Here is a 576,716-nt window from a genome sequence, read left to right as displayed (position 1 = left end):
TTCTATTCTTAGCTAGCCTTCTGAGGAAATCCTTTTTTTATTCTTTAAGTATAGTGTTAATGTAATATATATCATAAAATAATAAATCAAGCCTTCTGAAACATGGAGTCAAATCCTCATCCCTTCCCTTAACCAAAAACCGCTGTGAACACCCATCATACAGTGCCACATGGAAGGGGTGGGATACAGTGCCACTGGAGTGGGGATACAGTGCCACATGGAAGGGATGGCAGCATTCACGTGTCCCTGCTGGGGACACAACTGGAAGGCACCATAAAAGGGAAATTCTGCAAGATTGCAGCATAACTTTTAATTGTGACTCAGAGATTCTGGCACGAGGCCTGCCTTGCCTGCCTTCTTCCTCCTCCACCCCACCCCACATAATGAGAAAAATATTATTAGTCTATTAGCTAATAGCTCTCATTATTACTCACCAGCTTTTTCTCATTGCATCCCACTGTTTTCATGGGAATAGTACACAGATTCTTCTCACTCTGCAGCAGCACTTTCCAGGGCAGAAATATGAACACTGTTTAGAAATACTCTCAGAAAATTGCAGTCATTAAAATCAGAGATTCATTGATCATGAAGCCCATTTCTCTGTTTAGTCCCAAAAGCACATTTTCTAGAGTTTCATACAGCATAATGTTAAAAATACCAGTGGTGAATCATCCCCCAGGTTATCTCAGGAGGCAATTCTTCAGTAGAACACACTTCTGTGGTTTTGGTTTGTTTTTTGGCAGACTAAATTTTAATTTCTTTATTTTATTTGTCCCTGTATCTTCCCATAAAAGCATTAAATACTTCTCTTTGCACGCAGCTAACAATCTTTTCACTTTCCTCACCCATCAAGTCTTGCACACTCACTGTAGGACTCATGTTGCTCTCTCATTTCACATTTTTCCTTGGCTGAGCTCTTACTGTGGGGCCATTTGTGGTGCAGCATCAGAACCACAGAAAGCTCTGAGCAGGTGACAGGGGTGTCACAGAGGACACATCCTCTTCTACATGACCCACATAGCACCACCTCAGGCACTGAACCTGAGCAAATCTGGGAGATGTATCTCAACACAATTTCTTGCTTTCCTTAATCATCACAGACCTAATTTAGTGCCATTAATCCATCTCCTAAATCCTCATTCTCTCCTGTAAATTAATTTGTTGTTCTTCACTAAATTCTCTCTAATTGATCAATATCTTTCTAGTTAGCATAGTGCTGAATGCTGCCCAGTATTTCATGAGAAAAGAACTGTTATTGTTTATTGGACCTGTGCCTGGCTATTTTTATCAGCTACTATTCTCTAAAAAATACTCAGGGATCTTGGCTTCAGCCCACTGAATTATGCCCATATCCAAATTTTTAACAAACAGGTGTCTTGTATTCCAGACAGGATGAGCAAATAACAGGCGAAGCCTCATGGTGAATGCTAAAAGCTGCTTATATTGCTATAGTTATTTTGAGTGTGATGACTGGAAAACCTCTGCCAGCTCAGAGAGGGCATTCTCACTTTACTGCCAGGAGAAAAAAGCACCAAGTGCCTTCTGATTACTCAGTGCTTTTTGCTCCTTTAACTTTTTAAATTTTCTCCTACCACCTTCTTCACACACACTTTATGGTACTTTGATTATTTAGGATTTCACAGAAGAAATTAAAAAATACTGTAACACAAAAATACTAGTTAAATAATACTGGGTTTTTCCCCTTGTTCAGTTATATGTGCTTTTATAAAAGGTCATATAGCTGTATCACAGGTTTGCTCCTTTTTCTGCATTAATAATTACACAATTAACAGAAATACATGAATATCCAGATCTGAGTGGATAGGGAGGATATTGGCCATCTGTCAATAATTACTGCCTCTAAACTGGAGTGCATATTTTACAAACTACTGAAGCTCTTTTCCAGATATTCTTGCTGCTTGCTATAAATATTTCCTATCTTGCACCACTCCAGCCAGGGGGGTGTGTGCACATGCATACACACATATATTTATCCATCCTGTATTCACATAAATACATTCATCTATGTGTGTGTCTGCATGTGGGGTGCATGCATGTACATTTTAATTCACAGTGCATGCTCCCCAGGTGTGTGTTACTTCTGCAATTTTTTCTGGGTAAATGATTAGGAGTTTTAATTTTCAGCAGTTTTCTTACTGCTTCAGGTGCTATGATTGTGATCTCACTCGAGAAGATAATTTTTCAATCACTAAGATTAAAAAAAGCAGATTTCCAACCCTTGTGGTGGAAACCTTGAAGAGATGAAGCAGCCCTGAAGACGTGAAGTAAATGAGCATCAAAGACAAAAAAAAAAACCCCACCCATGAGAAGAATGTAGCATTTTTTAAAAATCAGAGTTCTTACTGACTTTTATTAATGTCAGTAAAACTTTTTATGTCAGTAAAAAAATTTTTATTAATGCTTGTTTTTCCCTGCATTCTGATCAGTGTTCATGATATTCTTTTGAAGCAAAAAGCTAGTCTCACATGGGGAACTTCCTTTGTTTCCAAAACATGCAAAAATAAAAGTTGTCATCAAATACGATTTAATCCTCCTTGCCCTTTCTCCAATAGGGAGGGGTCTCATGTCTTCTGTGAATGCTATACATGTAAAACAGTTTACATTTACCTTGGTGAAATTTATATCTATGTGACATGCCAAAAAAGATAATTATTTTTCTTGCTTGGATTAATTAATACCTGAATTTCCAGTAATTTTGTGTTTCTGTTATTTGATGAATAACACATGTAAAAGTATATCTGGAAAAGTACTCACCAAGTTTTTAAGCAGTATAAATTATTTTCCTGTGATCCAGGAATTTCATCAGCTGATGACCTTTAGGTATATAAATTCATCATCTAAATCCTACTTTCCAAACAGAGCTGTCAAAATGGCACCTAAAGATCAGTCAAGTAAATTTTAAAAATTATCTAATCAATCTTTACAGATTTTTTTTTCTCAGTCTTGACATAGTCCTGTCCTTCCACAAGCCTCCCCACCTCCAATATTTTCCTATTTAGTTTGACTATCATCCATTTATACCTTTGCATACAGTAAACCATAGAGAAAATGTAGAGAAGGAAGGGAACAGCAGTGAAAATTCCAAGTAGCGCCACAGGGAATTTGATCTTGCTGCTTCAGAGGTTTGGGGAACGTGACAGTGAGATAAATCTTTGCACAGGTTCAAGGTAAATATTGCACAGTAGGACCAAGGTGTGCTGATCCCAAGGTTCTGGCCTTCCCATCCATCCCTGGGCCAAATTCCATGTGCAGATGCAGCTCCATGGCTCTCCAGAGACAGGACACAGCTGATGTGTCACCTCGCCACCAAGTGGGACAGCTTCCTCTTACTCATGCAGAAAAGTCACCAACACCTCGTTGTGTCAATGGCTCCTTCACGTGGAATGTGATGCTGTGACAGAGTGTTCCATTCTGTGCTGGTTTAGCAAGGTGCTCAATAGCCCCCAAGGACATCTGAAGGACTCTGTGTGCTGGAAGCAGTAACCTGAGTAATAATGATAACAGCGTATAAAGTCTATAGGATTTTTATTGCTTTGTGCTTTGAAATATTGAAATCTGTGACAGAGCATCAATGCTGAAGCCCTGTGGCTGTGGGCATTGAGAATTGTGGGTGATTAGTGGAGAATAGGAGAGTGCTTTTTGCACTTTATGAGAGGTTTTCAAAAAATATCGCAAATAATCTAATTCTAGAATTCATAACCTTTGCAAGGTGAAAAAAGAGTCTGACACAACATATTTCCACATGCTGAACTGGGAGCTGGACCAGAACAGATTAATTAGAAAATAAAATAGAGAACACCTGCACTTAGTTATTTATATAATTTTGAGTTCAGCTAAAATCCAGGGCCCAATTTTTGATACTCTTATATTTTCCAAGTCTTAGAATCACAGAATCATTTAAATTGCAAAAAGGCTGTTAAGGTCTTCAGGTCCAATTGTTAACCCAGCACTGCCAAGTTCACCTCTAAACCAGGTCCCCAAGTGTCACATCTATACATCTCTTAAATACCTCCAAGGTGGGTGACTCAACCACTTCCCAGGGCAGCCTGTTCATGGTCAAACATGAACATGAACATGAACATGAACATGAACATGAACATGTTTGAAAGTCCTGTCCACAAAAATATGTTTCTCAATATCCAATCAAAATCTCGCCTGCAAAGTTTTGTCAAAAATATTTAAAATGGAGACAACAGGGAATGGACTGACTGGGCAGACATCTCCAGTATCACAAAGAAGAAGGATTTTTTAATATGCATATTAAACACTCAAAGCCTCAGAGAAATGCTGACATCAATAACATCATGACATGTTTTGACAGTCTTTGTAAAAATCAATGCAAAATGCTTGATGTAGTCTTGCTTTTTTATAAAATTTGTACCATGCTATTTGAGATAACATTAGATTGGGAATAGACTGGTAGGTTGGCTGGTAGATCTGGGCACAAGAAAACATGATTATGAATACATTAACATTTGTGAAACCAATATATTGGATTACCAGGCACAACAGCTTGACATACTAGACCTCAGCAAAAATTAAAACATTAGCAGAAATTAAAACTTACTGTCTTTGGGGAAATAAACAATTTACCTGGTCTACAGATGACACTAAACAAAATAAAATCATGTTAATTTCTTTTCTTAGGTCAATAGCTGAATTTTCACTGTACACTTAGGCCTCCAGAATCAACTTTTTTTGCCTAAAATTCCTTATCAAAAAACTTCCCTTAAAATCAGGAAACATCATACACACAGATATAAATTTTCCTTTCCATTCTCAGAACCATCATGTATAAAAGAAACATTCTTTTCATTCTTTCTACTCCAGTTCTGATATTTCTTTTTGGAAAACAAATAATAAAAGCTAAACATTTCATATTTGTGGCCTTAATTTCCATACGTAGGAAGGCATAGATATGTATGTTTAAGTCTAATCTGTCTTGTAAAGAAAACTTTTAAATACAAGGAGTTCCTAATCTACCTGATAATTAAAATTATGACTTCATCCTGTTAAGTGTTCATCTTGGGATGGTGTCAAATCTCAGTGTGTTTTGCAAGCCCTCTGCAATGATGATATTTCTCCTTCAATAGCCAAAAGGAGTGACACATTACCCATCTCTGCTTCTGGACAAGGATTTCTGGCAGAACTCCTGAGTGAGCTGCTCTGCCTGGTATTGTATTTTTGGGGTGCCCTGTGGCAGGAAGGAATGATGAATCTGACTCCATGTTCTCAGAAGGCTAATTTATTATTTTATGATACTATATTATATTAAAGAATGTTAAACTAAACTATACTAAAGAATACAGAAAGGATACTTACAGAAGGTCAATGAGATAATAATGAAAATTCTTGACTCTTTCCAGAGCCCCAACACAGCTTGGCCGTATTTGGCCAGAGAGTCAAAACAACTCACAGCAGAAACCAATGGAACAGCCCCCTGTTGGATAAACAATCTCCAAACACATTCCATGTGAGCAAAACTCAGGAGAAGAGAATGATATCAAATTGTTTTCCTTTTTCCCTGAGGCTTCTCGGCTTCCCAGGAGAAAAATCCCGAGCGAAGGGATTTCTCAGAAAATGTGAAAGTGTCAGTCCGGCTGGCCAGGCCAGGCCAGCGGCACCGCGCAGCTCCAGCCGGGCAGGGACGCTTCCAGAGCTCCCATGGAAATCCATGACCATGCTCTCAAGTCAGATTTGTCTTCCAGGGACATTGAGTGGATGCCACCAACACAGTGTGGCTATGGGTGAAGCTGAACAAGTTATAGCATTTGAGAGAGAGAGCTAGAAGGTTTACCCTGAAATACTCAATTTCTCTCTCTCTCCTTCTATTCCCCTCCCATGAATGGAAGATACCATATGATTGAGATCCTCAAAAGCAAAGGTGCAGCTCCCATTCCTTCTCCTGAGGCCACACTCTTACTTTGATGTTGGAGGCAAAGTTTTGGATGCAGATTTTGAGCCACGCTGCCTTAAGCAAGGGGCAGTCAGGGCAGTACAGCAGCACCTCTGTTAAAACCCTGACTAGGACTTCTAGATGTTAGAAAATAAAATGCACTTCTTTCTTTGCCTGTCATGGATACATCAATTTTTCTGAATGTGGTAGCATCTATTATTTAGTGTTTTCCCAAGAAATGGGGTGAGAAAAAGGACAGTACTTTTGTGTTTTGAAGAGGAAAAAGTTCTTTCCTGAAGAGTTAGTCATTTTAACATCCTACCTTCCTTGTTAGAAAATGAAGTGAGATGCTGTAATATGTGAGCAAAAGCAAAAGTAAAAATTAATAAATATATCATTACACACTCAGATGCATACACACAGATATGAAGATGCCAAGCTAGAGAACAGTTAGAAAATTGACATTTTTATGTCTTATAAGTGCTTATTTTGGTAATTCAAATATGATATAAAGGACAATATAAATGTCAACTGCTTCCCTTATATTCTGTCACCTCTTCCTATCAATCACACATATAAACAAAAAAGTATAAATAAATAATTTTAGGTTAAATAATTTTAGGTTAAATATTTTTTTATTAATTAATAAATGTATGTAGAGAGTAGGTGAGTAGAGATAGTTCTGAGTTGTCTGGTGAAGGTCCTAATTTGTCTCTAAAGCTCTCCAAAGTTAAGAACTTGGTTTTTGGTAATTTAAATCTGATGCATTTGCAGTTATAACAGTTCTTTGGCCTTGACCAATACACTATGAATAGGCATAAATAATTAAAACTAAGTAGCAAATAAATTAGGGGTGGATTTGTGATACATTACCCTGAATTTTAAAATTGTAGTTGCTCATTTATAAGCTTAGTAGTAGATCAACCAACTATTACAATAAATTAGAGACTTTCAGTTAATTAATGGGCACCAGATGTCTCCCATATTGTTTTCTCTATACAATAGAAAAACACTCACAATCATGGAAAAATCAATGCAAACAAATGAATAAGAGCTAAAGAGTTCAGCCAGTGCATTCTCCTTGATTCATGCCCAAATCTACAGTATGTTCTTTAAAAATCAAACACAAATTACTGTGATTTATACTGTTCCTTGAACAAAACAGCAACAGTTGCACATAATTACATTCTGTCGACTCTGCATATCTCTGAAAGGAGGCATCCATTGAAATACTTACTTTTAGAGCTATTAGCTTTTCTGGTCTCTGAGAAAAAGTTCAACCAGAATTATTGTCTGTGTTTCTTTGGTCTCTGTGTCAGTAGCTAAGTATAAACCACATTTTGGTGCTTTCTCAGAAATTTCTGGCTTTTAAAGTGAACAATGAAGGGGAATAGGCTGTTGCCTTATTCTGTTTTCTGTTCTGTGCACAAACTGGTGAAAGGATGAAGGGAGTAGATCTGTAGAATGAAAATGCTGGCATGGAGGATCAAAGGCAAGTGAGAGCCATACATGCCTCCTTTAGACTGGCTCCAGTTTGATCCTGTGGGCTCAGTTCCCATTTGCAGTTAGCACTCATTTGGTGCTTTCCCAGAGTAGCTTTTCTCACATTATTTTATCCAACTAAATGTCATGCAAGCACTCTGAAACCTCTCAATAGTACAAATCACATGAAAGTAAGCATGGGCAGTCAGGACATTAACTTCAGAAGAGTGAGGAACTGAACTCGAGTAGTTGCACATCTCGAATAGTTGCACATCTCCCTGCAGAGACCCTATAAACCCATGCTTATGATTGTGAATGATTGTGTTCTGGGCATGTTCCCAGCTACATAACATCATATGGCCTATGTTTAAACAGTCTGAGGATGTGAAAGAGCTACAGAGCCTCCATCCAAAGCAGCCCATGATGGTTTGGCATTTCTGTTCCTACTGAGGCTTGTTGCTCAGTGCTTCTTGTGTGGGTGCATGGTCAGTTCAAAAAGTGGTTGCTAACAGAGGAAGAGGGATAAACTTACCAAAGATGAAAATCACATTCTACCTTGGGGCTGTTCTGACCCAACCAGTGCTAAGAACACAAGGGAAAGTTCACAGTTTTGCCAGTGCTGTCCAATGTTTTGTTCTCATTATCAGCATTTCACGTTATCAGTCACAGCAGCTTGGCCAGGTGAGCTGACCTCTCCATTCAGAATGCCAAAGTGATTTCTGACTGTAGTCAAAAGGGAAAAGAGCTTCAGTTTGAATGCATAATGTATTCTCATTCAAATCCCTGGGATGAATGTCACCAGAGCCTTAAGTTCTGAGGGAATTTTCTCCCATGGTTCTCTTCACCAACACTGTTGCTGCTTTAGGATCCAGGAATTCCCTCAGGCCACAACCTCGTACATCTTTGTGTGCTTTCTACATCAGCACTTATTTATCAGTAAGAATCTTCATCTACACATGATGGACATTCAGTTTCAGAAAAAAAAAAAAAAAAAAAAAAAAACCAAACAAACACCAAAAAAAATAAAACCCAAAGGGTTCTTGAACCTTTAAAGCAAAATGACAGAATTTTCAGAAAAAATATTTAAGTGCAAGAGTAAAATTGTTCAGTATGCTTATTTTAAATGTTAGCAGCAGCAATTTTTCTTTTAGCTTGCACAGTGAACCCAAAGTTAACCTTTCCTTGGAGGTTGCTCTAAGTCTGGTCAGCTCTTTTGCACTTAATGGATTCATTCCTGTCATCTGAATTTTGCTCCAGAAGCAGGTAACAGCTTAAGCAGGTACTGTGTAACTTGTCTACTTGCTGAGGAGGAAAAAAAAAAAGAACTAATTCTGTGTTAAACCATATCCAATTAGAAAACTATTCAAATTCAAATAAAGGGGAAAACTGGGGGGGGGGAAATTATGTCTCTCTGTTGTAAACATTATCTACTGAATTTAAAGTGAATCAAAGATGCTTACCTACAAAGACAAGTTGATATTAAACTATAACCAATGTTATGTTGCTGAATTTAAACCAAATTGCAGTTGAGAGTTGACTTTTTTAATGTTTAAAAGTGGATGTTTACATATTTTGAGGCAATTACAAAGAATTTTAACATAAACTTATTGAAGAATGTATACAACTAACTTCATGAAAAAAACCCCCATATTTATTCCTTACTTTTCTTCAAGTAAGGAATATGGATTCCTTCAGTGTGTCTGCCTAATGGATGAATTTCTGATAACATGCTGAAGTTTTAATGAAGCTGAAAGTTCCTGGCAAAATAATACTTACTGCTTGGCAGTCTTGCAAGAGGGTAAAAGCTAAAGCTTAATGCCCAAATTGATCTTGCCATGCACTACTGGAGCAGGAGCACCCAGAGAATCAGTCATCCTTTCCTCTTCAAATGACTTGCAGAATTCAAAGGCTTGAATATAAAAAGAAAAAAAGGGAAAAATAAGAAAACATAAACTAATATTATCGAGTGACATTTGTGTAGGATGTAAGAGAATCTAAAAGTAACATTGAACACAGAAATTAAATTACAGTTTCAGTTAAAAATACAGCATACTATGCTTGAAATAACCCTCTCCTGGAGATAGCAGAGTGTATCACAATTATTACAGCATCTTAATAAAACTACAAAATTGCCAGTGAAAAGTTGCAAAGAGGACAGGTTAAGTTCATGCCATTCCTTGTTCATGTTATATCCTCAGCATGGGGGGGGGGGATTGAGTGGAGAAAATCATGGCTTGTACTTTTCATCTTTCTCAGTTTACACAAGAGAGTGGATTGTTTTCTGTCTCACAGTTTACAGTTGGTTTGTTTTCAAACTAAGAAGCAATAAATCTTTCCATCATACTTCACCAAAAGCTACAGATGGAAAAAAAAAAGATTCAATACTGAAATGTCCACAAGTTTAGAATTCCAGCATTCCAAGCATCATGTATCACATGAAAATCATGCATGTCTGTATGCAGTCATTATACAAACAGGGCCAGGTACTGGAGTTGGACTTATGCATAGACTCTTTACTCATAGAAGAGGTGGGGTCTTATTTTCTTCTGGTGACTTTTGTTGCAATCTGATGTCCTCAGTATTAATGTATAGAAAATCATGGCAGCTGAAGGCTGTACATTGCACTGATTTTATTTTCATGTTTTGGCTGTAAGGCACTTGACTGTGTAGGGTGGTAGATTGGGGTGATTAAAGAGCAAAATACCTGCTTGAGACACCTGCTTCACCCTGATTTAGACTGAAAGAGGCTTTTTGTCATCCATTTCCATTTCATGAAATGAACCATGCTGAGCTTCAGCATCTGTAGCATTACCCAAATATGGAATCATAGAATAACAGAGTGGTTTGGGTTTGAAGGGTCCTTTAAAGATTATCTACCCAACATGGGCAGGGACATCTCTCACTAGGTCAGATTTTTCAGAGCCCCTTCCAATCTGGCCTTGAACACTTCCATCTACAACTTCTCTGGGCAACCCATTCCAGCCTCCCAACGCCCTCACCTTAAAAATTTCTTCCTTCAGTCCAATCTATATATAGCATCTTTCAGTTCAAAAACATAATCCCTTGTCCTGTCACTACAGACTTGGGTAAAATTATGTCTCCATCTTTATTATAACCCTCTTTAGGTATTGAAAGGCTGTTATAAGGTATCTCTCAAGCCTTCTCTCCCCAAGCTGAATAACCCCAGCTCCTTCAGCTTCTCTTCATAGGAGAGATGTTCCATCCCTCTGACCATTCTTTTTTGCCTTCCTCTGGACCCTTTCTAACATTCCCATGTCTTGTTCTGGATGCGGACACCAGAGCTGGAGCCATACTCTGGGTGGGCACCTCACAGGAGCAGAGTAGGGGTAGAAATCACCTCCTTTAACCTATAGATCACATGTCTGAGCCACAGTGATTGAGACCTGTGAACAACCAATCATGAAACCCAGAAAATGTGAACATACATTTGTATGTTCTATGTTTCTATGGAGGGGCAGAGAAAATGGCAGGGGAAATAGAAAACTGGGAGACTGAGCTACATTTATCCCATTCCAGCTAATGATTCCACACATATCAGTTTTAAGCATTGCTGTAAATTACGTCACTCCTATTCCTCAACTTCAGATAGTTGCAGGAAGTTTTCAATTGAGGTTTCATTTAGCTTTAAAATATTTTTTTCAGTTTATATATATATAAATATATACACAAATATATAAATATTTTTGGATTTTTTACAGACTGTCTCCAAGGTAGCACATCTGCTTGCTATGCTAGCTGGGTCCCTTATGCTTCATATTTTCATAGGGAAAAAAAGAAAAATATGACCATTCATCTATTAATTAAGTTTATCTCATTAAGGGATAAACTAACATCAGCCATTTTCCATTTATCAGCATATTGGATATCTTAATAATCATTTGTTACTCTCTGGCCCAGCAGTGATCTGTACCAGCATGGCAGAGGGAAAGACTGAGCTTGACTTTCCACACCCATGAAAATCAGATTGCAACTTCTCTGACACATATAACATTTCTTCTTCAAATGATAAAAAATCCAGTCACAAACAATATTTCTCCATTATTCTACCAAATATTTGGAGGAAGATATGAAAAAAGACTCGTGCATATAGATAGATCACAGTTTTCATGTTAGCATGGTATTTTGTCTCATTTAATTAAAGTCATGCTTGTATTCAATCTGCCACAGCAGAATTCTGTGCCTGCCCTCTGCCCTCAGGCTGCAAACAGACCAAGAAAACAGTAACTCATCTCTTATCTGCAGGTGGCCTGTTCAAAATCTTTTCTCTTTACCAAAACCAAAAATCAGACATATAAACAGATGCAACAGCTATTCCATGCAGTGGGAAAGAGCAGAATGGGCAGAGTTGCATCTCCTGGGTCTGGTGTCTGATTGGCACAAGCTCTGCTCATAAAAATGTCATGTGAGCAGCCCCTCTGAGTATGCAGCTTGAAAGAAAGGGGTTGGACCCCTGCAGCAGCTGTAAATAAAACTGAGAGGAAAAATAGATCTTTAAAAGTTACTCCTTTGTCATTGTCACGCTCTTGGAGCCCTGCACCAGCTTCTAGTTTTTTATTTTGTAATTTTAAGTCATGGTAGGACACTGAAAAAGTATGATTCATTATTTCTATCTGAGTAAGTAGCTCTGAATGTAGCCGAAGCGATGGTCAATACAATCTATTGCCCAAGTGAAAAGCATAATATTTTAATGTAAAAAATAAAATATCCAGGTTTAATTGAGCCTGCTGTGAAAATGTAGACTCAACAACACCTTGCAAAACCCAAATAACTAGAGCCCTAGAAAGGCAAGATCAATCTCACAGGATCATATGTATTGAATACAGCTTTGAGTTTTTCAGAATAGATTAAACTTTCCCCTTACAATGTGTCCTTCCCTATTAGAGCAGGTTTGCTCAGAGCTCCATCTGAAGGAACTCCCTCATTACTGGGTCTCTCTGAGCTGATCTTCTGCTATTTGGAACAGTCCTATCAGCGGGTGGACACTACTTATTAGCTGTCAATCTGAATATTTTCAAGAATAAGTGTGAAAGGTCTATTTCAGAGCCCTCTAATTAGGTTCAATTGAATGAAACAGAAAGTTCCATTGAATGAAATAGGCAGGGCTGCTTCTGCAGAGCTGGAGGCATCACTGGCCTTACAACAGCCTGCAGCTACTTCTGCCTTCCTCAGAACCTGCAGAGTAAAATTACACCAGTAAAACCTTAGAAGGGAGGCTTATTTCATAACACCTGACAAGGGGACACAGGATCAGCCATCATGCTTTCCACTGCACAAAAAAATTTCGACAGCTGCTAAAGGCTGAAGCAAAGCATTGTTGGTTTCATAGCAGCTCGCTGTCACTCTGGATCTAAAGGCTTGAGGCAAATCATCTCCATGTCAAAAAATAAGAGTGCCATTAATATAGAGATTTAGTTGTCAGTAATTTCAGTTTGTGCTTTCTGGCTAAACAAAACCCTATCCATCTCTTCCTTTGAACTTCCTTTGAATCATGTATAGTGTGCTCCCACAAAACCCCACAGGCAAGTCTCCCCACCAGCTCTGTGTTTTGAAGCACCAGTGATGTTAATTGCCACATGGCATCACATTTATTTTATGGCTTCTAGACACACCATGCATGCAGTGACAGCGTGTCAGGATTTCAGATCCCACACGAGATGACAAGTGCGGGAATGCTATCAATAGAGTTGTGTTACTGTGGGCTACCCCTGGCAGCTGGCTCAGTGGTTCCTGAAGCCCACTCCACAAGGCTGTGATCAGATGGTGAGCTGGCACTGCAGTTCTGTCCCAGGTTCACTTAAATGTACAGCTCTTAGTGACAGCAGAAGCTGTGATTTCATGTTTGGCAGGGAAAGAGCATTAATATTGATCTGGTATCCACGCAACTCGAGTACACAGGACTGGTATGAAAGTGAAGGATCTGTTTTTCAGAGATGGCACTAAAATAAAGACAGTGATAAGGATGCAAATAAAATACTTGCAAAGTAGAGCTGAGTGTGGCTTTGCTAGAAGAAAAATGTTGCTCTGCTTTTCATACATTTAAATGAGCATTAGTTCTGAATCTCATCCTGCAGTCTTTAGATTCTACATGGATCTAAAGAGATGGTATGTAGCATAAAACATTTTCCATTTTTAAACTCATGCTTCTCTGCATTGCCCTTTCTAAACTGTGGGGTTTTTTTCCCCTTTGTAGTTGAAGTATTGCCTGTATGGCTGGAGAGGGCACAGTTTAGCACCTCTCTCCCTACTGGAACAGCACAGCACTCAGCTGTCCCCTACCAGCAGCATCACCCAGGGAGCTGTGATGTGAGCTAAGCCCAGGAGGGCAAGCAAATGAAGATGACAAGGGAAACAGGGGAAGCACACAGAGAAAAAACAACATTAGAATCTTCTCTGTACTTTTCTTCATATGTTTTTTCATATTCCTTTTTTGACATTAAAAGCATACAAAATCTAGGAGTCAATGGGGTGTTTTTCAGAACAGCTTGAAGAGTGCATCAAACCAGGCAGAACTACAGCGATGGAAAATTAAACACTGGCTCTACTGAGTCAATGGTAATTTCAGCATGTCCTAAACTACTCCACATCTTATCAAATTAGGCTACTTGTTAGGATTTCAGTTGGATTCAATTGACTTCTTTCATTTGTTGAGATTAGAAATACTGCTGGAGGAAAAATAATTCCTGGGGAACAAGTGGAATGAGCTCCAACACCCCGTGCATTACATGACAGTCTGGGAGCTATGGCAGGTATGGATTACAGCTCTGCCCCAGAAAAGGTTCCCATCTCTTTTTGTGCTGGGTTAGCCAATGTGAGCTGCAAATTACAACCACTCCTTCTCCCTGTTCTCCACTTTGCCTCCTGGACCTTCATGCATGGGTTCATCTCCACTGGCTAAAGGAAAAGGGCAAGGAAATGATTAAAGCCCTTCTCCCTGTCCAGTCACAGGCTCTGTTCCCAAGCAGCCTGCATAGAAACAGCATCTCTGTCAGGCATCAGTGACAAGGAACAGCCCAAGCCCTTTCACCTTGAATTTCAGACTTTTCAGCTCCTGCTTTTTAATTTCAGTTCTACTTTCCTTGTAGCTGTGATATGAAAAGACTATAAAAACCTGAACTCAAGGATTTTGAGTTAATACTTATTAATAAAGAGAGAATAACTAATATTATTAAATTTGAATTTTCCTTTCATTTTTTCCTTGTGAAAAAAAAAATTTGTAAATGATTAAATAATTGTCACTATTTCCAGGTTTTGATTTACTATCAGTAAATGGCTATTTACAGTTTACTACAACAGTAGCTGCTTGAGGCGACAGAATTGTGTCCATACTTGCTGTTGCTATTCGATTATTTATTTTAGACTAATATGAAGTGTGAGAGGTGTTAATGCATTCTTCCCACTAAATACTTCCAGACTTTTCTTTAGTCCTAATACAGTAGTCTTGCCTTTGTTCAATTTTTTTTCTTGAGCTTGTTGAAAATTGCCATAAATCTAAAACCCATGGGGAAGTCAGGCAAGCTGTCTCAGTGACCTTCAACATTTTTAGAGTTGTCTTTCTTACTGAAATATGGGAGAAGACTGCGATACTGGAAATGTTATTTTAAGGCTAACAACTTGAAATTATGAATAGGCATGACAGAATATGAAGCAAACTCTTCTGATTTGTTCCAGAGAAATATACTTTTCTTGAATACTGTATTCACAGTGGTATTTTTGAGACCTCTACACATAAAAAAGGGAGACATGCTTTGACTCTGAAACCATTATGATTTCCTGTATTTATTTCACAAAATGACCTTGTGCAGCATGTAGAAAACTGAAAAATACTCTATTTGCTGTTTTTCACATGGCCGATATTTCCTAGTACTGGAAGAAGTATAATAACAGAGCTATCAGAAATAGATATTTTGATTGCTATTTTTTAAAAATTTTTTGAGGGATTTTCTTTTAACAAACAGTAACTAGAAAATTTAAATAAGTCAATGCTTCTGGCTTTCATTGTTTTTTTCCCCTTCCTCAACTATCTGTCAATAACCTGAAAAAAGGCAGTATCCCAAAAATGGAGATTAAAAAAATCAGTGGATGAAATTTAGAGCTTGGTTCTAAAAACAAAAAAAATTGTCTGCATCTCCTCATCTTGCAATGCAATAAAATATTTTGATATTCAAGATGGTGCTTCCTACTAAGGAAAAAATAATGCATAAGTACAGATAAAAAAGGGGAAAACACTTCTAGCAATGACTTAACAGCACTGGAACGTCTGATGGTGATATCCCAAGTTCCCTCCAGATCACTGACTGGGGAAACAATTGCTCTGAATTCAAATCAATTAATAAATGAGAAAAAAGCTGATTGCGGCCATGGAGTTACTGGGCAGCCTATGGAGGTTACCAGGAGTTTGTCTGACTGTATCACCTGATGCAGTAAAAACTTAGAAATCAAAACTCTTGGCCCATCAATAAAATTTACCAGCATGTCTACTATAATATTAGTGTTAGGGCAGGATACTTGTCTTTCATGTTTTCAAGCAATCTCTCTTTCCTCTGCCTGCTCACTAAATAAGTGATTTGTTCTCCACAATGATGCAGGCAATGGGATTTTGGGCTAAGAAGTAGAGAAAATAGACTTATGAAAGGAGTAGTTGGCTCATAAAGGAGTATTTACGGCTCATATATAAAAAAAAATCGTCTCTAAAACATTTCTTTAAGATACTTTCTTAGAATCTATTGATGGACATACAGCTTATCAACTGGAATAGCATGTTGCCTGATCTGGTACTAATCTTGCCTAATTACTAATTTGTCCTGGAAGTCTGAATATGTGCATGTTTAAAGCTATAACATAAAGAAATGCTGACTGACAAACAGAAAAATGCAGACACTGAAGAATGTTGCAAGTTTGTCATCCTGGTCTAAAAGGAGCTAGAGTGGGCTGAAAATTTAGCTATGTTCCTTTTCTTTTCTTTTCTTTTCTTTTCTTTTCTTTTCTTTTCTTTTCTTTTCTTTTCTTTTCTTTTCTTTTCTTTTCTTTTCTTTTCTTTTCTTTTCTTTTCTTTTCGCACCTTTCCTTTCCACGCCTTTCCTTTTCTTTTTCATTTTTTAAATTGCATTAATGCAATTTGAGCGTAGTGAAAAAAAAAAAAAAGAACTAATAATTTCCTCATAGTTGAGCGGGTTCACATCTAGATGTATTCCTCCAAACAACTGAATGTGAGTGTGGGTAGGGTGCAGAGGTGATGGATGGTGGGGTTTAGCATTTGTGTACAGGGATGCTCAACTGGGCCATTAATGGGGCATTGCCTGCTGTGCTCTGGTTCTTTTATGATCCGTGAGCAGCAGTAGTGAAGAATTCTGCTCTAGGATATAATGAAATGAGAATCAACTGAATAACCTGGAAAGCATTCCAAGTTTGCCAATCAGGTCTGTGGGATAAAATATGTATTTTATAAGGTAGGAAGAAGAGAGAGAGATAGGGTCTGCAAAAAGTGGACTCAAATTGCAAAAGGAAAATTAACTCCTTATGTCATCCACATTAAATCCAAAATGTTGTGATGGCATTTCTTTACTACAGCATCTATTACTAGTATTATTTATTTGGATATGTCCAAAATGAGCTTGGTTTTTGATGGATAGGTACTAAAAGGAGTCTCTGCTCAAAAGACTTCAGAAGGGAATAAAGTACAGAGTGAATATTGCTTTAGAGTGCTTGTCTTTGCAACCTTAATGACTTTTAACATAATAGTTTGTGTATAACATAAAGCAAAGCTTGAAAATATGTTTCAGTGACTTCATTGAATGTCCTCAAAATATTATCCTCATTTTGTGGTTAATATCCATAGAGAAACTATACAGCCTTATGTTAAAAATGCTAAGTTGCAACAAGCTGAGGTGTGGAATGAAATGGTGAAGCATTCACCAAATCCTAAATAACATTAAAATTCAACCCCTCAAAATTCAGCCCCTCAACCCCCTACCTGATTCAAAAAAGTCACCCAACCCTAATTTTATGTCTGTATGGACCTGTGAACCCTGTGAGTGGAACCCTGAATTTTGTGCTGAATCACTGCAGGATCAATACTCAGATATAGCATCTCTAAACTCACATGTTTTGAAAGGAAGGGACAAAAAGGAACACTCATCTGGAGGTTAAGCAGGGAACATGAGAATTGAAAAAACAAAGTGCTAATTGTCTCTGATTTCTGTGCAGACTCCCTGATACCTTTACAGATGTCATAGCAAGGAATTATTTTACAAATTATTGTTCCAGTTTGAACACCCTCACCTTAAAAAAGCTCTTCCTCGTGGCCAGTCCAAATCTACTCTCTTTTTGTTTAAACACATTGTCCCTGGTCCTGTCACTGCCTGTTTACAGGCTTTGGCAAAATCTCTCTCTCCATCTTTCTTGTAATTCTTCTTTAAAATATAGCATATCTGCAACAAGGTCATCTCTTCTCCAGGCTGAATAACCCCAACTCAGTTTTAATTTGTGAGAGAGGTGCTCCAGGTCTCTGCCCATTTTTGTGGCACTCCTCTGGACCTGCTCTAACCAGGTCCATGATTTATGCTGGGAACCCCCAACTCTGTCAAGGTCCCTCTTGATGGCAACCTTTCCTCAAATGCGATAATCATACCACTCCTTGTTTCTGGGACATTTTCTCAATTACTTTTTCAGGAGGGAAAATATAAGGAAATCCTTACTGTAAAATGGCCATCTGAGAGGCATAATCTATTGCTGAGCTTCTGGGGTATTTGCATTTTCTTTAGTGATTTCATGTACATTTTGTATTTACATTAAAAAGCTTATTGTACATTAACTCTGTTAGCATCAAAGACTACAGCCCATGAAATTCTGAGAAACGGTACTTATAGTATGGCAATTTATTTCTAAGTATTTTTTCATTGCCTATAGGAAAGAAATGCAATGTGAGAATAATTGCCTGCCAGCATGCTTTGTAGTTTATCTAGCAAAGTAAATAATAGCGTGGGAGGTGAGTAGAATTAAAATTTCAAGGATTGACTATCTGAAAAGGTGGACCACAGCACTAGTGCAATCAGCTTTTCAGTAAGCCTTCACTTGGTTTTCCATTTTTTACAAACCACTTAGGCAGGGTCCTCCCTTGGGCTCCTTCTGTGCAACCAAAGGTACTCACAAAAAGCTGATCAGGATGTGCAGCCTAGTGAGGTGTTTCTGAGAGTCCACCAAATGAATGCTAGAGTGAGAGCATGGCTCAACAGAGCTTAGTATTTTCTGTTACAAGGAAAAATATACAGATGTTCCACATATAGCAGCTGCAGATTGCTCAAGTTGACTGAAAGTGGATATCATGTCCTATATTAACAACCTATCAAAGGCTTAAGATAACTGAAAACAAACTGGAGACTGCAGAAAATAAATTATATTGCAATCCAGAACAGTGTTCCATAAAAATAATAAATTGAATTATTTTTAGTCCTGACTTTATGTCAGTCATTTTTCTTCATATTTTCTGGGTTTTTCCTATATACTCTAGATCAAACTAGGAAAAGGTTTATGTAATTTTAAAATTAAATTTGGAGTATATTAAAAAATGCATGTAATACTCTTAGACCTGAGCTGCAAATTACTTCAAAATTTAAAATCATAGCATTTTCTTAAGAATTTTATATATAATACCAGGTTTATGATGCCATTTATAGGTAAAATGTTACATTATGCTAAATCTAATGGCTTAATCATGAAACTTGTTGCAGAAACAAATGAACATGATTCAGCTTTAGGAATAGTGTTTTATTAGTAACTCAACATCATTTCTCTTGTTGAAGTTCAGCTGCCTGTTCCCCAGGCATGTACACCATGCACTAACAAATGCACCATGCTTGTTGTTGGCCTCGGGTATCAGGGCTCCCTTGTCACAGACATCTTTTTGTGAAAATCCTTTTCTTGGGATGTTTTCTTCCTGAGAAGCTGAGAGGCTTCAGGAACAAAATGTAAACACTGGTTATCTGCTGCTGTGGAATGCAACAGGTGCATCTGTGATTGGCCTCGTGGTTGCTTGTAATTAATGGCCAATCACAGTCAGCTGGCTCGGACAGAGAGTCTGAGGCAGCTGCTTTTGTTATCATTCTTGTTTTTTCTATTCTTAGTTTAGCTAGCCTTCTGAGATGAAACTTTTCCTTCTATTCTTTTCAGTACAGTTTTAATGTAATATATATCATAAAATAATAAATAAAGCCTTCTGACCATGGAGTCAACATTCTCATCTCTTCCCTCACCTGAAATCCCCTGTGAACACCATCACAGTCCCTTCTATGACAAGACAGGCTCAAAGAGGACACAATGGTCATTATATCTTGGTAAAATTGTGTGCTTTTTCACAGCATGGGTTTGGCTTTTGCAGTTATCACTGATCCATTTTCCTGCATAATCAAACCAGTTCTTTACTTGTTTTCTGTCCAATGGCCAGACTTGCAGCCACAGAGTTTGTGTACATGTATGTAAGAAGGTTACAAGACAGAATGTAACTCCTTTCAGTTCATTCCCCAAAACAAGACTGCTTTGTTGGAAGCTCTCCATCAGGAATAGAAATTTCTCCATCTTTCTCCCCTTTCTCCCCTCCACTCAACACTGCTACAGTAGAACACCAGGCTGCTATGCAGAAATTTTGCTCAAGAGTTAAGATTCAGTTTTGGACCAAATGAATGAAGGAGGCTCTTCCTCTTTGCTGCATCCACTCTGACAGGGAAACCAGGATTTGTCATTCCCTCAGCTTTGCCCCAGGGCTTCACCCTCTCTTGCCTATGTTAAGGCTTCAGTAATTTCCTGAGCCTGGGGAGCAGGAAGAGGAGAGATGAGACCATCACCCACCACTGAGTTAAACAACGGAATTAGGAGACACATTTAACCATCTTAATGCAGTTTTAAAAGGCCTGCTTTTGTTTTATATTAATCTAAGTCTTGAAGGCTCTTTCAGTCAGGCAGATATCACTGAGCTTCATAACTTGGTTCTCACTGATGGATTGTATCACACAGATGCCAAAAAGGGACATAACTTCAATTAACTTCCTATCTGTTCGCAATAACAGGAAAGTAGATAAAACCAAATTATTCTTTTTATTTTCCACTTATCATCTCCATTATTACTGCAGAGACAGCTTCTAAGTGTCAGTACTGTGAGTCACACTGAAAAAACTAAATGCACCCATTTAAATTTTCTCAATTAAGTTTATTAAGCAGAAAAAATAGTTTCAAGATTGTGTTAAGAGGTAAAAGTAGCAGCACTTTCCAAAAGAGACACTTTCCAAAAATTCTCTAAGTGAAACCATAATAGTACAAAAATAATTTCCTAGTTAAAATGAATTTTTATTAGACACAGAAATCACAAAACAATCACCTGTCAATGGCAGAAGACAATTATAATCAGTAGCAGCATGACAACTCAGTTTAGCAAGTATGTGAAGTTCTTGGTGTGAAATAATTAGAATCTCTGCTTCTCCCTTAAACACTTCCCTACATTCATTTCTACCCATTTCCTCTTGATGGATTGAGACACACCATGTCTGACACAAGAGTAATGTAATGTATTCTGTTCAACACTGCTGATTTTATGCACATGTGCACAGTGACAAACAATTAGTGTAATGATGCAGTGATTGCAAAGCTTATCACAACATTGTATCAGATCTCATGCACCAGAAATTACCCTGACCACCTTGTCATGCTTTCCATTCTACATTACTGTGAAACACAAATTTGTACATCCAACCTGAAAAGCTGCAAAGGGATTGATCTCCACCTTGTCATGCTTTCCTCAGCCTGTGCAGAGGAAACACTGCCTTCCAGCAAATCTGGAAAATAAATTAAAAGTGATTAGGATGAAGGGATGGAAATACAGAGGCAAGGTTAAGAGTTGGTGCTTTGCTCAGTGTTGATTGAAGCAAGAGGTTTCCGATGTAACCCCACTGCAGGAAGGCTGATGGTGTGGAGTTGTTCACTCCACATCACCAGGCACTGCTGCCTGCCCAGAAAGCCCCTCCTCGACCAGGGCCAGGCTCCATCCATGCCCAGGGAGCCAGCCTGCTGCTGACATGGGCACCTTCAGGCAGGAGCACTCACCAGCTGCACCTCACCCATTGGCATGGGCTGTTCATGGTACTACAACATCTCTGAAAGTGCCAATTGCACCCCAAAATCCTCCAGCAAAGGTAAGAGAGGAACAGTGTGTGCTCATTTCTGTCTGAGGAGTCATGTGCAGAGAAATGTGAAGCTAGAGCTGTGAGGAATGCAAGCTGATTTCTCCCCTCTCCTTTTCTCTCGGGACTGTGAGGTGACAAAGCCAAAAGAGGTGGGGAGAAATCTTTTCAGGCAAACAGAGCAGGGGCACACAGGATGGCAGCAGAGGAGTGTGCCCACAAGGCTGCAGGCTTCCTGCAGGGAGGAGGTACAGCTGGAGCAAAAGGAATATCCTAGACATAGAATGGTTGGAAGGGACCTTAAAGATCATCTTCTGGGTTGGAAGGGACCTTAAAGATTATCCAGCTCCAACCCCCCTGCCATGGACAGGGACACCTGGTGCTGGATGAGGTCTCTCTGAGCTCCAGGCATCTGCTTGATGTGCCCACAATGGGAAAAGACACGTGCAAGTAAGGTCACAGCAGCTCTCCACATATTCCAGACATGGACTTTTCCTTTTTTCTTCTATAAATTCCCCCATTTAGCACTTCTCCCATTCCCTCCTGAGCCATTTTTTACCTTTTGCTGAGCTTTGTTTCTCATGCAGAGCCCAGCAGTGAAATATGAGTCCCTGTTTTAAGAGGCACAAGTCTCAGGGCGATGCAGCTGGGAGCATCAGTGCTGCCCTGGGCAGGAGGTCACCTGCCCTGAGATGGTTGCAGCTGTCTGTAGCCAGCTCAGAGGCTGAGACAAACCCCTGCCTAATTGGGGGAGCCTGTTGGAGGAGCATATGGTGCTCCTACACAAGCATATTTAGGAAAAAAACTGTAATCTGAAGGGAAGAGGCTGGAGGGAGATATGTGGAGCCAAGAGGGACAGGGAGACCCTTAAGGAACCACATCCGTGGGCAATAGTGCTGATTTTAACTGGGATTGAGGTAATTTTTTCATAGTAGATTGTATGGGGCTGTGTCTTGGATTTGTGCTGAAAAACGGTGGTGTTATCACAGGGATGAGCTGAGCAGGACTTACACAGAGCCAGGCCTTGCTCAAGCAGGCTGGGGGTACACGAGAAACTGGCAGCCAGGAGAGCTGACCCCAGCTGCTCACAGGGATATCCCAGAGCACATGGAACCATGCTCAGCATACAGAGCTGGGGGAAGGAGGAGGAAAGGGGGTATTTTTCTGATTTATGGCATTTTTCTTCACAAATCACCATTACTTTTGATGGAACCCTGCTGTCCTGGAAGTGGCTGAACACCTGCTTGCCCATGGGAAGTGGTTCATTGTGGCATTCACATTCTCTGAAAAATCCCTTTGCCCAGGATTTTTCTCCTGGGAAGATGAGAAGCCTCAGAGAAAAGGAAAACAATTCTTATCTCATTTGCTTCTCCTGTGTTGTGCTCCTTTAGAATGTGTTTGGAGATTGTTTCCCTAAAAGTGATTGTTTCATTGGATCCTGTTCTGAGTGTTTTCACTCTTTGGCCAATCCGGGCCAAGCTGTGTCAGGACTCTGGAAAGAGTCACGAGTTTTCATTGCTATCTTTTTAACATTAAGTATCCTTTCTGAATACTTTAGTAGAGTTTAGTATAGTATTCTTTAATATAATATAGTATTATAAAGTAATAAATTAGCCTTCTGAGAACATGGAGTCAGATTCTTCATTCCTGCTTTCGTTGGGGCATTCCCTGCAAATATAATAGCGCAAGAATTCCTTGTTTGCTTTGCTTGTGAGCAGAGTTTTTGCTTTATCTGTCAAACTGTCTTTATCTCAAGCCATGTGTTTTTTCACTTTTACCCTTCATATTCTGTCTTACCCTCCAACACAGAGAGAGTGAGTGAGCAGCCATGTGGGGTGAGCTGCCAGCTGGGGTTAAACCAGGGCAGGGGCACTGAGGAGTCGTGTGGGAGGGAGATAAGTGAGAAGGAAAGATTGGAAAAAGCATCGCACGCACAGCAACCTCAGCCTATTCACTGTCTGTTTTCTCCATGTGGTTTTGAGGATTGGTGTGGAGTGAATTGATGTGTAATTGTGAACTTCTTTCCTCACTATCCAAATTAGTGATCAGAAGTTTTATTTGGACTGGCTACAAACTGGGCTTCCTGGACTTGAAATTTTTTGTCCATGATAGTGCATAAGTAAATTTTTTTTGGACTATGAAGCGTATTATTGTGTTCCCTGGGTACAATTAATGGTGCACTTCATCTTTCTTCCTCTTGTTCTCCTCCCTCTCTTATGATTCTTTCCAAATGTCCTCTGGAAATGAATAATAAACCACCTCAGTTGCTTCTGGATCCAAAGTATTTTTTGCATTGGAAGGACTGTGGGCAGTGACTCCTGGCCTGTAATTATATGAAAATATCACATGTTGCTTTTGTAGAGGGATATTATTGAAAAATATCGGTTGCAGTTTCCTTTCCTTACTGAGTAAGCAAGCAGAAGAGAGAAAAACATAATCTTTGCCTTCAAATATAAAGGTTCTGTGCCATCCCTGCCCTGTTCCAAGCTCACACTGCCTTGTGGAGCAGAATTGACACAGGTAGGATCAGAGAATGCACCAGCTGGATGCACAACCAACTCACCAACTGCAGGTCCCTATCTGTGTGTCAGAGATCTCAGTTCCTGCACCACCTGCCTGCAGAAGGCAGCTCTGCTCTGCTGGAGGAAGGCTGGCTCCACAGCTGATGGGTCAGTCCATGCAGCAGACAGAAAGGTCTAGGTCAGGAAATCTGTTCTTGGTGTTTTCTTGCTAAAAACATTTCTCAGTGTATACAGCTCTCCTGTATCTCTGCATGGAAAAGGAGAGAACACTGGTCACAAGGAGGTTATGATTTTAGATTCTCAACCATCATTCACAGTTCAGGTATTATTTTTTAAGAACTATTGTATCAGACTCAGTCTATCATTCAGGTAGAAAGTTCTTTTCTCCCTGTCTAATTGGTAGGCCAATTGACAGTGATGGGCAAACAGTTAAAATAAGTTCTTCAACATTCTGCCAAAGCAGAGATGGGACAACAGATGCTTTCAGACAGGCAGGGGAGGACAAAGTAAGAACAAGACAAGCTTGGGCAGTATGACACGACAGCTGTCTTTGTAAAATGTTTTACATACTTGGAAATGTAAATTTTAAAAGAATATATTGCACACAGATCTTTGAAGATATTTGTTATAAATATCTCCTGAGTTTGAGAAATTGAATAGGGGAAAAACCCAACCAGCATTGATATTCAGGTATTAGCTGACATGAAGTGTCAGCTTGGAGGAGCAAAGGAGAGACAACAGATAAATGACTGCCAAAGCAAAAGGGTCCAGGCTGAGCTGTGCCTATTCCAGGCACAGTAACAGAAGAACATCAAAAGCACAATGGGAATTAGGTGATGTGCCTTTGAATGGGACATCAAATGGGAGATTGACATGGTATTAACATTTATTGTTATCTGGGAATGGTACAACAGAACACCAGCGTGTTCTGCAGGAGGACAAGAACAGAACAATAGCTCTTGTTTCACCTCACTCCATTTTTAGGTTACTTTTCTCTCAGCATTGTGATATAGACAGATGGTGCTGTTTGAGGAGTAATTGTGTGGTCGAGTACTTTGCAGCACATTCTTATATTAAAGCACTAGCTGAATTTTCTTTCTGAAAGCTCACTCAAAACTTCATTATTGCTGAAGTGACCACAGGAGTCACAGGTCTGAAAAGAACTGTGCTCTGCTCCTCACTGACATTATCTTCCATCTAGCTCCTACCTTCTCAGTAAGTTCAAGAAAAAAAGCAACTAATAATTTAAAGGGCATATTATGTGGTAATGCCTAAATTGCTCCTAGTGCTATTTATAAATAATTCAAAATAAAATGAAAGCCGCAGCAAACACAGCTGTCATTTATTTGCTGTCACCTACCTGCTGGTGAATCTGGCACTGAGCTGTAGCAGTTGCTTCTCATCTTCAAACTAAAACTAAAAAAACCTATTATTTTTGTTTATTATTGTCACTACTAAACCTTCACTTGGATACCTGAAATTTTCAAAGCCTGGTTCTTGACATGTTTTTGTTAAGTATCACACCAGAATTTTCTTCACTGCCAGTCAGGACACTCCTCTGCAAAGTGACTCAAACCTTCCTGGCACTGCACATCTTTCAGAGGCAGCCTGGAGTAAGCTACCATGCAGTGGAGTGTGCACAGTTACTTTAGTAGCAAATATTAGGGATGAAAATTCTTTAAATTCAACATGAATAGAATATTCTTGTCTTTATGTGTCCTTGTATTTGCCATCCTCTGAAAGACAAGCTTATGAAGATAATGCATTTGACCTTATTCTGTGCCTGTCCCAACACAAATTTCTTGCCACCACTAATTAAACACAATAATCACACCAGTACCCCACCCATTTGTTCTTGAAATACTCCTGATAATATGATTTTTTTTCCTCATTTTTCTGATCTTTATGGATTTGTAGGTAAATATCCAGGTGGCTTTATTCCCTGTCTTGCTAAACTCATTTTCTAATTATGCACCCTGACTATCTGTTTGATCTCCTTGTAAACCCACCTTAGGATGTATGATGACTTCCTTGGCTCTGGATTTAGTGACTATAAAGGGAGCATTCTTTGGTCCTATGGGACTTCCTAACCACATGAAAAAAAATCTGCTTATCAACATAAAATAAAATGTTATGAAAAAGCATCTTGTCAAAAAGCAGAAATAAGTAGGGGATAAAGGAGCTACCAATGCAACTTTGACACCTGTTGTAAGGGCATAGGAAGTTTTAATGGCCAGCTCTGCCGTGTTGGTTGTCAAGGATGTCACTTGTCTGCACATCAAATCCTCACTCCACTACTAAAGCCTAAACCACATCTAATCTACAAGCCTTTCCTGCTGGCCTCTCTAGTTCTTCCTCCTGCAACTTCCTTCTCCTCAAACACAAGGATTAGATCAATTATTTACATTGGCTGCTCGATTTTAATTGGCTGCATACACAGAATTTCAAAGGAAAGGTGAAATGAAAATGTGCTTTGCCCAGGTTCAGCTGTTAGAGAAGGAAAATGGGAGCAGGAAGGCTCTGCCATGCTGTGGGGAGAGCTGCTCTGGAAACAGTCATGGAATGGGTATAAAGATGAACAAGCGTTAGTGTTAAAAATAAAATATTCCAAGGAACAGCTCTTTAAAGAGCTGTGGAAGGTATTTGTTTTTCCCTTGGTTTTGTCCAAGAAATTAAGAGACTAGGGGGAGGTGAGCTGCAATAAATCACACAGAGTGGTTTCCTATCTGAATGGGAGTGAGCTGTGCCAGCTGGTGGCAAGAGTTCACTTTTTACTCTGCTTATGGAACATATCTTGCTAATAGACCAAGCAGAACAAACAGACTCCTCATACAAATAAGAAGTGTTTGGAAGGGCTGGGAAGGAGGAGTGCCAGGCAAAAGGGGAGAAGTGAACTGAAGCCTTACATGCTTTTGAAGGCTTCTCTATTTATAACCACATCCAATTTAACTGAAATACTTGGCAAAAATGCACGTAATTTTTAAGGAAAAGCTGCATCTTTGTAAGAAGTGTTTTCCCTGAGAAATTCTAGGAATATTTCTCTTAAAACACAAATGCATTACTATGCTAGCAGACCATGCCAGCATTATGAAATCAAAGCTCACTTTGAACAGTAAAATATAGGTTACAGAATGCACAGTAGGGTTTCCTGGTTTAAATCTATAGCTCCAAAATATGGAGTAAGTTGCAATTATTTGACATACCTCTGGAAGATATCTTCTCCCCTGAGAATCAGAGAAGGGGGAGTGTTTGCTTGATGTGTCAGGGTCCTGACTCCAGAATTTTTAGTTTTCTCTCTCCTATGAGCAATAACTGTCTCAACAATCACTGATTTTCCCCAGCCTCTCACATTATTATATTCAAATCCAGTAAAAGTCCCTTCCAACTGTGCATGATTAAAAGAATAAAAAGCAGGGAGTTGGAAGTGAGAGAATTAAATGTGTTAAATCATTTATATTGCTAAAAGAGTAGCCAAGAAAAATTATAATTTTTCTTTTATACTGACATTAGATACCTTTCCAGATTTCAGGATACCTTTTTTAATATGAAGTGATAATATTTTACTACAACCATTCCTATTTATTGAGTGCATCAGAAATATTATGAATTACTGAGTTTTGAACCATTGCCACACAACTTACTGCTTGGCATTGGAAATGCATGTTTTATTTCAAAGGAAATTTCAAAGAGAATATTCCCTTCTACAGGAACTGGAAAGGAGAGGACTTTGGAGGGTTCCCTAGAGATCAGAGGTGGGGGAGAACCCTGTAAAATAGGATTTTCCTACTGGTCATTGATGGGACTAGGACTGCTGCACCATGTTTATCAGGCTGGATGCTGGGGGAACAGGAAGGTGAAGGGGGATCAAATAATGGAGCTACAGGGCTTTCAAGCAGGGCAGCACAAAACATTCATATAATTCTTCCAGAAGCAGTCAAATGGATGTTTTACCACAACTCTGTGTGCAGCGCCATGATACTGAGACCCAGTAAGAGGGATAGAGCAAAAAGAAGGCAGTTTCAGTTCCCATGAAGTGCCAGGTGGTAACTCCATGAGAGAAGCTGATGGTCTTAACATTCTGTTTTAAAAACAGAACTCAGTGTTGCTGTGTCTGGGATTTTTTGGGGAAATGTCCCTCATTTTGCAGACTTTGAACAAATCACAGAGCTTTCCTGTAGTGAAAAAACCCCATGCTGTTTGTGCTCTTGCTCATCCCTGTGGTTGTCAAGTGAAGATTCATGCTGAGCTGGTACCCAAAGGTTGTTAGTGCCCTCATTATGTAAACAAGATATCAAAATGCTCATGGCACACACATCACAGAGCAGCACCATTAATGCAGCACCACAAGCCCTTTGCACTGTGTGATTCACTCTGGGAATTCTGATCATCTGAACTGTCAGGTGTGAACCACTCCCACATTGTTAGGAGTGGAAGATTGCATAATTGAAGAGTAATTATTCCCTAGTATGCAATAAGACATCCGCTCAAATATTTAAAAGTTTTTCTTTGCTTTTGAAACTGAAGTGCTGTTTCAAATCAAGGAATTTGTATCCATAAATAATTTTGGATTTTGTAAAATCTATGCATGGAAATAATATACTATTTTAGCTATGAAATTTTTTTACATATTTTCTTCCTAAAAAAAATATTTTTTAACCTACATTTCGGTAATTGTCATTCATAAAAATATCAGCAATGTTTCTTCTACGGTTCTGAAAATGATCTGCAGTGTTCAGCTCCAGCTTCTACTTTTCTAGCTCCCTTCTGATGGAAATGAACATCCTGATGCTTCATTTTCATGACAAAGACCATAGCAGAAAATAATACAGACCGAGTCTTCCCCTGACATTGACTGAGTTAAGTAAGGAGATTAGGATGAAAATAAGAGATTCCTCACTCACATTTTAGCACTGTTATCAACAGGAATCCACAGATACCAGTTACAGAGGGGATATTGATATGCAACATGTTCAGCATTGCAAGCATTGCATGAATTACATTTTAAGGATGTTTTTCACATCCTGCATTACTGATATGTATTTCAGGCAGCAGCATCAAGAGTTCTTCAGCAAAGAACAATGAAATATGATTACATTTGTCATAACTGCAATATACCTTACCACCAAATGACAAATTAACAGAAAAGGCTCCTCATGGTTTTTCCTTCTATTGAATTATGAGAAACTGCCATTTTTACAACAAAAATTACTGTTGCAATCCTGTGTGCAAACCACTTGTAACAGGTTCAAGTTCAGCAAATTCATTTTCAAGGTTGTGCTGCTGCTTTTACAAGGACAGTGACTTCTATGAGGGCAGAGAGAAAGAATAGGAGCTTTTCTGCTTTGCATTAATTATTTTTCTCAACAGTTTTAGGAAAGAATCAAATGTTTTAGTACCAAGTTGAGCTTATTTGTTGATTACTCTGTTTTTCTCCTTACCATTCCCATTGGTTTATGTTCAGTTAATAAAGAGTGTGGACTTTTCTTCATTCTACAAAGAATGATTTTGAGTCTATGATTGCGTTTATTTTTCAATCACTAAACTCTTATGTACACGTAGTAACTGAAGTGCATTTCCAAATAGGAAAATAGCTAGATACTGATGAAGGATATAGTATATTAATGTCCATTAGAGATCATTTAAGGAGTCTCTGAGAGGTAACAGAATTCTTTCTGTTTCGATTCTTTCTGGATATTCTTTCTCTTTCTCTCTACCTTTTCTCGTAATTTTGCCATGTCCCACATTTGGAATCTGTAGACAGGAAAAAGATCGTCCAAGGAGGACACTAATCAGTGGCAGACATTTTGAATTTATATGTAAAGAAACCAAGTTTCTCTTTGAGCAGGGGAGACTGAGCAAGTGAAGCAGAAGTGTTGTTGCCAGCACGGATATCAGCAGCTGTCAGGCAGGAAAGAAAAACCTTGTAGCTGAGGCAACAGAGTAAATGGATGATTGCCCAGAAACAACAGAAGGATCTGGCAGAGGAGCAAGTGCTGCAAACATCTGCCTGGTATCTGTGATACATCAGGGCTCTGCAGTGTTTCCATCAGCTCCTTTTATCTCCTGAGCACTGATCTCATGCTCTGTCGCTCTGCGCCCGCAAGGATCCTTCGTCCCTCCCATGCTTTTGTGCTTTGTGTGCTGCAGCCCAATTCTCTTCACTTTGCTTTGCTCAGAAGGCACCACAAAGGCTTGTTCCTGTGTCCTAATGACTGGAAAATAGTTGGGGAAAAGGAGCCCTTCTCTGTGAGGCAAGAGGCAGATTAATGTCCCAGGAGGAGCTGCGTGCTCTTGTGCACTTGCTGCAGCCCATTTGTGCTGCTCGTGCTCATCCCTTCCAAGACTCCAGACTCTCAAGTGAGTGTGAAAGTCACACAGCATTTGACCTCCAGATGAGCCAGTGACACTGAGAAAAACTGCATCAGTGGAGCAGTAACTTATAAAAGAAGGCAAAATTCACCTTCATCATAATGCCTGCCTTTCAGTAGAAATCAACATGCAATTCTCAGCCTTCCATGAGTTATAGTCTGTCATTACACTAGGAAATTCCTAAATCAATGCTCCAAATGTCTTTTTCATGTAGTTTACATAAGCTGAACACAAGTCTTTTGATATTTCTAAACATGAACACACAAGGTCAATCCACCTTCTTCAGCTGGCATTAGGACAAAGCCACTTCCACAAGTGCTGCAATAAACTGGCAGGTATTAGCAGTGCTCCAATTTGCTGTCTTGCTTTATTTTTTTGTCTCCCAAAAGAAGTGTCAAGCAGGGGTTCCTGTTGATTGAACAAATAAGTCTTCAGAGTCTAGGTGCAATGAGAAATTCTTTCAGAGGGATTTTCCATTCATACAAATTATTAGAAATTTCTAAGCTTCATAGAAGTAAGTATTCAGTGTGTTCTATTAAATCCGGATTTACTCTTAGCCTCATATTACAATTTCTTGTTCAGTGATTCATGCATCCTCACATACTGAACTCAGTTAACAGAGTTAGGAGACTGCTAAACTTTAAAATTCAAGATTAGCACTACAGAAAGCAATAAAATATTATCTACCTAACTCAGGTGAAGGCTTTCTTTTTTGATGTGTACAGCACTGTCCTTTCTGCTAAGTAGCCAAGTTCCTTATAATCATCCAGATCAGTACTTTTTTAGTGCACATAATGGCATTCCTCTTCAGCACTGGTTTTATGTACAAAATAAGATTTGTGGAAGGAAAACTGCTGCAAATCTGTGCCTTGTCCTCACAGAGAACAATTATATGACCAGAACATGTTTTCAGATTCAAGATCTGGGAATCACTTCTAGGAGCCATAAAGCAAAAGTAACATCAGCATTGCACCTATAATTCACATCAGAAGACCAACATGTAACATCTGCTGCCCAAAATGGATCCATAATTCTTTAGCATCTTGTGTAGAATATAAGCAGTCAGGCTGAGTGAGCCAAGATCAAAAGGGTGGAGTACACTGCAGACTAATAGCAGAACAATATTCTCTATGAAAGTCTTTCAAAGTAAAATAGCAGCCACTTGTACTGGAAGTCTTGAGAATACATGGAGGAAGGGATGAATGTTTTTTTAATGCAGTTAGTCCTAGAAGCTGCAGAATTTCTAGGGGGAGGAAATATTTAATATTACCTTCCATTAAGGAAAAATCCAGTAAATATTTTGAGGTAAAAGAAGTGGAAGAAAATCATGTTTTTTCTAGAGAATAGCTATGCTGCTAATGAAGTTAACATCTACTAGAATGTGGATACCAGAATGCTGAATATGGGGGTTTGAACAAGAAGGCATGTTCCTGTACCACCAATTAGCAACACATACATCCCCCACCAATGTGTGTGAAATTAATCTTATTCCGGTGAAGCCTGTATTAATGTGCTCTTGGATGGAATCAGGCTTGTACTAAAATACTTATGTTCTTTTTCTTTGGACAAATTCCTGGTCACTCATGTCAGACCCAGGCATCAAACTGGATCTGTTTGTCTCATCTTCCTCTAGCAGCCTGTGAGTTCCCTCCCATTGGCTGGTCTGTATTTTTTGTAGATCTGGCAGAAACCAAGCTGGCAAAGCTCAGAAAAGGTCAGTGTTTGCAGTGGCCTTTCTGGTCAGGACCCAGAGACAAGATTCAGCTGTCACATAAAGTGTCTGTTCAATGAAATTGAAACTTTTATTTTACTTCCAGAAAATTGATCCAACTGGTTGGGATTTTTTGGTTGTTTGAGTTTGCTTGTTCTGTTTTGTTTTTTATCTCAGACTGATTTGCACAAGTGGGGAAGACTATGAGTTGAATAACCTTGGTGTTAAGTACTCTTCAATACCAGAGATTTTTCATAATCACTCTAGCAGATAAAAAAAACAACTTCACATAAACCCTTGTGGAATCCTGGAACATGCAAAGACATTTTGCTGGGTATTTTTGCTTCCTTCCACTCATAGTCTTGAACTTCTAAAAGTATGTGGAAGAATATAATGAAGAGACTTAATTCCCTAGTCAGGCACTTATGTGTTTGAGCACTTAATGATGTCACTGAGGAAGCCTCATTTGCTCAAGCTCCTTATCCTCATTTCAATTCTCAGGCTGAATGAGGTATAATTTTTAAATATAAACATGCATTTTTTATCTTTCTCAGTCTTCTGCTCATTTGAGACCATTGAGATTATCAAATTCTGAAGAATCCACCAGAGTAGCAAAAAAAAAAAGATTCTGACTGACAGTTTGTCCTTTCTACTGTGTTTTTAAATATTGAATAAGTAAAGTTTGTGCAACCTGATTGTTGTGGCAAAATAAATTATAATAATTTGTAGAAACACTTTTTTTCGGTGTCAGCTTCATGGTGTCCTGTGCCTGTAAGTCAGACAGAAGACAAAGAGCAGGGTTACCTGTGCAGGGCAGGTGGCAGCTCTGGCAATCAGGCAGAGAAGCCCTGTGGTATTCACATTCTCTGATCAGAGAGAGACATAATTCTCTCTGCCAGGATTTTTCCTGGGGAAGGCAGTGAGAAAGCTCAGAGAAAGAAGAAGGAAAACAATTCTTATCTCTACTTGCTGCTCCTGTTGTTCAGCACATGTGGAATGTGTTATGGAGATTGTTTACCAAAAGGGATTTGTTAATTGGACTCTGCTGATGGTTGTTGGGACCAATTGACCAATTGGGTCAAAGCTGTGTCATGACTGTCTGAGACAGTCATGGGTTTTTCTTTAGTATTTCTTTAATATAGTATCTCTTTTATACAGTATTAGTGTAATACAACAGAGTTTAATAAAGCCTTTTGAAATCATGGAGTCAGAGCACATTATTCCCTGGCTGGGGGCCACCCTGCATCAATAAAGCCAAGCTGGTTGGAAGAAGCAGATTCACAGTAGATTCTACTCCTGGAGCTTCCTTTCTGCCATTTCCATGCCTTGTACCAGATCAGGTTAAAGGACAAGGAGAAGAAGGAAATAAATTATCACATTCACCACTGCTTCCCCACATCTTCCACTAGATCAGGGTACTCAAAAGCCTAGACCATATTTGTCACTGTGATATTTTCTGAAAAATCCCTTTGCCAGGATTTATTCTCCTGGGAAGATGACAAGCCTCAGCTTCTCCATGTTTTGCTGCTCTGGAGATTGTTTATCCAAATATGTGAGTTGTTTTTAATTAATGACCAATCACGGTCCAGCTGTGTCAGACTCTCTGAGTCAGTCATGGGTTTTTATTATTCAGTCATGTGTTGTTAAGCCTTCTGATGTATCCTTTCTCTTTCTTTAGTATAGCTTTAGTACAGTGTAATATAATACAATATAATAAATATAATATAATAAATATAATAAATATAATAAATATAATATAATATAATATAATATAATATAATATAATATAATATAATATAATATAATATAATATAATATAATATAATATATTATAATAATCAGCCTTCTGAGAACATGGAGTCAAATTCTCATCTCTCACCTCATCCTGGGGACCCTCACAAACACCACACAGGTTGCTTCTCCATACAGATGGACAATTTTTTCCCACTCAAATTTAATATTCCTCCTTATATCCTTTCCCCCTGACAAGCAGCAGGATCTTCCTATAAATCAGTGGAATGCTGGCTTCATTAGTGATCCACAGCTCCACGGGGTGGCCACTGAGAGGTCACAGTGACTGTTTTCTATTCCAGAGCAGAGGGAAAAGAGGTCAAATAATGGGTGCTAGTGGATTGATAGAGAAGACATAAAATAAAAAAGCATGGTTGTGGCAATCCTGTCTCCATCACACTCCGTGTTTTCAGCAATCTGTTCAGTGGGCAGCCTGGACTTCTCATTGGACTAAGATGGCATATTTACTTCAAAAATCAGTGAAAATGTGTGCTTATACATATACCCTGCCAAATACAGCCACCATTTCAAAGAAATATACATTTATACTCATCAGTGCACTCAATAGCCACAAGTTATACAAAAAGCTTGCAGATTTCTAATTGTTTTTAGGCAACCTGTATGCTTGTGTTGAGTAGGTGGGTGGAATCAAGGTAGAAAATCATTCACCAAATTGCAATGTACAGTTTCCAGCTATAGAAACCCTCCTGTGTAAAGCAATATGAGGGGAGGGGAAAGATATAGTCTGGTATCATAAATCTGAATAGGGTCAGCAGTGGAAAGCAAATCACTTTCCTGAAAAATGAACAGAAATCTGCCCTTTTTTAATTTCTTTTCTTCTTATTACAATAATCTGATTATAGTAGTAGATATCTGACACAATTCTTTACAGGACAGTAAAACAACTAACTATAGGTGCAGGAACTGAGTCTTCTGTGCTTGGCCTTCACTAAAAGTTTGTGATGGATTTCTGTTTTGCAAAACCACTCAGTTGCATTCCAACTGCCATTCCAGAAGCACTCAAATTAGGGACAGGACATAAGGGAAAGTTCTGCCCCTCATGTCCAGAGAAAGAGGGCTCTGCTGTCTGACAAATCAAGTGGCTGACATGCCAGGGGGGATTTGGGTTTCTGCTGCTCTGGGAGACTGGGATGCAGAAAGGGAGAAGTCTGGGCCACGGCTGAGCTCCTGCTGCCACCACCAATGACAGCTTCAAGATTGTGAAGATCAAAACCAAGGCACATGCACCATTGAACCACAGTGCTTCTTTAGGATAAAGGAAAATCTTCTCATTATCATTAAAATAAGCAGACCTCAGAATGTTCATGCAAGTCCAATTCATATCATAGCCACTTGAGCATAAACACTTTGAAATCACTGCATATTGGTATTATATTCACATGAGCTGCAATATTAGTTGTGATTTTTTTCTCTTTGTTCAACAGAATGAAGAGCAAATTAGCTGAAATCTTTCTGGGGAGAATCCTGTGAATATGTACTGTATTTCTTCCTTGCTACATTCTAAGAAAATATCTCAATTTCATCTGCTAGCATATTTTAAAGTTTTATTTCTCGTATGACCCAAAACAAAAAAATTAAACACATCTAGTTCATGAGATGTATTATGAAGCCATTGTATTCTCTCTCAGACAGGAAAAAGTCTATGGGGACATTCACATTTTCCATTTTCTTAAGGCTTCCCCATGACACTGTAAACTGTTTGAGGAAGGTGATTTTCCCCACCCGCTCTGCCCTTGTGAGACCCCACCTGGAGTGCTGCACCCAGCCCTGGGGCCTCCAATACAGAAAAAGGTTGTGGATCTTTTGGAATGAGTCCATAGGAGGCCACAAGGATGATGAGAGGACCAGAGCAGCTCCCCTGTAAGGACAGGCTGAGAGAGATGGGTTGGTTCAGCCTGGAGAAGAGAAGGCTCTGGAGAGACCTTAGAGCAGCATTCCAGTAATGAAAGGGGCCACACAGGAAAGCTGAGTGGGACTTCTGACAAGGGCATGTCGTGGGTAGATAAGAGGGATTTGCTTTAAACTGAAAAAAAGTTATGTTTAGAGCAGATGTGGGGAAGAAATTCTTTACTGAGAGGATGTTGAACTGCTGGCTCAGGCTGCCCAGAGAAGCTGTGGATGCCCCTGGAAATGTCCAAAGCCAGGCTGGATGGAGCTCTGAGCAACCTGATCTAGTGGGAGGTGTCCCTAACATGTACAAGACAGGGGCTGTTGGAACCAGATGATCTTTAAGGTTCTTTCCAAACCAAACTGTTTCATAATTTTATGAGTTATGAGTTAATTAGGCAGAAAGTGTCCATGAGTTTGTTGTGCTTTTGAAGCTTCTCATAATGATGTTTCTCACTGCTTTCTGTGTCTTAAAGTTCAATAAGTAACAGTTATATACAACAGTTTGAGAGGACTTGGTAGGTTTCTGTGTTTTATTCAGTCACTAGAGTTTTGGGTTTTTCCTTTTTCTTGGACCCCCTGAGAGTGCCTGACATGTTTGAGTTCTGTTCCCTGTAGTGGTTCTGTGACTGCCTCCTGTCTAGACAGAAATATCATTATATTCTGGCCATAAAGGCCAGGAAAGAACAGTAGAAAGCAGAAGACAAAGAGTTCTGGGATTTGTGGAGGTCTCTCAGCAAATGTTCATACTGATATATTTATTGTGTTTATCCAGATAAAAAAAATCCTCCCAAGAGTCTGTTAGAAAGCATATAGTGCTTACATAAATTTCTGCTTTCACTGGGTTCTATGATACTGTCTTTGCATTTTAAATGTTTCTTCCTTGAAGAAGTGGTCAGCACCAAACTCAGGATTTATGTAATTTCAAAGGATTAAAATGCGAAAAACTAAAGAAAAATTAACAGTGGCATATGCAAAACATTTGTATGTACAAAATAATAAAATTATCAAAGTTGGATGCAAAAAATGTCACTATACTACTTCCCCTACTACAACAGTTTGTACACTGAAAGTAGAGTCCCAGTGTGACTACATGGTGCAGATGCTCTTCATTGATATCTTCAAATAAATGTATTTTTTATACTTTCTTTTCATTCAATTCTGGACCACATTAACAAAACCAACATTTTGAAAAAAAAAATCTATATCATAAGTAGAAAATGTTAATTAGGAAATTTATTGAATCTCAAAGATATTCTGTTTGCGTTTGTTCTATTTTTAATTTTATTATATTGTATATCTTGATTCAAAATTATTTTCTTTTGGAAACTACGCATGAGAAAACAAAAAAAGGATGACGTGGATGAAAATTTTTCAGCTATTACTGTGGCAATTTAGTAGTCTGTGATGTTCACAAAATATATGAAAATGGACTTCAAAAGAATAGTAATTACTGACCTAGATATGTATTGGCAGTCACACTTATCTGTGTTTATATGTGTATTCTTTTGTTTTGTAGTTCCTATACGAAAAAAAATGCATATAAACACTAGTTCTATAAATTACTTTGAAGTAGAAATGTATCCAGGAAAACAGTGAAAAATTTAGAGGAAATAAATACTTTGAAAATGCAAGAAGTCCACAGATTACAAGATTTTTTTCTTTTTTTACTATTCATCTTTTCCCTTCTAAGAAAGTCAATCAAATGTTTGAAGAGTTCACATTCCTACATTTACAATTTTCTTTACTGGTTATGCGGACTTCTGACACTTTTAAAATGCTGACAAACAATTGATGCAGCACTGAAAGATTGGTGTTAAAAGGTCACTGGGTGAATAGATGTCTGTGTGCTCTAGCACGTAATCACGCTGAAATTATTTGTTTGCATCCCAATAAAACAATGCTGTTTCATACAGAAAGAGAAAACAACTATCTGCTCTCTGTGTCTACCTGTTGAAGAACTCAAAGTCTTTGAGGGAGGCATTTGAAAAGGAAAATAAACAGGTGTAGGAATTTTAGGCTTGGCTCTGAGTAGAAGAATGTGTCACAATTGGCTCTCCCCATAAAATTCCAACGTGCTGGTTCAATCCATCCTTTTGCAAAGATCATCTTTCCTGCCCCTTTGGGTTTACTGTTAACATTGCAAATCTTGGATTTCTCCTGAAATAATTTTCCTTATTCCCCCCTCACAATTCCTGCTTTTGGTAGCTTGTTTCAAGTGCTGTGACTTCATCCTGCACCACCTGAAATTGCACAGCAGGCTGTTAAGACAGTTCATCTCTGTGGGAATATTTATAGAGCTGTCTGTGCTTTGAAATCCTGCCATGAACAAAACAGGCACTAATCTTTTGGGGATCTACATGATTGAGTCAAATGCCAGCACTGACACTGGCTGTGATTAACCAGGCTGCTGTGTCTTTATGAACTCATTATGCAGAGGTGCAGGCTGCTCTGATGGAGAGAAGTGGCATTATTGCTAACACTGAGCCTCAGAACAATTTTTTTTGTCCTCTAAGGTCAGGTTTGCTCTGACACTGATGTCAAAGGGAGGGCTGACACTACCACAGATCCTCAAACTACATGAACATATCTCCACTAATTTAATCCCCCACAGTGTTGATGCCTGTTGAAGATGCCTGACATTATGTGATACATCACAAAAAGAACCATCCTCAACCAGATTCTTTCTGAAACAGGAAAAATGGCAGTCATGGCAAGACTATTCAGGAAAATGAATTGAATTAATATTTTGTACCTAATAATGTGAACATCTACATTGATGCTTGATGCAGATGGAAAAAGGCTTCCTAAAAAGCAAAAGAGTGAAGAATTTCAAGGATTAGTCTAGATTTTTATTAGGATTAAATGGTTTCTGATACTATTACATACAATTTCTTTTCATTGCATTTCTCAAGAACAAAATGTCATGTATTAGAGGACAGCATTTGAGGAGAAAACCTAGGAAAAGCGAGAAATATTTTATATTCAGGTCACAGGAGCAGGGTCTGGTGTACCTTATTTTTCTGACTTGCACAGCCTGTAAGCTCCTGGACATCATTTCAATACTCTTCTTCTCCATAAAATGTGTCCCTTTTTTACAGGTTTTTCTGTGCTTCCTTATTTCTCCTCTCTGCTTTGCCTGGCTGATTATTTCCAATAGCCACCCCTACAAACAGTTTCTCAAACAGGTTTGAGAAACTCAGAGACTTCTTGTGCAGGCTCTCAACACACAAGTAGTTGGTGATTTTTATTCAATAATACCTGGGAGAATCAATAGCAGAGAAATCACTGGCCCATATATGGTGGTGCTATGAATCCTACGTACTCTGTAGGTTGCTGGGTCTGGCCTAGCACATTTAAATGTAACTCTTTTGTTTATTAAAACTCTCCTGCTACAAAAAACCCATGGTAATAGTGGTATTTAGCATGACTTTTCATATGGTGTTTACATATAATAAATATATATATAGCTTAACTTATACAAAGTGCAGAGAATGTGTAAGCACTCTGATCAAAGGGTCTCATTTTATGAAAGTTTTGGCAGATGTTGAGACTACTCTTGAAATATGACATAGTGAGCGTGAAATGGAATTTCAGGTCATTCTGTTAGTTCTGATGCAAAACGATGAAAATTTTTTGGGAGTGGCATTTATTGTTAAATTTTAATTATAGTCTCACTGTAATATATCTTTTAGCTACTCTTGAATTACTGCTCTTATACAGTTTCAAAACTGCTTATATTAGCACAGAGATTTCCAATTTAAAAAGTGAAGAAGTACAGAAAATGAATTAGTTCCTGAGTCTTTTAAATTTCAGGCAACTTATGTAACCAGGAATGAAAAGTTTTGTAAAATGTTTTTGTTCTGTCATTTTCCCTTATGAGAGAAAAAAAAAGTATATATCTTCCTCCCTGCTTATCTTCAGCTATTTGGTAACCATAATTACATCCGAGCATTGACTACTTAGTAGAAAAAAATAATTCTTTGGGACATCTGGTTTACATGCCTATTTTTTTTATATCTTTGAATATATCCACAAGAATTCCCAAGAACTTACTTAAAATTAACAGAAATGAAGCAATTTCCTGGTTCACAATTTTTGGCCTCAACATGTTAAGCTCAGGCCAAGAATTATTTCTGAGAACTCCTTTTGTCCCAGGGAGACAAGCGCTGAATTCAGTGATCTTCCTGGGATGTCTGCAACAACAGGGCCTAAACACTGACCCAGACAGAGAATGGATACCTCTCCTTGCCACCATGGTTTAAATCCTTTCAAATGTCTCTCTGAATCACAAATGGCTGAGGTTAGGCCTTGAGGGGTCATCCAGGCCGACCCACGTGTTCAGGAAGGCCTGCCCAGACATCATCAGTCACCAAGACATCACAAAATCAAGTTCAGCTGATCTCTTACATAAAGGCTCTCTCTGTTCCATATGAGAAGCCAATTCAGTTTTCGAGTCAATACTGACATGAAATATTGTTGACATTTTTAGATGAGTATATAAGGTCTTAAAGGGATTTAAGTTTAAAAACTCCAACAAATCTGAGTCCTTAGCCCTAGCAGTCTCATTTGGAATAGGTTCCTAAGGATGAATAAAAGTGTCTAAGCTAGAAACTGTTGACACTGGATCTACAGGCATCAAGGTTTTCATTTCTACATGCTCATAACTCCCATAAAAATTAAGCTCACACATGCTCTTGAAAACTGGGCCCCCCATTTTGCATTTCTTTCTTAACATGTCCTTCATTGTAAACCAACATAAACTGGGGTTTGATATTCTCCAGTTTAAAGGCAGCAAGCCTTCAAACTGATCTCTGATGTCTAATTCTTCTTCATTAGCCTAACCACAAAAGTTTCACTCTTGGTAAAGGGGTTTTTGATGCAGATGTCCAACTGTTCTGAAGTATGTCCCAGGGAACTTTGTGTGAGGAATGTAATTCTGAATTTTGCATTTAGACAAATGAAGAAAGTCAGCTGTTAATTTTGTTGCCTGCTGCTTTAACTGGCATGAACAGGAAACCAAGTCAGGCTGCTCTCTTCCATCTTCATGTGCTCTGAGATGACAGCACCAGTTTTAATGCCATTCAGCTTCTCCTTCACTTCAACTCCCTATTCCACAAGTGTCTTCTGTCTACAGAATGTCACCTGCTTTACTTCTTCTTGCTGTGCTGCTCCAAACACATCTGTCTCTTTCACACTCCAGACTCAGCTCCTTTTTGACATACCTGTCAGCCAAGAAAAGTAATCACAACCCGTGGGGATGTGGTGTATGAGAAAACATGCTATCAATTAAGATAAGGATCTGTGTCAGGAAGGAAATTTGATAAGAAGTCTTGTCTAAACAGCTGAGGGTGAGAATGACAGAAGATGTCTGAAATGTTTGAGTGCTGTATTGGGTTACACTAAAATAGGAAAATCAAGTCTAGGAAAAATAAAAGGAAGGAGCTGTGCCTTGGGGGCTGTTTGGGGCTGTTCACAAAACAGGTGACTGTGAGAGTCATCCCTGCTATTGTGACAGCATTGCACTGGGACATTTGGGGGTTTAAACTTGTCTTTACATTATACAATATTTAATCTCTAAGAAGGAAAATGGAGGAGAGGCAGGGGTTAATATTTGTTTGCTCTATCAAACTCCCTTAACCAGCCAATATATCATCCTAAACTCAATCCAAATTTACATCAACAATAGATAACAGCAATGGACAATTTCTGTGCTGTTTTTTAATCTATTTTTTTTAAATGGCAACATTTGAGTCAGTCAGATTCTTAAATTACAGTACTATAATTAAATTCCTATTGATTAACCAGAATTATTGCTGCACAGTAGCTACTATTTTTTCATCCTTATAGTAATTTTCTCAAGAATGAGTGTGTCTGGGTTTATTTTTTAGTTCCTGATTGCTAGTATACCAACATGATGATTAGTGCAACATTCAAATTAGTTTATTTCTTTGAGATAATTTAACAATCTTGCCTTTGTTCAGGTCTCCAAGTCCATCGTTAAGCACCAAACCAATAGTAACATTTTCTTCAGAAAATATTCAAACTATGTTACTAACATTTGTAGGAGCTCAGAAAAACTTTGGATAGACAGCCTGTACTCTAAATTAAAATCTAAGTTAGGAACAAAACATTAAGCACAAAAAACTCAAATGAATTCTAGATATATGAGCTAGGAAATTTAAAATATTCCTGTTAAAGAAAAAGTCATACCTTTTTTTAACAGAGAGAGAAAAAATTACGAGTTAAATTTTCAAACAGCCTTATATTGAGTAAACCATGAACATGACAAAGAATAGAGTTTATTAATTAATTCAGTCTTCAGTATTTTGGTTTAGAACATGCTGATTTATATCACCAACTGTACTGACTGATGGAAGATTCACAAGGTTCTTTCTCTGCAATCTAGAGAACATCTAATATTTTTATTTTTATTTAATAAATTATTTATTTATTTTATTTCTCCATAGTATTTTTATTTTTATTTAATAAATTATTTATTTATTTTATTTCTCCATAGTAGTACTTGCAGTATTTTCATCCCTGCCAGACAAAGCACCCTCTTCTATTTTTCCTCATAACAGCAACAACTATACTTCTCCATTAGATACCTGTAAATATTTAGAGTCTTCCTTTCTTGACTTTTCCTTTTCTCAGGGAGTTAACTTGATGGCATCCTGAAAAGCTCTTAGGATTGGAAAGTAATAGAAGTGTTTCCATAGGATTCCTTAACATGGGATTCCTTTGATTTTTGCTGTGTCTAACAGGGCATAGCAAAGTCTCTGTGTACAATACCATAGCACTTTGGATGAAGCAAGATTAAAAATTTTCATTAAAAATATATATTTAAAAAATATATATATTTTTTTTTTAAAACCCCCACATACTCAAGAGTGTGCAGTGGCAAGCACATCTATCACTGTTCTGAGCCGTCATGATCCTCAGTAATTGACAGAGTTTTTGCAACTTTTTACATCAAGAAATTTCTTGATCAGTACTTAAAAAATTAAAATAATGCCAAATTTACAAGATTCAGCCAAAAAATCAATAGAGATGTGTTATATACCGCTTGGTTAACACTAGCTGTCATTTGAAGCCTTTGTTTCCATCTCCCCTAAGTGTTGGTACTTCTCTGTGTCCTCAGAGAAATTCCAGCTATGAACAATTTTTTCTCTTTGCTACTCTGCCACTCAAGTTAAAAGCTGAAATGTGGTTTCTAAAAATAACTGGTAAGTGGTAATAAAGCTGTGTTTAATATAGCTGCCATTCCACCACAAGTTTGTGAGCTTAGTGTTATTTTTACATGAAAGCCTGGCTGAGTCAGAAAGACACCAGTAATGAGGAGAAGATTCTTTTTTTTGCCACAAGATCAGTGAGAAAGCTTTCAATTGAACACATAATGATGGTCCTCATTAAATTCCTTCTATTACTGCATCACATTTTGGAAAATGGGTTTTAAATAAATCTGTAGTATTATTTTAACTGTTGGAATCCTTCCAGAAATAAGGAGTTGTGGGAGAATAAGGAACTAAAGTGAATAAAGATTACTGGATTATTGTAAATAGAGCGCAGGCATTTTCAAATGGATTTGAGTCAAAAATCTATGGCTTCATATAACCAAGATTCTTCACTAGCTGTATTAGCAACTATTATTCCAAGATTAGCAGTAATTTTTTTATTAAGGTATGATGAGTCACATGTCTGGTTTTGAAAATCTTTGCCTGAAACCCTGAAATCCTTTGTTTGTGCAGCACAATCATAATTAAGTGCAACTTCCTCAAAAATCTGTCAATAGAGTATTTCCTTTTGCATCCACTTGACATCACTGCCATCTTTTCCGTACTTTTGACAAAACAAGTCAATAATTACTTGATTTCCTAGTGCAACTCTTTAATAATTATTAGAGTACCATTAGGGATCACAGTGGGTTTTTACTTTCAGTGCCTTCCTTAGCACAAAAAGTACCTGAGCCCTGCTGACACAAATAGGCGTCCCTGACTAAGTGTGAGTGTCCTTCTCTAAGTGTGAGAAACAGGGATATACAGACTGCTTCATCTAACTGAAACACAAACACCTTTGTAATCATTAGGGGAAATAGAAATTGCAGGAAGAAATTATATAGCAATGAAAAATAATGGAAGCATCGAAGAGAACTAATAATGTTCACCTATGAAAAATACCTTTAAAATTAAACACAGCTCAATCCTTTCTTTTTCACTTTCACTGTGACCTTCTGATAATTTCTAAATCTGGATTGAAGTTTACTGCTTGCTAAAATTATGATATTTTTTATACTTTACTCCTATATAGTAAATAGTCTTTTCTGTACTTATTGGTTATTGTCAGCATCTTTTTTCTCTAGAAATACATTCCATAGCTTATAAAACAATTAAAATAAACCAGCTATTAAAGGTTTTCTTTGAAGAATATAATTCTTCATCTTTGTGGTCATTAGCAATTAATCAATTTTTAATTGGGCATAATTAATATTTTTTAGCATTTTTAAAATGTAAGACCTGTAAAATATAATAAGCATTGTATCATAAAAACAACTTTTTTCTTATATTAATGATAAAGTAATGAAGGTGCATATTTGTTAATGTATCATGCGGGGTCATGTTCAGTCATTTTTCTTAGAAAGTCTTAACTTTTTGCTCTGACAGTATTAAAATTGCCTTTTAAGACAGAAAACATGCTTATAAAATATATTCAAAACTGAATTTTTTCACCCTGATTGGACAAGGGTGTGCGTTAATATGACATTACTTGCATCACACAGAATGTCTCAGTCACAGCTTTAAACATAAGAAGAATGACTGCAAGGTGATTTCCCTAAAGTCATTTAACAAGCCTCTGGCAGTACTTAGAATAGATCCCAAGTCTACTGAAATGCATCCCATGCTGCCCTGACTGCCTAGAAATGTTCCTTGTGTGCAGAGAAATTAAACTTAAGGGGTATTTATACATTAAAAACAAATTGCAGTATCCTTGCATGATGAAAGTGATTTATCTTTGTCAGTGAAGAAAAGGAGTTTTCTTTGTCTACACAAGAAAATTCTTAAGTGGAAGATAGGCAAAGTATTTTAAAATTATGAGAACTATCCTAAAAGACTACAGACTGCTTAGATGTGCACCACATGTGCACCTCACCATAACATCCTCTGCTCATGCATTTAAAAGGAATGAGTCTGCTAATGTAATTCCCTCTTGCCTTTACCTTAAAAGCCCTCTTATAATTAAGCAGCCACTGGCTCTGTGCTGCTCTTGAGCTTTTAAGTCAAGTCAGAGATCTCATTGGTGTATTAAAACCTCAGCTTTGCCATTTGGTTTGCTATTTCTTGCATCTTTTTTCCCTTCACTGATTCTTGACACAAAAAGTCCTTTCTTGCCTCTGTCACCAATTTTTAGTACATAAGGATTTTTTTTACTATCACTATCATGATCATTGCTTCAGATCACATATAAATTCATAGTTTTGTACAAGGACAGTGCTGTCACTACATCCCTTTCTCTGGTCCTAAAAGACTAAATAAAACAAAAGTAAGACAACAATTAAAATAAACACCACTGAACTCCTACTGCAGGCTGGAGACAGTGTATGTAATGGTAATATGATGTAGGTATCTGGCTATGTTGTGTTTGTATGTAGGATTCCCCAGTACTGTGGGAATATCTGCCCTTCATTTTGAGGACTTTAAGGTGTCTCTTTCTCAGGTTTTGTGTTGCTGGAATGGCTCCCAAGGCATTAAAGAGTCTTTTTTTGTAGTTCCACGACTGAAGAAGAAGTCAAGATTCGTTGGTTCTGCTTTTCAAGGTTGTTTATTTTCTCTTATTTAATACATTCTTTCTCTGACCTGCTGAGATCTGTCCAGAAGGTTGGGTTGAGGCACGCAGACTGCCTTCAGTGTGGCGTTATCTTTTTATACTAAAATCTACGTGTACTTTATTTACAATAATTTTCCAATACCTATCACCTATGTTAGACAGTTTTGTCTCTGAACCAATCCAAAAGTGTCACCATCCCAGCAGAAGATGGAGGACAAAAGAAGAAGAAGAAAGACAGGACACACGCAGATTCCTCCATCTTGCCTCTTGAACCCTCATTCTAAAACGCCAAAATTCTGCATTTTCACCCTGTGATAAATTCACTAGCATTCTACTCAAACCCTTGTGGCTTGTAACTCCTCACACAAAGTTGGTAATTGTTTCCATGGGTTAAAGTCGAAGGCACAGGTGTCTTTGACTCCATGCCAAGGTCTCTGAGCCCCCTGCCAGGGTCTGGAGTCCTCCAGGGCAGCCAGAGGAATGTCCTGGCTTCCGACATCTCTTGAGCAAAGCTGCTGGGATGTGCTCTTCAGAACATGAGGCAGAATTTCCCACACTCAAGTTTACTTTCAAAATAGCTCTTTGTAAGTGATAGGCACATAGCAAACCATTTGATCTCCTTCAAGGGTAAGAAAGACAGCTAAAACCAAGTGTTATGTTAATAATGCCTGTAAGACCTAACAGAGATGAAAGCCTTACAGTACTAAGTGCTGAGCAGAGCTCTGATCTGTTACTGAAATGTGTGACAAGAAGTTTTCATATCACCATTCTCTAGAGGAAGAAATAAAACATCAAGTCTAAAAGCAGGGCCCAACCTCAAAATTCCTGCCTATAGGACCCAATGTTTAGCTACAAAAATTTCTCCTAATCGCATTATTTTAATGGTTGGAGTATTATTTCCTTGATAACTATTTTTCTGTAAAAATATTTTTTTACATATCACAAATAGGATCTGTTTGTGAAAGCTCTGCCCTCTCAAAGTGAATTAAGTCACATGGAACCCTCTGGATTTCCCAGCTCAATCCATCCCAGAGCACAAGTGCAATCTGAATCCCTTTCACACAAGCACTCTTATTACCTGCAATTCTCAGCTCACCCAGAATAAGTCCTTATAACCCCATGTAATCCCCAAATTTCACCTATGCAATAAACTGATCTGTCAAGTAGCAAGAATTAATTACCTTAACTATTGATTTGGTTCAGGTGCTGATAAAAAGTGTTAATTTTTCATGAGTCTCAGCACAGGTGATAAAACAGCACAGAGTTTTCAAAGTATTGATCATCTCAAAAACTCCAGGTGCTTTAGTCCTGTGATTACAAAGAACAAACAAAACCTCTTGCAGGGGAAAGGAATCTTCATTTTCTTCTAGTTTTTCTGAAAACTCATAACAGCCCAAAAGTCCATCAAGTACAGTAAAGCAGACATCAACAGAAGGATGAAAAATATCCACAATTAAAAAATATATTTCCCTGAGGAACTTCAATAATTTTTGAAAATACTTCTGGACATTTACGTAGCTGAAGTTTCTTTTTGCTAAATGTAGATATTTTATTCCAGCAGCTTTGAACTGTAAAATTGTTAAGTGATATCCTGTATGGAAAAAAATCAATCATAATACAATTCTGTACTTTGTACTGTATTTTGTGTTCCAGCTCACAGTGAGGTATAAAAAAATCTTCTCTGTAAGTAATTTTCAGAAACAAATGCACTTTTACTTGTACAACTGAATTTCTACAGTAAATATTATCTCTGGATCTCCAGTTTCTACCTAGCTCTTATCCCATTTATTAGTCTTACTAAAAAAAAAAAAAAGCCCACTGCTCTCTCTCAAATATTTTTTCATTGTCTTAGATAATATTTTAACAAACAGATGAACATCATGATTTATTTGGTAACTTAACTGGCAGATTTGGATCTATTGCTGAAAGGTGAAATTCGTCAACTAAATCAAAGAAGACTAATTAGAATTTGTAAAGAAGTTTTATTGAATGCTTTGAAGGTCTCAGCTTGCCAACAATTAACACTCCTCACTGTTCCAGAGCAACTACTTTGTGCATTCCAGTTTCCTACCAACAGCTCCTTCCTATGGACCCAAGGGACACAACCTTTGAATGTCTATTCAAAGATGGAATTCCTATTCAAAATCATACTGCTGCAGCCCACATTTAGATCTTTGTTTCAGAACTGAGCACAGAATTCAGAAGAGGACCTGAAGGAAATTATTTTTAATGTGAATTCATCCCTTCCAAAGGAACAATAATGTTTTGAAACTCTTCATTGTCACTGAGAGCTATACTGAGCAGACAACAACAGCAACAACAACAAAATAGGGCCATTAACATCCAACAATAGAGAATTAAAAAAAATATTTAATCATTCACTTAAAAATTAGAGGCAAAAAGATTAAGATCACAATGAGAATCAGGAGTAGGAGCTGGGAATAGAACTTAATTGTTTTCACTGACTGTGACTTTACAGATAGTCCTCCCTTCCTCCTAAAATGTCAACATATTAATTATGGAATAGATACAGTTTGGGAGTATTTATGCAGATTACTGCACATAAATTCTATTTCATGAGACCAGTGTTCATAACTGCATTTCCTCAAAATGAAAAGATATTTTGAAAATTAATTTACTCCTCAAGTAAAATCTCTGAAGATGTGCTACTGAGAAGTTGCTCCAGAAATTCGGTTCATTCCTACAGCAATGAGGGGAACAACAATAGAACAAAGCAAACCAAGAAATTCTGCAACTCATGAAAAGGAAAATAAAACAAAACAAAAAAATAAGGGCACATCTACAGGAACACAGTTTTAAAAGAAAAACTAATCTGAAAAGCTAACAAAAAGGCAGAGTTTCTTTAATGAATGTACTGAAAGCAGCAAATGGTACCTACATTGCTTAACAAACTCTTGCTGTTCCTGTTGAGAAAGATTCTTTCAGCACAGAACCATGGCCTGGAAAAGCTTTGTACTGTGTTTACAGCTTCCCAACTTGGTCACTCATTTTGTTGTCTGTCACACTAATCTGCAGAACTGTACCAAGGACTCTCCACTTCCCCCTCACGAGAGACATTTCAGTGCCAGCGAGCTCTTTGGCTCCAGCAGTGTTTCCATTCCACAGAAGCTGCCAGTGTTGCTAATTGAACTGCCACTGCTCCTGCTGCTCAGATTATTTCATCCTGACCCTAAAAGCGGTGGAACAGGTTCTCTTTGTGCAACTGAACTTTGAAGAATTGTTCTGCAAGTCAACAGAAAGAAGCCAATGAAGAATTGAAAGAAATTTACTAATAATGGATAAAACTTGTTGAAATAAAACACCAAAAAGCATTCAGTGTTTTAACTGAAGAGTGCAGACTCTATTCCCTTTAGTGTGTTTGTGTTTGGCCTGTTTTATACAGACAAAGAATGGAAGAAAACCTGCAGTTTTTCCCAGAGTATTTGAAATAGTTTGTTCCTAAGTGAATAATGAGTGCTGCAGCTTCCCCCTAAATAACAACACAACTTGTTCTGCCAACCCAGCCTCGCTCCCTTTCTCTGTGCTGTCAAACACTGCATTCAGGCATCCCATGAAAAAGATGAGGCCTCCCTTTTAGAATTGTTCTCTTCTCAGTTCCAGCTTCAGGCCAAGCCGTTCTCAGACAGAATGGCATTTTAGATATATTGCCTCTCCACCACCTTCCTGAGCAGTAATTTCACACAATTATCCAACCAGGAGCTGGGGATCTGAGCTAGGATTGAATCCTCAGTGAAGAGGGGACAGACACTGACAGTAGCATGGGACATAAAATCAACCAAAGTTCAAGGCTGGAGTTCATAACGCATTTTTAGCAGCTGTTGGATGGGGTATCAAGCCTTTCCCATTGCAACTAGAACAGACATCCCAAAATATATTAAACACATAAACATGTTTAGCTCCACTAATGGAATTGTCCTGACTACCATCATGTGGAATCACCTTAAAATATCAGAGGAAAGAGCTTTTCTGACAGTGTGCTTGCTGTAATTTGTTGATTTTTATTTGAATAAGAGATCTAGGAAGATTGCTCCTGGCTGAAATATTTTCCTGGAATATCAGACATGACATGATGGTATATTTAATTATCTCCTATTTCCCCTAAGTATTTATAGAACTGTACAAGGCAAGCTGGTGCATATCTATCAATATACACATCTATCTATCTATACATTTATCTTTTTATCTATTCACATACACCTATTTTATCATAAAGTAACTCAATAAATCACTTACCTAAGGGCATCCTATGAGACTACCTAAGAGACTGAGTTGTGAATCAAGGACAAATGCTGAACTCAACTGAACTGAATAATAACTGGCAGAAATGCTGAGCAGAGTGCTGAAACAGCAGCTGAAACTGAATACTCATGAGGCCAGGGTGGTGCATGGGAAAGAGGGCACTGTCTGGGGAGCTGTCACCATGCAGAGTTTCTGAAAGAGAATCTCTGCCTTCTGCTCTTGCTGGGGAAAAGTTTAGACAGAGCCTCTCAGGGAAAACATGTCATGAACTTAGGTCCAGTTTAGAGGAGTGAATCATTTGCTGCTTGCTGAGTAAAAGGTCCCCTTATGAGAGCAGGGCTAACCTGACAGTGTTTCTTTTCCCCAGGGAATAGAGGTAGGGCAAAAATCTTATCAAACTTGGCCTTTCTTAGACCAATAACAGCAAAGGGCACGATTGCAAAAACATTGTTTTCTGGGTTTCTTGCCAGCTTTTATTTAATTTTTTGCCCTATCTATCTACATAGTTCCTTTGCCTTCTCTTCACAAAGCATAACTAACAAAGACCAGGTAATTTAAGGTATTTAAAATATGAGTTTTCTGGACCTAGTTAGCTTAGGAGTGCTTGGCACTTTACCTTCTGTGACAACCATGACTTTCTGACAGGAGAAATAATAAAAATAAAATGGTGCTCACTGAAGCAAAACCTCCCAACAATGGATGTTTATGGGAAGGTGACCAGAACTTGTGTGCTCATCCAGTGTGACCTCTTGAATATTGTAGAATATTAAAAAACCAAACGTAATCCAGAATGTGACATTCACCCAATTGCTCCATGTTTTCCACTGTTGTTTCACTAGCAAGTGGTAGTGTAAAAGAATGATTCATTCTTAATCCTGTGAATTAAGTCTGCAGGGAAAATGCAGCATTGATGAAAAGTTGTAAAGAAATTTAAGTGCTTGAAGAATGAAACAATGGGTGTAAAATGATCACCTTAAATAAAACAAGAGAGGACAAAAATATTCTCAAATAATTTGATAGCAATAAAATCAACATATTAATACAGCATTACTGGTTCTTTCATCCATCCCATTACTGAAAAAACATGAAAAGTATCAGCTTAGGGTCTATAGTACAATGGTAATCTTTATTCTGACAAAAAGAAAGTCTTTGAGAGTCCTTTATTTCTTCAGATTTACTAGGAACAGTTTTCACTTGTGGTTCCTACAAGCATCTTCTCTACCTGGAGGATTCCTTATGCTTGGACATTAAGTGCAAGTGTTAACTAGATACCAGTGGAAAGTCATTCAAAGCTTGAAAAGGAAAATTTCCAGAGTAACATTTGGAAATAATTTCTTCTCTTTGAGAGGATTATTTAGGACAGCATGAAAACAGGCATTTAATAAATATGGTCAGCAGGATGACATGATACAATGCTGGTCTTTGGCTAAGAAAACTAGGAAAAGGCAGAACATAAAAAATGTCCTTTGTAACGTGAGCATTTTGGACCAATGTGATAAATGGGTTTGTGGAGCTCCTCATGTTTCCTAAAGGCATCACACTCCACAAGGACAGCATGTCTGTCAAACAGAGCTGCTATGAATCAGACCTCAGCAAACAGAAAAAAAAGACATTAATCTGCACTTGCAGTTTTTCTATCTTTTTTGTAATTTCTTTTTTGTCTGTGATAAATTAAGATGATACAAGAAAAAATAAAATAAAAACAAATGTATTTTACTGTTAGAAGAGATTGTTAAACCCATTTTAAATTATTTAATCTGCTAAATAAATTACCAAGGTTTATCCATTGTTGAAGATCAAACCCTAGAGTTTCCAAGAGAACTTTGTACCAATTTGAGACAAAACCAGTTTAGCCTACTTTTTCATACTCCTTAAAGTGTTGCCTTTAAAAGATTTGCCTGAAAAATTGTGTCCAACTGTTGCAGAATCCCTGTTGTCACATAAATTAAATGCAACTACTTCAAAACTTCTTTTGCAATTCTTCACTGCCTGGACATAGACTGTATTTCTGTGGAACTTAAAGATATATTTCCTCTGCTTTTCTGAGTATCATAATCTTTTATGCTTTCTGTTTCCAAAACCTTAAGCTTACAGCTCTCCATATTTGTTCCACTTACTGTGGCAGAACTGCTTCTGCTAAGGAGTGATCAAGGTATTTCTCAATGTGTTTCTCTCAACAAGGTGTTTGACCAGAGATAACAGCAGGTTGATAACAATACTGAAAAAGGAGATAAGAATTAATTTTAAAAAAAATTGGCTGATTGATGTACAAAATGAAAAGAATGACAGCTGAGCAGATAAGTTCATACTTCAAAGCACAAAATTTTATTATTTTTGTAATATTTATAATTTCTTTCATGTTATAGTATAAGCTCAAATCCTACAAGTACTTCAAATATCCACAATCCCATTAAATACCATCTCAGAAAGGAAAAGCTTACTAAACTGCCACACAAATATTGGGAATCATCTATCTTTGCAGCTTTTTAAATTTACTTTCCTACTGCAATATCTATTAGTTTCACCATATTTTTGTGTACTATCAGAAAAAGAAACAAGTAAATTATCAAACGCAGTACTTTTCAAGAAAAAAGCCTTGAGAGACAGATAAATATTCTGCTACAGCACGAGAATTTTCTGCCTGTTAAACTCCATTCAGCAGAAGCAATAGCTTTGCACTTCAAGGTCACCTCCCTCCTCTCTTCAGGAGTCTCAAGTTTCTTCCAGTTAGTAGCTTGGCAACCCTGTCCATCTTCCTTTCCTTACTTACTGGCAATAAAGGCAGTGTTGGATAGTTTAAAAAAACCCAGAAAACCAAACCAAACAAAAGCACACATCCCTCCAAAACGCACCGAAAATATTATTTAAAAGACAACTGTTGTTCATTTCCATAAGTCATGGATGTTTTTGAATGCCAGAGGATGAAATGCCTTTCTTTTATTCTTCATCTTCTAAGTAAAATATTCAAAATTACTGGAAGCAAGGGGAAAATCCCAAGTGTGATGTGTGGAGCAAGCCCCACCAGCTGGCTTTGTTGGCCACTATCTTGTGCTTAATGTTGAAATGGATCTCAAAACAAATCATGTTGCTAGATTTGCACACAATCTGTAACAGGGAGGCTTTCTGGTTTTTTGGGAGGTATTCACCCCTTTGCATTAGAATCTGGAGAGGGACTAATTGACAGGTAATATTAGGAGTAGAAAGCCTGAGAGAGAGGGCTCAGCCAACATGGCCAATTAATGTGAGACAAACTGGCAATAGACCAGGAGATGGCACTCACTTTGGGAGGTTTAATTTAAATTAATGAACAGTGTCCTATAAGAGGGGTCAATAAAATAAACCTGCTGTACTGTTTCTTCACTTGAGGCTCCTACAAAGTTAGCTGACCTACAGATCTCCATTGCTGAGAAGAGAGAATTGCAGCTTCCTTTATTTTCACTGTTTGTCTATTTCTGTTTTTTCTGTGTCTGGTCTATTGCCTTAGTTGCTGATACATTTTAGGGTTATTTTTCTTTTCTTTTTTTTTTTTTTTTTTTTTTTCTGTTTGCTTCTTAAAAACTACTCAATTTTTATCCTTTCTGCTCTGAACTTTACAATCCTTGCTCCAAGTTTTCTGCTTCCTGGCCGGGGAATCGCGCATGTTTCTTTTCTGCCTTGCAAACAGCCATGGGAATACACAAATTAGGACTGGGAATGTCCTGTCTGAATGCCCAGCACTCCAGCAACTGCCTGCACGAAGGGGTGCTGTGGAATCAGGATTACGGTGGGTGACTTTCAGGGAGCAGAGGATTCAGCTCTGCCAGCAGCTGCTGGAGCACATCACAGGGTGGTAGCTGGAATGTGTCCAGGGTCAGGCAGATTTATCCACTCCCACGGCATTTCTCCACTGCTCTGCACATTGCTCTCATCTTTCAACCCTCCCTGGGAATGCTGAACCAGCCTGGGGAGGAAAGATATTAAATATATATTTAGGGTTGCTGGAAGTGAAAATTACAATTGGGAAGTTCATTTCTCTGCAAGTGCATTTTGTTCAACCTTTGCTAAAAAAAACCCCAAACACAAACAGTGAAAACCCTCCTGTATCTTTATGCAAAGTAATGAATGCATTTTATGTGCTTTCTATACTTGTGCACTATGGATTTACACATACACATGCTCATATACATATATGTATGTATGGATCACTTAGTCACTGAAACACAGGCACTTGGGTAATAGAGCACAACAGCTCTTTCACAGAACTGAGACACTTTGAGATGATATTTTAGAATAGAAAACTGAGGCAGAAGGGAAACTGCTGAGAGAGTTACAGGCAGAACACCTCCATTTTGTTGTGTAACCTGAAATCAGTGAAGGGTGTGAAGAGCAGCATCTCTGCTCCTAGGAATGGTGGCCTTTAAAAAGAGATAAACTGAATAAAATATGAAACCAAACTGATTAAAAAAAAAAACCAAAAAAACAAAAAAACTCAAAATCCTGCAGTTCTTTCCTTTATTCTATTTCTTTAGTTTCAATTTCTAATTCAAAATAAAGCGAGCCAGAACTTGAGCAAAATAACAAGAGTGAAAAAGGGTAATCTGTGAGATTGGAAGGCAGAGGGAGAAGGCAGGAAGGTTTTCACACATATACATGGACAGGGAAAATAAAAATGATTAACATTCTAAACCCATAGCCTATTTCACAATCAGCTATCTAGAGTGACTGAAAGGTGAAATGCAAATTAACACTACTTGTATCTCCTACCTCATGGTTACTGATGTTTTGGAAAGACAGGACAATAACTCTGCCTGTCCCAGGGTAGGAATCCTGTGCTGGCACCCACAGATGCTCCCTGAATCTTTGGTCTTAATCACCAACACACACTGATGCAAGTACCAACATCTGCAATGCATTAAATGCACTTCTGTTCCTCACATAGTTTTCTGTATATTAAGCTGTTTCTTATGTATCCCTCTTATTCCTGTACCAATTTCCATGTTTACTTTTAAAGTCTTTCCTGTAAGATTTTATTCCACCTTTCATTTATATTTTAAATTAAATTGGCAATAAATTCAACTGATTTCCTTAACTGTCATTAAATAAATGACTTTTCAGATGTGTTTTCGTTAAGGGAGAGGGGATAAAACAATTCAAAACATGCAGTCACTCTGCAAAGGCCATATAGAACATAGGATGGTGCCAGCACCAAGGTACAAGTGAGATTGAGGATGATAGGTTTGAAAAATAGTGGAGTGGAAATAATGTAAGACAGCTGTGGTGATGTTGAAAAAGTTCATTTGATAGCACTCGGGAAAGGAAAAAATGCAGGGTGGTAGAATAGGCAATGGTGAATGAGATTCTGCCCTAAGACATTGGGAGTACTGTTTTTGTGTATGGGATCAAATAATCTAAATGTTGTTGGATTTTTGTTTGTGTTTTTCTTTTTAAGAAAGATAATAAATTGATAAACTAACAAAATTTCACATATATTTTTCTGCCTTTAGTAATATAAACAAAAACAATTTCAACAAAAAATCCATGATATCAATGGTTTGGGCAAAAAATGATACAGAAGTCACATCCATTGTTGCTTCAAATTAGAAAGTGTAGTGTAATATGGTATACCAGAAAAGAAAATTAAAATTATAGTAAATAGAGAAATAAAGAGACATTTCTTATTATCACTGACTTTGCAGCACATATAAAAATAGAGCAAAATGCCATTACATCTCAAGAAGTTTTATCAGGGACATATTAACTGTCATAAGAGTCTTATTATCCTGCATGAAGATACTGAAATGGATAGGCTTGAAAATTGTAGTTTCTAGTTTTCTAAGGAAATTAAGGTTTTGGGCAGAATTCCATCTAGAAAGAACAATAGCACAGAATGCAGAGGAGGATGGAATGACTCTCAATGCTAGATAAATTAAACTACAGATCAAGGGTTGAGGAAACATTCCTGAATGGGCTTGGTTGCAGGATCTTCCTACCCAGACAACTCAACAATCACTTCTATTTCTATATTTATGGGTTTTTTTAAATCCTTCAAACCATTTCTTTGAACGACAGGTAATAATAATATTGTTGCTATCAACATAAAAAGTAATTTATTTATATGTTACATGCTCATGTTAGAATGAAGGTTATTGAGAAAGCATGCTTGGTATCAAATGTGTGGAATTACATGTTAAGGTAATATAGTCTATTTTTAAATTATTGAAATAAAATTTAATAATTTTCTTTTTCTCCAAAGATTAGTATTTCATAGACTTTTTATAGTAGAAGGAATGAGTATATAGGAAGAAAAATATTTCTCACATCACAGGGAGTCAATCTCCGTGACTTGTAGCTCCACTGGAATTCCCCCTCAATCTTCTTGCTTCTCCAGATGATTATAGATCAATGGATTTGTGAATAATTTCCATGCATAAAACTTTATTCATTATTGGATTTTGGCCACCAGCGATGCATCACCTAATTCCAACTTTGCCACACAAAGAATAGTGTACAAGCCCTCCATGCTGTATATTTAGAACAAAAAAAAGTAAACTTCAAAGTCTATAAATACAGTTTTGATTTTCAGGCATTATCCCCAGTTCTGCTATTATTTATATTGACTATAATTTCTCTCATTTCACACAAATCAAAGATACATATATTTAAATAAAACATTTCTCTATTTTGACTGGAAAAATGGAATAAGGCTGGTGGCTTTTATCAACTTGTTTCTAAAAATTCAGCAAAACATCAATCAAAGGCTGGCAAACTGAAAAATCTCCCTTAACTTTTTGCAAGTTCCTTCATTATTTCTTGTTCTTGAGCTGAGCATTGAAATAGAGCACATCTTCCCCAGGCTTCATTTCATGTCTCTGCTCTATTAAGCCCCAGCCTAAGTCTCTGGCTTCCTTATATTACTGTGATTTGTTTATAATTTCCACAACAGGTAGGCTGAATTCAGCAATTTGGTGCAAATGTGTGGATCAATAGATCAAAGCAGTACGTGCTGAGCACTCTCTCCCACTACTGGGGCACTGGCAGTTTATTTCCAATTGGATTTCTTCCTCCAAGGGAAACAGTTTGTGATGGAAAACTGAAGGAAAGAAGCAGTGGCCCACACCAGGGGCCTAAATCATTCCAAAACCCCATCCATGGTTTGAGTCCAAAGTTCCTCTCTCAGCGTTGGGGCACTTTTTGAAAAGAGCTGCTGTTGATTTTCCTCCAAAATGAACTGAGTTCTGGCATAAAAATCATAAAAATCTTGGTGGAAACCAAGGCTGCTATGACAAAAAGGGTTTAATTTCTCAGCAGCACCACTGCTCTGAACCAGCTCAGTAATGGAAACAGCTGAATTCTACAGAAAGAGCCTTGGAATGAATTTCTGCCAAGGCCATGAAGTAGACCTAAACTTCCACTGAAGTTTGGATCTACTTTATGGCGTCTTTCCTTGTCAATATCCCAATCTATTTTTCCCTTTCATGTGATTCTGTGATTCTCTGGTAGGGCAGCATTCACCCTCAGTGGCTCTTTAGACAGCACAAAATTGGGCAGGGTGCTTGACAGAGCATGTGAGTGTCCTGCCATAGAAGGAACCTCTCACAGACAGGAAAAATGGGTCAGCACAGATCTCACAAAGTTGAGCATAGGGAATTGCCAAGTCTTGCATCCTTTTCTTCTTTGTAGTTACGATTAAAAATCAAGTGCTCCATACATAATTTAAAAGTAAACAACAACAAAAAAAATAGATTTAAGTTTGAATTTGCACAGCTTTAAGAACTGCATTAGAAAAAAAGAAAGTAATGGTTTTATTTCTTTAATCTCATGTATTTTAAGCAAAATAAAAGATAGTATGTTAGAAACATATGTTATAATATACTGTGATCAAAATATAGCTGGGTACTGCAATTTGCCCAGGACAGAAGCAGTCCAACAAGTTCAGGGTCAGCAGAAAGGAAAATGGTGAGGGGAAGAAAACATCCTAAACCACTGTAGCAATTTTCTGTGGTAATTGGTAAATTTTAATCAATAATTTTAAAATGTTTTCCTTATATGTAAAACATTTAGGTATATTTTGATCGATGTCACCCTACTGATTTTTAACAAAATATGAACACAGTGATATTTCTCCTGTTATTTCCAGATGCAGATCACATACAAAAAAGTCAAATATGCCATGTATCATATGTGATTACAGCAAGTTTAACAGATCCCCTTATATGATAAAAGGTACTAATGAAACACTATCTTTGAAAGGGAGTGTAAAATCATCCATTACTGAAGGAATGGAGAAAGGAAAAAAGCAAGGATGGCTTTTAATGAACTGGAATAAACTGTTCTGACATAGCTTTCAGCTGCAGGTGGCTCTCAGAGTGGGCAAGTTTATCAGTGATAATATCAGGCACAACTGGATCAAACGAAAGGCAGGAGGAATAACTGGTATGTCAGCGATCAGAATTGATAAAGGCATCCCAAAAGCTGGAGAAAGACATGAAAAGGGGGAGTACTTTAGAATAATTTTAAAGGAACATGAAGTCTAAGTCAGAAACAATCATTTCACTGCACAGCATGACCTTCTTCATGGCTCAGATTGTCAGGATCTTGCACTTCTTATGACATGTATGCATAAAGTAATGGTAGAAAATTTAGAGATTCTTTCCATCAAAGCAGTTAAACATGTTTGATGAGCAAGACTGATTTCAAAACACACTTCCATGAAGCAATGGCAATGCACAGATGTACACGCTTTTAAAGGTAACCTGACCCCAGGCTGCCTTTCATGCTGTTTTGCTGTACTCTTTCTGAAAGCAGCAACTGAAATAAAATTTTTCACTAAACCTACCAGTTAGTGTGATAAAATGTCCCCAGGTTTTGTACTCTTGTCCATCAAAACCAGCACACAGGCAGAGTGGGCTCTCATGTGGAACATGAGCATGGAAACATGAGTGAAACAGAGTGCAGAAGAGCCAGTATGTGCCAAGACTTGCCTGATATGAAGGTATGAGGTGGCCAGGGACAGCAGAAGAGCATCACAGAGCACTCTTAGGCTGTGTTTTATGGACACACTGGAATGACTTGTTTGTACTCTCTGGAATTTCTCACACTTTCACAATCAGAATATGTCCTATCCAGTTCTAAAAAGTCCGTGAAAATTCATATTTGAAATAGAATATGATGACAAAATACCCATGCAACAGCCAGCTGTCTTGGATGTCTCACTGATGCTCCAAACTACCTGTGTGCTTATGTCACCTTGTTGTGTTCATGAAGATGTGGCCTCCCAGTTTCTCATGGGCTCACACCAGTCCTTTCCACACAGTAGTTCACCAAACAATATCAGATCTGATTGGTGAGGCTCTCACCACTGGTCTATTACCTGGTGGGGTTTCTCTAATGCTCTTTGATGCTCTGAATTAACACGTTTCCTCTGCAGCATCCTTAAGAGTCAGAACCTAATAGACTGTAACTCGTCACCACCGCACTAAAAGCCTACCTAGTTTCAGCACTTGCATGTGCAATTAGGACTATCAGTCTCTTTAATTGCCCTCCACTAAATAACCCCTTCTCACTTGAGCTGGTATTTTTCTCCTGGGACTTTCTGCCTGCTGGTATTGACAGCGTGCAGCCATCTCATCAGGCTGACGTACCAGGGCTGCAGGAATATCACTGGTGCCTGCCATTTCATGCTTCATTACAGCTGTGCATCTGAAATCATAACACTAATTAGCAAACAAGTCTCTTCTACACCTGCCTGCATGATGCAGAATAAGAGCACTGGCAGGCTGAACACAGCCAAATTAAATCACTTTACCATACACTTGAATGGTCAGTACAGTGGCCTTATTCTGCCTGTAGCAACTGTACCATTTTGCTCTTGTAAACTCATCATTTTAGATGATGTTAGGACAAGATTTATCCTGCTCCTGTTTTCCCTTAATAACATCTTTTCAACATATTTTACATGTGAATTGGGTAGTACTTATTGTAACATGATCATTTCAACGCCTCACTCCTATAGTCATGTATTCACCAGTATCTATGTATTTTCACTAATTTTTACTCAAAAGCAGTTCAAATAAATTCACAAGTATCTCATGTGGGTCTATTCATACACCAGAAAAGGAAAACATTTATAATATTTTTACTTTGTATATTCACTGGAGATGCATAAGGGACTTTCCCCATGTTTGTATATATTAAAAGTGATATCCCTGTTAATTCCATTTACCCAGCCATTAATGAAAAAATCTAAAATGTATCCTACAATCTCATATAATTTAACCTCAGCATGGCTATGGAAAATTGCACAAGTCATCACTGCCATTTTTCATGTTAGCATTGGGGTACAGAGTCTCTATGACTTGCCTTAGGTATCAAAGTCAGGCTCTGAGGCAGAGCTGGGAATAGACCTTAGATTTACAGTCTCACAGCCCAGTGCTCTGACTGAATAAATCTCTGCTTCTGCTTTATCCAGAGCAGGGAAGACTGCAGTACCCTAGCCTGCAAAAAGAACTTTCAGGAAAATATGTTTCTATTAATTATTATCTGTTAGGGCTTTTTTTACAACATCTGTGGTTAGAAGTAATTTCTGTTATGAGCTCTTTCACAAAAGACTACTTCTAGAAACCCCTTGGTCCTACAGTGCTTATGATGAGGGTACTAAAAAGGAAACAGGTGAATCTAAAATGTCAAATCATTCCAAAATCCAAAGTCTAATTTTCTTTACTTCAGAAGAACTATCTTCATCTTAGAAAACAGCAAATACATGGAAAGTTATCATGTAGTGCTGGGAAAAAGAAATCATTCCAAGTGAAATTGTTGTTGGATTTCCCTTAATATTAAAAAAAAACCAAAAAAAGTAAGAAGTCCTCATCACTAACCAAAACAAACAAACAAAACAAAACTAAACTCTGAAGAAATACAACTTTCTGCAGAACTTGAAGACTGAGAAATTTCTCCATCCTCCTCAATATTTTGCTTTTGGGAAACTTCACTGATAGGTGTGTTATGTTAAAGCCAATGGACTTCCAAAGGCAGGTGCTTTTCTACTTTACCCAAAGAGAGCAAACAGTGTGGAGGCTGCTACCTCCTCATGCTGTGCAAGCTAAAGAAACAGGCCAGCTATAAAAAATGGAGGCGACTTTATGCCTGCAAAACAGAAATTAAATCCTTTCCAGTAGCCTTTGAAAGGACACATTTCTTTCTCTGTAACTCCACTGAGTTTTCTTGCCGTACAGAGAAGAAGAAGCCGCAGTTTTGCCCTCTTCTATCCCTTGGAGCTGCTCCTCTCATCTGTGGCAGGACTCATCCACATCAATATTTCTGCCCTGCCTCAGTGCACAAAACAGCAAAAGGAAGCAAAGTCTTTTGTATGAACTCATTAGGACCCCACAGAACCCAGACAAACACAGGAACTCTGTCACAGCACTGAGGTTGTGGCAATGGACATTGTCAGTGGCAATTGTCAGGATATTGCCCTGCTGAAGCTTCTGGCTGCTGTGAGGGGAGGACATGTGGTTTCATCATTTCATCACACGAAGAATGCTGACATTGTTTAAACTAAGCAAAAAAACCCACATTTTGGAAAAAGCAGGCTTCTCATTTGTGAAGTCATTTTCCAGGAAGAGAAATCCATGCACTTCACTAAGGGATATATCAAGAAAGCAATGGGTATGGTGGCATTTGTTGTGTTTTTGTACTTTCAAAGGGAAATATATCCATATTTCCACACCATGGATGCACTTAAGTTTGGACCCAGATCAGCCAGAAAAAAATAAAGTGAGAAAATAAGGAGCCAAGAGTGAATACTTATGAAGGAAGTCAAATCATAAATCAAATTATTTAAGACAGACTGTACAATCTCTCTCTTAAGTGGCTTTTCTCCTTGAAAGACTTTTGAGGGCACAATCTTCTTCTATTTCAGAAATACCAAAGAAAAGTTGTCCAAAACCCAATCTTGTCATTTCACAAGAGCCATTTTACCTCAGCAAGGGAGGATGGGGACTTGCCTGTTAATTTTTGAGCTAATGCTCAAAGTTTGCAATTTGAGTTCTTTTAGTGGAAGCCACAAGGGAGTTGTTGTTCTCCTGGAGGTCTCTGCCAGCCTGGCCCTAGCTCAGGTGGTTTTTCCTCTCAGTGAAATCACTGCAAGTCCCTGGGATGTGGTGAAGTGCATTCCTGCTACCACACCAGTGCATCAAACCACACAAGGACATCTCACAGCCCTGACCCTGCATGTGTGTCCCCAGTCCCCCTGCTCTGACAATCTGAACAGCCAGGACAGCACAGCCACGCGTCCAGGACCCTGCCACATGACCACAGCATGGCTTCAGGGGCCAATATTGGGAAATTAGGGAAGTTACTCTTTTTTGGCAGTTTTTATAAACACTTATCTTCTCTTGTCAGCCCAGCACAACAGCTGGATCCAGCCAAACAATATTTAGGCTGAGCAGTGCCACAGTCCCAGAGCACCAAAGTGACATTGGGCACTGTCAGCCATCTCCAAAACTTCTCTGCTCTCCAGGAATCCGTGGGTGTGTTGGCAGAATATGACAGCAATAACAACTTCACCATAACGTGTTCAGTAAGAGGGCACCTCCACTAATGTGGTACAGGGAGCAATTCATTATCCTCAGTGTGCTGCTCGAGGGGCCAGAGACCAGGGCTGGAGGCTCCCTCTGCTCCAGCTGTGAGCTGAGAGGAGCAGCGGCGTTTTACACTTGCAATTCTGCCCGGGGAAAAGGGATCCACAGGAGGCTGGTGAGTCAATCCCCGTAAATATGTCTTTGAGAAGAGCTGCATTTGGGGGTTTTATGCTGCAAAAAGCTTGATTTTCCTATGCCATACAGAGTCTAATCATTCAAAAGTCTTGCTCTACTCACCTGTAACACAGGAATACCAGCTAATGCAGTGGTGCCTGATAAATGATGACAGTGATTAGATTGCTTACACATTTGTTCTCCTGAGGAGGCTCCAGTGCTGCAATCCACTCTTTCCTTGAGAGAGAATCTGCTCTTTGTAGAAAGCCGCCTTGCCTGTCTTAATCAAATCTATTGATTATTTGCAGCAATATAATAAATGAAATTTAAAGTAACTTGACTCTAAGAGAAACAAGTCAAGGGAAAAAAGCAAAGTAAAAGATTTCTCTTGCAATTTTTTTTTTTATTTCCTGCAGATGTAAGGAAGTTTGATATAAACTTTAGATTTTTGATCAAAACATCATTTCTAAATTACTCTATACTATTTTTGGCTTCTATAATTTTTAAATTGTCTCACTATCATTGAAACTGAAATAAGACATACAATATTTTTGTGTTCCTTGTAGTTTCTGGGATGTCTTTAATGAGCCAAATATATTGCAAAAATTTTAGGGAAGCAAGACAGCCCCTTCGATCCACAGATCATTTAGCAGAGTTATTCAGCATATTCTGTACTTTGAAAATATAAGGTCACTTCTGGATAAAGGAATGGTGCAGAAATGATTTAGCTGATTCTGAGACATGACCACAAATGTCATCAGTTAGATTGTGAAATGGCTCCTAAGGGATTTTAAATCTGTGAATGTAGAAGAAATTTATATACCAGAAATCTGTAAATGACTCAATATTCATTCATTTCTAATGGTTCTATGTAAAGGATACAGCACAAAACTACTGTAAGAGTGAAAACTTGTTTTATTTGAAAGGAAGCCTATGTATTAAAAAAATCTATGCTTACATAATGTGAGAAATTTTATATTTGCAGAAAAAGTATAAGTTGCTTTTGTAACCTGTGAAAAGTAATTAAATTGTTTCCTAAAGCAGAATTCATTAATGTAATTTGTGTAGTTTACACACACAGACAACATTGAGACTTTGGAAGCAGAAAAATTTCAGACTTGTTTCTTTAATAGTTTTTCTTTTTGTTTCCATTTGCCTGAGCTCACAGTTATTAAAGCCTTTGAAGAAGTTTTCCTATGAAAAACTGATTTAAATTTCTTTAAAACTATCAGTAGGTTCATTCCAGTAAATTTCAGGTTTGCATATTTGTTGATCTATAAGATGAAGGTCCCAACAGAAGCAATGAGTTGATTCATCCTGTGATATGCAAGGCTGCTGACACAGGCAAACCCTCTGGATGCTGGAGAAATGCAAACCATGCTCCATTCTACACAAGCTCCTGCTCATCCCAACAGGGTGAGTTAAGGATATTGTTTATTCAATAATTCACTGCTGTAATTGCACTGAGCATGTTATGCAGCATGGATTTTGACTCAGGGGGGTTTTTGCGTGCTCATGCTACCAGCGCAGCACATCAAGATCTGCACAAAAACTGAGTGGGAAATGTCAGGTGCTGCCTATCAGCTATTTGGAAATACCTAGCCACTGCTTCTCCTCCAATTGCTTGCTCCCATAGAGCTTTATTCACTGAAGCAGAAGCAAAGACCTATTAGGGCACTCATAAATAAAATCAGCACTCCAGTGACTGGACAAGCTGCTGGAATTTTTTTTTTCTCCACAGCATATATGAAAATTTTTGTCAAGGGAAAATATTTCAGAACATGAATGCATTTTTCCTTAGGTCAGTAGCACTGGGCTCTCCCCATCCTCCCAGCCCTGCATTTAATAGCTGCAGTGGATCTGGGACAGGTCCCCAGTGCCCAAGTGCTGTATCCTGGTGGAGAGCTGCTTCAGCTGCTTGCCTGCACATTTGTCTCTGGATTGTGCCTGTCAGCTTGTCACTCTTTAATTACATCCTTTATGACTATTCTATCTTCATCTTCAGTCAAAAAGATCCTATTTTGCTTTTACAAAACTTGCACAGATGTAATTGGAACTTATAACACTCAGAATGGAATAGTAAAAGTGCATCTCCTAGGAAAATCTCCCTACTGTTTTCAGTAAACAGCCATCTCTCCTTGTTGCCTCCACAACTGACTGTCAAGCAATATTTTTGAATGAGTTCCATATTTTTAGTCTCACATCTATGGATCTTTTATATTTTTGGTTTTCTTCTCTTCTTATCCCCCCTCTCCCACAAAAGTAATAATATTCTCTGAAAGGGATGGAAAGTGAGTCCAGATTCTTGATTTTTTTTTTATCTAGTCAAGTTCTTCACATGGCACATGGCAATACTTTGAAAAAGTGCTGTAACAAAATGTTTTATTGAACTACTTTTGTATAAGCTATGCAGAGTGGCAAGTTTTATGAATGACAATGAAATACTAAATTAAATCCATTTGTTGCTTCTTAACAGATACCACAAACTTCTTAGGTGCAAACCAGTCTTGGCTTTTCCCCACAGAATATTTCAGTTTGCATACTTGTTTTCATTCTTTTGTTTTGGTCATCTATTTTCTCCTTCAATAATTTTTGCATTATTCCATAAAAACACTCATCTGGGTGCCCAAAATGTCTTACTTTTCTAACTCATCAACTCACACTTCATAAATAATGGTTTTCAGCTCCACTGGTCATGCTGAATTGCTGTAAGCCTACAATGTTCATGGCTGTGGCATCAAAATATATTTGCTCATTTGTTATATATTTCATGAAATAAATTAGACTCCTGCATAATGCAATGTATCTGGTTTATGCATCATTGTGTTCTTTATACAGATTGAACTTGTCTGAATATGGAGAGTTTTGGTAAGTTAACAGCCTCAGCATCTGAAAGCCTGCAAACTCATTTTTATACACTGAAGTAATATGAAATGGCAACGAGCAGAAAAAGAACAATGGGGCACAGTTCTAAGAGAAAGAAATGAAGTTCTGAGAGCTTCTTGAATCCTTAAATGCAGACTTCGAAGTTTGATTTCTATTTTTTCCCTTCTTTTGTGCTTTCTGAAAATGGGAATATAGAGTTTCTTGAATCTGTGGAAACTTGAATTGCTGCAGATCTGCTTTAATATTTGTGAAGGGACAGCTCTACCCAGCACATGGCAGTCTCAAAGGTTCATTTAACAACACTATAGCAACCAGTAAATAATTAAACACAGTGCTCTGTCTCAAACACCAAAGCTAAAGAGACAGGGATAATGAGAGGGTCCTTGAGCAAAGGACACAGGTGACATTAAATCATTGTTATCTTATTTTCCAAGTGGATATTCCTTGCTTTCTTTCATTTCAGCTCTTCTCTTTTCACTAAGGCACAGAGACACACACGTGGGAGGTACATCCTCATGTCAATGAAGTAAGAAAGGCTGAATTCTGCATGCAGAGAGATATTGAGCATTGACACCAGCTGGGGGAAGTTTGAGGGCAGAGATGGCAAGGCTGGCTCAGCTGACAGGTGGAAAATGCTTTAGCTGAACTGCCTAAATTAATTCTGTGCAAAATTAACCCTGTAGATGATCCCCTGCAAATATGATCCTTTCCTGCTGTGAGAAGACAAGAGCTGCACACACACCTGGAGTAACTCCTTGTGTCTGAATTGGCTCCTGCCAAGCTGGTGTCACCAGCCACAATGATTTACCTTATCTAGAGAATGAATGGCAGTGAATCAGAAGGAAAATGCATTTTGGTAGGAGCTTTGGCCCCATTCGTTGTGAAAATGGAGTGCAATCACATAATAGTTGGTTTACTCCAAGAGGGAAGCTGGCAGCTCATCAATGCAGAGGTTTCTCCTCAAGGCCATCCACTGAAGTGCCATTGGGAGCACCAAGAGAGTTTGCACCTGTCCTGAAGGAAAGGGTCCTTCTCTCCACCTACCTGGCAGGATGGGGTATGGATAGCACCAACACCTAGAATGATGGTTTAGAAGGAAATTTTAAAAGAACTGAGCAATTATTGAATACTTAAATAGCTTTCCCCGGGGTTTTTACCCTACATAAATGGGCTATTGCAATATTATCAGGAAAGGTAGAGGTGAGGGAATTGAGTTCCCAAACACACAGGGTGTCAGGAAATGAAGATTAGTGCTGCTGACAGCAAGAGAGGTGAGTCACAAAATGCAGCTGAGAAGATTTTTATGAAGAAGATATGAGGCTTTGTAAGGTACGTGACTTTTACATCTAACAGGCTGAATTAGGCAAGAGAAAGAAGTTCAAAAAGCCATCCAATTCTTATTTCTCTCACAACTATCTGCTAAAAAATTATTATTTTCTCTAGAAAATTTGGCCTGCAGGACCAAATTTTTCCTCCAGCAAATCAAAAATAAAATAAAAATGAGAGAAAGGATAAACCTTTCTAAAATTACTATATAAGGGCAGGCTATTAAGGTTTAGTGCAGGCTCACACAATTTTTTTCCATAGATTATTTGTTTTCCTTCAGCAGATAGAATTTGTCAAACATTTGCAGTGGGGTGAGGTGCTTGACTATGTCGAGATTCTAGAAGGAGTGTGAGACAGAATTCTACTTTTTTCCCCCAGGGGAATTGGAGAGGGATGATGGACTCTGCCTTCAGGGGCACATGCTGCTTGCCATAAACAACAGAGCATCCTGCCTGTGTGCTGTGGGTTTGAGATGATGAAGGAGGTGCACTGCTGCTGCTGAAGGAACAAAGCAGCTCTCCTTGTTTATGGGTGACAACCAGCAACTTATCCACGATGTTAGAATCTTGCTCCTCTGGAAAAACACGTTATAGTGTCTGCTGACTTCTGATTTCCTGTAATTTACTTCACCAAAAGGTGACAGATTGATTGCTCAGCATTGGCTATTAACGTTTACAATGCCAGAAGCTGTCATGGAAGTTGAGTAATTCAGAAATTTTGAATACTTCAGGGTTCTTTTGGTCTTTGAGAGAAGAAAAAGCATGTATAACTTGTCGCAAAAGGTAATGACACGTTAACAGCGTGACATCTTGCCACTGAGTGCAGGGGGTAATGGATGGGACTGGCATTCCTAACAACACAGTCATTCTGAGAGCACTGATGTCTCTGAAAAGAAGTCCATCTAGTCACACATAAATGGAAGCCACTTTCAGAATTACCTGTCCATCCTGGTAATTTATAAGTCAGGCTTTCTACTGATGGCAAGAATTGCATTTTCTCCTCTGTTTACAAATGCTACCGTAACCTGAGCCTTGGGGTTCAAATAAACCTGATTTAGTAGGCTGGAACTTCAAAAGCAAGACATTAGACATCTGTTTCTGCAACTCAGAAGGTCTTTATTATGCTCAAATGTTGTTGATTCTTTTGTTTTTTCAGCCTTTACAAGAATCCTGAGTGGAAGGGATGCAGGGGAGCATTACTGAAATGCAGAGATTCACACAAGAAGCTTCCAAACTACCAAAAGCAAGATATTAACAGCCAAACTGGAGAGGAGAGTATTTCCCCTCAGATTTCATGCCTTGGTCTCACCTTGGTTTTAAATTCCTTTTTTCATTACATAGAGGGATTATTTTTTCTGTTTGTTTTCCTTTTGGGTAATTCACAAGCAGTATGTCTTTACTCTGCAGATAGAATAGACCAATGTGCTGCACACAACAAAATAAGCAACATATCAGGGAAAATGTAGACTAAACATGGATGGAAAACCTGAGGGAAAACTTTTCTACTGTGAAGTATTCCCACCAGATATCATTAAACTGTACAATACAAATCTCTTTTACGAGCCCTGCAATGTGGAATATGCTTAAAAAAGAAGAGCTAACATTTTCTTAGATTAAGGTCTTATCTAAATCTTAAAGCCTGTGCTCAGGGTATGGAGCTGTCTACTCATTCAGGTGCCTGCAAAGGAAGTCTTGATCACAGTGGGGAATAGTGAAACAAAATGAGAGGAGGAATGAAACATTTAAGATGAACTTCACTAAAAAATGGAATTAATTCTTCATTACATTATTAATTCACTACTGAGCATAATTAATTTATTGGCCATTAATGCTGCTATTTGCATTACCATTGGGTTCTCTGGATAAAAGCACAATGTGACTTTCCTAACACATTTCAAATGCTGTAATCACAGTGAATTGCTCTTCAACAGTGCTATCCAGATTTAAGGCATGGATTGTTTGGTCTCTTCAAACTGCTTTTGAGACGGGTAACAGCTTAAGAGACTGCATGAATTATTTTGAAGAGGTCTGATATAAGACAATAGCAAAAAAAAAAATCACATTCTAAACATGTCTCTGTTTATAGGATACCTGAGGCTGTTTCTAAGTCATTTGCCCTTCCTCCATTGTTCCACTACTTAGAAGACCCCACATTAAAATACCTCTTAAGCTCTATGTTCGCTATTCAAGATGTGGACAGATATGTGGGAGACCTCTGCACACAGACAAAGTCCTCACTTAGAAAAGAAAAACACAAATTGTAAATAATGCAGAGAAGTTTGAGAACCTGCACTTGTTTGACAACACCTTTTCTCAACATTTATGTTTCTATTTTCATTACCAATATAATTATGGCATTTCACATGCTCCCCCACTGTTACAAGGATTTCCATATATGCAGGAGGTGGTGGATGGAGACAAATTTCAGCCACAATTTTCAGTTTGGGTCTCAAATATTTGCTTGCACTTTTTCTTTCCCCAGATAGTGATAAAGCACTCTCAAGTCTGAAATATAATCACAGTTGTTTTCTTGATACTAGATTATGCTGTTACACCTCTACAGTCTTATCTGAACGAGCTCACTGAATTGCATAAATAATATTGGCAATGACATGTAATAGAAAAAATCAAGTCCAGTGTCTCTAATCAATGCTAGTTTGGCAAGTCCAATGAGTCAAACAAACAATCAGTGAAAAAGGATGATCTATGTCACTGCAATCAGGGACAAACTGCATCTGAATCAGAAAGCTTAATTTTTGCATTGTTTCTTATGAAGGGACAATCTTCATAGGTAATCTGCAAAGGACTTTGCTGCAGAAATCCAGACATAGCAGAATTCCATCATCAGAAAGTTTTACAACAAAATTTCCTTGAATTGCATTTTAAAAAACCCAAAGATTGACTTTTCCAAGAAACTGCTAAGTTCTTTTGAAGGAGGAAGTCTAGCAAATTATTTTTAGTTCTGCTAACCATTTCAAAAGAAAGGAAAGGTATTTTTTTCCACAGTCTAGACATTCAAAAATGAGCACTCATATTTTAAAAACCTTAAGGTGGGGTGGACAAAGTTTCATAGGAGAAGGGGACCAGGCCACAATAAGATGAAAAACATGGGGGAGAAATAAGTTTAGCTTATAAACAGGTGCATTTTTCTTTAAAAATTTGTTACTGGTGAAAGCTCTTTTAGAATTGCAGCACACATTCTTTTACTATGTAGCATTAGATGGCAAAAGGCAGAGTTAGAAGCCAGATCATAGCTGTCAGGTGAGCTTAGTCTGCCTCTCAGAGTCTGGCTCAACTCTGTTTCCTTATGATATAAAGGCGTTTGAGAAATGTGACCGTAAACATTTGACATAATATCTGAAATGACAGACTAAAATTGCTTGTGCTTGTTTTCCACCTTCTGTTTGAATGCACAAATCTTCAAGAAATAAGAGTAGACTTCTTCCCCCAAGGATTCCCTTCAAGTGTTGCCTTTGTGCTATGACAGAATGCAAGAAAAAATGAAAGATTCCTCCCAGGACCAAGACCATTAATGAGGCAGAGAAGAACTCATCTCTGAGTCACTTTTTGAAACATCACACAGAATCAGGGCTCAAGTTTCTCCACAAAACTGGTGCTCATTCCCTGACACTTGTGAAATGAGGTGCTGGCTCAACCCAGCGAGCTGCTTTGATGAGCATCAGCTAACTTTTGTCACAGAGTCTGATCCCACTGCTCACCTGCCTGCTTTTAGGGGCGCCTTCATCCCCCTCCCAGACTAGAGGCCTGATGCACGCTGTGAGCACAAGTGACACGCTTTGTCTGTGGTCTTTTGAAGGAAAATATTCATCCAAACCTGAGGCAAATGAAAGTTATTCTTGAAAGAATTGTGAGGGAAGTGCACAGCTACAACTCCATGATCATAAAGACATCTGATATTAACACTGCCATTGTAGAGGGCTTTGTCCTTTTGACCCGTCCTTTCCTAGACAATAAATCCATTCCTGGATTAGACTAATAGTAGCTCACATTGGTGGAAGATGTCTGTTCTGCTGTTGAACACCAGTTTGGAGATTCTAGACTTTAGCTAGAATACTTTCTCTAGTACCAAATCAGGTTTTGGTCTAGAAGAATGATATTTTCATATACAAAGCAGCCAACCCAGTATCCCATTTTCAGCTGCTCGCAAAGTACCAGCTGATACACAAGCCTTTTTATGTAGATCATACCAGCAGTCCTAGGAAGGGCCACAAAAACACATTTTGCCCATGAATGGACAAAGAGGAGGAAAACAGGCTTTGCAGATATCCCCCACATGAACAAAGTGGAAATTCAAAGGGTAAAAGAGCATAAGTGGTAAAGGGAGCAGGAAAAATCACATAGGGAATAAGAATTAATAAGAAAACAAAGTAGCAGTGATATAATGAGAGAGAAAGACAAAACGAGGAGCCAGAGGGAGCCGAAATAATGAGAACTTAGTAAGTCAGAGCTAAGAAGACGGACAAGAGAAGAAAAGCAGCAACCAGATGTAAGACAGGATCCCACCAGAAGCACAGTAATGTGTAAGCACTGGATGGCTTTAAACCACAGTTACAAACTGAGTTCCAGATCTTTCTCTTCCCATGCTCAGCAAGCAGGCATGGAGCCCAAAGGCTGACTGTGCATGCCTCCAGTGGTGATTATGATGAGTCCACAAAATCCACTTAGATTGTATTGCAAATTACCAACTTTGTGTCATTAAACTAATAGCCACAGCTGGAGAAGGCAACAGAATTTACAGATATTTAAGGATTTCTTATATGAAGTGAAATAATGGATAAATGTAGGAAATAATTTTAAAGTAGAGGCTCAAAAACAATCTTATGGCTGCTAAGTCGAACATTCAGATGATACCTCATATATCTAGCTTGTAAATTATTAAATGGTATTTATTTATTTGGTCACATAATGTTTTTCTCTTCCACTTTATCCATATCTCCTCCAGAAGCCAAGTGTGCTCTTTTCAACATAATGATAGAAAGGACAAACAAAAAAAAAGCTCTCCTGGGTCAGAGGAGCAGTGAGTCATGCCAAGCCTTGGGCACACTGAGAGCTGGTGAGAAAAGCAGCAGAAGGAAAGCTGTGAGCCTGGTCACCCTCCAGCCCCCTTCCCTTCATCCTCCCCCATTGCTGGGGCAATGGGGACAGCTGGGGACACATCCTTGCCTTTCCTATTTAATATTCAGGTATGGACTTGCTGTCCACAGAGTGGAATAGACATCTGGAAGTCATCTGTCTCTATCTAAGGGCAGGATTAGCTATCCTTGACAGATAGATATCCAATGTATTCAAAAAATCCCTGGTGAAGGGCTCTCCTGAGCCTTTTCTAATATGATCTACTTGATCTGCTTACCTTCAGAAATATTTTCTTCATAGTTAACCTAACCCTCTGTTGTATTTTAAGTCAATATTTCTTAACCTTCACAGCATCAACAAAGCAGTAAACTTTTCTGCCTTTCCCAGCACTCCTATGGAAGTAATTTGCAGCAAGCTAAATAAACTGTCTTTACGTGACAGCCGAAGTGAGCATCACCAAAAACAACAAAAAAAAATACTGTTTTTTAAACTGTCTGCACCATTGGCACTGTGCCTATATTCATGTGAAAGTACCATGGAATGTTCTCTGGCACTGGGACCCGCAGGGATGGGATGGCTTGGGTGTGCTGAACAAACCCTCTACAGCATCATGGCCAGCAGCAAAAGCAGTGCTGCCTGCTGCTGTGATACCTGATCAGCACAGGGAGTCATATTCCTTGCCCTGGTGGTCTAACCTATGCAAACCAAAACAGAATAAGGAGGCCAGCAGTGACTAAAGTACTGCATGTTTTAATTTTTGGTTTACTTTATTGATTACAAAATGCTACTTGTTTGCATACTGGGCCTCTAAGTACCTCATGGAGAAAGTAGCATTGTTACATATGCCCAAATATAAGCTTTGATTTGTGTGCTTTCTTCTCTCCCAGTTCATTACTCACAACACAGCTTTTATGTCTGCTCCCAGTCTCCCTTTATTTTTGAACTCATTTTCCATCACTCTGCAGTCCCAGCTTCATATAATTTTTATTTCTCATTTTTCAGAATTTCTAAGAATTAATCTTTTATCTGAACCTTTCCACTGAATCCATGCAGCATGCCTGTACAACTTTTGACCCTTTGATATCTTCTGAAATGCAGCAGCATGTATGGTCTGAATGCTGTTATCACCAGTATTTTCTGGCTGAATACAGGTCCAGTTTGTCCCAGCAGCCTCATTTTGTGTTCCCTGTTCCGGTGGCACAGGAGCCTGAAGATAGATCTCTTCTGTTTCTTTTGGAGGAGAATTTCCCCCTGCATGTTCACAGCAAAGCCTCTTTGCCTCTATATTGTTGGTAGTCCTCTACCCCTTTCCATCCACTTGCTCTACCAAAAGCAATTTCCTTTCCCAAACATCAGATTATATTTATGCATTAAAATCTGTGAAAAATAATAGAAATACCCCATTTCAAAAGCAGAGACGCCAAATAGACAAAATTAAGCTGTTTTGCTTGATGGAAACTTCTTTCTGTACTATCTTGTCCTTCAAATACAATTTCAGCCCTGGTTTAGCTTTTCCTACTGACCAAAGAGTTTGTCTATCGACTGATAATGTGGAAGCTTGAAACTTTTCATATCCATCCTAGACAGTACCTTATAAGCATTCCTTTGGCTTAGGGGAAGAAAACATCAATAGAAATACAATTTATCTTGTGCTCATCATCCAGAGGGGTTCTCAAGCACTCTGGAGCAGATCAGCAGCTCACACATGGGCAGAGCATACAGCCCAGGCCCTGGGCAGTGCCCTGTCCAGGTGGGTGTCTGCAGGAAGAGGGATTGCTCAGGCACAGGCACTCGTGCAGCTCTGCACAGCTGCACACGTGCCTCTTCTCCAGTTTAATCTAAACCATTCTGGCAGAACGTTTTAATCAGGGCCAAAGTCAAGGAAATGAGTTGTTGCCTCCCCCTTACCTGGACTGTTGTGTTTGTAAGCAAAGATCTCTGAAAGGTTTTATTTGCTGGACTCTCCTAATCTGTGCCTCCCTCTTCCCCCTCTCTGCTCAAACCCACTGAGCTGGAGCCCAGCTGACACTTATCACTCCATTCCTTATCAGGCTCGAGGTAGCATGGGCATTTCTTCTCATCACTTACACAGATTTAAGAAGCAAACTAGATCACATTCCACATTCATGTTTCCTTCCTAATGCAAGTTATTTCATTAACACTCTCGTGTCCACTTCAGAAGATTTCACAGGCTGAAATACTCTCACACATCAAAGTAAAATTCTCCAGGCTGCTCATAAATAACTCCACAAGCATAGACAACCGTATTATGCAACTATGAAAATACTTTTTCTGTACAAAATCTTCAGAAGATTAACATCCTTTCATATTTATTTCATCTTTTGTATCTCACAGAAGATGATCTAGGAGAATGGACAAGTTATGATGCAGAAAATGCAGGAAAAGTTTCTCTTGGCTGATCAGGTTACCAAAGCACTGTCAGATATGAGGAGGAATCATTGATTCTGAGGAATCAATTTTGCTGGAAAAGGTTATGTATGTATTGAGGAATAAAATAAAAGGAAGAGATGGGGAAATCACAACACAGGCAAAAATAGCTTTCGATAAGCTGCCCTTGGTTGCCATGGTTCCTTACTTGCCTTGTCAATAGAAATTATGAATAATAATACCTATATGAAAGTCAGACATAATCACACTTCTATTGCTGCCCTCACAAACATACAGAAATGGTTACTCCTACACTATATTGATTCTTTCTCCACACTGGAACCACTTCAAACAGGTCTTGAAGTTCCCAAACACTTTGGCACCTCAGAGTACAAAGCTATGGGATCCTTCTCCCCCACACTCAGTGATGTTCTTCTGTCAGAGCCCAGGACATTCCTCTGGCTGCCCTGGAAGACTCAAGACCCTGGTGGGGGACTTGGAGATTTGGCATGGAATCAAAGACACCTGTGCCTTCGATTTTAACCCATGGAAACTGTTACCAACTTTGTATGAAGATGTACAAGCCACAAGAGCTCAAATAGAATGATAGTGAATTTATCAAAGGGTGAAAATGTAGAATTTTCACGCTTTAGAATGGGGGTTCAAGAGGCAAGATGGAGGAATCTGGGTATGTCCAGTCTTTTTCCTTCTTCTTCTTCTCCTCCATCTTCTGCTGGGATGGTGACACTTTTGGATTGGTTTAGGGTAGAGACAAACTGCCTAACATGGGTGATAGGTATTGGAAAATTATTGTAAATAAAGTACATGTAGTTTTTAGTATAAAAAGATAACACCACCCCAAGGCAGTCAGTGTGCCGTGAACCAACGTGCCAGACAGACTTCTGCAGGTCAGAGAAAGAATGTTATAGATAACAAAATAAACAACCTAGAGAATGAGAGCCAAGGAATCCCATCTTCTTCTTCTTCGGTCTCAGGGCTGGGAGAAACAGACTTTTTAACACCTCAGGGTCATCTTGACACCAGAGACCTTGTCGTTGTTCCTCTGTCCCCTTTAGAGGCCACACAGTGTCTGCCCCCCAGCACAGCTCCCCACTCAGGGCTGTGTCCCCAGTGCTCCCACAGGGGCTCTCCAGACGTTCCCTGCAGGGATGCAGCATAGGCATAGAAAGAAAAAGGAAAAAAAAAAGTTGAAAATTGTCCTCCTCAGGACAAAATTTTCAGTGACAGAAGCAAGAGACACAGAAAATGCTCCTTTTCTGGGGCAAGCACCCGAGGCCATCACACCTTGTCAGACACAGATCTCTCCCTGCATTGCAGGGAATCCACACCCCGCATTCTCAAGCACAGCTTCTCAGCTGCTAGATTTCAGGTGCTTCACAAATTACAGACACACCAAAAGCATTTTCTTGGTTGTGGGAAATTGTGCTTACCACTAATCCAGGGCTCAACTCCTTTCCTTCACGCACCCCTACACATCCACCCCCTTCAATGTCCCTCACCTTTCTACTCCCGGGTTTAGCAGGTGTGACCTCAGAGGCAGGTGCCATGCTCAGCAATACCTTGCCTTTGGCATAAACTCACATTTTCCTCTGAGTTCTGAGCTACAAAAGGATCCAGAAGTCACTGCATTGCAAACAAGAGGTGCTAAGTTGAACCTTTGAGAAGGCAGGAACATACATGCCAAAGGTACTGCTTTTGGAATGTCAAATCAGCCTTTTTTTTTTTTAATGGAAAATTATTAATAAGTCAGCACTCATAGGCTATATTTGCCTTCTGAAAGTACTTAATTTGGAATTGTATTTTAATTTTCAAATAATAAAATATTTAGGTAAATATTCCCCCAGAATACCAAAGAATTCCAGACTGTTCTGCAAAGATCTCAAAAAGCTTTGTAAGGCAAGATACTAGGGGAATACATAGAGACTTGACTACCAAACTCAAACTAGAAAGTATTTTCTCTGGTAATTTTAGATGAGTTTGGGATTTTCCAGAGTAACTTGTGATATTTGGTTGCCTCTTTTTGCATTTTTTTTTTTTCCAAATATTTAATGACTTAATCCTCTAAAAGCAGTGTGCTTTACAGTAACTGTAGCTGAGGCATTTGTAAATTAACATGTGCCCCTTTCCAGTTATGTTATGTTCTGAAACAGAAGAGTCTTCCCATCTTACAGCATACAGAACGAGGAATTATTTTAGTTTAGCATAGGAAGGCAAGGACTGAGACAAAACCCAAACATTATGGATGCAGCAATTGAAGCCTTTGATCCTGAACATATTATAGACATTGTCAGTTGCACATTTATGAGAGGAGATGGGAGCAGGAGAGATTAGAGGAGCAAAATATTGGGATAGAAAAAACATGATGTGTTCTGCTTATTCTTTAACAACATAACCACCCTCATTCTGATTTATAAACTCCCTTGATTTGCAAGAATCATGGAAAGTGGCAGCCAGTCACCAAAAAGAAGTTGTTTTTCAGAAAACACATTTTCAGGCAGCTTAGGAACAGTTACGTCTATAAGAACTTGGTTCTATACTCACTATCAGCTTTTTTGATACTCATTACACTCTCCATAATATTCAGTTTCATTGTGATTACTCTAATTGCAATACTAATAATTAATAGTTGACTTTATATCTTGCTTGCAAAGTACCCAGGGGAATGTAACACAATAAGCACAAATACAACATATGCTTTCAAATTCATAATCAGAGGGAAATTATACATAATTTAGTATTTGAAGGATATTATTAGAAGGATGAGATTAGCCACTTGTTTCCAGATCAGAGCTCTTACTTCCAGAGCAAAAGTGCTAGATATGCACTCAACTAGATGTGAATTTTTTAAGGGACACTGAAGATGATTGTTCCTCACAGCTGATAAGGAAGCAAGGACATCATGAACACTCTGAGGTAAAAAGAGCTGCTCCTCTGTTTTTCCAGATGAAGATTTTGACTTCACCTCTCTCTTTTCTAATTGTCAGAAAATGCTGAAAAATACTTTAATTTACAATGAGTCTGTTCTAAAAGCTTGGCTTCTAAGGTTTTCTTTATAACCTGCTTTTTCAGCACATGGTTTTTTCTATTTCATGTGTTTTTCCAATTCCAGAAAGTTTTCTTACCTCATATCTGAAAAAAAAATCATGTCAGGACCAATTGAAAAAGAAAGAACAACAAAAGTGGACACCAGATAACCTGCCAATGTCTATATTTCTGCCCTTTGACTTTATCTATTCCAATATAGCATTTTACTTTTTGTGTATGACAAGGAGGTTTTTTTACACTGGGAAACAGTATTTTTCATTGTCATCTTAAATTGTTACTACATAGGTATGGTTTTTTAAGATTTTTATGACCTTATTCTATCTAATATTTTCTGCTCCACTTATAGTAAAAGAGCCTGCTGTAGAACAATTGGCTGCATTGTACAGATCACACATTGAATTGCATTCCACTTTATCAGAATTTTTTCAAGCTGTAGCCATCTATCCTATGGGCTTCTTGTTGGTATTTTGTTTCTGACCTTGCACTAGCAGAAGTCTTACAAATAAAAATCTGTCCAATCTGTTGTTATGGCCAGGTTATTCAACCACTCCACACCTCTGGTGCCATTGTGTGTGCTCTTTTTGCATTGCAGTTGCCTGTCAGCTGGTATGCTGTGCAGCCATTGAGAGTTCTTCTTGGCAATCAATCTTTGGAAAAAAAAAAAACAGACCCTGATATTTCTGCTATAACTGAAATTAGAGGAAGCCTCAGCAACCACAAGTAGTGACAGAACTGCACAATACCCCAGCAATGCTTATTGGGAAATGGGAGCTTGATGGTTATGTTATTTCTTCCTCCTGCAGCAGATTTTTCAGGTTATGCACCATGAGGAATAAGAACTTTATAGGGAAGGAGGATAGCAGAAGATCACCCTCAGGAAGTTTGCAGAACACTAATACACATTACTCCAGTAATTTTTAGTAATAAATAACATTTCTGTGATATTCTAGGAAACTTGCACAGTTTGCTAGAAACAACCCTTTCTATTATACCAGGTGTTGTTGACCTTACTGTGTCACCAAGGACAGTAATTTTTCCCCATTCTGCTTGCATGCAACAAATTCAGAACCTAAATACTTTTTTTTCTACTAAACCTCATCTTGAAAAGAAAAGCTGGGACAAAAGTGCCCTGAAACTTATTTTCTTTATTTATATAAATTTCAAATTATCTATGCAGGCATCAGACCAAGACAGCAAAGCAGCAGCTCACAGATAGCAGAACAAAACAAAGGAAAAATCACAGGTTTCTTCTGAAGGGATTTTCACGTGTCCTTCATCTAATAATTCAGTTTTTTATAATACACTTAAATACTAAATAGTTAAACTGCACAAAATTTAAATCGGAGACAGACTTCAGAAAAAAAAGTGAATAACTCTTCAGTTATGGAGTCAAGATTATGACCTTCACATAGCAAAGGGAATATATTCATTTCTGTTTGGTAAATAATGTTTTTCTGCTTGTAGAAACTACAAAGTCATTACCACCAAAATCTTGTGCATTCTCTTCCTCACTACTTTCAGGGCATAGTGCACAGAATGCAAGCCACCATCTTCTGAAAAATGTACAAAATACAGGCAGTAACAAGCAAGAAGAAATTTAAACACAGGTGATTACTTTTTGGATGCTCAGAAAAAATCCTGAATTCACATTTATGTACAGCCTTGGGCATATGGCTTCAATACAATCAGCTGAAATGAGTTTTGAGCAGCAGAGTCACTTCTTGCAAGGCTTCTCCAGTTTGCAGCACGCAGGTTAAACAGGAGCAGCACAACTTTTCAGCAAAGTGCTGCTGAATCAACCCCAACAGGAAAGGCAGCTGTCTGCTGCACCTCTGCAACGAGAGGCATTTGCATGAGCAATAAATCCCAAATGATAGAATAATAAAATGCGCTTATTGCAGAAGGCTGGCTTTCTGTCACACCACCAAACATGGGGCTTTAGATTCTCTAGGGTTCACTCTGAGTAAGGAATTAGAAGAAATATGCAGCAGAAATGGTGTGGGAATCTTATTAGGTACCACTCTAGTGTCTTATGTCCTGATAGAAGAGGATTAATATCCTTTTTCAAAATGCTATCATCATACCCTTGATACCTATATACCTTTACTGATTGCTTCAGGAGAGCCTGTGGCCTTAATTTCCTGTGGTAATGGTTCCCTACTCTGGTTGCATACTGTATGGAGATGAGTTTGCTTTATCATGCTGAAATTTCCTGCTTCTCATCTAACAGTCTTTCACCTTTTCTTTGCATAGCAAAAGCAGAAGAAGCAAAGCCCCTGCTTTCCTTTCACCATGTCATTTGTCATTTTATATGTATTTTTTCAGGCTTGTTATTGGGTTTTTTTCCAAGTAATCAATCCTAATCTAAAACTCCTCTCTGGCTGTTTTCATTGACTCATTTTTCATTTTCTTTGACACGCACAAATGTACTCCGATTCTGCTATATTATTTTCCAGGTGGAAAAGCAGCAGCGAATGCATGAACAAAGACTGCACCGCTGATTTATCTAACATTTCTCATCTTATCTAATGTGCTCCTTTTTCTTGTACTTAAAGGTTTTTTCTTCTCTGCACACTGGAAGATGTACATAGTACCAATGCTCATACAAAGCCCAAGTTCTCCAGCTGAGCCCTGACACTCAATAGGAAGAGGGAGCCCTTTGTGCAGAAGCTGGGAAGGTGAAAACAAGGCAAAGAGCAATAATTGATTTATTAGCATTGCCAGTTTTGGTTCCAGTGCACTGTCCATTAGATTTCAATGATGCTTACATATGTTCCATACATCTGCACAATTGCTAACACAGCTGCACATTTCTGAGATGCAGTTTGTGGAACTGCACAACCCTTAGGGCATTCCTAATGACACCAGAGATTAAACAGGTATTACACCAGACAGTAACAGTGTATTTATATTGTGCTGTACAGTCAAAGCTGTGCCATATTTAATGTCCTATTGCACAGCATCATTAGATATTGATTTTATAAATACAGTAACTTGCAAGCTTTATTAGCAGGCAGATTGATGAAAATGATTTTTTAGAGCTGAGTTTGGGCTGTTTGTATTCAAGATCATAACAAAAGAGGCATATAAATGATGTCTTGATGAATTCTCTGGGATGTGAAGACATCACAATGAAAATAAATTGTCTCTGAATCTGGGCCATTTGATCATTTTATATTCATCATGTTTTCTAGGGGAAAAAGTCAATGTGAAACAACAGGAATGCAGGCAATGTGGACCAGACTTGCAACTACTTAAGGGATTAACTTCCAGTGATTTAGGCCCTGAATGTGTTTGAGAATCTGGGCTTAACTCCTCTTTTAATTGGTATTTCAACAAAATGCATCCAAGAGGGTGAGAGCACAAAATAGCAGGGAGAACTGGAAGCATATGCAAAGCCAGAGGGAAGGATTGCATAAAGCCTGCAGTGCTTGTCATCCAAGCTAGAGCAAACAACTTCCATATCACTTACTTCAGAAAACTTCACACTTCAATTTTGATTCATATTAGCTTATATTTCAATGCAAAGAGAATATGAGGAAATTATCAAACTTATGAAACGGTATTATCTATATCAGAAGCTTCCTTTCATTTAATCTGCATATTTCTAAGTTATTGTAAAGGAGATTTATAAGTTCTTTTAAGAAATTCTGATCTGTTGATTATACAGAATACATTTTATTATTCTATTTTCTGAATCTCTACATAAGTGGATAAGACATGCCAAAGGCCCAGAGACCTCTCTTCTCAGAGAACAGCACTGCAAGACACTCCTTTGTATTAGGAACTAGGTCAAGAAGCAAACTGAGATGCCATATTCATTCATTATCTGTAATTACTTTCAGGGACTTGTGGAGCATTGTAATGCGTTTAGTACAAGGCCTGGTTTGGGATTTTTTGAACAGAAGAGCATGACAATGGCAAATGCTATGAACATATCCATTAGAAACTAATATTCTGTTACTTCCTCACTGTGTTCTATTTAATTTGTTTTGTCAGTGAAGTTGTTCACTTCAGGTATCTACTGCTTCATTTCAAGTTATTTTTTTTCCTTTATTTTTTTACAAAGAGCATAGATATTTGGTAAAGACTTGCAAAAGAAACATTTTAAATAAAACTAAAGCCTTATCAAGGCTATGCTTATATAAGGAAATCATCAGCCTCATAGGAATGGATTAGCAAATACAAGATGTTGGCTTTGAGAACACTACATCATCACTATACAAAGTCTTCCAAATTTTACTGCAGACTAGGTTTAGTTTGGCCATCCTGACTGAATGCCCTCTATCCATGCACCAGTCAAGCAGTCCAAAGAAGCTGTGGTTGGAACCTTTATACCTAAAAGAGAACTAGAAGTGTGGTGGGATGCATACCTGAGGCAGGATTTGTTTAGTTTCCTCTGAAGAGGCTCATTCCCAGACACCAGGAGGGCAAGGCAGGAATGGGGGAGAGTCAAGGAAATTGAAACTGAAATTCCACTTCAAAGGAAAATGTAGATTCAGTGTTCTTCTGCCTAGCATGACATCTGCCTGAATATGTTCCAGGATTAAGAATTGAGTAATCCCTCTGTTTGCAACTCTGCACTAGTGCTGGCGACAAGGCTGATTGATGCACCCTTCAGGTCCTGCAGGTTCATGCCATAATATGTTCCTACATTCAGTAGGATCATGGAAGGTGTTTATTCACTCTGTCAGAGGAGGTTTTCATTGACAGCATTGGATTTTTGATCTAGGCATGACAAAGTCATGGCTATAGTATTGCAGCAATATCTGAAATACATTTTAAAAAGCATTTATGCAAAAGATCAGGTTAACAAAGAAAAGAGAATTATCAAGAAGTATGTTAATTTGGAATAGTTTTCAAGGTTTTTAGCCTGAAAGTAGAGGTAATAATCCCGGGAAGCAGCAGAACAAAGACACAATACTGCTCACAACTATTTTCCATTTATATGAGCAATAGGCCGAGCTGCTTCTATAGCTTCCACTATAAAACAAAATGTTGTCATATTTTAAAATAATGGCCCAAGATTATATAGCTGCATAAGCACAGAGTAGCTCTCTGCAGTGTTTCAAGCTATTTCTGTAATATTTTCATAAGCGATTAGGAGTTGTCTCCTACCCTACTTCAGTCAATAAGAAATTTGCATTCAACAAGGATTAGGAAGAGAGGCCCCACATCAAAGCTCTTAAGAATTTCTGTCTCATTGAGGTCAATGTAAAGCAAGCTTGCACTCAAGTGCTTTGCTGGGAAAAGGAAAATCACTTTTTGTTTTAATGTTTTGCCTGTTCGTCTAAGTAAACAAAAAAGGCAGTGGAAGCTGATTTTTAATTTCTGCTATCACAGTTCTGAAACTGAATGGCTCAGCTGGAAGACATGGAAATTACCCTGTGGCAGGAAGCTATAGAGACACAACAACAACTGAAAATGCAGCACAGTATTTATCTTCCTTATAAGTTAATGTTCTACTTCTGGCAGTGAGTAATGTCAACTGACTCTACGTTTCTGTGTTGTCTGATATATACATCCAGGGTATTTAAATATACTGGCAGCATAAAGATTTTCATGCATCAATACTTTTTAAATGCAAAGTTGCCTTTAGTCAGACCCTGATAAATGATGACACATGTCAGTCTACCAAACCTAACATGGAAAACTGGTAGAATGTCATTATGAATGAGAAAAATTTCTATTAGAGAATCAACAGAAACTGTTCCATTCATACTGGCACATGAAGATAAACAAAAACTTCTGCAACACAGCAAAGATACCAATCTCTGATTCCTGTAAGAGAAAGGTCATCATCATTATAAATCTCCATCCTTTACTGGATGAGGTAGAAAACATAGTGATAAAAGGTGAGGATGAGGTACTTAATGTCTTTCCCTCACTATTCAACAGTAAAACCAGTTGTTCTCTGGGTGCCCAGCCACTCTGACCTGCAAGACAGGGATGGGGAGTGGAATGAAGCCTCCATAACCCAGAGGAAGGGGTCAGCAACCTGCTGTTACCTTTTAGCAACTACTTAGACACACACAAGTCTGTGGGGGCAGGCGGGATCCACCAAAGGGTACTGAGGGATGTGGCAGAAGAGCTCACTGAGCCACTTCCCATCATTTACCAGCAGTCCTGGCTGGTCAGGGAGGCCCCAGGTGACAGGAATTCAACAGGATGCCCATCAACAAAGGTCAAAAGGAAGATCCAGGGAATGAAGCCCTGTCTGTCTGACCTTGGTGCCTGTGAAGGCTGTGGAGCAGATAATCTTGACTGTCATCTCAAACTGTAGCGGGATAAAATGTAAGAAAATATAGTGCAGAAGGTAATCTCACCCCTGAGGAGCTGCAGCTGTACTAACTACCAAAGATTAGGAACAGGCCTGCCCTCAATAGGCCACAGCTGTGACTAGCAAGGATGAGTGCTATAAAAGAGTTGGAGTTTCCTGCTTGTGCTGTGAAGGGAGTTGGAGTTTGTTGGTTGTGCTGTAAAGAAGAAGGAGTCAGTTCTGTGAGGAGCTGCCTGTGAGAAATCACTGAGGAGGTATGGGACCTTTTGAAATAAGATGACAGCATCAAACAAGCATGGGAAACCAGGGGATCAGGCCCAGCCAGTGTGGATTTGGGAAGGGCAGGTCCTGCTTAGCCAACCTGAACTGGTTGCTGGACAAGGAAAAGGTTGTGGATGTCGTATATAAGAGATCTTAGTAAAGCCTCTGACACCATTTCCCACAGCGTTCTCCTGGAGAATCCAACTGTTCATGGCTTGGACAGGTGTGCTTTGCTGGGTGAAGAGCTGTCTGCATGTCCAGGCCCAGAGAGGGTGGGGAATGGAGACACATCCAGCTGGGGGTGGACACCAAGGGTGTTCCCCGGGCTCAGCATTGGGGTCAATCCTGCTCTGTGAGGAGTGACTGAGGGAGCTGGGGGTGTTTATTCTGGAGAGGAGACTCAGGGGAGACCTCACTGCTCTCCACAACTCCCTGAAATTAGGGTGTAGCAGGGTGGGGATTGGCCTGCTTTCTCAATCAGCACTGACAAGGGAAAATGGGCTCAAATTGCACTAAGAGAAGTTTAGATCAGGTATTAAAAAAAATTTCTTTCAAGAAAAGAGTTGTCAAGCATTGGCACAGGCTGCCCAGGGAAGTGGTTGAGTCACCATCCCCAAAGTATTTCAAAGATGTGTACTTGTGGTACTTAGGGACATGGGTTGGTGGTGAGCTAGGCATTATTAAGAAAACTGTTGGACCTGATGATGTAAAATGTCTTTCTACCCTAAATTATTCTACAATTATAAAGAATAAAGCTGAAATTTCTGTATTACAATGTACAAATATTTTATGTGATAACGGAATGACCTAAAATGTGATAACTTAGAGTACCTGCCTTGGGCTGTACATTGATCTTTACATTTATCATAAATCCATTCCATATCTTTCCCTAATAAGGGTGTTTCCTCACTGCTCACCTTGGACTCAGAATAAGAATGCTTACATTTCTTCTGCTTATGAAGGGACCACAAGAGAAGCTGTCCCCAATTTATGATTTTTTCCTGAAAAAATATAATGTGGAATATCATTGGAATGATATTGGCAGATCATTTCAGCTTGAGTCAGTTTACACTCACAATTTTGTGCATTTCATCTTTAGAAAGTGAAAGTCTTATCAGGAGAGTAAATCAAGATCCAATCTTTCAGCAGAAGATAACACACTCCTGAGAAGACACAGACACTTCTTAAGCTTTGATAGAAATGGAAAAAGTGAGATTGAACAGAATTAATTACTGTACTTCAAAGCAATCTGCTATTTCTGGACTCATTGACTGACTTTGATTTTACTGATTGCAAACCTTCAAATGCTTAGCACTACTTAAACTTTTGCCTGCTGTGTTAATGCCTTTGCGCAGCCTGAGGAACTGACCAAGGCTCCTTGTAGAACACAGCAGTGGCAAGTCAATTCCATTAAGAAATGAAATAGGGAAAAAAAATCAAGAAAGGAAAATTTAAACATAAAGGGACTAAAAGACATGAGTGGAGTTGTTCTTCTGCGTTGCAATTAAATAGTTTTTAAAATGCAAATATAGTGATTTTTAACTAAAAGTAGTTTCTGCTTGCTATGAAAAAGCTGTTTGGAATTTCTCTAAAAATATATGTTCCATGTGAATTTCCTGATCAGTACACATACACATACATCATACACATCAGCATGTACTGATCAGGAAACTGATGTATGATCAGCTACTGATCATGATATCACCACATCCTGATCATATGAATGTTGAAATAGTTATCTCTGACAAAGGAACTATTGTACAATTAATTTATCTTTCCCCTGAAAGATTTTTCAGAGATAAAAATATTTAAACAGAATTTACATACCTGCTGCCCAAATTATCTGAGGGGACAGAAAAACAGTACTGTTAAGGAAATCTGGCCTAGGCGTGGGACATCAGATTTCTAGCTAAAATTTCCCCAAAATAAATGGTGATGGATAGCTTGGTGACTTCTGACAAACAAGTAGAGTGGACTACAGAATTGCACAAATGTGAATAACTTGATGTGATAATTGGATTGCACAGAGACAAAGCAAAGACTAGCAGCAAAATACAGCATTTCCTTTCTCCATTCTCTACAGCAGAGCCCTTCATTCATTTTGTCCACTACAGCATAATGAACTATTTTCAATCACATTTCCTACCCATTCCAGTAAAAATATATATATATATTCTACCAATCTGCTGCAAAATCAGAGCATTGTCTCATTACAGAACTGAAAAATCTCATTCTTCTCTCCATTAACCAACCCATTTCCTAGGGTGATGATGAAAGCAGTTCCTCATATGAATTTGTCATCATATTTCTGTCCCCAAATACCAAACAATTTTACTCATGAAGGCAGCATAGCAAGAAAACTTGAAAATCTCACTTAAAAAAAACACAAGAAAAATTGCTGGTTTTTGTTGTAAACTCCTGATTTCTCAAGCAAAGCCAAGGAATGAGGGAATGTAGTGGACAAAAGATGAGGGAACTGATATTCTCTCAAGAAAAGGGAGAGAACCCAAAACTGACTCTTGCTGGCCAAATCCACTCCATCTCAACAACCTCCTGCCAAAGTTTTCCATTTCTCTGTGGCCTTTGTTTCTCATGTGTTTAAAATCATCCAGGTGGTGTCAAAGCAGGTTTTGGCAGGATCTTGGCCACCCACTGTGGGTGCAGGTCTGGACAGCCTTCCCGATGCCTTCCTTCTTTTCCTTCATCTTTTCCAGCTGTGAGCTCCCATCCTACCTCCTCCAAAGCAAAAGATGGTTTTGCATTCCCTGCTTTTGGCCAAAACACCCATTATTAGGGCTACTTTTGGTCTGGCACTCTTATCAAGGGTGCTACTGGCTCAAAAAAGCAAACACCAAAATCCCATTGTTTACTCAGAGTAAAAGCCTACAGCAGCCATTCTGAGTGCAACTGCAAATCCATGCAGTGAAATGGCACCTACCTTTATGTCAAGAGAACCTCTCATGTTTACAGAATAAGGACAAAAGTGCACTCAGGTGTAGTAGCAGCCACAAAAATATGTGGGGCTGATCTCTAAGTAATTTGGAACCATCAATACTTCCTTGTAATTGTCAACATAGTTCAAGTGAACAAGTCAACTGACAGCAGGTGCTGAATTGCTCAAGAAGATGAATATTTTATTTAATTTCCAAGCAAATCAACCCATCCACCAGCAATTTTTCAGAAAGATAATTCTATATTCACCACAAAGGCAAACAGCTGGATTCTGCCTCCATGTATTTAAGTCAAATCAGATTACAAAGGAAACTGATGGTGCCACAATGTACAAAATCTCCACACCAGAGCTTTAAACCATAAATGCAACATACATCCCTAGATCTGCTGGACTGGAAGCAACTCCTGTCTTTTGTCAAAGCCATGCTACCTGTAAACGCTCAAGAGACAGATGCTAGCTTAATATTTTTGTGTTCAAATCACTGCTTAGGCCAAGTCCAAAGCACAAAAAAGGCTACTAGGTATGAATCAGACCCTGTGCAATCCTCTCTCCCTCCAGACAATTACACAGGCCAGGAAACTATTGCGTACATAACTTAAAATTATTTCCACCTCCTCTTCCCTCCCTCCATAATCTCATATCTTCTCACCTTTCTTACCTCCTGTTATTTTCTCAGGAGTCAATAAATTGCTTCACAGCAATTTTACTGTATCTTCTACTATTCCCTTGTTTCTTTAGCAAGACATAAATAACTCTGCTTATTCTGAAAGTGCCCTACAGAGGCTGATCACACAGGCTCAGGTTAGAGTTTCACTCCTGTCTTAAAATCTGGAGGTCTATAGCCACATTATGTCTGTTCTGGAGAAAAGTGCTGTGGTGCTTCTTTCTCCCATGATTTAGGGAAGTAATATAAGGCAGGATTGTTCAGTAATGAAAGTCAGTGGAAAGCTAAAACATTCATCTTAATACCATCAAAAAATAGCAAATAAAAAAGGGTGATACTCACAAGTGACATTACAGATTCCAAAGTCATTGCCCCAAATTTGCATCTGTATAGAAGAGATTCATTTCTCAGCCTTGTGATTTTTTAATGGTGCTCATTGTATTGCTCATACAATGATTGTAGTTTGTAGATATTTAAGTAGGACAAATATTTTAATTTCTCTGACTATGTGAACCAGAGATGAGAGCTGTATACAGAGGTATATTTGTTAATAAATAAGATTTGGCTGAAAAATTTTTACTAAATTTTGAACAGCTTTTAAAAACGAGTATTCCATTCACCCATATATAACTGGCACATCAATCTAGTGGTTCTGAAACAGCTTAAATAACTTTAAAATATAGCAGCAGATGTAGGTTTCAATATAACATAAAGCTCTGCACAGAAAGTGTTGGGGAACTTTGAATATACTTTATTTTGAGCTAGTTTCCCCACTCCTGTGCAGCTATATATTTTACTACAGTTTTTGAACTAAAAGCAGTGGAGATTTATTAGTTCTGTTTTTATAACATTGCCCATTAGCACTCTGTGGAGGCCAGAAAAGGCAACTTTATAAAGGCTCCTTCCAGCAGACTGAAACGACCTCATGATGAGCAGAGAAAAATGCATGTAAGAGAAACATAAATTAAAGGCCTATTTTTTAGCTCCCCATCTTCTTTAGAAGACTTACAAAATGGCAATATCTAGCCCACATCTAGTGGTGGCTTTATGCTGTTGTGGGTTTTTTTTTTCCTGTGCTACAAAATAAAGTTATTTACTTGTGAGAAATACTGGTCTATGTCAGCCCCAGCCTAAGAGAAAAACAACTTACTCTGTCCTTGGCAACACGACAGGACCTGCCACTATATCATCCTGAGCTGCTCCTGAATGTCTCCACCATATTATGTACAAATGTGCTTTCCTTCAGTGCTGGGCCTTTCTTGGCTCTTCTTTTGCTGTCCCTGAAACACACACACTATCCCCATAGACAGCACCAAAATTGCTTTCATACAAAATGGGATTGTTACTTTCACTGCTGATGAAGTTCTGGACCATGTTCTCTCTCAGTAATAACTGCAAATGCTTTATTGTCTCCTGGTTTCCTACAAAAATTATTTATAGTGGCAGGAAGGATAAGGGTGCGCAGTTACCCAAATCCAGCTTTAAGCAACTTTTTTAATTGCTGAGATTTTGAGCACGCATAGCTCACACATTCATCCCTGAATGGTGCTTGTGTTTCTGGGAATGGCAGAGCTGGCAGTGGGAAGGTCCCAGCAATGTCTCAGTAGTGCTGCATTTGCAGACACATTTAGAGCACAATCAGATTTGAGAAATTTCCTGCTTTCTCTGTCTGATATATCCTGGAACATTAACCTGGACAGCCACACTGGGAAATCTTCCAGCACCAAGTGGGATGGACTCTGTAAAGATGAGGAAAACTCTGGGAAAGGAAAGATTGGAAGGAAAATTCGTGGACTTGAGAGGGCTTACTGTCTTACTGAAATGTGTATATCTCTAGTCACACCAAAGTGTGGGGAGAGGTCTACACCTGGCCTCCTTACATTCCCATCTTTTCCCACCTAACACTTTACCTTTTATCAAATGACAATATGGAGAGACGTGGCAAACTTCTCTTCTGCTGGCAGAGGAGAAGAGACACAGCAAAACCTGAGCATCCCACTGTGATGTACAAATGCAGTTGTATTTCTGTTTCTGGCACCCACCTGCTCAGCTCTCACAGGCAGGGGAGCTCAGCCCTGCGTGCCTCCTTCTGATGTTTGCCTTTCTGTGCCACTCACTCTAAGAGCTGAGATAACTGTGCATATAGCCATGATATTTTCTGAAAAATCCTTTCCTTAGGATTTTTTCTCCTGAGAAGTAGAGAGGCCTCAGGAACAAAATGTAAACAATGGTTATCTGCTGCTGTGGAATGCAACAGGTGCATCTGTGATTGGTCTCATGTGGTTGTTTCTAATTAATGACCAATGACAGCCAGTTAGCTCAGACTCTCTGTCCAAGACACAAAACTTTGTTATCATTCCTTCTTATTCCATTCTTAGCCAGCCTTCGGATGAAATCCTTTCTTCTATTCTTTTCGTATAGTTTTAATATAATATATATGATAAAATAATAAATCAGCCTTCTGAAACATGGAGTCAGATCCTCGTCTCTTCCCTCATCCTTGGACCCCTGTGGACACTGTCACATATATACATATGTATATTTGTGTGTGTGTATGCAAATATGTGTTCAAATGTACACACACACATGTAGAACTTCTCACAGTGGCCACCAACCCCTGCTGAGACTGCTGGTCACCACTTCAGTGCAAATTTCACCATTTGGAGAGGGGAAGGGTGTCCCAGTTTTTAAATTTTTCAATGTTGACTTTTAGGAAGCTGTGTTATCTTTTGAGGTAAGCCTATGGCTGCATGGAGGGGTGCTTCTAACTCTTTTTTTAACTGGTGGGAGCCCACTACAGACATGGTGAGGGTTATTGCATGGACACTGCATGCTGCACTCATGTTTCAGTGGGCAATTCTGGCTCTATTTGTGCTCATGTCAAGCATAGTGTGAACCCAGGCACCACTCATGCTCAGTGCAGGAGAAAAATAATACTCTGAAAGTGTTTTCAGATAGTTTTTAGAACTCTGCTGGATCTAGACCAACTCTATCCCAAGGTGTGTGTGGAAAAAAGAGGAATAAACAATAGAGTGAAGCACTTGGAACAGCCAGCAAGCTTGGGGGAGGTTTTCCTATGTGTCTGCATTCCTCCAGCATTCTTCTCTTCAGTTATTAAACAAGTATTAAAGGAAATCTCTTTGGAGCAAGGACACTGTTAAAATGAGCATTTGTTTAGGTCTTTGGGTCCTCAGTGCTGAAAGGGAATTTGAAGTGTTATGATGTATTTGAATAAATGCTGTTGCAAGAGCTGAAGTTGCTCTTTTAACAGTGTCTGTTTCATTCTTTGCAGCATCCTTTCAGGATGAAACTGTTTCATAGAGGGCTTTTTTTTTCATATATATATATGTGTGTGTGTGTGTGTGTTTGTACATGGGGTTTGTGCATGAGTAACATTTTTTTTAATACATTCCTTCTTAGAAACCATTTTTTCTGAAAAATTCTCCAGCAACTATATATACACCAATAGAAATTTTTCAGGGAGATAAACCCCATGCAGAAAGAACTTGACCTTTCCAGTGAGAAATTGTCACAGCTGAAACAGGGAGAAGGCTTAAAATCAGGTTTTGAATGATTAACAAAGAGAAGGGATAGATGAATTTTTAACAATACTCATTAAATAAAGGCAGCTTTAGTGAGGCTGACAACCAACCAGCTTCACTGCCCAGTAAGGGTGTGAGCAGCTCACTGTGAGAGCAGAGATTGGCTCTTTCAGTGGTGCCTCCTTCTCTTCTAATGGAGTGAGTGACCCCTGTGCATTGAACAGGATGCACAAAGCAAGACAAAAGAGTGTCTGTCATTACAGTTTCTCCTCTCTTTTGAGGTAACAATGCAGCAGCCATCTCATTTAGTTCTCTTTAATCAATATAAAACACAAGACATTATTTTTTTGCCTATTCTTTCTTTTGTAAATACATTTAAAATTAATATGATGGATTGGGGAAAAAATCTTTAATTCCCAAATGGAATTAAATATGAATATTGAATATGACTGGAAAAAGAGGCAGGATTTAAGCCCTCAGGTGAAATGGTTGGATAAGAACTATATTTAATCTCTGCTTATTATGATGAACTTCACCCTTGGTTTGCTTCCAAAGCTGGCTGGTAGGAACCTCACAAGTCATCAGTAATTATTATGTTGAATTTGCAAAAGATGGATGAATGCCAGACCCTTAAAGAAGGAAAATACAGTGCTCATACTTCAGAAAGGAAGGGGAAAGAGAGAGCTGTAAAGGTGTCAGCTTAGTTTCAATTTCAGAAAAATCATATGTTAAGAAATCAGCAAGCCAACTATTTTTAGGCACCCAGAATTAGAGGGGGGGGGGAATAGCAAAAGGAAACATGGATTAGTCTGAGCAGTCTTTCTTTTGCCAATCCTAATTGCCTCATGTGACATGGAAACACATTGGTGGAAGGGAAGCAAAGATGTCAGATCTTGGCTTCTAGCAGAGTTTGGAGTGGCATGTTCATCATCCAGCTGGGAGCCACCAGAGGCTGAGAGCAAAGATAGCTGGAGGAGTGTAATCAAACCACAGTTATTCATGAGCCATTGCCAAAAGGAAAAACTCTCCAGCAGACTCTTTGGAGTCTGGAAATACTTAATATTTTCTTTACTGTTGTAGATGTCTCAACAGGGTATTCAAATTAAATTCGCAGACAATACCAAAAATAGGGATTAATGGGACTAAATGGGGACCAGCCACTCTCCTGGATGCAAGATTTAGAGATTAAAATGTTCTTGAGACTCTTATATGAAAAAATATGATTCAGGGTCTTACATTTTGAGAAAATAGACACATAAATACACATAAGTGAATTGCAAAATGGTAGGATTTGGTGATTTTTGACTCAAATTCTGTCTGATATGCAATCTCAGGTTGCTGCAATAGCTGACTGGGATGCAGAGGAAAATGTCAAGCTGGCATGTCTAGTGAGATGAGTCTCCTGGTACTGTGACTGCCACAGCTCAGGTATTTCAGGTTTTCAGCTCCACATTTCTGAGCACTTATCCAAGATTACAGCAGAGATTAACCAGAGAGTTAAAGAAGGTTTGCTCTGAGGAAAGAGGAAAAATGACATGAAGGAGAGAAGCCTTTAGAGTGTAAAAGGCAACTTCAGGGGAGTGGGGAATCACCTCCATAGTCAGACAGGGAAGGTAAAGCAATGAGCTTAAAGGGCAAGAGGATGTGTTCCCAAGAGAAAGAGGATATGGTCCCAAACAACACCCAGGAAGGTCTCTAAGGGTGAAAGTTGGCACCAATTGCTTGAGAAAGTTCTGGAAACTCCTTTAAAGCATTGGTGGGACAGCATCCTGCCAGGAGCAACAGAGGCATTGCTGATTTTCCGTGGGCAGCAGGAGGGTCTGTGGCTTTGGGCAGGCCCAGAGGGACTGATAACAACCTCTGATCCCACCTGGCCCTTCCTGGGGGTAAAACTGCTCTGTGCCCCCTGCCTGGAGCCCCTGCTCTGCGCAGGGATGGGCAAACCTCTGGTGGGGAGTGTCAGAAGGGTAACAGAGCAGGAGATGCCAACACTGACACTTGCCATTGCTTTTATTCAGGATGAGCCTCTCCAGACAGGATTTTAGTTGTTAAAACTCTGCATTGGCTCTTTGTGTGTCTCTCCTTTTCCTGACTCATATTTATTCAACTGCTTAAATCAAGTTCTTTGGGTTCTTCCGTTCCTAAGATAAATAACACTTATTGCTTTCTGACTTCAATAGCCAAGCTAATAAAAATCCACTTGGTAGACTTAATTCTTTTTAAGCTTTTATGAAGGGGAGCAGGAGAGTAGACAGTTTTATGCTGATGCACAGTCATTGGTGGTATATGCACATAACCTGTACCACCTCCTGCCAGACAATGCTTTATTGTTGTTATTGTCATTTATTGTTTACACTAACAGGAAGTGCTGCCACTGTTTGATTAAAATCAAATTTAGTAATTCTGCATTGATCTGGAAGAAAACTGTTCAGAAGAAAAACATGGCATTTACAGCAACAGTAAAGAACTTAAAAGCTATGCTAACAACCTTGCCTAGACTATGCCACTTTCAATGCTGTTATTTAGTTACATTATTTTATTGTAACACACATGCAGAAATTATTCTGAAGCTTAGAAGAAAGCTCTAAAGTATCATTAAAAATACTGCTCTGAGGTATCATTACATATATCTACTTGTATCCAGAGGAATAAAAAATGGAGATGGTTACCAGAAGCTTAAAATCTAGCAGCTATATAATTTCTTAGATAAACAACAGTCAGCAGCATATGGCTCAAAGTGATAATTCTCAGAAACCAGCACCTCCCTGCATCACTAACACCAATCTAAGCTCAAAAGTAGCATTTCTGGTTTGAGAATCCCTGTCCTGGGGTGATGTTATGATGCTTGTATCCCCATTCATCTGTTCTGTGCCTTTAAGTCTGGCTCTGAAGAGTGGAAGTTTTGTTTGGGTTTCTCTTATCAGGGACACAGAGACGGGCAGTACATAGGGTTGTTTTGGCTTCTTGCTTTTCAGCTTGCTGCTTTGCTTGCTTGCTTTTCTGCTCTTGCTTCTGCTCTCGCTTTTGCTTCTGCTTATTAGCTAGCTCTAGCTAAACAGTCCAAATTCCTTCCTGGACTGTTCCTCCCCTCCTGTTTCTGTCACCATCTCGAACCTGCTCCGGGCTGGCACCCGGGAACGCCGAAGGTTCGGCTGCAGCAGCTGCCCCAGCGCCGGAGGGACTGAGAACAGAGCAACCACCCCCGAAAGAGACTTTCTGATTTTGTCATCTTTCTCAGAGCGGTGTCATCGGGCATTGTTCATTTTGTGTGCTGGGGGGTGCTGTGCCTGAAATAAACAGGTTCTTTCCACCTCTCTCCAAGGAATTTTTTCCCGAACCGGTTGGGGGGAGGGACCGTGTGGGTTTTGCTCTCTGGAGGGGCCCTCCTTTGCCTCCTTTGCAGATTCTTTAACAAATTTGCCCTAAACCAGGACAATCCCCCATTCAGCCTCCTCTCTATTGGTCTTTCTACACCATGGCACAAGCACAGAGGCCACCCACCCTTTGCTTGCATTCCTCAGATTAGTTTTCTTGGAAGCCCTAAAGCTACAGTAAACCTTGCCCAAACCAAGAAGTGTTTGTTGGGTCTGGGACAGCCTTGTTTGTCCTGCTGCCACGACAGACCAAGGTCTTGGACCTCCTTATCTGAAATGTGGGTGACTTCCCATTAACCTGAGAGGATGCTTCATCCATTTGAATATGGGATTTAGGAATGTGAGCAAGAATAGAGGGAAAGAGGAAAAAAGGCAACCCTATAGCCATAATCCCCAATACCCCTCCCATTTGTAGCTCCACAGCCTCAAATGCCAGAGGGTTTCAGAGTCACAGCAGAGGACTGGAGAACATTTAATAATATGTTACATTTTCTAGCATTATCATGCACCTTCAACAAATAAGTCCTTTAGCCTGTAGCCACTGTACCTCTGTCCTTTTAGATCTTGTCAGACTGCAAGGTCTTTGGGGTAGAAATTTTATCTCCTTGGTAAAATATCATGCACACTTTAACATATGATTTAAAAATAACGATATAGCCAAAGGACTTCAGTGTCTTCTTTGCTGCACACACTTAGACCTGCTAAGTTTTAACTGGCATTGTTCAAAGCAGAATTTAATCCACATTTCACATTCATTTCTGGGAAAGTTTAAGGGCTATTGCAGAAAAGCATGGCTAGTTAACTCTGAATCCAGTTGTCACATAGGAAAAAGGGACACTACAGACCTGCTGGCTGGTGAAGACAAGTAACACTGCAAGGGAGACCAACAAACTCATAATAAAGGGGAGGGCAATGGGTGTAAGGTTAGGTCTCTAGCAGCCTCTGGTGGCTGTTCAAATAGAGATTTATTATTCTTTTATGTTCATGGCTATGCAAAGTTTTTTTTCCAATTTTGATTTCATGCACTAATATGAACAACTCTTGTGTTGTGAAAGCATTGTCTTTGCTTCTAAACTCTTTGGTTGCCTCTGAAAGTTTATTGTTTTGTTGGAAACCTTTTAACAGAAGAGGTCACCTAAATACCTTGGTTAAGCTAGCAGCACCCAGGTGAGAGATAGTCATGGTGACTAATTACAAAGGTTCATTCAAAGGGTTTTGAACACAGATTTTTGGGTTGATTATTATCAATGTAAGCTATATCAACACACTACCTTCTAAATTAATAGCCCTGCCTTTTAATTTTATTGAAAAATATTGTTTCATAGTAGCAGTAAAACACTACAGGCAGTAGATTCCTACAGGATTATTTATCAGCTTTATGTCTCATGTCACCCCTGGAAAATGCAGTAATTTTTGTCAGGCTGTATTTCTTAAACATTGCAGCTGTCATCCACTGCAACTGCTGTAGTAAAGACTGCAAACTACTGAGAATTGCAGCTCCCTTTTTTTTCACAGACTCCTAATTTTCTGGCACAGACTCATTTTAGTGGTCAGATTTTCCATGTTTGGTGTATGCACACAGGAGTGAGTGTCTGGAACAGAACAGCACCCCATTAAGATATTTTTTCTCAAGGAAAAGACCCTAGGGAAGGTTACAACACTCTTTTGTGCATGTAAACTGATCCAAGTGTTTACGCACATAATTGCTTGCACAAAACTCTGCCTGTGAACCCTGTGTGCTGCCCCAAGACGTTCACAGTGGTGAACTGCTCATTTTAAGGGAAATTAGAAAGGTGAAAGTGTTCAACACTAAAATTTTGTCTTTCTGTATCTTGGAATGTCATCCAAATCCTACCTTGAGTGGGATGCATGCAGGGTTGGGTCAAGGCAATGTGGCAAGGGTCATGTCCTTTTCATCTCAGCCCTAAAACCTAACCCTAACACATGGTCTCATTCCTCCTCTGTCCTCCAAAAGAGGCATCTGTCACTCTCATAAACTGAATTTGTTCTGCTCTACACAGATGTAAAGAGTGGCTTATGTTTTGTTGACTAAGTCAACCTGACCTCAGAGTTAGATATTTATAATCAATGTATTTCAATGAATCCTTCTCCCTAAAAACTGTACATCAGATGATTAATAAATTCTTCAAGGGCTTCCTAATATCATCTTCTGATCTGTTTTTTTCCCTTGCCTCCAAAGATAGGGTATTTTTAAAGGTGGCCAGACATTTCAAACTGACCTTTTCTTTATATTCATGGGTCATTGAACAGTAAGCCCTTCAGACAATCCTAAAAACACTTGTTTGTAAAGCAGTGAAGTTGTGTCACTTAGAAAATGTGCATTCCATATGCATAGAAGAAAGCCATGTATGATTTTAAATAGGAACCATAAATTCCAATTTACCTGCTGATATTTGTTCTTAAAATTTCAGTTAATATAGATCAATATTGGCAAAAAAATATCATTAGAACAAGTCAGGAAGATTAGAGCTCTGCAACATGGAGCTGGAGCAACTCAAACCTCCCTTTCTGTAACATGGCCCAAGAGGAATTCCACGTTACAGAGCAGTCTGGCATTTATCAAATCTTTCACAAGATTGTAGCAGCAGGTGTGTAACCACAATGAGACAGAAACAACCTTTAGCATCCCAGATTAGAAGAAAATTACCTGCCTGGTTTCAGGTTGGAAGTGTTTAGCCTGTGGATATGCCTGCAGCATCACTGCAATGGCATGCGGAAGGGAAAGCCTGGAACATTATCCTGTGGGTGAGATATCAGTTATTAAAGGAACTTTCATTTTTAGACACTGGTGGAGGATGAGATTTGCAATGGGAGTCTGCAAGGAGTTTTACATGCACAAGGTCACCTTGTGCGCTGCGCAGGGCTGCAGAATTAAGGGCAGTGGTGTTTGCACAGGGGGGAAGGACAGTGAAATCAGAACAGAGATCTTTGGGCAGGACAAAGGTCAGAGTTAGCACCAGCTGTGTACCTGAAAGAAACCATTATTTTCAGAGCTACTGAAGTATTTCATTCTTGCTTACTAATCTAGGTGATACAATGGGGATCTGTGGTGATCTAGCAGTCACAACCTTACAAGAAAACCACTAATCCTACACCTTACTCCTAATCACACAACTTGTGTGTCATTGTTCTGCTTCCAAAAGCTATTTTTATTGTTGCCTAGAGCCTCTGCAAACTAATTTTCTGTTTCTTTTGTTTCTTTAAAGAAAGAAAAGGAGACACCACTGACTTCTCAGTTCTATTAATGGCTTGTCTGATGGAGACATTAAACCATTGTTTAAAATATGTATCTGCAAATGAGCATTTTGTTTTGAAACAGCTTGATTTTAAGTGTGGCCTGAGAAAAGAGCCTTAGCAATTAAATATTATGGAGCACAATGGTGGGAACAACTAAATTGCATTTTCTTGACAGGAAGAATTTTCATCAAAAGCATGTTTACCCACTCAAAATAAGCTAGAAGTGTGAAAACCACTTGCAGGCAGCTGTGGGTGTTGTAAAGATCTATGCACAAAGGACCTGCTCTCGTTGCAGCGTTGTCCTGCCAGCCATAAAATCGCTGTTCAGGGGAAGCAGCCCCTCCAAAGACTGCCACAAAAGGCCTTGCTGTGCAAGCAAACATGAGAGAGCTTGTCTGCTCTGCCATCTGTTACTGAGACCTGCTGCGACTGCTGAATCACTCCCTTCCCTTGGATATTTAAGGTTCTTAGCTGGCATCTTCAGAAAGGAGGGCGTGCTCCTCTCTGCGTCTTGGCTTGGGGTGTGAGTGGGGATTACAAGCAAACAGCATTTTCTGTCACAGGCAGAATGGAAGAGAGATGGAAGACAAATGTGTCAAGCCTTGGTTGCTGAAAGTCTGGGATGGAGTGTGATGGTGTTCACAGGGGTTTTCAGGTGAGGGAAGAGATGAGAATGTTGACTCCTTATTCAGAAGGCTGATTTATTATTTTATGATATATATTACATTAAAACTGTACTAAAAGAATAGAAGAAAAGGTTCTCCTCAGAAGGCTAGCTAAGAATAGAAAAGAAAATGATAACAAAAGCAGCTGTCTCACACTCTGTCCGAGCCAGCTGGCTTTGATTAGCCATTGATTATAAACATTCAAGATGGGCCACTCACAGATCCAACTGTTGCATTCTACAGCAGCAGATAACCATTGTTTACACTTAGTTCCTGAGGCTTCTCAGGAGGAAAAACTCCTAAAGAAAGGATTTTCATGAAAAGAAGTCTGCGACAATGGAGGAAGAAGAGACAGAATTTAATGTGGATCTTAGTCTTGAAGAAGAGGGGGGAACAGGAGCAAGAGTTGAAAGGCTCCAGCTTGCTGTTCTGTAGGCAGAGAGAGGAAAATCTAAGCAGCAGCTGATTGAGACAGCTGAGTAAAGAAGCTACAGGGTAAAAATAGCAGCAGGCTGTCAATTAATCTGCCAGTGCTGGGCATGAGAACACAGCAGGAGGCTTTGGGAGAAGCCGAGTCAGGAATGCAGTGTGGGGAAGGGGAGGCAGCTCTGCTGTGAGCCCTGAGCAGGATCTCACACAGGAGGAGCAGGCTGGGGGCTGGAATTCTACACTCAGATACCGTTCTGGAGTATCACAACTTCAAACAGAATATTTGTGTGAATGGGACCCTTTTATCACTGAGACAGCCACAGTTATTTTATGCACTTCCTTAGAAGGGACACTTGCAGGTTTCTGAAGTGCCCTCAGGAGCACAGCCTGTCCCCCCCAAGGAGCAGGGGTGCCACCCTCCACTGCCCTGCCACAGCCACTGAAACTCATCACTTCCAAATGAGAGGTGCAGCACGGGAGGTGCTAAACCCCCTGGGGTACTGTCAGTGCCATAGGGTGGGTGTCATGGATTTTTCTGCAAATGCTTTTGCTCATTGAGTAATGACTACAGTGCACAGGCACACCTGATGGATGGCCTGCTCAGCATGCTGATGGGCCAAGGATGGAGCTCTGTCTGTGTTTTGTTTGTTCTTTCATGAATGCCAATGCTAGTGAAGGGTTTTGCAGCGAGAGTCTCAAGCTGTTTATTTACGCAGTAAGAATAACATAAATATTTTGAAGTGTGGCTCAAACCAGCCTTCAGCAGAGACAGTAGACAGGCTCAGCAGAAAAAGCTTGGTATTAGCAACTAGGGTGTCATCTGTGATTGACTCCAATTGCAGTTGCTGTGAACTGGGGTGTTTGAACCTGTGATCTTAATTGTGCTGCACACATTCTTGGATAAAAAGTGCAATAAAAATGCCAGCAGCAGCTATTCTGTATTTTTAATAGTATTTTATCTATATCTTTTCACTTTCACTGTTCCTGAACTGCCTGAGGTGAAAAAGTCAGCCTGTGCCTGTTCAGAGAGGAAGGTACAGCTGTGGTTGTTGTGGAGCTCAAGTTTGTAATTTCAGAGCAGGATGCAGGGATGGAGCAGGCAGGTCACTTCCTAAGCCTGCAGCTCTGCACAGGCACTGCCTTTGAGGCTCAGCTCTGCTAATTCACTGCAGCAGTTTGGCTCACACTGGCTCTGCACCAGCTTCTCTGAACCCCCCTCCCCTCCCATCCCCCTGGAGCAGAGCCAGCCTGGCACCAACACTGGCTTTGGGGTTGGGAATGTGGGTACCCACCCACAGCACAACATCCACAGGTGAGAGCTGGGCATGGCAATCCCCTGCTCTGCAGCAGGCAGAAATGGCTCAGAAAAGAGGCCTGACCCCTTGGGTGGGGTGGGTCTGACTGTGTGAATCTGGGCACACCCCAGGAAAGCAACTATCCCAGTGCTGCCAGACATCCTGTGTAGCCATGATATTTTCTGAAAAATCCTTTCCTTAGGATTTTTTCTCCTGAGAAGCTGAGAGGCCTCAGGAACAAAATGTAAACATTGATTATCTGCTGCTGTGGAATGCAACAGGTGCATCTGTGATTGGCCTGTGTTGGTTGTTTCTAATTAATGGCCAATCACAGTCCAGCTGGCTCAGACTCTCTGTCCAAGACACAAGCTTTTGTTATGCATTCTTTCCTATTCTATTCTTAGCTAGCCTTCTGATGAAATCCTGTCTTCTATTCTTTTAGTATAGTTTTAATGCAGTATATATCATAAAATAATAAATCAGCCTTCTGAAACATGGAGTCAGATCCTCATCTCTTCCCTCTTCCTCGGATCCCTGTGAACACGGTCACAGTCCTGCACAGTGCTGAGGGCTGGGCTCACAAGGACAGCAGCAGCATCCCCCAGTGTCACAGCTCAGCCTGCAGGCAGGGCATGCTCAGCTCCATGAGCACAGCTCTGCTCCTGGCTTGGGACATCTCTCCTGGTACCCCAGCTCCGGCAGCAGCTCTGCTCTGCCCATGAGTTCTGCCAGCCAGGAGGAGGGCACAGGCTTAGCAGGAGTCTCCTCCATCCATGCAAACTCATCTATGCTACTCCTTTGGGAGATGGGTTAAGTTCTGCTGTTTAAAAGGCAGAAGAAAAAGCAGACCATGCTGGGTTATGAAGATGGGCAGCTTTTTAGAGATATCTGTAATAACAAAATTCATCTCACCCAAAAGAGCTGAGACGCTGTGGCCAAGCAAGAGGCTGGCAAGGCAATGGCCTCCACCCTTCAGAAACCTCACAGCACAGAGCAGGGAAGCACATTTCTCTAGTCCAGACATCAAAGCAGCATTCACTTCTCCTTGTAATTGTATTCCATGGCTATTTAAGAGCTGGGCCAAGTGGCCATCATTTGAATGCAGATGCCTTTGCTGTTCAGGGATCCAGCCCAGAGGTGTGGAGAGCTTGCCTTAGGTTGGCTGTCAGAGTGAAGCACCAAAATCTCTCCCTTCCTGGCTGTGCCCAGCTACCTTTGCAGGAGAGCTCATCTAGATGGGGTGTCTTCTGTGCTTGGTAGGGAACAGCCTGCAGCAGACAGCAGTCAGTGGCCAATTTATCCCAAAACATCGAGCCCTGACACCCAAAATCCTTGCAGCACTGCAGGGAGTGCTCACTGCATTTGTGTATTCTGGCTGCTTCATGGCCTGTGTACAAAAATAGAGAGATTTAAGTGTTAAGCATTTCAATAACTAAGCATAAATCACAATTTTATTCACTGACTTGTTGCAATAATCTCAAAAAAGAGTTCTTCCTGTCTCTCAGTTGTCCTCATGGAAGACCTATAAGGTGAAACTTGAGCTATTTCTCTTTCTTATTAAGTAGGAGAAGTACCAAATGCAGAGGAAAGATGCCTTGCTCAGAGCTTAGAGATGACTCCTTGTGGCTTCCCTGGGAAGGGAATAGTCCCAGACACCCAATTATCTCAGTGACACACATGCCCTGTTAGAAACCTCTCATCACCAATGTATTAGGATCAGCTGCCCCCATGAACACTTAACTATATCACTACCTGTTATATCTAGAGCATATATGGAGGGGCTGCTCAGCTATTAAAATTGGTGTGGCCACCATGGCTTCAAATCTAGGAGTTTTGGGTGCATTTCAGAGCACATCTTTGCCTTGAACTTTGAAAGCCACAGTGCCCATGATCCTTGTTCAACCCTGAATAAAGACTCATGCAAAGATGTGCCAGAAAGATGAGGGTCTCAGCTGGTGGTAAATTACCAGTGCAGATTGCCCCATCTGCCACTGAAATGCAGCTGCGTGGTGCAAAGTGACAAGCTCTTGGTGGCTGCCTCCTCTCACACATGTCCACAGGATTTCAATCACCAAAAAAAAAAAAAAAAAAAAATCTGTCCTGTCCATATGGCCATAATTCATTGGCCATTAATCCCCCAGTGTTTGCATGTTGGTTCCTCCAGAGCCTAATCTCAGCCTGTAGCTGTCAGGCCACTTCTTGGAGAAAAAAACAAGACTGATCCTGCGCTGCCCAGGACTCTCAGTCTGTAGGCAATAAACAAGTATGGGGCCATAAGTCAGACATGTTGTTAAGTCATAAGAGCTGTGTCATTTTTACCAGCTTCCCACATGTCTGCCTTGACACCCAAAGGGATCCTCACAGCAATTCCTCCTCTGCTTCACTTGTAGGTGCCACTTAACAGGGATTGAAGAGGAAGAGCTTCCAGCTCTACCCCATTTATCTCCTTCACAATCAGGCAGTTAACTGAAACACAGGGGCTTGCAGGTTTTTTTCTGATAAGGAGAAATTGATGATGAAAAGGGCATCTGTGACATGAAATCCAATTTTCCTGAAGACAACAGGAGAGAGGATATCAGGTACTCACTCCCCGTTTCAGCAGAACTCCCACCCCCAAGGACTCACTCCACATTGCCCAGCCAACCAAACTCTCATTTCAGCATTTGCCATGTCATGCTTTTTACTTCCTGAGTTGTGTCAAGGAAGGCTCAGATTAGATATTTGGAAAAATTTCTTCACCAAAAAGGATAATAAATCATCCCAACAGGCTGCACCTGGGCAGTTGATTTACCCTGCCTAGAGGCGTTTCAAAGACCTGTGGGTGTGACACTCACAGACAAGGTTTAGTGGTGGACTTGGCAGTGTTGGGTTAATGATTCCAACCTAAATCATTCTGTAATTCTCCATGGTTATGGGCTCTTCTCAGCCTTTAGTGTGAAACCCCTCTACATAGAGTAATGGTGACACTGCATAAAATAAAGTTTTTTTACAGTTACTTCATAAAGATAATGGTTCTTCCTGTCCCCTGAGCTCCAGTTTTAACAGGTTTCCCATTTGCAGTCAGGTGTTGGCCAGTCATTTGAGCTCAGCAGTTGCAGCCCAGCTTGTACATAACCAAATTACTCCACAGCAGCCTCACTGGGGTTTTGTAGGAAGAAATCATATATGCACAACCCTTTTCTGCCTCCCTATTCTCAAAACTCTTCCACTTTTTTCCTCAACCTCTTCAGAAGCCTAGTTTGGTTTTGCTTTCTTAATTTAAGATTTCAGTCCTTTAAAAATGGAAATTGTTCAGGGATTGCGAGGGGGGAAGTGGGCAGACACTTGTTAAGTCTCCCTACTCAGACCTGTCTTTTTTTTCTATATTGCTGGTTCATTTGCAAGCTGAACAATTGTATTTTAGATGCTTGGAAACATATCTAGTTTGCCAGAAGAGCTGATCATCATGGCTCTACATGTGACCCAGTGCTTTTCCCAGCAGCAAAAATCAGGGGTAGCTCAGGCCCCTTCTTAAAACATAATAGGCTGTGTCACCAAAGGTGTTTTACCAACAAGCAAAATGTAATTATGACTTTTCCAAAGCAGAAATGCTTCTTTGGCTTGTTTGACCTTCTAATAAGAATAAATGTGTTAGCAAACATTGCATTATTTGGAGATAACAGTCAAAATATTAAGCACCTGTTGGTAAGAGAAAATTAAACCACTTGCAAAGGGGGTGTCTCTACTCTTAGCGTCAGTAGTTATTTACCTGCTATTCAGGAAAATTTGTTTTATAATTAAATTACATGAGGGTATGGTGTTATTTTTTCTTACGTGACACTGAAAAGTGAATCACCCATCAAATCCTACAGAAATCTGGGTACTGAATTCTGACAATCTCCAGGGTGGTTTCATTTCTTTCCTCTAGTGTGAAACCATACCTATGATCTGCACACCTCCCCCAGGCAGAAATTACTACAAGATAACTCCAGTACCCACAGCTGATGATCATCTCCACTGGGCACATTAATTAGTTACTGGAGCAATTAACTGGAAGCCACATAATCAATGCCAGATGTTTTGGAGTTGTTTGATTTTGGATTGCAACAGCTACTGGGTTCCCAAATTTATAACCCTGAATGTTTTTCCCATGGAAGGCCAAACTCTTCATCATCCAGTCAGAGCAGCTCCTTGTATTCTTCCAGCCCAAGGCTGGGGCTGTATCACCTCACCAGCCCCACACCATCACTGCTGGTTGGACTTGGGTGAGATTGGAAACTATTGGTTAACTTTCTATTTCCCTGTGCATCTTCCTCAAGGAGATGTTTCTGCCTTGGGAAGAAGCAAAGCAATACGTCAGAGTTGGTGTCTTTACATGCTAATGTTTAGATCCATGTGACATTTATAAAGGAGAACAGGGAGGGATGGAAGGAGGTATTTGTGTCAGTGCTGTGGTGGCTTTCTGGGGAGAAAGCTCTGTGGCTTCTTCAGGTTTACTGAACATTGCAGAGTGGAAATTTCTGTTTTTTCACTTATTTAAATGATGATCATTATCTGCTCATAAGTTCAATACCAGGTTTGTTTTTTTTTAATGTTACCTTCAGACTGTATTAAGAATGGCGCATTTTCACTCATCTTGAACTACTTTTCATAGTCATAGTTATATAGTGTGCTAAGATATGGCCTGCTAAATTTATGGTGATATGGGCTTTAATTATGGTGTATACTTACTGCAAATTAACCAAATGTAGTGGAATTTTGCTGGGGAACTGATTTCTTTTTAACACTCTGACTGTCAACAGTCCATCAAAGACATTGATAGAAGTTTATCAGATACAGGTGTGTTTGATTTAATGGGGAGGAGAGCATTTGTTCTTTTAATTGCATCTCTTCAACACTGTGAATGCAGTGCGGTTTCTTTTGGGCCAGCAGCTGGTGGTGTCACGCTGTTAATGTGCTTTCCCTCTTGGGAGCCATTGGTTCTTGCCCCTTCATCCTTCCTGGCTCTCCTCCCCACCAAACACTCTCTCAATCTATTTTTATGGAACTGCCATGGCATTGCACTGCAGTTAAGGAATATTCTGTATTCTCTGCTTTACAGTCAGGAATACAACACTCCTCTCAAGGTAATGTTCCTTGGTGATACAGTTTTTATTTTGTTTCTATCAGTTCTATTTGAAATGTTCGGTATTTATTTCTTTTTATTGTTGGACAATTTCTTTGGCTGGTTTTAATTGATGGACTGCTGGGACACTGTTTCTTTCCCTAGTTTTACCATAATTTTTCATACTTCTCACATTGTGACAGAGACACTTGTCATAGCGTTGACAGTCCTGGCAGATGTCTGTGACTGGCTCAAGTGTTCCTCAACACCTGCTGAATCTTTTCCTCCTGTTTCCAGTTTAAGTAATCCCCCATAACCTCATCTGCTTTCTGTGCCAGTTGACTTGTCCTACTTTCTTTAAGGTGGAACTATTCCTCATTTACACACTTCTTTTCTTCCCAAATAATTGTAGTGAGGACCTTACATTCATGCTTTTTCTTCTTCATGCTGCTTTTAATTCATTAATTCAGACACCCATAATCTACCTATCTGATTTGGTTGTTTATCCTCTCTGTTAATAATCAAGTAATTTATTTTCTTTTACATTTTGAAAAGTGATAGGAACTGCACCCAACCATCATTTTCAATGCACTAGATGATGGGTAAAATCTTCCAAGAGCAACATCACAATTCACTATCAGCTATCATGAGCAAGCTAAGTAAGCTAAACGCAAATTTCCTCTTTGTAATTTATTCCTTTTAATACAAACCTGGGGAAAGGTGCAGAGATAATTTGCAGCCTGCTCTGAAAGTTAAGATAGGGATTATATCAGACCATGAACTGATTATATTTAAAGCCATGGGACCTCCCCAGTGGCAATATCCCCCAGCTGCTCCCTTTCATTTTCAGCAGCAGAACTCCGGCTTCAACACTGCAGCTGATCTTGGCAGCTGAAGCCTCCCAACACGAGGGGAGGGAACTGCAGGAAGCTCCAGTGCAGCCTTTTGTCCCCAATGGCCCAAGGGAGGAGCATGGGGGGATCCCAATTCCAGCCCCCTCCCACCATGGAACTCGAGCACTTTCACTTCTGTGACCTGCAAATGACCAAACAGCTCTTACAGATGTTGAACCCCTAATTAATGACATTTTTTAATGAGCTAATCCAATGTTTCTGCAGCTGATTTGTGTTTCAGTACAGGGACATATCATCTAGCAATTAATTCCTCATTTGGCAGTGATCACAGCCCCTGTGTCTAGATATTGTTCTCTAAAGGAAAGGAAGTTTCCTTAGGAAATATTTCTATACAATAAGATTTCTTTACAATGAGGATTTAATTTTGTAGCTGTGAGCTTGCTTCTTTCTGTATCCCCTTCACACTATCTCCTCTGTGTAATTTAAATTCAGGTTCAATAGGAGCAGCTTCAAAATGAATAACTGGTAGCTGAGCACAAGAACGCTCACACCTAGGCAGGGTAGCCTTGTTTTGGTTTGGTATTGCCTTTTTTTTTCCTTTTATTGTTGTTTGTTTACTTATTTTTTAAATAGCAAATATTAGGGCAGAAATAAGGCAACAATAAATGGAATGAAAGTACCAATTAATGCTAGCCACGTGGCTGCATGGCTCAGAAAAGCATTTTAAAGTCACAAGTTTTACATTTAAATGCAACAGTTCATGCCAGGAGCAATGCAAGGCTGCTGAGTCAGTGCTATTCACATATTTACCATGTATTTAACCCAATACTCACAGGTATGCTCTGAACTCAGAAGCACACACCTGACTGCCTGCACATTCAGGTTGACTTTCCAAGTGCAGAGTTACTCAAATAAACATTTATTTTACATATCAAGGAACAGAAATAATCACTATTTTATTCTTACTTTAGATGTATATTTGTTAACTCTGTAATACACCACACACTGCAGAGAGCTATTTCTAAATGGAGTTAATGTGCTGGCAGTAAAATTTGTTAACATGATGGATTTGGATTTGTTTTCTCTATGGATGTTAAACAGTCAAAAATGTTTCAGATTGCTGACAGCAGCCCCCAGGACACTAAATGCTGTATCCCAGGTATCAGTCAGGATATTTATGGGGGAATTGAGCAATTGTCCAGCTCTGGAGTTCTCAGGAGAGACAGCCCTGTGGTGTGAGTCTGGAAAAGGGCCACAGAAACAATGAGAGGAATGAAACATTTCTCAGGTACAGAAAGGCTGAGGAATGAAACATTTCTCAGGTACAGAAAGGCTGAGGAGCTGGGGTTGTTCCACATGGAAAAAGCTCCAGGGAGACCTTACTGAAGCCTTCCAGTACTTAAAGGGCACTCTTAGATGAAAGATGGAGACAGACTTTTTAATAGGGCCTGTTGCAGTAGGACAAAGGGTAATGGTTTTGAACTAAAAGAGATTTAGACTAGATAAAGGGAAGAAATCTTTTACAAAAAGGGCGCTGAAACACCAGAACAGGCTGTCCAGAGGGATGGCAGATGACTGTATCTGGAAACATTCCAGGTCAGGTTAAATGGGACTGAGAGCAAAGTGATCTGGTTGAAGATGTCCCTGTTCATCAAAGGGGATCAGATGACCTTTAAATGTCCCTTCCAACCCAAACTGTTCTGTGATTCTGTGATAATTAAACCTAAACAATATTAGAAAAATGTATTCTATAATCATCAAAGAATGTGGAAGTTTCACATCTCACCCTGAAGTCTCTTTATTAACAGATCATCAGGAATCTTTCTTTTCATAGGCTAGTTTCTTCAAAATTATAACCTGTTTTTTCCTGTTAGAGAAGCTTTTGGTTGTGTGAGTGGAGGAAATTGTTTCTTATGCATTTTTTTTTGTTTTGTTTGGGTTTTGGGGGGTTTTTTTGTTTGTTTTTTGGTTTTTTTTTAATTACAATTGCAGATTTTATTGATTTGCAATGTATATTTTGCACTTCAGTATTATATTGATGAAAACACTGAAGACTGAAGGAGACAGCCATCCTTCCCACCTCACACTGCCAATATCAGGCCAATGTGGGCTACAGCAAAGGCACCCTGGATTTCTGTTCCAGGGAATGGGAAAACTGGGCCTTCAGTTCTTGTACAGATTGGTAAATTGGATCTCATCTGATGAATATCAGCACTATCCATTTAATAAGTGGAAGGATTTTGCTTTGTTGTCTCACCCTTCTTGATACCTCTGATTTTATTTTGTCCTTTGTGCCAGACTTACGACTTGTGCCAGACTGGTTTGTTGGCATCTGCTGTGTCCTGCTATGGTGGGATGAGCAGTGAGTTGCCAGGCTTTCCACTGAAAGCTTTATTTAATTTTTTACCAGGAGAAGCTGGGCACTTTGTAGAAAAGAAGTTAATAATCGAATAATGAGGGAAATAAAAGGTCAAAGACTGTCCTTGCCCCATGTCTTTAGTTCCCCAGCCACCAAGCAGTGATTTTTAGACACATTTCTGTGCAGTGACCTTGGCATCAATTCCTGCCATGACTTCACCACACTGGCATCATGCCATGGTCTCAAAATGTAAAATATCCTTCTACAGGAAATCTGACACTACCAATAGTACAATAACTGCAGTAAAGTAAACTGTAGAAAAATATGTTTCATGACAGTGGCAGCAGAAAAGCTGGTAGATGAATTGGATTCCTTTTCAGATGAATCTTCTATGGATCAGTAGGTTTATTCAGAGTTACTTAAAAAGCAGTTAACATTCCATTAGCAACAAACTGTGATCTGTGTCAGCAGTAAAGCACTGTTCAGTCATTTATTTTAGAATGAGCAGTCACTGCAGGGAGAAATAAAATTATGAAACGCTTCACAAGCAAATAAATAGTAAGGCAAAGCCAGGGATTTTCTCTCTTATTCTAAAAATTAAGCCTTCCTCCTAGGAATATCTATTAATATACAGCAATTCTTTCTCCAGTGTTTGCTATGTGCAGGGTGAGTCAGAACTTTCTATATCTTCTGCTAGTTTGGGTTTGTGATCAAAGAGGAAAAAGTGCTTGCTCAGATTTGGCTGATGCCATGGTCTTTCACCAAAGAGCCTTGTTGTTTCAGCATTCTGTCCTCTGCTAACCTGGCTTCATTCCCAAAGAGCTGCATGGAAAGAATCCCTTTCCCTGCAGCAGGAATGGATAGGAGGGCACTGTGCCCCCGTGGGCTCTTTACCTGATCATCATTACCTCCTGTGCTCAAAGCAGCCTTTATCTCCCCATTCTCCTGACTCACACAAAACCTGCACTGGCACAGCAGTTAATGTTTGGCTCCTATTATTTTTGATGGGCAGTTTTGATGCTCCCAAGCCTTTTTCTCATTTATGAGAGAGATCAGGTATAAAGCAGCCTTCGAGTGTCATCGATACCAAGGTGAGCCAGACGTGAGTAGAACAAGCATTACCGAAATGTGTGCAAAACCCTCTCCAAGCTGAGCTGCTAATGGCAGCCATCCTAAAGACATCTCCACATTACCCTGGTGTCATTCTCCTGTGTGCAATGTGCCAAATAAAGCTCAGCCAAACATCAAACAATTAGAAGGTCGATTGCTCTGCTTTGAAGCCATTGCTCTGACTGTACAATCCTGCAGCCCCCCCGGGCAGATTGTCCCCACTACTGGACATGTCACATAAAACCAGGAGCTCAACAGCTGCAAAAGCTCCACTGCATTTTAACAAATTTAAATGTAGACCTCATTCCCAAAGTAACAAGTTCTGCGCTACACAATAATGTTGCCTCGTAAGGTTTTAGTCCTTGTTTTAATTACTCTGATAGATGGATCATTATAGTGAGGCATAGAGAGAGAAGGGAGGAAGAAATATAAATAACACATGGTGACTGCACAGGTTAGACAACCAGCATTTCTGCCATGCCACACAAGAGATGCACAGCTGACTCATGTGTGGCATGTAAGACTATGATTAAAACATTTGGCCATAAATGCCATACTGACTTTGAAAAACTTATTGTGCTTTATGAATTAGGCATTTCTATAAATCAAAACATATAAAGGGGGTCAGTAGAAGTAATTTTCAATCACTAATTTTCAATTGAGAAATTAGCTATTAATTACAGTAATAAACAGTACCTCATTTCCCTGAGATTCTGCTGTGCCTACACAGATTAACGTGAAGGGAATAACTCCTGTTTTCATCCTTTTCAAAAGGATCCTGATGGGCACTCTAATGTGGAGAAACAAAGTTTTGGGTTTTTTTCCTACCAGTTTCTGATAGTGGCTGTTCTGATGTGGCATGAGGGCACAGAAATCATTGTGAGAGCATCTTCAAAAGCCATGACTTGAGGCTGTGTTCATTCTCTCCCACTGCCCTTCAAGATTATGATAATGAATAGTAATTTAGAATTAATTCAAAGCTAAATGATTTGGGCTGCTTTTTTCCAGACCTGAGCCCTGAGTGCAGCAATTGTGTTTAGCTCTATCTACAAGAGCCGAATTCCTCTGCATTTTTAGAGGGTAGAGGGATGGTGAGCTTGCCCAGCTCTTCTGAAGCTCACATTTAATGGTGGGTCCAAAAGCTTTGAAGTGAAATCTGTAAGTAAAAAATAAAAAATCAGCATTTTGTCATCTTTTCCCATGTGAGACCTTTCTTTCCAGGAGTTTAAACACTAATATTTTAAAAATGGCTCAGTAATTCTATTAAAAAGGAGGAAGCAAGTGATGAATGGAAGTTATCATTCTGGAAATCTTCCAATGCTGCTGCTTAGAAACTGGTTTTAAGAGATATACTTGGAATTAGTCCTTGCATTACAAATAATACAGTCACCTCAGCAATGGAAGTGCAAATTATCAAGCTAAGTAGCAAAAATGAATTTATTTTCAATAGTTTATATAGTCACTGTAAGCCATAAATGCATGCAGATATTATGTAAAACACTGTATATGTTACAACCACACAGCTAATAATGTCTTCCTTTGAATCATCTTTGCAAGTGTATTCTTCATATCAGAAAAAATATGCATAGTTCTGTTTAAACTGTAAGAAATTAGAAAAATACATTTTTACTATTAGGTCCAAATTCAATTGACAATGGCATATCTTGCACAGCTCAGAAGTGACTTTGTACACATTGAATAAAACCCCATAATTCTGTCCTGCAAGCACAGATTAAGCATTCATCCCTTTTAAAATAGATAATATAAATGGTTCCTTTGAAAACACCCCTCTGGTACTATTTTATTGCACATTTTCCCATGGATGTTTAAAATGTTTAGATGTATGACAGAATTTGAAATCTAATACATACAGCAGCAAGTGCAGGCAAGTAAATCAGGCATAACATTTCTGGAGTGAGCACCATGTAATTTTTAAGTGATTCACCTCTACACCACCTGCTAATCCATTTCTGGGAGAATTAGAAAATTTTGTGCATCTTGCAAAAAAGTGCCATTTTAAATAGGAAAGCATAACTTTAAATGAGTGAAACAAGGATCAAAATGCTTTTACAAAAATGTGCAGTCAATGAAATATTTCTTGAACACGAATCATTAGATGTGAAACCATTGCTGGTCCATGAATTCTGATTTCTTACGGTCAGATAAACACTTACTTCATTTATATATGCAGTAGAGCCTTTCTATGAAACCCAGCTGCATTTGTGGTCTCAGCAGCATTTAAGATAAATATTACAACAGCTTCTTTCTCAATGTCTTCTAGAGATATCAGTATGGACAGCATCTTTCCAGTGCTGTCCACTGAATTTATAAAGCTGATTTTATTCTCACTTCAGATTACCTGGTTTCTGACCAAAATGGGGCACCCTGCATTTAGAAAAGGTATTAAACAGCACCATTGCTGTTTTATGTGCTCCCAACATTTTCTGTAACAGCTTCCCTAAAAATGTGTGGCATAAACAAAATCCTCAAGCACATTGCAGTAACAGGGTTTTATTGGTGCTCATCTGCTCTGACCTACATAGGTTGTTCTCAGGCTCCCCATTCCTGAGCACTGATGCTCGTTCTGTATTGGAGCCAAGAAGGCACTTAGTCTGTGCCAAGCCATCTTTTTGTCAAAGTACATTTTGCCATCAAAATAAAGGCACAAAATACAATTTATGTTCTGTTAGTAAAATCAGGAAAAATTATCTCAATGAAGAAAGGAGTCAGGAGTTATCCATCCAATGATCTTACAAAGCATGTCTGCATAGATCTACGTTTCCACATTATATCATGAGCAGAGAAAGCCTGAACTCCCATCTAAAGAATGGAAATAGAAAGACACTAGGAATGGCACCTCTGATTTGATTATTCTAGGAAAAAATGGAAAATCTGTCTTCATTCCTCACTGAATTCTCATAGCCTTCTATATGTTAATATTCTAAAACACTCTATAAAATATACCTGACATAAAATTATTGCAGTAGGACATTTTATTTCATTTCTGTGCTATGTTTAATCATCAAAGATTTGAAATGTTATGCGATGAATAAAATAAGATTGTTATTTTATACACAGCAAAGATATCCTAATTAATTAACTTTTCCAAACCAAGAAAAGGTAAGAATTTTCTTGTGGAGGAGAACACAGATTTTTTTTTTCTTGCTTGGTTTGCATGGATGTGATGTGCTGAACATCACACAGAAAGTTCACTCAAACTTTCTCTTACAGTCTCATTAAACCAACATCCTTCAGAAAGCAAAGCATTAGTTTGAGTTGCCCAATCTTTGGATATAATTTTTTTAAACCTAAAGCTTTTCCTCTGAACTTGATGACATCTGCATGTCATAAATAAATTGTTAGGCATCCAAAATCCCTTACAGAAAAACAGGACTATTACTAGGGCTCCAGTGCTCTGAATCTTCCATACAGAACATACAATCAATGCATACCACATCTGTTTAAAAAAAAATTAACAAACTGCATGGTTTTTTTATCTGCAGAATTTATTTGTTCTCTTACCAAAAATTAACAGATTATAACTTTTTCTGTCTATTCCTAAGGACCAAAGGCGCTCCTTTGATAGGTGAGGATGCCCCAGTGGTTGTAAGTTTCAGGTTTTCACGTACGAAGTTGCGCTGCCGGACTGTGAAGGATCCTCTGTAGCTGCTGGTGCAAACCACTTTTGCTGCCGCTGTGGGTGGTTCAGTCTGTGGAGGGAGTCCATTGATTATATATGTCCACTGCATTGATTGTGTCTGAAAATAATGAACAGAAAAAATTATCAGTGATCAAATACCTTGTAAATTCATCAGTGATTTAAGATCCAACGCTGATTTAAAAGATATTTGTCCTTTTCTATGTAATGCACTGGATTAACAAAGAATGAGAATTGCACTCCTGGAACAAAGAACTGAAATCACATTCAGGTTTATTCAGGAACAGGCACAACAAAGATGAGAAATTTACCTTCCCTGGCTGATCTAAAATTCCTTTTTTATTTAAAATCCCAGAGGTCTATATGTTTTTTAAAGAGCTCTGCATGTTTTTCCAAGGTGACTGTTCCTTACTACAACATAAATGCCTCAAGTTTGTACAGCAGGATTCACTTGCTGCTCTGCTATCTGTAAAAATGGTAACATCAAATGGTGGGATTTTCACATTAAAACAATGAACAAAACTAAGACAAAAGGATTCAGAGCACGCACAAGAGAATTGAAGCTTCATGTTGGAATCTCTGGTTTGAGGCATATTTATGTGGATTGAAAATGACACTCTTCATTTGCTCTCTGTTTATAACTGGTCTCTAGGAATGGAACATATGTTTCCATGTCATGTCTTGTAATGCTTGAATACTTGATTCTTCCTGAGTACATGGTATTAATTCTTACTACAAATCCCATCTATCCATGCTTAAGGCCTTTTTTTAATATGAATATTAGGGCATAGTGCTGTCTACCTCCCATGCTTCATTTCTGTCCTGAAAAAAAATTTGATTGTTAAAATTCATGTGTAATTTTTGCAGATCTTCCAATACTTTTCCTTTCATAACAGATCACTTTAATTTTTGAAAGCAGGTCTTTATTCTAAATTTCTAGCACCTTCCTGTCTTTACATCTGGAAAAGGGGGTATTTCTGGGTTTTAGTTTTCTATTATCCTTTTCTTTAAAACAAATTCCAAAACTACAAACTAACAACAGAAATATTACAAACCCAAAAGATAGTATAGAATCTCAAATTATGTGTCATTATGCCCAGCTTTGTACTGTGCAAAAGGACAAAGCATTGCATGCCCACTTTAGGCATTGACTGTCATCAATTCCCTCACACCTAGTGACTGAAAATCTCAGGTTTTACATTTGGGGCTTTTCTTTCTCCTTCTGAGATAAAACCAATAGAGGAAGACTGAGTAAAAATATGGCATGTATAAGTCTATGAAAATATATTCATCCAAGTGAAATTTGGCGTTTACACAGAACATAGCAGACTGACTTTGCAGTCTCAGAGCAGGGAAGTCACAAGGAATGAGTGGTATTTCCAAATTCCCAAGGTCTGTCTTTCCCAGGACACAGCAGTGCAGCCACACAGCTGTGCTGGCTGTGGCTCCAGAGCAGGATTTTGGTGCTCTCTGCTGTGCTGAACAACAGGGGCACAGCTCATAGGGTCACCTTTCTCTGCTGCTTCCAGTTTTATCATTACAGGACGAGTTGTACTTCATGGAATTCATCACCCATTTAAAACTTAATCCTTAGAACAATCCACTGCAGATAGGAACATTACACCTAAGAGTGTCATTCCTCATCTAAGGAAACAAAAGGTCAGAAAGGTGATGTGCCTTCAAATTGCTCAGGAAAACAGTTCTACAGTCAACCCTCAAAGCTCATGAGTCTTTCCCTCAGTTGGCAGTCCAGCTTCCCACATGGCTGCATTTGTGACCAATTTGTTCATTCCAGTGTGAGCTCTGTGTTCCTGCTCTGCTGCTGGGCATGGCAGTACCCCAGCCAGATTTGGCCTGTAGAGAGGTGCCACAATACCCACACAAATTGTGACTGATTTTCACACGCCATAAATGCTATCAACCACCTCCTAAGCACAGTGTGTATATTTGTCTTGTTATTCTTCGCATTTTGTCATTTAATTATGGTCTAGGTAAAGCACTACAAAAGCCACAGAGATGAGCAGTGAACCTTCTCCACCTCCAACCTTCTGTGGAGGCATCCCATATTTATAGCAACATTCAGAAGAGGGAAAAAATCATGATAAATTGTTTCTTGACTTTACTAAGTTTAGTTACATCAGTTTTATACTTGTCACTGAAAAAGTCTGAATCTATTATGCTTATCTTTGTTATGTTTCATATGCTTCTTCCTACCATTCCTATTGTTACCCTTTTCAGTGATAATTTATATTATATTTAAGGAGTATCATTGCAAGCAGTTTTGAATTTATAATACAGATACTCAACAACAAAAAGTTTCAGAACATTAAACCATAAACTCTTTGGCTCAGGCTTTGTTCTCTGCTGTGCACTTCTAGAACATTTACATTATTTCATAGAAATACTGCATATACTTACAGCTCCTAAATGCCATCATCATATCAATCTCTAATTGTAGTTTTAACCAGCATTTTGGGTACTGAATTATACTTTTCTGCACTAATGTTGAAATAATAACTATGGGGTTTTTGCTGTGTATTTTTAAAGAAACCTCTACTTGAAAATGGGCAGTACTGATTTTACATGCTGTCTGCTGAATGACTTGCCTTATTCCAGTAAGATTAGTAAATCAGAACTCAGTAGATATTTCACCATGCATGCTTAGTTCTTCAAAATTTTTATTATTATCCTACTAAAAGCAAAATTTAAATTTAAATTTAATATTATTCTGTGTAAAACAGGCAGATTAACTCATCTTTATTTGCAACCTTATATAATACTGTGAAATGAACTAGTAACTCTACTGTTTGTAAAGGTAACAACCAGCAAAAGCAGGTGTGACATGAACCAGTTTTATGTCCAAAAGTAAAGCTGTCATTCAAAAGAAGTAGCTCTCCAAAATGAGCTCATTCATTCATTAACTTCAGTACAAAATTAAATAGTTTATCTTTCTTTAATAAAGTAGATGAACAATTTAGTTTAAAGGTAATTTAACCTCAGTGTCATACTCACTGTGAAAGTCTCATGGATTATTTCAAGGTCAGAGAAAAAGATATGAAAGGTGTTTCAGCCAATGATTTAAACCTAGTAGCAAGTTACTAAAAAACTATTTTTGTTCATTAAATCCTCACATATTGTGACTTGACTGTCCATGGAATTAGTAATTAGAATTAGTCCATAGAATTAGTGTGATTTAAACAAAAATGGTGGACTGTTCTATCTCTCAACTTCACTTATCATCAGCATCAAACAATAGATACAGACTTCCTGGTAGTAATAACCTTATGTTAATTTCCTGTTTGCCATAGAAATATCCTGGATTGTGTGTCCAGTGGAAAAAAAAAAAAAAAGGGTTATGGCTTGACTTGTTGAAAAAAGCTGCCTATTCTGTTGCTGTGTCAGGTGTTCTATAGTAAAAGACATTGCAACTCCACCCTAATATCTCATCTTGAACTATGGTAGTTCACCTATTGTAAATCATGTGCCATCATCCAACACTACTAGAAACAAGCATTGAGGAAAAATTTATCTACACATTAAATGAAAAACCTAATGTTGTGTAAGGTAAGCTCAGCATTTTCTGCTAAAGGAAAACAAGTGTCACACACATGGAAAAGTCACTGTAATTGTCAGCATAATTTGGGGTTCTTTGTTTAGCGTTAGAACCACCCAGAATTTATTAATTTTCAAGGCAACCTAGATTTAAGTATTTTTCAGTAAACTTTAGGGAACCATAAATGTCTCTTTTACTACAATACTTAATTTTCAAGAGTACAATATTAGTTGCTCAAGCTGTAAGTAATTTTTTGGGGGGATAATCTGTAAAGCTTAACTCCAGTAATTATTCTAACCAATATGAAAACTGCAGCAAGAGCAAATCTATCTTCAAAATTCATGCAAGTGCCTCAAAGCTGCTGCTTTGGGTTTCCAGGCCAGACACATCACAGCAAAGGAAAACACAGATCATCACAGTTTTAGACTTTCCTGGAATGGTGGAGAGGAAGAAGAGAGACTTTCAAAGGCCACCCACATATGACCATAGAATTATGATAGAATATTTGATTTACAAGCAGCATTTACTTGCCTCAAAAGCAGGCCAAAATTTCCCAAATCAGAGGAACACTTCCTATTTTTAAGGCAGTGCAGTTTATTGTATCAAATTTGGAATAATTCCAATACTAGCTCTGGTAGTAACAAAGTCTAAAGATGAAAGTATCAAATCCACTGCAGTCTGTACTATGACTAGAACAGAATTAGAAAAGAGAATCTCAGTTAAGAAGATATATCTGATATAAACATAGGTAGTTCAGAATCCAGGCTCCCTGTGATGCATATCTAGGCCTATTTCACACACAATTTAAGAAGAAAGACCAGAGGATATTCTGAATGTCCTTGACAATCTGAGGGAGGATTTCTTGTTGAAATGAATTACTTTCTTTTTTCAAAACCTCAGTATTCCTGAATCAAAACATGAAGAGAACAACAATTTGGGTCACCTGACTGGAGTAATGGCCATGTACTGACCTAAATCTCTCTGAAAAATGTTTTTAACAATTAAAAATGAGACATAAACTGCCACTTCTTATCACATAATGTAAGTTATTCAAGTTAAGTCATTCAATCATCTTAATGCCTGACTGAGTAATGTTCATGAAGCAAATTATTCAGCCAATACTGGTAACAGTCACCAAATAATTTATATAAAAATCAATTTGTTTGGTATCCAACCCATTTTTACTGAGGGATCATGATTCAGAGGAATAATTTGCAAACCACAGATTATCCATGGTTGTAGGCTGGAAGTGCTATTGAAGTACATGGTAAATAATTGCCAAAGCAACCTGTTAGGAAAGTGGATTGGGAGCAAAGATCAGGAATTTCAAGGAATATTGTATGCCAGTTAGCTTCCAAATACTGTTAACTCAAACAAATCTAAATACAATTCACAAGCCTTCCTAAAAAAGTAAAACCAGAGAAAATTACAGGTATTACACCAAATGTTTCCTGGCCATTGATTTATACTGCAAGATTTTGTTATACAAACAAAAAAAATGACCAATTACCATCAGTGTATACAGAATGAAATTAAAGCAAAACTTTATGTGAACTTTGTAAAGGAAGAGCAAAGGTAAGAAAATTCATGGATCAAGACAATGATAAGTGAAGGAAAGAAGGGGAGAAGAACCCAAAGCAATAAAAACCACCTCCCACAAGCAGACAAATGCACATCTAGGCTCTGATCAATTTCTAATAAAGAGGATGTATAAGAAAAATTTTCTTAGCTTAAAGAACACTTTCAAATATAATTAAAATATACCTAATTGGTTTCTGTACTTCAAATATTAGGTGTTTCACAACATTGCTCAGACATTATATAATCAAAATCCTCCAGAACTGAGTGTTCTCAGTACCCTTTTACAGCAATGTTTCCCACATTATTATCAACTTTTTCCATTATCAGAACTGTTAGTCTCAATAAGGAAAGTCACCTTTCCTCATGCTTGTGAATCCAAAATGTTGAGTACTGATTCTGCACTCTGTTTCTAACCCTACAACTCAAGCCAGCACCAACATATATCTTATTTAATAGGAAACTACTTCAATTATTCTAGTAAGTTAGTTACATTTTTCCTTGCTCATTCTTTTCAAGAGATAAAACTTAAAATAACATTGAACTATGGTAATTAAGAAATCCACCAGGAACAAGGCAGCTTCAACAAGCTGCTGAATATGTAACAGAACTGTTTGCTGTTAAGATATGCAAGTTTGCATAGACAGGTTTAGAGAAGCCACACCTGGGTACTGTGGCTGGCACACTGCATCATTTATTTGCAGAGCAGTGTGACAAATGGTTTTGATATGCTATCTTCCATAGGCTAAGTTAGTGATTATTCAGTAATAAAGGTGCACAAGCCTGACTTCTGGAGGGCTTGATAATGTTACCTGCAATCTGGTTCACTCTGACACCTATTTTATCATTTAAGACTTATTGTGTGTGCCTCCTGCTTTAGAATATCTCAGAAGTCTCACACATGAATTACAAAGCAATTGCTCAGGTCTCCAGCTGGATTCAGCACTGCGAAAGGAAATTAACTGCAAGCCTACAGGAACATTCCCTTTGCCAAGGATTCCCATCCTCCTGGCTGCTCCACCTTGTGCCTGGCAGTGATTCCAGCCCCGGCTGCACCTGGACATCCCTCAGCTCTGTCACTTCTGTTCAGCCTCACTGACATACACAGCTCTGGGATGTCACTGGGGCTCAGGAGTCCCTTCTGTCCTCACAGCACTTTACAGCTCATCTAAGTAGAGTGCTAGTGTGCTCTCTTCACTTGCTTATCATTAGCGATAATATTTTTATGTTTTTCCATTCAGAACTGCACTGTTTATGAAGGCAATTCTAAATTTAGAAGTTTGATTATAGAAAAATAGCTATTTAAAAATGCTGTTCAGGCACAGCTTCACTGTTTCTCACCTGCAGCTCAATTAAGATTTGATGTCCTCATTCAAAGCTAAAGGCTTTTTCAAAGAAACAAGCATGATTATTTTCCTTACTGCCTTTTTGTAATAGCTCATTCTTTGATCTACATAAAATTTTAAAGTAATTTTCTATGTCACTTCTGCAAAATTAAGGTTCCTAGCAGCTATTTAAATAATTATCTAACTTCAATTGTTTTGAGATGTAGTTGACTGAGAACAGAAGTTTTAATGATGGTTAAAGAGCTTTAACTGCTTCAGCAAAGTAATTAAGGTTTCGTGCCATTAATAAAATCCATTGTAAGTATTCATGAATATTAAAGAATTCATTGAATTCTCAAAGAATTCATACCATATCCCACGAAGTACATGATTTGTGTGCAGAAATGTAAACTAGTCAACATGATTTCAATTTTATATATATATATATATATATATATATGCATTCAGTTAGTAAAATATACACACTAAGTTCTGGTAGAGACAGACTGGTACATATATGTTAATGCTAATTAGCTTTTCAGCATTGGGTTTTCAGCAGGATAATATAACAAAAAAATTGTACATACAATATTTGGGTTTAAAATTTAAAAACAAATGAGAAAAAGATGACTGTAGGATCTTCCTCCATAATCCTAAGCTCCCATTTTCCTTTACAACACAATTGTAATGATGAACATAAACAAAAGAACTTACTCTCCTATCTCTACTACTTTACAGCTTAATTATCACTGTTCATTGAAACACACAAGAATTACAAATCTGATACTCAAAGAATTTAATAATAAAAATACTTTAGTGTTTGGAGTATGACTTTACCCTTGAAAATGCAAAAGACATTTTAAAGCAAGAGCACTGTAATCCTTTATTACAGCAGCAGCAGAAGAGAGGCACTGCAAAAGAAAAGAAACTTCTTCAACATTTCTAAAAATAGCTCAGAGCCTCAGCCAATATATTGGCTAGAGAGGATACAAGCAAGAAAGGCTCTTCAGTGTTAGGTCAAACACTAATTGCATTTCACCACCTCCACTGTTATTCCCCAAATAAGAATGATTTAATACAGCTTTTATTTAATATATCTTACTAAGTCTGTCTCCCTCAGTTTATTAATGGAAATGATTTCAACAAACACAAAAGGCAGAAATGAGTATCAGGTATTCTCAACATCTCATAAAATCTTACACCAGGTCAGTGCTGAGAGCACAGCAGCTGAATCACACACAGCCACACATGCTCTGCCTTCCATCACAACTGCAGGAATTAAAGCTTGTGGGGAGCACAAAGGGGGAAGTCTGGAGTACAGAAAAGGGCTACCAAAAAGAGCAAAGAGAAGAGAAGCCTCATCAAAAAACATTACTGAAACCACTTAATTCTGCAATTTGAGTGAGAATGTCAGAAACAGCTCTAACAGACTGTGATGGAGTTGTGCTTGTGAGAATCAAGAACCCTTAATGCATTTTTTAATATTCAGGAATAGATACAAGAAGATGTGATCTGATATATATATATATATAGATATATATGTATATATATGTAATATGTATGAATGACTGACTTACTGCAGCCACACACAGTACCAAAGGTGGAGATGAGAAGAGCTGTCTGCCTAGATCATAACCACAGGCTGAGGTGTGAGTGCATGTAGCTTAAAAATCCAATTAGACGCAGGTCATCTATACTGATAAATTCCTAAAAGGAAATTCTGAATTACTGCCTGAGTTCTTAAAGAGCTAATAATAGCCTTTGATCATTGGGTTTGTCCCATTCCAGACAGATTTATGGTAAAATCTCCTTGTTAGTGATGAAAGCTAAGCCAAGGACAAGCACAGGTACTGCATTTGTATGTGCCATGCCTAAAAACAGCAGTTCAGCTCCAAAACTTCAAGTGTCTGAGCTCTGTAGCTGTGTCATACATTACTTTTTAAACACAAAGTAGCACAAAATATATTCAGTAAACTATCTTATTTTTCAAATGGAAGAGTGATAAGCATCATTGCTGTTTATGTAAAGAGACTGCATTAATCAGACATCTAATAAAATAAAAGAAAACAACTAGGAGGGGTTGAAGAACCTTGGTTTTTCCAGAATTTGAATTTCTTATTCACTGTTATACAAGCTGTCACTTCTAGAGATAAAACACTAGAGTGATTTGCCATGCATCTTTTTATCAACTTTATTCTGACCATCTTATTTCTTAAATCAATATTGCTGTTTCACTTCTAATATAGTAGGCTGAAAACACTACCAGCATGCAGTGAATAGAGTGAAAGTACAAACCATGATTTATAGAGAATGTAGGGTTTTGCCCCTCCTCTGTGTTTTCAACAGATTCCTTCTAAAGAATAACTTAAAACTTGAAAATTAGTTTCTGAGAGAATTTTAACAGTTGAAGGAATACACGTCTTCAAATGTTTCCTGACCTTCACACTTACACAGGCTATTTGGTCGCAAATAATTTTTGTTTATTTTGCATCTTGCTTCAAAAGAGCTATTCCTGGCTTTGCGCTCTGAAATTCTCTCCTCCACAGTTGGGCACCTGCCTTCTTGGAGCCTTTGGTCATATAAGATGTATATTACAATTAAAATCAATAACCTAGGCTTCACATATTCAACTACTTTTATATTCTCCACCAGTTCTTTACAGGATTATATTGATTTCTCTGTGAAAATCATGTTGTTGGGGCAAAATCATGGAGTTGGGGCAAACGTATCAAGATGAAGCATCTGCCTCTGGTGCTGATGGCAAAAGGGTAATGTAGAAATTAGAATAAAGTGTAAAATACAGTATATTTTTCCAGTTTCATCAGTCAATTCTCCAAATTTAGTTTTATTCTTGTCCATTGTGAGGAGTAGCAAAGCCATCCCAGCACATGCACTGGGTGTGCTCCAGTGCTGCTCCTTGGTGCAGGGTTCTCTTCCTGCTGCACTCCTGCAGGAGGATCTGTGATTGCCCTGGGGAAGGCTTACCTCAATGACCAGGGTGGCTGTGTGCTTCCTGCCGTACATCCTTGGCTTGTACCCCACTGTTATATGGGTTCCCCCAGTGCCCTCTGGGAGAAGCTCTCCAGCTTGTGGCATCACAAGGAAATCAGGATCACTGCCTGCCAGGAAGTGTGCAGTGAATGGCTCTGGGTACCTGCAGAAAAGCACAAAAACAGGAGGCTCTTGTGCCTTTTACAGCATCTTCACAGAATTTATCTGCAATCTAACACTCAGGCCACCATGTGGCATTACTCAGGAAACATGGCATGGAATGAATATGGAATATTAACAGCATTCTTACTTACAGAGTAATTATTTTGTAGTGGTTCTTTATTTATACACAGGGACCTGCATACTGATATTCAATTTCAAACACATTTACATGCTATTATAAATATCATATTAACTATGGAATAATGATAGCATTTGCCACTAGGAAAAAAAAAAAAAGAATAATTTGACTTGTAAAAATATTATAACAGTGATAGAAGTAAATTCCATATCAGAGTGACAATCCATTTTTCCTATTAAAAGTACTCCCTTTTCCAATCTCTAATCAAATAAAACTGACACGCTCCCCATTTTATTAGGGTTTATGACTAGAACTGAATTTGCATTCTGGCAGAGTGTTACTAGACTAGGAGGGAGTTCTTAAAGCCTTGAAATGGAGATATGGAAAGTAATAATTTTTATCACTGTTTTCACATTTTTCATATCCCATAGACTGAACATTTTAAGATTTTTACAGTAACATAATTAAGTTCCTGTATTGATAATACTGTGTATCTCTTATCTCAAAGAATTTCTGTCACAGGTTCTGCAGATCTTGTCTCATGCTTGGTTCACAGCAGTGCTGTTGGACCCAAAGAAAACCCCTAGTCCTGGTGAAGACAGTGGCTGAGCACTATAAAACAATTCCTAGGCCAACCCCAAACTAAAGCCTGTCCATCACAATTCCTCGGGGACTCATTGCCATAAACATTCTCAGCATGAAAACAATGTACATTTTTGTATTTTCTGGTGAGGCATTCTCCTTTTAGTCTTTATATGTTTTGCTGAGGACAACTCTATCACTCTCTGAACAGAAGGAGAACACAGGAAATTGAAAGTAGAAATACAATGGGATGGTCAAAAATTAATCCACAACAGCCTGCACCGTACAGCAGGGCAAGTATGGTGCACACTTAGAGGGAATACATTTTCCTGTATTGATAAAACCTGAAGAATGGAAAGCTAACAGCATCTCAAAGTGGTTCAAATCTGTTTATTCATGGACTGTCACACCAGAAATAACACTTTTCAAAGAAAATACCCACAAAGGAATGATATTTAATATTTTATGGCAAGTCATATCTCTGCGGAAATGTTCCACATTTCCTGGGCAAGCGCTATCCTGTGGGTGGCATGCTGGGCCTCTGTAATTTTGTTTAAAAATAGCCCTCTCATGGAATCTGTTCTCATGAAAGGTTGCTCTATATTCAAAATGCTCTCCTGAAAAAAAGGTCACACTGCCAGCTTATAGAAACAAACAGTGAGAGTGCAGAAAAAGAAACCAAAAATCTTCTGTTGCTTCCAAAATAAAGAACTGATACTAAACAGTACTGTTGGACTTGGGTGCATCAAAAGATTTAGCCTGGCTTTTCCTTTAGGTGATAGCAAGGTGGGCAAAAGTCCTGAATGTCTGAAACCACATTTCCAGACTTCTAGTCTTGACATCAAACTTATGCTAACAACCTCTTTTTGTGGTGCCTAAAGTTGTGCCACTGAGTTTATAGCCCTGCTGGGCTATAATCCTGCTGGGCCTGAGCTCCCATCCATGGGCCAGATAAGCCTGGAATTTTCACATCTTTGTTTCCCAAAAGAAGTGCTCAGCTGGGAATGCCTAGAGCACATCCACTACACACAGACAGCAGGAATGGGATCAAAAAGAAGTGGCAGATCTTGACTGAGCAGCTGAGCAGAGCACTCATCAAAAATGCCTGAGATAAATATTTTCATGCTGAAAACAGACCTGGACACAGGTTTTCATTTCCAGCATCACTGCTCTATTGACTGGCTTCAGGAACATTTCAAGGCAGCATTTTCAGGGTCTCCCATGCTCAGTCTGTTTTCCAGTGAATAGTTAGGGATGAGAACTCCCAGTAAAGACTTGGTGTTTTTGTAAGACATCCAAGAGCATGGCTTGGACCCCAGATGTGATGATAAAGTGCTAGGGGAGATGAGGCAGGGGACAGGCTGCTTACACAGCAAACACAGGAAAATACAGATTTCATTCCTGCAGAAATTGCCTCTTAGCAGGGAGATATGCAACAGTAGCTTGCTTCAGAATTTTTCAGAGACATCTAAACAGTCAGAAAACAGAGAGGAGAAAAAAACCACAGTTTTTGTCCAGACAAGGGGATCAGACAGTTTAAAGTGAAACTGCCAAAAAACTCACATATAATTATGCACAAGATATTTACCAAGTCAGAAAAAAATAATGTTATTACATCACCCTGGTCAGATTTTTAAAATGGAAAGAAAAAAAAATAAAAAAGCTTTAAATAAAATCTGCATGCTTCTTGACAGCATTATAACAAGCTGCTAGAGGCAGCTATAATTTTTAAGTAAAATACATAAAGATATATGAACTGACATGAACACAATAATCACAGCTAAAACATTCCTGTTCCCAAAGCCTGTCAGTTTTAAACAAAAGAGTCAGGGTGACTACTGGATGCAAAATGTTTCTCAGAGTAGAAGCTATGTCCAAGTAAGGAAAATAGAAATCCTGACAAATTAAATGTATAGCCATAATATGATAGGCCAGCAGGGATTGTGATGAAGATGGTACAAAAACCAGCAATGAAAAAAATTATACAAAATCAGAAACAGAAACTTTTCACTGATGACTCTTGCATTGTTTTAAAAATAAATCTAAATATGCCCCCTGAGATAAAACAAGCAGTGGTTTCACTGCTGTTCACATTAGGGAGGTAAACTGGCATGTTGGGGACCTCACTAGCACAAGTAAATTGCTTTAACTTTCTTATCTTTTATAATAAAGGGAAATCTGGAGATGAAATTCCCAGAATAGCACCTGAATTTCAGACATTATAATTTTCTGTGTCTGTATATTTAGTGTATAATTAAAAATTAATAATTCTGTTTCTTAAACTTATTAAAATTTAATTCCTCCTTTTTGATTAATCCTTCAGGTGAAACAGCTCTGGAGTGAATGTTTGGCTTGTCATTTCTCAGCCATGAAGGTCAGTTGTGAGGCAGTCTGCACTTTTTCAAGGAGGGTGGCAGATATGAACATACTTTATAAAGCTTAATGATGTGTAGAGTTTTGAAAACACATATAAACCAAGCACAATTGAATTAAAAAGTGTAAGGGCAGAAGCCTTATAAAACAAAGACAATAAATGTGTTTTCCCATCTGTCTTTCCTTAAATCCTCTCATAATGGTTTGATACATCAGACAACACAAACTCTGTCCTTACTCAAATAATGAACAAGAGTAAACACTAACTTGAATTTAAATAATGATTGTACAATCACATAATGACAACCTGGAAAAGAGGTTGTCTTGTCTTACATGGACATTTTTATAATTAATCCTTTAATCTTGTCCTTATATAGAAGTCTATGCTTATCAATGCTACACAATTTTCAAATTATTAAACTAAAAAACAATAGCAGCAAGAATACATCTTCAACGAAAGAAGAACTTAAAATTTATATTTATGTTTAGCTCACACTCCAAAACTTATAAAATACTCATCAAAACTGGACATATTTATTAAATTATGGCTCAAAATAGGTTTAATGTTTCTCTTCCCAAAACTACTGAAGCAGTAAATTATTCCTGTAGAAATGTATTCCTTTACAAAACTCAGCATTTTGAAAAGCCACACATAAAAATACCAGCATGTAGTCCTTTTGGCCAAATGCTTGGGTATTTTTTGCTAATAAAAGAAGAGTAACAAAATGTCTTAGTCTGTAAAGTAGGTAACTGCTTCAAGAAATGAGGGATATTAAAATGTTACAATAGTTCAAACAATAGTTAATCATAACTAAATGTTTTTATTTTAATTTTTAGTTAACATCTGTTGGATGACACAAGAAATTTCAGTTATTACACAGTCAAGTCTTTAAAACATATTAATTGTATGCTGTTGTCAAATTCTATAGAATCATTAGTGATACTTGGTATGATTTAGATAATTTCTTATCAACAAAAAAATGCAATGGAAAAACAAATTAATAACTCATTATTATTTATAAAAATTGGTTACAGTTCATACCCAAACTAACTCTGGTTTAATTGACCACTCTAAATCCTGAACTCTGAACATCAGCAAAGCTTTAAAACTCTGGCTATCACTTTTTTGGAAAGGCTGCTGTAGAAATTAAGGATTTTCAAAAAATATGAGCAAGCACTGCATGACAAATGCTTTACCAACCCTAAGATGCCATTTTTTTGTGTGTGCATGCTGTAAAACCAGAGCAGGAGTTAGAGGTTCTATCTGCACAAGCTCATTTCTGTCTCATCCCTGTTTTACCCAGGGGTGCTTGTGGAGAGCCTGGTTCAAGCATGGCTTAAAGAAAGAGGCCATGAAGGTATACAGCTGATGGGAAAGCAAAAGGCAGCTGTAAAGCAGCAGTTCCCAGGCTTGATTTTGTAAATAACTAGGTTCTCAGGCACCTTTTCTATAAACAGCAGGATTCTCAGACAGTCTTCTCATAACAGTCCTTGGCTGCTCTGGGAACAGATATGAAGGTTTTGACAACTCTTCATATCACAGTGAGAACACTAATTTTGGTTTCAATAAACAACCACGGGTATTGTAAACAAAAGGAGGGGTTAGAGTTTTCTCTGTAACCTATCGTGAGCTCTGATTTTGCAATATGCATGAAGTTAATTAACACTGTTATAAAAGATGACTGATTTGATCAATAAATCGGAGTCGATGCTGATCAACAACAAGATGGGTCGTCTCCCTTCGCTTTCAATCTGCTGTTTGCAGATTGAGTGATGACTGCAAACAGGTCCTGCTAAATGTGTGACATGTCAAGGATTGCATTGTTAGCAAGGGTGATCACAACTTTGTGAAAAGTCTGCTGAATGTTTACATCATCAATATTTTCCACTAGTCTCCATTCAGGCCCCAAAAAATGGAGCCCAGTCAACATTTGTGCTTTGCAGCTGCTGCTGTGTGGGAAGTACTAAGAGGAAGTATTCTAATTACATCTTTAGATTGGTGGTAGAATTTTGCAGAACTGCTAACAAAGAGATTGGCAGAGGAATCCAGGCCTGTATCATACACAACAATGTGTGAGAGAGAGAAGGAGAGGATGGATGAACTGAGAATTTAACAAATGCATTTTCTTGCAGCATACTTAATCCTGGCTCATGGTATTTCTAATGAAATATAGCAGTAATTAGAGTAAGATAGAAATGATTCTTAAAATTGTAATTGTAAACATTTTTTGTTGTTTTCCCTTCAAAATAAGGGTGGGTACAGAAACAAAATGGGTTGCCCACTAATTCCTCAGAATTAAAATTAATTTTGTGTGACCGAGGAATGTTCTTAATTGAAGATTTATTCTATGCAGTAGGAAATGTACATAGAAGAAATAAGGAAAATCTCCAATGAAAAGTAGGTTAAGAGAAATAAATCTGCATGTGCAGTCATTTTAAAACCTAATTTCATCTTTATTCTCATCTCCCCAGTCCACCAGTTTGGGGCTTTTCTTCCTCTTTATTCTAGCTCTGTGTCCAAAATCAGGTGGAGCCTTGAATTTTGCAGATTGCCCTCTGGGGAGATCACATCAACATGAGGCTGTTTGCTTTTTTGTGAGGCTGTGACAACACGTGCCACGTTTTTCAGAGGGGCAGTTTGAGTTTATCTGAGAAGTTTCCTTAATGTAACAAATATCCCGCTTGTGATAAACACAGGATTGGAGTGACAGGGAAGGATGGAAAGATGGAAAAATACTACTGCATATGGGAAGCCATACATGATTGTAACAATCACTAACAGATATGTGGGCAGGCAGAACTAAATTGGTGAAAGGAAACTCTGCATGAGAAAAAAGCAGACAGAACAAACAGGGGAGAATTATCCCCCAGCTTGACTAAACCTTCAAATGTAGTGTAGTTTACAGAAGATTTCCAAGTTAATATAGTGTTAACAAATATCTATCTATCTATCTATCTATCTATCTATCTATCTATCTATCTATCTATCTATCTATCTATCTATCTATCTATTTATCTATCTATCTATCTATCTATCTATCTATCTATCTATCTATCTATCTATCTATCTATCTATCTATCTATCTATCTATCTATTCCCCACATCTCAAGTTGGCTACCGAAGTATTTGCCCTGAAAAACATAAGGTAACATTCTGCTGTAGGTGGACATCAGTATCTTAATGTGAATAAATCCAACCATCAAAATAACTCTGTACAGGAAGACAGAGCAGTGAATAAGCTCCAAAGCCCACTTCTGTATTAATGCAAATGTCCTGATCCCAAACTTAATTGATTAAAATACATTAAGTTATCTTCAGTATGCCAAATATAGAAATGGCTAGTTTTCTTAAGCAAAGTATCACTTTGAGAGTTTCTATTTTATGTTTCAGTTACAGATTTCAACATAAAATAATAGACCAATAATTTAAGATAGATAGCAAATAAATTTGTGTGAGTTTTATTTCCAAGGATAATATTCAATCTTTTTTTGTTAAAACTGCTATCATTCTGTAAACCATTGGCATTCAATAATGCATTTGGTATTAAAACAAGCACTAATATTATCTCAAACATTAGAGGTTTATACTAAAACAAATTACTCCAGTGGAAATGCTGCCAATGATTTCAGTTAGTGTTGAATTACTCCTCTGTTTATGATAAAACCTGAAAAAGGTCATCCATGAATGTTAAGAAGTGGTAGATTTTTCTTATTTAGGAAGTGAAATCTGCTGATTTTGACTCTAATCAAGCTTAATGCCAATACAAAAAACCCTTCAACAACATGCCCCTTTGGAATTTTTAAAGCCGAAAGTAAAATATTGGTCTACTGTATTCCAACTGACAGAGGTGCATATAGTTTTTAAAAATACATCTGTTTTCTTCATGCAATAAAACTGTTTAGCTGCATTCTCAGTATCTTTCATTATTTTCTGGAGCACATATTGGGCTATTTCTCATTGTGTGAACTTTAAATGTATTGAAATGGTGCATTACATATTGTCATGAACTGCTGGAGCTTTCATTATTGCAGATCATTGTGAAGAGTGTAGCAATGACCTCCCATTTTTAACTGATCATCCTTCAAAATCATTAATTTATTCTAAGATATCCTGTACACACACAGGATTTTGGGGGAGGGAGGGGAGGAATGTGGGATTTAAGGAGGAAGGCCACATTTGAGTTGCACTAGCTGTAAAGAAAAAGAAAGCTAAATCTATTGATCTCATAGATTTATTGTGGAGCACTGAAAGATCCTCATTCAATGTGGTGTGTGTATATGTATATATTCCTAGATATAGATATATAGATATATAAATCTTAATCTGTTCTTAATAAGATCCTGAGCCTTTTTTAGGGCCTGTCGCTCTCATATACTATTTGTTGCATCACTATGCACGCTGCTAGCTCAAAAAGATGCGGAGGTGTCCTCAGTGATGCTGTGCAACCCCTCTTTCCTGGCAGTAGCAGGAGAAAAAGACACATCTGCAGAATCCCTCCCTAGCAGGTTACTCAGAAATACACCTTTTTCCCCCACAGTTCCTTCCCAAGCAGCAGTGCCATGAGCTACTGTCCAGCATAAGAAATCCCATCTCTCTTAAAGTCACAGAACTGCTTCTCTATGGATTGTGCTGCTAATTGACTACCAAGAAAATTCCAAAGCTGATCATCTGTTTTTTCAGGGAGGATCTATAGGATGGCACTTTGTATCCTATCCAAAAATTTTAAACCCTGTTTTAATATGTCATTATTTTAGTTTTAATCTATATAATTTGAGTTATTCAAGCATTAAATTACACCTGTAATATATGTTTTTCTTATGTAATTGCTTTTAATCTTCAGGTCCTCTATACTATGTGTTGGTTGGCTGAGTGTTCTACTTCTATACAAAACCTCCACCACTAGTATCTCCTAAGCAAATCACAGGTAAGATAAAGCAATATATCAGTTATGAAGCAGTTCACAGAATCACAGAGTGGGTCAGGCTGAAGGGATCACAGTGGGTCACCAGGTCCAGCCTCCCTGCCCAAGTGGGGTCATCCCAGAGCCCCCAGCACAGGATTGTGTCCAAACAGTTCTTGGATATCTCCATTGAGAGACTCTACACCCTCTCTGGACAATCTGCTCCAGTGTTTGGTCATTAAACAGGAAATAAATTATTGCTAATGTTCAGATGGAACTTCTGTGCCTCAGTTTCTGTTTGTTCCTCCTGCCCCATTGCTGGAACCAGGGAGCAGACACTGACAGGGATCCGGGTCCCTCTCAGAAATCTCATGATTGAACAGGCCCAGCTCCCTCAGCCTGTCCTCAGTGAGATGCTCCAGTCCCTCCAACATCTTTGTCACCCTCCACTGCACCAGCTCCAGGATTTCCAGGTCTGTCCTGTCCCGAGGAGCCCAGAACTGGACCCTGCACTCCTCAAAGAGCTGAGCAGAGTGAGAGAATCCCCTCCCTGACCTGCTGGCAGTGCTCTTCCCAAGGCACCCTCATGAGTGGAGTTCCTGGTGCTGTTTATAACACAGAGCTTTTTTACTACCTGCAAGCATTACATTTTTCATTTGAAATGTATGGGAGGAACACTTGCTATATAAAATAAAGTTGGAATTTGTTTAAGGGCAAAAGAGAATCTATCTTCCATCACTGCTCTTCCTCCATATAACTATAATGACTCAGGTTTTATAACACCTTTCTGGAGAACATCAGGTATCTTCACTGCTATCAAACACCTACCAGGAGATTACAGTATTGCCAGAGCAATTGCTTTGCTTTTGTTCCTGAAACAGCCATTCTATTGAAGCTGTTAACTTGATCACTGTGATAGAAGCCTTTGTCAGAGTCCTCAATTAACATCACTGACAGACATCTAAACCCTGGAACAACTGTCCCTCTCAGAGACACAGCTTTTGGAAACAAGCTTAAAAATCAGTTGTAACCAAATACATTTGCTGATGAGGATGAAACCAAAGGATGTATCCACCATGAAAGCGTCAATCTGCATATCTGGCACACCTTCTAGATATATAGTAAAAATTGTTAATTTAAAAGAAAATGAAAGAAAATTTAAAACTTCCATAAGGTACATAGATTGTAAACATTGTGACTCATTCAGATTCCCTGTTTAATATTTTAAACATATCTATCGTTATCACACACACAATTTATTCCTTGACTTCCTGCTGTATACAAATGACATTGTAAGTTTACTGTAACATTGTAAAACTCTGGGGAAATAACTGAAATATACAAAAATTATATATTAACAGGGGTTTCTGCAGGGATTTTAAAAAAGGAGAGTAACAAAATACTGAAGAATTACACCATTATTTTAGCAAGTGGAAGCAGAGATGAATTCATAGCACACTTATATAATACAATAAGAGTATTTTAAAAAGAATAGCACATTTAAAATTCTTTAAAGCACAAGGTGAAGGAATGTTTTTAACTTGGTGCAAGCATAAAGTACATTGAAATAATCTATTAGTAAAAGCACTAGCTTTTAAAGTCTTACTAGTGAGCCTTTAATAGCACAAAATTATTATCATTCCTTAACATTGTATTACACATTTTAACATCTTCCTAAACCTTTTAGGGAAAAAAAAACCAAAAAAAACATAAACATGTGGATCTATTCCACAGATTTTCTCTCAAGCCAAAGCCTAAAGGTAGAATGTTTCTGTTTTCTACAACAAAGCTTCAAAATCACATTTGTCACTGAAACAATGCAGCTCTTGAAAACAGGGATGAAATAGCTGCATCCCAGTTATGTGTGTGTTGCCCAAATTTATTCTAACCAATGTGTTTGAGTAGGAGTTGTACCCTCAGAAAAGTGCATAAATTCTTGAAAGTAAGTGTTTTTACCTTGTCTGGCTCGTGAGCTTAAAGCCAACTATGGATTCCTTATTGAGGCCAACTGCTTCAATGTTGATCACATCATCCACTTCTGGCTCTGTGGCAATGAACACCAATGGAAACTTCCAAAGGCCTCCTGCAGTACACTGAATTACAAGAGTTGCCTCACTCCTTAAAATTTCAGATAACAACAGTCAATACATAGAAAAACATTATAAAACATGAACTGATTAATATAAAAAAAATCTTTGCGTGTATACAAATAAATCGCAGTAAAATGAAAATACAAATTACTTTAAACTGGAAAACATCCCTAATTTTGCATGGCATAGTATTTATCAGGTAAACTTAACTGGAATGTAGATTAAATAGTGCTAGATATTTCCAGCAAATTACAAGAAAGAACATAATATGGAAGTAACATTCCTGGCACAGCCATGAGATTTTATTCTTCCTCTGCTTGCTCTTTTTTAAACTAAAACAACCCAAAAACACTAAACTATTTTACTCATTATTCTGTATTTACAGTGATGTTAGAGGAGAATTTTGTCCAGAACATATTAGCAGTTCATAGCAGGATCAAATAGATCTGACAAAGGTACATGTACTTAAGGAAGATGCCAGCCTCTGATGCCTTCAGAATAAGAGAGTTGGTGCTGTAGATTCTGAAGATAACAAAACTAATTAATTGCAGTCATTGAGTCCTCTGCAGGAAGCCTAAGTCTCAAGTACACAAAGATAAAAAAATCCAAACCAAATTAAAAAATAATAGAATAAAAATGAGAGAGTAGAAATGAAAAGGCTTTGTAAATTCACCTCCCTCTGACACAATGACACTGAATCAGGTGGGTGGATCATTCTTCCTAAAGGTTTGCTCTTTGTTTATTTCATTAATCTTCTGGACTACTGCAAATAAAGAGCAACCCCCTGCCTCCTAAAGATAACTCTTTTCATGCCACCCATGATACTCAGCAGTGACTGTTCCCTAATACTCCTTGTAAAGTTGGGACTCTGATTTACTTTGTGCCTGCAGGTCCCAAAAGCTTCATTTCAGCCTCCTCCTTACCCACATCAGACTGTACCCAAAGGAAGGGACAACTTCCCTATCTCCAACAGGATCTCCCTTCAACAGTTTCTTTTTAAAGAAGGGAGATGTTCTTTTGTAAATCAAACCATATACATAATTTGTCACATCACAATTATAAAAAAGGAGAATAATTTCCTGATCATTGATCATTGTTACTGGTGCAGTAGAAACTAATTTCAAATTCTACTATCCCACCCAGTCAAAGAATATGTACACATGCTTGTCTAGGAAAAGATTTCCAAGACTGAGAGAACATATTGTTTGTATTTTTTTTAAGAATTATGAGAACAAATAATTTTCATTGGAAGTCTTTCAATACTCCTATGTTTAGAAGTAAAACGATGCGCACACAGACTATGGAAGTAATTCAAAATAATTACTTAATCATCTCACAGGCACTAAAAAGAAACACTGTCAGTTTTAACACCAAAGATAGCATACTGAGAAGCAGCAAGGGAGAAAATCTAAACCAATAGATCTCAGAGGTGAAAACAAAATGAGGAAAAGAATGCCGGGGAATGATTATCTAAGAATGACCAGACAGGATTTCATTACATGTTTTTTTGATAGTAAGGAACAGGACCTTACCTCATTGGTTTGCTAGGTGCAAACACTACATTAAAGATCAGTGTTACAATTCTGGATTCTGTATCCCATTCTTTTTCAACCAGCTCCATTCCAACCAAAGATTCAAGCTGATATCTAATTTCATCTGATTGATATTGCAATTCATACAGAAACTCCAGTGTTGCAGAGGAACCTAAATGATACAAAAGAAAAATATCAGCCTGTGTGCACTATAATTTCACACAGTTGGTTGGCTCAGAGTTACAATTCTTCCCTTTATTACTAAAAATGACAAATGAGTAAAACTAGCAATTATCTAAAACTTAAGTGATTTCCTTCTGACTGCATAACAAAATCTTCCCATTTCATATGACAGGCTATATAGTTTCTAGCAAAATAGAAGCTGGAAAACTTACTTGGGATATGTGAATGGTAATAGCAATATTGCTCTGGCTGGTGCAATATTTCTAGTTCATCAGCCAAATGAAAATCTCATAATACTCTTTTTGAGTAATGCCATTGGGACAATTGAAAAAAAAAACATCATTAAGGACATCAATGCCATTGATGGCTGCAAGCCCAATACACAGAATACAGAGAAATAGTGAAGATGTCACCAGCAGCCTCTTCTCTCATCCCCTGAAGCAGCTATGAAAAGGCCAAATAGTAATGACATAAAAATAAACAGCTGAGCTTCTTGAATCAAATGTCTCCTCCAGCTGTAATAAAGGAAACTGAGATATTCAGTATACAATAGCAATTTGTGCACAGAAGGGAACATTTCCATGAGGAAAAGAATCTCAAGCTGTTAATCCATTAAAAAGTTTTACACATTTTCTGGATGAGAAATGTTTTAACACAACCACTAAATCCTACAGGAGATTTCATTGTACTATGACCACCTATCTCAGGGCACATTTTGAATTTGGACAGCTGGGTGTAAATGTACAGAACTGCTGTGTGTGCATCCCTGTACACTTATCCTGGCTGCTGCAGAGTTAATTCCCAAGGCCTTCTGACTCAGAATTCCAAAATATAGATGACAGATTTGTTTAGATAAAAAGTCCAAGTGACAATGTTGGAGAAAAGCTTACTTTGGTACTGCCAATTTGTAAAACCACCCAAATTTAAGTGAGTATGGAGATGCCTTCCCACACTTCTAATCCTTTGTCCTTCTCTGAAATGCACAATTTCCTCTTCCCACCTCAGAAGCTCACAGGAGGTGTAACCTTTTGTTTCTTCATTTTTATAACTCAAAGATTAAGAAATGTAGCTGCTTATACTGAACCATTTGTAACTCTTTAAAATAGACTGTTCACAGACCTCTGTAGAATATAGACCAGATGGGAGTCACACAGATGTAAACAAAGAATCATGACCAGGGGTTATCAATCATAGACACACACTGAGTATCAAAATACAGGATTTCCATGTATTGATCCATATATGCAGGGACTGTGGCACACTGGGTGACAAAATGTGGCAAAGGGGAGCACCTCCCTAAGGGACCCCCTTTACTTTCACACTCTCTCCCATTTCCAGTGAGACAGATGGAAATTAAAACTGTGATGGAAACATGCTCAGACTGCAAAAGTGCTTGTGCTCATTGCAGAGGCTTTTCCTTGGATGGATGCAGTAAAACAGAGATGCAAGTGAATTCACTTAGCTGCTCTTATTTGTAGTCATTTCATAAAGGAGAGAAGCACAATCACCAAATATAAACATGTAATTAAAGCCAAGGCATTCATAAATTTGCAGTTTTGTGCTTTGCATAAACCAGATTAATTATTTTCACTTGTGCTGAATGAAACACAGTGCATTCACAATGATTTTTTCTACTGGTTCTGATAATTTTCCAAGGCTGGGTCCACTGTGGCCCTGACACCTAACAAAGATTTCTTCCCCTCTTGATCTAATAGTCCCCAAACTGCTAACACAGAAACTACAAAACCAGATGTTAACTACTCATTTCTACCAGGTATCTGGCATCTAATCTTCACCTTCCAAATATTTTGATATATCTTCCTACATAGTCCCTTTCAGGTCTCATCTGACATTGTCCTTTTCCTGCTTCTCCATTGTCTTCCAAGAGTTTTCACACAGACACTGTAGGAACTCAGCAGGCAGTGGGGAATGAGGATTAAATATGCAGTTCTGCCTTTCCAGCAAAAGTAGAGGCAGGCAGAACACATTATTGTACAGAAGATAAAATAATTATATTACTGTTTTCAAGCACATATTCAAATAAACAGCAAAAAGTGAATTTCAAGAGTAAGAAAGGAAAAAAGAAGAAGGAAGTTTAGTGGTCAAGAATATCCTAACACTTAAGTAGACATCATGTGGGTAGTAAGACATGAGATCTCAACTGAAAATTATGGATCTGTTTCTCACTGTAAAATGTCACAACTATGGGACAATAGCAGCAGAATAAGCAAATTGCATAAAACCCCCCCAAAGACATGGCTGTAATTAAATATGCCTTTCACCAGATTTCTTCATACAGATACAAAAGAGCTGTATGTGGAGCACTATAAATATAAGCAAAGATAATATAACTTAACTAAATCCCAGAAATTAAAATCCCAAAAATTATTGGATAAAAAAGCCGATCTTCCGTTGATAATAAAATTATTGATCCTCATAGGAATTCAAAGAAATTCTCAATACAGTTCTGCATATATATCTTTGCATCTCTTCTCTGCAAATTTTTCTCTTTCCATATCCAGCCAAAAACTTTCATCCATATCTTCAAGGCTCTACAAAATTCCACTCTTATCCACATCTTTTACCCTGCATCCCACTGCCTATTTCCTTAGCAACTAATTTGAATGCTTCTTTCTTAAATTTTCTCTTACATTCAACTTTTCTGTTTCCTAATTTTTCTCTTTCAATACACTTCTTTGAAAGAGGTATCCTACTTCTAACCCAAGTTTCTACTGTAAACCAGCAAAAGGCAAAAAACAATGCCCTCACCTTTTTTTTTTTGTTTGTTTTGATAATGAGTTTCTTCAAAACACTGCACAGTTTAGTGAATGAAAAAAGCTTGTGAATCCATTTTATGTATATGAAACACATGGTGTGCATCTAGTATTGTTCCTTGCAGCTTGTTTCTATATATTCTCTCTCCCTGAATCCCTTTTTCACTAATTATCTGTTTATTCTCCCTCCATACATCCCTTTTAACGCTTTCTTTATTCTCATATTACTTGCATAATAGAGTTGAAACAAAAACCTCAGAAAAATCAAAAGGATTCTCTTCAGCCCAAAGGATCTCACATTATTTGCCTTTGATCTGGCATTCTACTCAGATTTGTATGCTACCCTCTAAATTCATGTTATAAAGGAAACAATTAAAATTTATTTCTTCATAACCATTATAATCCTTTTTCAACAAGTTCCCGCTTTTATTCAGCCGTGTCTTCATTTAGCCAGAAACTCTGGCAGATAAAGATCACATCTGTGCCTTGGCATAGAAACATCAAAGCAGCTTCTTCAGAAACATATCTCATGATTTAGTCCTAATTCACACAGACATTATTTTTTCCATGGCATCCAGAGTCATTTGCCTCACTTTCAGTGTTGCTCCCAGAAATCAGTAACAACTCAAGCTGACTTTTGACCTGACCATTCTATTTGAACTGGGACACAACAGATGCTAAATTGGAAACCCACATCACCATTTTTTCAATGGTTCTTGACAGTTTTACACTATTCTATGGTCTATTACCAAAACATGCACATTTTATCTTCTGGCTTTTTTAATATAGAAAACTGAGCCACAGAGAGTGGAACACAGCCCCTGACCACCAGGGTCACATTCACTTGCTTCCTTTTTCTTACCCAACAGACTGCATTTAGTTACACATAAGACAGAACATCTATCACACAGGGTAGTGTAAAATCTCTACTACAAGACATTTCATCTCATGGGAGGTATCAACTTGTGTTATTTTTTGGATACAAATCAGGTTTCAGAATTAATAAAATTTTTGTGTAGTAAATTTCTGAAGTTTCACTCTTGTCTTCCTCAGCAGGCTTGAAGAAAGAGTGATGGTTCAAGGTTATCACTTCATTCAAAGTTCTGTGGTGATTTTGTGTAACTTCTATTTACTTGTCTTATAGTTTTAATATCTTCCTGTATTTCCAAAGCTTCAGATCAAATTGTTAAACTGTCAAAACAACAGGCCTGATGCAGTAATTTATAAAACATAAAGTTTTATACATTCTACAAAACAACAGGGGAAGTTTGTTGGGGAATTTTTGTATCAGGTTCTCTTTGAAATGTGTTGTGTGGGAGAGATGAAGGAGATCCAGAGATAATACCTTCATTTTCTGTAAGAACAACAAAACTTGAGCAACATAACTTCAGAGACAGAAGACATGGATAAAGAAATTTATCACAGAAATGACAATAGGATGTAATAACCTGGAAATGGGAGAGCATTTGGGATAGGCTTGTTGCATGCATGTAGTTTTTTACTACAGTGACTGTCTGATAAATTTTCTGAGGCAAATTTATGTGCATAAATCCTCTGCTTTTCTATAATAGCATTCAAACACTGCCGAGAGACAAAGGGCCACTGTCCCAGAAAAACTGAAGAAGTTTGCATCTTAAGGGGTTTGACCAGCAATGCTTTGTTGGTGTCCCATAAATAATGAGCAAATAATTCAGAAAAAAGAGGAAATTATTGCAGACAGATCATTGTTAGGTATTATGATATTCCAGAAGAACAATCAAGGTTGTATAGAGCTGTGTTGGCCACGGCTCTGATTTACAGAACCTGCCCCAAAATATCTTTACAAAACAAGGGTGCAGTGGTTCTGTTTCTATTGGAAGCAATACCTCCTTATCACCCAACCAAAGAGATTACAGGAAATTTTGTGTACAAGAAAGGGGAGAAACAGCAATCACAAACATAGAGCAATTAAAGTCATTAATACACTCCTCCAGCTAATTATATTGCCTAGGTTTTTCTTATCCACTAGCTCAAATAATTTTAAGGGAAATCTATTTGTGTGTTCTTGTTTCAGATATTATTTGAGTCAGTCAATCAGTTCTTTTGGACCTCTCATGTTTCCTGGTTCTATATCATACTGAAGAGTAGCACCTGGAAGAATTTAATTATTTCTGGTATTTTATTATTTATTGGTTTTGAAATTTTATGAAGCTGAAAAAATAACTTCAGATCAGTTTATAATAGATCTGGTTCCCTTTAAGTGCTGAATATTTAAAGTGAGCATGATTTTGCATAAGTATCAGAAAGTCATTCTAATTAACATAATGATGATTCTCATTCCTAAGGCTTACAGATTTTAACATTTTATAAAATGGCAAGGAAACAGAATTGAGTGATGACTGTAAACAGAAATAAAAGCAGTTCCCAACTGCCTGCTCACAATTCACAAGTTCTTTTTTTTTTTTTTGCCAGAATTTGCTGTTACTGTCCTAATTATATTAAGAAATGGCAGTAGGAGAGTTTATTTATGAGATAAAAATTTTGCTGTATTTTTTCTCTTTTTTAATGGACCCAGTATATCCTTGTATATCAACAAGAACTATTTGACCTTCTTCATTAAAATGCCTGGCATTATTTCAGCTCATTAATGGAAATAAACAATACATCAAATCTCTCCCATGCTTCACTCATAAATAAAGAAACAAACAGGCAGATGTAAACAAAAATTATGTAGATGAAAAAATAATCCATTTAAGACTTTCAGTTCTCCTATGGTGCTTTATACTTTGACTTCTACTAGTTCTCTTCCATCAGGAGTTGTCACCTCCTAACAAAAAAGCAATAATCCATAACAAAGTGTCTCAATTGTTGGTTCACCCTCTTGTCAACAACTTCATTTTGCCATTGATCACTGCTTTCATCAACTCTTAATCCAAAACAAACACTTTGTTATCCTTTCTTTTATTGCATAGGAAGAAAATCTAATTTATACAGCTATAATTTTCTCATCCTCAAGGATAATTTCAAAAATAATGCCACAGTAATTCTGACAATACAGAAATGGCTTAAGTAGGATACAGGGCCATCTTCATCATTATTACCCTCCTCATATTGCTTCCAATATTAATCTGCTACACTTTATCAGCAATCATATTAACATCTCTGGATGCGTGAACAAGTCTATTTGTCTCCAAAGATTTCTTTGGTCATACCTAATTTTATTGACCTTATATCTTAAAGGCGAGCCTCCTGATCCAGATCCATCACATTAAATGGGAATTTAGTGTAATCCATAGCACTGGCTAACACAAAATCCTGCTGGGGATGGAAAATAGCTTTTTAATGCGTGATTGAATATGTTTTTATTCTTTGCTGGTTTCAAAGAGCTGCTTTAATGAAATGAAAGAAAACAGAGGCTTTTGAATATTCTGATGAGTTTCAGGAATATTAGGTAGTTGCTATAAAGTTTTTATTAACAGTGAAACAAAGGGTACAGATACACTTTGTATAATGATGCCAATGTACATTATGGATTAGCACATCTGGAAAATGTTATTTCCCTCTCAGGTGCAGTTGAACTCTCCATCTGTTTAGTCTGAGTTCAGAATGGCTCTAAACCTTGGTCACAACATAACCCAGCCTCATACCTGTGCTACCCTACAGAACATGGGCAGCACTGTTCCCCTCAAGGCAACTGCCATGAAACCTTCCCAGAAATAAGAATTCAGAGGAAGGAGCTAAGACCAGCTGCTGGGCTGTGAGGAGAGCAATGAATTAATAAAGATGAGAGAAGTTAATGAGAAACACTCAGCCCTCATGGCTGGCTTATGAGATAAACTGAAGCAATTGAAAGGGAAAGGTTACAAAGGACCACTACAAACACACAATGTTGTGAATGTTAAATGTCAGTCAAACTTCCATAACTGATTCGTGAATGTTTGATTTTCTTTTTTTCAGAAGACTGTGGAAAATTAAATGTGTTTGTATTCCCCACTGAATACTTAACCTAAAAAATAGTAAACTTCACTTGTTTGGATGAATCTCAGCTCTTAAATTTCCTTTCCTTTAGTGAAAAAGACATCTTTAGAGCCATATGTAAGAAAACAGCTGAAAAATACATTTAGGGTAAAAATATGCATGTAATATCACTGAAAATTATTTTTTAAAAGGGCCATGCCCTATTTTCTACTTTATATGTCTAAAATATTAAACTTTCATTATTTGAACCCTGGAACTTTGCTGACTTCTGAACAAGAAACTATGTCACTGGAGCTAGACAACTTTTAGATTGTACCCTCTTCCTTAAGAAATTGTAGTAGGTTTCTGTGTCAAGTGCACTCCTCCGTATTGGATGAAACTGAATTTTTTATGTAGAAGACGTGTTTGAAGATTTTTCACTTTAAAAGAATTTATACTTGTCCAAATAATTTAAATATTGAAGCACAGTATTAGCTGTTTAAATCTGATCTGCCAGTAATTATCATCATTTATCCTTGGGTGTAAAAACTGCTTACTACTCTTCGCACAGGCACTCTGATGAATCACTCTTTCAGAAGAGAAAAAAAATGAAGAACAGTGTGCCAGACTGTTATCTTAAAGGTTTAAGCTTTTATTTATATTATTACTGGTAGACTGCAGAAAAGCTCAGATAGCACCATTTAATTTGCTTCCCAACAGGCCTCAAATTCATCTATCAGTAATGGCATTAAAATGTCATTGAAAAGGATGAAAAGCACTGTGTTAAAAATTATTTTACTACCTAGGGTGCAAAGCATTTCATTACCAGACTTCTTACTTAAAAAGATGCAACGCCCCAAATCAATGTCTTGTACACCATGTGCAGCAGCCAGTGTGAATAAATTATTCCTATGAATAAAACAAGAACTAGACATCACGAATCTGCAAGACTTTCAAAATGCTGCCTCAGCTTGCTCACTTCATGTTTTTCTTGTCAATTCACAGGCCAACATTTTGGAGGGAAATAGGCCAGGTGTGTTTTAGCCAGCCCACTCATATGTGACCAGCCAATAATGAGCTAAATCTGTTACTCTATGATAAAAATAAATTTTAAAAAAGTGCCTTTTTATCTTGATGGACAGCTGTCCTCAAAAGGCTGAATAAATTTTCATAATAGCATTTACAGCTCTCCAAAGATGAAAGAATGTACACTGACAACTTCACATATTTTTGCTTTACTGGATTTATCACTATCATTGTGTAATATGGGTATGTAAGATGATAATATGCCCAAGAAATAAGTTATTTTGACACTGCAATATGAGTAAATATAAAATTTAGAAAAGTAATTATGAATATCAGCCAATTAGTAAGCATATGCTCTGCAAGCTCTCTTATTAAACAGTTCAACTTCAGATCTCCTATTTTAAAAGCTTTCAGAAATAAAATCTATTTAAAGACAGTAATTGTTGATGGGAGATTACATTGATCAATGTGCATGTTTGCATGAAAATTGGCCTCCTAGGAAGGATGTAATGCATCTTGATTTACCTTTTACAGCTATTCACTTTTTCTGTTATTTGGCAGGACATGTTCTGTAACATGGTATTCCTGCACAGCCTCTGCTGGAACAGACTGTAAATGGCAGAAAAGGGACACAAAAGCCAAGTTTGCCTGCCCTTCCAACTGATTACCTGATAGACTGCAATTACAGTAACATCTGTAAACTCATCTTTTACCACTTTGAGCAAAGTCAGAGTGCAGGTGAAATCCCTTCCCTCATCTACAGCTAAGTTAAACACACATTAGTCTGTTTCATGTTGTGTCATAATTTTTAAATAACGTTTTCCTTATAAAGAATGATGGCTTTGAACCCAAAATGGAATGTTAAGCTTCCAAGCTGCACAATTTTAAAAATTTTTGTGACTATGACTGATAACAGAAATACTGATGATACAGCAGTAGGAAGTATTCTTTCCTTACTACTTATTTGTTGTGCTATTCTGTTTCAAGGAGAGGTATATTTTGAACAGCTGCAGTATCTGAATAAATTGATTTTCACTGTGTTCTCAGCAGATTAACAGTAAGTGGAAGCTATCTTTTTTACAAAGCTTTATCACTTCTTTCAAAAAGTCCTCCTTCTTCAATCCATTCTGATACCAATATTGACCTGCTGATGGGAATGCATCTTATAAACCTGCAGATAAATGTCTCCTGGCAATGCTTACACAGATGTATTTTTTCTAACTGAAGACTGTACAGGCTCTCTTTTAAAGGAAAGATTGTCTGTATGCAAGCCTCACATCCAGGACAAATTTAAAAAAATGGACAGTTCAGGTTTATAAGTGCCCATAGCTGTAGACAAAAAGTTAAACAAATGATAGATATATGAACAGGGACCATTTGCCTAAACTTCACTCATTGTCATAGCAGAGCTGCACATCTGGTGAAGCAGTTATTTGAAATCTTCCTAAAATAGCATAACATCAAAACTATTCTCACCATCAGTGACTTCTGGGGTGCCGGACACCTCTTCTGTGTCTACCGGGGCAGAGTTCCCTGCATCAGGCAGGTCAGTGGCGCCAGGCATGACCCCAATCAGCAGCAGCTCCACCCTCTGCTCCAGCCTCTGCCTGGCCTGGCAGCGGATCACAACTACACAAAAGCAAAAACATCTGATTTGCAAAGAGCTGGCATCTGGATTTTAACAAAGAAATGAAACATAGAAGCTAAATGTGCTCAGAGAATGACAGAATTGCAGTAAGGAACAAGACGACTAAAAGCTTTTGCCAACCTCCACTTTCTATGGTTCTGTTGTGGTGAAGTAGCAGAAAATATTGCTAAGCAAACAAAAATGCGTTCAGTTAGTTCCCAACAGCACTTGATAATTTCTCTCTTATCTTTAATCATTAAATTTATCTTCATAAATTTTACTTCAACTGCTAATAGGAATTATGGCATAGTTTGAAATATGCTACTAAGAAAGGAAGACTGAAAAAAAACCAAAAAAAATATAAAAGGTTTTATGATTAAATGAAAGAATATTAAGTTACTCTTTGCTTTCTTAATTTAAGGATACTGTTATTAAAACTTCAACTTTAATAGAAACATTCCAGAATAAAAAGCATTCTCTCATGAGCTTCTGTTGGAAGCATCATAGAACTTCTTTCAGTTCAGTAAGTGATTTTAATTTACTACCTCCGAAGTATGTCTTTTTCATGACAAAGTTTTTAGGTTTTATCTTTTACACTAGTTTCTATAAAGCCTATTTCAACAGGGTTTTTTTTCTTTGTTTGTTTTTTTTTGTTTGTTTGTTTGTTGTTGTTTTTTTGCTGTTTCTTATTTAATAACACAGAAAAAGAAGAAAATTATATAAAAGCACTGACAAAAATGTTTTCCCAAAGATCTAGCACTTCCTAGAGTTCTGGGAATCAACATGAAAAAGAACAGCTGACCAAATACTTCTTTTTAGTTTCAAGATCTGTAAGTCATTTTCATCAGAGTTTGACCCAATGTTTCTTCAAAAATTAACTCTGAAGTTAAGATAAGGAATTATGATCAATAATTTGGAACCATATTGTGGTGAATCAATATGCAGTGTTTAAAAAAGAAGAAGGAAACTCCTTTTCTATATTATTTTTATTTAGCTTCAACTTTCAGTTCTGGCACTTTATTTACTCTGCAAAATCGATAACTACCTAAGTTCAGGTAATTTCCTTTCTCTCTTGGTCTTTCCCTGCTTAACAGAGTGTAAGTAATTTCTAGAGATCTCTTAGAATTTCCATGAAGGAGAGTTACAGAAATAGGTTAAACACAGATCTTTTTGTTTAAATGTATGACCTTATATAAATATAGTTTTAAATCTATATTTAAAAATAGATTACATTCTCTGTATTCCACTAGTTTACCAAATGTTTCAGATTACTGTGTGCACATTGTGTCATTTTCTGTTCTACAGTTCATCTTACTACAAAAATTGATTTTACATTTTCTTTTTTCCAAAATGGCTGAATAATATTTATGAATAAAATTCATAGATATCTAGGATTTGACTCAACAAATCCCTGAGCAAGCTGCCCTTGAGCAGGTGCTTGGATTAGAGGACCCCAGTGGCCCCCTCCAATTAAAATTGCTGTATGCTTCTTTGACTCTACACTCCACAAGAATTAAAAGAATATTCTGGATGACCCTCCATTTGTAATCAATTCTATCAGATAGCCAGGGTATCATCTACTTAACATGTACTACATGGGTTGTGACCACTGATCATTTTAATTGGTCTCATGAGATAGAAAACCAAGTGACTTCTAGAAATTTAATATATTAAGATGCAAATAAGAATGACCCAAAGATGAACTCCTTAATACACCAGCAAAGCAGCTTGGGGTTTTGACACAGAAACTTGTAGCCTCCAGGCAATTCTAATAAATGTCTGCATTTAGAGAGATGACAATACTCTTGATCATTATATATATATATTTTTTTTTAAGTATATTTCTTGTTATTATCTGCTTTGGATTTATATCTTACAATGCAAGTTTTCTAAATGCCCAATTAGAACTGAAAACCACAGGTTTCAGAATCAAGGTAGGAATGGAAAATTACATAAACACACTTAAAAACACCTATTTCTGTTTTCTGGGACATTCTTGAAAGACCTAAATTTTCCTTGGGAAAAAATATTAGCCCAACATAACATCCTCATGGCCAAAGAACTATATGTACTCAAAATTAATGCAATGCATTTTTATGTATTACAAACATTTATTGAACATAAACAAATGGATAACAGGTATAAATATGCTAAAATTTAGTTTTGCTGTTTTAAAAAAGCATTTAGGAATTTGAAATTACTTAAGGGTTGATGGTATGTTGTGACAGTGGTCACAAGGGTTCTTGGATGAGGGAAGAGACAGGAATGTTGACTCCATGTTCAGAAGGCTTGATTTATTATTTTTATTATATATATATTTTACATTATAACTATACTAAAAAGAATAGAAGGAAAGGTTTCCTCAGGAGGCTAGCTAAGAATAGAATAGAAAAGAATGACAACAAAGGCAGCTGGCTTGGACAGAGAGTGAGAGCCTGCCACAGAGCTCTGCTGTGACTTGTCACTAAATCCAAACATCCACAGGAGACCAATCACAAATCCACCTGATGCACTCCACAGCAGCAGATAACCATTGTTTACATTTTGTTTCTGAGGCCTCAGCTCCTCAGAAGGGAAAAAATCCTAAGAAAGTATTTTTAGCGAAAAGATGTCTGCGACAGTATGTGAGCTTCGGATCACACACAGAAGTGAGGTCACTTAAGCCATTCATTAATGCTAAACATTTTAATTCATAACTTATACAGAAAGCATTGGGTCCTGCACTTGGGGCACAACAACCTCAGGCAATGTTCCAGGCTTGGGCAAGAATGGCTGGAAAGCTGGCCAGGGGAGGATTTGGGGATGTTGATGAAAAATAGGCTGAACATGAGCTCAGATGTGCCCAGGTAGCCAGGAAGGCCAATGGAGCCTGGCCTGGAACAGGAACAGGAACATGGCCTGGATCAGGAACAGGAACATGGCCTGGAACAGGAACAGGAACATGGCCTGGATCAGGAACAGGAACCTGACCTGGATCAGGAACAGGAACATGGCCTGGATCAGGAACAGGAACATGGCCTGGATCAGGAACAGGAACATGGCCTGGATCAGGAACAGGAACCTGACCTGGATCAGGAACAGGAACATGGCCTGGATCAGGAACAGGAACATGGCCTGGATCAGGAACAGGAACCTGACCAGCAGAAACAGGACAGGGATTGTCCTTGAGAGCTATGTCCAGTTCTGGGCCCCTCAGTTCAGGAGGGACATTGAGGGGCTGGAGAGAGTCCAGACAAGGACAGTGGAGCTGGGGAAGGGTCTCGAGATTAAGAAGAGTGACTGAGGGAGCTGGGGTGTCTACCCTGGAGAAAAGAAGGTTCAGGAGAGACCACCTTCACCTCCAGACCAACCTGGAAGGAGGGTGTAGCCACGTGGGAGATAATCTCTTCTCCCAAGTACAAGTGACAGACAAGAGGAAATGGCCTCAAGTTGTGCCAAGGGAGGTTTAGATTGGATATTGGGAAAAATTTCTTCATGGAAAGGGTGGCCAGGTGATGGAACAAGGTGCCCAGAGAACTGGGGGATCATCACACCTAAAAATATTCAGAAACCACAGAGATGTGGTAGTTAGGGACACGATTTAGTGGTTACACAGAGTTAATGGTTGGACTCAATGATCTTAGAGGTCTTTTTCAACCTTAATGATTCTGTGATTTCAGTGAAAGCATCAGCCCAATAAAAGGGAGATTTATCTTGAGGAGTGCCACTGAACTACACAACAGCTTTAAATAACACAACAAACACTCACAGTAATATACATGGTTCTAATGCTAATGAGACTCATTAAAGCCATCATTTTGGGCAACAGTTGATTACATGATAATATTCTGTTTCATTCCTTAAGGTATTAAAGTACAAATTAATGAGATGAAAGCTCTAATTAATACCACATCATTGGCATTTGTCTACAAGTAAAGAGTTCTTAAGCTATATAAATTAATGGCAGTACAAATATCTATGTTTTTTCAGAAATTGTCCCTGTATCTTAATAAATTTAATGTAGAAAGGTATTATATTCACTGATTCAATCCACAAAAAGTGAGCTGAAAGGACAAGCTGGTATAGAATTAGTCCCACATTTAAACATTGAGCTGTTGTTTCAGGGTTATAGATTTAAAAAGCTGTTCACAACTTCCTGTTTCATAGCTCTGGAATTATATCACACCTTAAAAATACAGATGGTCAAATATATAAGCATTTACTATCCCCAAAATAAGCAGGACACATCCAAGAATATTCACTCATCTTTTAATGCTAGTTCACTTCTAAAGAGCAAGGGGAAAACTTATTGCTGTTCACACTACTTTGTATTCTGGTTTTGATGAAGAGATGAAACTCAAGGCTGAGAGAAGCAAAAATCTCCTCCAATATTTTGCACCCAGTAGAGTCTCCAGAAGGGTGTTCTGGATATGCAAGAAGTTCTACCTTTGAGTCAGCCGTGTGCTCAGCTCACCTTCAGTTCTCTAACTCAGGATTAACTGGGATACTGAAGGGCACAGCCCATAAGATTTTAAACTGCCCTCGATTCCTTTTATCTACTACAAGAACAAAGTAATGATCTAGACTTGCTTTGGAAATGGGAGAAGATTTTATTTTTAATATGTTATGTTAACTTTTTCTAAGATCTAGCTAAGTACTACTGCAAATTCCTGTGATCAAGCATGTGAGAATATAACTATTTTATTTTCTTAAATATTATTAAATATATTGTTCAAGCTTTTTTCAAGCATTACCTACCTGATTTCTGCTGTGGTGCTTCAGGTGTTCCATTAATGGGATAGATCCAGAGTATTCCCTGAGTTTCCCCATTCTCTGCTACAATAACATTTCTAGAAAAATACAAGTATCAATTAGACTGCTGAAAATTCTGTTTCCAAAGTAAGCTAGACTTAAGAGTTGTTGGAAAGGTTAGACTCTATCCTGTTGTATGCTGTAATGCTAACCACATCAGAGAAAAATATGAAATAAAATCCAGCTTAATATAGCAGCTGTAAATAATATCAGACATAACTTAGATCCACTTAGTATATTCAAACATTATAGATCTGCAAACATTTGGCTTGATCTGCATTTTGTCAGGTTATGTTTACATGAGATAAGATTTTTGCAGTTTATGAATGAAATAAAAATATCAGGATGCAAATCATTACTATCCCAAATATATTGAAAAAACAGAGTTACTAAGAGCTTTCATTTGCTCAATATCCATAACTGCACCAGCAGCCAGTACTTTACATTTTCTTTATTTAAAGCAAGAATAGATAGGTATTAAAACAGACGGATATCTCCCCCTGCATCTGCAAACTTTGCAGAGTACATTAAAAGCTTTTGATGGATACCCACTGCCCTCAAAATCAGACACTGGACTGCCCATGGGAGCTACACATGAATAGTCAATGGGATAAATGCTGATAGGATTGAGCATCTCAACCACTTTTTCCTTTCCTATTAGAATAAATTACCTGTTTAAGTCTCTGTTTGATTCACCAGTAACCTCATAAGGCCAGTTCTCACCATTTCCCCTCATTACATGAATTACCACCACTGCTTTATAAATTTTCATTTCAGCTGGCATGAATAACACAGGGATTTCCAGTTTTTCTTTTGGAGCTAATCGGATTCCTGCAAGATGAAACAGATTGTTGTGGTATTTTGGAAGTTTTCAAAATATATTCTATCATTTTACTCATATCTTTCCTTTTTCTTTTTTAATCACTGTTTAACCTTTTATCATATTGTATGGCTGTCCCTGTAAAAAATTCCATTTTACCCTGCCTTTGCTACAAAAAAAAAAAAAAAAAAAAAAAAAACCAAAAAAACCCCACAATTAAGTGAATGTCCCACATTTAATATTCACTGTATTCAGTATTCAGATCATGTGTAACATATACATGTCAATCCCATGATTTTGTAGGCCCTAAGTCATGTTTTTTTCAGCTGTGAGTTACATCTGTAACACTGCATTAAAAAGATTAATCCAAAAAAAAATGCTCACATTCAAGACAACTATAATATATTTAAAAGAACCTTCACTACTATTATACAAACCATGCTTTTTCCATATGATATTTTATATGATTGATTTTGCTGCTTAAAAAAACCCAAACAAAACAAACTAAACTTATGTTGTCTGTAATGAAGGTAGCCTGATATTTTCAATCTTTAAGGGCCTTTTTCCAGTGACTTGTCAGTCTGCCAAGTTTCAGAACACTTCAGCTATTTCAGAAATAATCGAAAGATTACACAGAGTAGAACAAGTAAATGAGTCTTTTAACTACAAAGCTCTTTGTTTGAAAAGTATTCCTGGAATTTGCAGGAAATGACACCTCAGGGTTAGGGTTTCAGCTTTAATTCTATCTGCAGAAAATCCTCTTAGTTATGAGTGGCTGCTTCTACATTAGGCTTTGAATGAGTTTTTGTGATAATATTTCACACTTTCTACAATGACCAGAAGCTGATGCAGGTCTGTGGGCACCATTCCCTGAGAACGACTGGACATGCAGCATCCTCCTGGGGATCGCTCCTTTGATCACCACAGGTGGCTTCATGCTCAAAAAATGCCAGCAGGGAAACTTCACCTGGCGCTCCAAAAGGTCACCTTCCTCCAGCCAAAACTCCTCGAGGGTGAAGACCTCAGGGCTGGGAGTTGTAGAAGAGTGGGTGGTAGGGAAATCGTAATGCAGTCTTGGGAAAAAAAGGTGGATGCACAGAAGTTTGGGAATGAAGGAGGAAGTGCTGGGAGACTAAGTAAAATGATGTCAGACAGGAATACAGGAATGGCCAGAAAGACAAAAAAAAAAGTTCAAGTCACATCAGGGAAGGAGAGAAGGGTTTGAAAAACAGCTCTCCAAAACACAGAACATGAGTCTGGACTCCTCATTTGCATTAACTCCCTACCAGCATTTAATGATAAAGTCTATTGGTGATAAGCTTTTTGCTAGAAACACTCTTAAACTAAAATAAATTAACCAAATTAAGATGGGAAAATCACATTTAAATTAGGAAAGTTTTGAATATTTAAAACCATACAACTCTGCAGGTTTTCTACCTCTCCCAGTTAAAAAGACCTCAGGACATCAAATACAGACCACTGCCTCACTTTATTATGAATGGGAAAAGCCATAGGAAGTTCTTACCTAAATGTATCTGAATTTCTGTGTGTAAGAGTTTTATCATATACTAATTATGAAAATTAACCAGCTGCTTTGCACTTGTGATTGCTTAATTCTTGTGTATTTGTAGGAGTTCATCATGGCAAGAGCAATTTGCCTTGGAAATAATTTCTAGAAAAGTTTTGTATCATGAAAAAGCTTGAAAATATCCTAATTAAAAATCCATTAAAATGTTAATATTTAAATGAAAAAAACTATATATTTTTTCCAATTTTGATAAAAATTAAAGATTTTTCTTTGGATCTTTGAAGCATTATCTATCAAGCCCATACCCAAATTTAAAAGATATACTACATATACATGCATTGTTGGCAACTACATGGTCAAAGTTAAAATCTTTTAAAATTAGCACCTCATTTTTAATCCAATATCTGAAATAAATAAGCTGATATCAGGCATAGTTACAACACTCCTGAAGACATCTGAACTGGGATCCACCCCTCTGGATCACAAACCCATCACAGCACTGATACACTGTTCTCCCTCAGTGAGAGAAGAGTCGGCTCTCTGCTGCCATTTGCCCACTTTGGCTCACTCTGGTCCAGTTAAGACAAAGGCAAGTGATACCTTTGGAACAGAAGAGCACACTTCAGGATATATTTGCAATTAGATTGCCTTGAATCCACACATACATGGATACCAAAATAATGTAAACACTTTGTAACACCGTTACAGTGCATCCTTAAGGTTCACTTGCAAAGGTTTTAACAGATGGCAAATAGAACAGACTGTAAACTCATAACCAGCTATACACATCACATTACATATTTTGAATTGTAGCTTAATGATGCCTGTTACAGGACAGAGCCCCTTGTTTTTTTTTAAAATAGATTTTAATGCAGAATCCATATGATAGCATTCTGGGTCATTCTGGCAAAAGATTGGTTATTAAAGATCATGAAAAGACAAATTTTATAATATTGCTATTGAAACAGATTGGATTCACATTTTTAATACAAAAATCTTCTTATTAGAAGATGCTAATAATAAAGGCAATTTTTACATCACCAGGCTTGCCTGCAGCTGTCAACTAACCAACTGATCATTAACTGCTAATACAGATTTACTTCATTATGATTTTGGCCAGTTAATAAGATAGCTAAAGTAGCCATAATGGCTATTTTAGCAAATATAGCAAATATAATTTGCTTTATTTCTTCTTTCCCATTTAGAGAATGCAGGTTAGCACACAAAAGATAGCTCTGTGTACAACTTTAATAAAATCAGTTTTACCTGCTCCTACTTGTCTGGGGACCTCAAGTACTCTGCCAAAAACTGATACCAATGGCTGATCCCTTGCCTTCACGTAATTATTTTACTGCAGTGAATATCCACAAATTCTGTGTAAGAAATCCACAGCAAGTCCCTTTTCTGAACACAGGTACATCACATTTGATAAAAAGCTTTGGGCCAGATTTTGATAATACCTCACTCTTCTTTCACTGTCCTACAGCCCATTAGGAAACAGTTAAATTTAGCAGAGGAAGCTCACTGACCCATTAAAGACTGAAGGCATCTGACTCAAACCAAGGGCTGCAATTTGAGTCAACTGCCTTACAAAGGAGTGTGTGGAGCTCTGCATGATCCCTCATTTCATTTTTAGGTAACCTTTTGTTAAGCCTTGCCTCTAGCCTCCCCAGAGGCTGCTGGAGAAACACTGATTCTGTAAAAGATTCCTCAGGAACTGAGCCTAGAATTCAGAGCTGGATTAGATAATAAATCAAAATTAGTATATTTCAAATTCATGGCTACAATTCTTTGGGACACTGAGCTGTCATTGAGTTCTGTGTAACTTTTGGGTCAGCCCTAGGAAGCTCAGCACTGCGAGAGCTAAAATTCAAGCAGCAGTGGATGCCAATAGCTGGGATGTTATTTGGAAGGAATACAGATGGGTAAAAATGCATTTTTTGGCTCTACAGTAGATTAGGAAAAAATGTTAAGAGCAAGCATACCAGGCAGCATCATGGTAATAAAACAGTGATGGCAAGGAACAAAATATTCTGCAATAAGTCATCCTCCCATTTAACTTTAACCTAAAGCCATGTATTTTTCATATTAGTAAGGTGCTTTGCAGGCAGATTTTCTAGATGTTGAAGTGCATCTCCCTGATTCACTCCTCCTAATTCTGTAGCATCTGAGTGCCTCCCATTGATTTTACCCAGAAGAAGAGCACTCAGTTCAGCCTCCTTTAATTGAAAGAGAGAGATGAGACAGAGCTCAGAATATCTTGTTGAAGTCTCATGGAAAATCTTTTAGGAGGGGGTACTTTTATTTGTTTGTTTTCTTGATAGTTTCTCCATTAAAATTACTATAGCAGCATTTTGATTAAACCCACAGACAGCTTTGCTAAAATTAGCACTGGCCATGTAAATGTCAACTCACTATAATTAGGTCTGTTTTCTCCTGTTATCCTCAGAATCTGGAAAGGGCAACCTCCAAAATATTCATATACAGCAGCTGCTGCTGGGGAATTATTGCTAATTTCCTCTCAAGGAGCTCATCCAGAAAAGAATTGATATCAGATAGCAAAGAGTGAGCTATTGCCAGCATACTAGTATCCAAAATGCATTGAAAAAGTCAGACCTAGGTATTAATTTCTTTTCATCTGCTGGAAGAGATAAAATCCTGGTTCAAATATGAAAACTAAGATCTTTTATAGCACCTCTCCCAGAAGAGTTTCATTGCTAAATCCCAAAAGTCTAATAAAGAACTGACAACATTTCTACTTTGACTCTTATTAAGGGTGGGTCCATTTTTGTTTGCATCTTCTTTTTTTTTAGTGCTTCCAATGAGGCTGCTTGAATTTTTTATTCCCTTTCATTAAAACACAATCACAATCCCCTGTTATGGATTCTAATTATAAAACTGTGAGAGTAGCAGCCTGTTAGTTTTGCTACATCAGTATTATAATTATTCAGTCTCAATGAGTAAATATAAATAAAATTTTCTGAATTGACAGTCATCATACAAGAGCCAACAGCCTCCATCTGTGTAGATATTCAAAATTTGACTGGACATGGTCCTGGACCACCTGATGGAGATGACCCTGCCTGAGCCACAGAGGGTTTGGATGAACAAGAGGATCTCAAGAGGTTCTTTACCACCTAAGCAGTTCTGTGCTTCTGGAATTCTGAGGTCATGACAGATCAACAGGCTTTGTCTTGTTTCTGTTTTTAAGAATTCACATAAAACGCATCCTTGTTTGCAAAACCAGACACAGATACTTTTCTCAGTGAATTGCAGGTGATATGAAAAACAGTGCACCCTACAAAGGGAAAGCACAAAGGCAAGAACAAGAGATCACCCTTACATAACAATTAGATTTGGGTGCAACTAAAGGCAAAGGAGCAGGATACTTCTAATTGCATCTTCTCTGGGTCAAATAAAATAGAACACAAAGCACATCAAGGTATTTCAAGTCCCATACAAATAGGCAAGTAAAATATCTAATAAAATAACCATGTAAAATGCCAAAATTTAAATTTGCTGCATCCCACGTTTTAACATTTACATCATCATCTTCCTTCCTTCCTTCCTTCCTTCCTTCCTTCCTTCCTTCCTTCCTTCCTTCCTTCCTTCCTTCCTTCCTTCCTTCCTTCCTTCCTTCCTTCCTTCCTTCCTTCCTTCCTTCCTTCCTTCCTTCCTTCCTTCCTTCCTTCCTTCCTTCCTTCCTTCCTTCCTTCCTTCCTTCCTTCCTTCCTTCCTTCCTTCCTTCCTTCCTTCCTTCCTTCCTTCCTTCCTTCCTTCCTTCCTTCCTTCCTTCCTTCCTTCCTTCCTTCCTTCCTTCCTTCCTTCCTTCCTTCCTTCCTTCCTTCCTTCCTTCCTTCCTTCCTTCCTTCCTTTTCAGTAAGTTAGGTAAGTGGAGCTCAAGAGAGGTTCCTTCCACAGATGGTCCACAATGATTGCATTTCGTTTTCCCTTTCCTCTGGCATTTTCACAAAATCCCAAATACCTGGAGCTGGAATGGACCTCTGACAGACAAATGGTCCAATACCTCTCTCCCAGCAGAGTCTACCTGGACCACATCCAAAAAGGCTTTGGACATCTCCATGGATGGAGACTCCATAGTTTTTTTGGGCAACCATTCCAGTGCTCAATCTTCCTCACAGTAAAAAGCATTCCTTTTGCTCAGATGAGAATTTCTTGTTGCCTGTCATTGGGCACCACTGAAAAATTCCTTTTCCCATACTTTTTGCACCCTCTCTTCTGGTACTTATACAGAAGCATAAAATTCATCTGAGCTGATGAATTACTTAGTTGTAAAATTTAAGTCATGAATATGCAATTCAGATGCTAATAAACAATTTCACAAATGACTGGTTAAAACTTTATAAGTTGCTTTAAGAAAGACATGCCACAAATAAAGGCTTCACAACATCACTACCATAAGCACAAAATGTATTAGAGCATGTTTATAAGATTTGTTCACCATTTTATGGATCTTGTATTAATACAATTCTGCATACTTCTGCCAGAGACTTTCGGGATTATTTAATTAAGATTTTTCATTTAGAATAATTTCTTTCTGGTAAAAAATAATAGATTCAAGTTAAACACTTGCTCTTTAGATTAAAATAAATGGTTTGAGAACAGGGCTCAGTAATTAAATATGTTGTTTCATTTATGCAATTTATTTTGTTTTTAAATGAAGCATATCTGAAAGGCCAAGTATAAAGTTTTCCTTCCATTTATAAAATTCTCCTTCTCTAACTAACAGCTTATATTGCAGTTTCAGTAAAGATCAAAACAATTATTTTGACAGATATTATATTTTGACCTATTATATTTATTTATTGTTGAAGTGCAGTAACAACTATGCTTTCAATGGTTAAATACACTGAGGAAAAAAATGTTGCCAAGTAGAGTAATTAATTTCTCTGCTGACAACCAAAACAAGCAAAATAATTCTTAAGACTTTAATTCCAAGAAAACTTAAAAAAATACATGTAACAGAGATCATGAAAGTCACATTCTCTTATTATGGGACTAAATTTAAAAGATTTTTAAACCCCAATATAAAATTGTCACTTAATACATTTCACAACAAAGTCTCCATCACTTCCCAGTCACATCTGATTGTAAATTTTGATGTAATAATCTTCTGCAGTAATACACAAATCATGTAAAAACCTAAACTGATTTATCATAGATCACCCCTCTTATCTCTGAACTCTGATACCTGAAGTTCTGACTTTGGGTAGTTATTACAGACCTGTCTAAAAATCAAACAGCAAATGGACCCACATTCATATAGGTGCCACATTTCTTTATATTTTACATCTCTGCTGTTACCTTTTGCCCTTGTCTTGACACCATGGGGTATCTTTGCAATTTTCCTTCAGGGGTGCTGGGATGATTGGCTTGGGGTTCATTTGACAGAAATCCAGCTGGGCAGCACATCAGGAAAGCCACACCCAAATGAGGGACATGAGAGGGGTAAGGAAGCAAGGCTGAACTGAGCAGCACAGAGCAACACAAGGCAAATGTCAGAGAAGGAAAATCATTGAAAAGCCAAGGAATAGTTCAGCAATAGGGATGGAAAAATGAACAAACAAAGCACAGGAGGAACCAGCAAAAGGGCAACAGGCATAGACAGTAACTTGCAAAATGAAGCCACAGCAAACACAGAGCAGAATGTGTGGAGGAGGCCAGACTATTTATTAAAGTTTTTTGGCAGAGGCAATGCCAAAGACATAAGAGTAAGGAGTGAAGAATAATCAAGAATGAAAGTAGTAACTTTTCTTTTTATCCTATGGTCCAATACTTGTTTTAAAACTTCATGGTGTACTGATAGTTTCTCTTGCTTTCTCCTTACAAATCTATTTTATTCCTCCAAAAATCTGAGAGTTGGTAGATCTACCCTATCCTCCTTTGACCAGTTCATCTATCTAAAAATTGTTTATCATCCTCATTTTTCTGATGACAATTTTACATTGATAAAACTCTGTAGATCTTTCTGGCATCCAAGATCTAAATGTCTGCAACATAGTAACGTCTTAGATCCAGAGTCATTGAAAGCAGGAGACAAACTTCAAAGTTGAAGAAAAAGATGCAAAACCTCTTCCAAATCAGCACTGTAAAAGATGCAATACTATACCTCTTCTCTGAGTGATTCTATTTGTGACAGACTAAACAACAGAAAAGTAAAAACTCAGTTATGTTAGGTCAATTTTACTTTCTTAAACTAAATATTCATTTTAGTTCTGCACACATGTAAATATAACTGACATTCTCAGGAGAGATTAATTGATTAAGTAGTTATATAGAAGAAAGACCATAAACTCAGTGTGGATGGAGAGTGCTGAGCTGAGCGGAGAGATAAGATGGCCAATAACAATAGGATCTTACATTCTCTACTTCAGTAACAGAAAATCTACTCAGCCTCTCTTGCCCCTCTGCTACTGTGTGTTAGTTGTGTTCTGTGTACAAAAAAACACTCTACAAGCACAACCTGCCTACAATCTCAAAGTAGACAATCACCACATTAATATTTTGAAAATGCAAGAGCCACACAAGAAATGGCATATGCTTCTTAAACAAGTGTGACTTTCAATTTAGTGCCCAGCCACTAAAAACACCACCAAACCTTGTCCTTTCTCCCTTAAGAAAAGTTCATACTACCCTAAGATAAAGTACTAGCAAGTAAATTAGGAATATGACAACTTTGCTATTTCTTAATCTTTTTCTAGATTGAAATGTACACAAAAGTGTCTTGAGTTCATGCCTGAAAGGAAACTGTAATTGCTTCAGTTCAGATGTAATTGAATTTCTGACATACGTCAAATATCTGATTACTTTTGACAGATGTGTTTTTACTTTCCCTTTAAACTGCACGGATGTATGTGTCTTAATCTGATCTCTGAAAGCACAGTCAAATTCTGAATCTATGGCAGATTTTAATCAAAACCTGCAAAGTGTTGTGAAATCACTAATGACACCAGTTGCTGTTACATCCTTCTACTTCTTACATGCAACCAAAACCAAAAATTGTACTGCTTGATACAAGTATTCAGAAGATTTATCACACTTCATAGGGCAGACAGTAACTGGAAACAGTGTGACTGTGAGTCATATATATATATAGAGAGAGAGAGAGAGAGATAGTGTTACTATTTTGTTACTCCTTTTCATAATTCTGGTAAGTATGCTCTTCATCATTTGAGGTTTTACAGGTCTCTGTAGTAAGGCAAAATTGATTTCTGCCTTTTTTTTTTTTGGTCTTTTCACACTCAAGAAAACAGATGAAGATGGTAAGAGGAATCCCTCTTTAAAAGTAATGTTTGCCCATTAATTTGACTTGTGTCTTAAAACAGTAGCTGAGTGAATGACAGAGCCCACAATATGGTACATGTATTTCATAGCTATGGACATCAGTATTGTTGTAAGTGGACTAACAATAATTTCTTCTTAGCCTATCCAATTAGACAAATATTTTTATTGCTCCACTTTTGTATCCTTTTGACCCACTCTACTTCATGTGCAACATGCTAAAATCAAACACGTGGCAATGACAGCCTCAATGTTAAACCATGCCACTGGTCAGCAGGTAATCTCCAGATTCCAAAATTCTGAAGAAATTATCTACATTTATTAATCAATCTGAAAATAAATCTGCCTTAAATGAGAATATATACCAAGTTCTTATTTACAAAGAAAAAGAGCAAATAAAATACAAACAAAATTTATTTTATTTCATTAAAAATCCCTAGGCAGAGCACCAGTTTTAGAGCTGCAGCTTTAGTCTTCAACTATTCTAAAAGATGGCCCCTTAAATGAAACTTTTCTCCTATTCACAGTTTTTCAGCTAGAGTTCTCTGTCCTTGTCCTTACAGGTAAAATATTCAAAGGTCAGCCAGGATATTGCTGCAATTTAAATGAAGCATTTGGGACTTTGCTAGGAGCTGATGTCTTCAGAGAATGTGGATTTCACCCAGAAATAGCCTAAGACACTAACAACAGCCACAGACAACCTGGTACTTAAACCAAGCATTCTTCTCTTCCCAATGCCAGTTACATCCTCAAGATGTTTCTTGTGCTCTATGCAAGTGAAAAGGAAAAGATAAAAATCATGGGCTCTGAAAACAAGGTTGCAGGAATCAATTCATAAAACTTTATGTAGGAATAGAAAATGCCTGAGAAGAGAAGAAAACCCTTCATTTATTTTTTCTATTTATTAAGGTGTCCTTTTGATTACTTCCTTGGTCAGGAGAAAATGCAGTCAAAAAATAGCCTGGGATGTCACTGTTGTTGGATTTTATCTTATTTTTAGGAATGAGTGCTGACTTGACTGCAGTGGCCTCATATAGAGGCCAGCAAACATACCTCTAGGATGACAATTTATAGAATACATCTTATGTTCTGACTGCTCTCATTGACATGCAAAACCTGCTCCAGATTTTATCAAGACCATCACAGAACAATAATTTGTCCCTAGAGAAAGTACAGAAAAAAACCATTAGCAATATTCTCTAGCAAGAAAGTCTGCTGAGCTGTCAAGTGCCTTTCTACTTCAGTGATATTTTTGATTTTTATGGACAAACTAGTAACTCGCATTGACTTGTTCTTTTTTTAACAAGTAATGATTTCTGACAGAATCCATTTTTTCAAACTCTGAAAATTCGCATGTCTACACAATATCATCTTTTATTGTCAGTGCAATCTCACATGCTGGTTATGTACATTCCTGCTACTCAATCATTACACCATGTTAGGACACATCAGTTTAGAAATATCCAGAAATATTTTAACCCTGCTACAAAGACCTGGGAGATGCTGGATCAGTGAATATGACACATGGCTGCTCACTCGTCAGACTCAGGTATAGTTACAGATCATATTTAAATTTCATTAAGACTTCATTCAAGTAACAAAATAGTTTATCCCTTGAATTTCTGTGGTTAATATGATAATTATTATAATTCTCCTGGTCCCCTGAGGGGCAGGTGAAATGCTGTATGAGTTTCCAGCCAGAAGGACTATTAGCAGTTCATGGCTGGGGAATATGCATTGATTCCTGCTGTGTGAACAAGGTTAAAATCACCCCTGCAGCTGTAATTTAGAGCAAATAGTAATCAAATATCCAATAAATATATGAGATGCTGACCCCTAAAATTCAGAGATTAATATAAAGGGATATACTTGAGGGCCTCATGAAAAAGAAAAAAAAATGTTTAGAAGCAATCACGTAGGAAATGAACTAGATTTAAAAAACAAATAAAATTAAGGCTAAAAGTGGAAATTAATATTAAGATATTCTGGAAGGGATCAAGGACTAAAATTACATGACAGTGTCAGGATGATTGTGAATCATAGAGAAGACAGGCTTTGGATGACTCAATGGGAGCTGCAGTGTTTCTGAGGAGGGGCGGCTGCTGCAGATCCTCTGTGAATCCAGAAATGGAAACCATTTCATTTCCCATGGAAACCAAATGATACACTATCAGCCACAATTCAGAAGGCAAGATGACTACTTCATTTTCACACAAAATACAAAACAAATACCTAAAATTTAGCTTTTACTTTTTTTTTTTTTTGCACAAACTGTTTGAGTTCCCAGTAAGAGACCAGTTTTCTTTTGATTCAGGAAGGAAGAAAATGGATAATTTCTGATTCTTTTCTAAAACTTAGTTAAAATATAGCCAGAGATAAAACTACAATGCTTTTCTGGAATAGAAAGGAGACATTTCAGGTCAGTAACTGTAACCTCCTCTGACAATAACTTGTGGTGAGATAACTGGGAATGAAAATTTTCGTGCAAGGAACTTAATCGAGATAATACATTTTAAATCTGTCAAAACAAGATGCTGTCAGCCTTCAAATCTAAGCCATTTTTTCTCTCCATATGGTTTAGTCTCTAAAGCAGCTCAAGGCACAAGTGATTTGCAGCCAAACACTGAACAAATGTAGGGAAAAATGCATTTCCCAACAGCTGTTTGTCATAGGTGTGAAGTGAAGAAAAGGCAGAGGAAAAAAACCCTGTGTGTAAAGATGACAAGGAACAGATCTTTACAAGCTGTCATTTGGTATCAATCTAAAGGAAAAAAAAAAGTTTATTTTCTGATACATGGCAGCAAGGAGTTGGAGAAGAGTAGAAAAATAGCAGTTAATTTTCCTACAATCTATAGCTTTTCCTGGTTGAATATATTTGGTCTCAAAATTTAATTTATTTTTTAGATATGTTCCTTTTCTATATAGACGAATGACCAAAACACTTGCAATGCTGATTCTTTAGAGGCAATAGGTAACAATAGTAAAGAAAAGTTTGTACAGTTTGTATCTATTGATGGTACTTGACTTCTTGACCCTGTTTTCATCCTGATGTAGTAAAAGAATAGACAAATAATATAATGGAAATTCTGAAAATTTTACTTCAGAAACTTCAAAGTACTTTTTTCCCTTTTTGGATTGTATTATTAAAGCATGTTTAAAACATATTTGATTATGCAGAACACTGCAGAGATCTTTTTTGTTTCTTCACAACTAAACATTTCAGTCATTACGATCACCTAACTTGAGTTCAATACATAGAAAGAACTAATTTGAAAAAAATCAAGGTTCAGTCTCAATAACTCTTCTTGAACAAGAGAATTTAATTAGGAAAAAACCACAGTCACTTGATTTAGAACTTGTCAGCAATAGTGAATCCTCCACGTTTCATTGAGAATTGTTCTGAGAGTTAATTAAGCTCCTTGTTAAAAATAGGTTTCACTTTTAATTTGTCTACTGAATAACACTCACTGTTTTCTGTGACACTGAATGCTTCATCACCAACATTCTGCTTTTTAGAGAGACAGGACAAACAAATTGCCACCAAAATTTTCTTTGGTTAGTTAAGTAATTAGGGACCTCTGAATCTCTCCCTCTTATCTTGAATCATTTAAACATGCTTTTATTGCAAAGATGAACAAACAACAACTGCAGAAGGCAACCCAGGCTAATTAACATTGTATATCAAATAGAGGGTTCCTAGAAGTAAACAGGCTTCAAGAAGTTGGAAAAAACCCCTGCATTTCTTCAATCAATGAGATTGGCATCAAAAAGTAGAGGTAGGAGAAAGCAGGAAAAAAAGGCATTTCCTCTCAATTCAGAGTTGGGAGAATTGGGTAAATCTATAGATCAAAGAAAGAAAAATAACACAAAAATTAATTCTTTATTTGGGAAAGGGATTAATCAGTAAGAAGAAAAGATTAACAGGATATAGCTTGTGATTTTTTATTTGAAAGGATGTAAAGTAAGCTGGAGAGATAAGGATTATCCAAAATTTCCTTAACAGCTACTGATAAGCTACTATGTTGTCTAGTGTCATGTGCTATTATGTGTGATAAAGCTGATTTGCTTGTTTGTGTATGTAGAAAACACATTGTTGACACGGGTCTGAAAAACAGTTCTTTTCAGCAATCAAATTCTTATTTTCCTATTTAATGGAAAAGAGAAAATTGTATACATGGCTAGCAAAAAAGAAATTGGAACAACCCCTAAGAGGACAGCATGCAATTCAAGTTTTGGGTTCTGCTGGGAGTATGTAGCAGAGGTAATAAAAAGGGTTACAAACCTCAGGGATTAGCTAAAATTACTGGCACCTATTGTGAAAAAGGCAATGCTACCTGTAATTAATAGATATCAATCTTTATGGGCATATAATCTTTGTTTTATCTTAGTATCTTTCTGAAGGAGAAAATTACTTAATTTATAAGGGATTTTCAGTGCTTGTGAAGAAATCAGATAAAAGACAATTCAACACCAGAAATTGGTGGAATGCTATAGTTTTCCCCTCAGTGTAAAAACATTCTTATAACACAAGCAGGCAAACAAGGCAATCAAAAAACATGATCTGCATTCTTTAAGTTCATCTATTACAAAAAAATCTCTCAAGTTAACTACACTGAATTTAGTACCTTAAAGAGGCAATTAATAGCTCCAATTTAGAGATAAAAGAAACAGTCACATCATGAAGTTTCACAGACCTCTTGATAGTTACATGGGATAATTTTCAAATCCATGTCTCATTTTGGACTTTGTATGAATATTTGTTTCCCCAATGCTTCACCAAATGATTATGAAAAAGAGATTCTTCTTACGTTTCAAGCCTCTGGATTTTATTTTGAAATAACTACAGCTTTAGTAGGGGAAAACCTTTATTATACCTATAGCACTGTTTCCCTGGTTTAAAATGAGTAAAATGCTAGATTCCTTTGCTCAAGTAAAAGAAGATGTGTGAAAATAAAATTAAGTACCTTAACAAGATGTGAATGCAGAAAGTACTTAAGGTTCAGTTCGCTTTCATTCATTACCCATATAAATTTCAGAGGTTTTGAATATTTTTGCAAACACAGATTTTAACTAATGTAGTATATTAACAGTAAAAAGAGTAAAATACTTGAACATAAACTACTGCATGGTAAAAACAATGTTCTAGCAAGAGGAGTTTGAGGAAATAATACCCTCTTTCAATGCCCTCATGACCCTTTAAATTACTGTGCAAAGAAGTTAGCTTAACTTCCCTCCACTCAACAGATGATTCTAGACCAAATATGTGATACCAGACTATGAGTGTAATAAAGTATCTTATGTACATTGTAAAGATAACTTTGATGTTCAATGAAGAATTTTGTGCTGCATGCTTCAGTGGTTGTGAGGTATTATTCCTTCATACAGTAAAGGTCACGATTCAAACACTTTTCAGCCATTTGCAATCTAAGTCCTGGTTCTGTATTTCTCCAAAAACACACAAATGATGTTCAGTACTTAATACCAAAATCCCCTCTGTTGACTGACTTACTATGGCTTGTGAGCAGAAAAAGCATCACACTGAAATGAAGGCAAAGGCTGGGTTAGAGTTACAGCCCATCCTGGCCTTTCACACACAGCAAACACAGCACAAGTGCCCAAATTTCCTTTTTCCTGTGCTTGTTTGAGGCTTGCATGGGTTTTTGAACTTGGTATCAGCAATGCATTTAAAGAAATAAATATTGTTTAAACCTAAATATTATTGTAAGATGCAAGATTGTTAGTAATGTTGATGACTGAAGGTATCAACCTGATCTTCAGGTAAACAAGAGGGATTTCACATAAATAATGTAAAAGCTGAAAGTAAGATCCTGTATGCATCATAAAAGGCAGGGAAGAGAAAGATAAATTTTTGCTGAGACTCACATGAAGAGAGAAGTGGTACTAGTGAGATGCATTCTTTTTGCAAATACACTCAGGCAGGTACAATCCCAAATGCTTTATCATAACAAAACAGGCCCTGCCTAATCATTCAGGCTGTGTGACAGAAATGTAAATCAAGGAATCCAAATTCCCCCTGGTAACTGAAATATATCAATTTTAATGAGATTGTGAATAATTTATTATCTTTCCCATAAAAAATATTTTGAATAATTTGTTAATCTTAGTAATAGTATGGCAAAATATCTAGGGAAGAATGAAAGCAGCAGAGTACAAAGAATATGATGTTCATTTTAATTAAATTATTCCTCCCCTTCAGAGAACAGCTTTAAAGACCCCATTTGGCAAGAAAATGAGCCACAGCATTATTGATCCTGGTTATATCTTATAAGCAAGGAGAAATATATAATTTTGAGGTGCACATACAGATTATGGGCATACCAAATTATTTATCAAAACAATTAGCCACACAAATAATCCCACCTCTACTCACACCAGAGCAGTTAGAATAGATGCCTGAAATACACATTTACATTCCCTGTAATTACAGTGCAAGTGAGGCAGATGTTTAAATTTAAATTCTTTGCTGTCTGGGGATTGTCTTACCTACCTGAAATTCATCAGATTCAAATATGCTACTGAGCTGAGACTGAACAACCCAAATGCATCTTTCCTTATAATGAATAATCTGACTTGTGAATCCAACTGCTAGCAGCTCTTATTTCAATTAATCACAGACCCTCCCACAAAACCAAACATATTCTTTTAAAAGTGTATAAACTTTATTATGGGATGTTAGGGGAGAGAACACAGACCCTCTTAAATGTTAAATCTCATTATTCAACGGGATCTTTTCTGCTGCTTGTAAAAAATGTTGTATCTGGCTATCAAATACAGTGCAAAACTAAAGCTCAGACAACACTGACTTCACCAAGAAGGAGAAAATGCACATCTGCATGCCCAGAACACTCTGACAGCTTTCCTAAGTAAGTCAAGTAGTCCTGACAACTTTGAGACTAAAATAATGAATAAAAATAATGTTTAAAAAGCCACCCTCTTCTTTCCTTTCAGTTTGTTCCTGGCTGCAATTCAGATTGAGATTTCACATAATTATAACTCAAAACATCTTCAGACAGCAACAGAACTATGTATCTATTGAAGAGTTGTAGAACTCTGAGTAGAGAAGGAAGACAAAATAATTTATAGAGCTGTGGAAAATGTGTAGAAGCAAGTTAATTGTTTGGCAGAACAGTTATGGAATGACCTGGTCGTATAAATTTGACTTGTGTGATTGGGTTTTACAGAAATATGAGATTAAAAAAAGAGACACTCTTGTGTAACACACTTGAGTCTATGCTTCATTGCACAGAATTCCAAAAAAGATTCCAAGCACATCATGCTACTTGGAATGAGAAAAAGAGTGTCAGGACAGGGACTATCATAGATATGTAAAAAGCTTAACACTTGGGAAATAAGACCTTTAAAATCAAGCTGAAGTACACAATGTTCTGCAAGCCAAATTCTGATTAAGAAAAACCTTAATGGTTTCGTGACTTTAAAGTGTGTGTCACTATATTGAGAATTCTCTTACCACTGTGGATAAAAAATTGTTGTTTAACTACTGAATGCATACTACATATATATATATATATATATATATATATATATATATATATATATGTGTGTGTGTGTGTAATATATATAATTTTACTTTCTCTTAGCTTCTGTTTTATACTTGACACCCATTCTTCACTGATCAAAAGAAAAAAAAACAATCAATGAAAACATTTGACAAAAAATGTTCTAGAAAAACAGTATATGAAAAAAGAATATTAGTTCAACAGTGTAATTATCAAACACTTTTAAGGCATAAAACTTCAAAGTTGAAAGGTCAATTTCAATAATGCCTTCTAGCATTTATGTTTTAAAATAAAACCTGTGCCTTGGACAGTTACTTAATAAGGTAAGTTTAAATTGGCTTCTCTCCTGGAAAGTGTACAGTAATTAAAACAAACAAGCAAAAAAAGCCAACTAGCTCTTCTTCCCCTCAAACCCTCAGACCTACTTTTGAAAAACTTAACATTTTATCATGATCTTCCATCTCCAAATGTTCTTACAGAAAAGGTTCAATTTCTTTCCCAAACATACCCCATATCTCCTCATTTTAAAATGCTAAGGGAATATTTTCAAGAATTCCATAATTATTTTCAACTTCCATAGGAAAAAAAAGTCTCTAATTTTCAAAATTTCCATACATTTTTTCTATCAATACCAATGCCAATAGGATGGGGTGAGTTATTTTGTTGTTTCTTTCATTTTTTAGTCTTTTATCCTCTCTCAACCAGGTTAGACAAGCATCTCCAACATACCTTCACTGTTTCTCAGAACTCAACAGCTGGATAAATAAGCAAAGTCAACTTAGAAACACAAATGAAGAAATGAAGAAAAGCTACAGAAAAATCAACAATTTCAGTCAGTAAATCAGCTAGCTTAGGGCAGGAGGGAAACCTACTCCTCACTGAATGTTTGGGGTCCAGCATGGATGTGGAAGCATCTTGCACAGATGAATTAATGAGAGACAGAGATGTCACTGTTCCCAGAGCAGAGGAGGATTGGGAAAATGGAAATAAAACAGATATCCAAAAAATCAAACCTCTTAATTCCCTCAAGAAACAACTGATTGATACTGCTGGCAACTTCCCCACTGTGCATGTGCTGCTGGAAACAAAAGATTAGTGCAGCTAATTTTTTATAGCAGATTTGGAGTTAGACATAGATTTACTGAGTAATTTACAGGTTGAGACAAATCTGTATCTCTGGAGTTTTCCCAGGGTTTATGACCTAAACAGGTGAAGGCTAGAATCAAGAATCAGGAAGAGGGGAGGAATTAAGCAGCTCTGTCTTATTCAAGGGCACATCCTGACTCCATCTTGTCCATCAACAGCTGTTATCAAATAGATTACCAGTAATATGCTATTCAAAGTCAAAATTAATCATCTTTTCATTTTCTAGTTCTATTGAAATTGAAGAAGATAACTTCTTATCAAGTTATACAACAGAGCAGATATTTTTAAATAGAGAAATAGGCCAATATAATGTGAAATAACAGCCTCCCCTGAGGTGATTTGCATAGTTTAAATGATCTGAAGTACTGTACTCTGGATGTTCAGTAACAAATCATGATATTCATAAGGAAAACTACTGCATGGCCTCGCTAAAATCTGTGAGGCAATTATAGCCTGAAAATCTGTTTTTCATGATAAATCCACATGGGAAGTCTTCCATGCATCTACGTGAGACTATGCAAAATCTGGCTTTCTGAAGTCTTTCCTTCTTTTATTTGCATTCTGAATATCTTTTTTCTCTTCTTTTGCAACATCAGGAGAGCATGTTGAAACAGAGAAATCATTTCCTTACCCAGTCAAGGGAATGTGCTGTTCTACTCCTTCAACTCACAGGATTGTTTTTAAGAGAACAGTAACTGAGAATTTTCCCTTATTGTTACTATGCTGTCTTTCACTTCCTTAACTTATTTCACTAGAATGGATTCCTGGCAAACAAATATAAAGATTTGTCTACAGCATATAATCCATAAAGAAAGTGAAATTCAAAGGTAAAAAGAGGGCATATAACAGGCCAAATAAATATATATAAAGTATGTATGGCCTGAAGATATTTCAGAGAAGTACAAAGAAAAATCTTTAAGATTTGACCTTCTTTATACTAGAAGGCATGAGTGCCTTAAAACATGGCACAAACATTTCCTTACTAGTTTTCCCTATGTGAGGGCAGCCTCAGGTGTGCAGTGGCTTTAGAGAGCTCTCTAAGGTTTTCCTTGCTGACAGCAGAGACAATCAGCCCAGCACTCAGGAATGCCACCAGCTTCACCTCATTGATTTTATCACACATCTCTCTAGAGATAAATGTGGCTTAGACCACATCATTTGTGCTGTCACGTCCCAGGACTGAGTAATGACACCCTGTTTCTCTGTTAGCTGTAACATGGGACACTGCTCTTTCAGAATGGTTTCACAGGGGAGAGGCAAGCCAGGGTGATTCAGCAATCAGGAAAATTCATGTGCATGGATTAGGCAGGGATTCCACACCTTTCTTTCTGCTGGAAACTTCACAAAGCAAATCTGCATCTGTACAAGCTTCCAGGTACCATGATAGCACATCAGAGAAAAATGAACGAGGGAAAATGCCAGCTGGAGGTTTAAACAAGGAACAGGCATTCAGACAGACACTCAAATAGGGCCAGGAAGGGAAATCATTGTGTCTTGCACAGATACAATGCAATAGCTTCAAGAAAGCTATTTTGTGGGAGCATAAACAGCAATTTCTTCAAAAGCACATGTAATAGTTTGAGTAGCAGTTCAGCTGTCAGTGATGCAGTCTAACTGGGTACAGCAGAGCACCACTACTTTGGATTGATTCTACTGAGAAAAGTCATAAGGTGTGAGAAAATAGCTAAGAAATAACTCAAGGACTCAGTTAAAAAGTTCTCAAGTGAAAAGCTATAAAAAATCTATGGAAAAAACCCAAAGAATCAGAAGATGGCAACCCAGCAATATCATGCATGAACCCATTGCAAGACAAAGGCTGACCTGGCCTCAAATGACTAATGACAACAGGGGCAGCAAAGACACATCCCATGTCTCACTGGGAATACTGACCATGGGAATACCTACCCTGGCAGTGTGTCAAGAGTCCTGGTTATCTACTGCATGTATCAGACCATAACACAAACCTGTGTACTCTGAAATTACACAAATCCTGCTTGAAAAGTCTCTCTCTACACAGCAAAAGATGGCCACACCAAAAGTGATCCCAGCAGGAAGGAATCTCATACTCTAAGGAAGAGGACAGGTAGGTTTCTCATTCAGAGGACAATTCCAGTGAAAATGGCATTAAAATATTCTCAGGAAGCTCCTGGTTAAGTGACCACCAACTCCATGGCACCTGCAACCACCAGGGACAATCACCAATACAAAACAGGATAGAACCTGTCAGTAAACCTTTCTCCGACAGACTGGTGCTGAGGACACACGGACCATAAATTTTTATACTAAATATCCAACAGATAGTGATTCCCCATCTAGATGCAGTCTGCAATCAGCCAGCCTCTGTTCAATACTCAGTAACATCACAGAACTGAAGTTAAGCCTGACTTTGTGCACTGAATTGACCCTGGACCCTCTCACAAAACCAGTCCTGATGGCACCAAGAGAGCAGGGACAAAAGTAGCAGTAAGGTATAAGAAAAAATTGAGATCTTAAAGGCAGCCTGATCTAGCAAACTATGCCCTTTCCCAAAAATTACAGACAGTAGATTAGAAAGAAAATATGATCTGCAGTCCTCAGAACTGAATATACCCACAGGTGGAGGAAAACTATCAGATGGAGCCACTGATGGTGGCCTTCAACAGAACCTCTGATGGAACTTATAAAGTGTAAAATTATTTCTGCTTGTTTGAGGGACCAAACCTTGGTCACAAAATGCAGTTAAAATATAGAAGAGGAAAGCAAACTTTGTAATTTTAAACATATTTTCAAAATAGTCTGCTAGAATGAAGAAATATTTCTCACAGCTCTATCTTTTTTTCCTCTTCTCTGGCTCTTCATTTTGAGATAATGGAGGCATTATAAAAGAAACAGAGAGGAACTAAGGACAACCAGGGCAACCAAGTACGTTAGTTTTGTTGTTTTTTCAGTCTTTGAAAGCAATAACAAGAAAAAACAGACTGTACATGCAAAATTACTGAAAGAAAAAAGCAGATGCAAATAAGTACAGGATTCAAGAAGAAAATCTTTAAATCTAGTATTTTTAGGGAAATGGCCTAAGGACCTGAACAAAATTTATGCCATTTCTTAGATGAAAGTAGTTTAAAAGCCAAATTATCTGCAATCACAGTGGACGGTACATGACATTAAAAGTATGCCAAAATGCTTTCTCAAAGAATGATGAATAAAATATGAAACTGTAATAGTGGCATGCTTCCAAAGAGCATACACAGAATTTTAGTATCTCAAATTTGATTTCCATCAACTGGTTTTACTCTGCAGGCAGCTTTTTGGAAAATGTCTCACATTAAATATATTTATCAAATATATTTCATCTTTCCTTCCTAAGTGGTTGGCAAAGTCAACAAATACATATATTTTAGACAAAACCAAAGTTAGAAGAAAAAAATTAAGGAGTTAACCACAGAGTTCTCCATGGGGAAAGAGACAAACATGATACAGGTGACATGGCAGCTTATAGACGTTTTAAATACAGAACTTGTGCTGAAATATGGAGAGAGGTATCTAAAAAGCATGTTCAGCCAACTGCCCTGTTCACTGCTCCTGGTTGGTGCTGCACCAAGTGGTTACAACAGAGAAGCTTATTGATCACCAAGAGCAGCAGCCAAGCCATAAAATGTGATGACTGGAGGTTGAATGCAAAATGAGATCAAACCTTCACTCTGGGTGAAGTGACAGAGTTTGTGTCACTGGGAAGGCAGGGTAGGGAAAAAGGATACCCTGCTCTGAGTACCAATTTTACAGCAGGGCAAGTATTTTGGATTTCTTGTGAAAGGGTGATGAAAAAATGTCTCCTAGCTTCTCAGAATATCTCAGTATCTCTGAATTTCTACCCCCAGCTTTTAGAGGGAGCGAGGGGAAAACAAGTAATAAATTAGCAACAAGCACAATTTTTCCATAAGCATGAATTTTGCCCATAAAATGATCTAGCAGTCATATTCCAGCAAGTCCATCAAGAATATTTAGTTCCAACACATTTTCAAAGTATTGTTTCTATTTTTACAGGAAATAATGGCAAGCAGTAACACCTGCACCTAATCTGATCTTCACCTACTGATCAAATCATTAAGACATTTCAGACATAAAGGAAATGAGGATGAGGAAAAAGTACAACTTTTAAAGATTGCTTCACTGCTCTTATATTTCTTATATTTGTGAAGGGATTACACTTTCAGTTTTACTGTGTACATGAACTAGATTGTTTTGGACAGTTCCTCACAGCTTCTGTGGAAAAGAAAATATATATAAGAACATGGCAAAAGTCACAGCTTCTGTATTTGTCTGTGTAAAATGTGCTGGTTTTGGCTGGGGTAGAGTTAATTTTCTTCTCAGTGTGGCTGGTATGGGGCAGTGTTTTGGATTTGTGCTGAACACAGTGATGATAATATAGGGATGTTTTTGTTACTGCTGAGCAGGGTTTACACAGATCCAAGGCCTTTTCTGCTTTTCCTACAGCCATGCTGGTGAGGAGCATGGTGTGCATGGGAGGCTGGGAGGAGTCACAGCCAGGACAGGCGACCCAGACTGACCAAAGGGATATTCCAGACCCTGGGACATCATGGATCAGAGTGTGAAGTGGCAGAAATAGGGAGCAAGAGGGGATGTTTGGAGTGATGGGGTTTGTCTGCCCAAGTCACTGTTAGCTGTGATGGGGTCCTGGGGATGGCTGAACCCCTGCCTGCCCTTGGGAAGCAGTGACTGAATTCCTTGGTTTCCTTTGCTTTGCTTGTGCGGCTTTTAATTTCCATATCAAACTGTCTTTATCTCAGCCTATGAGTTTTCCACCTTTTACCCTTCCAATTCTCTCCCTGATCCTGCTGGTGGGAGAGTGAGTGAGTGAGTGAGTGAGTGAGTGAGTGAGTGAGTGAGTGAGTGAGTGAGTGAGTGAGTGAGTGAGTGAGTGAGTGAGTGAGTGAGTGAGTGTGAGTGGCTGCCTGGGGCTTGGCTGCTGAAACAACGAGCAATGTATATATATATAAAAATGACATGACATGCAGATCAATTCTTACACCTCTTGTTCCTCCAAATCCTTCTTTCTATAATCCCTAGAAATGTTTTGAGGCATAGCAAGCTTCCAGAAGGGAAAACAAAAATAGTTCCTTGCTGGGAACAGTAATGTCTGCAATATCCTTTACAAAATGAAGATCTGTCAAGTACGTATACAGGAAAATCATAGCATATGGCAAATTTTTTTGAATGAAACTGTAAACAAGTGATGATCATTTCATATTTCTAAACAAGGTCTTTAATGTGAGATAGACACTTTTTCTTCAAGAAATGGTATGGCTTTTTCTGATAACTATATTAACATAAAAGAGATGCTCACACATTTGTGGGGGATATGAGCAAATATTTTTTTTTTTTGTAAACAATTGAAGATATGGATAATTTACCTGTGTGTTCTGAAATTAGAAAGCATATGTGAGAAGTAATGAATAGAAATAATTATTAGGAAAGATATTTAAAATAGCTACAGAAATCTACTTATCTTCTGTACTTCAGCAATGAATAATTTTAAATCATTGCAGGATGCAATTTCTGTTATAATCCAAGCCTTGTAATAACATCAGATAAATCAAATAAATCAATTATCATACACAAGTCAAAAATAAATTTTGGTACCATTACAGCACTAAAGGCAATTTGTTTCTTTCATATCTCAGATCCTATATGACCAGAAGTGACACTTAAAATTTCATTCATGATAATGAACAAATAATTTAATTCTTTCCAGATAGCTTTTTAATTGAAAAGTACTGGTTTTCCCATGAAAATTTTCCCAGAAACTATAGACCGGAATTATCTTAAAAAACTCTCAGAAAATAACAAACCAAAAAAACCCAAAAATCAATACACAATTCCCCTGAACAAAACACAAATGAGTTAAAGTGAAAAGGCTGAAGAGAAACATAAGTGCATTTAGAATTAAATAATTTTATTTTTTGTTTTCTTTTATTTTTTTGTTATCTTTTTGTTTATTTGATAAACATTAAAAGCAGTTACAATCACCCAATTCTGATTTTTGGATTTTATTTCCTCTTCTTTTTCTTAACTGATCCTTCAAACTACAAAAATATTATTTTCAAAATAATTTTCTTAGAAATTACATGTTTTTCCACTCTGGTACTTCATGTTCTATGAAACTGTGACTTGTTGCAGGTCAAGTTGATAAAATAAGAAAAAATAATAGTTTAAATATATATTAAGGGTTAAGAAGCTCCATACCTTGTGGTTGTTTAACCAGAAGATGAAAAACAGATTCTTCACAGGTGGCCTGCGACAGGACAGATGCACTCAGACGCTCATTCAACAACCCCTGATCTAAAAGAAAATTAAAAGATTATTTGTGGAAACCCATTCAGAATTCAAAATTGATGGAACAATTTCCCCAGTAAAACAGCTTCACCTATAGGTTTTATAAAATACATCCTTGAATGGGAGAACATGACCCCGTTTTTCTGCTCTGCTCAAAGTTTCTCTCAGTATTTTCCTCATTATGAAGCATAAATACAATATGGACATCTTTTTAAATAGAATTAAAATGAAATAAAACAGCATCAACAAACACAAAGTTTAAAATGTTTTCAGTTAAATAACAATTAGAGATTACAAAATAAGCTGTTTTCTAAATTAAAAATCAAGTAGCAATGAAAGGCAATGGTGACATGAAATACGAGAGACACAAGTTCAGGACCAGCAGTGCAGATACAGCTGCAGACAAGAATTACTTTCTTGATGGCAAGTCACTGGATCAACCAACAGATCACTTCATAAAGACAGAGGATTTAGACATTATTTAGATTGTTTCACTGCTCACTGTCAATGCTGCGGATAAATGAAAAATGAGATAGGAAAAACTAGTCAGAAGTCCAATTTTATAAGCAGGTATTGGAACCAAAGGCAATTCCTTGCAGGAAATATGTCTAGCAGCTACCTCCAAGAACCTCAGACCCACAGATTGATCATATCTCTATAACATGTCATATTAAAGTGTGGTAAAACTAAATTATGAACTTCTGAAAGGAAAATGGGATACACAGGACTCATCCAACAGCCAGGGAACACTGTTGGGGTTATGGAACAAAGTTAAGGCGGCTTTAAGAAGCAGAATAACAATCAAAGACATTCAGGAAGGCAGAGAACAGCTCTCTTGGGTCTATCATTCTTGGCTCTTGGAAGAAGAGAAACAACCCCAAAATTATTTCACCTCAAGAACAAGGTTTCAGGTTTCAGTAACCAGCTTAGAGGTTCAAAATAAGATTTGCAAACTGTGAGGAAATAAAAAAAGAATTGAAAGGCCCTTGCCAAATATTAAATGATGGGTGCATAAGAAAAGCCAACACACTAATTTCAGCATATTAATAAAACAACTGTATCATCTTCTTTCCTGACCTGAGAGACTGCAGTGGCAAAAACATGGCTATAGTGAAATCTTCCTCTCTAATGCTTATTATTCTGTAAGAATTATTTTCTATCTTTTTTTCCAGGATGTTAATAAGCTGAATACTCTAAATTTCCCCTACTAGAAGATTTTTTGCAAGCTTTAAAAGATACGGGGTTTTTTTTTATTTTATATCCTTCTACACATTCAGCTAAAAAGTAATTTTCACACAATTAGCTAACTAATCTCAAGATCTTTTTTTATCTGAAATATATAGTTTCACTGTATGAAATTAAAAGCACTAGGTTATTCTTCAAAATGCTTCAAAACCGCATTTATCAGTTCAGAGCTGCATTTATACATTGCATGTTATCTTTTTGAATTGGTAGCTAAAATAATGATTTGAATTATGTCAGAATCAGCACAAAGTGATGTTAGCACTTGTATTCTAAATTGACTAGATGACTAAAAATATTATTTCTTCACACCTTTAGTATTTCACTCTACCATTGAGATATATATATATATATATATATATATATGCAGTAATACTTAGTCTAATATATTTTGTCTGAAGGAAAAATGACCAAGAAGCAGACTTGTCTTTGAGTACTTAGTTCAATTACATAAAGCCCCAGAAAGCAGTTTAAAAATATTTTGCAAAGTACATTTGAAAAGTTGCAATTCCAGTTTGGAAATCTTTAAATGGGAAATGACACAGCCAGCTCACTGTGAATGCAGCCTTATCTTGGACATAGGAAAAGTTTTAATGAGCAATCTTACACACTACCACAGATACCAGTTTTACTACAGCAGGTAGCACTAGATTCCAGAGGAACCAATTCACCTCCCTTATCCAATTCCTAATTACTGCTGTAGCTTTAATATTTTCTTTGAGCACAGCCCTTCAAACTCTGAAATTAATATCCTCTATAAAAGCTGTTGCAATCTTTTTCTTGAACTATACATTGTGACCACTGAAAATATGAAATAAATTGTCCACACTGACTGAAATAAAGCATTAAGGTATTAACAAATACTTAAGGATAATTCTTATACAGGTTAACTCCATGGGCTTTGGTTTACACTGGAGATTTTAGTAATTTCAATTATTTATATTGGTTTTGTTGCTTCCAAAAAACCTCTTAGTAGAAAAACTAGACAGTGGTATTTAGAGAAAAGCAATATCATTCAACCTGAAAAAGCTGAACTAGTGCAGGTTGCTAAACCATCTGTGACAAGAGTTTGCATACTCTGTAGTTCTGGTCACAGGCTCATTTTGGGGAAAATCACCTGCTGTTAAATAAGCATTACTTACATGACTACTCTTAATGTAGCTGTGAATGCCAATGTGAAATAGAGCTGCACATTTAAGCACTGAAGGGTCTAAATCTGGGAGGAAAACTTATTGGTATTACATTCAGTAAGAAAATACCTAGTTTAAAGAGGTCCACAGTGGTAGTATTAGTAGTTTTACTTGCTCTATAATTATCCCAAATAGAGGACTGTTTGTGCTACAACAGCAGTCAAAATTCACAGAAAGAAACAGTTCTGAGGAATAATGCTCTTGGGTTTGACAAAGCCTCAGAAATGCAAATGAAAGCTTCAGAAATGGTCCAGATAGGACAATTCCCAATTAATGTCTATTTTAATTACTGAACTCTGTAGTTCTAAATATAATTTCACATCTATATAGGGCAGAAACTGCCTGTGGAATGTTACTTGAAAATAAGAGTGATAACTTGTGTAATTTTCTTTAAAGCATGAAGTAAATCTATAAATGTTGATGCCTATTGCTGTTACACCTTGATCAAGATGCCCTATTTTCAATGTTGACATGCTGAATTCTCATAAAAAGGGGCACATGGTCTACAAGACAATTTCCAAAGATCACAACCAGTCAGGAATGTCGCTCTGATTTCTGAGTTGCTGCCTTCTGTTGATTTCCCCATTCCACTCCCTTTCTGGCCTCCAGTAACACCAGCAGTTACCCTGACACAGCTCTCAGGATATGTAAGGCCCAGGAATGCTGAACTGAACTTGTGCATCCAAAATTTTGCTTATAAGATTAGATTTCTCTTCCTCTGGAAAGAAGGAAATAAGAATTCTGGTTAAGTATTCCTATACAAAGCAACTCATAGAATGAACAATATCTAAATACATCTTGAGTGCATAAATCAACTATCTTGTTGTAATTAAAACAAAGCAAACTTTACGTACAGGTCACCAAGAACAACTGAATTAGAAAATTAACATTACAATAATCTGATTAAAAATTCAAGACAGAGTTTAAAGGACAGGCATAATTATCCTTTCATAAAGACTGCAATATATAATTTATTTTTTCAAAGACAACCTTTTGTAATTCCAAAGATCACAGAAACATTAGATCATCATGATGCCAGGTTTACTGATGGGTAAAGAAGAATGAAGACTGAAAACTTCTGATGCATAAAAATAAACATTAGTCCTTCACTGTCTAAGACAGATACTTCTGTCTCTGTCACTATTTCTGAACAACTCCCTGGGACAAGTTCATGCTCAACAGCTAGAAAGATTACTGTTATCACTAAAACAATTAAACAATGCAGCTTCTCTTGTTTCTCAGAATTTCACAATCTACTACACTTTAGTTACAATATTTAAGCTCTATAAATATTTTTTCTGATTAAGTTGCATCACAGGTAAGTTTATTATTCTTCTCCACTATTTTGTGAACAGCACACTGGATAAGCATTCTTACAAATTATACCTCAAAGTAATGGAATACTTAACTGAGCTGTCTGGCACTAGATTTATTCTCAATAAGACAAGCAGTTTGCATCTCTGAATTGCTCTTGTTGTTCTACAAATCAGAATCCCAGCTCACACTTTCCACTAGAATAAAGCATCCTGCAATTATGAGATGCAATAGGAATCTTTATACCACAGATTAAATACACTCCTACACTTCAAAAGTTCATATAATCAGTTATTTCCTGGTCAAATAGGGTGGACTACACAGCACTTGTAATTCACTCAGTGTGGGCTAAGATAAGCACACAGGGTAGATGGAGTGAGGGAAAACTACAGAGGGTTAACATTTTAGCATGAAAATTGCATTACTAATAATGTAAAAGTTCACTTTGTCTTCAGCTGTTCCAGGAATGATGTGCTGATGAACAAAGCAATTCAAAACTGAGGTACACCAACAATTTATCAAGGTACCGCTGCACTGAAGCTCTACTATCCATCATGTCAGTTCCCATCCCTAATTTACATTGCAATCTCTATCATCATCCACGTCTTTAATAAAGGTCCTGAATAATACAGGCCCCAAGGCTGACCCTTGTGCAATGATCACTAACAGCCAGCAGCTGAATGCCAAGATGTTGATCACCATAATTTGAGACCAACAGTTCAGCCAAGCTTCCAATCCACTCAGCAGTCTGTTCATCAGGCCTAGACTTCCTCTGCTTCCAAACAAGAATGTTACAGGATACAATGACAAAGACTTACTAAATCATAGTATATTACATTCACTGCTCCTCCTTTATTTGCATAATCACTCATTTCCATACAGAAGGCAATCACATTTGTCAATCATGATTTGCACTTAAGAAATCCATTTGACTACTCCTGATCACCTTCTCGACCTTCATGGGCTTGGACATGGACTGTAAGAGAACGTGTAAATCATGGGCTACACATATCACAAAAGTAGTGTCCAATGACCCCACCAGAGGCTCAGGTGAGGCTGATCATCCCACTGCCCCTTCAGTCTTCCTTCTATCACTTTTCAAAGGAAGAAACAACAAAGCCTTTTCCCAGTCAGCAGAAAAATCTCCTGATCAACATGAACTTTCATAAAAAACAACAGTCTCACAATCATATTGGCCAAATGTTTTATTACATTGCAAATTTCACCTGGATTTGTGGATCTGAATACCTCCAGCTGGTCTGAGTCCGCAGCCTGTCACTCCCTACAGGCTGCCCATTTCCCTCTCCAAACAGGAAGGTCATCACCACAGCATTCATCCAGCTGGTGAGGCTCCTGCCATTCACTCTGCAGTGCCAGGGAGATGCCTCCACAATTCCTGACTGCCTCAGACCAGAGCTGCAGCTTCCACACTCCCAGCTTCCATCTGGATTACACAAGCAATGGCTGCACAATCAGAATGACTGCCCAAAAGCAGCTCCTGGGGTGTTCAACATTTACCTTCCTTTTTAACTGTGAGAAGCACCTTGGAGCCTAGTGTACCTGCACTGAATGCCACCTGCTGCAGCAGCTGCCCTGTCTCCATGTGCAGAACCAGTGAGCAGGGCTCCTTGTCACTTAAGGACACCCAGATGTCAGGTAAGAAGGAAGCTGGACAAGATTCTGTCTCTCAATTCCAGGCTCCCCCCTTCTCTGCCAGCTATCCTCCTCAGCACCTGAATTCTGGTAAAGTCCTCAAGATCCTGGCCATGATTCACTTGGCCTGTAAGCACTGAATATTTTGCATGCTGCTGCTTCTTTCAATGTTTTCCAGAAGAGAACTTCAACTGAAATTCACAAGAGATCTGGTCACTTACAAATGGTACTCTCTTTTGTGACAGTCATAAATGGAAATATTTCAGCAGTTAAACAGGGGAAACTGCACTGAGGTCTGGCAAAAAATTCTGGTCAGCAAAAGTACAGAGTGTTCAGTCATGAGACCAAGATGCTCCTGACCTTTTAGGTAAGCATATTTCCAAGATCCCCCATATATGAACTGTGTATGCGGACAAAGCTGTGTTTCTTTATTTCTAATTCATATTCAGAAAGTAGGATTAAAAAGTGTGAGTTTAATGCAACAAAACCATGAATCTACAGTTTTTTAAAATCACATTTCTTCACTTATTCTATGTGTCTCAAACCCTTAATCACAGCTTGAGTGTGTAAACATGGCTTAAAACTTACCTTTGAACAGGCTTGATTTTACTATTCTCTTATGGCTTGGTTGCTATCTGTCTTACATTTATTTATTTATGAAAATAAAACTGGAAGGTTTATCTTCAATTTTTGTTATTTGCAGATGTCAGGACATGCTTTGGCACCTGTTTTCTGATGCTACCTACATGTTACGTTCGAGTAGGTAGAGATTCAGAGAACCTTTTAAAGTCTTCTGATGCACTTGAAGTGAAATTTCCTTTTTGACTGAGTAAATTTTAGTCATCAATGAGATTGTGGGATTTAGAACCTCAGTTCCTACAGCATTTGTGAAATCCCAGTATGGACAGTTATTTGTCAATCTCTAGTAATTCTGGATCTCATATTATCATTTAAAGCATGTTTGAAAATATTGATGAAACACACTTGCTTGGAAGATCATCAGAAAAAAAACCACAAAAAATACCAAAGAAAACTTTAAAAATGTTTTACCCTTGCTCTCTCACTAACTCCTTCAGTTATCCAGAATTTGACCAAGCAATATAAAATATTTAAAGTTGATTGAAGAACAAAAGCTAAGCATTAGTTATGTGGCTTAGGCACAGCTACCAAAACACATCCCAGAGTCTCTTGTTGCCAAAGTGCTGCAGTGCAGCACACCCAGCCAGCAGCTGCACATCCACATGAGACTGCATGACCTAAGAAGTCTTCTGTGCACAGCTGTTACAGGTTTGTGTCCTTCCCTACCTCCCACAGCACGCTCTACAGAGTTTTCAGGGTGGGTGTTGACAATACACAGGAACTCTACTGCCGAAAAATGGAATGAGGAAAATTTATTCACATTCCTTCCACACCTCTAATGGAACCCAAGGAGCTTAAATTCCTTCCCCCATTAAAAAAAAAAAAAAAAAATTCCAAATCCCTGTACCTGCCAGCACGATATCTACCACCACATTCTCAGCAGTGGGATTCCTGAAGGATATGATGGCAGAGGAGTACTCTCCAATGCAGGCACTGGTGGTGGTGGTTTCCATGCGCTCAGGAGGAACTCCAGACCCCGTCAGGTGAAATATCCTCTCTCCAAACTGTGAATGGAACATGCCATTGTTTATTATTTGATGAGTCTGAGCTGTACATTTTAAAGTATTTTGCCTACTTCCTTCCACTGTTTTGTGTCTCTGCTATAAGTGAACGTAAATTTTTGCTTTTATTTTTCTTTCTTCAAGCTGTTGTTGCTCTAAGTATTGCTATCTGGAAATCAATACTTTCATTCTGGGATATGCTCATATCTCCTTTTTGTGTTTAATTTCTGTACTACTTCAAGCACACAGTATTTAACTTCCATCCAGCTGCTCAGAGCTTTCAGTGTAGGGAATGGAAAGATGTAGGTAGCTGCAAAAGCAGAATTCAAAGCATATATATTAAAACCTGAAAGCAGATAAAGTGAGAAGTTCTCTCCAGAAGACAAAGGAAGAAAGAAAATAATTCTTTGATGGGGCAGCAGTAGAATCACACAACAAGCCAAAAGTGCTTCTCCAAAGATAATAATGAACATTAACCTTTAGACACAAAAAATCAAGGATATTGGAAAGAAATAGTAGATCTAAAATTTCTGTGGACCATCAGGTTTCAGAGAAGGACATTGTGTCCTCTCGAACTGACCTTGGATATATGCTATTCATATTAGAATTGCTGTCTCCTTGTTTTTATCCTTACTAAATATTTAAGAGAGATTCTGAAAATAAATGCAGTGCCAACACCACCTGCAAATAACCTGTCTTTTCAACATACTCTTTCAAGACAAAAAATTGCCACATGACTTCCTTCAGTATTTGTTCTCTTCATATAAAGAAATATTTGCTTTTTAGTATTGCTTAAAACACTACTGAAAACTGCTGGTAGCACTCAACTGGAATAATTCACAGGTTAGCAGTGTTTTAGGATATCTGAAACTCAAAAAAAAAAAAAAATATAGACAGGAAATTGCACAGAAAGCAAAGGCTTCATTTAACCACATCTTGCATGATGAAATATTACCATTTACATTGTAGTATCAGTTTTTCTTTTTTATTTCAGCTGTAATTTCATAACACTTAGTAGGTCATGTTGATGACTCATGTCTCTTTATTTACTAGTTTCTCATTCAACTTCAGGAAAATTCACAGACATAAAAGAAGTCAACAATTCTAGGGTGTTCAAAGTAAAAAACATTTTCAGATAAAATGAAAGGAAGAATTCACTTTATCAAGTGTATGATCTTCTAAAATTCAGATTGGATAAAAAAATGAAACAATTTAATTTTGGCGAGGTTGGGGAAAACACCGAGAAATTTAATTTCAGAGGTGACATTCCTAAGAAGTGTCAGTCTTCAAGTGTTAAAACTAGCAGAACTCACTACTGAGCAAACTGAAATTATTCATTACCTGTTCTAGCTCCTAGGCCATTATGCCACATTTTAATACTGTAAACAGAACAATTTCTGTGTAAAACTAAGGATAAAACAAATGATAAGTTTTTAACATCACGTTTACTCTTTCATTATGCATCCAGTCACTAAACTTACAGGCTGAATCTTTTACTTCCTTGCCTATCATAAATAGTACCTAATCTGAATCCCAAGTGTTGTGGGACAAGCACATTATCATACCTGTGGGCATTTGAAGGTTATTGTTGCCTTGTGGTTGCGCCTTCCAAGGGCAGAGGGACAGAATCTCACAGGCAGCTGACTGGTGGAATGAGGAGGAATAGCCAGCTGTACAAACACAAGAAAGAAGCAAAAGAAAGGAGGGGTAAGGGAGAGGAAATCAATTTTTTTGAGTATCTGTTTTGTGCTTTGTACCAACAATGCTGATGTGAATGTGATTAATGTGCTCCACACATTTCCCCCTCTCAGCCAGCGAGTTACTGCAGCAAACAATGCCGGGGCAGTCCCTGCACATCCACTGCCCTGCAGCTCCAGGGCTGGGGCTCCAACCGCTCCAAGGACACGGGCAGCAGCTCTCAGACACCATTCCAACAGCACTGTGGTGTGACGGCACTGAAGGGTTATCACAGTGACCCCCACGGATGCAAACTGCCTCAGAAAGGAAATACATGCCAGGTTTTAATTAACCAGTGCTTTGTCTCTCTTCTGCTTACCTTTAGCAAAACCGACACTAAATAATGTTGCAGGTTTTCTCTTCACCTCAAGTATTCTACTTGAGACTCAATTGCATAGGCAAAAGCAAAGTAGCTGACTACAATCAATTAATCTGTTTTCAAGAAGCAGATAAGCAGTAAATGAATTGAATTATGAAGAATAAAAATGCCAATGCTCATAGAGTGTGATCAGCCAGAATCACTGAATACACAATTACTAGGACTATTTCTTTAAAAAAACACATATTAGTTTTTTAATATTATATATGCATAAATAACATTTGCACGTAAGAAGAGATAAAAAGGTAATTGATATCATGAGCAGTTAACCTGTGTTTCATAAAATGAATATAATTGGCAATAAATGTAAGTCAAAGCAACACCCTACAACAGCTGGAACTGACAAAATACACGTAAAACTGCCAGCTCCTGGTGCTCAGCATGACTGAAACAGAAACTCCAGCAGAAAGCACTGTCCAAGCGTGTGCCATCTTTTAAGTTCCCCAGTTTTCACTGCCCCGACCACACATGGGCCTTCAAGTCACTTGGCCAATTAGGGTCCAATTAGCACTTCCTCAGTGTGTGACTGATGGATAACTCTGCCAATCAGAGGCTGGGTTAGCACCACCCCAGACTGTGATTGCTTGATTGATTGATTGATTGATTGACAGCTCAGCCAGGCTGGGTGGCCTGGGGTCACTGTCCCCCCACAAAGCAAGGCCTGGCCCATGCCCAGTCCCCCCACAGGGACATTGTCTTGGGACATTGATGTCATCCAGTCTCTGTTGGGATGGATGAATCCCATCCATCATCCAAGCCTTTGCTGCTCTTTCTCACTGCCCTGAGGCTTTTCCTGCCATCCCAGAGCTGGGCCCAGGCAGGAGCCACGCTGTTCCTGGTCCTGCCAGTCATCCCCTGGGTGTATTTATAGAGAGTTTCCTGGAATAAAACACCCATCCTTCCAAACACTGTTAAAATGATAGCATATAAAAGTAAACCTTCAACTGAAAGGCCTTCAGGGTGCACCATATGGCAATATGCACATGTAATACAGTAGAGTTCTACAATTTTTATGAAGTTAATTGATTAGTATAGGTATCAAATACTGTCCAATTAGAAGACCAGTTGGTTAGATAATTTTACCCCAGGTACTGCCCCATTGGAATTAGTCCAGGGGCTTCTTTGACCCATTTCTTGTGTCTTCTCAGATTCTGGTTGGAAAACAAAACGTCCTTGTTGTAGGTTCTCTTCTTGAAAATGAGACTAAACAGTGTTTCAGGAATGTGTTAGAAGGTTAGTTTATTGTTCTAAAATGTAGGGATAAAAGGGTAGAAAAAGTACTAGAAGCTACAAGTATGTATTAGCAGTCTTCAAAGCAACAAATATAGGAAAATATATAAAAAGGTAAAAATCTTTAGTCATCAGTACCAGCTCAATGAGGGACAGGGATTTGGTGTGCCTTGAACCACAGATATTCCTACTGATGGCAGTGGGAGGTAGGTTGGGCAGAAGAGAGGACAGAACTCAGACGTGCTCAAGTAACACACCACACTTAAAATGTTATTTTCTTTTTTGGGAGAGAAAGTTTTTAAGTAATTCATCAGACTCCTGCCATAACAGTTAATTAAACTTTCATTTGCAGTCCAGTTCCCACCTACTAGTCAGACCCATTTATCAAATGAAGACCTACAAATGGAGAAAGAACCTCAGTAGAAAACATCCGCCCCCGCAAATACTTTTTATTAAAATGAAAAACTAGGTAAAGACAGCATGGCAGAGACTATGACTACATCATTAAATTAACACTAAGATTTTTAAATATTGAGTAATTTCAGTGTAAGACATTCACATTACTTAGAATAATAATTCTTCCACAGAGATGCAAACAGACAGGAGTTCGATTTCCAATAAGTATTACTTGACATATTATCATTACTCAGAAAATCCACTGCCACAATGAATCAAAATAATCAACATGGAGCTATGATAACCCAGCAGACTGCCTGCTCTGAAAGCAGAAAGGATTTTTAATTTTTACACTATAGATTTGGTTTTAAAATTTCATTTTTAATTTCACAGTTTGTTGTTCTGTGAATCCAAAAAGTAATTTGTTTTGAGATAAACCAGGCAAAAAAACCCTACGTACTTTCTACTGAAATCCAAAAAACATAAATTGTTCTAAAACTAGAATTGAAAATAATGCAAAAAATATATTTTAAGGAGGTAATGGAATCATTCAATTAAATATGCTGATGCTAACACATCTCCTGCCTTTCATTTTGTTTACATAAACAAATGCCTTCCACAATAGTCATGTGAAAAGGAACTGTTATCATTGCTCTCCATAAGATCTCAGATATAACAGTTCAAATATAGAAACTAAGTCTGGAGTTAACTACAAATACATTATTTCTGTTACAAAATGAAGAAAGGAGGGGAAATTTTTAATATATCTAAAAGCTTGTTCTCTACTCTGTACAAAACAATACTCATGGTCATTAAGAAAATCCTTAAAGCTTGCACACAGAGATTGCACTCCTCTCTGCCAGCCCTTTCCTATTAAGCTATTTGTCCTCAATAAAAGTTGTGTTTCAAAGCCAATCAGGAAAGAACTCAGCTTAATGGAAAAGGTTTAGGCTACTTTAAACCAGGAGAATAGCAAATTGAAGAGTTACAGTGAAAGCATGTTTCTTTTAAGCCATGGAGATGATCCTGTTTGTTAGACTTTTTTGTACATAGTAAATATATGTGTATGTCAATATAATACACAAATATGTTAAATATATCAATGTATTTATATAAAGAAAAAGCAGTAAATTGGGGGACACATTATTGATGATTGAAGATTTTCAGCTGTTAAATGCTGAACCTGAATCTTTTTCTGCTAAAGACAAAGAAAGCTGCAGTCAGGACAGAAACACCAAACTCAACATCCCAATGACCTTTTTCCCAAACACCCCTAATACCCAATATTCTAATGAAAAAAAAGTTGGAATTTTACAGTAAACTTATGAGAATTCACTTTCATTCTGGCTTTTAGATAATTTGGCAGCATTTCTAAAGTTACTAAGTTAGTTAAAGGTACTAAGTTAGTTAAAGGTTTGCAAAAAGGGAAACAAAAATTAAACATAGCTTGTTAAACAAAAAAATTCCAAACCCCTTAAAGGGTATCTTTGAAAGCTTTTATCAAATTATTGAAAGAAATCCAAGATGTTATATTCCATTTAAACTGACTTAGGTTACAATTTCAAAGCCACCAGTAAGATATGCAGTCTTTTCTCATTTTTATCAGTTTACAAAAGGATAACGGAGCTGCTTCTAATTGACATGAAGCTGACAAAGGATTTAAAGCCTCTGAATTTCATTTAGACTTCATTATGCACACTGAAGTTCAGGAATACTTGAGCCTAATCCAACTGGACCTCAAGAAAGCATGTTATTAATGATGTCCATACTTGAAGTTGAATCAGCTCTATAGAAAATAATCCTTTGTGATATTTCAGTAATGCCCTTTGTTCCAAACTGAAACTGGAACAAACAAACTTCCACACACATGGAAGTGATAATAATACTGGATTTTTTTAATGTTCTGAAACATTAGTCAAAATTTTGATTAATTATAGGCAAATATCTTAAAAGAAGAAAAAAATTCTTTGATACCACTGTTTTATCTGATTTATCTAACATAACCCAGGGACTGAAGAAACCAATTTGAGACATTTTCTGATCAACAGTCCAGTACATTCAAAAGTCCTACATCTCAGATGACATAAAAACAAATATGGAAATTTACAAGAAATATCAAAGTTATTGACCTGACTTTACTAACTATCTTCAAATATAATGTATTTTCATTGTCCAATCCCATCTTCAATCTATTGTTAAAATAATTTGCTCTTTTATCTGAGGGTTGCACAAATTGTAATCTTTCTGCTGAAAAGAAAGTATTATCTGCTTTAAAGAGAACAGAAACTTGAATGATTAAGATGGGAAACTTTTTCCACACATAACAAAGGCTTGAAATGGGTATTAATATAAACCAATACCTGAAACACTGAGCATGGTTTATAAGCAGTAATCTTCTGGAATTTGAATGCAGTGTTGAGTGCTAGGATGCAAAATATTCAGAAGTAAGAACATGTGGAGTGCTGTGTCCAGTTTTGGGCTCCCCGGTCCAAGAAAGACAAGGAATTACTGGAGAGGGTCCAGCAGAGCCACAAAAGTGGCTGGAGGTCTGGAGCATCTCTAATGAGGAGAGACAACTGAGAGGGGACCTCATCAGTGTGTACAATTATCTTAAGGGCAAATGCCAAACTCCTTCCAGGGTTGCCCAGTGACAGAAAGTTCCACTTCAACATGTATAAAAACTTCTTTCCTGTGAGGGTGACCGAGCACTGGAGCAGGCTGCCCAGAGAAGCTGTGGAGTCTCCATCTCTGGAGATACTCAAAACCTGCCTGGAGGTGATCCTGTGCAACCTCCTCTGGCTGAACCTGCTTCACCAAGGGGGTTGGAATAGATGGTCTCCAGCCCAATCATTCTGAGATTCTGTGATAAGCGCCACCCTCTGACTTTGTCACCAAAACTGAAGGAAATTAAATAACCTCTCCACACGTGGGTCTGTAATGAAAGAAACAGGTTCAAAAAGGGACAGCTACATGAAGTAAATATTAAGTAGTTGCATTTAGCAAACAAAGCCATCCTGTAACTGGAAGAACTACTGCAGTTAACTAGGAACATTTCAGAATTCAATCCATAATGATATACAGGACTGAAGATTATAATAAAAAGGAGAGAGAAAATTACTGCATTTAGTGTTGAATTTGTCTTTTCCAACACAAAGTAATGTAGCTATTGTTGATGTGTGAATCTCTGATGATAAATTATGGGAGCGGAGATATTTTTTCTTGTTAATTTCCTGCACAAGGTAATAAGCAATCTGCAGCAGCCAAAAGTCACTATAGTTAAATCTAACCCACTTCTGTGGCAATGACCCAAACAAAATACATCTACAATACTCCCAGACAATTAATATAGTTTGCATCCATTTTGTTTCTAAGCCCCTAATCAAATATCAATTCATTAAATAATTAGTAATAGCACTTGTTAGGGTTTACCATAGTGTATAAAGATGTGTTATTGTGCATGACAGAAAAGACAGACTAGAAAAAACTTAATGTTTTATACTTTTAATTTAATGGAATCCTACATAGCAATATTTAGGGAAGCTGAGTAAAGAAGTTTGATCTCCTTTAGCTGTTACCAGCAGAAACCCTTTTAGGAACATTTGGTCTGGCTGTACTGCTACATTTAAGGCTGAAAACTTCAGTTTCTGAAAACTGAACCTATAATGACTATATATAATTCCTCTATTTTCCCCATATGGTCCTTTGTATCTTCTTAGTTATATTTTATTACAATATTCCTCTCCTTGCCTCTTAAACCATTTTGTAGGAATAGAATCATAAAATTGTGGAATAGTTTGCTTTGGAATGCACCAACCAACTCTGGTATCTTCCCTGGATTACCTTATTCACATCTAGAAAAGGCACCATTTCACTATTTCTTTCTTGTCCAGCACACATTTATTTCTTCTCTTTTTTTGTTTTTCCTTTTTAGTTTTTTTGTTTCTTTGTTTGTTTGGGGGTTTTTTGTTTGTTTGTTTGTTTGGTTTGGTGTTTTGTTGGTGTTGTTTTTTGTTTGTTTGTTTGTTTTTTTGTGGTAAAAGTTCTGAATTCATATCCTAAGAGGCTGTGATGGAGGCACTCAATGCCACTCATTCAGATACAGAGTTTACATGCATCTGTCCATCTATGCACTCCCCTTTTCTCATCTCCCCATCATGAAAAGGTCACATATTTCATAGAATCACCTTAATAATACCCAAAGAATTGCTCATGGGGCCTGTACTATTAACTAGTATTCAGTGGTCAATAAGAAATATTTTTCTCAACCTGACCACCTAGAACTCTAGCAAATCTCAATGAACATACAAAAGCTGAACCAACCTACACCATTGTTATTCCCAGAAAGAACATAAATGTTAGGCAGCAAGATGGAAGGGCTTCTGTGATGGAGGAGGAAAAAGTGGAGTCCATGACAATGGGAGGGCTAAGAGAAATCACTCTCAAGGTAACTGAATTTGCAGAATAAAATGATTCTAGGTATTTGCTTGAAGCTTCTTTGCAGCTATATTGATCAATTATTATTCATATTCCTTGCAAGTTGCTTATAATATTAGATATACTTGTATTCTTCCATTAATAGTTTATCTACTAACCTAAATATTTACCTAGTTATTCTGTTGATTATTAGATACTTATGAATCTTCTACCCAGCTGCTTTGTTTACAACTTCTCCTTCTAATATCTCCTGAATTATTTACAACCTACACTGCAGTCCTGCTCAAAACCATTCCAGGAAAGAACAAAATATCTGAACTTCAGCTTGAGTTGCTTTTCAAGTTTAATTGTTTTCTTCCTCAGGCTATAAAACCTCTAAAATATGTACTTAAAATGTCTAAAAGATTGTATATTCTGAACACATAGTACAATACATAATTGAATTTGTTTTTAAAAGAAGGCTCTCTTCTATCCTTTTTGTGAAAACACAGAAATCTTACTTACAAGTTGTGTTGGGTCAGTCTCAACTGCAAAATGGCAGGGGTCGCTGTTAACCACTTGCAGCACCAGAGTGTCATTAGTAGGATTAGTGAGAGGTAGGTGTGTAAGAGTCCATCTGGAAAAAAATCATATACACAATGATGATTTATTACAAAGCTCCTTCCATTGTATGTCATTATGCATAAGGGTTTTTATTTCCTGAAAAGTTCTGGATTTTTTTTTTTATTTTAATCATAATAATTAAGTTTTATTGCACTGGCATTTCCCCACTAGAGTGGAAACATATTTAGTAACTTAAATTATTATCAATAATCATTATTAATAACAATACATCCTGAATTCATTCAATGTTTCATTTTGTTCATTTTTTGTGTTTTTTATTAGAGCATAATCACAGAATCATTATGTTCCACACGTAGATTATATTTTCTAATGAGAATAGTGACCCTCTCAGAACAAAGATTGGAGTATGCTGATTGCTTAAATCACCTGGCCCTCTATTTACAGACTTTCCTTCTTTATTTTCCAGTTAAAGAATATTCATGAGATAATTTCAATATGGAGAAAATTTTAAAAATAATTCATAAGACTCCCAAAATTTCCTCTATTCTGGTCAAAATATCACATTTTTTCTTTACAGCGAAGTTATATAGCCATAAATCACATTCTTGTTGCAATACCAAGGGACACAGAGAAGAGGTTCAAGGTGAATAAGTGAAAACAGTAAATAAGAAAAGTTTGAAAAATGAGATACATATATTGGTTTTGCTGTAATTTATCTCCCAATGGATATTCCCTGTAGTCAAAGCTGTGGCAGGTCAACTGCCAGATTGCTGCACATATTTATCATCTGGAAAAAATTAGTCGGTTAATCATAGCTAAATCAGTAAGGAAAAAGAAAATATAAAAAGCAACATTCAGTAGATATTTCAGTCCAGCTTTATGACTGTAACTTCAGCCCCTAAAACCTGTTTACAGGTGGATTCCTTCCAGCCCATGCAGTGGCATAAATCCCCAGCAGTGAGCACCAGAATTGATTCTGACTAACACTGTCAGAGCATTGTATCATTTAGTCTAAAAACCTGAGAGTAAAGAAATATTAATAAACTTTCACACAGGAACTTCAGACTCACTTGATAATTCTCATTTTTCACATTTATCCTCTCTACTTTTTTTTTTTTTTTTTGGCCTGGTCTCCTTCATATGTAATATTTTGTCAAAGGGAAAACTAAGTTGGAATATCTGAAATTTCAGGAATTACTCGACTGTTAGAGGTTCTTCAAGTCATCAAAATCCTGCCACCCCACACAGATTGACTATGATGGTTATGCTGGACAAATTGTTGCATGTGGCAGTAAATTCCAGGTCACTGTGAACATCATTCAACTGACTCCTCTTCAATGACTCCACTGTGGAGCCCATAACAGGATGGATAAGGAAAGATGAAAAACATCAAGGAGAAGGTTTCCCTCCCTAGAGACTTTGCTAAGGGATGTGTTAAATCTACCTTGACACAAACAAAAAGCAGATCTGACTGTGATAGCCCCAGAATTTCAGGGAATATGAAGAAGGACTAAAGGATTAACTGCCTTTTTTTTTTTTTTCCTCTTTCAATAATTGGTTAGAAATTGATTTTAAGTTATCAGTGGGATCTTGACCCTAATCCAATTCTAGGAAATGTTTCAAGAACGCAAATACCAATTTTTTTCAGATCAATAGAAAAAAAGAATACAGTGAGGACACAATGAAAAACATTATTCTTATATTCATATGCTAATGTTTCTTCTGCATTCAGGGAAAAGGAGGTAGAATGAAAGTTAATCTGTTAAAAAATACAAATCTTCACCAACCAGAAATACTTCAAACATTTGGTGGTGTTTACAGTTCACATTTCTGGATACATAGCAAAGAATTACATCCACTCAAAAAACTCCCCAGCTGATATCTTTCTTAGACAATACACAGATATCTACCTGAACTGCCTTTTTATATTCAACATACATTAATGCAGCCAATTTATTTGGACTGTCACACTTTTCATGAGGCAGAGAAATTCCCAGTAACCTCAATGGCATCACTGACTGCCATTGTCCAACACTTTGCACTTCAACAAGAGTGCTGATGACATTATGCTGGCACTGCTGGACACCACCAACAAGAGCCTGGCACCATCCTCTTGGCACCCACTTTGTGCTATTTATATGTATTGATGAGATGCCCTGCCAGCCTTCTCCTCTCCAGACTAAAGAGGCACAGCTCTCACAGCCTCTCCTCACAAGAGAGATGCTCCAGACCCCTCCTCATTCCTGTGGCCTCTGCTGGACCCTCTCCAGTAGCTCCTTGACTTTCTTGTACCACAGAGCCCAGAACTGTCCAGTGTTCCCCCACATATTTACAAATGCATAGGAACTACAGCATGCATGTACTTGTAAAGGGAAAAGAAAGCTCATTTGAAAAAAATAAAGCATGAGCTTTGAGGAGTTTTAGATAAGAGTTTTAACAGGAAGAGTTGTAGTTAATGGAGCTAATCTTTTCCCACATCCATTTTACTTGCAGTAGGAAAGGATGACTTGCCATTTTCTACCAGACCATTTGTGCATGTAGTTTTCAGGCAGTGCATGTCAGAGAAAATTATGAGTGCCAGAAAGTCTGAATAAAAAGGTTTTAAGTAATTCCTAATTCTTAATAGCAAGAGCCTACATAGTAGAGAAAAATTATGGGTTTTACTCCAGTCAGCCCAGAATTTTCAAGTAAAAGCCAGGAAATAGCACTAATTTTTTTTCTTTAGAATATAATAAGAAAGGCATTGTCAGTTATCTTCAGTTTGTGCATCATATTTGAACAGCAGAATATATTCACTCACAAAAATTTAATCAGGTAAAATTTCATGTTGTGCTCTCTAACAACATTTCTGCTCAGTCTGCAATGTCTGTTAACTACAGGTTTAGCCAAAGATACAATGAAGGGGAACTTGGCATGCAGAAGAGCAGTGTGTCCACAGAAACTGTTAGGAAGTGGAGGTAATATGTGGAAAAGCACTGCTGAAGTTTTGACATTCTTCAAAGCCTTATCCTCAATTTTTTAGTTTATGTCTTGAAAGTCAGAATGGAACTGAACATTATGCTGTCAAAATGCACATTGAAATTTTGTTGAAGGATGGTAATAATTGGGTTAATTTCTCCAAGGTGTCCATTTTCTTAACATTTGCAGTGTTTCAACCATGTCTATCCCAGGCTCTGCAGGAAAGAAATTGCATTATTTTGCCATTTCTTGAGGTTAAAAGATACTGCTAATGGCTACACCAGCATTTGTAAAGCAAGATTTTCAGTAAACTCCTAGTTCAGAGAGAAGGAAAAAACCAGGAACTAAAGCAAACCTACAGAGCTCTGTACAATGGATCTGGGTACTTAGATTCTGCGGTATTGTTAAAATTATTTCTACAAAAATGATTCAAAGGAAGTTTACATAGAGGCTAAAATTTCATTTCAATTGTTTTTCTGTAAGGAATATTTCACCTACCTGCAAATATATCTAAAAAAATATTCTGCAATCTTCTACAGCAGACATAGAGCACTATTCTGAGTTTAAATTTTCATATGTTTTCCATGATAAAGCAGAGACCCAGTCCAGCACCATGAACTACTCACTTTCCAAGCTCACATCCTATATCAGGCAGGGCAGCTGGTGATGGCTTCTCCACATTGAACTTCAGGGCATACCAAAATTCTCCAACCACATCTGACCGGAACATGACACTAAAAACAGATACAGAAGCTTAACATGACAGCTGGTTTTTTTCAGATCTTTAAAGAAAACCCAAACAGATTAAAATTGAGGGGAAACCTAATGATTTCAGCACAGTGATTTCTTTAATTAGATTATATTTTTCTTCTAACAGCTCTCACTGGTATTTGAATTCAGCTACCAAGTGTAATAATATTTAGAATTCCCGATGCAACAAAATCTCTTCTTCATCTTTTTTAAATTCAACCAATAAAATTCATTGTAAAAATAATTCATTAAAAATAAAATTCAATTTTATTTTTTCTTTTGTTAGCTTGCTTTTATCAAAAATACGACCCAAACATATTTCAGCTTATAAGAGAAAGCTTTAATTTCATTTCACTATCACAGTATTTTCTTTTTAGTCATTTTGAAGGGCAAAGTAACAGAAATGCTATACAATAACTTTAAAAAGGAAAATTTTTTCAAATCTAGTGGTAAAGTGAGAAATAGATATAGACACATCCCTATAAGCATGACAAAGAGATACACTTCAAGGAATATTCAATATATTGCTTTGATATACAATCAAGGATTGTCATGACTGAAAATTGTATCCTGCTGGGTGAGATATGTACAGCAATATATTTCAGTTACAGACACTCTAATACAGTCCTTTCCTACTGCAGAATTTTTTTTCTATTTCTTGATGATTTTTGAGTAGCTGAGTCATAATAATATTAAACCAAAGCACTGGAAGCATATAAAAACTCAGAAGAAATGCACTGTACAAACCCATGACCCTCTAAGGATGAGTTCTTTTTCTAAATTATAGATAACTATGTCCATTCCATGACTTTATGGTTCCAGACCATCCCCTGTGCCAACAGAGCTTTTAAAGTGAGCATAAAACAGCTCTAGGAAAGAATCAACCATTTGAAAAGGTACACCTGCCACAATCCCTTTTTCCAACAGTTTTTCCCAGCTGCTAACATAGCAAAGGAAACAGAGCATGGTTTCAGAAAAAGAAGTTAATAGTGTGGATGTAATGTGCAAGTACCTCTGCCCAGCTGTAACTGCAGCCTGTGGGAGCTACTGCAATTTAAAAGAGCTATTGCACACTTCTGAAGCAAAACTGCAAAACCATTTGGAGAATGTGCACATGTGCTTTATTTCACCTCTGCATATATCCCCTAAGACCCAGCCCACCAAAGCTGAGCCCAAAATTTTGTCCTGTTAAAATAAACACTTATCTTATTATTTGGAAATTCTGCACTTGAAAAATATTTTCATACCAGAAATATTATCTGGTATGAAAACAAAAAAGATGAGCTCTATTCTCATCTTCAGTTTAAGATAGCATAATTTCTACAAAATAAAGATACTTAGTAGAGTTATAAAAGTACTCATTTTTATAAAACAGTATTATTTGAATCTGTATCACTCAATGACATCTGACATTATTCTGGTCTTTAGAAAAATCAATACAAGCAAATTGAATAAATCTCTGAATGGATTTTGACTTTGAATATATTCTTTCAAAACTGGTGTTTGTCTCTGCCCTCCTCTTAAATGACCACCCCATCCTTCACCCCATCCCCATATTTTTGCCAGTCAGTTGAGATAACTGAAAAACAGAGAATTGTTTTTCAATTAGCCTTTAGACTAAATAATGCTTTGGTAACCAAATTCCAGGAAAGTAAGCTTTTCAATTCTACACTGTTCAATTACTTGCTGAACTGCTTTAGTTGAAACTAAGACCAAGAGGTCATCTGTCTTTTTATTGCTAATTAAGATATCTACAGGTTTTCACTGGGATTTCCAATGTAATGGAAAAATTTTAATTTAAAACCTCCCCATATTCATTTAGTGGATCATGGTTAAGTAACAGAAGATCATGAAGGTAAATGGATTTAAGTGAAGAGAGTTAAAGGGTTCTCCTCATGTTTTAGTTTGTTTTTTACAATTTCATTTCTTCTCAGAAGAAAATGAAATTGTGCTATTCCCTTTACAGAACTTAAAAATTTAAAAAAAAAAAAAAACAACTGTTCAGAAGTTTTCAAGGGGGGCTTCTAACATTAAGTAAGTTTCTAAAAACATTGTTCACTAAATTGTAGTGAGCTAGAGTTCACTACAGTTATTCTATTGTAGGAGTTATTCCATTGCCTGTCAATAATGCTTTTCCCCCGAGAGGAAAGCTACTATTAGGGACACAATACTTTTAAGGCTGGAAATTTTCTTAGTTCCATTTAATAACTTATGTGGTCATTTTTAGGGCAATATTTTCATCAAGGAACTTAGGTTTCAATGAAAGTAGTCAATTTATTAGTAAAACAGCCACAATTACAAGTACCAAAACTCTACACCATACCTTCCAGCAAAAGCGCCAACAGCAGCTGCAGAGAACTGCAGGTGATATGAAAATGTTTGTTTGGGCTTGAGAATGAAAGAGTTTTCCCCAAATAGGGATGGATGGTCCAGCAGCACATTCATCTTGAGAACTTTATTGGTAGGATTAGTGATGGGAATATTAATTCCAACAGTATCCTAGGAAAAAAAATCCAAAATCACAAAATTAATTATGAGCAATTACACTTAAAAGATACTTCTCAAAAAAGTGCAAGGTACTTACTCATTGTTTACACTTAGGCAAACTCAGGCTGCAGCTTTTTTGACGTGTGAACTACCTCTAAAAAGCCAAGTTGCAGCAGAAAGAAAGAAAAATTTCAGACAACCTTCAAATTGTAAACTCTTTAATTCCATAAATACGGAAAAGTTCAAATCTTCCTGGCTGGTCTGCATTCTAACAGCTCACTGCACCTTCCAAGATATGACCAAGGCTTGCCAAAATACACCTCCTAAGCCCATCTGCTGTAATGCCAAGCAGGTAAAATCTCCAAACTGTCTCCCAACAGCCAAGAAACTGGAAAATTCCACAAATAACTACTTTGCAAACTGGAAAATGATTAGGCTGAATTCTGCTGGATCTGGTCCCTTAATTTATAAGTTACATCATAATGCTTGACATTAAAACAACACCACCACAATAAATGTTCCCTCTCTTATTCCTTTAGGCCATTTCCCTCACTAGTGATCTCTGTATCTTTGTTTAAAGTCCAGGGCAAAGACCATCTTTCCTTGACCACCTGGAAAACATTGATACAGTTAAAAGTGCATAAAAAACTCCAGTTACCGTAATAAAATAGAGCCAAAATATGGTCTCATTAGATAAATCTGCATATTTTACACCTTTAGGATGAGCAGGAATTGGGCAGAGACAGCTCACTCTTCACAGCTGCTACATTTCAGAAGAGTTCCTTTTGCTGTAAATTAGAAATGGTTTAAATCCATCCTGTGTGCCCAGTCTGCATCAATATCAATACAATTCATGAAATAAAGCACTTTGAATAGACCAGAAGGAATTTACTTATGAAGGCAGCACAATGTGATAATCCAGGAGGCACATCTGCAGTTTAAAATATATATGTTCTATTTATACATATTTATCCATACAAAATACACAAAATCCAAAAATAAGAATATGTATTTATTTCTCTGCACCTATATTTGTGTCTACTCTTTTTTGTTCTCTTTTCTTTGCTCTAACCAAGCAGTTTATTTCAAAATCCACGTTAGTTTGGCTTTTTTAAGATATAGTGATTTGCTTCTCACAGCAAAATTATTCCACATAGTTGTTTTTTTTAAAGTAAATAATTCAAGTTGCAATATGAAAGGAGAAAAATATAAAATTATTATTAAAATTAATAACACACTAAAAATGAATATGAAATACTTTTATGACCCCACACAGAGCTGCCTCCCACTGATTTCAGCCTGCCTATGATTTGGTAAATTTCTATACATTTCCATTTATAGACAATGAGTACTGGAATATACATAAAACACATTTAATGTTCTACAGATGGCAAGATTACACCAACAATTTAAATCATTTAAGTGCCTTGCATCAGTAAAATGGGATTTAAATTTGCCATAAAATATTTTAAAGCTCAGATTAATAGTTTTTACTGGTGTAAACAAGTTTCTAAATCTATCTACCATTTTATTGCCAAAGGCTTCATAACAATTTTATTGTAAAGCATCTACATGCTGAGTTAAAAAAATACTTTTACAGTAAAAAGGAAATATGGGACAGCTGATTTGGAAAAAAAAGCAACAACTATGAAAGAAATCTTTTTAATCTTGTACACAAAGGAAATTTTACATTGCCAGTATTATCATAAAACAATTTTCTCTTGCCAGTATAAAACGAATGCTTAGGGTTATGTATTTCCCTGGAATTTCCCAGGAAAATTGCCTGGAATTGCCATACACATTTCAATGATCTGCTAATTCATAGGTGGTAATAAGAGCAGATGTATTAAAAAAAATAAATTTATACACACATATATATATATATAAAAAACTTTTTTATGTTTCCAGGCCTTATTGGATTGTTATGGAGGTATAGAACTAGGATAAATAACAAAATGCCCATGCAATTGCTAAGAGTTCTATTTTTCTTATTTTTCTTGAAAGTGCCATTTTATCTGACCGAATGTAAAAGAAGAACATCACAGGCAATTTCCAAACACATTTATAGTCATTAATTTAGTTCCACATTTCAGTGCTAAGTATTTAATAAACATTTTGATAGAGGAGAAATGTAAAAGTTGAGAAAAGAAGGAAATTAATCTCTTTCCTCAAACATTTCTAATATCAAGGCTGCCAGTCACCAAAATAGAGCCACTTTTGTGCAATATGTCATGCTATTATTCCTTTAGAACTTTCAATTACCCAATTCTTGTACAGTTCAGGTTATTTACAATAATCTCACCAGAGTTAAAATTAAATAAAACAAAATGTAAATATGAGATAACATTTATTCTCTGTGGAAATTGAAAAAACAATGGACTTCCAACACTCAATCCTTCATTAATAGCCTGTCTATGCATAGGTTTGATACTTTGTAAACCAGACTCTTGTTTCAAAAGATGCTCACCATCCTCAATTGATCATTTGTGATATTACACTTGTGTGCTGAAATACTTTCCTGACATATTTTTTCCCAAAGACTTTCTCATCATTCCTTTCTCTATTTCCTTCTTTGAGCAACTGGATCTAATTTATTTAAGTCCATAATATGCAATTTTACTTTTATTAATGTATACACTGCACTGAAATATCAACTAATCCTCTTCTAAGTTCAACAAGGTAATCTGCAGGAAGATGGACACATTCTACAGTTACTGTGCATAACAATTCTCTGTGTTCCATCTTCAATAATAATCCTGTTTCTCACCATCAGCATGTGTCAATAAAAACCCCGCCTGGCCAAAGTGTCTAAAGAGACTCACTAAAGCTGTTATTCTTTAGAAGAATTGTTTTAAATTAAAATCCAATTTCATTATGGAGATGGCATTCATTCCACATTGTTTGAAGCTTTTTCAATCCATAGACCTTGAGGTGAAAGCATTTGGATTTGCTCCCGAGTTTGCCAGGCTGTGGCTACAGAAGCAAATTTTTAATTTGAGTAAGCAGCAGGAAAGTTATTTTGATAGGCCTGGTGAGATAATGCAGCAGAAAATCTTCCCTTTGTGGGTCCTTGTCCAAATGATGGTTCTTCTAGATGGACGAGTAAGAAGTGCCTTCTATCTCTGTGCTGCACCTGACAAGCAGGAATGTTGCTCACACAAGGACTGAGCCTGGAATGGTGGCAATATTGTTGAAAAAACAGATCCTGGCTTCTCTCCTCCATAGGCTCAAAATGACCAAAGCTTTCAGCATCCCCATCAGTGTCTACATGTCAGTAGCAGGAGTTCGAGTCTCCTGCTGTATTCTCATTATTAACTCATTTCTGTTTCTCAGAACAAAAGAGGCTCCATTGAGTTCAGCAGCAGCAATTGAGAACAGTTTGAGAAGAGGGTCACATTCAATAGAGCTCAGCCCAGTTTGGTCAAACTACTTCTAGAAATCAGTTCTGGCTCTTAAAGTGCTTGATGCAAAGTGTCCCAGGTCACACCTCACCATCCTTTTCCCCACACACCCCAACCCAGACACCCATGCCCAGACTCAGCTGGGCTTTTCTGGCACTCATCATTCACACACGGAACTCCTCTGCCCTGAGGCACTGTGTCCTTCAGGCTCCCTGTTCACTCCTAAGGTAATGGAGAAGATCTCTCCATTACTCCCTCACTGTACAAGGTCCTCCTTTTTTTTTTGCCTTTTTTTTTTTCTCTCTGAGATGTAAATGAATTTCCAAGATAATCCTCTCCTTTCCACATAGGGTTATGAGGCTAGAGAACCACAGCATTGCTATTCTCTTGATACTGTTTTTTTTCCCCATTTTACTTGGCATATTTTGCCTTATAAAATACCAGCTCTCAAAAAGGCACCAACTGTTCATCAGCAGTGAAATCTATCAGAACAGCAGATTGAACTGCTTGAAATTTAGGACTAAACACCTTAAGCAAATTATATATTTGTAAAACCTGCTTGGCAAGGAATCCATTCTTATTGCAGTACAGGAAATTAACTAGAAGGGAAAAATTTGCACAGAACATTTAATATCAGAAGCTAAAAGGGCAGTGAGTTTCAGGTTTAAATTTACATATAAATTTACATAGGAAAATCACCCTGAATTGAATTTCTTTTAGCTGAAATATGTATTAGTGTCTAAGTAATAATGCCCTGAAACAGAATACAGCAACAATTAGCTCATAAGTTATTACAATAATTCTAAGTTCCCTGGCTAAAAATTACAACACTGTTAACCTTTTAATGAGGCCTACATATTGTACTAAGCAAACAAACTAGGAAAACAATGTTTTGCAAAAGGTGATTACAAAAATTATTTTTCTGAAATGGAAGGAAAACAATAGACTGAAAAAGTATTACATTTAATGACTGAATCAATCTATGTTATCGTCAGCTCCACCAAAAGATGCCACAACCCATACCAAATTGATATTGCGATAATTTATACATTGCAATAATTTATATATACATAAAGGAAAACTAATGAACTAAATAATATGCACATATTTGGATTTACATGTAAAGATAGGCAGAAAAAGCTGAGTTTTCAAAACTCTTCAAAGATGAGTTGAATGCTAAGCAAAGTGCTATTTTAAGATAATTATAAGAAGTATACCTGACAGGGGGATACAGACTGAGTCAAAGTAAAATTAACATCCCAAATTCCCACAACTGAGAAAGTAATAACTATGCTCACATCTTAATGAATACTTTTTTGAATTTGAAATCAAGGGCACCTCTGCATCCATGGAGACCGAAGCTCAGTAACTCTCCATACTCCTGAGAGCCAAATCCTGAGGAAGATTTCCTTCTCAGCTTCAGCAGTGTTAGAAGAAATTACCAATTACAGATATTTTCTCCCAATGTCTATACTGAAGATTGGCACTTCCAGTGATCAGCTCAGTTGCCCTAATCACCTCATACAGTAAGCTGGCTCATCAAAGCCCTACTAAAAAATGTAGAAGTCAATCTTTTCCATTAGCAGAATCAATGGAGAAAGAGATCACAGAACACAGAATCATAGAACTGTTTGGGTTGGAAGAGACCTTAAAGATCATCTCATTCCATGGGCAGAAACACCTTCCACTGAAGCAGGTTGCTCAGAGCTCCATCCATCCTGGCCTTGAACACTTCCAGGGATGGGGCATCTACAACTTCTCCAGGGAACCTGTACCAGGGCCTCACCACCCCCACAGTAAGAAACTTCCCCTAATATCCAATCTAAATCTACTCCCTGTCAGTTTGAGTCCATTCTCCCTTGTCCTGTCACTGCATGCTCTTGTAGGAAGTTTCTCTCTGTCTTTCCTGGAGGCTCCCTTCAAGAACTGGAAGGCCACATTAGGTCACCCTGCAGCCTTCTCTTCTCCAGGCTGAACAACCCCAATTCTCTCATCCTTTACTCACAGGAGAGATGCTCCCTCTAATCATCCTGGTGACCTCTTTTTCCCAGAGGTCCCTGTCCTTTTCCTGGCTTTTTCCCAGAGGTCCCTGTCCTTCCTGTGCTGGGGACCCCAGAGCTGGACTCAGCTCTGCAGATGGGGTCTCACCAGAGCAGAACAGAGCAGAGGAACAGAATCCTCTCCCTCACCTGCTGCCCACGCTGCTGCTGATGCATCCAACAGCACATTTGGCATTCTGAAATTGACTGAGTTTGACTGCAGAAAGATGGGCTGCTTCTGATACCTGACACTGAATTAATGTAACAAAGCACCAAATTAATCTTCAGAGGATTTTACAGGAAAATCATTTACACCTACTTTGTCATCAACATTTTTGGAAAGCGTGACTCAGCAAGTGACAGATTTCAATACAGCTCCTATTCATCATTTTTATGGGTCACTTTGCTGTGCAGATGCATGCACACAATATATGAGGTGCCAATGATAGAAAACAGTTTGAATCAAATCAATAGATGTATTTACACCCCTTGGGTGATAGAAATATTTTGTGTGATGTAAATCCAGGCTGCATCTCTCAAAAACAGACATTTCTCTTTTTTTCAGATAATTCTTTCTCCTTCAGAGACTGTCATATCCACAACAGCAGAACAAAATAATTAAAGTCAGTATCACTCAATAAAAATCACTGAAAAGTGCAACATTTGCAAGTGAGAAATGTACTGTTCTTAGAGAATGAAGTCAAGAGAGATACGAGTGACTACTGCATTTTCAAAGTCAGGTATGTCAGGAGTTGTTATATGCAAACTCTTTTGCAAGCATGCCATCACACTGAGATAACTGCCCAAAATCAGTCTCAAAATAGTGAAAATCAGCATTTGTGACTCTTTCTTTCAGAGAAGTTAAGGAGATGCAAAATTTAGGATACTTTCAATTTCCAAATAGCTTCTTATATATCAGGTAGATAGTTTGGAAAACCTGTCTTTTTCAATAATTTCTCTCAGATCTAGACTAAATCTTACTCTCAGAGTTCTTTCAATGTAATTCAGGGTAAATGTTGAAGTAAATCTGTGTCCCTTATTTACCACAGAACTGCACTATTATCCCTGGACTCTGCTGTGTACAGCACTTCAAGGTTTAGCTCCTGAACTAATTGTATCTGCCCATATAATGCTACAACACCTAGCTGTAATTATTTTCTACTGGTTTCACTGATTTGTTTTCAAGGGCTACATAAAGTCATAATAATGCCATAAATTCACAAATCCAATAGACTAGAACATACTTTGGAAGGATTGGTGAGTGCTGATGATTTCTACATATTTATAAAGTAACTAAAACCACAGAATTGCTTCTGGGAATTTACTCTAATTTAATTAGTCTATTAGTTTAATACTGGATTAATATTTTGACTCAACTGTCCTGGATTGAAAATTTGATGTGATGAGGTTAGAAATCTCTGACATGCAACTACAAACACAACAAAGTCTGTATCAGTGAAATGAGCTGAATATCAGCTCACTCAGAACTGACCAGGAAAAGGCAATGACCAGCACTGCCCAGGTTCCAGTGCTTCAAAGACTTACAGAAATACTTGGTAAAAATAAACTTAAAACCACCTATCAGAACCCAAAGCTAGAATAGCAGAAGAACTATTACACTATTTCCACCAACTTTAAAGACTCCTGCAAAATGTGGAAGAAAATATTCTACTATGTGCCTCTACTCACAGCTCATGCTGTTATGAGCTAACTAAAAATAATTCTTTACTTTAAAAGCAGTAACTAACTCCAATAATATATAATTTTACTGAATTTTTATCACCATACTAATGAGGTAATTTACATCTCAGCTACACCACCTACCATCAAGTTAATCAATCAGTGGAGGTAAATGCTAATTAATTTGACTGTCTTAGATCTTGCACCTACTGTGACTCTCTCATTCTGTAGGTCTAAAGATAGATTTTTAAGGAAGCATTTCTTCACAATTTAAAAGACTGATACCACAGTTATCACTTGGACAAAACATGTACAGATAATTTTAACAGAAAGCTGAAATTTTCAAGATTTCTGCGGAGAAAAACTTTTTCTCCTGAATTTTCTACAAGTAAAATTGCTCTGATAAAAATCTTTCTCTCCTAGATTCTAGCCACTTGTTTTTTTTAAATCCAACTTTTATTTTTGGCATATCTCTGCAGTCTCAGGAGCCAGAATGTGTTATAATAGGAAGAGAACTTCTTAAATGTTCATAGTTTTTCTGAAAAAAGAATTATATATAAATCAAAGGGAACAATCTCCATAAGAGTTATCTCTTTTTCTGTTCCTTACTATGACTCGTAAGATCAGATAAACTTTGAGAACAGCCTCATTGCTAGTTGTTGCTCCAGGAAAAGTTAACTTTTAAACCCTTGAGATTTGCTCATAGATTACTGTCTCACATGAAACAACAAATGCTGCATATAAATATTTACTTCAATGCTAAAGGTATTTGCAGTCTGTCCCACACATTCCCTTAGCAGTCACTCTACTAAAGTAATGCAAACTCAGTATATCACAAGCAATGCTTATTAATAACAGTAACATCTATATCTATTTTCTTATTGATGGTATCTGTTTGTCGCAGATATCTTTTATGAAAAATCCTTTCCTTAGGATTTTTCCTCCTGAGAAACTGAGAGACCCGAGGAACAAAATGTGAACATTGATTATCTGCTGCTGTGGAATGCAACAGGTGCAGCTGTGATTGGTCTCATGTTGGTTGTTTCTAATTAATGACTAATCACAGCCCAGCTGGCTCAGACAGAGTCCGAGCCACAAACCTTTGTTATCATTCTTTCTTATTCTATTCTTAGCCAGCCTTCTGAGGAAATCCTTTCTTCTATTCTTTTAGTCTAGTTTTAATGTAATATATATGATAAAATAATAAATCAAGCCTTCTGAAACATGGAGTCAGATCCTCGTCTCTTCCCTCAACCTGAGACCCCTGTGAACACCATCACATCTTTTACTAGAACCTCTTAAAAAGCAAAAATTAGAGCAGTCTGAAGCAAGGCCTACACTTGAATTTCCCTGGGTATGTGAAGTTTATTTCTGCTGTCAATCAGAAAAAGCCTCTTCCTCTCTATGGGGAAGATGTTGAAAGTGTTTATTAGATAATTGTGAATCCATGAATCATGGAGTGAGAGTATAAAGGCCTTTAAATAGAGATTTCTCCACATTTCTGTCTGCTCGGTTTTGACCACCTGGCAGATCAGTTTGTGAGGGAAAGAATTGCTACTGCAACCACCTGACATACTTTTTTTTGGCATATCCACATATTTGGACATGAGGCATTATTTCATCCTCTAACTTTTCTACAGTAAAAGCTATCTCCTGAGGTTGCAGCTTCAAAACATGGATAAGTATCAATGAGGTGCTTTTCAATTGTTCTATGCATCCTACAGTCACATTCTGCTGTGGAGGGCTCACACAGAATAGATCTGCTGCATTCATTTTTCTACACTGTCATAACCAAGAAGATTTGAAGGTTGGAACCAGTAATGGGAATACCCTGTCTCTGCTTAGATCTGCATGTAAACAGCAACACTGTGCCAGTGACTTTTAAAGAGCACCACAAAGGGTTCAGAAACAGTGTGTGAGTGGTCTGGGAGCCTTCACAAACAGCAACAGCAGCACAAGTTTCAACTCACAAAAACAAATCTTGTGCAAGTGTGGGTGGGCAACATGTTTCACAGATACATTACCAACTTTGGGGTACTCATGTGGTTCTAAAGAACTTGAGAGAGAAAAAAAACAACTGATTTGGCAAAGACAAAACTATTGTCTCCACACTTATGAGGAAACCAAACTCAATCCTTTGCAGGCTTTGGTTTTATTAAAGCAGAAACTAATAATTGACTGTTCAAAACAGACCTTCCCCTCTGGCTTATCTCCCGCTGTACAGATCCTGCTTGGAGCTCACTTATTAGATATTTCCTCTCCAGACAGAAAATACTACTTTTCAAGTACATCAATGGATTACAAAGTCTCTTGACATAGTGAACCAGAGAGGTACACTTAGAATTTTCTCCATGAAATAGACAACTGCTAATGAGTAAGTGCTTAAAGCAATAACAGCCTTTTAGACTCTTTACATCAAAATTTAAGAATCACCTTCTGTCTTGATCTCTACATTCAAGCTGAATAAATCCATTAGAATATTTGCAAGGCAAAGTAACTATTGCAGTTCATTTTTCTAAACAATTTGAGATAATCGACCTAAATTTATCAACCGAAGTTACTACTCTGTAATACTGTTACAATTTAGGAAATAAAAGTAAACAGCAAAGTAAAATACAGTAAATAAAAGTTTTAATTGAAAATTGTTACAATGTTTAAATGGTTAATGATACTAATAATTATCAATTTATAATATTGATTAAATTAAAATTATAAATAGTGTTGTTTTTTCTGCATTTAGGACTAAAAATATGTGCCAATGTACAAACGAATCATAATAAGTGAAACTGTTATTTAATTAATGAATAATGAACATTAAATAATTTTAATTTGACTCGAAACTTCCTGCTTTCACAGATGGTTTCTCTGAACAGTTAAAATTCTTTATAAATTATCCTTTCTAAATCCCAGAGAAATATCTAAATTATTACTGAGTAAATATTCAGATGTAAATAACCTCCTCCCATGTAAAATGAGTAGTGTTAATTTTTACTCCCCATTTCTCTCAAACAGCTTTAGCTGGAATTTTTTCAGTAGAAATATTTGCTGCAGGGAATCATTGTTATGGCCTTCAGGTTAGTTAATTTTATACAAATAGGTCTTCAGATTCAACTGAGGTAGTCTCTATGATCACTGAGACTTTAGCTTTTCTTGAGTCTTCTAAGATTTCAATTAGAATGATTTTCATCTCCGTTTTCCAGGAATTCAAATCAAGCAGCAAATTCATTTTTACAAGGCTGGAGAAAAGTCTTCAGACAGTAACAGACCCTGGGCCCTCCATCCTACTGAGGATGATGACTTGAGCACGTATCAGATATTGTCACATTTAAACAGTCACTCCTTGTGCTGATTTAAATAGAAGAGGAAAAATCTCAATTACTTTTTCAGTAGGCCAAACCATCTAAAACAGGTAGATCCATAGCCTAAAGTCAAAACATCCAGTAAAACTTCATAACTAAAACCAAGTCATTCCTGAGTTAATGGCATTTTTCAAACTTCAACACAGCACCTGTTTACAAATCAAATCCTTACTCAACTAGCTTTATGTACCTACTTGAAGTTCCTGATTCAGATGTTATGAATATTTGTATGTGTGCATTAACTTGTTGCTCATTGTGATGATCTAATTTAATTATCACTGGCTGTTTCAGAAGCTGTGTACGCTGTCCATAGAAATCCAGCACAAAAGAACAACTAGCTGCTTTACCCATGTTCTAGAAATGCAGAAAAATTTTATTTGAAAAAAATTTATTTGATTTGAATAAAATAAATATTTAACATATTTTCTATTATAAAGTTTTGTTTGACTTTCACTCAAGAATTCGTAAATAGTATTCTGATCATGGGAACACAGCAATGCTATTTTAAAGAAGCAGGGACATTTGTACATTTTTTGGGAGCAGTATTACCCCTGCCAAAACACTCTTAAGCATAGAGATTTCTGTTATACAGATGGACAACCTTCATAGCAATTGAACAAATAATAAAGATTCCTTCCTCCTCTTCCTTCATCTTACACAAGGAAAACAGAGATTTCTCACAAGTCACATTAATCACTGGGGGGGAAACAGTGCAGTAGCACCAGTTTTCTTGGCAGCTCTGAAAAATGGCAGGACAGGTTTAAAGGTCAGACTTCTGCAGAAAAAATCACAGAAGGTCACATTAAAGAGCCTCTGAGCATAGCCGGAAAATTTACACTTAACCACATCTTTTGGACGAATTCTCACTGTTCTCTTTAATGTTCCTCTCACTTCTATTTATTCAAAAAAACAAAACAAACAACAACAAAAAGAAAAAAAAATCAAAAATTTAACCCAAACAAATATAAAAAACCCACACCCATCTCTAAGAGTGTATATACAACCATGTTTTTTCTTGAGCCAAAAACCTATCATAAGTTCTTAGCCTTGACAGAATGACAGGGAACAGAGTTCAAATATTACATTTTCCTTTCAATAATGTTACTTTACTACCTAGTTCAATCTGCACTCCAGGCCATCAGTGAGCAAATTTTTCTTAAAAAGAACTTTTCCATGGACTTGCTGTGTGTAATGGTTGAGAAAAAACCCTCTTGTTTTGATTGCTAAGCCCCAGGGGAGCAGCAGCAGTTGTGGACTAAGGGAATTGGTAGTTTCCTTATTCAGGGCCATTCTCTTCCTTCACATAACAGTTATTTTTCATAGATATGACCACTTGTCCAGATGAAACATCCCCTCTAATTATTTGGTTTAGATCTAACCCCACATTTTTGTTCCATGGCAGTTAGTGACAGCTCAGATGTCATTTTGTGATCTATATTAGCTCCCTGCTCTTATATCAGAGAACTGATTATTCATCTGTAGGGACAAGAGGAGGGGGTTGCCACCTGTTATTTATCAAAAAAATCACTCACATTTTTATACTTCTAATAATTATCCTTTGTTTTTTTTTATTTATTTTTTTAATTAGCTATACAAATATGCTCTGGTCTGAATTATTTGCCTAACTGCTTTTTGTTAGAGTGATTAATAATTACTACCTTCTCAAATTTATTTTCTCTCCCACCAACCATGTTGCCATGGTTCTTTTTATACTACCAACTGCCATGAAAGCATATGATAGAAATTAAAAAATCTTAAGGCATGATTCATATCTTCAGGTTACTCAGTTTCTGAGAATGTGATCCAAGGTTCAGCCTTATATGACAATATCCAGACTACAGTTTTGCTTAACATTGATGAAAAATTAATGTACCACAGCTATGAAAACAGTGTGTTACTGACTTCAACTGCCAAGTTACATAATTAAAAAACAATCTTAATTTTGTGTTTTTTTCTTTTAAATAAATAATGAAAAATTTAACAAGGGAGACACTTACACATAATTTAGATTCTAAGTTGGTTTTGCTCTGACACCAGTGACACTTGTAACATATCTCTGCATTATACCTGTGAATTGACATAATACATTTACCACCAAATACAAACTCCTGCTACAACAACCACACTGTAGTGTTTTTGACAGGATGGGTTTCAAATTTGGATGCTGTGATGTGTCCATATCAGCTGGCAGTGAGACACAGGAGGAGGAGACAGAGCAGAGCAGGGTGGAGACTCAGCCTCCACACTCTGCAATGGCATCAGTGTTTTGGTTATCAGTGGTTGTTGCACTCCCATGAAGTTAAACTTCTGTCAGTGGTTGAAGGACATTAAATGAGCACGTGGAAGATATTCCCCAGTTAAATTACACCCAAAACAGGTGGATTTCATCCACTCGAGGACTGCTGTGTGATACAAATGAAGGAGTGGTAAGTGGGGGCAATCAGGAGAGACAGCCTAAAACCACACTATTTCTGTATAGTGAGAGTTTAACACTAATGCATATTTCTTGTGAGTTTCCTTCAAGTAACTAAACAGAAAAAGAAAAGATGCTGGAAAGAGGCACAGGCTGGGGAAAATTAACATATATTTTCTGAGATTTCTTACTGTTGTGCCTCTCTCTAAATCAACTACAGGTTTAAAACAGAATGCCATCTCCTACTGATGGGTTTTACTTCTGCAGTCCCCAAAGCATGACTCCCAGGCTCTAAAGATCTGCCAAGGCTTTTTGTGGGGAACTATTCCTTGAGCCAATCAATCCTGTGAGAAGAAACACGCCACAGAATTGGCAAGGGTGATGCTTCTGATCTACAATTTACAAATCCATTAGAAGGCAAAATTATTTCTGCATGAGAAGAGTTTGAGGAGTATCACAGAATTGTTTGGATTGGACAAAGCATTAAAGAACACCTCATTCCAACCTCCCTGCCATGGGCAAGGACACCTTCCACCAGACCAGGTTGCTCAAAATCCCATCCAGCCTGGCCTTGGACAATTCCTGGGATGGGGCAGCCACAGCTTCTCTGGGCAACCTGTGCCAGGGCCTCACCACCCTCATAGGAATGAATTTTCTCCTTACATTTGATCTAAACCTACTCCCTCTCAGTCTGCAGTCATTAACCCTTGACTAACCACTACATGCTCTTGTCACAAGTCCCTCTCCAGCTCTCTTGTATCTCCTTTAGGTACTGAAAAGCTGCTCCATGTCCAGCTCTCTCTGTCCTCACAGGGGAGGTGCTCCAGTCTTGGATGACCTTCACGGCCTTCTGTGGCCTCTTTCCAACAGGCTCATATCCTTCCTATTTTGGGACCCCAGAGTTGGACTCAGCACTGCAGGTGGGGCCTCCCCAGATCAGAGGGGCTGAATCCCCTCCCTCACCTGCTGCCCACGCTGCTCTTGATGCAGCCCAGGACAGGTTTGGCTTTGTGGGCCGCAAATGCTCAGCTGCTCACAGCTGATTCTGATGCATCAACACCCCTGAGTCTCCTCCTCAGAGCTGCTCTCAATCCATGATCTGCCCAACCTGTATTTGTGCTTGGCAGTGCCCTGAATGCAGGACCTTGTTCTTGGCCTTTTGAACTTGATGAGGTCTGTGCAGGCAATTCTTAGAATTCATCATGAATTTGAAAAGCTGTCAGCTACTAATGAACAACAGTCTGATCTAGCTTGTGCTATCTAGATTTTTACTAACAGAGTAAAACCCCGAGAACAACTCAAATATACTTCAAAAAGTTTTAAAAGTAAAATATACATTTGAAAATACACTTCTGCATCCTATACCATCCGCACTCTTACAAGTTTCTTCCTTTGCTTTTGTGATTTATTAAACTGCCACAGGCTGGTCTAGACAAGACAAAATTAAATAAAAATATGTTAATACTTTCATAAGAGAAAAATGAATAAATTCCTGAGCAGACTGTGATCACAGAGCATACTTTCTCCCTTTTTCCCTGAACTACTTTTCAGCTGATCTCTTTTAATAGAGTTGATGATCTTTGTCGGGGTGAAATGAAACCTGAAATTTGCATTGGTGGAAAGAAAGCCAAAGCTGAGAAGTCTCCAACATCACTCTCCCTTACATCATGCAGTACAAAACAGAATGATTTTCTAAGATGATAGAACAGAAATGACATCTCACAAATCTGAAATTTCTTTACTGGAATTAATTCCAGGACAGTGCTATGGAAATGTTTCTACTTGTAGCAAAACTAATGGAGTCTTTAATGACTGTGGGGAAATGTTCTCTACAGGCCAGCAGTTCCAATTGCCCAAACTGGTTATCCAGGTGGACTGAAAGACAGAGGACACCAAAAAAAGACAAAAATTCTTAGAATTTGGATTGGTTTCTTTCATTATGACAGCTGGCAAAAAAAGGAGGTTGAATCTGGGCAGTGACTGATGAATTTGTAAGGTAAAGTTGGAGGTGTTCGTTATGAGCAGCACTAGGACTGACTGGGTTATTTCAGTATTATCAACACTTGATTATATCCCTCCTCTGAAACACAGGTTTATCCTTGTCACACTTGTAAGGGTGCTCCTGTTTACTAAGCTTTAGCAATCCTTCACAGATGGAATGCATCCTTACAACCTTTCCAGGCTTCACTAATTATCTATTTTCTCTTAATATGCACAGAACCTGCAGCTGGATACTCCCCCTCAATTTCAGTAGGGTTATTCTTATTTCTGCAATGGTTGAGCACTGGAATTCAAAGCATTCAGGGCTTGGATTAGGAAAAAATATCCAAGTCAGCAGGCTGTAGGCTTTAAAAAATCAAAAACAAAAAAAACAAAAAAAAAAAACAAAAACAAAAACAAAAACAAAAAAACAAAAACAAAAACAAAAAAAAAAACACAAAAAAAAAAAAAAAAAAAAAAAAAACACACAAAAAACCACAAACCCCAAAACCTGGGGAAGAAAATGAGAAATAAATCTATCTTTAAGAAGTTTAACTGAACACTGAAAAAACAGACTGTCATCCATTCCTTACTTGGAAATAGAAGCAGGTGGAATTATCACAAAGAGAGTTAAATTCAATATTTTATTCTTCTATTTGCAAATTAATGGCACAAAGCATTCATCCAGCAAAGGAGACACCATGAGTACTAATGATCAGGAAGAAAAAGTGAGAAGTGGAACGGCTTCTCTATCCCAAAACTTGTAAACATAAAAATATTAAACAGTACTAGCACTATTAAAAGCCAAGTTTGTGGCATTTTTTTCCTTTTTTACTGTACACCGTGTATGTGTAATCTCTTCTCTACACACAGAAAATTAGATTACAATATTTTTCTTATTCAAACACTGTATTGACCTGTAAAGCATTGTATTATACTAAACAACTTTTGGTGGGCATTCTATTGACCACATGGACCAAAACAATTAAATCTTATTCAATTCAAAGGCAGATGTCCCTCAAACTGGGGGAACTACTGTGCTTCTATGTAAAAATTAGGAAAAAGCTATTAAATTTTAATTTAAATCATTAATTCCTTTAATTTATGGTTCTGTCCTTAGGAGGTATTAATTGAAATCCATTTCATTGGATCACAGGATATGCTGAGTTGGAAGGGAACATAGAGTTTAACTCCTGGCCCTGCACAGGACACCCCAGGAGTCACCCCGTGTTCCTGAGAGCATTGTCCCAACACTTCCAGAGCTCTGCCAGGCTGGTGCTGTGAGCACTGCCCTGGGGAGCTGTTCCAGTGCCCAACCAGAAACCCACACTGACTACTCAGGAGTAAGGACTACAATAGGATTTTACTCCAAATCTCCAGTTAGATAACTTCTTCTACTAAAACAAGGGTATTTCTTTTACTGATATACAGTGATTAAAATAATTGAAATTGGTCTAGAGCTTAAAATGAATGATTTTTTCAATATGGCTTATGGCTTTAAATATTGACTAATTCAATATTTTTATTTCCATGAACACCTTAATCATAATCTGGTTAATAGCAAAGTACAAGCTTAAATTATTTCAGCTATAACAGGTCAAAAGAATTTTAAGAAAACTTGGGCAGCATAAAACTGGGCTTGATTCATTTAACTAATTCATTTCCACTTTGAATTTTAGGTTGAGAGAAAAAACACATCCAGAAACAATATGTAGTGAGATGGGTCTCAACAATGTAGAAATGCAAACCTAAAATATTTTATTAAAAACTTGAGTTAAACCAAATTAAGTCTTTCAGATACATATCTGCAGGTAGGCTTTGATATTGAAATTTTTCACCTTAAGGATGTCAAGACATGGAAATAACAAAGCAAACTAAAGGTAAATGTAACTGGAAAATCCTGTGTTGTTCCAATTCAAGATCATTGATCTAATCAGAATTAAGCATTATGCAAAAGATAGATGAAAGCACATGCAGTAATTTACCACAGAAAATTAGAAAATTGTGAGCGAATTAAATGAGGATGGGGACACAATGCATGAGTTTGGGGTGGAGGCAGTACAGACCTAACATTTAGGTAGGTATTTCTTTTTAGCTCATTTTATGCACTGAAATCAGAAGAGAACAACTCTATGCTGACACCAAGATGTGAGCTACAGACAACTGCAGGGTGCTGCCATAGAACTTCTTGTTTCTTCAGAGTTCTCTGCACTCTTCAGAGGAGCAGCATCAGGTGATGGCCAGTGCCTCAGGGCATCCATCAGGGTCAGAGCTTGCACAGAATCAGAAACTTGGCCTCAATCCTGACACCTCTCACCTCCCCTTTCACATGGTGGGAGCTGTCACCCTGCTACAGGCACTGCACTTCAGAGAGAGGCCCACATATGAAGTGCAAAAGGCGAGCCAACCTAAAGCATTTTCAAACCTCAGACACAGAACTGGAATCTGCAAGAAAATGTATTCATCAACTGTAACAGGATATGTGCCAAGATGACCTGACACTGTCCACTGTTCCTGGGTTACCCCCAGCCCTCCGCTCCCTGGGCCCTCCCTCACTGCAGGCCCGTGTCACTGTTGTCACCATCAAGAAGAGCAGGATGCCACACCTGACTCATTTAACCCCTCCATCCTGCCAGCTTTACCTCTGCTGTAGCCAATTAAGGATGTTTCAGAATTCTGAACACTTGTGTAAGACAGAACAGGACTTTTGACGTGCTGAGGATAAATTTGTATTGCATTTGATGATGAGATTCAGCTATAGCTACCATACAAAAGCAGCGTTATTAGTATTTCACATTAAATGTTGCTAATCCTCTTCATTCCAAGGAAGGATGAAGACTCTGAGGTCAAAAAGAGATCAATGTATTCATTAAATCTGACTCACTGATGTAGCAGATGTACCAGGTGTGTACGCTTTTTAAATATTTATCAGATTTTGAAGCCATTTCAAGTTCTCACCTTCACAAGACTCTGTCTATGCTTTTCACTATAAGATCTTCCAATGTTTTATTGTTTTCATTACTGGGACAGTCCATGCAAGATTAAATAAATCTCAGATGTAAATTTTTGGCCATTAGCTCTTGATGCAAGTTGGTCAGCAAAAATGAGACATCACCACTAAATATTCTTTAGCAAATGATCACATTTCTTCTCCATTTTTTCTTTGGCAAACTAAGTTGATAGAGCTATTTAACATTCATATGACAAGGCTTGCTGTTCCAGTCCCCCATGCTTCTAGAAGATTTCTTTGATTTTCTTCCAGTATTTCAAAATCATTTTTAACCTTCAAGAACCAGACATGTGCACATTCTAATAGCAGTACCAGCAGCATGATTTGCTTTCTGTTCATGTCTGACCATTCTTCAGCAGTCAAGGACTGCACTGGTTCTCTTTCCTGGTGTCACACTGACAGTTCTACTAAGAAATTAATAGGATAATCCTATTCCCTTACATAAGAGACAGAAAGCTCCCACACTCCAAAATTGAGTGCCTGGCATGTAACCAGTAAATTCAGCAATCATAATGTCATAGCAGTAACCACATGTTTTTATTTGCTAGTCAGAAATATTCATGTCATCTTCCAAACTCATCAATAAGAAAAAATTTATTACATTTTCCATAGAGATCTGAAGAAGAGACATAGCTATTTCTTTCCCTCCTTCATCTCCCTTTAAAGGAATTATCCAAATTTTAAGGCCAGTCATTTCAGTGCCCTGAACACTGCAGAAGTATTTTGTACTTTAATGTGGTTTTTTCAAGCTTTCACATTGAATTTGATTAAAATTTATAGGAACAGTTCAAATGCACCTTGAGAATTTCTCATACAATAGAAGTCAACAGTGTACTTCAAATTTAGCTTTCCCTTTTACCACTTCAGAGAATTTTCAGATCAGAAAATGATACAAGGCAATGCATGATCCTGTGGGACAAAAACCGACACTGCTCTTTTCAAGGTCTCAAATCACAAACTCTTTTAGTTCAGCTTTAATGCTCCTCACTAGCAGCAGACGCCTCCCAGCATACTCATCCAACACCAAACTTTGAAAACATCAGTATCTGTTTCTCTTCCCTACACAAGTTCACAGTCAGGACACTGAATTTCAAGGAAAGAAGAGCAAATGTGAAGTCATATATGGACAATGAAATTTAAATATTTTAAGAAGTGCTTACTGGTTTGGATTTTTACCCCCAATTTGAACACATGTAAAATCAACTGAGGAGATTCTTCTCCCTTCCCAGCATCTGTGACTGGAAGAGGTATTCCCTCAGCACCTCCATCACATATTTTTATTTGCAAAAATGCTCCTGCAGGAAAAAAACCATACCAGTAATTTCTACTCATACAACCTGTTACCAGCACCTGTTATTACAATGCATGCAGAAAGCAGGATGTATAGACAATAAAGCAAAAATCCATTTACAGAAGATAGGGAAAATATTAGTTGTGAAAACAAACACTTTACAAATGATAATTCAAAGACAAATAAAATTACAAATCAGTGGGAAACAAAAACACTTTATTAAGCAAACATACTACAAATTATTTTATCTTTACAAAGTTAAGTGACTTAAAGGATACTCATTTAATATGATGCAAGTGTTCTTCTAGTATGACTAATATAATATAATTTCATTTTTTTATAAAGAGTGACAGTATGTATTCATTTAGTAATACAAACATAATTAAATATATCCCAATGATTAAAGAAATTTAAATGGCAATAATAATTTGGCATGCATGAAGAAGTAAAATACCAAAAGAGACAAATTCTGTTGTGGACAACAGATACACTGAATTTTTTTTAGACTTCAGCTTATTTGAGATCCAAAGAATAAAAGTGCAATTTTCCCAACAGGATAAAGAAGATACTTTTATTCAAGCATTTATTTTAGTTCATATCACTGAGCTTAAATGAGAGCTTAATAAGTATTGAATTTTGTTACTCAAAAATGATTGTGTGGTCACTTAATAAAATTGATTAATCCTCTGTTATAGCAGCCAGAACAACAATAAAAATTAATTTTTTCTTCTAATGCAGTAGAACAAAATTAGACATTTAGAGTAATCTTACCAGAGCTTTGCAGTCCACATCTATTGTCCTTTCTGCTGCTGCAGGTGCACTGAAAATCTTCAAGGAGAACCACACTTTGCAGTTTGTAGAACTTCCTCCTGTGTTAGAAAAACCAAAATGCCTTACAAATTATCCAATGAGCTGATCAATCCTAGCAGCCTTCAAATCAATAAAAACTTTGAACTTTTGGCAGTGACTTTTCAGCCAGTCACTGTTCACACTGAGACAAAGCAAATCCTGAATTGATTTAATCAGTGTCAACACACTCTATTTTCTAATCCCTTCTTGTCAGGATTCAAAGTAGTAACAAATTAATATATACAAAAAATGGAATGGAAATAGCACTTTGGCAAATTAGCTTCCCAGACTACAACATTGTGTCTGGGTTTTAAATATCAATGATTTGTAACTAAAACTTCAGAGCAAACTGACAGTACTTCTGTAATTTTATATCAGGAAATCAAAATTAGTTCCTCTCACACAATAGTTTTTGTATCTAGTATTTTCCTGGTTTTAGAACATAGTTGTGAATGTTAATAAAATTATCTCATCAATCTCATTCAGATAGATGAAACAAACTAAGCCTGAAATCTCTACCATAAGGCCTGATTTTCACAGCACAAATATTCATGTGGTAGGATTTTTCATATATAAAGACTTTTTCAACACCTTTTAATAATGCCTACCTAAAAACTACTTGCACTATTCCTGTTTGTCAGTGTATTGCATGAGATGAAAATAGCCTTGATCTTCCTACTCACACTTTCCTGAATCATACACTAGGGATCTCTATCAGCACTCCTGTTTCACCACAGCATTAGCCTTGGGAACTCCTACTGGATTTCTCTTGTGCTGTGACCCCAGCTCATCTCAGAGTCACCATTGTCCTTGTTGCAGTTCCTCACATACAGGACCTTATTTCCAAACCCTGTTTCCAATAAAACTGTTTCTGACAGGATTTATTTGCATTATTTTCTTACAAATTCCACCATGTACATTTTGTACTAACTTACCCATTTTCTTTGGGCTAATTTGTTATGCATACAATTTAAAGGGTTTTATACCAGAATTCCAGGCTTACACTGTCTGGAATAGCCTCAGTGTCTTACAATCTATAAAAATTAGCATCATTGAGCTAAAGAGATCTTCTGAATGTCCATTAAAGGATTGCAGCATGTACAGGACCCTGAGTTTAATCAATTACAAAAGGTAAAAAAAAACCAACCCAATATTCAGAAGAGGTAACTTGTGAAAAAAGGGAGGATCACATTACACCAAAGCAAAACATACTGCCTTGGAAACAGAAATAAAAGTTTAAATTAAAAGACCAAAAGAAAATTAAAGTGTACTCATAGCTTGGGACATTACATTCTTCAAGAATGCAATCAAACTGTAGGAAAAGCTCTGAAATTCAGGTAGGAAACAACAGAGTTATTTGCATGAACAGCAAAGTTCTGTTTAGCAAGGATATGTGATTAAACTGCAGGACAAAGGGATTTATTAAAGTACCAAAGGGATTCATTAAAGTACAGCAACACATTCACAAATCAAAGTAAGGTTAAAGAAAACAGAAAATAGCATTAGATGCTATTTAAACAAAAAATTAACAATGCTGCCACCCTCTCCTCAAACCTCCAAGAACACTCATACACAAAAGCTCCACCCTCAAGTGACAACTTGCTAAGGATTTGAAAAAGCAGTAGCACAACCTTTTCAAACACATCTGAAGCTGGTAGCTTGACAAACTCAGAAGGGCTGAGAGATGATCAGGGTGGAAAAGGAATGCTCAAGGAAGATAAGGCTGCAGCAGAAAATCTAAATTAATTCTCTGCAGGAGTGTTCATTACAGTGGAGTTCAGGGACTTTCTAAACTCCAGAGCTTGTTTTGAGGGGAATGGTCAGGGAGACTCTTCCAAATTGAGGTTTCAGCAGAAAAGGTTTCTGAGCAGACTGATGAAAAAGAAAGTAACAAATCACCTTTGCAAGAGAGTGTCTGCCCAAAAATTGTGGTTTAAAATGAAAGGTGTCCCTGTCCATTGCAGGGGGTTTGTGGACAACCTTTAAGATCCCTTCTACCCAAACCACTCTGGGATTCTGCAAGTCTGTGAATTCCAAAGGATCTCATGTAATAAATTGTACTGGTGCAAACCAGCATGTGACTCCTTGCTTAAGTCAGCTTGGGATATGAAGAAATGAAAAGGCAAAGAATGTGTTACCAATTTTTAGACAGGTCTCTTGCATAAATTCTGAAATTACAGATGTGAGTTTGTTTATATATTCCAAAGAAAATCATTAAGCATCACAATAAGGGAAGGAAGCCACATCACACAAAACTATTTGAATTCTTTGACAAAATCAGCAGCTGTGTGAATAAGAGAAATGTGGTTCCTGCATTGTCATGGTACCCTGCATTGTCATTACAATATTAGACCTTCCAGCAATTCCTATATACTGCAACCAAGTTACTTTTCCATATACACTTAGAGCCTTCATTTCCTCTCTGACCACACATTTCTCCTTGGTATTCATAACTTTCCTGAATAACATTTCTGTTCTTCATAACTGCAGTAATATAAAACTTATTGTCCACTTCCCTTCTCTCTTCTCCCTTTAATATACAAAGTCATTTATTCTGTTCAATTTGCTTTAAAAATACTCTAAAATTTCTGATCTTTCTCAAAAGCAAAGCTTTCAGGTCAAGTTACTTTCTTTTTAGTTTTGATTTCAAGCATTTTGAGCTATTAAAATATTTTCTATGTTAGAAATTCTTGATTTCTTTTTGCTATTTTTTATGCATTTGAATGTCTAGATTAATTTCTCGTTAAATTTTTTCTCTATTTTGAAAAAACAAATCTTTTTTCTGGAGACCCTAAATAAACTTCAGTACTTACAGAATACAAGTACTGGAAAGTATGGAAAACAGCTATCATGTTTGGGAGGGAATACCTTGTATGTATTTTTCAATGATATTGTATGTAGTTAGATATTTTCAATGATAATATTCTTTGCATAACACTTGATATGTCCCTAAATATTTTCAAATGCTTTCATGGAAGCAGTTTTCTTAATGCATGGTACGACCCTGGCAATTCTCTGCTGAAGGAACATATTTTTATTTTTGCAGCTGAACCCCTGACTGAAAGTTTCTGCAATTTCTGCTCAGTATTAAGCCTTGAAGTTGTATAAACTTTGATGTTCTGCTAACTTTTACTCAGTGAAAACAAAGCTGAATTGTTCTTTGCTTCCCATTTGCACTGTTAAAAACATAAATCTCAGGGCTTTATCCTCACTTATTTGAAAACCTGGTATCAAATAGTGACTTTAAAGGTGAGTCCCTGCTCATGTCCTTACCCATATAATCTATTTGAACAGGCTACATTAAGGCTAATTTATTGCAAGTATCCTCATCTCCAAGTAATTATAGACTAATTTTGCTCCAAATTTATTCTCTTCCTAAGGCAACCCACAAGTCAGAAACTAGTTCTTCCTCTCAAGAATACTCAGCAGTCACTTCCAAAGCTCTAAAGCGTAAGCTCCCTGGAAAAAAAATACTATAAACAGATCAAAATAACAGCAAATGCTTTTGGAATTTCTTTTAGTTCTATCTCAGCATTCAAACCCAAAAAACAACTTACATGGCTGAAGCGTAGTATTAGAAATTCATTTTTCAAAGTACAGACCATAAGGTCAGGAGTTTGGGGATTTTTTTCATTATTTTTTGTTAGAGTTTTTCAAAGAGTTTTACTTTGCCAGAGAGTAGCTGCTGGGAAAGGCTCAATGATCAGGGGCAATGGAGATAAACTCAATATACTCAGGCTGAAACTCATAGATAGCTCCCTCTCAAGACACAGAACAAGGTTATATTTCTCTGTTTCTGTTTTCTATACACATTTCAAAAGCAGGTAAAAAAAAAAAGTATGCACTCTTCCTTTTCCCTGTACTTTTCTAAACCTCCATTGAAATTTTTAATGCATTTTAAGTCTTTTCTTAGGGCCTGAGCACTGCACTTTGATTTCTTGTGAGATAAACTTCATTTGACTTTAGGCTTGGGTCTCTTATCTCCTCACTCCGGGCCCTCGATGACAAATAAAAATCCTCAGCCTGCTTTATGCAACCACCAGGTCATGATCTTGTCAGATCTCATGGAACAAACAAAACAAATTGCAGTCAGTGCTTCAGATGGAAATCACCTCTAGAGAGGAGCGAGCACAAATCTTCTGAACATAAAAATGCAGCTACTTCAATATTTAATCTCCACCACCTTCTCTTTCAGTGTCTCCTTTGGTCAGCAGGCTTTCACCCTGCCTAGTCAGGGTCAAGCATCTGTCACTAATGGTTAGTGCAAACCAGCACTTCCATGTGTCAGCTGCTGCATATTCAGTTTGCACCACTGTAAAACAGGTCCCTGATTTTAAGGTTTTAGAACATTCCCCCATTTTTTTGTAATTTTTGATTTTATTATGGAATCACTGGAAACGTAGAAAGGTGTGTAATTTCTGTTTCATGTAGTTACCCTGAGCTGGGGGAACAACATCGAAAATTTTTGGAATTATTTCTGTATCCATTCCTTAATAACCAGTCAATTTCTTCAACTAGTATTTATCTACAGTAATGACATTTGTGAACAGACGGTTCTGTATTTAAAACACAGGATTAAAAAATTACAATTTACATGAAAATTAAACTTGAACCTCAACAAACATTTCAGGTTAAAACCTCAAACTTCCCTTCTAAACCTCATTCCAGCTTGTATGATATAACAAAACTATTGTTTTTTCTTACTGAGCCGAATATCCTTTTATAATCAAATCAGTCTGGTGCCTTGTCCTACTTCTCTTCAGTGATACAAATAAACTGTTTCTTCTTTGCCTGATCTCTTCATTGATTGTGCAATTTTATAAAATGTCATAAAATCTTCCCTAGCATATCAGTATTTTAAGCCCTACACATTTATTCTTCTATTTTGTATCACATCCTCAAGAGTCATCAATTCTTAAATCCTCTTCCTTCTACTCTCAAGATGCTCTTCTCTATCACTGGCATGAGAATACCTTATTACCATATCAGCCACAAGCTGGAATTTCTGATCTCTCTGTCCCCTTTCCTTAAATTTACTTTTCATCCATCCTCTGTCTGCAACACCAGCTATTAAATGTGCTGTCAGTTATAAAAAGAAAAGATCCTTCTCTCCTGATGGAGACAGAGCTGTCCATCAGCTCTGAATGACACATCACTGATGCTGAAGGAAGATTGGCCTTGGTACTGAAAATTGTAAAATTCCAGGGACTTTGGGAGGAGGGTGTATGTATGATATGGACACAATGAGGAAACTTGAATTGTACAGCTAAATACATTGATTTATTTCAAATACTTCATCCTAATTTTACTGACTTCTATAGCATCAGAAATATGAATATTTAAGTAAAAAGCTGAATTTAAGTGATATTTTCAAATTTAATGTGAGTTCTTTCTACAGCATTTTTACCTAATATTTTCCGAGTTTATATAGTAGTAAAATTAATAAAGTACAAAGTTTAAACAAAAAGTTAAAACAAAATACTCTTAAATAGGGTAAATAGGGATATTTAAGGGTATGGGTTTATTTTGGAATAGTGGGCAGAGAAATAACACAGCATGATGTCTTAATTTTCAAGAAAACATCCTAGGCTGGAAGTTATGAACATTCTCACTGAGTAAACAGCCTTAATGTTGTCCTCATAGTTATACTGCTGTACTTTACAGAATGTAAGACATAAATTAAAAATTACATTTTTCCTAGTTTCCTACAATATATAAAAATGTAACTGCTTTTCACATGTAAAGAGTTCATGCAGGAAAAAAACAAAATTTAAACCTTTTTGATTTAGAATAAATCATTTTCATATAAATTATGTGAAAAAGGCTAGCTGTTAAGCCCATTATTTACATTCCTTATTTTTCTAACTGGACTTGCCTTAATCATCTACAAATTACTATTAAAAGACCTGACCTTTCTTTTGCTAACTTTTAGTGAGAATTTTTGTATCACTACCATGCTACATTAAAAAAAATTCAGAGTTTTAGGGAATTACTTCAGACTCACCATAAACCTCCAAATTCATTCCAGATACAAATCTAATTGCATTAATCAGTCCTAAGACATGTGAATGTTTTAGAAAAAGGATTTGGATACTTTTGACAGTGTCACTAGATAAATCTAATTGGTTCACATGCTGAAGGACAAACCTGCGATTCTGTGTAGATAGACCCGCTACTCCACTGAAAAAGAAGTTAAATCTTGTTTTAACTGGCTCTAGATACCTCTCTTCACTTTTAGTTTCGAAAAAAAAACTTTAGTTACCAAATATAAAAAATCTGCACTTGATTTATGGGGGAAAGCTGTAAAACATTAACTCATTAATAAAATATTGCAACCCTATTACATTAAGAGTTCAAAATTACACAAAAAATCAGACATTTTTATTCATTTTTACTACATGAGGATTAACTTATCCTTGAAAAGGCAACACTTCTACACTTTCCTCTTCCAGGGAAGTTATTAGTTTAGGGGTTTCATCTTTAGGCTGGAGCACATGGGTTTACTCACCTAAGGGTTATACTTTTTCAATAAAAGTAATCAGTATGTACAGCTTTTAAAAATGCTTTTGCATAACATGGCAAGATAAACTTTGCCCTCAGCTGCCATTTTACGTACATGAACATATCTGAGAAACCAAAACATTTAAATGAATATTCATGTCATGTATTCCATATAACACCACTTGGAAAAATATTTCAATATTCATCAGTCATTAATCTTGTTCTTAAAGGATATGATGTTATAACTCCCCAAGAGCAACTTCCATAAATTAAGAGTGTGCCTTACATTCTGTATCCAGCCTAAGTCATGCAGAGAGACAGTCCTTAAAGTGACTGAGAATGGAAGATTGCATTAGTTGGCACATGTAAATTAGAACTGATGGATGAAAGTGATCCCTTTGAAATGCTGCAATTTAAAATTAAATTTCGATGCTTTCACATGTCAATATGTACTTAATATTAAATTAATTCAGAATTCTCAAGTTAATATAATACCTATAGGCAGGCTTGGTGAAGAGGGGTATCCTGCAAAAGGAAAATCTGCAAGATGTATTAAGATTCCTTTTCTTCAGGACTTGTCCTAAACCAGGCAAGGACTGTATCTCCAGAGCCTTTTTCACTCAGGAAAATTTGGAAATGGAAATTAGAACATTTTTTTTTATGAAAAATCTAAACCTTGTTTTGGAATTATCTGTGAATAATAAAATACAAAGCCCTGAAAAAGTGTGTGACCTATTAAAAGGCAGGAATCCAGAATCTCTCTTTTTAAAATCCTGCCTTCAAATCCATCTTTTCAAGTGAACATCACCGCCTTTTGGTGGAAACTGAGATACCACTACCCATGAAAGACATTCCTTTTCCCTAAACTTCTTCCAAACTGTGAGAAGAAGAGAGAATTTTAACACTAGACAGCTTATTTCAAGAAAATGGATGACTAACACCGTTGGTGTCTTCCATTTTTGAAGCTCAGTCTTCCATGCTATTAATACCACCACAGCAGGATGTTCTAACACCATTTTTCAGTTAGACACCTTTACTCCATAGACACTTTCTCATCTCCATCTCCCAGGTAACAACTTCAAAAAAATCACCCAGCAGATCTGCTATGTCTGTGGGATGTGGAAGACGGAAAATATCTCGTTACCTCAGAATATTCTTATGTCCTTCATAAACTCTCAGTACCTTAAATGATGATGTCACAGCTCTCCCTTCTCCCTTGCAGTTGAGTGATGAAAATGAAAATATGGAAAATATGGTTATTTGCCTTTTATAGGGCCTTTTTTCACTCTCCATTTGGTTATGTATCCTTCATGGCATTTAGCCTAGCCTGTCTACTGGTGACAGAATATCTATCTGGTGCTCACTGAGACAGAAATCAGGATCTGATCCTATAAACATGTTAAACTCTCTCTGATTAAATCGTGGGATGGGAATAAACTCAGGGCACATGACCGTATATCATCCATGCACTTGTGACATTAGTAAATACAGATCTAAAACAAGAGATGAAAAAAATCAACAAGAACACAGGTAATATATTTGGCATTAAAATTTATCTCCCCTCACCTTTTTGAGCTCTGCAGGCATCATGACAAATCTGAACATAAAATATGCAAAGAGTAGGAAAAATTCAAATGCTGAAAAGCAATCCAGAAAATTTTAGCAATACAAGAGTCAAAACTTCAGTTGTGGTGGTTTTGGGAGGAAGTGGGGGGGAAGTAGGGCAGGGGGAGAGGGAAGGAAATATTCTGCCTTAGTAAAAGTTTGAGGAATAAATTCTGGGGAAATGAATTCAAAGGATTGTCACAAACCTTACCAATGTGGGTCCAGCGTGTCAATTACATTTCTTACTAAGACCACACACTAAGAAGAACCCCAGACTTTCATAACTGAATACTCACTGAAGGGGTGGGATGGCAGGGACATTTAACAATATTCTACATAAGGAATCTGCCATAAATACACCATTGAAAATAAAGTTGGTAGGTTTCAAATGCAATGGTTTGTGTGTCAGGAACAACCTGTACCTCATACCTATTATGTCACATTGAGTTCTCAAAACTCTCCCTTTAAGGCATTCTTTTGTCTTTTATTGCCTGGCTCTACTATTTCTCTCTATTCTTAGAGATGATTAACATGTCTCATGTAGTTACCTCAAAATCAGACTGCCATCACAAGCAGAATCTTCGTGGTAATTTACAGGAAGATTAAACTATTTCACCTACTGCACTATGGTTTTAGAAGTCTGAATAGCAAGCAAGAGGAACTAGAAGTTTTCACTCAGCATAAATTTCTGTAATTGGAGATTATATAGCGAAGTGATTGTTTAGAATACTAACACTTTTAAAGCACTGTTTAACTTCTAATGTGAAGATAAGTGGTATTTGCTTTAAGACTCACAGTTATTTGGTTATTATAATTACCTTCATTCAAAGACCTGGCAAAGAAGGAAGCTGAGATTAAGTGGAGAAGATACTTAGAATAATCTAGTCTAAGAGTTGAATAAGGAAATAATTCCAAAGGGCAAAGAAACAAGAATAACTCAAGAAGTAAAGTAAAAAAAATCCACAAAGTAGGTGATTGTTATGCAACTATGAAAAGACACAAAACTACAGAAAAAATTGTACAACCGAAAGGAATTTGAAGTTCAGAAAACAACTATTGTTTAATAAATTATTTTATTTTCCTTAGAGAAGATTTTTGAGGAAAGATAATGCTCACAATTTTCATATGTACAGAAGGTTGCTACTAGGGGTGACCTCTCTGATGGAGCGAGTAACAAATGGTGTACTTTAAGGAATGCAAAAAGTATCAGTGGAACTTTAGAGTGGTGAGGGTGGAGAAGAACCAGGACAGATTACCTAGGTCATGCAGTTTTTATTAGTAAATAAATGAAGAATATCCTAGAGGAATGGTTGCCAAAAATCCACAAGGAAACAAGTTACTTCTATCAAGTTTTACCTAACTAACACACTCATATTCCACAAAATGTCTCAAAATACCCTCATTCCCAGGCATAATCTTTACCTCACATAAATTGAATTGTGATACTTTTTTAATAAACACAGAGTCAGGATTGTGTCAAACTAATGACCTCAAATTATGTACTAACCCTCCCTGCTTTCTCTTACTTCATACAACTTTTAAATTAATTAAATATAAGAGTTTATTTTTCCCCAAGCACTACTGCCTTTTCCCAAAAGATCTACTGTTTTATCTCCATTTGCCATATCTGTCTTTACTTCTACTGACACCATTTTTCTATCTTTGTCTACCTATGTCTTACCTTTGGAAAAATCTAAAGATAACAGAGAGAGCCAAAGGGAACCTTGTTCCTGGCTATCAACTTTTAAGGTCTCAGATAAGAAACAGAAAAAATATTGCTCATTCCTGTTATGCAGGCATATAAAGCTAAGGGTGATCATGGACAAAAGGATCTTAAATTTCCCTGTAGTCCTCTCTGGAAGGTTGGGAAAATCATCAGTAATACTGAAGGATGGACACAAACCCAATATAAAACATGTAACAAGGAAAAGAAGGAGAAAGAGAACTGAAGGGAAAGACACCTTGTGTCAGAAGAGCCATCAATACCAATGCTTGAGAAAAATTTAAAAAGTATATGGTAAAATATCCTAGAACTTTTTATTCTGCCTCTTGGCAGAAACAGCCTTCACTGGCCAGGTTTTGTGTAGAGCTGCACATTTTAAGAGTGTTTACACTGTGACTTATGTGAGGAATTCACTTCCAGGTGAACAGCTTGGGCAGCCGTGTCACACAAATATTTCAACATGTCTGAAAAGGCAAAAGCCAGCTCAGAAGTCATGTACACACAGTCACAGCTGATATACCCTTGGCACATTAGGTTAAGTTATACTCAGATGATTTTCCAGTCAGGAAATTCCTTAAAATGATACCAAAGTGTTTTCCTGTTCAAGTCAGAATGAAAACAAAATATGTAAAATAGCTCATAAATTTATGCATTTAATAATTATATTGCTTCAGAGAAAACATAATTGCTCAGAGTTTGGGGGTTATTTCGTTTTTTTCTTTTTTTTAATACATGATGTTTTACTACCTAAAATAGCTTCATAAATTTAACATTTTGATTGTCAAAAACTCTTTTAAATAGAACATTTGACATAAAAAATCTGTAGCCAGGAAAAAACAAATATTAAATTAGTATGACTTTAGATCTGGTAAAAATCTTCTATTAAAAAAAAAGGCATACTAATATGTAATTAATTCTTGTTTTCAACTGTTGTTTCAGTTGTACACAAGTTATTGAATTAAATATGATTGTACATTGGTGAAACATAGATTACATAAAGATTATATTAGTTAAACACAATGACCTGTGACAAAGCTAGCAATTTAAAAAATACAAAAAGACAGCAGAAAAGCAGCAGGAATTCTCCAGTTGCAGAAGTCTGCTCAAAATATGGCACTTAGTTACTGCAAAAGCTTTTTAATTTTAGGTCTTAGCATCAAAGACCTGTTAACGGCCCTTAACAATCCTCCAGGTGTATCATGCTGTGGTGAAATATACTTCATTGTCTTTATTGTGAAATAACAAGCCTTATTTTATTATTGTCAACATAATAAATTAAAAATAAGCTCACTGACAACCAAGTGAACCCAGTTTTTGCTAGTGCTGTGTCACAAAAGCAAATAACTTTGTTGTTATGAGTTGCAGCACACACAAGGAGCACAAGCCTGTCCCCTGACAGCCAAATACCATTCAATCAACTGAACTACAGAATCTCCCTTGCAACTGTAAGATCAATTGCACTATTTCCCTACAAGTTTTATATCCCCAGCTTGCAATTCAGCACTTTCAAAAAAAAAACAACAAAAAACCAAGAGGACCCCAGAAATGCTGAGTACAACATATCTTCATGTCTATTACAGAATGTAATTAGTATTCAAAGATTTTACCCCTTCTAGCTACCAGGAAACTAAATTGACAACATTTCCTTGAATATACATGAATTTTTAACTGAACCTTTAATGTGAACTATATTTGATTTTATTATATGAACCTACATGAGACTTCAGTGAGAAGCCAGCTCACTTCCCAGCAGGGTTCACTTTTAAATTTTCTACCATACTCAGGCAGGCTCAGTGTAGGCAGTTTCCTCTTAAAAACATGCTAAATATTGAAGCTAAGAATGCCTATTTCCTACATGAAGATAGCCCAGAATTACAAATTTTATAACCCAATGAGTGATTCCTGACTGCCATCATTACAAAAAAAAATATTCTGTATTTACAGATCAAAAATATTTTTTTTCCAAAATACTGAGAGTTTGCTAAAGATATCAAAGTGACCAAAAGCATTTTATTAACCCTAATACAGTCTTACTGCAGTGTTTCATAGGAACACAGCTAGGAAAATACAAAGGCATTAAAACTGACAAATGTCTATTTTTCTTTTTCAGTATAACCTTTTCACTTTAAAATGAACCTTTCAAGTTCATTGGGATTTGGGTAACTTTCCATTCTAAACTCTGTCACAGAGCAGGCATTTCATCTTATTCCCCTAAGGAAAGGCAAAAAAGCAACACAAAGCAACATCACACACAGAAAAGGCAACATTTTTTCTGGAATAATAAATATGTCTTCCCTGAAAGAGGTATTAAGGATTTCTGCTGAGCACCCAGGCCATTTTAGGAAAATGATATTTATTTCTCTATACATCCATAAAGTACAAAACCACTTCTATGAAATAGCATCCTGAGCATAATGATGAAGTGGGCAGATTTTCATTAGATTGCAGAAAACATATTGTGGAGTTGTGTGAGCAATTTATGTCTTCAATAATAAAAAGAAACTATGAAGTAAAATTCCATTAATATTCAAGCAGAAGATCTTTATGCTCATGTAATTCCATGTTAATAAAATCAACACTTCATTAATTTAATGGATATTGTCTGCCATATTTACAGTAGATGAACTTTATAAGGTTGTTCTTACTAATTTCTCAATATATTGCTGGGCAAATAAGGTGGAGACAACCAATGAATCCAGAGAAGTTAGTGAAAGCAATCCTGAAATTCTTTCAAACATTCAATAATAGTCAATGTATATATCACATTATGAAAGATACATTCTTCCTAAATAACACAAATAAACTTTTATATATTATCAGAAATACTAATCACATTTTCACAATTAATTCTAAATTTCACAAAATTCTTGCACACACATACACTCACTCTCTGATGATAGTGTATAAAATATCACCTGTCTTTTGACGCAGTGGGAAACAGTAGTTCCCTAATACTTAAAATTTCATAGTTGTGCCAAGAACTATTAGGACTCTACCCAAAAAGAAAACAAAATAAATATTTTGAGGGAGACAATCCAGACCATAACAAATAAAGCACTGCAATGGACAAGAAATATCTATTGCCTGCTCTGTAAAAATAAGAGTGGTCCTTTGCTGGTTAGTTCAGCAAATCCACCCCATAACTGAATGTGTGAGAATGCAGGAGTGCCCAGGGATAAATTAAAAACCAAGAATTCTGAATGGGAAATTTATTTTGCAGATGCTACAGAAATAAAAGTCCTCACAAATTCCAGCAGCAGGCTACTGAGGGGACAGGAGATGGACGTGAAACTTGTCCATGAGAAAACATTGAAATGAACTGAGACTTTTACCAAGAAAAAAATTACTTTCACAACGATAATGGCCCAACCACAAACAGTCTTCAGGAATAACCTATTTCTAGCTTCAGAGGCAGTGACAGCAGTACATGGTGCAAGCTCGTCTAGTTACCAAAGTCTAGCACTATGTCTAATATTAATAATAACAGCAATAGGAAGAAGAAGAAGAAATTAGATTGGAAGGAGAAATGAGCTTTCTTTTCTTCTCCTGTTGGAAATTATACTCCCTGACATCTTAAAAACATAATTTGGACAAAATCTAATGCTTTAATTGATATTTCTGAATTGCATATTTTTCAGAAACTTGAAAGAAATAAATATGTATATTATTAATAATATATATATAAACTTTACTCTGGATTTGTAAATCTTTTTATAAATTAGCTTAACTGTTGGATTTTCCAAAGAGGCCCTGAGAATGTTTATTCAATTATTTCCTCTGCTTAAGGGACTGAACATAAACCTTGGAGGAAGCTGTTCTCACCCTTAGACAATACTGTTGATGTTGCATTAATTTGAATGTCAAATATCTTGGGGAGAATTTCATCTTTTTTTGTGAAAGATTAATTTGAATGTTTCATAATATTTAGATTAATGTAAAATATTCAAGCCATTATTCAGCTAGAAAAACTCCACACTCTAAGACTTTTTTTAAAAATCCCATATTTTATTTGAACTCCACTTCCTATGAACTGTCCCATCTATTAGGCCATAAAGTTTGACTTTTTCCTGTTTTCTGGCTCAGTGAACACTTTCACAGGTCCCAGCAATGGAAACAGGATGATAGAGGAGACTGATGGGGACCTTGCCTCTATCCTCTCCTCACCTCATTATCTCCAGCCCCAGCCATGCTTACAGGACTGTGAGGAACTGGTAAATATTAGTGCTCCTTTTCATTACCATTATGTACTCTGTGTGTTTATAATTCATTACTTGCTAAAGGGTAAAATAATTATTGTTTGTAAGCATGACAAGGTAGGAAAGGCAAAATGATGACCTAGAAAGAGCATGTCAAACACTCCAGCATAACACAAGGGCACTGGCTGCAGGGAGACTGCTGCTCTGTTGCTCATTTCCTCTTAAGTTTCAAAAATGTCATTTTTTTTATATCACTCTGAATGTTTTCTGTCACAGACAACAAGTAAGGGCTTACACCTGGACTTGTCATGTGAGCCCCACTCATTATTTCTGTTAGGGATTTTGTTTTTCAGAATATTTTTTTTATTAACTGGGCTATTAATTGAAAAAATTCCATACATACATGTTTGAGCTCTGCCAGACATAACAGAATGATGTATTTCTCAGTAATATAGCTTACAGCCTATACAGACTTTCAAAACAAGCATAATGCACATCACAGACATTTAAACTGGGTAATAAAATTTAATCTCTTTATATGCAAATGCAGTCCTACATGCTCTGATATCCAAAAATATGCAGATGTACAGGTTCACAAGAGGAGTGACTAATTTGTGGTTAGTGCAGATGCAGCATTACCTGACTTCTCAGCACAACAATATTCCAACACCTCCTGCAGGAGGGTGATGCAACCTGAAGCTCATCAGCAGCCTCACTCTGTGAGCAATTACAGATTGCTCTCTTTATTAATTTTAAATGGGCTACCATGCTTTGTTTGCACAGATTTTTAATTGCACACAGTACCATGCCCCACAAAATTCCATGTGGGCCAGGGGTCCTTTAAGCATTTCTATTTCTGAATTGTTTCAAAACAACATGTTATTTTACTGGGAGGATCAAGCTGTTCTGAGTCTCAGAAGGGCACAGGAAAATTCATAACATCCAGCAGACTGCAGTACTGCAGAAGGGCACCTACTGAGAAAGCTAGCAGTAATTGAACAATGTTTTTGACAAAGGAAGAAGGCATAAAACAGTCTAATACTTAATGTTCTACATATGTTATACCATTCCCCAGAGCTTGTATGCCTTGGCATTAGTATAGCTGCAAATGTGAAAATGGTATTAAAAAATCATAGAAAAACAAACTAACAAAAAACCAAAACAAAAATAAAACAAACAAAACAACTCACAAACAAACCAAGTTGTGGTTAGTATTTTAAATTTGCAAATATGCATGCAATTTACATGGGATTATTTTCTCTGCATAGGTCTTTATTTCTTCCCTGAAGAGGGAGACTTGAACTAGTCTGAAACTGGAGAACACCATGTATGAACATACAGAATGTAGATTGGACTTAAAAATAGCTTAACTACCCAATCAAAATTTATGGGCTGGTAACTTAAATTGATTTTATACAACAGTCCTCTTAAAAAGACATTAATTCCAGAAACAAATATGCGCAAGAGACGTATCAATTATATTTTAATATATTAAAGGTATGTGGAACATCATACTGCATTAATACTGAATGAATCCTATCATTTACCATTGCATCCACAGGTCTTATGATCTTTTAAAAGAATTATAATGAACAAATGCTAAACTTTTTTATATTTTTGACATCCTGAGTATTGTTTACCTCTTAATCACTTCAACAGTTGGTAGAACAAAAACAGTATCCTTACATAAAGACATCTTCCTTATATGAATACCCCATAGTGTTCCCACAGATGTTCAGCCCTCAGGGATTGATTTCAAGCCTGGAAGTCCAGGAGAATCACATGTGCAAGCACCTTTACCTTCCAAAGGCATCAGGTGCTCAAGAATCACTTGGAAGCAGTTTTTAAACTCAACAGGAAAGATACTCAATTCAGAGACATTTCATAAGAACTACAATGACAATTTAGGCTAGAAAAAATTGCCTGCCATTGAAAGCCTGGTTGGAGCACAAATTAGCTTTAAGAAGACAATGAAACCAGGCTTTGCCAAAATGGATGTCTGACTTGACTACCCCTTTTCATCATGGCCTATTTACAAGTAGTGTCTTTCTGATGTTTTGCCTTTCAAGTAGAAGGAAATTCAAATACTTGGCAATGACATAAAAACCTAAATGCATTCCAGAAGACAAACAAAGGGGGGAGTAAAATCTTTGGATAAAGGCAATGCTTAGGGCAGCCACCATAGGACAACAGCCCATGAAATATTCCCCAGTCTTGTACAAACAAACACTGAGGGACATCACTGCTGGCAGGACACTGAGAGCTGGGGTTGAAGTGCCAGCTCTGTGCTGAGTCCTGCTGCTGGACAGAGTGGGAGGGATGCTGAAGAGGAGAGGGGGATAATCCTAATGATGCCCTAAACATTGCCAGCAGTCCAGCAGCTTGAGTCAGTAGTTTACTAGAAACATGTAGGTCACAATAAGACAAAGATAAAACACTAGAGTTGAACAAAAATAGCAAAAAATGGCAACTGAAAGAGAAGATGAAGTAACTTGAGGCAGCCATATAGGAATTAGGTGTGCAGACTGCTCCAATGACCAATAGGATTCTCTGTGTGGGAATGATTATCTCCATGTAAATTAGTGGCAGCAAAAGAGCTGATTTGAGGCTGATTACTCTCAGCAAGTTATTAGAATGATATTTTATACTATTATTTATTGTCTTTTAATGTGTCAAACATGTTTGAAAATTTAAATGCATAAATAGACCAATCAGTCTCACACAGCCACTAGGGAATCACATTTAGCAAAACTGTTACAGTAATGATAATAGCAAACCATGAAGTTACATTGGATTTTCTACCTAAGAAGAAGACCCTCCGTTCATATCAGTGACAGGGTAAGTACTGAGACATCCATTCTCCTAAACTATTTTCTTGCTTAACCTTCTATGTTTAGTTACTTTAAGTTACAGACTTTACTAGCTTTGGAGTGATAATTCCTCAATTTGCAAATATCTCATAAGAAAAATGTTTCATTTGGGAAATTAAAGCTTAACAAAATTCATTAATATTCTTAGGCTTTGAGTAGAGATTTGAATATTATCTCCCATTTACCTGGCATCACCCTTTATATTGTTTTTTATTATTAATTCCACTTAATATCTGGAAAATTTAGAATTCTTGTCTCTACTACGTTATCTGCATATATCATCTTAATTTGATCCTTCTTAAAATTCTTCTTCTGTAAAGTTCCAATGAGGTGTTTCATGAGTTTTAATGTCAACCAACTTCCTTGTTGCTGTACAGATTATTAATAGACTATAAAAGAACAGACTTTCTGATATTCACATTGACTTGACTCAAGTTATTTCTAATTTATTGACAAAATTAGCTTCTAATTCTTTTTAGAGCTTGATAAATTCCAGTTTTAATTTATCTAGAAAATACAGTTATAAAGACAAAGAGATCTCCAATCTGCAAGCCCTTCTTAATTTCCTAAAAACTCAATATTGACTAAATCAACTTTTTTAGTTTAAAACTTTCCTTGATAGCTTTCCTTGCAAGAAATACTCTTTAATCAATTAAAAAAATGCTTGATAATTTAAATATACACCAAATTATATGTTAAAAGCATAAAGAACATGGTTCTATAGGCAAAATTATGCTTGCAAATATAAATAGGAAAGTGGAGAAATTAATCTAAAAACAAACAAAAACCCTGGCTTTGTCTATTTGGTGTATCCACAAAAGTGTTCTTGTGGAACACTTGAAATCTCAAAAGTAATGCAGATACTGCTTAGAATAAAGCAGGTGGTGACAATATGAAAGTAAATAGGTGTTCTGGAATCTTTTCTTTTCAATTTTATTGTAGCAAAGGAGTATCTATGTCTGACTGTTATAAGAAAGTTTTTTCCACAGCGAAAAGAAGTGAAGCAATATGAATTTCAGAAAAGGCCTGCTTTGACATCAGCACTAACAGCATTATTGGAGAGTTACAAAGAAAGCATTGAAAAAAATTCTGTCCCTCTCCAACAACAAACAACAGTCACTGATGTTGTAAAAAGAGGGGGGGGGGGAGGAAAAGAAAAAACTGAGCTTAAGAATTCATTAAAATATTTCAGAAAGCACAAAAGGATTTCACACACTTTTTTGTAGGCTGCGCATACTAAGTATTCATTTAATTTTAAAACACATTGTGATGTAATTTTATGAAAATTGACAACAAACGCCTCGATAATAACAAACATACCAATGTCATCTGCATCAGGAGTCCTGGCTGGCAGCTTCTGAAGGGCCCCTTTGCCATCTGTCCTCTGTGCTGAGCTGCTGCCTTGAGGCTGCTGCTGGTCTTCATCTTCAGCAACAAATGAAATTACACCTAAAACAAATAGGTACCAGGTGTTGTATTAGCCAGGAATTAGCTTCACAAAAACAGACTGCCAGACATGCACAAGTATTTCCTCTGTTCAAAACTAATACAAAATGAAGGAAAGCTTCCATTCCAGGTGTCAGCCATCCAATTAGAATTCATGATATTAAAAATATCTCTTGAGTAAGAGCAAGGAAATCAACCAATTTTTGTCCCCAAAGAGCTCTTCTACTTGCCTGAAGAGATCCATAATGGGCACCTGAGAAAGATCAGTAGTAGGAAACACAATACAAACAAGGACTTCATAAAAGTTACAAAATCTGGTGATCACTAATTCTATCTTTTTCCCAGCTCAATTTTCTGTGCACAATCTTGATTGCTGCTGTTATTTCTTTTTAAATCACAGTGTCTCATTCTAGTGATATAAGAGAATAACTCTAATAGTTAAACTATTCCTGTGATACATTTTTGTATTGTATGCTAAATTTTAATCAAATGTGACAAGAAGATACAACACAGACAAACACAGACAAACACAGATAAACCCAGGATTTATAAATTGCCAGATCTCTATTTAATAACATAAAATCTAGTATGTACAGGGTGCCTTTAAATAACATTAATGTTATTCTGGAAGATTTTATATACTGGCTTCCATTAGCATCTTTTCATTTCTTCCATTTCTTGCCTCTAAGAATTTCAAATCTACACAAACTTTTGGAAATACCAAATAGCATTCTACCTGCATCTAAATTATTTTCCTTCAGTGTTTGAACATATTTTGGAGACTATCTAAGCCAAAATAAATACATTTTGCAGGTTTAAGTCTTGCTCCATATAAAATCTAAGGAGGTGACATTTTATGCTATTATATAGTAAGAAATGTTCTCATTGTGATTATTAGAATTTTTGTGACACATATCCAAAGGTGACTTTGTTCATTGTGTCTTACCAAGGACTTGAGAAAACTATTATTAATGGAACTTGTAAAATTTGAAATGGGGAATTCTTATGAGAGTCCCAGAACAATTTGATTTGAAAATACCTACATCTAATGGAATCCTTTGTTTCTGCAGCTTTGAGTGGGGTAGAGGTGTGACAAGAAAAACACTGACAAACTATCCCTACTAAGAAGGATTATATTAAATAATTATAAGGAAGAATCTCTTTTTCTTTGAGAGTCAGCAATTGAGAAGCACAGGTATAAAACAGTGAAGTTAAAAACAAAATTAAAAAAATGGAAATAAGTTTCAATCCAGAGGAAAAATATAATATATAACTTCAAACTTAAAAAAAAAACTAGAATCCCAAATTTTTTTTAATTAAGAAAACTCTACTTAAATGCAAATAAACTAAACTAATTAAAAAACAAACCTACAGAATTTCAAATGAAAAAGTTTTAAAAACTACTAAAATTACTCACAGTAATTAAGTCAGAACTTGGCTCCAAAGAGGATAAGGAGTGACTGCAATTTCAGGAAATTAGTGATTTTTTTATTTTTTTAATCTTAAAAATAAGAAACATGTGCAAGAAGGACAAAAAAAAAAAATAAAACCATTATGGAAAGGATAATGAAGACTGAAGAAAATGCTCAAGGTATATAAATCTTGAGGTAAGAGAACACATGGAATAGCACTAATAGGTAATGGACCATAGGATAAATGACTAATTAATGACTAATGACCACAGAATTCTAACTAATTAATCTGATTTTATGTATCAGTATAAAATCCTAGTATTATTTTGGTCTATTGAATCACAATATTAGGGATATGCAAAGTGTAAGAGAGAATTTATTAATTTTAAATACCAATCCTTGCCATCAATATGCTCAAAAGTTATCAACAATTAGAATAAAATTCGTAAAAATATGCAAAATTGTAGCTTTGAAGTTGATCAAAAAGTCTTGGCTAAATGCTAATCAATACATTCATAAATTCTACCAAATTCTTACAGTAAAGAATATTTTGTTGCACTTAAGGAAAAATTATTAAAATTTTAAAATTATAGTTCTTCCTTCCAGTGACCATGGAAGATTTTCTTTACCAATTTTCTGTATTTCAGAATCACAAATTATCCATTTGTGAGCGTGGGAGAAAGAGGGACAGAACAGGAGCAATTTAAGTAATGAGATGGTAAAACAAAGACTGGCTTTTGTTCTCTGCACAAAATGTGGCCTCAAAGGCATCAAAATAATTTGCTTAAGCACTTGAATAATTAATTTTTGTTTGCAGCAAATATTGGAATGCTTGAAAAGTTCCAAAAGAATAAATTGCTGAAGAATATTTCAAGAGCTATGAGAGGAACTATGGTAACTGAAAACTACTTGAATTGCTAAACCACTGTGCTGATAATCCACCAATTGCATGATCAAAAAAATCAGTGGAGAATTGCAGAATAAGTGCTGACACTCCATTTTCCTACTTCATGAAAACCAGAGCTCAAACAAACAGAGTTAATAACAATGAGGTTTTAATCTTGATCGATAAAGGTGAATTAATGTGGTGAATACAGATCTCTGCAAGGCTCTCAATTAAATCTGTCAAAGTATTTCTGGAAAAAATAATGAGTTTTACTGCAGATGGTATACATTTTGTAACTCAGTTTATCTGCTTAATCTTAAAATATTAATAAATTGTATTTTGTAATTTTCACGGGCACCAAAGTATCTACTACGGGCTCAAAGCTATTTGAATATTTTATTAGGGGAAAATAAAAAGAAATCATTGCTGGAAAGAACTGCAAATAACAACAGAAAAGAGTGTATTAATTTCATGTCAAATCAAAAATGCAGAATCCTTATCAGTGAAGACAGTAAAAAGTATGATCTGCATGACTTGAGCCTATAAATTAAGGCAGAACATTTTCCTAGGAAGAATTCCTAATTAGAATGCTCTCCTGGTTTGCGAGTAAATGGTGGAATCCACTGACCCTTATTGGATCCTAAGATAGCAGATGATACATAAATATATTAATTTATTTGAATTATGGGCTACAAAAATATTCCTGTCAAGAGATATTTTGCAGGATGGGAAAAAGAATTTTATACAATGAAGAGTAATAAAAAGTACTTTGTGCTCTATGAAGTCATAAATAATACATTGGAAATGTGCAGAAATGCTGCTTTAAAAATGACAGATTTCAAATAAATACAAAAAGTAATTTTACATTTTTCATGTGGTTCTGCTGAGCTTGGCTCCTCTGCTTTTAAAGAGCTTTGACACAGAAAGTTCTGGTCTTCTGGCTGTGAATGCAGAGTCATCTTACAGAACTTTTACTTACCAGTGCATCTCACTTTTCAATATTGATGCTATACAACAACTGATAAATGATAACTTTTCAAACACAACAGTCCTCAATGTTTGGGTTTTTTTGTTTTGGGTTTTTTTTATATCCAATTGCTCTGTTCTGACTTCTCTGTCACACATTACACAACAGTGTAACTTGCCAAAATATCATGGCTGACAGTTTTTAAAGCATACATTCAAGAGCAAACCAGATTTCACCTGCATCCCAGATACAATTCCCACCAACTCAACTGGCCACAGAATTATGCCATCATCATCTGGTTTAGGAAACAAGACTCCTTAGCTGTCCTTTTGCATATATATAAGATACTAAATTTGCATATATGATCCTAAAATTGTAAAAGCAGTGATACAAGTATTTCTGAAATTCTACTGAAAATTAATAATTAAAATTTACACAAATTGAGTGTTATATTTTTGCTGACACATCACTGATTTAAAAGCTTTCTTGGTCAAAACATCATTGCACATTTTCTAGGTTTACTAGCCAGTGTTGGAACATTTTATACAACTGTAGTCTAAATATTAATACCAAAGGCTTGCTTTGTATTGCTTCAGAGAAGATGCATCCCTTTAAAAGGAGGCAGGCTATTTTATTTCTCAATAAAATTGTAATTACAACACCCCATGTTAGGCTGACTCATTGGCTATATTCCACACACCCCCTGTATCCATGCATATAATTATGAAAGCAAGAAGTGCTCAGTGCTTTCCTCTGTATAACTTAAATGGAATATTTAAAAGATACATAGTGTGCATGATTACTTTCTGCTGCAGAGAGATAAAAGTCCACAATATCCCAATATTTTAACTGGAAAAACACCCCAGAAGGCTACAGGGCCACAGAATTCATCACACAAATCTGAAAAGATATAGAAACATTTGGCTTGTGGTTTAAATATACACATTAACTCAATAAGGTCTTGGGAGTGGGAAGAGGCGTCTTTATTTTTCTTGTTTTTTTCTGGCCAATGGAATCTATGTACAGTTGCTGCCACAGAAAAGTTCCTCAAAAGAGATAAGATAAATTAACAAGATGAGTGTAATTTATGTAGCTATTTGGCCAATTTTTTGTTCTTGTAGTTTTTCTATTGACAAAAAAAAAAAAAAAAAAAAAAAAAAAAACAGGATATTTACTGTAGATTAGTACAAAACTTTACAATCTTTATTTTCCTAGGGAAATGTTTGTGATAAAACATTTAAATCCTAAGGAGTTTCTGTAAATCCTACTTGTTGGTATATTATGGTTAAATGAATTTCTCCCTGCAACAAAAAATGAGAATAAGCTTTAAGACTCATACCAAGGAGAAATGAGCAGGTGGCAAATCCTGCTATCAACCATATCTGGTTTTGTAGCATTTAATAAAGAGGTGAATTGTTTCGTTTATAATGCTCACTGCCTCTTCTTAATGTGACAATAAATCCAGAATATGGAAGGGCACAGGAGCCTGAAGCGATGGAAGGAAAGGAAATTTCAAGGAAAGAAAGGAAATTTCAAGGAAAGAAAGGAAAGGAAGGAAGGAAAGGAAGGGAAGGAAGGAAAGGAAGGGAAGGAAGGGAAGGAAGGGAGGAAGGGAGGAAGGGAGGAAGGGAGGAAGGGAGGAAGGGAGGAAGGGAGGGAGGAAGGGAGGGAGGAAGGGAGGGAGGGAGGAAGGGAGGGAGGAAGGGAGGGAGGAAGGGAGGGAGGGAGGAAGGGAGGGAGGAAGGGAGGAAGGGAGGAAGGGAGGGAGGAAGGGAGGAAGGAAGGAAGGAAGGAAGGAAGGAAGGAAGGAAGGAAGGAAGGAAGGAAGGAAGGAAGGAAGGAAGGAAGGAAGGAAGGAAGGAAGGAAGGAAGGAAGGAAGGAAGGAAGGAAGGAAGGAAGGAAGGAAGGAAGGAAGGAAGGAAGGAAGGAAGGAAGGAAGGAAGGAAGGAAGGAAGGAAGGAAGGAAGGAAGGAAGGAAGGAAGGAAGGAAGGAAGGAAGGAAGGAAGGAAGGAAGGAAGGAAGGAAGGAAGGAAGGAAGGAGGATATTGTGATATTGTGATCCAGCAGAGCCATTCAATAATCAAGCAACCAGAAGAGCCTCCAAGCTTTGTCTTTGCCCCCACTGAATTAGTCTCAGTTTGTCAGGGTGATGTGGGTGAAGAGGAACTGCTCAAAGCAAACAGGCAGGTGCTGGAAATACAGCTTAGGCTACAAGAAACTACAGAGATCATCTTTCTCCCTCGTGGGTGTTTATGTTTCCATTGAAATTATAGTGATCAGTAGATCAATATGCAGAATTCCAGAAAAAAAAGTGACTTTTTTTTTTTTCTTAATCCCAGTGTCAAAGACATAATAATGATAAACAAATTCAATCAACTCATTTACAGGCCAGAATGTATTGGCATCATCTTCACCACCTCAAAACTGTCCTACAGCTGCATCTGACAAGCCTAGAAATCATATTAAATAATATTAAATAATATTAAATAATATTAAATAATATTAATTATTAAAAATAATTAATATTATTTAAAGACCTGGAACATGCTGTCTGTTTTTCCTCAATTTAGGTTTCTAAGCAGCATTGAAAAGCACTGCCTACTAAACATAGATTCAGTTAAAAAATTAGGGAAAGGTGAGAAATAAAGTTAGAAAGCTCCTTTCCAAATGCTAGGGGGTTGTATGAATAAAAGGGCACTGACTATGAAAGGTTTGTGTGGTTTTTTTGCAGAAGACATATTCAAGTATTATGAGTTTTGCTGTGTTCTGGAAAAATTCTGGTCTATTCTGTGGAAAGCAGAAATAAAAATTTGATAAAATATAAAGCAATCTGTAGAAGATGCTTTCTCAAACCTGAAGAAAATTGCTCAATTACTCAGAAAACAGACTGCTGAAGAATTTTATGTAGTGACAGAATCTTGTTTGAGGTGTTTATTTGCTATTATTTCTCTGTTAAAGCTGTCACACACCTAAAAACTAGCTGAACCATGTAATATAAGCACTTTATTGGAATGCTTCCAAATGGGTTTTAGAAAATAACTGGGCCCATTTTTCGCTTAGCAGCCATAAAACAGTAAGACAGAAAGCTAAAGCTGCATAATTTTGCAGCTATATAATTTTGGAAATAAAAGGACTCCAAAAATAAATGAAAAATGCAAACCATTTGCTCAGTACAACTTACATGGTAAAAGTTCTTTCATTAGAATTTATTTTAATATGAAAAAACAGTATTAGAACATCAAGACTACAAAGTTTTACAATCACAAGTTAGGAAGTTCTGGACTTGAAATTATTCATCTAGAGTTCTCAGCTAGGTATCAAAATGAAATGATTCAACTAGAGTTCCCAGCTAGGTATCAAAATAGTTGTTCTTTTTTCCTTGCCGGATAAAATTGACTCCCTCTGCAGATAGCTTTGGAACACTGCTTTTTATTTTGTCATTCCAACTGTTCACCCCATGGATTATTTTCTTCCTTCTAAACAAATTCACCTGACTGAATACTCTTTTTATTTTTTTTTTTTTGGGGGGGGGGAAGGGAGAAATGTTTAAATTATACTTTTCTTGTAGTGTCTTGAACCTGGAAAGGATTAAGATTCCTGAGTATTGCCTAATTCCTACTTGAATCACCTACATCTAATATGTGACTCTCAAGATTCAGGGTGGCTGTTGAAATATCCTGAAAGCCAAAAACCCAAAAATAAAAATCCAAAAATGCATTCACATATATTTTATAATATATATATATATATATATATATATAATTTTTTTTAATTTTTTTTTTTTTTAATCTTTGAAATTGAAGTTTCTCAGGGCCTGGAAACTCTGCTCTGGAGAACAAATATGACTTCCCAGCCTTGCACAGTGTGATGCAGACAGACTCCCATTCTCCTTGAAGCACAAAAAAGCACTTCCTAACACATTACCTTAGGTAGGACACTTGGTAGTCAGGTTTACATCAAACCTAACATCAGACAGCAAATTCAGCTGCTGCTTTCCACACCTGTGACAGGGCCTCTCTTCCCTCCACCCCTCTCCTGCTACAGCAGCTGAATGATCAGAGAGTGAGCACGGATTTCTGTGAGAGAGCCAAACCTGTCTCTGTTCCAGGGGAAGAATGAACATGATTTCCTGAGGTGATGATTAAAGCAAGCCCTGAGCCAGGGGGTGGATTGCAGATAACTGGGCCCTGTCCTTTACAAAGGATAACTTTACCCTTCTGTCAAATTATTTTAAAGTGTAAAATAAATGAAGTTTTCTGAGAAGAAGGGCAGATGTGGCTTCCCAGCATTTGAACCAGCAACTTTTTGTAGGGTTAGAGAAACTGACTGTTCTCTCTTTTTTCACTCAGTGAACATATAATACTTCAAAACATAATGGAAACCATTGTGATAGAAGTCAAGGGAAGGAGCGAACATTGGAGATGTAGATCTGAACATGCCATCTATGTCCCTTTGAAGGCATGGCTTTTATCACCTGGTATTAATTTGCTCTCTGATAGATCCCTTGGAGCCTCTTCTACTGAAACTTTCATTATATATAAAAGAACTGGGGATTTTCTAAGGCAGAAGAAGAGACTATCCCTAAATCTTTAATGCTTAAAAAAAAGCCATGTTTAAATATAGTACATCCTCAATATTTCCTGGTGCACATTTTTGATGGTTACAATTTCATTGAAAGCTGATTCCTATTCATGAAGCATGATTTTTTTACAGGGCTACAGATCAGGGCACTGAAATCTTCCTATGGCACTAGGCCAAGCCTTTTTACAGGTATTAATTTCTTTGCACAAGTCACTTGTGAATTGAGATGGCATTATTAGTTAGGTTTTACATATCAGGTACTGAAAACAAAATGGCCAAATGAGCAAAGTAGTTTGACATCCTCAGGGACAAGATTTAATAGCTTTTTAATGCTAAGAAAACAGCTGTCATTAATCTCAGTTGTCCAAGAACGGAGCAGAATCAAGTGCTTGGAGTTAGGAACCCACAAATTTGAAACTACACACACTAAGCATTTTCTATTGAGAGATTTATCCATTATTGGAAAGTTGAAATCTTTCCCTGAGTGCTACTCAGTTCCTTTAGGATGATCTCTGTTTCCATAATTCCCTCCCAAACACCTCTGTACTTTTCTCTGCTGGGAATTACTACAGTAGTTACCCTAAAGGGAAGGCAAAGATTGATTGTACAATTTCATTCTCAAAACCATGCTTTTCACATTGTGAGCTAAATAATGAGCACCATGGAATTTTAGAACCATTACCAAACATATAAAAATTATGAAATCTGAATTGTTATTAAAAAAGATAAGCAGGAAAAACATTAATGATGGGATGCTGACATTGGTTAAAAATATCCAGAGTTTTGCTATTGTATCATAAAAATACCATTATAAACATGGATGGATGCAAATTATGAACAATTAATTTTAGATCTCCCTAGCCTCCACTATATGTCAAAGAAAGAACCCAGTTCACTGAATTCTATTTATGTGCTCTTGCCTTGTGGTCAACAGACTGAACATTAATTAAGGGAAAAATCAAATTCTGGTCTCTGCCTTTACATCTTTGGTTGTAGTAGTGCTAAAATATCTAAAAGGATTAAACAGGTTTTGGAAAATTAAATTTAGATCTACGAACCTGGTGATAATTCAAAAACCATTATTTCCTATTTAGTCAATTTTCATGAGACCAATTAAATACATAAAGTTGTTCAAATGCTGGCATTTTTGAAGAACTTGACTACACATTTAGCAGTAAGATACCTTTAAAAATAAAAATATGAGCCAGCTTAAAAATATGAATCACCAGTAATGACAACCTTACTTCCAGAAGACAGGTTATGCAGAAAAGATGCAAGCATTAGGTGTAAGGAGATTTAACCTGGTAATTTAAAGGGATATTTTATATATTTAAGCTCTAAATAGTACCTTGAAAGACTCCTCGTCTGCAGGGAGATATACTCAAGGTGTAAGCAGCAGTGTCCTCTGGGTTGACAGCCACATCAGGGGCACCACTCAGCATTGAGAGATTGGAATACACCTGGGGAAGACAAATCACAGAGAGGAAAACTCATCAAAAGCCAGTAACTATTGCAAGAACACCACAGAGACAATATCCATTCTACCATAGAGACAATATCCATTCTACCTTTGGAGAGTAGAATAGAAAATGTGGCATCAATAAGTCCTAAACTATACAAATGAAAGAATACACACTATAAGAGAAATGCTGGTGTATACAGATGATATCAAGCACAGATTTTGAAGTCATTGCTCACCATGATCAAAAATACCTTGCTTAGACCACGGAACTGCTTACATATGCAGAGATTTGCACAGTTAGGCCCTTAATATTTTACATACATTTTTGTTTGAAAAATAACAAAGAGATTCAGCAGTACTGATCCATCTAAATAGACAGAGCAAAGCAAATTCTGAAGGGTCATTCTAACATCATTTGCTAAACCTCAAGTGATATTAAACTGTGCTATATGATATGTCACATTTTGTAAATGACACATACACATGGCATGCATGGTAACTCTCAGGGCAATGTAGAGACCAATAGAATTTTCACATGCAGAAATTTTGATTTTGCAAACTGTAAAACTCATTGGGAGAATATAGGGTGAGTATTTTTTAATTGCATCTCATTTCCTTCTCTCTTATACAGAGTTGCTAGAGAAATTCTCTGAGCAGCTGCTCATGGTGATGCCTTAGGATTTTAGCTTTCACATTTTTCAAATCCTGTACTGCATTAGTATATGACTTTAAACTCTATATAGTGTTAGTTAACTGTCTTCACTTTTGGTCAGAAAAAACAATACTTCTAGGCCTGAAATTCAAGGGCACCCTACTCCCTCAGGCCCTGAAAAGTAGAAAAAAAAGTTAATTGTTGGGGGACAAACTGGGGGAATAAGACTTGATTACCCGAAGCTGTAATGGGAGGGTTAAGCCCTGGTGTGTAAATGGACCAAACTTGGATCTGTCTGAAAAACTCATGGCCATGGTTCATTTTGGGTGTAGCCCCTTGGGGAGGCTTTGTCTGCTCTTAATGCACCTGAAGGCCCTTCATTAAACATATCTGCTTTTATTCTCTTAATCCTGCCTGGCCTCTCTTTTTAGGTAAGCCAGGAAAAGGCATCGGTGGAAAAGGTGTTCAGGCCTGAGACATCCCTGGGCAGAGCTGGCCTGCCAGCATCCAAGTGAATACCTGCATTCTACAAAGATTTCTTTTGCAACACTAATAGCATTAGATGCACATTCATTCTTAAAGTAAATATATTTTCTTATTATTTTCTGTAGAAAATAAGCATATTCTTAAATAATCTTTTCTTCTGATACAGACAATCATTGCCTACAACACATTCCCTCTCTGTAGTATTTATGTTACTGTAATTCTTTTTTCAGGTGCTGGTTCTTCTAAATCCAGAATTTCTATTCCAAGTTACAGATTAAAAAAGCCTGCAAAGCTACAGCCTTTCTCTTCCCCAATAAATCTACATTTCAAACTGGATAATAGAAGTCCAGCAACCAGAAAGAATAGGAAGAGACTGGCAAGAGGAAAAAAAAGGCTAAAACAGAGACAGATGAAAAGACTTGTTGAATTGGCATTTGGAGAAAAATAACTGGAAAAAATTTTTTTTAACTTGTCCACCAAGAGCAAAGCATAGGAAAGGTGGGGCTGTTACACACTAGAGATGGGGAAGACACATTTTTTAACATATAAACAATAAATTAGTCACACTTCTACATTTATGGACTTTTCCATTTCAGTTTACAATGAATGTACACAAGAGTGAAGGATAAGTACCTAAAAATACAACTAGGAATAATAATAATGACAGCAAATTACTAGGGATAGAAATAAGATTAGTTAAAATGAGATTTCTATTTAAGGAAAAAGTAACATGGAGACAGAAACAGAAGTAGGATAAATGTGATTCATTTAAATTGGATAAAAAGCAGAAGGGTAGAGTAATTCAGTTTTTATCAAAGACTGGACATACCAAATAAATTTCTACCAAAAGATTTCAAAGTAAAAGGAACACTACTGGCATGACTGACTATAATAAAGAAGAAATGCCTCTGGATTGCTGATGAGTAAATATGGACCAGAAGTTTGATTTTCTGTCATTCATGAGAAATTTTGGACAGTTTTTCAAAGTAGTGAACTAACAGAAGCTAAATTATTTTAAAATTAAGTTTTTAATCTTAAGGAAGGGACTGTATAACCAAATAGGACAAGGTTGTGTATAAGCAATGAAATTATGTCAGTACACACACGGCCTCTGTTTCGGTGTTTGAATCCAGATCCTGTTTCAGGAGACATGAAGGAATTCTCCCTTCCCTGTCCTGCATCAGATTAAACCTTTTGGGATCAGATGCTCACGAAAACTTGCACATAACTGATGCTGACCTCAGCCTGTGTCACCTTTCCAGCTGCAGTCATTAAACTCACATTCCTCAAGCTGCTTGCTACTCCAGAGCTATAACACAAATATTCACCATCTTATTGAGGAATCACCCCCATTCATTTACTAACCCTATTTGTCTCTGTTATGTAAGTTACTCACACCTCAGCCAATCTCCAAGCAGTGGTCACAACAATTCAGTCTCCTACTTCCAACCTCCTGAGTAGGTTTATGGTTGTCACAAACCATACCTCACTCTCATGTGTTCCGTAAACAGAGCTTTGTCTTGCTCCAATGGCCATGTGATTATCAGCTCTGTTACTGACACCAATTAAAATTATCAACTTCAAATGACAAATGGATAGTAAAAGTGCATGCCCAAGCCTGCCCATGCACACAGGCAATTTATCCTAATATCAGAATTCATACTGAGACTCATTCTCATTTGTTCACAGACATTTGGGATTCTAATATGGCATAATGTTGCATAACGAGTCTCTGCTAACTGCTGGTTTATTACAAAATAACAATGGATCCAGGAATACTCAGAAAGTGAAAAAGCTGGAGAATTTAAAAGTACACACAGGGGAAAGTCCAGAAATAGCAGATTTCTACAACAATAAGTAGATGCAGAGATTTTCTAAGTTTAGAGGAAAGTTTTGAGTGAAGCAACAGAAGAATTTATAGAGAATAAGCTTTAATTTAACTTCGTTCTGAATATCAGAGAGAGAGCTATTTCTTATTAAAATGCATTTTATGAGGATTATATGTAAGAACAGGACACAATTTTAGTCACAGATGTAGCATTGAATAACCTTATGTCCTGTAATAGTCCACAACACTGTGTTCCTGAAGGTACCTTAATATGCCTAACAAAATCTTCTATGGATCACTGCTGTTAGGCAAATACATTTTGAAAGAAGAAAATGGGGCATAAATTGGGGTGTTTTTGTCAACAACAAAAATAATATTGATGTACAAGCTATTTAAAATTAGTCAAGATATGGAATTACTTCTTCCAATTAGTGGGAGAGGCAGTTTGTCAGCTTCTGCCCTGATGTGCAACCAGAGAACGATGAACAATTACAGGCAGATTAACCAGAACCCACACCAAGGGTGGGGCTGCAGAGATATGAACTTACTCACAGTATTTATACTGAGAGAAACAGGCAGATCTGCACATAAACACTGAGGAACACACAAAATTTATCAGGCATAAATAATTGCATAAATAATAAATAATAAATCAATTATAAATAATAAATAGTTTCTTAAAATATGTTAGATCACTATACTCAGGAAACTAGAATTGCAGAATAACTCAGTAGAGCCAAAATGTAAATTGTTATTAAAATTATCATTGTGACCCTGTACAACATTTGCTCAAATCAATTCATACCCAAGGATTTGGTTTTTAAATTACAGCATTCTCCATTTTCTTATATATCAAGTCATTATTTACACACAACCAGAAAGTATAAATGTATAAAATGCTGGAATTTAAAACTAATTTATCAGCCACTGTTTGAAAAATTATTCTGCAGAACTGTAATATAGCTATTTAACATAAACAGAAATGGAAAACCAAACTTCATAATTACAGTAACTTTTTCCAGAGCTGAATAACCAAAGAAGCATAACTCCAAAAACTTAAGGGCAAAGTGATGAATGGATGTACAAACATAATTAAATATATTTAAACTCCATTGTGTCTTAGTGTAACAAAGTTAGACAGTAACATATTCAAGGCTTCCATTTGAAAATTGTTTCTCAGGTCTGTTCAACAATATTGAGAGGCTCTACTTAGCAAAAAGTTTATGCTCTTTGACCCTAGGCCAGAAGCCAATCTGTAGGAGTCTCTGATCAATGTGACAACAAGACTCTTCACAAAACTCTCAAGAATGGCAGTTTTCCAAAACAATCCCCCATTGCTTTCCCTCATCCACCTTTCAGTGCAAACTTTCCAAATTTCTGAATCACTAGGAACTCATTTAATTCTTGCAATCACTCTTATTTTGCCACCAGCATGTTATCACACTGAATTGAAACAGCTTTGCATTGCACTGAGGATATTCCCCAAATAATTCCTGCCTGTTGAGCAGCAATCTGGAGTTCTACGTAACGAAAAATGCTACATAATCCAGATTTGTTCCTAAACCAGGCCACCTGTCAAAACCACTAACACATTTCAAGAAACAAATTTGACCATAGACCTCAAAATGCCCTTAATTGATCTAAAAATTTCACAAGTTATCAAAAAAAACGTGGCAACAACTAAACTTATTCTGAAAATTCTGTAGGCTTTTGAACCATTCATTATTATTAAGATTGCCTTTTCTTTAGTGAAAAGTACCCCTGTTACAGAAACTCTGGGTGATACAGGAGAAGCCAAAGAAATTGAAAGGACAGATAAAAATTGAAGCATTATGGAAGACACAGATCCACTTGTTGTTAAAGAATATAAACATGACCTTGAACAACCAGGTTACTGCACTCGGCACAGAATTTATTCTCAGAAAATCTCAGATACATCACCAAACAAGAGTTAGGCTGAACAGGGAAGCCCCTCATTAAAGGTTTATTATTTGTACATAATTTTATTAATGTGAAGCACTTTTCACAAATACCTAACCTTCATGACATTGTCTTGGTCACATTGTAAAAACCTACAATGGGTATACAGAGAATAGATAAAAACAGACTGAAAAGCTGGGGATTTGATTTTTTTTTCATTATGTTTTTATTCTACAATTTTATAAAATATTAGTAGTTTGTATAACCTAATCCCTGAAAGGTAATTTAACTGGGTCTTGAGATTCCTCTAGAGAGTTTACTTTATTAACATTATTTTGAATAGCAATGAGAAAAACAGTTGCAGAGTTTTGTATTTTTATTGCAAAACCATGCCTTGAAAGAATTAGGCATCTTTATAGCTAAAGTTTTTATCAGAATTTATAGCTTTTAAAAGCTATAAATTTTTTTAAAGTTTTTAAAGAATTTATAGCTAAAGTTTCTATCAAAGGTATCATTAGAAGGAGTCACAAACACATCAGACAATTATTTATATCCAGTTGACAAAGATTTATATAAATAAACAAGAAAATTGCATTTAAGGTTTTGTCATGAGACTGAGACATTGGATTTTCATAAAAATGCTTTACACTTCCTCCTCTTCTCGAAGGATTTGAATGTAATTTTACAGACACAAAAATCCATTTACACTGCAGTCACTTACCTTCTATTAATTTATCATCAGAGAAAGATGTGCTCTCTGGCTGATGTTATATATGCATAAATTCTTTATGAATTCTGTTGTGATTTTTTTTTTCATATACAGGAGTAAGTTAATCACAAGGAAGACTATTTATTGTTAGATCCCTTAGAACCAACCACGAAGAGCACAGTGGCAGCACTTCCCTAAGGAACTACACATCAATCAGTAGAAAATAATTCATAAAACCATTCATATCTTTCCAAGGGAATTTATGGAAATTGTCTTTTTAATCACGGAAAGCTTTGTGAGCACTGGAAGGGTTTTGCTTAGTAGTTTTAAATGTAGACTGACGGAGCCATGCACATGACCTCCCCTGAACTGCAAAGGCACTTCTTCCCTCCCCAGCTCTAGAGCCACACTAATGTTTGCACAGAAAATCAAACCACATCTATAAAAATTATTGCTGCCCCAGACATAAACCCTCTGTATATGATTAAAAAGGAAAAAAATAAATTATTCAGCTGGAAGAGGACTGTCTTTCTGCAATAAAGGCAAGGATTATTTCCTTCTTCCTTCCAGACTTAAATTTCATTTTAAACAGTCACTTTTGCAGTAGTAGCCTCATTTTGGCTCAGGCTATTAGAAAAACACAGCAAATACGAGAAACAGAGTAGCATATATATAACATGATTTTTTTGAATGAAATGAGGTTTTTTGTTAAGTTTACAGTTTAATATATTCAGTTATTAAAATGAAATAGTGAAGCTAAATTTAGACCTCCAAGGCAAAATTAACCAAGTATTAGTTCAGCTAAATTACTTGTTGCTAAGTATTCCTCGTGCAGTAAATTGTTTATGGACATGCCTGTAAATTATTATGTTTGTCAGCTACTGGCACATCTCATACCATTCTTGATAAAGGTTGAGGTTTATTACTTCAGTAAATGAAATTCTTGTAATTTTTTTTTTAATATCATGTGCATCCCAGTTAATCTCTGAGAAATTACTCCATATGGTGGATATACTCCAGCAATGCAGGGTGTATGGGGCACATCAACCAACCAATCCAATAATGAAGATATTCATTAGCCAACAAAATTACAAAAGATCCCATGAAAAAAACATCCAAAATGATTACTTCTTGTATTATCTTTGCACTGTCTGCCAAGACTGACAACATGTCCTCTACCTAATCACCAACTTAGCTACAGCACAATACAGAAAACTGTCAAAGACTCTGGATTAAACAGGAGGAGGAGTTATTGGGCTGCCAGCAACTGCTCCCAGGGGAAACACAAACAAAGCAAAACCAGTGCTCTGCTTCACCACAGACTACCCAGATATTACAGTAACCAGGCAGCACGGAATGAACAACAGCAACAAAATTAGAATAACTTCATTTTCCCATTGCCCTTTGTGCTACATACATCTGAGTAAATAAAGCTTATTTGGCATTTCCAACAAGGCTGTGGGTCACAGTTCCCTCTTAGAGGAGGTTTTCTAAATTCCTCTAATAACTGCAGATACCTGTGATCATGTTCTGGATTTAGTGATTAAATCCTGATTTACAGGCAGACTGTTTTGGAAATAAAAGCAAGCAAATGAACTTTGCTCACTCCAATAGCACAAGACGCTACGTGACATCTGCTGGAGAGTGCTGGAAGTGATTAAAACTGTTTGCTTTGGTGGAGGGGACAGCTTCCAGACTCCATCAGGCTTTGTAACCATGCCTTCTCCAGCAATTCCAGCCCACCTTGCTCCAAGTGTTCTGCAACTGCTCCTGGCTGAGAACCTCGCACAGAGAAAATGCATTATTCACACTGAGTAATTTATTATATGCACACATGCATGAAACAGCTGACCTTACTGTTTCTCTCCTAAAGGTCCCAGAGCTAGAAGAGCACACACAGTTGGATAGTCAAGCAGTATTTCACAGAGATGAAAAAAGCACAAAAAACCCTCCACATCACAAAACCAAATTTCAAGGCCCAGAGAACACCCTCAAGGAGATCAAAGTTCAGTCAGAAAGAGCTCACCCTGGAATAGTTCAACTATCATAAATTCATTTAATGCAATATTTCTGAAAAATACACACAATGAATAATTTTAATGTATTCATTTTGAACTTTGTTATTTCTGTACCTTTCACTTACATTGGCACAAAAAAATTGAGTTCACACAAAATAGGGAAGCAGGAAAAACAGTTCTGTTGCCAAAAACACTCACTTCTTCCAGAGATAAAAGTACAATTATATCATAAATGCAAACGCATTCACATCTGAAAAACTAAACTGTTGAAAATAAAAATGTCAAAGCTGGTGATGCCCAAAAAATTCATTTCTTACTTTGTTTTGGGGATGATAATGAGTCAAAAAATAGCAATATGAACCTGAACCTTTCTGTGACATATGAAGTTTACTAAATGTAGATTGACCTGCAAAAGTGGAAACCTGGAAAACAGGAGACTAGCAAGAAGATATCCAAGGAAGGATTTTCACATTGGCATGAATTATCATTACTTTATAGAACATTGCTGCTGGTATATACATGATCTCTCTTTATATCTTATGGTCAAATCATTACCTTTCAATTAGAATAAAGCAGCACTTGGACCTACTGGCACCAAGACAGAGAACAAAATGACTCATTTTGCAAGTCCACACTACGTAGCTAGTCAGATTTTATCTTCTAGCATGTAATTGTCCCATTTTCAACCCTTCCACAGAAGAAAAACTAAATATATATATTTAAAGATGCTGACAATTGTTAGCTGGCACTCCCCTGCATTGCTTCAATAGATGGAGCCATCCTGGCAAACACTGTATGGCTATAATATCTGGATGCTATCTAATTTAGATTTAAATGCCATGATAGAGTTACAAATATGGATTTTCATGAGCAAGATCCAACATGTTCCTGCTCAGAAATTTCTCAGCAGCTGAGAGGAAAAGCAGAATTTCATCTTTGTTGCCCTAATGTATATTCTGCCTCTGCTGGCATAGGTCATAGCGTCCAATACGTTGGTGCAGAAGGTGAGGAATGCTACAGAAATAGTTTTATCACTTCCATATTAAACATACAGACAAGATAAATATTATCTAATAGAAAAATTATGCTATTTCAGTACTAAAACAGTGCTTTTAATTAGGAAAGTGTGTTTGTGTAAACAGAGTTATAAAATATAGCTAATGGAAAGCATGAAAAATAATTATAATACTTAATAGTAAAAATATGTTCTTGAGCAAGGAAATCAATAAAACTGTATTCCTTAAGAATTTTTATTAACCTCCTCAGTAACCATTGCCTTTCAACAGCTCCAGTGATTACCACTGAATTTTCTCTTCTATCAGCAAACACACAAAGCATTCCCAGCTTCCTCCAGCATTCCTGAAACAACAGCTGGGCAATAGACAGCAACTGGGCCAGGCCACTGGGCCATGAGAAATTCATGTACAGTGAGCTCATGCTGCAATCCTTCCCTTAGGAGGACAATAATTTTTGTCCTTTTCATGTAATATTCAATATTTTATGAAGATTTTAGGAACCCAGTAATTCTCAGGCCCCTTGTTTGATTTCAAAACTCATGGACTTGGCCACCGGTTTCAAATTGTTGGAGAAGCAAAGATTAGCAAATGAACAGAGAACAATTGTAGAAGTGTTGTTCTCTCAGAGTAAAACATGAAGAAATCTTTTTTCCCATCAAGCACACAGTAAAATCATACATTATCTCATAGATTTCCTGACTATAAACATATCCATATATTATGAACTATAGAAAATTTTCTCATGGACACATGAATTTTATTAGCGGATCTGCAATTGCAGTAATTGTTGCTACTGTAGTACATAATGTATCAGTCCTATTCAGAAAAATATTTTTCATATTATTGCAAAAAAATTACCTTGTATTTTAGCATCTTCTTGGTATAATTGTGCACCCATAGGATTTTATGAGCCACCTTTCCCACTTGGCACTCTATCACAATGCAATCCTGAGGCAGAGGTTTCTTCCCTATTCCCTTAAGACTGAAGATGTTCTGAGTTCCAGCTGTAACATTTCTCAGAATAAGCCTTCCCTGTGACAGAGAAAGGAGAAAAAAAGAAGTTGTTTTATTACTGTACAAGTCCCCTTTGGTTGCCAAAGCAACTCCTTTAGTTTATTTATCTCAAATCTAGGTGACTCAGAGTGCTTACAAGAAAGGGCTCCTATTGACTTTCCTAGTTCTTTAATAAACCTATTGCTAAACAAAGAAGTCAACCAGAGAAACAAAACCTTTTATTCTAATTTTTTCTAAACCATTAAATTCAACAACATAAAGTTTTCCCATTTCTAGGTTTTCTACTTCTTGGCTTCTTCTTGAAAAACAAACATCTCCAAGAACATATGATCTCATGCCTCTTTGTCTCTCATATAATATTATAACTTTGATCATTGATTATTTCCACCTGTCCTATGAGCACAGGGTTGAGCCTGGAGAAAGGGAGACCCAAGGGAACTGCATTGCTCTCTACGAACACCTGAAAGGAGCCTGTAGTGAGGTGGGGATGGGTCTCTTCTCTATGTCTCAAGTGAAAGGTTGAAAGGAAATTACCTTAATTTGTGCCAGGGGAGGTTCAGATTAGACATTGGAAAGAGGTTTTTACTGGAAGAGTGGTTAGGCATTGGAATAAGTTCCCAAGGAAAGTGGTGGAGTCACCCTCTCAAGAGGCATCTGGATAAGGCATTTGGGACATGGTTTAGGGGTAACTATGGTGGTGTTGGGCTGACAGCTGGACTAGAGGTCTTTTCCAATCTGGATGATTTTGTGATTCAGCTAAAATGTCCTCCATAATAATTTGTCATCAAAGGATTCAGGGCTTTTGCCTTTTAATAATTTTGCAATACTGAATACCTAAACTGCATTATATTTTGTTGGTAACACATGTAGAAGGGTTACTCATGCTTCAAAAACATTTTTTTTTCATCTTTGGCATTTCACATATTTCAACAGCAACTTGTAGCCAAAATCTCTCAGCTGGGACACAGACAAAGCCACAAATACAGCTTCTTGCTAAAGGTGCTATAGGCTTTGCTCTGCTTGTGATTTTAACATTTGGAATAGTGATTGCTCTGATGGCAAATGCAGCTGTGAAATGGTGGCTTAACTTGTAAATAAAGTACTCATCACATAAATTATTTTGTGATGTAGGCATGCAATGAGAAATACTACCTAATTATTTAGATAATGAAATACAATTTAATATTATTATTTGAATTCAGAATAACAACATATATTTTTGTGATAAGTTCAGAATTTTTATGGAATAACTGTAGGATTGAAGGATTTCATAGAAACTAATGGAATTGAAGAATATAATGGAAAATTAAATAAAGAAGGTGTGAAAATATGTATTGGGGAAATCTTTCATACCTAATCTTAACCTTTATAAAGTTGGTTCATTTGTGTTTTTACTTCACATAGTAGTAAATCTTACCCTTTCCTTCTCTCAAGCAGAGGCTTTAATATTAGCAACTGTCTAAACACTTTCATAATTTGGATACTGGTGATAAGCAGTATTGGTGAGAGCATCCTTTTCAAATGTTGAAACTGATTTCTCTCTTACCATTATGACATTCTCAGCAATGGGCCTGAATGTGAGTGGATATGGAACTGTTCCACCTACAGGCACATTTATTGCAGGAGGGCCATGAAAACCCTGTCCTTCCAAAATTGCTTCAAACCTCCAGTCCTCACTGGATAAATTACTCTGAAAGATGTAAATCAAAGTTGTAAATTAGATTATGCATTTAAATTTTTTAATGTGCATTTCAGCTTTCACTTGCAGCTATCATTGCATCAATACTCCTTTGCTCCAAGTACTGGCTCAGAGTGCCTTTGGGAAAAATTAAAGCAGTGTATTTTAAAAATTAAATAAGGTAATAATAAATCTGTTATTCCTGGCAGCCAGAGGTACAGAACCCCTACTTTCAGGAGCAATACTGTCAGCAGGAATATTCATTAGAAAACATGAGCATGATCTAGCAAATGGTCAAGATGGAATTTGTAAGCATCATTATAAACATTTACAAGTATCTTCATGATGCTGCTTAATGCTTGGCAAAATTCTGTTCCTATACCATGTGTAAAAAATCTTGGGGCACCCCTTTTAAGTGCTGATGTGGTGTGCTGGCATACATTGCCTCATTTGGCCACTTACAATGCTACAGGATCAGTCTTATGAATTGAAAATTCCATCTCCAAAGGAGAATTTACAATTCTGTGTTCTCAGAATCTGGTCTTTCAAGAGTAAACTACTTTAAAGAATTACTATCCTGAGCAATATGAGCCTGAGCCTATTTAAGAAACATGTTTATCTTGCACCCAGATGTATCATAAGACTGCTTGGTTATGGCAAAAAAAGTGGGATATTTCACAATACATGCTTAGAGGCTGCCTAAAAGCAGTAAAACTAAAATAAAGTTATTCAGCCTCCTACTATTTGAAAGAACCAAACATCCAGTCTGAAGAAAAAAAAAATTAACACTCATCTAAAAGATAAAATAAACTGTCACTCATGAGCTAACTCATGCCTTGTCAAATAGAGAGGATTAATCTCATCTGATCTATGAAAAAAGAGGTAATCTTTTGACCTATAATGATCTTCATCCATGGAAAATTGTATACAAACATCACAGATAAAGGATTTCAGGGAATAGAGATGATACTTCAGTTTTTGTTTCTGCCTATGAACTTCTCAGGAACAAAGAACCTGGGTCATCAGAGCTAACCCAGAGCTACCCACATGTGCAGTACCATATGTCTAAGCTTTGATTAATATGTAGGATTAATGCTTCAGTGTTAGGTGTTCAATTTCCCAGTAGCTGAGCACATATGCCTGCATGGAATGTTGAGGTTGGTGCAGTGTCTCAGTTTTACCAAAACCTTCCATCACCATGTCTCCAATTCTGTAATAACAATGACATCATCTCTGGTAGAAAGTACAAAAGAAAAAAGTATGATGTCCTTGTGCCAAGGATAAAATAAAAAGGAAAAAAAGACAACAAAAGGGTTTTATTTTTTTCCCATCATGCTTTTTTTATCTCCACAATATCAGGAAAAGCTTTATCCCTTTGAGAACCAGCTGACCAGGTGTAAAATTGGCAGGTCATCACTCTCTGCTAATCTAACATTTTAAAATTTGGGATTGAGGAAAAACATCATCTGGATTGGTCTAGGTTCTAGAGGAAGGGCATGAAATTCTGGGTCCTTAAGTTGTTTTATTTCCAGTGTTTTCTAGTACAATTGGTATCAGATGTTTCCTGTATCCACAGTAGTGATGATTACATCAATATGTAACACAAATATTTCTTCTTAATCTCTAACACAAAATCTTGTCATCTGGAGAAATGTGGTTGACAAACATGGTCATTGTGAAATTCTTTTGTAACAAATCCTTCTAACACAGCACGCATTTGTCTTAAAAGTGTCTTCTAAAGAAAGTTATTAAGAACAACAATAAACATTAGAAAATTTAAAGAAAGTATTTGTTAAATTTTATTCCCTCGTACTCATTCATTAATGGCTTTAATTAATTAATCATCTAATTCCTACAGGATCTCTGCTTAATGTAAAATCTCATCCAAAGCCTGCCAAGTGAATTAATTTAAACACAATAAATGCTAAGGGAGTCAGAATCTCCTCACAGGTTTGTAGGTGGTTCAACCCAAGGTACCCAATAATTGTATTGGACCTGTACCTGGAGAGTCTGAAAGGTGGAGATGGAAGAGTTACATTCATCTCATGCTTGAGAAAATCATGGAAAATCGAAAAGAAACTAATCACAGATCTCAGATTCTGCTGGGTTCTTATTCTGTTTCTGTCTCTAATTCACTGTGGGGCTTTAAGCTGACCAGCTGATCATTTAATCTGCTCCATTTATCAAGTGTTCCACCTAACACACATTATGACTGTTAGTTTGATTGTGTCTGTAAAAAGTGCTTTGAGCACTAAATATTTGGTTCAAGAAACTACTTCTAGCAGATTGAATAACTCCACCTTCAGTTCCACAATGAGCATATATTTTTCCACTAAATATTTAATAAAATTTAAATGACAAATACAATACTGCTAATAAAAATATAAATATATGAGAAACGTTCTGGTAGATGGAGAAGCTCCAACTAGGAGTGTATATAGAAATGTAAAGTATCTAACTCCTAAAAAGTGAACCCTCTGAAGTGAAAAATAATCATCAGAACAACAATGCAAATCTGTTTAGAAAGTGTCTGTTTAAACAAGGTAGAAAATCCTTTTACCTTTCTGTGTTATGTATCAGTTGTTTTTAGGCTAATGTAGCATTCAAAAAAATCAATACATAAATTATTAATATCTTAAAACTCTTGAAAGAAGACACAGCACTATAATATGGTTTCCTTTAATTTTCTTTTTTCCTTTCTGATGTATTAGTTCCTTGTATACTCTCAATATTTGACACAGCATTCAGCATGGTCTTTCCCCAGATATTCAGTCTTCTTGCTTGAATCTTCCCCCACCCTTTTGACTACAAAATCTCAAAATAATTTCTCTATAAATTAGCTCACTACTATTCCTTAGTGGCTCTGCTATCAAAAGGACACAGACTAAACTCTAGTTCAGATCTCAGGAAATCTTTTACTGCTTCTATCTCTTATAGAATCTTTATTCCTTTTCTCAGACCTAAAGTTCTTTCCCTATATTTTTTGTGGGTTTTTTTGTTTTGTTTTGTTTTAAAGTTCTCTAAAATTTGACTAATAATTTTCTGAGAGGGATAATATTGCGCCCATCTTCTCTCTCTGATTTTCTCATGTGCCAAGGGTTTCATACAAAGTAGCTATGATAAAACTATACACAATATACTGGCTATGCTTACCACGTTTTTTCAACTGTATATAATCTAGTTCTTCTGTTTTATTCCTCAGCATGTCTCCTTTTTTTCCTTCAGAAATACTATATTTATTCCCTAGATTAAATAACTACTTTATTCACTTTCATTGTGATAACATTAGTAAATAACAGACTAAAAATTTTGAGAAGAAAACCATCAAAATTCAGTCCATCAAACTAATAATTAACTTGAAGTAAATTATTTTTCCCAACAGGTTTTACATTATCTACAACATGGACTTTGAGAAATAATCCTCAAGTTAATATGCATTTCTGCATTTCAGGACTGTAAATTTTTACAGTATTGATCTGAAATCCACTTTTTTTAAATCCTGAACCTTAGTTTAGTTAGCAGTAGAGCAGTGAACTTACAATTGGAATTTCCTGAGTCACTGTCTGGTAAGCTGGAATTAGAAATTCAAGCTGCGCATCAGCCTGGTCTTCATTCACCACACACTCAATCTCATAGACACGAATATCACAGGATGACTTCAGAATAATCTGACAGTGGTAGCAACCAGGTTTCTTAGGAGTGAATTTTATAGGAAACTCAACTGCATCAATTCCACCTAAACAAAAAAAAAAAAAAGGAAAAAACAAAAAAACCCTAACAAAACAAAAAAAAAAAGGAACTGTTGGAAAGCTTTTCAGGAACATTGAATTCACAAGCAGAATCTGAAGAGGTATCCAATACAGTAGGACTGTCTTCCCAGCAGTACATGCAAAAATTTCCAAGAAACAACAGAATTTTAGGAGTGTTACCCTGTAATTTAGTTTCCTAAAAATGGTATATTGAAACATGCAAACAATATTTTCTACTGATTTTAGTAGTGCACATAAAGATATTTTAAGATATTTAGTGAGAATAAAGATATTTTAAAATATCTCTTAAATCTATTAGAAGAATTTAGCATATATGAATTTCTGTAAATATTTTAAAAGCTATACAAACTATTGCACAATTGTCAACAGCTGCCATCAGAGATATCAGTGATAGTACAGAATATTTGGCTGAGTATCCCCAACAATTACTGAAATTCTGTTAAATGTTGTAGCTCTCATGACAACTCATTAGACCTTTTCCTATGCCACATTTTGAATTGAAAGTCTGAGTTTCCAAAATTGACAGGGGTGCCTAAGCTGAAACAGAATCATGCAAAATCCCGCTTTCCCAATCTGCAGCACACAGGAAAACTCCCCACTGTAACCTCCAGAGCAAGGAAGAAGCAGAACAAATGCAAAGCTGCCCATCTCTGCACAGAGCCAGGTCTAACAAGGCTGCTGCAAAGATTTCCTCCTCTGTGCTTGCTCACAGAAAAGATCAGACTCCTGCACAGGATTTTAAGCAGCCCTTTAGGACACATTCCAAAGGAGAAAAGAAGGTACATGAGGAACTCCAGTGATGGCCACAAAGAGTTCTCCAGTCCCAGAGTCTCCAAGAAACCCAAAAAACCACATGAGGACTGCAGCTGTAAAATCTGTAGTTTTACATGTAACAAACACTGATTTTATTCAGCTTTCCAAGGTTAGAAACCCATGCCTAAAGCTGGAAAAAGGTGGTAAGGAAAGTCAGAGACAAGGTTGAAGTAAGATAATACAGTGTACTGAAAGATCCAATATATTTCTGCATGAGTTTTACTTTCTTGCACTAAATGGAAATTTTAATTAGTAACAACTAGGGTTATTTTTGCCTGAGTTGGACCCATATTTAAAGGCACAGTTTCAAAGAGAAATCCTATAGAAAAATTTAAAAAGAAAAACCTTAAAAAGTACGTGCCATAATTATAATATTTAGTATGGCATTACTTTACCAAAAAATTTCTTTCTTGTGCATTAGAAAACATATTTTAGAATAAATCAGTTGAATAACTTAAATATTCAGCTCAATTACAATGAATCAAGAGGAAAACAAGTAAATTGGTTCTATTTATTCAACAGGGTAAGTATCTTCTGTAGTGATACATGGTTCCTCCAAATCAAAGTAACTAAAGAAATCATTTGTCTTCAAATTGTAAGTGAAGATTGACTTGTTTCCCTTCAAAATCTTTTTAAAATTCAGTAAAATAAACTGGGCTTAAAAATGTCTCAGCTTAGCATGTTTTGTTCTCTCAGTCTCATAAGACATTGAATGAAGATTAATTTAGGGATATATTCAAAGATTTAATTAATATAATCCATGGGGCCACAACTGGCTTACCCAACAATTTCTGAGAAAAGTGTCAACAGTAAGCCATGGGCAGCATTTATTTGATTCCCAAGTAGCAGGAAGCAGAGCCTGCATCCATCAAAAAGAATGAGGCTGCAACATTTCTTCAACAGTGAAAAGCCAGGCAGAGCAATACAGGGGTTTGTTCCAGCTTCCATCCTACTCGGGATTTTTATTATTTCACAGGGAGGCATTCCATGTGAAATAAGCTGACAGTTTTATTTTCCAGATTTTTGTCTGACAAATGCCTACAGGAAACATTCACTTGATCATATCGGGTTTTGTTGTGAGACAGTTGTCAAAACAGGGGTATTTGCAAAAACTAAACTTGCAGTGTGCAATTTCACTATGCATTTATTTGAGAACTAAATCACAGCACATAGGCACTGGCCATGCCCTCTGGCAACTGCCTGGCCTCTTGTGCCATTTATTTATTGCAACATACAATCTGATCACCAAAACTAACAAAGTTCATGTCCTCTGGTTCTTAAAAATCTTATAACTCATCATTTCAGTTCTGCTTGAATTCAAAATAAGTCCTCTAACTGCATTCACTGACAAACAATACCTTTCAAAGAAAAGTAATGCCAGTTTTTTTTGCCATTAAAATGTGAGAAAAAACATATTCCGTAAGGTAGTAATAATGGCCCTTAGTAATCATTGTTTAGGATTATTACATATTGTGGGAGGATTAAATGAGTAAAAACAGAAACGCTGCTCTTCCACACCACAACCTGTAGTCATAATTTGTGAAGGTAGGAAAGTATGAGCCTTCAGCAGTTCATCAAATAATTGCACATTATATGAGATTTTGTTCAGCAATGGTGATTCTATCTATTCAGAATTTCAAAGCTAAATTTCTCACTGAATTTATCTCAGTCTCTGACACTATGCATGTGTCACAAACAACTGGTTAAAATAACTTCAACACTGAATTTGCAGGTATGGAGTCCTAGAAGGTTAAATAAGCAACCATAAATAAGAATATGGACTCTTCTGACTTCTGCTTCGATATATCAGGTCTTCAAATGGGCTCATCTGAATTAGAACATCTCTCAACTTGGTAGCCCTCAAAAAGCAACTACTCTTTTATATTCCTTATTGAGTGCTTAAAAGTTTTGAAATTTTTGCTACCACTGTGTATGTTTATTTATGATTTCCTTTCACTTAATCACAGATTTGTAGAAGGGTTTCTAAAAAACCTACTAACTGGTTATTTTTTTTCTTTTTCTGCTTAGATAGCATACAGCATACCCTCAGACACCTAAACAAAAAGTTAAATACACTTAATCAGAAAATGAAGATCGACTGGGGAAAAAAGAATGAAAGAAGTTTTCCCTTAATTGACCTAAAAATAAAAATGGGAGACACCTTTTTTCAATGCCTTGTTATGAATATTCATCAGCTGTGCTTGTGTATCATTCAGGAGCCAGGGAGGGGCTGTGTGGCACTACATAAAGTAGTTGTAGGGGGCTGGTTGTTTAATAATCATTGAGCCTAATATTTATGAAAAATACTCACAGGCACTCTAGAAACAAGCAGTCACTACTCCAGTGAACAATGCTGCCAAGTTTACTTAATACAGCTTTAAGAATCATGTCATGAAGATGTTTTATTAAGCCATTTGATGAAGAGCTCCTGCTGAAAGGGATTAGCCAAATTAAAAGGAATTACACTAATAAAATAGAATAATAATTCAAAAACTCTTGATCTCAAAACACAACAAAGAGCTAAGTTCGCTCTAAAACACACACTCAAAATTTACAAAAAAATTTCAAAACTGTTTTTTTTGTGACTGGAAGACTAAACAAATTTTCCTACAGACAAGGAAGAGGGCTCAGAACTCTTACAAAGACTGCACTGAATGCATAAGGAAATATTACAAGGAGAGAGGGTCAAAACCAAGTCTTTTATATCACTTACTGCAAAATGGTAAGTTAATGCACAATTAGTAATGAAGGCTTATAGTGAAAAGATATAATAAGAGTTAGCTAGAGACTTCTATGGTGCAGTTCCTTTCTTTTTTCAATCAAGATTTCTCTGAAGAAATATTTTCTTTTTTTTTTTTTAAGAGAGAAAATTAAGTCACTAGTAGCTTTACCAGAAGCCACAAAGAAGTCAGAACAATCTGAATAAATTAACTATAGGAACAATTATTGAGAAAGTAGAAAATATCTAACAATTCCTGATAGTTCTGTAGAAAAGGATTTTTCATCATTCACTGGGTAGAAAGGGGGGAAAAAAGAAAAACAAGAGAACATTTCTTGGATATTCTTTTTAAGTGTAACAGTAGGGAGCCAACATTGTCAAATCCTGTAGGAAGAGGCAACAGAACTCTAATATTAGCTTGTGACACTGAATCTAAATTAGATAGCAAGGTGGAACAACATTTTTCATTTAAAATTAATTGTAAGCTTTACTTATTTATATGGAAAATTTTGATGTGAAATAGTACAACCCAGCTATCAGAAAAAGGTTTTAGTTTTGTATTCATGCCTAGGTTTTCAATTATTGTTTTTATAAATATAGGAAAAACCCTAAACCATGACAAAAAAATGACAAAAAGCATTCCTAGTGCCTGCTTGCCTTAGAAAAGTTCAACAAGGCACATGTAAAATACAGAAATTGCTTATCAGGACACACTTACTTAGGGGCATAACTATTTGAAAATTAAAATCTACCATTACCTTATAGAACTGCACAAATCTATCATTACTGATGGAATATATTTGTGTATTTATCATGCCATGTTGGGATTTGGTTATTATTAAAAAGAATAAAATAAGGCATTGATATGCTGCTGCAATGTTTAGAACAGCAATTATTATCAACCATTTACTCCCATATATTTTGTTTCCTTTAAAATATATCTACTCCAAGGGTATTGCTATCAGGTTCTCTGCTAATAGCACAAGCGGCAATGTAAAGTCATTTCAAGGCAGAAGATTGCAAAAAAAAAAAAGTCTGAAATAAAAGAAAACCAAATTAACAGGAAGCCCTTCTTATAAAGTACTTGGATGGTTCAGTATTGATGAACTGCCACAGGCAGCTCTGTGAGCTGCTCTGTCTCAGGAACTTTTATGTTTCCATTACTCAGAGCAATTGTCAGTGTCATGTTACAATGTGTAAAGGCATAGCCTGTTCCAGAAAATTCCAGAATTTCCTAATTCTGGGAAAAATCCTTACTTAATACCAAAACACATATTATTGGACATTTCTCTTAGCATTAGAATTTCACCAACTAGTTCTTATATTAAGCCCTAACCTGATAATTGGAACAAAAGTGTGTATCTTAGGTAAGCTTCCACTTTCTTTTTTAAAAGATTGCGTGGTAGAAAGATTTCTGTTTCTCTTGAGTTTGTTCATATTTGATAAACCTCTCATTCACAAAATTTTACAGGAATCATAAATTGTTTCATTACAAATCTCTGTCTTAGGTAGAAAGTGCTGTACTTTCTGCATAGTCTTTACATTAACAGTCTTCACAGTCAGACATATTATCCCTTTTTAAATAATTACAGGTAACCTGAAAGGAACCTCTTTCCCTCAGAGATCATGGAGTCATCAAGGTATTCAATCTTTCAAGACCTTAAAAATTACTATAAAACTTGGCTGAGCCCTTCCTCATTTGCAATCTTCTGTCTAAAGTGTGGAACAAGAACTGGATGTGCTGTTCCAGTATTGTGTTCTCCTTCATGGTACAATAACAGCACTTTTCCATACCTGCACTGTATTTTTTAAGTTATGCATTCAAGGACCCTTGTTTTTCAAAATTTTACAAGGAATCCTTTGATGAAAGAACAATGGAGCTGATATCAAAAAAAGTGAGTGGGAAGTAAGGCTGACAGCTTTGGTTCACACTGTGAGATGGGTATTCTGCTGCTTTGCAGATTTCTCAAACATTTTGGGAGACATCAAAATGTTTTGCAAGACTGCAAAACAAAGCCCATCCTCCCCTTTCTACCTATGTTATTTCATCTTTGATAAGTAACATTATTTAGCATAAAAACAATGTTTTTCAAAGAAATTCAACTGCCTAAGAAGTTGTTCTGCTTAGCTAAAACTTCGTTGAAGCTGATTTTGAGCTGATTATTTGCTGAAAAGACAAACAGCACTTTTTCCACTGGTTTTCACAGTTCTGCTTGAAAATCCACAGATATTTCCTTCTTTCCTAACCACAGTGAGTGTTTTGCTGATGGACATGACCAGCAAATATTCAGCAGAAAAAACATTTATAAAAGATATTCAGAGATAATATAACAGGGCTGACTGAACATGGTCCTTACCTGCAGGAAGAGCATGCTCACTTACACAGGTACAGTTTTGTGAAATAAGACTGCATGGCAGGAAATCTTAAATAATTATAAAGATTATAAACATACATATGCATTACTAAGTCAGTGACACTGGCAAGTAAAGTTACAACTGAAGTTACAATCTGAGCCACAAAAAAAACCTGTCTGTTCAAAGTTTCTTGTGCTTTCACCTTTAGAAGGAACTTGTTAGTTTGGTGAAGCATGGAGCTGGTTTTGGATGCTATTTCTCTGTTGCTAAAATTTGGAGCCATTATTTTATTCCCACTTGACATTTTATTCTTTTCATTCTTTCACAGCATCCCAGACAAAGGTAAACAACCACCTTTGGTTAACCACACATGATGTGATTAAACCATACCAAATGGTTTAGCATGCAGACTCTTTTCCAAATATATAATTACATATTTGCTTGCACTAAAATTCATAGCTTATAACTATGTAAGAGCTCCAACTAACTTCTTTCACAAAATCTGTGTCATTCCTCACTCAACAAAGACTTTGTATAATCTTCCCATTAGTGAAATGTAGCTAACATTGTGCAATAACTACTGGTTCCTAAGGGCTCCCTTTCTGATTACTCTCCAATGATGAATTAACATTTGCTAATGGTTTTCAATCTTAGAGAAGCATTATTTTAGGTCCATGCAAATATGCAGTGGTTTTGATCAAGATATCACACTTAAAGTAAGGTAAGCAAATTGTACTCTTTTTATCTATTTGATCTGTAAACAGTGCCAAAAATGTAATAAGGTCATTAACAAGATCTATTTTCCAAGAAAATGTTTTGAGTGGCATTGAGTTTTTTTACCTTCTAATTCCCTGTTGGCAGAGTTCATAAAACACTGGTTGCACACTTCCTGCTACTGCAATCTAAGAAATTATGATCCAAAGACTGATTTTAGTCAGCTTGCTTCCACCTTTGTTTATCTTCATAAATATAAGCAGTGTCATTTCTTCAGAGAACCAACAATTCCCACCCTGAGGAAAGCCACCACCATGGCTAAAATATTCCTGCTTTCTCAGACAAGGATGTCAGAATTTTCAGATGAGACCAATGCTTTGCCCAGGACCACCAGCTGGGGACTTCTGTCACAATATTAGGTTTTCTGAGAGCCTGTAAATCATCCTGTGTCTCCTCATTAATGTAATAAATACACTGAATCAGTTGGCACTGTCTTCCTACTGAACACATATTTGTTTTCATGCTATTTTGCTGATTATCTCAGCTTCCCTTCCTGGATGTTCTTTACCTCAGCACCTCTCTGAATTCACTACAAAACCCTCATTTATTTTTCTGCATCATCTTGACATTTCTACTTCCTCATGTAACTATTACCCATCCTAGAAAGAAAAAATACATATCAAAAAGATTATGTACACTGCAGTATTATCTAATTTCTGACTTTACATTGATGACTGTCCTCTTTCAAGAATTTGTTTAATATCTTTGGATTAATAAAGAAGCAGCATGAGCTAAGAGTAAAATAACTACTTCCTTATTATAATTTATTATAGTATATATTATAGTAGTCATCCATTTACTACATTCTTTACTAGAATGCCATTTATTCACTACATTTTTGTAGTGAATACAATGCAATTAATATTCTAAATTTTTCAGATGTATTAATTCACATTTAAACTTTTAAAATAATTTGAGCAGTTGCTAAGAAACAGTGATCTCTCAGCTGGTCAGTTGAGAATCTTTGTTGTGTGACCATGATGGAGATCCTGGCAGGACACCAGATCTGTGTGTGCAGAGCTGGCTCTCTTTCCCCCAGATGTGATTCTGCTCTTCTACAGTGTAATACAAAGAATCTCCTAAAACACTCAGCAAAGCCATTAACTATTTTTAGTCCACCTCTACAGTAATTATGACACAAACACATTGTTATTAACTTGACAATGAAAGAGTTTCTACTAGGATTTAAATATCTTGCCACACATGACATATTCCAGCCTCCAGTGTCACATCAATTCTACAACTTCTGACTGCTCATCCTGTAGTCCCTCACCAATCCTGCCTCTAATACTGCCATAACTATTGCTACCATCTTCCTAAAAATGCACCCTAAAATTTTTTATAGCAGTTAAATTCTATTTAAAAAAAAATATCTGTAATAAAGACTCCTTCAGAAAAAAATAAGAGATTCTTTTTATTATTCCAGAATGAATAAAAAAAACCCAAGGTACACATTGAGTGTCAAAACAAAAACCATGAAAGCACAACTGATTCCAGTGACACTTGGAAAAGTGAACTGCAAAAATATGCAAAGGACTTAATTGGTTAAGAACTGGTGAAACAAAACTAGATATGAACTGTGTATAATTCAAGTTTCTACAAATTTGCATGAAGTTCCCCCCTGAGGCTCCTTTCACCAAACTCCAGCTCTCTCAATGGCTCAGGTTGTTTGTGAGGTTTTTTGAGAAATGCAACCTAGAGTGCTTTATAGGTTCAAATAAAGCATTTTCTAAAAATCTATAAGATTTCTGTATAAAATTTAAGATACTAGAAAAATTAGAGACAACAGACTGACCAAAGATGGCAAGATCACTCTGAAAGGTAACGCAGACCTGTTCAATCACCATGAGCTGAAATCTCCCTCTGGCTGATTGAGGAGGGCAAACAAGAAAAGAGATGTGACATGAGTGGCACAATCTGAACATAGATCAGTGCTGGATGAGAAGAGGAAGGGAGCAATGGGAAGGGAGCACAAATTCAGGATCTGACAGATAAACAGACCTAATTAATTTGTCCTTTAGAGCAAGTCTCCTGTGCTTGTGTGCCTTTGAGAAAACCAATAAACCAATGGCAAGGGGAAAGCACTGGTTTGAGCTAATAACTTGGGTAGTGACAAAAAAGGCAAATTTGATCAATAGTAGAAAGGAAAGAAAGATCATTTCCTGGATCTGCTCAGGAAAATCTTAAAAATAATATTGCAAAAGAATACAGTCAAATTCATCACCTTTAAGACTATTACCTGTTTTCTGAGATGTAGGGTATTTGGCTGATGGAGGGTCCAAAATAACTCTGGCTGAAGATAACACTGGAATAGAGAACTTTTTAGGAACCTCAAAGACGTGTTTTATGCTCAGCTCTACACTGTAATCCACGTGCTTCATCTCGGAGGGGTGCCGGCGAGGCTTCAGCAGGGCACGTCTCTGCAAGTGAAGCAATAATGTACACAGCTGAGCAATCACACATTTTCAGGTTGAGAAATACCACATTTTCTAATTTTTTAAGAATTTAGCTTAGTTCTAAAATTAAATTGGGAATTAAGAAACTTACATAGCAATTTTGAGTGATCCTTCCAAATAAAAACTGACTTGTAAGGTATTTTTAGACATCATGCATCTGAAACATTTGTTTAAGGATAATGCATTTTGAAATTTACAGTAAAACCATAGCCTACCCAGAAATAAGCTCTGCTAGCCTTCATGCATATGCAGGAAAGGTGAGAAAAGAAAAAAAAATCTTAACTGAAAAATATTTTGTATCAGTGATAGAAAGGTGCTTCTTCTCCCACTTCATAAAGTTTTCTGAGTAATAAGAAGCATGAAAGAGAAAAGTTATTTTGCTTTTTGGCAAGGGATAACTATTACCTAAATGATATTTTAATGCTGAAAATGTATTTTAGAAATATGGGCATTTAGAATCAATTCCAGAGATAAGTTAGCTCCTCTTGGTAAAAGCATTGCCAATCAACAGCATGAAACATATTAGTAAAGGATTAGCACAGTATATTAAGGCAAGCTCAATACAGGCATCTGAACCTCTTAATGAACTTAATTTGACTCCTGTAGGATAACATTACAAAAATACTGCAATGATTTAATACACTACTTGCTCAAAATTGTCATTTTCAATCCAATAACACACTACAATTGCAATGCTCAAGAGTAATTGTAAGCTGAACAAATTTTAAACTGAGTAATTTCTTTTTTACAGACAAGGCTTTGAATTAATGACTGCTGTGAATTATCTTGAAGTAAATCTAGGGCAGATATAAATATGGAAATATTCATCTTTTGTTAAGCAAACTGGTTTATTCTCAAAGTCTTTTGCTGTAAAACACTGCCAGGACTGCAGGTATCAAAGTACATATTTCAGTAGGCCAAGGAGTGTAAATCCATTGAGGGAATTCAAAAACTCAATGTAAAAGTAAAAACAATTGTTCTGAAAGATCACCATTATATATAAAATGGTCAATTTAAATCAACTAGACTTGGGCTCAGCATTGTGTTGGTGTGGAGTTTTTTTGGCTTGCTTTTTTTCCCCTGGTTTTAATACAAGTCTCACATTCCCTTGCTGGCTTTAGAAAGCAGATCCACACTCTGACATTGCTTTGTTTTGATCATTAATCTACTCTTCCATTAATCTAACACTTCTACGTAGTGTTAATACAGTGTTAAACAAAAAGTACATATGGACTCTGGGAATCTGTTAAGATTTAGCTGTTTCTTGGCACAATAAATATAGAAACAGATAATTCTTCAAAATTCTTGTTATATGAAGAGAAACTGGACAGATGTATTCGACTAAAAATTTCACATCAAACCAAATTCTTAGGATAGTTTTTGTACTACTGTATTTGCACAACCTTGTGCAAATATAATTTACAGAAGGAACAGGAAAAATTGTTATGTGAGTTGAGAATCTGAGCTCACTATTCACTCATTTCTATCATACAGGACTGGACTCTGACATTACTCCCTCTCAAACGCACACAAAATTAATTAAAAAATCAATAAGTACAAATAATTCAATTGCCATATTAATTGCAAGTTCCACTTCTCTCTGATAGGAGTGAAATGCCAGAACATTTTGCAGTGGGAAAAAAAAATCATTCTAACTTGTAATGGTAGGTTCCTAACCAAAAGAATTACATACATTTACCAGTTTAAATTTGACTTGATCTTCTGCATAATCAAATATAAATTTATACCTACAAATGATTTTCATAACTAGATTATTTTCCAACACTGAAATAAAAATCCATCATGATTACACAGTTTTGTTAAATTTTAATTGACAATATAATTGTAAGATGACCTTTCCTGGAGCACTGAACACATTTGAATTATAATTACCTTGAAGAAATGTCCTATTATTTAAAAACTTGCTGAAAGACTTTTTTTAAGATACTGATTCATGTTATCTCATTTTTAAATATAGGTTAGGAAAAAACCCAGTTGGTCAGTATTACATAATCTATGAACATTTCAAATATTTCCTGGCACCTTGTAAACAAGGATGAAAACAATTTTAATCAGAGTCCTAGTGGAAAAAGAAAATTCTGCAACCATACACAAGACTAAACTTTACTGCCTCACAGGCTAACATTTCCAAGAGAAAATCAACACAATTCAGATGAATGTTGCAACTGCTCCAATTTTTAACATCTTTGCGGGCTGTGAGAGTTAAATAGAATTTAATATTTTTTTAACTCTCATGATCAGTGCAGATCTAAGGCGTCTCTACTGCAAAAAAAGACAGATTCTAAGAACTTTTACTTCATCAACCTGATAGTTCATGATATTCCAAGTGTGGAAGTCTTATTACCAGCTAATAGTATTTGCATTCAATTCCCTGGATTATTTATTTACTTAGAATAATTTTTTGAAAAATGAATGGAGGGTATATAAAGCATCAGAATTAAACTTGATCTTGAAAGTTTCAAGAACTTTTTTTATTTTCCAAGGTATTTTCTCGGATGTGCCACCTGCACTTTCTATGTGTGAAGGGTGGCAGATTCTGTTACAGGGTTCTGAGGCACTTCTCTCCTTTCTTGCATATTACTGTTCTTCAATTCCTAATTTAGCACCATTTCTTCCTTCCAGAGATTAACTTCTAAAACTGTTTCTCATGAATAAAGAAATTTATTATCTTGGTCTCTCAGAACCCCTGTGATCAATCGTGTTTGCCACCTCCCTTAATCCCATATCAAAAGATAAATGATGTAATATAGAAGACATTGGTCCCACTTGTAAATTCAGCAAATTGAAATCTGACTACAGGTCCTTTTCTGAAAAGTTCATCCCCACTCAAATGTATCTAATGCAATTTTTTCATTTCCAGTGCCTTCTCTGCTCAAGGACACCATGATTCTTCCTTCAAAAAAAACCCACACCAGTTTTTAAAAGAAGCAGATTCTTTACACTGAGCTTACAAATTTCCATAATCACACAGAACACAAAAAATCCTTCTTGATCCCTGGGTGCCTATGGAAAGCACAAACTGTGAATATCCAAGCTGGACAGGTGGAGATGAGACTTTGCAACATCAGCTGAAGAGCAGCAGCCACAGCCCCAAGTGCACAAGGTCTCCATTCATTTTTCCTTGATCAAATCTCAAACTCACCAAAACCACTAAGATAAAAACATTCCATGTGTACCGAGATAAAAACAGTCCATGTTGCTCAGTCCCATGGACAGCAGGATAAAAAGGAAATGCACAATATCCTAACATCTGGACTATGGCAAATGTGGTGTCCACACTCAGATAGGACATGTTCAAAAGGAAGTAAAACAGGGCATAAGTAAATACTTTTTACAGTTTAACAATGAGGGCACACGTGGACACAGCAGAAACTTAAAGCTTTAGTTCTGTGATTCCTGTGCAACAGGACTTTTCCTATCATAATGTCTGGTTATACAAGGAGATTATTGGCATCTATGAAGAAAAATTCCTGTATCTAGCAATTGGGTCTAAAATTAGACAAGTTATTTTGTCTCACTTCACTGACGGCAGCATCCTCTCCCTCACACTCCCAAGTAAATGAATTCTCATATTGTTACTTCTTTTTAATTCACTTTCCTCTATTTAGTCCATTTAGCAACTTCAGTCTAAACATGTTCTTCTCCCATAGTCTCTTATCTTTTTTCCAATATCCTCTTCCTTCCCTTGTTATCTATGTTCACCTAAACATTCCCCTTTCAGCTTCCTCTTATTCATCATTACTAATTATTCGCAAAACAGCCTTTGTTAATTATTCACTATAATGCCAAATCCAATCTTAACAGTGTCTGAGAACTCCCATATTATCCTATACTATCTTTACTACTACCCAAAATTGTTTTAGGAGGAATTAAAGAAACACTCAGGAGGTAAGAAAGTAACATAATTTTATGGGAAAAAGATTTAAAAATCATTATTTGTTACTAATTATAATAATTCAAACAATCAAAATAGACCTTTGTTCCTTATGGCAACAAAAAGAACGAGTAAAACATAGTAAAGAAGTAGCTAGGACTTTTGCTGTGTATAGATGGGTCAAATAAAAAATTATACCTGTAGTTACTGATCATGAATATCCAGTTTGACTCCAAAAGCACAGCCCATCTTTACTACTGTTTTCTATGTGACTTAAGTAAACATGACTAAAATTTACAGTTCACACAGACTGGAAATCATGCAATTATTTATTTATTTATTCTTCAACTTGACAAGTAAAAAATGGAGCAAGTAGTACTAATGGTAGGGTATTTTCCCTTCTGTCCATCTGTTGTCTAACATGATTCTACCTGTAGGAAGCAAGTAGAAATGTGGAACAGAAATCCAAAAGAAAACAACATATTTCCAAACATTCTGGATTTATCTCTTACCTACAACTTCTGCCCCAAAGGATTTTGTGAACCTAAATAATTCATTGAACCGTGGGTGCTGTAGATTGGCTTTTTTTCTTTTTTGCCTTTTTGGGGGTTTTTTTGGTGGGGAAAGGGGAGAATTTAGACCACTGAAAACTATAATTCAACTCCAATCTTCACTGCAGAACACCAACCCCCCTCAAAAAAGTTTTCTCCAGTTAATGCAATCAGAATTTTTATGTTATCACCTTTAAACAGATAGTTGGCAAGAATTTATTACAAAAAGTTTTTAAGAATGTTTCATATTTTAGTCTGCATAGTGGATATTGAGATTTTCTTAATGTATAAACTCTTTTCTATGCCAGTAGTAGAACTTCTCCCCTGTATTTTTCATAAGCAAGTATAAGACTTTCTGAACATGAAAAAAATACTTTTTTCTGCACACTAGTTTCATTTCTCACATGATAATTCATTCAGTGCTAGTATCCACCAGTATGTGTTTTACAAGGTAATTAAGCTAATTATCCTCCAGTTTTCCACAATACACGTGGTTTTAGAACTCCTATTGCATTTTAGCACATCCAGTGGTGCAAGGAGTGTTCCTATCATGTTCAGTCTTGATCCCATCCACAACTTCAGAGCAGTTTGACTTTTCATCAAGTATTTGCTAAGTTACTGTGATATTAAGGGACTTGAATTATGAAAACTCAATAAAATGTTACCAGAACAGTGGATTAGCCATAATCCCAAAGGAGAGTACTTGACTCGAGATGACACGATTACAATTGTTGTCCTACTCCAAACACACAACAGATGAAAGTTACAATGTAATTTTCCCTCATTTTGTTTGCTTTCTATTACTTTTCAAACAAAAGGCATAAATTTGGAAACACCAAATCACAAGGGAAAATTCTTTTCCTCTTACTTGAGGAACTGTCTAACTGGAAAGCTGGAATAGCATTGCTGCCCAGCAATCGGTCTGAGGCCAGGCACCATCAGGGCACAAGGGAAATTAAAACCCAGAGGGAGCCTGTCATCCTCAGAAGGCTATACTAGAATTCTTCATGAGGAAAAGCCTTGTTTATTTGGCAATATCAGTATTATAAATTTATTCACAAGTAATAACTGATTGTTTAATGGACTACCTTGGGAGAAACTTTTATTTCTAGATGTTGAAATCTTAGGAAACTATGTATAGGTTGGAATGATCTATAGGAGGGGACCTACATCTTATTAGAAAAACTTGTGGCTTTTCAGAACTATTTTTCATTGATTGCAAGACAAAAAGAAGTCTCCTTAATTTATTCTCAAGGTTTATTGGTTTGGGAAAAAAAAAATCAATTTCTTACAAAAATGTGCATAATGAAATTTACTAACACAGATACATTTTACATGGAATATGAAAGCTTTTTTAATCAACAGGTATTTTTCAAAAGTAAATTGTTAGTACTTTTCTCAACTGCAGTCAAGTTTTTTTTAAAGGATGGACACCATAATAGCAATGGGGTGACAAAGTGGCTTCAGAATGAACATGTAAAATATTGCAGTGTCTGAGGGGGAATTGGGATCAGTAACTGTCAGATTACAGATATGTGAAAAAAATATAACTTCACACCTGAAACATGAAAACAATTCAGTCCCACAAATCAAGGACAACTAAATTTAATTGCAGCACCAGATGATTGTGTTTCTCACCTCTACTCCAGACAGCCCCAACAACGCTGTTGCAACTCGAACGCTGCTGCTCTGCAGAGTCCCTGTCATCAATCTCCTCTCATACTCCTCGGCTGACATCTGCTGCTGGGCAGCCAGAGCCAGGGCCCTCTCCCTTGGCTCATTGATCACTGGGATCTTCAGATTCTCCTCCAGAGTCTGACCGAGTACACATTTCAAATATAAAACTGGATGCGCTGTGCATTCATCTGTTAAAAAAACCCAAAGAAATGAAAGAGCAAAACAAAACCACACACCACGTCTATCAGCTGGTGGAACTGCAGAGAGTATTTAAAATTTCTAATCTCTAAAGAAAATAAGAATACAAAATTCCTTCAAAGTTTAGTTCCATGCTATTAACTAGTACATGCCATTTATAACCTGTAATACTTTATTTTTCAACATAAGAGGGAAGTAAAAATTAGCAGACTGAAATGCAACCCAAAATTTAGCTAATAGGGACAAGAAATAGCTAATAACTTAGCTAATAACTTAGCTAACAAAAAAAATCCCAGACTTTAGTGTTACTAGCATTATGACAGTATTAAAAGTTTACCCAAAGTCTTTCTGCTACCTACACAACACAGCCATGTTTTCACCCCTCTAGATGATCTTTCATCTCCTCTAAAAGAAACCTCCAGAAATTATTTCAAGTAGCAGTTGTCAATTATTTCAAGTCCTACACTGTTTCTGAAACAAGACTGACAGGAGTTTATCCCTCACTATTTAAAGACAAAAGCATTGGAATATCACATCACTGCACACAAAACTCATGTTCTAAAGCTAGAAAAATTCTAGATAAAGATGACTTGTCCTGCTTCATATGGCTAGCAACCTATATTTAGAAGAAGAAAATAAGAAAAATTATGAAAAAGTATTTATGTAGACTATGTTAAAAGCAATACAAGCTAAAGATCACCAACGACCAGCTGATGTTCGGAAGAGAATGGACTGGAAAACATTAGAAGAAATGTCGCATAAATTCATTATAATGCATTTTTTACACTTCAGTATAAACAACTTCTTTTTTTTACCACATGTATTTAATAATTTTAAGAAAAATCCATAGAAATAAAAGAATATTTTTTAAAAATTATTTGCTGTATTTTACTCTTTTCCTTTCTATTCACTGTACCTTCTGAGGTAGCATGCAAAACATTTGGACTATCCAAGGTAGGCAATTCTGAAGTTAGGGGTAAATCCCCTGATCCCTCAATCAGGTACACAAATTCTCCAATCTGAAACACAAGAACACACATCCTTCAGAGTGCAACTCATGCAGAACAGAAGGCTAAGTATTACAACCAACAGCAAAGATATCCTAGTAACATCTAAGGTCTGACCTGAGCAACAATTTACATACTCAGGAGAACTGGTTTTTTTAAACTATGCCTAAATATAAAAAAATTATTATTTCAAGCCATGCTGTGATAATAAAGTGACTTTAATTGATAATATTAAATCTGAAAAGTCAAAAAATTTCAAAAAGCAGAATCCTTTCTAACTCATCATATAATTTAACTAAATAAGGGTACCCTTACCCATAAATACAGGAAAAAACTGAATTCTAACTATCTAGTACAGTTACATATAATTAAACATGTTCATGAGCAACCAATTGTTCTTCACCATTTGGAATTTTTTTTAATAAAAATGTTTACAACAGTTTTGTGCCAGAAACATTTCTCTAGAAAGCAAAAAAAAAAAAAAAAAGTCAAGGCAGGTTAACATCATGTGCAAATTCTCCTTTAAAATAATTAAGTTAGTAAATCTTAATTATTTCATTAAAAATGGAAAATCTACAGAAGCCAGAAGCTTGAAAGTAAATATAAATATGACCTAGAACAAATAAATACATTCATTTTTCATAGAGGAAAGGATAACTAGCCAAGAAATAACAGTTTGAGTTATAGATGGAATGAAAAAATAAGGCACAAATTGAAAACAGGAAAGTATTTTTGAAGAAAAGAAAACTCACTGAAAGTACTCCAGATTTAAGTCCACAATCAGAATGCCCAAACTAAAAAGATATCTAAGCTAGGTACCCTACATCTATCTGAACTAGGCAGGAGATTTAACATATATACTGCATATATTGCTTTGATAATTTCTTTGTGTTTACCACAATTTTTTTTCAGACAATTTTAGCTTCTCCTGATTGCAAGATAAAGAATTAAATGTCTCTGCAATGCCTGATACAGTTTGCACATTCACTCTCTCTTTATTTCCATAAACCATATTCTGTAAAACTCTGCCCTAAAAACACATGTTCTGTCTTTTATTCTTCATTCCAGATATGAAGGAAATAATTTAGTTTCTATAATTTAGCGCATTTGCCAACCAACACAATGTTTTCCTTTTAATAATGTTCAATAGCATAAAAAACCTTGCTTTTTCCTTCGCCTTCATTTGTAGTTTCATCAGATATTTATGTTAAGGCTGAAAACACTGCAATTATATTTCTGACCCAGCAGAAGGAAAGCTATTCAACTTTGATGGCATTTTCTCCCCTTCTTGATTCAAGAGCTCACACAAATCTTCCTTGAGAAGGATTTAAAAAAAAACTCCTGCAAAATTGGATTCTCACACACAAACAGCCACCCCTGGGAACCAATTTAAACAGGAGCTATTCCTGTTTGACACAGTGATTCGGCTCCATAAGGGCCCTTAACAAGCTCACAGCACACACAACTGATTTTAGGAAGGTGCTGGTTGCTGGGATGCCATTCTGCTATCAGCTGCTTTTCCTGGCCTTGCTGAAATCAATATGCTTATTGGAAGGAACAAAATTCCCCAATTTCCTCTTTGCTTTGAAGAATTCTGGGGTTTTGATCTCCACAGAATGCAAATCCTGTTTTCTTTCCACTGAGTTGTTTTTTTCCTGATGCTTTGGAACAGAATGGGGATTTCACTGAACTTGGAGAGTTTAGCTTTTATGCCCATGGTATTAATGATTTATATTTCCATTTTCCATCAGCTGCAAACAGGACAGCATCAGCATTGTGCAGGGTTTACTGTTAATGAAAACAGCTAATAAAAGAGCTGTTGAACTTTCTATCCAATTCCATTGCTATCTGATGTTCTAAAAGAATGTAGGGCTATGAGGAGTTTGTAGTTGCCTTTGCAAGCCAGTAAGAGCAACAGATAGCAAAGTGTTCTTTCAATAAACAATTTACTTTTATACTACTTAGCTGTAAAAGTCTGGACTGACACTCTTAAACTATGATTCAATAAATCATTATCATCAAAAATTCCACATTGCTCACATTTAAATTACCTCCAGGAAACAAAGATATATTTTTTAAAAATCAACGGGGTTATGTTTAACAATATTTAATATCAACTATGAAAAGATCTGTGCTAAAAAACTGAAAAATTTCTGTTTCAATTTTTCTTAAAGAACAATAAAATACTGAAACAAATCCTTGAGAAATGTGCTAAATGGCTTGTGCTGCCATTTCAAACCTTAGGAAAGTTAACATAAATATATTAATTCAACATAAGGAACATCCTTGAGGCCAGAAGCCTTGAATCAGTGTATCCTCTTGCTGTTATTACAGATATATAGCTGCTGCAGTGAATTCCCAATCAGATTCAAGTATAGTGATTTAAATCTCAATCCTTCATTGATTGTAATGAAGGAGCAGACCTACTCTGATACCTGTTTTGGTCTATTTGCCAAAAAGGGTAGGAAAGGTAGGCAGGAAAAAATCACAGCAATGCTAAATTAAATTATTTATTAGATTTTATATACAGCACAAGTCCATATTTGAATGATACAAGACTCCTCATTGTGTAAAGTCATTTGATCATCATACAAGATCCTGGCTGCACTTTGTCAGTTAGATAATGGTATGACTGAAATATCACAGCCATATACAAAATATTTCAGAAAGCCAAATTCTTCCTGTGCCATTACTATACAGCCCTAAAATCATGTTAGCTATCTTGCAGTTTCATATTTCCATAGGAGATTTAATACAATTCCTCACAAATGATGCAATTAAGTAGATGGAGCTAATTTTCTAACCTGAGGTTCTGCATACCAAAAAATTTGCATTTTGAGGAGCCTTTAAATGCACCACACCTACTCAGCTAAGCTGGAAGGACCAGGTGATCCAGAAAAAGTTACCATACAGGACTTAACAGCAGCTTCTCTGAGGCATTAATGCTTCCTGCTGTGAAAAGGTCACCTAAACCTTTGTTAAGAACAGTGATTAGTAGCTGGGTCTCTAATTTACTTCTACATCACCACTGGAGGCAGCACTGGGGCTGTCAGAAATGTACTTTTCTCTTTCCACCTGAAATATGACCATCCTATAGCTCTTCCCACATCTCTTAGATTAACACTCTTTCCTTAACATGTCTCAATTTCCCTTCTCTTCACTATTTATTCAGCTTTCAGGCTCTGTTCCTTGTGTACCATGAGCCTACTCTTCTCAGCCAGGGTGTGAACTTCTGCTTCTAATAAAGATACAACAAACAGATAAATTGTCTGAGATTTAAAGGGTATTAAATAATAACAGGTAAAAGGAAATTCTTCTCAGATTTACTCCCAGAGAGCTGTAGGCCAGGTTTTTCCTTGTCTAGAGACTGCATCCAGATATTTCATTGAATTAAACTGATGGACCTTAAATTCCTCTATGAATGTACAGCTGTTGGTGTGTATTTCTTCCCTAATAATTTCTTTCATTGAATGATGCTGAGCACTGGATTGATTTTCCACTGAACCATCCACAAAGATTGCTACCCTCTGACATGGGGACTCTTTGTGGGTGATTCCCTACTGTCAATAAGGTGTGAGCTCACTATTTCAATGTGAATTCAACAGAAATCCATCTTCTATCTCAGCTAGTTTTCAAGAAAATCAAGAGAACTGTACACTCTTTAAGACATCCAGTCATATAGTTTGTTTTCTTTTAAAATAACCAGTATTTTCACATACTGGACAGAGTCAGAAAGACAGAATTGGGCATCATTGTATCAGTCTTATTTTCCTTTATGAACAAGATAAAAAAATCAAGCTGGCCATGTGGCATAGCCAAAGTCATGCTTAAGTAATAAAAAATCCCATCAAACACACAAACATCAGACACTAGCAGAAGTTCTATGTTCTATAGAAGGTAAAAATATGGAGGCTGAAAATGTGCAGGAGGAAAAGTAATTTGGTTTCAGATGCATTGTTACAAATCATCAAAACGTGGCAGAGAGAAAGGCAGAGGCTCATAATTGAACAGAGGGGAAGCTGAACCACAGAGGCGTTGTCAGGAAAGTAAGAAGCAGAATCCAAACCTTGAGATCAGCCACACATAAAAGAAGATTATAGAAACAACAGGGTTGTGAAAAACATTGACAGCCAGAGACAAAACACAGCAGACAGGTTAAAGAGGTGAAAAGATGGACTAGAGACACAGAAATAAGATTGTGACTGCTGAGATAAAGGATTACAGGAACATCCAAAAGCTGGATTGCAAGGTTTGAGGTTCTGAAATATGATCAAAATCAGATTTGGTGATTTGACTGAATTTCAATTAGGTATATAGGGCAAAACCCAGGCCACATGAGTCAAGAGAGACTGAAAGGTTGTTGGAGACAGTATTCATGTACAGTCTTTTCTGAATGGAACTCTGATTGAGAGGAAAATTTAAAAAGAGGCAGCAAGGAAAATTATTATTCTACTTTGACAGCATAGCCTAAATACAGGGATGAATACATGGAGAAGTACAGAACAGTAAAGTCTTTATCCATTCCCTGCCTGTGCATTGTTCTTGCACCCACGTCAAGACAAATTATTTAAATTTCTTTTCTTTTCTTTTCTGAAGCTCAGACACCTAGAAAAGTCACCAAAATAACATTCCCTGCAGTATTACTTTTTATTACTTAGTGGTTTTAAAGTGAAAAGTTGCTTGCAGCATTTCATATAATTCTAATTATGTGTAAAAGGACAGTAAATAGTTGCCCTTGATCAGGACCCCCAAGTCCCTTTTCACAGCACTGCTCTCATTTTCCCTATTCATGCACAATTGGCCAAAGCCTGATTCTTACCTGACATGATAAACACAGAACACACACTTTATTCTTACCTTTTCATTAATCAGAATGAGAGTGCAGTAACGCTTCTCCTGATTAAAGGGAAGGAAGTGAATATCTAAGGATGCAGAATCTTTCCCTCTCAAGAACAGGTTTTCCATTGGACTGAAGAACTCATGCAGGAGGCTAGATTGATCAGCTGTTAAAATAAGTTTGTGGATGTTTAGATACAACAGCACAGGCTGTAAAATAAACTAGCTGCATGAGTTTAAAAAAAGATATATACTGTATAAAGCCTCCTGTAGCAATCAGTATTTAAGGCACGCCCGTAATCAATAAACAGTAATTACAGTTACACTTGTGTAGGTGTGCTGCAATATTGCATGCTGTATTATTTAAATACATTTTGCTAATTACCTGTGTTCTTATTCTGTGCACTGAAACAAAACATGGGAAAATAGTCAGTTCTCACCATTAAAAATTCTTTAAGGAGGTACAGCCTCTAAGAAAAGTCTACTCTCATCAGAAGGAAAAGTATAATTTACTACTATTTGAACAAAGAATCTCACTCTCGGAGCAGCAACTATGTCTGACATCTTCTAGAACAGGCAAAACCTAAATACTGGCAACACTGGCTTTCTTTCACTGCTTTTCACAAAAGCATTAGGCTGGGAAAGAATCTTAGGGTTGAGTCTGGCAGGCTCTGACTGTCTCACTGTGTGTTTTTCATCTGCTAAGCACAATCTGACACTGACCCTCAAGCTTTCCTGGCTGGCCTTCTAGGCAGGACAGCAGACCTGAGAATATATGTGAAAGTGAAAACAGCAACGAGTGAGATGACATAGGAAAATTATGCCAAACTCTGACCAAATAGATAGAACAGGGATGGGACACCCACAGCTTCTCTGAGTAACCTGCCCCAGGGCCTCACCACCCTCACAGGAAGAATTTCTTCCTCATATCTAATCTAAACCTGCCTTCCTTCAGTTCAAAGTCATCACTTCTTGTTCTGTCCCTACATTCCCTTGTAAAAAGTCCCTCTCCAGCTCTCTTGTAACTCCTCCAGGTACTGCAAAGACACAATAAGATCACCCTGGAACCTTCTCTTCTTCAGGATGAATTTTTGACTGTGATGCGCAATTTGAGGCCAAAATTTTATGAAAACTAAAAATAATATTTACAGAGCATATCCATATATAATATTTATTGAACATACTTAGATGTCAAAATCTTGCTTCAGTAGATAATCTCATTTTTACTGCAGTAAGGCATGAGGTATTGCATAGGTACTTACAGAAAGTCTCTTTCTTTGAATCTTCAGACAGTACACTGTTTTTTGAATTTAATATGCTACTTTCAAAACTAAAAGAAAAAAAAAAGTAAAATAATATTCTAAAGCTGGACATGTTTATTATCAATAGGTACCTTAGTTCCCCTTTTTATGAATAAACACCAGAAAAGCAAATGTTAACACAAAAAAACCCCATCAAAATAGACCATTACATTTTGGAACCATTTTCCAACAAATAATACTAAAAATCACCCTATCCACTTGAGGTGGCTACAGGAATGATCTACATTAAATAACATTGCAGTTAATTGTTCAAAAGAAACCTAATGTAATCAAGGCTTTGTCTAAGAAAGGTGAAAGGGACAAATCTTAACCTAATCACCTGAACTCTGCTCATTACAATATTGCTTTTCAAGTGTATTTGAAAAGAACAAATATACTCAAAAAACCAGTTTCAAACAAAATCTCCTTTGAACTTCCACCACAGGAGCAAACTGTGCTCCTGACCATCATATTTTCTTAATGTGACTCTATGTAGCTTTCTATTCTTCTTCACAAGTAACTCCCACCATTGTTGACAGGGGTTAAGATTGTGCAGTTACATTTATGGAAGGAGAATTTTACTTAATTTATGACATGCACAGAGCTCAAAGATGCTGAAAACAATACTGCAATGTTTCAAAAAATACTGAGTTTCAGCTCAAAACTCTGATTTTAAATTATCCACACACAAAAGTTATTCCCCCCAGCAGTAAAATTTGATGAACCAGCATACAGCAAACCATTACTACATACAATGTTTGATGTTGGGTCTCTCCTAAAATAAATAGTTAATCTTGCTGGGCTAAGAAAAAATCACAACCTTAAACAAATGGATGTGCAAAACTCTCAGAATATGTTACCCTGGAGATTTGTTTTAATATCTATACTTAAAACCATTTTACAGAAAAGAAAATGATCTCTGAGTATATGCATACAACAAATGATTTATATTGTACTTCACAGAAAAGTATCTCACATTAAAAAATACTAATTTTATATAAAACATCATTTCTCTCAATGCTTTATCTTTGAACGAGAATGCCAAGTCATGCTTGCAAAAACAGAGACTACAGCAGAAGAATCACTGTAAAAGTAACAAATAGCTCAACAGCTGTATGAAAAAATAATAATAGTAAACAAAATACATTTTTCACAGGTGAGAATTATACATTGAATAAGTCCTATTTTCAAATCTGAAGCACTGAGAAACTCATTAGACTGATTTAACATGGTATTGAACTTCTCTCAGTATCACTTTTTTTCTTCAGTGAACAAAGCACTTGCAGGTAAGTGATGGGAAAAGAAAACAAACCTGTGTTGTGGAAGACATGAACATTGTGTCTCATTCTTCCATAACAAAAAGAAATAGTATCTTGCTCAATAATAAAACTGAAAGGAATAAAGCTCAGAAGGTATAAGAAGCTTGGTTATGTTCAAAGTCTGGTTCAATACATCCTCTTTCAATACACAGAGAAATAAGGAAAAGGATTAGGGAGAAGAGCTTAAAGCTGCCATAAAATAAATCTACACAGCCTGTTCACAGCACCTGAGTCAGGCAAATCCCTGGGATCAGCAGAGAATGTGGAATGAAGGGCTCAAAAGCAGCCCTGTGGAGGAGGATATTGGTAAAACAAAGATGAGCTGGTGATGTCCACTCACAGCCCAGGGAGGCAAAGGTGTCCTGGGCTGCATCAGAGCCCCGAGGGCAGCAGGGCAGGGAGGGGACTCTGCCCCTCTGCTCTGCTCTGGTGACACCCCACTGCAGGGCTGCCCCCAGCCCTGGGGTCCCCAGCACAAAAAAGGCAGAAGGGGCTAGAGGAGGAACACAGAAGTGATCAGAGGGCTGGAGCACTTCTCCCATGAAGATATCCTGGAGGAGAAAAGGCTCCAGGAAAACCTCATTGTGGTCTTTCAATATTTAAGGCCAGGGCAGAGGCAGCTGGGGACTGGGGGGGAAACAAGAGCAGCTCATAAGAAAGAGAGAGAGATCAAGCAGCTTCTCCAACAGCCCCTCATTTGGATTGGGGATTTTTGCTGACAGAGTAAGACAATTTTACTGTTCATGAAATGAACAAAAAGTTCAAGATTATGTTACAGGTAAGGATGAGTTAATGAGGGCACCTTTCAGTTGCCTTGTTGCGGTGTGAATACTTCCATTTCATTCTTGCTGTGGTTATTCTCACCAGTTCAGATTAAAATCACAGACTGGATAGGAAGGGACCTTGAAGATCATCTAATTTCAACCTACTTCCATACTTTTGCACCAGTAAAAGAGTCTAGTATCTGCTACCTGAGTTGTCAGATACCAGTTCCAAGACAACACTACACTGGGCTTGCCATGTTATCAGTGTGCAAAAAACCCAGATCAAAAGGAAAATCATCTCTGCAGTCAACTCAGAGAGTGTGCATACACTTCATGCCAGGCTCCAAACAAGCCAATAACTCTGTTTTACATCCAACAAATGCACAAGGGAAAAAAACAAAAAACAAACAAACCAACAAACAAAAACAAAAACAAGCAAACAAAAAAAACCCCTTTCCTAAGTGCATTTGGAGAAGAATTCACTAGCTTATAGCTCCAGATTCTATATATTATCAAGGAGGTAAAAAAGAAGTGCCAGACACCATAAGAAAGTCTTAAAGTCACAGAGAAGCATCTTAATCAATGAACTTTAGGATTTTTAGCAAGCAAAGATTTTATTGGAAGAGATACAACAAACTGCTTAGAAATGCATTGCAAATACTGAAACATTTGAATACAAAATTCACATCTAAAATATTCACCAGTTTCTACACTCTGTGGAACAGTTTGTGATCTCAGAACAAAGAGTAGGATAGAAACTAAAACAGGAGCTGCCCAAAATAGGTACTAAGGCTTAGAGTAACTGGATTTCTTTGATATCAAATATTACCCTGCATTGTAATGACTCCTGATAACATATTTGTAAACTGTATTTTAAATTACAGAGAGAAACCATTTTTAGATCCTAACTCTTTCTTTATTCTTCCAGTAAGTAAATACAGCTATTCTGCATAACCTAATTCTCTCCTTGGCACATGAAACAGCTTAGAATCAGAACAGAAAGTGTAAGAATAAAATTTGGAAAATTGAAATTGTTTGGAATTCCTGACATTATCTCCAGTTTTAAAAAAAGGAGTAATTAATTTAACAGTAAGAAGCTATACACAATGAAGAGCTTGATTTGAAATCAATTCATTAATTTTTTTCCATTTTTTGGTTTAAATACATTTTTTAATGTAAAAATATCTATCAAAATTCACAGCATGTTTTGCAAATCAATCTGTGCTTTTGTACAGATCCAGATCCAGCCTTATGGACACTACTGCATATGACAATCTGCTTAGCCATGGTCTTAGAATAGGACTATTAGTAAAACATTGATATATCTTTACTACTTTCTAGTTTTACAGTAGGAAATTTATGAAGGAAAAGTTACCTATTAAATGTAACCTTGAACTTTTACAGTCATTTGATACTTTTTTTCCTAATGGTCATAATTTAAAAATACCAACATGCTTGAAAGCTATGAGTAATTTTTCATTAAACAGAATTTCTGTGCCATGTGGTGTGCTTCTCTCCACCTGTTGTCCTTGTCCCACAGGGAGCAGACCATGCTGGCACACAGATGCAGACCAAAGATAATAATTGAAGTGTCAAGGGCTTGGAAAAGCACAGAGAAGTGGATAACTTGGAAAAGTCTTGTCCCAGTATACTTAAAACTATGTCAAGTGCATTAAAAAAAAAAAAAAAAGAAGCACTGTGCTTCTCACCCACCACCATCCAGTCCTGAATGAATAAAGAAGTTTTGCCTGCAGTACTGAAGGACATGGGCTACTGTTGGAGTTTTGGGCTTAGTGCTGTGTCCCAGCAGGGACATAGCAATTCCTCAGCTCCAGCTGCACACTGGGATTGCTCAGTCACACTGTGACAGAAGGGTTGGTCTCCTCTCCAGCCTCAGTGACCCCACTTTGGGTGCCTGTGACACTGCCAGAGGGGAAAGCTGGGAGGGAAAAGGGTCACCTGCCAGGAAAAGCTTCCTGCAGGGAGGTTTCAGTGGATGTGGCAGATCTGGAGGCACAGGGGAGGATGCAGGAGGAGCTCTGAGCCCAGCTGGTCGTGCTGGGATGATGAAGTTGTCATGTGCATGCCTTGGTCCTGCCATCAGTGTCACAGACACAAATACCCAAAGGGAAAGCACTGAGCCCGTGGCAGTTTTATGCTGACAGAGCACTTAGAGGAATTTGCCTCAATTTGTACACCGCATTTCATGGATTTACCAAAAGAATAAAAAAGATTGAGGGCAAAATCTCCTTACTGATCAGTCATGAAATGTTCACACACTATCTTTTAACACAAATTTCAGAAGTTTGTTCCATTCAAGAAAAAGATCTTCTGAAAGGAGGCATTTAAGTGGCTTTACTTATCATAGATGACAGAAACGTCTAAACAGAGAGAAAATCAGTACTGGAAATTTCTAAAGACCTAAGATGCCCTGAAATAAATTTCTGTAAGAATGAGATCTGCATGTGTGGTGAAAATTACACTATTTAGAATGGTTGTCTGGGGATAAATTAAGCTGAAATATGCAAGATGATTAAAAAATCCTTTTCTATATCAGCAATTATTATACACTTTTTTTAATTTAGTAGAAAGTGTAGTATGAATTACACTTTACAAAACTATTCCATTTAAAAATGTGTATATTTTTTCTTAATAATAAAATGCTCATTATCTTTCTGCTTTTAATTTTTTTCTCATTTTTTTTGCAATTTTTTAAAAAGCAATTTGAAAAACAGTCTGCATTTCATGACATGACTGTGGAACGTCCCTATAATTACAATTCAACCTACAGTATTGAAGAGGTAGTAGTTTATGGTATTTCCCAATAATACTTGAATAAGTATTATTGGGAAATATAAATATATATATTTATATATATATTCATATTTATAGTAATATATATATTAATTATATACATTAATATATATTAGGATTTTGAATGTTTACATGAGCTTTAGAAATTACATCCAGCTATAGAAAATTAATATATTTAATATATTTATTTAATTTAAATTATTAAATAAAGGATTATTGAATTACTGAATAATATATTTTTTAATCTGTTTATAATTTTTTGCAGCACTGTCCTGGTTTCAGTTGGGTAGAATTTATTCTTTTTTCTTAGTAGCTGGCACAGTGCTCTATTTTAGAACAGGATGAGAATAATGAAACTCTGATATTTTAGTTGCTGCTGAGCAGTGCTTACTGTAAGTCAAGGAATTTCCATTTCCCATGCTCTGCCAGGGAGCAGAGCCACAAGAGCCTGTGAGGGACATGGCCAGGGTGGCTGAGCTGGAGGGGCCAAAAGACATCACAGAGCATCAGGAGGGGCCAAAGGGACATCACAGAGCATCAGGAGGGGCCAAAGGGACATCACAGAGCATCAGGAGGGGCCAAAGGGACATCACAGAGCATCAGGCTCAGCATGGAACCCAGGCAGAGCTGGCCAGGGGGGCCCCACTGCTCAGGGACTGCTTGGGCATCCCCTGTGACATTTCCATAAGCTGTAATTCTTTATAACAGGCAGCACACAGCATGCATAAACAGGTGATATTAATAGAAATGGATGATCCAATATACTCTAGTCAGCAATTGTTATCTGGAACTTACCTAAACTTTTGCTCTTGCTTTACTTGCCTGACTTGATACACTTTCTCTGGGTGGATTAAATGTGTGGATTCCAGCAAGAGCACCCTGGAGTATGACAAGCACAATAATGACTGCATTTTTAACTTGCAGAATGACAATGAAACTCAATTTATTCTAACTTTTAAATGCAGGCTCAATAAAGAAGTTTATTATTTTCAATTAAAGATACTTTAAAAGTACTTGTTGTGGTTTAACCCCAGTTTTTCTGTAAAAAATTTCCTCCCTTGGTATCAAACAAGCATTTCCTAGTGTTACTTGCAAGTTAATAAAATACCCCCTGATGAAACACTAGATTGCTCTAAAGATTGTAAGCCTGATACAAAGCATTTTTACTTTAGATTAATGGTTCAAATGTTGCCCAAATTGATAATGACTTAACGTAATTGTCAAGTAGCTTTTGAATTGTATTATACTAAATTACATAAAACTAAATTACTTCATCACTCCATTGATAATTTCCAAGGGAGTTATCCAAACCATAAGACTAATTCAGCCTCACTGACCACCTCAAGAACTTAAAAATAAAAGACAGAAGCTAATTAAAGTTATATGATTCCTACACATGAGGCTTGGAGCAGTGGAAACAGTCCTGCTACAGGATTGTTATTGCTGTTGCTGCTATTACTACAATTTGTATACACTAATCCTATTCTGTGGAGGAAAGAAAAGTTTAATTTGCAGCTTCTGCAACATGTATATTCATGTTGCATAAAAAAACAAGTTGAAAATGTTGTGAAAGATGGTTCTTCCAAATAAATGAATGAGATGAACCAATGCTTAGTTCTAATGACAAAAGACAAAATATGGAGTCTGATCACATAAATAGATTTTAAATGGGTACAACAATCTATTTCCTTTGTACTCAGGAAAACAACATTTATAGCTCTGCAGTTGTTGCAGCTATGATGAATACAAATTAAAAATTAGACTAACTGATAATGATGCAAGCCCCAAGGCAAAAGCATTTTTTTCTTTTGCATGCTTAATAACTTAAACAGCAGAATAAAGCAGATTGGGGGAAAATAACCAACTATTAATTAACATGGCTTGTTTCTCTTTGTAATTCTGCTGGACCTCAGCCAAACACAAAAATACAAGCAAGGTTCATGAACTCTGCTTGATTACAGCTCCAGCTTTTCTGCTTACACTGAGACGGATTTCAATTAAGGCTTATTTATCTTCTTTATTCATTATGATAGCTTCCACTTCATAGTGCTTGTAACAATTTTGGGAATATAAATCCCTACCATTTAACCTCCAGGTTTTACATTTTTAAGAAGAAGAAGAAAATTATGGAAAAGAGTGGATAAGACAGGATGATCATTAAAGAATTGTCTTTATATCACTGTCTACCTGAATATGCCATCAGTTTTGAAGGGATTAGTGACATTTATGCTAAATTTCTTCAGCTCATAACATGGGGATCTGCATCTTATTATAGCCTAAAAGAGAACAAAAACCATAAGACCAATAATCAAGTTATCATTGTTTTTTCCTTCTCATTTTCACATTTCCTCTATTTTTTCTCTTGCCCCAACCTTCTCTTGCCCTAACACATTTAGGGGGACTAAAAAAATGAGAGAATCACATAAACATCATCTAGGTTCAGAAGTCTTTCCAGATGTGCTTGATGAATGTGGATTACAAACACAGGCCTACCTGCCCTGACTGGGACATACCTGACAGAGTCTCTGTGGTTAAAAAGCACAAATAAATACAGAAACATCCAACAAAAGCTTGTGGTCCCTCTACATATGACATCAGAAATCATTAGGCTGAAGCACATCAACACCCCCACAACAGGATTTCCAATAACTGAAAAGGGCTGAAAGGACTCCAGATTTATTTTCAGAGCAATCATTGCAAATTTTTACAGTTTATTCAGGATCCAAATATGATTTCTGTCCTTAGGAATCTTACATATTCTCCTGGGGTTTTTGCTGCATGTACATAGTCTAACATTGGAAATCTGAAAATTCACAGGTCAAAGGTGAATGCTGATGGTTACTCACATTTTCATTCATATCTCAGCCCCCTATTGTTTGATATCATGTGCAGAATACCAATATTTTTTTGTCACAATATTAATCATACACATATAAACTTACAAGAGGCTCAATACTCTTAACTTCAGCTTTCAGAGAGAATGCCATTGTGGCACCATCTATTCCATCAACTTTATTTGAGATCAGCAGCAATACTGCCTCAGCAGGGTGCAGGAAACGAATTGTGAATTCCACATTTACAAAGCCTTGTCTCCTTTGGGAAAAAAAAGCACAAAACCAGGGCTCATAAATTACTCAGAAATCTAATTTCAGGAGCACATTTCAGAGTCTTTGTAAGGAAGGGTCCAAGAAAAGGGAAGGGTCCTAGAAAAGAAAGCAATTTGTTTCCTCTGAAATACTTTGTTGTAGTATAATCTTCTGCCTAAGAATATCCTAAAACATTCAGTAAAAGAACTATCTAGATAAAGAACAATACTAAATCCTTATTGCTTTTTATATCAGCACATAGCTTAATTTTTCTTCACACACACACAAAGGAAGTTCTCTTTCATTAGAGTACTAACCTAAGTTAACAACTGATCCAATTTATGCTCCTCTCTGAATAGGTTTTTCTGAGTTAAGCAGTCATGCAGCCTTTTGGGGGCAGATCTAGATAGATCATTTGATTTTAATCAAATTATCGATGAAGAGTGAGAAAGAAATTAGTTTAAAAACTCTTCAGAATAATTCGTAAAGCTGAGCAACTAAGAGGGAGAAAAACCAAAGTTCTCTTGTACAAGCAACAGCTTCTCTCTAACGAGAAAAGTGGAGAAGACCACACAGAATGAGAGTTTAGACTAGGTACACATTTAACTTTATCTGCATCAGCCCTTCAATAAAGCAAGAATAAGAAAACTGCAGTGCCTGAGGGTCTCACTTTGAAGCTCTCTAAATGTCTCTCTGATTTTGAGATCAGTCTTAAAAAGGCAGTAAGTCTGCAATTGTCAATTCTGAATATTGATTATGAAACCCTGGAAGCTATGTAAACATGGCTCTTACAGCTGTCAAGTTCCTGCTGCAGAGCCCCCAGACAATTCCATTTATGACACTGAAGAGTTGCCCAGTCCCCCAGAGTCTGAGGCTCCTAGGTCACCTCACCATTCAAAATGTTCTGAAAAAAACATGCTGTGGTGCAGGCACCCAGAGGAATAAACTGCCTGAGACATACAGTCCTAAAGCCACTTTAAGGATCAAGTCTTAAGAAGTCTGCTCTGGTCACAAATAAGACAGACAGGAAGTGTACAGCACTTTCTGCCTGATCTTTGCCCTCTAACTCTTGCAACAGCTGAGAATTTGGATTTGAATTGTTGCCTTCTGTGGCAAAACCACAAAGTTGCTTCATTTTTATCTCTATTAATCTGTGTTGTGGTCAATGTAAAATGAGGGCAAGTTCATCTCGTGGAATTGTTCCATAACCTTGGGGGTTTATGCTATTCCTGTTGTGAAGTGCAAGTCTACACAGCACAGTGCAGTGCCCTGGAGAGTGGGAATCTCAGATCAAGAATTATTGATGCCATATGCAACATAAGACACTCAGCTACACTCAGAATGTTATTCACATTACTATAATTTCCAAACCCACCTACAACATTATGATCTAACATAAAGAACCTGCAAGACTTCCATATGTCTCGTCAATTCTTGGAGTTTTTTAAACACTTGCACCAGAATATTAAGAAAGCTGTTAATTTCAAAGAACCTATTTTTCATTTCATGATCATGACATTATGATAAACTCTATAGAGGTTACTGTGCATGACTGGCATTTCCACAGGTTTTTAGTTCTATGCAATTTTTCTAATATTTGTTTCTATATGCAATGCCAAGCAGCTCAACATCAAGGTTTTGCACTTTTTTTCTGTCTTGATTTTGCTTTGTGGTTTGTTCTGGGTGTTTAATTTTAAAGGTGAAGTGAAAAACAGCCATGGTATTGACCTTTCATAGAAACACATGGTATTTTCAAGGATTACATTTATATGATAACTCATATTTGAAGTAATTGCAAAGAAAATGGAATCAAATCAGCCTCACAGCTTGCTGAAAACATAGCATTATTTGTGGTTCCCTTTGCATATATTTATAATAGGCATGTAATTTAATACTGACATATTGATAGTCCTTAAAGGGCACTGTATTTTTGTTGAGTCTTCTTGAATTTGACCATCTATATTTGAATTTTTTTTCTCTTTCATGGTTTATCTTCATACAAGTCTTGACCTTTATTTTTCCTTTTTAAAGTCTCGAATCCATTTTATCTGTAAATGGATATCTTGCAGATAAGCTTAAAAGCTCTTAACTGACAGCCAGAGTCACGATCCCATCCCTCTTGTCTTCACTAGTTAAACAGGGATTAAGGAAATTCCTGTATTGATTCATAAAGCTGCACAGCACAGAAAGAGCAAAATGTACTTAGTGAAAAAACCACTTAGTGAAATAAGATGGTGACATACCATGAGTATTTCTGGTAGCAGAAATTATAACCTAATGCTTTCCCAAAATTAAATCTCTCAAATCCCTAGATGTCTCTCAGACATGGAAGATGAACAAGTAACTACATCACATCCATCTTGGTGGGGAGGAAAGATGGGGCAAAAAGATGCACTGTAATACTACTCAAACCTGTGTCAGGGTCTCTTTAATTCCCAGTCATGCTTAAATTAGGAGCCAAAATCTGCAGCTTCAGAAGAAAAGAAATCTACCTCCTCATGCTTCTACAATGCATTGATGTATAAAATGTGAATCAAGTTTTGATATATAGGAAAAAATATATATATTGGAGACAGAGGATTCTTATAATGATCTGAAAGCTTATATATTGCTCTTAAAGCTCTACTGAACCCAACTGCAAGAGTGCCACTGAAACATTACTCTAGATTTGTTCCAGGTTAAGGAGAAAAACCTGACCCTTACGCCGGTTAATTTTTCCCTGCTTGTAGTTGAACACATTTCAAGTCTTCCACCACTCCTAAATTAGGAAGTTTCTATTTTGTAGTGCTACCAAAAATAACACAAACATTTCATTACTTACCCATCAGGAATGGTAACAGTGTTTCCTTTAGGTAAAGAGAAATCATGAGCATCTCTTCCCACAAGAATCACGTTGTAGGCCAAAGCGTAATTGCTCGGGTTCTTCAGGAGCACCTACCACAACAAAAGCAGCAAGATCGGCCTATTTTTACTCATTTTAGACTATAAAAGGTGTGCTCTGCAGGTAATTCTAAAATATAAACCAAGGGTATCACAAAATAAAAAATTACTTCAAATAACCGGGTAGATAATTATCCTTCCAAAGGAGTGTAGATTTCTCATGGACAATCCAAACTTCATTTTTGAGAGCACAGTGTACACTGCACTCCTATGCCTGTGAATCTCTCATTCCTCTCTTTCACCTCAGATTTGTCAAATTTGTAGATTTTTTCATGTGCTTTCAAGCATAGGGAAAAAACAGAAGTGAAATCCCAATACTGAAGAGAATAAAACCAGAAAATGCACACTTCCATCTTCTACATTTACTAGTCAAATGACAAGAAAGCTATTATTTCTTTGTTCTACATAACATAAACACATATATACAAACATTGTTCTAACCTTGCATTACTATGAATCTCAAATCAATGGTATCAATACCTGCTTCACAATAGTTGCATGGAGAGCACCTGAAAACTCTATAGTGTTCTTGGGTAGGTAGTGAGGGAGAATGTCATACAGGTGGACACACAAAATAAGCATCATGACAGGATTTGGATCACAGATATCAATGGCCTAAGATTGAAAACAAAAAAAAAAAAAAAACAACAGATGTTCAGTTAAAATTTTGCCTGTACAGTCTAAACATAAGAAGAAGAAGAAAAAGAAATTTTAACTTAATTCTTGCTACACAAATATTTTTAATCTAACCTGTAATAACTGGATTATTCTCGTTGCAAATATGAATATGGATCTTGTCACAGCACAAAAAAAAATCTATAATTAATAATGAAAACCACTGACATGCTCTGGTGATAAACCTAGGGTAAAAACTAAGCTCAACTTTTTTTCCCAAAGGTTCAACAGAAACAAATGCTAATTTTATTAAATGCAGCATAACAAAAAAAGCATGGAAACTTTACTGTCTGAAAAAACATACATCTTTACTATCTTAAAAAAAAATTAATGTTTTTATTTTATGTAAAATACCATCCCAAATACTCCTACATACAGTAGGAGTTTACAAAGATAATTTCACCTTCAAAATAACAATATAGTTGTTTCTATTGCAGATACTTTTATACTTTTGTAAAATGATTTATAAAAGGTAGAAATTATTCTTGCAGATTAAATATTTGATTTACAGAAATGAGTTTGAGTGGGAACTGCAAAGCTTGTCAAACATTAGTCCTCAGCAAGTGGGTAAGTGAGTGGTAAAATTATTTGCCACTTCATTGCCATTTCATACAAAGTATGAAAAAAAGAGAAAAAAACCATTTACTCTTCTGGACTATCTTTAGTGTTGCAAGAGAGGTGTATAGACATATTTATCATCTTAACTAAGTTAATTTTTACTTTCAAGTTAAAGTTTATTTAAAGTTTTTAAGGTAAGTTTTGTCTTGCCCTGTGCCCAGCCAAGCAGCTCATCCTCCTCTCAGCAGTGCTCACACAGCTCCTCCTCCAACCTTCCAAGACAGTGAGTTCATAACTGGGCACTGATCTGAAGTTCCCCTGCAACTCTCTATGGCTTCCTAGATAATGTTTGTCCTTGTAATTCCTAATATTAATTTCCTATACTCTTCATGCACTGATGTAATCATACAGCTCATCTCGTATTTCTATTTAATTCCATCACCACTGGTTGAAGATTCAAACTTTAGGATGCATTCACTATGCAAAGTAAAAAAAGCTTCTTCTGTGCCAAAAGCTTTAAACCTGAATTTTGAAAAGTATTCTGTATTTTCCATTCATTTATCTCATTAATGGCTATTGAATGCTAACCATTATTCCAATACAGCTGTGGTTTTACACCCCTACTTTTGACTCCTCCTGCATTTTCATTTAAGATAGAAAAGATGCCAGTGTAGATTATCTGTTGAAGACTTTCTCCTGCCACCTATTTCCTTCTACCCATTTCCACTTAGATCAGAATTTATTCCCTCAGAAAATACAATTCTATCCTGTGATGAATTCATAAAACTCCATTTGTGCCATTTATCTACTTCTCTAAGAGCTACATTTAAAAAAAAGACACTTCTTAACAAGATTCATCAGAAAATTCACAGTCAGTAAATATTATTTGCTTTAAAAATAGGTGTTAACAAACAATAGCAATAATTATAAATTAATAACAATATTAAATAATCAAGTCTGACACAAATTTCCTTTACTGGCTATTCCCAGTCACTGCACCTTCCATCCTCATCACTTTGTCACACACATTCCCTCCATGTTGCTGCTATCCACCATCTTATCTTCTAATAATTTTAGGCATTCAGCTGAATCTTGTTCAAATCAAAGCATTTTAAAAATTAAAAATATCAAACACAAATTTAAAACTCACAGAAAGCCACCACTAATACTCTAGGGTTGAATTGTAAATCACGATTAGAAAGTGGAAACCATTTTCTGCCCAAAGTACTCCATCTTAAATCTAAAGCTTAATCCTCAAAAAGATTTCAAAGCCTTGAACTCCATTAAAAGTGTATTTAAACCTGAAGCTGAAGACTAGCAGACAGTTGAACTTCTTTATCATTACAGACTCTTAGATTTTTAGATTGAAAATACCAGCTTTTCCAGACCTAACACATCTCAGCTTGTGCTGGTAATTAATGCAAATGTCCTGAGAGCTCAAAAGCAGTGACTGCCTGAGTCAAGAACTTTGCCAATGCTGTTGGAACATTTTAGCCTGCTAAATTTTAGACAATATTATCAGAAAATTCCCAAATTAAGAGATTTCAGCAAAAGGATTCATGTATTTTGTGACTTTTATTGCTGCAAAACAAGATCGTTCAGGAGTTTCTATAGTAGCCTTAGAAAAGTAAATATGAATTTCAATAAATCTATGCCAAATGTACCCTTTGAACTAAAATACAGAACTTGAAGATCCAAGATCTGTTCTTTTTTCTGGAACTGTGTACCTTTGTTTAAATTTTTAGTCTGTACAGAAGTGGATTTATTGTAGACAATTTAGTCTTAAAACAGGTACATTAGTGAGAATATTCTAGAATTCTGCTTCCACATCTAAAGTATTCAACACCCTTTTCATACTGGCATCAAGCCTCTGCCTTCATGTGCTGAACTGCCTGTTTTTCTTAATAAAAGCTGAGGCAGAATATACCTTTGTTTGAGGGTTATATCAACATTACTTTTTCACTTCCTGTCAGTTACAAGTATGGGAAGCAGGAGATTTTCTTTGTTTAGCCTGTTATAGCAAAGTCATTTCTAACAGAGTGATCTGTATCAGGAAACAACAGCAAGACAGCAGCTGATACAAATGGCAATAGCAGGGTTAATTTTTCCCTGTAATCATAATACAACCGAATGGAAAGGGGAAAAAAGTTATAATTGAGGATCTTTTTATACTACTTTGTTCACACAAATAAGCTCTACCTCTGATTCCTAATGCCATTAATTCCTTTGGGAAATTTCCTCCTACACTTTCAAATACTGTGTCTATTCTACTGCACCTTCTGCTCTTCCATGTGCTCCCAGAGGTGTAAATAACTCACAAGGGGACAGTTAAAGAAATGCAGACTGGGAACAGGAGAAAACTGGGGTTGGGGACAACAAAAAGAACAGAGGAACGATATCCAACGTATGTAAGGTCACCATATATAGAAAATTTGGAGCCATAGGTCAATAAAACCATGGAGGTGTAAAGCATGTTTACTAAACAAATAAAAGAAATCTCAAACAGATCCTTGATTGAAGGAATTATCAACAATTATCAACATTGTATTCCTCCCCAAAACCAGGTCACCAGAAGCTGCTGGTTTCAAGTGAGTGCTACTCCCTCCAGCATCCAAAGCTGCTGATTCTGCATGCACCAAACCTGGGACAGAACTCTCATGGGCCTTCATGGTTAGATGCATCTAACTGTCACTAGACATTCACATATTTTTTTCACCATTTATTTTTATGGTTAAGTGCATGATGTTTGTTCTTAAACATATTTTTCTAAATTGCCTTCCAATAGCAATAATGAATTCCATTTGAGTTTCCACTGTGTTATTTAGGATGCTAAAATCTGAACTGAATTAATTTATGTTCAGCTAGTTGTGCATGCATGATTCTACAAAGCAAGGAATTATGGAAATTACTTCTAATTAAGTCTATTAATATGAAGCAGTATTTTGGATTCCATCATACAGTAACACATCCTGAAACAAAACTGTCTCACTACAATCTCACCTTAACTGGATGTCCAACACTACTATAAAAAAATCAAAATAAAAATATTAATATAAATATATAAGAGATGCTACTATAAAATTACCTACCTTTATGTCCAAATCCATATTGATAGTATGCAGAGCCTTCACAAGTATCAAGGCATTGTGCATAAACTGTTCATGAGTTATTGGATTAGTATACATCTTTACGAAGTGAGTGGGAATCTAGACAAGACAGAGAAATCAAACTCAATCTTCCACTAGGCAAAATTACTGATTTTGTATTTCTGCAATCATTCAGCAATCAATAAGATCTAAATTTTGTGCTGAAATTCACTGTTAAGAATAAACCCAGTAAAAAAAAAAAAAAAACAAAAAAAAAAAAACAAAAAAAAAAAACTAATACTGAAATAATCCCCCATGATTTGCTAAATGTTGGGGTGGTTTTGTTTTTCTTTTTAAAGATCCCATAGGCCAAGAACTGCTGTTGGGGAAAGTTCCCTGTCCAAGCACCCAGGAGCCACTGGCAGCCACCTGAGCTGGGGCTGAAGGGCCCTTGCAGTGGGAGGCTGCAGCAAGTGATGGATGCCTTGCTGGACTCCCCACACATCCCACTCTGACGCTCTCAGACAGGGTTTCCTCACTGTCTTGATCCCAGGTTTCCCACAGCAGAGTCTCAGCCATCTGGATCCTTAAAATAATTTAATCTTGCTGCAAAAACAGAAGAACACCTGGAGCTGGTGCCTCTGAGGAGGGATCCCACACCAAGGACACCCCGGGCTTTTCCACACCTCAGCCTGAGTGTGTCCAAGTCTGGGGTGTTCCTGTTGGATCCCCAGCTCCTGCCATGTCCCTCTGGTCACCTGGAGTGCCCCAGGTCCCCGGATCTTCCTTAGGCAAAGGGTCACTGCCAGGTCTCTCTCTTTGGGCTCCCAGCACCCAGAGCTCCACCTGCAGCTCCCACCACATCCACACCCCAGTGCCAGCCCTCAATGCACTCCTCAGCATTGCAAAAACAAACAACTGACATCAATAAACTGCATTAAACTGGCACGATATTAAAAAACCTTCTTACCAAATATGGACAATAACCTGCCATCTGTGCTGCCAACACCAGACCATCCAGAAGATCTTGGTCAAAATTCACTATCCATCTCATGGGCGGTATTCCACCTGATTAAAAGACAAAGATTCATAAGACTTTCTTCTCCCCAAGATGTCTGTTTTGTTCTGGATAGATATAACTATTTGAAACCACTGAATAGAGGAAATAACATAAGAAGGAAGCATCCATTCACATGCAGAATTCCACTGGCATATTTCTATTTCAGAGCTGCTGCTTGAAAACTTGAAAAATCTCACCTAGAATATTGTAACTTATTCACTCTGCTGCAGCATGTAAGAGTATTCATGGAATGGAAAACTAATAATCTAAACTTAACCTCACAGATTAGGAACCTAAATATGTAAACTTTTTATTACAATAGGCCTAACATTAATAGAGCTACTGAACCTCATGCAAATATGCAGAAATCCTTGAAAGCTGAAATGCTTAAGACACAAAAAGGAAAAGCTATTGATTTTCTTTAAGGTCATATTGAATTATTTGGCATAAATGCAATATAAATGAGAGCTAACAGCTCAATTGTTACAACACAAATCACCACTTCTACAACTGTTGTAAACCCCAATGCCTCAGAAGGGTGGGTGTTTCTTTTTATATTTCAAATGTTTTTTATCAAAATAAAACTAATTATTAAGACATTAAATGTAATTTATTTATAACTGCTTGTTTGAAGCATCCATATCTTAAAATATTTAACACAGCTTTTACACAACTTTACTGTCTCAGGTCCAAGCTCCCAAATTTAGGAAATATTTTGGATTTCAGCCAATGGCAAGGTTTTCAGATAGACTGGGATCAAGCTTTCTCATATGGGACAAATTATACAGGTTTCATTTTACTATTACACCTAAAATAGTTCAACCCACAATAAACCCCTGTACCAGATCCTAAGCAAAATCTGTCATTATGCAGAAAATGGGCAAACATTTATAGACTGCAGTTGAGGTATCATCAAAAAAACTTAAATATCTGTCACTTCACATCAACTTGCAGATGCTTCAGCATACTAATACAGCTTTAGTAAGAAAAAACAGGAGCAGATGCTGCACAAACTTAAAAACAAAGTCTTAAAATCCATCTGAGCTTAACTCTGTGACATCAGTAATGATTTTAGTTTGCCACTGTTTCAGTGTGGTGATTTTTAGGCTTGGCCCAAAATCCCTTATTTTTTTCTATTCATGCTGTGAATCAATTTTGGTAATACTACTCTAAATATTCATTAAATACATTTTAAAAAACAACCAACAGTATTTAAAAGAGTATTTGCATGAATATTTCATTTTCTTTAAGTTTTCAAAACAGAATTAAGACTTGCAATCATCTCACTGCGACAAAAACTATTTTTTCCTTATTTTTTACCTAAAAGAACATTTTCAAGCAGAAAACTCAACTTTCAAGTCTTGAAAACTCCATATTGAAAGGTACCAAAGATGGAGGATATATAACTGACTGGATATACAATATCTATCTGTTATTTATCACAGGAAGAGATTATAGTAATATGGGTCTCAATATCTAAATTGTATTCATTTTAACTCAAGTCAAACATCCATTTAACAAATATCTACAATAAGAGACATTTGTTTCATCCCATCTTCTTGGTAACCTGCTTGCAGTTGTTTAAAAAACATATAATAGTAGTCACTGCAAAAAACAAATGCTTTAAAAGTAGCAAGATCCATTTTTGAAAGCATAATTTCTTCCTAAAATGTTAGTCTTTCTAGCATAAATTCATCACTTTATTGATCATAGTGGGGACCTATAAAAATCAATAAACTGTCTTCTGTTTTTATGAATAGAGTTCAGACTCTCAGCACATAATATCAGCATTTTTTAAAAAATCAATATTTTCAAATTTTTATTTTTAACTTTTTAAGATTAACTATTTCTGCTTTAGTAAGTGCAATATTGAATTATTCTTCTGGTTAGTAATCTAGATTGATTTGCAGAGCGTGATTATGGAAACCCATTAAACTTACGCTTTGATCAAAAAAAGCAACTTAATTTTTTTATCCTACTTTCTATTTTACTTTAAATATACTAATTGCTGGTTTTAGTCTTCTAGTGGGAATATTACTTGAGCACACTTAAGCAGAATCACAGAATGGTTTGGGTTGGAAGGAACATTAAAGATCGCCAAGCTCCAAACCCCTGCCATGGCCAGGGACACCACAAACAGCACTTCTGTACTTTGCTGTGTTCTCACTAATCCTTGCCTTCATGCTGGTAGAATTGTTTGTGTGCCAGCAAAGTAGCTGGGGAACAAAGCTGGCTTAAGAAGAAAGAGCAAAAAAATCATTTATTGTTTAATCTGGATCACCCAATCCAGTTTTGCCATGCAGCCACATAAATGTGCCAGTGGAAATGAAACATGGTGGGACTATTTTCTAAAACACCATTTATTGAACTGTAGCTTTATAGTTGTCTGAATGGGTGCATAAAGGAACAAAAGCATTAAGTAGAATATTTTCCCATCTTAGCTAATTAAATACTTCTATTAGCATTTTCGTTGTTTTTCAGTTAATCCTTCTGCTATCAATCAACCTACTTAACTCAAAGGCTTGTGAATAAATTAGTCAGAAAACATAATGTATTTTTCCTAATTACATCAAATCTAGCAGAACATCTGCCAGCTAACCACTCTACAGTAATTAAGTTTTTAAATAGAATTAGTCAATTTTAGTAGAAATAAACTATAGAAATCAGAATTATTACTCAGGATACCTCTAAGCATGTAAATATATTGAATTTCATTTGTACTGGCATTTCTTGCAAAAAAAAATTAAGTGGAACTTTAAGATAAAGATTTTCATCCAATGTAATGATAAAAACCAGGCCAAAAATAGTTTCAAAGATAAATGGTAACAGGTAGCAAACAACTCTGTGTGACTAGGGGCAGGGGGAGAGAAAATTGTCTAAACTTTGAATTCTGAATTGAGACAGATTCCTTCTACTTGCTAGCTGCATCCCAAAAGGGCAGCCTGCAAATTTTGATAACACCAAGCCTGAAATGGCACATTCTAAATCTCCCATTAATGAACAGGAGTGAGACAGAAGCCCCAGTTAGGCAGATAATGAACTGTGCTCTGCATATAGACTAATGAGATTGGGAAAACTGAGGACTTGGAGACATGAAAAGAAGAGGCAAAAAAGAAACATTTCCAAAAATAATCCATGGTCTTGATGAGACAACAGGGGACTGGAAAGAAGGTGAAAAAAATTCATAATTGGAGGAAACATTTTGGAAGTGGGAAAGGTTCTGAAGATCAGAGAGGTGCATAGAGACAAAAGCCAGTGGATGTCCAGGGACCTTGGATGAACATGGGATTGGTGTCTCTGAGCAGCAGCACAGCAGGAATTGACTTCTCCCTGATGTTCCAGTGGCCTCCCTGGCACTGAGGCAATGTGAAAAGAGAAAACAGACTGTTTTCTGTGAAATTATCAAACAGGGCAAGAGCTGGTTCTGCAACAGACCCAGAATCCTGACCCACCACAGGGGGTTTTGTATTCTCTCGCCCACAACAAGAGGTGAAAATACTTGGTGAAAGAAAATAAATAAGCAGGGTTAGCTTGGAGTGCAGGCAAACACTTGTTATTGTTATAGAAACACAAAAATATACTGCAAAAGTCTCTGCAAGGGACCTGAAATGAGAGTGGCTCTGTTTCACTTGTTGATTCCACTTAGCACTTAAGGAAGTAGCACACAGTCAATTCAGTCTTTTGGGACCAATTTAACTCTTGAATGCATTTATTTTTAATAGGTTTGTTTGGGTTTTTTTAACATGCACTGGTATCATGTTGCATGCATGCAGCAACCAAGCACAACAGCATTGTCTCCATCTTTGTAGTGACAGGTGGAGTCAACTCCTGAAGACACACTGCTTGCTTCATGCATGAAGCATTTCTACATAGAAGCAGCAGAGTTTTGCCATGTCACTCTAATTATTCACCACTTTTTAAAAACTTCTCTCAAAGTCCAGATTCATTGACTTTTTTAAAACTTGATGTTCTTACCCTGATAAATCAATAGAAATTCTACAAGGTTTTCCATTTTTTTTTGCCCATATTCTATTTTTCACCAAAAAAAACGCCAAAAAACAACAAAACCAAACAAACCCCCACATCTACCAAAATTAAATATTTATTTCTATTTATTATTATATTTGAAGCCTCAAAATTTTTTGTGGGATCTGAAAACTATTTTTCGTACTGAAATAATCAAGGGAATACCTACAGCAATTCTACACAAAAATAACAAACTACATATTTGTTGTCAGAATACCAAGCAGCTGTTACCATAAACTCCTCTAGGTCTTTTCATTTATTTCTTTGATATGTAAATGATACAACAGACCAAGGGAAAATACTACACATTTTAACTTCAGTAAAATTTTGATTACATTCATTGTCATAGAAAAGCAATGAAAATGTATTCTAGGAAAAAGGTCCTATAAAGTGAAGCACAAACTTCACTGAGAAACAGTAACCCTAACTTCTATCAGCTTTCCACAATAAAAATCCTAGATTGTGTACTTTCCAATATTTTCATATGCAATTTTTAAAAATTGCACAAAATTACCTTACTCCCATCTGGAGATAATATAAAACAGATTAAAGAATCGGCTTTGGGAAGAAAAATTGTTTGCAAGTCTTCATAAGGAAAGGACTATAATTTCAGCTCTTGAACAACTGGAGTAATGATCTGAAACAAATGGGATGAAATCCAATAATGATGCTTCCAGCAGACTACAATTAATTAAGAATAATTCATTATGCAAGTTCTAGATGGAAAATTGGATAGAGAGAACTTCTGCAGAAAAGAATCTGGAGAAAACCATGAGTCTAATACTGTGGCAGGAAAAGCAAATACTGTGCTAGCGTGCATTTATAGGAGAGCTGCATCTTAGGCACACAGACTGAGCTTCTCACTTGTGTTTGTTCCCAGTAAAGTCTCACCTGGTACAGAAACCAGCAATGGCACCAAACTTCAGGAGAAGGAGCAACTAAAAGGGTTTACAACAAAAAGCTCTAAGCTGAGTACACTGAAAGACTGAAAGAATGGAAATGTTTTGCCAGGAAGGTGGAAAGAGAGAAACTGGAGGAGAAGGTAACAATCTGCAACTGTATAAAAAGCAAGGATTCATTACACATCATATTTTAAAGAAGAAGAATGGACTTAACCCAAAATTTCCCATGCTAGAGTTCATGTTAGACAACAGGAAGCTCTTTCACATGGAAATGAGTGGGAAATTCTGGCAGATGTTTCCTTAAGTGGATTGTGGAATCTCCTTTTTCAGAGATTTTTATAACAGCAAATACCTGTTTAGTATACTAAAGGTATATTCAGATTAGTCTTTGTACATGAGAATAAAGCAGATTATTTCTGGTCTCATTCTCCATTTATGGCACTTACTGTGGGTTCTTTTTAAGTTTCACTTTTTTTAACTGATCCATCATCTGGATAAGCAGAAATATGATGTGTTGGAATTATCTGGATAAGAATAACCGGTGACAATGCACAGTGTAAAAACTGGCTTTATATCAAGTGTTAAAATACTTAAAGAATCACATTTTTGTTGAATCTACTAAGTATCAAAACGATTTTATATAAAAAAGTAAGAAATACAATAAATCTTTAAATAAAGTACTGTATTCCTTGTGAAGCTTGTTCTGCTGTTTTCACAAATAATAAAAATATTAAATTCTTGCCATCACTTGAAAAATCTTTCTATCTAAAGAGGCACAAGAAATACCAATGATAAATCTTTTGTTACATAGCCACAAGTAAAATTTTCAAATTTTGAGTCACTGAAAAATAGAGGAAAAAATACACAGAGCTAGGCTACTCTTATATAAGAATTTTCAAATAAACCAAATAAATTCTCATGAAAATCTTGAAACTGATGGCCTTTTGTGATTAAAGGCATGAAATAGGGCTTTATAAGAAAGGAATAAATTATACTACGTTACTAAGAGTACCAATGGAATGGTGCTATGGCAGCAGTCTGTACAAGTAGGCAGGGATACCAAGAGTAGGATGTTGTTACATAGCTTAGTGGGATACACAAATTTGTCAGCAAAACAAGAACCTAGTCACAGTATTAAGCAGCAAACCCAAAACAAAGTATTTTACACAGAATGGAGATTTTACATTTACTTACTGCTTCAGAATACTATGATACTGCAAGTCTGCATAGGCTGAAAATACAATTAATCTCACAGAATGGAAATTTAGTGCAGCTTTACAGGAGTGCCACCTCCCCCTGAAGGAGTCCTGAATTTCAAAGCAGGAAGTCTCAGAGTATGCATAAAGCATTTCTGTACATTTGCAGTGTTACTCATCTCTAAACAACTTCTGTTGAAGGCAGAATACTGAGCTACATTGACCTTTAAAATATCAGACTACATCCCTTCAATGTAAACTAGTGCAATAATAATGGCTCACATTATTATACAGCAAATTCTTACTCTGGAATCTGAAAATCTCTGGAGGTGGAACTAATCTATAGCTATAATAATACCTATAGTCCTGTTTCAGTAGCTTAAACCTGGCACTGAATAATGCAAACATTTACAGAAGAAATATGTTGCAATAACCTTTCCTGCACATGCTAACATTAGAACCAGAACAAGTTTTGAAATTATAGTACTGAAGTATATAATCCAGAGCATAAGAAAGATAAGATGAAATATGCCTTTGAATAATTTTTGAAAAGGGTATTATTTATTACTTAAAACTAATGATTAAGAGAATGATAACTTATCTGCCTTCAGATCATATAGTATGTGTAGCTACATTTATCTCAACATGGCAAACAAGTTAATTTTATCTTATTAGAGATGAAAGAAAAATTACAATTCCTATTTCAGGCAGGATGCAGGATATAACTCTTGCTCATCAAAACTGATAATTATTCATCTAAAAATGCTTGAAATATCACGACAGATCAAATTAATACCCCTGTCAATTCACAATTCAAAGCAGAAAAGTTCAAGAAGCACCACATGGGGCAATAACAGAAAAACAGAGACACTGGGGACATGTCTCATTTATTCCCATCTGTTGCAGAACACTTTTACCCTGAGGCATGCACATTCATCTTTCTGCTCCCAAAAATAATTTTCTATAGTCTTTCTATGCAGTTTTGTTTTATTTTCACTGATTCTTATCCTAAACAATATCTTAAATTGACAAATTTCTGAGGGTTTGATGTATCACGTAAGAGCAGCATTACTTTATATCAGCCTCCATTTCTTTGGCCTTCAACAGAAATCTTCCCTCACCAAGGAGCCCCCAGGACCCTGAACATCCCAACAGCTGCACCACTGCTGGAACCAGGGCTGGTGACTTCTTCTTTTCCTTCATTCATTTCTTTTTTCTCTCTTTCTTTTCATCTCACCTCTTTATCCAAAACCCACTGCCACATCCTTACAGAGTAGATCAGGGAATAACATATCCACTTCCACAACAAGTGTGTGATTTATACTAAAACTTTATGAGTTTTTGCAGACCCTGACTTCTCTCATTCCTTTCAATCATGAGTATTTCTGAATCTTGGGTGCTCCTTTCACCTCAAGGGTGGGACTCACACCATGGCATTTCACTTAGACACCATTTAGATTTAAAATGCTACAAATCACAGCAATTCTTTACAGCTTTGCTGGCTTCTAGGCTGGCTTCAGAATGATTACTATCATGTCTGTGTTTTGTTATTTAGTAAAACAAAAGTTAAATACTGCTCTCAATGAAATCTGTTATTTGATACTTAATATGAATTAAAAGAATCTTTCTCAAACTTCACAGGCTGAAATATGTTTCCTCCTCAAAAAATATCTGATGTTGTATTACTAAATCCTCAGCTATACCACACTCAATATATAGATTTCCCATGCATTGCAGAAGTAGCATTAATTACATAATCAGAATGCTTAATTTATTCCAATTAACATACAACACTGCCAAGTTCCCTGTTTGACTAAAAGCAGAATTACTGTTTAGACATTTCACAGTGTATTGCAAGTAAGTAAAATTTCTTTCTAAGCATTTGTCTGATTATTTCTCTTTAAAAAATTATGATTTTGAAGACCAGTATAAATTTATATAAATATGTGCATTTTTTCATAAAGCATACATGTCTATAAACACTAATAGGTATGTATATATATGCACATATGTACAAACGAACATGTACAAAATATATATAGGCCTAAGAGTTTACACTTTACTTTCTTTTTTTAAAGATCTTTTTGACAGGTTTTGCAGCATGAACCCTTTGAATGTTTTCAATATACAATTCCAAGGATTACCTTTCTTAATACTTTTATTTACCTGAATCTGCACAATGCCAGACAGTATAAATAGTTCAAAATAATTTTATACTTCACAAAAATCTAAAAAGTTAAATGAAACATGAAGTTCTGCTTACTTCTCAATGGCATGTGGACTTCAAACTCAGAAAATAATTCTTTTTCTCCTTTTTGTTAAATAAAAATCTGATATGATCTTGTGGGTTTTTCAGGTATAGGAAACAAACATGGAGTGCTCAAATCAACAAAGAAAGGCAAGCAGGACTGAAAAGCCTATTTATTGGACTCCTTATTTACATCTTATGTTCCATTCTAATGTTCTGCTGTGCAGATCAAGAAATATAACACTGAAAAATGGTTTAAAACTTTGCAATTTATATTTTTGGAAATATTTTCCAGGATTTATCACTCAAGAACAATGTTCTCTTTTTTTCTTTGTTTCATTATAAAAATTCAGAATTTTTATAATCATGATAGTAGTTCATTAGTCTTTTCTTCTTTAATTCAGCCTTGTATTAAGTGGGCAAAAAGTATGAGTCATTATTTTCAAAAATACTGTTTTGCAAGAATTCTAAATGAAAAAAAAATACATGAAATTAAACAAGATTCTTCCCTTCCACCCTGCAATGGATGGAAGTATTCTTTAATTCTAGTTTCTCAATTTTCTCTGACAACTATTAAATTGAGAAGCAAAAATCAATGGACCTCCTAAAAATCCTTCCTAAAACTGAGGAAAGAAAGGAGAGAGAACAAAGGACAAAGGAAAAAGAAAAAATCATGAAAACTTAAGAAAGAAAAAAAAATATACTACTGAATTCCTATATCAGAAACAACCTTAAATAAAATTCTACAAAATCAGTTTTAAAACAAGAATTCTACTTCACTGTCATACAATTTTTTGAAGATCTGTAATCACACACTAAAATATCTCCTCCTCCAAAAAATTTTAACTCAGATGTAATATTGAATTGATATCAAAATTAGAAAATATAAAAATCCAAACCACAAAACTCCCAAGCTCACAAACAGGGAAGTGAATAAAATGTACAAAATTTTCCTAATTGGAAGTAAGAATCTTGCAAATTGCCACCCCTGCCTAAGATTGCCAAGCACACCTATGTTGGCAATGGATAAGAATTTCTCTTCCCTCTTTAGCAGATTTTCCCAGTTAAGTGAAGATGTATCTGCTCTGGGGACAGCTCATGAATCTCAGACATTGATTGACTCTTCAGGTATTGCTGATAGTTACTGGTTGTCATCTTCTCTAAAATTTTTATATTAAATCTAGAATTATCTATTCTATTCAAAATCTTCCTGGAACACACTGAAGAAAAATCCCTATTTCCAAAAACATAATTTATCTTTTTTACCTCGGTAAGAGTCATAATTAATAAGGAAGAGACATACAGCTCCTCAGGAGACAATTTAATTCACCAATCTGCAAGATTTTCTACCATTTAGGGACTACAGGATTTGAATTACAATATCCCAATACTCTAGCAACTCTTCAAGGGCTTTTCCTGTTACTTTTTCATGTTATTAGCAGTTAGTCTTTCAGAGAGAAATGTTGAAAAGAAACACGAAGATAAGGAACACTGGAAGGTAAACTGAAAAATTATTACACTGAAATAATTAAAGGAATTCATTATTCCTCTGTTATCATTATTATTGTTCATATTATGCCTTAAATGGGTACTGAATCTTATATTTCATGCCTAATTATAGTCTCAGCATAACAGGCATAGCTGCATTTCACAGTTTTATGGCATTTGGACTCAAGTTTCAACCTTGCTTTCCAGTTTGTGGTCAATAAGATGTGGTACAAAGCCTGCCCTTCCAAAACACATGCCAAGATGCTTTTAAAACATCTATTTTTCAGTAGCAGTAAGGAGAGAAGATGTGGAGACACTAATCTCCTCACTAATGTTCTCTCTAAGCTATTAAGATCTTAATTCTTGCAAGAGGAGAGTTCTGATGAATGGCATAGTTATCTCCAGCTTCAGAAGAGTGTAATAAAGATGAATATTTGAAACCTCTCTGCACTGCGGTAGCTTGGGCTTTTCTCACTGTCACATTTCACTTTAAGGAGCTTAGGTATCAAAGGAAAGACTGAGAAATGTGGCCTGGAAAGATCTTCATTTATTTTGTGGAAATTTATCATTTTTGAGCTGAAAACAGCAGGTCAATACATTTTGTTAGTCAGGGTTAACATTCAAAGCAGAGTGTTTGGACGGTAATACTCAGAAACAAAAATGTTAAGCAAAAAGTGGTAATTGCTCTCTGATTTGCACTGTAGTAAGATCTGGGGGGAAAAAATACCAAAACCCCAACTAATCGTTCTCTTAAAATTAGCAAATAAGAACAATCAAAATTCAAAACTGAGGATATTTGAGACTTTCAGCTGAGAGGCAGTTAATATACTCTGACATTTTTCCTTATGACACTTAATTTCCTCTGGAAAAGCCTGCTTAAACGCTTAGTTTAAAGCTAACATAAATTAAAATGTCAAAATATCTGAGTATAAATTTAAAGATTGATCTTAACATCATAAAACTTAAAGGATCAAAAATATATCAGATTATTAAATCTGCCAAAGTATATAAACTCTTCTCCAGTGCATGATGTAAGAAATAAATTGAGACTAATGACCCCTGGGGGATATTACTGGTGACCAGACTCCAGCCAGACTTTGTGCCACTGACCACAACCCCTTGATCCTGGCAGGTCAGCCTCATTTCAGTCCACCTCAGTGGGCTCTTAACTGGCCTGTTCTTCAACAGTTTGGTTTTGAGGATCTTACAGGAGGCTGTTGAAAGCCTTGCCCAAGCTGAGATGAACAACACCCATGCTCTCCTCCATCCACTGAGCTGGCCATGTCATCATGGAATCCAGCATGATTTTCCCTTTGGAAATTCATGGCAGCTACTCACAAAAACGTTGCTCTACTCTGCATGCTTGGAAATGTTTACATAGATTATTTACTCCATCAGCATCCCAAGAGACAAGACGAGGGTGACTGGCTGTGAAGCTTCTGGGATTCTCTTCCCAGGTGGAAATGACATCTCTCCCAAACCTCCCTCCCTCAGATTGTCCTGACCTTGCCAAGGCTGTTGAATGGGACCCTGCAATGACATTGGCCCCTCAGCCCTTGGTGAACCCCAGTGAGTCCCCTGGGCTTGTGTTTGTCCAGGGGCTCCCAGTCTGATCCTCCTCCACCAAGGCCAAATCTTCCTTGTTCCAGACTTTCCTATCCATCTCAAGGGCCTGGGATTGCTCAGTGCTCAATCTTAAACAGCAGAGACCAAGGTAAAAGAGAAGGCATTGAGTCCCTCAAGTCTTTTCTGTGCTCTCTGCCTTCAGATTCTTTGCCTCATTTGGAAGAAAGAACAGCACAGTAGCAGAAACCTATTCATTCTGAGGCAGCAAAAGCAAAACAAGCTGGAGGAAAGTGAAGGTTAAACAGAGAATTCAAAGATATATTGAGGCAGGTCATCTCTGGAACAAAACAATGTCAGATTGCACAACTAGATGCTTTCATAATGCAAAGGCATAACAGTAGGACTATGAATTTCACGATTTTTCAGAATCTTCTCTCTTTATTTTGGATTATTAGAGCTTTCCCAATGCTCATTTATGCCATTTGGGGAAAGAAATGGAAACAGAAGCAAAAGAAAAGGGCATGCTTATGTGCATACATCAAGTTATTTTTGTGTGCTCTACAGAAAAGAGAATACAGAACTCATTAATCAAAAAACCTATAAAGAAATTGATATAGCAAGGCAGTATCTGTGACTTCCATATGCAGGAAGTATATGGGAAGTTTTTATTTATATATATAAAATCTGCCTTTTCACTCCAATCTTGCACCTCTCTGAAAGCAGAAAAGTGTAATTAAGTGAAATTGTAGGTGGGAACTGTAATGCAGATAAATGTCCCCTGGCACTAACCACAGAATTCATCCTCACCTGTGACCCAGAGTCAAAGCTACAGTCAGATTTGCACTAATTAATATATCAACCTAATGAGTTATCTGTACTGACAGCATGATTTAGCAGAAGTTATTATTTTCTGAGAACACCAATATTGTAATTAAAGTGTTCTTCTTTGGTGCCAATTTTGGCGAGCCCTTAGAACTAAATAATTGTAAAAAAACCTCTACTTTACAATTGCTGATAATTATATGATGGCTTATTAAAAACAGGTCCCTCATTTTTCATTATAATTCATTACCTACTCTTAAGCAACTAAAGTAACACTTTCAATAATTGTCTCCTTCAATGCATCCTTAGCACATATTCCACTTGGACATCTGAAGCTTTTTTGTTTGGTAATATCGACTAGATCTGCATTTTAGAATTCACTTCTTAGAGACTATAGCTCAATTAAAAGTTTAATGTTAAATAAGATATATTTTGGCACTCAGATTCTCCCCACTGAGCTCCTGCAGACCAGAACAAGGCCAGCCATACCTCAACACCCAGGTATTACTGGAGCCTTTCAATCCAGAGAACATTTGGGGATGGGGAATTTATCCATGCAGCATTTACAGTGAGCCAGAAGCCTGACCAGGCAGACCCATTCTCTCTGCAAGTTGTTATCTACACACAGAGGCTCAGAAAAGCCCAGCAGAGCAGTGCTGGCAGCTGTAAGAAAGCTCCACTAAAGCAGGCACAGATAATAAAAAATAATATATTGCAAATACACCCAGGGCATGTTATTTAGCTGGGGAGCTCCCTGAGCTAATCATAAGACCAGGCCTCAATAATGCAAAAAGAGCCAGTTTCTGTTGGATGCAGCAGGTATAGACTAACATTTCAATCTTACCAGCAGAAGTACCCAACATATTGAGAACAGCCATTACAATTTGCTTCTACACAGTAAAATGAGAAAAGCAAAGGGATAATCAAAGCATATGCAAAATAGAGATCCTGCCCAAATGAGACTAATGGAAGATGACATCCACAAAGATTATCCATAATTGAGAGAGGTCAGAAATCGCTTGAGACATAAAATGACACTAGAAAATTTTTTCCACATGTGGCTTAGGAGCCATTCTGGAAGTCATCCCTGCTTATCACCAGACTGGCCTTTCTTGTTGTTCACCACACACCCAAAATTACTGCTGAAAAAGGAAATTAAGTTAGGGCTAAAAAGCAAAAGTAAAAAGTCATGAAAGAAAATAGAAATAATAATTACAGTGGTTGAACAGTTTATCAGATTTGAATACCAGAACTGCCTAGATCAGTTTTAAATGGAATGGGTAATTTTATCTAGCCTTAGTCAAGCAACCATGAGAGTGAACCTGCTCTTGCAAGCAGGACAGGATTTTTAATCTGGAACCTTGGTCTCTACTGCTTTCCCAAATGTCATTGAATAAAGGACATAAAAAATATTCTAAAAACCCTGAAAATCTAGCTCTCAAACATATCACTATAAGCACACCTAGTAACAACTATGTCTGACTATAAACAGGAATGTTAAGACAAGGTAATTACTGCTAGCACTTCCTGACAACATTAATGGAAAGGAGAAAGTGAGAAGGTTGACATCACCCTTTATTCCTAGTTAAAAACTCTAACACACAGAATATCATGAATAGTGCTAATCAAAGGATGCTGATCTTGGAACAGAGAAACACAAGGAAAGGAAATACATAAGGGTAGGCAATAACTTATACCAAAAAATACTTTCAGAGGCAAGTTGTCACAATATCTCTATGAGTAACAATTGCAAAAGTCTACAAAAGGAGTATTAGAAGAAAGAGTGTAGTGAAAGAGTTATCTCACCTCTTTCATTATCTTTCCACACAATTTTTCGATTTTTCTCATAATTTTTATTCAACCAGATGAGGATGGTTCGCTCATATCGAGAATATATATTACTGCATAAAGGTTCTGATTTTATTCCTGGTATGTTCTGCAAGCATTCCAAGCTCGAGGGGTCAGGAACTATACGGGAAGAAACGCGTGGAAGAACAAACACCTGAAATGATAAAAAATGTTTTCAAGCATGAACTTTAAAAAAAATTTCAGGCTGACAGATAAAGAAAAAAACAAACACTTCAAACTCAAAATGTTTTCTAATTTAGGGAAGGTTTAGGAGATTGTACATTAGCACCCACATAACCCCTACACAGGATGGTGAAAGGTCTCAAGGGCAAGACAAACAAGAAGCTGCTGAGATCACTTGGTTTGTTCAGCCTGGAGAAGACTGAAGAATGGCCTCACCAAGGTCTACAAATTCCTCAAGGAGGAGGACAGGAGAGGAAGGTGTTTATCTTCTCTCTCTGATGATCAGCAATGTGGACACAAGGAAATGGAATGAAACTGCAACAGGGCAAGTTTAGATCTTAGGAAAAGGTTCTGCACTCAATTGGTGGTTGGTCACTGGACCTGGGAAGTGGTCATGGCACCAACTCAGTCAGAGTTCAGGGAGCATCTGGAGAATGCTCTTAGTCATATGGTTTAGCTTAGGTAGTCCTGTGAGGAGCTGGGAGCTGGAATCAATGCTCCTTATGGGTCCCTTCCAATTTGAGATATTCTCTAAGTCTAAATAATTTTTGTTTTCAACTTTTCTCCAAGTTTTGATGAACCCTGTGAAACCATTAGGTCATCTGTATTCCAAGAATTACTGTGCATATTCTACCCAAAGTTCTAAGTGATGAACTACTTACACTGATATCCAGCACAATCTATAGAAACATTCAAATTGCATCTTTCATGACCCAGTTGCTTATTTAGGTCAAATTACACTGATTGTTTCTCCTGAAAAATTCACAATAAAGGCCTAAAATAAAATTCAGGGCAGAATTGGTTTCCTGGGCTGCAAGTGCACATGGGGAACTCATGTCCAGCCTCTCATCCACCAGCACCTCCAAGTCCTTCTTGGCAGAGCTGCTCATGATCTCTGTTCATCCCCCATCCTGGATTGATACTAGAGATTTCCTCAACCTGACTGATATAAAACCTGATTGAATCAAGGCATTTCAAGCTACCTAATTTTTAGGATTTCATCTCATCAGGAAAAAAAAATCCAAATCCAAACAACAAAACACACACATACTATTAATTTAGGTGGGGTTTTGCTCTGTGCTAGTCTGTCATGTACCTATGAATACTACAGCAAGTTGAAAGAACAGCAAAGTGACTTGCTTTCTGGTAACTATGATTGCATTTTTCCACACCCATGTTCCCATGTGTCCTTAAGTCATCTGTCTCAGCCCAAGTACATATACTGTTTCATTTCTATTTTTTATTGTGCTTTCCCAATCAATAATCACATAGTCAGAGAATAGTTGAGGTTGGAAGGTGCCTATGGAGATTGCCTGGTCCAAACTTCCTGCTCCAAGAACAATCAGAGTGCTTTTCCAGGACTGCATCCCACTGGGCTTTGGATATTTCCAAGGACAGTAACTCCCCAAACCCCTCAGGGTATCCATTCTAGTGTGTGACCACTCTGACAGGAAAAAAGCTTTTTTAACTTCAAAGGCATTTCCTGCACCTCAGCTCATGTCTGGTGCCGCTTACCCTTGTCATGAGGCACAACTGAGGAGTCTGGCACTGTCCTCCTTACAACCAAGCTCCCCTCAGGTGCTGAAACTCATTTCTTAGATACAACCCTCCACCCAAGCCTTCTCCTCTGGCTGAACAGTCTCAGCTCCTTCAGTCTCTCCCTAAATGACAGATGATCCAGTCTCTTAAATCATCTGTGGATCCTTCACTGAAGTCACACCCCAGTACATCCATGTTTGACTTTTACTGGGAAGCCCAAATATTAGCTGCATTTTTAATCTCTTTTCCATCTCTTGGAACAGAAATAAATAAATTTTTCTCTTAGGCACCTAAATGTACTGATCATTGAAGAGCACTTAAGCTTTACTTTGGAAAACATGGCATCCAAAATTTTTTTTTATCACCAGTAAAAATAAAATTGAACAAAATCTGAGAAGTCTATACTGACCAAGACGATCATATTTTAAAATGAATAGCTATTATAAAAAATGCTTAGCTGTTTAAAAATTCCATTCCAATGTAAGGTAATCAATGCTACTGGTACACATCTAGGCAATTATGTCCAGTGAAAAAGGCTTCTAAGCAAGGTAACAGAACAGCATGAAAGAGTTTTCTCTACTTGCACCAATATTTACATAGTGCAATTTTTTTTATTTATATATTTATATTTACATATTTAATTATAATTTATAATTTATATACTTATAATTTATAGATTTATTTCAAAATTATATTTATATATTTAATTCCACAAAATGCAGACTGTTCTAATATAACATTTCCTAATTGAATATATTAACACACTTATAAGGTTTTAAAGACAATTAAAATATTCTCACTCTCTCTTTTTTCTGTCTTAAAAGAGAGAAACAAAATACTTACAAGCATTTAGTTTTAAAGATGTGTTTGGAAAAAAATAAACCTCCAGTATATCACAGGATATAAAATAAATATCATTTACTTTATAGTAAATATAAATAAATTTTCAATTTATTTATGTTTATTTCAAGATAAAGCTTTTAGCCACCGGTTCCCCAGAATCTGGTAGCAAATACATCTGCAATTTACCTTGTACATCTGCAGCAGCACATCTGTCCAAGCTCGTTTGCTCATTGTCTCAAAGGTTTGGCTCTCCAGAACAAAAATACGCCTGCCACTTAACTTGCCTGGGCTTCTCATGGTTCCCCTCTTCGCCTCAGGTACAAAACACTTCAGATAAAAGATGGGAATATTTTTTCAATATTCATTTCATCAGTTTGGATAGGAAATTCACAAGAGGACAATAGTGAATCAATCACATAAATGGGTGATAATATCTACTATAGTGCAATAGTGACCAACATTTAGAAACATCTGCAGTTTGCTGCTGTCTCAGGGATAAAAATCATAATAAAGAACTGACAGGAGTTGAAAGCAGCAAGAAAACAGGGAAAACACACAAAATACTTAAAAATTGTAAAATCTGTATGATAATCAGATCTCTACTTTAAAACATATCTGTTGGACATAAATATCAGGTATTAACAGTATCAGAAGAAATTGGAAAAAAACAGGGAGATGAATGTAAATGTTGGAGTCAGCTTAAATTCCTACTTACTCTCACACATGTGCTTAGAGTTATGCAATCCAAAACAGTCACCACAGTAAGAACACCCATGGACCACCAAGAACTTCCACTAGTATCCAAAGGACTGAAACTGAGCACAAGGGCTTTGTTAAAAGGAGAAAAAACACCAAACCTACCTACCCTCACTCCAGTATTCACTTCACTCCATAACTCGTAATCTTCTGGTGAAAGCAGAAATTCTGGCATAATATGAGGAAGATATGCTCCTTTCCTTCTGAAATCACAAAGCAGGAGAAGTTAATAGGAAACATAATTAAGAGAAATCAAATTTTTTCAAGTTATTTTATCTTTGTGTAATCTCCTCTATCTGAATAGCCTCTGGAGTAGTGATCCACCTCCTTTAATTGCTTAGATAATCTTCATGGATAGAAACTCATGTTCAATTCCTATGGCTACAATTACACACTTAAAGAACATACAGCTCTGGATAGATTGGCTTCTTTTTGAGCATTGCTCCTCCAGGAAGGATTTAATACACATGAAACATCAAAACAAATACTATCCATTTCCATGTGAGAGCCAAAGGACTCATCATGTTCCACCAAGAGCATCAGTGGAATGGTGAGCTTATGAATGAAAAACTTGATCTGACTGTCCACTGAGCCTGTCTAAGAAGAAAGGCTGCAAGTCATCTTTTGCAATTAAGGAAGCAGAGTTTTTGTGGAATTCCTGTGCTGGATATAACCCTACCACAGGACATTTTGATTACTGCAAACTGCACAGATAACCTTGGTAAAAATAAATTAAAGGTTATAACACATACATCTTATCTCACAAAAACGATAAAGGAAACTCAAAACTCACTGTATACCATCCAGTTAGAACTAGGCTTGAGGAAGGCTAATTTTAAAAATTGGAAAGAGGCACACATAAATATCTCATCATACTTGAACTTACTTAAGGAAGGAAAGCAATTCAGTGTGCTGCCAGTGGAGTTGGAGCATTCTCTCGACTGGATCAGTGGACAATGACTGGCTTGCTGCAATGCCTGGTATTGATTGTCCATTCAGATGCACTAACATTTCATAAAATCCCTTATCTTTGTCAACCCTTCGTTTAAAATTCTTTTCTTGTGCAACAGTTAGCTGGACTATACACACATCACTAGGAGAGAAAATGTTTTGATATTATATTGATACAATTTGATATTATTATTCTATACGCACAAAATGAGCTACAATTACATGTTTCACAAGGCTAATTTAAGAAACCATTAATTAAAAACAGCAGCAAGGAGGGTTGAAAAGTACAGCACTTTTTCATCTTTACAGAACTTTCATAATAAAGTAAGGATTTTGAACTGCATGGAATATTTATACCTTCATAAATAAAAGCTTTCTGCCAAATATAATTTGGATTTTTATCATGTTTATAAATGTCTATGTAAGCCACCCAACAGAGTGGCTTCTTCACTATTTAGCACCAAGCTAGATAAAATCAAATAAGTGAGGCCACCACAACTGATATATTTCCTGAGTGCTTGCAAGACTCTTGATTATAAAACATTATTTTTCATTTGTTTCTTGATCTTTAGATTATGTGGGGGGGAAAGACATTGTTAAAGAACCTACTTATGCCACCAAAAAAAGGGACAAAGGCTAGAACTGTTTTCAGTCTCAGAGGAGAATCAATTCCAGTTGGGAAGATTACATACAGTTTGAACTGCATATTTAACACACACTGCATTATGATACATAGTAGCTTAGTTGAAAATGTATTTTAGAAAGTAAAAACTAACACCGGGATGACATTTTCATATAAGCACCATATGGAAGCTACAATTTGGATAGAAAACTGTGCATTAGAGTGTGTTTTTGTTCCTTAGATCATACCCAAACCCCATGAGTAGATCTGTTATCCTGCTATGAGACAGACAGGAGTTAGGCATCAATTACCTTCTCAGTGAATAAGGTATGGAAATGGGATTCTGTCCCTTAGGCCAGCCAAAGAGTGTGAACCAACTCTGGACAGCATTTAGGGTCTTTTGAAAGAACATGTAGTCCTCCTCATCTTCATCAGGAAAAAATGATAATTCACACTTATCTCCTTTCTCATCACTTTCACTGACAGTTTTACTCTCTTCACTTGCTTCTTCATTCTCTTCACTTTCATATTCATCACTCTCACCTTCATCAGTGGTAGTCTCTGAAGGATACACACAAAATGAAACATCCAGGAAGATTTCTTATTTCCCCTATTTTGTCTAGTACAAAAACATTCAACACAGAATTGTTTACAAAGAACAAAACACTGCCAAGACAACAAATGATCAACTTATTTTAGGAAAAAACAATTTAAGTCACATTTACACATCTTAGGAATAAAGAAAATGATATATTGAAATTTAATTTCACTTTCAAAAAAAGCATTACCCAACCAGCAAAAAATAAATTCAAGCATGGCTTACAAAACTCTAGCCAGAATCTTAAAAGGGACAGTCTCACACACAGTTCCAACAGGCCCAGCTTTGCCTGTCAGTCATTGCAAATTCACTTTAACAGTTATTGTACAGGTATAACTCCCACTACATCTATAAGCCTTTGGACTTTTGTCCCCTCTCTTAGGCTTTCTCACTCCTAAATTCTGATCTGTTCATAACTAATATATTTTAAAAACTATTAGTTGTTCACATCAACAGCAATATCATTGCACAAAAAGGTAACTAAGAAAACAAACAATAGTTTTCCTTACAGCACAACTAACTTAGGTCAACCTCCATCCTTGAAGGTGTATTGTAATACCACTGTTGCAGTTTCACTAAATGATGCAAAAATAAAATTAATTTATACCCTTGTGAATTAAAAAAATATTACTGGGATTTAAGAAGAAAATCCAATACAGTGTGGAGAAAAGAGTCTAATTCTTTATAAGATCAATGATTTTATGTGCTGTACTATACCTGATTCAGAATCTTCACAGCTGGAGCCACTATTTGCACCTAAGGAACTTGTGGAATGGGTATGTGAAGGTGATGCTGGTGTAAAACATGGCTGTAGAACAACTTCTCCAATGCTGAAGTCTATATTGTCTGTAAAAAAAGATTCAAGTTGCAGCTGAGAAAACACATTTTACTGTCTGTGCTCTAACACATTATAAATAGCTACTTCAATATTTTTCTAATTCATGCTTCAATTAATCAAGTAATAGTTCTTATTTGACTCATAACAATCTTACTTTGGTCATTAGACTGGGGTCCAGAAAAAATTTCATGCATTTTTGGGTTTTTTCCCCATTAACTATATTTTACAGGCTTCATCTTCCTGCTTGTTGAAAAGCCCCTATCAGAACAATGCTAGTTCAAGAATTCTGTGTCATGACAAAATACTCTTAAAGACTTCTCGTTCACAGCTGTGTAATGAGTCTCATCATTATCAAGCTCTTTAAGACTAGACAACACTTATTTTACAAACAAAACTCAGAAGTAAACTTTATCAATCCATCAGTTCTGAAGTGACAGATGTTGGGACATTCTCATGTTGGCCTAAAATGGGATTAAAGGACCCTCTGTTGTCAGTTCAAAACAAAAGAGGCACCAAGTGAAGAATCAAACACACCACTAAGAGAAGCAAGAACTCTCTATGATTATCTTTTAACTTTTGATTGCTGCCACTGTTATTTTTACCATCTGTAGGAAGTAAAACAAAAGCTCAGTGTCAGATTGGAGGCAAAGCCTTCCTGGATACCTTTCAGACACTGTGTTGTATAGATAAGGTTTGGTCCCCCATTAAACAGCATTCAACACCAACACAGTCCACACAAAATCACATAAAAATACTCAAGGAATTTAACAGTCATGACTTGCTTCAAAACTAACACAAACTGATGTGTAAACAAACCAATAAGCAATCAGTGCAGGACAGAAATATCCCAATGTTAATGGGAGATCATTTATTATGAAACCATCCCTCCATTTTTAGCTTAATCCTCAATGGAAATCTACAAAGCATCTTTAAAAACAAGCTTGAAAAAAATGGTATATTGGTCAGAAAAAAATGAAGAAAATTATCAAAAAATTACATATTAATAAGAAATAATATTTTTCCTCTTCCTATTGTCATTTAATTGTGCTATGACCCTGAATGATGTGGTACTTATACCTATCTTCTTCCATTTGGATGAAAAAGAACAAAACATGACCTGTCTTTTTACTAATTAATCCCTTTCTCAATTTCCCAAGTAGCAATTCTCTTCTCTCTTGAATACTCTGAGTGACACACTTACTTTAAATTGATGCAGTCTTAGAGTTCAGACTTTGATGCTAAATCTGTCTCATATCTAAGAACTTACTTGCTTACCTAAAAAACTTCTCTTATTTCATCAAAATACATCAGATCACATATACAGCTATTAAAAAAATATATAAAATCATCATTTACCCCACATTGAACCTGCTTTAAGCAGGACTAGATGCCCCCAGGGATCCCTCCCAGCCTGGATTATACAATGACAGCCTCACACAGAGACCACAGATCACTGAGGCAGCAGAGATGGCTCCAGCAGGGGGGACACAGGCAGAGACTTAGAGACAGGCAGAGGGAGACATAATGCAGATAAAAATATTTCTGCTCCTGACCACAGGATTTTACTAAGCCTTAAAAGATAGCTGTGCCCTTCTCCCTTCAAGGACAGGAGTTAAAAAACCCTGAAAACTATTCCCAACAGGCAAATAATGATCACATTTTAAAAAACATCATGTGGTTTCTCTTTTGCTTTCTTCAAAACCTATGATCACTGTCTATCAACACACTTCAAATTAACTTATTCTCTAATGTTTTGGCTGTTTTCCTTACTCATATTTAAAGCACTTCACGAAACATTCTGTAAGAATTTAGTTTGTTCAGTATTTTTCAATAATTATGACCTGATCATTTATATAACTGGTCCTCCTTTTCAACAAGAAAACTGAAGCTATTGAAAAGTTTAATTGTGGTTTTCCCCTGCAATAAATGAGGTAAAATGCGATCTTGAAAATCACATTCCTGTTATCACCCTGAAAACACTGTTTTTTCTAATACTAATGGACATAACATAATTTCAGAGGTAGAGTTTTGACTGCTTACTGCTTCTCCAGATAATTTTTTGATCAGAGGAGTGCAATGCCAAGAATGGGTATAAGGTGAGAAGGCAATTGTCTGCTGTTCCAGCAACCTGAAATGAGAACCTGTTGAAAACAAAACACAAAAATTACCATTTTCTATTTGCCAATGGTAATCAAGATATTTTTCAGCACAAGAACAGAAGACAGAGTGGAGGTATCAGAACTCCTTCATTCTTCTCTAGTGGTTGAACAGATTACACAGGTGGGATTGAACCCTCCAAAATGCTGAAGCTTGGTATAGTATTTCCACTTCTTAGTTTTACTATGAGCATGGGTGTAGCATCAGAGTCAGCAGAGATTTAATGAAATAAATTAACTCTGTATTTCTAAAATGAAAAATAAAAACTACTAAAATTACAACTGACACTAATAAGTCTTCTAAAGATGCCTGCTAACTTGCTAAATAATATGTCCTACAACTTTTGACAAGGGAAGTTTTCTTGAAAAGCAACTTCTATTTCGATGCAGCATTTATTCTCTAAGACTTTACAGAAATGTCAAAATAAATATTTAAAAATAAATAGATTCAATTTAAAAACAATAAGATATTGACTGCAGTTGCTGGAATATAACAGAAATTGATGTCCATGCTCTGATGTTCACTGGAGTGTCTGCTCTACCTGCAGCAACTTTATTGATGTGCAGCAATCCACCTTTTAACCCTCTTTTTGTACTTCACCCCAGTCTCTCAGTGTGTAGTCAACAAGCAAATTATTGCCATCAATGCAATGCTGGGAGCCATCTGTATTTATGTTCTTAGCTCATCGCAGCTGACAGGTAATTAAACCGAGCTTATTCCTATGTTATTAAATAGCTGAGTTTGTAGTCCTTTTTTACTTATTTAAAAACATTAATTTTAATTAATTGTTTTGACTAAACTGCCAAAAGTAAAAAGAAAAATGTGTTTTAATTATTCAAACAGCATGCTGATATCCATCTTGCTTTAATACATTGAAAATTATGCATATTGAAAATATACCTTGCACAGAAGAAATGAATATATTTTCTGTTTCCTTGAAACAATCAAAAATAAATTTATATTTATTGCAAATTTAGATTAATATTAAAAGATATGACAAGACCTCTTATATTAATTTATATATAGTATGAGGTAATTAGATTTTACTGGGGTTTTTTTTGTGGAATAAGATAATCAATTAAAAAATAAATGTTTTAAAGTATCAGAAGGTAGCGTTGTTTCCTCCTTCATACTTCACTCTTCAAACACAACATTCTTGGACATCTCTTTCAAGGCAACTTTAAGAAATAGAGAAAGGTTCCAACAAAATCCATAGCCAACTTTCTTACAGGTAAATATTCCCATTGGGATTCCAATTTTATATCTAAGAGTCATTTAAGTAAATAATCCAGCTCTGTAAGGCTTTGGTTTGCTCTTAGGAAACGTTAATCCTACTGGAACTTTGCTGGGGGCAAGGCAAGGGCTCTGGCCACTTGCACCTTGCAGCGTAATATTTCTTGCAGCAAACTTCATAATATCTCTTGCAGCAAACTGCTTTTATTCAGCAAATAATCTCAGCAGCAGAGCACCAGCAGGACAGATGGCTGTGAGAGGCACATCCACACCTACCTGTGTGCACAAAATGTACAGCTGTACATGCTCAAAACAAGTGCCAGGGCTTGTTTGTTCCACCTTTACCAAGCCATTGAAAGACACACAGGATCAATAACTACAACACAGAAAGGTTTTCAACTTCCAACTCACAACTTTGCTGTGATAAATGGCAACTGTCAGTACTCTGCAGGCACTCAGGTGAACTTCAGACAACTGAGTGAGGGGCAGGAGGGGAAGAAAGCTGTACAGAAGTTAACGAGAGATAGCTCTCAATGCAGACATCTGAGTTACTTTCATGGAACTTATCAGACTCAGTCAACTTCCTGACTTCTCAGTTTGAGGTGAGCATCTCAGCCATTTCCATCCTAAATGCCTGTGGGAACTCAGCACGTCCCTCCGGATGTCCAGAGTTGCTGAGGACCCCGTTGAGGGGCTCGGAGACCCTGGCATGCTGCCCGGAACACCTGGTGGCTTGATTTTAATCCTTCCAACGAATTGCCAGCTTGGCATGGGGATGTGAAAGCCACACAGGTTTGAATGGTGTAAAAACAAGGTGTTCACAGGGTGAAAATGTAGGTTTTAGGATTTTTTGGTATGGGGGTTATGGGGACAAGATAGAGGAATCAGGGTGTGTCTAGTCTTTCTTCTTTCTTCTTCTTGTTCTCCATTTTCTGCTGTATGTTGTCACTTGTGGATTGGTTTAGAGTAGAAGGGCACTGTTTAACATGGGTGATAGGTATTGGGAATTAAAAGTAAGTATGTAATACGTAGTTTGTAGTATAAAAGGATGACACCGCCTCGGGGGTGGTCAGAGTGCCTGTGGCTGCCTTGCTGAGCAGATCTCCGCTGGGCAGAAAGAAAATTTTGTAGATAAGAAATAATAAACAACCTGAAGACCAAAAAAGTGAAGAGTCCAGACTCATTTTTCGAAAGCGCGAGCTGCCTCAGAACCATGCCACGCATCTTGGGGCAGAGACAGACAGCCAACCCGAGAAATGCCAGGCTGGGATTCAGGGAAATCTTTACTCGTGCTCAGATTTGCACAGTAATGTAACACTGGAAAGTGTGCTCGGGAACTGCAGTACATCTGAACCACTCACACAAATTCCGTGAGTGAAACTACTCAGAGCAAAGGAACTGCACAATGTAGATTATAAAAAACAGCCCCAGAACAGAACATGTGTGAACAAATAAACTCCTCAGAGCTCGTGGTGCTGCCACAAGCAAAGCCCCTCCCTGTTCCACGGATGTGCCTCGTTTGCTGCTGTGATAACACAGTAAAAGGCACGAACACACCCAGCCAACAGCAATGCACATGTTGAGGGGAGGGAGATGGATCCTGCAAGTCAACAACTGATTCTGCAGCTGATATTGATCATAAAGATTAAACTGCCATGACTGTGGCTGCAGTGTGCAGGAGATGGAGGTCAGGACTGAAGGATGTAGAAGGGACTGAAGAAGTTGTTGTGGGGGTGTTCAGCTGTGAGAAAAGAAGGCTCAAGGGGACCTTGTCTATGTGCAAATATCAGATGGGAGGGAGTAAGGAAGATGGAAACTCTTCTCAGTGATGCTTAGTGAGACCTCAAAATGCAGAGTACAAATTTAAATACAGGAAATTCTATCTCATCATAAGAGAAAAAAAAAAAAAAAAAAAAAAAAAAAAAAAAAAAAAAAACCAAAAAAAAAAAAAAACCTAAAACCCAGAGAAGTTATGGAGTCTCATCCTTAAAGATACTAAAAAAAATCAACTGGGCAATAGAGTTGATTCCTTGAAGAGGGGCTGAGATGATCTCTGGAAGGTCTTTCCAAACTTAGGCATTATGAAATAATAAACTTCAACTCACTTATTGGCCACCTGTCCACTTATCAGTAAATACTTTATTGTCCAGTAAGTACTTTATAACCCAGTATGTACTTTATTACAGCATTTTCCCAGAAGTGCTAATTGACACAAAATTCAAGAATGAGTCTGTACCTAAAAATTTCATCTGAGAATTTAAATAATGCTACTCCATACACAAGGACACATGGCAGAAAAATGAAGGTGCTAGGAGCTAACTATTTATCATATGCCTTTGAGGAACTGAGTCAGAGGGCACCAGACAGAGAAGCATGCACACCAGCATACAAATACAGAAGAGAGATTACAAAGACATGTGCATTCTGTACATGTAAAAGCATCTTGTACCACTGACCTTTACTTACAACATCATTAATGAAATAATGTTACAAAACTAGAAGTCTTGTACAACATATTTATTTTGTATTTGTAGCAAAGTTTAAAGAAATATTAGAAAAGTCTATATTATTCTATTGGAATGAAAGGTACTTGTGCTGTTAGCAAATGTGAAGTCACTAAATACATTAAATTATTCAGTGTATTTTGTTTTTATAATGTTTACTAGTGCGAGTAAAAAGAATTGTTATCTGCATGAACAATCACTGCCACTGCTACTCCGGTGTTTATTCCCTAATGTATATTTCCAAAGAACACACAACACAAGAATGGCCACTAAATATATTGTGTTTACCAACATCTGAAACCTGCTGAGCACCAGAAGTAAAGCTCCAACTGTGATGACAAAAAAATACCATTCAACCCTGTAAAACAATGTTTATATAGAAGTGCTTTCACTTCTTTTAAAGTAACGCTGTTGTTTTCTCTCATTAATTTGTTTGTTTTAATGATTGTGGAAAGACAAATCAAAATATATTTCTCTATTTTAATCTGCTCTGTGGAATTTCAGGTGTTTCCTAACTTCAAACAAGTGATTTTTTTGTATCTATCTGTGTACCCCACATGTTCTAAATATGTAGGCATAGTTAAATAACTCTTCTTCAATAGTATTCATTAAGAGATGCAGAATATCACTAAATTTCTAATGAGAAAAAGATCCAAATCCATCAGCATCTAAAAAGTTCCTGTAGCAACATCATTTGTGTAAACTAAGAAAAAATATTTAAGAAAAACTCACACTGCCAGTTTAGGAAACAAAAAAAATTGCTTGCAGAAGTGATTAGTGACAAAAGAAAACCTTCCCTAAGAGAGTGGCATTTTACAGATTTTTAAGAATAAAGAACAATGCTCTTTATTCACAACGTTAGATGCTGGGAAGTTGCAATTTAAATATCAATAAAGACCTGCCCTCCTCCTTCCCCTCAAAAATCCTAGAACAAATAGAGAGATGATGGAACTGAAGAGGAAAAGATGACCCATGCCAGCTCTGCCATTATTCACAAATAAGCAGTCCCCCCACACTGAAGGATCCTTATCCTTTGTAGCAGGAGCTCAAGCTTCCCCAGCAACCAACATAATACAACAATGAATAGTGGCTGACACATAATTTCATGCTATATGTGAGACTTATAGCTGGGAAAGCATCCACATTTTTTCCTAGTAGCAGCAGAGACGTGTGCACTTAATTCCTGAATAAGAGATGCTTCAGCTGTCAGGGACCATCACAATGGCAGAAAGCCACAAGCACAGAAAAGAAGAGAGTGATTAATGGGCTTGGACCATCCTGGTTTTCAAAAGCACTCCCAACTATCTGAGGTAAAATGCCAACATATTCTTAGGTCAGATGAATGCTGCAGAGCAGCATGCAAATATCAAGAACTCCAGTGTTTCCTAGCTCCCTGCTTTCTTATGAAATGTGAATGATATTGAAAGAAATTGACAGCTCCTGCTCTCCCAGGCATGCCAGCAGAATCCATGGATTTGACATTTGCCAGCAGAGCCTATTAAAGAGCTCGATGCTTTGGGCATGCTTCCCAAAAGCAAAGGGAATGTTTTCCCCTGTGAGACACTGAGATCTGATGGACTATCAAAACAACTGGAACCAATCCATAATTGGGTTAGTGACTGTGTCTCACTGCTATCATATTGTTATTACAGGCTACATTCCCTGACACTCTCTCTCCCTGAAGTTCCAGCCATGAATAATGTGAATAAATTCAGATATTTCATGAGTTTCCATGGCTTCCCAGTGGAAGAGGGAGAAGAAAGGGAGAACTGTAGAACACTGGAGGAAAAGACCTCAGCATACTTGGGTCACCAATGACACACCAACCTATGTTCACCACATGTTGGTGTGGATTTTAGATATTTTTCTGCCCAGAGCATAATTTTCTTTGATTGCCTGTTTACTACTTATTTTCAGAAATAGTAAGTTAAATGTTGTTTCAATCAAGGTGGCAGAAAAATTTATTTTCTGCTAAACTCTTTGGATAATCATCAAATTTAAATATATAATAACAATAATCAGAGAACAAATATATAAGCATGTTTGCAGAGTTGTTTTTTTTTTTTTTTTGCAAAGTATGTGTCATAGATAAATATTTCTCCCATTTATTAAATACATGCTCAAGACAGTCTTAGATTTCATGTTAACTTTTACTTCTGAATTCCTATCAGTCCTATGTAAGAAAGAGTAATTTCTTCTGCTTTGGATTCAAAGGAGCAAAAAGAAAGACTTAAAGTAATATTAGAATTATGTACTTATGCATTTATTAGAAATTAATGCACTTTCATATGTTCCATTTAATGGAATCTGTGCACACAGTAATTTATTGCATAAATGGCAACCATATATCTCTTCAGTTTTCTTTTACAGTTATATTTAATATTGATTTATTATAAAAAATTATTGCCTGTCATCTTTCAAATGTTTTCTGTAAAGCAGCCAAATCCAACATTATCTATTCTCTAGCCAACGTTCACACTGTTTTAAAGCAAAAAAAAGTAATTCTTATTTAGGACTAAGTATGGGCTATGTGAATCAATCCTACTGACACTTTAGACCTGAATTTAGAAAAGCAAAATACTACAGAGCCTAGGTAAAGTGCATTGGGTTTGTATGGCCAGGTTTTGGTCGTGAGGGGAGCTACAGGGGTGGCTTTGAGAAGCTGCTGGAGGCTTCCTTCACCTGCATCAGAGCCAACAGCAGCCAGCCCCAAGACTGATTTGCCACTGGCCAAGGCTGGGCCAAGTAGAAATAGTGGCAAAACCTCTGTGATAACACACTTAATTTTTTTTAAAGTTATGGCACAGATGTAATGCAGGCAGAGAAGAGGAGAGTGAGAATCAGTGAAAGGAGCAGCCCTGCAGACCAAGGTCAGCACAGGAGGAGGAGCAGGAGGTGCTCGAGGTACCAGAGCTGGGATTCCCTGCAGCCCTTGGTGAGACCCTGCTGAGGCAGCCCATGGAGGGCACAGGGATGCAGAGATCACCTCAGCCCAGGGGGGGTTCAGGGATGCAGAGATCACCTCAGCCCAGGGGGGGTTCAGGGATGCAGAGATCACCTCAGCCCAGGGGGGGTTCAGGGATGCAGAGATCACCTCAGCCCAGGGGGGGTTCAGGGATGCAGAGATCACCTCAGCCCAGGGGGGGTTCAGGGATGCAGAGATCACCTCAGCCCAGAATGGGGCACAGGGATGCAGAGATCACCCCAGCCCAGAATGGGGCTCAGGGATGCAGAGATCACCTCAGCCCAGGGGGGGTTCAGGGATGCAGAGATCACCTCAGCCCAGGGGGGGTTCAGGGATGCAGAGATCACCTCAGCCCAGAATGGGGCTCAGGGATGCAGAGATCACCTCAGCCCAGAATGGGGCTCAGGGATGCAGAGATCACCTCAGCCCAGAATGGGGCTCAGGGATGCAGAGATCACCTCAGCCCAGAATGGGGCACAGGGATGCAGAGATCACCCCAGCCCAGAATGGGGCTCAGGGATGCAGAGATCACCTCAGCCCAGGAGGGCTCAGGGATGCAGAGATCACCTCAGCCCAGAATGGGGCTCAGCGGTGCAGAGATCACCTCAGCCCATGGAGGAGACCCAAAATGGAGCACAGGGATGCTGAAGAAGGCTGTGAACCCATGGGATGCCTGTGCTGGAGCAGGCTCCTGGCTGGGACCTGCAGACCTGTGGAGAGAGAAGTCCACCCTGGAGCAGGTTTCCTGGCAGGACTTGTGACCCATGGGGGAGCCAGGCTGTCCTTGAAGGACTGCACCCCATGGCAGAGGGTGCAGCAGGCTGGGGAGGACTGCTGCCCATGGGATGGACTCACATTGGAGAAGTTCATGGAGAAGTGTTTCCCATGGAAGGGAGCCCACGGGAAGGACTCCTTTCCCTAAGCAGAAGCAATGAATTGTGAGATGAATTGACCACAACCCCCATACCCCATTTCCCTCCACTGCTGGGGAACAGGTAGAGCTAGGAAGGAGAGAGTGGTGAAGGGAAAGTGTTTTTAAAGTTGTATTTTAGCTCTCATTATCTTGCTTTGATTTTTTAGTAATAAATTTAATTAGTATCTCTAATTTAAGTCTGTTTTGCCCATGAGGGTATTTGATGAGTGATCTCCCTTCTATTTTTATCTCAACTCATGAACATATTATTATAATTTCCCTCCACTTTCCAGCTGCAGAGGGGAGTGACAGAGAGGCTTTGGGGGGTGCCTGACATCCAGCCAGGGTCAACCCCTGTGGAGTGTTTATCTCCTGCTTTGAAATCTGCCTAGAACTAGTTCTGCTTAGCAGTTAAGGGGTTTTTTTCTGAGAAAATTGAAAAGAAATATTGTAGAATACAATATTTTACCAACCTCTGAAAATCTTGACTTGCTTATTTTAATAAGAATATCCCAGAACACAGAATAGGAGTTGAAGTTCAAAAGTTTAGTTCAAATCATTTTAAAGTACATGTTATCACTTGGAAAATGGAAATATAAAGAGAGAACACCTGAAAAATTAATACATCTTCAGCAACTGATACTGTGAGATTTCACGGCCTATTAAACAGTCCAGGAACTTTTTCAAGACCAGTTAGCTTTTATAGGTGTTATAAAAGGTTATAGATTTCATTGTTTTATTACTAAAGATCAAGAAGACCCTGAAATCTTGTCTTTCTAAAATACTCAAATTAACAAAGTAGTTTAAATTCATTAGATATATGGTTTGAACCAAATTGTTCAAATGCTCAGATAATTGGTTGAATCAGGTTTGAAGTTTGAACAGGTTGCACAGGGCTCCCATGGGGGCTGGCAGGAATGAGGAGAAGATATGCAGAGAACAAGAAATTCCAGCTCCATGTTGTTACAGAGTGCAATATCAAAGCACATATAATACCAGCAGTGTTACCCAGACTTGGATTTACCATGGAATTATCATGGAGATTATTAGAAGAAGAAGGAAACAGTCAGTCTCAGTTACTGAGACATTTCTAAGTGAAGAAAAGAATTCTTTTTGGTTACAATAAAAATTATTTCATCTGAAAGCCAATAGGAATAATATTCCCACACTGACCAAAGACACACACATAATTATTTCATTTTTGATGCTGTGTTATTTCACCCAGTTTTGCTCAGGTTTTCACCTGCTCCTAAAGCCACCCACAACTCAACTGCCTGTCAGAAAATCCCATACACATTAGTAAACTGCTGTTATGAGTTCCGTCCTTTAACAGATACTTTAGTTCTACGTTTTAAAACCCAGCAACAATTCTGAAATGATTTGACATTCCAGAGCATCAATTTTTTCACCCTCACGAGCAGGAATGGCTGTTAAAGTTACTTAGATGACTTTTATTTGCTATCTTTTTTTAAAAAACACATTCAGTTTGCCTTTAAATTGAGGGTCATATTCTTTATTTCCTTTTAATGGCAGATATAGAAAAGATTTTATTACACAGGAGTAATTTTTATTTCTCTATAACAAGATCTGAGAAGCTGCTAGTGCATCATATAAAAAGTTATTAAAACTAAATATTGTGCCTGCTCAGAATCTCCATTTCAGACTTGATCATAAGCTTAAATTATTCTTGTCTTGTAATTACAGCAAGCTTTAACACAGATTTATGAATCACACCCCACACAATGATTAAATCCTATAAATGAATAAAATTAATAACAAATAGATTCTTTGCTGACAATGTATACAGAAAAATATGAAATATTAACCCAGAGAGCAGGAATAACCTGAATATTCATAACCCTTGCATCAAAATAATATAAAATTTAGTTTTATATTTGTTTAAAAGCCCATTTTAAGCTGCAGATGAAATTATTTATCTCTCAAAATAGTTGCTTTAGTGAAAATACTAAATACAGGACTTTAATAGAAACAATGCCCATCTTTCTTAATCTTGCATTCACCCTCTAATTCCATCCCTGACAGAGCTGAACAACAGATGAGTTACCAGTAGATACAAATGTTATCTTGAAACAAGACCTTAAGATGGACACTTAGATGGATTTTACCTAAGAGACCAAAGCTGAATTTTTTAGTCTTGAATGTAATTCAGTTGAAAAAAGGAAATAAATGTCTATCTTTCATTTTCATTTTTTTCAGAGGATTCTTGTAGAAAATGGAAAGTTAGAAACTTCCACAGACACTGAAGAGTTTGATCTGCAGCCTTGGAAGAAGCTTGGATTGATGTAAAAATAAAGTACACAGACATTAAAGTAGAAAAATCATAAACTTATGTTTCTATAGTTGTAAGAAAGAGTATGCCTTAAGTAAGTAAAAAACTGCATTAAGATGGTGAAGGGTTTATGATGTAGGAGTGTAATTGTATAGAGTAAGCTAAGAGTTTAGAAGTTACAATAGAAGCATATTTGTGAACATAAAACAGCAGCCCATTGGATGAAAGTATCTGCAGTGCAGCAGAATTAAGTAAAGGTGATAGGTTAGAAAAGCAAAATAAACTTTGTGGCAACTGTCCATTGGCTTAGAAAGTTCTATATTGTCTTGTAGTGAAGCACTTGTGACTACTTTGAGCTATGGCTGAGTACTAGCTCCTCTGAAATCTCACAGCCTCTGAGACTGAGGTTTATCTGAGCAATAAATCATTTTTAGCCCAACTGTGGTCCCATTCCTCCATTAAAAGCAGCGATAATTTTAGATTCTTGTGTTCCTTTACCCAACTCCTGTGAGTGCTGTGCCTTATATCCAGCTTGGCCAGTCTGGAACCTTCCCCCAGGTGCATCTGAATTGCACACATTACCTGTTATCTTCTTGGTCAATAAATAACATTTCCCCTAAGAATGACATTGGCTTTGATGAGCTGAAGCTGATGCGGCAGGTCAGTTCATTAGCTGTGCCATCTGATGAAAGAACAACATTTTCTCCCTCTGGGAACTCCACAAAAAAAGGGCAAGTCCTGGTACCATCTGCAAGTTCAAGCTCAGGAAGTTTAACTCTTATTTGTGAATCCCTGTGTTAAACATAAATAGTAGGTGTTTGTGGTCACAGGATTGCAGTAATCAAGTTGATTCATAGATTCTCACATTCACAAAACTCTTTCACATTTGAATACAGAATAGCAACTTTAGTTCTCAAGTGCAAATCATAAACAAAATTCTTTCATCATTTAGATGCTAGCTTGTTTTCTTTGTATGTATCTGAACATTTTATGCTGTCCCACAATATCTGAACATCGAAATGAAATTTCTACTTAACTGTACTACAAAAGGCATAAAGAGTTTTCTGAAACTTAAAGCTTTCACTAATGTTCATTAAATTACACTATTGCACAATTAAGTTATAAAGTAATAAAACAGAAATATTAAGGGTAAATTTGTGAAGATGCTGAAGACACTTCATTATGTAGTTATGTAGTTCCAGGTTTCAGCTCTGGAATAAGAACAGCAGTCAGTCCAGACCCATGTGGAATCCCTTCAGTTCCAACCACTGAGCTACTGGCAACAGGCAAATCACTTGATAAATCAGCACAACTCAAACAAGACAAGACAGTAACAATTTGAAGGTAATTTAATTAATTTACAACAAAATGAAATTTTTGCTGTAATTCTAGTATCTAAATGATACCCTCACAAACATAGCAAACAAATATTACTAGTCTTTACTTCTTACTCTTTACTTCATACAAACAGCAAAGATAAATCTTAAAAACCTGAATAGTTGCAATGCTAAGTTATACTACATTATATGAAAATTACAAAAATTCTCTCTTTTAAATTCAAGTACCAGGATGAAGTGAGTGATCCACAGACAAATATATATGGATTTCTTATTGAAACAAGGGGCAGGATTAAAACATTTCTGCTGTCCTTTTCAATAAAACCTCACCTGAAAAGAAGGAAGAAAAAAACCACCAAGAACTACAACCCCATCAACTGTTCAATTAGCTAAACCTCAAACCAGTTGAGTAGAAAAAATAAAATGACAGAAAGATTTCACGTTACCACAATGTGAAAAATTAGAAATAAGATTTAAAACCTTACTATCTGGCTAAAAACAACAAAAAATCCTGGTAAGTCTCTTCTTTGAATATTTTTGTTATCCACAGTAATCTTCTATTTCTGATATAAATTCCTAGAGTTAAGATATCAGAATTTAGACACTTCACAAAGCAGGTATGTTTGAGGAAAAAACATGGGCTTGTTGAATATTCAACAATATTAATTAATTTTCTCTTAAATATACAGATTCTTCTGCTGAGCATAAAACTAATACTAACATTCACAAACAAATATTAATTCACTTTTTCAGAAATGAATGAAACAAAGAATTATTCAGGATTTCTGTAATAAATATACTTTGAGATTTTTACCTTAAAAAATCCTGCGGAATGATGGTGACATCTGCTTCAGTTTCCACATCCAGAGGAACTGGCATCAGCATTAAAAAGGGGGGATGAAAATCCATTTTTGGTGACCTCAGTGTGCCAGACAATGTTAGTATGTATCGTGCTGGATTATTATTTAGATGCAAGATTATTTCAGATGTATATGTCCCAGGAGAAGCTGTTGAAAAGGTTTAAATATATATATATATGTTACCACAAATACAGGAATGTATAAATGTATAATAAAGGAGTATAGTAAGAGATCTGGGGTCGGAATTTTTGTTTGCTTTTTTTTTTTAATTTAGTACTGCTTTCTTTCTCAAAATGTAGTTTAACATAACATAAATATTGTAGGAGAAGAGTTTTTATTAAGAAAGCTCAGAACACTTGCCTTTAGCAAACCAGAAATTCACATTTTTTTTAACTTGCCAGAATTTTTCTAACTTCAATAAATGAGTTTATTGCATTAATATCCCATTATATATAATACCAATACAACAGCAGAATTTTAAGAATTGCAGTCATACTTTGAATTACACTAATTGACACAGTGAATGCTTATTTTATAAAGGAGTAACTATTGGAATCATCTGCCAAGACAAGGAAAAGTTGGTACCTTTTAAGAGTGCAATTACACCACTTCAAAGATGCCTCCAAAACCTACAGAGTGGCCAAGCAGCCTCACACAAGGCAGCAGGAGGTTCCACCTGCACTCAGAGCATCTCCCATTTCACATTTCTGCTTGGAGAAAATCCTAAAGGTCATCAAATCCAACTGCAACCCTAATATTGCCAAGTCCACCAAAAAAATAGAAGGGATGGCAAAACATTCTTATCCACGTGCTCTCTACAGCACAGCTGGGCATGATAACAGCAGGGATAGAGATTTCCTTGTGTTCTGCCCCTTCTCAGGCACCTTGCTCCCTGCTGCAAGGCATTTCTCTCTAGGATGGAAAAACACTTTTTTGTTTCACTGATACAGGGAACAAAGTACTCCCTTCCACAGTTGTTAAACTATGAAAGTGACATTCCAAACCATGCACTGCCATTTAACCAACCCTCAGTCATTCCCTCCTGCTGAACAGCTAGCAAAATCAGCAATTTTGAGGGCAAACTAATGAAAAACTCCTGGATTTAGAAATAAATCTCCAATAATGCGTTGGAAAACAACCCAAAAAGTTTTATTGAATTTTTGAGAAAAAACACCTTTTCCTTTGATTCCCCTCAATTAGATCAGTATGGAAAAACCTTCATCTAATTATTAGGAGAGCAAAAAGAAATTTTGTATTTTATGTATCTGCATGATCATCTACATGTCACAGAACAAAATACACAATGGAGTCTTCTGAGATTATCTCAGACCATTACTTCCACAGCCTGAGAAAGAGCTGTCACTGATTACACACAAAAATAAGAAAATCTAGTGTCTTCAAAGTACTTTGTCTTTTTCCCTTCCTGTAAGAGCTAATTTCCTAATGGAGATGACAACGGAAGAGCACCGTGGATGCTGTTATGTCACCAGAACATGACCTGTGGATCCCTTAATTTCAAACCAGCAAACATGAAAATGCAAACTAAAAACCAGTTCTAAGGGGAATCTGCTGACCCTGTTTGCAACATCTGACTAATTCTGTGTTAAATGTAAATCAGCTTCAGGAGACAATACTTCTGAGAAAGATTCTGCCTCTAGGTTTTGACACAACAGGAACACATCTTCCTCTGGCACTTTACCCTTTCATGAAGGAAAGGTGAGAAAGCATCAGAAAAAACGTCCTGGAGATGGATGAAGAGCCAAACAGGGTATTTCTTACAAGCTTATAAGAAAGGATGTTCTGTACAAGCTCCTCCCATGTACCACAGCTGGGCTGTAACTAAACCATGTTTCTGGTGTCCTCTCTTCATCCAGGGGTATCACAAGGTGGAGTGAAAGGACATAACCAATAAATACCACAGGGATGGAACACAGGGAAGGAATAAAATACAGGAGCATATGTCAGTACCAAAGAATGTGCAATTTTCACTAACTCACATTTTAAAATATTTGTATTACCCATATTGTCAAGGTTAGGCAATAGTAGTGTTAAGTTTTCTCATAAAAACTTTCCATTTACACTTTCCATGCCAGAAAAACCCTGGCTCACCCAGAGAGCAGAACAGACAGTGCCTATCCGGCATCACTGATCATTCTGTGTGTGGATCCACACATTTACTAACAACCAAAATTCAGCATAGAACATAAACCAATAAATATAAAATAATATTATATTAAATTATATATAATATAATTACAATATAAAATCATATAATATAAATAATATATATAATATCACATGTAATATATTATTTATATAATATAATATAATATATAAAAAATAAATTATTGCTTATGTCAGAAACACCAAGACCATGCAATACCATGATCATTTTGAACAGGCACAAATGCAAAAACACATAAATTCTGTCATTTATTAAGATTTGTTCATTAGTTTGGAATATCTAGGACCAGTGATTTCAGGATATTTCATGTTAAATAAATTACATATAAATTAATGAGAATTATGTCCTGAACTGACAGCTGAAGTCAAGAATGTATTCCACTCCTCACACCTTTCATGGCTGCTGTCAAAGTCTGGGCTGCTGCTACCATTCTGAGATACCACCATTAATTTCTTCTCCAGCAGATGTGAACATTTTCCTTAGGAATATTTGATGGCACTTAAAAATCTGTCAATCTAAATCTGCCAATGGCTAACGAAATCTGTAGAATTATATGGGAAATATTTTCTCCAGGAATATTAACTCTATATTTTCAGAGTTTATGAGAAGAAAGGAAAAACATCATCTGCTCTTCTCACCCTCTTAAGTTTGTCTTATATGGTTATGCAGTTCCTACATTTTTCTCCCAAAAGCACAAATTTAGTTTAGTTGCCATAGATCTTATGATAATTCAGGTGTTATTGCATCTATATCCTTTCAACATTAATAGGTACCACTAAACAATTTGCATACAGTGAAATACAGACTTCAAAGCAGAAAAGCCAAAGACAGCTAGAACTTACAGGTATCCCACAAAAAAAAAAAAAAAAAAAAAAAAAAAAAAAAAAAAAAAAAGAAAAATTCAAAAGTAAAATAAAAGTTTCTTCACATTTCTTCACAGAATTTGTTAAAGGTCACAGCTATTTAATATCTTGCTGTTGCAGAAAAAAAAAATGAAAAACAAAAGACCACACAATCAAAGTTGTCATTTGTGCCCATTACACAATTATCACATCTTCCAGCATCTCTGAACTCCCAGTAAGGGAACCCAAGAGCACAAATTCCATGTAACTTCCTTTGCTGCAGATAAGTTTTTTCATATGAAAATTAGTCATAGTGAAAAATGTTTTTAGACTGTTTATGCATTATACTATAAAACAGCAGAAGAGGATCATGTTAATACATCTTCAATTCTTGAAAATCTCTGGTTTTAGAATAGTTTTTTAATAGGTAGCATGATTTTACCACCAACATAACCTCTTTCATTTAATTAAACATTGCAGTTTATTATAGCATTTTGTACTCTATCATAACTGCTGCAGCATGTTTAAATAAATTAACCTAATGCACATTCAAAGTTCATTTTACAGTTTGTTCACCCCCCCACATACTACAACTTTACAGCACAAGCCTATGGAAGTGATTAGTAGCCCATGTTCATTAATCAGGTCTCCTGTGTGGGTTTGGATGTATCTAATGCTCTCTTACAAGAGAGTAATGATATGCACTGAAGGCACAGCATAAATAGGATATAAATCATAGGAAAATACTTAGAACATTGAATTAAGGGTAATTGATCTTTGCAGTTATTTATGACTTTCTGTAAACAAAAGATATGGGAACACAGCAAAAATACAGATATCTTCAAATTACAGTAATTTATCAGTCATGTTTATATATATATATATATATACACATCTGCATTTACACAATTTATCCAGTAATTCAAAATATTGGCTTTTATTTTTATGCTGTTCTCTGCTTCACAGTCTGCAACAAGCAACTCCAAGCAACATGTGCAATTAAACACTGCTCTTACATATTCACAACATTTACAGAACCAAACTTAATGCACTCTTCTCAATTTATCATAGAGTCATGACAAGAGCTATTTTTCTTTATTTTTATTAAATTGTTTCCAGTGCTTAATTGAGGTTAGAGATTTCAGCGTTATGATGAAAAATAACAGCAACATCTTTCTTTAGGACAGGGATGCTCATTTGCTGACTCAGCATCAGATCCAACTGACACAACAACTTTCCTTCCCCTTGACAATGCTGCAGCCCCAAAAGTACTGCACTGAACCTGCCAGGAGGGTGGAGTTCTGTGGGCATCAGTTGCATTTTCTGGTGGGATTTAACAGCTCAAGCATAGTGTTACACCCTATGAATCTTGTATATCACTGTCTACTTTAAACTCTTGGTTGGGAAAAAGTAGAATCTTAATTTTCCTATTCTTATATTCCTTTTCTGGAGTTATGTGGTTGATTATCATCTTCTCTTATTCTTCCCAGTTTTGTTAGAAATCTATTTAAAAAATTTTATTTAGGGACTGCCTGACCAGTCTACTCCAAAAAATACCACAGACGAATGATTTTAAATCATACTGAAGCAGGAAATTTCTATTCTTATCTAAATTATGGCTATTTAGAGTAAAGTTTAAAAGCATTCCAAGTACCATGGAAAGCTTTACTACCCAAGCCAACCTAAATGCACTTGAAGTGTCAGCACTGAAAATTATACACCTATCCCAGTTCTTGATGCTTTATGTGTGAAAAACCTGATGCTTTCTATGTGCAAAGCAGACTTTTCAAATAATGCAATTTCAAAGACAGTGATTCCATGCTTTTTGTTAGGTCTGCAGCTGTCTTATTTTCTCAGAACCAAAAAAAAATCTTCAGTTGATCAAAATAAGTACTACTATTGATTCATCACAAAATCCCACTTAAACATCCCTATGCAAATGGCCACTCTATAGAAGAATTCATGGAATTACTTACGAGGCCAGAAGGACATAGCAATGCTGACTTCTTGTTTTTTACAAACACGTCCATGCTTCTGACTAAATCTGAAAACACCATCTTCTATATTTTTGTCTACATCATCAAAATTCAATTTCCACATTACATCCTCTCTTGCGAGACACTTCAGGACAAGGTTCTGTAAATATTTTCAGAAATGGAGAGATGTTTAGAGAGGGAAAGCAGCAAACTCTGTGACACTTTTCACATTGCTTTCTCCTAAGCATTCTTTGCACAGACACACCAGAGGGAAAGCAAGAACAGCTCAGTTTATTACATCTGTGGGGTGCAAAGGTGAGCATGCCTATCTGCACAGACTAGATGCTTTCCAGTCATTCACCACATTCACCAAGAGAATACTGTCTTTCCAGAAAGGAAAAACCTCATTTAAGTGAGGTAAATAAATCAAGCATCACAGTGGGAGTGCTCAAACAAACAGAGGAGGACTTATTCCTGATAAAAATAAAGCACAGTAAGCACTAAACACATGGCTCACATCTAGACTTACAGGTGGAGATGTTGAAAATGGAAGAATTTCAGAATAGATTTTCAAAACCCATTCTTTCAATTCAGTAAGATGACAGAGGAAACAAAAAAAATAAAATTAAATTTCTTCATCTCAGAGTTACTCTCTCAGCTTTTGAAACATGCCTAGCTAGAAAAATGCCTTGATTTTGTACTATCATTGATTCCTGAATGCATCTGGAAAAGCATTTCAAGTGTTTTCATCATTGCCAAAAATATTTTTTTCAAATTTCTAACCAAAGCCCTCAGGTACTAAAGACAATAAATTATGTTATGTTTTGCATTCATACATATTATCTGTGTTGCAAATATTAAATTTAGTGTCCTTTTCCCCCTGTTAAGCCCCAAGTCATGACAAGGAATTTCTTGGGACAGTGTCAGTTGGCACAGTCCCTACCATACAAGGCACTGGGACAGCAGTGTCACTGGTTGGCCCATCATGGCACAAATCACTTGCATCCTGGCCCCATCACTGTCTCATTTACTGGTATAGGCAGATGCAGAAATCCTTCAGAATTATACTATTCATATCTATTTCTTACACAACTCATGGTCAATTTCTCATAGTGCCCACATTTTCATATTGTCAGAGTTAGTACAAGCCCAATTTTAAATTTTGGAAAAAAATTACAGTGATTAAAAGACAAAGACGAAATCAAAAACTGAACAAAATGACAATGACAATGTCATTACCTGAGAACTCACACTCCTATCAGCAGTACTGGAACGCATGTCACTCAAATGTGCTTCAAATTTAAATTCCATTGAGGAGAACTCCACGAGTGGTTGAAGTCCTATTAGAAAAAAACAATTTAAAATGTTTACACAGCATCATTCCACAAATATTTTCTCAAAGTACCTCCACAAAATCATTGTTTCTGTACATGTTTAGGGAAAATGTTTCTCCCCTTTTTGATGCTCCCATACTATATACATGATTACTTTAATTTAGCTTATTATGACTCTTTAGTCACATTAAAATCATTTAAAATTTATATCTACCAGAGTTCTAACACCTCTCCATATCACAAGAGCCACATGATCTTCCTTCTCCAGATGAATGCACTTACATTTCTGATAGTAACCATCAGACAAGACTTGGAAGATTTTATATAAAACAGCATTTCTCCTAATTTCATAGAGCTTTAACAAAAAATCATCACAAGACATGAATTTTTAAAGTGGGAGTTTAGAAAAACAGAGGTATGTGTTCCCACAGCCTCATCTTACTTCTTGGAAACAGCCCTGGAAATGAACCGAGCCAGCACAGAGAATCCTTTTATTAAAATCTGCACATCTGCTCCATTCCCAGCGGTGAGCAATTCTCTTGTCCCTCTAAAAAACCCAAAGAATTTCCTAATCACATGTATCACATTATGTAAACAACAATATTATCTGCATTTCTCTAAATCATAGGCACATAAACATGCACTATACATTTGTGACTTGAATTCATATTTTCACTTAGTGATGTTTTTCCTAATGATCTCATAGACATATGTACACTCACCTTTATTCTATATGTTTTCCAATTACATGTATTTTAGAAGCATTTAATGTGAATTTCCTTTCAAGACAATACCCGAGAAGGTCTGATTTCTTTGAAATTTCAAAAGATCTCAAAAGACTTAAGGGAAAAAAATCAAATATAGACAAATCCTAATAAATTTGAGTTGCTTTTACCCCACTTTACATATTTAATTGGCCAAGCCTTCTTACGTGCTCCCAAGAGATTTAAACATTACACAAACATCATTCTAGGAAGACACTCTGTACTTCACTTCCATCTCAAATAAAAAGTGGTTATAAATTAAAAACTGAGATTAGGAAAGCCAGTGTATTCAAATATTCACAATTTATAGATCTACATGACAGTAATAATAAGACAGGATACTAAAGAGAACCACAAATTATTTCTAAGAAAAGCAGACAAGAATTCTATAAGATATCAATTTCTTTGCTGGAAGTGAATGGCCTGTAACTTTGGCTATTAACAACCTCTGACAAGCCAGATGGGATGAGGGACATTCAAAGGCATTTTAAAGGAGTTTTAAATACAGTTAGAGATCCTAGTTTTGACAGGAGAATTCTACAAAAGAGTATGAATGACATTCTACTTTTCTACACTTTTCAGAGGAACCGCTGCAATCACTGGGATTAGCATGATGTAGTCTAGAAATACTAATAAATGGATAGACACAAAAAAAGAGTTTTGATAAACTATTTTTATATCAGGTGAAAATAAAAGAAAAATTTTCTCCACATCACGATTAGGTATAGAAAGTTCAGCTTCAAGTGCATTTATAAACACGAACCAAAACTTGAAAATTTTGCAAGTTTCGAAAGGAATGTACAAATTACACAAATTCCAATTAAGCAGGCATTCTCTGCAAAGCAAAGCCATCACTCCCGGTGTGTGTACCCAGCAGGTGTGTAAGGAGGCCGGGCTCACCCACCGTGGGCTCTGACCCTGCAGACGGGCAGGGCTGGGCTCTCCGGGGGAGGCAGGGGCGCGGGGGCCCCGCGCTTCAGCGGCGCCGCAGGAGCTGGAGTTGGGTACGTGGCCCGAGGAACAGCAATCGGGAGAATGAAGTCATATGCTGCCACCTAAAGGGAAAGAAAATATCGTGGTCATTTTCCCAAAAAAAAAAAAAAAAAAAAAAAAAAAAAAAAAAAAAAATCATAGGTACCTCCTGAACCATCTGAGTGGTTTTGCTGTTTTGGCAGAATTATTGCAATTCTGGATTTACAGGATTTTCATTTATTCAAACTCAGAATCAGTTCTCTAAGTAAGCAGTGCCCAGGTATTTTTTTCCCCATTAAGGAAAAGCTCTATGATCAAAAGTATCAGGTTTATCAGCAGAGCTACAGACAAGGCTTCTGATAAGTCACAGTGTTGTGTTCCACTCCTGCCACCCTAATGAGCAGAAAAAGATTGGAGCCATGGCCCAAATGCAGAAGCTCATGTGAGGAGGGAAAGAGGAGGGAAAACAAAGCTACATCAGTTATGGAAGCCTTTCTCAAAGGCTGAAGAGCAGAGGTCAAACATTATAGTACACCCAGCATAAACAAAATGGGCTCTGAGATCAAAGGTGAAATATCAGTTAAAATTGAGAAACCTTGGGGGAAAAAAGTCTTAAAACCTTTGTCATGAAATGCCACTGAATTCTAGGAGTCTAAATTCCAGTGATTTTGATCCTCATTTTATCTGTTCTATCACATTCCCAAGTGGAATTTCAAACTAAAGACATGGTATGTTTTGTACAGAATCCTCTTTTTTTACAGACTGGGCATCAGAAAGGCCAAATTTATTTCAGAAAGCACTTTCAGAGAGATATTTCTTGCCTCTTGCTCTGTCTTTTCAAGGACCAACACACTAAGATAGTACGTTCTCCAGATAAAAGGTATGGATAACCTTAATAAAGGTAATGGAAAAAAAACCCCAGAACTTCTGCACTAAAACCACTGTTAAGAGTCCTTCAAATCCTGTTTTCACCTTGAAGGCCACAGAAATCTTAGAAAGGAATTAAACCTATAAAATCTTCATGCTGCTTAGAAAAAGCAGTAAAACCAGCTATATAAAGATGCTATGAATCATTTAAAGGCTTTCAAAACCTGCAGAAAATAGTGCATCATTCTTCACTTTCCCATTTCTGGTAGCAAGAAAAATATATAAATGATAGGAAAGAAAACCAAAAGTGTCCTAAGTCAGGACATGAGGCACAAATCCATCTGTAACTGAGAAGCAAGCACACAGCATTGGGAGTGTGTGGAGTTCCAGCAGGGTCTGTGACACACAATTCCACACTTCTGGAGAGTGAGGTGTGTGAGCCTTGTGCAATGTTTTGTCTTTTTACGCTCAACTCACAAGGAAAGTGTTGAATGAGGACAAGCTTTGCAGCAAGATTAGCACAGTCCCCTGTTTTATATTGACACTTCAAATCTAATCATGATTAGATTTTATAATATATAACTGGCTTTTCAAAATTGACATTTAATATTTTTTAGTAACTAAAACTCAAGATATGTCAAAAAGATTGAGTAAAAATCTCCTGCTTTTAATTATATACTCTTCTACTTTTAGTATCTCAAGTCACCCATATAAAACACTTCATCAAGTTACATCTTCAAAATGTGTTCTTGTAACAAAGCTAATTTTGTTTAAATTTGGTGAGATTAAAATGTTTAGTCTATAGTAGATTTTATGACAGCACAGGCTGTGCAAAGGAGTGCAGTCTAGCACAGCAATTGCTCTTCATCAATGCTGGTATCTTTAGGCCAGACAGCAAAAAATGGAATCCCTTTTTCCCTCTCCTAAAGCAGCAAAACAAAACCTAACTAACAGGAAAATTTGGTTTCTTTTTACTATACAACAAAGGGGTTATTTTCTAAGAACTGGCAAACATAAGCAAATATGTGAAAGACTCAATTCACTACACAGAGATCACGATGTTCACTGAAAACTTACTTTTGCTATGAAGTACAATGGTACAAATTCAAGGCCAAGATAACTCATAGAAATGTATTTATATAATGGAGAACAAATCATAGATCTTTTATTTTATTCATACATTAACTGCCCATTATGCAAACTACATCACAAATGAAAAAGCCTTTAAAAATTCTCTGTAAGTAGAAATCAGATTATAATACATATACATATTGCTGAAACAGAATTAAAAATTCATTTCAGTTATTAGGACTTCCCTTTGCAAGTAGAATCATTAGGTTTCTTTCTATAAATATTAAAAAAACTCCTTATGATTAATTTTTCATTTTTCAAACTCCATAATAGAAAAGTCTCTCTTTTGCGAGATTACATTCTTTACAAAGTAATTACAATACTTAAAAAAATAAATCCTTAAACTATTACTGGACTTATCACTGCTTTTTAGATAATTTATGAATACTTTATAGCTACTTATCTATTGAGATATTTTCCTGAAGCTGCATTTAACTTCACACACCAGAGAACATGGGAAGGGTAGGAAGGAAGCATCCTGGAGAGAGTTCTTTCACAAACACTCCTGTTTGTTAATATCATTATAAAAATAATTTTTCCTGTCCTGATGTACACTAATTATGCATGTTGGTTGGAAAGGAGGAATCATCAACAAGGTCAGTGTTTTAGAATCAAAATACTTCAAAAGCTTTAAAAAGACAGGTGAGACAAAGGAGCTTTTGGTTGTGTGTTCACATGGAACACCTCCAAAGGATGCCAGGAAAAGGATGCTGGTCAGGCTGCCACCACAAGTTAGCTCTTCAAATAAAAATAACAGTCTTGGAAACTTTTATTCAGATGGCATCTTAAAATACTTTCAATTTTTTTATTTCCACTAGAATTAATAAACAAATAAAAGCTGTTGGTCATAAGGAATCTGTGAGATTATAAAATCTCTGCTACCAAGATTTATTTCCATTTATGAAATAGTTTTGATATGAACAGTTTGGTAGCTCTGAGTTTAACTGGGGATCCAACATGGCTGAATGGTTTCCTGCCTTGGCCCTAAATATCTGGTATAGGACAAGAAATAAAAGGGGGAAAAGCCACCTCATCAAACATTACAAATAAAACAGTATTTTACATAAAATTCATGGATCAAAAATAAACTGACGCACAGCTGTCAGGTGACAATCTGACAGTAGAAAAAAAAGTATTGTTATTTTCAAAAAACACTTTCAAAGCAGTTACTTCATCTCTATCTTTACTAAGTATTCCAAGGCAATAGTATATCTTAGAAAGAATAAAATTTATTTCTCTAATTACTATTCTAATAGAGCATGTATTCTCAAGGTTGAATAAAAATTTTGCTAATTTAGAAATCATATATTTTGTTTAGCACAAAGAATATGTGACATCTCTCTAAAATTACAGTGTTTCCTTTCACAGTACAACTTCTCAGGGAATTGCACGTAAATCAATAAGCTAATTTATTACTTAGAATTACATTAAAACATCTGTAAAAGATAATAATACTCTTGTATTTATCATATAATACCATGCAGATTGTTCAAGTATCTTGAAGCATTTGTGAACAGGTTGACCTTAAATTTTCTTTATTTGTACCTCTAATACACAAATTCAGCAGGGATACAAGGAGACAAAATGCAATGTACATTAGAAAAAATCAGTTTGATTCAAATTTAAACCTAACTGCAAAGCCAAGGGTTTATATCCTGCAATTGAATCCAATAGACACTCCCAGCCTTCCCACAAATTTAAATGAGCTTTTCCTTAAAATATACTGAAATCTTTCATTCCCCCTGTTTTATATCACAGAAAAGCAGCTTCCACAATGAATAATGGAACTGCTGTTCAAAGCCATCATTCAAAGCACTGCAATAAAATTAAATCTTTCCTTTGTTTATGGTCAGAGATGATGTAGCAACAATACCCTGTAATTCCACAGCTGCAGATTTTCCATAGAATTCACTTCTTACACGACAAATCTGTTCTTTCATGAGAAAAAGGGAAAAAAAGTCATTTAACAGGACAAAAACCCCACCAAAACACCTGTCACCTCCCCACAACAAGCTTAAGCAATAAGCTCTGACAGGTGTGACTTGTTCTATTTATCTCAATCAAAGGCACTCCAAGGCTTCATTATTACCCAGCTGTGTATTTTGTCCTTTTTCCAAGATGCTGGAATTGGTTATTTTCCAGCAGGTCTTAAAAAAATGTAAAAAAACCCTCATTTTGAATCACTACACTCCTGCACTTTGGTTTGCATGCTTTCCCCAGCAGACCCTGCAGGACCTCTGGGAGCAGGGGACAAACACAGACAGACAGATAGACATAGATGATATAGATACACATATAGATTATAAAGATATAGATGATGTCAATACTGCTTTCCTTGACAGCTCTGACTTCCACAGCCACCAAACACTAAGGTTAAACTCTCTGCAGTGAAGTGCAGGGCCCTGTCACCTCTAACTCCTTCAAAGACCCTGGAATAACAGCAAGGCACAGCCACACTGTGTCTGAGCAACATCCCAGCCTTATCTATAATGCATGGACTCCATTTTCTCACTTGGAACACTGAAGGAATTGCCTCAACATTTTTTAAGTTTTATTTTTTGAGTATGCCAAGACACTTCATCTGTAAGAGCATTTTTGATGTCCCATGTATTAATATAGATTATATTTTAGTGAGAGCTGTAGCAGCTCTTCAGAGTTCATATATATGTACTACATTTCTTGATCTGAAGGGATTTTTGGCAGAATTCAAGACTGCATTCAAGATTAAATTACTTGCAACCTTATATTAATAATTCAGGTAGTTTTAATAAAAATTTTAAGTACATTAAAACAATTTCAAGGGGGTTTTTTATGTTTTTAGCAGTGCTCCTGAATTATTTCAACTTTTCCTTAGCCCTATTATCCACTTTGTTAAAGAAAACATCAGTATAGTGGGGGTTTGTTGGCTTGCAGGGTAGTGTTGTCAGTAATGACTACAACAGCAGGAAGTTCTAGTAAAACCAGAAGGCAGACAGAAAAGAATGTGACCTGATGGGACACAGAAGGTTTGCAGCAGCTGGGAGGTAAGCTGGGGAGGAGCAGTTTTCAAAAAAACTGAGATGAGATCAGAAACAGCTGTTGCAGTGCACAGAGGCAGAAATAGCTCTTGCTACTGTGAAACCTGAATAGGGGAAGCTCAACACACTGAGATGAGAGATTTGGGGTTTTATTCAAAACTGGAAAATCGGGAAAGAAATGGGGATAAAATAGAAACTAATGTTTTAAGAAACAGTAACCACTGAGAGTTTCTGATCACAGTAAGAGATGCTGGTACCTCAAGCACTTTTTGAACAGAACTATGTCTTTAATTAGTATTGTGCATTGCAGGAGTTAAATGAAAGGAAAGCTACAGCATCCTGGGGGCTACATATACTTCCAGATGCTGCCTGTAGTCATGTGCCACCCTGGGTAACTCCACTTACATCAGTCAGTGCTCAGGGACCAGCTGTGATGGTGCTGCAGCAGCTCAGAGGTGCTCACCAAGGGCAAAGGGAGACACAAGGACTCTGAGCACACCAGGAGAAGGGAAACTGAAGTAAAAACATGTAATTAAAGCAACACTTATTAGATGGCTATGAGGGGCCCCAAGAAAATTTCCTTTTTGTAGTTTTTATTTCCTTATTTCTGAAGGTAGTTATTTCTATTTGCCAAAAAATTATTCTTAAGACTTGAAATTTGACCCAGAGTTTGAAAAATGAAAAATAAAATCTGTAATCAATAGGTGCAATAATCTACAGCCTTTTTTTGTTTGCTCTGTTTTTAGGGGTTGTTTGTTTGGTTGGTTTTTTTTGGCAAAAACAGTCACAAAACTGATCCCATCAAACATAAAAATCGTTTTTCCAAATTTATACGACAATTAAAGCAGACTTCCAACTGGCATAACCTTATCTTCACTTGAGCCAATGTAAACCAGGACAAATGACAGCTGGACATGGCTATCAATAATGAACAGCAATCCTGACCACCATGTTCAGGAACAAGCTAAATTAAACATAGAGAACAATTTACTATTTCAGCGTTCTTCAGAAATATTACTTCACAGCAGTGTCAGTAGCAACACTTCTACTTTTATTCTATCCTGCAACTTGACAAGGAAAGCAAATAGAACTCAAATGTCACAATGGGAAACAGAGTTATTCTCTTTTCCATTGATTTCTTTTGGACTTTCTTTCCAAGTGGAATTGTCCCACTTCTTTCTTTAAACATGGCATCCCACACGGGAAAAGTGTGCAGCTGAAGTGTTGTCAGTCCTGATTAGAATAACTATTTTACTTGCTTTATTAATAAAAATATTCCTATTGGGATGGTAAGTCTCTGCTCTTAATTCTTGTTCAGCTTGTGGCCTGCAATGTCATACACACAGATTATTCCAAGAGCATTATCTACTTCTGTATTCCCATTATTTGCCCTTCTTACTCAAAGGAAAATGCCAGCATTTTCCTTTGCTGAGTTTCTCCAGTTTGATTATAGGTCACTCATGATATTCTGTAGGTACCATTTTGCAAACAATTACATACTTTCCTGACACTTAAAAACATATGACAAGTATTTATTATCCCTTAATTCAAGGCCTGCCATACTACAGAAAGAATTTTTTTATAAAACTATTGACTCATATTCTGTCAGGAAAAATTATTTCAGGGTAATGTATGGGCCATAAACTCAATCCAATAGCTTCCATGTGCATACAGAAGAAAATCTCAACATTATCAGCCTGTAATATACAAGTATTATTTGAATGATGCTTTGAACAAAGGAATTCCATTTTATACTGCAGGAGTATAAAATGGAAAGCAGGAGTGGGAGGTGGGTGGGTGGTGGAAAAAGAATACTCCTGACCCTTTCAAGATGCATAATATCTGTTATTAATTTTTAAGGTAAAAGTGCAAATAATGCAATGGATTTATATGCTGCAGAAGTGATCCCCAGCTGCTTGTTCTGAAGCTGGTTTATGATATCATACACAAAGTTTTTGCAGTTCATTGTTCTCCAAATATGTGGAAACCCCAAACCTCCAATTTCCAAAGCATTTTTCTATGGGGTTGGATTTAAAATTCACTTGAGTACTCTCTATTGACAGTTACTGCCAATAAAATGCTAATTTTTGGATGTAAAAGTAACTTAGTCTCATATCTTCAATTTTTTTACACTCAAATAGCTCAACCAGAAAGCAAGTTTTCCAATCTTTATGAGACATAAAACTTATGTACATTTGCAGTTTCTTGGGTCATCTGGGAATACAGGCAAGAACAGCTGCTAAAGAAGTTGGCTGCTGGTTTGTTGAATGATTTCATCAATGTGTGGTATGACATTTCAGTGTTAGTTTACACCATTTTTAATCCATTGAGGAAGTGTGTTTGCTTTGTGTATGCAAACACTTAAAGTTATAAAAAGGTTATTTAAGAACTTGTTTTCTTAAGAACTGCATTACTAACTATAAAACTATTGCACAGACTAAAATGTTCATCTAAAATCTCTATTCTCCCACCACAGAAATTTCACAGAGCATGATTTTAATTAACTGAATCCCCACTGTTCCATAAACCTACCTTTTTGGGTGTGAAGGTCAGGAAGCATTGCAAAGATGACTCTTCCTTTAGGTAAACTGTATAGAGATAAGGCTTTGAACGAGAACGGTCAATTGCTGCCAAACAAAATTCACAATCAAATTACAGATGTTACTGCATGAAATAGCAACTTTATAATAGCTGCAGGATTTCGAAGTGATTTCCAGTATCAGGTATCTATATATTTGCATGGTAAGCATTTCTCACAAAGTTACAATGGAATATAGTATCTCTCATAAGAATTCTGAAGGTAATTCTGGGCAGTATTAATCACCAGCAATTTTCATGGAAGTTACTCATTTGGGAAAACACAATATTTCAGACAAAAAAAACAACAACATTGTCCTTTACCTTTGAATACAAGTTTTAAGCTTAAATACTTAATTACATAATAAACTAATACCACAGGGATAAAAATATTTGGCTGAAATGGGTTTGGTGGGTTTTTTTTTTCTAATTACTTTTAGGCATAATCTACATTTCCAATAAGGCTTGCTTCTTTTTTCAGACTTCCATGTTCAATTTTAAGCTACTGGCAGAAGCACAGGTTTCCAGCAAAGGTAATATTCCTCCAAGATCAGTATCCACCATGGAACACCAGGAGTATTCATCCAGTATTCACCATCTGAGTACTGAATCTGACTGGATGTCACAGGAGTGGTTTCAAGCACAAACTCTGATCATGTGCAATGAGTCTGATCCCATGCTGGCTGCCTGCCTGCTGTAAAGAGCCTTACAGCTCTTTTGGAAGTTAAGATGACTGACCAGGAGCCCTCACCTTCTCTTCCCTTTTAAGTGCACCACATAGTAAGAAAACCCCTCTAATTTTGGAAGATCTTTTTTTGCATCATCCATAAAATGCATCATTCAACATAAAGACACAACTAAATTTTATAATAGTGTCTTGCAAAAGAATGAGTCTTAACTTCCTGAGTTTGCAGCTTTGCTTGTAAGGCCTCTTGTCTCTGTAAAATTCTCTTGCGGAAACATCCAAGGAGATGCCATGACTGAAGTAGGAAAGCCATGAGCAACAATGTGCAGGATAAGAATCTGCATTTGTTCTATCAAGCAAAAAAGAATTCATTTCTACTCCTGCCCCAATAACTTCCTGAGCTGAGCATTCATACAGAACAGAGGCCCTGACACTAACCTGCAGACACCCTGTCCCTTTGGGAAAAACAAAAAACCCTTACACTGGTAATGAGATGATCAAAGGGTAAATATTGTCCAAAAAGCAGGTATGATTCCATGGTTAGGAAATTAATACAATTGTTTGGCTTTGTTTCTTTGGGTTTCTTAGTACTTCATTTTAACTAGTAAGAGGGTACTATTTTTTTTATTGTACCTTACCAATCCTGGGGAGGAAAAATTGCAGAAAAAAAAGATCTACAGGCAACCTGACATTCTGCAAATATTTCTTTTTTGTCAAATGTCATCTTATAGGCAAACCAAAATGTCTCCTCTTAATTTATATTAAGCAACTCTTCTAAAATAATTGCTTAACGTTTTCTTATATCAGAAAATTTGGCTACCAGAAATGGTCTGACAGATTTTTTCTCAGCATTATTCATTCCTATATGTAATGAAAATTCTGCTATAGCAAAAGCAAATACCTGAATTGTCTTCAGCATACAATTTAAAATCCTTATGGTCAATAAAATCAAACTGCACTCTAGTACAAGATTGTCCTTTGTTCTGCAGCAAAAATGGAATTGATTTTGTAGAGCCAACATAAACACCTTGATATTCAAATATTCCCTGTAAGTTTAAAGAAGAAAAATGGGTCAAACCACTGTGAAGTCAAGTTTATAACTGAATAGAATGTAAAAAAATATAATTGTGCAAGATTCACAATGTATAACACAATAACAGTGTTGGTTAATCAATAGTCTCACATAACTCATATCTTTAAAAACTTTCCAGGACACAAACTACAAGAGTTTAGAACTTGATATCAAATCCAGTTACACTATCAGAAAAGTTTTAATCATTCAATAAATAGATCAGTGACTTACTTTTCCCTTTATTGCATTTTTTGCTATAACCACCTTAAGAAATACTCTCCCTTTTAACATACTTATTCCAGATTGCCAAATTCAAAACCCAAAGCTGTCAGCTATCATTTAGTGTAATTTTTATATGTAAATTTGGGTTTTAATATCTAAGTTTATCTCTTTCATCATTTTCTTGGGATGTTAGTTTAGGAAGAAATGAAAAATATGAAGTAGGGAGGAGCCATTTTGACATCTAGAGAAAGCAAAATACTTAACCACTCTTACCAATTGCTACAATTTCTTCACACTTACCACATCAATGCCTATTTCAGTGATCTCTGAAAATCCACTGATCCTAAGTGTGAGTTCTGCTGCATTCCTCACTGCTACCTAAGTGAAGGAATAACACGGACTGTGGAAAAGTCATCTTAACATAAAAACCTCACCAAACCTCTCATAATCACATGAAAAAAAAGTTTAACAAAAAAAAAACAACCCAACCCTACCCCACAGATCAGAGTGGAGAGAGTCACTATAAATTGCACTGAAAATAACTCTGCCCTTATAATATAATGCATTTTTGCTGCAGAAATATTAAGAGATGATAGAGTAAATGCCTTCATTTTCTAGAACATAAATAAATATATATATATATATAAAAAAAAAAGAAAATAAGAAACATAAAAAAACACAACCCAAAGTTTTACGAAAGACCAGTGACCAGTCTTTCCCAATTCTGCAGACAAAAATAATATCACAGGAGGTTGTGTTACTAGAATGAGTATTTTTTTCAACAGGAAAGATCTGTCTTCAGCAGCTGTGAGGATTGGAATGTGCATCACAACACACACTGCTTCACAGAGGTGCTGGAACAAGACACACACTATTGTTCTGGAGAATATTAAATATGTTGTAAAAATGAAAAACAATAAATGAATACTAGATTTAACAAGCAGCCCCAGAAGATGGGGAATCCAGGATCAGTCAGATCAGTCAGAAATGGTATCAAAATTCAGGCCCTTGATAGCATCTTTCTTTCCCAATTTCACTTATCCAGGGAAGCAGGCATGCAGAAAACAAAATATGTTACAAGTTTCTTGCACACCTAATATCAAAGTAAAGCTATTAGTAGAGCCATCTCTGAGAAAACCACAAAAAGAAGTCAAGAAATTAAAAACATTTGAGTATTCCAATCTTGCCTCTGTATAGATTACAGAAACTGCAGGTATGTCTGCATTATCTCATAAAGAACAATCACCCATTACTTCAAACAGCTTGACAGTGGCATAATATGAATCAGCTCAAAATGAGAGGATGCTTTGATAGTTCTGAGCAGGACTGAGAAAAAAAAGAAAACCAAAAAAGCAAAACCAGAATTTGTTACAGCAGAAATGATCTTCTGCAAGAAAACCTTATTCTTAAAAAGCATTAGGACACTGGAAATAAAATCCAAAAGATGCACAAACATACACACATAAACACACAGGTTAACACTCAAAAGCAAAAGCTCTTCCCATTTTGAAATACCTCCACTTTTTTATCAAAACTCATGTGTGCCTTTGGAGTGAAAGAGATTTTTAAATCAACAAAGCCTCCCACAGGAATCACTCCTTCAGAGGGTGTGATTTTCATTCCAGGCAGTGGGTTGGAGTCAAGAACCTTCACAAACACAAACAAGAAACATACACAAAAAGGTGTTTGCATTCATTTGGTTTGGTTGTTGTTGTTTTATTTATACCAATGTATCTATCATAAAGCTTTTATATTCTTACAAGGAGAACCTTCATAGCATATAATGCTAACTTGGACATAGAAGTTTGGGAGAAAATGGAAGTAAAGCAAAATAAAGTAACAGATTTCTTAACATAAGTGTCAGTTTCTACTATGAAATAATTCTTTCCACCAATTGGAATCTTGGAGTTCTGAGTTTTGGGTTGTTTTCACTAAGTTATCAAAATTAATATTTGCTACCTAGCAAGTCTTCCGAATATTCTACCAAACTTTTTTTTTGGCGGCAAATAAATTCACCACTTCTTTTTTGACATTCACAGGACACAGAACCCCAATTCTGTATAACTCAGTGATAATATTAGAAGAAAATACTCAGTTTACCCACAGTTAGAAAAGACAAAAAGGAATTTATTCTCTTCTAATGCACTCCTAACAGATAGCTTTTTAAATTATAGCGACACAGGTGATAGTGACCAAGAGCAACCAGCTATGTCTTGGCTTAAGAGTAATTCTGGAAGCTAAAAAGGCTGGGTATGTTTGTTTGTGTTACTGGCTATGCTGATTTTATTCTTTCAGACCCAGCCTCCAACTCTATGGTACTACTTGTTATTTAATGCTCAGCTGATAAAAGAGAAATCTGGTACAAATCAAAATACATTAAACATGTTTCTCAGTACTGTAATAATGCAGTAACAAAACTCTGAGGATTTTAATGAAAATTATTTTCCTTCACTAAACACAGCAATTATTCTGTGACCAGCAAAACTAAAGGAAGTTAGGTTTCCTACTAATTGGTGTATTATGTCTTTACCCACTCTGGCATCCATCTAATCCCTTCTTCAATTCTTTGCAGAGCCCCTCTTGCCCCTGGATGTTGGTTTAGCAAAGTCACTCCATGTGCTGTGACTGCTCTGGGTCCCTGCATGCCCTGACTGGGCAGCAAGGGTGGGAGGAACAGACAGTTTGCTCTGTCTCTCAATGCAGAAAAACATCCAATAAATGCTTTTCCATAGGGTACCCCAGTATGGGGCTCTACCCTCACCCCTGGCTCTCAGGAAACTGCCACAATCATTTAGGCCATCACCACTTTGCTTGTCTTTTGTCCCATCTACCCATCAGTGCAAATTTGACAGAGGGACAGAATTCCTATTTACATCAATCTTGTTTCTCCAGAAAATGTCACAAAAAGCTTAATAGGTTCATATTTAATAACTGAAAACACAAAAACCATAACATGATCTGGTAAAATTAACTCCCTTCTTCCCCTCAACCCAAGGAATTAAATGTGCTAGAAATCATTTTTTCTTACCTGGAAGTATGCATGGTGGTGTCCGGTGTTTAGAATAGTGGCTGTCTTACAAGTAGTGAAACCAATTGGACTGTGAGCCAAGGAGACACTTTGAGCCACAAACTGAACTCTAGTAGTACCAAACTATAAAAAAAAAAAAAAAAAGGAGACAGATAAAACAAGAAACCATATAAAACATATTCCTAAGTACAAATAAATAATTCAGCCTAATTTTTTTATCACATAATGAGCTAATATAGTTGTGCAAATACATAAATTGGAAGTATTCAAATAGGTAAACACAACTTAAGTGTGAGAGAAGATTTACTTAATGTATTAAACTTATATTCAAATTGAACAGACTCAACCCTACAGATATTTCTGGTTCAATTTGAAGACCAATAAAAATATTTTAATTTAACAGCACAAACTTCATTAACTCCAAATGTGTGATCAGGACCAGATATTTCAGAGATATTAATAGCAGTAGAATTTTAAATATTCTAATTTATACACATCCTGGTTTACACATGGCAAACTTCCAAGACTTCAAAAGAAGAGGAAGAAAAGAAAAATAGCTACTGAGGAAAAACAACCAAAAACGAAACTGGGCTCATCAAAAGAAAGGGAAAAGTTTTCTTGGCTCCCAGTAAAAGTTCTAGAACATGTAGCTAGTAGTAGAGCGTGGAAAAAAAAAGAAAAACTCTTTCTTCTTCATACTCCCTGGTATGCAATGTAAGACAACAAATAACTAACCAAAGCTGAATGTCACTGTTTAGAAGACTACCCATCTTCAAATACCATCTTCAAATAACAACACAAAATTAAATTAGGAGTCTGTTGTTACCTTGAAACTCTGAAACATACCTTCCCACGCACACCTAGATTTTTATTCCTTTAATAAATAATATATTTATTAAAAAACTGCTGTATCGCCTCTCAACATTTGTTTAGTCATACTAGGCAAGCAAAATAACTAGACCATAATCTATAAGGACCACTAAGCTGTGATGCCAAAGGTAGAATATCATCAAAAGCAAAGAAAAGGTAAATTGTCTTTGCCTTGCCTTTTCCATCCTGTCTTTGGAGAATACTCTTTAGTTAAACATGTTAAGTAAAAGCTATATGAAATTTAAATCATCTAATAAAAAAATAGATTATAATAGAAATATTTAAAGGTATTACTTGTTTAAAGAAATCCACACATTTTTCTTCTCCAAAGCTGTCCCAGGAATTGTTACCTTTGCAGAACATTTCAAGTTAACTGAATTTCCTTTGCGCACACTCAAGGTGAACTGTCCTGTTTCTGGAGTGCTGAACCCTGGATGCCAAACAACTTCACACTCCACTTCACTATAGGGCTCCACAAACCCTAAAAATATGTACACAATTTAGATGTTATAGCACACACATGGACAACTGTCAAATTACATTGCAGAATTAGAAATAACATAGGCACATAAAAGTGAAATGACCTTCCATGACTGAATGTAAGCATACATTTCTTAGGTGTTGAACAGTCTGATGAATTAAGTAAAATTAGGTCTTGGATTCTCATGAGCATTACATAATCTATTCATTAGTAATCTGCAGTAAAACACTCACAGTTTACTGGTATTTTTAGCCATGAATTACTCTAATAGCCAACACTGAAAAGAAAAATAAAAGAACAGACTATCTTTCTTGCAGAATAACAACTTGGGGAAAAACCGTATGCACTTTTTTGCTTGCAACTGAGTCTGAATTTGTATGAGCAGAAATATCTTTTCTCAAGAATCAGAGCACACTAATTCCAATACAGTTAGAAGTTTGTTCTTTAATAATGGAGCTCCAACATATCCCTGCAGAATATTATTTTTCAAAGAGAAGAAGGTAAAAGCTTCATCTAACAAATACAGATGCATGATGCAAATACTAATTCCAGACTGAATGCCATTTATGTTATTACTCAAACTTCATCAACTTTTTAGCAGCTTCATTCAGTGCTTTTGGAAAATTTCCTATCCTGATGAGATGTATGATGCTGCTGCCCCACTCTTGAAATGTCAGCAATCTGTGCTGAGAAAAATGTTTACCCAAGCACTGCTGGCTGGGCATGGAGGCAGGGAGCTGGACTGAGCCTGCATTCAGGGCAGGGCTTACACAGAGAATGCTGCTGTGATGCTGAGCTGTGACCTGATACTGCTTTTGGGACACACTGATATTGACAGAAATCTAAAAATATCGTTTGTAGCATCAGCTAAATGTTAGTCTTATTTAATACTGTTGACACATAAGATACATACACACAATGTATTTGCATAGCATACCTCTGGCTGGCTGTATAGTAAATGCAGATTTTGTATCTTCATCTACAGGTTTCCAAATAAAGCCAGCAGGTTGGTTTCTGGGATTGCATACCCTCACAGTTCTTCTAAACTCTGTCCCTGCTAGGCAGCCAGAAACAGGACTCAAAATCACTTCCCTTCTAGACAGCTGAAGTTCAATAGGCTTTGCATGTGCAATTACCAGCACATGTCCAATGTGTTTGTTGTTTATTTTGTAACTGAAAGAGCTGTAACACAAAAATATTTATGTCTCAATATTTTTATGCATTTTCTCTGTTACATTCAGAGTAAAATTTACCTGAAATATAACCACTAGCAAGAAAATACTTAATAATTGAGTGTGGACACAAGACTGACAAGAGAAAAGTTTGCAGTTGTTTTGCATACTACTTAAATCATGTCAGAAGTGAAGATCATCCTAAAGGATGATCAGTCTCACACAGTCATTTTAAACTTAGAAAACACAGAGCTCATACCAGCAGACTAGAGAATAGTTTTTTTCTTACATTTTCCCATGATCTGCATTAAAAGACACGAGCATGGATGCAAGTGATGGAATTCTAGGCTGGAAATAGAACAGTATTTTCCATAAAAATTTCTCTTAGCAAATACACCATAATAACCAACTTTTTTCCCCTGATGCACCTCTACCTATATAAGGCTTTTCACAGGACAGATTTTTGTTTGTTCTGTAAAATCAAAAACAATAAACAGTATTGTACTAGGAAAATTCTGCAACATAAAACTGAATTGATTATTACAATGTCACCATAGATGAGTGTACACAATTAACAATTATCATGACTACACTTTAAAATCAGCCAGGTGATTTTTTTAAAAAAATTTACTATTGCCAAGAAAATGTGTAAATCAAGACAAATATAAAAAGCCTTACTTTTTAAACATTCCAGCATTGATTGTCTCAAACACAACAGGAATATGGGTTTTTGTAAGAGGAGGGACCACCTGAGACAATGGAGATGTCTCCTGCAATTCTGCAACTTCAATCTCAACTTGTATCCAAATATGAACTGACAAATTATTGATGATGTGCAGCTCTTTGGTTGTTGTAGAATACACACAAACATCACCAAAATCTATAGTAGAAGGACCTGAATTATATAAGAAATAAGATCTTCAACATTAAAAGGTAAAAGCTAATGTAAGGAAACACAACTACTAAAATACTATGACCAAACTTTATAGTTCTTCAAATTACAAACTTGGCTACAAAAACCAATGGTGGAACAAACTATCTCTAAAATGTGGAAGTAAATATCATCTGTGTTCTGTGAGTGTTTTCAGCAGTACAAGCCAAAAGCCAGTGACATTTATTTTTTAATTGTGCTTGTTTTAGTCAACTGGTAAAACAGGAAATCAATGTGCTCACTACTAGCAGGACTATTAATAATGATAGATACTTCTTTTTGTTAAGCAGATATTTAAAATGACAAATTGTCACAAATTCACTGAAATTTTATGTATGCAACCTGTTGGTTTGCTCCCTAATGTGCAACCATTTGGTTTGATAATTCATGTCATGTGATGGTCACAGAATTCTTCAGTACCTAGTTTACTGCTATCACCAGTTCTTAGGCTGTCTATTAACTTGAGTGCTCATGGCACTCATAAAACCCCTGACAAAACTCTCAGTACTTTTTGTATTATGATGTTTATCTTGTTCCCCCTTTCCCCAAGTACATCATTTTACACAGCTACACTATTCAAGTCCTGGTTTGACTGAAACTTTTAAAAAGCCCAGGAAGTACTGAAAATTCTTTTTGCTGCAAAAAAATTTTACTGAAGAAAAGTTGACTTAAAAATAGACCTGTAGCAGTAACAGATGTTGTTAATAAGTCACTAAGAAATTTTAGAAGGTGTTACTCCCCATCACAGAATATTGTCCTGAAATTATTTTGATGGAGAATCCTGAAGTTTTAGTTTTTGGGTGCATCAATCTTCACTGTTAATTCCCAGAAATATTCAGAGCACTTCCATGAATCTTGCTGATATTAATGCAGGTCCAGGTACTACCCACTAACAAGGCCTAAGGGGATGAGCAGCTCTCACACTATGCTGTGGTGATTTCTCTGTAAGAGGTTCTGATATGAGCAGGCTTCAAAGGAAACTCTTCTTTTCCATGTTGATACCTAATCATATCTCAGTATTTGCTGAGAATTACAAAGTTTTAGTGAAATACTACTGTAGGTCTCAAGCTGCCAACCAAATTAAACTGTTTTCTGTTTAGGGTGAACAACTATAATCATAAAATGTGTTTACTATACATAAGTGCTTTTATAACAACTATATGCATTTAGAAACCAAATTAAAATTCTTACCAATGAATATTTGATGAAGCTGTTTGTGTGTCAAAGTTAGACTACAATCTTCCTTCTCCTGGGGAGAAGTTGGCATAGGACTAAGCCAGCTCCAAACCTGTGATAGGCACAAGACACTTCCTCAGAGCAGGATCAAAATTCTTATGATTTCTTATATGGAAAGCACCTTATGCTCACATACTACTCAAACATTTAACTTACTCCTTTGTTTGTAGACTTAGAAACAATTTCTGCCAGTTTTCGACTAGTTAACATGCAATTGTCATCTGAAGGAAGTGTTTCAGGCTGTGGCTTCTCCATGGGAAAATCTGTGACTGAGATGTCTGGTGACTTAAGACCTTCAGCTGGTTTAATGCCTAAGCTCACAGGATTGTTATAAAAATAAAAATGCCTACAGGGAAGGAAAAAAAAGAATCTAGAAGTTTGAGCATTCCATCATCTACACATTAAATTATTTAATATTTTTAAACAAAAAAATTAATATTTTAAGTAGGAATATTTCATTATTTAAAAACCCTCAAGCACAGAAAATACCTTGAAAATGCTTCTCTTATTTTGGTTTTTACTGTAAGATAAGTCTAGAGGACCAGTCAGATTAAAGGATTCCATCTGCTTCAGTGCACACAATATATAATAATTCACATATTAAATCTGTCACTTGGGGTGAGCTAGAAATCCTAGTTGGAAATACATATTTATTATATAAAGAGAATCCAAAACAGTCAATGATATGTTTTTTCCTATTAACCATAACCAAACATTCTCAAAACTTGACACCTTAATTTATGTTCACTTTAAGCTTAATTTCAAGTGCCTTGCCTCTAGCCCTACACTTTACCCAGGAAGTGATCTCGATGTGTCTGAATACTTGAAAAAAACAGGTTTTGAATACATTATAAATGAAAGTCCCAAGATCATAAGCATATTGGCATAGGACAAATTTAGGCATATGATCAGTGCCATCAAGTAAATTCTGCACATATATTCACATACTTTGTGTATGAATGAGCCTAAAGTATTTATTTACCCTTTAACCCAAGTCTTACCTGGCAGCCTCTCTCTCTAGACGACGCTGTCTCAAATGGGAAATGAACTGCACATAGTGTTTGTTATTTTCTTCTTTTAACAGTCGTTCAGAGTCAGTAAGAGCAAATTCTGGGTCTACATAATTATATCTCTCAGTCTTTGTGAAAATAGTCCTAAATATTTCAAGAGAATTGTAGTTTCATTACATATGTATAACGATACTGGGTCTTGCTAGAATGAAAACATAATTGATTTTTATATATATATATTTCATTTCAAACATTCTTTTTATCCCAGCTGATTATTAATATTTGACTTTGTAAAGGCAACCATAAAAATGAAATATTGCAAGTGTAATAGCTACATTTATAGCTTCACATAAGAAAACTCAGTAAATTTATGAGCAAGAGACTCAATAATGCAATGAATTTTAAAGTACTTTCAGCCTGAAAAAAACCCAGTGAACTGTCATATGAGTAACCAGTCTTGATCTGCTATATGATATATATAAATGTGTGGGTTTAAATATTAGATTCACATAATTTTTACCTGTATTTTTTATTCCAATCACTAGGCCTGAGGCTGGCTGCACGGTCATTGGGAAAGGCTATAAGCACGCCATCCTCACGGTTCCTGTTTTTGCGGTGAGTATGGATTTGTGTTCGGATTGATTTAAGGACTGCCACAGGTGCTGTATCTCTGAGCTGTCCTCTGCCACGAGCTACAAACTGTCCAGTTTCATTGGAAATCAGGGGTGTTAGACCTTCAAATTCAAATAAAACAAACTTGAGCCATTATTTTCTAAACAAAATTCAAAGTCTTGGAAAATACATCTAATTTACAATGGTCTACCCAGCAGCACAGCAGTCAGCGACCCATCCCATAGTATTTTTCTCTTTACATTATGCCAAGAGCCAACTGCTTCCCTTGACCTGGATCACAGAAACAAAACCCAGAGCTCAAACCAGCTGTGTCCAGCTGTGATGCTATGTTTTGCACAGACACATCATCAGACACCCAGAGCTGCCTGTCACAACACCAATCACAGTGTCCCAAAGCTTGTCTTAAGGGCTGCAAACAGAGGCATGAATTTTGACAAAATCTCCCAAGCTAGAACTACTAAAAAGACAGCTCAGATCTCTTTCACTCTAGTTTTAAAAATGCACAAATACATGAACATTAAAGAGAAAACTGTGGCAGAAATGAGGTCAAACTTCAACTGCCCTTTCTTCCCTCACCTGCAAAAAAAAAAAAAAAAAAAAAAATTATCATGAAACATATTTTTTTACCCACTTTAGCCTTACTTTCATCCATCAACAAAAAATCAAAAACTACTTTCCATCTTCTAATTCATAGGAGTTATTAAAACTTTCACTGGCCAGAAAAGCACAGTTTGCAAGAAGCTTCATTTCTGTCTCTCCCCTGCCTTCACCTGAATACAGAGACAGAACTACACAAAGTCATTCACAGATTCTGGGAGAAGGTAACAGAAAGATATAGAAGCATCTAGAAAAGGATTTAAAAACAAAATCATTTTTTCTCCACACTTCAATGAAGCCGAAAAGCAAAACGTAGATACCTTTAGTAAGCTTTTATAAACCTGCAAATGGGACCAGAACAAAACATTAATAGAGCAAATGGTAGACAAGAGCACGTAGAAAGCCTGAAAAACTTGAATGCTACATTAAATCTTTGATCCAAAAAAAACACTTCTTCTAATTGGGTTTCTGAAGCAGGAAAACTAAAGGAGCTCTGGATTTCAAAAATAACACAAATTGCCAAACTTCAGTTTCTCATCAAACCATGGCTGACAGCCATGGATTGGAAATACCTTCCTGAAAGTAGCAGGAATGCCCACTGGTTTATTCCAGCACTTGTAGGCAGAACAACATCTTACCATGATTTCCAGTAACTTTCACTTTTTACTCCCCCACAATGGAAAAAAAATGTTTCTTCTTAGGGAGAACATCTCAAGCTGGCAGCAGCTAAAGAGAATTCAAGTTCCGCTCCTGATCCACCCACAGCCACCACGTGCACCAGCGCACAGGTTGGGAGATTGCACTGGTGCTGCAGAGGCTGCAGCACATTTGATGTTAGAAAAAAGTAATGTTTGCCAGGATAGGTTTATAATCCAGTGACAGCTTAGTCCAATCTACTGCAAAGTGGCTGTTTGTGGAAAACATTTGGGACACAAAGAACAAATCAAGGACTAATTATTGGATATCCTGAAAGACTCTTCATGCTGGCACAGGCTTCACTGGATGGGAAGAGTCAGTGGACACAGGAGCTGTAGCAGGTTGTATGAACTGGCAAGGTCATCTGGCAGCAGTAACTTTGAATCAATGAAGAATATTCTGTTATCTTTCCTAGCTCTTCCTGTGCTTCACATACCTCTCCATTCACTCCTGAAACATCTTAACACTGTGGCATGGCATTGTTTGCAAAAACTGAACCTTATAAATGTCAGATAATCATGTGATGAAAATTTATGCTTTAATAATTCAATTTTTGATAGAATTATGGAAGGGTGTAACATTATTTTAGCTTTGTTTTGCAGTCTTATTGGACCTATGTCAAAAAACTGAGCATTCCCTCCAGTCCCAATGAGATATTACTTTTCACAAGCAAACTAAAAATAATTTAAAAATCACTTTTAAAAGGCTAAAAATGTGCTTTTAAAACATCTTATCACTTGTCACTTACATTTTTAGCATCTTACCAGGATTGATTGTGAATACAATGCTTGCTTGTTTCGATTTGCACACAGCATGTAAGGTCAAATAAATTTGATGAAAAGGTTTTGTCTTCAAAACATCTACATTTTTTTTATCTACTCCTGTACCAATGATATCAATAATTTGCTTCATCTCAAATTTTCCTATTTGATGTGGAGAAAATGAAATCATCACTTCCTGGAAAAGAAAACTCATTATGAGACATATGAGACAATAAGGAGTGAAGTTTTGTGTAATTCTCTATATGATTGAGTCTCTGAGTCACTTCTCTCCACACTTACCTCTAAGACAGGTATTCAAAACAGGGCTTGCAGAATATGCCAAGAGGCACATCGAAATTAGCAATATAAGGAAACATAAAAATGTGACACATAAAACACAACAAAGTCTCATTTTTTCAGTTCTGAGAGAAATCTTGTGCCCTGACTTACTGGTTGGGGAAATTGTAAATGTTTACATATTTGACTTACTGTTTGCCAAGTTTCTTCCATTAAAAAAAAATCTTTCTTGAGTATTTGTGATTTACTGAAACAAATTAAAAGTATTCTTCAAAACTATTTGCATATAAATCAATCTTCTCAAATCAGTAAAATAAAAAACTACAGATAGAAAAAATTCTGTAAAGTTGCCTTAGTACTCCAATCTTTTTTCCTAATTTAAAACAATATTTGTTGCTTCCTGGAGTAGGGAAAGAAAATTAGGGGACTGTAAAAACAATGTATTTATGGCTGATATTAAAAGCTATTGCTACTGAAATGAAATTCCTCTGGTTTACTTGCAAGAAATTCCACTGCTAACCACTGTAAAATAATCTGCACAGTTACACAGCCAAAGAGAAAAAGGGAGTTACCTTTTCAGATTTTGTTTCAATATTTCCTCTTGCAGGAGAAACACTGAAGTGAGCAGTCTTGCGGAATCTGAACGCTACTGGAAGGAACTCGGATTCATTTTTCATTGTGCATGCAACTTGTGTTTTTTCACCCAAATAACAGTCCTCAAAATTAATTTCTGTTCCTGGCTTAAAAGTTAATATCACAGGAAAGCCAGAACCCATCAAAGCTAAGTCCACATAGCGAGAATCACTGCCTGCATTAGACAAACACAAAAACAAGCAAACAAACAAAATCCCTCTCACATCCATATCTCACTAACAGGAAAGTCATCCTGTAGTTGTACAGTCACAAAAACAAAATAATGCTACAAACCAGTATGTTTTATAATGCAGTTTTTATAAACCTAACACAGAGATTTTTGCTTCTAATAGCTGTTAGATAATGCATTCCCTCAGTAAGAAAGTTGAGGATGAACAAACATGGACTTGAAAATGCACAAAACTGGTATTACAAAAGTGTTAGTGACTTGCAAATGACTGGGGGTATTTTATTTTCTTCAAATATTTGCATTTATAATTATTATAATTTATAATAAAATGATAGGTGTTCATTAATGACACACATAAATCCTTCCTCTCTACTCACTGTTCAAAGAGGTTTTAGCACTGAAGCATTCAAGATGCAAGTTTATTTATTTGGGTTGATATAAACAAACATACAAAACAGGTTTACCATAAAACTATTAAGACAACCAAGATTCTTTTTTTAAGTTTAAAAAGTCAAAATACACAGTTTTATCATCCTCGTGTACATTTCTGATGGTGACTATCCATTTCTAACATACTTGTGGTTGCTGTGGCACCACCACTGAGGTTCTGCAGAGAGTCACCTCTCTTCCCAGCAGTTTCAAATCTCAGAAACACGACATAATCTTGAACTGGTGATGCATCATTAACTTCAAAGTCTCTTTCAAATTTCCTGGAAGAGCCACAATCTCAAATTAAAAGATGGTAAAAAAAATAAACTTCCAAACCCAACCCACAAAAAAATCAAGACATATTTTTCAACTTCCAGTCTGTCTTCTTTGTTGTGAGTAACAGCTTGAACAAATTATCTTTATGCTTCCTTTCAGAAAATGCAAATAACATTTAAGCTCATCAGTATTTGTGTGCTTATTATATTGGTAATTTGATAGCTTTTCCAGTCTTCAACAGTTTTCTAGACTAATATCACATGCATAATAATTACCTGTATTGAATTTAAGCAGGGGAAAATGGCAAGAGAGCGTTTGCTTTTTCTTTTCCTCATCTAAAATCAAATGTTTCTTTATGTTTAGTTTTGACTTTTGCTTTGGGTTTGATTTTTTTATGAGATGACAGCTCTCTGAAATGTTTCACTCTCTTGATCCTTAATATGCAGCAAAATCAAATAAAATTCTTATTCTCATAAAACCGTCTTAACCAATTCTTGGTCCAAATATACCCTTAGGGTATTATAAAACATAAAATCATAGAAACGCTTCCGGCTTTGCTTTCTTATTTGCAGAATCACAACAAGAAACTTCTTTTAACACAATAAATACATAAGAAGCCACTCAGAAATAATCTGCAGACGTATTAATTCAAAATTTTCTCTAACACAGCTCTTGCAGAACAGTGTAGACCAACCAGCTTGTGTATGTGTGTGCATTTAATTGGTATCACTCACTCACTTTGGACTAAAGCAGACTGTAATCAAAGATTTTTCATAAGGCTCCAAAGTTCCTTGATTGGGAGCACACAAGATCAAGGTGGAAACATCTACATCTTTAGTTTTCAGGCTTAAGTCATATAAAACAGCATCTGTACTCCCCTGAAGATCTGTCCCCTAAAAAAAATCAAAATATTGAATAGTTCAGCTTGTTCTGCTTTCCTTTTTGCGTTTGTTTTTATTCCTACACATACATTTTCACATATAAAAAATAGAAAGACATAATACAGAAAATGGCAATCACTTAGTTACACAGCACATGGCTGTAACTAAATGTAACTAAAGTAACCAATTTTTAAATCAATTTCATGTCAATGTCTTGAATCCTCTTTCTTAAACATGATTCTCAGATTATTTCACTATCTGAGAAAAACAAGTGAAATCAGATTATTAATATCTTAGAACTCAAATTTTATTTTGATAATTCCTAGTAAATAATAACTGAAAAACTCAATTCTAGGGTTAAATTGAAATAAAAAACGTGTTGGCTGGACAGACGTTTCAGAAAGCCTATTGACCAGGAAATAGTATGACACAGTAAACAATACTAGAAGACAAATGTTGAGAAATAAAAAATGCAAAAGCAGAAATGAAAACAAGTTTTCAGCTAAAAGAACCAGAGCAGTTTCTTACCATCTCTCCTCCAATGGCATTGTCTTCCAGTACTGCTACCCAATCCATACACTCAGGGCTTTCATTGTATAAATATATTTGTTCTGTCTTTGAAGTCCCAAAGTAAAGAGGTCCAAAGTTAATGCACTTCAGTACTTTTCCACAATTCACTCCAAGAACTTTAAGAACTTGTTCAACCACAACACCTCTGACCCATACTTCAGTGCAGCCACGACTTTCCAACTCCACTCTGCCAATAAGAGCAGCAGGCAGCAAGAGGTAATGTAGAGAAGAGTTAGAAATAATCAGTTTGGTTAGGTTGTTTTGTATTAGAATCTGTGCCAAAAAAGAAAAAAATACACAATCCAAGCATTCAAATCACTGGCTTTCCATAGATAAACTAAGTGGGAGAACAGGACAAATGAGCATGTCCGTGACAATGCCCTAGCAGGAATATCACCAATCAGGAAAAATCACACATTACATGATGGAGTTTTGGGTTTGATTTCATTTTCAGACTTTTTTAAATGTTCAAAATGACAGAAGTACAAGGAATCAGGAGGTGTGCACAGACAACATACACTGCTCTTATCCCTCAGAGTCTTTGTATCTAAATACCAACCTCAGCATATAATACCTAATTTTCTTGTAGGGAACAGGAGCTAGAAGTTCATCTGAATAAGCAGGAAATAACTGCAGCTATTCCCACCTGGAAGCTTGATCTTGATGATTCCAAAAATCACCAACACAAAACACACAACAAATGAACCACTCCCTATTCCCATACTGCCCGGAGAGGTTGTGGGCTCCCCACCCCTGGAAGTGTTCAGGGACAGACTGGATGAGCAACCTGGTCTGGAGGAAAGTCCCTGCCCATGGCAGAGGGGTTGGAAATACAGGATTTTAAAGTCCCTTCCAAGCCAAACCATGCTGGGATTCTATAAGATATGCATTTAAAAGCAATCTACTCCAGTGGTGCAAATACATTCCCTCCAGTGAAAATAAGATACTCCAAATAACACCAAAATGTGTCTGGGATTCCTAAAACACATAGAGTTAAAAGAAAACATGCAGTTACAGAAGGTAAGAAAATTAAGGATCACAGGATGTGCAGAAAGGTAACAGGTACAAAAGCTCCTAGTTATTTTTATTCTGAGAAATGTGCAAACATCCCAGATCATTACAAATTATTGTAATGATAAATAAAAAATTTTTATTAACACTGCCAGGTATACAATTTATGCCTAACTTTTCTGTGGAGATACTGTAACAATCAAATTAATTTAATAAAACTAATTATTAAAGACAGAAACTGACACTTAGGAACTTATTTTTTAGATAAACATTCACAGTAAAGTTTAGAATTAATAACAGACAAAACCAGAATTTACAGAGCTGTATTTCTTCAGTCACACACTCACTTCATCATTTCTTTGATGACTCCAGGTACATCTGTGCAGACATCCACTCGAATTTTCCTTGTAGATTTTGGCTTTACGACTCCTCTGAGAGGTTTTATGTTAAGCAGGACCACCCCATCATATGATATTTTAAATACACCTAAAAAAACCCAGAGCAATCAACAGAATGCTATACTATATAAAGCTGTAGATTTATGCTTCTATTACACACTTGAAATTACACAACACATAATGCAAATGTTCACAAGCAGTATTTCTTCCTATGAAAACAGGAAACATAGACTTAACCTTTTTACAAGATGTTTCTAAGCAAGAGTAGATCAAAATTTTCAGGATTTCTTTAATTATTACACCCACGTGTCCAATTCCATTTTTTAAGCTGTGATTGTAACAGGAAAGGTACTAACATTCCACAGAAAAGTGACTATATCATGAAGTAGCTGTAAATAAAATCTGCAAGTTACACAAAGCTCTAAGAAGCTACAGGTGCCAAAAAGTTAAGTGCATACTGCAGGGTAACAACTGTTCCTGTTATTTGGTCCACACCCAAGACAAATTACTCCAGAAGAGAACAGTAAATATTTCTAGGTTATATATTATCTGACATTATAAAATATAAAAATAAATATAAAAATAAATTGTTTCAAATGTACAAAAAGTTCACTCTTTGATTTAATATAAAAGATAATCTCTGATATGAGATCAGAAGCAGGACCAAAGGACTCCTTCAGTGCATGGAAAGACAGGTGAAATGCAATCCTTGAGTCTCAGGCCAGCACAGAGCACCTCCTGCTCAGAGTTTAGTGCTGCCTGTTACTGTGACCTGCTGTGTTATCATTTACAGAGCCTGCAGAAACACAGATTCAGCTGCTCTTCCCTTGTCTGTCCCCAAGACATCCTTTGCCAACCATCACTTTCTTTCTAATTTTCATCCAATCCTATAAAACTCCACCAATGCAGCCTGCATGTACCATGCAACAGAGTTTATAACTAGAAACAGTTCCCTACACAATATGAAAAAAGTAATTATCACACAACTTAGTTGTAGAAGTAAATATATATATATGTAAGTAGGTTATCTCATTTTCTTTACCTTATCATAATTGCTCAAAACATTAAGTTAGCATATATGAGAAAGACCTGATTATATAAACAACATACTACATCTTTAAGATGAACTGGCTAGGAAAAACACCCACAATAATTTCTCCATTTACTTCATGGGAAAAAAAAAAAAAAGATTTGCTTCTGAAAAGATTCTTCTTCATCTAGAGAGAAATTTGCTTTTTTTATTTTGTTTTTTTTTATACTGTAACTCTGTGTTTCTGTAATCATGTATTTTCTCTTGGTACAATATTTCATATGAAAACCTAGGGGAGAAATTTTCCCACAACTTTGGCCTAAAGCAAAGAAAAAGACAGTCTTTAATGTAACAAGCAGCTGTACAAATGAGGAACAAAAATAATTAATTGCCTTAAATTTGTTGTTTGAAACTCAGCATAGTTGCAACCCTGCCTCTGGAGAAGGGTATTTGCGACTCTCTCCAGTGCAAAAGGCAGCCAAACAGGTTATTTGGATCATATAAGCATTCTTAAACTCCTTTGTCCATGTTTGTTACTCTCCTTGGAATAGCTGCTGACAGAAATTTAAGGATGTGCCTGTTGTAAAGCTGCAGGATTTCAAAAGCTATGGCAGCAAGATAAAAGGCCTCTCATTATCTTCTAGCAACAAATACAATTCAATTCCCATCACAGAGGATTTCAGCTGACACAGTTCAGGGACTTGCAGTTGTTTATTCAAGAGACAGGTCTGGGGATCACAGCAGCACAAAGCAAGAGCAGATGTGATTTGCTGCTGTCTATGCTGGGCACACTAAGGCAATGAGCAACTATAACTTTTACATCTTCCAAATAGGACTCAAAAGTAGAGAACTCATAAAATTTTCAAAGTTCCAAAGTATTTTTTTCTTTCCTACATGGAAATATAGTACTGGCTACATAAACAGTGAGCTGTGTACAACACCTGCAGCTACAATACTCATCATCTGCATAACCCAAAATCCCAGTTAATTGCTACTTGGTCACTGAAGTATTGACTTGCATAAGATTACTTTTTTCAGTAAAGTAAAATATTTGTATGATTTAATGCATACTAAATATTCACCTGCTATTGTTCCACGGTTAGAAATACTAATCTGTTTAGTAACTAGTTTACTGTTTGCAATCATTTCACCAAAATTAACCTCTGACTGTATTTCCAGATCACAGTATGGAATCAATCTGCAGAGAAAAGACAAGATATTATTTCCCAAAACTTAAAAATACCTTTGCATTTTAAAATAAATTTGATTAAGCACTCCAGTGGAAGAGAGTTCTCTTTTTGTACCAGTTCTCCTATCAAGGTTTTGGCAACTCACTTCAGCTCTACAGCACACACAGGGAAGATCTAAGAGAGAGGTTCTTATCTATCAGCCTGTTTAATGACTCAGTAGTCTAACTTTAAAACAATATAGCTCTAAATGATTCGTCAAAATTGAATGCACACATTTCTATTTCATCTTAAATACTTCATTACAGTATTTTAAGTAAAACTATCCTGAGTTAGTTGCATCACAAGACCAAATAATTCACCACAATTCATTATGAGCTGCCTGAACTAAAAGCAGAGAAGTAATTCCAGTTTACAGTTTTGTGTTTGATACATACTTTATGTGACTTCAACAACAGACAGAAGTGGGTAATGACACAAGCCATGAGCTACTTCTATTATTTATTTAAGAACCTCAGCCAGTGAGATGACATCACTGTATTGAGTACTTTTTAGCCATAATGGAAAGATCATGCCTCAGGAAACTTGTATTTTAAACACTCCAATTTTTAACGCAATGACACCTGTGATCTCACATAAACTGTGTTTCAAATCAACTGGAATTTTACATCAGCACAACAGTCTGTCTTCTCTTAGCCACAAACAGGAACCTGCAGGAGCAATTCCATCTCTGTGTCACATACAGTACAGAAGAAATAATGGAGAAGAAAAATAAATATAATAGGTCAAGCAAGGTAGACCCTGCCCAAATACTCTACTGCATAAAGAGGAGGGGAGAGGGAAAGAAGGGACAGAGAAAAGAAATGAATCAAGAAATGCCACCATAGAATTTGCTTTCAGGAGTTTCAATACACTTTTTAATTTTCTTTGTCAATTAACTGTAATGTAAAAAAGTAGTTTTATAAATTCTTGAAAGACATGATGCTAGACCAGCAGGATGTGGCAAAAATATAGCAAAAAATAATAGGAATTAGCTATCAAAGCTAGAGTACACTCTAGCAATTGTAAAAATTTGTAAACAATTGTAAAAATTTTACTTTCCAAATATCCAGACATTCTTACAAGAAGCTTTATTGGAAGAATGAAACAGAAGCATTTCTCCTTTCAAGATACAAGTATCCTCTTTCCCAAGTGGACAGAAATAAGGATATATTCTAAAAATAATGAGATTTTCTAATAGACCTGCAAAAAGGAGGTAGTCAAGTTAAAAGGTTTGGGGTTACTGTTTTAATACAGTGTGAGGTTTATTTGTTTGCTTTGGTTTGCTGGTTGGGGTTTTTCCATGAAGCTGGAATTTACTGCTTTTGCATGACACAAAATACATTTGGAAAATATTGATTAAAAAAAATCATAAAGTAAAATCGTTTTTCCAAACACATAAAAAATTAATTATAAAAGCCTGTCAATGTTTCCCTTGAAAAAGACACTTAAACATGAAGATGTGAAATGTTTTAATTTATTGCAAGTCCTTTCCAGAAAGGAGTCACTGGTAGCATTATCATCCTAAGTGGCTTTACCTGACAATACTAGTCTGATAAAAATTTTCAAAAATCCTTGAACAAGTGACATTGCTCTAAAACATGCACTGTATTTTTGGAATTAGGCAAGAAATGTTTCACTATAATCCAGATTTGCAACTGTAATGGACAATTACTGTAAAGTCTTCCATATCAGTGATTCAGTGTGAACAGAAGACATTGAGTAGTTGTTGACTTGTCTAATAATACAGCACTTAAAATTATCAACATTATCATAACAAAGTTAGAAGAAGGCAAAACTAAAAATCCAGATTCTATGATTTTACAGGGATATGACCCCAATGAATTTCTTATTCTTGGACTGCTCTGAAAAAAAAAAAGAAAAATCTTACTTTTCTAAGAAAATTAACTGTTTGTTTTCTATGCAATTGACAGACTAATTAGAAAGCCATAACTGACATGCAGAAGTAAACTTTCCACAACATTAAACTGCAAATATTAACAGCAGCTCATAAACTTTTAAATATCATACCCAAGCACAGGGATATGAACTATGTCATCATCTACTAAAAGAGTTAGTTTATCCTGATGATTTTCTGCACACTTGGGAGTATATTCCACAACAGCTTTAACTTGAAGTCCAGATGCAAGGAGTTTTTCTGGATTTTCCACAATCAATTTAAACTGCAATTAAAAAAAAAAAAAAAAAAAAAGTGTTTTTAATTGTTACACATTTCTAGATTAAGAAGAATATGCATGTAGTTTATTTTCAGAAGAACACAAAGATTGATTTAAAACTTACCATAAACTTATATGCAGGATTTTATAATTTCACCTCCCTATTTATTGTTCAAACTTTTTATAGGAAAAGAGAAAGACAGAATGAATTAGCCAAATTTTCTAGTCCTTCCAAGAGAGCTGCAAAAAAACCTTCTGAAGCAACACAAAATTAAATCAGCTATTTCTCAGTGAAGAATATATTTAGTGCCTGAGAAAATAGTTCAAAGCAGCAACAAAAGGGGAGAAGGTAAGGGTTTCCTCTAGGTCTGATTGAAATCAACAGAAAGTCTCACTGCTCATTGAAAATCTGCTTGAACAGCCCAAGGCACCTCCAGTGCTGGGAGTCAAATGAAAGAGAAGAAATCCAGAAGGATGGAAAGCACTCTTTCCTCTCTCAAAAAAATTATACTGGACTTGTTGTCAGCATCTGTTTAAATAAAACACCTCCCACACCTTTCCTTGAGCAGAAGAAACAAGTAACCCACTAGCACATAGAGGGAAATCCAGCATTTCCCACATTCTTAGAAAAGCCTCAAAGTAAATCTAGAGCTTCTCTGGTGGCTCAGTCTACTTAAAATTCACATTACCCCATGCACAGTGGGCTTCTGTCGAGTTTAAATATGTTTTATTTTTGAAAGACAGTTTTCCCAGTATTCTCTAAGTTTCCTGTTCTAGTTTATGTTTTAAATATGCAAACATAATTTACTACTTGCTGTTTCTGTTGCCCGAGCATCTCCTTCTATTCCTTTAGAGTCCTCATAGGAGCATAAATACTCAGCTAAAGGAGATTTATGTCATGCACATCATGATTATGGGCTTGACATAGAAAGAGTAGCCATGTATTAATTCTGAGGTGTGTAGAATCTCTGTTCTCTACAAAGACTTAAACATCCAAGCATATTCATTTTATACAAGGCAAAATTAGTATTTGGTAGTAGGAACATTCAATGAAGCCTATGGAAAACTGCTTGTGAGCTTTATTCCTTGGAAGGCTTGTGAGCTTTATTTCTTGGCCATGCACTATGACAGCTGAAGAAAGGTCATTTTTCAGAGCTTGCACTCTGTGCATGGAATGCACCAGACTGTATTTCAGAGGAGTCGTACACTTCAGAGCCCTGTAATCACAGACAGCAACACGAGCTCTGGGAATGAGAAGGGGCAACACAACAGACCTTTCTGGAACTGAGGGTGTGAAGTGGAATCTTGTCCCCTTGCTGTCATCTTAGTAAATCTCATGTACAGTGCCATAAAAATACACAGCAAAAAGCAAGAGTTAATCACAGAGGGAAACACCACAAAACTCTGATTCAGTACCTTTTTCTCTTTCCTAAACCTGACTCTGCCCTCCTGCTTCTGGAGCACATGAAGAATTGCTAAGGCTGATGAAAAGTAACAAAACAGAATAAGCACATCCCTACCAAATCAAGCACTCTCAACAGTTTCCAGCTCATCCTTATTAAACTGAAGTCTTCAGCTACAGTTTAACAAGAATCAAGCTGCCACTCTTGCCCTGAAAAAGAAAGGCTCACTACTCAGATAGTGAAATTACTGAAGGTACCTCAATTGTCTGAAAATCAGATTGATGACTATCCTGAATTATTCATAGTTCAAGCTGCTATGAACAAAAGGCAACATCAGCTTCTGTTCAACCCAATCTTTGAATCTGAATTTTGGCATAATTTACCAACAATAAACCAATAACCACAGCAGGCTTTTGCTGGAGCCACATGAGATACAAGGACTCAACTGGTTAGAATTGTAGAGATGCATTTGCCTTTTAAAGGCCTGGACACGCAATGACTTTTCCAGAATTTATCAGATGTTATTAATAGCAATCATACTATCTTGAGAAAAGATTGCAAATATCCTCTTTTCTGAGAAAGCTTAAACCTCCTCTTTTCTGAGAAAGCTCTCAGCAAGCAAGCACCCCAAGGGGACTATTCCACTCAAAAAACCTTAAAAGTATACAACTTAGAAATGAGGTAAGAGAGCTGTCACTTCCCAGATTTGGTGTTCCCAGCACACCAGAGTGACCCATTTTAACAGAATGTTCCCTGAAATTACGAGGAACTCGTGGGCTTCTTGCAGGATGAATTCTGGAGTGCACAAAGCCGGATTTGCTGCCAACAAGGGATTTGATCACAGAACCACTCGGGCTGGAAAAGCCCTCGAGCACCATCAAGTCCAACTGTTAATGGCTGATGAAGTAGGGAAAGCCTATTTATTTATAGTGAAACTGCGGATTTAAGAAAGAAGGAAGCTCTCTCTAAGCTGCTCACAGCCTCGGTAGAACAGAGAACCGGGAAGCTCAGGGTTCTGTTCGTTCTGTTCCCGCTGTTCCCGCAGGCTGGAGCGGTGCGAGGCCGCTGCTCGCAGAGGGGCGGCCGCGGGCACGCCCCGCCGCCTCCCTCGCGGCCGGCCCTCACCTGGGGCTCCTGTGGCGGCAGCAGCCGCAGGTGGCAGGCGCCCGCCCGCAGGTTCTGCACGGTGAGAGCGGCGCGGTAGGAGCTCCCCGGCACGGCGTCGGTGAAGCGCAGCACGCCCGGGGCGATGCGCACCCCGCACACGTCCCACCATCGCTCCGCCATGGCCTGCCCGGCCGCCCGCTTAGCAACGGCCGCCTAGCAACGGACGCGGAAAAAACAACCAATGGCAGCAGGAGGCGAGGGCGGGCTCGGGTGAACTCGGCTGGGTTCGGCCCTGTCCGGCTGGGTTCGGCTCTGTCCGGCTGGGCAGGGATGGGCTCGGCTCGGCTCATCTCGGCTCTGTCCGGCTGGGTTCGGCTCTGTCCGGCTGGGCAGGGATGGGCTCGGCTCGGCTCATCTCGGCTCTGTCCGGCGGGGTTCGGCTCTGTCCAGCCGGGCAGGGATCGGTTCGGCTCGGCTCGGCTCGGCTCGGCCCGGCCCGGCCCGGCCCGGCTCGACCTGACCCGACCCGACCAGGCCCGGCTGGGCTTGGCTCGGCCGGGCTCGGAACAGGTGACACAGGAGCGTGTTCAGGTGGAGTCTCAGTGTCTCCAGACAGGAGGACTTCTTGCCCTCCCTGGGCAGCCTGTTCCAGTGCTCCGGCACCTTCAACATAAAGTTCTCCCTCATGTTGAGGTGGAACTTCTTTTGTGTTAGTTATGGCCGTTGCCCCTCGTTCTGTCGCTGTGTAGCACTGAAGAGTCTGTGACGGCCCTCTTGGCACCCACTTTGAGATATTTGTGTGCATAAATGAGATCTGCTCTAAGTCTTCTCCTCTCCAGACTGACCAGGCCCAGCTCCTGCCATCTCTCCTCATAAGAGATGCTCCAGACCCCTCATGATCTTTGTAGCCTCCACTGGGCCGTCTCCAAGAGCTCCTTGTCTTTTCTGCTCTGAGGAGCCCAGACCTGGACACTGCAGATGTGTCACCAGGGCCATGCAGAGGGGGATGCCCTCCCTCCATGTGCTGGCCACACTCCTCCCAGCACAGCCCAGGATGAGTTTTACTACTAAGGAGATACCTGATGTGAAAAATGCCAATCACTTGTTTTTTTTTAAACAAAAATTAAAGTTTAATAGTAATAAAATGGTTATAAAAATAGTAATACAATTAGAGTAATAATAATTTGGACAATATGAATTACGACAATATGAGACAATAGAAACAAAGAGTTACAGACGTCCGGGTACCTTTTTCTGGGCAGCATAAGCCTGAAAAAGGACACCCGTTAACAAAGGATTAACCCTTAAAAACAATAACCTGTTGCATATTCATACATCTCATGCATGATGCATAAATTCCATTCAAATACAGGATTTTGTCTGGTCAGTGTCAGCTTCTTCCTCTTTATCCTAATGGCATCGTTCTGGCAGAGCGAGGCAGGAAGAAGTTCATTTCTCCTGATAATGGAGCAATAAATTCTCTTTCTCTGAAAGATTTAGGTGTCCTGTGGCTGCTGTCTCAGTGCAAGTCCTTTCTCTAGAAAAAAGTATCCTACATAGTACAGTCTCTATTTAAACATTTTGTTATAACCTAAAACTATATTTACCACACTACTTAATAGAATTAATACAGCATTACTTTCTAACACAACACATATAATATTCATTTTAATATTTGCAAAAAGCCAATCATAAAATACGCGCTTTTCACACCTGAGCAATGCCCACCTTGGGGCGCTGGCTCGGGGCTGTCCAGCTTGTCCCCTCTGTCACCCCAAGTGTTCCCTGCCATGGGTGCCACCCCAACAGCACCCTGGGACAGTGACGGGTGATACGGACAGGGGTGCCCTGGGTTCCTTAAAGTAAAGATGGAGTGCACTGGAATAAAAACAGCTTGGTCACTCTTCTGGGCCTCCATGTGAATCACAGACAGGGCCTACAGAGAACTACAGCAGGCACTGTGAAAAATGCATATTTTATGATTGGTTTTTTGCAAATATTAAAATTAATATTATATGTGTTGTGTTAGAAAGCAGTGCTGTATTAATTCTCTTAAGAAGTGTGTTAGATATAGTTTTAGGTTATAACATAATGTTAAAATAGAAACTATGCTATGTAAGATACTTTTTTTTCTAGAGAAAGGACTCGCACTGAGATAGCAGCCACAAGACACTGAAATCTTTCAGAGAAAAAGAATTTATTGCTCCATTATCAGGAGAAACGAACTTCTTCCTACCTCACTTGGGAAGGATGACGCTGTAGGATAAAGAGGAAGAAGCTGACGATGACCAGACAGAATCCTGTATTTGAATGGAATTTATGCATCATGTATGAGATGTATGAATATGCAATAAATTATTATTTTTAAGGGTTAATCCTCTGTTAACGTGGGTCCTTTTTTTCAGGCTTATGCTGCCCAGAAAAGGTACCCAGACTCTCTGTAACTCTTTGTATTTGCTGTCTCATATTGTCCTAATCCAAATTGCCAAATTATTATTACTCTAATTGTATTGCTATTTTTATAACCATTTTATTACTATTAAACTTTTAAAATTTTAAAAACAAGCGACTGGCGTTTTTCACAGGCACTCACACTGCTGGGTGCTGCTGGGAGCTGCCAGCGACCACACTAATAATTCATGGCACATTTTACTGAGTGGTGGAAGATCTGTTCCTGCTCTGATCCTTCCTGTGCTCTAATTTAAGTGGTAAAATGAGGTTGACAAGATTCCAGCACTTAGACTTGGAGTGTTATGGGCCACTCCCAAAATTTGCCCTAAACCAGGACAGCCACCCAGTTCTTGGCTTCAAAGCAGGAGAATTAAGGAGGGAGAGCAGCACGCACAGCAGGTGCACAGAACCTAAGACATCAGTTCTGATTAACTCAAAATGCTTTGCCTTGGATTACTTCTCTTGAAAGTGCATAAGGACTGAAATTATTTATGTTTTAAAAGGCAGTTATGAGGAGCTGCAAACATGGATCACACAGATACGACATACAACGTACAAAAAGAAAAAAAAAAACTTATTTTTAATAGATCAAGAAACCTAGTGGGAAAAGGCAGAGTGAAAAGCTTTGTTTCTGTTCCTGGGGAAGGATACTCACAGGTCTTTTTGTCTCTCTTAAAAGATTCAAATTATAGCTACCCATCTGTAGATCACTAAGGAATGTGCTAGAACATGGCATTGCAAGCACTCTGAGTAAAAGCATCTGGAAGGCTTTCTTTGGGAATATTATCTATTTTATGGTAATGTGGTTGTACTTAATGAAAAAACACACCAAAAAAGAAAAAAAAAGTAAAAAATTAAAAGAGAATATTATCAAATAATTAAATTCTCTCTTCTTTTTCAATACAAAGTGGAGAACACTCCTACATAGTTTCTCTGGTCCTTTGATGCTAATTCTTCCAAGGCAGAATTGATTTTTAAAGATTTCTGTCTCTGCTGCTTGCTCCATCCCCCACTGACAAAGTTACCACTTCCACAAGAGAATTAGTATCAAAGAACACTGATCTGTTTTCCCTTGATTTGATATATGTCCATACAAAATTTGTATCAATTTAACTAAATCTTTAAAAAACAAATTTAAACTGAGATTTAGCTCGTGTATAGAGGAGTCAAATTCGACATTAAAAGAATCATGAACTCTCTGAAATAGTTTGGCTAGGCTCTCTTCCTCTTCTGCAGACTATTCTATCCTAATGCTTATTATTCCACCACTATGATAGCTCATTATGAAACACCATTAGATAATGGACTCTTCTCCTTCCTTTTATCAGCTTAGTCTGGATTCCTGAGAGCTTTTTTCTTGGTCAACTAATGATCATCCCCAAAGTGAAGACTTTTGTAAAGGAACAGGTCTACTTTGTTGAATTCTTTGGTGATAAAGAATGACAGAATCCCTTATACCTAATTCTAGGGTGTAGATTATGTATTGTCATTCTCTTTATCATCTGAACACATTAAGAGTGATTTTACTTCTACAGAAATTTTACACTAATCAGAAATTTTACAGTACAGAAATTGTGCAGTAATCTGTACAATTCTCATTGCATTCACCTTAGCAGTATCAGATGATGAATAAAAAAGCTTCACAGCAAACTTCTCACTACTGTGTTATAGTCATCAGAGAGAAGAATACTGTCTTATATAAATCCCCACCACATCTCAATACCAGAATCACTTCCAACTTCTCCGGACTTTCAGATCTGAAGGTTCCTTGACTATCCACTGATGTGACTATCCTCCCAGCTTTCAGGCAAAACACTGGAATATCATCCTTAGTTTTTTCCATTTAATAAAAAAAGGTCAATATATTTAACATTAAATAGCTCCTAGCTTGTTCAGATCAGTGCTGGGGCCAGTGTAAAACAAGATGCAGAATCAGAAAGCCATCCCCAATCTGTTTTCTCCAGCTGCACAGGAGAAAGCTTTATTATAAAATATGTGTTTGTAAAATCAAAATCTGGAACTCTGGTCCTACCTGTCCATGTTCTAAACACAGGTCAAAGATGCCTGGAGAACATCTGAGCCTTCTGTTAGATCAGAAGTAGTTCTCTCTTATCCAGGAATGTCTAAAAACACAGAGAAATTCCTTCAGAAAGTATTCCAAAGGATAAAAAGGGGGCAGCTAAATTGATCACAAAGTTGGTTTATTTGACAGTAATTCAGCAACAAGAAATGACAGTGCTATGTGAAATAATTAAAGCAATTTGAAGAAACTGCCACTCGTACTGCCCTTCCTTGCTGAAATCTGAATCCAGAGGAACTGTGATTTGAACTGTGAATGTTGACTTATTTATTCTACTTTGGGAGGAATAAATATTTTTAGAATATAGAAGAAGAAAATACAATCACTTACTGGTTAAAAAAACAAAGGTTGTATACTTTTATATCAGATTTTAGGAATCAGAAACAGATTAAGTCCAACTAATGAGGACAAATAAGATATTTCTTTGCATTTAATCTTGCAAATTGCTCTGTTTAATAGAAAACGAGGATGTTCAAAATGACAGATTAGAGTTCTAATTCTCTCTAAAGGTCTCTTCACTCAGCAAAGCATTTTGTGAGAGGCAGAACTAATGAAGATTTTTATTGGGTCTTTTTTGCTGAATGAAACCATCAGTCTTCACAAAACATGTAAGAACTGCCAATCTCTGAGGTGTGCCTCCATCTCAGACTGGGCTGAAAGGAGCGTGACCAAAATTTTTTAAAAAGTGAGCAACAGAGAGTTTCTTAGTTAGACAAGGCAATCCCAAATGCCTTCCCTCTTTAGAGTGACTCTGTAGGAATTGGTGAAGGAAAAGCCTGGACCATAAACACAAACTGCCACCATTATTTGACAATATGGCTTAGGGCCCCCTGAGCCACACACTGAGTGACTGTATTTGTCACGGAGCAGAATCAGAGTGGTTTATCAGCACAATCAGTCGGTTTAGCTAACAGGAGGCCAGCCCCAGTGCAGCTGGAACATGGCAGTACTGATCTGGGGATCAGGGCTCCTCCCAGCACTCAGTGCTGAGCTGAATGTTTTGATCTTATGAGCTCACAGCAGTTAATCCAAAGATTTCAGCACCAAAGTACAAATGTGCCCTTTGTTTCCTGCAGTCTGCAGCACTGGAAATGCTTTCTGCATCTGGCATCATTTTTAGTCACAATTTGTGGAAACATCCTTGTCCATGAAAAATTTAGCAACTCTAAAAGCATCCATATCCACTCACAGATTTCATGTATTAGACAAATACAAAAATTGCAGGGTTGAAAGAAAAACCCTTGAACCACAATGAGAAATATGATTAAGATCTATCTTTTTGTGCTGGGCAGATCATCTCTGATCAAAACAGAACACAGCTGTGGAGAAACTGCATAAATGTAGATAATAGGAAATTCAGGTAAAGAATGGTTCTGAAAATCTCACATATACACTACTGTTTCTTTAACAGCTCTCTATGGTTTTCAAATTCCACATAAAATCTCAATATTTACCATGCTGAACTAGAACAGGAGATTTTCCAGGTATCAAGATGTCAACAGCTATTGAGATCAATAATAAATTTCAACTATACACAACTAAAATGTGATTTTCTATAGTTACTAATGGTGAGATTCATCTTACCACACTTCACTGATTGAAAATCAATGTCCAGTCTAAGCTTCCACTATGGTTAGGAACGAGATAAATACCTCCAGAGGATGATCATTCTCCTCCCTTTACACAGGTATTGGTGTACCCTTACACAGATATTTGAAATAGAGCTCCATGTATCACATTGGCTTTGTGTGGGTCTCTGAGTATCTAGGTACTTAGACAATTTCAAGAATCTTTTTTTTAGGCAGAAATGGTAAGAATATTGAAAAGCATGTTCATTTATTATTACTCTTTTTTTTTTTTTTGCCAAAAATTACTGCCTAATCATCATGTGGTAGAATTATATGTAGTTTTATTTCACATATATCTTATATGTGAAAAAAAGTTTTTATGAAATTTATTCAGCTTCCTTAGAATCTGAGTGCTTAGCAAGACAAATTAAATTTGCATTCAGACCATCTAGAGCATTGGATCACTCCCTGGTTTTCAGTTTTTTAGGTACTGATCTTTCTGAGCTGCTTGACATTTTTACCTCCTTGATTTCAATTACACTTGGAAGCCATTACCAGAGAGATGTGTCTATTTACTCTAAATGCTCTCAGGCTGTAGTTCAGTGCACCCTCTCCACCACCCTCTTCAGTTTAATGCCACCAAAAAGTCTCTTTCCAGCCTTCTTGTAGCTCTGTATCAATCCACTTTGCCTCCAACACTGTCTCTGCTCCTGATGAATGCCATCAGAGCTTCTTGCATTACACTGGGAGAGCTCATCTGTCTTCATAAGTTCCAGATGAAAGGATATTACCTAATTTAGCTGTGCCCTTTTCCAGTGGTGGCCTTGAAGATCAATAGAGAAGTTTCAGAATTGCATTAAATGGTAATTAGGATAGAACATATCTTGCAGAGTATAGAACATACAGACTCTGGGGAATTTATGCTACTCGGCGGGTTAATGATGCATTGTGTCAACATGTGCTTTCTCTTGTGAAACTTGCACTAATTTTTTCAGATTACTATTTTAATATTTTGTCCCACACTAGGAATAAATATGGGCATTCAATTGACCTTCACTATTTCATTCACCATTTAATATTTCCCCTTCCTAATATTTCTTGTTTAACCAAGTCCTGTGTTAATTTTTTTTTCACTTGACAATTTTTCCATGCTGTTTTCCCTTTTCTAGTCCCCTGATATTTTCAAATTATGCAGTCCACCTGTAAATCTACCTATAGATACATCTCCTAATGCAGTTTAATGTCCTGTCTGTATTGATGTTTTGTATAATGCAGACATTAAATTGATTTCTGCTCCCTGACACACATTTTTCTTTCTGACTGGTCATATCAACATAACACAGGTCTTCATTTCCTCCTTTCATCATACAGTCCTCTCACCTTATCTACATTTCACCTGCCATCCTGTGGCCTAATTTATCAGCTACAGATGCAGCATGTCTGTTCATTATGGTACTGTGAGGCACATCTGAATTTAGGCTACCTATGATGGGCTTTTTGCCCTTCCTAATATTTCCAGTCATAGTGAAAAATATTTAATGTACTTGAGGAAAAAAAGGCAGGCTTGAAGGTATGACTTACTGAGACTCAAGAGCTGATGTCATTTTTTTTTTAGCTTGGCAATGAACTTTCTTTTGGCAATTTTGTTAGGCACCTATATAGTATACAACTAAATTACATCCATCAGTGCTGTAAGACAAGAACAGAAAATAGAAATGCATAATAAAAGCAATTATCCAGAGGGAATAGGGGTCACCAGTATTAGCAAAGCTATTCTCAGAGAGCTATTAGTTTGGGAAACTATTGAGAGCTGAATCTCATTTCTTCAGTACTTATTACTTTCTATTAACTGAAGAGGAATCCACATTCCTGAAATTACAATTATTAGCCCATGTTCTCATGGGGGACTTTGAATTACCAGATGTCTGCTGGAAATAGAATAGAGCAGAGAAAAACAATCTGGGAGGTTCCTGGAGAGTCTGGAGGGTAAATGCCAGACACAGCTGGTGAAGGAGCAAAGGAGAGTGACCCTCTGGAGCTGTTGTTTGTGGACAGGGAGGGACAGGTGGGTGATGTCATGGTCAGAGTCTTGGGCACAGCCAGCAGAATATCATATTTATTCATGGAGAAGGAAGGGAGTCAGGAAAACTGTGCCTTGATACCCAGAGGGCAGACATTGCCCTTGATACCCACAGGGCAGACATTGCCCTCGGTACCCAGAGGGCAGACATTGCCCTCAGTACCCAGAGGGCACACATTGCCCTCAGTACCCACAGGGCAGACATTGCCCTCGGTACCCACAGGGCAGACATTGCCCTCGGTACCCAGAGGGCAGACATTGCCCTCGGTACCCACAGGGCAGACATTGCCCTTGGTACCCACAGGGCAGACATTGCCCTCGGTACCCACAGGGCAGACATTGCCCTCAATACCCACAGGGCAGACATTGCCCTTGATACCCACAGGGCAGACATTGCCCTTGATACCCAGAGGGCAGACATTGCCCTCAATACCCACAGGGCAGACATTGCCCTTGATACCCACAGGGCAGACATTGCCCTCAGTACCCAGAGGGCAGACATTGCCCTCGGTACCCACAGGGCAGACATTGCCCTTGGTACCCACAGGGCAGACATTGCCCTCGGTACCCACAGGGCAGACATTGCCCTCAATACCCACAGGGCAGACATTGCCCTTGATACCCACAGGGCAGACATTGCCCTTGATACCCAGAGGGCAGACATTGCCCTCAATACCCACAGGGCAGACATTGCCCTTGATACCCACAGGGCAGACATTGCCCTCGGTACCCAGAGGGCAGACATTGCCCTTGATACCCACAGGGCAGACATTGCCCTCGGTACCCAGAGGGCAGACATTGCCCTCGGTACCCAGAGGGCAGACATTGCCCTCAATACCCACAGGGCAGACATTGCCCTCGGTACCCACAGGGCAGACATTGCCCTCAGTACCCAGAGGGCAGACATTGCCCTCGGTACCCACAGGGCAGACATTGCCCTTGATACCCAGAGGGCAGACATTGCCCTCAATACCCACAGGGCAGACATTGCCCTCGGTACCCACAGGGCAGACATTGCCCTCGGTACCCACAGGGCAGACATTGCCTTTAATACCCACAGGGCAGACATTGCCCTCAGTACCCAGAGGGCAGACATTGCCCTCGGTACCCACAGGGCAGACATTGCCTTTAATACCCACAGGGCAGACATTGCCCTTGATACCCACAGGGCAGACATTGCCCTCAATACCCACAGGGCACACATTGCCCTCGGTACCCAGAGGGCAGACATTGCCCTCAATACCCACAGGGCAGACATTGCCCTCGATACCCACAGGGCAGACATTGCCCTCGGTACCCACAGGGCAGACATTGCCCTCAGTACCCACAGGGCAGACATTGCCCTCAGTACCCAGAGGGCAGACATTGCCCTCAGTACCCACAGGGCAGACATTGCCCTTGGTACCCACAGGGCAGACATTGCCCTCAGTACCCACAGGGCAGACATTGCCCTTGGTACCCACAGGGCAGACATTGCCCTCAATACCCAGAGGGCAGACATTGCCCTCGGTACCCACAGGGCAGACATTGCCCTCAATACCCACAGGGCAGACATTGCCCTCTTAAGGAACCTGGTGGAGTGCCTGGGGACAAAGTCCTGAGGGGTAGAGGAGTCCAGGAAGACTGGATCTTCTCCAAGAGGGAAATCTTTAAGGCACATGAGCAGGCTGAGCCCATGTGCCAGGTTGGTGGAGAAGGAGCCTCTCAGCTGAGCCCATCATCCACAGGGTTGGTGTTGCACTGGGGATCTGTCTGCATGGCTTAATTCTCACTTGTGTTCCCTTGCAGGTCTCCAGTGCTGAGAGCAGCTGTGCACTGGGCTGCACACATGAGGCAAGCTACTGTATTTATGGCAGTGCTCTTCTTCCCTCTGTTGCCAAAAGAGTGGTCAGACATAGCACAGCAGGATTCTATTATCTCGGTATTTTTATATTTTTGACCAAACTCTGAAAATAAAATCATCTTTCTAATGCCATAATTTGTTGAGGAAGTATAACAACATTTTAATGCTGATTTTTAATTCCTTATATTTCTTATATAGCTGCTTATATTTCACAGTGGCATAATTTATTTCAAATTTGTCTTTCAGCAACCTCTGGAACATTTCCCCACAACTTCTTACCCACAGGGTTTTAAGCCAGCTTACAAAGTTTTTCAAGTTTCTAGCCAAGGACATGATTCTTTTTGGTTACATCATGAGGGCAGCACTCCTCCATCCTCCTTTATAGCTTCAGGGTCCAGCTGACCACAGTATTTAATACATCTCTTGCTACATTTTGCCAGAGATTGTGAAGCATTTCCTGGCAGTGGCCAAGTTGAGCTTTCATAGTTGTCAGTGACTTTTTATAACATTTAAGATGAAAAAAGGTCCTGTGATCATCTAATCAGACTTTCAGCAATATAAATGCCTTGTGATTTACCAAGATCTAATTGTTTTTTTTTTTTAATTCCAGCAGCTGGAGTTGTACTAAAACTTATCCTTCAGATATCTTGGTATAAAGATCTTCAGTTCTGATGCACTTGTATTCTTTGATTGGTTCCAATTGCTAATTATCCTTCTCTTTATTCTCTGTACTGTCATAGATCTGCAGCCATCATCTATGGATGAACTCACTATGCCTCCAAATCCAACATCTGTGGCTGAAAATAAAGATTCTCTCACACCTGCAGAAGTAATCAAGGACACCAGGAGAAGTTTTACTGACACTTTGAATAGCAGACTGTTGTTCTGGCATTTAAAATACATTACTGCCATTACAGAAATCTCTGATTAGCCTCATCTTAGTTATATTCAGTCTCTATTTAGAGAGGCATAGAGATAGTACCTTAACATGTAGATAAAATTAACAAACACCTATTCCAGATATGAAGAACAGGAAAAAAAACCTTAAAATCTTTAAGGATAGAAATTTAAGGTCTTTGTTGTTTCTGAAGCATTTAAATGCTATAGATGGATGAAAAATAAATGAATATAAATGTGAATGTAAAAAAAAGAGTAGCAAGAGTATCTGTATGCATAACTTTTTTTCCCACTCTCACACTATGAAGATCACAAATTGAGCGCTGTTCAGGCTGGTTTCAAGTGAGCATATTAATGAAGTTTGATAGAAGTTTTGGCACATAGCTCTTGAAGTATCTGAAGGAAGTCTTAAGACTGTGAAACAATTAGAAAACATTTTGCACATTACTAGAACAAAATAATTAGTGAATTGGTTTTTCCAGATTATCATGTGTGTTTTTTTAATGGTGAAAACATGAAGGATGGTGGTGTATTCTGGTCAAAACCTTGCTGGCCAGTGACAATTCATAGCTGTTTATGAACAAACCCTCTACAGCACAGCTTGTTAGTGCTGGAGGCAGTGGAGCATCCTGCTCCAGGGACACCTGAGAGGCAGCAGGAGAAAGGAAAGGGGCTCAAAAAGGCATGGATAGACAGTCAGGTACTGATGTATTATGCTGAGCCTCTGCTTATATATCCTGAACAGATTTTAGAGGAACCCCAACTCAAGCAAATAAATTGTAAAACAATAAAAAGGGTAAAATTGCAGAAATGCTGCCACATTCAGCTAAAAGGGACTGAGGAATACAATCTAGAACTATAGTTTTGCTTTTATGTTGAAAATATGCAAGGGCTGCACAGAGCATTTAGTCTCTGAATGAGGGCAATTTTCTATAGGTGTTCAGTGCCTTTGCTCTCTCTGAGTCATTTTTAGGAGGGGAGATCAAGCACATTGTTTGACAACAAGCTCTGGGGACAGCAGTTCTTTCATGTCAGCTGTATCCTGTTAGATCAGTAGATCTGACTAACCCATCATGGTCATTTAGTAACACTAAAGGTTTTCCAGTGAGTTAAAAAAACACAGGGTGACATCTTTCCCATCTAGATTCTAAGAGAGAGTCCTAGAATTGGCATTATTTCTTAAAAGCATGAGTTTGTGTTTTAAAACTGAAGAAATAAACACAACCCATACTTCAAAAGGCTCTTTTGTAACTCCTTAGAAGGGGAATGTTACAAACAAAAGGCAAACAAAGAACCCTCAGATATCTCAACTTACTCTTCTACAAATGAGAAAAACAATTTCAGAAAGGCATGGCTTTACATGAAACAAATTTTAAAGTCTCTCTACTTTTCCAGGCCATCCTGTCATTAGCTACACAGGAATCAGGAACTGCAGCACACACTGAGCTTTCACAAATATGAAAGCTCAGAGAACAATTATTCTTCCTTCTGTTTGTCCTTATTCTTTATTTTTGTTACCTAAAAAAATTTATTATTTCATTCTCAACATGACCATTTGAAAATTGTCTTTTTTAGTCATGGCCCTCTTTGTTGGCGAGGACCCTCTTATCTCTCTTTGACCAACTCCCTCCATTTAGATCTCTCTGAGTCACTTTTTAAATTTACCTTTTTCAAGTTGGCTTTCTTTCTCCCTAAGTTACTCTGTATCTTGTTTCTTATTTTAGATTTTTTTCTTGTTGTAAGATTTAGTATTTGTCTGGTTTGCTGTTCTGTGTTCACTTACTGTCATTCTTTCCAATTGTCATTATTTTATCACTTTTCTTTTTCATTTGGTGATTTATTTCATATCCCAGCCTACACAGAGAAACTTTTTTTTTATTCATTCATTTCCCATTTATTTGAAATCTTTTCTTCTGTTTCTCCTCCATGACTCAGCCTGTGTCTCCCATACTTTGGGCTTTTATTGTGTTTGTAGCTATTTTTTGTTTGTTCAGCATCAGCTACTGGAAGTTTCAAAGGGCATGAATGCATAGAGGCAGTTTCTGTGCTGATTGAGATGATGTCAGCAAGATGTCAGCAATGTAGCTTCTGAAAGCACATTTCATTCCACTGACTTGCCAGCAATTAGGAATCAACAAAAAAAACTGTTCTGTTGTATCTGGAGATACAACTCTTGTAATGTGTCTCCTGCACTTTGTTTCAACTGCATCCCACTTAGATCCTGCAATTATATGGAAAATTGTTGTAGCTGTTTCAAACAAACACACTGCGTGATCCTGCAGGAGGCAATTTAATGGCAACCAGTAATCATGAAATCACCATTTTAAATTAATTAGTAAGTCAATATCACTGAAGTTTGCAAAGCAATCCTTTTTACTTTCAGTTTTGGAACTATCTTTCATCCTTTAAGTAAATACTGGTTAATTTCAAAATATTGCAAGAGTAACTACTGTGTGGCTTTAGAGTAATTCAGCTTTAATCTCAAGGGTCCTAGAACCAAGAATATTAACTCTGCATTGTTTCTCTCTATTGCAAGTATCATTTTAAAAAGGATAGATATCCCCTTTTTCTGTGCTACTCAACTTCTTTGATCTTAGTAGGGTTTCTTCCAGCTCTAACAATCCCATCCTACAGCACTGAGTTCAGCTTTCCATCACCATGAAATATGGCACTGTATATGTGAGACTGAAACGTGTTTCATGGCAACTCAAGCTTGAATACTTAAGCCTTAGTAGTAGGAAATTAAAAGAATATTCTGTCCCAGAATTTCAAGAAAGGATCACAGCCATTGGTCTGATTTATAAGATAATTGAATGGTGCTTTCAAATCCAATTTCCCATGTAATACTTTTACTACAGTTCATTCATAGATTGTTGCCTTTGGGGCCAGTGTTAGATCTTGTAGTCTGATTCCCCTTATAGCACAGGCCATTAAACTTTACATGGTACTTTTGTAGAGGCCAGTAACTCCTAAAGACACTTTCTATCCTGATTGCCAAGATATCCTTAGTTTTATAAAATCCACTGATTTTATAATATTAGCAGTGGAAACCACAACCTTTTGGGACTTTTTTGTTGTTGTTGTTATCAGCTTTTCTTTTGACAAGGAACAAAATAAAAAATGTCAATATGTATTTTGAACATTTGAGGCTTTAATAACCAAGCCCAGATTTTTGTTCTGCCTGGTTCCACAGAGAAGCTTTATTATTTATTATATTTTTCATTTAAAAGTGTTCATAACTTCTTATAAATCTGCCTTCTATTTAATAAGTTTAAAAATTTCAACTTTTTCAGCATCTCAAGGTGCATTGGGCTATTGGATGGGCAATTTCTGATGAACAGCATTTATTTAACACTGTCCACAAGTTCACAATCAGGTTGTAAAACTCTGCCAAGTGTTGTGTGTTTTATTCACTGCTCAGCTCAGTGGTTTAATGCACAAGGGCTTCTGGACGTGCTCTTCATGTCCTTTGTGTTGCTGCAAGCTAAGACAATCTCTTATTGTCTCCAGGCAAACACAGAGGGTGTCACAGTGGTTAATATGTTCCTGAAAAATGTGAGAGTAGCAAAGCAAAATATCTGGACTTCATCCTGGATAGGTCAGGAATATATAATACACATGAATATATAAATATATATACGTGTGTGTGTGTGTGTGTGTGTATCCACATATATCTCATTTGAGGGCACCATTATAAAATCTTATTCAAGAGTTTATATAAATAGGCAGAGATCGCTTTTGGGAGTACCAAAAAACTGACAGATCTACAGTTTTGGGGCCTTGATGCCTTAACTATGCAACAAAAATAACTGCTGCATTAAAACATTTTCCTTGCCCTTGAAGTGTTGTCATTCTTTTCTGTACCCCTCTGTTCTTTCAATCATATTTTTAAAGTGTTGCTATCACAGCTGCATACCTGAGGAATTTTATGTGGAGAGGTGAAATCGTGTCCATGTTCCCTGCTTACAGTTCTGGGGCTTATGCGCCATGAACCCTTTATCACAGCCCTTTAAACAGGGGGACCACACGGCCTCCCTGCTGTACCTCTCAGTGTTCCCCAGGAGACAGCCTCTGTGCTCCTCAGTAAGATCTTGTTCCTCACCCTGTGTCCTCCCAGCAGGTCACGGTAAAGTCAAATGCGCTTCATGGAGCTCAGCTTTCTCCCTTGTAATCCAGAACACTGTTTGGGTGACTTGTTTTTCACATCCCTTACCACTTTGGACTGTTCACAAGGCTAACACCACTGATTTTATTTTTCACTTATTTCTGCCAGTCAACTGAAAATTATGAAGAACACAGGGCTGATGAAAATGAAGCTCATTTGGAGTAATCACTACAGAACCTTCCTAAAAATGTCATAATCAGTAATAACTCCCTGCTGTTCAGTCCTGTGAACCAGTTCTTAATCCATTTAAGATGTATTTTATTGATATTGCATAGTCCTAATTTTCTTATCAACATGTCATTTATAAAAAAATCAAATGTTTTACAGAAGTCCATTATGTACTTACTTCTATCAACTGTAATTGTAAGAAAGAAATCAAATATATTTGACAAAGCCTTTTTTTCATACATTTACCAAGCTTAATTATAAACTTTTCTCTTCTAACTTTTTACCAACAGAATCTTTATAATTTTTCCAGGATTTTGCCAAGAACTGATATTATCTAGCAAGTCTCCTGTTACCTTCTCTTCCCCTTGAACACTTTGAATACTCATAAAATATGATTATGTTTTTAGTCTTCAAAATCACCCACATGCAAATAGTTATTCAAAACCGACATTTTCAGGAGGCAATCTGAAAACTCATTGCTTTTAGGAGTTCTGATGTCAGGATTGCCAATGTGAAATATTCTTCTGCTCATATGTTCATTTAACATCCACATTGGCCACTAAGAGGGTGATTAATCTCACCTAAACGTGTCTAAAATTAGCTGAGTTATCTGGGATTCCCACAATAAAGAAAGAAAAATAAGATTCCCATACAGCCATTTGATTCCAATTATCCTGAAGAGAATCAAATAAATTTAAACATGTATCAGTTACATTGCTGTAAATACACAGATATTAATAGCACTGGGCTAAAATACACACTTATATTCTTGCATACTGTTCCACATGAAGGGAATTTTCAGGAACTCTAAAATAGGAATGTGTTTGTGACCAAAAAACATTGTTCATGCCTTTAGGGACCATTATCTTGATGCCTGCTAAAGAAAAGCAGACAGTGGGATTCTAATCAAAAGGCAAAGAGTGCTTTCCATGGACAATTAGGAAATGCAAAACATATTTCTGAAGGCATGGATATTAATGAGAACCAAAGTAAGGGTATCCAAAGAGCTTATTGGATGAGCAGTTTGGGCATTGCTTGTTCAGGAAGCAAGCAGAAAACAGGATCAAAGCCCAAGAGCAGTTTGGAATGTGATAAAATCACAGAAGGATTAAGGACACCAGTTATGCTAAGGAGTTTCCAGGAAAAGGACAATATGGAACACAGTGAACACTTCCCAGAAAAGGGAGTGAGTTAAGCCAAGAATTCTGTGAGAACCAGGGTGCTGTTTGGATTAGATTGTGAAAAAAAAAGGGGATATCAAAAAAAAAAAAAATATATATATTAGCTGTAATAACAGACATGGTGCAAAGCATGATCAAAGCAGAAATAGATGGCACTAAGTTTACCACAGTAGTAAAGGAATTAAGGATCTCAGTAGGAAGACTAATGTGGTGTTAATAAGTCCATACCCATGATTATTGACCCTCTGGGCCTTGCCTTCAACATTTAAAATTAATTGGACTTTGTATGATACCTTGGTTACTATTAGTACCGTTAGGCCACTTCTTTTAGCTTTCAAACACTTAAAGATATTTCCATGGGTACCTTGATTGGAAATCACATAAACAAAAGTATATCTATGTGGTAAAATTTTGTTCTTCAAACTTGGAAACAAACCATTTAGGGTTTGTTAGTTCGGTTGAAATTTTTCAAGGTTTCAGCAGTGTTGTGCTGTTTACAGTTCTCTTCAAACCAAAGTCTCAAGAAACATTTACCAACCAAACTTAAAATGGCTGCTTTTCTGACCATGAGTCCAGAGACAGCTCTTTGCCACAATCTTTATCACTGCCTTTTAACAATTTTCTAAATTTCTGTGCTTGTCCTGCAGGAATATTTCACTTGTCCAGAACTTTGAGGTTTTCCTGCTGTGTGAGATTCATTTTTGCTTGATTCATAAGCAAATTCTTGTTTTTTGATTGTCTTGTTGTCTTGATTCTTGTTTTTTTCTATTGGCACTGTTTCCTTGGGAATTCTTCATCGATAAAGTGCCACACTAAATAATTGCACCACACTTCACTGTTTGACTGATTCCATCCACTTTGTAAACGGGTGAAAAACAACTAAACATTGCTGGTTCCCAAAAGTGGCAGTCTGCAGGGGTTCTTGGAGATCTGTGGGTTCTGTATCCTGGCCCAAAACCCTCCCACACACTGCAGCTGGATTTGGGGTATTAGATTATTCACAGCTTGTCCTGCCAGCCAGCTGTGCACCCACTGCTGTGCATCAAAATCACAGAATCAATCACAGGATCACAGAATCACAGATTTGTTAGCGTTGGGAAGAACCTCTGAGGGTCACCCAGTCCAACCTCCCTGCCAAGACTGGGTCATCTGGAGCAGAGACACAGGAACACATCCAGGAGGGGCTGGAATGTCAGCAGAGAGGGAGACTCCACAGCCTGGAATCCTTCCTGTGATCAGCCAGCATCACACAGTGCTAACTCCATCCACTCTTTAGCTTTCCCAGAATAAACTTCTCCATGAAAGATCAGGTCAGATTTTTCTGTGCCACTGCTGGACCTGCCCATGCTCACAGACTGTTTCCATCTGCTCACCTCGTTTCCTTTTGTTGGGGAAATGCCAGCTACTGTTGGAATCAAAGTTCCCAGAAGCTCAACTTTCCAAAGGCAATATGGAAAGTCAGAAGGTCTTTTAAATATGGAACAGAGTTACATATGGTTCAAATTAACTCAAGTAACTGTTCCATTAAACTTCCTAATTATTCAACTGGAATGTATGCTGAGCAAAACCCATTTAAGCAATGGATTGAGAAATATGTGAAAGTGAAAGGGAGATGTAGCATTTTAAGTACTTTATTAGGAAATTTAGGTGTAGTGAATGGAACACTGAATACTGTAGACCTTGAATCCAGTTGGGATAAATTACCACTGATGTGCAATGATGTGATTAAGGCCTTCCTACGGTTTTCAGTGCATAACCAGGCTGGGTTATTGCTCCTTGAAATAGCTGTGTTCTCATTAGCTTCAAATGCTAGAATAATTTCAGATTAATCTGATTGCAATATTATCAGGTCCATGTGGTTTACTGACATTAAAATATACTCTCACTGCAGAGGTTAATAGAAGGAAAGTTGACCTAATTATGTGTAGAAAAGTCCACCATCTTAACCATGAGTTAGAAGGCTGCAAAGCAGTAGCTTTATTTAGTTCCTCTCTGGAGCTGTGAAAGGACCACATCCAAACTGATGACCCTTGGAACTGGTAAACTCCTACTGGAAATTCCCAGCATTCCCCAAGAAGAAGCTGCCTGTGTAGTTTCAGGAATTTTTAAGGATACATTCTTGCTGTAGAGATATAGAAGGAAATACCATAAAGAATGAATCTGATCCAAACTGTAGGACCCAAAGCTAAAATCATTTATCATGGTGTCTTCAGAGTAAGACTGCATTATTTTAAAATTGAAACCCACATTTTTGCAATGATATTGTGCTCATTACTTACCAGGTTTTAGGTGTGCAACCAAACATTCTACAATCAGAATGACTGAAAACAACCCCTCCTCAGGGCATGACAGGTCCTCTTGTAACAGGACAAACAGGAGGTGAATGTAAAAAGTTGTGGAAGAAAGATTTTTTATTATTAATCCATTGTAAACCAATCAGTGGCAGTGCCTCAACAAACCAAGGACAAAACTGAATATAATCAGCAAGACATTACAATATGGGGATCAGAGATTAAGAGATTTACTAAGTCTCAGTGGGACTGGCTGTTCTACAGCCCTACAAAATCTAGTGTGTTATGTGTCTTATTTCACCCAGTGCTGAACTATTAGTACAGGTTATGGTATTATGTGCTACAGTGGTAATTCATTGTGCATGTGTTTTCTCAAGGTTATTTTCAAAAAAGCCCTGAAAAATCAATACATTATGAAGCAACCCCCAAATTCCTCAGAAGGCCAGTGATATGACTGGGAACTCAAGGGTCTGACCAGCTGCACTTTTAGGGAAATTGTGACTTGAACAGGTCATCACAAAGGAGAGAATTACTGTAGTCCAAAGAGAAGCAAAAAAATTAGAGCACATGCCAGTAGCATTGCTGTAAGCACACAGATATTAATAACACATGGGTGACAAAGCATATATAGATAAATATAAAATATGCCTATATTCTTGAGAAAAGTGTTGTGCACAGGGAGTTTTCAGGAATCGTAAAACAAGAATGTGTTCTTGTCACTGTCCCTGGAATAAGTGCTGAGGCTACCACAAAGCCACACCTGGAAAACTGCCAGAATATTTTAAAGAATGATAAGCTCTGCCTGAATGGACAATGGTTGTGCTGTCACACACTCTTATCTTGACAGCTGCTAAAAAAAGGCCACCTTCATTGCAAGGCCAAATCATTCCTTCTGTGGGTGGGGATCATGAATTTAGCCATGAACAGAACCTGTTGGAGCTGTCCCTGACCAGCTGCTGGGGTGCAGCTGCCAAAGATGGCATCAAGGGCTACCAGCTGTGTGTGTAATTTTATTGTCATTAACATTAAAATTTACTTTAACATGCACAGCTGGCCTGGTTCCTCATGAGCCTGGTGGTCATTTGGATGCTGCAGTTCCCCACACAGAGTGGAATAAACTCCCCTCTGAGCTACCTGCCTTTAACTGGAGAGAACCAGAGGATCCTTCAGGCTGGAAAAGACCTCTAAGATCGAGTCCAGCTGGTAATCACCACTTAACCATATCCCCAGGTGCCACAGACATGCACTGCTTCAACACTTCCCAGGGCAGCCTGTTCCAATGTCTGACCACTCCTTCAGTAAAGAAATTTTTTCTAGGAGTTGCTTTCCTGGGAGAAGAGACCAACCCCTACCTTGCTACAGCCTTCTTTTGGGTGGTTGTAGAGAGGGATAAGGTGCAGCTGACCAGCAGAACCTGGATCACTGGGCTCAAACTGGGGTTAGTGGGATTCCTTGCACTCAAATACACTGAAAAGCACTTTTCCATCCTCATGTTCTATGACTGGTTTTCTCTGTTTCTTTGCAAATGAAAGACAAAACCATTTATTGAATGAACAGTTATTCCTGTTACTCTTCAAAAATTTCCATCTCCTCGTGGCAACAGATACCAGTTACATTTTATATTCTCCTTAATACCCTTGAGAAGGTGTTATTTTTGTCTTCAGAACTTCCAGTCTCTTTTGTTCTATCTTTATCTCTCCTTATTGACATTCCTTTTTTTTTTTGTTATTGTTGGTAATTCATATTCACACTGGCATTTTAAGTTTTTTTTTCCTTCTTTTAATTTCTTTCTCAAATTTTTCTTTAATTTCTTTCTTCACTAACTCCTGAACAAAAATTAACTACCAAACAACACTTACTGAACTACTTACTTGACTATGACATCCATCGGGTGATGGGTTTATTTCACAAATTTCAGGATTATTTTTGTCTTAACCTAGTTTGTTTCAGAAAGTGTCTCTATTTTGGAATTTAATTTGCTATTTGAAGCCTATATAAATATATACACTGAATATATAATGCAGAATAAAACTACCAATGATTAGTTTAACCCTGCTGGTCCCAAGGTAACCATCAGCTTAAAGCCCAGAGATTTTAATTTACTTTTAAGTGCCACACGAGTTCAAAATAGAGCTGTGATTAAGAAATTAGGTAACTCACCCTGAGGATATTAGATCAGATACTGGATTTCACTACTTAGATCACAGCTAAAATTAGTTACTGCCTGTAAAGAGGCAGCAGGTAGGGGAGGATCAGCCCCTTCCACCACAGCCAGGTGAAGCTTTCTCAGACAAAGTGACTGCAGGACACCACAATTGCTGTGAGACCTCCCCCAGACTGAAGGAAATCTCACCCAGAGGAGCAGCTGCCTTGCTTGCAGGACCAGGAAAAGCTGCCCAGGATAATACCATGGTCAGTGAAAAAGTGCTTCCCACTCCTCACTGGCCTTATGCCTTTGGGTCTGGAGTGAACAGGAAAAACAAACAAGTATTTTGAGCATAACCTTCACTCCAAAGGGGTTCCTTTCTGTTTTGTGGGGAGGATATAAAAGGCATCTCAGAGAGATCAAAGGCCTACAAATATAAATCTCAAAGTGTACCAAGTCAGATATACTCAAATGAGACAGAAGTCACTAGCTAAATTATTTAGCAGTATGAGTAATGTTTTGACTTTGTGCTGCCACTTTTTATGGCATCTAAATCAATTTATTTCTCTAAATAGATCCTGCTGCTTTGCTGCAGTAACTGGAAATTACATTTGCCTCTTCTACTCTGTCAGTAAAAAATAAAATTAGCTGTACCACTTCATTATAAGTTATAGCAAATTACATAATTAAGAAAGAATAAATTATTTGAATCTATGAAAGGACCAAAGATATGCTTATTTCTCTGAGGCATTATACAGAAACATTCTTTAAATAAATAATAACATCCTTGTAAATAAGAAAGGTTATTTCTTTTTTCCTAGAGTCCTAAATATGGCTTTTATAATTTACAGAATAATAAATAATGAAATAATAAGTGAGAAGTAACACTGAAAACCTGGTGCCCACAATGACTGTTTTCCCAGAGCACCTAGAATGTGGGTTTTACATCAGAAAGATGTATTGTCATTGTACATAAAATGGGACTTTATTCTCCTTCCTACAAAAGTCTGCAGGACTCCTCCACATCAGTACCACAGAGGGCTTCACAAAAGAGCTGCAGGCAGTCCTGCCAACACACTTTACAATAACATGTCTCAAAACTCCTTTCTTCTCTGCCAGAGGCTATTTTCCTCAGAGAAGAGTTGGCAGACTATGGTATGTGCACATACTTCAACTCCTCCAGAGCAAATCCTTAAGCCATCAACAAAGATGGGTCTGAGCCACAGCACGAGGCTGCTGGGGGATGGAGCTAAAGAGCTCTCACATCTGCCTGCTGTGCAACAGGACGGCAACCCTGGCAGGCTGAGGGAGCCCATGAGTGGTGTCAGCAATACCTGCCCAGCCAGACTGTGCCCACATCCCTGCTGAGGCTGTGCATCACATCCTCAGTCACAGCAGAGCTGCATGGATGGGTACACAAATCCCTGAGGTGCACAGAAAAGCACCTGGAACTACCGGTCCGAAGGCAATTTGCCTTTGGTTAGAGGAGAGAGATCCTGCTGGAGGCTGGCAGAGGGAATTGTGAGGGCCTGAGCAATGCTGGGGCTGAGGCTGCTGTGGTTTCACTGCTGGTGTGTGTGTGCTGCTGTCATGTCCTTGAGTCAGTGCAGGCTCCTGTGCACACCTTTGCAGAGCAGCTGCAGAGCATCAGTGCAACAGCTGATGGTCCTGCATCAGCCTTCAAGGCTGCCAGACATCTGGAAAAGCAGGTGACAGGAACATGAAGGAAAAGCAACTGACAGGAACATGAAGGAAAAGCTATCTTCTATCTATTTTAAGGTGACAGAGTCCAGAGTCTAAAATTATTCCCAAGATCCTTGAGGGGCTTGGAACTCAACAAAGCAGCTGAAACTGCTGAAACTGAAATTCTTCCTTCTTGCACCCCAAGAGTGAAGAGGTCATTACTGTGATCCACAAGCACTGACTCTGCTGGGATAGAAAATGCAGAGATCTCTTCTGTGATGGTCCTCCTGTTACCAGCACACAGCTGATGAAGCATCACCTACAGAAATACCATGGCAGCTCAGGAAGTGTGGAGAAGGGAGGAGTTGTGTGTGTGTCCCTTGGGAGGCACCACAGCTGCCTCCTGCTTGATGTCCTGGGGATGTGAAGAACACAACCTCTGCATCAACAGCTGTGTCAGTACCTCTTGCAAGCATGGGCTGACATTTACTCCACAATCATACCTGAAACACCCATGCTTTGGGTCTTCCCAGAAATAAACCAGGGTTATTATGGAGTCATATCATTGCTAAAATGCACATTCAGGTTTACTTACTTGAACCATTATGTGTCCTCATCAACACAGAGAAGCCAACATGATGCTAGAATTACAAATGCTTTTTTCCTTGATCAACTCAGACCCTTTTATATTTGTTTAAGCAGCTTAAAATTTTTCTAAATACAGAGCAGTATTTACTCAATTGCCAAGACCATTTTAGACAAGCTGTGTAAATACACATTTTCACCTGGGGAAGAATGAAACTCTGTAGTAGAGAGTAAAAAAAATACCATAAATTCTAAAAGAACTTATTTGTCAGCAGTGTGAGTCAAAAAATGTGACTAGTCAGCTTTCAGCATAGTTTCCCAGAACCAGAAAAAAAGAATGGAAATGCAGAGAACAGCTTGACACACAGCTGAGTTTATTTTAGAAAAGGACCCTCATGCAAGACTGAACTCAGAATGTGTTGATGCTACTGGCATTTGACAGAAGATTACAGATTGTTCACATGGAAAATTATGGTAATAAAAGGTAAGCTGTGATTCTAAAGTGCTACAAGGCATTAATACAAACTCACATGTGGACACTCTCATCTAATTATGAGAGGCCTTTTTTCCCAGTTTTGGCTTCATTCCTTTAGAACTGATTCAGCTGGAGCAGAGAAAGCCACTCTCATGCTGGAACATGCATTTATATAGACAGTTGGATTATTACAGCTAGGTTAGCTTAATTATGCTTCTGTGGTTTCCAGGAAACATTTGTTGGACAGAAAGCAATTGTAGTTTTTGTAATTTTTTTTTTATGATTTGATTTTGAGTACAGAATTGGTATATTAGATGACATCCAACTACCTTTGCATTTGATTAATGTGTGAGTATATAAATAGCACTTGCTTGTTTTTCTCACATCTCAGTTCATATCCAAATAGTAGTATCTCACTCTTAAAACAACAGGCTTTTAACATCTCTAGGAATAAATTGGTGTAATTAATTGGTTTTTTAATAATTTTGTCTAATGAACTTTTATACAGATAAGAAGTTTACTTTTATTCCTAGTCAGTGGCCCTTGGCAATACATATGTAAAAGTTTAAAGGATACAATTCAAATGGTTATTATTCAAATGACAGATGACAGATAAAGTATACTGAGGTAAATAAATGACCTTTTATGGTTCCTCATGAAAGGCCAGTGTTCAAAACTGAGACAACTTCTGTATTTGATCTCACTCATCCTCTACCACTCTGAAATATATCACTCACCCAGTGAGCTACATATATTTACCATTATGAATCTAACAGACAAAAACATAAGCTATAATCGTTGTACCACTCCTATTTCATATAAACACAGTAAAAGTGGCAAAATATTATTATCATTATTCCAAACTGATGTGGTGTTATTTGGGGATTAAAATCCAACCCTACATCACTGTCATGGTTTACCAGCTTCTACCTGTAATCCAGACTTCCAGCAATTAAGACCTTAATGGGTGTCTTGAAATACCCAATCTCCTTCAGGTTTCAGTACGTGTATCTACCCTTTGAATAGTGTATTTTCATCACTGTTATTTAGACTACAATATTGAGGACTGGGGTAGGCAGGAGAAAGGCATGTGAAGAGGCTTCCTCAGAAAGAAAGAAAAACTTTGTGTGGCCCTGAGGAGGTTCAATCTCCCAGCTCTGTGTGCTTTATCTTCTGATTTGCGAGCTGCATCACCCTGAGAGATCAGCTGGCTTAGTAGCTAATTGACTGAAATTCAGCCTTTAATAGAGTTTGGTCTTGATTTTTTAATCACTTTAAAGGTTTGGCTCTGAGGCCCTCAAGCAACACGAGGAGTACCCTGGGACTTTGTGAAGGCATTATAAACACTGACTTGACACGCGCACAAAAACCACTGAGAAAGGGAACCTTTCCATGTTGCACCAGGAGGGAGACAAGCACACTTTCTAGAGCTCAGGAAATCAGCTTTAATGAGCACTGCAGTGCACTGCAATGAGCTGCAGACAGGACTCAGGGGAAGTTCTCTGCAGAGCATTCCACACTTGTGCTCTGCTCTCTGCGTTCGCTCTGCACAGCAATGTTCTTCTTGGAATGTTTATTTTACTCTTCTGCCTTCATCTAACTCTCTGCCCATTCCCTCAGTCCATTAATCTTAAGAGATTTCCCTGAATTAAAAGCAAACTCTCAAAGGATAAGGAAGATGATAAATGCCTACAAGCTCCCAGTTCTCTATGGATATTGTGCTAACGATTTCCATTGTCTTGATAAAACAATGCATTAATAAAGCAACAATAAGGAAAGAGAGAATATTGGCATTCCAATAAACAGAAATGAAGAATAACTATCACTGTTCAATATATTAAAAACTAAATACTGGGATTCTTCTGGAAAACAAGAAGGATGTAATGGGAAGAGATAAACAGGTTAGTTCTGTTGGGCCTGCCTGAGTCAAAGAATAAATTTCTGCATTTAATTCTGTGCCTACAAGAACAAGGCCTTTGCTACTGAATTTAGCATATCCAGGGTTTCACAGAATGTATAATCCTCTCTATGATGCCTAATGAGCAAAACCATTATTCCTTCTTTTACATTAATTTCTATTTTGACTCTCTTTTTAAGATTGTTTATCTCTGACAGCTCAGGTCTCCTACAGAACCTCTGTGGACACCCCAGTTTGAGCACAGCTATTCTGGCACAGCAGCCTGGTGAAGATGCAGTGTGAATTCCTTCAAGAGGGGGTATCTGTCAACTTGGTTGTTGTTTTATTTTCCCCTGCAACGTTAATCAAGCCAAAAAATGGTCTCTCCTGCAGCAAGGGAGCACCATTATTTTCACACTTGCAGCTGAAATAACTGCTGGCAAAACTCTGCAGTGCAGGTCAAATCTGAATAACAGCTGAGGGAGACTATATGGCTAATAATAAATAATACATGCTCTGAAAGCCATTTTAAGTTATTTGGTGTGTCGGATTTAAAGGGACACAGCTGTCCCATGACGGGTTTTCACTCTTCCTGATAATCTGGTTTCTGTGCACTGTGCATAACCGTGCCTGGTAGTAAAAAAATGGAAACCATTAGAATGAGTTAATACAGCAGAATTCACACAGTGTGCACTTCTGATTGCAGCCAGCTCCCTCAGAGCTGCCAAAGACAAATCTCACAGCTGTGAGCAAGTTTACTGTTCACATCACAAGCACCATCTCAGCAGCCTCCCCTGCGTACAAGACAGGCAGCACTTCCTAAACTTCTTTCCCAAGGGTGCCTCTGCCCAGATCCTGCAGGCAGACGTGGTCAGGGAGACTGGAGAAAAGCCATGTCCCAGCAGCAGCTCTGCAAAGCTCATAAACCCTGGGAGGGTACAGCAGCTCGGGCTCCACAGCGTGCTGAAACAGCAGCACAGCTCCCAGCTGACTGGGAGTGTGATGAAAATGGGTTTGCATCTGCCTGTAAAAGACTGAAGGGTGTTTGAAACTCTGAAGAACAGGAAAACCGAAACTTTCTCAATATACTTTGAATATTTAGGGCATAATGAAAATTAGGAGGTCTGCCATTGTTACTGGGATAATGCTTTGCATGTTTAGGGATTCACTACAATACAAGCAGCTGGAATATATTTTGTTAGAGACTGGGCTATATATGCTATTAAAAAACTTTGGGTTTTTTATTTTAAGAGTATGGAAAATTCAGTTTGTTATGAGGAAATTTCCCCATATCTGGTGCTTTCATAATGCTATTTATTTGCAAAAATTTCAGCACTAATCACACAAAATTTCATATGTGTGATTAGTCACACATATGTGAAAATACGCCTCAGGAATCACATTAATTTGCCTGAGTTATAAAACAGTCCTGTCAGCCTTTTCATTGAATGTTGTGTTTTCTCCAGGTTTTAGAGCAGGAGCTCAACTTCTATTTGTGGGTCAATATTTCTGTCAGGGAGAAGTCTTTTGCAACCTCATGAAAATCTGTTCAACTATCCAGTGAGTACAAAAAGACATCTCAGATTTCACATACTTGTAAAGCCTCATTATAAAACTAATTACAGCCCGTAAAGAACCTAACATTTCTTAATTGCTGTAGAGCTCCTCAGACTGACCAAATCACACATCTATGCTATCTATGGGAGGTTGTATTTCAGAAAGATTTTGTACCTTCTGCTCCTCAGGATTTGGTGTGCAGCCAGGGACTGCAATACAGTGAAGGAAACTCTCCTCTGCACTTCAGAGGGAATTGACCTCATCTAATTTTAGTGATTTAAATCTTAGAGTTCTAGGCTACAAAAAAAAAAAAAAAAAAAAAAAAAAAAAAAAAAAAAAAAAAAAAAAAAAAAAACAAAAAAGCCCCACAAAAAACTCCCCCAAACAAACAAACTTACAAAAAACCCAGCAAAATTCAATGTATGAAGACACTTATGAAAATTTTAACTTTCTGAATATCCTCTGGGGATAGCTACTTTCCTTCAATGACTAGAAAGATAACCTACAAATCAGTTAGACTAGATGCCTAACTTGTAAATAGCTATGGAAAAGCAAGAAGAAACACTTTAGATAAGTCTTGCTTATTCCGTAAATTGCATGGGATGGTGATGTAACTAAATATTTAATAACATTATAACACAAGTATAAGAGTCCAACCACTTCTGCTTCCCTCACTTCTGGGCCCTTGGCACTGATCTCAGTTGTGTTCCCCCATCTGTGTAGGTAATGCATTCTTACTACTGAGCACATTTACCTGCTAATGACTACTGTGTGTGATCAATCACAATGTTTTAGATTATAAATCCATTAGAGCAATTTTTTTCTTCTTAATAATGCTGTTCTTTTTAATCTTTGTTTAGTTACAACTGCAATGGAATTGGGTGATGCATCACCTCAGCTCATGGAGCTCTGCTATGTCAAAAAAAATCCCTTTTCCAGCATATGTTACTGCTGATCCACTACAGTCTTGAAAAACCAAATCCTCAATTCATCACCTATTGTTATTTCCTCCCTCTTGCATGGTCTGTAATGTGCTTACTTTATGACAGACTCACTCATGGCAACTTTGTGACTTCAGAGATTTTGCTGAACTTCCACATTTGCATTTTGTATTTAATGCAATACAGAAAAGAGCAACTAATGCTTTATCTGTAAACAACTACACTACAAGTTGCAGATGTTTTGCCATACTAGTGATTTCCTGAAAGTCTAAAATAAGTAAGGAAAAAAGTATTCCTATGTAAAAATTATTCCCATATTAAAAACCATGATGAAATCTTGGGCTGTGCTCAACCCAGCTAACACAACTGTGAAAAGATGCCTACTGACCATCAAAGGAAAGCCCAAACCTATGAATAAAAGCATTAAAAAGCCTTACTGGCCCTGCCCAGCACCCTCAGGGCCTCCCTCAACCCCACCCATGGCTCAGAAATCCCATTTCAGCCCAGTCCCAAGGTGCCAGTCCCTACTCCAGTGGTGCCACAATCTCACTGGTCTCCACTGGAAATTTTTGTGGATTTGAATAAGGTCTTTTATCAGACCACCAGTTTAACAGAAAAAAAATCTAAGGTTTTAAATAATAAAAGAATAAAACGATGCCAAGTGGATGGAAAAACTGATAGTGCTGATTTGAACCAAACATTCATGTGTTTGTTTCTTAATTTGTTTTCTTTGGGAAGTAAAAATCCTCATTTTGCATTCATTAGTACTGCTAGGAAGGAACTTAATCCTTGCGAAGGGTTATTAATGTTTCTGTGTGTGCAGAATAAATATAACACCTCCCTCGATCACAGCCTCTCAGCCTCATTAGTGAGACATGCTGGGGATAGCATCTTGGCAAACTCATTAGGAGTTTCTTGTTGCAATCAAATTTGTCCTGACTTCAGTTGCCAGGGACGTTATAACAGGGAGAACAAACCCTTGTAACAGCTCTTCCCCTTTTATTAAATTCTGTAGTGAATTCGCCGTCTTTGTGTCACAGAAAACTACCCACAAAGGCTGATGGAGCGTAGAAATGTTTATGCTGAAATGAATTTCATTAGTCAGTGCTGGACATAGATTAGCATTATTTATTTCTCTGAAGCTTCCATGGTGTAACTCTAAGTGACAAACCAGGGATGCAGGAGGATTTTCTATGATGTGCAGAAAACCACAATTCTGTGCTTTCTCAGAACTCAGGGCCTTCTCTCAGTAGCACATCTAACCTCTAAGTTGAAGTAATTTCTGTGTTATTGGAGACAAAATACTCCCAAGTCCTTTGTCACTTCTACGTCTGCTAAGCCTGTTGATGCCAATGCACAGAGTTCATTTCCACAAGGTGAGTCCCTAAAAATTCACTGCTGCCAGGATGGGTGAGGTCCTGAGGTGGAGCACATCAAAAATTAATTAAACCAAACAACTTTCTGTCTGTATGTGTGTAAAACCCAAAGACAGCTGAGAAGAAAAAGATCATTTTGTAGATATTGACATTCATATTGTGTGGCAAAAGTGAACATAGGGATAAATAATGGAAAGAGATTTAGTTAACATCTTCTGTTACAATAACTTCAGAAGCCTTCTGAAACAAATCTTTTTGTTGAATAATATGAATTTTAATCTCATAGTTTTCAGCACTCATGATTTGCATTACTTGAACTGAAATCATTAGTCAAATGCAGCTACAATATAAATTCATAACGAGCTCCCAGAAGAAATCAAAGATGTTTTATATAATCTAAAACAGGTAATACAAACATTCTTATGAATTTCAAAAGAGTCAAACTTAAGGAAAAATTCATTGACTTTGAATTAGTATTCAACAGCCAAATAAATTCCTTCCTATTTGCATATTTTAAATATTTCATTTAATAATCAGCATATGCTGGAAAGCAACACAACACAATAGTAATACAAACCATTTTTAACATGAAAATTGAATATGAAAGCAAGAAATTGATTTTTTTTATAATTGTGGCTTGCTTAATGGACATACAAAATACACCATTTGAGACAACAATGTAAATCCATTTCTTTCCAAGTCAAATATGCATTTGTGCCCCTGCATTGCATTATTGCTGACAAATTGGCTATAATGTGATATAAAGGCAACTATGGAGATATTCAGATTCCTGCTTACTTGGGCTGCCTTCAGACTTTCAAAACAAATTCTAAATATGAAAGGTGCTATGCATTTTATTGTTCACTCACTATTTCAAATCAGATTTTCACATATTCTGAGCATTCTGTTAGCAAAACTTAGGATAAAAATGTGATCTTTTTTTGATGTAGTGAATTTGGTAAAATCTCCTTAGTTATTAACTATTAAGTTACGGAATGTATAACAGTGCAAGATTTGTGACAATTTTCCTTGGAGAAACAAGAAATGTTATCACTTATCAAATATGTTTGATAAAATACTATTACTAACTATTAAGACCATGATAACACTTCTCTTTTCATGAAAAAATTTTGATATTTTACTAGCCCTGAGCTGGCAAGGGCCACCTCAGCTGAAATGTAACATTTGACAACACACATACTGCTGGAGGGCTGGAAAGCAAAATAAAATGTGTTTGGACAAAATTGCCCCTGCATGTTTATAAAAACTTGTTTCCCTTGGCACCACAACAGATAAGAAGAGTGCTACAGTAAACCACCAGAGTTGCACTGGGGGAATGATGTGTAACAGCAAAGGCTTGGGAAATGCAGCTGCTCCCTTTGAATGCTGCCAGTGGAATTGCTCCAGGTCCACAAAGTCCATTTCTTGGCAGGAAGCTGTGCAGGAAATCTCAGAGCCCCCAAAGAGAAAACAGAAGCAGAAGCTGCTCATAAAGTGTATTTGGTATCTAATTCATTGGGACTGCACAAAAAAACAGCTAAAGACAAAACACTACATGGCTTTATAACAGATCTGTTTTTCCCCATCCTGCTCAGAACACCTCATTACACAATGCAGTGGCATTAGAGAGAGTGTTGGGGTTTTTTTCAATCACTCTGTGAGCCCTTTCTTCTATCAGGTAAGCAGTCTTATTAGGGATACCTCACAGAATCATAAAATAGCCTGAGTTAGAAGGAACCCACAAGTTCAATCAAGTCCAGCTCCTGGCTCTGCATAGAACAGCCCCAAGAGTCACAACCATGTGCCTGACAGCATTGTCCCAAAAGTCCTTGAGCTCTGCCAGGCTGGTGCTGTGAGCACTGCCCTGGGGAGCCTGTTCAGTGCCCAGCCACCCTCTGGGGGAAGAACCTTTTCCTTTTATCCAACCTAAACCTGCCCTGACACAACTTCAGGCCATTCCCTGGGTCGGTCACTGTCCCCACAGAGCAGAGCTCAGTGCCTGCCCCTCCTGTTCCCCTCACAAGGAAGCTGTGACTGCACTGAGGTCTCCCCTCAGTCTCCTCCAGGCTGAACAGACCAAGGCACCTCAGTCACTCCTCACACGGCTTCACCTCAAGGCCCTTCACCATCCTCATTGCCCTCCTTTGGATGCTTTCTAGTATCTTTATATCTTTCTTTTATTATGGTGCCACAACAGGCATTACAAAAAGATGAGCCTGTGTGATTCAGAGCTCCTGAATGCTTATCTATCCCTGGAAAGTAGTTTGAGTTCACATATAAAATGTATATATGTAAACTGCCCAATATACTACTTTTCATTTGTTCCTGTATAACCGCACCTTCTATTTTTTCAGTTTAGCAAGGCTGTTGTTCATTTGAATCCTATCCTCAAGCATACTTGCAATTTCTCCATATATTATTGAACAAGGTAATAAGTTGTTTTGTTGGGTCTTTTTGTTGTTTTTTTTTTTTTTTTCATTTTATTGTTCCCTGAATGGACCAGGACAACAGACAAATACACAAGAAACTCTTGTGACAATGAAATTTTGGTCGCTGCTTTCAATGCCTCTCTTGCCCTTCCTTCTGCTGACCCCTCCCTCCAGCCTGCCAAGGTCCCTCTGAGTTTCAGGACACCCATCTGGTCTGTCAGTCACTCACCCCAAGATGCCTGTTCTGACCAGAAAAGAACTGAGGCCTTTTAATCACATCTCTGAATTAACAGAATTCTAGCACAACAGAGGGTTTTGTCTCCATTGTGTTGTGAGGAAATTCAAGATATGTACTTGAGGACCATACAGAATTCATGTCCTTCTCTTTGGACTTTTATTTACAAACAGAAAGCACAAAGGTCTGCATCTTATAAGATCATGTCAGTGGAATTCTAACAGCATGAAGTAACAAACCAAATAAGCCAATTTCCAGTCACATTTTTGTTGTCTTTTATATTTGGGGTACTTGCTGTTTTTGTATATGCATGCCTTGTCACTAAATGTGTGTATCAGCTTTATGTTGTCAACAGCAGAACAGACTTTAAGAAAAAAAATTTGTAGCAAGGGTTCCATTTTGTTGAGATGTTCTGGAAAGACACTACAAACCACAGAAAGGAAATCTGAGTTGCTTGTGATGTTACAGGGATGTTGAGATTGCTAAAACAGCCCTATTAATGTAGTTGCTTATTTATTTTTTATATCAAATGGGCTTTCAAAAGCTTTGCACAGTGTTATAAAATAAAAAGGCACTCATCTATTTCCTACTCTTTTTCTCTTAAAAGTATCGAAATACATTCCAAAGTCACAGGGCAGAGTTTAGCAGTGAATCCAAATCACTTATTTCTACAAATATCATGGGAACTGAGATTTCCCTAACAGTTTTCAGATTCTCTTTTAAGGGTGGTATTATTTCATCAGCTATTTGTTTTTCTTCTAGATGTTAAGAATATTCTGAATATTTTAACATTTTTATTCAGTGAGAAACAAAGCTACTTGCAAGCCCTGATTAGGAAGTTGCTTATTTTGTTGCCCCTGCCAGGATCTGGGCACATAATCTTCAGTTCCAAGGTCTACAACTGTCTTAAATAACTCACAGGTTCATGTCATACCGGGGCTGTGTGGTTGCTGATCTGTAGGGAAGAACTGTACAGCTGAAAGACCTAGCTTGTTCTTAAATACTTCTATTTATTTGTTTTTCTTTTTCCTGTTATTTTTTTTTTTCTCAACACAGAAGAAATTATGAGATGCAGGATTAATCAGGATCAGAAAAATAACCATGGCAGTTTCCCAGGTGCCATATAGAGACTACCAATCAAACTAAAATATGCATTATAAAAACAATGGTATAGGACTTAGATGCAGCCTGCTCTTCATATCGAAGTTACAGAACAGAAATAAGTTTGTGTCACAGACATCTTTTCATGAAAATCCTTTCCTTAGGATTTTTCCTCCTGAGAAGCCGAGAGGCCTCAGGAACAAAATGTAAGCAATGGTTATCTGTTGCTGTGGAATGCAACAGGTAGATCTTTGATTGGCCCATCTTAGATATTTATAATTAATGGCCAATCACAGCCCAGCTGGCTCGGACAGAGAGTCTGAGACAGCTGCTTTTGTTATCATTCTTTCTGATTCTATTCTTAGCTTAGCTAGCTTTCTGAGATGAAACCTTTTCTACTATTCTTTTAGTATAGTTTTAATGTAATATACATCACAAAATAATAAATCAAGCCTTCTGAAAAATGGAGTCAGATCTACGTCTCTTCCCTCATCTTAAGACCCCTGAGAACACCATTATAAGTTTGCAATTACTTTGTAATATTTGGCTCAGATCAATTGCACACTTGTATGATCTACAGTGATTCAGGTGAACACCTTCACAGATGCAAAATGGTGCCTTCTGAGCAATTCACAAAACAACTGGAACACACATCAAACCCTGTCAATGTTTGGGGAGGGAGTGGAGCGAACCATAAATTAATTTTTGAAGGAACAAAGCCATTTAGATGTGAGCAGTCATTCAGAAAACTAAACATTCCTATGTTGCTTTGCTGGAATAATGGTGGATTATTAAAAAATCCAAAATATTTGAATCAAGTTAATGTATTACACAGTGATATTTAAATGCACTTGAAAACAGCCCAGGAGTGCAGAATTTGTGTGTGTGGTGTTAAGTTCCCAGAGAGCAGCAGCAGCATCGGGGTCATGGTGAGACGTAGAGAAATCACTCACCAGGGACCAGCTCCCCCCCTGACTAAAAGGGACTTTAATGGGCTCTAAAACCCACCTGATTTACCCCATGTGGCTGAGAGGATCCTGCTCCAGTCCAGATCCCAGGGCAGAGGGACTGGAGGGGGAAAGTGAATACGCTGGAAAATATCGTGCAGTTCCCCACAGTGGTCATTGATTCTTTGCATCCTGCATTCTTGCATGGAAACATCAAAAGTTTCAAAACTGGATGGCAAAATGAAGGGATAAAAGGAGGACAGAAAATCTGTGTTGTTTTCTTGTCATCAGACTAACCCCTTCAGTGCTGAAGTTTTTCATTTGTCAGAAGAGAAAAAGTCCCAGAGCAGGAAATACCAAGTAGTGAGAACACTGGATCTGCGTGTGACACTGCACTTTAGAAGCCTCTTGGCTTAATATTTTTTTGCTTTCTTTGATGGCAAAGCAACAATAAACCAGTTACATTCATGTGAAAAGTGTGATATCCTGAGATATGGTCCAGTGCATGGTACACATTAGCTGTGCAAACATAATGTACAGCATAAACAGGAAAACTCATAATAATCCTAGGCAGTAAATCACACTTTATGTTAATTTCCCCCTTTGCCCATTTCAAGCAAGTTCTCTAAGTATCTTTACTCTTAACATATTGCTCACACAAAAAATAAGGAGACTTTGTAAGGCACACTTCCTTTATACGTGCACTCTGTGCCTAAAATTAGGGTAAATACAACAATATATTTTTCTACAAAAAAAAGTAGAGTATCCCAGCTATTGTGCTGGGAAACAATTCTGCTTCCTTCCATTTTTTAAGCCTTGTCAGTTCTTTTACTGCAATATTCATCTCTCTTCAGCCAAAAACCTTGTTCCTCTCACTCCTTGTCCTGATCCTGAAATACATTATAAAGATAATTATTTCACCCCAGAAAAGTCTGGCTGAATGCTCACTTTTGTATCTATTTCTTCATGTTTTAGGAGTGGACCCCCCGAAGGTACCCTGGAGTTAGAATCTGCAACTGTCTATGACAATCTTTTCAAAATCAAATGGCTGTTTACTCTTAGAGATGAAAGCAGACTTGACCTAAAAATTATATTTTAATATTAATTATATTAAAATTATTTCTGCACCATGACAGAATCTGGGGAAGAAATGAGGTTTAAGATGTGAAAACTGAGAGTCATTCAAACTCTCTAAGCTGGGGAGAGATGGATTTGAAGAGTGGGCTGTTAGATGGATAAGAAAGTGGTTGGGTGGTCACACCCAGAGAACAGTGATCAGTGGTCAGAGTGCCAGTGACATCAGTGACAAGTGGTGCTCCTCAGGGCTCGGTTTTGGGGCCAGTGTTATTTGATATCTTCATTAATGTCACAGACAAAGACAAACAAAGACAGAGTGTGCCCTCAGCAACAGGATGTTAGAGACTTCCAGTGGGTTTGCTGCTGCTGTTCTCAGGGATGTTTAAGCATTTATATGGAGTAACATCTCCAAGAAGTGGGACCCAAATGTTCCTCCCATGTGTGCAAAGCAGAAGAGTCAGGATTCAAACTCATTTTCAAAAATCCAAGGGCAATAGTTACACAGCAAAATTATTATCCATACTAATGGGCTTCCTTCTGTTCAGAAATCCCCCCTTGGACTAATAGTTTAAATTTTATTAAACTATATCCTTTAAAACTGGCAGCAGTAAGGTTCCCCAGTGAGTTCTACTCAAGTATTGGTCTGTTTTTATGCCTCCACTCCTTTCAGCAGGCTCAATGCCAGTTTCTCTCTTCCAATACAACTGTGACATTTCTTGCCCTCTGTTCCCAGTGTTTTCTAACATTTTCATTGCCCTTTGGAGCTTTTGGCCCTAAGCCTTCACAAACAAACTGTGCAATGCACCTGGAATCTAGGAAGAAAGTGCTGCATAATTATTAAGTTAAATATTGTCTCCTGACCCTTATAAAGAAATTTTTCATCTACTGCTTTTCCTGGTTATTTCCCAACCACCTGCTCTTAAGTTAAACAGATATGGTTGGATACTGCAAATGCAAACAACTTGTAGGAAGTATTCATAAATTATTACAAGAAAACTCCCTGCCTTCCAAAGAAAAGCAGATGTAAATTCAATTCTCTTGGAAACTCAGCCTCTGATGGTCCATGCCTCTCTCCATGACCATTTGTTGTCAGGGCCTCAACAAACTTTCAAAGAGCAGAAGTATTTTGTCTCCCTTTGATTCAAGGCATAGAAGTTTGTAGATAATTCTGTCAAAGGACTGTCAGACACATTAATGTAATTTCTTTTGTTTAAAACCTGATGGTCTCAGAGTCAGTTCTCAGCTGACATATATGGAAGCATTAACTTTTATTGTACATCAAGATTCATTAAAGAAGCTGAGACATGGCTTGAACTATTGCAAACTGTATGTCATCTTTCCATTCCCTCATCTTCTCTGTGACTGTAGTGCTACCTCATTTGTTTTCTGCTCATTGTCAGTTGTCTCTTAATATAACATAAAGCTTAAAAGATCTGGTATACAGCATAGAAATCCACCAAAAACTTGAGCCATGAAAATTCATATTCATATTCTTCATATTCATTGAACCTGAAGACAGCAGCAATGTAAACTTAAAAAAAAAAAAAAAAAAAAAAAAAAAAAAAAAAAAAAAGAACACTGCATATTTATAGGGAACTTCAATACTTCAATTCCATTTTCATGGAATAAATTATATTTTACACTCCACACCATTTAGACCTCAATCTCTCTTCTGGCAAGCCGAGCTGTTATTTTTTGCAGATTGTTCCTAAGTCATTTATAATCAGGCCACGGCACCACTGACAACAGCACCTTTGAAGTCAGGTAGGGATTATTAATTTGCTGTGAATTTTCTGAGGACCTTCATCTTCTTTCCATACACATCCATTAAAAGTCATAGAGGCGAAAATGAAGGTACCAGCCACAAACAAAATTAAGCTATCAACCTCTCTGGGTTCAGATTAATTCTGGACGGTGCAAAAAGCTAACCAGCCTTTACTTTTTAATGTGGAACATTACTTTTTGGGGTTCCTAAAATGCATCTTCTGGAGGATGAGGTCTGAGAGCACTCAAAGGCTCAGAACTCTGGGCAGTGAACCCCACAGCTCCATGCAGCCACCCTTGGGGGCACGGAAGGGGAAAATCATTACTTGTGGCACCATTTTTAGCTCTCCATCAAAGACCACAATCACCAGTATGCCATGTGTGTGTGTCTGTCTGTGTCTTCCCTAAATGAAAACACTGTGTCTATCTATACAGGTTGGATAATGTGAGGAATTTCTTCACAGAAATGGTAATTAAAAATTGGAACTGCCCCGGGAGGTGGTGAAGTCACCGTCCCTGGAGGTGTTAAAGACTGGACATGGCCACGCTCTGGTTGATACGGTCGTGTTCAGTCACAGCTGGGACTCGATGATCTCTGACCTCTTTTCCGACCCAATTGTTTCTGTAATTCCGGAACACACCAAACTTTAACACTGGAAACAGCAAGGCGGTGAGACTCGGTGAGGCCACGGCGGCCGCGCCCGCGGTCCGATCACCGGGGCGTGCTGTGCCCAGGGCTGCTGCCGCGTGGAGCTCCCGGTCGAGGGGTGGCTGAAAGAATCACCCTGCCACGGGGAGGGGACCGATGGCCACCCTGCGGGGCCCATGATCCCGGGCCAGCTCCGAACAGGGACACCGGGACAACGAGCAGCGGGGCACGAGCGGGCGCGCCGGGTCGCCCTCGGTCTCTCCCCACCTCACAGCCGCCCTCGGGCTGCCGGGCGCATGCGCGGAGGCGCCGCCTGCTCCGCCGAGCGCGCAGCGGGCGTTGGGGCAGCGCGGGGCGGCAGCGCCGGCCCTGCTCCGCACCCGGGCGGCGGCGGTGAGTGCGGGCAGGGACCGTGAATGGGGGCGAAGTGCGGGCTGGGGCGGTGAGAGTGCGGGCAGGGAGGGAGAGGAGCGGGCTGAGGCGGAGGGTGCGGGCAGCGCGGGGTGCGGGCGGGCGGAGGCTGCCGGCGGGAAGGGGCTGCCCGGTGCGGGGACGGCGGGAGCGGTGCCCCCAGGGAGCGCCCGGGGCGGGGGTCCCGCACGGGGACCCCTGAGGGGTGTGAGGGGGGAACGCGCCCCGCTGCCCTCCGCCCCTCCGGCAGCCTCCCGGTAAAGCCCTCCAAGGGTTTGTGCCATTTCCAGTTAAGCCGGGGGAGAAAACGCGTGGAGTGCATTGAACAAAGGAAGAATCCTGCCGGATTTCTCTTCTGGAGGAGCTTAGCGACTCTCTCCAGAATAGGCAGCTGATGCGTTTTTCTCCGAAGTTTTAAAAAACACCATCCCCCAGCACAAACCCGCGGAGCACAGCCGCAGCCACCCGAGGCTCTCGTATTCCTGGCAGAACTTTTTCCCCAGGGTCACCCAGAGGCCCCGGCAGTGCGGGAGCTGCGGTGGCCGGGCCGGGCTCGGGCTGTGGCTGCTGGGCTGGGAAGGTGTGTGCGGGAATGAGCCCGACCCTCCGCCTCTGGGGGACTTTTCCTAGGCCTGGTGCTGGCGAGGGAACAATTCATCCACAGGAAACAGGAGGGGCAGGGGGAGCCTCGGGGCTGCCGCAGTTGGAGCTGGGATTCAGTGTTGCCTTGGTTGAGGCGTGAGAGAGCCGGCGGTGATTGGGAACAAAACACAGAGGAATGGAGCCAGTGAGTAAAAGGAAGAAGCACAGGAAAACACTTGAAAGAATTTCAAGTTCTCATAGAAAAGTTTGCGAAGGGAGGAGGGACAGTTATGCAGATGTTGCTGTTCTAGATTAAAATCAAGACCTTCAGTTTATTGTTACTATTGACTGTGACTGAAAAAACCCATAGTTGTACTTTATCTGCTCATTCCCACCTCCTTTACCATCTTGTCCCCGTGCTGGCACCATTGTTGATACAGCAGGGGCGGGGAGTGGCACGGAGCATTAGCACCAGGTTCAAACTGACCTTTTAAACACTTTTTCTGATTAACCTAGTTAGTAATCATGGCTGTTTCCCTGCACTGCCATAGGGATGCTTATACTGCCTCAAGGAAATGTGGTTGGGAGGAAAAGAGTTTTTTTAGTTGTACATAAATGATCAGGCATGCGTGTAGAAGCTCTCTTTTTCAGTGTACACGTGTGTATTGTGCACACAGACACGCACACCTGTGCCAAGAGGTTGTGCAACTGGGAGGTTGAACATTCTGGCCCTTGTGTTGAACAGAGGGAGTGCCATTGATAAAGCAGTGTGGGGGAGGTTTACAAGTGCAGGAGGTGATGAGCAGGGTGAGGAGACTTAGCTAGCAAAGGTGACTGAGATTGCAAGAGTGGTTCTTGCTGAACCAGGGCAGTGAGATTAGAATCCAGAGAAGAGGGGACAGGGAACCTGTGTGTAAGAGTATTGCATGGAAACAGGAGTGAGATTTTTACTTATCTGTTCATTTTTGGCCATCTCACTGTAACCTCTTTTAGACTAGAAAACCTCATTTTCTGGAACAGATTAGGCTGGAACCTGGCATCCTGAGTAACTCTGTACTATTGGAACTAGCAAATATTGGAAAATCCCTGGGTGAAACTTGGATTATCCTTTTCTCACACAAGTTCATCCAGAAATTTGTATCCTACTAGTGTACTGCAAAGAGCAAAGCATTACATCTGGTTGTAACACATGCAGGTGTTGAGATTATAACTTGATGATCAGTTTTCTTCTGAGACAAGTGGATAGTTGCACACAGAGAACTGTACTCATAGTGTCATTTCCAGAAACACAGATGGAGAGCTGAAGTTTGAAGTTAGCTTTAATTCAATCTCTTCATGCATCTAGAACAAGCTACAGTTTTCTATTAAGTAATAACATATTGTTTCTTGCACAAGAAAATCCTGTTGTACTCAGGAAGTATTTTGGTCTCATCCTCCTTACTTTGGTTGTGTGATATCAAGACGTTTTCTTGATGTGACTCAAATCTGCATCCAATTCTGCTTTGACCATGGAATTATAAATTTCCTTGTGTTTTCTGTTGTGCTTATCACCTTAGAACTCAGTACTCAAGTCGCCCCTTAATTGAGAAAACTCTCCTAAAACAAGGAGATCATCCTCCCATTCCACATGAAGAGTGAAAGATAAAACTGTGGAGACCAAATCTGGTCCAGGTCAGATCTGATTTTTTCAGGGTATTGAATTCTGTTGTCCTCATTTATGTTAAGTTGCAAAGGTGCAAATAAATGGAGTGTCTGTTCTAAACCTATTCTGCTTTTGCAAATCAAGCAGTCAGATTTTGGGAGATGCATCCCTAAAATAAAATGTTTGTAGTTGGTGTTCACATTGGAACAGCATTTTTAGGTTATTTATCTAGAGTCATGAATAAATTCTATGGCAAAAGCAGGATAAAAGATACTTCAGGACTGTGCTAATTTTAGGCTACAGCAGTGGGAACCATTTTTGTTTGCTCTGTCATTTTAAACAGCTCACTCTTCCTGTGATCCTCTTGTCCAGCATTTTGTTCTACCTGCCTCTGTGACCTCCCTCACTTGTGATAGTGAAATTCCATACTCTTTTGGTGAGGCAGATCACAGAACCAATCAGGCTGAAAACAAAGACTTCTCTGACTTGTTCTTGGCTCTTACCTGGCCCACAGAAACAGCTGGACAGGAAGGGAACAGGAGCTGTGGTTGGTAGCAATGTATGAGTACTGAGGAAAAACAAACCCATTTTGCCCCTCTGCTTCCCTGTTCCATTATTCCAGTAAATCTTATGTGTGTCATTTCTTCCCATTTACTCAACAAATTACACCAGATTCCTGTAGCAAGAGTTCTGATTTTTTGCACCATCCTGCTAAGAGCTTTTGGTTTCATTTTGTCAGCTCAATCCTGAATTTTGTTGCTCAATTTCATCTCTCTCTTTCATGACTTCCATCAGCTGTGTTTCCAGGATGCTGTCTGCTCTGGCTGATGTTTCTTTAATGGTTGTTCTGCTTCAGCCCCCAAAGACAATCTCCTTTCTTGCCCCCACCATTGCTTCCTCTCCTCTTCCACACTAAAACAAAAGCCCTTGCAGTGTGCATGGAGAACCCTACGGAGCTGGCAGAGGAGGGGCCTCAATGACCTCATGTCTGCTCTGTTCTCCTGCCAGCTGAGGTCAGATGTTGGTAACTGTTTGACCTTTGAAAATCTAATCTGGCCATACCCAGACCTTTCCTTGTTTACCTTTGCTTGTCTTACTGATCCTTGTTAAGTAAAATTTGATACACATTTGTGTGAAATACGCTTAACCCATTCTTTTCTTGCTGGCATTTTTGATGGTGCTGATTATCAAGTAATCAGTGTTTTAATCAAGGTTGCTGAATACTATTATTAGAATAGCTACATTTCAAAAATAAAGCCTTGACAGTTAGAAAAATAAATCCCATGCTAGCCACCTAAAATCACACCATGGATTTTGGCTTGCTAAGAAAACACATCTGTTGAGAACTCTTTTGTGCCTATTTCAGACCGTTGCTTATTTTTACTAATACATAATCACTATGAAAACTTCAACTTTGAATAAAAGTTAGGCATCTGTTCAGAACTAAATTTATAAAATCAGACAAGAAATACATTTGCACAGCCCACTGTACTGGAGTTAGCATCCAGAGGAGTATTGTGTGTGAGACATGCACACTGTAGTAGCACAAGAAGTGTTGCCCATTTTCAAACCAGAAATGCAGCTTTCTGCTACAGATATCTGCATGAGGGAGAGACAGACTATCCTGCAGTTGCATCTTGAAAGATCTTTGAGATCCCTTGCATTTTTCACATTTCTTACCTGCTCAGTGGAGTATTTAATTTAAAGTATTTGAATCAGCCTTCTCATGTTGCTTCTGAAATTACTTTTGAAAGCATCTCATATTTGAAGATTACACACTCAACATACTTCCAGTTTTTCATCTTGGTGGTCAGTCTGTACCAGCATGATTACTCCAAGAGTGGTCAAACTAAATGATGCTAAAGTCCAGAGGCACCATGTGAAGTGTAGGATGGGAGTAATTTGTCATAGATAAAACTTATTCCCAGTGAAGTTTTCATTTTGTCACCTGAAACTGCAGAAAATCTGTATTAGCCAGAACTTCATAGTGGGTGAGATTTTTTTGTTTATTTGTTTACACCAAGAATTGTGGTAATTCTGGATATTCCTGTTTTGCTGAGCTCTTTGTTTTCCTGTAGTATAACAATGGATGGACCAGTTTCAAGATTCACTTTACAGCAATTCTTCATTAAAACCCCAATCATTAAATTAACCATTCAACATAACTGTCTAAACTGTAAAATTTATAATCAGCTGCATTTGTAAATGTTTCCTACTTGGCATTGATAAAAGGCTCAGAAGGTGTGACTCTGTATGGAATCCTAGCAGGAACACTCATAAATAGTGGCTTCAACAGACCTGTGAACTTTTGCACCTGCCTGTTTCTCCAGTTTATCAGTGGGTTGTTTACTGACCTTGTGTGAATTCCTCAGCTTTTATTTGCAGGCTGTAACTCTTAAGATTTACTAAATAAACCTGGAAAGAGAAACAACTTTCTGTTTGTCTTTCTGTCCCTAGTCTCCATTCTCATGGCTGTGGGGAAGGGTTAAATGAGGTTTCAGGGTCAGCATTAGTTAAATCTCCTGCTGGTTTTCCTATAGATTTCTCCTGTGGCAGCTGAAACGAGCACAGTCTGTGATATTTTATTTCAATACTGCTGAGCACTTGTGAGTATCAGGAGTGGAATGGACTCAGTGTTGTGTTTGCTGTTTGCTGCTGTTGGCTGTCAGAGCTGTGGGCAGCAGTGAAATGAAGGCACGGCCTATTGACTGTGTGGCTGTGTAAGCAGCTTAACTCAGCTAAGCTTCTCCCTGTGCCTGAGAGCAGGAGTTCTTCCTTTTCCACTCCATCCTTGCTGGGTTTTGCATTTTCACTGCTCCCCTGGTGTTCTGCACTCAGCTGCAGCAGGGACATGATCTGTTTTATTTTAAAACCAGAGAGAAGGTGAAAAGGTGAACAAACTCATCTTTTATGGAAAGGCCACTTAGGGTGAACTGTAAAGTGCCCAACTACAATCTCATCAGAGCTGCAGTTCTCAAAAATGGAAAAGCATCAAAGCACTTTCACTGTGGCCATTTGTTAGGAACTCTTGGCAAAAGATTTGATCAAAGTTTTCATCTCCATGTAAGAAAATTTTATGATTGATGATTGATCTCACTGTAAATTTTTGATTGATCGCACTATGAATTTTTTATCTCCCCAAGAACATGGGGGGATCCCTGTAACTAGAGGGTTGGTTTTGGGTTGCAGTTGGGTGCTAGATAACCTCATCAGGGCTGCCTTCCACACACAAGGTTGCACCAGACAATGTTTTCACAGTCCTGAGCTGCTCTGTGGTTCTGTGAAGCTGTTTGTGTGGGTGAAGCAATCTGCACCAGGAACACACAGGGTGGAGATGCACCTGCTGATGGACAGCACATCTGGGATCCCTCCAGTGACTTCTGCAGTGTATTACACATGGGAATGAGTTACCAGACCTAAAAAATATCAGTGCTGTATTTTTTGCATCAGAAGACTCCACACTTTCTGTGTCCTGGAGTAGGTGTTCAGGTTTGTGGGGGAATAGGGGAAGACCCTTTCAAATATTCCAAGAACAAAATGTCAGACATGTTAGATCCTAGAGGATCTGTCAGTTATGAATGAAGCTTTCAAGAGCTAATTATATTCTGTTCTGTGAATGCTTTTGACACAACCAAGATAAATTACATCTTCAAGCACTGCTAATTGCACACACAAATTTGACACATCAATTTGGCATGTGAGTTTTAGGAACTTCAGTATGAGCATCCTCTGAGTTGTTTTTGTTACATGCACTTTTGTGCTTCCTACTCAGGCAGAGTGGGTGTTGTACTGGCTCCCTTCATAAGGAGTAGAAGAGCAACAGTAGAATTATTTTTGAGTTTTGGGAGCTGCTCTACAGTTTTTTACAGTGCTGGAAAGCGCAAAAAAATTGTTTATAAGTATGACCTGATATTGGTAGGTATGGATTTATTGATCAGCTGTGACTTAGAGCTTCACTGTGATCCTTATTTCCTCATAAATGAGTTTGAATGAGATGTTAGTAGTTTTAGTTAGTTGTTAGTTCACCTTCCAGTGTTTTCTCCAGTTATGATGTTCAGAATGCCTCCATGCTCTAGATCAGAGTGCTTCTTCTAGGGAAACTGCCATGAATTTAAGGTTTTCTACTGCTCTGTAGTAGTGGATTGGAAGGGACCATGAGTAAAATTGCTGGACCAGAGGTCACAAGGGATGCAAAGCTATCTCCATGAGAGGTTGGCTTTGGTGGCAGATAGATACATCTGGAAAGTTCACATTTCCTTTCTGTGGCTGTCCTGGGGAGCAGAGCAGCAGAGAAGAGAGGGGGGTCAGTGGGAGAGGGACAGAGCTGCATCAGCCACATCAGGGGCTGATCCCCACTGAAGGGTGAGTGGCAGTGGCAGGAAAGGAGGAGAAGTTCCTTGACTCCTCTTCAAGGCTGAAGTCAAAATGTGTAAATGAGCTTTGTGGGCAGGTTTGTTCAAATCCTCCTCAAAAAAAAAAATTAAGTGCAATGCAGTAAAATAACGTGTGCATCTTCATGTGTTTGGAAATTCAGGAAAAGTGATGTGAGAAATAATGGATGTGGGTGTTGAGAGAAGGAAATAAGAGTATTTAGTATTTAAAATTACCTTTTTTTTCCCTGGTTTGTAGGGCTCTTTACTCTTCTGTTTTACTGCAGCTGCACCGTGGATTCTGGTGGTGTACAACTTTCTGTATGCTCTCTTTATGCAATTCCCCAGTGTGACAGAAAACTTAATAAAATCTCTAAAGGAGTTGTGCCTCATTATCTTTTGCGTAGTTACCATATAATTCAATAAGATGAAATATGTGTTTATGACTCTTTCATAACTTCTCTGCAATTTGATTTTTGGTTGACTGGAAAATCCCATTAAAACATGCTCTGAAGTGTTGTCATATATGCATTGCTTCAGGGGAGGCCAGGCAGGGTGGAAATTTATATTAAAGCATGCTGACAGTGTGTAAATGCCTGGAAGAGAAGGCTTTGTTTGCACATTTCACATTGCTTAGTTTAGCTCCTCACAAAGGAATTACTTTTTATTGGTTTGGGGTTAATTTTTCTAAATTAAATGGAGTATTAGACATTGGCCTACCAAACAAGGGCTAAATGCAGTTTCTGTATGGGCAGAATATTGCCTCATCACAGAAAAAGCAAAATAAACTTCATCTTATGTTTGCTATTTTGCACACAAAATAAAGATGCCAATGTGAAATTACTCAGGTTCCTTTTTACTGCAAAAATGCACATTCTGAGATCTAGAATCTTTCTGGGGTTTCTTAATAGCTACTTGAAAAATACTGGTAGTTTAGGGGTAGTCTGATTTTTAAAAGTAGCTGTTGCTGCTTGCCTTTCACAATATTGTAATAATGCCAAGAAAAACTTCAGTGAGTTCAAGTGTATGGAATTATCAGGTATCTCTTTTTCTGTGGAAAGAACAGACTTGAATATTGGATACAGATTAATAGAGTTGGAGGCTGAATCTTGTACAGCCAGTTTGTGTGATTGGAAAATCTGTGAAGGTATTGTTGGTGACATTGGGTCATGGTCTTGCTTTATAAGCTGTGTTGGGGAAGGAAGTGTCTGCCAGAGTTTCAGAGCAGGATAAGTGGTGCATTGTTAGCTTTGATCTTGTGACCTTTCTGAGCAGACGACACTGTACCTGTAATGAAATGACATTTTTGTCAATGGACCGTGCCCAGACTGTTCCTTGGCCCTTCTCTCACACCTCTAGAGAGGTATAATCTAAAGTAAAGGTAGCACTCTTTACTTTTTTCCCCTTCCCTACCTAACCCACATATGCTTTTAAAAGGCAGAAAGCACTGTTGTACTCCACCTTCTCCTTATTCTGAATGCTTTGATGTGCTCATTTGGGAGGCCAGAGGCAATGAAAAAGAGAGATTGTAGGTAGTGAGTAGGACCTCTAAAGAGACCACGTGCCTTCTATCAACTCAGTTTCTGGTTGTGTCATGGTGTTATGTGCTGATATTTACTCCTCTGGTCCTAATCCAGTTTTAAACCACTTTGGAGAGGAACTGGATGGAGTTACCATTTCATACTGGGCTCCTCTCCTTTCACAGCCAAGGCAGTTACCAATACAAGCTACATCTGGAGAGGTGTGTTATAGTAATCCCCAAATCTCACCCTCATTTATTGATTTCATTTTATGTTTTAATCTATTTCTACTTTTGTCCTGAGCAGCATCCTATGGCAGCAAGTGCCATGAATTATACACTCTGTGAAATTTCTGGTGCTTTGACTGATTTACATTTGTGTCAGCTGAGGTCAGTGGGTGCCCTCCAGTTTCTCACAATGTGGAAAGCAATGGTTGGCTGCAATGTGTTACAGTTAGATCAGCTGAAGGTCTGCCTTCTCTGAACTGAGAGGTTTGTTATAGTGATGATTTAAACACAAAGGATATTTTCCTTCTTTCCAAATAAACAGCAACGTGTAATTTTTCATTCATATACAATGCAGTTTTCAGCTGAAGTTTGGAGCTGCTGACTAGTCCTCAGTTTGTTGTCTGTAAAACATCATGAGATGGTCTGAACTACAAAATCAAAGCTGGCTTGTTTGTAATCTGGAGAACAGATGCAAATGTTTCATTTGTATGAAAATAAGGACAGAATAGGGAGGGAAATAAGATAAGTGCAATTTCAAAGCTCCCAATTTAGGGAGGCTGTGAGTGAAAACATTCTGCAGTATCCTGATACATTTAATGTGGGGTTTTTTTCCTCAAAAAGTGCTAGCAGGTCCATTGATTATTTTATCTTGCTATAAATTTTAAAAAATACATGATAGATATTCAATAAGTAGCTGTCACTTTACTAGTACAACAAAGGATTTTATCAATGCATTATGTAACACTTCAGCCACCTTTAAATGTGTATCAAAGGGATCATGTACTTTGTCTGGCTTATTATGTATTGACTTTGTGTGTTACTTTATTATTTTAGCAGCTGGTAACATTTTGGAGAGGAAGTTTTTGAAAGTATCAGTAATGGTGATCATAAACTGTTAATTTTGTAATCTGTAATTGTGAGTTTCCACTCTTTAGAGGGGTGTGGGAAAAATGTGCATTTTTTGTTTGGGGAGGTGGGGGCTGGCTAGGTTGTCTCACAGTTCCTGCATTAGCTCTCTCTCTGTGTCTCTTTCTTCTGAGAAACTACTCCAGTGTTTCAGGTGTTTAGCCTTAGACTGGGCCCTGTGGTGTGCTGTGTATTAGCAGGATATAATTTCTGCTTCAAGAACATAACTTGTGAAGACAAAAGACAGGCCCACAGACTGCTTCAGAAATCTCTTTGACTGTGTGACATTTTTTTTTATTTTTGAGGTGTTTTGTTGCTTCATTTGTTTTTTATTTTGACAGAGAGCCTCACATTACCTTTGATTTTGTCAGCTTATTTATCAGAGTAATTTTCTAGCCTCACAGAAAGTTTTTCCCAAACATTCACTATCACCACATAGCAACCTTTGCCTCTTTACTGAGAAATCATTTTTATAGAGGTTCCCTCCTCCACTACTTACTGCTGTGAGTGTGGTCACACAGTGCACCTTGGGTGTATCTGCTGTAGCACTTTGGCTCAGATTAGGATTCTTCCAATTGTCACTGCTTGCTGTGCTTTGGTTTGCACTGCAGGAAGATTTCAGACTGAGATATTTTTGAATGAAGGCAAACCAGAAGATAAACTCCAAGAGCTGCAGTCCCACTGCCAGACAGTGCTCAGCTCATGAAGGCAAATTAGAGCTACCCCGGAGTAGAATTGTTGATTTATGGAAGTGTTGGGTTCTCAGCAGCAGCTGTTCAGCTCCTCAGGTGCTCTCCTGGTGCTCTGCATTCCTGGCTAATGGGAGTGCAGTCAGCATAGAGACCATTATTATGCACTTAGAGGTTATTATCCATGGCCACTGAAATTGCTTCAGATAAAGAGTCCAGCTATTCAGGCCTGAGTTAGAATAGATGATACCCAAGTGGTTGACAAGTGAGATTTGTCAGCTGGCACCCAAACACTAATTAGGGCAGGGAGCACTAGATGCAGAGTCAAGCTGTGTTCCTGTCTGTTACCTTTTCACCTTTCCCACTATTAATCTGACTTCCCCTCCATTCCCTAAGGTGCTTATCCCTGTTATCCAGCTGCTTCCCCAAATCACAGTGTTCTGACACCTCACATGTGCTGGCAGGGCTCTTTCCTTGTTCTCATCTCTTTAACCTGCTTGAGTTGTCCCCCTGCAAAGGGCTGTGGGGCTGTGCCTGGTGCTGGACACGGTGTTTGCTGCCTGCTGGCAAAACAGATCGTGGTTTCCAGCTGCCAAAGGCACCCTGACTGCTGAGGGAACTGCTGCCATTGGGAAACCCATCTTCACTTCACTGAGAGCATTAATGGGTTTTCTCTGTTCTTCTTGGTCATTGATTTTCATGGAGGATGTGTGGGAGCAGGAAGAAATCTCAGTGTCAGATTTAGTTAAAAGGTACTGGCAGAGGAACAGAATGTGGAATAGATAAGTGGCACAGCATCAGTTTTGTGTCCAAACAAAATCAGGAGAAAAACACAACCTACTGTGGAAGCTTTGCTTAATTGTTCATCATTCTCACTTGAAAAAGGAGAGGAATTGGTTGTTATATCAGCATTTCAATGGATTATTAAGTTAAATGCTCTAAATTTGAATTCCCAAGGCATAGGAGATTGTATAACCTAAAGCAATGTCTTCTGACAGTGGCTTACAGAAGAGTGAGGTGTCTGAAATTCTACTCTACAGGCTGCTGGGAAAGGCATGGTCTCTTGAGGATGGGTGGAATTCTGGTTTCCACACAGATGGTTATGTAAGGGCTCAGTTATGCCTCCCAGGAACTGCCCCACATGGTCCCCAGGAGTTTTAAAACAATGCAATCCACCAAAATTCTGCAAAGAGTTTTGTTACTTCTCCTGCCAAATACCCTGCTTGCCAAGATGTATCAGGACAATGTTCTTGTTTGGTTTTTAAAGAGAAGGGAAGGAAGAGATAGCTTAGCTTATAGCAATTCCCCCTTTGAACCCCTGGAACTATGCAGAAAATAACCAGCCAGAATATTGCCACAGCTTGAACAGAGCAAAAAGCACTGAGTGAAGAAGGGGTGATGAAGATGAGGCAGAGGCTCAGGCTCAGTCCCTGCAGTCCTGAGGAGGTTCCTTCTCCCTGCTCTCAGGGTGCTGTTGTGCCCTGTGCCTGCTCCTTCTGTGAGTAATGATGTTTCACTGGGTTGAGGTGCAGTGGCAGTCTGCTAAGTACAGGTTCCTCTTGGTGATCTGCTCTGTGGTTTTGGGTGCTTAAATTAATGATGGTGTTTTGTAATGCTGTGATCAAATTGCATATACAAAGCAGAAGGTTTTTTAGATCTGTTTTACTCTTGTCCCATGGAGTCTGAGCTGGGATAAATCTTTTGCATCCTCACCTGACAGAGTAGTTTCCAAAGTGTTTCCTCCCTCTCCATTCCCACTGAATTCCCTGGAAAATCTTGCTTTTGCAAGCAAACTGAACTTAATAAATAAGGCTTCTCCCATATCCTATGGAATTCCTGTTCAGAGAAAAATCAATCTAATTTTCCAGCATTTGAATCTATGTAAATTCTTTGGTATGCTTTTCCTGGGGAGAAAGCTCTTTGGAAGAAGATAACTGTAAATGAAATTGTACTCTTTCCAAGCATGGAAAGGACGTGGTGCCAGTGGGATTTTTAGGTAGGCACATGATACATTCTGTACAAATGGCTGTTAGATAATTAAATAGCTACACAGGAAGTCAAATTGATAATGTTTTAATATTTCTTCTAAACAAACCTCCCCCAGGGTGTTCCAGGTGTTGCATTGCAGCTAGTTTGGGACTGAGGAGTAGAACAGGAGTGTTTAATTTTAGACTGAATGTCTACTGATCTTTTAGTTAACAGTGTCCCTGGAATCGACCTGCTTTCATAAAAAGCACCAGAAGAACCTAAATATTGATAACTTTAGGAATGTATGTAGCTCTTGGGCTTCATGAATTGTACAGATTATAAAACTAAAGTTAACAGCTGTGCCACTTGCCAGAGTTCTGTTGCAGAATGGAAAAAAAGCCACTTCCCCTTCCCTACCTGGATGCTGTCATGCACATCCCCCCCAGCTGGGAGAGGAGCAGGGGGCCTTGCTGTATTTTCAGTCCTTTTTAACACAGCAGGAGAGAAACTAGATGAGAGAAAATACTGCAGCTGCTTTACATTACCTTACTTTCCCTTCTCCTCCTCCTCCCTTCCCTTAAGGACTGGCTTTGTTCTGGATGTTCTGTGTCCTGGGAGCCCATGACAGTGAGGGAGAGCAGTGCAGCAGCTTTGTGTGCCCTCAGCCTCATCCCCTGCCCTTTCATGGTACGTGCTGCACACGAGCTGCCATTAAGCTTGGAGTCAGGAAATGTACTCAGGAGAGGTGTGTGCCTGCCAGCCAAAGATGGTTATCCTAATAAATGCAACAAAATCCTGCAGAAGCACTGTCTTAAGACAGCAGCTTTTAATGCTGAAATTAGTTACCTTCCCAGTTTGAGAGATTGTCACTGCTAGAATATGATTACCACCTTTGGAATTATGTATACAAGTATTCTATGCTTTATGCTTATAAATAGTGTATGCAAGATTTGGGTACTTGCAGAATTGAGAAAAAGAGTATTTAGGTTATAAATGTATAGCTTGGTTTGTTATTTCAGTACTAATTCCTTTCATGCAGGATGTTTCTCCTTGGTGAGAGGCTGCAGTGTGTTGGTGGTGAGCAGGGCGCTGCTGGTAAATAGCAGGGGAGGTGTTGCTGTGTCTCCTGGGCTCTCTCACAGACTCTAGAATTCAGTGTTTCCCACTGAGTCATTACAATTCCTACTAGAAGTGTGTGCTGCATTGTTTTTGATTTTGTTTTTTAAGCATTCTACAAGCAGGCAGGAAAGGTCATGTGTGGTTGGATCAGCTGCCATTAACTCAGAATTGGACACTCAGCATGGGTGTAGGGCTGTACAGCTGTGCACTGTGTTGTCACACATCTAAGGTGAGATACAACCTTATAGAAGAGGGATTCATGAAACAACAAATTTTGGTGTTTCAGTAAGGTTTGTGAAGACTTAAAAGCAGGAAGCTTAGTAAGGAGTTGGACAGAGGAATAAATGAGTCAGTAGCAAGTCAGGATGCTCCTGTGGTGTGACCAGCCCTCTTCTGCTTTATTAGCTGGCTTTTGATGGTAAAAAAGGGTTTGTACTTGTCTTTGTTCAATCCTCTCTTCCAAGACACCTTTGAACTATTTAGTTAGTTTGAACCAAGAGTGTCAGAGTAGAGGACTGAAGTGTAATTAAACTCCTTCCCTTTAGGGGAAGAAACTGTTAATAGAGGGTAAAGTTGTGATTTGTGGGAGCTTGGAAATGAAGAAGTTTGAGAGGAAAGTCAGGAGAGGGAAAACACGTTTGTTGGAGAATGGGCAGAATTAATGCCAGGGAGCTCTGAATGTTTGCAACTGCTGTAAAAATCTCATGTGGATTGATGAAGGGAAGTTTCTGCACTACAGCCCCTGACTGAAAAGCTGTATTTGATATTTCCTGGAGAAGGGCATGTTTCCTTCTGTAATGAAGGAGGTAAAGTGAAACATAATTTGTGTTCAGCAATCACTACAGCAACTCTTTATTTTGTCACTAGCCCCTAATAAAATTTTCACTGAAGAAATGAAAATATATTCTACCTCCTCTGTTTTCCTTTTTCTTCTCCCTGTGTTCTCCCATTTCCCCAACCTGTGAGTCAGTGTTCTGGTGCTCATTCCCAGAGAACATGACATGCCAAGTACCAAGTGCCAAGGCAGAGGCAGTGACTTGCACTGCTCCTGGTGGAAAACATCCCAGAGCAGGGGGGAGGCACCAAGTCCCCTTTTTCCCAGCACAGTTCCAAGCAGGCAGAGCCATCAGAGGGGTTGGGACTCATGGGTGTGGATGCTTGTGTTCTGTCTTGTTTTTTTTATTTTATTTTAAATGTTGTAGAAATCCACACTCAAGTTTTGTTAAAAGGGTGAAACATTAAAGACTAACTGAAATTTATTGCAAAGAAATGACCCCGTTTAGGAGGGGAAGCAGAGGAAATGTATGTTTAATTCCTTGCATTGCTGCCACTTGACAGAGCAAGGGAGAACTCCTGGTTTCTGCCTCTTCTGTTGATGTGTGTTTATCTGAGGGGCTGATGCTGAACCAGCTGACTGAAACTGTTGGGTAATAAATGGCAAAAGAAAATAATAACGTAAGGGGTGAGGAAAATAGTTAGACCACTAGCCAAATCTTTCATGACCTGTTTGTTTTAATAAGTTTAGCAGTTTCTTCATCACAGATATTTGGGTTGTGACTATGTGACTAATCATTAAATGACACTAATTTTATTTTTATTCAAGAAGCAAAAAGCAAAGGTCATTTGTGTTGGTATAGAGTAGAATGCTGAGAAAAATTCTGGGTATTAAAAGAGATTTTATATACATTCTGAAAAAAAAATTAAGCCCTGTGCTTCTGTCAACCTACAATATTTAGTAACAACAAGCTATACACTATGGTGGTGAGATTTCAGAGTGCCTTATTCAGAGTGCCGTATTCTTATTCAGAGTGCTCTTTATTCACATTTATTTCCCTTTACAGAGGTTTGATGAACTTCCTTTAAAATCAGTTTGCTCCTTCATCTGTTTTCATGTAGTGCCACTCCTGCAGTTTGTTAGCAGGCTGGGATGTCTTCGTGGAGCACCACTGACCTCAGCATGCAAGTACTGCAGTCTGCTCTTGCAGGAGGAGTTGCAGTGTTGGGCAGGCCAGGCTGGGAACATCAATTTTCCCTCTTTGTTTATTACAACAGCCATGGCCAACCTTTTTTACAGAAAGGTTTGCTTATGAGGCTTTGGATTTATGGAAAGTGAGGACATTTGGGTGCTGTGATGTGTTGATGTGTACCCTGGCCTCTGAAGGCTGGTGCTAACCCTTAGGAGTAGGTAACTTATGAATAAAAAGACCTTTAACCTCGTGGTGTTCTACTAACTTGGTTAGGCAGTTGCACCTTTCTCTTACTTTGCTGAAAGCTTTTATTTGCCTGACTTTTCCCATGCCAAAAGAGACTCCAAGGAGCTGCACAGCTCTTGCTTCCTCCAGATGCAGTTCTTATTGGCTCTCTGCCTGCTGGGTGCAGTGAGCTTCAGGCACTTTCTCAACTGAGAGCATCTCCTGTCTGTTCTCTTTCCAAGTTACAAAGTACATGTAGGTTCTTGCAGGGCAGGTTGGGATCCTCTCAATGTGGTGCAATTCCTCTGCCAAATCACAATCTTGTTCTGCCCTTGAACTTTAGGCAGGCATCCTGTTTTAATCAGTTCCAGACTCTGAATGAATTTCCATATGTTCACTCTGATTTCCAAAATCTGATCTATAGACTAAAGATAATGAGTTGACTTGATCTCTGCAGAGTGAATTTAAGTCTTAGTTAAGGCATAAGAAATTACACTGGAGAATGTAATGCCTTTAAAGTTCAGTTAGGCAAAACAGGTTGCATTTTGTTTGAAATTATACACACCTTCCTATTTCATATTAACATTTTTGATATTCTGAATTTGAAAAGCCTTGAAAACTGTTAAAGCATTCCCCATTTCACAGGTTATCTTTTCCTTGGATAGTATTCCTATACTACTGGAACCAGCCTGCCTGCAGTACTGGTACAACTCAAAAGAGGGGTTCATTTTCATCATGGAGTTTTGAATTCTGATGTATTCATACCAGTATTTGGGAATCAAGAGAAACTTGTCCAAGTTGATTGTAATTTGCAAACTCATCAGGATATTTGCTCTTTTGTTTACAGACTTGATATTTGCAAGTTCCCAGCCTTGACAGCAATCACCATGGATAGTGGTAAGTTTGACCTACTGATGAGTGTACATTCTCCATTATTTCCTGTTCAGTAGACAGTAACACACCCCAACACTGTCTTCATAATCCCAGTCTCTTTGCACAAAAGATGCCCTCTGGCATTGAACTGGCTTTGATGTTACAGATGATGCAGAACTTTGCCCACACTGAGCTGGAGTCATGCAACTGTTCTGACAGAGAAATTATTTGCAGATCATAAAAATCATCACAGCCTTATTGTTGCCCTTTGAAAGCTGGTTGCAGAATGAAGACCACAGAGCTGAATTTCCAGCCTGGAGTACTTTAGTTTTAACTGGTTTTAAGCTTGTCTCTGTAACTCCTGATTCTCAGAGCAGAAGTCACTTTTTAAACTTTGTAAGTAAAAGCACAAATTCAAACCAAATGGATTTGTTAGGGTGACCTACAGAAAGATTTAATAGCAGCAGCAGCTTCAAATTCAGAACTAAAATGTTTGTTTTTACTGTTTAGTGGTGATTTTAATCTGCTTAAATGGGTAAGGAGTCAAAAGAGGAAGCTCAATCCTGGTCTCAGTGGAGCTGGTTTTGGTGTCCAGGCTGCTCTGGGCTTTGCCTCAGCAGCACTTCAGTGTCTCAGAATGCTTTTCCCACTCTGCTGCTCCCTGTTCCCTCTGTCACTACAGACCTAAAGCTTTTTTCCTTTCCCTGTGGCAGCTTCAGCTGGCAGGCTGCAAAATATTTATCCTCTTGTGTCTGTGCCTGGCTCCAGTTCTGACTGAATTTCACCTTGGTAGAGTATCCATTCACTACCAGGATAGCAGGCAGCCTTTCCAGAGGGGGTGTAATAAATTGATCTGACTGTATTGTTCTCTTCAATAATAATAGGTGAAACTAAGTCTCTGGAAGTTTTCTGATACATAAAAACTTGGTAAAAGCCACTTACTGCAGTTACATACAGAGCACAAGCATGTCTGAAGAAATTATGTATTCAAATGCATTAAATTTGGTAGTTGTATAATGTCATCTATATCCTACAAAAATTGGGGAAGTAGAAGAGACTTTGGATGATTTGTGTCTTTTATATATATAATGCCAAAATAATGATTTTGACTTCTTTTTTATCTTTTTTTTTTTGCTAGTTAATCTCCCTAACAAAGTGAAAAAGTGACTTATCTTGCTTCATTTCTTTATTCTTACACATGCAACTGTTCCCTGATTGTGTTGAGCTCCACAGTAACAGCTGCAGTGAATTCAGCTGTGGCTTAGCTAGGTGGGCACCCAGCCCAAGAGGGCTTTTTGCACACTCCTATCCTACTGTAGCTGAGTACCTGCTTGGTTGTGGTCCTGGAATACTAAGAAGTCAGAATGGATTCTGCATGCAGTTCCATTATCTTTTTTTATAAGGTTCATCAGGCAGTGCCTGATTCTCATTAAATCCCTGTATTTCAATTGCAGGTTTTTATTTCCTTGATACATTTGTATTGACTTCTCAACAGGATTTGAAGTCACTAGGATTATGCAAAGCATTAAAAATTTCACATCCAAACAAACAAGTTAATTTACTTCATTTTTATTTCCACCCTTGCAGGGTCAAAAGGCATTCCAGGTCTAGACTAGCCAGAGATTTTTATTTATCAGATACATTCATTATTAAGATGGGAGGCAGTTTATTTTCATCAGCAGGCTTTTTTTGTCTCTGTAGTATGTACATTTTGTGTACTGTATTGAGAGAAAAGACAGACCTTCTGAGTATGAGTTGTTAAATAAAAACTTTAAAGGTTTAGATAGTCAAATATTGTTCATTCTTGAACTGAATTAGTATTTTGCTGTTCTTCATCAATGCATTTCAGAAATGTATGATGATTTCCCATTGGAAAACTTCAGTATTACCTAAAAACTCATATCAATATATATCAAATGCAATATTTCTTAATATACCAGATTTTAAACCTTTATTCTCTTTGGAAATTGTAAAGTGCATGCAGAAACAATTATTTGTATCTCATTTGAGAGAGCCAGAATCTGTAAATCAGGGTATTTTCAGCTACCTGCATTTTCCTGTGTTTCTTTTCCTTCTGCATCCGATACAAAACTGTCATCACTTCTCTCATTGCTCTTTTTGGGGATGGGTTCCAGCCATGAAATTAAATTCCCTACATTTTATCTGCTGGAGGAAGGGAAACTTAATTTATAGTGCATTATCTACTCTTCAGTGCCTCTACACATGGACACTCTTAGGAGAATCTGGCCTGACACTTGTTCCCTTCAGGAATGCCCACAGGGAGTTGGGGGAAGCAGGAGAAGCCCTTGCAGTCCATCCCCAGGCATGGCTGTGTGCATTCCTCATATGGATGAATTGTTCAGCTCATCACCTTGAGGTGATCACTGAGGCATGAGGCTGAGAGAAACCAAATTATTCAGGCCTAGAGGGAAGTGAGGGGAATTGTGTGGAAAGTGGAAAAAAGCCATCTCTTACTCTTTACTTTTTGAAGAGCTTTCTGAATATTGGTTTCTATGTTACTTAGTCAATGAATTGCACAATAGGAGATGTCCATGTGCTCACCTGTGGTGCTGAGAAAAACCAAATTTGCAGTAGGTGCAGTTGCAGGGCTGGATGCACTGAAGCCCTGGCATCCTCATGAGCAGGGTAATTTGTGTGATGCATGCATGTATGTAATGTGTTCAGCTGCAAGCATAGGATCAGTGCTGTTTTGCAGTTCAATCTTCACATCTTCATATAATCCTTTGCAAAAGGAAGATCACTGTCTCATTATTTGTAACCACGTTGTGACTGACTGACCCTGGCTGGATGCCAGGTGCCCCCAGAGCTGCTCTGTCACCCCCTCCACCATGGACTGCACCTTGGGCTCCAGGGGAATCTCAGCTCTGGCACCTGGAGCTCCTCCTCCCCTTCCTTCTCCACTGGCACAGGGCAATTCTCTGGCAGCTTCTCACAGGAGCCACCCCTGCAGCCTGGCCATGGAGATCCATTACAGTACTATAACACAGACATCAAACAAGTTGAGATTAGTTATGCCTAATTATGCTAATCTGTGCTGGCAAATACCACCACTTGTTCCTAAAGCAAAAACACAGTTTCCTTGCTGCCCACCCTTTATAACATTAAAAATCAGATGATTAAGGGAAAAAAAACCCTTCAGACTAACTGCAAATGAAGCAATGCACAAATGCTTGTGTAGCCAAGAAAGTGCTACAAATGCATTAGTGTGGCAGTGCATTTAATCATTTTCCCCTCTTGCTGGCACTCAGAGCCCAAGAACAGTGTAGCACTGACCTGATGTTCCTGACCTGACCTGGAATACCTGGAGAATTCCTGCATCATGCACTGCAGATGTACCTCCTGGGGAATTCAGGCTGATGGATTCCAAAGTGTTCCCAGTTACTGCATATGTAAAAATCCTTGGTCAGAGAGTTTGATGGAAAGGAACATCCGAAGAAAAGAGATTGCTTCCAGCTTTCCTCCTTGGACAGCAGACTAAGGGAAGCAAATAAAGAATACCTGTGTCAGAACATGGGTTGCCTTTTAGGGTTGTTTTGGTTGATTCATTAAATAAGGTGAGGTTTTCTATATGATTCAGAAAAATAGAGGCTACTTCCCCTCACACCCTCAGAAGAGCTCCCATTTACTGGTTGAGAGTTCTGGAGTGAAGGGAGCAAGTCTGCTTCAAAGTTGCTTAAGAAAACTTAGAGACTTAAACATTGATAAATGCAGCTGTCTGGTGTTTGTGACTCTGAGTAATAGTCATAAATATTTATATCAAAACCTTCAGAGCATTCTGGCTGTGATGCCCCCAGGCAGCAGCAAACATCATTTGGGATGTTGACAAGCAGGATTTGTTTGTTCAGTGTCAGTCTGAGCTGAGCATGTGTCTGTGTCTTCCAAGGACTCTTCTTGGGCACCAGCTTCAGTCTTGTTTCACCACCCATGACTGTGATGCTGAATTGAGGTCTGTGCATTTATGACATTTTGAAATGACTACTGAAATTGCAGGCCCAACTACTTACCACAGTGAGCAAAACTAGGAAAGGCCTTTTATCATATCAAATAAAGGGGAAGGCTTTGAAAAAAACTTTTCAAAGTTGTATTTTCTTGGAGCAATTCTAGTGTGAGGTTTTGGGTGTCTATTTTAGAAGTGACCTTTGTTGACTCTCCTCTTCTTATTCAGTGTTCTTAACAGAGGACAAAGCCAACTCTGTGTTGAAAAGATACCCAAGAGCCAACACGTTTCTGGAAGAAATAAAGCAAGGTGACATAGAACATGAATGCAGAGAAGAAATCTGCAGCTATGAAGAAGCAAGAGAAGCATTTGAAAATGAGGAAAAAACGGTATGTTTTGCTGTGTATGTAAGGGTGGGGTGTATTTACACTAAACTTCTGGATGTGCTGAGTGCTTGTGTTTTCCAGCATTGCATTGGATTTGGTTTTTGCACAGGGAAATTGTACTGGCAAGGGCAGTGGTTTAGGGGCCAGAGTGGCACAGGGAACCTTGCAGATTTCTTCTGAAATTTACACAGGTGACACATTCCACTCTTCAGTGGCTGAGCTCTACATCAAAAAGTCTATTAAGGCATACTGGACATGTTAAATTCTTGGCATTTTTTGTTGGTGTTGGTGTGTATCTCACACATAGCTGGGGAAATGGGTAAGGCTGGCATGAGAATTTTCTGATTTATTAAAATTAAGTTGTAGGACGTGTGGTTTCCCTTCAAAGCTGCTTCTTTCTGAAGCTCTGAAGTGCCTGCACACATGTGTTTTTACCTCCCAAACTTGACTTGGCATGACTATTCCTAATGATAGCTCATTGTGTAATTAAAAATAATGTGTACAGTGAGACAACTTGTATAAAATTCTAACACAATATCACTGCTGCTTTTTGTTCAGTCACTAGAGAAAACATAACCTAAACATGTTGTCTCTCAGCTTCTTTCTCCCATTTAGGAACATTTTTTGCTATGGTAATTAGCATTTCCCTTGCAGAGGTATTTGGGAAGTAGTTAAATAGAAATAATTGCATTTATTTTCTGCCACAAGTGTTGAAGGAGCTTTCAATAAGATCCTAACCTTTTATCCATTTCCACTAGTGTATCCTTTTTCCCTGGCTGCTCTGTTCTGCAATGGGGAGTTGCTAATGGGTCAGGCTCTGCTAATGTGCAGTGGTGCCTGACCAGCCTCACTGGGCTTTATTTATTTATTTGTCCCCCAGCACTATCCATCCACACAGCCACTTAGTAATGCTTAACATCTGTGTCCCAGGGGAAGGGAATGGATGCAGTGCACTGGGAACATGATCTAGTGTATGCAGAGAAGCACAGGATCAAAGCTTTCATAGTATAGATAGACTGGAATTCAAATGGGGGCTGTAGCTTATTTATCTCATGATAACTTTTTGTCTAATCTCTTTTCTTTTTAATCTTGTCCCCTTGCTTCTTTGTTTTTCTGCAGTCTTGTGGGCAGCTCTGCAACATGCAGATTTGTAATATTAAAAGAATATCAAGCAGTTCCCTCAAGTTATTTTTGGTGCATGAGTTTTTAATTAGCATTGAGTATGTCAAGTGTGCATACATGCCATTCAGTATTTTCAAGACAGGATTTTGACAGATTCCAAATTACTATTTTAAGTTAGTTATAAAGAGAAAACTATTATATTGGGCTAGATCCAACAGGGAAGAATTTGCAGGACTTTGTGGGTAAAATAGAATATGAAATTATTTGTTGACAAATGTAATGCATGTGGAGGAATTGGGGACATTCATTATAATACATGATTGGCTCTGAACAGAATTCAGGAACGAGATCTGGATTTCAATCTATGAAGACTTCAATTTAATGCTGAGCAGTTAAACAAAGCCAAAACAAAGAACCCCAAGTTCTAAGAATCTGAAATAAAGGAACAGGGATCAAAATAAAGAGCTTACCCACATCTTGAGTGTGTACGACTCTTATCTCCCTATCTCTTTAAAAGTAAATTAGTACCCGAGGAAGGACCAGAGAAGGTGACAATTGATCAAAGATATGGAAAGATTTGCATAACAACAATAGATGATAAAATAATTGAATCAGGGGATATGTGATGATGTCTGTGAGATGAAGGCTGAGCTGAGGTCAGTCACTTGCCATCCTTCTGACAGCAGAGCTGAGAGGGCCTCAAAGGAGACTGGGAAGGTTCAAAGCAAATAGAAGTCTCTCCTCACCACGGCTAATGGAGCTGTGGACTGCCTTGCCACAGGATGTCTCAGGTCCTAAAAGCTTGTACAGGTTCAGAGAACAGTGATGTGAATGAAGGGAAGTTAAATCGGTCTGGAACCATTAATTAAAAGGAATCAACTTTGCCTAATGGAAGTTCTTAAGGTACAAATATGTGAAATGTGGGAGAGTATCTCCCAGCAGCAGCACAGCAGCCTGCCTGTGTTTGAACTCTTTCAGCAGTCTCTAATGATTACTGTCAGAAGTTAACAGATAAGGTGAGCCCTAGGTGTGACCTTGTAAAGCTGTTTATTGTGGTGCCTTTAGCCTGCAGGCAGTGCTGCATGTGGTCACTGGTCAGGTGTCAGAGGTTGTTGGGAGGCTAAAAAATTTATTCAATGGTTACTGTGCTACAGTAGCTGAGTGGGATTGTAGCACTGATATTAATTTAATTTCCATTAACTCATTTATAAAAATTAAACTGCATGAAGATTTTAAAAGCTGGAAGTCACATATTTTTGTTCCTGTTGCAAATTTCCAGTGAATTTTAAATATTGCAGAAAATTGCCAAGTTCTCTTTGTTGCTTTATTCAAGCAAAACAAACCAACTACTGCTAAAAATCTTAGTAAGCAGCTTAAAACTTGTCAACACCAGACCTAAAATTATATGATCAGGTAAGACTTTCAGTGTTGCTCTGTGTGTAATTATGGATGCTGGATAAACTCTCATGTGAGAAGATGTGAATCTTTTCCTGCTACTTGGAAGTGGGGGCAGACCAGAAGGGAAGAGTGTGGCCGGTGCCCTCACTTCCCCTCACTGCTCTGCTCTCTCCTTCTGCCTGGGGCATACCAAGCAGTCTTCTAACTTGTTATCAGTCCACCTTAAAAACAAGTCAGGCAGTTGACAAAGAATCATTTGAGGATGACAATGCTGCCAGCTGCCGTAAAGGCCTCTCCTGAAATTCTCAAGAGAGTGAGTCTTGACTTCCTTGTGGATCCCTAATTTGATTCAGCATTCAGGTCCAGCTGATACTGACTCTGTTCTGGGAAGTATTACAAATGAAAGGGAAACAGAATTCTGGAAAAATATGCTGTTACTGCCTTTGGGATGCCTTTGAGAATTCCTTTTCATATTTCAAACTGGTTTGCCAAAGCACTAAGGTACATTCAGAAAAATAGTTCTTGGCAGGAATATATGTTAGATGTTTTCTAAGTATTTTCCATTGCAGTTATCTGATTCTGTGGCCTGCTTAAGTTTTTCAGCCTTATAAGGCTTTTACACCTGGTATTCCCAGTTGTACAGCACTCAGGGAGGGATAAATGATTACTGAAGGGCCCTTTTCATTAATCACAAGTCAGTAATTTTGTCAAGCAGAAAGTCCTTTCTGTTGTTAGTTAAAGAGACCCACAGTTGTGGGAGGGGTGTTTGTGCTGGGAGTTTTCCAGCTTATAAATTACTCTTTAACTTTCTGTATGAATTTTACAGATACTTTGTAAATTTTCAGTCTTCCCATCTTGGTCTTTTTGAAGCAGTAGTTCTTTTACAGACAGCAGTTTGTACAAATCCTCACACTGTTGAGGTTGTCTGTGGACCAGAAGTCTTGTCCTCCTCCTGCACCCCCCCTTTACTCTGCAGTGTAGCTGTGGGTGGCAGAGCAGAGGGAGAGCTTGGCACCTGTGCAGCTCAGACCTGAGGGATGCATTTCCTGCAGTTCTGTCACTTGTGGCAGTCTGGGGCTGAAAGTCTTTGTGATTCTCTTGGAGAGCTGACTGGCAAAAATGCAAGCTGGGAACCCAGGATCTAGTATGCTAACATGGTTATTCCTTGTGGGGTTTTGTGGAGTTTTTTGGTTGTTTTGGGGGGTTTGTCTGTTTGGTTTTTGGGGTTTTTTTTGTTTGTTTGTTTGGTTGGTTGGTTGTTGTTGTTGTTGTTGTTTTCTTTTCCCATGAAGAACATTTAAATATTTTTTTTTAATGACTCAAGGAGTGTTTCTTTTTTTTTGGTGTTTTTCACCTGTGTGCAGAACTGTATTCCTCTGTCTATGTAAGACAGTGTTAGACCTAAAGTAATTTCTGACCAGGGAGTGGGGAGTGTCTCAACTGTCTTGAGTTTTCTTTGCCCTGGATGTAAATGAAAAAGGACATTAAGCTACTTTAATCCTTAAGGCAGTTTACACCCTTTTAGCTCTGCATGCTTTTGTCTGGTCACATCACCAAGTCAGACATCCCCAAAGCATCACACCCTGTTCTGCTCTAAGTGCCTGCCACTCGGGGGGGACAGAACAGATTTTCTGCTGCTTTGCTGAGTAGCAGTGCCAAGGAGAGATGCTGTTTCAGCTTTCTGAAGATACAAAGACATTTTCTACAGCAGATAGATCTGACCTAGAAGTAATGTGGAAACAATATTCAAAGACCAGCCACTCCAGTCACTATTTAGTACTCTTCTAGTGAAAAAGGTGCATTTCCTCTGGAGTCTGCAACATATAATAGATTGTTAGGGGAGAAATGTAATTTCTTCTTTTTCATCAAAATTACCTTTCTCCTCCAAAGAGTCTTTAAAATGACATATCCTTGCACTGTATATGTAATGACTTCCAGTAAATCTTTGGTCTTAAAAACAAACATTTTACAATTTTATTTCTTTGCTGCCATTGAGGCCACAGAACAGTGATGTGGGAAGTTTGGTCCCAGTACATACAGCAGGATTTCATAATCCTAATTAATAATTTTCTGGGTTTTTTTTTTTAGTTAACAATATACTTTATTTTATTACTTTATTACACTAAGTAATCTAGTTATCTGTATTCTCACCAGATGCAAAAGTAATAGGTATTCTTAATTGCCTGGTGGTCTGGTGGAGAGAGGGTGAGGTGTTTGGTTCTGCCAGGTTTTATCATGCAGAGATCCCAAAAGCTTTCCATTGTGCAGCTGATGGCATTTTTCAGTGTTAGTTCCCCCCAAAATACATTTTCCTAAACTCAGAACTGTTGGTTTGGGGTACACTGTGGAACACATGTCAAGGAGGGTCCTTGTAGAGAAGAATTTAGAGTCCATCTTTGTTTGAAGCCAGTGCCACCTGACACAGCTTGGATGATTTGGACCTGAGTTCACATCAAAGAGGGGCATTGTGACAATCTGCTTGGTGTGTCAAGCCTTAAAATTTAGGGAAAATGCCTGATCCTGGATTGGTGTAGGAGTTGAAAGTGTTTCAGTTTTTGAATTTGCACATAGACATAAGAACATCTGAATTTATCTTTGGAAAGGAAAATTTACAGTAGAGTCAATTGTTTCATGTACATGGCATTAATCTAAACCTGAGTAAATCCTGACCCAGAAGTGTTGATAGTGTTTGTTTTGTCCATGTGTCCTGGTGCTGCCTTTGCACAGGGAAAGTTTGACCTCCGTGCCAGAGGGATTGTGCTGCTTCTGGACTCAGGCTGCCTCTGGGGTGGCATTTTCTGTTTAATGCTCATCATGTGCCATCAGGCCTGAGCTAAATAAAACGATGAATCTGATTTGTCTGTGCACAAAGTCAGTCTGCAACCTAAATACATCATTTGTTAGCAACTGAGCAATTGCAATTTCAGTTCTACCTGGTGACTATTTTATAAATAGTTGCATGAAATGTGTGCTGTCATTTAAAATTAATGTGATGCTGGCGGGAGGGTGAGAGGGTCAAGTCTGCATTTTTAAAGAAAACCTGAGTTCAGAGATTCTGGCATGGACTGGGGGGGTGTCATTAATTATAGGTTTTTGGGGTTTGGGTTTTTAATTACACTAAAGTATACTAAAATGTTCTAAATTATGATCATAAAACTCAGTGGAAGTGTTTCATAGTAGGAGAGACATTACAGCTGAGGATGGCTACTCTTTTGAGGCAGGGTATGCTTTTCTTTTGTGCTGTTTCTTCACAGTATTCACTGCAGAAGGAATTGGATGGTAACACAATATCTGTGCTCCCATTTGCTTATATTAACATAGCAAAGAGGACTTTCAAGTATTGGTGTCCCCCTTCATCTTTGTTTTTGCTTGTTCATATTTTCACTTTATGTTTCATTTATCTGTAGCTTTGTTGTCAAGGTTTCTAGAATGTAATAACCTGTGTGATAGTCTCACAGTTATGGGCTATTTTTAACTGTAAACAGAGGATCTGGATCAACTCAAACTAAGCTGACAGTGATTTCTGTATGAGCCAGAGGGTGGGGCATGTCTAAATTATGATGAGACAGTGCAGCATAGTTGTGCTTAGCCAGAATGGTCTGTCACTGTGAGCTGGTGTTTCTGTGTCAAATTGTACTAGTGTATTACTTCCATTTTAAAACAAACAAACCCTAAACTTGTGCCTTGAGTGGCGACAGATTCTGATCCACCAGACGGCTGATGTGCATGCTGATTAGGCAGGGGCTTTTGAGATATGTTTTTCTTAGTTTGTTTTGTAGTTTGGTTTTTTCCTTTTCTGCCTCTATTATCACTTAGTCCTGCCTCTGCTGCATGTTTGTAAACATTGAGTGCAGATATAAGAATGTTAAAAGTGGTGAGGAGTTTTTTACAAAACCAAATCCCTTTTGTATCACTAAGCACATAAGAAGAAAAATTGAAAGTTTGTGTGTGCTTATCCATGCCAGCTCTTATTTTAATCATCAATATTTGAAATACCTTTGTTTTTGTCCTCATTCTTTAAAACAACTTGCTTACATCGCTTGTTTTTTATTAACTGTGTTATAGTTTCTGACATGTTGTGTCTTGCCCTTCTAGAAAGAGTTCTGGAAAGTCTACAAAAACGGACTCCAGGGAGACAGTAACACAGGACATAGCTGGTATTCATTTTACCTCGCGTTTCCATTAATCGTTGGCCTGTTCGTTATCCTCATTGTGATGTTTGTCATCTGGAGATGCCTGTTCAGGAAGAAGCTGCGGCGGCAGTCGGTGTACCGGGGAGCGCCCGCGGCGCTGGGCGAGCCCCGCCCGCCGCCGCTCAGCGCCGTGCATTCCCCGCAGGAGGAGGCGTTCGAGGCCGCCGGGCTCTCCCCTGGGGCGCTCAGCTATTCGGATGCGCGGTCAGACTCAATATCCACCAGGCTCTCCAACTGCGATCCGCCTCCTTCCTATGAGGAAGCCACTGGGGAGGTCAGCGTGAGAAGGATTGAAACGGAGCAGCATTTAGATCCGCCCCCGCAGTACGAAGACATTGTGAACTCCAGTTCAGCCAGTGCCATTGCGCTGACCCCCATTGTCACCAGTACTAAGTAAAACAAGAAGAATGCCACGGACCTTTTAAAAATCATTAATCATTTTGTAGCACTTTATCTTGGCTTATTATGCATTTCTGTAATTTAACGGACTTGTATACAATGAATTTCACTTTTTTTAGGTTCACTCGATCTTTGGGTTTGGGATTTTTTTTCCTCCTATCAAATGTCTTAAAAGATAAGGAATCTGTATTGAGAGTGTAGTGCAGATACAGATGTGGTGCTCTGTCATACTTCTCAAAAGTACCTCTGTTTTGAAGGACGTCACTTGTTTTATTCCAAACACTGTCCACATTCCCCGCAAAATTTGTGGGATCTCCCTCCCCTTTCTTAATGCAGACTGTCAGAATTCCCTGCAGTAGGGAATCCTTAAGCAACATTTTAATAGTTATTTACACTAGAGGGGACTGATTTTGCAGTATTGCCTCTTGTCTGGTTTGTCCCTTTTTCTCACCTTGATTTTTGTTGCATGCTGCAGCCTCTCCTGGCCCTCAGGAGGCTGGGAGCCTTTGTGTTCAAACCAGGATCTCTTGTGGAGAATGCTGGTGTAAGAGCAATAATTCCAGAGTCCTAGCAGGAGAGGTGTGTTCTAAAGCTTTTGCTATTACAGCTCAAAATTCTGTAAATGCTTAGAAGCTGACAATTCAAGACACTAATTGGTGAATTTAATGGTGTAAGTTTTTGTCTGTGTTCTGCCTTTCCTGTTTTCCTACCTGGTTTTACTGTTGTATTCTAGAGGTGAGAAGTGTGCATATGTTAACTTCAGAACTTGAAAGTTCATGCAACAGTAATAGTGAAGTATTCAAGAGTGGATAAAATCCTGATCATGGACTTCCTTCTGTGATTTTCACTGGGACCAGGATGTAATCTGTAAGCACATACACCCAAAGGCATTGCTTTCCTTTTTAAAGGGAGAAAAAGGAAAGAAATTCACTGTCTGTGACTTCCTTTTCCCCCCAAATATGAAAACCTTCCTCAAGGTTTTGCCAGCTATAAACCCTTTCCTCAAGTTCTGATACTCCCTTGCCTACTGACATGTACCTTGTGTACACCTTGTGAATTCTTTGCAGAGAATATAAATATCTTTTTTCAACAACAAATGCTTATCCATTCCATCAAGGAATTCTAAGAACATGCAGGCATAACCCCAAGCATTAGTGTGGAGTGACTTTTTGAGGCTGAAGAGATGGATGCAAGTTACATACAGGCTTGTACAGAATTTCATCCACTTGGTTTAGGTGGTACAAATTCTAGTGTGGTGATTCTTCTTTTACAGGTTGATTTAAAAGTTAATTGCTCAGTTTAATTTCTGAGAATTGAGTTTCAGTTTTCTTTCTTCCCACACCAAATAGCATGGCATTATCTTAGTACTCTTCTGTGTTCTACTAATCAATTAACACCAACTGAAATGTGTTGAGCCCTAAATTATGTTATGTTGGCTTTCTTACAACAGAAACCCAAACTGTCTTGTTTCAAACACCCCAGATGAAATGCCAGTGCCATCTGTTTGAAATTGCTCTCAATGTCCCTCTCATGGGGGCTTGGCCCAACTATTCCCTAAGGATTTTTGTGAAGGAGACAGGAAGGAAAGAGATGGTTATAGATGGGTGTGTAAATGTTCACTTTGATAAGAATATGATCTAACCTGTTGACAAGTGCAGTCAGGAGTTGTCATTTTTGGCAAAGAGTAGTTTGCCTTTGTTGCTGCTGGGGATCTACACCTGCTAAGACAAGTTATATTAGAGATGAACTCCTGGCCAAACTCCTGACTCCATTGTCAAAACTATAATTTGTGTTTATATTCATTATATATAATACATATATTAAGATGAGTAGATAATACAGTATATTTTGGACACTTGTAGTAAAAATTGCCTGGGTTTTGTTTGTGGACTGTCAGACCTTTTCTTTTGAAGTGGTTTTAGCTCTTGTGAATCCTGAATTGCCACTTGTGGAAGTTAAAGCTCCTTTCAAAGCGAGCAAGAGTTAATAAATGAACTGCTTTAGGCAGACTCAGCAGAACAAAGTGCCTCACCCAGCATGCAGGAACCACCTCAGGAAGAGCTGGTGCTTCAGTGTCTGTGCCATATTGGCACCTCCTGTGCCTGCCAGCACAGATGGGAGTTTTAGCAGTAACTTCCTTGCCAGGATATAGGACTTCGCTGGAGGAAATGCATGGACATCACCCCTGTTGCATTAGGTTGTTGAGCAGCTGTGCTCATCCCTGAACATGGGCAGTCTGCTTTAGTAGCTTAGAGATGAGCTGGATCTTCCCTCCTCTCTGTGTTTACTCTGTATTCCACTGCCACTCTTGAAGGGTTGGTTTGTGGCTCCTAAGTCGAGTATGTTACTTTATCCTGTTTCTGTGTCCTGTACATTCTTTTATGTGCAATCCAAAATTGATGCTTGCCATTCCAAAAAAATGCTACAACCAAAAACTTAGTGATCTATGAGTTGAATTAATTGGACAATGCCTTTTCCATGAGTACATGAGTATGAAAGCCATTGTGGGCTATAATTTTATGTCTTGGTGAATAAATTTAATATTTAAACAAAACCTGTGTGGGGCAGTTGTGCAAATGCATTTCCTCTAAAACATGAACAGTTCTCTCCATGTTGGAATAGCGTCAACTCACAAATTGTTTGTTCTGTTTTGTGAAATGTGGGAAAATAGCTTAGTTTTGTGGCTGGCTTTTCTAACCTGATTGAAAAATAAAATTTTATTTGTACTGGGGTTTTTCACAGCTTTTTTTTTCTTTTTGTTTTACCTATCCTGTAATTGCATTGTCATGCAATAAATATAAATTTATAGTTGTACCTCTCTAAGGTTTTGCAGCTCTGAATGCAGTGCTGTCTTGACTGATGACATGAATAGTGAGGATATTGCCTTTCCCACTTCTGAATGTAACATTGAATTTCACCTTGTATTGGGACTGAAATGATTTAGCTACTAAACTAACTTAAAGGTGGCACTGTTTTAAGAAATTATGGAAAGTAATGATTTGCTTAGATGATATTAACATAAGTGAAGGGTGTTCTCTCTTCACTGGATGTAAATAACCTCTGATTACAGTATTGTATATTTTAAAGGGGTTTGGTTTACATTAAATTATCCTATTTAAGCATTTTTGCCTATGTTTATAGAAAATTTTTTGTAACATTTGTTTTTCAATATGCTAAATAAAAAATTTTAAGATGCCTCTAATGTTTCAAAATATCAATTTTACACAACTACAGTGAGTATTAACTTTGTATGTTTAAGTGGTCTTTTAATTTCCATTGTTCTATGGACTTAATCAGTTTCATGAATTAATTTTTTTATGATATAAAATACAGTTATAATTTTGTATGTGGGTAGGCAATTCACATACAAAAATTCACAGTTTTAAAATTCACAGTCAGTTTTTATCAGAGTTGCGAATTTGTATTATTTCTCATTTAAAAAAAAAAAAGCATTTAACACTGAGATGAGCTCGTTTGCTTAGAGTCTGGTGTTAATAACAGCAAGGTTGTGGTTCAATCCCTGTATGAGCTGTTCACTTCAGAGTTGGACTTGATGATCCTTCTTGGTCCCTTCCAACTCAGAATATTCTGTGATTTGTTGTAGCCATAGCTAAATAACTCACAGGCTGAGGGAAAGGAAACTAGCAAAAAATGTTGAAGTTCAAAGTTCCCTTCAGCCCCTTGAAAGTGGTTACAACATGTCATGTCAGCTCTAGGAATAATGAATTAACAGGAAACAAAACCAAACCCAGCCCTGTGTAATGATCCCTGCTGGAAACTGAAGGTCTCCATTCCAGGCAATGGGGTATTTTCAGGGTCCCCTGTGGCAGGAAGGAAATAATGAATCTGACTCCATGTTCTTAGAAGGCTAATTTATTATTTTATGTTACTATATTATATTAAAGAATACTATACTAAAACTATACTAAAGGATATAGAAAGGATACTTACAGAAGGCTTAACAAGTTATTAATGAAAAACCCGTGACTCTCTCCAGTCCTGACACAGCCTGATTGTGATTGGTCATTTAGTTACAACAATACACATGAAACCAATCAAACAAGCACCTGTTGGATAAACACTCTCCAACCACATTGCAAAGCAGCAAAACACAGGAGAAGCAAATCAGATAATAATTGTTTTCCTTTTTCTCTGAGGCTTTAAGCTTCCCAGGAGAAGAATCCTGGCAAAGGGATTTTTCCAGAAAATATGACAGTGACAAGGCAATACAAAGTGAGTGTAATCCCTTCCCAGTCTGGTAATGAGGATAAAGTGTCCCTGGGATTGTCCAGCAGGGCAGGGTCTGTGGGAGAGGCTGGAGAAGCCCAGGGGGAGGTTTGTGTCTCGGAGCTGTGAACTCAGGAGCAGTTTTGTGCTGCCCTTAGCAAAAGGGCAGAGAGAGGTTCCTGAGGCAGCAAAGGGCAGTGACTCCCCAAGCTGTCAGTGCTCAGTGTGGCCCGTGCTCCCCTTGGGAAGCTTTCATTTGTGCATCCCAGGCCAGCCCCATCCAGCCAGGCTGCTGCCCTGGTTAGGTGTGGCTGCTGTGCACACACATTTGTGTCCTGCCACATCCACCAGCACAGCTTGAGCGTGCCCTGGCTCAGGCCCTGCAGAGGCTCCCAGCTATGGGAACAGTGCTGAACTGGTGTCATGAATCTCAGTGTCTATAAAAATCACATCATTGTGCAGGTTACCAGTGATGAATGCTCATTATTTATTGTTTCTCATGCCCAGAGCACTGTGCTCTGCTGCTCTAAATCACTCTGATAGATTTCTTTTTATTTTCTGCATAATGTGAGCTTTGTAAATGTCTCCGAGTGCCACTTGCTGATTTTTAAAAAGAAGGAAAACCATGTTCAGCTGAAAGCACTGAGGTGACATCTGTACTTTTTCATTGCTTGCTGCATGCACATTTGATTGATTTGCTACAGGGTAATTGAACTTTGAATTTTGCCAGAAAGTTGAAGTACACTTTTCTTCTGCAGGGATATCTCAATAATTGTATTTTTCATTTGGCAGTGAGTTATTGAGTGCTAAGTAACAAGTCAGTGCAGGAAAGGTCCTGCTTATGCTACCTTGACCATATCTGTCTATCTGTAGATAGATACAGATATCTCCAGCGCATATATTATACAGCATATTATACAGGACTGGCTTACCATTTCGATCTGTGCAAATGTTTGCTGTAGTATCACATCTGTGTCCTCTTTGCCTGTCCTCTCTGGGTGTACCCTACAATAAAGACACACTGACTGCTGTGCTGTTTTCCCCTTTAGAAACAAAGCCTAAGAATCAGAATGACAATTTTCAGTGTGCTCTGCCGTTTCCTTCTCCACTTGGAAGCCTTTTTCATAACTGTGTGGCTCCCAGAGTTAGCTGAGGAGCTTAAAGCAAGAAGGAAACAAGTATTTAAAAATTCATTTTGCTACTGCCAGCAATGAAATCTCTGCATAAGGACTAATCTGTACCAGATTGTCTCCCTGGCCTTTCCTGTGGTGTGGGATGTGTTTTCCCACACAACACACCCTGAATTTATTCCATGGGTCAGAGACTCCCAATTTGATTTTTCTTTATTTTCTCACTCAGTTCTTGCCGCCGGCAGTGGCCCAGCAGCCACTCTTGGACTCTGAGTTGTTTGTTTGGTGACACACATCTGTACACACTGGTGACACACATCTGTGCACACTGTTTGGTGACACACATCTGTGCACACTGTTTGGTGACACACATCTGTACACACTGGTGACACACATCTGTGCACACTCTCTGGTGACACACATCTGTGCACACTGGTGACGCATCTGTGCACACTGTTTGGTGACACGTACACACTGGTGACACACATCTGTGCACACTGGTGACACATCTGTACACACTGGTGACACACATCTGTACACACTGGTGACACACATCTGTGCACACTGGTGACACACATCTGTGCACACTCTTTGGTGACACATTGTACACACTGGTGACACACATCTGTGCACACTGGTGACACACATCTGTACACACTCTTTGGTGACACACATCTGTGCACACTGGTGACACACATCTGTGCACACTGTTTGGTGACACATGTACACACTGGTGACACACATCTGCACACTGTTTAGTGACACACATTGTACACACTGGTGACACACATCTGTGCACACTGGTGACACACATCTGTACACACTCTTTGGTGACACACATCTGTGCACACTGTTTGGTGACACATCTGTGCACACAGTTTGGTGACACATGTACACACTGGTGACACACATCTGTGCACACTGTTTAGTGACACACATTGTACACACTGGTGACACACATCTGTGCACACTGGTGACACACATCTGTACACACTGGTGACACACATCTGTGCACACTGGTGACACATCTGTACACACTGTTTGGTGACACACATTGTACACACTGGTGACACACATCTGTGCACACTGTTTGGTGACACACATCTGTACACACTGGTGACACACATCTGTGCACACTCTGGTGACACACATCTGTACATACTCTTTGGTGACACACATCTGTGCACACTGTTTGGTGACACACGTACACACTGGTGACACACATCTGTACACACTCTTTGGTGACACACATCTGTACACACTCTTTGGTGGCACACATCTGTACCTAGGTGCCTCTGGGACCCAGGCTTCCCTGCTTTCCTCCCTGACCTTGCTGCTCCGCTCCCACCCAGGCCAGGCAGCATTTCAGTGCTGGACAAGGGGCTGAGGGGATGGGCAGCATGTGGGACCAGAGGCAGGTGTCACCCTGCTGTGACACACAGTAGGCACAGTCTGTTATCACCTGCGGCCTTTTCCCCACCAGTCTGAATGCAGCCACCCCGTGTGAGTTGTTCCCAAGATTAAAACCACTGCAGGCAGCATTTCCTGTCAGAATTTTCTGTCTAAAATGGTCCTGTCAAAGAAAGTAGGGTGACGGGACCAGCTCAAACATTTTCCCCAGCTAGTACCCCTAAACTCTCTTAGCACAAGTAGTTTATTGCTATTTACTATTAGAATTACTATTTTTATTCCTTTCCTGATGCTTTCCTTGTGTCTGCTTTTCTGTTCATGGTTGTATTCTAGCCATAGGTTTTTCCTTACAGATGGGTGAAGGTAAAATACACATGTAATCATGAAAGCTATATTTTTTTTCATTTTTCTGGGTGAGTTGGTTTTTTTTCCTCTTAGCTTGTTAGTTTTTGCATTTTGTTTAATAAAAGTGTGAATTATGATGCCTCCTTTTTCTGCTCCCCCTAAAATCTTTCACATGCTTCTTTAGGAAAGTGCATAACAGTTGATGTTTTTATTGTGTAGTTTCTCTAGAAGAAATGTAGCTTTGAAAATAATTTCTACTGTTATTTTCTCTTCAATCATTATTTTCAGCCTTATGAAGTGTTACTTGTGGCTTAGTTTCCCTTTTCTTGCCTAATTGTGCTCCCACCCTCATTACCTTCCAGCTTTTTCACACAGGCAGCTTTGCTCCATGAAAACACTGCCATCTCCTCCATTGGCAGGAATGTTTAAAAAAGGGGGTTTCTGCTCTGCACATTGCTTTCAGATTTCAGCATTGACTATTCTGCATAACCCAGCACTGACTTCCTGAAAATTGTTCACAGAATCCTGATCCCAGTGCCAAGCTGTCAGCAAACCCCCAGCCCCTGAGGAGGGCTGGCTCTCACCCTGACCTTCACCCACAGCCCTGGAGCAAGGATTTGAACTTGAGCTGCCTCCATTGCAGGCTGCTCTGAATGTTAGACTAAGCCTGCAGTCTTTATCTTTCTCAAGCTTCAAAATCCTTTCAAATTCTCTATACTACGTGCAGATCCCTGGGTATAGTGAATTTAAACTACTTAACATAGACTTAATTTACTTACCAACTTCTTATGGATTGTTGGAAAGCAGAGCAGTATATTTCTATTATGGGATATCATAGGGTGTGTGTTTGAGCTGCTCTCTTGATTTTTTTTATGCTGGTGACACCAACCTTGGTATTACACTTTATGGATCACAAATGTCATATGGAACCTGAGAAATCTTCACCAGCGCAGGTTTTGTTGCTTGCTTTTTTCAAAATTGGCATGATCCCATAAGCAATTTTAGCTTCACTGAATTACTCTTCAGTATAGAAGTGTTTATTAAAAAAATTCCTGAGTAGCAGCAGTTGATGGTTTTATGATTGACTGCAGTGATGTCTCCTAGCAACACGACTGAAAAAAGATATCCCGCGTTGCTCATTTGTCCAGAGATTTCCAGATTGCTGTGTTTATCTTGATGAGGCTGACTCAGTCATCTCACTTCACCAGTACTCCCTGCACCACATTTTGTGTTGAAAAGTGTTTTCCAAAGTCACACCAAAGGTGTAAGGCCTTTTCCCAGAGTTGTGTTTTGGGGTGTGCAAAATCCCCCCCAGGCAGCTGAGTAGTGCTGCCCTACATCCCCCAAGCATTCCCTTCCCCTGCCCTGCCCTTTCCCAGAGCTCTGCTGGGCCAGGGCTTGCAAAGGTCAGAGGCCTCTGGAGTTCACTTTTTGTCTGACCCAGGATTTCAGAGCCAGGTACAGCCTGTGGACCTTTCATCTGGCACCTCCTCTGTGCTGGTGACAATGACAAATGAGTAACTTGCTCACAGTCATCACATTTCCATAATCCTTTCTTTTATAGAGATTGTTGTTGGCAGCGAACAAATGCTCCTCTTCCACAAAATGTCACAGGTGAGATTCTGCAAGGGGCTACCCTTTTCATTTCTTGGGGGCAAGTTCTAAAAGCTGCAGGTTTTTTACATGGCTTTGAAGGCAGCTTAAACAAATGCTGTGAAGGTACCCTGGGAGTGTTCCTGCCATCACTGTCCAGTGCCTGACACAAATTGTGCTCTTCACTTTGTTATTTGAACTGCAGGCAGGTGAATTAGTTAATTTTAATAGAATGCTACAGGGTGAACTTTGTAAATCTAATTATTTGAAGGGCACTCAGAAATGTTAAAAGGTCTCTTTTAAGGCCAGATCTGAAGAAAGTGGTGCAATTAAATAATAGTCTAGTATTTTTCCTTAAAAAAAAAAAAAGGAAAGAGAGAAAAAGAAAAGGAAGAGGCCAGTTCAACTGAAATAATGACTTTGTAGTAGTTGTTTAAAGGTCCTCCAAAGCCCTTGGTTTTGCTCATGCACACATCTCTGATACCTTTATAGGTTTATTGTTTACATTTTGATCAAATTAACACGTCCATCTCTGTTTTGTCCTGGCCTGCCTTGGTGCTGTGGTTGGCATCAGGATCCACAGGAAATCCACAGCAGGGAGATGAAAATGGGGATATTGAAGCAGTCACACAGAAGCAGCCACCCTGCAGAGCAACCAGAGATACAGGTCTGCTAAACTGGATGGGCCAGTGCAGGCACTGGTGGAATCTGTGCGCAAGAGTCAACTTCCAGAGAGGGTTAATCAGAGGCTGCTTGGTGTGGAGGGAGTCGTGCAGGAATGCTGAGGTTATCCCAGCAACCTTGCTGAGATTGTCTCACCTGATGGGTGTTTTCATTCCTTAGGAGATTTTAAGTCACCTCTCTGCTCCCTTGGTGGTGTGAACTAGGTTATCTCTGCAGAGCATGCAGATAAAGTGTCCCCTAGAGCCTAGAGATTTGCAATATTTTTCTTGTCATTTCCCTTTTACGCCTCTGTCAGTAACAATTGAGTTTGGCCTGCTGTGTTCACCTTGAGAAATCAAGGGAGTGGATTTCTGTGAATGTTTCTGTATTCATCAACTCCACCCTCCCTGGATGTGAGAATCCCTCTGAGGGAGAGGAGCAAGTTCCTGCAGCTGCCTCTGGCTGTAACCATTACATGTGTTGAACAGCTGACTCTTGCTGTGCTTGAAAAGCACTGATGAAGGACTGTAAGGAGTTAAATCCTGCTGTATTTCAGGTTTTTTCCCCTTTAGTCATGTTCCTCTTGAACTGAGCACTCTTCAGAACCTCTTCACAGATTTGACTCTCTTTTTTATTCATGCCCATGCCAAGCTAAATTTCTAACAGTTTTCTTTCACTTGTGTATAATCTTGAAAAAGATTCTTTCAGCCAGTAGTTTGACCAACCTTACAGAGAAAAGAATTGAGCAATTTTGTCTAATCTCAGATATTGAAAATTACATACTTGTACTAAAAACCAAAAAGATTAAAAATGCAGTGGTTATGCACAAGTCCATTCTCATTACACTTTTCCAAATAACCATTTCAAGCTTTTATCTGCTGTTGAGCTTTGCTTCTATTGCTAATAAACCTGTATGAGACAAATAATGAAATATTGATTTGCCAACTTGAAACTTTTTCAGCTGCCATTTTATTCAGTGAATTCAGCAGAATGGAGGTTTTATTGTGGACTGAATGAACCCATTGGTTTGAGCATGACATGCTGAAATTGCAACATAGCAATAAAATCACAGGGCACATTGATGCCATCTGTTTCATAGTGGGAAAACAAAGAACATTTTAGTGATGGCCTCAAATAATAAATCTGAATTTAGAAGAGAAAAATAATTGGAGCTTGTAATGTTGGGAACAGCCTAAGATGTTACATGGCCTCCTTCTCCCACTGTTGCTCAGCTGCAAAATTCCCCCAGGTGTTTCTTGGTTTAGGCATCCTTAGCTGATATAGCCTGCTGGGTTAAGGGCTCAAAAATATATCTCTAAGTCATAAAACACTGATTCAACAGATGTTTGCCTCCTGCTATATCATCCATTGCTTTTATCAGCTTTCCATTTTTGGAGTGGGCAGACATGAAAGCAGTCAGGTTGCATTGCTCCACCATCAATCAGGGATAGGAAACAAAGTTAAGAGGTCACAGTTGATGAGCAAGAGGCAAATATGAAAGAGTTTTCTTCAATCTTTCATCAAAACAATATAAAATCTAAGACATGAGCCCTGTGTTATCAGAAAAAGAAGGAATTAGATTATTGTAGTAAACATAGAATGTGTAGAAAAAGTTTTTTCCTTGTGAAATGCGTGATGTAAGATAAGAGGGTTCTCTTATTCCAGTCTCTCATCAAATATTTGATATTGTGGTCCTTGTGTTTTTAAGTAAACTGTGACTTGAAAGAATGGTCCAAAAAGTAATGTCTCTGTAGGTGTTGAAACCTGTATATACTGAATGTAATTAAGATCAGTAATGAATCTTGTTATTAATTATATTTGCTGAAAAGTTATAAATGTTTCAGTTTATGTACCCAATAAGAAATAAATAATAAAACAATGAATTTCTTCACGTTCAAACTGAAAGAGAGTAGGTTTAGATTAGGAAGAAGTTCTGTACTGTGAGGGTGGTGAGGCCCTGGCACAGATTGTTCAGAGGAGCTGTGGAAGTGTGGATAGAGCTCTGAGCAGCCTGGTCTGGTGAAAGGTGTCACTGCCCATGGCAGGGGCTTGGAACTGGATCATCTTGGAGGTCCCTTCCAACCAAAGCCCTTCTGTGATTTTATTCTGTGATTCTTTGATGGATGGGATCTCTTGCAGGGAGTTTCTCTACAGTCCCTTATTGTTTTCTAGGCCCTCTTTCCCAGTGCTCTCTGATGTACCTGGATGACCTTTTGTGATGGTATCTGTCCAAAGTCTGCATAGTCTCTTATGGAAGAGGAAAGGAGAAGACAAAAGATGTCAGGAGTGTTGAAGCCACTTCTTTCTGGTCCAGCTCCAGCACTGTGGTGCCTCAGGGCATCTGTGCACACTCCCAGTGCAAAACCCCTCACTGGCATCTCCTGCTCTGTTCAACCACCTCATCCCCAGCGCCCAGTCCTGCTTTCTTACCTGCCAAAACTTGGCACTTTCCTACAACCCCTGCCACAAAATGCAGCTTCACAGGGCAACACCCTCAGAGCTGATTGCCCTGAGTCTGCCCCAGCTTCTGTGAAGGAGGTTTGCATCCTCACCCAGCTTTGCTGTGAAGGAGGTTTGCATCCTCACCAGTTCTCCTGTGAAGGAGGTTTGCATCCTCACCCAGCTTTGCTGTGAAGGATATTTGCATCCTCACCAGTTCTCCTGTGAAGGATGTTTGCATCCTCACCCAGCTTTGCTATGAAGGAGGTTTGCATCCTCACCAGCTCTCTCCAGTGGGCACCTGGTTACCTGCCTGGCACAAATCAGTGCCTGGCAGATATTAAATGAGAAGGATGGAAGCAACTTGGTTTGTTTGTGTTTAAGCCAGAGAAGGCACAGTTTAGTTTTGGTTTTTTTTTTTTTTTTTTTTTTTTTAATAGTGTTTGCCTGTTTTAGGATGAGAGCTTGAAAAATGTCATTAAAATGAAGAATGGTCACAAGGTAATAAAGAAACAATCTTCTTGCTTTAATGACTTGAGCTAAAAGCTAAATGACTGTAGCAGCTCAGATTGTAAAAGCAGTGGGAAATTTAATGAACAGTGACCCCACAGGAAAGTCAATCTGTCTGATAATGTTTAGTTTTGTAATTTCTTCTGAAAAGTGATAAACCTCTATTATATAATCTATTGGTTACAGAACCTGGGGTCAGGCTCCCATTGAGCTTAACTCTGCCAATCTGTCTCAGCTGAAATTACTGACCTTCCCCATGAAACAGATAAACACCTCAAGCAGGAAATAACTGGAAGGTACTTGGGGAAACAGCTTTGGCTGTGGGAAAAAAAAAATTGTCATGAACTTGACTGTGAAAGCTCTAAATGGTTTGCAAATTCCCTTAATGATAAGCTGATTCAGGCAGTTACATTATGCAAACTATAATGAATTAAACTGTCATTAGTCAGTAGTTGCTGATGCCCCAGTTCTGTAACATGTCATTCAGCTGGGTGCTGTGGAATACTCGCTGCAAATCTTGAAGCAAAGGTGGTAATCAAGTAAGAGATGAAAATGTGAACCTCTTTGCTTATGTTTAGCTACTGAAAATATGTATTTACTTAAGCAGAGAGTGGGAAGTGCATTTTAACTGCAGCAGACTTTGCATAGCACCATCCCAAAGGTTGCTGCAGTGAGCACAGCCCTGGCAGAGGCTGGAGCAGTCTGCTTCTGTCCCCTGCCACAGGACAAAACCAGCCCTGTCCCATAAAGTTCTTCATTTGGGCTAAAGTTTCAACTTGGCTTTGGTTTAGTCTTATCTACTTCTTGAATCAGAAACTGATCTCGTTTGTTTGTGCTTTGTGACCAGCATGTTATGTGGCTTTGCACTGCAGCTGGTGCTGTGAGAATGGGACTGTGTGTGGGTGGGAGGTCACTTTGGAAGTGGCTGAGCTGACAAAATCCTTCAGGCTTTGCCTCCCCTTTTTTTTTCACCAGTTAAACAGTGGCAATTGTCCAAAATCCAACCTCTGCATGTGCACATCCATCACAGTGTTTAAATTTAGCTGGAGATTTGTGAATTATTTACAAACTGCATGTCACACTAAATCTGTACTTTCTTCTTTATGATAATAAAAATTGTGTAGCCCTATTTACATATGTGTCTTGCAGGTTACAATTCCTGTAAGTCACTCAAATTTGTTTTTGCTTAAAAGTCTATTGCAATTTGCTGTTAAATATTTAACACAAGTAAAGAATCACATTTTAAAAGTCACTGAACTCTATAATTTTCATAATTTTTTCCCTCTTTTCTCATTTTTGTTGCTGGCTGGCATTTGGTTCTGAAAAACTGCTTTTCTCAATGGTAATGTCCTTTCCCATTAAGAAAATCATGTTGTTGTAAAGGAAATTTTCCATCCAGTGGGTTGTAAGTGCTGAAGTACCCTGAAAAGCTGGTGCAAATTAGTCTGGAGAAGGCCACTGTTTTCATGAAAAGAAAATAAACTTATAAATGATCATGCCAGTCTCCAGGCTGTCCTGTGACCACAGCAGCCCCAGGGCAGAGCCAGGATGGGAAGCATGACCAGGGAGCAGCACAGAGCCAAGGATGGCCAGCCATGGCTGTGGCTGCTCTGAGGCTGAGCTGGGGCCCAGCAGTGGAGCTGGGAGAGCAGGGTCTGTCCCCAGAGCAGGACAGAAGCCCCCAGTGCTCTTCCTCACTGCTTTTCCTGCTGGAGCCAGCCCTGGGCAGGGGCTACAGAGGCCCAGACACCCTGGCCCTGGGCTGGGCAATGGTTTGGTGCGCATAACCAGCAGGATCCTCTTTTTGGAGCTGCCTGTTGCCTTGTCCTGCCTCTACAGGGGCATGCCAGGGCAGACAGGAGGATGGCAGCCTGCCAGCCTGGCCCCAGGGTGCCCTTTGCTCCTTTGGCACACCTGATGTGTGACTGTTTCCACTCCTGCTTTAATCTGCCTCTCATTCTCATCAGAAATATCTCCTCTCTCCTGGCAGCACTGAGTGTGCTCTGTGCCCAGCCTGGGCTGCACTGCTCCCACCTCACCTTCTTCTGGACACAGCTTCCTGGAGTCTTTCCCAAAGCCACTTTGGAAAGTACAGACTTATTAAAGAACCCTTTCAAATTCACCTTGTGGGCAAAGATACCACATCAGTCTCCTTCATGAGTGTACAGTGTCTCTCCAGCCAGCAGAAAAGTTTTGGGAGGTAGCAGTGCTCCCTGACCACCTGTGGTGTCCAAAAGGAAGGCAAAACGAAACAGAGAGTAAATTAATTTTTAATTTTTTATGATGGCAGCACAGCCACTTCTCTCAGCAGGGCACAGAATCATTAGGGACTGGTCTGTCCTCATCAATACAGAAGTTCTTTATCCAGGCAATTTTCTGAGTACAGTTGTTTCCAATCTTCTAAGGCTTGCTCCTGTTATAGATGGATAATGAGATGATTTGCTCTCACAATTAAGGGATGACTATTGTGTGGATATTAAGAAAAGCTTTAGTGATGTGTAGTTATGTTATTGTAGTTTAGATGTCCTCTGCTCTCCCCACAGTTCCCTTTCCCCCTGTATTGTTGCCATCACACAGCCTGGGCTGTCCATGACAGGTACAAAGAAGCTGCACAGGTGTCCTTTGCATGGGACAGGTGGGAATGGAAAAGCTTGGTGCTTAGGGGATGCAGCATGGCAACACCTGACCTCCAATCCAATGACAAGAAAGCAGTTTGCACTGATAAATGGCAAAGAAGAGCTGACTGACAGACTTTGGGAGGGGCTGATGCAGCCCCCAGGGGTACAAAACACTGAGCATCCATCTTGAAGATGAACTGGCCCTGTGGTATCCATGAGGGGCAGTTCCCAGTACTGCAGCTTTTTCCTTATGTACTCCTTTGTTGTACTTTTGTTAAAGTTTAATAAACCTCTTTAAATTTTCAAAGTGAGCAGTTGTCTCTCACACTCCCCTTTCCACCCCAGCCCTGCTGCAATCCCTGTGGCACAAATGACTCTGCTTTCCATCATCCTCCCTCCTGACCTGGGAGGGTGGCAGCTCATCTCCAGGGTAATGATGGCCCCATGTGCCTGCCTGGCCCGGGCTGTGCAGGGACACGTGCAGCAGCCACAATTGCACAAGCAGTGACTAACCAAGCTGCTGAACTCCTCCATTCCACAGAGCTGCCCAGCTGTTTATGGCAATTAAACAGCAAGAGATGTGGGAGAAGCACACGCAGTAATGTCTATGCCATGCAAACAATGTTGACCCTTTTGAGGCCGTGGGCCTGGCAGAAGCTGCAGCCCAGTGGCTGCTCAGGCTGGCACAGCTGGCTGCTCAGGCTGGCACTGCAGGGGCCAGAGCTGCCAGGCCTCGCTGCGTCCCTGCCTTCTGTAGGAATGTGCCCCTACGGAGTGACAAAACTATCCTCTGTCCCCTCAAAAGGGAAAGAAGCCCAGAAGTTCCTCTCCTGGGTTAGATGGAAAAAGAATCTCATAGGTCTGGGGGACTTCACCTCAAACTTAAGGATAGCTAGTTGGACTGGAGGCAGAAAGTCCCGCCTGGGCAATTTACTAGAAAAAGAAGAAAACAAGGAAACTAATCACTTTTGTGAGGTGTTTTACCAGGGACAGGAGGGTCTCTTACACCTGGATCGGTTTTTCTCTGTAAAGAATTATGTTATTTTGTCTTATATTAAAACCTTTTTGTTTCCAACACTGCAACAGTAGCCATTCTGCTGATTTTATGCCTCCAAAGGTAGCTGAGCTATCTTGGGTGAGAAATAGACCTCCAAGAGCTTATGAGACCTGGCTCAAGGAGGCTCCTATTTCTGCCTTCCTGTCCTCCTCATCTGCTGCTCCTTGTGCTGCAAACAGCGCAGACACCAGGTCCTTCATCTCTCCTTACTTATTCACTCCTTTTAAGCAGTTGCTTGTAAGAATGTTTTTCCTCCTTCCCACAGCGCTCCTCACAGCATTGCTGATGTGGTTCTTCTCTCATTTACCTGTCAAGATGTGCTTAACGACTCTGCATTCTCCTTTCTAATGGCTGGTGACACTGCAAATCACTACCAGAGCCTGCAGCTGGCCAGCAGCTTGTGTGTAATGCAAAGCAAAGAGAAATCACTCGTGTATAACTGAATCACTCAGAACACAATATTTCAGCTGCATCTGATAAGACAGCTGCTACATATGCACGGTCTTTTTTGAATATAAGACAGAATATGAAATCTGTGGGGGAAAAAAGCATTTTTGCTTGGCATTATCAGCAGTGTTTAGCACATGGTAAGCAATTTCCAGTCGAGTGGAAGATAAACCTTTTATAGGCCACAGTGATTTGCTGTCAGTGGCACTTTCAAAAAGCTCATTTGGATCAACCAGGTTAGGAGGTGACACGGACATTTGTCAGCCAAACAAAAGAGATTACAGACCCAGGATGAGATACAAAATAAGGTATTTAATTGCATAAATGTCAATGAAAGTCACACACAAACCTATAGTATTGTACTCAAACTGTCAGTCCTATTAAAACAGCTGATAAATAGGCTACCTCCTGAGGATGAATTGTAGCACTGAGCCTCCAGTTTAATTGTCTGATAGAGTGTCCAAGCTGTGGGAAAAATGGTTTTCTTTGGGTGTTTAGGCGTCCTAGATTGCCTATCAGCAGAGGCCCATGTTAGCTTCTGCTAGATGAAATTTAATGCAGACTGATTACATTTTACTGCTATAAGCAACCCTTAAAAGAGTAAACGCTCTTTCTATAAATACCACGGATATATTTTAGCACGGAATTCCCGGGCGCCGAGCTCGGTCCCTCCCGGTGAGGAGGCAGGGGGATGGATGTTGCTGCATTGCCCTCTCGTGGGACGAGCCTGCAAACGGCACCGAACGCTCCGGAGCTGAGCCCGCATCCCTGCCGGGCTCCATCGGCCCTGCCTGGGGAGAGTGCCCGGAGATCTGCGCCTTGTCCGAGCTCAGCGCATCCCTCCGGGTGTCCAGAGTTGCTGAGGAACCCGCTGGGGGCTCGGAGACCCTGGCACGCAGCCCAGAACACCTGGGGATTTGATTGTGACCACTGGAGCAACGTACCAGCTTTGTATGAGGACCTGAAAGTCACACAGGTTTGAATAGTATAATAATAAAATTACCACAGGGTGAAAATGTAGATTTTAGGATCTCCTCCTTCTCCTCCTTCTCCTCCTCCTCCTCCTCCTCCTCCTCCTCCCTTTTCTGTTGTGATGTTGGCACTTTGGGATTAGTTTAGAGTAGAAGTGCCCTGTCTAACAGAGGTGATAGGTATTGGGAATTAAGTGTAAATATGTTATACACAGTTTGTAGTATAAAAAGACAACAGCACCTCAGGGGCGGTCAGAGTTCCTGTGGCTGCCCTGCAGAGCAGATCTCCGCTGGGCAGAAAGAAAATTTTATAGATAAGAATGAATAAACAACCTCAAGACTGAAAAGTGAAGAGTCCAGACTCGTTCTTCAGCCGCACGGGCCAAAGCAGAGACACCCTGCACATCTCGGGGCAGCCATTAACAACAGCTACCCGAGAGCACCTGGTAAATATTCACTCAAAGAAGTAAACATTTAATCTGCCTCGCTTTACATTTAGCAGGATTAAAATATTCACCTCCCAAAACACTGTTCACATATTCGAAAAAATATTTAAAATACAATTTTTCATTAGAAAATTAAATACTCCATTTCCACCTAAACCTTCTGTGCCTGCATTTCTGCAGGACACAGCTCCGAGGCTACGTCCTTGCAGGAATTGCAAAGATTGTCCTGTAACATCACAACAATAAGCAGCATAAATACAGTCCCACTCCTATCCCAAATCTCTTTCTGCAGGACTTGATGTCCCAAACAGGAATGAAAAGCAGGAGGATGAGCAGCACCACTTGGTGGCACACAGCGAGGATGAAGCCCGTGGCAGAAGTGGAGGGAACATACCAGGGATGAAAGTCGAGCACAAATCCATTTTAGTGTGCTGGGAATGATGCCATCTATCACACTGAGTGCTGCAATTGCCTCCCACAATGCTGGATCTCATCTCTATTCTGTCCTGCTCCTCTGGGAATTTTAAAGAAGCATTTTCCTGTCTAGCCAAAGCACTTTTGTCACCCGCACCGAGTTGTCGGAGTACTTCATAGTCTCTGAAATATTTATCCTCTCACTTTTCTTGTCAGGTAAGAAAATTCTCCATTTTGCAGATGACAAAGTGAGCACAGGGATTAATCCTCAGTTCCAAAAAGAGATTTATGTATGCAAAGTGGTGCTTAGGAAGAATTTAAGAGTCTATGTCCAAAATGTACATTGTGAAAAGCCCTGTTCAAGGACTGGAGGTACCTGGTGGCATGCAAGGAAGCTGTCAGGGAGTTCCCTTCTCTTCCTGAGGGAGAGGAAAAGTGACAGCAGTTCAATTCCTTGTTATGAGCCATTTATTTCTGTATTATGAAATATAATTTTCTAAAAACTGCATTCAGGTAGGACTTCACATGCAGGCTGTGCTACTTGTAAACACCTTGGGATGGAGGAGGAGGAGAAACAGCTTACAACACTCCCAGGAGGGAAGGAATCAAGGTAAGATCTTGCCTTACCCTACTGTAAGGAGCTGAGGGAAATGCTGCCTCTCTTGTTTTGTGCCCCTAAATCCCAGGGAAAATCTCCCCTGGGAGCCTGCTGCAGCAGCAACAGGCACAGAACAGGCCCTGGCTGAGCTGAGCTGAGCTTATGCTGGATTTGTGAGGCTGTTTGGGGCCTGACCAAATTCAGAATTCATTTCACAAGTCTGAATTATCCTGGAGCTCACTTAAGAAGACTTTGTCACAAAACACAATGCCCTGCTTCTGAGTGATGACAGAGAGCACTGCTGTGGGAAACACCAGACCTGCATCCTAGGCTCTTCTGATCTCATGAAAAGTTGAGCCTCCACCACCCTCAGATTAGAAAAATGCCCTGAACATCAGGTGCAGCATTTTTGGGGTGGGAATGGTCCTCATTACTCTGGGGCCAGTGAGAAAGGCAGGACTGCAGCAGCAGCAGAGAGCAGCCATGAGCCAGGGCTCAGTGGGCTCTGTATTTCTGGGGGCAGAACTATGGCTCCCACTCTAGGGCATTTTTCTCTGTTTTATAAATGCTGTGTTTCAGGTTTCTCAGCAGCCTAAGGAACCACACAGTGCCCCTCCCCAGGCCAAGTGCCTACTGCCAAGGCCACTGATCCAGTGCCCTGCAGGACCCTTGCCTTCTGCTCTCACAAATTCACACTTCTGAGTGCAGAGCAGTCTGAGTTCACTCAGGGGTGACAGTCACCTCTGTGCAGAATGCCCCCCATGAACTGGCACCTTTCCCTGTAACGCAGAGCCATTTGTGCAAATGGTGGAAGGGTGATGCTGGGTTGGGAATCAGCCTCCTGGGCACGTTCTGTAATCCCTGGTTATGGAAGACAGCAGGCAAGACACTGCAGACACTGAATCCCTCCTTCTCCATGGAATCATCAAAGACCAGTGTTTAGTTCCCCTGGTGTCTCTCAATGACAAGTTTAAAACTCTCCTGTGCTCAGCAGTTTGGATTTTGGACATTCCCACCTGGAAGCCAGATTTTCCTGTCTTCAGTGCAGAGTGACTGTCACCCCAGCAAGTCACCCCTGCAGATGGCATGGCAGGGCAGGTGCTGGCAACAGCTGTGCCACAGCTGCTCCTCTGGGCTCCTACAGACCATTGCTGGGTGCCTGCTGAAGGGCTCTCAGCTGCTGAAAGCAAACAGCCACAGTGGACAGAGCTTTGTTTTCTTTCCTGCATTTGGGACAAATAGTCACTATAGAAACCAACTCCTCTAAAAAATTCTGTCTGACAAAGGTTATTCATGTGGCTTACTATCAGCACTTAAAATTAGGCAGCTAATATAGACATCTAAGCTGGGAGACTGTCCTACTTCATTTCCTTTGTCTGGTGTGTGGAGAAAGAAAAACTCACCCAGAAACTTATCAAAGCTGGAACTAGAAGTCAGGGGCTGTTTAAAAGTAACTGTTGAGTTACATTAAAATTCAGTGGAACATCAGGATTTTCTGATTTGTCCTCTAAAGGACTCTCTTCTTTGCAATAGTAGAAATAGGCACATACAAGACTAGGCAGCTCCATCCACTAAGTATTGTATCAGTCTCCAAAATGCCACTGTGTGAAGAACAGCATTAGCACTTTTGTACTTGATAATGCAACTCAGCAGGAAGGGAAAATGTTACATTAGAAAACTGTGGAAGTGACAGCTTGGTCAGAGAGAGAGAAAGCTAGATAAGTTTTCCCATGAATCAGCCTGGGAAGCTTTAGGGAGCTGGAGATAAAGAATGATACTCAAATATTAAAACAATCTGCAGATGGTGTTTTTTAACAATCTGTTTTGCTGTTTTTCTCATAAGGTTGTTTACAAATGGATATTTTGTTAATTAGCCAGTCATGTGGAATGTATTGATTAAATGACCAATCAGATCCACCTGTAGTGAACTAAGGTATAAAAGGGGAAGAGGATCAACTAAATGGGGCTTTTGTCATTTGCCTTCTGATGCAACTCTGTCATCTCTGACTCAACAGTGCCATCAAACAGATTCTGGTTTTATGTAGACTGTAGGTATCTTCTTTGGAAGCTTTGTACAGCAAAGTTGATTCAAAGCCCACAAAACCAAAATCACTTCTTTGGCATGACTATGGCATTCACTATGTGCATGCCTTATTACTATGTATATGTCTTTAAGGAAATGTTTAAGGACATCTCTATTCAGCAAAGCACACTAATGTGCATTTAAATCCCACTGAAGGCCAATATTCCCCCTTAAGCTTATTATTGAACTGCAATTTTGAAATACATCATCACCTCTGTTTGAAATCTTTCACTTTGGAACTCTGCTGTTACAGAGAGAAAAGCCATATGGAACTAATCATGCACATTTTGTGTAGCAGATAGGCATTATAGCAGATTGTGTTTCCCTTCAAGTGCTTGTCCATATGAGCTTGCAAACTGTGGTGTGCATACAGCTGAACATGCAAGACAAGATTTTTAGCCCTAACTACATCCATACTGATGTACCTCCTGCTTAGCTGCATAATTATGAGAAGAGCACACACATCACTGCCTGTCTGCCAGCCAAATGAAGCTTCTTTTCTTTCTTATTCCTTGTCATTTTCCTTTTCCTACCCTCACAAAGACCCTACTATTTTTTAGCTTGTTTTCTCCTTATTTGCTTTCATTTAATGATTGGTCTTTCCCCCTTTTCTGCTAGCTCATCCCTCAGAAACAGAGTTCAGACTACAGGAGAGAGATTTCTCTTTCTGGCAGATACTCCATACACCACTACATTGCCTCACAGAAAAGTATGCTCCTGGGAAGTAAAAGATCTGAAACTTCAGTATTGGCTTGCACAGAACAAACAGAGGATGAACACTGCAGGATTTGTAGCAACCATAACCCCAGGACTGGGAAGGAGGCATCAGTCTCCACTAATCCTTATATGTTGAACTGTGTAAGTCAGATGGCAGTAAAGACCAAATAATGAAGTTTAATCAGCTCACAAAGTACTGCAGTTCTTTCTCTTTAAAAGGTGATGGCTATAGTTCCAACTCAGATCTGCAAAAAGATGAGATGGTGTCATTTTTGTTCATGTCACAGCACTGGGCCCATGAGGCAAAATCATTTCAGCTCTTTTCACTTAGGGCTTCTTAGCACGAGGCATTCTGAGCGTTTTTGTTCAGCTGCTTGGACTCCAAAGACAAGACATTCATCCCAACTCTTGCAAATAGCCCTGAGCACTATGTCATGACACAAATTTGCACTTAGAGAAACACATCTGGTACAGATAGGTGTGTATATTACTTCCTAATGAAAAACAGTATCTTAAATATTTTTAGAATTATATGAACAGTGCTTTGGGAGGTGAATATTTTAATCCTACTAAGTGTAAAGACTTGTATTAATCCTTCTCCATAAAACAAGGGAGAAAGAAAATTCAAGATCAAAACAGGTAAAATTTCTCAAATAGGTCCTAAAATATTCTTCTAGTGCTAGGCTCCTTTATGATTAAAGCTGTATATCTGAGCACTCTCCACTTCCCTAAACTAGTGGATATACAGTCTGGGAAACTCCAAAGCTCTTTGCTCATTAGCATTTTATCTCTGAATTGCATTGCATTAATAAATACTTGTCCAACATGGAATATTGACTGCCAGGAGAAGGTAATGTGGAGGAACTCAAATTTCCCACAGGGCAGATGGATATGAAGGGAGAAGGTAGAAATTTATGGCAGGGTAAAATCTGAAACATTTTTTGTAATGGCCACCATTTGGATTAGACAGAGGATTGTAGTGTCAAATGGGCTTCCAGCAGAGTGAGATGGAGAAGTTTGGGGTTCTTTAGAGCACTAATTTATCACATAGCTGTACTTGTGAGTGGTGTATAGCTATTTCCGTTATACATATGTGAGAGGATGAAAAGGGTATGCTTCCAACATCATAACCAAGCATTCATATTTTACAGTCCCAGCTGGGGCTGAATGAATATTTTATGAACTGAAAAGGTAGTTTGGGTTCACTTGGCACAATTCCCATGGCAGATGATTGGGAGCTGGCCTCAATTTGAGCTGTAAGGTTTGCAGGGAGTGAGAAAGAAATTGAAGGCAGTAGGTGTGTTCTTCCATGTACACTGCTGCAGAAACTGGCCTTGAAAATTCTCACTGAGGCTGCCAGGTTTATATAAAATATCTTAAAACTAATTGGCATAATGACGCAAACTCATGTTTTCTATCAGTAGGTCATCTGTAGGTGTGCTTATGGCCTAATTCTGGCCAAAGAATTGATTTATTTCACCAGGAGCAAGCAGCAATGATGATGCTTGCCATTGCTTCATAACTTGTACAAGGGTGGGGAGTAAACTGTCCTTTGAGAGAGAACAAGCACTGACCCAAATCTCAATCAGCTCTATTAATCAAGTAATGAAAAGTGCCTGAAAGCAAACTGTATTTCCATTTTTCAGTGGTCTAAAATACAGGGAGGTTGGGTTGATTTGCTGTATTTTCATTGTTTGGCCACTTCAGTGAGAAATCAATCATTTGAAAAACATGAGTGATTAGAAACTCTCAGCTAGCTTTCAATTAATAGAGAAGAGGAATATGGCAAAAATTTTCTTTTATATTTTTCAGGTTAGTTATTTTATATATATGGTTTTTTTTTGCTGTCGAATTTGATCATTTGGATGGCTTTTTCCATAGGATGCAGAACTCTCCTCAAAGAAGAAATATTAATTCATCTCCCTTATACAGAATAAAAAGAACAGCAATGGTTCAGCTTATGCCTGTGAGCAGAAAAAATATGCTGCACTTTCTGAGGATGTGAAGAGAACAATATCTAAGGAAGTTATTCTGGAGTGATTAAATAATTGTAAAAGATGTGAAAATTATTATTTTATCTTGGTTCTTTTACCTTTGTCTCATTTTCCAAATGGTTTGCTGCATTTATTCAGTACACCAGAAATTTTAAACAACCAGTTTGCATATGGGTGTGTTTGACAAACAAGATAAATGAAATTTATATAAAATATAAAATTTATATTATAAATTTATAAATAAACACTTATTTTAAATTCATTTATAGTTCTAATTCTCAATCTCTGCATTTCTTGTAATAAATACATAAAATGTAAGTGTGACATCTCATTCTTTGGTTGCTTCAGCCATTACTCAGTGGTGTTAAAGAAGTCAAATATGCAACTGAAAGTGGTAGACTTATATCTCATTTGAAAAAGCTCAATACCAAGTCAGAGGAATTCAAATAAGCCCTAGTATGACTTGTAAAAAATAAAATATCACTTCTGTGTGTCTCATTAATATTTCACTTTTAATTTAGAAATATTATTGCTCTTTATCATAGGAAAATCAAATATAATAAAACCACAGCAAGATTTCAGAATATTTTTCACCTGAGCAGCTGCCAGGTCCCATGAGGGAGATCCTGGGCCCCCTGCTCTGGGATAGCAAAATGTTGAATCTGGAGAGGGCAGGCCTGGAATGCCTCCTCTGAGGCAGCTGATGCTGAGGATACCCTTGGACTAAACTAAGGCAAAACGATGCCAAACAGCTAGAAAGTTTTAGCTATGGAAGCAGCAATTTAAACTTTTAAACCTTGTGGTAGGTTGAACAGTCCATGTCAGCAACAGCTTAAAATTTCTGAACAGCCTGCAGCATCGAGTTAAACTCCATTGAACAGCCTGAAGCAGCGGCACATTAAAGTTTTAAGGAGAGGAAGAAATGAAGAAGGAAAGATATGAAAATTGGAGGTAAAGGATCCATGTCACCACCCAGGGTTCCAGCACCATCCCTGATGCGGTTCCTGTGGATGGTGGGTGCACACACAGCCCCCTCAATGGTGCTATTTACAGAACAGTCCTTGTGCAGACACATTTTGTTATTCTCAAACTTTTCAGAATGGGGTTGGGTTTTCTCATAGTTTCAATCCCTTGTCAGAAATACAACTGCAATGCTCTCCAAATCTGGTTTTGGAGATAGTTACCCAAGATAAGGAGAGTAGTCTCCAAAAAGTGCTCTCCTGCCTCCAAGACCCTCTCTCCTAACATCACCTTACCTCATTGGCATGGTAACATTCCTTTTCTCCTCTGCCCAGTGTTTGAGACATGAATTCTTTCAGGTTTACATTAACTCTTTCAGGATTTCAGCCTCTCACAGCAGCTCTCCTCTTTAGGATGAAAACCACATCCTACTCTCCCTACCCTGTAACTGAGAAGTTGCCACAGACACTGAAGGCACACAGCAGAACATTGGCTAAGGCAAGAACTGAGATGAGATTCTCTGATTTGTGAATCTGTGTCCCAGCCACCTGATTAGGTAACTTTTATTCCATGAACAAATATTCAATCTTTATGATGTGCAGTGCAGTACAATCTAGGAAGGTACAAGCAGAGGACTGAAACCTATTGTTTAGGCACCCTGACAACACAAGCCAAAAATAAAGTATAGCAGGGTGAAATTGAAATGGGAGAGCAGTGCACAGCAGCATATTTGTTTCTGAGGGCATTTTCCTTGGTTTGCCACACATCCTGACAATACTATAACCTTAAGATGAATTTGACAGACTTAAAGTTTGTTTGGACAAATTTTGGTTGATGAAATAACAACTTTGAAAGTAATTGGCAGCCATCCAGAAGACACACAACAATGGTTTGGAGGTTTTTTACTTAGGAAGATACATGGAAAATGACTGGAGTTGTCAAATGAAAAGCAAGTGAAGATTTGCATTGAGCCTAGTTATCACATTAGACTGCTACGATAAAATCACTCAAAGAATTGTTTAGGTTGGAAAAAGATCAAAAGATCTCTAAGATCCATCCATTAATCCAGGACTGCCAAGGCCAGCACTACACCATGTCCCTAAGTGAAATATCTACATGTATTTTATTCATCTTCAGGGATGGTGACTCAGCCACTTCCCTGGGCTCTTCCTGTTCTAATGCTTGACAACATTTTTGGTGAAGAAAATTTTCCTGATATCCAATCTAAACCTCCCCTAGCACAACTTCAGGCCATTTCATTTTGTCCAGTTGCCTCGTACTTTGGAGAAGACACCACATCCCACCTGCCTAAAGCCTGCTTATAGGTAATTGCAGAGAGTAACAAGGTCTGCCCCAAATCCCTATTTCTCCAGGCTGGACATCCCCAGCTCCGTGAGTTGCTTCTCTGGAATGGCCTGCCTAGGGAGGTGGTGGAGTCACCATCCCTGGATGTGTTTAAAAAAGACTGGATATGTTACTTGGTGCCATGGTTTAGTTGAGGTGTTAGGGCATGGGTTGGACTTGATGATCTTGAAGGTCTCTTCCTACCTGGTGATTCTGTGAGTTCTGTGAATTCTCATAAAACAGGACTGGCCCCAAGGCTGAGCCCTGGGAACATCCCTGGTGTCTGTCCCCAGCTGGACGTGACTCCATTCCCCACGCTCTCTGGGCCTGGCCCCACACCAGTGTTTTACCCAGCAAAGAGCACACCCATCCAGGCCATGAGCCATCTCCAGGAGAAGGGAAATGGTGTCTGAGGCTTTACTAAACTGCAGGGAATCAGGACTCACAAACTCTCCCTCATCTGTTGAGTGGGTCATATTGTCCCGTGAGGGGATCAGGGTAGTGTAGCAGGCCTTGCATTACGTACTTGAGATCTTCCTTCTCCTCCTTTGTTACTGTGTTTTTCACCATCCATTAAAGGCTGGAGATTCTCCTGACCCCTCCTTTTGTTACCTATGAACTTATGGGAAGAGTTTTTATCATCTTTTAGGGCCAAATTAAGTTCCAATCAGGCTTTGACCCTTCTGATTTTCCCCCTGCACAATCCCATGAAGGCTGTGTAGTGAACCTTTCTCCAAAGGTCATAAACTTTCTGGTTCCATCTGAATTCCATCTGGGCTCCATCCAGGGCCCAGCTGGGGGGCAGGGTGTGGCCATGGAGCCCGGGTGTCTGTGACATCAGGGGGACACGTCCCCAGACACCGCGGGCTGCAGGGCCGTGCTGCAGTGCGGCTCCGGGCAGCGGTGAGGGCGGCAGGCAGGGCAGGGCTGGGCCGGGCTGGGCTGGGCCAGGGCCAGCCAGGAGCACCCGCACCTGGGGAGAGCCCAGGGGACAGGGGACAGGGCTGTGGAGAACACCTTGGGCAGGGACAGGGCCACCTCTGGGCATAGTGCCCTGTCTCTGGGCAGGGCAGGTCCCACCACTGGGCCGAGTGCCCTGTCCCTGGGCCCTGCGCTTCCTGATCCTGCTGCCCCAGCCACCCTCTCCCTGCTTCCCAACCCACTGAGCCCCTTCTCTCCCTCCTCCTCCTGCAGGCCATGGCTGGGAAGATCACCAAAATCCTGCTGGTGCTGGCCATCCTCCAGTATGGGCTGAGGGCAGATGCCCAGATGGTGCAGACCAGGGAAGAGGTTGTGACACAACATGAGGAACAGCGCAACCAGGGGATGACTTGGCTGGTGAGAAAGATTGTAAATCACTCAAGTGACTGGGCAGCTGGGAGTAACTCCTGGTTATGTAACTCCTGGTTAGTCTGCGAACAGCAGGGCAGTGATCCTTTAGCATGGGCTGAGTTTAACAGTGCCTCTGCCCAGGTTGTTTCCTGCCTGCTCCTCATCTCTGTTTTCCAGTTCAGGGGCCTGGGTACATGGAGAAAAACTAGCCTAACTCTAAAGACTGAGGCAAAGAAGGCATTAAATATCTCACTCTATTCCTCATTCTATCTCACTATATTTCACCCCCATCCAGTAAAGGATGGAGATTCTTCTGAGCCCTCCTTTTGTTGCTTATGAATTTATAGAAACATTTTTATTCTCTTGTATGGCAGTTAATATATAACCAGATTCAGTTCTATTTGGGCTTTGACCATTCTGATTTTCTCCCTGCACAGCCCCACCACAGCTGTGCAGTGCTCCTGAGTGGCTGTCCCTTCTTCCAAAGGCAATAAAGTCTCTGGCTCCAGGCTCCTGCACTCCCTTTCCCACCCATGCCTGGGTCCTCCATCTCCTGCCCCCACTGCCCCAGCCACCATATCTCTGTCACCCAGCCCTGTTGAGCTCCTTCTCTCCCTCCTCCTCCTCCTGCAGGCCATGGCTAGAAGCATCACAAAAGTCCTGATGGTGGCTGGCATCTTCAAATACGCCCTGAGTGTGGATCTCCCAGCAGTGAAGGTCACAGAAGAGCTCCTGAAGCAGCATGAGGAGCAGCGCAGCCAGGAGATGGCCAAGCTGCAGAAGATGGAGCAGAGGATGCAGGAGCAGAGCAGAAAGGAAAGCGTGCTCCACTCAGTCTGCCAGCAGCCGTGGTTCTGGAATTGTGTTGAAATGATCCTCACACTCTTTGGGATCTACTTGATGCCCTGTCAGAGGAGAGCATGTTCTGGAAGGGGCAGCCAGGAGAAAACCACCTGCAGTGCCCGGGAGCAGATGGAGAAGAACAAGCCCTTGGATAAGGTAGGGACCTCCACTGCTTTTGCCTTTTCCTTCCCAAAACAACGTTCTGACAGCCATGGGAGCTGGCAGTGCCTATGAAGCCCTGAGTGCCTGCAAGAACAACATCATTGACCACCCTGAGACCAACCACTGTGCCCTTTTTCCACCAGAGAAGGGGACTGGGCAAGATCTGCTGATACCACTGCAGCCATGGAGAGCAGCAGCCACAGAATGTGCCGTGCTTCCTCCTCTCCCACCTGAAGAGGCAGAGTCCAAATCCCTGCTTCCTCCACAGCAAATGGTACCAGTTGTGATGTTCCCCCTGACAGGAGATACAGAAGTGATTTCCTCCTTGGCCATCTGTTAATAAAATTGATGATCTGCTTTGAGAAATCCTGCGTCTGTGAGGGTCTGGGCAAGACTGTGTTGGGGGATGGCTCCATCTCCCCTCTGTAACAAAGAGATGAAGTTTGTGCTCCCATGGATGTTTGCAGTGGTTACACTTGTGCTTAGACACTTGGCACTTCCCTGTCTTCTCTCCTCCTGGGCTTCTTGCTGTCTCCTTGTCCCAGCATCCTTTCCCATGCCTTGGAATTACTCTGAACTTGCTTCAAAAGATTCTGCTGAAATCAGCAGTTCCATCACAGGGTCTTTTCCTCAAGCTGTTCTTTACAGGATGGTTGTTCCATAAACTGGAACACTCAAAGGCCTGCAGAGGCCGTTGCATCACCTATTTCTGATCATCAGATCTTGACCCACAGCTGAAGCCTCAGCCACTTCTGGACACAGTTTGATGGGTGCTGGGTGACCCCCTTGTGCACACAGACCTGCTTTTCTCCCTGCACTCCCTTTCCAAAGTGGGAGCACTGCCTGTGTCTCCCAGGCTGCTGAGAAGTCCCTCTTGGCACAGGCAGAGCTGTGTCTTTGGCCCAGGTGTCCAAGCCTGGCAGAGGTGGGGCTGCAGGGGAGGCCTGGGAGAAGAGGGAAAATGCTGCAAAGGGGAGTGAGGAGGGAGGAAAGAAGTGTGAGGAACAGTGAGGAGGAGGAGGAATCAGTAGTAAAAATGTCATTTCCAAATAAATGCTTTTAGGACTAAACTGACATGGAAATCAAGTACTATTTACTTCTCGTGTATTTATTAAAGTTTTAAACTTTTATAGTTTCATGTGTCAAGGGACCTGAGTATGATCTCATGGTTATTTTCATGGATGTCACTCCTGAAATCAGACATTCCAGTTCCCTGTGCACTACCGTACAGGTAAGCTGCACAATAAATGAAAAGCATTTTCATTCCTATCCCCATTAAACACAGCAAATTTCAAGACATCCAGAGTTTGTAGGAGAGCATTTCACATGTCAGCCTGTAAACAAAATACAATATGCATTTTTAATTCTGGGAGAATGTCACTACCCTATAACATCATTGGTATTTTAATTAAGATGCCTCAAAGGAAATAATAACAGGACACTGGATGAAAAGGTTGAATGCACCCTAAGCAAGTTTAGTGACAATTCAGAACTGAGGTGAGTTGGCCAATCCACCTGAAGGCTGTACTGCCATTCTGTGAGACCTTGATAGGCTGCAGAGTGGAGCAGAGAGAAACTTAATGAGGTTCAACAAGGGCCAGTGTAGGGTCCTGCACCTGGGGAGGAGCAGCCCCAAGCACCAGCACAGGCTGGGGGCTGACCTGCTGAGAGCAGCTCTGCAGAGAAGGACCTGCAAGCCTTGGTGGGTGACAAACTGACCCTGAGCTGCCAGTGTGTCCCTGGGGCCAGGAGAGGCAATGGGATCGTGGGGTGCACTGCAAGAGTGTGGGCAGCAGGTCAGGGAGGGGATCCCTTCCCTCTGCTCAGCCCTGCAGAGGCCACACCTGCAGTGCTGCTGTGTGCAGGTCTGGGCTCCTCGGTGCAGGAGAGACAAAGGGCTGTTGGAGATGGCCCAGCACAGGCCACAGAGATGAGGAGGGGTCTGGAGCATCTCTCTTGTGAGGAGAGACTGCAGGAGCTGGGCATGTTCCATCTGGAGAGGAGAAGACTGAGAGGGGATCTCATCAATGCATATAATATCTCAAAAGCAGGTACCAAGAGGATGTGCCAGACTCTTTATAGTGGCCCAATGAGAGAACAAGGAGCAATGGCCATAAACTAAACGACAAGGAGTTCCACCTCCACACGAGGAAGAAGTTTTTGCCAAAGCTGGCAGGGCACTGAAACAGGATGGTTGTGGATTCTCCCTCTAAGCTGGCAGGGCACTGAAACAGGATGGTCGTGGATTCTCCCTGTCAGGAGCCATTCAAAACCCACCTGGATTCATTCCTGTGTCACCTGCTCCAGGTGACACAGCTTTGGGCAGGAGGGTTGGACTGGTCTGGATTTCCAGACGTCCTTCCTAACCCTAACGATTCTGTGAACTTGTAAAATTTATAAAAAACTGCTTGTGTGTGCAAATGTCAAAGAGAAGTATAAAATATAATATGTAAATCATCTCTTTTCCCCCTCTTTGTTGCTTTTCCTTTCCCTGTTCCCTTCCCCCTTCCCTTCCCCAGTTCTCCAAGTCCCTCAGACCAATAGCAGAACTACCCCAGTACTCAATTCCCGAGGGGGCAGCCGGGCTTTTCCCGGGTTTTCCTGAGGATTTTCCAGGATCCTTGCGGAACCGCGGGGCCATGGCGGGGCCTGACCGCGAGGGGTCGCCCTTGTACCGGAGCCGGAGGCGCGCCGGGCGCGGGCGGATCGGGAAAATCCCCGCGGATTCCCTTTAACAGGCGCTTCCATGACGGTGGAAATATTGCTGCATCATCATTCCTTCCCCAAAGAACACGGGTTTAATGCAGTTTCTCCATTTTGAAATGATGATGTTCCTTGGAAGGACATAATTTGCTGATTAGAGATGTGTTTGTTTAGCGGCAGTGGCTCAAGTTTTAAATTTGATTGCGTTCATTTTAATCACATAACTGATCTTATTTTCAGTAACACGGACTTGTTTGTTCCAAATGCATTTATGAATTCATGCCTCAGTTATGTCACGTGCTGAAAGGGATATTACTAATTCCTAAAATCATAAAACCCCAACTTACACAGAGGAGAAAAGTGCTGAAAGAAGGAAGCATCTTTTGAATTTATTTAAAAAGAAAAAAAAGGGCTCGATTTTAAGTTTTTAATCCTGCTTATGCTGCCCTAAGAGATAGGCTCCAAAACCATACATGATCCTTGTGCCTCTGATGTGAAAGAGCTGTCAAATGTCACACACTGGGTGTGACACAGATACACTTGGCTTATGTCACATTGCCCCTGCCCGTGGCTGCATGTCTATTGTCTGCCATACTTTACCATGTCTTCCTTCTTTCTAGATTCAACCTACCCCAGAAACTGCCAGCTGCTCCAGCTGCCATCCCTTAGTCTTCCACCCTACACAAGGGAGGAGAAAATAAACTAACTGAGGTAGTGGCACTTCACAGCAGTTTCCCGGCTCCTGTCTCACCCCTTCTGCCCTGTGATCAGTGCCTGCTCCTCCTCTGCTTGGAACTCTTTGGTAGAAGAAAAACCTGAGCTTTCTAGGCCTGCAAGCACCAAAGAGGGGAAACTTTAAAAAAAGCAAGGCAGGGAGAGGTTTTAGTGATGGAAAAAATTGCACCTGGCAAGTCACCTTTAATCCAAAAATGGACTTTCAGAAACCTTCATTTTCACCCAAGGATTAAAGTGGGAGCTACAAAGAAATAACAAATAATGTTACAAACACATATAATCATCTGTCCCAACCTCACATGTTTAACAGTCAGGTCTGTGGGCCATAGGGTGAAGAGCAGGGATCCAAGGACATACAATGTCAGCAGCAAAATGTTGCTCAAGTTCCACAGAGCTCCTTTCCCAGCCCTCATCCAGCCTGCCACCAAGGAGTGTCCATGCTCTCCAGGATGTGTGTTCCAGGGGCTGGAAGAGTAGGAGGTTCATTACCTTCTTCCAGAGGTTACTTAGGTGCTATTTTAGGAAGAGGTCATCACTGGGCCATAAAGCTGTTGAAAAACATCCTCTCTCACCCTTTCTCTGTGCAATGGTGGGGAGAATGCCAGTGGAAAATTCCTGTGCATAATGAGGTCAGAGATACTAGTTTTTCCATCTTTTTTAACTACCCAAGCAGTGAAAAGCAACTGGAGTGACAGTCAAGGCTGATCCAGACACAGCTCCAGGAAACATTATGCAAGAACAGGACCTTGATGTAAACAGGAGTTCAGAACCTTAATGCAAATGGGAGCCACTGAAAACATCAGGCTGATCTCCTGCTGAGATGGGGTTCTTCTGATCAGAAATAATTGAAAGCTAACTCCATCTCCTGAGCACAACAATGCCTAAACCCAAAGGTGGATATGTGTGGGGGTACCAGTTGTGGGTTTCTCTGGGTCTGGATTGAAGGCACTTGAGACAGTAGTTCATGTTCAGACTCAGGTGTTTATTATTCCTTATCAGTAAAACAGTTTCACTACTGTGAGTTTGGCAGCTTTTCATTAGAAGGCACAAAATGGCAACAATCTCTTGTTAAAAGGTCTTTTAAGACTAAATTATCCAATTAAGAAAGGATGCCTAGTTTATTTTGCCTTTTAACCCAATAACTGATCCCAAAGAGCTGCAATGCAGAATTTTCTGCCCAATTACAAAATGCCACCCAAACCCATAGAGAAGGAAGAAGCATGAAGAAGAAACCCAGGGCAACACTCTGTGCCCTCCATCTTGCTTCCATCCACAACATACTGAAAATCCCAAAACCTCAATTTCTCACCCAGTGATACACCTACACTACTCTCTATAATCTATTTCACACTTTAGTGGATTCCAGTCTATCTTGAAGCCTGGGAAACTTTCTCCATGAATGAGAGTCAAAGTCAGTGTTCCCCTGGGGGTCAGGGCACCCCAGAGCAGACAGAGAAATATTCCCAGTGCCCTGTGTTTCCACAGATATGGGAACATGTGACTGAGCACCCCAGCTGGGCCTTGGGGCCTCAGAGCCAGCGTGGGCTGGAAGGGATGTGACATTAAAGAGAGGGAACACTCTGTACACCAGCCAACAGGCAGAGGTTGAATTTCTCCCCAGCAGGTAACAAACACTGACGTCTGTGAAAGTCACTGTGCAGCGAGTAACAAACCCCCAAATGTGGGGCATCCAGAGAGGCAGCATCCAGCCCTGCCAGCAGCAGCAGCTGCACTCCAAGCACAAAGCTCCTGCTGCAGTGACCACTGACCGAGCCAGCACCCCTTTGCAAGGAGAGGCTTCTCATCCAACTGTGTGCCTGACTCGGAGAGCTGATGGCTTTGCTTCATCATTTGGCTCTGACACAGGGCAACAGAGCAGCAAGAGAAGGCAGCAAATGCAGGCAAGCCCTTCTGAACTAGCTGTGATCCTAAAAAGTACTGTTGAGCCTCTTCTTTGCACAAATGATGAAAACAACGCCGTGGCATGAAAAAAGCTGGCTTTACAAACAGCATGGTGGAAACCTACAAGTAAACCAAGCACTAAATAAGTATGCATAACTGGATTCATTTGTTTTTAATGATTCATTTGATTTTAATAATTAAAGTAATAATCAGAGAAAGGAAGACCTCCATTTTAAATCTATTTTCAGAGTCGCCACAAGCTTTGTTTTCAAATTTGAGCTTATACATACATACATATCTATATATAAAATGTAAGTTTGTATATAAATATTACATATAATTTCCTTTATCTACATTGCCTTTTTTCATCATTAAAGAATGTGAATCATCTGCCTTACACAGAGAAGTTTTAATAACCATGTTTGTATAGGAAATACAGTGGGTTTTTTTCAGCCACTCACTAGTATAACTTTGTGAAGCCTTAAATGGCTTAAAATGCCCTTTAAACAGTCTTAATTCTGCTTACTTCAGAGAAATCTCAACTTACGGAAAGCTGGAAGGGGGGAGTCTTGTGACTCTTGTTCCAGAGCAGTATTGGTCTGATCCACTCAAGCATGAGCTTTTTATATCAAGTCTGTAAGCAATAATTCTGATCCATATGGTTTACTGAATCAGAGGCTAATTTTGTAATACCCCATTCAGATTTATATCTTAGTACCTGAACATTTTGCCTTACCAACTAGAATGTTGCCTTGCATAATTCCTGAAGCTGTGAATTATTTTTTATATATCCTCTGCCTCTATTTTTTTAAGAAAGGTGTTTGAAAATCAAAAAATAGAAAACCAAAAATGCTTAACAGTGTTCTGAAACAAACTTAGACCATGATATTGTGAACAGTACTGAGAGCAGTGAGGGACTATTCACACATCCAAGACAAATCCTAGATGTAAATATTTCCTTAATCATAGCTTACACACTTGAGGGTGCAAAAACAAAGCAAAATATTTTTGTTCAAAGTCCAATAATAACATTTCACATTATATTAATTTGTAACTTGAAAATACCCATAAAACCCGCTCCTACTAAAAAAAACCCAAATCAGAGTACAGTACCTTTAATATTTCTGTTACCTCCCTCTTGGATGCTTAACAAGCAAAATAGCAGATAAACTTCCACAGATGGATCTTTAGCACAGTTTAGCAGAGCTCTATGCATCCCATCAGAGTAGTACAGAGCAGTGAAACGAAGACAGACGGTGCAATAAGTGCAAGAGCTGTAAATGAATGTGAACAGAAATTGATTTTGAAATGTTCTTGGCACTTTCCCAAGAAAATATTATCACAGCATTTAAAGAGAAGCATTCCATGCATTGTTTCGGGATTATTAAGAATAAACTCTGACCTCCTTAATTATTTTCTCTTCTGAGACCTATTTTCAGTGCAGCTGCAACATTTACATAAAAACCAAGCAAACTTGTATGGATTGTCAAACTTAAGCAGAACAAGAATTGCACTTGAGCACTGTGTCCAGTTCTGGGCTCCCCAGGACAGATATGGAGCTACTGGAGAGAGTCCAGCAAAGGGTCACTGTGATTTTAAAGGGCCTGAAACACCTCTCCCACAAGGAAAGGCTGAGAGATTTGTGACTGCTTGGCCCGGAGAAGACTCAGAGAGGGACCTCATCAGTGCAGAGGAACACCTGGAAGAGAGGTTCAATCAGGACAGAGCCAGGGTTGTCTAAGTAGTGCCCAGTGACAGCACAAAATGCAAAAGGCACAAACTGAAACACAGCTCTGTCTGGACATCAGGAAACACCTTTTTACTGTGGGGGTGTCTGAGCACTGGCACAGGCTGTCCAGGGATGTCCTGGAGTCTCTGTGCTCAGATATTCCAAAGCCACCCAGACACAGTTCTGTGCAACTCACCCTAAGCGACCTGCTTGAGAAGGGAGGGGAGCTGGAGCAGAGTGAGGCTGGACCACTTCCAACCTCAGCCATTCTGTCATTCTATATAATGAATTGAGCTTTAAAATGTGTCAATTAAAAAAAAATTCTTGAGGAGACTGCAGTATCTTCAGCATCAACCTCATTCCTTTTCAATCGTAGTTAAGCCAACTGCTTCATTCTTTGAGTGGACAAGAACAACACACCCAAGGTCAGGTTATTTTATGCTTTCCTAGGTTTGCAGCTGTAAGTGATAATGCATCAGCACCCCATGGAGAGCAGTCAGTATTCTGCAACTTCTAAAAGCATGCAGATCAGGCTGCTCTCAGGTGCACAAAGCTGCACCTGTGTGAATTTGCATGATTCTGTGTTCCCTAACCTAGGCTGCTTACTTCTTAGGGAAAACTGGAAACAGCTGGGCTAGAAGGTTCTCAGGACAAGTCTCATATTAAAATTTTCATTTTTGTAAACCCAACTTTGTCTTACAGTTTTGTTAATCTGACAAAAAAAAATCCCCAAAAAACCAAAAGAAACCCTCAATCAAAACAAGCAAACAAACAAACAAAAAACCCACCCCACCAAAACAAACAATCAAGCAAACACCAAAACACCTGGGAGAGGTTTTGCTTATGGACAATGTTGTATTTGGGGGTGTCTGTGTGTGTGTACACATCTTGTAACACACACCATTATCACAAGAAACTATGAAATATGTCAAACCAACAGACCCAGACCTGGCCAAAGCATGGCCAAGATGGAAATTTCAAAGAAGGTCAAATGCTGCACTGGTTTTGATGACTCAGAAGTTGGAAATCTTCCATTTCCATTATCATGTTTCTAACTTCCTTAGCATATTGCTAAAGCATAACTTGTTTCTGCAGGTGTTAGCTTTCCTCAAGGACATAAAATCATTATTATCATTATCCTCATTAGTTGTATGTAAGACTCCATGACATTTTCTTATCACACTCAGTGTTACAGCCTGAAATCCAAGCAATTTGCATCATTCCCAAGGCCCAGTCACTGTTCCCAGCTCCCTTCATCACCAGGCAGGGACTCCTCCTGGTCAGGTCCCTGCCCTGGCAAGTAGAAGCATGGTTTATTAATGCAAGTCTATTATTTCCATCACAGCAATTATTGAGATCAGCTAACACCAAAGCAATAGCAAAATGTACTAGTTGACTTCCTATATTGATTTTTGTTCCTGCACTTTGAAATGCTTCCAAATTCCGGCTGTGACAAAAAATGTTACAATTAAAATCTTGGATATCACACTGGCATCTATTGTAGAAAAGATGCACTTAAGGAAATTTAGAATTTACAATATATTTTGTACTGACAGACTAATTGATGAGACGAAAAGAAGAGTTTGGTTTAAATATCAACAGCAGAGTGCCCAGTGGGATTCTTTGCTTCCTTATTTTGCCAGACAATGCCAGAGCCATGCAGAGAGCTGCAGATGAATGACTGCTCTCCAAGCACACAAGAATACTTGTGTTCAGTAGAAATCACTTTGAGCATAAAAAAACGGGATAACCTGCTGGACAAAGAAACTGTTAATTGTGACATGTCTGAGAAAAATTCCACCATCCTGTTAATCTGAACAGGCTCAAGGCAAGGAAAGGAAAATCAGGGATAACAAAGCCTATGACAAAAAGTTCCAGATAGGGTCAAGGTACTGCTATTTTAAAGTTAGAGTTTTACCAGCTAAGCCAAAACTCTGAATTTCAAACTTCCTGCTCTGCAGAAAGCCCTGGCATTTTTGAACAGCTGAAGAGTGATTCACTCATCACAGGTAGTTCTACATAAAGACACTTTAAAAAGCAATATTCTCTTCAGAGACTCTGTAACAGCTGTTTCTACCTAAGCTGAAACCCTTAACAAAACCATCCTAGCCCTGCAAATGGAAAATGTGACATTTTGTAAAAAAAATCAATTCTGTAAGCAATGAGTACATCTACCTGTGCTTTCAATATCTCATTACAAAAATATGCAAGTTACCACAAAACAACAAACACCCAAAAATTCTATTCTTGTCTCTTAAGGAAGAGACATGCATGACTGTACAAGTACCTATTCAGCATTTCCCACTATCCCATAATTTCTCATGTTGGCCAATTTCTACCATATTTGGTAATTAAGACAGTCTGAAAGAAATTCAATTCCTGTTAAATTACCAAATTTTATCAATCTGAGTAGCGGACAAAAATTCAGTGTGCTCCTGAAGCAAAAAGCAATTCAGTGCAGCCCTGTGTTCTTCTGATGTGTAATAATCACTGTGATAAAATGGCAATGCATGCACCAAGACTTAGGTTATGCAGAAATTGTATTTGTATTATCAACTTGTATTATTACACACAAGTTACAAGAGAAAAGGTTGACTGAGGAAAAGAGATTCTGTTGAGCAATGCCAAGAACATTTCATTTTCCAAACAGGTGTTCATATCACTGCCAAATGATCATTATGGAATAAAAACTACAAAACCTTTTGGGTAGCTTTGTAAGTGGAGTCCATACAGAACAGGGGAGCTCAAACTGAGAAATAAAAAATAAATCTTATGGTAAGTAACCAGAATAATCAAAATATATTGAATATATATATATATATGGAATATATATATTCAGAGCAACCAGAAACTGCTGGGGCAATTTGGCTATCAAATAACAATGCTATGAAACCCTTGGGGCTGCCTCCACTGCATGAGTACTGGTCAGACTATTCCAAATTTTGGCTACTAGCATGGTCTGTGCAGTGCAGTGATAATTCCATCCACATCCCCTCTTGCCCCACAAAGAAACCTTAACAGAGAATACTGGAAATATAAATACTTATTTTCTGATGTGGGCATGAAGCAGCTCAGCCTAATTCATTCCTTTCTGCCAAATGCCCCAGAGCCAGCTGCCCATCAGAAGTGAGCTGACTGCAGGGCTGGGCCGTAAACCCAAAGCCTCTTGGGCAGGAGTGTGCATTCCTGGGACAAAGCCCATCCAGGCTGGAAAGGAGCCAACTGCAAAGCTGACCTGCAGTGGAAAAACTCTCTGGGGAGGGAAGAGCAGCACTGGGCAGTAAAGAACCAAGGGCTGATACTGATAGGTAGGAACTGAGTTTGGATTTAATAGCAGGTTCACTCAAACCAGCCTTGAAAAGCCTGTAGCACAACCCTGCTGATTATTTACTCTATTTAACACAACTCTGCTGCTGAAGCTCAGCCTGTGCATGGAGCCCAGTGCTCACCTTCAGCTCAGGAGGGATGTGGAATACTGGGTGAGAACAAAACTGCAGCCACAGGGATATCCCTAAATCCTGAAGGCATACAAAACTTGTACATCACTAAAAAGTATAAAAGACAAATGACAGATCAATCCATAAGACATTTGTTTGGAAACGCCTCCAGTCCCCACACAACAACTGAAGAGAGACCATTGTGTTCTCTTGGAAATATCAGTCACCTGCATTCCCTGAAGGAATCTGTAAATAAACAAGTAGAAATGAACCAGCATTCATGAACAAGTACACCAACAGGTGCCACTTTAAGCATGGGTTGAACTAGACCCTATAGTTCCTCCCAAGCCTATTTATTCTATGATTAGACATTTTATCAACATGTACAACAAGCAAATCTCCAGAATATGTATTCTAGAAAGGTGGATTTACTAAACAGAACAAACAGCTTCAAGGCTTCAGTTCCCTCCTCTACCCATCACACCAGGATCATATCCCTTGTACAATCCATACTTTTTTCATGATCCTTGGCTTGTGGCATCAGATTTATAGAGCAAAGAGGAGGCATAGCATGCCCAAAGCAAACAAACCAAGGAGCTGCAGAAGTGCAGAGGAGTGAGAGGAGGGATTCAAATTTTTTGTCAAGCTGAAGACCCTCACTGGAGGCTCATTTTTGCCCTGAAGAGGCAGGAAAATCTCAAATGATCTGGTGAGAAACATCTGAGAATCAGCCCAACTTCTCCAGTTGTATTAGAACTGCACTTGTGCTTGTTTGAGAGAAAAAGATACAGAGCACAACCTGAAAGCATGAAACTTTGGTACATGAACACAGGGGCAGTTTAAGATTTGGGGTGTTTGCAGCTACAAGAAGCATGTGTTTTTTCAGTCTTTCTCTCCCTTTGGCTTTGGTGGTTTAATACTCATACAAAAGAAGTACAGCAGAAACCGTCATCCTCATTTCTTGCTCGATTGCTCTGTGGCATTTGCTAAGCTCTCTTTATTTCAACAGAAGATTCCCCAGAGCACAGAAGATGTTCCTTCTTGGCATGTCATACTGACTCCCTTTTGACTCTAATGTAGAAAAATGTTGCTAATTCAGCTAATTTTCTTAAAAATCTGTATTTTTCTTAAATCCTTTGCCACCGAAACTGGCAGAGATCTAAAGATCCAGAGAGCCTTTTTAATTTGAAGACTGAATAGATGAAGGAAGCACCCTCAAAATGTCAAATAAATTATGTCAGAATGAAAAATAAAACTCACAAATTTTAACTTAAAAAGGCATTTAGGGAACACACTTTTCTAGAACCAACAGAAATTCTGCTGGAAAATCTTTAGCTACACTGCCAACCTTATCAATGGGCACCAATAGAAGCTAGTTTATGACAGAAAATAACATATGAATGAGATGTCCTGGCCATTTGCAGGGCATTTTCACATTTTCAATGCTTTACAATGCCAAGGTGTGTAAAAACCACACAAGGTGTGTAGAAACCACATATGGTACAACAATGAATAAGCCAGAAAACAGGGTTTTAAGGAACACAGTACAAACACAGACTGGTAGGTGAGGATCTGGAATGCAAACATGGCAAAATGGCACTGAAGAGAAGTGAAGAAACCAAAATCAGGGGGTGAAAGCAAATATCTCTGAGCAGATCACAAACCACATAAACAAGAAGGAAAGAGAAAGGACAGATCAATTGAACCAAAAACAGGGTGTGAAAGTGCAAGTGAGGAGCTGCGCGGGGTTGAGGGAACTTGGCTGAAACAAGTCGCCGGCACAAAGCTGAGAGAATCCAGCCACAACTGCAGAGCAGGTCTCTCAACATCCAAAGGACAGTGCTCTGGTGCTTGTTACTGCTGTGCCAGCTGCTGGTCACTGCCTGGAGCCTCCAGCAAGCTGCACCTTCCAACCTTCCATCTCTCTTTGGGAAGGTCCTCAATTACTGAGGCTGCATGCCCAGAGAAAGGACCAGAGATCACCGGGTGCCCGTAAGTCATGGGTCTTTGATGAGAAATTCACTTATGGTGCAGAAGTTCGCATTATCAGGGGCAGAAGTGACAACTGTGTATTTGTATCATGAAAGAGTTGCTCTTAATCTCTACTTCAAGATTTTCCTTTTTTTCCCCTTTTTTTTCTTTTAACTGGAATCAATTCACTGACCTAAATTATCTGTTCCTCCTAAGCTCTGCTTGGCTCATGCATGAAGGAAAGGGGCCAAAGATGGCCTTGTGCCACCGCTGGTCTGCTGGGGACTCGCTCAGCTTCCCACGTAACCTGGCCTCGGGCTGCCCTCCTTTGGATTTGGCTCCATCCTTCAGCTTTGGCTGCAGCAGCCCCCGAGGGGCCGTTCCACGGCCAGGAATAACTGAGCAGCTCTCCGGCCACCCTTCCAGCCCCTGGGAGAGACCGATTAACCCCCTTTCCCCGGGGATGCACAGACGGGTCGGGCAAAGGTGATGCACCGGCTTCCCTGAGTGAATTAAAAGCCTCAGGGCAGGAGAAGCCGGACACCAGATCAGGCTCAGCCTCGGCGTGTCCGGAGACCGAGGCCAGCCAGAACCACCCCGGGCGGCGGCCGAGAAGCGCTCGCCGAGGGCAGGTGGGGCAGCGGCGGGCGAGGGCGCTGGGCGGGCACTGAACGCGCTGTGCCGGACCCGGACCGGCTCCGCCGGGGCTCCGAGCTGGCATCACCACCCGTCGCTCCCGGCCGGCATCACCCATTGCCCATCGCTCCGGACCGGCATCACCCATCGCTCCCGGCCGGCATCACCCATTGCCCATCGCTCCCGGCCGGCATCACCCATTGCCCATCGCTCCGGACCGGCATCACCCATTGCCGGCATCGCCCACCGCTCCCGACCGTCATCATCCATTGCCCATCGCTCCCGGCCGGCATCGCCCACCGCCCTCGCCCCGGCATCGCCCCCGCCTCGGCAGCAGCGCCTCGCCCGCCCCGTCGGCAGCCGCGGGCGGCGGGAGCGCCCCTTGCCCGCCTCTCCGCTGCCTCCCGCCCGCCTCCCCCGCGCTCCCTCCGCCCCCTCGGCCGGCAGCTCCCGCCCGCCGCTCCCCTCTGCGCAGAGCGGCCGCGCCGGCGGGGGATGGAGAGCCAGCGCTGCTTCGCCAACCGCTTCGATGACTACCCGGGCAGCCCCGCGGCGGCGCCGGACAGGGAGGCGGCGGTGCCGCTGGTGACGGCCACCATCGAGCGCATCCTGCGGGAGCTGCCGCCCCTGGGCGGCCCCCGCGGCTGCCCGGGCGGGCTGTACGGCGGCGTGGCCGGCGTGGCCTACATGCTGTACCACGTCGCGCAGTGCCCGCTGTTCGCGCCGTCGCGGGACTCGTACCTGCGGGCCGCCCGCCGCGTCGTGGACGCCTGCCTGCGCTACCAGGAGGGCTGCGGCGAGGCCGACGCCGACACCCGAGCCGCCTTCCTGCTGGGCGGCGCCGGCGTGTACGCGGTGGCCGCGCTGGTCTACCGAGCCCTGGGGCTGCCCGAGTACGCGCGGCCGCTGGGCAAGTTCCGGGAGCTGAGCGAGGTGTGCGCCCCGCTCTCCTTCCTCGAGTGCGGCTCGGACGAGCTGTTCGTGGGCCGCGCCGGGTACCTGTGCGCCGCGCTGGTGCTGAAGCAGCGCCTGGGCATGGAGGTAAGGGCGCGCCGGGGCGGATCTCGGCGCCGGGACGGTGCCCTCGGTGCTGGAGGCTGTATGCGGCTTACACGTTCGGCGTGCAGATTCGGAGCCCCCGGGGAATGAGTCCCTGCGAGCTGTTCCCGTCAGCGCTCCTGCCCGAAATGAAAAGATGCGGCTTCGGCCGGAGGGAGCGGGCTGGGGTCCCGGCTGTGGAGCCGAGCGCTGCATCCCGGGGCACGCCGAGAGCATCGGCTGTTGGGTGCCGGATGGTGAATTAGTTGGCAGAAGGCACCCCGGGCTTTTCAATAGTATTTCCGTAAAATGAAGTGAGTAAGAAAAGGAACAGCGTTGAGTAAAACTGACAGAGGAACCCTGTAATATTAAGCGGTGCTATGATGTAATGTGTAAGCAAGGAACCCGATTTTCAAAGGTATTTGGTCTTGCTAACCCCAGCATACACTTTCGGAAATCTGGCCGTGTATTTTGGTGCTGTTCATGAATGAGAGCTGGAAGTTTTTGCTGGGAGAGTGAGATGTGATAGATGTGATTATGGTTCAACACAGCATTGGTTTCAGTAGTCGGGACTTTACCCCAGGACGTTGTCATTGTCAGTACAATGCAACTGACAGTTCAGAGCTTCCACTGATTATGGCATAATAATTATTGCAACTGATTGTGTTTGCTGTGGTGATTGTTACTAAGTGGTCAGTGTGGTATCTGAGCAGGCAGTTGGTAGATTTTTTTTCCCCCTGTCCTCTTGTCAGGTCCAATCTGTGTTTCCTCTGTTAATCACTGATTTGCAAGTTCATATGCTTCTGGCTTTCTTCCCTCCCAGGAGAGGAAGCAAGATTTATTTATAAGTAAATAAATGATGTAAAACTAGTGGCTCTGCCCTATCCAATACCAGTCACTGCAATTGGAGTCTGAGGAGATTCACTTAAAGGAGGTCTCAGGAGGCTCCAGGGTATCCAGAGAAGCCAGGAAGAATGTTAAATGCTGTGATTGCCTTGAACTAGAATTCCTAACCACACTAAGCACTTCAAGTAGCATACCAAGCCTGCTGTTTCTTTGTACAGGATTGTCTGACAATCATAACCATAAACGTGGTTATGTTATTTGTAACCATAACATAACCAGATTTTTCATTTGGTGGTCTTTCCTATGACAGAAAAGTTTTGTAGACACGTCACAATCCATTGTGCAGCAGTGCCTGCCTGAAGGGATGGTTTCTCCTGGAGAAAGAAGCCCTCCCTCTTGGTTCAGTTTGCACTGGGGGAGTGTGTCCAGCACCTGTGTCAGTGCTTATGATGGTGGTGTGACATTCCAGCAGAAGGAGGTGGCACCCTGCACTCTGCTGCTTTATTTAAAGTTATTTCCATTTGCCTTACATCCCTGGGAGCAATTGCTGAACAGTTGGGAGAGTGGGTGCAGTCACCTCTCACAGGCAGCGTGAGCAGTGGGAGAGTTCTGCTCTGTTTGCTTGCGTGGTGACAAATTGTACTAAAGGCAGCTGTAAAGAGTTACACATCCCCACAGAAAAGCACAGGTGTGCACTTACTGTGGAATCTATTTAGCAGGTGGGTTAATTGCTGTTTTGCCAATAAAATATATCCTGTGACCCCTTGCTGATGGTTTCATTGAGGAGCCAATGTCCTTCTATAGTATTATTTCTTCTGTCAAATACATTGTAATTTTAAATGCATAGTGCAATAAACAAAGCACACCTCTAATAATTCTTAAAATTAAAAAAAAATGATTTTATTAAAGATTAAAAAAAACTTACAACTGAAATATTTTGCTTCTTTGTGAGAAGAATTATGATTTCTAGTCTATGTGTACTCAAGCTTCAGCAAAATTTGTGTCCTTCAATAAATATTCCCAGCCTAGTACAGAATTATTTTAATTAGTACATTGCCAGACCAAACCTTGCATCTTTTTACAAGTGAAGAAAGGGATGCCCAGAGAGAGTGCATGTCATTTATTACCCAAGGTCAAACTGTAAGCCAGGTACATCCCAGAATAGAAGCAATATCTTGTGATTCGAACCGCTGGAAAATGCTACCTCCTGTAATTTGATTGTGCACAGCCTCACATGGCTCATTGCAGCATGTTTTCTTGTTACCCACATTCCTTTTTTTCCCTTTTTTTTTTTTTTTTTGAGGACACTGTGCAAATATTTCCAGCACAAAGTGAAATACATTCCTTATGTTGAAACACGGCTGCTGCTGCCTGCATGGTTTTTTCCTCTGAAGGAGTCAAATGGTGACCTACATATGAGAAATCACTTGTCCTTGAAAAAAGCCTTTTGAGGGAATTTCAGAATTTATGTCTTGTATTTGTTTTTTGTTTAATCCAAGCAGGGATGGAAGGTGACAGCTTTATTTCAGCAGACACACGTTTAGCTCAGCTGCTGTGCCCCAATACTTCAATTTCTTGCTAAAGAGTCCTGGTGTCTTTAAGGTCCACATGTTCTTCATGAAGTTAATGGACTGTCCTGAAGGATCCAGTCTGTTGGATAACACTGACCTCATCTGAAGAAGGCATTTGCATTCAGCTGGTTTTCAGATTTTTAGGCTAATACAGCATTTTTCCCTGATTAATTAATCGGGATTTTTGCATGAGTAAGGATTACTTCATCAGTCAAGGCTTAACAGGATTTGACTTTCATGATGCACTGTGCTTTAGGAAAGATGTTTATTTTCATCCCTTCTTTAATTTCCATTATATTGCAGTCAGTGCTTCCCAGACAGAGATAGGTAAAATATTGTTTTGGCAGAAATGATGTGTCATTTGTGTAAGGTGTGTGTACTGTAGCTGTCTTTAACTGCCATTCAGGGGGGAAAAATTGTTTTATTCTCTCTTAAGTACATCTTTTTCTAATGCTTGTAGTGTTGGTTCATTGTGTGTCCTTGGGGAAATCTGTCAGTCCTGCTTTTAATTACCTTCACTCACTCTCTGTTTGCTTGGGCAAACAGCAGTAAGGCACCATTAAAATGGTGGTCCCATCCCTCTGTTTGGATGATCTCTTATCCTCTGCCCAGTTTCTCTCCGTGCTGCTTCAGTCCCATTTCGTGGTTGATGGAGCGTGGTGTGCCTGGGTCGATGCACTCCCTTCTGGCAATGGAACTGTCAGATGATGGGGAAGGTACAGAAGTTCAAGTGGCTCCTTGTATTACCATCTGCTAAAGATGTTGCTGCCTTTTAGCACAGCTTGGGTTATCTTTTAATAACTGACTCTGTGCATGGGCTCCACTGACTACACTGGCTCAGGGTTGCAGCAGCAGCAGGACAGACAGCAGTGGTGCCCTGTAGGAGACAGGGTGTCACGATCCGTCCTTACGAACGGGTTTCGTGATGGTTCGTGGATTTGATCTCAGGGTGCAAAAAAACCAACACAGCACAGGGGGGTTGCAGTAATAATCAAAACAAATGCGCCTTTATTGAGTGATCACAGCAAAATGCGATAGAGAGATTAAGGAAGAGAAAAACTTAGAGAAAGAGAGAGAGAAAGAGGGGGATATAGCCACCAAGCGTAGAGACGAAGTCCTTTGGTCCAGTCCAGTTGAGCCTGTTACGTTGGGGAGATCTCAAAATGTCTAGCTAACTCAGAGGTTTTTATTATGATAATTCTATTGAAAATTGCAAGGGGGGGTGGGAATAGATAGTCCATGTTATCAGCAGTAAAAGAGAGCTGTTGTTGTCATGGTCCAGTGGTCTCAACCTGCAGGCAAGCATCTCGCTTTGGTCAGCTTGCCTCCCCCACACACCTCCCCGGGCTGGGGGTTTCAGTCCCAGTCCTTGGAAGGAGAAGAGGGGCCTCTTCACATGGAGGTCTTCTGTCTGATCCTTGATGGAGAGGTTCCTGACATCTCAGTCTGTCTGTCACGGTGGTTGTAAAACAGGTGAGGGTCTTCTGTGGGAGACCACCCGAAACTCAGGAGAAGTCCAGCCAGGCCGAGAGGTAGGAGAGTTTCCAAGGCTGTTGTTGCAAAAAGGGCACAGTGCCCTCATCTTCTTCTCATTGGGCTCAGTGTATCATACAGCAAACAACACCTGTGAAAACATTAACTTAGCAGTGCTCTCAGATCTCAGGGCCTTGCTGGCATGTGACTTTGTCCTGCAGGGCTAGACAGGGGGGTCTTCTCTTCAGTGGTCCCCAAATGACGATCGTGAGGCAGATGAGGGAAAATTCGAACAGACTCTAACACAGGGCAGTGTTCGCCACAGCCTGGGGTTGTGATTGCATTGGAGACCCTGCTTTCACAAGACTTTGGGGACCCCATGAGAGACCCTTGCTGCAGTTGCAGGGGTGACAGGGTGAACCAGCACACTGGCAGCAACATGGCCAAACCTGTTTGCCGAGGGACTGGAGAATCTTGAGAGCCTGTGGAGGCTCTCCAGTGCCACAGTGGTTCCTGTCTGTGTGGCAGAGAGACATCTCAATTTTCATTTTCCAGCCAGTGCTAAGTTACAACTTGGTGTGTGTTTCCAGGGATGTTATCCTGTCAGAGTGTGCATAATTCTGATATTCTGCCAGGGCCTGCCCAGAAAGGACCTTGGTCTTTCCAGCAGGACCTTGCTGAGTGTGGAGCCCTACTGAGAACCATTCTTATCCTGGCTGCTGTCTGTCACCAGAGCCTCTTTTGTCTTGGACCTCATGGGATTGCAAACCAAGCTGAATGAGTCACCTGGCACGTGGAAAGCAGGAACAGCTCTGCTGTGGGATGTCTGGGACCTGGCTGCCAGAGCACAGGAGTGCCAGGTGTTAATTTAACAGGGAGTGGAATGGATGGATGTGCAGTGTGTGGAACCTGACAGGTCCAACCAGTATGTGTTTTTTAATATTTTGGGAGTGAAGATACAAATAAGTGAAAACTAGTTTGTTTCAGCTCCTCAGACAATTCTAGATGATGTTATTTGTTCCTTAGAGCCTTCCCTCCAGATAGTCAGTGAGTGTTTAAAGACTCTTATAGGCTACTTTGCTCTGCTTTTTTCTTTTTCTTCAATCTCGTAGGAAAAAATGGAAAGTGTGAGAGGAAGAATCTTCCTGAGTCCTGCCTAGAATGTGTTCATTTACAACGTGAAATGTATTAATGCTGAACATAGTGTTTCTGAAAGACATTCAAATTAAAGATCTTTGAAGGGAGCTCTGCAAAATGCCCACAAAACTGATGCTCCTCCAAGTGCTGTAGTGCAGAATCCCTGTGTCAGGCTTTAATTCTCACCTGTGCCTGAAAAGGGAGGGTTGGCCTTTGAGGTGAGATTTCATTCCTCCACTGTGGCCATTAAAGTCCTTTCTCTCTGTGGAAGAATTTGCCAGTTTATGTGAAACCTTGTGGTGTTTTAAATATCAGATATGGTGCTGGCTGGGACTGTGCTGATTTCATTATTTCGTTTCACACAGGTCACCCCACAGCCAGGATCTCTTTTTTTGCCAGAGGATTAAAATGAGTTAACAGTAAAGATAAAATCTTTCCATCCTAGCCTGCTTCTTTTAAATGTACAGTCTCCTAGCCATGGTTTTCAAAATTACACACAGGGGATAAATTTTGCATTAGTTTGCTTAAATGGATGAATTTAAACCAGAATTTGAAAACTGGCTTTTTCTAAAGTAAACAGTAAAACAAAGGAAATTATTTGAATCTGGATTTTATTTTTTTTTAAGGAATCTAAAATAATTTGGGTATACATTTCAGAATTTTCCCATTTCTCTTCAGCAAGGCAGTGCAAATCCTTTTTATTTTAACAGCCTTCAGACTGGGAGATGGGGACATCTTGATAATGGCTGGATTCAGTTCAATGCAGTGGACCCTGAATATTCAGCTGTAGAGTCAAAGTAGAAAACTGGAGGTTCAAAATGTTGAATTTCAAGTGCACTGTTTACCAGCTTGCAAAAAAGCACTGTAATACAGACTGGATCCTGCTGGAATTGGAGTTTTGATTGACACAAGTTTAGGACATAAGTTATGTATTCTGCTGCAGAAATATGGATTTCAACTGCTTAGAGCTGAAGAGTGGTATTAAAAAGACATTTCTGTACAAAAGCAGTACTGTACCTCTTTGTGCTGTTGGAAGAACATTTGCCTGTGCAGCAGCATCTTTCTGCTGAAAAAGCAGCCAAAGAAGTAATACTGATGTTACAATAAGAGATTTTAACAAAAAAAAAAAAAGAGGAAATCTATTTGTGCGATGCAACTCTTGTATCCAGAATTGATCTCTACTTCTCCATCCTTCTCCTGACTCCTTTAAATTTCAAATGCCAGCATTTAACTCTTAAACTTTGTCAGTTCAGTCTCCTTCCTCATTATCCATGGAGAGCTTTGAGGTCACCCTGTGGGGTTTGTGGTGCTCTTTGGGGGCAGAGGTGTTGCAGGCAGTGTCCCTGCCCCGTGCAGTGCTTGGAGCAGAGCACAGGAGCTGCAGGGAGGGCAGGCTGGTGCTGGGCAGTGCCTGGACCTGTGGGGTGTGTCTGGTGTCTGAACATCTGGGAACATCTGGAGCCATCAGTGCCTGAAGCAGGGCATTTCTCTGGCGCAGGGTGCACCTGCTGTTTTCCACAGCATTACTTCCCTTGGGGTCACTTTGGTGGCACAGGGTCCTCAAATCTGGTTTACGGATTTTTGCGTGCTGTGTTTTACGCGTGCACCAAAGAACTTCAATACCATGCTGCGTTTCTGCAGGTAGCAATATCTGGCATTGATGTTTTTCCCCCCTGGTTCTTAGGCAGGACCAAAAGCCACAGAGAACTGTGTTAGCTCCCAGGTAGCACTGGATGACACAGCAGAAAGGAGGATTGTGCACATCAAACATGCTTATGTGCTGAAGTGTTGGAGGCAAGCAGGCAGGCATGGGGAAAAAGACATTTGACAGAGGCTGAGCAGAGAGGCAAAGAAAGAGACATTTTAAAAATTATTTTAAAAGCAAAAGAATTAGTTGCTGGCCAAAGTAGAAAAATTGAAAGGTGTAGGGGGGAGCAGAACTCAAGGATGAAGGGAAAAAGGAAAGAAATGATGTAGTCCCCAGAGCAGGGGAGATTTAAAACTAAAATCACGTTCTTTGACAGACTGGTGGAGATCTGATGGCCAATGTACTCAATTTAGAAGAAGCTAAAAGTAAACACAGGGAGAAGAGGACAGGCAGAGGAGTAAACTACATTTTTGTTGAGGAAAATTACTCTTTTTGTCTGCTTGTTTTTTGTTTGTCACCCATTCTGTCCCCATATTCTCTTTGCATACACTCATGCATTTACAGAAATAGCTGTCATCACATTCAGTGCTTGCAAATCAGAGCACACAGCCTTATGTCTTTTATTCCATATTTTCTTTGAGGAATAACTGAGACAACTACTGATGTCTGGAAGCAAATAAAGGCTTTTTCATGAGCACTGCTGTACTTCTGACACTGACATTTTCATGTTACATGCATGTAATACAATAAATCGGTGTGTAACCTGAACAGGGATGCTGTTAGTAACTTTTCTGTGGTACCAGGCTAAAGAAGGAGGATATGAAGGACTGAGCTGCTCCAGGGAGAAAGAAAAGAGCACCAGGCTAACAACAATTACTCTGTAAAAGTGTAGCATCCTCAGCACTTCACAGCACTGAAATGGAGGGACGAAAGTAAGCTGTAAGTTCCTCTGTAGCCATTTAATACACATTGTTAGAACATTGGCTTTTTACATAAAGGTGTATCAGAACTATGCACCACAACTGTCAGGGTGCAGATGTAAAAAAGATCCTCTTCTTTCGTCTCACCTCCTTTAAATCAGCAGATCCTGCTTTTCTGTGTTAATTCAGCTGGACAATGTTAAAATCAGCCTAGAGCCCCCTTGGCAGGCTGGGCAAGGATTGCAGAGCAGGTTCCCAGCCTTGCCTCTGAGCAGCAGTGAAGCTCTGCTGAGAGCATCAATTGAAATGGGCAAGTCCCATGGTCCTGCTGTCACCCAACTTCTCTATTCTACCCCTTTTTTAAAAAAAAATTGAATTCAAGATATGCAATCAGGTCACTGTGTTTGATGAGATGATCTGTCAAAACATGTCTTTGTGTCTGTCGTGGCAGGGAGTTCTCTGACCATTGACAAGCCTGAGATTACACTGAGTGATGTTGTGTAACCTTCTGTCCACTCCATTACAGCAGAGTTCAGGGACAATATCCTGTCAAAACCAGTTATTTCTTATCTATGTTGTAGGCTTATTTTCAATTGACAGTTACTGAGCTGGAGTACCAAGGCAAAATAATTAAAATAGCTGCTTCATTTTAGGCAAACAGGATCAAAAAGTATTTTAATAGCAGTCCAAGCTGTGGCTGAGTCATTTGGTGTTTCTCAGCTCAGTATATTTTGATGTCTGAGAGAGGAACCATAAATCTATTTTTGCAGTAGATCAGCATTCCTGAATTCTTCATTTTAATGGCTTGGTATCTCTTGTTGAAGAGCAGTGGATCATGAGTGAGATGGAAGGGATGTCTGATAGCATTGAATTATCTGGGAGGAAAAAGAACGTGGCAGATAAATACACCTTCTGTCTGTCCTAGGCATTTAGTTATTTTGTGTGGCTAATCTTCTTCAAAGGATGCTTCCAGTCCCTCATTGGTACAATGTTAACATGGTTGAGGATTATAAATTTGGGGTATGCTGATCATATTTAGGCTGCTCTTAAATGAAGGTTGCTCTTAAAATTGTGTGGGCCTGGGTCTAGAAGCAGCACAGGACAAAGCAGCTCTGTGTTGGGGGGTCAGTGCAGAATTGGAAGATGGTAATTATTGCTTATTCCATACTGGTGGCATTCTGCAGTTTGTCTGCTCGGTCCTGACAGCCAAATAATATCATACCACAATCAGAGAGCCTACAGGGACCTTGAGAGGTAATGTAGCCCACAGGAAGGTGCCCCTGTGCCTGTCATTCCTTACAGCCCCTCCCTCACTTGCTCTTCATACCCTCAGTCAGTGGTGAGGGATCTGCAGTCTGCCCTGGGTGTCTGACACACTGCTTTGTTAGAAAGTCCAGCCTAATCATAATCTGAATATTTCTGTAATTTAAGCCTGATTTCCTTGTCCTTTCCAATGAGAAATAGCAAGAAACTCTTCCTCTCTGCAGAAGCTCTTTATATTATAATTTCAAGACTGTTACAATTTTTACCCTTATTTTTTTTTTCTTCTCTAAACAATCCTAATCCTTCCAATCTTCCCATGTGTGTCATGTTTCCTTTGTCTCTGGTCATTCCCATTGCACCCTGCCAGTCTCCCTCCAGCCTTTTCTGAAGAGGGCCAGAAGTTGGACACATGGCTCTGGCAAAGAACCTTTCTCTGTCTCTTCCAGGTCTTTTTCCCATACACAGCAGAGTAAGGTGTTTGCATCCCACACCAGCTCATGGCCTGCCATTGTCCAGCAGCCTTTCAATGGGCTGCAGCTCATGGACAGGTATTCTTCTGGAAAGGTCTCTGATGTTGGGAAGGATGAAAGTTTGACAAGAAAGTTTGACACAGATATGTGTGCTTGACAGAAAGAATTTTTGAATGTAGAATCTGAAGAAGGAATAGAAATGAAAGCAAGTTTTGATATAGAAGAAAAGAATTGCTGAGCCAGTCTGACTGGGTAACCAAGGAGGCAAAGGGTGTGTTAGTTAGAAGGGGTTTTGATGACTTAGAGCAAAGGATAAACCCATCTCAAACAAGAAGATGTTTTTACCAAGCAGAAAGATAGCACATGCAAACAAGCTTGCCAATGTTGCAAGTAGAAAAAAGGTCTCAGATTTTTTTTCCACTGCAAGAAAACTGAAAAAAAACTTCTGGTTTAAACTGTAATGTACTAACTTTTAGTGACTGGAGAACAGTAACATGAATATGATGATTATAGTAGTCATGATAGGCTATAGAGAAAAGTTAAGGTATAGATTGGTTCTGCTGTATTAAGATGCTCAGCAAAGAAAGGTCTATAATGCACTGTAACCAAAACCAAAGGGTCTCCAGGCCTGCCTGCAGCTGGAGCTGACAGCTGTGGGCACAGGCTCTGTCACCCACCACCCTGGGCTGCTGTAACCTCTTGGATGGAATAAATTGCATTTTGGAGAGCCCCTGGAGTCTCACATCCCTCATTCAGGCTCTTACTCTCTGAACAAGTGAAGTAGGAAGGGGTCATGTGGTGGCAGGGAATCATTGAACACTGTGCTGAGGTATGGAAGATGAGAAGCTGCTTCACCTGAAGGAGCTTTGTGTCATTAATGCCAACAAGAGAATCTCTTTTCCTTTGTTCCCTGAATTAAACTGGGAATGTGTCATTCTGTGTTGTAACTTGAGGTGTGCCAGTACATATCCAGGGGCATCTGTGAAGTGATGAGAGTTCTTTTGTGGAAGTACACTTGGATCAACCTCTTTGAGAGGGCTGTATTAAGTCAATTATTTTGTCCGCATTAGAAATCAAGGAGTAAGTGAAATCTGAAGTGTCTGGAGGTTAAATTTAGTCTGTTCTTGTGATTTATTTTGGTTGCTATTGTAAAGATAAAGCTCAGTGTTGTCTCTTCGTTTTGCCATCTGTGAAATGGCTAATGCTATACTTGCTTTAATTTTTCTGGGAATAAGCCAGTGATTAAGTAGTCAAAATTCCAGTTAAAATAGCAATGGACTGCAAGATACACACTCCACATGGAGCTGTTTAAATTTGATCAGAGCTAAGTTGATCAAATATGAACTTGTGGAAAATTCTTAGCAGTGGAACAGAAAATGAAACTTGTTCAGGCTCCTTAAATAAATATTGATTTGTTTGTCTTTGGTCTTGCAGAGCTGAATCAATCATGAGCTTTCTTATGCCAGGCTCCCATTTTCATCCATACATGTATTTTTTATTATGCCATCAAAAATGTCTGTAAATAATGCTCATTTAACTCCTACACACCCAGGACACAAAACATGGACAGAGTTGTAGTGTGAATGCACTTGTCCTATTTTGATTTTATTCTGTAAGCACTGTGGGACTGCTACCTTATTTTGGTAGAACAAATATTAAAAAAAAACAAACCACCAACACACAGGTAAGCCAAGTCAAACTTGGACTTGAATCTAAGGGTCTCTAAATGAATAAAATCTACACCATCTATCTGAAGAGTGGATGAGCATACTCAGATTAGGATTTGGCTCAGTTGTAGGGTCAGAGCATGGCCACAGCTGGAGGCACCTCTGGAGATGCTCTGGTCCAGCCCCCTGCTCAGAGCAGGGCCCACAAGAGCAGATTGCCCTGGGCTGTGCCCACTTGGTTTTGAATATCTCTGCTCTTTGCCTTTTCTAGGCAACCTGTTCCTGTGCTTGGCCACCCTTACAGTAAAATGGCTTCTTTTTATATTTAAGTAGAATTTTCTGTCAGTGGGCATCGCTAGGAAGGTCCTGGCTCTGTCTCCCTTGCTCTCCTCTCCAGGCTGAGCTATCCTGGAGTTAGTACACAGAAAACACATTCCTGCCCCATTTCCCTCTTTTCCCCAAAAGCAGCCTCACAATGCCATTCCACCTCCTCTGGCTTTCTCTAGTCCCTTGAATGGGTGAAGGATTGTAATTTTTTTTCCCTTGGAGTTGCCAGCAGGGAAGTTCAGAAGGGTCAAAAGGACCCACTCAGCACCATGGTCCTCCTGTCACTCCTTGCTGTACCAAGGAAGGGCAGAATCTTCTCTTAGTAGCTAAATATTAAGGTTTGACAAAATCATTCCTGGTTCTGGCAGGTAGTTGGGAAGGTTGCGGATCTGAAAAGGTTTGGTACAAAGATTTCTTTTTTCTCTGTTTGAGAAGCTGCAAGGCTTCTCAAGGGCCTCACACCCTGCAGCTCTGAGTGTCAGTGAAAATGCCTGCATCATTGTAGGAGGTAGACCACGTCCCACCAGTGAAAGAAGACAAAAAATACCCTAAAAGTGCCTGTGGCCCTGCACTGCAGGAACATTATCTCCTGACTGAGTTATCAAACACCTCAGGTGCTGTTTGCCAGTGGAGGAGGAGAATTCCCTGTCCCAGGTGATGTGTGAGCAGCCACGGATGCAGCAGGGGAAAAAGACAAAACCTTTTTCTGCAATTACAGGCCCGGGGATGATAAAACAAATAAAACATTCTTTCCAGTGTCTGCAGATGGCCAGGACACCCCTCAAGCACGGGGGTCTATGAGGGACAGGGGGCTATGAGGGATGTTCTTTTCCTGTTGTTATCTTTGTGGAATCTCTTTCAGATTCGGCATGACAGACATCAGAGGACTTCAGTGTCCTTCCAGGCCCTTGAAGTGAAGCTGTTTTATTCCAAGGGCATCAGAATATCAAGCACACAAAATAGGCTATGAAAGGCGTCTGGTAAAGAGCTTTAAATACATGTATTTTGACCTAACAAGCTTGCCTTGGAAAATACACTTTGTGATCTGTAGGTCCAGAAATAGCTGTGTGGGGCCCTCCTGTCTCACTTTGCTCAGTTCCTCCTGTGGGGCTGCACAGAACAATCATGTAAAATGACAAATCCAGCAAAAGAGAAGATGGCATTGAGTGCTCCCAGGGCACCCTGTGTCATCTGTAACATGAGGAATTGTATTTCCTGTTAGTTAATTACCTGCAAGCTAATGGCCAAGAGCTGTGAATATTTCTTTATTACTGTTGGCAGTGGTGTGATTTTCTCATGGCTCTTATTCTTCCTCCTTGCTGTGTGAGGTTTGAACTCTAAGAGTAATCTAAACTGTGCCTTCTGACACAGCAGGCTCTTTTTCCCAAAATCTGCTTGGTTTACTGAGAACTGAGAGAAAGTAGCATAAAGGGAACATAGATAAAATATTCCTAATTCTATTATAGTACCAAATGGCAATCTTGCAACCACAAGGAAAGTAGAGATAGTAATCCCATTACTTACCAGGCAGGCTACGTTTTAGAGAGCACAGAATTCCACACTTCCTCAAATAAATCCCATGACTCTTACTCTGCCCTTGAAATGTGGCAGTGCTGAATTATAAGTGACTGTCTGTATTTGAAATATGGCTTGGATTGTGTTTGGAGTTGTGGGCATATTTCCAGGCAGCACTAATGGCACTGCATGCCCCTGGAAACTCTTTTGTTACTGTCCTTGGCTTCAGAGCCTTCTTGTCCATGTGCCCTGGAGTATCTGGGAGCCACACACAGGACATCAGGATTTTTACTACATCAGGCTGCCACCACAGTCTAAGGATAGAGTAAAATTCAGATGACTCAGAGGACTTGATCACCTTCATCTGGTTTCCCTGCATTATGTTGTCAGCATTCCTCCTGTAGCTTAAGTTGATATTTCTATTCAGTGGCTCATTGGCATGGCACAAATCGCAGATCATCACACAAAGTAAAAGTGGCATGATGCCAGCATGGAGTTCTCTAGAATTCCCATTCCCCCTGCTTGAAGGCAGGGCTGGTGCTACTTTCAAGTGACTAATTTATGCCTTAGTTAGCCTATGAGTGATGCTGTTGTGTCATTTACCCCATTTAACTAATTTCACAGGTTCGCATTGTTCTTCAGCAGCAAATATTTAGACATACTTCCATACATCTGCATAGCAGAACTGTGCATATAAAGCAGCATGACATGGAATAAAGAAGTCTTTTGAGACATGCAGGATCACTTCTTGTAAACAACAGAATCATAAAATTAGTGGCTGATGAAAGTAGCCAATACCTTGTTTACATTTGAATAGCTCTTTTGATGCTGTGTCAAAGATAATCTTTGAAAACTTAATTGATGCTGGCTTGGATGGGACATTGTGGATTTAGATTTGGCTGGAAGAACCACAAGCAGAGCTAATCATAAGTACTAATAAGGGGCTGATGTAGCAACCAGCCTAATTTATTACATTCATTAATGATCCAGAAGAGGCAGATATCTGGATAAGAATTGCTTTGGCATTTAAACTGAAGCAAGTGCCAGACATTATGCACAGGCAGAGGGAAAGTATGAGAACAGCTCAAGAGATTTAAAATGAGCTAAAACAAAGTTTATTTTTATTTTTTAGTGTAAGCACATGTATCTGCAAAGAAATATCTGTAATACTTACCCTGTGTGCTAGGAAGAAAGTGAGATTCAGGTGAGGTGGACATGACAAGGCCTGAGTACATCAGAGTTCAGCACTTCCTTTAATGTAAATTATCCTTACATTCCTTTGCATTTATTCTCCCTGGGAGTGAACAGCTAATATCAATGACAAGCCATAACATTTCTCATTATCACAACATGCCATCCACAAGGTCAGTGCCATTTTGGACTCCTTACACAGCTGTACCATCCAACATATCTTGTGTTCACTCTCTGTGAATCCTCAGGTCTTTCCATTGCCTAAAACTCACCTGGGATGCCAAAGCATCAAAAGTTTTGTAGTAAAAACTTTCCTGGGCTGGTGAATAAGGTTGGATTTGCTGAAATGTCCAAGGCACCTGATTTATGCCCTGGAAATCTTCTGGGCATCTTTTGATAGGCATGCAAATCCTCAGAGTGCTGTGCTGGGGTCACATAAGCCATGCCAAAATTCACTGGCCAGCAGCTCCATCACTCCCCATCTGTGGGGCTCTGGCACAGATTTATAGTGCTGCCTCTTCTCCGTGTTATTTATGCAACTCCTTCCAGTTTTCCCACAGGTAGTGACAGTTTGCACTCCATCTCACCTGCCATAACTCATCTCTGCATCCTCCAGAGGAGGCTGTAAAGCTGCAGCTGGGGAGCACATCCCACTTAGCCCAGTGTGCTGGAATGGCTCTTCCCACAGAGCCCCAAGGGTCTGACCTGCTGCAGAGTAAAAGCAAATTTGGCATCACATCTTTTCCCAGTAGCAAGGGCAGAATATGTTCTTCTCTTGTCACCCTTACAGATGTTAAGACCAAATGGGCTCTGAGCAAATTACAGTGCAAGTGTGGGGTCTTCCTTTTTATATGTAATAACCTTGAGATTTCATCACAGAGCTGGCAATTCAAATTCCCCTCCCTTCTTTTTCTGACAGAGGGCAGTGATTTAAGCTGATGCCTCTCAGCAGAGTGTGCTGATGGCTGGAGCATCTAACTGCACCTCTGATTGAAATTACTCCCATTTACTACTCGAACATTCCTCAGAGCACAGCCTGGAGGGAAGTGCCCCAAGCACTGTCTTTGTCACCTGGAGTGGCAGCAAGGGATGAAACTGTTGCTTGCAGCGTGGCAGAGGCACAGGAACTGCACAACAGGTTTAAATTACAGTTTTCAAACTGTTTCACACACAGCACAGCATGGACAGTTGGATGCTTCCACTTGATTGCAGTGAGGAGCACTACAGTGGATAAACAAATCTTTCTCCTTCAGGATTTGTTTCTAGTGCTCCATCTGCTTTAATGTGTTGTACCAGTGCTGGATGACTCAGCCACACAAATGTCTGTGGAAAGTGGTTCTGAAATGTGTTGTCTGTAACGTGCCTAACCTGCTCTCATTGAGGACTGGCTTTATGCTCTGAAACACAAGGGTTCATTTTTCTTCCAGAATTCATTGGCTGACTTCTGGGAGTTGATTCTGTGACTTGGCCTTGCAACATCTGGCGGTGTTGTGACCCATCCCTGGAGGCAAGAGTAGCCCAAGTTGTTAATAGATCCCTTGGGGCAGATCAGAATGAAACAACACTGAATAACTGATGTCTGTGAATATATATCCATAGGGTTTCTTTTGGCATAGTTTGTTTGCAAAGGAGAGCAGGTACGTGGCCAAAAATAATAATTTTGTTTACTACTATCTTTAGTAATATAGCAATATAAAAGCATAAAAATAACACTCAAGTAAATGTACAAAGGAAAAGAAAAAAAAGCATAAGAGTAGAAAGGTATCCCACCAATGAATCCTGTAGTGAGATTTGATGCAGTTTTGATGTCCATTGGTCAAAGTGATGGTCACAGTCTTGATGCATTGGGGGTGGGGGGAGCCCCCAAAACACAAAGTTCAATGGGTTAATGTATGCTTAGGCTTGGTGAGAATACCCAGGTGACTTCCCCGGTGAGGGAACTTTCAGTCCTTTGGGGGAAAGCCTCAGAAATAAGCCTGGAGGTGCTCTGGGGGTCTTTGATGGTTTAAGAGCCCTTCTTGCCTCTCAGTCAATCCATTTGAGCTAGTTAGGCCCCACCAGAGGGGATGAACACCCTCAGCTTTCCCTGGGGTAGCAGGGGGAGTTTCACAACTGAGGGAGGACAACTGGCATGGTAAAAGGCACCATCCCACCTTGCAGGGTCCTGCCTGGCTCAGTGCCTGGCTTGTAGCCCTCAGTGCTGGGTGCTCACACCCTTGTTCTCATGGGGAGCAGAGCCTTCACCACCACACACCCAAAACTCACTGCCTGCCCTCAGGGGGTGCAAAGCACAAATGGGAAATTGTTTGAGTCATTAACCATTAACATCCCAGTCTCTTGCAGTCAGGAATAAATGTTCTTACATTGTAATATTGGATGGGTTGAAAGGTGATAAGTTATTTGTTTACACAGCACAGGGATCTGAAGAATTCAAATTTAATTCAGTTGGAGCAGTGGAGCACTTCCAGCAGCCAAGCCAAAGGTCTTTCTAAAAGTTCTCAATTACGGAAGAGTTCAGTTGGTTTGTTAAAATTGCACAATGTGAGTGGACTCAGATAAATTTTGCAGAAGTAATTTCCCTATTTTACTGAGTCTTGGGGGAGCGGAGAGATATTTTGCCTCTAAATTTGCAGCTTTTCATAAACCATAATTTTGTTTGCACATTGCAAGATAAAGTAATTTTTTGTGTTCTTTATCACATTATCTCCTGTCCAGAAAACAGATGTTAGCTTCACTTAAAAGAATTTCTTAATTACCTCTAAAGTCCTTGTTTCTGCTTGACTTCCTGCTTTGTTTGTATTGTTTATTTCGATAATGGGAGAACAGACCCAGAGAATTACCCTAAGAAAGAACAAAGCAATCAGTGCTAAAGTAGCTGTTAAATAATCATTTCAGTGTTACTCTCATGCATCCTAGCACTTTCTGTTTGCTTTCTGCAGTGCTGCAATACACGGAGCAGAGATAGCAGCCCTGCTCTCAGCTCTGAGAGAATTGTCACAGTTCAGGTCCTTCTCCTCCCTGAGTGTCACATTTCAAGTGTGGGAACCCAGAACATCCCTCTGGCTGTCCAGGATGGCCAGGACCCTGCCAGGGGGCTCAGAGACCCTGGCACGGAGCCCAGAACACCTGTGGGTTTGATTATGACCCGTGGAGCAAATTACCAACCTTAGATGAAGATCAGCAAGCCACAACAGTTTAGGTAGAATAATAGTGACGTTATCATGAGGTGAAAAAGTAGATTTTGGCTCCTGAATCCCTATACCCCTTTTTGGTATGGGGGTTCAGGAGACAAGATGGAGGGAACTGGGCGTGTCCAGCCTTTCTCCTTCTTCTTCTTGGCCTCCATCTTCTGCTGTGGTGTTGGCACTTTTGGATTGGTTTAGAGTAGAAGCTCACTGTCTAACATAGGTGATAGGTATTGGAAAGTAGTTGTAAACATTGTGCACATAGTTTTTAGTATAAAGACATAACACCACCCTGGGGGCAGGCAGAGTGCCTGGAACTGTCCTGCTGGACGGACTTCAGGAGGGCAGGAGAAAGAATTTTATAGATAAGATACAATAAACAACCTTGAGACTGAGAAATGAAGAGCTCTGACTCCTTCTTCAAGCGCCAGGTTGGGAAAAGAGACTTTTAACATTTCTCGGGGTCACTCTGACCAGCAGAGACCCCGACATTCGAGCAGGTCAGGGACTCTGAGGGGCTGAGCTGTTACAGCTGTACCTGGATTAATCAGGGAGCATTCTGTGCATCCCTAGGCAGCCTGTCAGCTTGGAAGCCCAAGCTTTTATTCATTTTAAACGTGGTAAAATAACCCCAGTGCATTGAAGGCATTGTAGTTAGGAGCCTCTGATGCTGTGTTCTCTTTCTGAGCCTTAATTTGAAACAAACGAAGGAATGAGTAGTTGTTAATTTCTGCAAATTTTAACAGTAACAAGCTGTACAGTCTTTTATGGACAGTTTTCCAAATGCTTTCTGCAGCCTCTCCTCCTCCATCAGGTTTTTTTTGGTTCCAGCACTTCTGCCACGAGGCTTTGAGGAGATGTTTCTGTTTTCTTATTTGGTTTGGAAAGCCTGTGGATGACGCACGTTCACTTGTTCAGGAGGAGGAGGAGGTCTGAACATTACCAAAAGGAGCCTGCAGGCACTGGAAGTAAACTGGGAATTCTTGCATGAGGAAGATGAAAGAACTGGATGATAGTGACAGATGAGGAATGCAGTAATTTTAACATAAAGAGGGAAAAAATATAAGGCTGCCTAAAAATGTATAGGATGAAGTCTCTGTTTTCTGAGTTTCAAATGTCCCTGGTATATTTTGTGAGTTGCAACTATGTCAACAATGCTGAACAAAACTCCAAGGAAGCCAAAAAAAGAAGAAAGAATGAACCTGTGACACCCAGCAACACACTTTATATGTCAAATTAAGTGCATGTACAACTGCTTACATTGTAATACTTGATTTGTTGATAAGTGGTAAAATGTTTTTGACAGGTGTAGTCCAGGCTAAATCCTGTAGTCCTGACAGAAAAAACCTTCTCCACTAAAACTGTAAATGTGTGACTGTCTCAGCTGCATCTGTGAATGATGACCTAGGATATTAGTTTTAAAGGCAAGTGATTCCTGTTAAACTGACTGTCAAGCAAGATGAGAGATAATTTGATCCAGTACAATCTGCTGGTGTGTATATAAACTGCAAAACTTTATTTTATTTTTTCAAACTCGTTAATTTTATTAATTTTATTTTTATTCTTCAAACAATGTATTTGTGGTAGCAAAGAAGATCTATAGCACGAGTAGAGCCCGAGCTCTGCCTCCACAGAAAATACATTATTTGGAATTCTGGCTTTGGGGGAGTGGTGCCTCATACCTCAACTGCAGTTTTTAGTCTCTTTCATTCAGATACAGAAGACATGTTGCCTGGCTCATCACAGGAGACAGTCTTCATGAGAATATTTGTTGACAGTTCTTTGAGAGTCTGAGGGAGAACTACTGCTTATAAAAGCAGCTTTTTTCAATAGGCATGAAGTGTGCGCAGCCTTGGGAAAAAGTGATTTTTAAAGCCCACATATTTTTTATTGCCACTAACCATGCACTCCACATTGGTTTAGAGCAATGAATGGCAGTGCATGTGCTAGTCAGTTCCCTCAAACTGACTGAAATGAGAGTAGGATCAGTGCTTGAAGAGTTGGACATTTGCTCAGCTGGATCTGTTAATTGTCTCTACTCAGCTTCTGCAAGTGAGGTCAGCATTTTACTCTGTCAAGTACTTCATATTCTTCTAATCTAAGTCTTTAAGTGCCAGCTTGGACAGAATTATCAGTCCCAACAAACCATAAGCTATCCCTATGGTGTTACTAGCAAGACAGAGAAACCCTAACAAACTTGTAAAATTTTCAGCATTTCTTACATGATACTTGCCAGGTGTAACAGTCTCCACAGTCAGGACCCATTCAGGTCAATGAGGACTTTGATATTAAAAGCCATAAGAATGATCTAATAGTTGAAGTGACTTTGACAAATTGAAAAAATAAAGTGCTGCATGAGGCTGAGAAGGCTCTTTTCCATTACTGGCAGTGATTAAGATATGGTGTTACTTAAGATGAATTGAATGATGAGCCTCCTTAGAGATATTCTCAAGGAATTAGCAATCAATCTTTCTCTGTCCTCATCCTCTACTTTTAATTTGTTGTATTACATTTTGCTTTTAAGTATAATCTCTTAGTTTAATTTGGGTTTTTTTTTGGATCTCATATCTTCAACTGATGAAGTAAAAGAATGAAGAAACAGAAGTGTCCAGTTCTTTCTGAAGACTTTCAAGTCATCTTCAGATATGGCTCAAAAGCTTTCTTTGGTTTCTAGATACAGTTGTCATTTTCATTTGTAGAACGCTCAGCCTGAGTCAGTTTCCTTTTGACTAATGTTAGCCTTTACTGACTAACTTGAAATCGAGTTCTGCCCATCTTGTGCTGAGCTGCAAATGTGTTTAAACAATAATAAATTCCTTTTCCCAAGAAGCAGCCTGCCTGAGTTCCTAGTAGTGAATGATGGTGCCTGAATGAACTGGACTTGCATCATTTTTAAATTCAGGCTAAAGCCAGGGGTTAATGCAGTGTTTGGGGAGAGTGTCTCATTGCTGGTTACAAAGATTTTCTCTTGCAAGGACAGTTTCATTAATCCTGTTTCCTGCTGCTCTGGAACTGGAAGCGTGGATAGTACTTCTTATACCCTGCATAGATTGCATTCATGTTCCAGCCCAAGCACCAGGACAGCTTTGCTACCACAGGAAATGTCTGTGGAGCAGATGAAGACATGGAATCACTTCCAGAGAACCAGCAGAGCTGCTGCTAAGGGGCAGTAAGCTGCTCCAGTATTCACAGGCAGAGCAGATGTTCCTTGCTTGGCAGTGTTACAAATGGGATGGGATGCTGGGGCAGCGCAGCTACAGCACTGTTACCCCTGCAGGAGAGCAAGTGCCCAGCTTGGAAGGTGTTTGTCATCATCACACAGCACTGCCAGGGACACCTGTCTGCAGTGCAAAGGATAAATCTCCCATCAGGAATTGACAGCTCTGCTGTGGTTTTGGCATGAGCCAGTTACAGAGCTCCTGCACTGATTTACCTCCTGACTGAGACTCAACAGAGTCAAAGGATTTCCCACTGATGAAGTTTATGCATGAATAATCTTCCTACCTGTGAGGGGAGAATGGAAAGGAAAGCAGTATCCCTGCAGCAGTAATCCTCTGCTTATTTGCAGCTCTCATAAACTGCTCCTGTGTCTGGTGAGGGAGTGGCTGATACACAGGAGCTCCAGACAAGGATCTGGATTGCAGAAAGGTGATCTCTGATCCATCCATTTTTGCCAGTTCCCAGAGTCTGTGGCCCCATAATTGCTCAGCCATGCATTATGTGGCTAGTCAGTAATAACAGTGAAAAAGGGAAAAAAAAGGATTTTACATGTCTGTTGAAAAAGGTTGGGGTAGAATTCTGTAATGTAAGAAAAAGCCTCTCCAAGCAGTGCTGGGTTTGTTTGTCACTTAATTTGCAAATCTTTTTAATGTTTTTAAACACGCTTTTCAATTCACGCTCTTGAATTTGGGTGCAATTCTAGGGAGAGATGCTTGAAATTAAATTGTTGGCTCTCTGTGCTCTGTGGTGACTCTAACCCTCGACTAGGCAGCAGAGGAATGCAGCTGGGGTGCAGACAGCTGCTGCTCAAAAGCCTCAGCACAGGAGTGCATCCCGGGATCCCTCCCTTCTCCTGGGATTGGAATTGTCCTCCTGAGAGATGCCCTGCTGGCTTTGGAACTGCCCTGCTGGCTTTGCTGCTGAGCAGGACCTCAGCTCAGGGGGCAGACTGACACCTCCTCAGTCATGGTGATGATCTGAACTGCTCTGATCTGGGGTCTGTCCTTGGCATCCTCCCTGCTTCATTTCTCCAGCAGCAGAGAGCAGTGGGCTGGTGCTTCCCTACGTTCTTCAAGTAATAATGATAGTGGTGGAGAACTGTTTTGTTCCTTCCCAAGACTTAGGAGAGCCACTGTTTTACAACTGGATAGGTGTATCTAGCCACACCCTGGTGCAGCAGAGTAGGAGGTGTTGGGAGCCTGAGTGTGACTAAGAAGAACTCATGTTTCCCTCTCTCTTCATTGACCCAGGGTAGCAGGAGTTTGAAGAAAACTGCAGCTGCCACAAGATATTCAGGTCTTCTTGTGCTTCCTCTCCCTCCGCACACACCCTCTCCCTTCCCCTTGTGTCTGCTGGGCGTTGTGATTTGTCCTAAGATGAGAACACCTAGGGAGAAATGTCCTAAGAAAAGAATGCAGGAGGAACTGTGTGATTGCTTGCATAATCACAGAATCCCAGAAACAGTCAGGTTGGAAAAGATCTCTGGGATCATCAGATCCAGCCTGTGACTGAACCCCAATGTGTCAGACCATGGCACTGCATCCAGTCTTTCCTTAAACACCTCCAGGGACAGTGACTCCCTGGGTAGTCTGTTCCAATGTCTAACCATCCTTTCTGTGAAGAAATTCTTCCTGATGTCCAAGCTAAACCTCCGCTGGCACAGCTTCAGGCTCTGTCCTCTTGTCCTGTCCCTGGTTACGTGGGAGAAGAGGCCAATGCCCACCTGGCTGCACCCTCCTGCCAGGGAGCTGAGTGCATTCCAGCATGGGGGAAATTGTGGTTATTGCACTGGCTGTTGTACACAGCAGCCTGCAGAAGGGGGTGAAATGCTGCTGGAGGTTGGGCCAGCTGGGCAGTCCTCTAATTCCTGCCTGGTGTTCTAACTTCAGGACAAATCAAAATGCCCATCAGTGACAATCACAAGGGAGAGAAGTGTGTGTGGACAGTGCACACAAAGACCCCAAATGTTGTCACCCACCACAAAGGTATTGTAAATTCATGGTGAGCCTTATGGCAGGGAAGAATGATGCATCTGGCTCCATGTTGTCAGAAGGCTAATTTATTACTTTATGATACTATATTATATTAAAGAATACTGTACTATACTAAAGAATACAGAAAAGATACTTACTGAATGCTAAAAAGATAATAATGAAAACTCATGACTCTCTCCAGAGTCCCAATTAGCTTGGCCCTGATTGGCCAGAGAGTGAAAACAACTCACAGCAGAGTCCAATCAAGAAATCACCTTGGGTAGGCAATCTCCAAACACATTCCACATGGGCACAACACAGGAGAAGCAAAGGAGACAAGAATTGCTTTTCTTTTCTCTGAGGCCTCTCTGCCTTTCAGCTTGCCAGGAGAAAAACCCTGGGCGAAGAAATCATGGTCAGAGAATGTGAATGCCATACAAGTTGTTTTTCTTTGAAACAATTGTTTTTCTTTGAAACTCTCATTTTTTTAAGTGGAGACATAAGGAATTGAGATGCTCATTGCATTTGACCAAGTGTGTAGCAGCACCAGCTGCTCTGAGCCAGCCACCTGCCTACAGTGACAGTCGTGCTCCATCCTTTTGTGCAGCACTTCATGTTCCCCTTCTGAAGGACAGGTCTAACAGCAGAATTTGATGGGTTCAGTGCTACACAGTCCTGGCAGGTGGGACCTGTGGAAGTTTTGTACTTTGTTAATGTAGCAAAACTTCTGTATTGTCTTATTTGCCAGTAATCTGATTCATCAGGATTAAAAGCAGCCTTCAGTTTCTGACTGGAGTCATGATCAGTGACCCACAAAACAGGACAGGACTGGCTTTTCTAGTCCATGCTGCTGAGGTAAAGAGCAAGCCTCAAAACCCCCAAATTCACATGCTAAGAACAAGCAGTGCCAATGGGATCTATGGAGAAGTCTGACTCACTCAGGATTGCAGTGAAGTACCATTTCCCAGTGAACTGGCAGAATCATTGCAGTAGTTGTTTATCACCCGCTGGGGTCTCTGTAAAAATCACAAACGGGACAGGGCTGCTGTGGAACGTGCCTTGAGCTGTTTTGTTTTCCAGCATCAGTCTCATTACATGGTTATGGCAATGGGAAGATGCCACCAGCTCACATCCCAGGCCGCAGGCAAAGAACTTAATGTTACAACTTACTTTAAAAGTTTTTTGAATAATGACACAAAGTAAAAGCACATTGACAGTAGTTCCGTCCAACCACCATAAGCACACATACCTTCGGTTAAAACAATGCTTGCTTATTTCATATACAATACCTGCTTGTAAGCCTTAAAACACAACGCACAGAGTTCCATTAAGTTTAAAACTTCCTAATATCTCGCTAGATAAACTTTTCTGTAGCTTAAGGAGTTATTCTAGACAAGCGTTTATAGAAAGACCATTGTTCTATTTATCCTTTTTTGCTTTTTAAATTAATTTTTCTGCTGACCTGTCCCATGGCTACTGCTTGGCTCTAATCACAGTTTGCTGTATCTGAGGCCTGCCTTTTGCAGCTTTCCCAAAACCCTCTGATTTTGTGGATTCCCACAGCTGTTCTGAGTCTGACCACACTGTCACTGTCAGTTGTGTTACTGTGAGAAATCTGGGGAAGTACACTCTCAAAATAATACATGGTGCTGTTACTGCATCAGACTGCATTAGGAACTGTACTTCTGAAACTGATCCAATTTATTGACCAAAGTTTCAGGAGATTTAGAACCATATATTTTTTATCTTTAAAAGAAGGGTGTACTTGACAGTGCTCATGAGGGAAGCAGACTCATGAGCTTCTGTGTCTGTGTACTTGGAGTTGTGCCAAAGGAAAGGAAGATCAATCAAACTGGAATAACACTAAGGGGAGGCAGACAGACCCTGTTACTGTACCTGCTGCTCTTCCATGGCTTCAGGTGTTATCATCATCTGAAAGAGAAAAACCTGGCTGTAACATTGCATGGAAAGGTTCCTGAACAATGCCAGTCCCTGTCTTCGGCAGGAAAAGATCAAAGCTTAAGGAATGAACTGAAATGCCATGTGCTGCAGTAAATATCATGAAATAGCCAGTGTCTGCTGTCTTGCTGAACACAAATACGTATATCATTTTTTGCAGCATTTTGAGTTATTATAACTAATTCACAAGCTCCCTCTGCTGGGCTCCCAGCATAGGAGAGCCATGGCAAAGCTCTTATGATGTTATTTGCAGACTGACCCATTTTCTACAGCTTATTTTGACACTTTGTACAGCATCAGAAATAGTGTACAATCAAATTCATGTAAGTGGCTTGTTAGAAGTGTAATAGAGAGAGACTTGATGTGTTAGATGCATAATAAAATGTTTTTATGTGCATGGAAGGTTTTTTCCATAATAATTAACTGTAGCTGTTACCTCCTGAAAGTGCTTATGCATCTATCAAAAGATCATGATACTTGATTTCAGTAATGCCTTCTGTCACAGGAAAGAGCTCTAAGGAAATAAATACAGACTTGTTAAAAGAATTAACAGCTTACAGCATCAAATACACTCCATACAGTATGCAGTTTGATGTAGCAGTGGTTTTCAAAATGAGCCAAGGGGTTTGTACAAGCATTCAGAGGAATGAAAAGGTGCTGAAAATGTTACTCTAATCAGAACAGCTCATCCTGCTGCTTTCTGCCTAATCCTCAAGGTCAAGATTTCTGTCTGCAGTTTTCAAAACACATACGTGGGGCTTAGCACTGTCATAACCAATGATTGCAAAATCTCTTTTAGTAGATTAAAAGGAGTTGTGAAATTATTGACTTCCAACTAAACAATCTCAGGGTGAGAGATTGCTAACAAAAAGCGGAATGATGCTCTGTGATTGCTGTAGACATAGCACTTCCTGGCTGCCTTTTAACAGGGGTTTACTGAAGAAAAGAGACCTGCCTTAAGTAATTCACAAAATTGTGGAGTGCCTTTATGAGAAAAGTCATATTGTCTGCAGTGGCACCAGAGAAAAATGGAGAGACTTTATGAACAATCACTGTGGCTTTTTTTACTGCAAGTCAGGCTCCTAGACAGAGACAGTGGTACAAAGAGAAAATATTAAAGTGCTGCCTGTGTGTTTTCCTTAAACTAACAGGTAGATGGGAGTGAAGCTGTCACCAGTGTGAGTGGAGCAATTATTGGGCAGCACTCAGCATCACTGGACAACGATGTAAAACAGAAAATAAAGAGCTCCAGCGACCAATTGATACAGAAATTGCAGGGACAATGTGGAATGCATGTATTCCAAGCTTCACTCTAGTGAGAAGACTAAAATAAACATTTCTAACATCAACTGAGACAAAATCACCTCTTTTGACTAAAGTGGGCAGGCCATCTCTACTTTACCAGGAAAAGGAACATGTATGATGTGTGTGTTTGATAAACAGCAGAAAGATTAAGAGGGGCCTTTTACATGGGCATGTAGTGACAGGAGAAGGGGAATGGCTTTAGATTGAAAGAAGGCAACTTACATCTAAATATTGGGAAGGAATTCCTTGCTGTGAGGGTGGTGAGACCCTGGAACAGGTTCTTGTGGAGAAGTTGTTCAAAGCCAGGGTGGATGGGGCTTTGCCCAGCCTGGTCTAGTAGAAGGTGCCCCTACCCATGGTGAGGGACTTGGAAGGAAATTTTCTTTAAGGTGCCTTCAACCCAAACCATACTGTAATTCTGTGGTAGAACAGGTTGTGATGTCTTCAAGAATACAAAAAGGAATTAGGTGAAATTTTAAAGCATTAGCAATATATCTCTTAGTGTCATTAATCTTCCATTCAAGTACTGACATGATAAAGAATTATTTTACCTATGCTCATATTAAGTGACATTCAAGAATTTTCTCAAAATATGCATCTTATCTCAAGTATGATTTTTTTTTCTAGGTAGCATATTCTTCTATTGGATTTATTCTGCATCAAAGCATCTGATGGCTCTTGAGGACATGGTATCAATATATGATTTATCCCTTCAAAGTCTGAGGATGATCGGTCTGGTTCTTTTCTGTCCCTAATTAAACATTACTTCAGTAATTCCCAGGAGCAAGGAAGTGACTGCACTGAAATGAAAATGAAGTTTGTAGGACCACAGTTGCACTGTCTGTGGTTATGATTAATGCATTTTATGATTATTGTTAAGCTCATAAGATTTGGCGGTTTTTTTAAAGATACTGTGAGGGACCATACAAGCCACAGATTTTATTTTTTTTCTTGTAAGGAGACAGAAATCTAAGGAGATTTTAACACAAAATTGATTGAAGTAAAATATGTCAAACCAATGGAGATCTTAAATGTGATTGCTGATTATTCAGCCTTTGGTAGGCCACTAATAGTGATGGTAAGTTAGTTTCTGTTCCAGTCAGCCATTTCCCAGAATAAGGAGCAAATGCAAATCCTTCATAATTAAGTGGTTTTGGAAAGAAGAAGCAACCCTACAATGACTGTGAATTGAGTGACTAAAAAACAAAAACAAAAAGAGGTATTTGTAGTCAACATAAAGATTTATTTATTTAGCTGTTAGTTAGGACACTTCTGCCTGGTGTAACCCCACAGACCAGTCCAAGAGGCCAGAAATAAGGCTATTTTCAAGATACACAGGTCATTTTCTTTCCCATTTTCTTTGGTCATGTGGAAGTAGATCAGGTGGGTTGATTTCTACCATTCATTCATGCTTTTAAGTACCATTTTTCTTCTGTCTTTACATATGGGCTGCTTTTGCATTCTGAAAAAGAGGTGACATTCATTAGCTTATTTCATTATGCCACCCAAAAGTGTATACTTATACTTAGTCTATTCTATACTAGTGTATAGATTTAGGTATTCATAGTGCTCAAGTGTTTTGTCTTTTTACACATACTTTATATTAAAAAGCAGTGAGCAGTGCATTCTTATCTGATACTTCTTTACACAGTACTGTGGAAGGCTGGATTTGGGTAGAAGTTTATACCCATTTAAAATACACAATCAGCATTCTAAAACAGTCATTAGTTCAATTTAAAAATTAAATGTGCTGAAAATAAAAATAAGCTGAGCAAAACATGGTTTGTATTGAAGGCTAGTTGATGATATTAAGTGAAGGAATCATTACATGCAGAAGATGAACTGATTAAGATTTTTCGAACCCACATGCCTTTCAGAATTACAATTAGAAGAACCTATCCTTCACATTTATTTTTAAGGGATGATCTTATTGATGCTTTTACAAGGTATGGAATTCAGAGGAGCAGGTCCCAAATTTCAAGACAGTAAAATGAGAGCTCTGGAGAGAATTCAGTGTTTCTCACCCTGTCTTTGCTCTCCTCATTTGCTAAGATTCAAACCATCTCTTTAAATTCTCTGAAGCTAAGACAATTAATTTAAAAACTACTGGAAATGACTGAAGTCTCCAGATGTTAATGGCTTGTTTAATTCTACTGCAGTGACATTAAAGAACACTAATCAAGATGAGAACTAGGTTGTTCTCCAGGTTGTACAAATACCGGAGTCATTTGGAGCAGCTGTAATAAAATCCCTTGTTATCATGGAGCAAGACACACAAACAAGGTCTTTCAATCATTATTTTTCAGTCAAGTTTTAAGTAACATTAATTATCTGTAGCATCTTTTATGGTCCAAGTGAGAAAATGTAGTTTATAACAGATGTTGCCTCCATATTAAACCTATCAGTATTTTTTAAACTTGAAGAAGTAATTTTCAGTCCTATGATAATACAAATCATAGCAAACCCAAATGTGTTCAGAAACGTTTCAGAGACATTATTTTCTGATATTTTAGTTCATTTTAGAATTGCTGTTTATCTTGTCAAGGCTATTTGTACAAAGTTTTCTTTTTTTTTTTTTTTTTTTCTATGTCATTTTTCCTTTTTGCTTTCTCAGTTCTCTTTTCACAAGTTGAAATATATTTCTTCAAAGTACTGCTGCCATATGGGCTTCCCCCTAAAGCTAAAACAGTACTTTGGTTAAATTATGTATTTGACCTAGGTGTTGGTCAGTAATGTCCAACATTACACCTACAGGTGTAGGTGACACAGGACATTGCTGATGATTGCAGTGAATTTCCTGTAATTAGAGTTGTAATTAAACCCTGTAAAACTGATCTCTCACTGAATGCTTTAGATCATTAACATGGAAAAGTTCATGTCTGGTGAAATGTGTGATTTGTCAATCTCACTTGTGACACCTCTAGGAGTAAGGCATTAGTCATTTTTAGGGACTGCATTAACCTGTTTGTGATGCTAAAGTCCCACAAGCATAGCTAGCCTATCTTCATAAGATAGAGCAATGAATGAAGTGCAAGACAGGCTTCTATGAATCACAGAATCACAGAATCACAGAATTTCAAGACTGGAAGAGACTAGATGATCTTATAGGTCTCTTCCAGTCTTGAAATTCTGTGATTCTGTGATTCTGTGATTCATAGAAGCCTGTCTTGCACTTCATTTTTCTTAGCATTTTCTTGTATTAAGGAAGTCTGATTCTTTTACTAAAGAGGTTTCTGAACCCTCATATGTAGTAGTGATTTAGTAACTCTTCCTTGCTTCCTTTTTTTATAAATCATGTCTGTAGAAAAATCTGTCTGGGTCAGTGTGTCCCAATAAAGCCTGTAACATTTGCTTCTTTCATTTTGCTTTGTCTTCACCTAATGCCTCTTTCCCCAGTCTGCAGGCTGCTGTTCTGCAGCTTGCCTGCTGCTTGTTGTCAGCTTCCATCAGACTGAAGGATTTCTGGGAAGGAAAGACTCTTACAGGGCCTCTTTTCACCTCATCTGTGCAGCTAAAGATTTGACATTCACTTCCTGAGACAGGATGAAACTCTGGTTTTGAGACACATTATGTAAATCAACTGTGTTATGTAAGGAACTCCTAATAATGATGCACATTACAGCATATTTATAAGATTAAAGGCAGTACTGCATCCTGTGCACTGGCAAAAAAGCAGACTCCTGAAAAATGTCTTAAAAATGAAATAATTATAATAGGCTTGATGTTTGTTTGATGTTTCTGTTTAGGTGCTGACTGCAGCACAAATTAAATCAATTTGCCTGGCCATACTAGAATCAGGAAAACAGTATGCAGTGAAGAAGAGGAAACCAGTCCCACTGATGTATTCCTACTATGGAACAGAGTATCTTGGTGAGTAAAACACACCAGCACCTCTGAGAGTGGTGCTGTGTGGAGATGCTGAGCTAGGAGGCACTTCAGGAATAAAATACACAAAATCTACAGTGTGAGATTTCTCTTGAGCCAGTTGGGACCATCCATCCTCCTCCTCCTCATGGGCAGCTGGGTCAGAGCTCATCTGAAGCAGAGGGGAAAGGCCACTGAGGCACAGAATCGCTGCAGAAAGTGTGAGATTGGCTCACAGTTCCCTGGCAGGGGAGCAGAGAGAGCAGTCACTGAGTTGTGTGTTCCACAGACCCTGGCAGGTACAGACAGTTCTTGCACTGAAATTTAGGTGTTACCTCACTGATAGTGTCAGTCAGTAACTGGAAATACCCATTTATGGCCCAGTTTCAATTTGCATTCAGCAAATGCAAATATATGGCCCAAATTCAGCAGTGTGATAAGAAGAGTAACACCTTGAAACAGAATTCAGTTCAGGTTCAGAGTAACTTCCTACAGTGAGTTTCAGTCATATCAGAGTGAGAGCAGAAGGAATTAATACATATATATTGCGAAGCTAGAGGAACTAAAAATGACAGGAGTAGTAAAATATGGTGTTATACACCTAGAAATCTTTTATTCCAAGCACTATTTCAGTATGCATGAAGAAGATGAAGGAGCCATGCTCTTGACAAGGAAATCTGTCCCAAGGGAAAGTTGCAATGAGGTGCAGACAGGACCTAAACCATCCTCTCATTCCGTTGTTTCTGTTCTTTCCAGGGGCAGCACACGGGCTTTCCTCAATCCTGCAGATGTTGCTCTCCTATTATGAGTACCTGCAGCCAGCAGATCAGGAGCTGGTGTGGCAGAGTGTGGATTTCCTGATGGACCAGGAGCAGAACAGCAACTGGCCCCCTGAGCTGGGGGAGACCATCGAGAGGGAGAACGAGCTGGTGCACTGGTGCCATGGAGCTCCAGGTTCTTTTCCCTTTGATCTATGCACAGCCAGATGCTGAGCACATTGCTTTGCCACATTAGATTCCATGTACAAGATAATCTCAGGTTAAATTCGACCAAAGTGAAAAAAAAACCCCAAAGGACATAAAGAAGTTACACTTTGAGATGAGGAAATTAATTAATTGCTATTGTTCTTCCCCCAAAAACCTGTATCCCATCACTGTTCTTGGGTAATAGCACAGATGTAGCTTACTAGAGCTACTCCAGTGTTTGTTAAATTCACACCACAAGTCAGCTGAACATTTCCTTAGACACTTGAGTTAGTTATGTGTCATGTGCATTCCCATAAGGTTACTGTGAACTGAGCTGTGCAGTGCTCTGGTGAAGATTATGATTAATTTATTTAAATCCCCTCTAAAAATAAGCCAAGTAGGTTTTTTTTAGCAGAAGTTAGTAGGCATAACTGTGTATAACTAGAATGAAGCAGTGTATGCCTCATTGGGGAAAAAAAAGTGAGTTTCATTTTCTCATTAAGTAAAACTTTGTTGCCAGTGTAAGAAATTACTTTGCCCATCCTTGTGTTTCTGTCAGTGTGAGCAGGTAAGGTGAATGGGGATTTGGAGCCAATAGAACACAGTGCTAAGAGTTTAGTGTTTAAAGGCAAAAATGTGACTGCTCCTATAAAATTAGGAAAGTCTGGGAATGTTGGATTAAACCCTGAAATTCAATAATGCCTTGAAAAGATTGAAAGTGGTATTGTCACAGGGGCTGGATAACTACATTTACTGTGTGTTTTTAGTATAGCAGATACTCCCCCCTCATGGAGCATTTAGAGGCTACACTGACATGTCTAGAGCACAGCCTGCAGTTTTTTAGTGTATCAATCTTTATTTTCCTGGGTGTTCTTCAAAACCCTTGGTGTGCTTTTTACAAAAGACAATCTCCCTGCTCTTTTCCTAGGCATTGCCTATCTGTTTGCCAAAGCTTACCTGGTTTCCAAGAAGCCTCAGTATCTGGACACTTGTATCCGCTGTGGAGAGCTCACCTGGCAGAAAGGCCTCCTGAAGAAGGGCCCTGGCATTTGCCATGGGGTGGCTGGTAGTGCTTATGTGTTCCTGCTGCTCTACAGGCTCACTGGGAACTCCAAATACATCTACAGGGCACAGAGGTGAGCATTCCTGTCTTCTGGATTTAGGGAATACCAGAAAGTTTCAGGAACATTGATAAAGCAGAGTCTGTGATCCCCACCCTCGGATGTAACCTGAGTGTTTAAGGTTCAGGATCAATTCTGGCTGTGAGTTCTGCACTCTGTGGGAGCTCTGCAGTCCCATTCCAGGCTGCCTGGGTTCTCCCAGGCTCCCTCCCTGCCCAGGAGCCTGGTTCCCACAGGAACTGGGCTGCATGTGGAGGGGTCACGTGCATCCAGGTCCATCCTGCTGTGATGGCAGAACTCACACAAGCTGTGTACCCAAGTCCAGGAGTAGAGTAAAACGTGATTCTTTAGGATTTTTTCAGAGCACTTAACACTATTCCATGTTATTAGAAGTGGAAAGTAAGTATAGGATGTGATGTGCAGTTATTTTATATATTTTTAATTTATCATTCCCCCCTTTAGCTTAGCTAGTAGGGTTAATTCTGTTTTGTCTGGGTGCAAACACATGTGTTCTAGTAAAAATTCTGTCATGGTGCTGCAATTATCTTTAACTGTGTATCTCTAGTTTACTGTACCTGTTTAAAAACATACTATTCCATGTTTGTTACTGTTTTCCTTACAGCACAGAGTAACAAGGGGAAGTGGTATAGTAATTAAGGTGACTAATTTTCAGCCCTTTGCTTATATTTAAATTTGTGTGGCTATTTCAGCTTTACACAATTTGTTGCATGGATGTGGAACATTGCTTGCATCCTAAAAGTTATAAAAAAGTATTTGTTTAATGATATTACAGAAATCAGAAGAAGCTTATAGCTCTTAAACAAGCATAATGCACACACAGATTGCAAAGGTTTGTCTCTTCTGAATCTAATGAACCTCAGTTTCTTGTGGAAATTGGATAGTGTAGAATTTGCAGAAAAGGTTAAATACTGGTCATTCTACTTTCTTAAATTACTGAGTGTTATTAAAATGATGCTTCCAAACAAGTAGACAGAGAGGAACATAAAGTAATAACAAACTCTTTTTTTTTTTCTCTCTCTTAGGTTTGCAGAGTTCTTATTTACAGAAGAATTTAAGTCTGGCTCCCGGGCACTAGAAAGTGTATATAGTCTGTATGAAGGATTTTCAGGAACTGTGTGTTTCCTGACTGACTTGCTGCAACCCAACCAAGCCGAGTTTCCTCTCTTCAGTGTCTTTGTCTAAAGACTGATGTTCTCCAGGGCCAATCCTGGAGGTAGTGGAAGAGGGCACCTGCAGTTCCACTTACTTTTCCAGACAGGCTATGTACAAAACGAGCTGGGGTACCACTAATGTTAGCCTTAATGTAGCTGGGAGTCAGATCAAAACCAACACACACTGGGGCTTGGGGGGTGGGGAAGTGTGTGGTCAAAATAAAGGGGTCAGTGGGGAAAAAAGGGGGGGAGCTGATTGATGTCATAGATATTTATCTAATTATTCAAGTGAGAGAGAAAGGGGCATTACCAAACTTTTAATTTGGTGTAAAAAAGGCGAGCTAGAATTGCAGGGACTTGCAAAGAAGAAAGTGATGCACCCAGTAGGTTTTAAAAAGAATCCTGCAAAAACCATTAATGGAGCAATTCACTGACTGGGGAGGGTGTTGTAGACATGTCACTGCACTGCACAAAGGCAAAATCTGGGACTTTTTTACCCTAAACCACATCTGCTAGTTTTAGTAACATATATTAGGAAAATCTGTATCTTTGAGCTCTCTGGTCCTCTTGTAATGGCCGTTCTGTAGATAGCTGAGTGTTCAGGCTGCAGTTTCACAGTTCATTTCAGCAAGTGGGGTTTCATGTGTGTAAAGAGCACTGGATTGGACCCTTCCTTTTAAAGCTCAATCTGTGGCAAGGAGCTGGTCTCCTTTCTGATCCACTGTAACTGTGTCGTGTCTTGTCTGTATTTTCCCCAGTCACATGGTAGATGGGTGGAGCCGTGGAGAAGACTTGGATGGAAAAGTTCTGTAGCAAAGATACAGCAGGCAGATGCTTTCTTCATGATACAGCATTGCTAGATAAGTATTGTTCAGTGTTACAAAAGCTTCCTTTAAAAATTGATTAGTTATAGCAGCATTTTTGAACAGTACCCTAAGTTTTTCAGATGATAGAAAACCTGTTTTTCCTTAATGAATTCTTCACTACAAACCCTGCAAAGTGAATACAATCATGGGGTGGCATACTGATCCTCAGAAAAAAAACTGATAACAAAACTCAAAATTGCTTTTTTTCCTAGTTATCAAGATAATGTATATGCCCAAATGATTTTTAGCTGGAAAATAACCTAGATAGAAGTAAATGGGTTGCTCAATACTAGTTGCACTAGCACATATAGTTGCAAATATATGCTGTTTTCTATGTATTATAGATATGATGACATGGTACCTGAAAGCTAAAGAAAACACTAATATAGATTTGTACTAAAAAATAGAAAATGAATATCTGTATTTAAAAACTATTTACTATTTATTTATTTATTTATTTTTATTTATATGTTAATAATATATATAAAGGAAAATTGGGAAGACCAATATGTCAAAAACTGAAGTTGGAGAGAAAAAGCTGCTGTACATGCACTGCCAAACAATGCAGTCCCTCTTCCTGCATTCTCAGCTGGAGGAGATTACAATTTCTTTATTTTTAATGCCTAATGGATTAAAGTTCCCATTTCATTTCAGTGGGCTTTGATCAGGCTATAAGATGGAGCTGGGTCTTGAAATCCTCCCACATTTTAATATAATAATCCCTTCCTGCTCTTGCCACTGTTATTTTAATGAGATGGCTTACATTATTATGAGCTGCAGATAAGGATTTCTGCTACTCTGTCTTGCACTGTGCAGCTCTAATTAATTACTTAATCATAGGAATAACCATATTTCACTGGTGAATAAAGCAATGCAGTTCTGTATCAGTTTGTCAAGAATTTAGGTATCTTTTAGTGAATGGAAATGGTAAAATTCAATATACTTATGTGTTTATTAAAACACATATGTTAAAAGGCTCTGTGGTCTTTTAAGAAAGCCACTAATGTCACTTACTTGGTTACTCTGAGCAGTGAGATGTGCACACAGAGAGGGATGAATTCCATAGGGAGGGTGTACACATGAGGCTGAATCAAAAAGTCAGTGGATATGGGAGTGTGCTCTGCCAGCCCTTGGAAATGCTCCTGTTAGATCAGAGCAGAGCCAGCTGTCACCAGTGAAGATCCCAAATCCATTAGGATTTTTTATCTAGTTGCTTCCTGTAACACATTTTGCTCCTATATTTCATAATGGAGCCTTCTTAAAGAAAAGTTTAAGGAAGGTAAAACTTGGCCTGCCCACTTCTTCTAAATGTGATTCTTGCTCTAAATGCCAGGGAATAAACATTGAGCTCAGTGTCAGTTTTCTAGTGGTTTTTCCTGTCTGTCTCTCTTTGTAGAATTTCTTCCAATTCACATTCAGAGGAGACTCTGATCTTCTCTGTGTTGTGATCAACAGCACACTCAAAACAGATCTCCTGTCCCCACAACCATTCTCTGTATATAAAACCCCATGTTCTGGAGAGACAAAACATTGAGCAAGAGTTAGTCCATTCAGCAATGAGAAAACTCATGGAACCACCGTGTTTGAAATCTAGGTCTCAAACATCTCTGCAGGTTATGTGAGTTCAGCAGTGACTCTGGCAAGGGCAGCACATGAACATCCAGTCTCATGAGATACATCTGGTAAAAATCTTGGAACATATTTGTTCATCTCTTTCATCAGACATGGCACTTTGAGCTCACTCTCAGAGATTTGTGGCTTTTCTTACCTGACCTGGCTGGGTTAAGGTGGCTTCTGGATGTGCTGCAGTCACAGCTTCTGAACACAGTGCAAATACACCCCAGGGCTCTTTGGAAAATGCTCATTAAATCAGCAGGGATTTTTCATCTTTCCCCTCTTTATTGTCTTATCTGATTTTTTCTCTGTACTATATATGCTGATACAAACATGCTGTAGCAATCTTTATTTGTTGCTTTTAAGACATTGACAGAACAGTAACCTGAGTAGAGCTGTCAGCACTTTTCAGTGTAATAAAAAGTAAGGTTCTCTGTGTACCCTTCCTGCTTTGAGAAATCAACCTTGCAACCTTTGCTAGACATTCTCCATGGAATGCTGTCTCCTCCTGCTCCCAAACTGGGCCCTTATGGACTGGAAAATGTATTCCTGAACGGATTAACAGATTCTGCCCTGGTGCTGTGACAAAAGACTGTGTTGTGGGAAACTCAAGAAGCCTCTTCCAGGGTGTAAAACACAGAAACTACGTCATGTTTGCACATTAGTTTCTTGGTTGTGTTTAGTTGCTAAAGTGTAGGCAATAGGAATTTAAGTGATATTAGTCTTTCTGATAGTATTTCTGATTATGCTGTTAAAGCAAAGAGGATGCATTGTGTGGGTGTTGGTGCTTATTTGTGATGTACCTGTGTTTGTGTGGTGCTATTTGTGAGTAAAGCTGTAGATTACACAGCAGTTTAAGGAGCTGTATGCTGCTCATGACTTTTAGCCTGCCATCCATAGATTACTGTCAGGGAATAATTTTGAGGGAAGCTAGATCTGTAGTGTCCAGATTTATTGATTTCAGGATTCATATAGAACCAGATGCTGTAAGTTTTATCAGCAGTACAGTTCTAACAAATCTATCTTTATTTTTAATTGCTACTCACAACTTCTCATCATAATAACATGTTTATTTTGTGCCACTGCTGTCAATATCTGCTTTGATTGCATCATTGTTGCCTTCAATTTCCCTGCTTTTGTTTCCCAACCTTTGAATAACTTGAGGAGGCTGAAGAAGCAGCCCAGGTCTTTTGTTCTTGAAAATAAGATTGATTGATTTTGCTTAAGCAGGGTGTTCTACTAACTTGCATTACATTATTTTATGCTCCCAGATGGTCTCTTCTCTCTGGCTGTGCCATTTCTCACCTGCTAAGGAGCAATCATTATCCTATATAACAATTGTCACTGGTGTTTTACTTCATTAAATAAAACAGAGACTTTCTAGGGAGCATGGTCATTTCTCCATGCTTCAGTGTTTCAGTTCTGTCAGGACAATTGAAACCAAGTGAAATGGCTAAACATTCCAAAATTCACTTTTAAGTAGTTCTGGGAAATATACATAAGGGAATGCAAGTAAGGGATCACCTTTATTGCTACTCTGTCAAATTAAGTAATGCCACTTTGATGTTCTAATACTGATTATATATGGACATGGAAAGAATATGACAAGAATACTGAATGGTTTTTTTTAATACTGTGGAAAAAAAATGAACCATAGGTATCTGCTGTATTCAGAAACATGGAGGGGCAATATGTGCAAATGGAAACTTTGATAAGCAATCAAGTTTTTGTACTCATACAGTTTTCTGCATATACAGTTACAGCATCTGCCAACATACTGCATGTTTTATGCCAACAGTGACCTATTTTAGTGTATGCATGCATTTTGAGAATATATCCTTGTTCTTTGGATCTCTGAGGTCTGCCAAGTAAATCTCAGGTGCAGTAATCTTCTACATACCTTGAATATTCACTGGCATGAGTGCATATTCTAATCTGTAGGAAGATTAGTATATCAGGACTAAAATTTTCCAATTGATTTTCAAAGAGTAATCTTGCTCTGAAGAATTAACAATTGCTGGCTGGCAGCACAGCCTGGGCTGCTCTGAGAAGACATTTCAGTTTATATAAATATGTCTGAGACTAAGTAGTAGCAGCAGAAAGCTAAATTGAAAAGAAATAAGAAAATGACCAAAAATCCCACTATGAGGGGAACAACATACTTCAAAGCCATAAGCCAAGAATGCTCAGGGCCCACAAAACAATACAGCAATTTAGGGAGGTGAACAGGCATTTTCCAAAGGAATAGCACAGTAGTGGTACAGTAAGCACTGTGCATGTTTCAGCTGCCTTCAACAGCGCTCCATTGCCATTATAGCAAAGTCATCAAATGTTAAAAAACATTTGCCTGTGAAGGAGTTTCCTGTAGCTGAACCTACTGCCTACTCCTATCTTTTAACGGAACAGAAGTGATGTGCACTATCCATGATAAGGCAGTTTAAAAAAATACATTCAAGAAGCCAATAGCACCAACTTTCAATCTGCCTTTGAATATTAAACTTGGCTAATTTGTACTGTCACTGTTGGTCCTACACCTTGTATATTGGAAAGTCTACATCATGCTCTCAAAAAACAAATTTATAAATAGCAATCTGCTTGAAAATACATAAGGCCATATTTATTTTAATGCTTAGAAGGGAGTCTCTTGGCTTTGTTCATGGCATGACTCAAAGAGAAGATGGAGGCATTTAGGTCAAGTACAGCAATACCAACTAGAATGGCAGAAAATGAATTCAAAGCTTATTTTGCCAAGTGGTATAATGATATTTGAATACAAAAGGTTTTATAGTCTACAACATTGTATGACTGTGTAGAAGTCCTTAAGTCAATTATATCCTATAGGGAATAGAAAACAGATTCTAGTCCAACATATATTTTTATATCATATAGAAGAGAAAGGCTGTCTGACCAGAAATTCAACTCTGCTTCTGTCTTCATTACCATGACCACACAAGAGAGAAGGATGTCCTTTAACAGTGGTCTGGTTTTGCCACTGAATTGGCCTCCTGCACTCATTTTAAGAGCCTGATAGGCCACCTGCTGATGTCTGTGGTGAACCTCTGCTTGATTCCAGGCATGTATGGTAGCTCCTTCCACATGTGTGAAACAGGGGTAAAACTGTCATTCCAGAGCCCAGGCCTACAAACTTTCCTTTACACATGAGTCCCATGGAATTAGTAAGGCTTGTCTGCATGGTATGAGGAAAGCACAGTGTTTGCAAATGCAGGGCCCTGTCTGATGGCAATTTATACACATGTTATCTCGAGATCTCTGCAATATACGTGAATACCAATACAAATAAAAAGTACAGGGAACTTAAATGGCATTATTTAATGTCTAGTTTGTGTTGGTGACACTTGATTATTCAGTATATTCCAGTGTGTGATGTTCATTCCTTGAGTATGTGCCACACCCTAGATTGGTTTCTCAGTGTTACAGCCATTCACAGCCATGATGTGGTACAGGCCTGTAGAATCAAGGCTGATTTGATTCTTTAGAGATGCACCTTATTGTTTGAAAGCAGGACCCCTGCTTTTCTAATATTTTAAACACTGTGATCTTTCAGAATGTGTTTATTGTATTAGTTTTGTATTGTAGAATATGATAGAAACTAGATTTTATAGCTTTTTAAAAGCAGTGATAATACTGAGCTTCATAGTGGCAGAACAAACTGTGTATATCCATATTATGAATATTAAAGCTGTGATTATATTTTGCCTTAAATAAAAGTCCAACCTTGAACAGTATGATTTTGCATTGGATTGTTTATTTCTGTACTTACCTTTCATAGTGCTGGCAAAACTTCCTTCCAGAATAGTCATGACTCAGTGCTCCAAAAGCTTTTCAGTGGTTATCAAAAGAAAAATAAATCATTTTAGAATGAGATAAATCATCCAGGCTGCACACAGTGGTTAGGTAAAACAGGTTATGGTAGTTTCCCACAAGACAAGACAGGTTGCTTTTGGCCTGTAGATTAAAGTTTCCCACTCTAGGTATTTATTGGTAGTCTGCTTAAATCTCAGTTTCCATAGCCTCTTCCCTTTCCAGAAAGACCCTCAATTCCCAGTGAAGAACACAAGAATTAAATTCACCTTGGTCTGCCCACAACAAGGTTTCCATCTTTATCATCACGAGCTTAGCTCAACTTGAGCTGAGGATTGGGACTCCAGATTTGCCAGTGCAGGAGTTAAAGAAATGGCCAAGTGTTCATTGGCACTTTTTGTGTAAATCTGGTGACACCCTAACTTGCATTAAAGAACAGTAGCAGATAAGCAGAAGTAGCCAGTAGTGATATCCCATTAATAATATCTCAGACTTCTTGTCTTGCCTTCCTCTTGTGTTCCTGTAGGTCCCAGGTGTGTAGTTACCTGGAAACAGGGAGCAGGCAGGAAGAAATAAGATCTATCACGAGAGCCAGCTGAGCATGAACCAAGTACCTGCACCAAGAGGAGAGAAGCGATGACTGGAGACTCCTGTGCAGGACACAGGCACCATCTGCCAACCTGGCTTGGTACCTCAGTTTTGTTTCTTGCCAGGTGCTCAGGTTCAGGATTTCATGGAGGGATTACAAAGGCTTGTCTTCTCTTCAGGGTGTCACCGTGTGCTGCTCATCCATGCAGGAATCGGCGATACTGCTGGGGTGACCGTACACATCTCCAGAAGGACTCCACAATTTTGGTGGTCAAGGAGAAAGGGTCCTGCTGATGAGGGGGAAAGGCCCAGGGACAGCAAGCAAATGCTGCAGGTCAACAGCTGGTGTCACAGCAGGGCTCAGGGTTCTGTGGCCCAGGGAGCCTTTAAAGGAAAAGGTCTGGCAAGCAAGAGAGGCACCTGGCAAAGAGCTAAAAGGGCACCTCTGACACTGCCACACTGCCCTGATCAGGGGCTCTGAGCTGGGTGTGTCAGGGGAGCCTCTCCTGGGTTCACAACTCCTTTTCTGCCTTTGTTTGGTTTTGTTGTGGGCTTGTTTGTTTATTAATTAAATAATCTCTCAGCCTTTATTGTTGCACAGGGTTCTTTTCTTCCTGTACAGACTTTTCCCGTGCCTCTTCCTTTCAGATCATTATTTTATCACTAAGTCCCTGACAGGAGGGTGTAGCCAGGTGGAGATCAGTCTCTTCTCACAAGCAAACAGTGATAGGACTAAAGGACATGATCTTAAGCTGCGCCAGGGGAGGTTTAGGTTGGACATTAGGAGGAATTTCTTCACAGAAAGGATGATTAGACATTGGAACGAGCTGCCCAGGGAAGTGGTGGAGTCACTGTCCCTGGAGGTGGCACTCAGTGCCACGGTGTGGTTCTTCTCCAGCCTTGGTGGAGTCACAGTCCCGGGAGGGGCTTCAGGAAAGCTTGGATGTGGCACTCAGTGCCATGGCGTGGTTCTTCTCCAGCCTTGGTGGAGTCACAGTCCCTGGAGGGGCTTCAGCAATGCCTGGACGTGGCACTCAGTGCCATGGTGTGGTTGCTCTCCAGCCCGAGCGATGCCGCGGCTGTGCGATCCCCCAGCCTGACCAAGCGCCCTCAGGGGCACCCGCTCGCCCCTTGCCACCAACCCCCTCAGTTCAGCTCTGTGTGTGACGGCTGAAGCAGACACGATGAGGGGGAGCTCCCCGAGCACGGCCGGGAAACCTTTCCCCGCTCTCAGCCCAGCCAGGGTGCAGCCCCGGCCAGGATCCAGAGCCAGGCAGGATCCAAGCGCGGTCGGGATCGAGCCCCAGCCCGGATCCAGCCCCGAGCCGCAGAGGCCGCGGGCCAGCGGCGAGCCCGGCGCTCCCTCTGCCGGGGACTGGGCCCCGGTGCAAGGCGGCGGCGGCTGCAGGGCGGCCCGGGCTTGGGCGGCCGCCGCGATGAAATTCCCGGGCTCCGTCCTCGTCTCCCTCGTCCTCTTCATGTCCGAGACGGTGGCCGCGCTGTGCCTGAGCGCGGGCTACCACGACACGGGGAACAGCATGTGGCAGACGCTGACGCTGCTCTTCGCCCTCGTTCCCTGCGCGCTGGTGCAGCTCAGCCTGGTCTTCATCCACCGCGACGTGAGCCGCGACCGCCCGCTGGTGCTGCTGCTGCACCTGCTGCAGCTGGGGCCGCTCGTCAGGTCGGTGAGTCCCCGCCGGGGCCGGGGCCGAGCCCGGGGGCGGCCGGAGCCCCCCGGCCTTGGCGCGGTGCGGGCGGGGCCGCTCCCGCTCTGCTCCGCCGCTCCCGCGTCCTGCCGCAGCCGCGGGAGGAACAGTCCCTTGGGAATGCCTCGGGCACAAACCTGGCCCCGGGGAAAGGGGCTCAGCCCTGCCGGGCCCGGGGAGCCGCCAGAGCCCCTCCGCGTCCCGCCCTGCGCTGGGTTTGCATCCCTGGGGCTTCTTGCTGATGGTTGTGTCTGTCCGCTGCTGCCTCATGCACAGCGCTTCCAAGAGGGAACGGGAGATTCCTCCTCTGTGCCTCCTTCTTCCACAACGATAGCACCCGTCCCATCCCATGGAACATCACTGATGCTCTAGTCTGGCTTTGCCTTCCAAACGTGAGATTCTCGCCCCAAATTGCTTTGGAGATTTTCTCTATTCCAGTTCAATGTCTTACTGAAAATACCCGTAGGAAAAAAAGAAAATAGATGGAAAGTTACAGCAGTGTGCAACTCCACTACAAAATGTTTCTGGGGGGCATTAATTTTAAATTTATACTCAAATCTTTTATTTAAAAAGAAAGGGAATTAAATGCAGTGTTTATGTAGCTTGGAGAAGTATCACCAACTTTTTGAAATTCCCAAATAGTGTGCAAAAGAAAGATTTGTTCACGCTAAGGAAAGGTGAACAGTTTGGATGTTACAAAATATCTTACACTTCAAAAACATTGACTTCTTCTATAACTATGCTGTTTTGCTTGCTTTGTTAAAATTTTAAAGATGTTGAAGTTGTGGTTTAACAATTCTGAAAGAGCTCTGATTTTCTAAAAGCTAAAGAACAAACTGCTTCCACATTTTTGGAAAATAAGAGAGGAACCAAAGAGAAAGAAACTATCAAAAATTAAGTACATGACTTTTGTTATTCTAAATCAATTTATTGAGGTAAGACAGGGAAAGAATCTAATGTCAAGCCAGAATATGTGAGGAAGCAGACAAAGGATTTGAGGAACAAGAAGAAATTGAAGGATCTTCTTTTCAGTTATACAAAAGAAACATAGATTTATATTTTGACCTCAACCACCAAGCATTACTTGACTTTCTGTTTCTTTTTCAACATCAAGTTTTCAGTTTACAACACAAATCTTATCTTGTGCAGAATGTAGTTCCTGCTCTCTGGTGTACTCCCAGCTGCAGCCAGTGCTGTAAAACCAGTGAGCATATGAAAGCCCTGTCCTCTCCTCTAGTGTGTTGCTGACTCTGCACTTTTTCCTTCTCAAAGATTCACAAACTTAGCATTTCCAGGAGGTTTGAGATGTTCTGGATGTGCTGTGCCAACAGCACAAGTGACTATGATGCCATAGTCCCCATGGCATCATTTAGGCATGACAAAGTGGTGAATGCTGACCTCTCTCTAAACCCAGGATAACTGGAATTATAATTACCAATTAAATAGAGTAGTACATTCATACTACCTGAAAAAATCATTTTCTACTAAAGGCTGGAAGGATTCTACAAATTAAAAGTTTAATACAAACCAAGCTCTCTTTACTTCTAGGGAAATTGTCAGTTTGTAGGATACAGCACAAACATCTGGGAAGTCAAAATGATCTGACACAGACAGTAAAGGGTTTTGGGGTTTGGGTTTTTTTCCTTCTTTGCCTTCCTGCAGCTAAAGATTGTAATATCTGTCAGAAGAGGAAACTGATTGCTTCCTGTCAGATATAGCTCTGCACTGTAAATATTGTTGTGTTTTCAGCACACAAAATACCTTCCCTTTCCCTGCTTTGTAAGGGGGCTTCCTCCCCTGTGTGGACTGGCATAGACACAAGGTGTGGGTGATAGCTAGAAGGCAAAGAGTATTTTGGCTGTATCATCACTGCACTGTGGCTTTTACTTTTTGTAAGCTGAAAAGGACCATTGTCCTTGGAAGCATTTTACTCCATCCTTGTAGGCAAACCTCTGCTCCTTTGCTCCAGAGAATCCTGCTGCTCTCAGTCATCTGCTTCCCTCGTGTGAAGCCTGGCTCCATCCTCCCTGCTGGGACTCCTGTGCCTCCCTAGCACAGGCCAGGGCTGCTTAGGGAGGGCTGGGTCAAATTAGGTCAATTAGGACACAGACAGTGGAGCCCCCCCAGGCTCTGTCTGCTTGTGGCAGGGGAATGAAACATTTAAGAACCTTGAGGCTGTGTGGGATGACATGGTGCAACAGAGGGCTGGCAGCTTTGGAGGGCTTTAAAAGAAACTTAACAACAACTTTTTGACTATCTCTGTTTGATACAGCACAGTCAGGATTTCTCTGCTCAGACTTAAATACTCAGATATCAGTGCACTGCATTACCATCAGCCCAAATGTGTTGTGTGAGTTTTTATTCATCATCTTAAAATCTACTTTTTTTCCCCCCTTCCTTTTTTCCTTAAAAAAAAAACTCCTTTAGATTTGAGGAATAGTTTGGGAATATCTTGGCAGGGAAGGAGGGTATTTAGCCTTGCAAGCCAAATGATTCAGCCTATTTTGAATCATCTGAGTGATGGAAAAAAAGTACTTTCTCTCACAGAACCTTCTTGCATGCCACCACCTTCCCCAGCCACCCACACTCCACCTGCTCGGGAGGCACTCGCTGTCCTGCTGCTGCCACTGGAAGCACTAAAATTAGGTAGCATCCCTCTTCCAGAGAGGACTTTTGGTGTGCTGTTCATGTACCCTTTTTGAATTTCTTCTCCCACTCCCTAGGAGTTTCTCTATAAATTCAGAGCAATTTGTAGAGCAAAATTCCCATTCCCCTTAGTGGCCTGGCTGTGATCCTTTGGATGCAGGCATGCCAGAGGCTCTGCAGAGACTTGGCTGGAACAAAGTGACTGCAGTTTCTGGGCATCATGGGGACTCCTGCAGCATTTCAGGTCAATGCCACTCCTTATGACTGCACTTGTCTGGATGCTTAAAAGATTTATTCAGGTAGGTTTGGTTTTGGGTTTTTTTGTTTGGTTTTGGTTTTGGTTTTTTGGTTGTTTGTTTTCTTGTTTTGTTTTTTGTTGTTTTTTTTTTTTTTTTTTTTTTTTTTTTGCGAAAGGAGATTCTTTTACCACACTAAATAAATTATAACAGAAAAAAATATTTAAAATAGTAGCCATTGTCAATGAGAGGTTTATTACTTTTGTCTTTTCTCTAGGGAAGGTCATGATGAGCTTTCTGGCTCAGGCTGCTCCTGTGCTAGGGTTTGTCTCTTTGTTCCCTTCATTTGGGTGGCACTTGTAGCACCAAAGTCACCTTGAGATTTGAAGCACTGCTGCAATTCCAATACATAATTACTGGATGTAGTTTTGCTGGTGTACTGCTCTACACTTAAGGATTTCTTCTAAGTGTAAATAACCCCTCAGAGAACCGGGGAATTGTTTAGGTTGGAAAGGACCTCTAAGATCACTGAGTCCAGCTGATAACCCAGCACCACTTTGTTCACCACTAAACCATGTCCATGAGCACCACATCCACATGCTTTTGAACATTCCTAAGCATGGTGGTGCTTCACACCACTTCCCTGGGCAGCTTATTCCAATTCCTGACTGCTCTTTCAGTGAAAAAATCTTTACTAATATCCACCTGAACCTCCCCTGGACCAACTTTACACCATTTCTTCTTGTCCTGTCTCTTATTATCTTGGGAGAAGACATTGATCCCCACCTCAGTACAACCTCCTGAAGAGTTGCAGAGAGTGATAATGTTCCTCCTGAGCCTCCTTTTGTCCTTACCCTTCATGATAGGCACCACAGAACTCCCTGTTAACCAGCTTGCCCTTTTCAATTCTTCAAGTAACAAAAAGTTCAAGAGCTGAAGTGCAGATTTCCAACAAACTGACTTGGCCAGTCTGGGCTTAGTCACACACTGGGGATGTTGGTGGTGCTGGGACTGTGAGTCTGCTGGATACGGGGACTGCTCCCACCTGATTTACTGAAGACTCTACTGAACTGGCATCATCAAAACCAGCTGGTGTGAACCTGGCAGTGCTTCCTTCTGGTACCAGCTTCATGGAGAGGGAAGTTTTTGTGACTGCAGGTGTCTTTGGAACTCTGTTACTGGAGCTCTGTTAGTGCAGTGTGAGCCCAGCCTGTTCTGCGTGAGGAGATGAAATCAGGGGAGGGCTGGCTCAGCAGAAGGATGAACTCCTGCAAAACAAATCTCAAGTAAATATAACAGGCCCCCTATATAGAACACTAATGACTGTTTTCCTCAGGTTATGATAGGACAAGGATATAAACAATAGACTTTTTTTTTTTTAATGGGATCAGGCTTTGTTTCTCAAGGCATGAGGAGAAACAATTACATGTACCATGTAGACAGCAGCCCAGCAGATGCAGGAGGAAGCTTGTATCAAACTGCCAGAGGAGCTGATGATATGGCCAAAGTTTGATTCTGTGAGCTGCAGGAAGTAAAAAAAAAAAAAAAAAAAAAGAAAAAACAAAACCCTCAATTTTTTTACAATCATTCATGTTTTGGGGATCTAATTCTGCAGTTTGAAATCTAATAAGCTCTAATGGTGCAGATACTGTTTCAGTGACATTGTGCAGAAACCTTGTCCCTTGTGAGTAGTCTCTCTTTGCTAGTGACCTGCTTAAAAGTTCAAAATAGAACAGGTCTAAAAACTTCCCTTCCTTGTAAGACTTCATCAGCAGATCTCACTGTAGGAGATCCTCCTAGCTTTAAACTTTACAACTCTTGATGTGTCTCCCCCTTTTCCAGATGGGAAGAATATATCTAAACTCTCTTCAGGCTATTTTCTTCCCTTTGTTCTTGAGCAGATGTGTTAGGTGTCCATGGTGAGGTGAACAGGAAATCAGTGCAGGTAAAAGGTAGAACAGTGAGTGAGGAGCAGATCTTTGCCTGGTGCAGGTAAGTAAATCTGCAGGACTGACAAGTCTCTTGCATATTTCTCTAAAGAGAAGGAATTAGTGAAAATTATGTATCAGAGAAATCTACTTGTACATTTACAGAGGGTGTGTATGGATAGGTCTCACATAGCCATTTGTTCTTGGAGTGCTGGTTGGGTGTGGAAAGTTCCCTGTTTTCATTGCCTTCTCCCTTTTCACACCACCATTATTTTGCCTGTGTTCCAATCCCACGCATCCATGATAAAAGAGGGACTGAGGTGCTCACTCTCAGCAAGTATATAAGGGTAGGATTATTCCTCCTACTTACTGTGTAGAAGACAAATGTGTTGGGGCTGAATCACTCTTTGTGAGCACCATCAGGATCCCTGGAAAAGTATGGCTCTTCTTTCTGCCAGGATATGGCAGCAGGGGAGAAAACAGCACCCTCATTTTCTTACCTCTTAACTTTCACTCTAGAAAGTAGATCTGACTTTTTTTTCTCAGAGCAATTTTAGTTCCTGCACAGCCAGTGCTGTGGTTGGCAATGCCTTACATGCAGAGGACACAGGCAGCTGCTTGTCTTCTGCCCTTGACACCATGTGAAGGGCTCTTGAAGCGGCCCTAAACATCATTGCAGGAGATGGATTGTGCAGAAGTTGGGATCTCCCACCCCTGTCCCTCTGGAGCAGAGCAGCAGTGAGGGATTCTGTGGAATTCACCATGCTGCAGGAGCTTGTAACTGTGGGAGAAAGCTGCCATGAAACAATCCCCTTCTTGCTTTGTCTCTTAGTTGTATTTCATGCTAAAAAGAGCAAGCCAGGCAGTTCATTTAAAGACAGGATGCCCAACACCTCAGCATGTGCTGCATGGGCAAAGCCACAGTCTGACACAGCAACAAGATCTGCATTGATTCTTCATCACAATTCTGGACCCTTCTAATCTGCAAGGTCATTCAAGTGCCTGTGCCCCTCCCACATTCTACTCCTTAAACCTTTAGATTTGTGCTTGTTCTTTCTGGTGTGTCAGCTGAAAGTCTGCTCCTGCTGGAAGCAGTTGCTTGGGCAGTGGCACCAGCTGAATGCATTTGTTATTTGTCCCAGAAGGCCTGACTTCCAGAAACACTCTTGCATGGGACTGGCAGGGCCTGGGAGAAAATGGGCATCATTATCAATGTAATCTGAATGCTTGCATATAGCATTTTTTATCACTCTGTTGTAGTGGTAAAAGCCCCATTTAGCTCTAAGGTTTGCTTATCAGACCATTTCACATTATGTTTGCTTTTCTGTATGGTCGAAAAATCCCCATCACAAACAATATCCTGCCCCTTAATATCCAGCTAATAAATAAAAATCAAATGCTTGCTCCAAAACTCTGAGTTTGGTTGGTTATAATGTTTGCTATTGTCAGTAGTCTCATAAATCTGATCTCCTTAATGGGATCACTACATATTTTTTTTGATGGGTCCCTAGACTATATCTGCTTCTAATCACACACAGCAAGAGTTCAGAGCCTGATGCTGAGATCCAGTTCTCCATAATATACTCAGACTTGCCCTCAGCTCAGGTTGAATGCATGGCTGTGAATACTAAATGAGACAAAAATGGTCTGGGATCTTTCTTTTTGGAATAAAATCAATTTGTTGGTTTCAGAATCTATGCTTGCTTCATAAAGCCACAGTGCTTTATTAATTTTTCACACTTTTATTTTGGCTATATGTATTCTTTCATGTGGAACAAGATTGACAGGGAGTGAAAAGATTAATGGGGGAAGACAGAAAGTCACCTCTGTGAATGGAGCATTCAGAGCAGCAGGAATGTTGAACAGCTTTAGTCATAATGATAGCTGAAGCCTAGTGAATCAGGAATAGTGATTCACAATCACTTCATCTAGAGCGTTTGAAACTTGCAAGTGGTACAATTAGAAAAAAAATGAAGTAAAGTTAATTAAATTAAACAGAAGTTTGTTTTTTTTCTTCTCCCTTCCCCTTCATCTTGTGATTTCACCTGTTCCCTGCTGTTATTACTTCCTAGACAAGGGCGAATATTTATTTCCCCGTGTGTTTTGGGTCCTGCTTGATGCCCAAGCCTGACCTTGACACCTTCAAACCCAAGGAGTTCTCTTAGAACTACTCCTCATGAGTAAACTTTATGGAGACTATGAACTAGTTTTCATAAAGATTTAGCCAGTTAAAAAGCAATCATTGGAAGGAAGTTGAGGAAGATGTTCTTTCCTTGCAGATATCTCTCTGGGCTGTTATCTTCCTTTATACTCCAGGACCCAGATTGTCCTTGTTGCTGCAGCATTTTCTGGAGACAACCTTTTCTGTTCTCTCCCAAATGTATGGATTTATCTCTGTGCGTGGGTGAAGGCAGCAAATAGTGTAACAATATGTAATTTATGAGCAGAAGTGTATGTGCTGGCACCAGTTTGTTCCTTGGGAGTTAGCTGGCAGTAAGTTAGACCTGTATAAACAAGAGGCTTTGGCTCCCACTGTGTTTAAAGTTTGAAGAGCTGCAGCAGCTGGAAACACTGCATCTTCTGAGTTAGAATCTTTTTTTGCCAGATTATGTTTAATATTTCTTTAACAGAACAGTAAACATAGGCCCACTTGAGAACTAAAGCTCCTATTCTTGTGCCTTCAAAAAAAATAATGTTGATTTCAAGGGTTGTGAGGCTCAAAACTGCTCCTTCTCACTGGTCTTGCATGTTACTGGTGTTTTGAACCATTGCTTGGTAAAGTTTTGAGGTGTGTGCACCTGCTTATGCCCCAAGCTTCCCCCTTCAGATGTTTTAAGGCAAAGGTATGAAAAGTGGGTTTATTGCCATGTCCCATTAGCATGTCACAGATGTATCAATAACATAAAGAAAAATACATGAGTAGCTGAAGAAACACGCTTCCAATTTAGGTCCTGGGTTTGGCATCCTTGTAGTGGATGAGCAGTTTAAGGACTTTAATGGGATAGCAGAGAGCAAGGGCTGCTCATAGAAAATAATTAAACCTCCTCTCAAATCTGAGTACTACAAGCAGCCCAAAGGGCACTGCCAGGTTCCTGCCCTCTAGTAACATGTAATTTTTGTTTTAAAGAATGAAATCTGTCATATTCCAAGTTTACCAGGAGGAGAAAACCTGCAGGCTTTGCTCTATGAAAAAATGTCTTAGGCCTTAGTATGTGACTGCTTAGAATGCCAGGAACTGGGGAGACCTTTCATTCTTTCATTTTTCCCTGTTACTCTATCTCCTTGTTTGCTTGTAGGTGTGTGGAAGCCCTCTACATTTACTTCCATGCTGGCAGAGTTGAAGATCCCTATGTGAGCATCACCAAGAAGAGGCAGCTGCCCAAGGATGGGCACTCAGAAGAAGTAGAGAAGGAGGTGGGACAGACTGAGGGCAAGCTGCACACACACAGGTCTGCCTTCAGCAGGGTCTCTGTCATCCAGGCCTTCCTGGGCTCAGCGCCCCAGCTCACGCTCCAGCTCTACATCTCTGTCCTGCAGCAGGAGGTCACCGTGGCCAGAAGTAGGTGGAGCTGTTGCTATGACCTTTCTGGTGTTTGGGTGGGAGGGCAGTCAGTTGTAGCTGCCTTGCACAAGAACCAAGCATTCTGCAATGGGTTTCATCTCCCTGGTAGCTTTTGATGCTGATGTTGCTTTCAAGTTTATATCGTCGTGTTTTAGACTATGACACCTTCTGTAGCACACTTGGGTGCTGTAAAAACACTGATTTGATAAAGTGACCATTATGGTATGAGAGAGAGGCAGCTGGAGGGACTGAGCTAACCCTAACCCTAACCCTAACCCTAACTCCATGAGCTGTCTGCCTGAAGAATTTTAAAAATTACCTCTATTCCATTTTGATTTTTGAGCAAAACTTTCTGGAAAATTCCTTGGAGTACACTGCAGAGCATGTTTTGTCATGCTGCCTCAGGGAAGATATACTTTTAGGAGTGCAGTTTTAAATATGAACTGAGAACATGAACTGTCTTTACTTGTGCCAGACTCTGATTCTGGAATCAAAAGGCAGGACTCAGTAAGCTGCTATGCAACTGTGGTCATCTCATCTCTGGACCCAAGCTGTTAAACCTTCACCAACATGGGCTTACCAGGACACATCTGTCTTACTGTGGCACTCAGCATCTTGCTTCTATGATATGCTCTTGGTTTTCTGGCACACTGCTAAATGGGGAACCACCCTGGGACAAACAGCTTTTCAGGGTGAGAAAGGACTTTGGCACCTGTGTGAACTTGAAGGTGCATTTCCACTGAAATGCTAAATAGCTCTTGTATCTCTAAGGCCCTGAGAGGATCTTTACACAGCTAGGGAGGCTGAGGGTAAGGTGCAATTACTAATTCAAATAAAGTAAAATATAATAGTAATAATAATAGTAATAATAATAATAATCATAATCAAAACAGTAGTAGTAATGAAGGGGACAGAGAAGGGTAGAGGGAGAGAGGGAAAAGAATAAAGCCCAAGAAAGACAAGTGATGCACAAACCATCCCCCAGCATCAACTGGCTCCTCCCAGACAACTCTCCCCAGTTAATACACTGAGTATCATACCAATGGTATGGAATATCCCTCTGGATAGTTTGGGTCATCTCTTCTGGCTGTGCTTCTTCACAGCTTCTTGTGTACTTCTTCCCTGGCAGAGCATGGGAAACGGAAAAGTCCTTGACTTAAAGCACTGCTGAGCAACAATTAAAACAGTGTGTTATCAACATTATTCTCATACTGAATCCAAATTCAGCACTGTATCAGCTACTAGAAAAAAAATTAATGCTATCCCAGCCAAAACTAGAACATCATAGCAGTAGTTTCTTGGAAGACATTACTCCTTCCAGTTCCTGAGTGAGACATTACTCCTTTGAGTCCCTGAGTTCTTCATAACTAAGGTGGGTCCTTCAAATAACCATGGCACTTGTGATGTGGGATGGAGACAGTGTGACTGAATCCTCTGCTGAACAGTGCAATTAGCAAAATTTCCAGTCACTTTGCTGTAGATGGCATTTGCTTGAGAAAGGTCACCTTTATATTGTCTTTCTTTTATTACTGGTTTTGGCCTTACTGGTCATGATTTCCAAAGAGAAGTCCTGTGTTCTAGATGATCAGAGAATTGCATATTTAATAATCATTTGTAATGCTCTATTTCTTCTAGCTTATCTCTGCTGAGATAAGCTGTAATCACAAACTGATAAGTGACATTCCTTGGGTGAAATGACCAGAGATAAGCTGGCTCACCAGAGTTTGGTAAACCCACTTGCAAATGCAGCAATTATTTCATGCTTCCCAGAAGCATCTCCATACAGATGTAATTCTAAAATACAGAAATGCAAAGGAAAAGAAAGTGTTAGGAAAGGTGTCAATGTCTGTTAGAGGTCATTCATCAAAAAACAAGAGTCCTAGCCATATTCTTGTTGTGTGTCTCTTATCCAGCCAGCCCAGTTCTTATTCCACACTTCAGATGTCTTCAGCTTCCCTGTTCTTTGACATTGGTCCTCCAAATTTCAGGCTCTCCTCCATTTGCATCTGTTATAATGATCATTGTCTTGTATTTTGATTTCCATGTATTTTGTCTTGTCTCCTCATCAGTCTGTTATTTTTCTGGATTCCTACATTCCTTGCCATTCTGTATAAATTCTGCTTGTTCAGGGTAATGAAGTTGCTTGCTATCACCTGAGAACCTGAAGCTGTTTTACCATCATGCTGGGGGCATGGCACTTCCCTTTCAAATCTGTTTGAAACTCCTTATTGCTTCCAGTGTTGGCTTGAACACTTCTGAAAAGAACATTCATCCTTGCTGAGCCGTTTGTCAGAGCCATGCTGCAAATTTCTTGTGTTTTTCATGGCATTCATTAATTTCTCTGGATGTTTTCTTCTGGATTATTGGGGTCTTGCCAGTGTCTGGCATTCTTCAAAATTGTCATTTCACAGTCTGTCAAGAACGTAAGATCAAGACAACTAGAGGGCTGCCAAAGCAGGACCAGCTCTTGAGGTTAGTTATGAGCAACATAAAGCTTTGGTGACTGTTTATTATGAAAAGTGTAAAAGTGTTGGATGTAATACAACACTGGAAACCCACATGTATTAGCCTGAGTCCTAGCTCTATTTTGTATACATATAACTATAGTATCTATAATAGATCTCAGTGGTACTTGTGAGGTAGCTCGTCTAGAGCAGAATTCACTGTCTTAGCAGTTTCTGAAGTGGGAAGGACCAGGTTGTTTAAGGACTTCAGATGTAATAACAAAACACAACAAAGCAAATCAGTGCCTCCCCGGATGACTCTGTGAGTGTCTACCTCTCATTTGTAAGAAAAACACTTTTGGGAAGAGGAAGGAAGAAGAGAAAGGCCACCTTTATAAGGACTGTTGGAGGATTTGGAAATGTTCCAGGGGAAAATACTTTTCCTTTTACATTTAATTTCTTTCCCTGCTCAGGATGAGTAAAAGCAACAGTGTCACCCACTGGTACTTCCCTTTGTGGTTGCTTCAAACTATCTTTCTCACAGAGTTATAAATTATGTTTGAACTGAAGGTTTGGTGACAATGATGAGCTTTTAGGAAAGGAGTAGGACTGGGCTAGTGTGTTTAACCAGAGTCAGCACGACTTATTTTCTATCAATGAAGAAGTGCCTCTTTTGAAGGCTTGAGTTTACAAGATAGGTTTGAGATTAATATAGATTCCCTAAAGTGAAAATGGGAATAAGATCAATGTTTCAGCTTGTCCAAGCAGAAAGCAAGCAGAGTTCCAGCACAGCAGCACTCAGTCTCCAGTGGGTACATCTTTATGTTCCTTTACTCTGAGAACATTCTTTTGCTTCATGAGCTGCTGGAATTTATGTTCTTTCACAGCTCAAAACTACAGGACAGATTTTGTAAAAAGCCATAGGACATCAAGCAATATTCTTGACTGAACTCACCTGCTCTTCTGCTTTCACCTGATGTTTTTCCAAGACATAACAATTAAAAATGCCCAGCTCTATGTGTCTTTTGCACATAGGTTTACTGTCACATGATTATTTTAAGTTATTATCAGAGATATCATTCAGTGCTGTAAGAAAGATGTAAAAACTACTGGCTACCTACAAACAATTTCAGCATAAACATTTTCAGAGAATATATCCACCACCAAACTGGCATGTACAAAATTACCATATAAAATGATAAATGCTTTTCACCTTACTGAGTGCCTTGGGAAATTAGATATAAAGACTTAATTATTTTCCAAAGTAATTCAGAGGTGTTTGTGGGTCATAATGGAAAAGAGATTAGCTGAAATGATAGAGAAAATTCTCTTAGAAAGTTATTAGAGGTCTTAAAATACACTTGTTTCTCCCAAAGGATTGCTTAGAAATTAGTGACTTATAATTAGGAAAAAACCCCAACCCCTGATAATTTTGGCCATATAGCTATAGCAAAATGGGGAATTCAGTTTATTTATAGGATACAAATGTTTATTTGTAGGATATTGGCACACAAACCAATTGAAGGCTGCAGAAAACACTGGTTGCTAAGCATTGCAAATGTAATTGACATAATTAGGAATTCCAAACTCTATTATATCTGAGGCAATATCAGCTATTCAGCATGTTAGTAAAAATTGTGAACAAATATTTATATAATTGTACATGCAAATACAAAAAAACCTGTGGGCAGTTAGCACTTTGTTTATTCTCAGTGTTCAGTATTCATGTACATTTGTACCTACTTTATAAGGCAAGACAGGATGCCCTCCTGCCGTGCCAGGTAACATCCGGTCTCTGCCTTCACTTTCTGCAGAATTTAAATGTGAAACTTTCCTTTCAGGGATTCTGGGTAGGTGGGAGGTGCTGAAAATTGATCTGAATTTAAAGACATTTTTAATAGGAGTTTTTTTTTTTTTTTTAATGCATGATACAGATTAGTGTATAAATAAAATTGATGTATAGGAAAACACAGTGCATGCGGGTGAGTAAATATCTCTGCATAGCCAGAGACAACTGGGACAGTGCTGGGTTTAAATTCCTTCAGCTTTCAATTTTGAGCTGTATCACATAGCTTTTTTGTGATTTGCTCTGACACAGAATTTCACAAGCACCAAGTTATCTGCATGTCCAAGTTACTCCAAAGTTTCAGCTTCTATTTTGCAGTTTTTCATCAGCGTGGAAAGGGAGTAGCACCCGTGTTCCTTGTGGAGTGCTGTGGGAGTTAGGGAGCAAGTTGGGTACTGTAATGACTGGGCTGTGAAATTACCAAGGACAGCCCTGGGCACGGGGAGGAGGGACAGGCACTTATGGCTGCTGAGTACCTTCTTGTTCTCACCAGCTTCCTGAATAAGCATCAAGCAGGACCAAAATAGGAGGTAGGATTAGAGTCATGTGCTGGGTTTTGCTGGGGTAGAGTTCATTTCCTTCACACAAGTAGGGCTGGGAATGGCTCCTGTGGCATTACACCCTGCTGGGAATCCCCAGGAGTGCGGTGACAATGACTGCAGATGCAATGCCTGCTGCTAAGATTGTGAAAAACGCCAATCACTTATTTCTAAAATTTTTAAAAGTTTAATGGTAATAAAATGGTTAAAAAGAATAGTAACACAATTAGAGTAATAACAATTTGGACAAATTGAATTAGGACAATATGAGACAATAAAAACCAAAGAGTTACAGATGTCCGGGTACCTTTTTCTGGGCATCCGAGCCCAAAAAAGGACACACGTTGACAAAGGACTAGCCCTTAAGAACAACAGCTCGTTGCATATTCATACACCTCATACATGATGCATAAATTCCGTTCAAACACAGGATTCCGTCTGGTCAGTGTCAGCTTCTTCCTTCTAATCCTAACAGCGCCTCTAAGGCGGGAAGAAGTTCGTTTCTTCTGATAAGAAGGCAATAAATTCCCTTTCTCTGAAAGATTTAGGTGTCCTGTGGCTGCTGTCTCGCTGCAAGCCCTTCTTATTAAACAAAGCATCTTACATAGCATAGTTTCTATTTTAACAATTTTTTTATAGCCTAAAACTATATTTAACACAGTACTTAAGAGAATTAATACAGCATTACTTTCTAACACAACACATATAATATTCATTTTAATATTTGCGAAAAGCCAATCATAAAATACATGCATTTTTCACAAAGATGAAGGTCCTGATTTGTCTTTTCTGTTTGTAGGTGTTTTTATGGTGCTCTCTCTCCTCTCGATCGTTTACGGCGCCTTACGCTGCAACATCCTGGCCATTAAGATAAAGTACGACGATTACAATGTCCGTGTGAAACCTGCCGCCTACCTCTGCATATTCATGTGGAGGAGCTTTGAGATCGCCACACGAGTCACGGTGCTGGTGCTTTTCGGTTCAGTCCTTAAAATCTGGGTTTTTGTCGTCGTGCTGCTGAATTTCTTAGGGTTCTTCCTCTACCCCTGGATTCTCTTCTGGCTTAGCAAGTCGCCGTTTCCTGAGAATATAGAGAAGGAATTGAGCAGGCTGGGCACTACCATCGTCCTGTGCCTTCTCACGTTCCTGTACGCTGGCATTAACATGTTCTGCTGGTCGGCAGCGCAGGTGGAGCTCAGCGACCCCGACCTGATCAGCAAGTCGCAGAACTGGTACCGCATGACCGTGTACTACATCGTGCGGCTGATGGAGAACGCCTTCCTCCTGCTCATGTGGTACATCTACAGAACAGACTTCTACCTCTATGTCTGTGCCCCTATGCTGTTCCTGCAGCTCCTCATAGGTTACTGCATGGGCATCTTCTTCATGTTGGTGTTCTACCAGTTCTGTCACCCGTGCAAAAAACTTTTCTCCTCCAGTGTTACGGAAGCTTTGTTGTCCTGTTTCAAGATTCTCTACTTAATTTGCCAGCATCAAAAATCCTCTCTACTGACAGGCAAGGTGGTGATAAAATCTCCTGAAAACACTGATGAAGCACGGGGCAGTAGCAAGACAATAGATTCTCAAAACAGGAATATCCATCAAAGTGTTTCTTCCAATGCCTAGTGCAATTGGAAGCAAGTAGGTGCCTTTGGAAGGTGGCAGATCACCTGCTGGGAGCATTGTGTATCTTAGACATTGTGTCTTGTGGGTAGGATTTCTTTCTTGCAGATGTAGCACTGCATGATGGCTGACATGCCTGTTTTTGTGGAGAGCAGTGTATTTGTGTTTGTGTATGGAGAGCAATCGTTGTTTGTAGATTTCTATTTCAGAGCCTTTTTGCACACATGTTTATTGTCACATGCTGATTTTAAGTCATTATTGGAGACATCATTCAGAAACTGTCGTGATGCTCACCTTACTCAGGAAGTCTGAGGATGGAAGGCAATGACTTTTATTTCAGACATGATGTCCCATGGCATGCCACCCTAGCATGGAAACAGAGCTTAGACCTGGACTATGTATGGATTGTAGCTGTGGTCTGCTTTGATCAAATTGCAGACTATTTTACACTCTAATCAGTGTAATAAGATAATACTTCTCTCAGTGGTAGTAGAATTGGACTTGCACAATGCACTGTAGTCTGGGTTGCCACGAAACAGCCAATTAGCCAGCACAGACACAGAAATGTGGCTGTTTCTGAGGATGGACAGAGGGGTTATTGGCTTTGCACTGTTTCACCCTTCATGTTTACTGCTTGTTAGTAAGGGAAGTAAATTTAACACATTAATTGTGATGTTCTGGAATAGCTCATTTTTCTTTCATTATTATTTCTTTAATACTTTGTGATGTTTTGGTGTCAGGGTGGTGTTCATTTTATATAAATATCTAAGGCTGGACAGACAGTGTGTACCAGTCATGTAGGTGCTCTCCAGTGCACATCTCCAGGGAGTGACTCGACCCTTTTCAAAATAGGTGATAGGAATCACTCTTTGGAGACCTGTTACTCAGTGTTAACCAGATGCCTTCACAATTAGTTATGACTGTCCATCTGACTTTTAGATGGCTGAAGTTAGAGAGATGAGCACTTCCCTGATCATCAGGGGTTTGGTAGTGCCCCAAGTAGGCAGCTCATTGACTTTTTGTACTTGCATAGAAGACACTGGTTCCTTCTTTTTTGAGCTGTGATTTGTTATGATTAGTTTAATATCATTAATTCAAAACCCTCTGACTTCTTTACCTCAGAAGTATCACAACCCTGATACTGAAGTATGAAAGAGAAAATGGAAGTCATTGACATTTTGTTCTCAGCAATACATCACCACAAATAAAAGTGTTTCTGTATTTTTTAAATTTCTGAGAAAGCTTTAGCAGATGAACACACAAGAATTTAGTGAAAATACACAGACCCATGTGTATTTTCACAAATTAAGTGAAAGCATTTTGCACTTTGTTTGCTTAGCACCTTCCTAACATTTCTTTTGAGTGTTACACATTATGGCTGCTCATGGAAACAAATAATTGATGACCAAAGCATCCCCCAGTGCTTGAAGCTTAGTCTCCATTCTGTCCTCATGCAGGATGTGAAGTTCTTAATAGGGATGACATCATCATAATTGTTTTAGAAGTGTCTCAAACTCAGGTCTGGGGTCATTTTTAATGAAATATGTCACCTGCAGTGCTGCAAAGACATAACCTGCTTTTATTTTTTCTTTACTACAGTGTAAATGAATGTCTTCATATTTCAGTTTTATTATGGAGTTATGTTTTCATTTTGCTAAATATGTGTCTATGTATGGTATGTGTACGTAGATGTCATTAAATTATTGGTGGGTGGTAATGGGATTGTTGGCCTGATTTTGCCATGGGAATGTGCCTCATATCTGGGGAAGACACCAAACACCTCCATTCTAATTTCTCTGAGGAGAGGAGAAAAGAATAGTGAAGTGACTCCTTGAAGACACAAGGGTGTTTCTCTGTACCTCTGTATGTGAAAGTACAGTACAGGATTTCTCTGTGCTTTTCTAGATGTAAAATATTATTGCTTTTTCTTTTTCAGTGGAGAGTTAAAGGAGCAAGAGAGAAGGTAACCTTTTCTTCCAAACCTGTGGAGTTCAGCCCAGTGGCTCAAATTTTCTGGTGTTCCTAGCCAAAACTGAGTATCTGTCTTTATAGCTGGACACTCATCAATATCAATAATCAGGGAATTACAGTGGCTGCCTATCTACAGATGTACCCAGGTCAGAAATGTTAGTCTTTGGGGGAAAATTTTAAAAGTGGCTTCATATGTAGTAGTAGTTCCTATCTAAAGGGAGAGCTTAAAGCAGAGTTTGGACACTGTAAGTGGTGGTGCAGTTGTGATTGTGCCATTTGGAAACAGTGAAAGCTTCACAAACCTCAGCCAGGTTGGTGCCACAGTGAAGGCAAATGTAGGAGAGGTGCAGAGCCAGGAGCCCAGGATGAATACACAGTGAGTGCCATTACACCTCACAGAAGACTCTAGATGCATATTTAGAGTGGCTGTCACATTACTTCTTATTTTTATACCAGTCTCCTGAAGTGCATGCATAGGGAGATGAATATTGAAATCACTGTTATGAGAGGGGAAAAAAAGAGTTTATATGGGTTCTATTGCTGTCCTATGGTTTTGCCTTAGTTGTGCAGAATAACCAAATACAGTTCAAACACTCCTCCTGCACGGGGGGCTGTTGCTGTGCCTGGTGTCACCATGGCCCAGGGTGGTTTATCCAGCTGGTGGAAAGGTGCAGGAGGGAGACACAACGATGCTGTGTCAGACCAGGGCTTGAAGGGAGCAGCTGCTTTTTCTGAGTGTGCTGTAAAGCTGGGAGAGGCAGTTTTTCTCCAGATAATGGAGGGTGTTGTTATCAGTACATCCAGTGGCTGCATGGAGAGGACATGAGACATGAGAGTATGAGTACAATGTCTATGTATGAGTGAGTGATCTCTTACTGCAAGTTCACTGTGCTTTTACTCTCCTCTCTTAATGTTAGAGGAGCCTGCGTGTTCCATGGAAGGATTTAGGGCTACTGCTGACAACTCTACTCTTTTGAGTAGTCCTGAGTCACACAAAGGATGGCTCAGCAAGGGTTATTTGTGTGTATAAGAGTATACAAGATCTGACACATGGGTTTTCTTTTATACTTGTAAAACAGCAGCAATTAAAATGTTGAAACTATCCTTCAAGTTGTGTTGGTGTCAGTTCTTAGTGTGCTGCTTTCAAGAAATCCGAAGTAAAGGTAAAAGAGCACGCTGTCATCTGTCACCTCATAGCAGCAGAAATGTTTTCAAGAAGACCTGACAGAAGAATTAATCTGTGATTGATTTGGGAGCTCTTTACCCCCATGCTTCCATTGCTGTTTAGAAAAACATTTTGTAAGGGGGGGGGCAGTTTAAGAGGCCAGTGTTCTATGGAACAAGATTAGTATAGCTTACTCATTGTCAGTGTGAGAATATTTACTGGTTTACATTGAGAATTGGGAAGAAATTGTTACCTTATAAAGAATATTTCAACTTCTTCTCTGCACACTTGTTTTACATTCATCTGGATTTACCATATACTTATATCTGACCCTGGGAGTATCTAGCAAAATCATTACTGAGGACTTTTGTGGAGGGATAGGAATGAACAAAAACTTTGCAACACGTGTATTTCTAAATTTAAATAGATAAAATAGACATATATTTTTTAAATATGTGTGTAATTAGATACATTGTGACAAGTTGTAATATGTGTACATCACTTACATGAGCATTGAGAATTTAGAAGTCCTGGTGGTGACTGACACTACTGTGTGCTAGTAAGAGCTGAACTCCTATGACAGAATTAATGGATACTTGGGACTGTTAAACTGTTATTTTAATTTAAATTTTTTTTTCATTTACAAGTAGTTCCTTTACCTTTCCCCCACAGTTGCTGATAATATTTATCCTAAAACAATGAACCATTTTCTATCACTTTTTACCTATTTGAAGGTCTTATGTAGCAAAGAAAATAGTGCATTGAACTCAGATGTTTGCAAGACATCATCAAAATCTTGCATTTTAAAATGAAGTTGTGGTGAGTGCCTCAACTCAGTTGGGAATCATCATAGAAACGTGAAGGTACAGTAATATGGCTGAGATGGTAAGTTTGATTTACCAGAGACAGAAGACTTGAAAAGTAAGAGGTATTAAAGATTATGTAATTTCCTACTGACCAAGAAAAAACTATATCATAAAACTGTTAGGTCTTGAGGTCCCAAAATTAGACTAAGAATGAAAGCTAAGTGTTTCAAAACGACAAATATGAAAGCTTACTGAATCTCTGCCCTGAATGAACAACTTCATATCCTGGGAAAAAAAAAATTAATCCTTTAAAAAAAAAATTTATTACATGCAGTTACAAAGAAAACCTCTTGCCACTGAAATAAAGTTTTATGGAAATGGTGAATGTCTGTATTCAAGGTATGAAAATTTTGCCTTTCAGGTGAGAAATTCAGATGTGAATGCATCTGTGTGTAAAGGCTTCTAAGCACAGATTAGCATTAATGGGAAAACACACCTAAGCAGAGGATGTATGCTAATTTGTTGGATGTTGCTTACCAAGATCCTTCTGGAATAACATCACAGTTGTAACTTTTTGGCCCTGAAGGTGAGACCTGATTGATTTAATGAACCAGGAACAGCCTGTCTTAAATAGGGTATGTGCCTTCACGTTCATAATTGCTGCAATTCCTATTTTGACAGAGCACACAGAATGACAGCAGATAAATGTTACATATTTTAACTTCTGAAATGTCTCTCATCAGCTACTTGTTTCATCTGATTAATGTGCCCTGTCAGTACAGAGCTTTAATCAGCCACAGACACTTTGTGGAAAATGATCAGGAGCAGATTTAGATGGAGAGCGATGCCAGGGGTAGTCAAGGTGAAGATTAATTCACATCTGCCTTCTAGAGTGGGAAGTAAATGTCCAAACCAATAGCCCAGAACCTCACAGACGAGGTGCCAGCTTTGCATTTTGGTGTGTTCATGCATGGATTTGCAGTAGTTGTAAATGGAGTAAGTTGTGTGCTGGACTTGACAGCAAACAGAAGAGAAGTGCTTTGTAATTGCTTCAGTTCTGCCTTTGTGGCCCTCACAGCACCAGTTACACCCTTCAGATGGGATGTCCTGGCTACTCCTCCTCTCTCTGCTGCCTCATGGGGATCATTTTAAACAGAAATGGAGAAACAAGGCACTGTGAAATGCTCAGGCAGATTTTTCAGCAGGGCTTCTCTTTTGGAGACAAACATTCCTGGCAATGAAAAGGGCTGAACTCATGGAATGTATCAATATTTCATTGCCATTTTAAGTGTTTTAATAATGGTGGGCAGTGCAGTAACTCAAAAATATCCAGGTGTCATTTTAAAAAAATCAGAGGGGAAATGGAGTTTTCTAAAAGAAGGAGCTTCAAATTTGGAGCTGCAGGGAAAGTAAGAGAGCCCTACAAAAGCACAATAATTAAGTGTTTAAACTTTTTTTCATCTTGTTTATTGTTATCTTCCCTGCCCTTCTTATTTTTTTAAGCAACAAGAAGAAAAAATACCAAACAGGAGAAAGAGAAATATTTTCATAAAAAAAATTAAATGTCACTGCAAACCTATGAAAATGTGTGTGGCAACTCACAACCATGTTGCATTGAGGGTAAGCCTAGATTTCTCCACTGATGCTCTCAGAGAGGCATAGTGGAAACCCCAGAAAGGAATCCAGGCACAGTGAGGCAGAAACTGTGAGGGTTATTCTGATCTAGGGCATTGTACCATGTTAAAAAAATTTTTTCTATCTTTTTTGTCTGACTACTTTAATACCAGCAGTCTTAATTATATGTATATTATATGTATTTTTATACATGTAATCCATATAAATACAGAAATATTAATTATATGTGTACTTTATGTATTAAATGTGGTGTAGTACACACATTAGTCTGATTCTGCGTCTGAGCAGAAAAGAGGCAAAGTGCTAATGGTCAGAACAGAATTGTTACCACTGACATCTTATGTGCAATTTTCTCACACAATTCCACCTTCCATATGCATGGGAAGAAAAACAATGGACCGTGCAATATGTCAGGTAGTTTTTTAAACCAGTGGGTATCTGGATGGTTCCTGCTTTGATCTTGTTTTCTTCATCACCTGAAAAGATGTGATGTGCTGAAAAAGCCTTTCTGTTCTTTACAGAAGGATAAAAGATAATTGATTGGAGAAACCTGGGACACTGGCTGTGCTAAGCCTTGTTCATGATGATTTGGCTGTGTGGATCAGAATTGAACCAAGCTTCTTCAGATTCAGAGGAAAGGAAAAGGGGAAACTTTAGAGGAGACAGGTGGGAACAGACAAGGAGTGTAGTAAGTGAAAAATTACTTCTGCCTAGCCATGAAATATGGCCTCAGCAAGGATGTGGGTGTTGTCCATGAAGATTGATGGTAAGGAAAATTCAGGGAGGGCTGCAGAGTGCTGTAGCATTAACTCATCAGACAACTCCAATGCCAGTGGCAGCTGACTCTCCACCATAATTTACCTTTGGCCAAAATGCAATGGAAGCCCCCAAGGGCACCAGGCAGGAATCCATTAGCCATCAACTATTGCCCTGTAATGTCCTTTAGCAGTCAAGGGCTTATGTGTTTAAGCTGCTATCTTAATAACCCATACATCACTGTTCTGCCCAGGGCACAACAGCAGTTGTCTCTTCAAGAAAGAAAAGAAAAGAAAAGAAAAGAAAAGAAAAGAAAAGAAAAGAAAAGAAAAGAAAAGAAAAGAAAAGAAAAGAAAAGAAAAGAAAAGAAAAGAAAAGAAAAGAAAAGAAAAGAAAAGAAAAGAAAAGAAAAGAAAAGAAAAGAAAAGAAAAGAAAAGAAAAGAAAAGAAAAGAAAAGAAAAGAAAAGAAAAGAAAAGAAAAGAAAAGAAAAGAAAAAGAAAAGAAAAGAAAAGAAAAGAAAAGAAAAGAAAAGAAAAGAAAAGAAAAGAAAAGAAAAGAAAAGAAAAGAAAAGAAAAGAGAAAAAGAAAAGCACCAGGGAAAGGGAAGTTTTACTAGTGGGAGATCTAAAATTTAAAACAACAAGCTGTTTATAGTCTTAAGTGTATCACTCATTCAAAAGAAGTTCTAGGGTAATAAAAAACTAAATGCAATTTTAGCATGTGTAGGAGTGTATTTGTATGGGGAGAAAAATACTGACACAGGATTGGAGTATGATTTGGCAGACTCTCCCTGCCAGGTAGCAAAAGTCTCAGTGAGATGGCATTGTGTCCCTTAATACAAAAGAGAGTGTTATAAGCCACTGTAATTAGCAGTCAACAGATGTGATTTTGATCAAGGTGGACACAGCTCCTCGAGTTTTGGCAGAAAACTGTGTGAGGGGATCTCTAAATCCAGCTGAGAAAGAAATTAAATGCCTCCAGCCTTTTGCTGCCCCCCTGGAAGTCTGAGCAGTAAAAAATAGCAGAATATTATTGAACCATCAAAACTTCAGAAGTCATAAATACAAGAAATTAAATGAATAAATAATATTGTGGAAATTGTAGTCCCTAATCTAACCCACTCATTGAGATTTTGTTTTTCATAGTGATTTCTCTGTAAGTGCTAAAAATGCCAGGAGGGAGGGTGTTGTGTATATGAATAAAGTGCTGTAAACAGTCTCACAACAGGAGGCTTTAATAACTACTCATCCAGTGGTAGTTTAACCTGGAAGAAATTCATCCCACTTCAAAGCCTAAATTATGGACACACAAATTATCAGGCACTTGTGTCTTCACTGAGTTTCCCAAAGAGATGGGATGGATGCTTCCAAACTTCTCTGGAGTGCAACTTAAGCCATATAGGGATTTGTGGGATAGTCACAGGCAAGTGTCCAGGGTAAATCCAGAAGTAAAAGAACTTTATCAAGACAAATGAGTGAAGGGAAACATATAAATCCAGCAATTGTGTGTCTGGAGCAGTGTAATTCTATAATAAGAGGCAATTTAGGTACGATTTAGCAGCATATAGGCTTCATGCTGAATCTTGGCACAAGGATGAACTCTCTTTTAGTAATCTAGCTGAAGGATAATTTTCAAGCAAAAGCCTCATCCTTGGTGCCATAATTCATTCTATCATGTTATCTTGCTTAGACACATCCATTAAATATGACATCATTCCTCAGTGTAGTAAGTAATACAGTAATATCTTCTTGATATTACTGAAAATGAACTTAAAACCAAGGCTGTGTCTGTCAGGTGTCTGGTTGTGGACAGTCATCTGCTGACAGAGCTGGGTCACCCCCACACCTCCACACGGAAGATTGGGAGGGAGAAAAATCAGCAAAAGAATTACCACAGCACTCCTTTGTATTTCCCAAGACAAACTGCAGCATTGTGAAGAGCTGTAGTGTTGCCCTGTGCTGCAGGGTTTGGGCACTGAGGTGTTCACACCTGGGGGCTGTTCCTGGGCATGAAGAGGGATGCTGGAATACTTTATGAGGTACCACAGCACAGCTCCAGCAGACTGGGAGGCACCTCCTTTATTTCTGGTCGTGGAATGGGGATGGAAACGTGTCAGGAGTAATACAGCTGCAGCAGATCCTGCTAGGAAGAACGAAGTGAGCTAAGGAGCTTTGGAAGTCCTTTCCCAGTCTGTGATCAGGAGCTGCTAATTAGAAACGGGATTTGACAGCCCAGTGCTGAAAGAGAGAGGGAAAAGCAGGAAAGCGGTTTTGAGCAAAGATGCAGCAGGAAAGGAGACGCGAGGGCAGGTGCATAGGGAGGGAAGGGCTGAGCAGGATTCCAGCTCCTTCCCCCGGGACCGGCGCTGCCAGCGGGTGGCACCGCGGGGCTGCTGAGCCACCGGCCCGGGCGAGACGGGCACAGGACAGGCTGCCGTTCCTGTTTTCACGTCTTTCGAGGTGTTTTCTTGAGCGGGAATCGCTGGTGGAGTCCCTCTCTCCAGGCAGAGAAAAGCTACCCTGGGCTGTCACCAGCACGTGTAAACAAAGTGGATCTGCAGCGCTGGGAAGAGAAGTCCCGCAGAGATGATGGTTGTGTTCCAGAGCCACATTAGCAGAGGATAAAGCTGGTACCCTGCCCATAGGATGCCATCTGGGCTCCCTCTCCCTCAGTCCTGTGCAAAGGCAGGTTAATTTTACCTCTGCCTTTATACACGGGAGGCTATGCTGTTGCATCTTTAGTCCAGCTCCTCTGGAAACTACTGACAGCTTACTGAGATTAAATTTTGTCTATACTTAGGACGTGCTGTTAGTGGTGTCTCTTCCTTTCAGTAACACAGCAGTGTGCAGCCATTCTGGCCCGTTTTGTGGTGGTGCTGCTTGATTTCAGGCCAAGACTGGTGTGGCAAGCAGCATCTGAACCAGACATGGTTTTTTTAATACAACACATGGGTCTCTCATGATGACTGCAAAAGACAGTGTGGGGAAGTACTGGAGCAGGGAATTGCATTGAGAGTTATAGTGTAAAGAGAGAACCTAGAAGGATCTGCCAGTCATTGGAGTCTCATTGACATGTTTTTCCCTGGCTCATATCTATCCCCTTTTCTGCTCTCTCAGCTTGGAATCACTTATTTTGTAAACAAAACAGAAAGAGCAGAAGTTTCAGGCTATGTCATTCCCTGGAGTGAAGGCAAGCACACAGAGTGACAGCCTCAGGCTGCGTGTGAAGAGTCTTTTCAGGCAAGACAGCTTGACAAGTCCCTTGTTTGCTTCTTCCTCTTTGCTGTAGAATCAAGGGAAGGTTGGTAAACAGTGACTGCACAGCATTCAAAATAAAGACTTCAGGCTACAAAATAGAAGAGGTTAATCAAGGTCTCTACTTGGCTTTCCCCCTGCTGCATGAGAAGGAGGAGCTGGATCTCTCACTCTGTTCTTCACACCACTCTCTCTTCGGGGATTTTTACTTGCAGAATTTTTCATTGTCCCTTTTAGGGACGTGTGTGAAACCCCTAGGCCTATTGCAAACACCTGGCATTAAATTTGTGCAGTAGTACACAGACCTTTATTGTGCAGAGCAGGAGAGGAGCTAAATTAATTCCTAAGCAATGAGGTAAAATTACTGTGAGGAAAGGAAGAACCTTGAGACATGAATACTTTTACAATACTGTCATGCTGAAAAATGATCAGTGTTGACTGAACTTTTGAGCACAAAGAAGGATGAAAAATGCTTTGTGTAATCAAGTAGCTTGAAACAAATTTTATAAGAGAGTGAGATAGCATTTAATTTTTTCCATATTTCAGTTTTACACTCCTACATAATTAATACACAGCTGACAACATGTTTTTTTCTTGTACAGCATGTGTTCCAAATAAGTACAAAGTATAAAACATTCAGGTTTTTGTAATAGCAAAAATATTTCATGTATTGAGAAGGTGAAACAATCAGAATTAAATCAAGGGTGATGAGTGGGGGCTTTTGGTACCATTTCTACTCAAATTTGTCACTTGCAGCAAGAGGCAAAATTTGCTGTACTTGTCACGTCACTGTCAGAGGTAACAGAAAACAGAAAACTCAGAGGCACCAGGGAGCAGCAGAACTCCCCAGCTGTGGAAGGGCCTAGCACCTCTGCCCTTTCTTTTGAGTTCAGGCAGTGAGATCAGCTACTGCATTTAATAATTGCTAGGCTGAAGGCAGTTGAAATATACTCCGTTTCATGGTCTGTGTTCAGTCTGTCAAAAGGACCTCAGACTTTGCAACTGTTGTGACTGATCCAAGATCAGCCCCTTCTGGGTTTGTAGCCTGCCAGAAACCTCCTGAGGCAGTAAATCCATGTTTCAGGGACTATGGTGCCTGAGGAGCTTCCAGGCAAGGCAAAGCTGTTGAAGCTCAGAGCATCCTGGATACCTGCACTGGCTCACCCCAGAGAAGGCACAAGTAACTTACCCTGAGCTAGGGAGAAGAAAAAGGCAGAGAGAACACTGCCATTCCTGGTCAGGGAGAGAAGGCTTGTCTTCACTGCAAGAATGGACATTCACACATCAGAACTGCCTCTCTCCTTTCCTCCCCAGCCACTCCAACTGTTGAACTTCCAGAGGCTACCTCCATAAATAAAAATATGGGCACCAGACCCTCTGATGACATCCAGCATCCCTGGAAGTGTTACCTCATCCCTGAAAGCATCCAAGGTCAGGTTGGTTGGGGCCCTGATCAGCCTGAGTCAGTGGGTGACCTCCCTGCCCATGGCAGGGGGTTGGATGTAGATGGTCTTCCAAGTTCCTTCCCACCCAAGCATTCTATCATTCTGTAATTCTGTGATCAGTTTGGGATGGACATTAACGGGGATCCTGTGAGACTCAACACCATGAAAAAAAGCCTGTCCAGTGACATTTCTCCTCAGTTTTGGCCAGAACAGAGAGGAATTTTGGAAGGAGTTTAGTGAGACAAAGAGGAATGTTAGATTACACTTTGAAGTTTCTGTGGACATTGAATTACTGGAAGAGAAATAGTAATAGTGATTATTTATCATCAAAGATCAGCATGAACTGCATCTCAGTCCTGAGTTGATTAAAAAGAGACAGGTCTGGGCAGGGGTAACTCTTCTGTGCTTTCTATGCTACACTTCAGCATTAAAAGCTATATAAAGTGGTAATATATTTTTTAGCAGAAAACCTGACCAGTTGTATAATTTATTCTATCTTTGTATAATTTATTCTGTCTTTGTATCACAATGAAAAAGTCTATTTCAACAGTTTATATGTATTTGAGTTATGAAAGGTTATATGTAGAGATGATAGAAACATATTCAAAACAGAACTGGGGTTAACCATGATTAAATGGTTAACTTATTTCCCAAATGAATGAGAAAGGAAACAGGGTGCTGCAACCTTTGGCTCTCACTTCCTCATGAGAGGAGGCGTAGAGGCTGCCCCAGAGAGAGCAGGGCTGCTGTGCTCACACATCTCAGGCAGCCATGGGGAACTGGGTGGAGAATGAAGGACTGTCCATCTTCGTCGTTGTAAGTACAATTTCTGTTGGATTTGTGTCCAGTGAAAAGTTGTGCAGAAAGCTGTGCTGAGCAGTTCTCACTGTGCCAGGGAAAGATGCACCTGAGTATGCAGAAACTGGGGCAGCAAATGCAGGGAAATGCTTTGAGGGAATAATTTTTAAGGAGCTCTCCGGTATTTCAGTTGCTGCAGGCTTCATTGTTAACTGAGAAATAATTGTGTATTAACTTTGCTTTGTTAGCTGAGCAAAAACCTCAACTTTTGTGCACTTCAACAGAGAAAGCAATTAAAACAATCACCCTTTCTTGCACTTTTATGAACAGAAATGTGTCTAACTGAAAGCACAGTGTCTTGATGGTATAAAATATTTATTAATGTCAGATTCAAGGGAGAAGAGAGTGGAGATTTAGAGCAGATTCATGAATCCTTTATTAAGACAACTACTATTTGAATTGAATTTGTTTACAGTTAGCATAGAGTGGCTGTGAAAGTAGGTTAAATTAATTCTGAGCAAGATTTAAAAGTATAGAAAATCCCAGTTGCATTCACAAGTGCTAAAGAGTAAGCAGGGCAGTCCTCCTTGGAGAAAACTAAGTTTGTATTCTAGTAGAGGTTTTTTATTTCACATTGTGATATAAGGGCTAAAAGTATACCTCTATACATATATTATGTACATATACATATACATATATGTTTTAAAAACATATACAAAACCAAAATGTTTTTCAGTTCAAATACCTGAACCAAAAGAGCAGTTCAGGTATTGTGGCTACCTTTTATTAGTAGATGTAAATATTGAGAGGAAGAAAAAGAAAGCATAGAATTTGTATCTTTTTGGTGACTGAAGTGTGAGCATCTTTATTCCAAGTATTTCTGCTGCTATGAGCAATCAGTACTCGTGCATGACCTTGTAATTTAGGAACATAATCCCATAGCTGTGGTACTTCAGTGCTTTGAAAGGGAGTGACTCTGTGTTCTGTCACCTTCAGTGACTCGAGGAAGTTGAAACTGCCAAGAGGTGAATTCTGGCTTTCTTTTTGCCTTTTTTTTTCCCCCACCAGAACTGAAATATTAAAAGAATTAAGTAAGAGGCCTTTACTTTGCTCAAATAAGGAATTTGGGTTTTGAACCTCAAAGCTATAACAAGATGAGGGAAGGAAACTAACAGACATAGAGAAACCAGCTAAAAGGACAGAGCACTGGAAACCCCACCCAAGCGTTCTGCTTTAACCTCTCCATCTTTACTGCACACTGAGCAGGCACAGGGCTGTCCAGTGCTTGACAGAAACAGGACAGACACAATTCCTGCTGATGTACCTCATCAAAACAGAAACATGCTGCCACAGTGTGCCACTGTCACTTTTAATAAGTGTCCTAAGCCCTTAATCCTGAGATGAGCTTGGTGTTTTAATGAGTACTTGGGGATTTCCTATATACTGCCTTACCCTGATGGAAATCCCTTCATTTCCCAGTATTTATTTACATTTTCATGATCTGAAATAATCCCAAGGTTTTTTCAGCGTTATTTGAGCCAAAGAACTAGCAAAATATATGGGTTAGGAGGGGTGAGGAGCTGTAATGTCACCTTTTCTGGGCTTTCTCCCAGTTCTCAGACTTTCTCTCTGTTTTCATGCACCACTTAGTAAAACTACTTAGACTGAGTGCAGTGTTACAGATGTGTTTCAATAGGGGATGTGAAATCAGCCAACCAGCTCCAGGAGGGCAAATATCCAAATTCATTATGACCTTTTTTGCCAGATGGACTTGTAGCTGCCTAAGAGTTAATAACATGCACCTCATGATGTGTGTGAGAAAATTCTGCAGTACATTTATAAAGCCTGATTTGGGGTAGTGTACATGCTACCAAGGGCCTGTGTTGAATATTCCCTGCTGGCTGATTTCAGACCCTCTTCTTGAATTCAGCCCTATGTGTAATTCAGCCCATCTAAATTTAGATCTCAAGCTTCTCTGTCACAGTTCCCAAGTCTTCCTCTCACATAGGTTAATGTGGCTGTGGAAGGGTACTGCCATTTTGAAGAGTCCCTAACCTTCAATGGTATTTAGAGATTTAACTGGACTCAGAATTAAACAATTATAATATGACAGCCGTGATACAACCAGCCCTAAACTCCTTGACCTATGAAAATATTGCAGCTGCACATTGCTCTGTTTTTGTCTATTGCCACTCCTGTACCCTGTGTTCACAAATCAGAGCCTGTTTACACCAGAAAGATTTCTATCACCCTTGCAGAAAACTTTATACCCTGCAGTACATCTCTCTGTGCAAACAGGAGCACAGGGAAGCAACTGACTGTTATCTGAACTGTGTAAATTCAGATGGAGCACTTCTAACAACAAACTGTAAGCTTCCTGTTTAATTCTCTTTCAGCTTGTGTGGCTGGGCTTAAATGTCTTCCTCTTTTGGTGGTATTATCTTGTGTATGATGTCCCACCGAAGTTCTTCTACACCAGAGTGCTCCTTGGCGTAAGTATAGACATTATTGTTCTGGCACAGCGAGAACAGTTTTTAATAGTTTTAGCTGATCAAAACTGGATCTGGTGGCTGAAGCAGCAGGCTTATGTAGAAGTCACATGCAAGATAACTGAATGCAGGCAGATGTTCAGTGCTTCTGAACAAAAAGCTCACAAAATAGAGAGATCCCATTCTAAAGATGTTTTCAGTTAACTATTATGCTCCTGGTAATTAAATTAAGCATTAATTGTGGCTATTTTATTAAGCAAAAGATTAATAAAATATTGCTGTTGAACTGTTGTGCAGTCATTTCTCCTTGCAATTATTTTTCAGAGCATGAATAGTTTATAAAATATTAGCTCTGAAAAACAATCATCATTCATATATTCATCAAGAATGTGAATTAAATGATCCTGGATCCTGGTAGTGAAGCGATTCTGGATCCTGGGCTGTTCCATGTAATCCAAGTAGTTAATCCAGCATTGAGTGTTCTACTACAAACTTGCTTCCAAAGCTACCAAAGGTCATGACCAATTGCCAGGGAAAATTAATTTGTTCGCATATTTTAAAACCCTGATCACAGACATAAAAATCAGCCTAAGCTTCAGATTACAGAGCACAGCATTTTGCTGAAGGTTTGCAAAGCTGTGATTTAATTCTACAAAGCCTGAAATCCCATTCTGCATACGGCTTCTGGTCTGTGGATCGAATCCTGTCCTTTGCAATCACAATGCTGTTGCCTTTGAAGTCACAGAGACTTGTGCTTGGATAAGCAGAGCTCAGTGTAAACCCAAAGAGCTCTGCTCTAAGACCTAAAAGGGTCTCAATCCGTGCAAGGAGAGCAAACATTATTTTTCTTCCCTTCACTGCATTTTTATTAATATGGTCATTTTTACTTCATTTCAAACAATTCAAAAATATTAAATAATTAAGGCTATAAAGACCAACATTAAGGAAACAGATTCCTAAAAGCTGAGGCAACAAATTTCCCTAGACTCTTTTACTGACAGAGAACTTATACCACTTCTCTTATAAGCTGTCCATAACCCCCACCAACTGAAACCACAGGCTCTTTACAGCCTTGGGACACAAAACTCTACTAATGGCTTAGATTTGCCCCTGTGTTTGACTGCTGAATGCCAAACATGGCAGGGAGATTTTTATACAACCATGTTAATCCAAAACTGAAAACAGGAGGTGTCTGTCTGTCTGCATGACGTATTCTGCCTGCTCATGTCTTTCTGCCTTGACCAGAGCATGATTCCTTTGAATATTCACGGTGTAAACGTGAACTCTAAATCTCTCACTCTTTACCAGCTATGATATAACACATAAATGAAATCTGTACCCTGGATAATGTCTTAGATAATGCAATTAATAACAGCATCTCTCTAATTCCAGCGTGCTCTGGCTCTTGCAAGGGCCCCTGCAGCCTGCCTGAATTTCAATTGCATGCTGATTCTGCTGCCAGTATGTCGAAACCTGCTCTCCTTCCTCAGAGGATCAAGTGCGGTAAGATGAAGAAAGAATTTCACAATTTGTCAAAGATATTATCTTTCATATCTAAACAGACTTGCAAGTATACCGAGAAACTGTGTCCAAGTTCCCCAAATATACCATATTTTGAGGATGTCCTTTTATGAGAAGCAGATAAGCCTGGAGTTTGGCTATGAGCAAGACTGAGGTCTAATGCCCATGGGGTATCTAGAGCTCTGTTGAGAGTTTAGCTGAATTAGTCTGAGTCCTCCCTTTCCAGCTGCCTCCTGGGCATGGTCATGCCCTGGATGCAAAGTCCCTTTTTGGTGGCAGAAGCTGTTGGTGCTCACACACATCCACTGTTTGTCACTGATGCTACTCCCACTTAGAAAGAGAAATATCAGCCCCTGTCTGTCTTTGCATGCTCAGTCCTTAAGGTAAACGTAGTCTTTTACAGACTTCCAAAATGGGGCTTTTTTTCAGCTGGCTCATAAATTACATTCTATCTTGTCTGAATTGCATTTCCATCTCAGATGAAATAATTCACACACCTTTTGATTTTTTTGAACTCCCAAATACAAATGTTATACACAGCACGGAGGAGCTGACAGTAAGAAAAGGACAACTTATCCTAAGTGACAGCTGAAGAGGCTTCCTATGATAGTACTGACTATTACACTGCCAAAATCTTGATTTCTGGCTATTACAGCAGAAATAAAGCAGACAATGCAGGCCATGGTCCAGTGAAAAAGCAATATACTCCTCAAGTTCATGAATTGTCCTTCCAAATGTATAATGATTCTTCCTTTCTCTCTGGACACATTTCACATGAGCATGATCAACAAAACCAGTTCCCAGAAGTTGTTTTTCATCTCTAAACCCAGTTTAAATTTCTTAATGCAAATGAGACAGCCTGCAGGGGCTGGAGAGGCAGAGCAGAAGAGGAAGTGATAAAATAGATGCAGTGTTTCAACAGTCCTTCATAAGGGAAGAAAGTGGGATATGAAGCAACAAGAAAATAAGCAGAGACAAAATAGGCTGTACTTCCATCTTGTACATTATACATCCTCACCATGAGTGTGGCTGAATAAATGAGATGTGCCTACCACATTTAACTCTTTAATTACATTTATGAGCAAGGCCAGTGCTCTAGCCTTTCTAAGGAATAACAATTAGCAATATAAAATTGGAAATACATGTCAGGCTTTCAGTCTTTTCCTGTACTCCTTCAGATCCTGAGATGCTACAAAGCAGCCAGCCATGCCCTCCATTCATGGAAAAGGAGAAAGGATAGTAAATAAAGCTGTAGGGTTGAAGTTGTTATTCCCCAGGCAGATCAGTAAGTATCAGCCAAAATCCAGAGCTGACTCCTCTGGCAGCAAAAGTCACTAATGAACATAAATTTAGAAAGAATTAATGCTGCTATGGATGAATTCAACTGGAAAATAATGATGAGCCAATGATCATATAAGGCATTTTTGAGATTGCACAGGTGAAAGGAAGCTGGGCAGGAGTCTTTTGAGCTCAAAGCAGTAAAAGAGCTGAGGGTACACATGGAAGCTACTGGGAGGACAAAAACTGGTTCTGGGTGTTGAGAATTGTATTCCAGCTGGGACTTTGCGCTACTTGTCCTGAATTGCTCCTCTCCTAGCATGCATAACCTAACTTTTCTAACCAAAGTCTTGGGAAACTGTCCCTTTTTGTACTCAAACTTGAGTCAGTCCTTCTGCCTTGGGCATTGTGGCAGAGTCACTCAGGCTAGACCCAGACAAAAGTGAGTCCCAGGCAGGGAGACACAGCTCCATTCCTGCTGGCAGCACGCTCTCCTGCTGATGGCTAGGAATGAGGAAGGGCTCTGAGGGTGAGCTAGGAGGTCAGGGAGGGGTATGGAATTCGAGTCTTAGACAGCTGGTGTTTGTTTAGCTCCAGTTGCTTTTTGCAGTAAAGCTACACCTCAGGAAGGATGTAATTTTAGATCTTCAGCAAAAACACACAGTGAGCCACCGGCAGTGACAGTGCTGTGGTGGCCTCAGCACAGGGGGACAGCTGCTTATGCTTGCTGTGCTGTTGTCTCTAATTAGCTGTGCTCTGCAGGTAACAACTGTGAGGATCTATAAGAAAAATCATTTAAATGTCAAATAACTTATTGGAAGAGAAGTGACCTTCCCAACAGCAATGTCATTGGGGTCAAGAAGAGGAGGGAATTGCTCAAATACAGCGTTCAAAGGGAGTGTACAGAAAAGTCTTGCCCTCTCCATTCTGCCACCCAGAAGTCACGTGTTATGAAGTTATTTGTAATAACTTTATAACTTTTTAATTGGAAAGATAGCTGTGATGTGTTTTGCATGTCCATCCTTGCTGTATTCACTGCTGTTAATGGCCACATGACTGAAGGCAGCTGGAGCCCTCTGCCATTGCTTGGCCTTCGTTTCTAGGATCAAGTGGCGTTTGCAAGGGAGTCAAGCACTGCCTCACTATGCTACATTTTATTCTACAATATGTTTTGTTGTTTCTCAATATAGGTGATACAAAAAGGCCAAATTTCTCCTGGTTGTTATTATAGTCTGAAGTGACTGTGGCAGCCCCACAGTGTTTGTCTCTTGTGAGGAAACACTTGTGGTAGTTTGCACAGTGTTTTGTTCCCTTATCCGGTCAGCAAACACAATGCAAACATACAGCACATGACAGTCATGCCTTCTACTGTGTGGAGACAGCAAATGGCAGATTTACAGGGACCTAAGGCTTTAGGGAAACTCCCAGTGACTGCAGCAGAGTTCATATGGGGTCTGTTATGAACCCATCATCAATAGTACTAAAAATGTCATTCTGTTTTTCTTGAGAATTAATTCCTTTGGTTTGTATCTGCAGAGATTTTTGCTGGGTTTTTTTTTGGGTAACTCCAAAATCAAGTTGTAAGTGAATGCCTGGAAAGTAAATCCAGTGTTTTGGGGAAGGAATGCCTTCATATCACTGCCATAGGTGATATGATTTGGGGTGGGAGCTCCCTGAGACAGTTACACCCAAACTTTGCAGCTTGTTTCTAGATTATGACCCACAATAGGATCCTGGTGCTACCAAAACAGTCACTCTGCCATGGCAGACTGTGATCCCTCATTTTGTTTATAATGTACAATTTAAAACAGATAAGATGTATTCCATTGTCACACTGGATGTTAAATTTTTTCTCCTTATCAAATAGTTTGTTTCAGGGGGACATGTTAAAACATAATCTGGAATTTCTGTTTTCTGAAAGACGGGGGAAAATATTTTGTCTCTGTTCTGGAATTCTGGAATTCTACATTTTTCCTAGCAATTTCACCAATATGCTCAGGGCTTCTGGTTTTGTCCTTGCCTTTAAAAATTGTGTACAGACGACACAAATAATCTTCAAATATCTTTTTCTTTCCACCCAAAGTGCTGCTCGACCCGGATCAGGCGACAGCTGGACAGAAACCTCACCTTTCACAAAATGGTGGCCTGGATGATCGCCCTTCACACTGGTTGGTACTCTAATTTCTGTGTTTGTTGCTTTCTTGTGTATTTTATATGGAATTCAGGTGGCATCAAAGTTATTAAGGATATGGACCGACACCTGATTTCTTTAACGGAGTCAGTGTGTGCCAAGGCTTAAATCAGTTTCCAGATATGTGCCAACTGTCAGAGAGCAAAAGATAAGAAAGAATACCTTTATTTTGAACTGTCAGTACTATTTATGATAGTTTAATAAAGGGTGTTTAGCAATGTCCTGAGAACCAGATACGCTGCATTTAATTCTTGTTTAGACTTACTTCTTATCTGGCACCTAAAACAAATAATAGAAATTCTTTTTTTAAAAAGGATATAAAAAGCTTGAACCTGTTTTGAAGATAAATAAATATCTACTTATAGGAGGTGGTTCAAATTTTGAAAAGTAGTGTACAATTTTACCCTACAAAAAAATGTAGTGTAATTCATGTGAACATCTCACTGATTTAGGTTTTTGGATGCATTCAGCTCAGTGAGAATATTACTGATGATTATTAGAAAAACTGCAGAATAAAGCAGCACTAACAAATGTGACCCCAAATAAATCCAGATTCAGTTCTTGGCTGTTTTACAGAGGTCCTGAATGAGGATGATCCTGAAAAATAGTTTAAGCCGTTCCATGTTTCAGTATCCCATTTGTAAGGGCACTACTACTTGAATTGTTGAAAGGCTTCGTTGAACAAAAATATACTGAAAATTTCCCATTACTTCTTTCCCTCCCTCACCCAAAGCCTGCAAAATTCAGGTAGTAAAATTTTAACAGTAAAACACATCAGTGATCTGCAATTGTGATGAAGATGGCAAGAACAGCAGAGCCCTTAAGCAGCAGTTGACAAACGTGATGAAGTTTCAGATGTTACCCCAAACCGCCAAGTACTTGTGGTCAATGCTGATTATTCCTCTCCTGTCACCCCTAGCAATTCACACCATTGCACACTTATTCAACGTGGAGTGGAGTGTGCAAGCCCGTGTTGAAGAGAAAGGCACCCTGGCAGCTGTGCTTTCTGGCCTTGGGGACAAACCAAAGGAAAGCTATGTCAACTTCTACAGGCAAACCCTTGCTGTAAGTGACAACAGACTCCAAAGGGTCATCATTACGTTTGTGTGGGTGATCATATAAATCCTTTTGGGCAGAGTGCCTGTTTCTGGGGCATCTTGCAGAAAAACCTTGTGGAATACATTTTTCTGTATTTGCCAGTAATATCATTGCTGAGCTCTGGTAGTACTTTAAACTTTTTCACCTGAGGATTTCAAAGTAGTTTTGAAACATTATGTAAAAGCATACCCTGTAAAGCAGTGTTCTGACTTAGACATGGCACTCAGAAAGGTACACAGAAGTAAAGGCAAGAGTTTTGAAGTTGGGTAGTTTAAGCTCTGCTGAGTGGGGAAAAAGAAAATAAAGTACTTCGCTACTTCTCAGAAGAGCACTGAGCTTCCAAACTCTGCAAGAGTCCCACAGCTGTGCAATACTAGAGGAAAGGAGAGTTTTCATTTAGCTCCTGAAATATGGATGTAGGACTCCAGTTCTGAGCACCAGAGCTGTGCAAATGTATTCACCTTCCCCAAAGTAGTCCTGCTGAGCCATGGCAGAGTAAGAAACCATATTTGGTGTGTTAATTCATGGAAAAAGCATTCTCTCTACTTCCAATTACCTTAGTAAAGGTAAATGTGCAGTGCAACCAAAATGAACAGGGATTTTGGCATCAGATGACTTAAGGACTTATAACCAAGTAAAGAGTTTGGTGAGGGATGGTTCAACTGGCTCTGCTTTGGTGCAACCCCTTCCTTAGACCAAGGTGTGCAATTGTTTCACAGAATCCCATTGGGGGCCTCTATGTGGCTTTCACATACTTGGCTGGCATCACTGGGGTTGTCATCACACTGGCCCTCATCCTCATCATCACCTCATCCACCAAAACCATCCGGAGATCATATTTTGAAGTATTTTGGTACACCCACCATCTCTTTGTCATCTTCTTTATTGGCCTTGTCATCCATGGTGCTGGGTGAGTATTTGCACTTATGATAAAATATCTGATAACCACTGAATCATTATTGAAAGCCCCCTTCACACATGAGTATGGGGGCTTCTGTCACTGAGCAGCAGCTGGTTTTGATGGCAGTGATGGGCCAGTAGAGGCTCTGAGAGTCAAGAAGCTCTCACTGATACTTGCATGTGACTTCGGCACACTTAAGCTCACTGTCACTCAACCTCTTCTGATATCGTAATTGCAAAACTCCATTCCAAGGTGTCTATTTCTAATTGTTAATTTTCCTTCCTCTCCTAAAAGGAATTGCATGTAAGGAGATATGCATGTAAGGAGATCTCAGTATAAAAATTACATAGATTCTAGAATTTTATTGGATAATGAAAACTATAGTAATATAGATTTATGTTTCAGGCTTGGATGAACTTGTAGTATCAGCAGCATTTAAGAATAGAATTTTAGCTGTTTCAACTTAGAAGTAGGTATTTGTAAAATTTTCTACTTTTCAAATGCCAAACATCTTTTTCTGCTGTTGCTTCATTTCATATCTTCTTCTGAAAGAGGTGAAAAGCATAATGAAACAGTTTTAGCACTACACAAACACAATTTTAGCACTTAGAAAAATGAACTTTAGATCCATTTTATAAAAGCAAAGAATGGGTGAATAAAGAAAAAAGACTCAAGTATCCAAGCTACATTTAAATAGTTAATAATTACACTACATTGCCCATTTTAAAGGAAGTCCTACATGCAATAGAAAGTGTGCTTTAAAAATGCCCAGCAAAAATGACTATTCAAAACCACTTCCTTACAGTCCATTAGTGCCACTAGAAAGACAGAAATCAAAGTAAAACAGGAAGAACAAAAATAGAAGGCAGATGGGAATCACCCCCAGCATATTTGTTCATTCCAACTTTCATAACAAGGAAACGGTTTGAGCAAAACTTGTGGAAGGAAAAAAACAAGAGGTTCATGTTTTCTGCAGCAAACATTGTATAGTTACTGACACAATGTCCAGACTTACCAGTGATTACTACACAATGCTATCAGAAAGCAAGCATTTCCCTTTCCAGAGGTCAGTGGAGAGCATATATTTTTGAGCATAAAAGTTGAATTTTTGTTTACTTCTGCGTTCCCTGTATTCCCACCATCTTAATTGTACTGGAATGAAAAGGCAAGAGTTTGGGCAGCAGTGTTGTCAGTGAAGTTCAGCTATCCTTTGGAAGCAGATATAAACAGGAATATTCTCATCTGTAGAGGAAAGGATGCTTTCCATTTGTGAACTCAGTGACCTCACTTATTTGGCCTTCAAGGTAATAATGAGCAAATACACTGACAAATATGAGATGGGCTTGTTACACTCATGGAAGGCATCTCAAGTGTGCAAAGATGGATGTCATGGAATGAGTATGAACTGACAGTCTCAAAGCACTATGTTAGGAAGAGACATAAATGCCATTTTATCTCAGGGGCCAGAAGGCTGTCACACATATTCTCATTAATCTGTACAAACACACATCTTTGTATACACAGAAAGCTGAGTCAAAGGTTACTGATAGCATCAAAGGGGCAGATTCAAGAAGGATGGAGAGAGACTTTACAGGAGCATAGAGTGACAGACAAGGGGAATGGCTTCAAACTGAGAGTAGGTTTGGATTAGATATTAGGAAGAAATTCTTTACTGTGAGGGTACTGAGGCACTGACACAGGTTGTCCAGAAAAGCTGTGGCTGCCCCATCCCTGGAATTGTTCACGGCCAGGCTGGATGGGGCTCTGAGCAACCTGGTCCAGTGAAAGTTGTCGCTGCCCATGGCAGGGGGGGTTGGAACTGGATGATCTTTGAGGTCCCTTCCAACCCAACCATTGTGTGATTTAATTCTCTGACTCTACAATAATTCTTGTCTGTTACAAGCTGTTATAGCACTTTTGAAGCACTGATGGTTTTTTGTGCATGAGCTCTGTGTCACAGACAAATGTCCCAAATTTCCCAACACAGTAAATGTGAAGAGGAGAGGGCACAGAGGTGCAGTTCACTCTTTTGGAGATAAAAGAAAACCTTCAGCCAAAAAAGAAATACCTATAAATCCATACTGCTGAAAGCTTAATTATAGTACTAGAAAGAGCATCTACACTGACTGATAAGGGGAAATAAACTTTTTTTTTCTCTTCTACAGGGTACTGACATTGTCAAACCTTTAATAGAGCATAGAGCAGGGCAAAACCCCTCAGACCCCCTTTCTCTTAAGCACTGGGGGTGGGCAGTGGAGGAAATGAGCTCCTCCTGCTCCCATAACTGATCCCAGAGGTGGCTCAGCTGAACCCCCTGTCATTAGTGGGGAAGTGAAGTGCAACTGCTGATGTCCCTGCAAACTGCAACTCGTGATGCTGCTGGGACACTGCCACTGCTTCCCTTTATTTTTCAGACAGGATATTAATCAAACATTTAATGAAGAAGAGGTTCATTAGTAATATTTATGAGCAATATCTTACCTCTCAGCCCTGCGCAGAGATTTTGTAACAATTCTCTGAAAAATCTGTCACACAAAGCTAGGCATGAATATGGCTTATATACCATGGGGATTTTTGAAATGTTGTCTAGCTCACAGACACTGAGCTAGGAAAGCAGAAAGAGAAGTCATGGGGAGAAGATATCAAAGAATCACATTGGCATAAAACTGACCAGCCTGATCAGAAGCAGACTGTTTCTAGGGAAAATTCAGCAGATCTTAATCTGAATTTTTCTACTAAAATCTTGAGGTTGGCAGAACTCCAGACAGAGGTGGGAAATAGTGAAAAAATATACTTTTGCCCCTTGAAACTGAAACTACCTCTCTGCACCAGTTCTGCTACTGGAAATACAGCTGTACTGGATCAGTCAGGATTCTTTATGCTAAAACAAACTTCAACAAATGAATAAACAAAAAACAACCGAGCAAGAAAATTCAGGCCAGATAATCGGCTGATGCGAGGTGCTATAGTTGCAATAGCTGCTTGTGTCAAAAGCAGCTATTCATTCATGTATTCATTCATGGCACCTGAGCAGCTGCTCCACAGCATTAGAGGGAGAGGAAGAGCCAAAAGAAGAATATTTTGTAAAGAGATCTCCAAATTTCTAAAATAAACAGCAGAAATAATCTCTGTAGTGGTCAGTAGTAAATTGACCATTCCAGATTTTGGGTTTCATTTGTTTTGTTTGTTTGTTCTTTTGGTCAGTTTCTTGGGGGTTTTTTTTTTGTTTGTTTGTTTTTTGGTTTTTTTTTTTTTGGTTTTTTTTTTTTTTGGTTTTTTTTTTTTTTTGTTTGTTTGTTTTGTTTTGTTTGTTTTTTTTTTTTTTTTTTTTAATTGCAGAAAAAAGTAGGATAACTCAGAAAAGAACGAAGCCTTCTAATTGTGACCACATCCTGGAAGTGGTAATGGACAACTCTCAGTTCCTCACCTAACCTTGAAGTCAGGATTTTATCCCACAAACTTCCCTCCCCATTTTTATTTCTTTAATGGTAACTTTGTGGGTAGATTAGAGCAGTAAATCTGTATCAAAGCTGTAGCAGTGCAGAAATTGACAACCCCATATAAATAGGGTGATGTACATAAATAGAATAACAATAAGGAACAGATACTTTCGTTTTAATTTCAGTGCCTTCATGACCTTTATTTTTTTCCCAGTCGTATTGTACGGGGACAGACAGCTGAAAGCCTGGCTGAGCACAACCCAGAGATTTGCTACAAGAACTTCACTCTCTGGGGCAAGAGTGAGGCTTGCCCAATCCCCCAGTTTTCAGGGAATCCTCCTATGGTAAGAAAAGCTGGCTTGTATGCAAATCCAATTGAAATTGTTTACAGTTTTCTATTTTTTCTAAATTGCATAGAAAACCAGCTATATAACCCTCAGCACTCTTCAGTAACAGCTTTCTTTGCATGAAGCAAGAGGTTTGGGCACAGTGGGTTGTAAGCACAAGTGGACTCCAGACTACACATTTCCAGTGTGCTGTAAAATAAGCACAGCTGACAGACAAAGCAAAAGAGCAAATTGGTATCTGAGAACTTTTTATCCAAAAAGTAAACTGCAAAGTAATGGCTCCTGGAGATATCTAGAAAGTGCTATAATGCTCATAATAAATAGTTTAACATTACTAATGGACTAATGATCATTAGCAAGAAAATAACACCCCTGAAAATGTGAATTTGAAACTTCAGCCTTTTTTGACTAACCAGGCTGTTTTTTCTTTCACATTTCAGACTGATCTGTTAACAGAAACCACATCTTTTCCTGCAGTTATACAGGCCTGAGTCAATAATACCTTAACACCACATTTCACTTTGTTGTATTCTTTTTCAGACAAAAACAAAATTACTTGCAGGAAAACACCTTGCTGTAACTTTAGTAGAAACTAAAAAGCCAGCTGCAGCAGTCAACGGAGAAAGAAATTCCCCCTCTGACCAGAATTTTGCAACTGTCATATATGTTAAGGATTCCCTAATCTGGTTAATAAACAATACAGATTACATGAACTTCACCTCTGCTTATAGAATTTCCAGGATTTGATTTGATCTAAGTTGATCTCATCTAGTGGAAGGTGCCCCTGTCCACAGCAGGGGGTTGGAACTAGATGATCTCTAAGATCTCTTCCAACCCAAACCTTTCTATGATTCTGTGATCTTCATCTTCTGACTTGTTTTCTTTGCTTACAGACATGGAAGTGGGTGGTGGGTCCCATGTTCCTGTACCTGTGCGAGCGGCTGGTGCGGTTTTGGAGGTCACAGCAGAAGGTTGTCATCACAAAGGTAAGTGATAACAACCTGTTATCACAAAGGTAAGTGCTGATGCTGCACTTAACACCAGGCAGAGCATCACCTTCTTCTCCAAATGGTACAGCAAAAGCAGAGGCTCCTCCATACCCAGGTTATCAGTGGAAGGAATGCTCTGACTGCTGTGATGATGCCAACATCTAACATCCAAATGTAGCCTTTAAATGTGAGCAAGAGGAGGAAGTTAGCTAAGGCACAGGATTAAATCTTAGGAAAGAAATGAATTTTCTTTGCATTGGGTGAAAAAATTCCACAGTAGAGAAATTCCATAGACTTGAGACTAATTTAAGACACAGAACAAATGACCCCTGAAAACGAGTTCAGAGCATCTTTATTTTATGTATCCGAATCTAATGTTGAGCTTCCATTCCCATGGTGTGCTGCAGAGATATTAACACTGATCCTGAAATTCTGACAGCTAAATTAGCACAGAACTGAGCTCAAACTTATGAAAACCATCCTGGCCTTTCCCAGTGTAATTCCCTCACATGGCACTGTGCTGCATCCTGAGGACACAGCCTGTTCAAATCATAGCAGCGTTTGGGGAATGACATTGGGTGTTTCTACGGTGCTCTATAATGATGCTGACACATTGGAAGGCTCCTAAATGTGTGCTTTTGATAATTTTACCAAAATATGCTGTGAGCCACTTCTACACTATATTTCTATGGCATCTGTTTCGTGCCCTGCTGGCAGAAAATTTCCTTCACCATCCTAAACACCACAGTTAATACTTAAGTTAACAGACAGAGAGACTTGATTCTCCCTCTTGCAAATCTCTCTTGAAAAAGAAAAATAATTTTGGCAGACAACTTTAGGATTAAAAATTAGAGTGACAGAATTACTGGTTTTACCTCTAGAAGATTGTTTCTAAAGAAGGTCCCACCTGACTAAAACAAGAAAACATCAATTTCCAGTGGTACTACCTATCCAATATGTGTAGGATAATCCTGTGATTTTGCCCCTATATTTACAGTCATTCCTATTAATTCTGTGCTCTGTGCCAGTGGGTAAGGTTGATCTGGAATTAACAATGTGCTCACACATATCTGGTGATGTGTTACAAGATGTGCCAGCCTGGCCTGTCCTTTGGAGTGACTGCAAGTGTGGTGTGAGAAAATACTTCAACCAAAACATCAGCATCCTCTGCAGGCTTTCATCTGCCTGTCAGGTGCTGTTTCTCACTCTCAGTTCTGTTGGGAAGAAAGTTTCACCTGCTTTCCTTGCTCTTATAGCAGAAATGATGTTAGTGATGGTGGATGTAAATACAGTACAATCAGTGAGGACAGACTTTTCCTTGTCATTTTCTTTTCCTTGTTTTTCCCTATGCCCTTCTCACTGTAGGTGGTCATTCATCCCTTCAAGACAATTGAGCTCCAGATGATGAAAAAAGGCTTCAAGATGGAGGTTGGACAATACATTTTTGTCAAATGCCCAGCAGTGTCTAAACTGGAGTGGCATCCATTTACACTGACTTCTGCCCCCGAAGAGGATTACTTCAGCATTCATGTCCGAATCGTGGGAGACTGGACCGAGGGCTTGTTCAATGCCTGTGGCTGTGATAAACAAGAATTCCAGGAGGCATGGAAGATGCCCAAGTATGTACAAAGAGTCCCCCTGGTAAAGTCAAAAAACACCTGTGGCAGTTTAAATATTGCTCAAGCAATTTGATGGCACCAGTGACGCCAACATTGAATGGTGACACACATGTGGGTCTTTGGTGCCTCTTTACAGTTTTTTCTATCAACTCCACCTCTCCTTTTGCTGACTAGTATTCAGTCCAAATATGCACTGTAGCAGACAAATACTTTTTAACTGTCATTTTAAATGGTGTTAATAAATATGCACTGCTGATTTAATAAGCATACTTTCAATTCCAGGATAGCTGTGGATGGCCCCTTTGGAACAGCGAGTGAGGACGTGTTCAGCTATGAAACTGTGATGCTGGTTGGAGCTGGAATAGGGGTCACCCCCTTTGCATCTGTCCTCAAGTCTGTCTGGTACAAATACTGCCATGATGCCACCAACCTAAAGCTCAAGAAGGTATTGTGTCCTCTTTCCCAGACCCCTGTAACTGTTCAAAGGCCAAGGGCCCAAATCAAAGCAGGCACAGCAGAGGTGATCTGGCTCCAGGCATGCATGAGTGCTAAAAGAAGGAGGAGTTCAGTTGACTGTCAAGGTTAGCAGGAAGAAAACAGGAGGCTCTAAAGCAAAAATATAATGAAAGGAGAAATAGCCTACAAGCCAAATCACACATGCTAATCCTGACTGTGGCCCTGGGGAATTCCAGTTGCAGTGGAAATGGTGTTCCTTGAGAAACATAAAGTTCAAAGCGCTAATGCAGCCTGGGGAAATATTGCATTCCTTCCCCCAGCACAAAGAGAAAGGCTTTTCATAAGTAGAAGAGCAATGGAAGCATCCTCCTGTCCCCTCCTGCCCCTGGAAACTCCCTGTGCAGAGGTGTGGGGTCACACTTTGCAGTTATGGCCATATTCAGAGAACAGAACTGGTTTTTTACCTACTTTATCTTGCCTGCCAGCAGACAGAAAGAGAGTTCACCTCTAAATCATTTATTTATGTCCTAACAAACTGTTTTACAAGGAGATAAGTGGGGAAACATTGAGAACTAAAAATGTGGAAGAGAAACAAGAAGACATTTCCTTGTTCTTGCAGTCAGTCATTCAACTTTATAACCCTCTCAGCATCAAAATTCCTGAATAGCTTCAATACCATCCTACCCATCTACTGAAGTGTTCAGGACATTTTTTACCAGAACTCTATAATCCTCACTCTGTCAGCAGACATAAACCTGGAAAACATAAGTGCCTGGTTCCCCTGACAGCTCATTCTTGTCTCTTCCAGATTTATTTTTACTGGCTTTGCAGGGACACTCATGCCTTTGAATGGTTTGCTGACCTCTTGCAATCTCTGGAGGCTCAAATGCAGGAGAGGAATAATGCAGAGTTTCTGAGCTATAACATCTACCTTACAGGCTGGGATGAAACTCAGGTAACCACACAGTGGGGGATATCACTGCCATAAAACTGGGGTTAATGTTAGAGAATTTGTTCTCTTAACTATTCAAATGGTCTTTTATCCTGGGCATCCACCTGGCTCCCAGAGGTTTTGTCTGTGTGCAGACAGGTGCTATCCATCAGAAGTTACATGGGATCAGCTGTTCGTGTGCACTGATTTCCTTTCTGCTTTCCTCTGGCTCTGTGGAAAGCAGGCTTTGTTCACAGGAGCAACTTCAGCTGACCGTGTATGAGTCTCTAAAACAGCTGATGCTGCCTCAAGCATTTAATTAATCTTGAACCAGAGCAGCATATTTGTTTCAGGACTCATGAGTTCTCTGGTCCTGTGCTGGTTGGTTGCTGTGGGGATGCAAAGGAGCAGACACTTGAGAATGTGGGATGGAGTCAGCAAAGGCTCTCACTCTGTTACTTTTAGTGATGTTTTATATTGCATTTATGTCACCATTGCAAAATTCACCATGTGCCCAAAGAGCTGTAGCTCAGTTAGATGGACAGGGAGGGGAGCAGCAAGGAAGTTATCACATATGGAGCATCAAAAAAAGAGAAAGGAAAGAAGAAAAGTCCCACATTTATTTCCTTAGGGATAAAGGTACCTGGAACTTTTTTTGTCTCATATAAAGGGGCTACAGAACTCTGTAAGGCCTGAGCTTATGCCTTTAACCACATCTTCTCTTCCTTGCTTTACATAACTTATCTGGTCTAGCTGGAAGTTACACAGGCAAGGCCTCCTCATATGGATGAAACCTTCCCGAGAACAAACTGGCAGGACTTCATTATGGTCAAGGGAGTCATGGTATTGCATTTGAAGGGAAAATATTTTTAATTTGCAGCCCTATGTTAGAGTTCTTAGACTAAATCTGTTAATTGAAAAAACCTACAATTAATTGCTGTGTTCAGGTTTCACAGCTTTAACTCTTGAGATCACCCAGTCTGGGAAGAAGGAAGGGGTAGACACTGATAGTCAGAATTTTATGAGTCTCAGCTTTCCTTGCAAAACACCATAAATTCCATAATCTCATTAGGGAAATCATTCAGTCAGTATTGACATTATTATTTTTTTTTAACCAGAACACAATGCTGCTGTATTTATCTGTCCCTTGTCTTTCATTCCCCACAGGCCACTCACTTTGCAGTGCATCATGAAGAAGAGAAAGATGTGATTACAGGACTGAAACAGAAAACCTTGTATGGAAGACCTAACTGGGAAAATGAGTTCAAAACGATTGCAGGGAAGCATCCTGGGTAAACCTTTGCAATATAATATAATGTCTGTGGACTTCCTCTGTTTAATGGCCATACACACCATAGAGCACAATCTTGTTCCTTTGGCTGATAAAGTTTCAGGAGCATTTTTTTACCCTACCTATCTCCAGGTATTTTCTATTTTTTTTCAGCCATGGACATGATCTGTGATCTTGAACAAATTATTTTGACCTACAATTTTTTTAAAAAGCATTCCTTTTCCACAAAATACTTCTTGGATTGTCTAATTACTAAAAGAATATTTAGGAAAAAATAGCCCTATCCTTCCAGCTGAAGTAGTAGGAGTACCAGGTGGTGTCTAAACATCTCCAAAACCACTTTCTACCTCTAGAAACCAAACCTGAATATGGATGACCTTTAGCTAACCACCCAAAATTTGCAGGATAAAACCAGAATAGCTCCTCTCAAGAATTTGTGCCATAAGCTCTTTGAATCTCTATTTCTTTGATTCAGTGAGGTCAATAAACCTGTCTTCACTGACTAAGGCTGAGCTGAGATTTAGCCCAGCATTTGTTTTAGAAGCAGCAGTAAGTTTGAAGGGATTATAAGGTTTAAGGGATAGATGTCCAGTTCTACTTCAGTTCCTGTAATTGAGAAAAAACCTTGCATCTCTAGAACATAAAAATTATTTACATGGGGAATATCCAGCTGCTCCATACCAATTTCTGACCATATTTTCATTTTCTTGACAGCTCCAGAATAGGTGTTTTCCTCTGTGGCCCTGAGGGTCTGGCTGACACACTCAACAAGCAGAGCATCAGCAACTCAGAAGCTGATCCAAGAGGAGTGCACTTCATTTTTAACAAAGAAAATTTTTAACTCTGAAGCAAGTAGGAGTCATTAGAAGCACAGTCTAAGGACTGAATCTATTTTTGTGTTTGGAGTCTGGGAAGGACAGCCCAGCTTCTAAATTTCAGCTACACTAACGCAGGTGCCTTTGCTTCTTGGGAATGATTTTGGCTCTGTGGTAGAATAAAAGAGTCAAGTTTTACCTTAGGGAAGTTTTCATTGCCCTCTGTGTGCTGGCTATTTAGTAGAAATCTGTTTTCTTAGTCTGTGTGAAGGGATTTCCCCTCAATTAACTGCCTTTATCCTCCTATTATTTGCCACACTGCTGAAGAGTGGAGGCTGTCATTTGCTTTTGGGAGCCAATTCAGACCCATAAAGCTTGGTGCTATTAAACAATAAAACATTCCAGCATAATGCTTGCTATTAGCAGGCAGCTTTTCCTGAACAACTGTTTCAACTAATGGAGGCAATTAGGAGTTAATTCAAAGTTCACTTATGGCCTCTGCCTGGGATGTTTTCCTTTCCTTGTACAATATTTTCTCTGCCTTCCCAAGGGTAGTCATCTGAAATAAGCAGTTCGTTAATTCCTCAATATCCTCACTCTCCCCTGGAACAAGGGGAGTTGCAAAAGGGTGGCTGGCAAAGTTAGTTCCTTACAAGAGCAAAACTCCTTTGTACACCAGCACCTTCCAGGCTTCCAACATACGTCTTAAATGTCATCTTCAAGAGAGAACTCATGCAGCTGAAAAGGAGCTGCTTCTCCTCAGGGGAGTGAAGAACTGAAAAGGAGCCACCTGGGCTTCTGAGAACCAGCCCAGCCGCAGAGGGGTGACAGGGACAGACTCAAGTCCCACACGTGGTGTGTGAGTCACTGCTGGATGATTTGGACACCCTCACTCTCACATCTTCAGGCTCACGGTGCAGGGAGCCATACAAGAGGAGGTTCAGTGTTTCCAGGATTGCCATTTCTGCTGTTCAAGGCTGAAAAAAGCTGTTGCTGAGTGGTTTAATGGGTGATTTCTGAAGCACTCTTAAGTGCAAACAGTGCCTTTGGCCCCATTGCTCAGCTGTTCCTCTCTGAGGTGGAACAGGCTTTGAGAAACCAATGGTGACTTCATTCATTTATGGAATAGCTGTGGGTAAAGTTTCTGGTGTGCACAAGACTCATACAGAGCATAGTGCCTCTATGAGCACATAACAGGTAGCAGGTTCTTAAAAACAAACCAAAAAAGGGAACCAAAACTTTTAATACTGGCAAGAGAGGAAAAAAGTATTAAAGCCAGCAGCATAGGAAAAAAAAAAAGAAAAAACAAGTGCAAAAACCCTTGAAAAAGTCATAGTTTAGTATACCATGTCTTCCATTCATCCCAGCTCCCTGTTTTGTGACTTTTAAACTCCACAGCCAAACCCTGCAGTAGCTCCTGCACAGCACAAGACCTTCCTGGCAGGTTCTTGCAGTCACAGAAGAAAGCTGTGGTCTCCTTCTGCAATTTCAGACAGCTTTGTGCAGCCATCTGGTTGCATGTAGCATATTTACACCTCAGCTTGCCAGACAGGATATGTGTTCTCCCTTTACAGCATTTTAAAATGTTATTCAGGCTCTAAATGCTACTTCAGAAAGGCAGCCTCCCAGTTCCTATTTATTAATATCAGTTAACATCAAATGCTGGCAAAGATCAACTCTTGGTGGGGAATTTTCCAGATCTTCACCTCAGAAGAACCATATTCAAATCCACATATTTCTGTCTGAAACACATCTATTGAATCATAACAGAGCATAAGTATAGCCAAAGAAACATCTTCTGTGGAGTAAATATTGCTACTAAAATATAATAAGGGTCTCATCCTGTGCAAAGAGCACTGAAATATTTACCCTAGATTTTAATGGAAATGTGATCAGGCATTTATAATCATATAAAGTGGGCAAAGAGGAATTGCAAGGAGTCACATGGAGGCAGCATATTTATCATAAGAAGAGTCTTGGAGGGGTGTATTTTAATTCACCATTAATTTTCTATACATTGCCATGTTTGTTCTTAAAACATCAGGGATCTTTCCTTATTCAGTCAGTTGCTGTGACATTTCCTGACCAGCTGCACACTTGTACCAGGGCTTGTCAACTTGAACTCAGAAACAGTAATTCTGTGTTTATTAATAAATCATTGTCTTCCTAAAACATATAAGCGAGAGTTTCTCAGTTTTTTTCAAAAGTTAGTTATATTGATCCTGCTAAAATACCAAGACATGCACCATCAGTTGTGGTCTGAATATTAATATTTTCTTAAATCTAGGATTCAAGAGTGAAATAAATAGCAGTGAAATATAAATAGAAGAAACAAACTAGTTTGAGTCCTAAGAGCAGTGGGCTACAGGTAATCTTCAAGGACACCCATTTTTTGTGGCCAAATGCCACTGCTTGATATGCCTGGGTCTCATCTCTCATCATACCCCCAGTTCCTTCTCTGCTCCCAACTTGCCAAATGTAAATATGAGCAAATGAAATCCAAGTTTTCCTAAGTTTCAGGCTACAAAAAAAAGTGCTGCTGTGTCTGTTCACCATCATGGTGGGAAACCACCCCAGCTGCAAAATAGATCTCCCTCTTCAAAGTCTTGTAAGACTTTCCCTGCTGGGTGGGGATTTTCTGCCTTTCAGTTCTCAGATGGTGGGTTAAAATAAATTATAAATGGAAAATTATAAATGGGGAAAAAAAAAACTAACAAAGAAAGCTGCCTGTGAAATACAAGGTATTTTTGGACAAACAAACAAAAAAATGTTCAAGTCTCCTTATGGCACTTTTTCTGAGGATCCTGCTGTATTTTGGAATGCTCTTAGCAAGTTAATGTTGACTGCTTATATTTTTTTAAGTTTCAATGAGTTTCTTGTAGAATGCAGAGCCGAGTGTCTGAACACATAGTTATGTATGCTCAAAGGAATTTAGGAGCACATATTAAGATGCTGCAGTTGTAAAGGTTGGCAGGATCATGATCCCCATGCCTGACTGTGTAACACAGCATCAGTTGCACAGGCACAAGCCAGAGCAGTTGCTTGTCATGAACCAGACATTCAATTTTGCATTTGGTACAGTCCTTAACAACTACTGCTCTCATTTACATTCACCACACACAAACCAGCCCAGACTAACAGCAAAATTAATCACAGTGGAGTGGAAAATTGTTGAGAGACTCACTGAAAGATTACAAATGCTTTCCAGGCCAATTCTGCACCTCTGCAGGCCCCATTCCCTCCCTCTCCTCTGTACTCTTCTGCCTGGCAAACTTTCTGCCCAGAGAGCCACCGCTGATTTCCCTCTGCCCATTTCTTCTACCAATTGCTGCTGCCCCAGCTTCACTTCTCATTCCTTCCTTCTCCCAATCTCTGAAAATTTCCTCTCAATCTCCAGCTCCCACGATGTTTTTTCAAAGGTTTTAAGTGCTTGTGTGTGACAGTGTTCACAGGGGTTTTCAGGATTTAGGGAAGAGACGTAGATCTGACTCCATGTTACAGAAGGCTTGATTTATTATCTTATGATATATATATTACATTAAAACTAAAAGAATAGAAGGAAAAGTTTCATCTCAGAAGGCCAGCTAAGCTAAGAATAGTATAAAAAAGAATGATAACAAAGGTCTGTGGCTCAAACAGAGAGAGAGAGAGCCAGCTCTGCCATGTGTGGTAACTAAATCCAAACATCCACACGAGACCAATCACAGATGCACCTGTTGCATTCCACAGCAGCAGATAATCATTGTTTATGTTTTGTTCCTGGAGCCTCTCAGCTTCTCAGGAAGAAAAAAATCTAAGAAAGAATTTTCATAAAAAGATGTCTGTGACACTTGTGTCCAATGGAAACTCAGGGAGAGGCACGAGGGCTTCACCCCAGCTCCAACCACTGCAGAGCTGAGCTCACAAACACGGTTCTGCTGCATCCTCCCCTGTCACTGCACACGGACCAGGGCAGTAGCCACCTCTGGATTGACAAACCAGACTGTTCTGGACCTCTCCAATAATATTTTCTCCTTCTGATTAATGATTTTAATATTAAGTTCTAAAATGAGAGAAATGTATGAGATGCTATGTTCTAGATTTTTCAGCATGTGTGAGCAAATTTTTGTACATTTATCCTGTAAAAAAAGCCTTGCATTTGACCTATACTTAATTTTCATTGTTCAGAAATGAGGGTCATGGCCAAAAAAACACCTCACTGCCTCCCAAAATACTGACCCACCTTGCAAATAATGATCACAGCTGAAGGAAGGGATGAAGGAAGGAAGGGCAGTGAAGGGAGAATCAGACCACCTATCTCCCTTGGAAGAGATGTTTTCTTATTCTGGAAGAAATCTATAAAGCAAAATGTCCAGCAAGTAACTCTTCTGTTGATTTTGTTTTATACTTGTAGGTCAGCTGGGTTTAGGGCCAGAAAATATGCAAACACCATTCAGCCTAGGTTTTTTGAACAAACAGAACAAACAAATTGCAGAGACCTGCTTGGCCAAGCCATCTTTGAAGCATAGATACTTCCTGTGTTGGTTTTGTCTTTTTACACTGCTGTGAGCTAGACTGGGCCATGCAAAGGTCTGGGATCTGCACTGTGACTCTGTGAGATTCTCTCTGAATGATGAAGAACACTCATAAAATCCAGGTGGATTTTTCCTGGGTGCAGAAATGGCATAGGGAGAGCTGGAAGAAGGCAATTGCTGTAATCTCCTTCCAGTTAACAGGCCAAAATGCAGCCGTCAGTACCAGTGTAAATAGCAGGGCATTTTGGCACAGGAATTGTCCAATTTCATATAACAGACTCTTTGCCTCTATAAACCAAAGGGTTTTCTGCCCTGCAATGCCATGGAGCCAGGACAAAAGTGAATATCCCTGCAGGACAGCCCAAGGCTGTATTAGTTCCCATGAACACTTAATGAAGAAAATTTCTGCTGAGGTTTCATCACCCTCTCTGCTTTTTTCTCTTCCCTTTCATCTGAGGCAACCGGTGCTAGCTCAAGCCTCTCTTCAGGTGCTGAATTCACTCAAGCCCTCTGAAACCTTACCCTTGCTCAGACAGCAGAAAGGAAATTATCAGCAAAGACTGCAAACCAACTGTGAGAAACAGTTTCTAAAGCAAATTCCCCTGAGGAGACAGAAAAAGAACCGTGTAGGTTGTGAGCAGCCATCTTCTGACTCAGTTTTGAAAGTTCTCCCGACAGCTGTTAGCAATTCATGCAATACTCTCGCTGTAACAGGGCTGCAAAGGGTTAAGTCAATAAGTGGATCAATGTCCATCACTCTTGTTCATCTCACATGAATAAATTAAGGACTTGATAGCAAAGACCTATGGCTACAAGCCAAAGGAAATTATGACAAAACCAGCTTGTACAGGACAGCAACATGAGCTGCAGTGAAATTCTGCTTACAGAGGACTGACTGATGCACAGTGTCCCAGTTTTAGCTTGGATTCACTGTACAGGAAAGCTCTGAGGTTACAGTCTCTGCTAGAGTTGTTGCTGCACCTGGAAAGGAGCCACTTCCCTGCCCTTTCACATCCTCTGAGGGAGGCAGCTGAGTCTGTGTTGCAAACTCAGCCAGGGAATCTTCATCAAGTTTGTCATTGTTGGTAATTTAATGAATGTCCCACTGCCTGTGTTTGCATGAATCTCTTGGATGATCCGATGGTACCACTGTAAAAGCCATCACGTTGAATGAACTGACTCTCTGGGGACAGCAGGTTTGTTGTGCAGCCTCACACACTGCCTGGGGCATTCCAGCAGCTTTTCCCCAAGCAAACACTCTGACCCTCCAAGCTCTCCTCCTGGGTAACCACAGTGCTGTGAGTGTTGGCTGAGCATTGCAGCACAAAGCCAATGGATCAGTGTATTTACAGCATTCCCACTGTTCCTTGTTAGTAGCCTGCAAAAAGACAATGTCCTATAAAAGCCCTTTGTGCACTGCTGCCCTCTGTAAGGGCTTTATGCTCTAAAACCTCCTGTGGGGGTGAGGTGGTGAACTGTGAGTGAGCAGGGTACAGTAGCAGTGACAGATTAGAGAGGAGATCTTTGTAGAAACATCTGGGAAAGATCTTGAAGTGAGATGATCACAGAATTTGGTTTGGGTTGGAAGAGGACATTGAAGATCATCTCATTCCAACCCCCCTGTCTCATGGTCAGGGACAACTTTCACTGGACCAGGTTGCTCAGAGTCCAGCCCAGCCTTGCCTTGAACACTTCCAGGGATGGGGCAGCCACAACTTCTTTGGCAACTTGTCCCAGTATCTTACCATCCTCACTGTAAAGAGTTTCTCCTTTATATCTAATCTAAACCTACTCTGTCAGTTTGAACCCATTCCCCTTGTCCTGTCACTCCAGCTCTTGTTAAGAGCCTTGCTCCATCTTTCTTGTCAGCTCCCCACACATGCTGGAAGGTCACAATTAGGTCACTCCAAAACTTTCTCCTCACCAGGCTGAGCAATCCCTGTTCTCTCAGCCTTTCCTCACAGCAGAGCTGCTCCATCCCCCTGGAGCACCCTGGTGGCCTCCTCTGGGCTCTCTCCAAGGTCGATGTGTGCGCCCTGGTGGCCAAGAAGGCCAAGGGCTCCTGGCCTGGATCAGGAATGGTGTGGCCAGCAGGAGCAGGGAGGTCATTCTGCCCCTGTACTGGGCACTGGTGAGGGCACACCTGGAGTGCTGTGTCCAGCTCTGGGCCCTCAGTTTGGGAAGGACATTGAGACCCTTGAGCACATCCAGAGGAGGCAACGAGGCTGGGGAGGGGCTGGGAACACAAACCCTGTGAGGAAACACTGAGGGAGCCAGGGGTGTTCAGCCTGGAGAAAAGGAGACTCAGAGGTGACTTCACTCATCACTCTCTAAACTCCCTGCATGGTGCCTGTGCTCAGGTGGGGTTGGTCTCTTTCTCCAGGCAGCACTGACAGAACCAGAGGGCACAGTCTCAAGCTGTGCCAAGGGAAATATAGATTGGATATCAGGAAAAAGTTTTTTACAGAAAGAGTGATAAAGTTCTGGAATGGTCTGCCTGGGGAGGTGGTGGAGTCACCATCCCTGGATGTGTTTAAAAAAAGACTGGATGTGGCACTCAGTGCCAGGGTTTAGTTGAGGTGTTAGGGCATGGGTTGGGCTCAATGATCTGGAAGGTCTCTTCCAACCCAGTGATTCTATGAATTCTGTGAATTCTGTCATGTCCTTGCTGTGCTGGCACCCCCTGTGCTGGACTCAGCCCTGCAGATCGGAGGGGCTGAATCCCCTCCCTCGCCTGCTGCCCACGGTGCTGTCGGTGCAGCCCAGGCTGACATGATGTCAGACACTGCATCAGTCTGAGCTTCTGAGACTGGGTGGAAAAACCAGCATCCCCCAACTGTTCACACTGCATGAAAAATCTGCATTTCCCAGATGAGTCAGAGGGTGAGAGATACAGGCAACTGACTACGAGGAAAATTTACCAGACACACTTGCATTTATGTAAGTGACAGAAACCAGCCCGAAACCCAAGAAAATTATGAAAGCCTTCATGCCACTTTCAAATCATTTGCAAAGACTAAGCTAAAGTAACCCTTTAACATGCCACTTCCCCTTTAGAAGTAACAGGTGTTCTCTCCTTATTTAGGTAATGCCCTCAGCCCTTTAATTTCTTTCACACTACTGGCTCTTCCCCTACCAAAGAATGAAAACACTGTTCGTTGCCAGCTAATGGGGACAGCTTTTGCATTTTGTGATTGCATAAGGAACAATATCAGCAGAGAAAATACTGGCAGGGCAAGCTGGCAAAGAGCTGCCTTATATGACAAGTAAGTATTTACTCCTGCTGAGGAAAGAGTCTGTGGGAATGGCTGCCCAGGACTTTGCATACCTTGTAAATGTCACACATGCTACAAAGGGAACCTCTCACCTCATTGTTTTGTTCTCCACCCAACTCAAGAATGCTCTCATCTTTTAAAAAGCTAATAGAAGCAATTTCTTGCTACCAAACTTTCTTCTCTTCCATCCATGCCTGAAAAATTATTTTATGATGTTGTTGACTCACTCATTTTCATCTTTCAACTTTCTTCTGCCTGACTTCTAGCTCGGTGTGGCTCTCAGTGTTGTGAGTAAAGTTTCTAAGTAGGAAAGTCCCTGCCCCTCCGTTGTTTTGCTCCCAACAGCCAGCACCAACATGTTCAGCAATGACCTTCCTCAGGGACTTCATCCCTGTCCTCATCCTGAGACACCTGCTGGGCACAAATTCCATTCCAGGACTGCTGGGTTTGGAGTACCTGACATTACTTCTTTGTGTTCCTAGGACTTGTTGTGTCCATCCATTTCAGTTCTCTCTCCACAGTCTGAATGGCTTTGAGACTGTAGTTGGGATTTTCTTTAATGTTTGAATAACATCCAGCATAGCTGGGCATTGCTCCAAACCTAGTGCTTCTGGATGATACAGTACTAATACACTGTGAGAATAACAACACTACTGCTTCTGCTGCTGCTGTTCTGAGAAACAGAAACATACATTGCAGTGGCTAGAGTTTGAGCAATGCTTAAAATCAATTTCCAAGTTAGGCTTATTTGTTTAATCTGTTTTCCTAAAGAAATGAGACATGAACTGAAGGAATGAACAGGTTACTGAAAAAGGGAGGGATAGAGACCAGGTTTTGTAAATTCAGATGCGTGTCAGGGTTGGCTCTATGAGTTGGAGACTGGAAAATAAGAAGTAAATTGGAAGCTCAATTTTTTCTTCAGTTTCTGTTTTAGCTGTTGGTGTTTTCCTTGCCCCTTCTCACTGCCTCTCTGCTTTGCTTTTCTCAGTTGCAAGTTTGCTTATAAAAGAGAAAGTATTTAGGAGATTGTACAGCTCCTTGACCAGCTGCAGT

General features: G+C 38.6%; 4 protein-coding genes and 2 long non-coding RNA genes across 7 annotated transcripts; 3 read left to right on the top strand and 3 right to left on the bottom strand.

Moving 5' to 3' along the window:
• Positions 1–20,656: 20,656 nt before the first annotated feature.
• LOC134415067 (uncharacterized) lies at positions 20,657–50,037 on the bottom strand. 2 transcript variants are annotated; one of them, XR_010026915.1, is made up of 3 exons: positions 49,966–50,037; positions 24,149–24,354; positions 20,657–21,240 (listed from the first exon to the last, which is right to left on the bottom strand). It is a non-coding gene; the product is annotated as an uncharacterized LOC134415067 (long non-coding RNA). The 2 variants fall into 2 exon arrangements; XR_010026916.1 differs by lacking the exon at positions 49,966–50,037 and adding an exon at positions 34,067–34,191.
• A 63,072-nt stretch (positions 50,038–113,109) lies between these two features.
• On the bottom strand, positions 113,110–372,650 carry CFAP47 (cilia and flagella associated protein 47). The gene is made up of 64 exons (XM_063182155.1): positions 372,489–372,650; positions 369,815–369,966; positions 367,640–367,755; positions 365,477–365,615; positions 364,077–364,305; positions 363,406–363,560; positions 362,539–362,672; positions 361,712–361,947; positions 360,846–361,038; positions 358,676–358,889; positions 358,147–358,299; positions 357,302–357,491; positions 357,101–357,197; positions 355,657–355,873; positions 354,744–354,988; positions 353,676–353,806; positions 352,456–352,578; positions 350,943–351,074; positions 349,728–349,805; positions 349,035–349,179; positions 347,404–347,498; positions 339,789–339,939; positions 338,026–338,126; positions 336,787–336,946; positions 331,738–331,930; positions 330,169–330,378; positions 319,565–319,665; positions 317,404–317,532; positions 316,400–316,649; positions 315,402–315,608; positions 314,625–314,718; positions 313,946–314,086; positions 311,153–311,348; positions 297,009–297,106; positions 296,042–296,158; positions 292,200–292,334; positions 291,601–291,713; positions 288,636–288,786; positions 287,881–287,969; positions 286,489–286,572; positions 280,758–280,825; positions 279,517–279,662; positions 274,569–274,671; positions 273,416–273,642; positions 267,115–267,295; positions 257,984–258,180; positions 254,313–254,456; positions 252,611–252,784; positions 243,010–243,121; positions 233,688–233,816; positions 215,395–215,492; positions 195,287–195,462; positions 192,840–192,947; positions 189,196–189,307; positions 182,081–182,185; positions 180,362–180,518; positions 173,387–173,482; positions 149,481–149,640; positions 148,756–148,847; positions 143,868–144,020; positions 134,473–134,644; positions 132,807–132,968; positions 122,688–122,856; positions 113,110–113,346 (listed from the first exon to the last, which is right to left on the bottom strand). The coding sequence occupies exons 1-64, from the start codon at positions 372,648–372,650 to the stop codon at positions 113,125–113,127; spliced, it is 9,519 nt and encodes a 3,172-aa protein (XP_063038225.1). The 3' UTR covers positions 113,110–113,124.
• Positions 372,651–470,749: 98,099 nt separating this feature from the next.
• Positions 470,750–477,852, bottom strand: LOC134415066 (uncharacterized). Its single transcript, XR_010026914.1, has 3 exons — positions 476,833–477,852; positions 472,768–472,928; positions 470,750–471,774 (listed from the first exon to the last, which is right to left on the bottom strand). It is a non-coding gene; the product is annotated as an uncharacterized LOC134415066 (long non-coding RNA).
• A 2,036-nt stretch (positions 477,853–479,888) lies between these two features.
• LANCL3 (LanC like family member 3) lies at positions 479,889–519,482 on the top strand. The gene is made up of 5 exons (XM_063182147.1): positions 479,889–480,468; positions 509,881–510,004; positions 510,755–510,952; positions 511,892–512,099; positions 513,128–519,482. The coding sequence occupies exons 1-5, from the start codon at positions 479,923–479,925 to the stop codon at positions 513,285–513,287; spliced, it is 1,236 nt and encodes a 411-aa protein (XP_063038217.1). The 5' UTR covers positions 479,889–479,922; the 3' UTR covers positions 513,288–519,482.
• A 2,040-nt stretch (positions 519,483–521,522) lies between these two features.
• Positions 521,523–539,751, top strand: XK (X-linked Kx blood group antigen, Kell and VPS13A binding protein). The gene is made up of 3 exons (XM_063182136.1): positions 521,523–521,827; positions 529,959–530,221; positions 535,853–539,751. Exons 1-3 carry the CDS (start codon positions 521,583–521,585, stop codon positions 536,677–536,679), a joined length of 1,335 nt encoding a protein of 444 aa, XP_063038206.1. The 5' UTR covers positions 521,523–521,582; the 3' UTR covers positions 536,680–539,751.
• An 8,667-nt stretch (positions 539,752–548,418) lies between these two features.
• Positions 548,419–570,051, top strand: LOC134433251 (cytochrome b-245 heavy chain). Its single transcript, XM_063182127.1, has 13 exons — positions 548,419–548,526; positions 550,905–551,000; positions 552,390–552,500; positions 555,880–555,964; positions 556,907–557,052; positions 557,805–557,995; positions 561,641–561,770; positions 562,667–562,759; positions 564,128–564,381; positions 564,664–564,826; positions 565,646–565,792; positions 566,936–567,060; positions 567,774–570,051. Exons 1-13 carry the CDS (start codon positions 548,482–548,484, stop codon positions 567,898–567,900), a joined length of 1,713 nt encoding a protein of 570 aa, XP_063038197.1. The 5' UTR covers positions 548,419–548,481; the 3' UTR covers positions 567,901–570,051.
• The last annotated feature ends 6,665 nt before the right edge of the window (positions 570,052–576,716 follow it).

This window comes from Melospiza melodia, chromosome 2, assembly GCF_035770615.1.
Source record: "Melospiza melodia melodia isolate bMelMel2 chromosome 2, bMelMel2.pri, whole genome shotgun sequence".
NCBI lineage: Eukaryota > Metazoa > Chordata > Aves > Passeriformes > Passerellidae > Melospiza > Melospiza melodia.
This window is presented reverse-complemented; position numbering and strand designations above follow the sequence as displayed.

What these genes read in the sequence shown, in the direction of transcription:
- CFAP47 (XM_063182155.1), bottom strand. Translation starts at nt 372,650, where the DNA reads ATGGCGGAGCGATGGTGGGACGTGTGCGGGGTGCGCATCGCCCCGGGC. An exon ending in GTTTTGATAAAAAAGTGGAG is followed by an intron (nt 349,806 to 350,942) that starts GTATTTCAAAAT and finishes TCCTTCACTTAG; the next exon opens with GTAGCAGTGAGGAATGCAGC. An exon ending in TGACTCAGGAAATTCCAATT is followed by an intron (nt 254,457 to 257,983) that starts GTAAGTTCACTG and finishes TACATCTTTCAG; the next exon opens with AGTAATTTATCCAGTGAGGA.
- LANCL3 (XM_063182147.1), top strand. Translation starts at nt 479,923, where the DNA reads ATGGAGAGCCAGCGCTGCTTCGCCAACCGCTTCGATGACTACCCGGGC. An exon ending in AGCAGCGCCTGGGCATGGAG is followed by an intron (nt 480,469 to 509,880) that starts GTAAGGGCGCGC and finishes GTTTCTGTTTAG; the next exon opens with GTGCTGACTGCAGCACAAAT. An exon ending in CTGGTGCCATGGAGCTCCAG is followed by an intron (nt 510,953 to 511,891) that starts GTTCTTTTCCCT and finishes CTCTTTTCCTAG; the next exon opens with GCATTGCCTATCTGTTTGCC.
- XK (XM_063182136.1), top strand. Translation starts at nt 521,583, where the DNA reads ATGAAATTCCCGGGCTCCGTCCTCGTCTCCCTCGTCCTCTTCATGTCC. An exon ending in CAGCTGGGGCCGCTCGTCAG is followed by an intron (nt 521,828 to 529,958) that starts GTCGGTGAGTCC and finishes GTTTGCTTGTAG; the next exon opens with GTGTGTGGAAGCCCTCTACA. An exon ending in GGAGGTCACCGTGGCCAGAA is followed by an intron (nt 530,222 to 535,852) that starts GTAGGTGGAGCT and finishes TTCTGTTTGTAG; the next exon opens with GTGTTTTTATGGTGCTCTCT.
- LOC134433251 (XM_063182127.1), top strand. Translation starts at nt 548,482, where the DNA reads ATGGGGAACTGGGTGGAGAATGAAGGACTGTCCATCTTCGTCGTT. An exon ending in GATGATCGCCCTTCACACTG is followed by an intron (nt 555,965 to 556,906) that starts GTTGGTACTCTA and finishes TGTCACCCCTAG; the next exon opens with CAATTCACACCATTGCACAC. An exon ending in GAGGCATGGAAGATGCCCAA is followed by an intron (nt 564,382 to 564,663) that starts GTATGTACAAAG and finishes TTTCAATTCCAG; the next exon opens with GATAGCTGTGGATGGCCCCT.